This window comes from Metopolophium dirhodum, chromosome 5, assembly GCF_019925205.1.
Source record: "Metopolophium dirhodum isolate CAU chromosome 5, ASM1992520v1, whole genome shotgun sequence".
In the NCBI taxonomy this organism is placed as follows: domain Eukaryota; kingdom Metazoa; phylum Arthropoda; class Insecta; order Hemiptera; family Aphididae; genus Metopolophium; species Metopolophium dirhodum.
Window position 1 is genome coordinate 37,794,316 of NC_083564.1, and position 444,299 is coordinate 38,238,614.

Here is a 444,299-nt window from a genome sequence, read left to right on the forward strand (position 1 = left end):
GGAGTGAGATGATTAGATGGAGATGGATGAAGATGGCTGTTTCTTCGGCGATGACGGCACTCTAGCTACGTTTCACCGGAAGAGTAGATGTTTACGAGTAAGTTTGTTTTCATATTATTACCTACTATTTTACATTTACTTTTTAGACTTAAATTAGGCGTAAAATAGGAATTATTCTTGTTTTTTTAAATAATTTTTTCGAAAAATATATGTAACATGTATAGCTCATACAATTATGAATGTATAGTTAATAGAAATGCGGATGTTTATACTTCATAGATATTTTTTTATTGAAATCGTGTAAATAATTTGATTAAACAATCAGGTACCTACTCATCACTAGTATCAATTTTATTATATTACGTGTAAAATCACCGACACAAGGTGCAGACTGAATTTAAAAAATTAAAAACATAAAACAATGTTGTAGTAGAAGCTGGAAACTGTAGTTTTTATAATCCATATAATGTAACTATTAAATTGAATCATTGAATTATTATTCAGAGATAACTTTGGGATAAATGCCAAACGTATAAATGTAAATTAAATTAAAAATAATTAAAAAACATTTTGTGAAAGGAACAAGATTACTGCTAATATTTAAGTCTTAATTATTATTAACAAATAAATACAAATAATAGATATTTTAATAGCTTTTTACTATTAACATTCAGTGTAAATATAGTTTCTGATCGGCTTACCTATATGTAATAAAATAATTATTCATATCAAATAATCCTAACAATTTAATGCAAGGATTCTCATAAATTGATCTTACAGCAGCCTTAAAACACCAAAAATACATTTGTACATCATTTACAAAATTTTAGTTCCCTATTATGGTGTAGGTACTAATACAAACAATAAATTGCTATTCGAAAAAACAATTTCGTATACCTATTATTATTTACTAAATACCTACAACTAAACTAAACTAAAAATAAACATATGATTACATATACTGAGTGCCTATAAAATAATATTATATATGAAAATTGAATCTTCATTATGAATACTTAGCTACTTAGCTGAATACTTAGCTCGTTAACTAATAAATAATATTGAGATTAAAGTAATTTATTTTACTATTAGACATTAGCACCTACAATAGTAGGTTAAAGTCATTTTTGCCCAAATTATAACATTTGAAAGTGTCATCGTGTCTATAAATTATAATAATATACTCTAAAAGTTTCATAAATCCGCGAATACTTACTATTTTTAAATTACAACAAAATAACTAAAATCGTTATTTTTGGTTTTAATATGTAATTTCGTCCAAATTTTAACTTATAATATCTGTAAAAAGTAACTGTGTTTATAATAGATTATTTAGATTTTTCGGTTACAATATGAACCAGGAGCGGACTGGGCCGGCGGGATACTGGGAACTTTCCCGGTTGGCCGCTACTCAAAAATGATTTGTTATTGCTATATATTTATAATTATTATTAATATAGAAGATCGGTATAAATCGGTAGAAAATCGGTATAAATATTAATTATAAATATTTTTTATTTTCATACCATGACGCGTGTGTGAAAAATTGTTTATATTAAGTGTTTAAGATGTTAGATTTCGGTTCGGCTGATTGTGCACCTCTCTCACTCTTCAGCATCAATGCATCAGAAATTATTATTTATAATTAGGCCACGGATTTAAATATAAACGGCATTTTCTGAATTTTCTAAACATTGCTTTCCAAGCAAAGAATTCGTTTCATATATTATCAACGAATTGAAAAAATGAAATAAGAACATTTATATGGGTTGAAGTCAATATTATAAAAACTTATTAAAAAAAAATTAAATACAATTAAATAAAGGTAATTTTTTAAATTATATTTCTATTTTTTTACGTACCCATTATGCTCGATACTATAACTTCGGTCTTCAGTTATAGAAAACAACACTTGCCAATATGGAATTATTGTCAAAGTTTTTTATTTTAAAATATTAAATAGCATCTGATTGACTGATGTCCTATAATGAAACTCAAAATATAACGAATACACTACCTATACACCTATCTAAATTATATTTTATATTCGTTTAAATTGGACTTTTAATTTTTCTGGACATTTTATTAAGCTACGAATTTATTTAGTTATTTTGTTATTTAGGTAATACATATTAATTAATAGGTATTTCTTAAATTTTTTTTATTATTTTATTTGAAACATTATTTTTAAATATTGGGATCAATAAAACTATTTTTATTCAATTACTATTTTATATCAATTAGAATTTGTTAATAAACCAAGTAATAAATGAATGGTTACCAAGAAAAAAAACCGTTATATATATTATAAATTTGAATTCAATTTACCGCATTTGCGTCTAGTAGAAACAAATAAATGTTTTTTTGAAGATAATGTAAAAATATCCATCATCCATCGGTTAGGACCATATATATATTTTCTATGATTAGGACGGTGAGGTTATAATTATAAATAATCTATGGCAAATGACAATCGTCTGAGACGAACAGCGATTCCAATACGTACTTACATATTTCGTTCCATTCTGGTTATTAAACTAGGCGCCTATTTTTATAAATGTCATTAATCTCAATACTTCCAGACTGAACTTTTGGATCGGAGATATGAAGACGCGCGCTGCATTTTCCTTGGCGGAGATGCACAGCTCTGACACTAGACAATATTATACACTCGAAGGGAACGCGTTTCGCCGGAAGAATAAATAATTACGTAAGTCTTGTCCTTCTATTCTGTTGAGGCGGTAGACCTAATGTAAATATTTATTGTCAGACAAACTTATATACCCGCTAGACGTATAGTAATTTTTAAAATCCAGTTTTTATAGATGTGCAAAAATTATGAAAAATACCTTAAATTATAATACTTTGCCTACAACTGTTAATTTATTGTTATAGTAGAATAGTTTTTAAAATTTGAAATCAATGATTAGGCAATACTTTTATAAGTAGGAAGGTAGGTTTTTATACCTACCTAATAAAATAAGAAAATACATAATGATTAATGTTATTTAATATGATTTGTAAGTACATAGCAGATCATACCTAGAGAACACCTCAAACGTACGTTTTTTTGGGGGGGGGGGGTTTTACGGGATATACCTAAGGGAAATTTTCTTCAAATTTTCACATTTCACTATTTGATATTGTGATATTATTTGTGCCTAGGTTAAGTTTCTGTTTTAACATCGATCGATAGGTTACCTAGGTATATCACATTCTTTAATTTTAATTCTGGTAGTCGAGTATTGGACAAGTACCTACGTAATTTATAATTCGTATCGTAATTTAATTACTAAAAAAATATATTTTCCCCAACAGTGTCACCGGCAGGAGAATACATTATAGAATGTCTATAAACTTGTGGTCTAGTATATGGTTAAAATTGGCATGCGACTAACAACTGGGGGCTTGTTCTGGACAATTTAAATGATCTAATAAGGTTTTTCTCATTATTTGAATTAAATTAATTTTTAACCGATTGTTGTGTTAATCAATTTTTTAATTTATTTCATTCAACACACACGTCTCAGTTTTCTAGTACCTCTAGATTTCTCACAAAATTCATATCGATCATCTCACAGCTTTCATATTCAAAACCAAAAAAATATGTATTTTTATCTTATTTCAATCTTTTTCATCGAACACCAGAATATATTACAGATCATAAAGGTACTAGTATTGTATACTAGATAAGTTTCAATTAGCGAGATGTAGAGAGAGATGGAGATGGAGCGAGATGTAGACGGATGAAGATAGCTGTTTCTTCGACGACAGCGTGTGCTGCAGTACAGCTAGGTTTCACTGGAAGAGTCGATGTTTATGCATAAGTTTGTTTTTATATTATTTTGGTCTTACATTTACTTTTTAGCCTTGAATTAAATATTTATTGTCGCGGAAAATCTGTTAACTAAGTAACGTAGAAGCATATACGTTTACTATACTGCCTACCAAAGGCGCAATGTATAATAATAATAAATTATACGCCAGTCCGAACAATCCAAACGCTGTCTTACTCGTAGTCGAGTCCTAGTTGATAACTGACTTGTGAATAAATGTAATTTTTGTTAGGTATAAAAATAAAACTAATAAATCCTTAAATACAACATTTAAAAATACAAACTCTGTGTAATAAAAATTAATATTAGGTATTTATTGGTAGGTTTATATAATATCTGTAGACTGTAACTAGGTCATTAGAATATTGTAGAACATTTTACTGCATAAGATGCGTGTTATTTCAGAAATGGTATTCGTCAGTGAACATTTTCAAACTGGGAATAATATATCATAAGCCGATTGAAATGTGTGAACGTTTCAGTGTTTCGAAGACTAAGTTTCGTAGCAGATTTCGATTCCGTCACGGGGTATGTATTTTCTTATTTCTCAGTAGGTTTTTTTTTTATTATAGTTAATTGATCAGGGGATGTATTGCCCGAAAATTTTCAATATTTGTATTGTAACTATACCGGTATTTGATATTGTGATATTATTTGTACCTAGGTTAAGTTTCTGTTTTAGAATCGATCGATATGTTACCTAGGTATATCACATTCTTTAATTTAAATTCTGGTAGTCGAGTATTGGACAAGTACCTACGTAACTTATAATTCATATCGTAATTTAATTACTAAAGAAATATAATTTCCCCAACAGTGTCTAGGGCCACCGGCAGCAGAATGCATTATAGAATGTCTATAAACTTGTGGTCTAGTATATGGTTAAAATTGGCATGCGACCAACAACTGGGGGATTGTTCTGGAAAATTTAAATGATCTAATAAGGTTCATCTCATTATTTGAATTAAATTAATTTTAAAGCGATTGTTGTGTTAATTAATTTTTTAATTTATTTCATTCAACACACTCGTCTCAGTTTTCTAGTACCTCTGGATTTCTAGATTCCGTCACGGGGTATGTGTTTTCTTATTTCTCAGTAGGTTTTTTTTTATTATTGTTAATTGATCAAAGGTTGTATTGCCCGAAATTTTTCAATATTTGTATTGTAATTATACTGGTATAACACTATTCCGGCTATCAATAAAGTCGTGTTAAAAATTGAAAATTGGGAGGTATGATATTTTTTTAAGTAATTCTTTCGAGTAGGGAATTCGCTCAATGATATTTAAATATTTTCACCGATAATCAAGTACGATGACTTGTAGGTAACTAGAGACTGGGTGAATAGGAATTAGGTAGTGTGTAATATGGGGAAGATAAGGAAATGGGTCAACAGGATTTCAGAATGTTTGTTGTATGAAAGGGAAAGATGAAAAAGAAATGTAAGGTTAGGGAAGGTAAGTGGAGTGAGGGTAGCAGATATGAGAATAATAAGTTAGGTGTTAAGGTACAAAAGAGGATAGAATAAGAAATTAATTAATTAAGGGTAGTGTAGGTTAGTGTACATATTGTAGTGAAAACAAGAGAGAATAGGTTTAGGCGGTTCGGTCACTGTATGATAAGAGATAGTGAGAGTGGCTATAGAAGTTAGTTAATTTAGGTGGGAAATGAGGGGCGAGAAGACTGAAGAAGAGATGGATAGACAGAATACCGATCATATGGAGATGTGGAATGAGAGTGGCTGAACCTGTATATAGCTGTGAGAGACGGGGGAAGAAAAAGTGTAAAGGTAAAATAGTTATGTTAACAATGCCGAATACGTTTGAAAAGATCTTGAATTGCAAAGGCCACTAGCTTCAACTAACCATAAGTTAGGTTTACCTAACTAACCTTCTTATGACTCATTAGGACACTTTGCAGAATAAAAAGATCCTGAGTTGCTGCAGGTTGCCGAACTTAAGTGTTTGATTATCAAGTTGATCCTCTGATTGTTGACACCATGGATAGTCCACGCCTATGTTAAATACATTTGAGGCCGCGTTCCCGGAGGGGAAGGCAATTGAGGCTCCTTTATATTGATAGTCGATACTCGATATGAGTATACTTTATTTGGCCTCAATTGTTCCCCTCGAAGGACGAAGACCGCTGATAAGACCATTATGTCCTATCCATATCTTTATTATCTATGATGGAGCCATACAAAGCTCACTCGTGTAAACTGGTTGGGATGTCAGCGCACTATTTGTTTTCCATCTTTGACCCACGCGTAGCATACCAAATGTACGATTAAGAAAACACTAAAATGATTGTGCGTGGGTCGGAGAGAGAAATAAATGGTGCGCTAAAAATCTGACATCCTCTTAAGTGTTAAATATTTGCCTGCATGTATGCACTAAAAACAGGCAAATATATGCACTGAAATATTCAAAAATATTAAAAATAGTAAAATATTCAAAAAAATACTGAATGAAAACGTTTTTATTAAAATTTTTTTAAATTAATAAATAATAATTCAAATTGGTTTACAAAAAAAATTCTTTATTTACACACTTGGTAGGTAGGTAACGGATGAACCGAAAATATAAAAACATTTTAAGAAAATAAGCATAAATACGAAGAAATCATGAAAACATGCAATTATATTAACTAACCAGAAAAAAACGCATATTGGTAACGGTGTTGTAATAATAGGGATCTCCCCAAAAAAATACGTACTAATAGTTCAAACAAATCATAAAAGCCAACTGTAATAAATATTAATTTATGAAAAAGTATATTAAAAAGCATTATTATTATAAATGAAACAAAACTATCAACTATGGACCGTGACATAATATAGGTATTTCTATATTTTTAGCTCCATAATTTCTGTTAAAATATTAGGAAAATGTATTAAGTACCGTTAAAGTGCTAAATTTGAGTTATTACTTAAAATATTATATTCATAACAAATTATAATAGAGGGTTAGGTACTGTTATTCCACACACCTATATTATAGTTTAATGTAACTACAACATTCTAGTAGAGTCTGATAAAATTTGGTTCCACGACTTTGATCATACAAACTTTATATACTAAACTATGGGTCTGAAATTTAGTTTATATAGATCTAAATAATCCAAAACATATAATATTGCTTCAAAATATAAAAATAAAGTGTCTTGTATTGTAGTAGGTAGGTAACTATCAAAAAAAAAACTAAAAAAAATCATACTTGAAATCTATGTATAATATACGTATATTGTAATAAACGTTCAAACGTTTACTATAGTACATTATAAAAAATTAACTTAAGTTCAATATAATACATTATAACAGGTGTTCAAATAAACATTTCATACCACAAATTTTGTTAATTCACACAGTCTCTCTTCAATTTTAAATTTTTCTTCAAATTATCTACAAAACATAAATGTTTAGTAAATTGGAAGACTTGATTAAGTATTTAATCATTTATCTAAAAGAGATGTGCCGGGTCGCCACATTACTATATCGAGGGGCCATGGTGCAAGTGTCGTCCATAAATATCATAACATATATTATATTAGAAATACAAACTTAATATTCCACTAACAGTAAATATTATAAAATATATTACGTAATGTACTATACTCATATTATATTATGATTGTATTAGTTACAAACTCTTGAATTAAGAGTTATGTTTGAGGATTTAATTAATTTCCTAAAAGGAAATGTCTCAAGGTTGCCTTAGTAGGTTAGGTTTACTAATTATTACTAATTATACAAAATACTGAAAATTAATGAAATCACAAATATTAGTACAATAGAGAGACTGTGCATTGATTTACAAATTTGTCTTAAATTTACTTTTTGCATAGAGAATATGAAGGTGGGCTGGGCTCTTAATATCAGAGTATGGGGGACAGGTCTGGGATTTCATATTATCATTAATAGAGACTCGTTAATCGCTTTTATGTGCTTCAAGTTGTTTACACGAGTGAGCTGGGTATGGCTCCATCATAGATAATATAGATATAACATAATGGATAGGACATAATAGTATATGGTAATAGTCTTACCAGCGGTCTTCGAGGGGAACTAAGGTGTCAACAATCTAAGGATCAACTTGATAATCAATCACTTATAAGTTCGGCAACCTGCAACTCAGGAACTTTTTATTCAAAGTGTCCTAATGTAATTAGTCATAAGAAGCTAGTTTGGTAAACCTAAGATTAGTTGAAGCTATGGTGATGATAGACGACTACAATCACTAGTCGAGAGCTTTGCGATGATGTTTTCCTACTAACTATAAAGGTATTCGATATTGTAAACATAACAATGAAAGAAAATATTTAAATATTATTAATTTGGTTAGGTTAGGTTAGGATAGGACAGTAAATTAGATGTTAACTAATTATTATAGTTTTTAACACGGTCTTAAAGACTGTCAGCTAGAGTTGTACCAGTATAGTTGTTAAAAACTTAAATACAGCGAACATTAAATAATGATTTATTTAACACAACAAATTATAAAATGTATTTTAAAATATAACAAAATATAATTTTTTTAGGATTTTATAAGGTTTTCAATACTTATGAACTTTTGTAAATAGAAAATGTATAAAATCAATAGTATTAATTTAATAGGTATATTATAGTTTTGTGTTTTATTATCCTACTGTCAAAGAATTCTCAGGGTTTTCTTTCCACATTTTTTTACATTGTACTATATCTAATTTTTTTCCGCACATATTTACAAAGACTAAAACAGATATCTGACTATGTTTTTATTTACATTTAGACTTATAGTTTGTTATTTAATATTGACTGTAGACCCAGCCAAACACAATATTATTTTAAATTAAACATTATTTTGTGTCCTTCATAAATTACAATCAAATAATAGAGTCCGTGCAGGACCTTTTTCTGATTTAATTTTTTTGCATCCTTTATAAATTACATTCGTTTTTATAAATTTTCTAATACATATATTACGGTGATACACCTCTGATCATAATAACTGTTCGTATTATTATAATGTAAACAATACCTAGTTTTTGGATAGTAGTTAATATGTATTGCAATATTTAACTTCCAGCGTATTCTTTTCTTTAGTGTTATTTCACACAGATTTCTCAAACAATTTTTTTTTTCAATTCATTGAACTCTAGTAGATTTTACTGTATAAATATTTTTCAAGATTAACCGGCTATACCTGGGAGTACGCTGAGTACCCGTGTACTCATAAAGCGTGTTCCTACAATAAAATTTTTTCCAAATTTTATTTTTGTTTTCTAAAATCAATTTGCCTGCAGGCGCCAACAACTCCCTTCAATTTTTTTTTTAGTACTGTAACTCTAGTTGAATATTTTGTATTGACCTGAAAATTGATAACTTGGTGCCCCATGAATAATCATTCTTCAATGAACTAAATATTTTGAATAGTTTTTTCTGTTTAAGATTTGGTTAGGACATTTTAGTTTGAACTTCGTAATGTGTGTTTCTAATGTAAATTTTTTTCCAAATTTTTTTTTTGTTTTCTAAAATCGATTTGCCTGCGGGCGCCAACACCTCCCTTCATTTTTTTTTTTATGATTTTAACTCTAGCCAAATTTTTTAAACATTGAAAATCTGGTACCCTTTGAGTAATTCTTTAATGAACTAAATATTTTGAATAGTATTTTCTGTTTAAGATTCTGGGCATTTTAGTTTGTACTTTGTAATGAGTATTCATACAGTAAAATCTATTTGCCTGCGGGCTCCAACCCCTCCCTTCAATTTTTTTTTTTAGTACTGTAACTCTAGTTGAATATTTTGTAATGACTTAAAAATTGATAACTTGGTACCCCATGAATAATCATTCTTTAATGAACTAAATATTTTGAATGGTTTTTTCTAAATTTTTTTCCAAATTTTTTTTTTGTTTTCTAAAATCGATTTGCCTGCGGGCGCCAACCCCTCCCTTCAATTTTTTTATTTTTAGTACTGTAACTCTAGTTGAATATTTTGTATTGACTTGAAAATTGATAACTTGCAGGTACCCCATGAATAATCATTCTTTAATGAACTAAATATTTTGAATGGTTTTTTCTAAATTTTTTTCCAAATTTTTTTTTTCGTTTTCTAAAATCGATTTGCCTGCGGGCGCCAACACCTCCCTTCATTTTTTTTTTTATGATTTTAACTCTATCCAAATTCTTTAAACATTGACAATCTGTTACCCTTTGAATAATTCTTTAATGAACTAAATATTTTGAATAGTTTTTTCTGTTTAAGATTTGGTTAGGACATTTTAGTTTGAACTTCGTAATGTGTGTTTCTAATGTAAATTTTTTTCCAAATTTTTTTTTTGTTTTCTTAAATGCTTTTGCCCGCAGGCGCCCACACCCACCTTCAATTTTTTTTTTGTTATGTGACTAGTTGAATTTTTTGTATAGACTTTGTAATGTGTATTCCTACAATAATATTTTTTTTAAAATTTTGTTTTGTTTTCTAAAATGCATTTGCCTGCGGGCGCTAACAACCTCTTTTAATTTTTATTTTTGTTATGTAACTCTAGTTGAATTTTTTGTATATACTTTTTAAACATTGATAACCAGGTGCACCTTGAATAATCCATCGTTAATGAACTAAATATTTTGAATAGTTTTTTTCTGTTTAAGATTCTGGACATTTTAGTTTGAAGTTTTTAATTTCAATTTTTTTTTATTTTCTAAAATTCTTTTGCCTTCGGGCGCCAACACCCTCCTTCAATTTTTTTTTTTGTTATGTGACTAGTTGAATTTTTTGTTTAGACTTTTTAATGTGTATTCCTAGAATAATATTTTTTTTTAAATTTTTTTTTGTTTTCTAAAATGATTTGCCTGTGGGCGCCCACACCCACCTTCAATTTTTTTTTTGTTATGTGACTAGTTGAATTTTTGTATAGACTTTGTAATGTGTATTCCTACAATAATATTTTTTTTTAAAATTTTTTTTTGTTTTCTAAAATGCATTTGCCTGCGGGCGCTAACACCCTCTTTTAATTTTTATTTTTGTTATGTAACTGTAGTTGAATTTTTTGTATATACTTTTTAAACATTGATAACCAGGTGCACCTTGAATAATCCATCGTTAATGAACTAAATATTTTGAATAATATTTTCTGTTTAAGATTCTGGGCATTTTAGTTTGTACTTTGTAATTAGTATTCATACAGTAAAATCTATTTGCCTGCGGGCTCCAACCCCTCCCTTCAATTTTTTTTTTTTAGTACTGTAACTCTAGTTGAATATTTTGTAATGACTTGAAAATTGATAACTTGGTACCCCATGAATAATCATTCTTTAATGAACTAAATATTTTGAATAGTTTTTTCTGTTTAAGATTTGGTTAGGACATTTTAGTTTGAACTTCGTAATGTGTGTTTCTAATGTAAATTTTTTTCCAAATTTTTTTTTTGTTTTCTAAAATCGATTTGCCTGCGGGCGCCAACACCTCCCTTCAATTTTTTTTTTATGATTTTAACTCTAGCCAAATTTTTTAAACATTGAAAATCTGGTACCCTTTGAGTAATTCTTTAATGAACTAAATATTTTGAATAGTATTTTCTGTTTAAGATTCTGGGCATTTTAGTTTGTACTTTGTAATGAGTATTCATACAGTAAAATCTATTTGCCTGCGGGCTCCAACCCCTCCCTTCAATTTTTTTTTTTTAGTACTGTAACTCTAGTTGAATATTTTGTAATGACTTGAAAATTGATAACTTGGTACCCCATGAATAATTATTCTTTAATGAACTAAATATTTTGAATGGTTTTTTCTAAATTTTTTTCCAAATTTTTTTTTGTTTTCTAAAATCGATTTGCCTGCGGGCGCCAACACCTCCCTTCAATTTTTTTTTTATGATTTTAACTCTAGCCACATTTTTGAAACATTGAAAATTTGGTACCCTTTGAGTAATTCTTTAATGAACTAAATATTTTGAATGGTTTTTTCTGTTTAAGATTTGGTTAGGACATTTTAGTTTGAACTTCGTAATGTGTGTTTCTAATGTAAATTTTTTTCCAAATTTTTTTTTTTTTTCTAAAATCGATTTGCCTGCGGGCGCCAACCCCTCCCTTCAATTTTTTTTTTTTAGTACTGTAACTCTAGTTGAATATTTTGTAATGACTTAAAAATTGATAACTTGGTACCCCATGAATAATTATTCTTTAATGAACTAAATATTTTGAATGGTTTTTTCTAAATTTTTTTCCAAATTTTTTTTTGTTTTCTAAAATCGATTTGCCTGCGGGCGCCAACCCCTCCCTTCAATTTTTTTATTTTTAGTACTGTAACTCTAGTTGAATATTTTGTATTGACTTGAAAATTGATAACTTGCAGGTACCCCATGAATAATCATTCTTTAATGAACTAAATATTTTGAATGGTTTTTTCTAAATTTTTTCCAAATTTTTTTTTTGTTTTCTAAAATCGATTTGCCTGCGGGTGCCAACACCTCCCTTCATTTTTTTTTTTATGATTTTAACTCTATCCAAATTCTTTAAACATTGACAATCTGTTACCCTTTGAATAATTCTTTAATGAACTAAATATTTTGAATACTTTTTTCTGTTTAAGATTCTGGGCATTTTAGTTTGTACTATGTAATGTGTATTCATACGTTAAATTTTTTGTATTTACTTGAAAATTGATAACTTGGTGCCCCATGAATAATCATTCTTCAATGAACTAAATATTTTGAATAGTTTTTTCTGTTTAAGATTTGGTTAGGACATTTTAGTTTGAACTTCGTAATGTGTGTTTCTAATGTAAATTTTTTTCCAAATTTTTTTTTTGTTTTCTAAAATCGATTTGCCTGCGGGCGCCAACACCTCCCTTCAATTTTTTTTTTATGATTTTAACTCTAGCCACATTTTTGAAACATTGAAAATTTGGTACCCTTTGAGTAATTCTTTAATGAACTAAATATTTTGAATGGTTTTTTCTGTTTAAGATTTGGTTAGGACATTTTAGTTTGAACTTCGTAATGTGTGTTTCTAATGTAAATTTTTTTCCAAATTTTTTTTTTTTTTCTAAAATCGATTTGCCTGCGGGCGCCAACCCCTCCCTTCAATTTTTTTTTTTTAGTACTGTAACTCTAGTTGAATATTTTGTAATGACTTAAAAATTGATAACTTGGTACCCCATGAATAATTATTCTTTAATGAACTAAATATTTTGAATGGTTTTTTCTAAATTTTTTTCCAAATTTTTTTTTGTTTTCTAAAATCGATTTGCCTGCGGGCGCCAACCCCTCCCTTCAATTTTTTTATTTTTAGTACTGTAACTCTAGTTGAATATTTTGTATTGACTTGAAAATTGATAACTTGCAGGTACCCCATGAATAATCATTCTTTAATGAACTAAATATTTTGAATGGTTTTTTCTAAATTTTTTCCAAATTTTTTTTTTGTTTTCTAAAATCGATTTGCCTGCGGGTGCCAACACCTCCCTTCATTTTTTTTTTTATGATTTTAACTCTATCCAAATTCTTTAAACATTGACAATCTGTTACCCTTTGAATAATTCTTTAATGAACTAAATATTTTGAATACTTTTTTCTGTTTAAGATTCTGGGCATTTTAGTTTGTACTATGTAATGTGTATTCATACGTTAAATTTTTTGTATTTACTTGAAAATTGATAACTTGGTGCCCCATGAATAATCATTCTTCAATGAACTAAATATTTTGAATAGTTTTTTCTGTTTAAGATTTGGTTAGGACATTTTAGTTTGAACTTCGTAATGTGTGTTTCTAATGTAAATTTTTTTCCAAATTTTTTTTTTGTTTTCTAAAATCGATTTGCCTGCGGGCGCCAACCCCTCCCTTCAATTTTTTTATTTTTAGTACTGTAACTCTAGTTGAATATTTTGTATTGACTTGAAAATTGATAACTTGGTACCCCATGAATAATCATTCTTTAATGAACTAAATATTTTGAATGGTTTTTTCTAAATTTTTTTCCAAATTTTTTTTTCGTTTTCTAAAATCGATTTGCCTGCGGGCGCCAACACCTCCCTTCATTTTTATTTTTATGATTTTAACTCTATCCAAATTCTTTAAACATTGACAATCTGTTACCCTTTGAATAATTCTTTAATGAACTAAATATTTTGAATAGTTTTTTCTGTTTAAGATTTGGTAAGGACATTTTAGTTTGAACTTCGTAATGTGTGTTTCTAATGTAAATTTTTTTCCAAATTTTTTTTTTGTTTTCTAAAATGCTTTTGCCCGCGGGCGCCCACACCCACCTTCAATTTTTTTTTTGTTATGTGACTAGTTTTTTTTTTGTATAGACTTTGTAATGTGTATTCCTACAATAATATTTTTTTTAAAATTTTGTTTTGTTTTCTAAAATGCATTTGCCTGCGGGCGCTAACACCCTCTTTTAATTTTTATTTTTGTTATGTAACTCTAGTTGAATTTTTTGTATATACTTTTTAAACATTGATAACCAGGTGCACCTTGAATAATCCATCGTTAATGAACTAAATATTTTGAATAGTTTTTTTCTGTTTAAGATTCTGGACATTTTAGTTTGAAGTTTTTAATTTCAATTTTTTTTTATTTTCTAAAATTCTTTTGCCTTCGGGCGCCAACACCCTTCTTCAATTTTTTTTTTTGTTATGTGACTATTTGAATTTTTTGTTTAGACTTTTTAATGTGTATTCCTAGAATAATATTTTTTTTTAAATTTTTTTTTTGTTTTCTAAAATGATTTGCCTGTGGGCGCCAACACCCTCATTCAATTTTTTTTTAGTTATGTGACTAGTTGAATTTTTTGTATAGACTTTGTAATGTGTATTCCTACAATAATATTTTTTTTAAATTTTTTTTCGTTTTCTAAAATGCTTTTGCCTGCAGGCGCCAACACCCTCCTTCAATTTTTTTTTTTAGTTATATGATTTTATTTAGTACAAGTATGTCTGATCCTAGTTCGAATTTTGTGATTATATTTATATTATGTAATTTTAAGGATTTTTTTTTATCTTAAAATTAACTATTCATAGATATTTTTTTTTTATAGAAACACAATTTTGTGTGTTTATTTATAATATGAAGTCGAATATGAAGTATTAGTTGGTGTTTTGGTAATTTGGCTGAAGCCAATAGTGTCAATTAATTTTTTATGTTCTCATATACTTTTGTAGTTTTGTACATTAATACTCAATATATTTATTCTATACTTTTATAAATCTTTATTTAATCTAATAGACAAACGTATAAATGTATAATATATACTTAAACATTTTACACTTAGTATCTAACCAAATAAAATATTATTATTTTTCCAAATATGTCGTGTTTATGAATGTTTCCAATACTATTATTATGTATTATGCATACAGCAGTATTATTATTACTATTATGAACCTTTTACATAAAAACATAAATAATACACAAATACTGCCAAATTTGTTTAGGTAGTTATTTATTATTTTGTAAGATATCATTAAGATTAAAGATCATTTAGATAATCTTTACATTTGTAATTAGTAATTTACCGAATAAACCTTGAACAAATTACCTAACAAAAAAAATTATTTATACATGCATTTTTATTTGTCATTTAGTACAACATTGAAGTATTAATAATAAAAAAGGTGGGCTAGTGGATGTCGCTCTGCTGTACAGTAGGTTACAAGTGGATCACTGTATAATGGATGGGATTAAATTTGAATTCAATGATATAATATCATTGTGTAAGAAAAACGATTCTGAGCGGAGACGGTATGTCAGTCTAGGTTTAAGACATTATATAGGTACTTATCTATAGTATTAAAAAAAATAATTGACCTATAATAAATTCCAAATTAACCATATCACAATATCCATTAGGTACTTATAACGCGTTATACATCAACAAAAAACCGTGATACTATCATAGATATAATATATTAGTATACTTTAGAAGTTTCAAGTACCCACGAATAATATTATACAATCTCAACAAAATAACCGAAAAAATATTCTAAGTTTTTTCTTAACTCAAAATAATTTGCTAATTTTCGTGATTTTTCATTATTTTGTCAATTTTTGAACTTTAAATGCTTAACCACCAACAATATTCACTTTCTAATCGAACAAGATACTGAAGTTGAAAATCGAAGCATTATTTCGACTACTTATTGTGTACATAGACAAAAAAAAATTTAAAAAAAATACATCATTTTAAAATCAATACATTCATCGTTCCACTTAGAATCTCAGAATTTTATCTTATTTTTCTATTTTACAAAAATAATAGCTTTAATAAATTCAAAACATGACATGGTGTCTGTAATAGTCAGTGTCAATGTTTGTTTTATTGTAATGACCAATTAATTAAATAATACCATTGAATATGAATTATGAACTTAATTTTAAAAAATATGAACAATAATTGTAAAAAACTTAAAACACTCACAAAAAACATATGAGGAACCCTCAACTTTTTTTTTCTTCCAGTAATAAGAACTAATGTTACACTTTGTATTAAATGTTCAATGTTTTTGACAAAGCAAAAGTTTTTTATCAACAATTATTGAAAAAACAACAAAAAAATTCGAAAATTTAAATAGCGTGAAAGTATAGTCAATTATTATTTAGTAGAGTTTTGGACAAGTACCTACATAGGTAACTTATAATAATTCATATTGTAAATTAATTAGGTACCAAAAAAATATAACTTTGCAAACACTGTGTCTATTGACACTGCCGGGAGAATGTATTAGAATTTAGAATGTCTATAAACTTACGGACCAGTGGCTATAGGTATAGGTACTTATTGTATGCTACGCCCTACATTATATGCTATTACGTTTATTCTAGAATAAATTGTATTTACATATATATTATATGTATATATAGGTACCTACCTACTACATAGGTGGATACCTATATAAAAATGATCAATTTTATATGGTCATCCAGAATGAAAGTAATGATGTACCTGCCTATACTGGGCATATACTACGGGTACTAGTGTACTACTATATCGATATTCGCATAAAAGGTTACGATTTTCATGCTTTGAAATTTGAATACCTACGTCCGTACGAATAATGTACCAAATCGTCCGAGCAATCACTTGTCTGGCTCTGCAGTAATTTAAACATACAATAGTCTGTTTTCCATATATTATTCGATGTGTGGCCAGTTGCCTTTATAATTTATATATTTACGATATAATACCTACCTGGCTAGTATGCCTATAGATTTCAGAATTCAATTTGATAGGCGTACGAAAATATAAATAAGGAATAAACTTTCCAAATCCGTGGCACGAAATGAACTCCAAATACTTATTCTATATTCAGAATTGCCAAATTGATTACCTTTTACTTATTAGTATTTACTTATTACGTATGTATTGTTGTTGAATGATGATTCCGGCAGTTTTGCCATCGTCCATCCCGGAAATGTCCGTGGTGCGTACCTAATCGATTTAAAGAATTTGTAAACTTTTTTGTTTCTATTACGGTCACATATTGGTTATTGGACATACGTTATTAAACAGCTGATCTTTGAATATTAATGTAAACACAACAAAAAAATAATAATATATAGGTATTTATAAAATGATAGTATTACTGTTTTTTATATTATTGCATTTATGTTATTTCATGTTAATCATGTACTATGTGCACATTAGTCATTAGATGCTAATAGCAGAACGATGAATGTACCTAGGTAGGAAGGTATTGATTTTACAATGATGGGTTTTTTCTGTCAATAAACTTTTTTTCAAGTAGAATAAATGATTTGATTTTCAACTTAAGTATCTATTCTGGTAGGAAAGTGGAAATATAGGCATAAGAAAATTATGATTTTTATTAAGTTCTTTTTAAATGATTGTCGATAAAAATTTGTTTGCTCGGTCCAAAAAATTGAAAATTTAATACCTACAGAGCACAGGCTACAAGGTTTCTCATAGATCATAAGTTGTTATAAATGTAGTTAAAATATCGAAGATACGTAGTTTGTAGGTAGATAGGTACGATCGTCGTTTCATTTTAATATGAATTTAAATGTTGACAAAATTCATCAAAATCATGAAAATATGCAAATTATTTTGTAGCTAAAAATAATAAAATATAATTACATACTTACTTAGTAAGCTGACATAAATATCGTCTTCGCTCAGAATTCCTTTACCTATCTAATGATTTTATAAAAATAAATTCAAGTTTCACACATCCTTTACAGTGACCCCTACTGTACAGTAGAGCGGTACACACTTTTTAAATTTAATTTTATTAAATGTACAAGTGGTAGGTTAGGTTAGGCAGTATTTACTATTTAGAATTTAGATCGTTACTGATCAAAAATGATTCATGTCTCTCCCAAGTCCCAACATTGTTACCCAGGTACTTATAAAAGTACCTACCTGTTAAAACAGTTAAAGTTTTTGGTTTTACTAATGACTACCTACTGACTAGGTATAACTTACTCTGATATTGTTGTATAATACGACTCGTATGTATTACATTAGTCATTAATATGTTTAAGTATTAAATCTTAAATTTTTGCATGATTGAGAGGTCACTGTTTCAGGCCTAGATTAAGGCGTAGGGAGTGTTGATTCACTGTGCAGAACCGTGATTAACCATGAGTTTAAAGTCACCTTCAAAAATGTTATTATTTTGATACAAAATGTCAAAATACAAATTATTATTTTATTTTTTTTGATTAAGCACATGAGTTTATTGTACCTACTAATGTCTAATACATTAGACTGTATCTGTAATCTGTATAGTTATATTCCTGTATAGTACCTATAGTTGTTATTTGGAATTATTTACATCAATCGAGCCACAGTACAGGTAGGCCTGTTTTAAATTTATTATATATTATATATTTTAAATAAAATAAACCCCATGGCATTTTATTTAATTTTTATTGTTTATAAAATATGTCAATTGTGAGTTGAATAATAATGTTGAGTTTTTGTATACTGATCGAAAACTATAAAAAGTTTGTACAGTTAACACATACAACACAATATAAAAAACGGGGGACGGAGTGGCCGAGCGGACTAAGGCGTTGGCCGGGTTCGATTCTCGGCCAGGAACGGCATTTTTCTTCGGGCAAGTCACGGTGTCCGGAGAATTAAGTGCCGCCGTCCCCCACCCGGGCATGGCAGATACCTACGGGTGCCCAATCAAAAAATCTGCCAAACCCAACACACACGTGTTCCTCCCCCTACCGACAACACTAAAGTACAAAAACCCAACCAGGCTAATAACCTCAGCTGTTGAAGCCTTACTCTTAATAAAAAAAAAAAAAAAAATATAAAAAACATTGTCACAAAGGGGTTAGTAAGACAGGACCATCAAATTTTATACAGACAATAGGTACTGTATTTCTTAATATCGTCTAAAAGAATGTGTACAAAATACATATCTAAAATAGTCACATATTTTACTTTATTTATTTTAACATAAATTTATTGTATATATTATGTATAAAAAAAAAATAATTGGTAAACACAAACAAATAACAATAAGTAATTGGTGAACAAAACTGTTAAATCGCATAAAAACCGTTTATATTACAAATTTAACTTAATTAATACAAAGTACTTAACATATAGGTATTATGTTTATAATATATTTATATTTTACTATTCAGTTCATATGTATGTATACTTCATACATAATATTAATCTTATTATAGAAACATTATAAATTAAATTTGACATAAATGTTTATGTACAAAGAGTTTGTAAAAATGATATATACTATATAAACATTTATAAATCAAAGTAATAGTATCATTTTTACTTTTTTTATTCCATTACAATCAGTAACATTAATTGCAGTCTGTTAAATTTCAAGAGTAACCTAAATATTTCCAACTGTTAATACTTGTAGAACAATTTGAACACCACTGAAGGTACCTATTTTTTGTAAATTTTCAATAATCAATCAACAACAAAAAATGTAACAAATTCAATTATTTAGTTAATTGAAAAAATATTGACTGTATAAAACAAACTAAGAAATAATTTTCATGTGGTTGGACTTAGTAAGTTATTAAAAACTTAAATATAAATTGTTTTATACAATTTAAATACTTGGTGTTCTGTTTTATTCTACGGTTTTAATGTATCACAAAGATTTTTTATTTTGAAATTGAATAATGTTGTAAAGAATACCTACATTAAATATTAGTTTTATTAGCAAAACAAATGTCAAAATAAATAGTATATTGATTGTTAATTTTTTTTTTTATAATAATAATAAATAATCTTTATAATAAAAATTAAATGTTTTTTGTCACTTGAGATTTGGTCTGTTTTTTTTTAAAAATATTTGTCATAGTCTAAATTAAGTTTTTAAGGAAAGAAAAATTGGAAAAGTTTTTGGAAAGAAGTGCTCACACAAGGATTGAAATATTTTTTCTGTTTATAAATGGTTGTCATCTAACATATTATAAATAGTGATAGTAGTAGAAATAAATATTATTTTGGGCTTGATACAAGATTTTTTTTGTAAGGTTTTTTGTTGTCATGATTAGGTACTTGTTAATAAAAACATATTTATGATTCATAGATTTTCACTGTAGAGGAAAAATATCGAGTAGCGTACTATAGTTTTTTGTATAGAAATAGTTATTATTGGGTACTCCGGCAGATGAGGTAAAATCATGTATCAATTTGTCACGTTTTTGGCCTCGATTTCTTGTTAATTTATATGGTGGTCGCCATTAGTTACATATAAATAGGTAGTATTATACCTATTATTATTATAATTAATAGAAAATGGCATATACATTATTTTAACAAATATATTATTTTTAAAAAACGCCAGACGGGACAGCTAGTGTAGAATAAGAATGAGATTTAATTTAAACAAGTTAATTTTTTAAAAGCATAATTAATCTAAATTATTAGTATAGTAATTAGTCCTTTTATTTTACCAATTTGTAAATTTCAATGATATATAGATGATATATTAAAACTCTTTAAATCAACCTGTTTTAAAATTCAATCTTAAGTACAAAACATTGTAATAAAATATACATACATATATATTAAAAGAGTAATAAAAACATTTTCATAATAATACATTTTTGTTCGTTATTTGTTGGGTTGGAAATATTTGTATTCTTGGTATACAGAAATATCATAATTATTATTTTGTCAGATAAAAACTAAAAATACAAGTTTAACTAATTTTAACATATGTATCAATTATAAGTCATGATTGAGACATTATAATAATATGTAACACTATAACAGATTTGTTAACAAAGCTTAGTAAAGATACTGAATAGAAACTTGCCAATCTACTATCAGAACTAACAATAATAAGCAAGATATTTCTTCGTACAATCAAAATTAAAAAAATAATTTGATTACTTTGAAAGTTAACTGAGTATTTAAAATGTAAATTTTTTACTGGATAATTTGTAGTTTATACTAAATATGATTTAGCCACATAGCTATATTGGAACGAAAAAGAAACTTGATAATATATAAGTTATATAAGATAACATATGATAAATTATAGAAGTAAAAATCTGAAATATAAGCTAGTGAAAAAATAGAAAACATAAAATTTAGATATATATAACTTTTTACACACAAAAACTACCATACAGGCCTTGAATATTTATACTTTGAGGCTTACTGAAGTTATTTATTAACTTAGTAAATCAATCTTAACAATATATATGAGACATCTAGATAGCAGTTTCTATTGTAGCAAAATATTTTTTCTGTTTACTCATATACAATTCTGACTGAATTATTAAATAATTAAAGTTATTATTTATAAGACTTAAGATTTTACATAGTAATAATTTACTACAATATAATAACCAAAGTCAATAAATAGTCTTAACTTGTATATAATTGTATTTTTTGATAGTCTGGTTCAGAAAAATGTAAATCAATGTATATTTTAGAAAGTTTTGGTATAGTGAAGTTATATAAATTAATTAGTATTAAATAATGTTTTTATACAATGTTGTACCTTTAAATGTTAAGGTTAATTAGTAAATAGTAGACACATAAACTAAAACCCAAAGCACAATTTCATTTTCATATAATTTTAGGTATCGATTTATTGTAATAAATATAAAATATTTACACATTAAGAATTTAAAATTATAAATTACCATTTAAAATACTGGTAGTTTGTTGATTTGTGTTTGTTTCTTAATTAATAGTTTTACCATCTCATCTAACGCTCCACTATAACTGTCACCTATCTTCTTATCAATAGTATCCACTAACTGTCGCCACCTGTCAGCTGTGATCTGTCTTATTTTGTCAGCTTCTTTTCCTTCATCAGTATCATTAACTGTATAATCTGCATCATGTTTTTTTAACATCAAGGCATTGGAATTGCCACATCCCATACGATTCCATGCTTCTTCTACATTCTTTACACTAACAAGTACTTGACTAGTGCTATTTTGAACAGTTTTCACAACCTCACGTAAAATTTCTGATTTACCTTTATATTGAGCCTAAAAAGAAATATATTTAATTTTCTTATAAGAACTTATTAGATAATTTACTATTTCTTTTGAGCATAGAATAACTTTAGTAATTATTATTAATGGGACCATAGATCGTTTATCAATAAGATAATAATTTATAAATTGACAAATTAGTTATAACATAAACAAAATTTAAAAAAAAAAATAAGGAGTAGTGACTTAATATACTCTGTTCAAGGAAAGAAATATAGTTGGCTGTGACCAGATTTTGTTGGGAAAAGTCAGGTAATATTTGTTTGTCACCCTCCTCGAGTCAACTATCTGTATTCCTGCTGTGTAGTATTTCACACCCCAGCGCACAAGTATTCTGCCAACAATATTTCTTAACTTGAATAGATCATAGAGATGAGTGCATTTAAGGTTAAATTTATAATAATATCTATAATATAATCTTACTAAAAATAAATACTCCGTGTAAAATGAACAGTGTGTTACTAGAAAAAACTTAGTAAAATTTAATTATCATATCATTTCAAGTTGTAAATTTTTTTTCTTTAACAAATATGACTAGAAAACTTAGATAATGATTTTATATTTATGTTTATTAACCCTTTGGGAAGTATTGATGTGTATTTATGAAATTCATGGGTTGTGGTGTTTTGATATTTAATGAATGTACTTAGATATAAACAAATAATAAACATAAAACAAAATATGTATGTCATCAGAAAATTTACACATTTCCTCCCAACTGTGAAATAAATATGAGTATAATAATTACTTTAGAATAATTAAAAATATATCATTCTATTTCTTTAAATTAATTTCACTCTGTGTGGATAGTAAATTTTACTCATTAAATTTAATGAAATATTTAAAATAACCAAATTGTATCAATGTTTAACATACTTTTACTTTTTTATGTTAAAGTATGAAGGATAAAACAAAGAGTTATTGTGCATGTCCTCTTTACAGGGACAGTCTTAGATAGGTCAACTGAGACATTTTTCAAGGATACTAGCTTATAAATTATGACCATTAGAAAATATCACAGTACAACCAAAGTATTAGTTTATAATTTATACATGTTAACATATTTTATAAAATGGATAAAACTTAAGATATAAAATGATTAATGCTAATAATGTGCTTGCAGATTGCAAAAAACCTATTGGGGAAACAGATTAACAAAACGCGCTCTGGTGGAAACAATTTGTACCTTCCGATTCGGGATGTATAGATATAGTTTTATATTGGTTATTTTACTTTTTATAATAAATTAATTTTGGTATCGAAACTTTATACCCTTTTATAGCTAACTGTATACGTTGGTAAGTACAATTTCTACTAATATTATCAAATACATTCAAATAGACTTCGCTTAAAGCAAAATATAGGCGAAATGTCGGGAAAATACATACAATCTCCCGACTCCACGAAGGGGGAACCCGCCTAAGCATCAGTACGATAGGCGTTGACAGCGCTCCCAGTGTTAATATGTCTTCCCAATGGTTTATATATTTTATTATTTATTATTAATTGATAACATATACCTATGATAAAAGTTATTTAATCATAGTAGACATTTTCGTAAAATTTTACCAATTCAATTTATTTTATAGTTAATATTATAAAACTAAATAAAAATTTAAAATAGAAGCTATAAATTCTAGTCACTTTCATAATGTGCCATTAAAAGTAGTTTCTAAATTATATAATGTTTTTATACATTAGCATGAAATTTGATCTTTGTAGATTAAAATACTCCAAATAATATTCTATCTTGGAATATAAAGTAAAAAATATGTGGTGTCATTCATAAACCTAAAACACCTTATAAATTATGACGATAAAAATGTGATTGTTTTCAGAAATACTATTATTTTATGCAAATTGAAACTTTTCCAATTTATGAGTGGACATTTAGATGGATCACTCTATATATATTTAAATTGAATAATTTATATTTTGTATATTATTTAAATTGTTTACCTCAGAATTATAGGAAGTTGAATGAGTTTTTCGTTTTGCTTTAATTTTTTTTGGATCAGAAATTATTCTGGTTTGAAAACTTTTTATAAAGTATGTTGCCAAGGAAAGAAATACGCATGAAATGTTCAAACTCTGAAAATCATAATAAAATAAATTAATAACCATTATTTTGTAGTAAAAATAAATACTATAATACTGCTTACATCTATCATGTTTGTAAGTATTTCTAATACTTCTTTTCTTCCTTCTAATTTTAGACTAGAATCTACTTCATTAATTGTTTTTGAAATTACAAGTTTACAATTAGTAATTGACTTTTCAAAAGCAATGGTTAGATCATTAGCGTTAGTTTTCATTTTAGTAGTCCACTCATCATCTGTAGGAACGCAATTCTTTACATCTGATCCTATTGTTTGTATCAGTTCAACAAAGTTGATGACAATGGTCAACATACGCTTAGATTTATTCAAACCAAATAACTTAGATCCAAAAAAACTTCCAAATACATTATTAGGAACTGGAACTGGAGGATCACTTTCCAATTGAATGTTTAAGTTTTTCAGACTTTTCAAATGAAAATCCAATTGTTCTAAGTCATTTGAATTGAGATGGTCATCATCAGGATTAAGATCATTTACTTCAGAAGTTGACCTAATATTTTGAGCACTAAACTGTTTTAACATTCTTGCACTATAATAAATACAACTTAATAAGACAGCACGGATTTCTAATAAACGCAAATCATGAGAAAATATTTGATTTGCATGTTCTGTAGTTAAGCATCGTGTAGGAGGGTTGTAGTTGATTAGAACTGAATAGTCACGGTTATTTATCATTTTTTTGAGTTGTGATTTTGAAGCAATTTCAGGCACGTCATTCATTTTTAATACAATCTAATAAATGTGAAACACAACATTTATATTTTAGCTAACATTTTTTAGTTAAATCAATTAGTATTTTAAATACCTCTAAACAATCTTCCAAATTATCAACATCAAGTAACGAAATGAAATAGTTTTCGATAATACACATAGAATTATGAATAGAATATTTTAGTTTTTCTCTAAATTCCACAAATTCAATAATTTTGATAAAAGATCCAAACTTGTATGATATTGTTAAATGATCAGCCACCTAATATAACAATTTAAACAAAATAAACATTCAATGAAATTAATCTGGAAATAAATATAACTTGACATTTTGTTTAGATTTCTCACCTCTCGATAGTTATGTGAGAAGAATCTGACAGTCGTAGCGTACAGTTTAGATGCATTCTGGAAACGACCTTCGTTGAACATTTGAAAAGTATGTAGATAACCTAATGAATCCAATTGAGTATTTTTTATTTCTAAATTTATATATGCTAAATTTGATGCATCAGAAGCGCCTAAGAAAATAAATACATATAATCATTCATTTTATGATAAAAAAAACAATTATGTTATGTAATATAAAAATATAATTACCTAACATATGGTAAAATTTTAATAATAACAATTTTATATGGAAGTTTGAGGGACTTAGAGCATACGCATACTCAAGTACAACGGTTGCTTCCCTTATATATGTGAGTCTATTGTTTTCAACCCAAATATCATACATTAAATGTGCCATCATTATAACAAAAGTATCATTTGCCCTAATAGGAAATATTTCAAGTAAATATAACTTTTACGATGACTAATTATTATAATGTTATCTTACATTATTTCTGAAGATCTTTTGCTATTATTAAATATCTCACATCTGTGATAACATCTTAGTAAGCGATCAGCAAGTTTTAATTTTTCTTCGGTGTTCATGAGGTCATGAATTCCAACATGTCTAGCTAGTTGGAGAAATGATAAATAACATTCCATTTGAGGTTTCTGAAAGTATTTGAAATATTATAAATTATAACTAATTAACAAAAAATATCGATATAGATATAAATAGTTAAAATTATTTTCAATACTGGGACTATGGTGTTAAATATCAGTGTTATGTAACGAATGTGTTATACTCCTCAGTGGATGCATTTGACTGATGCAAGTAAAACCTAAGCGCCAGTCTTTTTAACTGGAATTATTTTTGGTAAATATCTCTTAAAATCAGTAGATACTCACAGTTTTTGGGAACTCTCCTTCTTTTAAATTAACAATTTCATCCAATACCCTCAAAAACTCATCAAGTAATTCTTCTTTTAAAAGTGACATGTATGGTCTTAGATCATAAAAACAACATGGCTTTTGTCCAAATATTTTAAAATATTCAATTAAAAGATTGATAGCATCACCTGAAATTTTTTTTTTATAATACAGAATATAATTTAAACACTAAAACCGTTAAAAAAAAAAAAATAAAATGACTAAAATTATCTAACAATTTAAGAATTGCAACAATTAATATTAAGGCTAGAAGGGACATTTTTACTACTGATAAATTCTTCTATAGTGGAAAAAATATTAAAGCGACTAAACAAGAATCATGAAAAATTGATTTTATTAATATTAGATTGATATTTAAGTAAATTATCTTACCCATATATTTATAAGCATTTTCTTTTAATCTAGAATATAATTCAAGGCGAGCAAGGTATACCCCTCTTTGAGGATAGTTTTGTTCAGAATTTAACTTTTGCAATTCATTTAGAAACAACAAAGCCTCTTCAATAGACGAATCAAAGTGTGGTACACAATCAATATTGCCATTGCAGTTTAAGTACTTATCCTTAGATTCAATTATTTTAAATAATGAATCATAATATTTAGTGTAGTAAATCCATGAATCTATACTGTTAAATAATTAAACATTTGTTAGAAAAAATATCTAAATTTAAGTATAGAAATTATAAAACTTAAAAAAATTGTACTAAGAAGTTAGTTTAAGATAAACTATAACATAAAATGTTAAATAAATAAACAAAATTTGATCAGTTAAATAACAAAAGAAAAATAATGTGAAAACATCTAAACCTGTAATAGTTGAAAACCTTAAAAAAAAGTAAAAAAGGGTATTCGATACTGTGATTTTCTGTTTTTGACTAACACACAAGCCACATAGTATTTTAGATGTGTTTTTTGCCAAATATACCAATTGATCGAATTGAAGCAATAAGAATTCTAAAAACAGATTTCAATTTGTCGTCAAGTCTACCAGAAATCGACTTTCCCACATTTTTTGATTTTAACTTCTCCGAAAATTGAAATACAACAATTTTAAATACTCTTTTTTAATATGACATTTTTAGGAATTTGGGGCATAATATCAAAAATGTGGGAAGGTCAATTTCAAGTTGACTTGACGACAAATTCAAATCTGTTTTTAGATTTTATATCGCTTCATTAGATCAACTGGTATGTTTGGCAAAAAATACTATGTCACGGGTGTGTTAGACAAAACCGAAAATCTTGGTATTGAATCCCCTTAATATATAATAATACCTAATGTATTTTTTTTTAACAAGATAATAACGATTATTAATTTTTACAAAATACAATACAAGTGCAGTAAGTGTACTATTATAGTATATAATGTAATGTTTTTTAATAAACTTTTAATCAAATATCTAAAAACAATTAACTTTTTATAACTAGGTAATTTAAAATTACATGAAATACAACAATGAACAAGTATTATATATCTAGTCTAGCTATGTATTAGAATTATTTATTTAAGGCTATAAAATATTTATTTTATTTTAAATATAATAAAAAATAATTTATTAATTTGAAAAAAAATATGCGTAATTTTATTCTTGTTGTCTTTGATGTTAATAATTACTAAATACTAAAGAGTAATGACATTAAGAGGATGCTACACCCGCATGTGTTGTCTCTGTCTTACAAATGTACAACATAACAAAAACTATTTTGCGCGGGAAAGAACCGAGAAGGCTACAGTCATAACTAAGAAACGAGATTTGCACCACATAAAAAGAAGAACTTTGGCTGTGCAACGTTGTTTTTATTTTTTTGATATCACTTAAATGAAAAAAAGTTCTTAGTGTTTTAAGCACTTTTATTGTTTGTATTTTTCAACTTTGAAAAACTTTTTACATATAAATGATATCAAAAAAATAAAAACAACGTTGCACAGCCAAAGCTCTCCTTTTTATGTGGTGAAAATCTCGTTTCTTAGTTTATGACTGCCGCCTTCTCGGTTCTTTCCCACACAAAACAGTTTTTGCTATGTTGTACATTTGTAAGACGGAAACAACACATGCGAGTGTAGTGTCCTCTTAAATATTTGAAATTAAAAAGTATATTAATCTAAAATAATCAAGAAAAACGTAATCAATGATCCTAGTATTCTACAAAAGAATTTATAAAATTAGTTGTTCGAAGAAATTATATATTTTTTTTTTTTTGTGTGAATCTTTGAAACATAAATTTACAATAATACTATTATAAGTTAAGCTGCATTATGAATCATTTAGTAGAAAATAATATTACTAACAAGTGCAATTTTCTTTTCGTGTAAAATAATAAAAGTACCTTAAAGATTGTTTTAAAATATAAAATAGGTAGTTTAAATCAGGATATAAGTCTACCTACTAGGTAAAATAAACCACAACAAATTACTTACTCTTTAAGTAGTAAACTTTTTAGGTATGAGTTTGCTTCAGCATACATTTCCAATTCAAAGTAAATATCAATTTTCTTTCGTGTTAGACCAACAGTTCGATGTAGTTTATCACCAAGTGGTCCATTAAGAATATCTAAGCTTTCTTTGTATTTTTTCTAAAAAATGTATAATGTATATTTAACTTTCGGTATGCGTAACTTCTATTTTACCTGCATATCTAAAATCATCAAATACAATTGAATTTCTTGTTCAGCATCAATTTTGTCTTCGTTAATATATTTTTGTACCATTCGTTCTGCTAATGGTAAAGTAATTCTTTTTGATATTTCATCATTTGCTTGATATGCCTTAAAATAAAATAAATATAAATTATGAAACTATATGTAATAAGTAGGGTTGTGAATTTAATGCACTAAAAAACCTTAAAAAATGCATTAAAAATGTCAAAAATATGCAATAAAATATGCACTTAAAATGCAAAAAAAAAGGAATAAAAAATGCCAAAAATTTTAGTATAATATTGTACCATCCGTACTAAAAATATCACCGCCAAATTCATTGACGTACTTTCGTAATGTTGACGAGAAAAGCGGTTTTGATTTCGGCATTTTACTGTTAACACACTTCACTGTACACTCGCGAACGCCGAATAGGTACTAAACGATATTATACTGAAATACCTACTAATAACTTAATCTGGAAATTCGTGACTGATATACGATATGCCACAATAACTTATCTAAGTTATCTAGTTGTCTACCAATTGCCTTATTTTATTGAATCGTTATCTTTACCTAATCCGTATATAGCGTGTGACTTATGTAAAATATTATTTAATAAAATATAAATTTGACATAATATATACAGCCCGTGTAAAATAAAAAAAAAAATGTTTTCAAACAAGTCAATTGAGTATTGACGGAATTTGATTAAAAATACTAGAAAATGAACTAAAAAAGCAAAATATGACCTAAAAAATTAAAAACGTCAAAATTTGCAGAAATATGCAAAATAAAAGTTTCATAGATGGATTCGTTATTACATAATTCAAATTATGTACTCACAAAGCTATGTTTTACAATCACCAAAAAAAATGCACTTTCCTATGAATTCACAGCCCTAGTAATAAGACAAGGTTAATAGTATTAATAAACCCTAGATTATTTATATTTTCTATAACAAAAAAAAAACCTATTAATCTATTTGTTGACATGATATACTTCAGTAATTAAGTAATTAATTAACTTAAAAATAAATACCTGCATAACAATACTCATTATAGCCCAAAAATAATATGGGTTGTTTGGTTTAACTTTATGGAGAGCTAATGCAGTCTGTTGCTGTTTTTTATAATCACAAACACGGACATAGGACATGAAAAGACTTGATAATAACTCTTCGTTGACTGGATCTTGTAATAAAGCATCCTCATATACTTCACATACCATATGGGCTATATAATTAAAATAAAATATATATCATATCAACTTTAATATAAATACTAATGAAATTACGTTTTTTAAGTTCTCTATAGCACGCTGTCAACGCAAGTAATGTTGATTCATCAGATGGCTTGCACTCTCTAACTTCTTTCAACAATGTTACCGCCTCTTGGTCTTTTCCAAGTCGAACTAATGTTAAGCTCTTCAGTGCCTGTATGAAATCAAAATATGATCATAATACCAAATAATTTGACTACAAAAATCTACTTAAAAGAATTCTATCTAAACATTTGGTTCATACTTTGGAACAATTTTGACTGGGTAATTTTTTAATTAATTTGTCCAACTCGTGCAAGGCCTTTTTATAATTTCCATTGTCTATCCATTCTGTAAGTAAAAAAAAAAAAAAACCAAGAATTAAATTTAAGAACGTCGAACCGTATGAGAATAATTGGAGTACCATAAATCGGTCTCAATCGCCGTTCCGCCATAGAATTATCGTTCCTACTAAGAGTGCTTCTGGGCGCCATCGGTACCGTTGTAAATTACCCTTTTTTTCCGATGCAGTTCCCGACCGAGATTTACGAGTACCTAGGAACGGCAGAAAAAAATACTTTGTACTTGTACTTTATCATCGAGTTTGAATTACAATTTAAAATGATTGAGAATCACATTTGCCGTGTTTATAACCACAAAAAAAAAGGAAAAAAAAGTTAAGAGAGAGAAACAACGCAACCAGTGTTGCTCGCACTGATAAAAACCAAAACAAAAACAACAAATCGAAAACCGTACGACACGGTTGTATGCATGGAGGTCGGAGGTAGAATGTCATAAACATGGAGAGTGAAATCATAATAAGACGCTCCGCGGCCATCGCGGACGGTGCGATGGTAAACAAAAACAAAAACAAAAATCACTATAATATACTATATAGGTAGTCGATACCTGTTAAACGTTTACTGCGTCGTCCGTTCTCCAACACATACCGTTCGGCAGCATCATATTATTATTATGTCGACGTCGTAATATTACATTTTTATTATATTAAAAATACGGGTTTGGCGGTCGTCAATGTTGTCCCGGTGATCGAGCTCTATCGAACGGACGGCGACCTATAACGTCAGAGCAGCCCAGATTTTTCAGGTCCACGGCGACTTAACTATTAGTCGTAGTGTCGTACACCGTACACACTCGCAGTCCAACGTACCGCATAGTGTAGTCGTATGCTTAGTTTGGTACGGGCGGTACGGCACCGAAATTCATTGTCTCTCTCAGTCGATAGTCCCGAAATTACAACATCCGTCGAGAGCGCTCCGCGTACCCGACACCCGACTGAGTCGTCGCGCCCGCCGCTGGGCTGTCCTCATTTCACCGTTCGCTCGGTTCGTTTGCGGGTCCGTCTGCTCGCGGTTGCCTCTCACTGGACCACCCTTACGCCATTGAAAATAACCTAAATCGTATCGTTAATCGACGCACCGTTAGTTGCGGCCGACTGCGTTTCCTTCATTTCGCATTTATTATCGTGGAAATCTGTCACCGCCGTGCGGCATCGAGCACTCGTCTCGTCCGACTACCGTTTGATCGCTAAAACGTCTTACACCCGACCCGACGACGCCATTTGTCGTGCATTCCGGGTGTTGTCCGCGCCCGCCCGTTCCGCGAATTCCGTCAGCCCGACATTTTCCATCGCCGTTCTATCGATCGCGTTTTCGTCGTCGTCGTTTAGTGTACCGTGTTCTGCGTGAGTGCTCGCCGACGCCGTCAACCGTCGTCCATTACGCCGAGCACGAACACGCGCGCGCCCGCGCACATAAGGTAGGTCGACTCGTCTAGAGAGTTTGACCGTCGTCGTGATGGCCGCCAAGAGATCTGTTTCGCCCGGACCCATTGACCTGATGAAGGTAAGCTGATCGTGCGCGATGACATTTTCGGGGACCGTCCCCGGTGTCGCGTTTACTGTTTCGTTTTCAGGGTGGGCTCGCGCGACCAGGCCGAGCACAACGCGCACGGGCGACGAGCAGTGCTGCGTTGCGCAGACAGGGCGCGGTCCTCGTTTATTTTTCGCATCGTGTGGCTTGTTTCTGGTTTATTGCGTTTCAAATAATCATCGTCGCCAGTCTGTCCGATCGATATCGCGTTTATTTTTTTCGTGAACGATCTGTAGGGACGCTCGTGAATGTGCGTCATACGATTTTGATTCAAGCAACAATATGTCTGTACTCGAACTCGGGTTTTAACCATTGTTCTGTTTTTTTTAGGAAATAATGAGATTAATTGCTGAACCAAATTCGGTCAACAACAAAAAAAGACTGGAAGTTGCTTATTTCCAACACCCATCTAAGACGGTTGATCCAACTACTTGTGATCTATGTAGCGAAAGTACAGGATTCGTATGCAGCAGCCAGTATCAAAAAGGCTTAAATCACCAGTAAAATAATCTTATTTTATATTTATAATGCATGTTTTATTTAAATACTAAATATTTTATAATGTTATGTAAATATTTGTGTTCATGAATACTTTCCTTGATGGGCGCTGATGTAATCGGAGCCTATATATTATGTATCTATGATGTAAGTAAAATTCAATCATTATTGCAGTTAATTAATTTTTGATTTGTTTATGTTAACCTGTTAAATTGTATGTTTTAGAATGATGTATTCAATCCTTTCATTTTTCAGGAAAAAATATGAAGGTAAGATCGAAATCATGATAGTAGTTTAACATACAAGTTTCATTCAAAATATTGAAAACTATTATTTTATTAAATCAATATTGTTTTTACAGCGGTTAGACTCAAGATTAATAAAATATTTGATTTTGAATATCCGTTCAATCCATTTGAATCATTCCTCGAAGAAGTACCTATTCAACGCAAATACAGTATGTGTTTTGTTTAACTTTTTTTTCTCCTCAAACACTTAATTTTATTAATCTTTTTATCAGATGTTAAACTTCCTGCCAGAAAACAGTTGGATAAACTAAAAATGATTCGTAAGAACGATAGATGTGTTGTGTGTAAAAAAGGTGTTCTCCAAGCACGATTGGTACAATGTCATTACTGTATTCGACTTTATCACCTCAATTGTTTGGATCCTCCTATCCGTGATTGGGATCATAGTATGAGATGGATTTGTCCAGCACACGATGAGTTCTTAGTTAGTTATTTAATGTTTTTACAATTAATAATTAATTATTGTTTATACTAATGCATGTATATTTTCATTTTTTAATATTAGGAATTAGCATATCCTGACGTTTTCACTCCTGGTCGTGGATTACTTACTACTAATAGTATAACAACAAAAAGGACCCGATGTGAACTGCCCAGTATACCTGTAAACAAATTTTTCAACATACCCAGTAAAATTGATGCCATGTATAAAAAGGTAATAGGTTAAAATTGATAAGCAAGACTTAAACATGTAGGTAGTTGCTGAAAAATAAACTGTATACATTTTTTTTTTTTTTTTTAACATTTATTTAGAAAATATACAATCTGTAAGGTTTTTTACAATAGGCATATATGCGGTGTTTATGTGATTTTAACATGATTTTAAGGAACTACCCAACAGTAGTACTTATGGCTTGAGAGATTTTGTGTGGGTAACGAGAGTTTATTTTTGAATTATGTTTTTGCTAGGTCTCTGCACCAGTTTCTTTTCAACCTTCTTGGTGGGTCACCAGGTATGTTGATAGAGTCGAGGGTAAAGATCAGAGGGTTTGAGTGGTTTGCTTGACGGGAGCGGAATAATTTGTAGGATGATTATGCTACCTCTGGAACTGTTTGGATGTTTAAATTAGTGTGAAGTGTGTGATTTGAGATGTAAAAAGGCGCTTTTGTAATCATTCGTAATGTTATAGATTGAAAACGTTGTATTTTATTAATGTTTGACTTCTTAGCAAAACCCCAGAGTTGGATTCCATACGCCCACATCGGTTTTAGCAGAGTTTTGTATAATAGGAGTTTGTTTTTAAGGCTAATTGTAGAGTTTTTACCGAGGAGTATATGGAGGGATTTTCGTCTGATGTTTAATTGGATTCATTTTTTTTTTAAGTGTTCGGCCCAGGTTAAACGTTTATCTAGTATTAGACCTAGGTAACATACGTTAGATGTTTGAGAAATGATTTTATTATTTAGAGTTTCTGGGGGAATTGTATTTTGTTTGAGACTAAATGTGATGTGCGAGGACTTTTCATTGTTGATTTTTATTCTCCATTTGGAATACCACGGTTCCATCAAATTAAGGTGAATTTGTAGATGTTGGGAGGCAGTTTTCGGGCTATTGTGTGAGGTGAAGATAATTTTATCGTCTGCAAATTCAGCAACATTGGTCTGGGGGGTGGTAGGTTGGTCCGCTCTGTATATATTGTATAGAATAGGAGACGAAATAGCTCCTTGGGGGACACCAGCTAGGATAGGAGATAAGTTTGAGAAGACATCCTACCTGTGTAACGAAATTACGATTTTCTAAGTACGACTTAAAAAATAAGAAATAAGGAGAAGGGAGAATCGCTTTTAGTTTAAATAAAAGGCCGGGGTGCCATACCTTATCAAATGCCTGGGCAACGTCTAATAGTATGGCGGAGCAGTATAGTTTTTTTTCCAATGCATAGGAAATAGTGTTATTTGGTGTAAAGTTGAATGTTTGTTTCGGAAGCCAAATTGCGTGTTGGGAATTATTTTTTTGTCATTTATGATTTTTGAAATACGTTTAATTATTAATTTTGCAAAGAAAGGCAAAAGGCTAATTGGACGGTAGGATGATCCAATGTCTGGAGGCTTGCCTAGTTTTGGAATTAAGATTATTACTGATGCTTTCCATTGGAGATTTAAGTCTTAATATGGAGTTTAATATGTGAGTTAAGTGGATCAATGCTTTTTTTGAAAGTTCTCGAGCTAGTTCTGTTGTAATTAGATCTATGCCAGGTGCTTTTTTGAGTGGGAAAGATTTTATTAAGTGTTGGATTTCACCTGGAGAAAAAGGTTTTAGAGCAAGATATAATGGTAAGGGAGAAGTTAATGAATTCTCTATATTTTGTGTGTGTGTATAATTTTCTAAATCAGAGTGAGATTGGAAGACTTCTGCGAGATGAGCACGAAAAATTTCTGTTTTTTCATTATCTGATTTACACCCAGTTCCATTTGTAGTTTTCAAAGGGGTTTGCGTTATTTGTTGCTTGAGACAATTTCGAGTGGCCTTCCATAACGATCCGTCTTTTAAGGTGAGTGACGAGATCCAATTGCTATATGAGTCATTTTTTATTCGAGATAATTTTCGTTTAAGAGTTTGTGTAAGGTTGTTGTAATAATTATTATCCGAGGGAAGTCTAGTGCGTTGACAGCGGAATCTAGCACGGCGTTTGTGCGCTATGAGCTCACGGATGTGAGTGGGTATCAAGAGTGAGATGGAACTGTGTTTTTGAGTTTTGGTCGACACATTCCATGCTGCAGATTGGATGTTTTCAGTGAAGTGTGACACCGCATCTTCGATGTCGTCTGGTGATTTTAAACGAGTGTTTAGGTTTATTTTTTGATCGATGATTTTACGAAATTTGTCCCAGTTCATTAGGCCGTTTATTAGAGTGGGCTTAGTATTTTGGTATGAAGGTAGTGCATCGATAGATAGAAGAACTGGAGAGTGGTCAGAACATGGGTCTAGTAAATTTTGGATTTGATGATTGATGTTGTTTGGGATTTTTATTACAAATATATCTAAGATGTCTGGACGTTTTCTAGGGGATGTTGGCCAGTAAGTTGGGTTGGAAGGTATTATTGTAGAGTAGTGGTTCGAGTTAATGATTTGGAGTAAGGCGTGTCCTTTAGGGTTTGTGGAATGGCAGCCCCAAATTTGATTTTTTGCATTTAAGTCACCTCCTACGATAAAGTAGTGGCCGAGAGAATTAAAGAATGTTTCGTATTGTGGTGGTGTGATTTTGTGTTTAGGGGGACAATAAACTGCTGCAATTTTGATTGGTACATGATTTAAATTAATATTTATTAATGCTGCTTGGAGGAAATCCTTAGTTTTTATAGGAAGAGGAGTAAATTGTAATGTCGATTTGATAAGAATTGCGGCGCCAGCGTGGGCAGTGTTATCAGGGTGGTTTGAGGAAATTAGGGTATAGCCTGGAATTTTAAATTTTGTGTTGGGAGTAAAATGAGTTTCAGAAATAAGGGCTAAGTCAATTCTTTTATCATTTAACGTAATGATTAGTTCGTTTTTGTGGTTTTGCAATCCATTGGCGTTCCATAGTAGGATGACTAAGGATGAATTAGTGAGAGAGTTATTTGGCATTTTTAGCAAGTAGACGATCGATAACCGTAGTGAGAAGGGATAGCAAGGGGTTTATCAGTGCTTTGAATTCATTTATGAAGTTTGAGAGAGTCGCGTTTTCATTATTATTAGACGCATTAGGATTTTGGTCAGATGTGACCTGAGCATAAGAGCGAGTTTGGTATGGAGAAGGGTTTGATTGTGTTGGTTGCTGTTGGGTAGTTTTACATTCATTATTATTTATACTTACATTCCTTGAGTTTGAGCTGGTGAAGTTTGGTTTGAGATTATTTGTGGTTGGTTTGCGGGAACGTTGGAGCTGCTTGTACACTTGGCATCCTTTGTAGTTTGCTGGGTGGTCACATTGGCACAGGGCACATTTGGCAGGAGTCTCGTATGATTTGGTACAGTTGCTGGTCGGATGATTTTCACCGCAGCGGTTTACATAAATGTAAAATATTTATCACAAGTTTAATTATTTTTAATTAACATACCTATTAATGCATCTGTTAAAATATAATTAGGTTAGGTCGGTTCTAATGTAACCTGATGCAATTTTTGTTAGGAAAAAATATTTAGGATCAAATAAGTATTTGCAATTTTTTTTAGGTTAATCCTATTCTAACCTAGTTAAATTTTTTGTAGGTTAGGTTGGTACTAACCTAACAATATTTTAATTTTAAAATGAAATATCAGTACAATAATACTGGTAATACGACGTTTCATGCTGGTTGGGTTTTCATAGAAGAGTGCAGCTGACCTAAAATATTATGATATCATGCAATGTAATACTTAAAAGTAAATGATCAATGTTAATATTTAACTTGTTGTTTATATATAGCCAGAAGATAATGTTCCAACAACATCAACTGAAAACTCATCTTTAAATATTTTATGGTAAATAAAAATACTATTTTTTTAGTTTGGTGACACAAAAAGACCAACGATTTTGAATCGCTGGTTTCAATGTTGGCAACATTGTTTTATCATTTTTCAAATCACTTATCATTCCGATTTACGATAAGATAATCATTCAATTTTTTTTCGTTATGTTTTCAAATATATACTTTTTTTGTTAAATTGTATAACAGAGAAATTTTAAATAAATAACACTTAAATTACCTCTACTAAGAAATTATTTGGTAAAAAAAAAATTACTTATTTATTTTTAATCGGAATGATAACTGATATCAAAAATTATAAAAAACAATGTTGCCAATATTGAGGCGGAAAATGTGCAATTCACATAGACCTTATACTCTTACACGGAACATATATTATAGTAGTTACATATGTTGACGATATGCTGCGTCCCGCGAAGCACATGCGCACTAGCGACGCACGATAAAAATCTATATCAATAATATTGTACACATTTTGTACAATTCTATGATAGAAGTTACAATAAATATTAAATATAATATCTTATTTGTTTTATTAAAAACTTTTTACCTTTATAGTTATACATTTTAGTATTTTACCTATTACAATAAATAAATTATATTATTAATTTTATTAATTTAATTAATTTACAATAATTAGGTCAACCATGGTTTTTTTTTCTCTGAATCGGCATTACTGATACATTATCTCTTGGTTGTACAACTCTACCCCACCAACACGTTTAAAGTAAGTATGGTTGCCCAACGAATCTAGAAAAGTGTCTATTGAAATGAATTTCCAGTATCAGTATTAAACAGCTGGATACTTATGCACTAGCGCTTATTTGTTATAATGACTATAAATGCAATTACCTTTCAAATGTAAATTGTAGTTCCGTGGTAGCCACTATGACATATAAGCGCTAGTGCTTAAGTCTCCAGCTGTTTAATTTAACTTTAATACTGATTATAGAGATTTATTTCGGTAGAAACTTTTCAAGTATGGAAATCGTGGGTCGATGGGCAACCATACTATCTATAGCCGTGCCCACCAACCATTCATGTTCCATCTATGAGTATAAGGTCTATGTCAATTCAAAACCGGAGTTTGTAACATAAGAAATTCTATAGTAAGCCTACGGGAACGTTGTCAACTTAATATGTAACATTATTATATTCTTGAGTTCGGCTTCATGAAGATAACACCACCGCACTGCCCCGATGCCCACTTTTCCCCTTGTTGATGTGCGGTCACAGAATAGGTGAAACCAGAACAGAATGTGAGGACACTCACCAAAAATTTACATTGGCTCTTATGAGAGGCATGGTATTTTGAGCTAGAATGCCACCAGAGTTAACTTATTATTACAAACAAACCAAAACAAAATTTCTTCGAGTGGCAGTATGTAGCATAAATCTTTAGATTTGATAGAAGTAACTTAACGAGTAATCTAAAAAGAAGCAGTGGGGTTCTCATTGCTATTCGGAAAGATATAATTTCTTCCCCAATTACCGTCTAATAATTTAGTAGAACATCTATTTATTGGCGGCTTCCGTTACAACAATACTAATTATGATGTCTGTGTATTTATACCTCCTTCTAGTCCCTCTCACCTATACGAGTCACACATAGAAACTGTTGTATCCCTAATCCAAACGTGCCCTACACATTCATATATTTTCTATGGTGACTATAATTTACCAGGCTTTTCATGGTCAAATGACCCCGATGGGCTCACTTTCTCTTCGACCTCTAGCTCTTCTGGTTCCTCTGTTCCTGAAACATTTGCGTCTCTAAACTTTTTCCAACATTACTCCGTTCTCAACTCAAGTTCTCAATCTCAGTCCACGCTCGACTTAATATTTTCCAACATTGCCAACGTTCTTGTTAAATAAAGTCCTAACCATCTCGTACCCTGTTGCATTTTTCCATACTGAAATTCTTTTTACTCCATCAAAGTTTCCTCCCTGGTACTCAAAGGAATTAAAAACATTGGTGTTCTCAAAAAACGAGCACATGCTGCTTTCAAGGCATCACACAATTAGTAGGACTATCTTGTATTCTCTCAACTGCGTACTTGGTTCAAATATTTGTCTAAAAAATGCCACGAGGATTACCTATCTCGTATTGAATCTCAAATTCACAGTAACCAAAGTAATTTTTGGAAATTTTTACGCAAGAGTCGTTAAAGCCCGAGGATATCGAATCTCATGCACTTAGACGACCAACATTGCTCAGGAAGGGAGCACATGGCTAATATGTTCTCCACTTCTCTTCCGTTTACAGACCAACGGGTAGCTCTGCTTTAACTAGTGACCCGTATTTTTACCACCCGTTGCCTAGCAATTCTCACTTCTCAGTTTCTGATATAGAATCAAATTTAAATAAACTCTCTACCACTACAAGTATTGGGAAAAATGGAATTCCTGGTTCTTTCTTAGCAAGTATTAAATCTGTAATTTCACTCCCTATGTGGATAATATTTAGGCGCTTTTTAGATGACAATATCTTTCTAGACATTTGGAAACTATCATCTGTTACTCCTGCTCACAAATCAGGTGATCAAGATGACATCCGTAACTACAGGCCTATATCTGTTTTAAGTCATCTAGCAAAGCTCTTTGAATATCTGGTTGTTCGTAGTATTCAGTCTCGTGTTAACTCAATTCTTGTCGACGAACAATACGGCATTCGGCCAAATAGATTTTCCACTCTCAATAGCATCGTGTTCAACAACTTCACTTTATTGGTGCTTGAAAACCATGATCAAGTTGATGTTATTTTCACTTTAAAGCTTTTGACCAGGTAGATCATGCTATTTTTATTGACGTTCTATACAAAACAGGCTTTGATGAACTGCTACTATATTTGTTCCTATTTAACTATAAGAAAGCAATGGGTAAAAATCTTGGGTTGCCGCTCGGCAATTATGAACGTTCTATTATACGAATTCTGAAGATCGTAAAAACAAATGGAAACCAGAAATAATAATATATATTTATGAATTTGATTACACTAATCCATGCTTCGTCCCCAAACAGTAAATAAGGAAAATATTCTGTATTACAATTAAATGATACAAGTTATGCATTACATTTTTTGAAATATGAAATAAAATAAAAAATACATTTTCGGGAATAACAACATAGACCCTAACCACACAAGGTACAGATGATTTTGTGTAATAAAAATATAAAGGATTATTCAATCAATTATGTAACAAACTCTTTCATGAGCAAGTATATCGGACCATACCAAGCCATAAGAATTAATATATATAATGACCTCTCAGTAATTCGAAATAATTGCTCGTTTTTTTAAAAATCTCGCAATAATTCGAATAAAAACGATGTATTTAAGTACACTTAGTAATTTATAGCAAAATTTTAGGCCGTCAGATTAAAAACTAGCCGTCAACACACGACAATTCGAAGTTCAACGCTCAGAAATTCAAAGTGTATTCACCTAAATGTACTACTTAAAGTCTTATCTTTAATAATTTACCTTAGAATTGAGTTTAAATTTACCTTATTATTTCACAATAACTATCGAATTATCGTACGAATTAGGTATGAAATTTTTTTTCAGAACTTAGTAATATGAATTGCTATTTTTGCCCTCTATATTTTGAACCACACAGAATTCAAACTCGGTAATTCAAAATTTTTCATAAGTCCCGCCAATTTTGAATTATTGAGAATTGACTATATATTTTATAAAAGTTTCTCATCAATGGCCGGATTTGAGTAAAATTATTATTTTATTATTTTATTTTGGATAATGAAGCAAAATTAATACTGGTAAAGGTTTTCATATTGATACAAATATATATGTATATATAGGGACATTTACTTATGTACTCTGATGCTTTATCTCGTTGACTCCATGTAGGGTGCTCCGGATTATTAATTTTGGTACTAGATAATATAATGCAAGATAATAAGAAAACTAAGCATGAGGAGTTTCATGTATGTGGAAACGAGAATGAAAAAAAAATAACGATAAATAGTTTGACACGACATGATGGATGAAAAATTAGATAAAAAAATATCACAATTAGCAGGTCTTCTAAATTGTATTTTATAATCGGTGCATCGAACACTGTAGAAGAGGAAGAGAGGATTTCTGTGCATTATAGTGGTGTTATTCTCAAGAGCCAATCGGGGAGAATATAATCATGTTACAGTATTATAACCTTAAATCATATAGTATATTACTATATTATATACTATTATAACAATAATCCTATTGCAATTTTTATTTTATGATTATTACTCATGTATTTTCGTTTTTTCAGTGATGTTGCTTCGTTTGCATTGGAATCGATAAATGCTGATCATAAGATAAATGGTATGTATCATTTTACATTATTTGCTATTTTTCTTGATAAATAAGATATAATTTATTAATTTTAATAATCTATAAAAAAAAAATCATCAACTATTTACCATTTAACTCTTTTCAGACACTAATGTTTCAAATGATACTTCTGACAAGTTATTGCAAAAAAGCAATTCTTTGCCATCTAAAAAATGTTGTGCTACTTTATCTTGTTTGTCCGTACCCTTAAATATTTCTGTGCAGAGAGAAGTAATTACGATTGGCAAGAGTGAGTTATCTATTTAATTTAATTTAATATTAACATCTATAATAAACATTTTCTATATTATACATTTTTATAGGTCATAAAAATAAACTATGTTTGCTACCTTATGGAAATTGCGAGTATATTTCTGATTATCATGCCACCATCAGATTTGATAAAGTATGTATTAATTCTTTTATACAAAGTTTAGCATACCTTTAAATACTTTTATTCTAGTAATTTATAATTAAGCGTTTTCCTTGTATTATGAGTTATTATAACATAATTAATAAATACAGTTTAAATAGTAAATATATTATTATATTTATAAATAAAAATTAAATATATTTTATATATGCATTATTTATTTTATAATCTATAAAATTTAAAAATCAAACATTCAAACATTTTTTATCTGAATAATTTAACTATATTATAAACCTAAAAATTAGTAATCTTCAGATTATAATTTTGTGTATTCCCTAGTTTTCTTTTAGAATAATCCAACAATATACATATTATTATATAATATACTATGCAACAGAAAATTTAAATTATTTATAGTGACTAAACTCGTTGTTCCAAATGAGATCTGTACTGGGCAGAGACCGGTTTCCATTCGGTGGCGTTCGAATGCTTCTCCCACCAAGTCAACCACCTGGGTTGGTATTAGAAACGAAGCCACGCCCATGCGCACAAATTGGCCGCCCGATACTGATCTCATTTGGAATAGAGTATACTGACTCAACTGAGTATAGTGTTGGTTATATTATATAACCTTTTTATTAATAGTTTTCGAGATTTTGATGTTTTTAAACTGTAGAAATAGTTATTTTAATTAATTATGGTTTATTTTACTATGAAATAATATATACATTTAATAAAATGTTACCAATGTAAAAATCAATTCATAAACAGTGAGACATGTATCAATGTAAATTGTAAATATTCCATTTTTCCTTATAAAAGAATATTTTAATAATTATTTAAAATATCAGTAGCGTTTATTTTTTTATTTTTATTGAAATGCATTAGAATTGTTTTCCATCCATCTTCGTCGAAATGTTTGATAGTTCTTATTATTTTATAATCGTTTCAATATTAATTTTTTTTAAATACTGTTGAGAATAAAATAAATATAAATATACCAACATATTAGAATGAAATTAATAAAGATATACTCTATTCTCCGTAAGTTTACCCACTTGCGCGTATGCATGATATTATAAACTAGGTAGTATGATGGCAACGAACCAATTTTTGTATCATGTTGCGCAAAGATGGCGGCGGTCTTTCGTCACTTTTTATTGGTTTAGATAATAATATTATTATAATGAGAAATTTAAAAACGGCGAAAGACCAGCGCCATTTTTTGTCAGAGTGATGGTCGGTGGGTGAGAAGGACGCGTATCACAATGTGTGCATCATACCTAGTTTATTATATCATGCACGTATGCATATTGCATACTAAGCCGCCGGAACATTCAGTCCCCCTAGGTTGGAGACCGGCGGTCTGTGATTGGTCGGCGCTCATCGTCGTAGTATGCATCTGTTGCCGTGCATACGGTCGCCACTGGCGCTCCGATGACGCGGTGGCATGCGCGGCCGCGATCGATTTTCGTCGAGCGAGTGGGTAAACTTACGGGGAATAGAGTATAGTTTTTACATGTCATGTCATAACTATTATTTTACTTACAAACTCGTTTTTTTTTTTATTATTAAAAAATGTTTTCGTTCTGTTATGTATAATATACGATAAGTAAAAATTATGCTAGAATATAAATAGACGTGTAATGCTTGTCCAGTGACACCACTTCAAAATAACAAACTTACTATACTTACTCCCAAAAAAGATTGGAAACACTGTGCAGTGTGCAGACACAGATACGCTGCACTGTGATTGGCCAAATTGAACGGCAGTCAACGAGATTGTACATGCGCGAACAGCGACGCGTTTCCGTCGTGATTTTTTTAAAACTTATTTGAATTAGAGTATTGGGAAAGAAAATTAACAAAACGAGCTCTGGTTGATATATTAAACTTTATAATTTCAAAACAAAATACTATGTTTTTTTTCCATATATATATTATACTACCAACTAAATATTAAACACGATGGTAAAGAATTCCGTAATCTCGATACTATAGTTAATTCGACTACGTTAAATTTAGTTTTTTATACGATATTGTATTGTATTATGATACAAGGAGATTAGGTGCATGAACCTTTTTTCGTCAATTATGGTCGAACTCAGGGCCACCTACCGCTTGTAGATTAAAACAAGCTATCTGATTGGCTGACACTTTTTAACGGTTATCAGTAAAACTAAAGTTTGTTTTGACTGGTGCGCGATGGGATCAAAATATAGGCTCCACCTTTCTACGCCTCTGGTGGTCCTCTTCTTAACATAGCCATACTTATTACAGCTCATATGCACTAAATATTTCAACATCAATGTATGATGTTATACACATTTTCCAAACATCTATTCTGTAATATTAAGTATTATATTTTTTTGTAATGATAACTTATTATACAAAAAGAATGTCATTTTTATAGTTAAAAAAATTATATTCAAACATTACAAGACCAAAATTTAATAACCTAATTAATAAAAAGTAAACAAACCTATTAATTTAACAAAATTGCTTTTTAAAAAACTAGGGAGTATTATGATTTTATTATATAAACAAACAAATAATTTAAATTTTCTGTGCATTTTGGGAGATGGTTATTAATAAAATGAGGAGCACCCAAAATAGTAGGCTTTAATCACAATTAAACAAAATAATACTAGCCAGAAAAAACATCTTGTTAGTATTTTTGTTACACAAATTTACTACAGTGGTTGAGTGCTATTTTATTTGAAATTCGAAATTTCATAAATAGTTAAAGCACTAAGATTAGTATTGCTGTTATTATTTTTATAGGGTTTAACACCGTAAACAATAAATATTTGTTATTGATTTTTTTTATGACTTATAGTTTTTTTAAAGTGTATAACTCATACATTATTTGTAGTTACAGAATCTTGGATGTTAATTTAAATTTGTTCTATTTTAATAGATATTCATTTAAACTTTGAATTGGTATAATTAAAACAATATCACAGCACAACGTAGTGTGAATTTCTCGCTTGGAGCACTATTTAAAATATATATAATTTTGATATGGTATTCCAAACTACACTAAATAAACACTTTTAGGCAAATATAACAGAGAGAGAAACAGTGGTTAGGTTACATATTATAAGTCATTGACCTATCATCTATATACTAAGTAAAACTAGAGTAAATAAATTTGACAATGTTTCTTAGAACAGTTTTATCAAAAACGACATCTAGTGGTTAATTATTGTATCAGTTATGTCAGTATTTAGTTATTTTATTCTCCATGTTCCATATAGTTTACACCTATAAACTAGACAGCGCTTAGAGAGACAAGTCAGGGGCTCGATATAAAGTGAGTGAGAAAAGAAACAAATTAGTAAAATGTATATACAGTTCCTTATGCTGCGGGCTCCTTCACTACTTTATGTTCTTTCTCTCAGTTACATTGTTATATGGTCACCTAGCATTGATGGCAGGGTGGAGTGGAATGCATTGTCCATTAGTTATTAGGTCTATGTTTATAAACCATTTCAGTGTTACCACAATATACATCTCAAATATTTTAATTTTTTTTAAGAAATATTATAAAAGTTATATTTTAATGTATGTTAATAAAACTCAACAGAGTTCAATTTTTTTTAATTTATCTAAATTGTATATAATAATATGTGATCAATATAAATGTTTGTATTTAGGTAAATAATTTATTGAGGAAAAAAAGCTTTTATGGAAGAGTTCTATTAATTTTTGTAGCTGTGGTCATACCACTTTATTATTTAGTGTATACTTACTGTAAACATGTTTTTATATTTTTTTTTAGAAAACTGGAGATTTTATCTTGAAAAACCTAAGTCGATTTGGTGTAATAGTTGATAATGTATCCTATTTCGGAAATCGTAGAAAACCTTCAAACAACCATGAATTGAAAAAAGTCAATTCTGGACTACTAAAGCATATAAATAAACAAAGAAAAACAGTTCAGAAAGATAAAATTATTCACGTTGCCCATACCAGTGACGATGAAAAACCAATAATCAAATATGCTGGTAAAACACGAGGATTTAATTACAAACCAATGTCAAAATATTATTTGAGTAAGTACAAGAACATGAAGCACGGTTATAAAAAAGCCCAGTGCAAGTGTTCCAAGAGACTCATCCAAAAGGATGGTTACTCTGGCTTTGCTATCCTGCGTAATGAGTCAATAATATTAATTGGTTGCATGAAATTTAAATTTTCGTATGACGAAGGCATATTAGAAATTCTTAAAGTATGCACTAACGAATCTCTCGCTAAGATAGAAGGGATAGTTGAAACCAACCCAATCAATGAGTCTCGTCCAAAAGGTTTATCTGATCAAGAAAACGGCATCAATATATTGATAGACACATTAAATAATCTTAATTCATTTTCTATTAATGAAAATTGCTTACTTAAAGATGCAGATAATACAAATTTTTTGAACGAACAAAACAAGTTAGATTTAGACAATTCTCCACTTAGTGATTTTTATAATAAGAAAGTTCACTTTGTATCTGAGGACATTGTGCATGATAATAATGATATGCAACCTTTGGGAATACATGCTTCTGAAACATCAGCCACTGAATATCTAAAACAGTGGAACATAATGAATTCTATGTCAACTAAACAATCATGTTTTGCCAGCGATTTAATACAAGAAGTTGAAGTTAATGAGTCGTCTGAGGATGGTGAAATTATTGAAGAAGAAATTGTGTATGAAATGAATTATGTTGAGACCGATAATTGTGCACCTGCCCATAACAATGATGATCAGGAATGGGAAATAGAAGAGATCGTGATTGGAGAGGATAGAAACTACAACGATAACGAACCTGGAAATTCCACTGGCCTACAGTTGAAATCAGCAGTTAAATCTCCTGTACCTGGTTGTAACGGTGAAGACTATAAGACTGAACATATGTATTGTGCACGTAGTACATCATATGACGATACTATTGTCATATCAGATGATGACGAGGATGATAACGATGAAACCGATGATAATGACGACGGCAAAGATTAAGCTATCCTATAAGAAAGGAAAACCAAAACAAACTAATGAGTTATTTCATTTGTATTTTCTTATTGATTTATTAAGTTTTTTTTATAGATTTCTAAGATACCAGTAAAGTTTTTTTTTATTTCTCATTGTACCTTACCCTATTTATTAATTTGTTAAATATAACTAGTGGAATATTTTTTTTTTCACTTGAAATTGTAGCCATTACCTTTTATAATAACCCAATATTATATTATATATTCGGTTACCTTGTTACTCAGTTTATTTTATATTCCTTTTATGTCTCAACGGATATTAACCAGAAAACATAATTGTATGTCTGCCATACTTTATAATTGTAATAAAATCTATAAATAATATTGTTATATCAAAGTAAAATAATGAAAATTATTATCTATTATTCTATTCTATTAAATAAATAATTTATTATAATTTTATTTATTTAAAATAAGATTTCACAATATTATCTTGTTTACAAGACAAGTGTAAAATATTGATATAAAATTTTTTCATTAGGTCTTAAAGGTAATAAATGTTCATTTAACAATTTAGAACTATACTAAATCTATTATTATTGTCGAATAATTTGATCTATCTATGTACGCTGATTAGATATTAGAATTAAAGATATTCCTTTATTAATGTTGTTTTTAAGTTAAACATTATTTATGAATAACAAACTATTTCTAGTCAAAAAAACGAACAAAATAAATATCGTTCATACTTTTAATTAAAAGCAAATAAATTGATGCATACGTCTATTTCATTTTATATAAATCGGTTAGAGGGCGTGGTCTCTATGATGGCAACCAATCAAATCTCCTATGGTACTGTTATCCCATTGGATCACTCAAACGATTGCACAAGTCGTCAGTGATTGGTGAACTTCGATATTGAGAGGGACACCAACGCTGTGAGAACTACGGTACGCTTTTGCCTTTTGGTCCTCATCGCGATGGTTTTGTTTCCATTGGCTGCACGATTACAGTTATAGACATTTAAAACTATAATGGAACATTCGGTATGATAACGCGTGCCTATATATATATGAGTTATGACGTATGTTGAGTTAGTTTCCAAGTCCTCTGACTCCACAGTAACTTTTCTCACTCGCAAATGATAAAACTCAAGTTATCTCTCTAAATTCCGATCACACCTGATAACCTGACAGTTCTCGGAGTTAAGATGGAATGTGGAGGTCTCAACACGTCTTCCTTATTTCCTATAAAATGAAATCATGACGGCCAAAATATGTAAACTCTTACGGGAATAACCTTTTTCCCTATACACAAAATATAGTGTTATGTTCTACATTTACCTTATTTAGTCTATTTTTTTTAAAAATTAATATGACTTATTTAAATTTTTTGTTATAAGTTAATCGTTTTGTCTTATTTTCTGTACTTTAGACCTTTTGTGCTATTTGTAGATATCCTAAGTTTTCAAAATATTTTTTATTAGTTAATGTTGAAATGTTATTTTCTTTTTCTATAATTTAAAAATATTTAAAATATGTCGTTACAATTTTTTTTTAACATACCACATTGCAACTTCATAGCATACAAGACTATTTTTTTTTTGTATAACTAATTTGATTCTTGAATATGTAATAATGTATCATAATAAAATTACAAAATTTATATTTTAGTAAAAGCACAACAATATCAGGCTTTGCACACTGTCTGTGTAATTAGGTAAAATCACTCGATGGTTTGAACTAGAGAGCCTATATAAGCCTATATAGGCTCTCTAGTTTAAACCGTTGAGTAGGTTAAATTGAGGTGGCATACTAGCTGTACAAAGTTGACTAAACAAATGCCTCCAAAATACGTGTTGCCACATTAAAAAAATAAAATTACCGTGTCTCAAAACAATTAAAAAACCATAATTCAATCACTTTTGTTTCTTAGTTCGACCAGATAAATAATAACTAGGCATTTTGTTCAATTTTAATTTGTATTATAGGTCTAAAATGATTTACAACTAGGAAGTAGGTAAGTACTCTATTATTGACTAAAAATCAATATTCATGCTATCTAGCGGATAATATTATGGAGCGTTAAATGCCTCCTCACTTTGGGACACGGCTATTTTGCTCAAGTTTTGGGGACCTAATCACAGAATAAATATCCAATATGTGTGACCAACGTTAGCTATACCAGCTTATAAAGTTTAGATACCAAAATTAATTTATTAGAAAAACTCTGAAAAGTAAAATATTACCAACATAAAACCATATTTATATATCTCGAATAGGAAGATACAAATTGTTTTCACCAGAGCCCGTTTTTATCACGAACTAAGATATATCTTAGTCCATGGTTTTTATTAATCTGCTTCCCAAATACAGCGGATATAATATTGTGGAATGCCACCTCTATCATACATATAAGAATATAATAGGACATGCCTATACCAGTTTCATATGGAGCTGTGTGCTTTTTTTGGGGAAGAGAGAACGTAAAGAGAGAAAGACGACATGGGGCTTTTTTCAAGGTTATGTCCAAAAACTGTTTACAATATTTGTCAATTTCAAATTTGTATTTTTATTGTTGTGCCTGGCAATGGAAATTGGAATACTCAAATTACTCTAAACTTTTCGTACATTATATAATTTTTATTAGATTATAGAATAATATAGATCGTTAATTATTATTTCTAATTAATATCATTAAAAAAATAATGTTATTCATTATCATTTATCAATTATCATATCAATATTTGCCCCTTAGATCATATTATACGATGGAAGGAGCTATGTGTGTATTTCTCGTATACCGAGCTGTGTCCAACACTTAGATCATATACATTGTATATGATCTAAAATTTGCCCCATATAACGTTAAAAACCACAGGCTTCTATATTACACTAGATAAGGAACTCCTATACAATGTACATAGTTACAAGTGAAGCCATTTTGTTGGTTGGCAAAACATTTCATTTATTATACAAAATGTATTAGGAATAATATTTATTTTAATTGTCAAATAAAATAGTAAATGTAAAATGACTTATTAAAAATATATTTTTTTTTTTAAATAACATGTTTAGAAATAATATAATACGATACAAAATAAATCATCTTATTTGTCTTATGAAATACCATACAATTGCCAACCGACATTGAAGCTTCAATTCATGGCGGGCCGAGTTCGCTATCTAGTACTATATAGAAATACTCAGAATCTAAAATGTGCCTCGGTCGATCCCTCGTACATATTGTGGAAAAAAAATATATTTTATCAGAATGCAAATCGAAGTAATCTTCACGACGTATAGTTGGAATTAGAATCGTATGTAAACGTATTTAAACGGAGAATAACGATTTTAGTTATTTTTTTATTTGTAATTTTATTTAAAAATATATAACTATACAGATCTACAAAATATTTTTTATATCATTGAATTAAAATTGAACACATCCGTATCGATCCACAAGCACGATTTAAGATCTATATGAAATCGTGACTAGATTCCAGAAACTTTCAATTTGAATTCTTAATAAACATTTTTGTAATACATTATGTAAATAAATATACGGAATATTTTTTTTTATAGAGATAATAATCATTATTTTATTGAAAGACATGAGTATGGTAAATTGTAATATTATGCACGGTTAGAAAATAATTATGTATAAACAACTATAAGAGTAAATTGTATTATATTAACATTCTTTAAACAACCATTTGCAATTTGCATATTAAAAAGGTCAAAAACGTTTTAGTATTTTTCTCCACGTACAAAGCATGGCTGAGAATAGAACCTGTTAATTTTGTTTGAATAAGATGTTATAAGTAGGTATTCACAATGTACCTACTATTTAAACTGAATATTTTCGCTATGTTTTACTATATGAACTGTTTTTTTTTATTTTAACAATTTAGCCAATACTAATTGAAATATATATCAAATTTAAAGGTACAAGTAAAACTTGTCTACTTTTACCGTTTAGTCATTAACACTACAAAATATACTAATGATTTAATAATATCGTTAACTGTTTCATAATTACTAAATATTAAAATGTATATTATACTTTATAAAATCATATCATAATCACTGGCAAAACCATGATGAGGGGAGAGGTGTTAGAGTATCTAATCTATATTTTGTGGTTTTGGTGTTAAGTTCCCACCCATGATTATAGATAGAAATCCATCTATAATTATGCTCATACCCTAGTATTAATGTATGCCATCTTTTCCTCAAGTACATTTTTATTAAGTACTTGGTATATTGCATCCATTTGATGTTCTGATGAGAAATATCATCCATTTCACGAAACGGAAATTCATTTTTTACAAATCACACAATTATGCAATATGGATACAATTTCTACAATTTCACCAAATGGACATTGAAATTTAGTACATAGTATGTATGAAACTTATTCCTAATTCTCTACATATACACAACAAAACAACAAAATAATGATGTGTTAAATTTATAAAAATAGAAATTCATTTAACGATTTAAACTATTAAGCTCAATTACACAAAAAAAACTGTTTATTTAAGGCAATTATACATTCTAGTAAATTATTAAGTAAATAAATAGTTATAAATTATTAATAAATAAAATTCAGTAAAGAAATTGCAGAAAATCGAAAATAAACTTTATAATATTAGTATATTACAAAACCATAAAACACAATATTTATATTATTTACAAATTATTAAAATAAAAAATATTTTATTCAACAAAATTAAAACTTACATAGATAGCTTTATTAAGCCAAAAACTTCATACGTGTGTATTTAATTAAATTCTTTAATTTTTGTTTTGCATATTAAATATTGCTTTTTAGAGAGCACAATTTTGTTTTGATTATACCTATAGGCCAAGAGTTAACATGTAAGAAGAAAACACCTTAAAAGTTCTAATTATTGTTGATTTAAATTACAATCAAATTGTCAAATTATGATAAATTTTTTATATTTTACTTAAACAATAACTACAAAAATTGTTCACCTATTATTTCTCTTTTTTATCATCATTAGTTTCTGTATGGTATTCACGGTATTCACGGTACCTAATGAACCATTCGTACATTTTTTTCATGGTATAAAATGAAACAATTAAAATTAAAAACATAGTTAATAAGAGCACAAGCATTACATCAATTGATAAAAACTGGATCCAATTAAGTTGGTTTCCAGCCGTTTTCAGATGATGTGCACCATTATGGCGAATAACATATTCAATCCAGTAAACTGCTTTGTCCAATGGTTTCATTGGTTGGTCATGAAATATTTTAGATAACTTTATTGCATTTTGTTTGTACCTAATATAAAAAAGATATTATAATACTTTAATAATAGTATTGTATCAATAAAATTCACTTACGATGTATTACTAAGCATATCGTGTAAATTATCGCTAAAACGATTTTCAGTAAGTTCCGAGTATTTTAAGCGTATAGCAGCTCCTCTTGATTCCATCATTATCGAGTTATACAGTTGATCTCCAAAAATAGATATGGCCAATATCGGAACTCCATAGTACACTGCCTCTTCTATACTATGTATACCTCCATGAGTAATAAAAAGCACACAATTAGGGTGCCCAAGAATGTCGACTTGTGGGAACCATTTGTTAACTACTACATTTGGTGGCAATTCCGGTAAATCATCTGATTCCCATTTCCATAGGACCTTTTGCTTAATTTGGCCTAGTTGACGCAAGAACATTTCTACTTGGTGCATGGGCAAATGACTGCCTTTGACAACTGATCCAAAACTAAAATAAACAACTCCATCTGGTGAGTTATCCATATGCTCTTGTAAATCCTAAATTAAATTAACAATAAAAACATACATCATGAATTAATAAGTGAGAAATAAAATTGTGTAATACAATATTACTTTGGGTAATTTTGAAGCTGGCTTTAAATGCATTCCAGCAACTTCTATAAAACTTGGAACAAGAGGCCTGGCTGTTCCTAAAGTAAAGTGTGTGTTAATTAGTGTTAGTGAAATGTTTTTTGTCATTTCTTCCAACGATGGTCTAAATTCTGAACCAGTATAGTTAAAATAATTCAACATGATTTCATTTTGTTTGGGCATGTAAAATATTGGAAACAAAAAAAATTGGAGACACGTTACAAGGAAATTTATAGTTCGCTCAAATAAGGACATGTGATCTTTGTATCCAGAATTAGGATCTGGAATGTAAGAAGGATTAAAGGGTTGACTATACCATTGTGAGGTAAAAGCGATTGGTGTAGCTGGGAATAGTTGGATAGCGTGAGCACTAAATTTATGGCTCATTGATACAAAGCATTCATGTTGGAAGTTTTCAAAAATTACAACATCAAATTGATAGCCATCTGAATGAATAAATTCTTTAACTTTTGTATTGTTCAATGTTTCTAATGTTATTTGACTCCCAAAAAACAAAGTGCCAATAGGAATAACCAGTGGCTTTAAGTATGGTGCAATAGATAATATGCTAAAATCTGGAAATAAAAAATAAATTACTGTATAAATGTATGCAAACTGATAAAATCAATAAATAATTACTGTTGTCATTCTGTCTTTCTTTTGAAACATCAATATGGTGATAGTTTGGTGGTGGATTTTTAAGAGCAAAATGTGATAAGACTGTAACATTATGACCCCTTACAGCTAGTTCCTTCAACAATGGTTGAAATCCACCATAGTGACTTCTAGCAAATGTAGGCAAAAATGCTAATATATTAGCTGACAAACAATGACTAACATACATAAGTAATAAAACCACAAAGAAAAAATGCTTCATCTGTAAAAAAAAATTACAAAAAATTAATATTTTCAGCAATATATAATAGGTTATAGGTAGGTAATTAAAAACAGAAGACAACTACAATACATAATCCATTATATTTTTTATTTCGAACTGTATTTTTGTTATGTTATCTTTTTGTTATTAAAATAAGTAGGTAAATTAATAATTATATATTATAGATATCTACTTATAACATTGTATCATGCTGTATTAATTTTTTTTCTCTCTATTTTTTGTGAATGTAAATTTAAATTGGGCTAGTCCCGTATTATGTTTAATAAATAAATACATAATTGTATACAAAGTGAGTAAGTTGGTAACCACTTTGCTGTACACTAGGTGTAGACAGTAGACTGTAGAGTGTACCTCATCATTGCCTAGGTCACTGTAACAGAGTAATGTATGTGTTTAAATTTTAATTCAATGATGAATCATTGAATACGAAAAACAATTCTGAACAAAGACAGTCGGTCAGTCTATATTAGGCAGGTACAGGTACCAAATAAGTAATAAGTAGGTATATGTATTTTAATATTTTATTATACCCATGGTTTAAATAAGTTAAATATACTTCATATTATAGCCCATATAGTACCTAAGTACCTATATTCAAGCCATGATTAAACCTATATTTATTTTATGCTATTATAGCAATATATATATAAGTACCTATATAACCTATAAAGTAATACAGTAGCAGGCACGTAGTCAGAAAATATTCACTAGGTGGGCCAATGTTAGATGGGCCCCCTACCTAAATATATTACCTTGTACAGTTGTAGGGGTGTTCGACAGACGAGTTGACGACCATAATAATAATATAATTCTATATGAATCAATATAATGACAATACCCTTACTCAAAAGTATTTTAAAAATAGACATAAAAGTATACAACAGTCACTGTCTAGATAAGATAAGAATAACATGACATGCTAGTATACTGTAATAATATGGTACCAGTGTTGGGCTTTAAATAGCAATTATTTCCTAATCAATCGTTGACGATATTATGATTTATAAAAAATAAATTATCACCGATTCTTAGTAGGAACAGAATTTAAATGTAATACAATATACATATTTTATTCCAGAAATGGACATGGATTGAATTTAGTTACGTAACTTATTTTAGATTCTAATTAAAACCCGATATATTTGGTTTTATTTGTGTAATATTTAGACAATATTAAAAACTTGAAATTTCATTAAAATTAAAAGCCCCCGTATAATAATGGGCCCCTCTGAATACTTTGGGTGGGCCGGCCTACGGCCGGACACATAATAGGGTGGGCCTGGCACACCCTGGCCCCCCCTTAGCTACGTGCCTGTACAGTAGATCGAAATGTTGTCGAAAAAAATGTATTTATTAAGCTCTTAATTATTAAAGCTTTTTGGCCGAGAGTAATATTTTTTGGAAATTTATGAAGCACTTAGTATTAGAATTGTAAATCTTTTATAACATCAAACATTTTATGAATTTTTAACTACAAAATAATTTGCAAATTTTCGTGATTTTGAAGAATATTGTAAAAATTTGAATCTTGAATGTTTAAAAAAAAAATTGTGACTGTATTTTTGATATTGTTTTATTTTTTGAAAAAACAATTATAGGAGGAACCTCAACCTTGTGTCGTATACTCGTATACTATATATATAGCCATACACATTACAATACGTTAATACATTATAATTTATAGCCTAAATAGGTTTACTTATTATTAGCTAATCCTGCACAGCGTTATCCGCACAAGCACAAACATTGTTTTTTATTAATATAGATTTATATGTATATAAATATAGCAAATAGTGACACAATATTATAATATAGGTATTATAAATGTATAATAATAATACAATGTTTTTAGCAGATAAGTCACTAACATACGATTCTGTACGACCCTACCTCGATTTTAACCGAGAAGCAAATCTATTATGCTGAAGTGACACGGAATGTACTGAATCATGTAGACTATAGACAGTACACATACACAAAACCAAACATAGTATCATTGTAAAAATCAATAGTCAATACATAGCTTCGCTCAAAATCTAAAATATTAACTGTAATAAGTCATTAGTTAATACAATATTTTATCAGGTACTAATAAAGTAATAACTAATAACAAAAATAGTGAAAATATTTAAAAATATTATGACATACCTCAACATGGAATTATAAAAAAAAATCGTTTTAATAATATATGAACATATTTTGATATCTATTATAACAATTTTTGAGGAAACCTTGAATTAAATTTTCAAGTTTTTTGGCACAGGAAACAACATTTTAGATTTTGAGCGGAGCGATGAATGTATTAATTTTACAATGTGGTGTTTTTTTATTTGTATCTTTGTGCAGTGTTTGGAATTAACGGATTCCTGAAACCAATTCCTTTTAAAAGAACGGCACGATGAACGAGTTCCTTTTTATAAAAAAAGAACGAGAAAATTAACTAGTTCTTTTTTCAAGGAAAAATAACAATATTGTTCGTTTCTTTCTAGTTCCAATAATTTACACAGATAAGTATGAAAATAATTGAAATTAAGATATATTTTTCTTAATGTGCATAATGTATATTGCTAATTAGTGATCGTTATCGAGTATCGACGTTTCGACATACGTTGGCCAAGAATTTAATTTTGAAGAAAATCTCAAATAGAATTATAAAATATGTACCTACTATTGTAGTTATATATTATAATTATAAATTAAAGAACTATGCATATGAAAAAAAAAACATAAGTGATTAAAAAATAATTTTTATTTTATTTGGAACTAAAAAAGAATCTCGTTCATTTTCCAAAGGAACGTATATTTTTTTTTTAGGAACAATAGGAACGGAACGAATTCCTTTTTATAAGAAACTTGCCAAACACTGTCTTTGTGTCTGCCATTACCGTTTGGGGCAGTAAAATTTCTTCGATTTTCTTCAACAGTAGGTATCTTGTTCGATGGGAAAGTGAATCTATAGTTGGTCGAATGCACCAACTAGATTCACTAAAATTTAAATTAAAATAGGTGGGTAAGTGGATGTCGCTCTGCTGTACAGTAGATTACAAGTGAGTCACTGTAATGAGTGGTGTTAAATTTGAATTCAATGATATAATATCATTGTATAAGAAAAATGATTCTGAGCGAAAACGGTCAGTCAGCCTATGATATTACCAAGTATATTTGATGATATTATTGTGAATAAAGTAATTTATAAATAACCTATTTACGTGGAGCCTTGTTTTGAATTTTCAATCCTTAGCTACAAAAGTTGAACATTTTATAAATTTTTAACTACAAAATAATTATTAAATTATAAATTTGATAAATTTTGTCAAAATTTGAACTTTAAATGCTTATAAAACAAAAAAATTGTGCCTATGTATTTTTAATATTTTTCAACTGCTATTAGAACGATATTATATCAGGAGGCTTATATTAATTTTTCACGCTTTTTTTACCCAACAAATAAAATTTTATTGATATTTATGGAAAAGAAAACTAAAAAAATTTAAAACTGACAATGTCCGTAAACAGCTCAAAAAGAGTCAAAATATTTTCAAAATTGTATGGTGTATAGAAAATGGAAATATAAGCATTCAGTAAAGTTTTCTTGTATCTACAGTTATTCGTTTTAGAGTTGCACCAAAAACCAAAATCGATTTTCTCTAAAACGGATTTTGCGTAAAAATTCCCGTTTTTCCTTAATTTTTCTTTTGTTTTTCGTGTCGCTTTTGAAAACTACTGAGAAATGTTTACTTATGACCCCTCAAATTACCAACTAGATTCACTTTCCTATCAGAAAAGTTACTGTTGAAGAAAATCCAAGCACTTTTACTGTCCTAAAAAGTGATGACAGACACAAAAAAAAATTTAAAAATTAAAAAAAACACACTTCATTGAAAAATCAACAGGTACGTTCTTTTCGTTTCGCCCAGCATCTAAAATAAAAAATCTTGTCACAAAAAATGATCTAGATAATTTATCTCAGATAACCATTTTATTTAAATAGATATTAGATAATAGATAATAGATAGATAAAAATATAGGTACTTGTTGTACCATCACTATATAGTATATATATATATTAATAAAGGATATACAGGATAGATATTTCATAAACTGAACACGGCTTATCCTATCGTGTTGTAGAATATTATTATCAAATACATTAAAATGATAATACCGGATTTTTGTTGTGGTCAATAATTATCTACTATTATATATTATTTACTTGATGAATTACCAATTGTAAAACTTGTGGAAGGACTGATTTTTGACACTAGTAAGTAGAAAATTAACAATATCCAGTAGCTCGGACCGGTTACTATCATAAGTATTAATAATTATATATACCTACCTACCTACCCCATAGAAATTAAAAATATTGTTCAAATTATTTTTACTGATTACATTTAAGTATGTAACTACTAAATTGGTACATACACACTATACACAGACTGCCTGGCCTTGTAGTGCAATTGGGTTTTAGAAAACAATTAATATTTCGTTATATTATGAAATTATGTCGATTAAATTAAATTATCACACAATATACACTTACTTTAAATAGCAAGTACTACCACCGACGAGTGCCTAATGCCTACTAAGGTCTGAACTTTGAGGAGTGCGGACTGCCGAGTGCCGACGATGGAATTTAAAAAATAGAAATTGCACTCGACAAGACTGATTTCGATTTACTAAAGAAAATCTTTAATCTGTATAGGAGGTAGTACTACTGCAATATTGTGATTTGTGGATCATGGTAGGCAACCTAGAACAGTCATGGCGTTAAATTAAAATTATTTTATATCACACTCTCGTACTTGTTTGATTTTTTTTTTACTCAACTGTTGAACTGTGCGTCTGTACGGCGTACGTAGCCACGCAGGTATGTTACATATTATGATATATGACATGAAGCCATAACACTAAACAAATTAAAAACGTTAAAATTAAATCTCCAGCCTCCATAATAGATGAATAGACAATAGTGCTTGTATGTCCATTTCAAATTCTTTCAATGCATTACTGAAACATTTTTGAAAGGACATTAATCAATAAGTAAAATATGTACATTGTACCTAATTATTAGTCCGTTAACAGTTGTATAATGTGTAAACATTAAAATCGAAATAACTATATTATTATAGAACTAAGTTATAATTTGTTAGGTGCCTTAAATAGATGTCAGAGGGTGTCAGATTAAGTTATAAACACTACGTTGCAGTGATTGGCAAGTTCCTTATAAAAAGGAATTTGTTCCGTTCCTTGTTCCTTAAAAAAAGAAAGAATTCGTTCCTTTGGAAAATGAACAAGTTCCTTTTTTAATTTCAAATAAAATAAATTCTTATTTAATTATTAATATTTTTTTTTTTCATACTTCCTTAATTTTTAATTATAATTTATAAATACAAGTATCTAAGTACATATTTTATAATTCTATTTTGAGATTTTCTTCAAAATTAAATTGTTGGCCAACGTAAGTCGATTGTCTTAACGTCAATACTCAATAACGATCATTAATTTGCAATATACATTTTACACATTAAGAAAAATATATCTTAATTTCAATTATTTTCATACTTACTGGTGTAAATTATAGTTATTTTTAAATTATTTTTATTTACAATTTTGTAATTTTTCCTTGAAAAAAAGAATTAGTTCATTTTCCCGCACTTTTTTATAAAAACCAATACGTTTATCGTGCCGTTCTTTTAAAAGGAATTCGTTTCTACGTTACGTTGTAACAACTAACAAGTGTGTTTTCGCTCTCTGACCTACGTGCAGTATAGACAAGACACATCTACACAGAACCGTTTTTTTTTTTTTATATTTATGGGTTAGACATGTCGATTTGTCTAAATATTGTCTCAAAAGTATTTAAATTTACAATATTTTTTTTTATTTTGAATGTCAAATAATAGTCTAAGAGAGAAAACAAATATTGCGCTGACATTCTCTTAAAAAGAATTCCTCATTCTGGATATGATAATACTTGTAAATTTTTAAAACAATGACCATACAAAATAGTTAATATTTACAAAATAATATTACCGATTGTCTCGAACAGCTAAAAATTAAAATTCTCAATTGCTTAAATTATAGAATAAACCCAATTGGTTTTAAAAATAAATTAGTATTTTATCTCATCTGTTAAATCAAAATATATGTTGTATACTCCTGCTAATGTCATTGTCTATAGGAAATTAGTATTTAACGTAACATTATTTTATTTGTCAATTATTTGATCAATAGTAAGTAAGATATTAGTTAGTGTTATTTTTATTTCATAAATTAATTTAATAACATAATATATTAATTATATTTTTGAATTTGTAGGTTTAATATTTATCAATTATATATTTTATATTCATATAATCCTTGTATATTTATATATCCGCTGTATACTTACTATACATATAGGCACTGTCAATTTATTTCTGTAAGTTAAGATTATTGTTATTTATTGTCCAGGAAACATCACAAGAGGACAATTCCCATATTACTTTCCAATTTTTTTTTTTTTATCATTTAATTAAATAATTTATAGTACAACAATATTAAATAGGACAGCCTTTCAGGAAACCAAATATTTAAGAAGAAGTTTGAATAAAACCTACCTATATTTTTATGATGATTTAAATAATTATTTCGATATTAATAATATTGTGTTATAACTTATAATAAAAACAAGCATGTATTAATCACGTTGAATTGAACAATTTACATAAATTGACAAAAGTTAACAATCATTAAAATTAAACTATATGTCAAACATATTATTTAAATTATTGTATTAGTATAAAAATAATATATTCAATTTATCACATTCTATCACATATATGTTTGATGCTTTTAAAAGTGTTTTGGTAACAATGTAAATTTAAATATCATGATTGTGATTTTAATAATAAATACTTAGAATATTTAAAAACTAAGAATAATAAACAATAGAACTATTATTTGAAGTAAGAAAGATTAAGTAACATAGTTTAACAAGACATAAAGTTGGATGGAAAATTATAATAAACATAACAGAATATAGACTGATCAAATATGAATGCAATTTGATAAATTAGATGTGTATATAAAAAAGTGTTTGCTTTTAAACAGATTCTTGCAGAATGCGGTAGTTATACCCGGATCCTCGTTCCAACGTTGAGCTACAAATAGGCTTCTTCACAGTTACAGTGTTGTTATTATCAGACGGCAGTCCGTATCCACCACCACCAGGAGTCAATAACAAAAATGTGTCCTGAAATTAATGAATATGAAATAAGAGAATATATTATACAACATACTAAATTTATCATTTGTATAAGTTATCAAAAACCTTACGCCAGGATTAATGTTGACTGCAGTTTTAGCACCTAGTCTAATTTTTCTGCCATCACATTTTATTAATAGATTTTCACCTTTTTGCCCATTCTCACCTCCTGTAAAAGATTTTATTTTATCTCAACAAATGTTTCATAGTAACAAATAATATTTATCTTCTAGAAAAAGAATAATATATTGTTATGATATGTAGCAAAAATATTAAAGTGTATATTTATACCTTTGATTCCATTAGGAGCAAAAGATCGCCTTTCAGTCAGTATTGACAAAGTCACTAGAGATCTAAATTGTAATTCTCTCATAACTCCATCGCCACCACAATATTTGCCATTACCCCCAGAGTTTGTACGTAATGTAAATGTAGTTAAAAAAACAGGATAACGTTTTTCTAATATTTCAGGATCTGTTATTCGAGTATTTGTCATATGAGTATGAACTCCACTACGGCCATTCCATGTAGGACCCTAATAATTAATATTTAATAACATTTTATTAGGATATGATATTCAGAAAATCACACTTTCGTTTTGTGACTTACAGCTCCTGCACCACCAGCCACAGTTTCATAGTAACCCCAATCATCTTGTCCAAATGTTATGTTGTTCATACAACCTTGGCTATCTGCAGCGGCACTAAATGCTTTTAACACAACATCCACAACACGTTGTGAAGTCAATACATTACCACCAACAACAGCAGCATTCTCTGATGGATCAAGTATAGTACCAGAAGGAATAATTACTTTGATCGGTTTTAGACAACCCTTATAAACAACAGGAAATAAATGTAACTGAGTTCTTTAAACTAGTAAAATTGAAAATTACTTGGTTTAATGGTATATCATAACCAATCATACTTCTCAAACAATAAATTAATGCTGATAATGTAATAGCTTTTGGAGCATTACAATTGCCCCAAACTTCATAACTAGTTCCACTATGAAAAATAATTAAAGAATATTGTAGTTAAAGTCAAAAGTAAAATACTAAAATTACCTAAAATCAAATATAGCTTCTCCATTTTGTACATTTATTTGAACCGATAGTTTTATGATGGATCCATCATCCAAATAATCAACAGACTCCAATGTTTTCAACCCATAAGCTAATAAATTAGCATTACCAATGTTTTTTAACATGTCTCGAACTGCAATTTCTGCATTCTTTTGTATATAGTCCATGTATGCTTGAACAACATCTAATCCATAAGAATTTATAAGTTCAGTGACCAAATAAATACCCTAAGTAAAAAATACAAATAAAGATAAAACTATTTAATTAAAAAAAATATATAAATATTAAAATACTTTCTGATTTGCTGCAATCTGTGCTTTTAAATCTGATAAATTATCTTTGAGATTTCTAGTGCCAGAAGATCCAGGCTCCTTAGCAGGAGCCATAAGAGCATTGGTAACTTCTTCCTCACAGAAATGTCCACTACGAACTAAGAAGAAACTTTTAAACTGGGCTCCTTCTTCTGACAATGATTTAGAATGTGGAGGCATTGATCCTGGTGTTATACCCCCAATGTCTGCATGGTGTCCCCGACTTGCAGCATAAAAGACAGGTTTTAACTGACCACTACAGAATAAAAATAAAAACTGTAAACAACTTAATAAAATACTTAATACTATGTACACACGGATAAAATACAGGAGTTATCACAGTCAGATCTGGCAAATGAGAACCACCTGCTTTTGGATGATTGCTTAAAATCACATCACCTTCTTTGATCTCATTTCCAACAGATTTAATCTAATAACATTTTAAATTGTATATTATATTACTAAGTTCAATTTAATAGTTAAAAAATAGATAAATCAAAAATTACTTGATACTGAACAGCTTCTTGCATGGCACCTAGATGCACAGGGATATGAGGTGCATTCGATACTAATCCACCATCTGGACCAAATAATGCACATGAAAAATCTAAACGCTCTTTGATGTTGGTCGATATTGACGTTCTCTGAAGTATTCTAAAATATTAAAAAAAGTTATGAATATTGATAATCAGAAAACGGGTTTATATGTAAATGTATATATTTTTTAGAATAGGCTGTCCCCGATTTAGATCATTCTTATTAAAATAAAATTGTGTTGACATATTTAACATATTCTAACGTTTTTACCTCATTTTGCATATTTTGGCTATTTTTATATTTTTTTAGTTACATAAATGTGTCAAATTATGTTTTTGAATATGAAGTGTATAGTAAAAAAAAAAATTGGAGTTCAATTTATACCGATAAAATCAAAATTGGTCGTTATCATTCAGAAATAATAATTTGTCAATTTACCTATATGAATGTAGTTGGAGTGTTTGACCAAAACTGATCAGTCAGTGTCGCATATTTTTTCATTTAAAGTGGTGTCAGGTTTTGTATCTAGTGTTTTTTGATATAATTTTTATTCATAAATTTAAAATTCCTAAAGTAAAAACACCAATTACTAATTAGGAGTTGTTTACAGACTTATGTTTTCCAACATTAATATATTTATAAAGCCAATGGTTCAATTTTGTATTGCAATGTTTGTGAAATCCCAGTTAGCTTCTATAAAGTTTTTAGTAGACCAACATGCATTACGTGATAAACATAAAAACAATTTAAAAAATAAACCGTTTTCTATAATATTTAATAAAATAAAATGTTTTAAATTTAATGATATAAAATTTTAAGTGCATATTTTGTAAAATATAGTATTTTTAGGATTTTTTTGTGCTTATAAATTTGTTCTTTAATTAAAGTAGTAAGGACTACTTAAAGATTACTATTACTATTACTATTACTAAATAAAAAAAAAAATTTTACCTTCCCATTTGTTCAGCAATGCTCATGAATCTATGAGAAAAAATACTTAACTGGATTGGTTCAAGTTCAACCCCAATTTTAGTAAGCGCATCACAGTTAACTTCAATTTCTAAAAAATTATATCAAAATAAAAATAATAAATCAAAACAAAGTTGCAATTAAATTGAATACAGTTTAAACTCACCAATATCGCCAGATTTACTTATTATAGCTTTGCACTTAGGTTCCACTAATATTGTACTCAATTTGTCCATCAACACTGCTGGACCATTAATAATATGCCCTTTACGCAATTTGTTAAATAAGTAAATGTTACAATCTATGTAACCCAAGTCTTCAAAATATACTTGTTTAACCTAAAATGTAAAATTAATTATAAGAGAATTTAAAATTGTATGTTTAACATAATTAAAAATGTTAAAAACACTTACTGATTCAATTTGTAGAGGTTCATTAGTTTCGTCTTCTTCATTGTCAATATTTAACAATGTTTTACCAATACCTCTTACACGTATATCATCAGCGTATATTTTACGCCCAGATAGAATGAATCCAAATTCTTTTTGGTATCTATAACATATTTCAAATTTGAATTATTATAATGATAAATTAATTAAAATATTATAAATATTACACAACAGTATAAAAACCTTGTAAGAAATCCACTTAAGAAATCTCCATGAATTGTGCTAGAATTAACTGAACTATCATGATTTGCTGAACACATAAGAGCACAATCTGTACCCTCATATCTTAAATGTAGAAATGGCTCAGTGTGAAGTTGATTATCTGAGAATCCTTGTTTTTTTAGTTCATCAATACATTTTGAACTCAATACAGTGATTCGTTCATTTAAATATTCAAAGTTTTCTAATAAAAAAATTATTGTAAAATGCTACATTATTTTAAATAATATGTTCCAATGTAATGTATCCTAAAGACATGATGTATACTGATTTTTTTACCTATGTCATACGTCAATGCACAAGGCTCTTGAACCTCATGAACAACATCAGCACACGCCATACCATAGGCAGACAGAATGCCAGCATATTTATGAATAACCACACGACCAATTCCTAGGGAACGTGCAATAGCACAAGAATGTTGTCCACCAGCTCCTCCAAAACAGGCCAGTGTATGCTGTCTGGTGTCATATCCTCTTGCCTGTGAATAAGTATTAAATATAAAATCAATAAATAATAATAACATTATTAAATTGAAATTCACCTGAGTTAGAGCTCTAATTGGACGACACATTGATTCATTTGCAACTCTTATGAATCCCATTGCAACTTCTTCAAGGGTCATTAGATTCGAACTTTCAGATTGAAGTCTTACAAAGTTGTTAACCTGTATTCAGATATTACAATATATGTATAAATCAATTTTCCAACTTATTTTAGTTAATAGTTTTGTATTATACTTCATTAGTAAGGGCTTCAAATTCTTGTAAAGATGCTTCTTTGTCTAATGGCATGTCTTCAGTTTTGCCAAATATTGATGGAAAATATTCAGGTAACAGTCTACCAAGAACCAGATTAGCATCAGTAACAGTTAATGGACCTCCTTTTCTGTAGCATGTTGGTCCTGGATGAGCTCCTGCACTTTCAGGTCCAACGACAAATAATCCTGATCTAAAAAATAATCTGCTACCGCCGCCAGCTGCAACAGTATTTATATCCAACTAAACAAAAAAAAAACATTTTAAATAAAATAGCTTGGATAAAAATTAACTTTGGGTATGGATAATATTTATACTTGAGGGGCTTGAATCGTAACACCAGCAGTTATTGATTCAAAAACATGTTCAAATGCTCCATCATAGCGACTAACGTCAGTCGATGTACCACCCATGTCAAAGCCTATAACAGGTTTATAAGGAGTAGTTGCTGTGTATCCAACCACACCACCCGCTGGACCAGACAAAATAGCTCTTGAACCATTGAAACTAAACATTTTTTATTTATAATATTCAAAAAATGATACCTTAAAAATTATATTTTATACCTGTTCATTGGCGTTAGTCCACCATCACTTTGCATGAATAATATATTAATGTCTTTTAAATTATTTTTAAATCCTGAAGCAAATCCCTAAATAGAATGTTATTATAATTGTATTAATTTGTATACATAAAAAATATCAATATTAAAAATTTACTTTAACATATTTTTTTATATGTGGAGTTAAATAAGCATCTGCGCAAGCTGTATACCCTCGTGGTACAATTTTTACCATAGGCATTACTTCATGGGACAAAGATACATGTTCAAAGCCAATTTCTTTAGCTATTCTTCCTACAGTACGCTCATGCTCATTATAACTATATATAAATACAAGAAATATTTTAAAAAAAATAATTTTAAGTATTATAATAAATGTTAATATTAATATTTTACTTTAAAATAATTTTTTGTCTATATATAAATAAACTCAAAAATACAAGAAATAATGACCTATTTGTACTACAGAAACAAAAAATAGGTCAATATTATAACATATCAAACATATTAATTTTATTTACGTGTAAGAATGCATTAGAGCTACAGCAATACTATTAATTCCTTTCGATCTTAATAAAATTAAGTCATTTTTTAGTGCAGTTTCATCAATTTGTTTTAAAATTAGTATATCTTCACCAGTGACACCTTGGACAATTGGCTTATCACTCCAAATTGGAGTTAGCTCATCACATTTTTCACACTTTAAATTAATTACTCTACAGTCTATTTCCATAACTTCTTCATAAAGAACATCTGGTGTTACAATTTCCTAAAAAATTAAAAAACATTATAGTACTAGAAATAATAATTCTAATATCCTTACTAAATCAAATATTTTTGGACGAGCTTGATTTCCAATGTGCAATAAGTCTTTGAAACCACGAGTAATTAACAGAGCCATACGTTCACCTTTCCGTTCTAGAAGAGCATTTGTTGCAACAGTTGTACCCATTCGAATCCATTCTATATAACTGCTATCAATCGGCTCACTTTGTGGCATGATTTTTCCAGTTTCCTAGAAAATTAGGTACATTTTTTTAAGATACAATTTTTTTGTGTTATCAAAGATTTTTACTATTTCTAGTATTCTCCTTATGCCCTCACGTGGAGCATCTGAATAATTAGTTGGATCAACCGACAAAAGTTTCATAACATGAACTTTTCCATCTGGACATTTAGCATAGATGTCTGTAAAAGTACCGCCTCGATCAATTGAAAATTTAAATTTACCTCTCATGATACTTGTATTGAAATTATCTAAAACAAAATTGAAATATATTATAAACTAGGTAAGTATGTCATGAATTGAGCAAAAATATGATAGCACTTTTTTAATAAATGATTGTGAACAATAATTAAAGACATAAACATTGAATATTCAATATATTGAAACATTGAAAATAATACTGACTTAAATATTATTAAGATGAAATAGAAGATATAATTTAAAAAAATAGTTGAACAAATAAAAAGTCATTACATATTATTATTTAAAATGTATCAATATAAACAGAGCTTCGAATGCTTATATAAAAAATAAATCTGTGCAAATATGTCTTTAATATTTAAAAGTAGGAATAATAATAACTTATGACAAACTTTATATTAGATTTTCTAACTTTTAAAAAAAGCAAATTTATTTCAATTAGAAACAAAATATTGAACATTTCAACTGTCTATAAATAACTCAAAAATAGTCAAAATATTTTTAAAATTATATTTATAGAAAATAAATAGTCATAAATTCAAGTATCTACGGTTATTTGTTTTTGTGTTAGGTACACGGAAAAAACAAAATCTATTTTGCATATTTTCTGAATATTTTATTAATTTGAAAAGTACCTACTGGGAATGTTTTATTTTTTACCCCTACTCCCCCTAAGTACCAACTAAATTACATTTTTTAACAAAAACCACCATCAAAGTTGACAATTAACGTAAAAATAAAAGGTGATGACTGATGATAGACCAAAAAACATGTAACATATATTGATACTAGTAAACATAAGATTAGTAAAAGGGTGTGGCCGAAACTCAGAATAATATTCAAAATTAATTTTTGTTTAATTACTAGATAAAACTTACTGATGGTTGAACGGAAACCAAGAAATAATGACAATTATTGATTGTATTAAATATTAAAAACGTTGCGAATTTTAGGAAAATTAATCAAATATTAATGAAGAATTTATTAAGTTAAAATAATTGTAAACACAAAATGTTCTAAGTACTAGATTAATAGCATAAACGAGGTTGTGTACGTCTATGAAAATAAGTGAATAACACTCAATAACTATATAAGTACCGTATATATATTGTAGAAAGTACTTAGTACCTACACGGCTACACCGATTAAATGAAAACAGATTGTGCACTTAAATGTTTTTCATTTAATCTATGATACCTACATACTAATTTCTTGTACTTTAAACTTTGCAGTCTTTTAGTCTTATCTTCGCGGGTCGTACTATCTTTAATCGTGGTCATTAGTTTTGATCAGTGTTGTTACGTTTTACAAAATTAATTAACGTACAATAGAAGATAAAATTCTTGTATGTAACATACATAATATTATTAATATAATTCATTTTTTAATTTTAGCCATAAATCAGTGTTACAGAATGATGTATTTTGTATAGTACTAAACCATTGTTCTGTAGGTACTAGCACAGATTTTTTTATAATATAAACCACGAACTAGAGTAGTTACTATACATGTAGTAGTTCGTGATATAAATCATAAAGATTAAAGCACAATGCCGCCATCACAGATATAGATTAGAAAAAGTATAATGTTTATTTTCTATATCTGTGGCCGCCATTTCCAAAGCAGGCAATGTTTACAAGATAATATTATCACAGTATATATGTATATCTTAGATCATATACAATGGATAGAGCCATACGAACTATTTGTGAAGCCAACATCACTGTAGGACCTCGATGATATGCGCATGCGCGTGGTCTCTTATCATTAATGCTTGGCGCAGAGTGCAAACGCGCAGTTAAGATAAACAAGTAACAACACTTGAACACTAACAACTATAAAATATGTTTTTTAAGTTTCTTTAATTGTTATTTCTTTTTTGTTATAACTGGTATGACTTATGAGACCTACATAATACTATTATGTATTATATAAAATGTATTACTTTAATGTATTAAGATTAACTATTAACAACTATCATTATGTAGGTACTTATGCATAGCCATAAATATAAAATAATAATAACAAGTGTACTAGAAACTAGTGTAATATAACTCAAAAGGTAATATACGGAATAATAGAATGGGACAATAGCTACTAAATATCTATTACCTACTGATTTTTAAATAAAATTATTTTGGTGCATTTATGTCGCACATTCTTGCCTGCCATTGAAAGTGAATGCATTTTGGCTATATGATTTAATCTTAATGTTATATATGGCTCAATGATAAATTGTATTAATTGTCTTCGATGGTTATTAAAAGGATCTTGATTTAATATGTGTTTCGTTCAGTGTCTTAATAGTTAATTGTTAAATGCATCTTTACGTTCTTCATTTTAAGTAGCTCATCGGAGTAAAATCTTATGATATACTCTGATGCCAAACATATTTTGTGTACATCAGATGATATATTAATTAATTTTCCTTTTGTTTTTAATTTCAACAGCAATGATTCATTGACATCATCTTTTTCGGTTAAAAACGAATCACAAATTCCACACAAGTTACTTTTTTTTTTTTTTTTCTTATAATAAATCCTCCAGTGTATTTAACAATATCTATAATAAACTCCTCTAATTCTGGCATACGGGTTGTTTCATCATAATCATGTTCAAATTCGTTAAATAATACATTTTTTTCCTCATCAATATCTTCATAATCACAAATTGCATCAGCGTCTTGACGTTTATTAGAGCTAACAAAAAGGATACTTGCACTGTCAAGAGGTGAACAATTTCCATACATTGAGCCATCTACTTGATGCCTTACCAAAAGACGTTTATATGCAGAACGAAATTGTATGGCATTTGGATTATCGTTAAAACCTCCCCTGCTTCTCATTGCACTAAAGAAAACCTCTACATGATCCTGACTGAATTTATAAGAAAGCAAATAATTCATATCTATTTGTATTTGTTCATACAACTCGAGTAAATTTGTAAGACAAATAATGAATCCAAGAAAACCTGTTTTTCTCTGACTCTTTAATATTGGTTCTCCTTCTGGATATTGCTGTGTTGGTTGAAATCTAAGGTTCTCAACATACAATTTGAACGCATCCAAAAATGTTTTTATTTTATTAATATTATTGTTATTTATAGGTATACTATAATCGCCTTTAGCCAATTTGTTTCTGCAGTTCAAGATATCAAAAGCATCATTAAAAATTTTACAGAACTCAGCTGTAGCTTTACATCCTGATATCAATCTTAATTCTTCACAAAACACAAGAGCAGAGCTTACACTTGAACTAAGAGTCTGTGCAGCCAATCTAACATTCATTTTGTTTTCAAAGTAATTGATATGAGTTTTTTTTAATTTATTGGCTGCATGAAGTCCTTTTGTTTCTTGAATATTTTGTAAGCTCTTTAAATGATCCCATTTAATAGTCCCTCAATTTTTATTCAGTAACTCTTTCTTGTCACCTATTGTATTTCTAACCAGCTTCAACATGTGGCAAGCATCCCAAAATATAAATATTTTCTTTTTTTCTGAAATTGGATAAGCTGGGTTATAAAACCAAGGTTGAAAATGTTCAGAGGAGTAATCAAAATTAGCTGTTAGTGATTTACACATGGAAATGTTTGTTGGAGCCCCGTCAAATGTTATTGAAAAGCATTTGGCTCCTGTATCAGCAAACAATTCAAGACACTTTGTCAATAAATTTGCTCTTTCATTACCTGTAAAACTGTGTACTAAAAAATATCCTAATGGAACCTTCCAATGCCCATTCATGCAAACTGCAAGAAACACTAATGCATTTGTTGCTTGTTGAGAATTATCTGAGTCATTTTGATCTTGTCCTGTTCCCAAATCTATACCTCCATACAATTTACCATTAAGAAAAATAGTCTGCTTTCTTATAGCCATTTCATCAATTGTAATATTACAAATTACTGAACCCTGTGTTTCATTGACCTTTTTCCTAATTGCTTCAAACGCTTCAAATGTGAATCCTGGTTCTCCGCCAACACCAGAAAACCACTTTTTAATTGTTCCTGGATGTGGTAATAAATTTTTAAACGTTTTTCTTACATAATTATAGGCCTTAGCTGAATAAAATTGGAGAGTTAAAGCAAATGATCTAATCGCAGGTGAATATTTTGCATTGTTCGATTTAAAACTTCTATTAAGCACTTCTTTAATTGACTCAGAGGTATTGCTCTGAAATATAAAATATACATTCAAACATAATACTACTGATGATTTATTTTAAAAGAAATAACTACCAGACAAAAATGGAAGTATGCATGCATAACAATAGTCATATTAGATCACATATAACATACCAGAATATCACCATGGCCTATTAACTAATTAAGCATAATACAAAAATACATACAAAATATATAAACATTTTACAATCATACAAATCATAGGCGGAAATCATTAGTTCCACAAAATATACAAATATCCCAATAATTTTCATATTATATTATATATATATTTACAATTTATTTTAATACATTTGCTGTTGTATTAAAAATATAGCCGTCTAACTGAATCCATTTATTCCTGCCTATATAAATCAATAATGAGTAACCTTTCTTAAATTGTTAGTTATAATATTTAGTGTTGTTATGGGTTACAAAAATACACTTATACAAATCTATTACATAATATTATAAAAATAATTATACAATTACTAAACCACTTTCTACAAAAATATGTTCAAAACTTTTGGTTTATAATTAACAAATAAATATATACATGCACAACAATGATCATATTTCACATATAAATACCAAAATATCGTCATGAGCCTGTTCGCTAATCAGATTAATACTCTTAAGGTGTTCAATTAATTTTTCCAATGATGTCAATTTTTTTCTTAATCTCCTAACAGTTTGATGAAGTCCAATGATTTTTTTCCTTTGGGAAATAATTTGTAATCTGGCTTTATTAAAAGATCTTTTTGCTCTCTTGGGAGTTGCTAAATCAGGTGACTTAATATCACCAACATAACATTTTCTTTTCAAATTTTTTGGAGTTTCTGAAATAATATTACATAACATAGGTAGTGTAGTATCTTCTAAATAAAAATAAATTAGTCATATAGAAATTGAATGTTACCTAATACTGACATAACATCACTGTCTCCAAGTTTTGTTGGTGTATTAGCTTGATTGATATTATTTACTTCACAAGGTTCTATATAATAAATAAATAAATAAATAGTTATTGAAAAATTACAAATAAATTACAAATATTTTACAGTATGTTTTGACAAAATCAAAAACTGGTTGAAGCTATTTAATTTAAATAATAATTATTACATTTCTGGGTTACAAAAAAGTTTTTTTTTTTAAAACTTATATATTATGTTAAATTACTATAAAATATGGTTAGTAACCACTAACCTTTTGACATAATAGATATTTCTTTATCTTCTGTTAAACAAATTTCAGGCAAATCAATCTGTTGTAAGTCTATTTGTAAAGTATACATAGTACATACTTGTTATATTAATTACATTTGTAATATTTTATAAACAATTATATGAAATAAAATTTAAACCTTTAGATACATTTTCTTCAAAAGACGTAGATGGAGTCTCATGACATAGATGATCCTCATCAAAAATTGTTGGTATTGCATCATATTTTAATAACCTCTTCTTAACACATTTACGAAAATCAGTTTCTGCAAAGTGAAATGAACATAATTTTCGGTTTGACTGAACATCGTCTTCGATCAATCCACATTTCATAAGCCAGATCTTAAGACGTTTTGGATCTTTAGGAAATCTAATTAAAATGTATTTAATTATATCATAATAGTTATTGTGCATTGTTTAAAACTAAAAACACTAGACTTACCCAAATAAAGATAATCCTGGATTTTTATAAACAGACCGTAGACATAAAACACACGCATTTTTAGTCGGCATTATAATAATATTATTAATTCAATATTTGTTTGTTCAAATGGTTTATTATTTATACGTTTATAAATATAAAGACATTAACAATATTAATATAAATTAATAAACATTTGTAATTTTGTGTAATAACAAATAACAATGTTTTGAAAATTCAGATTACCTAAAGTCAAATTTAAGCGGGAAAACAGATTGAAATATTATGATAAGTAGTTGCGCATGCGCAGATGTCACAGGTCCTATAGTAATGTTGGCATCAACTCTTTTTATACCCGTTGCCCGTAGTATGCTATGACTCCATCCATTGTATATGATCTAAGATGTATATAGATAAATGTAAAACAAATGTAAACGTTGCTCGCTTTATACATGGCGACCGACTTCAACATTGGTCACAACCACGAATTAAGATATACCTAAGATATAAGGTATATCTTAATTCGTGGTCACAACTGTAGTAGTATAAAGACGGCTACCTATCTAGTTGTAAAAATCTATGGTCAATAGATACTATATCCCGTGGTCAAACCCTAGGTTTATCAGTATTCGGTGTAGCTTCTGCCTTCTGGTTTCATCGAATAATCAATAAGATGCTTTACCTAAAAAAGTAATTTAGTTTATCAAACAATTATTATTGTTGTTTCATATAACTAATCCTAATGTATCACAGTATTATTAAAAAAATAGAATTCTAACAGCTTATTTTAATAAAATGTATGTACACAATAATATCTTGATAAGTTCTGCAAAAATCACAAGAAATAATTTTTGTGAAATGCTTGTAATGTTATTCACATAATATGTAATAAATAACACAATCTTTTGTTTCATACAACAATATTGTGTATCTGTTCATCAAAAATATTGTCTATTTCTACCATTACCTAGCTTATAAGTGTCCAATATATTTTTTAATGATTTAAGCTTATCAGCTGTTTGCTCTGTTGTTGGACAGATTTAAAATTGTTGATTGATATTTTTGGTATATTAACATCCAAAATCTTACAATTCCCGGTTTAAATATTGAATACAGTTCTTGTATACAAGTTGTTGAACAGAGGTAGTTTGGTCCATTAACTTGTCTAGCCATACCAAATAATTGATGGGTAGGTGACAATACAATTAATGTAAAGAATGTATAATACTACATCATTTATATAATATATATTATGTAACAAAAATATTTATTTCAGATATTATTTTTTTTTTTAATTTTTACTGAAAACTTATACTAGCATTTAAGTTTGTTGAAACTAATAATATTTTATTTTACTAATTTACACGAAAAAAGATTCTATAATACAGCATAACAAATCACAATCATTAATAAGAAATTATTACAATTAAATTAATAACACTGTAACAATTATTAACAGGAAACAATATATATATATATAAGTTAGTTTAAGATGGTTCATAGTCAAAGGTACTGATAACAGTTTACAAATATAACAGAATTTAATATACAAAATAAAAGTGCTAATATAAAAGATACGTATATAAAACAAAGTGCATCTGGAACTGAATTAATAGTTAAAAGTTAGATCCGTGTTGGCAGCACACATCTTCTTATTATTTGGCCGGTTATGGAAGTAGTTGGCAACTACTTACTATCAAACTAAAAATGCAGTTGTTATTTTTAATTATAGTCGGTATTGATTAAATTTAGAAGACAAAACATATTTAAATTTGCTCCAATTAATATTTTGATAGATCAATAGCTGACCTGATACTCGTAAACCATCCACTGTTGATTTGGTTAAAAATTCTTCTTTTAAAATATTTTGTTTATTAAGTTAGTCATCCCAATTGTCAAGCCATATAATATGATCTTCTAAAATATGATTAAATTAATAATATAAATGTATAATAAAAACATAACATTTAGGGCTATTTTTTATATTATTTATATTTTATCAAGAAAACCTCAGTTTTTGCTATTTGTTTTAATCTGAGGGGTAAGCGCCTTGGGGTAATCAGTGTACTGAGAGCTGGTTATCATAATTCATAAGTTATCTTTAAGGAATACATTTATACATTCAACATTCATACTGAAGTAAAAATACATAATTGTTCAATAATATATGTAAATGCATATTTATTACCAAATTAAATTTATTTGTATTTCCTATATTATGTTTTATACTTGTAGAGTATAGGATAACCGGAAAAAAAAGATAAATTAAATAACAAAATATATTAAACTTAGTAGCTTAGTAACTTTCACCACGTTATGGTTTGGTCTATGTGTTATATGAGGTTTGTCAATTTAATTATTTTTGATTTTTCAAAATCGGTGTAAATGGTAAATATTTCATGGACATGAACATTATATGTTTTAGAACGTATATGAAACCAAGTAATTTGGGGTTGTTTTTATTAGAATTTCCCTGATTTCCTTTATTGTACATAAAATAAGTGATGACACTATGAAAAAGAAGACAAATCCTCTCTCTGGAGATATATGTGTGACTGAAAATATTGTATACAAGAGTTCTAAGAGAATGTCAGAGCCCACTGTTTGTTTTCTCTCTGGCCCACGCACAACATAGACAAAACGCATTTACACATAATCATTTTTTTTGTCAATGTTTTGTTCTGTGTTTTTAAGTAAGGTAAAATCACCCATTACAAAAATTATAGAGAATAATATATTTAAGGGTATGTCATATTTTTATAGGGGGTTTTCGATTTAAACCTTCAATTTATTTGTAAAAAAAATCAATAAATAATTATGTTTCATAACTATTTTGAAAGCTATTTATTTTAACATACTCTATATAATTCAACTACCCATTGAGTTGGTAAAAATCTAATTATAACACAAGTTTGTTGAAAATAACATTGATTAAACTGTACAATTAAAATATACTAAAACATAATATTCACTTGTGTGGCCAATTTAACTGTCATCATACTAAAACTATCATTAAATATGTCTATATATGATTTTAGGGCACGCTTTAATTGGTGCATTAGAACTATTATTCAAATTATTGTTAAAGACTTCAATGAGTTAAACGTAATTATTTCATCTAATGTAGGGGTTTTCTGATGATTCCTAAATATTATATAAGAATTTTAGGTTTTAAATCAAATTATTTTTATAATTGCATGAAATTATAACATATTTACATTTTATCTTTTTTTTTATATTATATTATAATCTATTCTGGGCATTCTTGATAAGATGGGGTGCATCAGAGAATAAATAATATATATTTTACCATCCAAAGGAGGTTCAAATTTGTTTTTTAAAGTATCTTTTTCACCACTTACACCCAGTTTTCACCATAATTGGCAATTACAAGTTGCTCCGTCTGACACTAATCCATCATCCTAAGCACCAGCATTTTCAAGAAGATTTTAAGACTAATTGAGCTGTACCTATTATTAAAATGGTTATATTTAATAATTACCAAGTATTTTAAGAAACATCAATAACTCACAATTCAAACTGAAACAGTTTCTTTGACTAACAGTTTTTGAGGATTACTTAAATTTTCTGAATCTGAGATTTGTTTTGTTCAGTCATTTGATATTTTCTTTGTTTTTCTTGTAGCTCTTTTAATTCAAAATTGATCTTAGTAATCGTAGTCCGTAACCTGTAAATTATGAATCAATACCAACGAATTAGATTTCTTATAATTTAAATCAAACCTAAAATTGTACATCCTAATTATGCATTTAAATACTTATACTGATGCGTAACAAATAAAATAATAAAAATATTGAATTTTATATGTTACCTTGAATTGGATCTTTTCAAATTTTTTACTATACTACATTTTGTTGGCGTAAGAGTACATCCAATGTGTGTTGATTGTTTTACTTGCTTCGACGATTTTCTAAAATATTTAATCAAGAAGTTGCAGGCTGAACATTTTTTTGTTTTTATGTCTATTAAAATTGGACATTTTTGGTGACGCCATAATTGATTATTTTCCAAGGTTGCAGTTTTTACCCGAACTCCTGAATATCATATTATAATCATCAAAGTATCTAGGAATTTCTGATTGCATTTTATTGGTAATATGAACAGGAATAATATTTACCTGGAAAATCTATTGATCTTGGACCACCTCCACAAATTTTTTTTAAATCAAGAACTTTAATTAGTTGCGACAGACTTGTTAAGCTAATTGGATATTTTAATGTGCTGCTTATTTTTTCAGTTTGAATAGTAAATTGGTAAACATAAACACATATTTCCAACGTACTTTTAAAAACTAATTGCTTTTCTATTTTCATTTTATCATCACTGAATTTTGGTTTATAAAAAACAATTTCATCATTACTAAAATGTGATGTCCATCCTTCTGGTAATACAGCTTTTTTAAAATTTGCTGTTAGGTCATTAAATGTCAATATCTCAACAATATTTTCCTAAAGAAATTAAGTTTATGAATAAAAATTACTATTATAATATTATTATCTAATAGTAAAATAATTAAATTAAAAACAGTATTTCAAATGATTTTAAATGTTTATTCGGAGGCTCGTCATTTAACTTATATAGTTCGATATCTTCACTTATAACTTCATTAGCCTTCAATTATATAATTAAATAATGAATATTATCATTGTTTATAGATAGTAGGTAGTATAAAACATGAACTTGGGAATATTCAGGAATATTATACTAGTGTTCTTTACTAATTTATTATATTATTGTATAGTATATACCAAGCGTGCCCTGAAAGTATTCCAACCAGCCCATGAATATTTTATACAATTATAAATTTGTATATGTAGGTAGCGTAAATAAAAATAAAAATTATAATTTAAAAAAAAAAGTGTAATTTTAATAAGTTTTTAAGAATTATAAAATATCTTACAATTGTGTAGTTTCTAATGACAAAAATAAATTGTTAACTAGCAACTAGCGAGGAAATATTGAACAAAGATAATATTATATTTATTGTATTTATCAGAATGAACAAAAAAACTGAGAAGTATATTCGGCCCACAGTATAAGTATGAACTTTGAATGTGGCCCACAAGTTGAAAAAGGTAGGGCTTGCCTGGTAAATACTATTAACTCGGGCATGAACTAGTAGTTAAGTTAATGGTTTATACTATAGAATAATATAGTAAATTAGTAAAGTATACTAGTATAATATATAACAGGAGCGGCCAAATTATCGATCGCTTAAGAATAACGAGCTCTACCAAAATAACTTTGGCTACTTCTTTTACAGTATAGGTAGTATCTACCTGTATTAGATAATAATACATAAAAACAAGCAATTAGTACAATTGGTACTTACAGACATATTTTCTATGAATATCTTTCTTATTTTAGGTTTATTGACTTGATGACTAACTGAACAATTGGCATAATTGTGATCAGAATTCAAATTATTGACAGAAGGTACAAATTCATTACTTATTTTATCAACAGAAGAAAAAATGGAAGGAACACTCCCCTTTTTCAAACCAATTTTGATTCTGTTTCCAACTTCCTATAAAATAAAATAAGAAAATAATTATGTATAAACAAAATTAAACAAATATAGGTAGATAGATAGTAATATAATACTTACATTGGCGACATCGTCAGGAATTGAATATGTATCTATTATATCGTCAGGTTGAAAATGTTCAGCACATACACGTTTTACAATTGTTTTCTCATGGTTAGCATTACTCACTGCTAAGTTCCAAGCTAAATAATTAGCTTTAGGTACATTAAAAAAAGAAACTTTAGGGTTTCTTTTTACACTAGTGCATCCTTTTACACAACACTTACGCGTTTTCATTATTCAAATTTATTTTATTAATTATTAATTGAAAATTATTTTAATAATAAATAAACTTTAGGAGGCTGTAACTTTTGTGAGTACGGTTATAAGAATTGCAATATATCTTTATATTATATTCTTAGACAGTGATCCGAGGATATATCACAGACAAACTGAATAAATAAATATTAATATAAAATATACAAATTCATTCTGTGGATAAAATATAAATCTAAATAATCTAATATAAGACTAATATAAATTGTAAGTCCGTATCACGACTAAATTTATTTGGTCATGGTCCGGATCACTGCGCGTGGTTTGAACTCATAGATAATAAAGATCTTTATTATCAGCTGCTATGTTTGAACTCCGTAATCCGTGATAAATGATAATAAATAAAATATTATTATCATATTTTAAAATGCGATACCAAATAAAACCACCGGTATCGCCAAAACCAGTTGTTCTCATATTGTAATTTGTATTAAAAAATATCCATAGTTGCTGGTTTGGCGATGATGAAAACTGGTAAAATTTGCGATCCGTCCCCCCGCCACATGGGCACGACTAGACCTCTAAAACGTGGGGTGCTATAATAGTTAATACTAAGATTTCATTCATGTTCTCTTATTATAGTGCAGGTGCTTATGTTATTAATATAAATTTTTTTTTATTAATTACCTACCTATAGTATATCATATGTGATACACATTTTTGGTAACAAAAAATGTTTTGATATTTGAATAATTATAGGTATTAGTATGTATTAATATGATTACTGATATGTAAGATTTAAAGAAGATGTATTATCAGTTTCAATCATTTGTATTTTTTTTAAATCTAAGCAATACCTATTTTACTATTAAATATCTGTCCCTCAATAATTACGCAATTACTTATAAGAAATCAATTTATTTTATAATAATATTTTACATTTAAAATTTAAGTTGTATAAGCTTATTTAAAATATTTTTTAGGTGGTTGTGGTGCAATTTTTGAAGTATTTATTTCCACGACAGAATTCAAGGGAATGAGTATGGTAAAACAGCACCAACTTATTACCGAAGTATATACCTAACTATTACTGATATAAATTATAAACCAAGCATGTATACAGAAAATAATTCTAAGAGGGAGGCGTGTTTATAACTAAATTAAATTTCAAATTAATCATAAATAGCATTGTTAAGAAAAAAAAAATGTTTTTGAAATATTTTGAGGGATTTAACCCTTCCTTATCTATTCTGTTTATGGGCCTGTTATTAATTATAATTTATAATCATATAGAAACCTATACTTTTCCAAATATTCAAATTAATTATAGTAACAATTTTTTGGTTATTTATAACCTCCTTAGATGACATTTAAAATATATTTATTTTTTTTGGTATGGGAACCTCCATTTTTTTACTAAAAACTCTTGTTTTCTATACCAAAAGAAAATTATTAACCAATTGAAAAGTTTGTAATATTATAGTATTTAATATATTCAATATTGTGTCACATCAATATACTTATACATTTAATTCTTATATATTTTAAACTTTATACATTTAATGCAACAATTTACAATAGGTGTTAATTAAAAAAAGTAATTTTTATATTGCTTGTTTCAGATTTTAAAAGATGAAATTAAGTCAATGCATGGAATACGAATACATACAGAAATACCGGTTGAAAATAACAAATATAATTAATTATGTATAATAAAAAGAAAATAGTTATTGTAAAATAGAAAATGACTTTTCTGTTGTATACATTTTTTTTCATTATGAATAATATGCTTCATATGTGAGGGGCCGAGGGCCATTGGCTGTTTAATGTTCATTAATTTTGTACCATTATTATATCATCTATACTCTGTCTCAAAAGAGAACAATTTCGCTTTTTGCTTTGTGGTGCTTTGTGAATGATGTGATAAGCGAGTTCCGAACCACTTTAACACTAAGTTGTTGGTAGGAGAAGCAAAGCACTGACTAAAATTTGTAAAATTTTTTGTAATTTAGAGTATATTAATATATTTTATAAGTGTACACACTACACAATGACATTTTCAAATGTAATTTTTTTGACAAATATTAATTTAACCCACTTTAGTAGATATTTACTAAAGCCTAATACGAAAATGAATTACTTTAATCACAATAATACCATAAAATATACCTACTTAGTAATATTATAGGCTGACAGGGCAGTAAGATGAAAGTTAAGGATTAATGATAAGGATTAGAGATTTGCCGCTGTGGTGGGAATGTTTAAGAGTTTGAGCGTCACGAACGTTGTAAATGGATAGGCTGGATACGATCTCCAGGATCACCTCCCGTTTGTCCGCCGCTTTTGGTTGTTAAAATTGTTAAAAAGTGTAGAGTCGATAGGTTTATTTGATTGTCTAGGTATTAGTCATAAAATCACATAGGTAGGCGGACAATATGCGAAGCGGATATCACCAGGTATGCATACAGCTGTGGTGGATTGCCGACAACGTTGGTAGCGTAGGTAACTGAAGAATGGAAAATATGGCAGTCTCATTTCTAAGGTGGGAACGTTTGAAAGTCGAGTTTCAGTGTCTAGAAATCTCCCATGGCCAATGAAAACCGGCAATTTAATGATACTATCCCCCAGCGTATGCCCGGTGCTTTTTTGTATATGTAAGAAAATGTAAATTCAAAAACCTGCATGTTGAAGTGTCTAGCAAGTCAGTCATTCCAAGTAAAAATCTATTAACTTTCAAGTTAATAACCTAGGCAGTCTATCCGACTTCGTCAGAAGCGGACAATATGCTGCAGCAAATCAGGTAGGCAGACCCGACGTCTAGCGGCTTGAAGTGAAGAGAAAAAATAGTATTTCCCAAAAACCCAATCACACAACATTTGAAATAATTTATTTACGAAAAATAAAACAAATATAATAAGTATTTATTGTATGCTATAATATAATAATGACAATTTAGAGAAAATAATATGTGTTAAATTCCTAATAATTTAAATAACATATAGGTATATAATATATAATATACAGCCATATAATGTAATATTAATCAATAAATATTAACATGTTTATTATAATATTATGTATATGAAAAAAAAACGTGAAAATAAAATCGAAAATAAAATGCAAAAAAAGCCGAATTACGGGCGGCCGTGTTATATCATAGGGCACAAACAGTCGCCGCCTGAAGAGCGGCTCTTGACGGATTCAAACTAGGTCCTACCTAACTACCTACATTTATAGCACCTACGCCTAACCTACCAAGCTACAGATTGTGATGCTAATAACGGACAAAACTTTAACACTTAAGCTATGTGTCTACGGAGCGACGTAAGCCGATATATTCGATATACATCGATGTAATCGTTTATAATTCGATGTTTCTACACACTGATTAAACTTAAATTGTAGTTTATTCAATGATCTGACCGTTATTATTATTATTACATTACTAAAATGTATGTTTGAATAATACATTTATTTAAATCAAACTACAAAATTGTGTTTGCGTTAAGCAATATACCTACGTTATTAAGGACCAAACAATATGTCTACAATAATATAATGCAATATTTATTGAATCAAAAACAAAACAACAAAATTGTGCAATTGTGAGTTGGAACGAAGACCGACTGACATTTCGTGAACGCGAATTTTAAAGTGTACAAACCGAATTTGCGCACAAACCGCATATACACGGGTTTCAAAAGAAATAAACTTAACAAATAGAGCACAGGCAATTGAAAGGACGAAAAGAATCGAGAAAAACGAAAAAAGCAATAATAACGACCGACGCTGGCGTCGATTGCGATGACTATGGACCGACACATCGGCGGCTTTTAAAACAATAACGAAGTAGGCGAAAATGTCAAAAATGCGAAAAACGGCGTAAAAAGCGTAACATTTTTCGAAAAAGGTTTAAACATTTTAAAACCAACCTACCGCCGCCGCGGCGAAGGTACGCGATTGGACGCGCTAAGGAATCTACGGGAACGGGTCGGGTGGACTGTAGAAACGGAGCGGTGTTTAATTTTTTACGCCACGGTTTCACTATAGCCAGCGTTTTCTGTTCCACGGTTCCACTATAGACAGCTGTTCTTCATTTTATAGGATAGCATAAAATGTTTGGTATTTCAATATAATAATCATAGTTGGACGTATCAAAACAAGGGGTGCTAAATTACAGCTAAAGTGCTAAAGACCGTTTTGCACCCCCTTAGCTGCGCCAATGCCCCGCCATCCGCTACCATTTCAAATATCAATACCAGTCCATAATATCCACACTTCATATATTAAAGTTGGTACATCACGGCTTAAAGATATACCTAGGTCCTAATATGTTATATTATGTATATCTTAAACCATGAAGTAAATATTATTTTTATATATCTATTATTATGTTCTAGTCCGTGATTCTGTTAAACCTTGTATCTTTTATTATAATAATATTTAAAATTGATAACATTTCCGTCTTTATAGTTGAAAAAGACCATATTAATATTATAGTTCGCCATCTGCATTAGAGTGAGGAAGCGCGGAACAATTCTTGCTAAGCAACCTATTGATTTTTCAATTTTTTTTTTTTCAAAATGTGTATTTAAGGGTGCTTCATAAGAATGTAAAAATAGCCCGGACAAACTTTGTTTTGAAGTTATTGATAAAAAAACTTCAAAAACTACATTTTTTTCGTAACGCGCATTTTTAAAAAAAAAATACTTAGAATTGAATATTGCTCGGACAAAAAAATCGAAAAAACACCAAACACGAGTTCTTCCATGCATCATTAAGGTAGTGTTGGGCACATGCATATAAACGTAAAATCGCAAACTTTGGATGGTTATAACTTCAAAACGAAGTTTGTCCGGGTTTTTTTTTTACATTCTTATAAAGCACCCTAAAATACACATTTTGGAAAAAAAAATTTGAAAAATCGATAGGTATATTCGGCTAAACCAGAATTATGCCAAAACATTTAACATATTGTATTAAATATTTAAATGATTAACGATATTATGCTTGAAATGTGTTTGCACGCGACAGGCCTCTAATAAAGACAAAACGTACCATGGGTTAAGTCGCTGATTATAAGCTCCAAAAAATCGGATCTCTAGGTACGAACATTGAAATAGATGTTTATTTTTCCGTTTCAGACTCCAGCAATACTTGTGTATTTTATATTATACATTTCTGCTATCAGACTACATTTGGCTTCAAAGACGTCATTTTCATCAGGTCTGGAACTAACCAATTTATAAGCTCGAGAAAAAAACACCATTCTTAACGTAATTTTTGAGCATAATGATGAATATTTTTTATCTAAAGTGCGGGAACGTACACTATTTCAAGGATTATACTCAAAATCACTCGTTTTACAGAGATGAAAAATGAATTAGGTATCTATAACAAAAAATAATAAACGTATATCTTAAGTGTCTCACTGACGAATGGTTATTATATCTTTGTTTTTAGATTTTTATAAATTATAATAACGGTAGGAAGTAACATAGCCTCATCGGTTGTATTTCATTGTCAAACGATGTTAATCTTTATAATAATCTAAAGACTAAAAATGTGATAATATTTCAAACAGGAATATATTATATTATTGAACGGGAAAATCAAAAATGTATGAAATAAATACTTAAATTATCTTTACACTTTAATCTGATATCAAACTTGTTTTCAAGTATATAGAATACAATTTGCCACCTATTAATATATTTAAATTTTTTCTATTTTATAAAACAAAAAATGCATTAGTATTATTTATTGATTAAAATGTAATATACCGATAGCCTATAGGTAATTGTTTATGTCGTGTTCAATTTTCATCGTATTATCAATAAATTCATGAAAATGAAATAATATTATACAGATATGTAATATTCACTGTTCATATTTGTGTTTGAAATGTGTATCATATATAGATACCCACGTTTTAGTAATTTAGTCGAAATTCCCAATGCATTATTTGATCTCAAAATACCAAAGACAAATTTTACACGTTACAAGGACGGGCGTACCTAGGATTAGGTAGTATTAAAAAAAAAAAAAATCTGTTTGTTTTATTTCAGAAAATACTTTTATAACATTGACAAATAAATAAGGGTCATTGTGATTTGTGAAACTTAATTATTAGTTATAAAATTCAATTTTAAACCACTTATATGACGATTTACTGTGCAAAGTTAGGGGAAAAGGTATGACTCGCCCAACTCAAAATTATAGCTATATCCGTACTACTAAATTCAGTTGTATAAAATATGTAATAGATAACAATTATTATTATTACATAGAAGTATAGAACAATTGTAATAAAAATCAGTCACAGAAGAAATGTATAATAAAAACGGGATTAGTTTGATAAATTATAAATTAGGGAGTTTGCTGACGAAGATCGTAAACTTAAATTTGGTACCTATATTTGATTTTTATAAAATATGTATAATGGATATTAGGTTACCAGGTAGGTACCTGGTACCTACTTATATAATAAGTACTACAATTTCAGTTAAGGTAGATACTATACTTATTACTTTTTAGTTTTAATCTTTATGGCCATATAATATATTAAAGTAATATTATCTAAGTAGGTACCTAAGTGGTCGATCATATTATCCTTATAAGGTATTAATTGAATTACCTACTATAAAGTATTATAACGCTTCTATATATACTTGATATTATTATTTGTTTATAACAACACGTTATACGTAAACTAAAAATGTCAAAGAAAATTCGTAAAACAATCGAAAGTAGGTTATATCGTGACGAGATTACGGAGTCCGTTTTTAGTGACATTTTACATTCAGCAATTCCACACACCCCCGCAGTTTTAAAAACAATAATAAGTAATAACGTTACATATTATAAATTATGTTATATTATGCTAGACGGTCGAGATTTACTGCAACTGCTGAAAAACCCACGTGACCCTATTGGATTAATTTTTTTTTAGACTTTTAAGATTTTGTTAATTTTAATTTATTGTTTTTTATCTTATTATTATTATCATTATTTTCGTGATCGGCGATCGCCGTGGTTTTACATCGTCTTCGGCGGGCACGTCCGAAGACCTCCAGCTGTAGACACTAGACACTAGACAGTTCGGCATCTAACGAATAGTATTTTTGACTTTGTGCTCCCCCAACCAAGACCTCCCAACCACTCCTACCCCGAATATCCTTTGTGTCCGCAGACATAATATTATGCAACTGACCACTATCTTGCACGTTCGCGCGATACTATAATATACAACACCTACTACTACTACTACTACTACTAATATTATTATTATTATTAAATTATCAACGTCATTGTCATTTCGTCGTTAAACATTTTGAGTGTTCCAAAATAACATAACTTAACTATTTTTTGTTTGAAAATAAATAGTTTTTGTACAAATTATTCAGCGTTGTTTATCGTAATACCTATCTAATAACAAAAATAATATTATTTCGGTAGTGTTGTCGTCGTCGTGCGAACCATCGTTATCGTCGGCCATCGTCGTCGGACACCATGAGTGATATTAATTTGTCTATGAATTCGTCGCCCGATAACAGTGATATTATTAGCTTACAGTTGATCGACAACGAGTCACCGACAGTTGTGGCTCAACGATATTACGGAAATTCGACCGTCGGAGCTCCCATCTTACCGCAGGTAAGCAAAATATTCAAATTATAAAAAAACTATAGGTAGGTACACCATTGGCATTAAATTTTTTTATAAAGAAATGTCTCTTAAGCAATTAAACCGCTTGTATCTATAGGTCGTACAAATCATAGAAAATGGTACAAATCACAATTACTTATATTATCTGTAGTTTGAACGGTTTAAAAATTAAAACCTACGGATTAGTTGCGCGATATAAAAATGGTATTATTGTGTGTTAACATTTTAAAATGTTCAATGCAGAAGAGAATCATTGTAGTTTATCTATCATAATTGTTAAAAATTAATATCAGTTTTCAATATCGTTATTCGTCTAATCGTCTCCAGCAGTAAAAAGTTCATAATTTATATTATTATAATAATAATATATTGCAACATTTTCCAAAAAAAAATAATAATAATAATAGGCTTAATAATTTACAGTAAAAAAATGGTAGTTTCTCGGGTGGTTCTTGTTTAAAAAAAAAGTTAGTTTCGTCACAGCATACTCCTTAAGTTGGAAATTAGTTTTAGGTATCAATTGGTACCTAAGATATCCTTAACTCTGAAGTAATTAAATATTATAATTTGAATAAATGATTTACTAAACGTTAGATGGGGGGGGGGGGGGGGGGTGACCATGCTTTGTAAATTACTCTCTATAGGTAGGTACCTATTTATTTTTACTTTAAACACTTCAAATATATAAGTTATATTGTCTGATATATTAGGGGTATTATAATAATTCATTCTTAGTTCAGAATACATTATGGGTTTTACGTTTATAACTTATAGGTATGTCATAACTCATAAAGTTAGAAAATAATTAAGAGCAAATTAATTTGTTGGTGAAGTTATTTATAATACCTACTATATGATTATATTAGTATATTCTTTAAATTATACAAAAACAAAAAAATGGATGCCAATATGCCATTATAGGTTCATCTTGGCCGATGGCTGACATCACAAACTACATACACAGTTTATATTACTTTTAATACTTTACATTATAAGATAGAAATCGTAACGGTCGCCATCGGTCAAGATGAAATGGATGGAAAATATTTTTCCGTAAAATAATTTCACTGTAAAAACAAAATTATTTTTTAGTGGTGGGTATGTTGCACAATATTATAATTTATAAATTACAACAAAATATTTAATACTCTAATTATTAGTATATAATATTATAAACAGAAAACGAGATAAATAACTATGTTCAATATATTATTATGTCCTTTGATTTCCAACCACAAACATAATTTGAAATGTGTGCGTATCGATTTGGTGGTATAGATATTGGGTATTATGTCATTTTATTTTCACATATCTATATAGACAAATGACGATTAGATATGCAAATCATAATTTTTACAATGTTTTGAGTAAGTAGGTAATACTAATATATACGTGGTGTAACCATAGGCGTACGCAGACATTAAAGACATTTTGTAGCAGGGTGGGCTTAGTTAATAAAAATTAAGAAACCTGAACTCTGATGGAAGAAACAATTAAAATGTAACATACTTTAATTTACCTACTCATAATCACCCACTATTTAAAGCACAAATAATTCATATAATAAGAAACAGATACATATTTTTTTTAAATTAAATAAGAAATATTTAGTTGTCAACACAGTTTTAAATTTTAAGTAAATACAATTTCGCTATCTGTAATGGTAATATGTTATCAATTTTATTTTGAAAGACATTTAATTTATTATTATTTATAATCATTGAGTATCAATGTTATTTTTCATCTACCTTTTAATGTTTTATTAAAAAAATCAAAAATCGTGATGTTCAGATCATGTATTACACTATTACTATGTATACAAATTTCGGTACGTCTCGTAGGGTGGGCCATGGCCCACCTGTGCACACGCTCATGGGTGTAACACGAAGACCTGACAAATTAAGTAACTTGTTTCAATTAATATTTTTTAATATTCTTTTTTATTTTAATTTATTGATACTTGTGTTACATGTATATTGTATAATATAACCATTTTTTGCTTTTATTTTTTAATACTGAAAATGAAAAACTTTAAATCTGATGTAATTGTTTTTTTAAAAATTCATAATAGTCAGTTTATATTTAAAAAATTTTAAAATCTAAAGTTGATTCAGTTGTAAAAAAAACATTTTAAATTTATAAAGTGTTACGATAATTTATGGTTCAGTATTGTGAATTTTCCCAAATATCAATTCTTACCAGTAAGTAGTAAGTTAGGTATAGGTACCTACATTAGATAGTCGTATAATAATAATATAATATGTACTGACTTCGAACTGACTCTCTCAGTACCTACTTCTGATAATATTATATTGTTTCACAATCGGCAACTATGATTTATTAATTATCAGTTTTTCAATTAAAATATTATTCATTATTTTGTTATAATAGGTGTATGAAAATTGCTTTTATTTTATTGATTTTTCATAATATAAAAATACGGAAATGCAAATACATTACATTTGCATTTCTGCTTATATCTATATTTTAATATTCACCTGTTTAAGAGTATTCGCCAATCACCACTGCTCCATTTCAGCCGGACGATCATGGATTAAAATGGGATTTATGAGAGGACTAATTAATAAGGACTATTTCTGGGAATAATATAATTTTAATCTTAGCCATCTGAGACTCCATAATATCCATAATATACTTACAATCTATAGTAAACATAATATATACACACTGAACAACGCCGAAAAGTATATATACCTAATTAGTTTAAATGTTATTGACAATCACGACTTTAAATTGATGTAGACTTTTACTGTTGTAAATGTGGTTTGTTATTACTTATTAATTTATTATTATTGTTATTCGTAGGATTTTTATCACGGACATAATTGATGACTGTACCGAAATAATGTACACCTATTTGAATAATTTAACGTTAACATGCTGAATGTTCTTAAATTATTGTTGAATTATAAAATGTTTTATAGAAATGGGCCCACGTAATAAGTTAGCCAGTTAAGGCACCCCGGTACTCTATTATTTTTCTCTGGTGATTTTGTTTTGGTATTTTTCAATGGTTTTGTTGTTATTATCATAAATTACCATTATAACTACTTATGGATGACAGGTTATACAATTTTTTCACGCTAAAGTTCACTATTTTACATTATGTTCATAAGAATGATGTAGTTTATTTTTTTTTAAAATAAGATTAGTGATAAATGTATTTTTTTTAGTCTAGGTGTATTAATCAAAAAAACCAGAGATCATTAACATGGAATATATCGTTGACTGATGATCAAGATGAAGTATCTGAAAACTTTTTAAGGATGTATAATGAACCAACAACGGTTGCTGAAAATTTTGGTTCAGCTATTTTAACGGTTCCCGAGAACATCAGAAAACAAGCTGATGAATTATTCAAACCTTCAGAAATCAATCCAAACGAAATATTTGATTGGGTAAATACCAAAGTCTCGTGGATTCTTCCATCCAGCTATCAACAATACCTTAAGTCTATTCCTCCAAACGTAAGTATTTTTTTTTGTTATACTTATCTTAGTTCAATTACCAATATTAGTAACATACTATAATAATATTATGTACGTCCAAGTATAATAAGATATTAATTACAATAATAATTATCCTCATTAATTTTATTATGCTATTATAGTGGTTATTGAAATACATTTGTATTTGTATAGTTTAAAACGAACCGAACAATTTATCAATATGTATACTGGTTTTTTACCATCGATGATTTGAATATTATTAATCACAGATAACCCTTATAAGTAGTTAAAACGCGTGTTTTTGATTAATTATATGGCGGTATTTTTTTTTTATTGGACTCGGGAATATAAAATTACTTCTATACCGATGGAATATTTGAAATAGGTACTTCCTACCGGAATAAAAATTAAATTTAAAGTATGCCGGTATTTGACGTAACATATTATGTTCCTATTATTTGATTTATTTGAAAAATGTACATGTATTTATGATCTATAATATATATAAACAAAATCAACTCGAGATGAATTACCCGTCAGAAACTTTTGGTGTAGACGAGTTAAATGTATTTTTTTCATGCGGGTCGTCGGGTACCTATGTTATTGATTTAGAATTAAAAAACCATATTACATGTACCGTTAAAGCAATGTGTATACTATTATGGGAATGGGTGGCGCGCCATGGCGTATACACGTGCAGCTATTATTATATAACAACCACGTCAAAACTATGTATGGGTATCTACATAATATTATAATGTGTGTAACTGCATTATTATGCAATGCCGTATGATGATACCTATATAATTATAAATTATAATATTATAATAACAGTCGATGATCTATCCGTGATTGTCGCTTTCCGTCGAATACTCATGCGTATATTATTATAATACCACCACTGGTGCGCAGTGGCGTAGCCAGGGGGGCTATGGAGGCTATAGCCCCTCCATTGACTGTGTCGACCTTAGAATTTTATCAAGATTAATAAAAAAATAAAAAGTGTAAATAAAAGACGTATTGTATTTGTATACCTAGCCCCCCCCCCCCCTAAACAAAATTCCTGGCTACGCCACCGCTGGCGCGTATATGTTGTGATGATGACAACGACTATATCATATTATTATATTCCATAATGAAACGATGCTGCTTTTTCCTTTTTTTGAATCAGGTGCTGGAGAAGAGGGAAACACACGTGCTGTACCCCTGGACTCAGTGGAACACGTCGACGGGCACTCATCACCGACCGTCGCTCAACAAAGCCGTAGCGTCACCATTGGCGTCCGACCGGTCAATGTCGTCGTCTTCGTTGTCTTCGTCGTCTGTCTACGCGCACGCAGCACACAGCAGATCGCCCAACAACAACAACAACAACAGCAGCAGCAGCAATAACAACAACAACAACTCGTTTGGTCACTGGGGCGGCGGCAGTGGGGCGCTAGCGGCATCAGCGGCGGCAGACTGCACGTTGACGTCTTCGTCGGCCAGTGACTTGAGCTTTTCGTATTGGGCGGGCGTAGATGCTACGTCTTCGCCGCAACAGAACCAACAACTGAAGCATCAGCAGCAGCAGCACTACCATCACCATCATCATCAACAACAACAACAACAACAACAGCAGCAGCAACAACAGCAGCAACAACAACAGCAGCAACAACAACAGCAACAACAGCAGCAGCAACAACAACAACAACAACAACAACAACAACACCAGCAGCAACAACAACAACAACAGTCGGTTGGCTGGACACCGGTGACCGTCCGATCGTCACCGTCCGACTGCGGCCGGTCAGTGTCGTCGGCCGAATTCGTACAGTACAACGCCACCGCTGACGGCCGCTCGCCATCGCCGACGTCTGTCCGCTGGCCGTCTCGTCTTTTCTACTGCGTCAACGCCGACAGCAACACGATCAACAAGCTGGTGGAACACTACTGCACTTTCTGTTACAAGAACCACGAACCACCCGAGGTGTACGGCGGCCACCTGGTCCGGGACGACACACGCACCACTTGTCCTAAACTCAGGGCGCTCCGGTGCAAGCACTGCAGCGGCACCGGCGACAACGCGCACACCATCAAGTATTGTCCGTTCTTGTACTCAAACTACAGTTGATGGTCGGCAGTCGATCGCGTAGGGTAGACGCGCGATCGAATGATTTCGTGGGGGGTTTGGGGGGGGGAAGGGTTTGATCGGGTGGGAAAAGCATGAGAGGGGGAGTGATCGATTTACAGCGTCGATCTTAATTATTTTCGTTTCGCGAATTTACTGTTCTCTTACCATTATGTATGTGTTATTACTTATTACCATAATCATAATCATAATGATAATAATAATGGTAATGATTATTATTATTATTTTTTTATTTCTTATCTATCGTTCACACTCACTCGTGACTCGTGAGTTAGAAATAATATCGACACTCTCGAACGAGCGGATAAGATAAGTACGATTTTATGCGTTTACAATGACCGTCGCCGTTTGTTTATCATATAATAATAATAATAATAATAATAATAATATAATGTGTGTTATATTATATTTAGCAGCCGGGGGATAATAATATCATATTACGCTTGTTCGTTGTTACAATATGAGTCGTGCGTGCAGCGTGCACACACCGTGCACCGCGCGCGACGACCGATCACGCCGCGATCCCGTCGTACATATATACCACACGACGGCATTGCCTTCCGTACATTTTTACACTATTATATAACAATAATAAAATAAGAATATCAACAATAACGACCGGTGTGGGCCTAGACTTTACTGTAGAAAGAAGATAAAAAAAAACCCAGAACTTAACTACAACCACGGATGTGTGGTGGTTGCTTTACGGTTTGTTATATTATTCTCTTTGTTATATATCATTCGTTATGGTAAACTTTTTTTTATTCGGTCGACAAGTCGTTATTATTATTATTTTTTTTTTTTATAATTTTTATTAATATTATATTTCACGGATGTTTTGTTGTCGCATGTACAATTTCCCGTGTAAGAGGAAAAAATAAAAAAGCTCGGAGTTTGTTATATTTTTTAATCGGTAGATAAATTAATATATTTTAAGTCGTCAAATTATACAAATAAATAAGTTATGGTTTATGTTGGCTATTAGTTATAACGTTTCTTTTAGTTAAATACGTTATGCGACGTGTGTTCTCGTTTATGTAATATTACCTATTAAGTTTCGTGTGTTGCATGTTAATTATATTGTATAGTAAAACTTAAAAATATTAATCCATGTATATAGTGATTAATTGTTAACAATATATATTATTAATAAGTTTTAAAAGTTATAATTCTATTTACAAATGTATTCAAATTTTGCTCAATGTTGTTATTATAAAAATAAGCGAATACATGTAAATCGTAAATCGTTTATGTAATATTTAAATTTGTAAAATGTAGTTAATAATTATGTGATATTTTTTTATCTCGAAAGTAAAAAAAATGTATAATTTTGCGTGAATAGTATTTCAATATTTTATTACAAATCCTGTTGATACATGACTAATAAATGAACTATAATTAACTACGATAAATTTATTGTTACGAGTAGAGTATATATTGCTATTATGTACACTGACAATTGAATGTTTTTCGATAAAACCACTTACATTTTCCACGGACAATTGCATAAGATAAAAGAAGTAAAGTTAAATATTTAATACACAAATAATGATTGATACAACTATAATTGCCGATTGGATGAGAAATACAACTAAAAATAAAACGTTTTTAAAAGCTATTTTCTACCCAATCTTATAGGTAATAATTTTGTCTGAAATAGTACCTATTTGCATTCGTATTTTTAGTGCCGTTTCACTGTGATAACGTATAATGAAAGTATACAGAGTGATTTTATTCTCGTTTTACATATAGTACATATAGGTAACACGTCACACGGCATATTATTATTTTAAATACATTTTCATGATTTAAAAAACTAAATATACTTTTACATAATTCGTAGATACTATTATGGCATATCTAACTATTATATTTCTTATTGAGATTTTCAAGATTTTTTTTTCAATCGATGAACCACATATAGTACATATAGTTTTGTATTCTGAAACAGAACATATAACTTTATTGCAAATGTTAACGATGTATTACTATTCTAATGTAGTAGTTTTTAATTATTATTAAGCATTTTAATATTAACGAACAACGAAATTATCAGGTAAGTGACGGTTATATATAAGACCCTTATAAAGCCTAAGAGGGTATCTATTTCCACTTTACTTTACCATAACTCATAAGTCCATAACAGAATCGGAACTTTAAATATACTTTTGAGAAATTAATAAAAACTATCGAACAAAATGTTTCGGTACGAGAACTAAAGTAACATTGATTTCGTGTTCATAGATTTAAAAGTAACCTTTATAAAAAAATCGCACTGGTAAAGCATTCAGGCCACGGGGGACCCCATTGGGTGCACCGTCTTGGAAACGACCACAATCGTAACTACAGCCCTCGGAGCTATAATATCTTACTATTATTATAGTATTAGACTCTTGGACCTTGTCTCCAACACTTGTCTCTAATTGGGGGGGGGGGGGGGGAATTGATCAAAATTTACCGATCCATTTAAAATGATAAGTTTGCACTCTCAATATTTTTTTTGTTGGTTGGGGCAACTCGTGTCCCCTCAAATGCTGTCTATGGTAATAGGGTATTAATGTTAATTACACAGCCCCCCAATCGAACTTTAAAAAAAAAATATATGTCACTAATTACTATGTTATTAACACCAATTTGCACGAATATTTTCGGAATTTGCATGACCATTATTTACGAGTGATTTATACAAAAAATATGGCAGGGGCTGGCGTAACGTTACCCAAGCCCCCCATAAACATGAAATAATCTAATTTTTCCAATTTTTTTTTAGCATGAATTTTACTGACTATATTGCCAAATTTGACCCTGTGCCAGTGTTATGTATGTATTTATATAATTATTAATTAAAAACCGTGTTCAGTAATATTAATACATAAATAATCCGTCAAAACCAAAAATTCCATAACGATTTTTATTTTAACTTGATGGATTATTTTTAAATTAACTATGAACAATTTAAGTTATTTCTACAGTCAATTAAACTAGTTTTTAGCTTAGCTTAAACTTTTCAACTACCTAGTTAATGTCCAACTTTGATAATACCTACTTGTGACGTAACGTATGTACCTATCACCTTATATTGGCTGCAACTTGTTTGCGCACAATCTATAATTTTTACCTGTAAAATCGGAACTCGTTAGCGCACACGGTTATATTAAATGTACAACTGGGTTGTATACGAAAATAATAATATTTTATCTGTGTTGGGCACCGATAATCGTCGATTAAGAGTACGGAAATGTTATTAAATTCCGTACAAACAGTAAGTCTCGAGAACTTATAGTGTGCGTACTATGGCGTACATAGAATTTGTGACTCTAACTTATATGTAGTATTAAAATTAACAATTATTAACATGCATTTTTTAACTTGAACAAGTGTTAAATATAATTTATTAACAACTATTAATAAGCAAGTATTAACATGCATTTTTAACTATACACCTATGAATACATTCAAGTATATTTGATGATATTATTGTGAATAAAGTAACTTATAAATAACCTATTCACGCAGAGCCTTGTTTTCAATTTTCAATCCTTAGCTATAAAATTTGAACATTTTATAAATTTTTAACTACAAAATAATTATTAAATTATAAATTTGATAAATGTTGTCAAAATTTGAACTTTAAATGCTTATAAAAAAAAATTGTGCCTATATATTTTTTAATATTTTTCAACTGCTATTAGAACGGTATATCAGGAGCCTTATATTAAATTTTCACGCTTTTTTACCCAACAAATAAATTTGATTGATATTTATAGAAAAAAAAAAACTAAAAAAATTGAAAACTGACAATGTCGGCAAACAGCTCAAAAAGAGTCAAAATATTTTATAAATTGTATGGTGTATAGAAAATGCTAATATAAACATTCAGTGAAATTTTCAAGTATGTACAGTCATTTGTTTTTTAATTACAATAAAACAATAAAATTGTTACATGAGAAATCGAGTGAATATCAAATGTTGTAAGAATATGAATTTCAAACGCTCATAAAAATTTAATTTAAGTTTCTTGTAGACATTTTTTTTTTTGAGAAAGGTAGACAAACTAATGAGTAATCTTATATTACATTTTCAAATCTTAGATTTAAAAATTAAAATTTTTATGAATTCTCAACTCATAATAATTTGCTAATTTTCGCGATTTTTCCGTATCTTGTCAAAATTTGAACTTTAAATGCTTATAAATAAAAACTGTGACTAAGGATTTAAAATTTTTTCATCTGCCTTTGAAATTATAACCTAGGAGCCTTTGACAACGCAGTACATAAATGTGTATGGTTCCTATGATATGATATATTTTTTAGTTAAACATAGGATATAATATTCAAGGCTGGGCATTAACGAGTTAAAGGTTAAAATTATGTTAAAACGTTAAGTTAATTAACTCGTTACTTTTTTCCAAATTAACTTTTAACTTAATAAGTTACTTTTTTTCAAGATTAATGTGTTAACTTCAAGTAAATTTTATTTCAATAAATCTAAGCTAAGTTAAATTTCGTCCGAAAAATAATGCAAATTTTTGAATGGGTTTTTGATGTGATGTTTCATTTTAAATTTCCCTAATAATTTTCCTGAGCGTAAAAAAAACTATGTAATAAATATCATATGTGTCTGGAATTTTTTATTTTTGCAAATTAGCAAATTTTAACTTTACACTAAGTCAAGTTACTTTTTTTTCAAAGTTAACTCTTAACTTAACGAGTTCACAAAAATAAATATACAAGTAACTTTTAACTTAACTTAACTTTATTATTTTAAAATAACTTAACTTAACGAGTTAAAAAAAACCGTTAACTTGCCATGCCTTGATAATATTATGTTGGTCCATCATGGTTTTAGTCAACCACTCCGTAACAAAAAATATTGAAAATTGATCGAAAATAGTTTTTAAAACGATGTTTATGTTACTTAGATATTTAAAAGGAAGGAACTTATTTTGACGTCTCAAACTGAACTATACTATTATTTGAATGGCGATTAATACTTTGATAGAATTAAAATTGGGAAAATGTTACTTTTTTCGAACTTAGGTGTTGGTGACTTGTTGATGGCTTCTTTAATGCAAATTATACTTTTAGTCAATTTTGTGGTGGAAGGATTTCCGAGCGAACTTCAATACTAAGCTAGATAGTGTACGGCGCCGTCGACTAACAATTATGCCAAAAATAATTTTCAAAATTGTTAGTTTTAAATAGGTATAGGATTGAAAACAGTTTTTAAAACGACGATTATTTCGTTACTTAGATTTTTAAAAGGAAGGAGATTTTTTTTGCGCTTTAAACTATGCTATATTATTTAATTGAATGGAAATTAATACTTTAATAGAAAAAAATTTCAAAAATTTTTGGCGACAGTTTTTAAAACGTTTTTTATATTTTTTTGTTTATGTTTCTTAACTGAAAAATAATTTGCACATTTACGTGATTTTGACGTATTCCGTACAAATTCTAACTTCAGCTAATCATAACAATTTAGAGTGGATTTAAACCCAATTTTTTTTAATCACACTAAAAAGTTTATAAGGAATCTGTCATCACAATTTCAAGTTTTTTAATCGAGCAAAAAATTATTTACTGACAACTATTGAGAAAAACTTAAAAAATCGATAATGTTTCATGGCTATATAAGGCTTTAAAAGTGTCAAAATGTTATCAAGTATATAAAATACTATTATTAACATCTAAGGGAAATTTAAAGGATCGACGGTCAATCGTTTTTGAGTTGCACCAAAAAAACAAAATCGAATTTGTCAAAAATTGGTATTGCTTTGCCCCGAATCTAATATAGCAAGAATCAGAGTCTAAAAATGATTTATTTCAAAACTTGTATTTAGAATTGTTTTGTTTTAATTATGTTATATTAATTAGTCATAGTATAACAAATAATCACCTAACATCAAACCATTACCCGCCGGTCACCACTGGACTACACGAACTTTTGAAAAGTCGATCTGTAGTTTCGATTACAACGACGTTTGAACTTGCGCCGCCGAATACATTTCAGCGACTGGTGATTTTTTGAGTGTTCCAATTGTTGGTTTTTGGTTATAAAATCACGAAGATAAACGCGTAAAAGTGTACGGAAATCGACTAAACAAAGGATCCAACTGATATTGTTGGGTTATAGAAGATCAAAGTTCAGTTTTTAAAATTGTATGTTTGGAAAATACTCGTTCGCACTTAACTCATGTCTTATGTACACGAAGTATATTATAAGAACGTCTTTTATGCTACGCAAAACGGCGGGTTGAATAAACCAAACGTTAGCGTTAGTTCAAAGGGAATTTGAAATTTCCCCACTCACAACTCATAAGTGATTTAAATATACAGTTCTCCTTTTGGCTATATTATGAGCCCTCCGATATTGAAAAAATATCCGAGGGTAGCTGAGTGAGCCAGACCGACACTGGGGAGGGTTTCCAATAAAAAAATGTATCCCCATATCATGCATAATTTAGATAGCTGCACAATAAGTAAATATTATAACAATATCGTATTATGGGGTGGATAGGCTTTTTTTTGTGGGAAAAAGGTCACACATGAAAATTGCACTTCAAATAACACATCACCCATAACTGTTTTTGAACCACAAAAATAATGCGAACAATTTGTTGAACATATTATTATGTATTTTTAATTTTACAACATAATATGTCTATTTCATACATTTATACAATATTAAAAATGTTTTTGGTACTAACTTACTATTTGTTGCGTCTATAGGTATAAGTTGTCATTTGCACGCCGCCAGTTGTATATATATTAAATATTGTTTATTATTTGAGGTAACAATGTAACATGACTAGGTATATATAATTAACCAGACATGATCGCTAGGCTTAGATTGTTTCACGCAGACATTCTTCCAATTCATTTCATTCAAGCAAAACTATTTAATATCATATGGAATGAAAAACAATATAATGTTCATTTTGAAAAGGAATGTTCATTTTTACCAATTAAAATAACGAACAACCATTTTTTATAGATACTATACCTACTATAAAAGTTGTAAGTAAAATGCATAAAACAACCCGTAGTTCTTTTCTTTAGGACCTTGGGACCACCAACAGTTAGGATAAATTTCCCAATAGGCTTACATCCGCCCTTGATAAAACTGGTATTAATCATTATATTTTAATTCCCATGTTGGTAAAATAAAATAAATTGTATACCTACGTTTTTTATTAACAAAGTATTATGCTGGAACCAGGGGTGTAGGACGTAGGTCTGGACCCGAAGTCCACCCCCTTCGGTGCACAACTGACACGTGTAACGGTGACGGCGGTCCATCCGCAGAAAATCGACACACGACACCGCTACGGCGTTACATTTAACATTTTAACATAATATTATAAGACACAATAGATTATTATTGATATTATTATATCGGTACCAATACGTCATAACTATAATATCATTCGTCGGGGTTCGGTTAGCTTTGTTATATAAGTGTGAATATATTGACCTATAAAGGATAAACTCAAAGATATAAGAACATTAAATAAACAATCCGTTTTAATTTTCTAGCGAATTTCGCCAGCATTTTATACTGCAACATTTTACGTAGGTACCTAGGTTGGGTAGGACCTCATAATCTACTCATCAAGCTTCGCTTAAAAATTGAATTATTGGTCAGAAATATTGTAATCTCTAATATTATTCACTCAAACATTGAAACTGTACCGAAAGTAAAAGCGTGAACTGAAACACGGCGGAAAATGTCCCGCGTGGCTCGCACTCGTAAGACGTACCTATATCATAATATTAATACTGTAGAATATAGATAATAGACAACGAATGCGGGTGTGGCGTCCTCTCGAAGTCTCGACAGTCTTCCGCTGGACTAAACTGGTGTGAAAAATAATGCACCGGAATGTTTGCAGGACCATATCATTTACATGGTTCGTTATCCCGGTGCAGGATAATGTGGGATAATCTTAAACTTGTCTAGTTTATAGCGAATTTCTAGACTGTCAGACGTTTTTCGCGTGTCGCAGACGAAATAGGTGACGAAAAACGCGAAGACTCGAAAACCACCCACCACGGCGGCGTTGGTGCGGTGTCCGCTCGTTATTATACTACAATTATATTAATATTATAGTATTGTAATAATAATATTATTACATGGTTGTAACGAATAAAACACGTCGTCACCCGCGCTGTTATCTATATCAAATAAAATTGTCGTCGTCGTTTGGCAATAATGATTTATCAATTTGTCTTCGAGAGTCGCGCACACGATAAGTCGGCCAGGTGCTCGTGACAGGTTGGGTTAGCTTATATACCACACACACACACACACACACACACACACACACACACACTCAACACGGTTTCGAGTGTTCAAACAAATAATAATATAATGACGATATGTATGCGCCCACGTCACGTCGAGCACCGTGTATTCCGCATATCGTGTGTTGGGCTCTTATCGTTTCTTCGTCTGCTACCGGCAGTCCGCGAATACACGCACCGACGAACGTCCGCCACCGCCGTCGACCATGATCCGCGGATCGATCGTGGCCGCCGTCTTACCGTTACCGCCGCAGCCGCCGTCTTTGTTGTTGTTGTTGTCGTTGTCGTTGTCGTTGCCGTTGACGAGCGCCGGGTCGACCGCCCTGAGGCGGCCGGTGGAGATCCGCGCGGCCGTCATACTGCCCGCCGAGTCCAAGTTCATCACCACGCTGTCCAAGGTGATGCCCGTGCTGGACATCGCCGTCCGCGATCTGTACGCCAAGGGCATACTCCGGGAGACGGACGTCACGTTCAGGTTCATGCAAAAAGACGACAAGTGTGAGGACATCGAGGCCATGCGCTCCGGTTTCGAGCTGATCATCAACGGCCGGGTCGACCTGTTCCTGGGACCCACTTGTGATTACGGCGTCGGTCAGTCAGTTTTGTAATATCATTATGATATCACTAAATTATAAGCATTATATAGACAGTGCCGCGGCTATAAACTTCTGGGCCTGCGTGTAAGGATTTATTTTGAGGCCACAAATTAATATTATTATTTTTATTTTTTTAAATATAATAAGGAAGTTAAAGTTACTGTCTTTATTAGTTATTAATTTTCATTAACCTTCCAACAAATCAATATAAACGTTTACCTTCTAAGATAAAATTAAAATAACTGAAAAAAAGGTTGGATGACGTTTTTCTAGCAAAATTGGTACATATTGTTAAACTGTGTTATTGCAGCTATTAAAGTACCTCATTTTTATATTAGTATAACGAAAGGTCGGTCTAATTTTTGCCGAAAACATTGCATTTATTGTAGTAATAAATATTTAATTATTATATATATTTTTTTTTTTTTAATTGATATTGAGCCCGGCAGCTGAGGCCATTAGCTATTTTTAGTTTACTGTAGGTTATTAAGTCGGTAGGGGGAGGAACACGTGTGTGTTTTGTTTGGCAGAATTTTTGATTGGGCACCCGTAGGTATCTGCCATGCCCGGGTGGGGGATGGCGACACTTGTTCTCTAGACACCGTAACTTGTCCGAAGAAAAATGTCGCCCATAGCCGAGGAATCGAACTCGAGTCGACTGCGTCACAGCCGACGCCTTAGTCCGCTCGGCCACTCCGTCCCCTATAATTATTCTAATAGTTTATATTTCTATCATATTATATTTATTGTTATTAATTTTGAGTCAATACCATCTTCTGTAGAACAGTGTGAATAGGTTCATGGTACAAATACGTAATTGCTTAACTTTTAAAATTAATCTAAATATTTTAAAATTTTATTGCATACTGCATAGTATAGTAAAATTCTTAATTTTATAAGTTCCCACGAATAAAATGTTTGAATTAGAATGAAATAATACTAAAATCGTTGGATACAAAATAATTTGAAAATAATTGTGATTTTAAAGATTATTATTTATTATTGTCAATATTAAACTATAAACGCTAATAAAAATCATTATTGCGTAGATAGTTAATAGGTATACAGGTACAATTAATACTTTTAAACTACTATTAAAATAACTTATCACGAACCTTTTATTACATTTTTAGCTGTTTAACACGGCGAAACATTTTTATTGATACAGGTAATATTTATAGAAAAAACTAAACAATTTCAAAAATGTCAAATGTCTATAAATAGCCCAATCGGAGTAAAAATATTTTTAAGACACCGTTAACTATAAGCTTAGTTTTAAAGTTCGCTGGGAATTCCTTCCACCACAAAATTCAAAAAATGTAAAATATGTATTAAAAAAGCCTTCAACAGGTATCAAAGTTTGAAAAAAGTACTTTCCAAATTTTTTTTTATCATTGTGTAGATTGTGCCATTTAAATAAATTGTAAAGCCCAGTTTGAGCCGACAGAATAAGCTCCTTTGACTTAATTAACATAAAAGTCGTTGTAAAAACTATTTCCAATCCCTTTCCTACTTAAACTAACATTTTCAAAATTTTTTTATTGAAAAATTGTTACTCAATGTTGCCGTAAACTATTTAGCTTAGTTTTGAAATTCGCTGAGAAATCCTTCCACCGCATAATTAAAAAAAAAGTAAAATATGTATTTAAATAGTCTCCAACAGGTGTCGCTAACACCGAAGTTCAAAAAAAGTAACATTTTCCAAATTTTTATTTTATTATTGTATAGATCACAATTTAAATAAATTGTAAGGCCCAGTTTGAGGCGACAGAATAAACTCCTTCGACTTTAACATCTAACTAACATAAACGTCGTTTTTAAAATTATTTTCAATCCCTTTCATAGTTTAAACTAACATTTTAAAATTTTTTTTATTTCAAAATTGTTACACTAGGGTCAGTGCCCCAAATCATTATTATTGATATTTTTATAATATAATAAGGAACTTAAAGTTCTTTCTTTATTAGTTATTATACTTTTCATTAACTATCCCAAAAAATCAATATAAACGTTACCTGCTCTACTAATGTAAAATTAAAATAACTGAAAAAATAGGTCATTGCACACCTTATTGTTATGGCAATGATTATAGACCAATAAAATATTCAATAACCTATATACGTCTGTGGTGAAAAGATATTATATTATTATTATATGTATTGGTGTGTAATTATTATGAGTAATTCAGTCGATATCTCGTCGAATGACGAGACAATTGTTTGGACTTTTGCTCAATCATACAAATTTAATGGAATCCACTATTGTTTAATTGAGTACCTATTACTCCTTTTCTCAAAAAAAAAAAAACAAAATTGGTTTTTATTTTGTATACCTATACCAAAAATGCTAGAATTTGTAATATTGAGACTGTCGATAAAATCAAATATTAGAACACGACAGCACTTTATCTATATTATACACTTTGAAAAACTTTTTGCCATAAAAAATAATACCAATACATTATTGTGAAATGGATACACTTCGCTCCGAATCCAAAACCGACCTATATGGTTAGCAGTCATCATTCGAGATAATATTGTACCTATTGGCGATGTGCCGATGTATATCGTGACCATATTATCTTCGAATAGCTGTTTTGATTAGCCTCCAACCAGTGACAATAATGAGCACAGTTTCACTATTTACGTAGATATCGTGGTTTTTCTAGGTTTTACCATACGATATTTACTCGATAACCACCCTCTATATAATAATGATGCTTCATAATATAGGTTTCCTGTGTGCGTGTTATGGAAGTTAGTTGTGTAGGTGCGTTTCACATGTGACACTGCGTTTATAGGACGACACCTCGATAATGTGTGGGCGAGTATATTATTTATGTAATTCTGGTTTGAGCGATGAGGTCCGATTCGGGTATCAAAAATTAACTCGAAAGGGTCGGAAACCATTGAACCAACACAACATAAAGTGATAACATACAGTTCAAACATTTTATCTCGGATTACGAAAAGTTGTATTTATTTTTTAAAAAAGTTTTAACAAACTTTTTTGAATGCCTTTAATTTTTTTAGGAATTGATTATGGTCGTAAAGAAGCCGAATACATCTGTTATTGGCGTAATGCATGCATTGTGAATAGGCACTGTAAATAAATTGTATAATTTAAGAATAAAAATAGGGTGAGCACGTTTAAAAAATCACCCTGTGGCTTAAATATAATTCACAACACACGATATAGGTACTATATATTATACTAAAATACTATATGAGCACTATCGTGAAAATGTATGTACTCGCGAATCGCGATTAGTAAATTTAAAATGTTTTTTTACGAATAGGGTAGGTACATAGCAACCGAACCGTGATAATTAATGTGTTTACTTGTTTTGTTTTTTTTACGTATAAATAATTTAAAAAAAATTGCTTTTCTGTGTTTCGGAGCATCAGTAATTGCATTATTTTAGAACATTTTTTTTTCTTTTCACATTGTGCTCGCGACTCGTCACAGCTTTCGTTTCACGCAAAACCCCCTTAGATGTTGGACCGGCGTGCCGACGGGCTGCAGTTTATTTCGCGTTGTCGCGCGCCATCGGAAGTTTTAATTGCAATTATGGCAACTTTGGAGCCAACTGCATTGGCGGAGATTAAAAGACACCTCATAATTATTTTACTTGTCTCTGCGGAACAACAACGTGTTATTTCTATGGCGCAAACTTTATATTACAGCGAAAGGTTTCGATATAGACGGCTACTGTAATAATAATACACAAACATTGTAAACGTCGCGGGCCATATATTATGTAGTCCGAAATTCTAAACTTGTATATACGAAATCGTTTTACTCGAGATTTTAAATTTGCAATTTTATGTTTACACTCGTGCGGCGGCGGTTAATGTCGTTATATTTTATGATTTACACAGCATTTCTCACTGTCTGTTTCAACTATATAATATCGCCGTACAACTGGAGGGATTATTTTTCGGCATTATTTTTGAGTTGTAGGCATTTACATGTAATTCCAAGTCAAAACCGTACACAGCCAAGCCAACCTATATCTTCGCTACAGCTCTGGAAAACTATAATAAAGTGGAAAAGTTTTACTGATGAAGATTTCGATTCATTTCGATTAATAAAACTAATTAATCTCACGTTTTGTAATGCTGCAGTAGACGGTGTGTCTATATTGTCATTAATTTGTTTTATAAAATAATAGAAATAATCAATGTTGTTTTTGACTTGTTTTAGCCTTATCCCTGATTAGGACTTATTGATTTTACGTCTTATAGTATTTTGGTTTTAATATGTTTTCTGTCGATACATCTTAAATCATGTCTTAGTATAAGACTTCTTGAACATATTTCGTCGCTTTTTCGATTTTGTTATGGGAATGTCAACGTCGATTGAGGATTATTATATGTTTTTTCTCTTATGACGGGGCTGAAATAAAAGTCGACTAAACATCCATAAAAGTTCAAATATCAATATTAAAAAAGAAAAGTTCTCAAAACTAATAATATAACTTATGTATTTGATAATAGGATTTTAACTTACATGCCGTCTCAGTTGGTGATCCTCGAAAGTATCATATTATAAAGTTTTTATGTTTCTTATTTGTCAGTTAACGACATTATAGCTACACAAAAGTTATTATTTGAGAGTTTCCGAACGGATATGTTTTTAATTAATTCATATGAATGTGTATTCATGTATAATAAATAAATAGTAATAGTATAATATAATCCACGCAGGTACCTTTAATAGGTGTAGGTGCACTGTAATTATTGCCATTGAATTATATTATACTGCAGGTGTATAGGTACATAATTAATAATTAATATGAATTTAAATAAGATTTATTTTGGGAGTTAAAATATAATTGCGATGAATTTGTTGAATTATACTTAAGTTTAAATGGGTATAAATGTATTCATTTATGTCTTTTATTTGATTCAATGAATTTAGGGTGTCTGAAATATTTTTACACTTGCATATTTTTTAGTTATTTGATGAATTACTTTATTAGCTTAAAGTAAACGAAATCATCTCACGTCACGAATTAATAAGCGAGTATAATTTTGCATAATTTTACATAACTTATGTAGCTTAAACGTAAATTGATTATTTTTGTTTCTTCTTATATTTTAAATTATTTAAAAAGTAATTTATTTTATGTAATACAAGTAAGCAATTTTCCTTTCATTGAAATTTGTACACTAATATTTTTTAATTAAAAATTAAGAAAAATTAAATTTAAATATTATATTTTTACCGTTTGAAATGCTAAAAATGTATAACGTTTAAAATAAAAGTACTTAACTTTAATCTTTATACCTATTACCTAACCTACTACTCGCGTTCTCGAAAATCTCGGGTAACATACGGGTATTTCTTTACCAGTAGGATTATTATTGGTGTTCAGCGTGAATTACACAATATTTAACGACATAACACATTATGTTTTTATAGGTAGTATACGATTCATCCGTAAATGTACTGCGTCAGTTTGCCACTAATTAAATTATAAAATAATAATATATTGATAATTCTTATTCCTAGCTAAATATAATTAAATTCAACAGTGGATATTATAATTGTTTATGCTATATTTTATATTATACTACTATACACGCATTTAACCTATTTAAATTGTTGATAGTGTTTTCTTCAACCCAATGTCAATAACACAATGTTAACAATAATAGAATAATTATTGTAAGTATTGTTTTTTTTTTAAACAAGAACTATTTTTGTATTTCTTTGATTTGATTTAACCTACGACACACGTACTTTATACATTATATTATTATATACATACATTAATACGAATATTTGTGTTGCAAAAATTATGTAGAGCAAACTACAAATATTAACAAAAAAATAATTTAATAGAATTTAACTCTCAATAGGTTTCAGAGAAAATATATAAAAAAGTTGAAATTATCTTAATTATTTTAAAAGTTGTATATACCTACTTACTTACAAGGTACTTAGTTTAAAATATCAAACATATTTCAATGTTTTAAATAGACAAAGTAAAATATTGCATATAGGATTAGGCTAAACAAATTCGTTAAAATAGAAATGTTTGAATATATTTTGATGTAAGTAAGAATTTTTCAATTTCATAAGTATATGTATTCAAATCAGTGTTTTATTTTTAATCATTTAACACGGTTAGAACATCTTGTGTTATATTACTAATGTATAGATGATAGATCTTAATCAAATATTTAGTTTAATCGCTAGAAAAATTTCTATTTACGTTTTGTGAATCTATAGTCCTTCTGTATTTCTTTCTGCAATGTTTAGTCATCACATCTATTCAATAGTATCACAATATTACGCATGATTTACAATCAATAAAATTGTATGATAATATTATTGATTATTTGATTTTTATATTTACGTTTTATTTATGTCTTAGGACAAAATTAAAATAAACTCAAACATTACAATCGGTTTATATATTAAAATTTTATATTATACATTTATACTACTATAATATGTCAACACAGCATATCAAGTACAATGCCATTTTATTGAAAATTGAAAATATCTATAAACCGAACTTTTTTATATGGAATAAATCTTTAATTTAAATGTATTGTAGGTATTAATTAAATAAAAAAATAAACTTTGTGTGTACTTGTATTTTTGTGCTTAAATATATTTTGTGACTATTTCAACGTATGTGTTACACGGACATAACAAATGTGAGTATCATGTCCTATTTGCATTTAGTTTACGTTTGAATATTCGTTAGTAAGCATAGTAAGTTGTTTAAACATTAATTTAGTAAAGGAAGGTGAGAAATATATGTGTGTTGTTTCCATGGAAATGTGCAGTGTGGTCTTTATCATTTAAAAGATTTTAGACCCTTTGTTTGTCTATTATTTTAAAAACAAATCTAAGTAATATAAAATGATTGACAATAAAAACATTTAAATCACCAAAAACTCATCTCTTAAAAAAACACTTAGGAACATCTCTTTGTTTTGAAAAATGCTGCTGTTTACTTATAAAACTACAAGTAAAGTATTCTTTTTATTTTGCAACGAGAAACAGTATAATGTCATACAATTTGTAAAAATACAATTACCTGAGTAGATAATTATTTATAAAAAAAGTGGGTAAGTGGATGTCACTCTGCTGTACAGTAGATTACAAGTGGGTCACTGTAATGAGTGGTGTTAAATTTGAATTCAATGATATAATATCATCATTGTATAAGAAAAACGATTCTGAGCGAAAATGTTCAGTCAGCCAATGATATTACGAAGTATATTTGATGATATTATTGTGAATAAAGTAATTTATAAATAACCTACTTACGCCGAGCCTTGTTTTAAATTTTGAGCTATAAAAGTTGAACATTTTATACATTTTTAACTACAAAATAATTATTAAATTTTCAATTTGATAAATTTTGTTAAAATTCGAACTTTAAATGTTTATAAAAAAAAATCTGTGCCTATGTATTTTTAATATTTTTCAAATGTTATTGTAACAATATATCAGGAGCCTTGAATACATTTTCACGCTTTTTTACCCAATAAATAAAATTTTATTGATACAGTTATTCGTTTTTGAATAACAATAAAATAACAAAACGGCTACATGAGAAATCGAGTGAATATCCAATATTGTAAAAATATGAATTTCAAACGCTCATAAAAATTTAATTTAATTTGCTTGGAGACATTTTTTTTTGGTAAAGGTAGAAAAACTTTTGAATAATCTTCTATTAGATTTTCAAATCTTAGATTTAAAAAGAAAATTTTTTATGAATTCTCAATTCAAAATAATTTGCTGATTTTCGAGATTTTTCCGTATTTTGTCAAGATTTGAACTTTAAATGCTTATAAATAAAAACTGTGACTAAGGATTTTTAATATTTTTCAAACCTCATTGTAACTATATAGTAGGAGCCTATATTCATATACCTGCGGGGGATAGTATCCTCTAGATACTGTTACTCAATTTAATAATTTCAAAAACAGTCATAAAAAATTGTGCCTAGGTATTTTTAAGATTTTTAAATCGTTACAAAAACAACTGATGTAGCATCTTGTACAAACATTCTATACAATTGTCATATATCTCTTAAAAAAATAGATTCAAAAATTTAAAATGCCTAGAAATAGGGTAAAATTTTTAATTAGTTTAAATATGTTGTACATTTCATTGTGTAGGTATGAAAAATGATTATTTAAGAAGTAGTGGAATGCTTAAAGTTTCTACGATTCATATTTTTTTAAATAATAACAAAATAACAATAATTATCAACTTAGGTTAGGTAAACTATTTTTAATTGAAAAACAATAGTTTTATCCGGGGTTTTATCGAAAAAAAGCCGAAATTTTTATATTACATGTATATCACAAAAAGAGCCAAATTATTGTGAAAATTTGCTGTAATTTTTTACTATAATTTTGAGTTATAATAATCAAAAAACAAAATCGATTTTGTCAAAAACTGTTTTTGTGTAAAAATTCTTGTTTTTTTCCTAGTTGTTATGGTTATTTTTAAAAGATCCCGAAATTATTTACTTTTGATCACAAAGTACCAACTACTCGCTACCAGAAACCACAACAATTTAAAATCAAATCATTTTACTGCTCCTAAAGGATGACAGACACATAAAAAATACACACCATTGTAAAACCACTCCAAATTTTGTCAAAATTATTATTTTTTACAATGAACTGTGTTATTTTTGTGTTTCTGAAGACACTTTTATACCAAAATAAAATATGCATTATTTGTGAATGGCTTTTGGTAACAAATAGATTCTCAGGAATACTTAAACAAAATTGACTTACAAAAAATCGGTTTCTTTTAGTTTTAATTCAAAAATAAATAGGTGAGGGACTTGGATTATTTCTAAATATTTATATTACAATTTTTTCGACATGATATTGTAATCATCTAAATATTTTAGCTCTTTTTGTGCTATTTATAAAAAATTTAAATTTTTGACTTTTTTGTTGTTTTATGTATAACATTTTTAATTGTGAATAAAAAATCATAGAAATTAGAAATGTAATACAAGGTTTATCACAAATTGTTCTTACCACAATGAAAACATATCAAAAATACATAGTGACAATTTTTCTTTTATAAATGTTTAGAGTTATAATGTGGACGACATTGAATATTCAAACGTAAAATAATAATTTATCCTCAAACTATTTATGGGAATTTGTGATTATTCAAAAAATAATAAGCGTAGAGACTTGAAATATAGTCTGACCGTCTGCCTCCGTTCAGAGTAGTTTTTCGAATGCATCATTGAATTACAATAACGAGATACACTAGACACCTACTATACAGCAAAGTAACTTACCAAGTTTTTCAATATATTTACAATTTTTGTATATTAGTAAGTTTATATTATAGTAATATCTACAAGAGTTCATCAAATAAAAAATTAGGAATTTTTCAATGTTTTACTATACTTAGTAGTTAGTAGTTAGTTAATGTTTGCACATTATGATGATACAAATTAATACAATAGATACAAATTAATACTAAAACTGAAATGGTCCTAATGTTTATATACAGATAAATTAAATATAAATACAATTTTCTATGACATATTATTGTATTAAAGAAATTAGAACACACGTCATTTGATGGCTTTGCATTTTGAAACGTCTGTCTGTTATTGTTTCTTGAAATTAGTAAAACATTAAATAACAGTATTACTGTTAAAACTATTCTTATCTATTATACAACCGGAGGTGGACTGGCTATTTTTGGTCAGAATGTAAAATTAATTAGGGGCCAGTATATTTTTTTCAATTTACTAAAATTATGAAAGGGTTCTACATTATAGTAAAAGTTAAATTTGAAAAAGGACCCGACAGTGGTAATTGGGGCCCGGATCATAAATACGAATAGTGGCCTGGGGTGTTACTTGCTTAGCACTCTGGACCAATCCACCCCTGCATATAACTATTCATTTTATGGATCTTATCCGACAAAATGTTCAATAGTTATTAAAAATGAAATAACAAATTCACAAAAGCTTGGTAGGACAATTTAAAACTTTGACAAACTATATTTTTACTGAACAAGGTACAACGTCATAAATTCGTAAACAGCATTTTCAATTATTGTGATAAATATTTTGATGCAAATAAAAACTTAGAATGCATTCAAAGACTTTTAAATTAATAATATTATACTATTTCTTATAAATGCGTAGTTTTAGAAAAAAACAATTTTAATAAACGTTGTACCTACTGTAGGTTTATTAAAACTAAATTTAACTTATTATTATTTTGAATAAACTGTAGTTGGTAATTTGTTATTAGTAAGATTTAGTTTTTCTCAGATTTTAGGTTCTACAGAATTACTTATGGATTAGGTAATATTTAAAGAAGACGTAGATTGTAGGTAGTTAGGCACACCTATACAATATCGGCTATCATTGATATTTGTTAAATTTGTCTTTGATCACATTTTGATTTTAACGAATACTTATAATTATTATTCAAACGCATAGAAACTATTTATTGTACATTTATTTAATTACATACATTGCGGTGAAGTGTGTGTTTTTTGTTTTTCGAATAACAGATAATATCTGCTTTTTTCAATAGGTACCTATATTTTATTCGATTATAAATGATGTAGGTACCAATGTATATTAGTTACTCGTATATTATGCCAATAACGATTTCAAGAGGTATATTCAAATTAGCCTTACAATTATTGGACTTATAAGGCTGACTGAAGTACTTTTAATATTCAGTATTATTTGTACTATTTATAGACATTGGGTAATATATATTTTGAATTTCATATGAGCCTTCAACTGTTGCCATTACTATGATAAATAACTATAAGTACACATACATTATGCAAATAGATGAGTGATGACTATCGGAATATAGTTTGTGTATACTGTACATAATAAAATATATCATACGTTATTAGTATACAAAATCATTTTTTACTGCGAAGTTAAATATATTCAATATGGTTATCTAATATGACAAATTAAACTATATACGTAATAATAATAATGGTCCATACAAATTTATATAATACTTGGTGTCCACAATAAATAAAGCTGTGAAGCTGTAAATTATATTTTGTATTTTTATTTAAAATATTATTGTTTTATTCGTCCAAGTGAAAATATATATTTTATTTAATATTATGTCAATTAAAACAACTATACAAAAAATTATAGAGTCTAATACCTTTTAGTTTTTGAGCGGCGTGGATAATTAGTGTTGGGTTTTCTAACCTTTATTTACGGGGATAGTGAAATTTTAAACTGTTACCCAATACGACGTATATAATATGTAGCACTCAGCACATATGATACTTAAAAAATGCCATTTTTGAATTTCACCTTCAAGTTTTTGAGTTAAAACTACGGAAAGCAGAAAAATAATAGTGAATAAACATAAGCATGTGCTATTAGTACAAGTCTGTTAAGACCAATATTTGGTGTCCCGGGGCTTACTCAAGAACGTTATTTGAAAACAATGATTTGTTTTTAGTCAATAGTGCTTATAGACATCGGTCACATGCCACATTGATCCATATAATTCAAGCACCAGTACATTTTAGGCTGTACTATTATAGTTTTGCTATAATGTGTGCTTGTTTTCTTTTTGTTAAACTTCACGATAAGCCAAACTCAAAAAGTTTCATGTACAAACGTACTAAAATAACTAGATTAGATTGAAGAGTCGAAGGTTTGTTATATAAATAAGTGCATCGAGAACTGAAATATACACATAGGTACTTGTAAGATCGACAAAACTTCCTCTCCTAGAACTTCATGTTATAAAATACTTATTTAGTAACTAGTCAGTAGTCACCATTGTCACTAACAAACACTAATAAAATAATAAAAAGTACACTCGTAGTTTGCACGATATATAATATATAAACGAGTGAATGAGATTTTTTTTTGTAGGTGACTTGGAGATATTATATGGACAAAGGATATACAGAACATATTATTATATCCTAGCAAAATTAAAACATAATAAGCGGTCTTATTGTGTTTTACTATTGTAACTTGTACGTTGGTATTTATAAATATTAGTCGTTTTTAGAATAATATTGTAAGTGAAAGTGATTTTCAGAAAAGCAATTCAAAAGTATTATTTATATAAACTAGGTGTTATTCAATCATTTTAGTACTAAATATTTTATAATAATTAATAATAAATAGGAATAATAAAAAAGTTAACTAAACTGTTAGAACAGTTTACAATAATTGAGTATTGATGTTACATATACAACTCGTTACTGTTAGATTAATATATCTAACCGTATATTATATAAAGAGTAAATACATATTATATTTGGTTTTGGAACGAGCTTTTAAAAATACCTAGTAAAAACATCTATGGTTTTTTCCTGACGAATTCCATTTAATTTATAAAGCTTTTTACTGTTTATTTCAGAGCACTATAAATTTAGTAATGTTTTAGTAAATAATTGAAAACGAAATCATATAGATGTACTGCTTTAAGTTTTAAATGTATTTAAGCTAAAATGTAGGTGGTTAAAGAATTAAATTTACAGTCTTAAAAGTTAAAATATTACATATTATTATAAAACAAACTATAAAACATTGATAATTATTATATTTAAACACAGTAGTTACCTTTATTGGTTTTTTTTTATCGGTATCGGAACAGTCATAATTTAAAATTATATGAAAATAAAACAATTTGAAATGGCTTAAGACGAGCAATATAATACGTCATAAACTATAGGTAGGTAGGTACCTACTAAGGAACCTATAGTCACTACTTACTTTAATGGCATTACCCTACATACTGTAGTCTTGCGTTTATATATTCGATCCAGTCCATGTATCTTGTCCGGCTCTACTAATAAGAATTGCTTTAGTACGCGATTGAAATATAGTGTTTACGGGATTAATATTATCTAAGTACTATTAGTTCTACAATGTTCAAATTGTATGAGACTTAATTATTTTTACTCTGTACAGCCATATAAACGTAATTGTAAAAATGTGTGTGCGTGATATTATTTTTAATTAGTTTGCACATATTTTATCGGAGTTAACCCCTATTATTTTATTATATTTTTTAAAGGGTGTATATAGCATACGAACGTGGTAGGTATATTATAACATTAACGGCATTAACATATTTGAACAGTATTTATAAAATAAAATCTATGTCCAACAAACTGTAGTGAACAATTTAGATTTTTGACGAATGGTTGGCCGTTGGTGTGACTTAGTGGTCATTATGGAAAATTACTAATAACTATTTAATGAACGTCCAATAAATTGTAAGAACATACAATAATGTCCAACAAATGGTCAAAAAAGTTGTTGAATAAGATTATATGAAATCTGTTACTCACGTGCCACTAAGTTCAAGGATGTAACTAAATTGTCTGATATTTCATGCAAGCCATAATATATTATTATTGTAGGTTGAAAAAAATTGAGTTAACCTAAGATTAACAATTTTACTCAAAAACATAGTATAATTAACATTGTTATTTAGTTGTATGCTTACTATATTTATAATAATGTATTAATAAAAAGGTTTACATTTTCAAAATATTTTAAATTTATTTATTAAAACGCAGTTAATTTGTTATTCTTCTATAAACTTTTACTGATATCAGTAATATTAATATTAAATAATATATTATTATGATAACAAACAAATAACGATTTAATTTTTTTTAAATGGTCTTACGAAGAATAATATAATCGTAACGATTTATGTGAATAAAATAATGATCATGGCTTACAGTTAAATATAGAACCTATAATAAGATTTAAATAATGCAAATATACAACATTATTTTTTACTGTGGTATTAGTAATAATAATAATAATATGTTTACAAGTGTCCCGTTATCGAGTTCATTTCGGAATATTATTTATCTTGGATTAAAGGAAGACTAAATAATATTATGTAAATATTGGTTACATTAAAACTGCATTAGATACTAGAATAATAGATTTATACATAGTGTTAATGTAAGTTAAATTATGTTTAAACGTTTTCTTTGAAAGTTACATGTTGTTCTCTAATACATGTTTTCATAAATCCAGTGGACCATTTTACCGGTAATTATTTAACCAGTAGCGAAACGTGTGGGGTAGCTTGTCCCCTTTATTCTCTTCAATTGTTGTTTGAATCGACTAAACCAACCAATCAAGCAGTTAAGTCGGTTATATTATAAGCTGTAAAATAAATAATGATTTATTCAAATATGTATCAAGATGGAAAAACTATAACTTATTCCATTATCTGCTGACTATTAAGCACATAGGTATACCTATTTACGACAAATCTGTATGCCTATTAATTGTTACAAATTGAAAATTGTATAAAATGTTAACAACATCGTGATTATTACTTATGTAAATTTACAATTTAGGGCAGAAATTAGATACGAACAATTCAATTTAAACACCACGCACGTTATGCGTAATGGGCAGACTGTTGTTTTGGGCGAGTTACTTAAGCGAGTGTATTTAAATGATATAAATGTTGTATTATATTTATGTTGCCGTATTACATTTGAAAGCAGTGACTTATGGAATTGTAATGAGTGAAACTAATTTATTATTTATAATAAATCATATTTTTTGTCAAGTACTTCAAACGTCAAAGGCTTATAAATTAAATGTTAACAAGTTATTTTCAAAATATTGCGTGTATATATAACATTGTAATATAACCCAAGGTTTTGGACTAAAAATTAAAATAAATAAAACTTTTATTTATTACAGACGAACAAAGACATTTTTAATAGAACTTTGGAATTAGTCAATGACACAATTTAATAAGTCAACAATTAAAATAATTTTTAACTTTAGTAAGAAATAAGTTAAGAATTTTACATTAATACATTTTTTAAATATACCAAAATTATGATACACGCTTACTGTTATAATATTGGTGTATTTAATATTAATTAACCTACTAACCTACGCACTAAACTATGTAAGCCATAGCTAAACTATATTCAGCAGTTAAAAATTGTGTTTTCCTATTGTATAGAAATGTAACCCTATGGTAAGTAAAATAAATGGCATTAAATTATCGATAAAGACACTAAAGAAGACCAGTTTCTCAAACAAAGTATTATTCGATGTAATTTTATCATAATTTTCCTTATAAAAAAAAGTTACATATCATTTTTTGTTAGTTTACTATTACCTAACTAAGATTTATGTATTTCAAATAAAAGCATTTTTTTGTTAAATAACGTAATTTAAAATAGTATATTTTGCATGTTTGTATAAACAATATACACAAGTACATGACACATGTTTCCATTATTTTAATGCATTTTAAGTGATTTAGTTTTATTGAGGTACCTACTTCAAAATTAAGTTCTAAATATTGTATAAAATAATTGTTTAAATAAGACATTGCATAGTTATTTACTTATTAAAATATTATATATTTATAATATGTGATCATAAATTATACTACTGTTAATGATAATCTGTAAATACTGAATTGAATTGTTCTATTAACCTCAAGTGGTTAGGTACTAATAAGTCTATAGTTTATACTTACAAGACAGCTAACAAGGAATATTTTTAGTAAAATATTTTAAAATAACAGTAGGTATCCATTAATTTAAATAAATAATTAATGATATCTTACAATATACATTTATGTAATTTATGTCTAATATTTAAACTTACATTATATAGATATTTATAATTTATCATATAATTGTAAATTAAAAAAAACAATGATTTAATAATGGCCTGGTGTGCGCCGGTGGTGATTACATTACCTATAATAGTTTAAATACATTTAAAAACCAGTTATACGCTTTAAATGGATTTTAATTGATTTTTAAAATTAAAATTTCAACTGTTTTTCAAGTATTTATTATGTTTGTTTTTAGATCTCGTTGCCCGGATGATCAAGTTTTGGAATGCACCATTGCTCACGACGGGTGGTTTTACAAATGATTTTTCATTGGACAAACGAGATCCCAAAAGCAAGTATTTCCTATTAGTGCGTACAGGCACGTTAGATTTCCAGGACATAGCGGACGTGGTGCTCAGCGTTTTAAACAGGTAGCCACTACCGGTGTGGTGTAACTTCCAGCAGTGTACGCGACAACACGGGAGTTAAATGAACGTTTTTGAAAGGGTTTTTTTAGGTATTCGTGGAAGAACGTATTACTCATATACGACATTGATGGCTACTGGAAAGTATCTGGAAAACAGTCTTGTGGATTGATGACAAAAACTCTGGTGGAGATGTTCAAAGGAAATGCGAGTATTAGATACGATGCATTCGATTTGGCGAAAAACCCGCAGAACAACCTGACGGAGAACTTGCGCAACGAGGTCGGTTCTAAGCACACAAGTAAGCATTGCACATTTATAATAATATGCAACATAGATTATATTATAGATGCCAATTTTGGAAATGCTGTTGTTAAGAAATGTCATAACACTAAGTCGGGGGGTAGATAGGTATATAATATATATCACTTATATATAGGTAGGTGGATAGGCGTTTTCTTAAAAATTACATGAGGCATTTTTGACTGCACATTACGTGCGCGCGTTACATCCTGTTTGGAACGATTAACTATATTATACCAAATTCTATGCGTTATGATGAATATAGTGCCACGCCTATAGTACCTATTGCATAATAATAATATCATAACATAATATGCCTAACCATAAATATTGCCCCACATTTTAAATAATAAAATAATATGTAAATTGTTGTAACACTTTTGTAATTTGTTATAGTTGTGCACCTTCTGTCGATGTTTTATTATTAGATTTTTTTGTTTAATGAAAATTCAATTTTTTTAAGATATTACTAAACGTTTATTTTAATTTTGAAACTACCAAGTTTTTACGTTATAATTCCATCGAATTTAATAAAACTTCGAACAAGCTGAACACCAATATTTATTTAATGTTGAACAACGTAAATATACCTAGGTACCAGTTAGTATCATAATTAACTGCAGTCCTATTTGCTTACATTTCACTATACATCCGACATCAACAATTTTAGAACACTTTTTGAATTTCTTGCTGTATTTGAACAACCATTATTTCTATAGGTATGTGGAGATGTTAACTATAACTGCAACTAATATAATGAAGTTCATCGTTTATCATTTTTTATTTTTTACTAAATTTAAGCTTTTTTAATGTTATTTTACTACTATATATTAAAACGCAGTATGCAATTTAAAGGTTATTATAGTTTTAATGTATACTTAACATTCATTAACTATTTTCAATCATAATGTATGATACCTATTACATCATTACCTAACTATACGCATGATATAAACATAAACAAAAAACCTACATACTAAAACGAGTATTATTAAAAGTGTAATATATTCTGCTACCTTTACATGTTATTATTTTATTGACCACCCTTTCATAAATATTTTCTTTATGTCATTTGTTCACGATAATGTACTACACGCGAAATACCTATGATTTGAACAAAACATCTGGTTAAAATATTGCAATTATTGCCAACTACTATGATTGATGTGGTATTGTGATAAATGTGTGATTTAAATTTATATAATATGGGTACATCATAATATATTATTATTTTATTTGACGATGATTTACATAATCATAATGTTTAGGTATGTGAAACACTTTTAGAAAGAATAAAATACTTTCATTTGACATGTAATTGTCTGAATGTGTTTTAAAAGTCTGCATGTGCAGTGGACCTCTGCGTGCCATATAATTATAAGACTGTTTAAATTGCGCGTTGAAAAATGGCAGGGATCACTTTGTAGGTCTTATACATTTAAATGATTCAACAGTTCTAGGTCACAAGTAATTATGACAGTTACAATTACTAAGCCGAATATGCACGACGGTTGAAAGAAGAATTTAGGAAATACTTATATATTAACGAGAAACTAGAAACACTTTTAACTATAGGGCTGTGAATTATTAATGTACTAAAAAAACCATGGGGTATTATGTATACTGTATAGGTAATTATATGCACGCAAAATCTGGGAAACTTTTTTGAAGAATTAAAGTAAATTACACTTTTTTATACTGAAATATTATATGGGTATCAAATTTGATCTAGTCCGGACAAAATCCATGCCCCTCCCCCTAAATTATGTAATTTAAACTTAAGAAGAGAGTCATAGAAATACGAATTTGTATTTAGAACGGGGCAATGTCTTGAATACAATTTGTAACACACTAACACATGTAGTTTTGAATTCAAAACTATGAATTCGTCGATGTGCAAAATCGTGATATTATTCTGCACGGCAGCCCTGCAGTCTACGTCGTTTACCTATAATTACATTAATGGTAGGGGTACCTCTATATATGGCTCCATGGTATAGCTCTATATTGGCTCTGCAACCGGCTACTGCCTATTATAATAATATGCTATATAATACCTACCTAATAATATTATAACGTGTAAATGGACCCTTTGATGGCGGAGTCGGCGGCGGTGGTGTGTCTGTATATGATAATAGTACTTTTGTATATAATACCATAGTTGTCGCGGTGGATCAACAGGTTTGAGAGGAAAACAGCCGAGCTAGTCGCGAGCGTAAAAATGGGGGGGGGGGGAGGAGGGGAAAGGAAAAAAAAAACAAATGAAAATAAAAATTAAACGAAACGCGCGCGCGATGTCGCCGACGCCGACGCCGCCGCCAACAGCTGTCGGTAGCGGTAGTGAGGGGATATTATGCCGCGCGCACGCCGACGAAGACCTGATCGTCGTGTGGTCCGGACGTGCCGCAGCCGACAGAGCCAGTGCGTCGTGTTCGCTTCGCCGTCTCCGTCCGTTCGCGTTTTTACCTCGCATCGCCGCTACGCGTATTCGCACATTGGGCACCGGTACCGTATCGATATTATTATTATTATAATTTATCCCCAAAGTCCATCTGGCCGTCGTTCGACGTCGGGTCGACCCGTTGTGCGTTCGCTTGAAAAAAAAAAAATTCCTACATTAATTTTTCGATCGGTGTTCGCCGCGAGTACTCAATATAGCGCCCGTCTGTACTGAACGACAGCGAGTTCCGTTCGCGGGTTATAGGTTTCGCGTTGCCGGTGGGACGGAACAAAGTGGAAAAAACGGTATTGTTCTCCGCTGTAATCCGTTTTCGTCTCGACGTGTCCAGTGATCGTCGTGTGTGGTTGTCGTCGTCGTCGACGTATAATATAAAATATACTACAGCGACGTCCGTATAGGTTTTAGAAAAATTAGAGATCCGTCGGCTAAAGGATTTCATCTCGATTGCCATCTTCCGGACATGTCCTACCGGACAACGTGATCATCGGCTATCCTGGGTCGTATAGGTACGCCCGCTGCTTCCGAAGCCGACACGCAACATATATATAGCTGCCGCCACCGCCACCACCACAAAACGCCGCTGACACATAGAAGGTAAGACATCGGTAATATTATATTATTTAATTTTATATTTACCATCGAGCAGTAAAGAGGCATAGATAGTTGTACACGATAATATTATTATAATACATAATATATAGTTGTCTATATTATATAGGTAATATTATGTAAATTATATGTTTCTCATTAGGTATTATTATATAACATCATCCACCTATATCCAAGATAAATCGGTCGGGAAAGTCAATTCGTTATGGACAATTTTATTATTTACGCATTCATGATAACGTATAGGCGTAGATGCATAATATTATATCGATGTGCCGCCAAATAATAATTAACGGCGTAAGTGCATATTATAAGCAGACGTTATTAAAAATAACTTCCTACGTAAATATTACGAGTGACGATCGTAGGAGTATCTAGTATAATAATATAGTGTTAGCAGTAATTTACAATTATTTTCAAGGCATCAAACTTTTATACTTTTAATCATAAATGCATAGTGTTTAAAAACTTTTTAATTTTGGCGCGAACCCAAGCCAATTTGACACGAGTGAAATTCCGAGTGCACTATATTATGACGTTTGTTCGTCACCAGAATTATTTAGGTACACCTATATTATTGTATATTTATTCTAATACACCGCTTTGTTATGTTTTTGTTGTTGTGTACTTATATTTGCAGGTAGTTATTATTCTGAGTTTTTGAGGAATTCGATATTGGTTTATATGAATTCTTTCCTAAGGCATAGCAATTTTGTGTTCATATTTTTTAAATAAAGGATACAAAACCTCGATTGAAGTGGCTAAAGAAAATATAGTTGTTATAAAGAAAATACAACTTATTGATACATAATATTAGATAGGTGTATACATAAAACAAATATACTCATACATAACATTTTTTTCTCGTCAATAATTTTTTATAAGTAGGTACTTATTGGTAATTATCATAACATTAATAAAAAACAAATTTGAAAAAAATAAATATTTTGTAATCAGTGATCAATTGCCTTAAAGGCAATGAAATATATTATTATCCGCAAGTTAAAAAGTTCATATTCTTTTAAAGTTATTAAAATATGAGTTAAAAATAACATTAACAAATTATAACATTATTTAAAAGTAAATTTCAAATTTGTATAAGTATTTAAATAATAAATATTACCTAACTATGTTATATTCATAAAAATGTTTAGTCAACCTCTTATCAAATATTATTTTAACAAATAAACATAATTCGAATAACACTACGTTTATATTACTTACAATAATTATTACAAAATTATATTTAAAATAACACACTTTTATTTTATTTTATTGTCAGCTTTTTAATTGTCAGTTAAGAATAGTACGTATAAGTATATTCAATATTGCATGTAGAATAAAGCATTAACTTAAATCGACTGAAAATATTTCAAATAAAATAATATTTTTGTTTTATGCTGGTTTTTGTACTATAGTATTTAAAATTATTAAATCAGAATAGGCATATCTAATAATAATAATTCATTGACAAAAATATGAAATATATTATAGGTAAACTCGTACTTCTAAAATGCAACGAATAATGAACAGTAGTGGTCAATATATAATAATATTCATATATAATATTATTATACTGTCTTATAAAATATTTACTTTTGTTATAATATGTTTTAACCATATAGCATTAAGAATAAATACCATTTCACAGGATATAAATTATACGAACATATTTTCATTAACATTAAATTGGAGTAAACATGTAAAATATTTTGTTTAGTAATATTTGTCACTAATAAATAAGTGGAAAACTTATAATTCGTAGTATCATCAACCTACACTAGCATGTCAAATTTGTAACGTATTTCATAGGTATTTTATAGTATATAGTATATAGTTTTGGTATCGTACATACCTATATCTAACAAATTATATATTTACTATGTGTCATTGGAAAAATAATGAAGACATTCTATATAGGTACGATGACTAAAATTCATATTTTAATATTCTATAGACATGTATTACATATATTTATATTTAAAAAAAAATGCATATTAGGATGCAACTGAACTGCGTATACAATTATATGTTGAACAATGGTTATTATTACTTTTATTGTTATTTGTTATACAAAATATATAGGTACATCAGCAAGCATATTATTAGTCAATCCTTTTTGTTAATATTTTGCAATAACCAATAAAATATCATTCACGTGTTACGACACTTTTTTATTTTACAATTCTATTTGAATAATCAACATTATACCATATGAAAATATTGTTGACAGCTGTAGACCGACTGTTCGTCTGAATTGTTAGTTAAGTGGAAAATGTCAAATGTATTGGACCTTTGGGATTTAGATTTTATATTTATGACTTTTGTTTAGGATTGCAGTTCAAAAAATATAAACTAGTCAGTCATGGAATTTCATTACCAATGTATATAGGTAATATCGAATACATAATAATATTTCAAATATTCAATACTATCTTCTACATTAATTACATTTATTCTTATTTTTCTTTTTCTTTTTACGAAAAGCATTTAAAAGTTTTTGAGATATTTTATTGATCAGAATACTTATTGATTGAATAACTTCCTCTAAAATATCATAGAAGTATTTTGTTGACTGTAATTTTCCATCTATTTGGCAATTGAATTTTTTTTCAAAAAGTATTGTAACATACGTTCGTACATTTTGTTTAAAATAAAACGGTTGATGTTCTTCGGGGAGCGTCAAGTGAAATTGTTTATGTCACCTTATTAATCATTGCTGGAAATGAATCGCTTGGCATTTGTTACTAGTTTAAATATTCTGTTTAGTATTAAAAAAAAATTTTAGTTGGTCTTATTTTCTTTTTGACTGTATTTGTAAATATTGAAAATACAATAGTGGTGTTCTTCTAGTAATTTTGTATTTTTTATATTTATCAAAGATATTAATTATTACAATATTGTTCAAAATTTATTAGACTATTTTTATGCCTAAAATATTAAGTATATTTGTTAGTAGTTGAATATTTTAATATTATTAAACTCATTTTACTTACGAAACAATTTTTGAATTGATTAATTAAAAATAGTAATTTCTTCACTTTATGCTAGTTTAAATGAATCAATAAAAATGATTGTAGGTATCTGTTAAATTAATATTATTTTTGTTAAATGTTATAAGTTAGGTAAGTAACTTATAGTTAGTTTGTATTTACTAAAAATCTTTATTTGTATTAGGCATGCGTGATATTAATAATTATTTAAATCGTTTTTATATTACATGCACTTTTAAACTAAAAACTGCATATTTTATTGTATATACCTTAGTGGCTTAATATCAACATTTTCACTACCTACCTACACTGTATTTTTATCTATTTTATATCGTGTAATGCACTAATTGTCACCAACATGATTTTAAGTAACTGGGTGGAGATTTCATTATTCATATAGACTAAAAACTATTAGGGGCTCGAGTCTGTAGAAGCTTTTAGACTGTTCTTCGTTATTATTCTAAACTTTTCTACCTCTATGTCCAATAACAAACTTTAAAAAAAATAAGATATGATCCGTCGAGATGATCGGTACTTCAATATTGTGGTCTGGGTTTTATAATTTATTTACTACAAGCAATATAGTGCTATTGAAAGTGTGAGATATTTAGGTAGGTGCCTATAACTTAATTACAGTTTTAAAAATGGTCATGGCGTTCAAGTCGGTAAGAAGATGATTTTGTAATGATAATATTACTACATTTAGATTTAATGATTTCCAAGAATTATTTTGCCTGTTGATATGAATTCGTTTTTTATCATGAATGGTCGAATTGTTTTTAATAATGTATATCTATTATACATTTATACCTATTTATGTTTTTTCTTATTTAACCCTCTGCATCATGGCCATTGGGATATATGTATATAATATATTATATTATAGTATTCACTGGTATATTTCTAAATCTATTTAAATAGTATACTATATGTTTTTAGGTAAGTATGTTTTTTAAGATAAGATTATTTACTTTGTATCTCATTCAACAAATAAAATATCTTTATAAATAAAGTGCTTTTGTTAGTACTCACTAATCTGCGGAACCACTTATCAAAATGGTACCACATTTTGTACACATATGCTTTGAGACTCGGGGAGTGTTAATAAATAGCTTATTATTTCTACCTTTATAGGTTGCTAATTGGGTGGCTCACACAGGAATTTAATTTTTGCTCATGAACATTGAGTATTAAAGAGACTTTTATAATATAATCTTTCTCTCTCTCCCGATAGTCCATATACTGGTTGTAACAGGAAGACCTGAAAAAAAAAATGATCCTAATTAAACGTATGACAAAAATTGTGAAAATGATATAATAAGTAAATAATTTAAGAAATATACTCATGTCAGCAAATTCCCAAAAATATTATTTTGAAAAAAGTTATAACGTTCCAAATTAATTTAATTAAAAAAATACTTGACTTAGATAAATGTTTTTACCATCAAAATTGTTCTTAATCAGATTCACAAAATGGCTATTTTAAATTTATCCAAAAAAATTGAAATCAAATTTTAATTTTTAATTTTATGTAATATAAAAATAAAATAATTTTTTATATTATACGCGTAGCGCAAGTGACTAAATTATATACGAACAATTTTTTTTTTAATATTGATTAGAATAAAAGTTGTTTCATTTGTCAGGCCTTGCTGTTACACCCTGTATACATATAAATTAATGCATGCTATGAATACTAGCTAGTAATGCTAGTAATAACAATAGCTTATATACTCAAAAACTACTTGACCGATTTTGACGACATTTTCAAAGATTGTTCTTAGGGATATCAGAAAAGTGTAAAGAGTGGTTTATCCGACACTGATTTGCCCGCGAACTGAGGTACACTAAAACTGATATACAATGCCTTATTTTATATTTCTTCATTTTTTCCAGGCATTGGGCATAATCTGGTTATACAGGTAGTATATTATAATAATTATAAAACTATATCTAATAACTCGGAAAATATTTTGAACATTATATTTCGTTATTACATATTTATCAGTTTCACTATACTTAATCATGGTATATATATTAATGTTATTGATAACGTGTTTAGTGTTATTGGTTAGTTACACATATATTTACATTTTACATAACTTTATTTCGTTTTTCTATTCGTAACACGTATGGGTAATTCATCATTTAATAGCTTCACATAGATGATAGATGAATATTATAGTAATATATAGGTAGTGGTTATCAGGTTATGTTATTACGAATGTTGATCATGGTACATGGATTATGGAATAATTGCTACATTATTTTTTAAACGATTTTTATTTCTTATAACGCTTCAAATTTTGTAACCATATAATAAAGTATATACATTTTGTTCTCAATTCAATTAAAATACTGTTACATAAATTACATAATACATGTAAATAAACAGACCAAATTATTGTGAGTATGAATGTGTGCTGTGTGGTAACGAAATACAATTTACACCTGGACTGTCGCTCTCAATTTCTAGTATCCATTTTTTTTTAAATTCTGATAATTCAAACGTACTTTACTCGTTACAAATTTCGGTCACAGGTTTAGCAATTTTAATTTATCAAAATTATTTAAATATTTTTAAATTTATTTAATTAATAATCACAATATAATATGGTTGCTTAATAATATGGATGTACTGCTAGAACTAGGTCGTACACAGATACATTATTGGAAATGTATATCACTAGACCATTGAGTTACTGACCAATTTAAGTGAATCCATTTTCAAAGACTACTTCCTAATGACTTTCAATGTCAATAAATATTAACTAAAATTTATGTAAATCCTGAATTCGATGTTGTTGGAATAATTAAATTAAAAGAAACTTCTGTGTATAATTTCTAATGAAATAATAATTTAATATAATTAACATATCATATTTACAAGTTTACAGCATAGATTTTACAATATAATCAGTGGCGGAAAATGTGTATTGTTCTTATATAGGTATATAGCTTGAAATCCTTGTTATCACATCATATGTAACTCGTATAACGATATATCTTTATAGCGTCGCATTTCAGGTGGGCTGTTTTCATATTATTTTCTTAGCAGCTAATGTTTTATTTTTCCAATTATAGTTGAGGTACACGTTGATCACGTTGGTATTAGTATCATCGATTATAAATAGTATTTATAATCAATGGTAATAGTGTGAACGTATAGCGCATGGTTGCTTATGGTTGTGATTTAACCTGAAGGCTAACGTGTTTTACTTATACGAAAATAGGAATCAAAAGTTTTGTACCTCAAAGACGCTGGACGTTAGAATAAGCTTTTCAGACCAGGCAATGATATTTATATTATAATTTTGTAGGCATAATATAATTTTTAATATATTTTGGGCTGTTTATAGACATTTGAAATCGTCGAAATTTTTAGTTTGGAAGTAGATAACATTTTTTTTTTAAGTTGAAAAGTTTGAAAATTTAAGACAAGGTTTCCTATAAGTTTTCTTACTGGTATTAAAAAAAAAAGTTTACCGTATAGCTACATCATTTTTATGAGCATCTGAAGTTTAAATGTTGACGACGTTGGATATTCAAACGTAAAATAACGATTTCTCCTCTAACGTTTTTAGTTATTTTCTAGTTCGAAAAATAAAAAATGTTAACCTTTAGTTTTTTCCGTTAGGTACGTTCATTTTTATTTTGTATACACAATGATATTTTCAAAATATTTGATTAAATTTTAAACTAAATAGCCACAAACTTTATTCATAACGTTCTAGGTGAATTTAAAATAATACTAAGTATGGAGGGTATATTGACTTATAAGTTAATAAAAAATAACAATCATACATGACATAATATTATTATTATAAAATCAAATTTACATATCCATTAAAGTGACCTACTCAATGACGAGTAACACGATTGCACTAATAATGAAATGACGAGGGGCACTTTAAATCTAATATATAGTACACTAACTTCCCCATTTTTTAAATAAATGTTAATAATAACATAAAAATAATAATATTTAGTTAAAATAAAAAGTTAAATACATTCATTATTATAGTATACAAACATTTTTTAATTTAATTTCTAAGTGGAATATTCTATCAAGTAATAACTAGGTTACTGGGTGATCAACTAAAAACAATTACAATATTAGTAGGTATATTAATGATTTATGGAATAAACATACTAACAATCTAAATTCGATAGAAATCTATATTCCACAAGATAATTGGGAAATAAATTGCATTACATTTTTATAGTACACGATAACAAACTATACCCAATGAATTTATTTAATTTAAATATTTTTAATTGATTCGCCGTTTTTCTGGTTTCTGTCTTTTGGTGTGTCGAAGAAAATGATTTAATGTTTTAAATAATTTCAATTTCGAATGATCACATAACAGTTACCTTTCATTTACAAAATTAAATTAAATTGATAAAATTATTTGAGATATCTATACGACTATAAAAGTATTCTGTATCAATCAGACTGATGTACAGTTCTCTACAAAGAATTCTCTACATTTTTCTATAGTTCATATAGAAACGACTCATGTTGACTAAAATTATTTGCAATAATCTATGATACAAAAACCACACTGCCCATAGCAAATAACTTGAAAGCATTTGGACGTTTTCGATACGCTCACATATATACGCCGGCATATATAATAACATCAATATTAAATATTAAAGGATGATTCTTTTAAAAGTTAACTTATTATCTAGAAAAGTATTGATTTTTTGAAAATATTAATATCTTATTTAATTTAAGTCATTAAAAAAATGTAAATTTTTTGAAAGCAATTTATATTTTTGTTTTAATTTCATATTATTCTGAAGCAGAAAATATTTCTCTAGAAAAAATATCTACTCAACAAGATAATGCGTGTTTACTGTTAAAAAATTACTCATATGTTTTACTGGATTACTGCGCCTTCATTATTATGAATTACATTTTTTAAAACCTGATTAATATAATATATACTGAACTGCTGAAGTGTCGTCGTCAACCAAAATTTATATGTTTGCATTTTAATTAAAATCTTACGTTTTAAAAATAATAAAACAAAAACAATACATTTAATATTTTAAATTTACCTACTTAAACTGTTCGTTTCACATGGTATGAGCTATTATCATTTGTAATAAATCTGTTACATACTTGAAACAATATAAAATGGTCGTTAAATATTTTTTAAAGATAAAATATTTAAATTAAAATAATTTACTTACCTAATTATTTTTAATAGTTGTCGTTCGATAAAACTAATATTTTGCACAATAAATACATAATCTTATAGATAAAAAAAAATAGTTTTTGTAATATTTATAGCATAAAAGTTAAATTTATACTATTTACTTTAAATGATCATTATGTAAAATATTTTTATCTTATTTTTAAGTCTGCTGCAGCGTGTCAGCATGTGTCAAAATGTATCTTGTATAATATACATAATATAGTCCGTTATAATATTGTTTTTCGAACGTGTTTTAAAAAATCGCAAATTCCTTGGATTATCTTGGCTTATCAAATAGTAGCAAACAGTTTAATATTTCAAAAATTGTTCTAACATTATAATGCATTTATTAGTTGTAATTAAACAATCAATGTTTATGCATGCCACTGTGTAAGTGGTAATAAATTTACATAAAAGTTATTGTTCAGGCGATGAACTTAAAATATGTATATATATGAAAATATGCAATATGCTTTGGTACATTAATGTATAATTTAATGTATATTTTTTGTAAATTATTAATTGAATATGAAATATAAAAATTGATTTTCTATTTATCGCAGTACAAACGTGTTTTTTTTAAACGTAATGCAATTTTAACGTTTTAAATTGACAACGATATTCATTCCAACTGTTTATCGATCAACGATCTAAGGTAGACGTTAAATACATTTATATATTAATGGCGTATATGATTTATGTTTGTGTGTGAAGTTAACGTATAATATACATGCACATCATACGATAAAAAGTATGAACACATTCGAATTGTTGGAAGAACGATGTTTCTTTAAACATTTTACATTTATATACATTATGATTGTTTGCGTTTGTACTGGGGTTTATACTTATTTATCATAACTAACAAAATTGTTCCACTATATACACATTAAACTTGGAAACATTTGTCTGTTTCATATTGTGAAGACTCCTGACTCATAGACATTTAGAAACTTTTGTAGCTCAAAGTCTCAAACAACAATAATAATATATTATAATACAAACATTTTTTTTTGCGGTTACTCATTTAGAAATTAAAAGTTTGTTACAATATTGTATTGACTATCAAATAGAACATATTCATTTTATCATTATTACATATTTTTAAATCAACATTGACAGATATTATTTTTAGTCGTCATCTCTTGATTATTAAAGTTCTTTTTGAATTGCATCAAAATATTCTTCTTCAGTGGTTTTTTCTACACTGGTACCTATTTGCAGAAAGTATAAAACAAAACGCATTGTATTTGAATAAATTAAAATAATATTATATTTTAATTATAAATAAATAGACGATATCTGTACTTACGTAAACCCGAATGCACTGATCGAAAATACACTTGCCGAACGATGTAAGTAATTATATTGTAGGTAATATTATAATTAATGCATTATAAGTTATCGAAAAGGGCAACGTTATATATTTCAATAATATTGAACGGTTAGTACGGTTTGTCATAATACCCAGCAATGCACGAGTTCTAGTTTGCATTGTATGCAATTTATTCGAGTTTATGAGTCTTGTTCATTAAATAACAACACGTGCACACTAATATTATTATTACTAAATTGAATTCGCAATTCTCAGATGTGTGACGACACCGACAGCAGCAGTGGCGAAGTCGTCGTCGTTATCAACTGGGTAGGTACCGACACGTCATATTCTGTTGTGACGGCCACGATTGTGGGTATGATAATTTTGTGTTCCTGTCGGGGCGTCGGGCTCTCGGGTAAAATAGAAAGTGCACACGGCCGTCGATACGGTCAGCCGTATAATTAACTTTGTCGTCGGGCCGATACGAATTTCGGAGAAAAATAGTGTAATACATAATATAATATTATAATGAATAATATGCGAAAGTATACACACAAGCACTATCAAATTTATACGGAATAACAGCATAATAATAATAATAATAATAATATGTAATAATAATACGTGCAATTAATAACAACAACTGTTGGTATTACAATAAATCGTCGTACATCGACGGGGAAAAAACAACCGACCATTATTTATTTAATTTTTTTATTCAAAAGAAGTTTACAGACTTCAACTGCTAAGGTTATTAGCCGACATTTTTTTTTTTTTTTGGTTTTTTCTGACAATTATTATTAATCTATTATAAACTATTTAGGGGTGACGGAGTGGTGAAAACCTCGGCCGCGGTGGCATTTTTCTTCGGGCAAGTTACGGTGTCCGGATGGTAGTGCCACCATCCCCCACCCGAGCATGGCAGATACCTACAGGTGCCCACTAAAAAATCTGCCAAACTAACAAACACACGTATTTAAAAATCTACAGTACCTTCCCCCACAGTTAAAAATCACCCAATGGCCTAAGTGGCCGCGGGTTGATAAAAAAAAAAAAAACTACTTAGGTATTTTCTTATCATATTTAATTATTCATAAAGTGTTTAATACCATAGCTATACCACAGCTATATTGTTCTATGGCTATATCGTGCCGTGTATAAGGTGGCTTCTAACGATTACCTTTTACCACACCCCACGCCACCTGCAGCAATACGGGGTGTGACTTCGGACTTACACGTCCCGTTGTTTCGCTGAGCTTAATTGTTATTATCCAAGTATTTTCGGACGATTGTCATTGACAGGAGGTCTTTGTGCGTGTAGTAGTTGTCTTCGAAAAACAAAACAAAATAAATACCTACCATCATCGGTGTTTATTTTAGACTTCATTTATGGGGTAGGTACCATATTAAATAGGTATATACATACCTAAGTGGCCACGTTATATTTTCTTCGTGCAGCCTGGCTGGTTTTTTGACCTGAAAGTTGTTGGATTTATTAATCATTCGTATAAAATAAGTGAATATTTATTGTATTTTTATTTAATAAGTACCTACTACCTACACTTACCTAGTTGTAATAAAAATGATAAAAAAGTTCAGAATAATGAAAAATATTAACATATTATTACGATTGTTGACCTGAAAGATATTATCTCTTCCCCCATTTCACCGATCCCCCCCCCCCCCCTTCCCGAGAATTCGATCGCTATCCGTTGCCCTTTGGTTGTCACGGCGAAATATAATTTATATTTTTTACTGCATAAAATATAGGTACCTACAAATGTCATAATAACAGTACACTGGCGGAATATAATATCACGACCACGGTATGTCGGTATAGCATTATATTATATACCCATATCAGCTAATATTATGTACGCTCGAACCATCTGCACTATTGTATGACGTGTATATAAATATAATAGGACGTACCTCCTAATAATAATTATTACTGTATAGGTATACGAATACAACAATATAATATTATAACCCACTCGAATGTAGGTGTAGGTCGCCTCGATCGCATATTATTATTTCGTTGGCCGTATTATAATATTATAAGTTATAACATTCCCGTCGCATCGCAAATCGCAATAATAACATTATTATTACGTATTATGTAATCGACGCGAATCCGTCCGCCGTCGCGGCATAGTTTTGCAATGATAGTAATAATAATAATAATAATATTTGATTATTATTATCCGTTTTTTATGTTTCGGGATGACATCCACCGGGAAGCGCGACGGCAATGGGCTATTAGCGAAACGCGTGGGCGTGAGTGCAGTATACCGCGCGTGGTAATAAACGGTATGCGCCGCCGCCGTCGGAAGTGTGGCGGCCCGCTCGCTCTGCCACGGGTTTCGCGTTTCATAATAATAATAATAATAATAATAATAATAACAACCAATAATAATAATAATAATAATAACAACAACTTATAAGTAATGTTATATTATTATTATGAATATTCACGCCGGCAGTGTCCGCCGTCGCCGCGGGACCCGCGTGTGTGCCCTCCGCACGTAATCCCACGCGATATCCGTGTACAGAGCGATGTAATCCTCTCGCAGCACTCCGACCAAAACTGTACACACAACACAGTGCTTCGACCCCTTTGTCCTGCACCCCCTCCCCCAAGCCGAGGCCGTTTTCTCCGACCGACCGTAAACTTCGAACGACACTATTATAAGACACAATAATATCTCGTGTATTATTAAAGTACCTAGGTGTTGTTGTACATTCCGTGCCGAAAACCAGTACTTACCTATCTCTCGCAATATTGTTTTTTCGTTGTTTTATCGGCTTTCTGCAGTATTTCACAGACTGTAATATCATTATTATTATTAAGCTCGACGATTGTGAGATTATAATAATATTATAATCTAGCGCGTGCACAATATGAAGAAAATTAAAAATAAGTACCTACGCCTAACGCGCGATAATTAAAGAATATCAAATTGCAATATAGTTACTACCTATAGGTATTATTACATTATAACAAAAATTAATTGGAATAGAATAATACGCAAAACTAACGATGGTTTTATTTTTTTTTATTTCAAAAACGACGAATGGAACGTTTAAAATAGGATTTGGAGAAAGACACTTGATGAACTCGAATGATAGGTTGGGTTGGGTATATTTGAGGGAAAAACGAAGGCATTTTATTTCGATACAGAGGAGGGGATACCGAGTACGATTGTAACAATTTTCAAGAAATTACTTATTACAAACAACATTCAAACTTTTTTCATTTGATTACATTTTTAATCGATTTTCCTCCATTAAAGCGCATATCCGCAGCTTTTTTTCATTAGTTCACTCATCGTTGTATGTTCCTCGGTTTGACGTTTTTGCCATTTTGAGACATGACCATGATACGAAAATAAATTAATGACATTTCATTAAGAATTAATAGTTATAATTATTATTCCCCAATCAACTGTTGTATTTGTCTCCATTCAATTTGTTTGAAAATAAACAAACATTAAAAAAAAAATACTTACTAAACTTATTCTCTTACTAGGTACTTACTCTCTCAACAACACCAATTTAAACTGTACTAATTTCTTTTCATAAGTATATAAAAATATTGAGTTAATAATAATATTATAAACGTTGAGTAACATAAGAAAACTTGTGTTGTTTTTAACTTTTTGTTGTAGTACAACACAATTTGTTATTTCGATCGTAAAATAAACATAATATAAGTTTATTGATAAGGAGATATTGTACATTATACAGTTAAAACAGGATTTTTTTTGTTTTTAAAATCGTATGTTTGTCATTGATGTGAATATTGGTCGGTTTACAATCGTGCATTCCTACATTCGTACATTGTTACAATATTGTACCCGGTTAACCAAAACCCAAAAACGATCAAATCGAAAACCATAAACCAAAAATAATTACCGTTTTTTCTTAATTGTTTTTTTGTTTTTCCCTGAGATTTTGAAAAGTATTGAGAATTTTAAACTTTGACCTCCCGAATGCACCAACTAGATTTACTTTCCCATCGAACAAGATTCTGTTGAAGAAAATCGAAACAGTGTCACCGCCCCAAACGGTGAAGATGGACACAAAAAAAAACCACACATCATTGTAAAATCAATACATTAATCGCTCCGCGATCAGAATCTAAAATAATTCTACTAAAAACACACCATTATAGTACAACCAATATATTATGTTACCTACATGTTCCACTTGAAATTAATAGGTAAGACATTAAAAATCCAGTTAAAACGACGTTGACGTGGAGCAGGTATTACATGCCAATATTAAATCATTTTGCTCTCAGACCAACGACTACAACTGCGATTAAAAAATAGATTATATTAATACATATAATTTATAAAATCGAATCAAGTTAAATACCTACAAAATAATTTAATATCACACATTCTTACTGATAAATTAAAAGATGTTTTTCTTCAAATATTTGCTATCTAAAATATATTATTCATATTATTATTCTGCATTCAAATATACTAAATTATATAGTTATCACTTATCAGCATATACAATTATTTAAAATAAAAAAATGTTTAATATGGCTAGTAGGAAAAGTTCAAAAGTCACAAGTGTGAACATACAAAGTGGGTAATAAAATGTAATCTATAAAATATCTGTATAATATTACATTGTATACAATCTGTTAACCCTATTTTCGGAAAAAATTTAGATTAACTAACCGTGTACCTCATCGTCATTGAGTAGGTCACTGTAATGGGTGTGTTATATTTTAATTTTCTGATAAATCATTGCATAAAAAAATGGATAAATCGAAAACATCAAATGTTTACAAACAGCTCAAAAAAGGTCAAAATATTTTTAAAACTATAATTTCATGTGTATTCTATAGAAAAATATGATATAAATATTTTGAGTTCATTTACCTATATAGTGTACCTAATTACAGTTGTTCATTTTTGAATTACAACAAACAAACAGAATCGATTCTGCCGAAATATGTTGTTGCGTAAATATTCCATTGTAGAAGTCTACCCCAATTAGCTAACCTTTTTTTCTAGAAAAAAGTTTCCTCAGATAACTAAAAGATACATATTTTGTCAATGCGCTCAGAATCTAAAATGCTTTATTAATATTCCAGTGTAATTTGGTTGAAAAACGGTTTTAGTAATACATATATCATTTGAATACGTCATATAATCTGAAAATACCATGGTTTGATCGAGAATATTTTGTTCGATATCTTGGAAAATGATAGGACATTAGGGAGTGGTTAAGCTTACATAACCCAACCAAGAGGAGTAGAGGACGTTTATCAAATCATATTTTTTTATTTAAAAAAAGTTTGATTATTATACTATTTGACATTAAAAAACAAAACAAAACATTTTAAAATTTAATTATTTTTAATTTTGATGATTTAGTTAACTGTCATAGCCTGTATGTATGAATAATTATTAAGTTTCCAGGTGTTTTTTTAAAATCTAATTTCTGCTAATATCACTTAAGTTTAAAACAACTTTAATATAATCCAATACCTATCCATTATGCGTATCATTCGTGCGTATCTTATCGTTTCAATATAATTGATGTGAACCATTCTAAATAAAATTCTTGACAAATATTGATCGATATTTTATTGAACTCAATAATCAGAAATCGATAACTACTCTCAATTTGCTGTTTTAATCTGATACGTTTAACATCTGTTAGTTAAATTGCGTTTTGCATTCATGGATAGGGACATGAGCTACTTTTAGAAACCAAACTCAAGTGATTTAACTAACACTCGAATAACTTCAGATAATTTGTTATAGTTTATTATAATTTGTTGGAGCTATTTATTCAATAATTAATACTTATAATAATATAGTATATGTTACCATTCCATAATATTCATAAACAATAAAATTAGGTATCTCTTTTATACGAATATTTTTCACTCTGATATACTAGATTTTTTAATCTTATTTATTACACATTACAGTTCGTTCAAGTCAAACATCTTATAAGTGTCATAAATCTGAAAATGGTATTAAAAAAAAAACAAAAAAAACTAGAATGTACGAAGAACTTAAAAATTCTTAAAAAGCTTGGAAGAGAGCCGTGTTAGGTTAACAATAGTCTCCAGCAGATTAAAGAAATATTATTTTTTTTATTTTTTTAATGGCATAGATAAGTACAACTATGTAAGATAATTTAACAATGAAGTGAATGAGAATACCAAATCTGTAAACATTGTATAATATGAAACTTTCATTGTATACATAATTATCATAATTTTGTTGTCTTCCGGTAACACTTAATATAAGTATCTAAAGGTTTTGTTTCACTTACCTGGAGGTAAAAGCTTTAGAAAATAACGTATTATTTAATAGTAGAACCATGATAGTGATAACTGGAAGCTTAACAAATTAAACAGAATCATCTTATTTAAACCGACTATAGCATAAAAATATAATCGGTATAATGTATGAATATCAAATAATTTTAGAAAAAAACCCGTTTCAATATATCAGGTACAGTTACTTTGGATTCATACATTTTATGAATGAAAGTCACATGACAATTGACTCAGTCAAAACAGTCGTATCATAAATTAAAATATTTACACGCATACAATATTAAAATTAATAGGTACTGAATAGTTAAACCATACCATAGTTCAGGTTTCACGTAATCACCTAACTGTACCTATATATTTATCAATACTTAATGATAATATACTAAAATAAAGCTGTTAAGTCAGTGATTCTTATATATTAAGCAATCGTCTCACTTCGCTCATCTAGGTGCAGGATAGTTGTATATTATTTTTTGTATAAATGTTAAAAATATTATCAAACTATTCAAAATAAAATTGGCGGTTTTGCGCGTTTTGAGCAATGGGGAAATTCATTAGTTACTAATTTACTAGTTTAAATACAATCTGTGTAATGAACATACTAAAAATGTCTAAAAGATCACAGCATTATCATTATTACAACCTGACCTAACCAATAGGTCTTATAGAAACTAAAATAATATGGGAAAGTGAGTTTAATCAAACCGTTTTTTTTTTTTTTTTTGCTATTATTTATAATTGTCATTCAAAGTATTTGGAACAGAATCTTTAATATTCAGCCGTTAAATAAATCTTAGAAGATTTTGTAATTTAATTTTCAATACAATTTGCACAAATAAAACGATCAAACGGTCATTACTTTGAAACGCTAATAGAATAAAATTAATTATAATATATAGGTCTTTTAATTATTAAAAACACGCACATATTGTAAAACTATCATAGCTCCTTCGACTCGTTCAGAATTTAAAACGCAAATATAAATGAATAATTTATTAAGGCTGGGCCCACGGAAAAACAATACGGCTTTTTTTTATAATTTAAATTATGTATAGATTAAAAGCTATGTTTACCTACTGTTTTATAAATAAATTATTTTTAAAACTTAACCAACAGTAGAATATAGTTTTAAAGTTTGAAATAATTTACAAATATTGTGGGACCACAAGTTCCTACATCTCACTATTAGGTAGATATATGAAAACAGTAATATTTGTATCGCCATATTATTATTATTATGATTATACATATTGCTATATAATGTATTAATATATACAGAATTATTATGTACAAAATGTTACGTTCAATGTCCTTTTGTGACCAGTATACCTACTAAAAAAAACACACATCATTTATATAACGAAATTATAGACACATAAATCTACATGTTTAGTCATGATATCATTTTTTTTTTTTTTTTGATTGATCTGATTAACAAATATGTATTATAAACATTGTTCAACTTCAATAAATATTTCAACAAAGTTAAAAAAAATGTATAAATGTATATAATACGGGTAAGAGAAAATTGGGCATAGGCACCTATGTCTTTGTTTCTCCGCACATATACAATTTAATATAACTAATGATAATGTACTTGCTCGCATTTGCAGACATTGAGCCACCTGCTGTTGTTTGACATGTATACATAATAGGCGTGGCATGAAAAAGATTTAGTGTTAATAGTACTGTCTGGCGTGAAAGATATATATTATACACATTATAGTATATGCATTTTGGGATAAAAAAAAACCGTTTAGTGTGCCTCATTTAATAGCTAAACTAGCGGTGTCAATGAACGGTTTCAGTTTATTATTTCAGTCAAATAATTTCAATTTTTCACTCGAAAAAAAACAACAATTCACTGACGACATAAACCTATTGCTAGAGATTATGCGTCTAAACTATCTACCGTTAATCGGGCTTACAAAATAATATGTTGTTAAAATATTATTTAATAAGTTATTAAGTACAATATTCAACTGTGTGGTTTTTGAATCACAATTAAATTAAAACTTTACAGTAGTTATGCTATTATAGTAGGCAGGCACAGTTTTATATTTAAAAGTACCTACCTACGTTCCATTGGCAATAGTTTATAATATTAAAGTCCCATTTAGTTTGAAAACATTAATTCATGTCGATGTAAACTTCAACAAGATCGTATTGGTATTGTAACCTCGAATAATTTCCTTATACTCTTATAGGTATTTTAATTTATGGTTGTAGCGTCCCAGACTGGTCAAAAAGTGTAAATGATTCTTGTAATCATATTATTATTGATACTTCACACAGTATAAAAATAATATACCACGAACGCTAAATATCAATGGTGAAAATATATACCTTCTTTATAGTAAGTCATGCTAGTCATGATATTTTGAAAACTATTATCTTGTTATGTTTCAAAAGTAAATGTCATCTGTTGCTGGAATTTTAAAAATAAATTATTAATTAACGTCAATTTTATACCTATTTGTTATTAATTATTGTTATACATCTACCCTGTCGCTGTGCAGGCTATCCTATGGTTCCATCAAAACCTGCAACAGTCATAACAAGAATATACATAGTACCTACGTACTTTGTAAATATTTGTAATGCAATAATATTTATTATTATTATAATTATTATAATATTATAATTTCTATTCAGATTACTATAGAAAAACACTCGACCCGCTTTCCTCGGTCCACTTCCATTTAATTACGTGATCTATAGCCTATGGGCACCTTAGTCTCGCCGCAAAAACGTGTCGAACACACGCACTCGAACAAACGATTTTAAGTTATAGCATATTATATTAATATAATATTTATCGGCTTTCAGTCAAAATATGTTTAAATGTTTTTGTTTCTAGTCTCTAGTCTCAACAGCGGCAATCTTAATTACGTAATTAACGTAATTTACGAGTACTCGTACGCCGAAAATACGTATTTAATTTAAATAGCTGATTCAATTAAACGCTAATTTTAAGCTCTCAGATTAAACTAGAGATATCAGATTTTTTAACTAGACCATATATACTTATCGATATTATCCAAACGTATTTTTAGTCCACGAATATTATTAATTGTAATAACATTGGACGTGTTATTTCATATTACACGATAATTATTAAAACTTTTTTTTATAAGAAAAATGTAACACCTAAATTGACATAGCACGTGTTAAAAGTATAATATTATTACCGACTTATGTAGGTGTTACGCAGTATACCTCTGTTTTTAGCTCGGATATTAAATACCTGCAACTATGAAATTATTAAAATTTTTTATTATTATTTTTATACGTATTTAATCTTTGTACTGTAATATCTGCTTTAATTCAACTGGCCCCGTGTGATAAATCTTATACTATTTAAAACTAAAAATATCCTTGTTTGTTCCAGACGAATTCGTGATAGTCGAAATTTCACCGACGATATTTTTTTTAGTTATTACCTACCACGTTAGTTAATGATAAGATTTCGTGATTGTTGGAGGCGTTAGATTGCAAGAATGTTGTTTCAGCATAACATGTAATATATTTGTGTAGCCTACATAACGTTTGTAATCCGTATACTAAATGTATAAGTATCAAATTATGGTATAGGTAAACGTTCTATTATACTTTGAAATGTCATACCTGTATTTGTGATTTAATTTTTAATTCAGTAGGTACACCTGCTTACATAGCATACTATACCATACTATATATATAGATTGTATTTGACATACTTATTTTCAACATTTTTATTTAAATCACTTATTGATTTAAAATAAAATTCTATTTTTATTTCGTATTGAATTTTTTGAAAATATTGTTTAAAATGTAAATACATGTGGGAGGGTGGGGGACTGACTTACTTACGTCACTAACTGTATTGTAAATTTATTTATAAGATTAATGGTTACCTACGTAAGTAATAATTCTATATTATAATATCAAGTCATAACTCTTAATACCCAAATCTACTCTATATTTTAATATTAAAAAAAATCACATACTTTGAAAAATGACAATACATTTTAAAAATTAAAATGAATATTATAAAACAATATTGACTTGTTAAGTACCTAACTTTGGTCATAATTTATGGTTGGACTTATATTATATTTTCAGGTACAAATAATAAAAATTTAAATTTTTATAAAAAAAAATCATTATTACTAATTATTGTTAAAATCAATTTTTCCATTAGAAATTTATAAAAATACAATTTTAAAACAAATTTTATCATAATAGGTATAAACGTGAACTGTTAAATACATGCGTAGTCTCAATAACAAGAATATTATGATAACATTTATTACATATAGGTATAAGGTATACATATTATGTGCTGATATGATACAAAAAAGTGTTTCCTGGAAAAAAACTTTTATGCAGTTTTATAAATTATGATGTTTAATAGGTTAGATTATATCTATGAAATATATACATTTATTTTTAAGCTCTTTAAGTTATGTAAACATAAATAATTTTCCATTACGTAGCCATAAATTAATATTGTTTGCAATTATAAATTATTATTTTGTGATCTGTGGTACTCATTGGAGGTATGTTCATGAGATTTGGATCTATTTAATCGATATCAAGTATAAAAAAATTTAATTTAATTAATTGAAGAAGCTAATAATCATTTACATATTATTAATACTAATAAAGTAATCCTTAATTAATAATTTTTTTACTAAACCAATGTCTACCTATTCTTTATTTAGAATTACACAGCACCTACATTTTTTGTACTGTAGATATTAATAAATAATGAAGTTAAAGAAACGAAATTATGAATATTATTAGTTAGTACTTATTACCATAGACTTTATACTAAAAGGGAAGGTAGTATAAGGTTTATGCTTGTATATAAATCGATTTTGTTTTATTTAATCAATATGAATATAAATTAAATTTAAAATGTTTTGTTAACTAGCTATATTATAATATTGATCTCTCATCTCTAAATGTAAAAATTATGCAGCAAAATATAAAGCATCATCATTATTAAATAGTATTTTCTAAGTTTAATTTTCAAATGTGAATAATTTGAACATATTTAAAATGTTTTCAGTTATTTCATAATATTATTGTTATGAAAAGTTAAAAATTACAGTTTTTAATCACTTTTATTTTACATTTATCACATATTATATTTCTTGCCATGTATTTTAATGTCAAGAGATTAATTAAACAGTAAATCATAAAACTTTTATACATACAAATGTTTACGTTAGTTTTCTCTGAGTCACAAAAGAACAATCAATCGAGTAAATGCTCTACTCTAGAAATTATTGTGATTCGTTGTTGTCTTCAAGTTTATACTTTGGTTGATTTAAAAAATTGGCATATTTTCTATATTATGTACGCTTGAGAATATTATTGATAATGATTTTTGATTAAAAAATAACATTTCTGGATTACAATATTTGTTTATTTAAGATTTAATTGGGTCAGCCCTATTAACATATACATTGGATAATAATAACAATCATTCGTAAATAATAAAATAAAAAGACAAAATACAAATAATACAAATAATGCAATTAACAAATAAATAAAAATACTTAAAGCAATATGAATTAACAAGGCATATAAAATTACAATATATTTTAAATGGGTGTTTTGATAAATCATTTTTAAGTTCGTTTATGGTTTTCGTAATTATATTGTGGGGTATTGCTTGCATAATTAGTTAAGAAGAAATGTATTTTTAGACCTAGTATTATGAGGTTATAATATTCATATTATAACCTATGCTAACCTAATGAGTAGAAGTAATATGGAAGGGAAAATTACTTAACAACATAGGACAGTCAATATTTCTGACGAAAAGCTTATACGAAAATTATAAATCTAAACGACGTTGTTCTGGTGTTTCAAGGTTAAGAACTGATAAAAGTGGGAAGTACAAAGAATGCAGTTGTTTGGCTATGGGACATTTAAATGTGAGGAATCGTAAAAACTTTTGTTGAATTTTTTCTAGTTTGCATTAGTTAGATCCGATTGTCAAGGAGACCATATATAGAAGCCAATTCACAAATAGAACGTACCAAACAACGATTTTAGAGCATGTTTAGCATTAAATTCAGCACAATTTTAATGAATAAAACTTAATATTTTGTTTAATCTGTTAACAATGTAGATAATGTGTCAGTAGAATTTAAGTTTAGGATAAAAAAAATTCCAAGGTCCTTAATATAAATAATATGACATTTATTAATATTGAAGAAGTTATTGTTTATACACCATTCATTAGGAGTAGGTAGGTATATATTTAAACAAATTGAAGTAAATCAGCTTCAGTTTGATTGTTGACTATACGGAATATTTTGATATCATCAGTATAAACATTAATTTATTACAATTATTTTGAAAACTCATGTCATTGATAAAAATAATACATATAAGACAATTATTATTTTATAATTAGGTATTGCGATTTGTCACAGTGTAAAAGTACGGCATATCCAATAAACGTTGAGTACCTATCTAACGAAAAGGTTTTTTTTATTATTGCGAATAGTACGTGTCAGGACAACGTAGAGTCGACTCGTTAATTACACCACACACATTGATTTCAATAGCTATCGATATAAGTATTGCAGTGAATAGCTGCACCGCTACTGATAATGTATAATAATATCTATATGGGTATATCATAATAAGATAGAAGGTACATAAAAACCAGCCTTACCATGACAAATAAACTCACTGCCAAGTTTATAAGCCTGTTAAATTGTTAAAAACCATTTAAATACACACATTCATATAATGACTTCTACATCAGGTTTAACAAACTTAAGTAGGTAATTCACGTTTTTCAAATGTTAGATATTAATGAACGCAACGTCCCTTCACTCATTATTAAAAAAAGCGAATTAAGCATAGAACACGACTCTGCAGACGCCGACAAGTTACCCAAAAAAATCAACAAGTTAACGAACCCATCAAATAAAAACGGATTTTTCGCTTAACCTAATCGTTACTCACCGCTAGAAACAATGGAAACGAACCATCAAGAAGAAACATCCGATAACGATATAAACTTAGCACTCGACACTCAAAGATATAATTACCTAATCATATTTTGATCAAATAACACAATCAAAAACGAACAATAAAATTATAGTTCCAAAATACCACTATTTTAATCGATAACAATATTTCAGTTTCACCAAGAAATATCAGAAGCCAAAAATATTGATTTCCCTGCCATCACTAAATCAGACGAAAAACAAACAAACGTAGAAGCAATTGATGGTTTTGCACACTTAGCGAATTTCTAAATGGAAAAAAATATGAATACTCAACATATAGGCTCGAAAATTACAAAGAAATCTCGGCAGTAGGTAATAATAAAACTGCCAATGTTAATCACCGAAATAGAAATCATGGTGGAATTTAAGACTCCCTGTCAAATCTGTAACAAGGCTAACTAATATAGACAAAACTTTGACCCTACTAATAGCAGTACCTACAGCTGTTTAACAACTCCATACCACAAGACATCTTCAAACGTAGTGAGCTATTAAATTGCGTAACAATCACAGAACAACGCCGAAAATCCAAGGACACTCCACAATACACTACATTTCGGAGGTATGGACATGTTCACAAACGCGCAAGTAGTGAGCACGTCTTGCTGTATTAAATGTGACGGTTCACATCAATGCGCACTACACTTACTTCAAAAAACAAATAGAAATATCGTCAACTTGCGTAAACTGCTATGTCCAAAAATAAAATCCAAACATTCTATAAAAAAAAAAAATACCAAATATTTTTACGGATAAGTTAACGGTTCCATGGTAGGAGTAGATATCCGTTCTACAACAATACGGAATAATTAAAACCCAATTGGGTTTCTAAAATTCAATTCTAAAATGTCCATATGAAACTCAAAACATCTGAAGGATAACTATAGGGACCATAACAAAAAATAAACGTCACGACCCCGGCTACCACAAGACGTATATTATATTTGACGTATACTTGACAAATACTTTATCTTATATAATAATAATATTATTATTTATTTGAATCAATATTTATTGTCACTAACCAGTTTATTTAAATCAATAATTATCAAAGTCATCAAACTTTTATAACACGAAAATCATGTAATGTGTTGACATATTTTAAATATAACAAACAAAGAAATTGTTGCTATAATTACCTATTTTTGACAAGTATACAAACATTCATTACATCGAGAATCGTAAAACGCGCTTCACATTTGGTACTAAAACTGAGACCGAAATGATTGATTATAGGCTATAGCTGTAAAAAATCTGTGCTGATGTTAAATCAACGGACGCGAATAATGATTTGATTGTCGTGATACTAATATGATGTAAATGTACTGTAAATAAAACAGCCGATTAACCACAGTCGCGTCCAATCCTTGTGGCTTATCAATTACAGTCAAACTTTTCTTAGCTTTTCTTGTCGTAACACATGTGTAATGCGCGTTCACATACAAATTAAATTGTATGCTTTGATAAATAACCAAAAGGCATAGAAACGATTGGTTTTTATCAAACCACCAATACAAGTAATAATAAATAATATACATATAATAGGTTCTTATAACAGAAAAATAAAACATTAATTTATATGTACATTGTATAATACTATACAAGCAATATTAATTATTAACCACATAACATTAGTACATAATAAAGAAGATTATAATGGTGTGAAGCTATAGTCCTTGGTTCCTGACCAAAATCAGGATGGCTATCTATTATGATCTTTAGTTTATGAATCGTATAGTTATATGCATTATGACATTAAAATGATTCTGAGCAAGGATCCGTACTCAGCTATATAAAATAGGTACCTACGACCTACCAACCTATATTTAAAGTTGGTGAATAAACGACACGGGCACGAGTAACAGTATTGTGGTAAACAGTTACCACCCGTTTCTTGTTTTTTGAACAAGAAAAAAATACATATTACCTACCAACCTAAAAAGTAATTTTTTTTAAAACAATGATTGTGCCTAGTTTTTCATTTATTGGCATAATTTTTTTTTAGTATGTTTTTAAATGACCATCCGTGTTTAATTTCCAAACGATTAATGCACTCACATTTCAAAATGTTGATCATTTTATCTGGCCAAAACTGATTTTTCCTCTAAATAGTTTACACTTCACCATCAATATACATTAATTTTATTCGCTTCATTTGGAATCTAGAATAAATTAAACAATAAGCCAGACATTCTCCTCATGAATAGTAAGCCACTATTTCGGGTAAGTGGTTTTGTTAGAGGTGTGTTGTCATTTTTAATCGTCATGAGTCATTACGTTTTAAAAACTATTCTGAGCGACGCTCAATTATTGACGAATAATGAATATTCATGTTTTATGTTAAAAACTTTATACATTTATAAAATACTCTTGGGTTCCAGACTTTTCTGAGAATGAATCTGTTTTTATAATTTATAATATATTCTGTTGAATGCACACAGCTTAAGTTTGGTCACTTAAAAAAAACAATGTCTTATATTGTAAGATACTTGCAGGTCCAAATTAGAAAATTTTGAAAACTGTAGCATTGGAAGTAGGTATTTGATAATGGCGAAGTAAGTGTTATTAATTTGTTAGAATATTATTAAGACCATCTTACAAATGTAGTGGCTTATTTTGATTATTATCAATATCTTTATTATATACCTAGGTACTAGGTAATAGTCACTTGCAGTATTATAATTTATAATATATAACGTATTATAATTATACATTTATGCGGTTTATTGTAAATCCTATTCCCTGTATAATATTCGAATTTGATTTGGTTTAAGTAACCGGTAATAATCCCTAAGTTCCAGAAACTGGTCAAAGGTCCTTTAATGCGATATAAATGCCGGGTGAGTTCATAAGACGGAAACCGACTAGCGATAGATCGGGTAGATGTGTTGCATTATACTTATACACGTGGATCAGTATTCCCATCATAACCTTAATGTTAGCTGGTTGATGGATATTATTTTATCGTTCAACCGACCGAGGCGGTTTAGGTCATTTTACCGCGCTAACTCTGATAGGCGTGCGCACTTAATTATTAGTAATCTGATTGAGCGCATTAGGTACGACAGGGAAGAGGTACACGATCGGTTGATATTGGGGTTTGTCTCTTCTCCTATTATATTTCCATCTTATCATCGTCACCCTTTCTAAAATTTAAGTAGACACTTGCAGTTCACTGTAATGATCACGACGATTTTTATAACCTTACATGTTATACCTAATAATAGGTAATAATATAAAAACAAATGTTTAAAGCTACCAATTCTTTAATTAATTAACGTTGTACTTATATTTTATAAAATGCTTTATTTTTAACCACGTAAAGGGTAAAAAAACAATAAAATTATAGTCTATACGTTATACTTAAGTGCATAAAAAATGACTATTTAGTTATTATAATAGGTACATAGCGTTGAAAAACAAATTATTTTCTAATTTTTATTAGTAAATTATTTAACTATTTTAGGTACTTTCTTACAATCGTTGTGGAATTAGCTATTTATATATCTCAAAATATGTATATGTTGACGTTAACGAATACGAATAACGTCTCTCGACTAAGATTAAACAAGTATACTACCTTTATTTTGATAATTTAGACTATTTTCAATACGTTTTATCTTATGTATTTTACAGTTTCTATTTTATGTCTTCATTTCTCCGTCTTTATAGGTTAGTTTTCTTTTTGTAACCTATCAATCCCATTGTTTCTACTTTTATTATTACACACTCACGTGCTTAGTTGCTGTAAACTTGTTCTTAAAATGATTGTACTGTATATTTGGACTGTTAAGTGGTTTTTGTAAACATGTGCTTGAAATACAAATGGTCACTGCAGTCATCAATGAATATGATTCAAAGACTTATACAAATTATAACTGTTATATATTATTATAAGTTAGAATATATTATGTATATAATTTTTGCATGATTTAACATAGGTACTTTTTATTTTAATAGATCATGTTGAAATACCATTATGGATGTTATTATTTTAAAACTCAAGATGTATCTTACACATATAGGTACTCAATTGTGTTCTGTTTTATAGAGAATTGTATTATATAAGATTATAATAAAATTGTGTGGACCGTATGAATAACTCATCGATATCCATTCTTATTTCAAAAAGGATTTCTTCCTACGTGTTAACCAAATAAATATTTTGAAAAATATGTATTTAATTGTGATTTTAACTTATAAGCGTGTTTCATTGCAGCTGTAATGGTAAACAAAAGATAACCAGAAAGTCTTTTAATTTTTGAAAAAACATTTTAAAAATGCTTACAAAGTTCGTTATATTTTTTAAAGATATGAATAATATTTTTATAGCACTAAAAATATGTAAGAAGGTTATACATTAGGTACTCCATAAGAACTAATTAAAAATCAGCTTATACAATATGTGATTTTTAATAATGTATATTATTTGCTATGTCTTAATAGTTTGCCACAAAAATTGTTCATAACTGAATTTAATTTTAAATGGATAGCACATTATTTACACTTTTGTCTTATAATAAAATCTTAACAATTTGTATTATAATAATTATTACTATAATTAAAACGTAAATGTAAATAAATTCAGATTTTTCTATGAAATAAAGATAATATACTATAATTTAAGTAGTTTATACTCTGTGATATAGTTTTTATTTACATTTAATTTTGCAAAGAGAATGCTGAAAATGCAAATATTAAAGTTTATTAATAAAAATATTATCAAGATAAAAAGTAAATTTGTTAAAAAAAACTATGTGTTTACCTACAATCTACATAGTATATACCTAGCTACTTCAGTTATTTATAAAAATTTGTTTATATTTTTCTAAGATTTATAGTTTAAATATTTTTTTGAATACAATTTTCCGTAGTAGGGAAACTAAAATAATAGGTATATAATTATTAAAACTATTGAAGTATTAAGATAAATAAGACGCGCACGAGTAAACATTTTTTCTTCGTTTTACATACGTATAACATATAGTAAAAATGTCTATCCGTACTTCACTCATTGTGATTATATTATTTAAATTAGGAATCATTACAAATTATATCTAACAATTATAGAATATAATATGTAAGAATAATATTATTTGTATATTGTCAGAAGATTTTTTTAATATATTAATTTTTAACTTTTTAAGAAAAGTATTATTTATTATTTTTAACTTTTAAGTTATTTATAACTTTCAAAATCTATCTTAAATATAAAAATCCTAGCAGATACGGCAATGCGTCGCTATTGCTGGGTTTTTGTGATTATGCGAGCAGTATATTATCAAGTAGGCAATCTACCTGCGGTAGATCCGCACCCTTCGTGGTGCGTACAGTGTATAAGTTAACTCAAAAGTATCAAAATATTAAAAAAATTGGCCCACCGAAACCGTGGTTCAAACCGGAAAGATCTGTACTAAAATACATAGACTTATCGCATTAATAATAATTATTAAAACCAATAGCAACCATTTATAAACAAATAATAATAATAATAATAATAATAATAATCTCAAAATCCCTGTTTGAGAACTTCTTATTTACTTTTTTTGCGATAAAATGTAGCCTATCTTCTTCCCCAACATCAATCTATCTCTGTACCAAATTTCATCGCAATCGGATGAAAAGTTTAGGAATGCATAAAGGACACAGTCAGTCGCAAACATTTTTTTGTTTTATATATATATATATAGATTAAAAAAAGCTCCAGAAAAAACACAGATAGATAATTGTATTATTTTTATTGTATTAATAGGTTACAATGCCTCATTTTCAACAATGTAATCACGATGAGTGGCAGAGGTGTAGAGGTTTTAACTATATTACACGTGTGACTTGACGAATAAGAAAATTATACCGATATGACCTCTTAATTAGGTAGTACAATAAAACTGCTGAATATTATGTTTAAAATCTTTTCAAGTTTTTCTTCTTTTAAGCAATGTATTTATCTAACTTTGTTTGTTGGTAACTATGATTTATTATAGGTGAGTACCTAATATGAGAACAAAAATATAAATTATTTTATTTTGTGATTTTGTTTATATACGTGGTTCTTTCTATAAGGTATGTGTTATAAAAATATGGATCAAATAAGGAATTATGTATCATCAGCAGCCCCATAAAACCGATTAGAATTGTTACCTTATATTCATTTATCACATATATTAACACAGTGCCCAGGTCATCGACTACATTCTATTATGCACTTACTGTTACGTATACAAATTGATCAACACCATTAATAGCAACTTGATATCTACTTAAATTAGACATAGCTTAAAGCAGGATGAACAATTAAACTAGATTCGTAAGGAAAGAAGACGACTTTCACGAATAGGAGCGTTACTAATAGAAGGGTATCAATCAATTTCAAGTATTCTTTAAGTGCACATATAGCATTGGAAAAGGGTGTTCCAGTCTATTGTTTGTATTGTTCCGAATTTAATTAGTTTACTTTCATCAGTGATCACTGATCAAGCATCTTTGATGTTGTAATATAACTATACCTCACCAACGGTTTGATCTGAAATTCAAGTTCATTATGGTCTATGGTTAGTTTGGGTCTGTGTTCACTTCTTACTTCTATGAACGTATAAACACTATTAATTGAAGACTACACGTCAGGCCTGGTATGTCGAAATGTCGAATGTCGGAATGTGTCACTTTATTGTGTATTTTAATCAAAAGTAGCTCCGACTTCACTACAATTATGCTATTCATAGGTACTATACACTATTCATTAGACTTCTTCATCGTACATAGCCACTATATACAATTCTTTATAAATAATATCAATATTTTTGTTTTATAATATATTATTTGATTTTAGATTTATAATAATTCGCTTAGACATTTCGCGTACAGTTGTTAATTTGTTTGTCTAGGGTGAAATGTAGATCTCTCATTGCATTTCTACAAATACATTAACATACTGCTAAATATCCCCCAAATAAAAAGTGACATGTTATTATTGTATATAATTATCGAATTTTTCCTAATACTTTTTGTAAATAAAGAATAATTAGTCCTAACTGCAGTACACTGTTCCTCAGAAGATTGTTTAAGCTTCTGTCCGCTGTGCTGTAAATTCATTGTTTCGGTTTTGTTGCTTCATTGTATTGATTAATATAGTCAAGCCGGGTTCACTGAAGTGTGTATGTATGCCAAATTACGATATTAATTTAGGATCAAAATGTGACGATATAAAGTTATATATGTTGTAGATACTCTCAAATGTAATTCAAACTTCCACACTATACTCAATACTGCTAGAAGATTTTAACATGGTTGTTGAATCGAAAATTAAATTAAAGAAATTAAAAACTTATAGTATTACCATAGATATTCAGTACTTCATTATAAGTGATGTCTTATAAGTGTTATAATTACAAGTTATAACACTGTCCGCGTCATTGTGTCATTGAAACCACTAATAACGTTATCAAACGCTAAATTTATTAGTCATGGCCCATATGCCGCTCCTCTAAATGGTTGATCAACATGTACTCGCGCATTATCCTTATAATATTAAGATGGGTCATTGGAAATGTGTAAAAGATACAAGTAGCATATTAAGTCTTAAAACATTTTAATTTTGGGAGGCCAGTAAGGATCTCTTGATCATAATATACATGCCCATCCCATTATATTTTAATCTGAGGCTTCGGTAGTTGAACAGTTACATAACCCATTTAAAAAATATAAGAATGATATCGCTCGAAAAGTCAGTATTATTATTTTTTTTTGATATTTTTGGTGCAGTAAATCATATTATATATGTATATTAGTATACTACCAATGTGTATTATATTTGAGTTTCAAATTGCAGCGATAGCCCTCACCATTCGTCAATATCATTTTTCAATAGATTGAACTTCGTAAATATGTTGTAACTATTAAAGCGGGAAATGTCGAATGAATGTGGTATAGTTATGTTTGGCTGATTTGGTACATATTTTTCTATAATGTAATTAAATACCTATATATTAATAAATAATAATACTTGAATTATATTATATTAATATTATTTAGTTTCAAAAAATCTTAAAAATGTATTAACGCTTTTTCGTAATATTGATTAACTGTGACACATTATACAAAAATATAGTATACTCTATATATAGTATATAGTATATACTCTTGATTCAACGAAAAATGATTTTGAATATTACATTATTTCGTAATAATCAAGCAAAACCAAACGTATACTAGATCTATGTTCTCCGAAAATTTCAATAAATCAGAACCAGACAATTTAAAAACAATTTAAAAATATAAAATAAATTAAATATTAAATGTTTTCATATTAAAGTCGTTTGTGTTAGAACTAATTTATTATTGAGTATAGTATTTTGTAATAAGATAATTTTATAGTCATATTTTTTCATTTAAAATGTCCAATTAATATTTAAGACTTATGAAATGGAATTTTTATAACTTCGTCGCATTTAAAAACACGGTAGTTGGCAAGTTTGTGAATTTAGTGCATCGTAAATATAATATGCGAAATTATGAAAATACACTCAAATAAATAAATTTACAATTATTATGTTTATAATTGAAAGATACCAATTAATTATATATTATGCATACAATATTAAAATGTTTTTAAGCAAATATGAAATATTATGAAAAAATAAAAATAAATAGACAAACTTCATAAGAATATAATACAATTTTTTGAAAGAATCATAGAAAAAAAAATATAATAATATTTAATATGCATACTATAAAAAGTTAATGCATATTATAAATGTATAAACTTTTTATATTAAAATATTGTCTATACATTATATTGTTACAAGAATCCATAATTTTTCTCCAAATAAGCAATAAATACATATGAAAATCATTCATATGCAAGAAAAATTCAAATTCAAATTTGGTTATTTACAATGCTTATAATGTTTTGAATCAAAGTTGTATACTTGTATCTCACTTATATTTTTGATGAAATTAATTAAATTCATTAATACGCAAAAACTTTAAATTCACAGCTTTAGTATAAACAGTTACAGTTCTATATTTCTATACTATCAAAATAAAATGTTCTTATATTTTTAAAGAATCAATTTGATCGTTGAAAATTGACGAAATGGAAAATAGTTTAAAAGTGCAAATCCGGCAGAAAATGGATTTGGTAGTTTTTAATAACACGAAATTATTTAGTGTTTTCTCGAAATTATTTTATTGAGTGCATGTTTTCCATTTGTGGTACAAACAATTAAAATAAAAGCTATAAACAATGAATTGAACTTAAAAATTACTTATATATTTCTAGATGCTTTTAGATAATTATGAAATAACCATGTTAAATCTAAATAAATATTATATACCTCAAATATCTAAATATTTTACATTTGATCATTTATTTATTTGTTTACAACTGTAATTTTGCCTCAATAATTCATGATACCTACCTACAATTTAAAACCAACACAGTGTTATATGCCACTATATGGCTATGATGTTCATACGTTCATATTCAGTCAATATTTTTGGCGTTAGATTTGACCATTTTGCGAAGTAAGAAAACATTACCTGGGCAAAAATCCAAAACATTTTTACAGCTATTAAAGTGTATACAGTTAACTGTAGAATTTAAAATGTATAAAACTCTGGCAGTGTACAATTCTTAGTTCACTGTGTACTATATCGTCATTCGTCCTATACCAACTCATTAAAGTCTACACCAATACGTCATATTTATACCTAGTACTATTTAGTATTTGATTGGTTTAACATTGAATAGCGTTTGCTTCATTTTATTTTTCAATATCAGTTTTAAAAAATTTTAAATAAATTACTACGTAAAACACTGCAGGGTACAATAAGTATACACACTATGTAAGTTCTATAGTTCTATGTCACATCAGGCCCATTCTAAAGGTTTGAAGTTCAACTTATTGATCTTATTATATGCAACATTTATAATATATTTTTATACTTTGTATAGCCTGTTATATACTGATAAGTAGGCTTGGCAGATTTTGAAATCCCCAAACCGGGACATAATATTGAATGACCTATTTTTTATAATTTTTTTTTAATTTTGAGTTAAAACTATACTTTTTTAAGTTATTTTGATCTTTATACTTTTCACTTGAATTCATTTTGTTCAATACAGCAGTTGTATTATTGTTCATTTTTGCGCAAAATGTTTTTTATTATTAAATAATACAATTTCAAATGTTATTTTCTCTCAGCATCTATTAACCGGGACAAACAGAATGGCCGGCTGAAACACCAGGACATACTCTTAAAACCGGGATGAATGACAAACTAAGGTACTTATAAATGATAAGTCATGACTCTTAACAATATTAGGTATACATAAAAAACTTCACTGATTCCTTTTGATGAAAACCTATTTCGGTTTGAAATGTGTTACACAGTGGCGCCGAAGTCCATGCTAACGTCTTGCCATGGCCCGACCTCTTTTTTGAAAAATGTGGCCTGCTGGCCATATTTTATTTACGTCATAAATGTATAATTATGAGCATAAGTATATTTAAGTCATGATTATGAATAAATATATATTAGGGTACCTCTATATTAAATAATTAAGATATTGAGGCCGTGAAGTTTTGAAATTGACCGACCACATTTTAAAAACTTAGGTATTACATCAATATAATATTGTATTGCTAATAAGTGACACGAGTAAATTATTTATTAACTATACGTTTAAACCTAGTAGGTATTACTGGTTAGTTGGCAGTTGTTTTAACAAACAGTAAAAAAATGGTTTTAAAAAATATAATATTTTTGATAAGGAAAAACTGAGTGTACTACCTACCAACATTAATTATTGTTACGTTTAATGTATAAAGTCAAAAAAATAAAGATTTAAAGGCAATTAGCCAAGTTAGAATTTAAAAAAAAAAGGAAAGGAATAAATAAAATTGGTCACCTGGGATTTTATTTAGTTTCTGAATGTAGCAAATCGTTAACAATGGGAATTTTTGGTATTTCGCCAAAAGCATTCAGAGTTTTTATTTTTGAATTAATCGTGCTCAAGTTATAGAGCGACGTAAACAAAGTGAGGCCTACTCTTAGAAATATATTTGGTTACATTCTTTTGTTATTGATCTTGTTAGAGTATTTTTAATCAACCAAGTGTTGGGAAAACTTTTACCAATTAAAAATTACGGTATTATAGTCTTTCCTTTTACTAGTTTAAATTTATACTCTGTACAAAATACAATGCAAATAGTAGTAAGTACAATAATATTTTAAACTGTATCTTAACGACTTAGAAAAAAAGCATACCAAATAAAGAGATAGTGATTTCCACGTTGTTAACTATATAGATTATTAGATTTATCTTTGATAATTATTTAACTGTTATGTTAACCGGTGGAATGTGTTGACCATCTGTGATATTTTGTCAAACATAGTATGGTACGATATGGTTATTAATGCAGTGTTGTAAACGTGACCAATTAATCACAGTGTACACCTAATATACCGAATGAACTTGATTAGTTGAGTACTCTGTACATGGGTTTTCAATCTAAACGTTACAGTAATGTCTAAAAGAGAAATCATTTATGGATTTATACTATTGATGCATTTGTATACTTAACATCATAATCGATGTGATATATTATGTGATGTGTACATTGTGTTGTACGTAATGTGTAGAAATTGTACTGAATCTATATGTTCAACTCAGTCACATATGAAAACATTAAACAATAATAGATAATGATTTAAACAGTAAATAAGTTGTGAGTTCACAATATATTATGATAATATTATTTTATCTAATTGTATTGTACTTAACAGCAACCTTTTACTCTAAAAGGCAGGTACCTAATTAATAGTTACCACTAAAAATGTAATTACTCTGTAACGTTCCAGTAACATCGGATTATTGCGACGATCGATCAAGTTCCTTGTCATCCCTTAGATTGTCTGAATTCTCCAACTATATAATGTTTTTGTGATAAACTTGGGTGTCCACAGGAATTTTATATGGAGAGCAAAACATATAGATCGACCACTCGGCATTGAAATTTTTATTTTAAAACAATTCTGATCGTTAAACAATTTCATGAAGCTAGAAGCGTGGTAAACCCTCCCCCCATTTACTACCGCTTCGAAACCCTTTGTCTAGAAGTTATGCAAATAAACGATTTTGTCTGACGGATATCTAAATGTTTAAGGATTTAATTGTTGCATAAGTAATCCTAGACATAGATTATGCTTTGTTAATGATCTTTAAAGGTCTTGAAATACATCTGTGTGTATATTACTGTCAACTAATTGAATGATTACAATTAATTAATTTAATATTTAAGTGGGTCGTAGTAGATCACTAGTCTTATAATTCGCAATTACAATGTTATATACATTTCATTTTAAAATGTTTTATTGTTTATTTTGACAATAATATAATATATATTAGATATAGTATATAACTAGGTAGCAATATATTTTTTAAATTTTAAATTGTATAAACATTTAAGAGCACAACACCTTAGATTATAGGCTAGGTTTCTTGGAGTTTTTGCACAGTTATTTTATAATATGAATGTATTTTCACTTTTAAAGATATAGGTATCTGTTGTTGCCTAATTGTTATATTGCGATAAATAAAATAATAATAAATAATTATGAGGTATAGGCAGTTAATGTTATAGTTGTTTTGTAATAAAATCAAATGTATAGAAAATATGAAAAAAATCTTTTCAAATCTAATTAATCTGGCTAATCATAACCTATTTAAAAATTATATTTTATTTTTATATTTTGTTGGTAACTATTAACAATTATTGCATTCATAAAAACATAGACATATTAACTAAAGATAGCTAGTCACTGCATAAAAGTAACAAATAAAATATTTAAATATTGTAATTTGTCATGTTTAAAATATTATTATTATTATTTTATTTATTGATATTTTTTAACAACTTCAGTTTTAATGGCCATTAGTTAAATTGTATTATTAGTTTAGGATTTTTAGATGGATTAGAATGGTATTTCATTAATAATAAAAATAAATACAGTGGATACAATTTGTCGTTTGTTTTGAATATTATTGAATTTTTAAATGCTATGAAATAAATTATTTGATTTTAAAAACTTAATAATGAAATCGTTTTGGTGGGGATTTGGTCCAAGGAAAAAAATATTCGCTACGCGTGGCTAATTAACCGGTTGGTTAATACAAATTGTAATGTCTTTTATTAATTTAAAAATCCTAAAATGTATTACTCATATACTTGAATCAGTAATGCAGTATGTTACTTAGAGTACAGATAATGAAGGAAAATTATACAGATGACTTGATATCCGATAACATTATATTTTGAAGAAAAAAATAAAGTTAAAATACAGTCAACATTTAAATACGAATAGGTATCTAGAATACAAATAGGTATTTATAGCTAAATATACGCTTAGAGTATTCTACAAATAATTAATAATATTAATGATTTGGTTTGAAAAGTGACAATTTTACGGTATTAAATGGTATTTAATAGTACTGGTATATAATAGTATTGTACAAATGCACATATTGTAGAAACCATACACTTTTTCCACAATGCTCTTTTGTTTTCCCAGGAAACTATGATCTGCAGTTCGGTTAAACCACAAATAGACAAGGTAGGTATTGTGCTTTTCCGAATCCGTTAAGTATGGTTATTTTATAATTTAAAATTTGACTTTAATTTGATAGTCATCTGAATTTCATGTAGTCTTAAATTAAGGATTAACTATGGCAAATTGTTTATATTTGCCGTCGTATTTTTTTTCTTTTCATTACTATCTGTAGTTATTAGCTATAGTTATTTTTTTAGTTAAACCCGTCACTTCTATTATATTATGTGTAAATGTTATTTGATATATTTTACTTATTACCCAAATTATCTAATATTAATTAATTATTTAAAAGCATCGCATTATGTTTTTATAGAAACGGATTTTAATGTTATAGTTTCGATAATAACAACATATTTACGGTTCACAGGTTATTGAAATGTTAAAAAAATTAAAAAAAACATTTTGTGAATTATTAAAATACCTAGATACTCATTATATTCATTATTATTATTCTATTAGGTACTAATATAGTAACTGTTGTTGAATAAAATAAATTTTACCTTGCATGATATCATTTTTTTTAATCTTTGTTTTTAAATAATATATTGAGCGTATCTTCAGTAATTATTTGAGACGGATTTTAATATTTTTTTTTATTAAGTTTTTTCTTTAGGGTGAAAATTAAACGATTAAATTATAAAAGTTTGTTCATTGAATGTTTGTGTTTTTGAAAAGTATGAAACTAAAAAAATGTAATCTATGCTGCAAATAATGAATATCTTTAAAAACAACCTAAAATATGATTTTGCTCTAAATTTAGATTTCAAAAAGAGAACGAATTTGTCTTATTTATGTACCTTTTAGTAGATAATTTGCATATATTTTAATGAAGTTATCTGAAATTGAAAACAAATGATTAAGTAATAAATATTGTAAAAGATTTTTATTATTTTTATTTATTAACCCGCGGCAACTTAGGCCATTGGGTGGTTTTTAACTGTGGTGGAGGGTACTGTAGATTTTTAAACACGTGTGTTTGTTAGTTTGACAGATTTTTTAGTGGGTATCCGTAGGTATCTGCCATGCCCGGGTGGGGGATGGTGGCACTTCTCTCCAGACACCGTGACTTACCCGAGGAAAAATGCCACCCGCGGCCGAGGTTTTGAACCGGCGTCGAAGCACGTCGCAACCAACGCCTTAGTCTGCTCGGCCACTCCACCCCCCCCCCCTCCAAAAAAAAAGATTTTTTTTTTAGAATATTGTGTAGATTATTTTTTGAGTCTTTCGCTAAATTGTTTACCTAATGCACATTTTGTTAATTTATTAGTTATTACCTACATATTACACGTTTTAAATAACTAAAATGCATACAGAGAATGGAGACAATATTTAATACAAAAACTTAATACCTACTAAGTGTATGTATGATATTAATCACACAGATATAATACGAAATACAATTTTTTTACTATACAAATGTATAAAATTACTCAAAATGATTAAGTATTAACATACCATTCGATTTAAAAATACCGTCGACACTCAACGATGAGCTAAAGTTAATCTAATGATGATTATATTTAATTTTAATTATAAGTACAAGTTTAAGGATATTTCAATATTATGCATTGTTTGTGATTATAATATTACTTCTAAGTGCATCCGGTAGAATTTGGTTTCCGGTTTCTGATGTAATAGCGCGTGTTCCTATAGTTATACGAATCCCGACTTTGTTCGGTTACAAAAGGGATTTAAAGGGCTTTTTAGTAGAGTAAATCTTTTGTTGAGATATTAATGCCGGTCAGATTGTTGTTGGCATGAAATATTAATATCACGAAATCGTAATTAATTCATGATCTAAAAAATTAACTCTTTGAATTCCGATACAAGTTCTGACCATCTTTGTCATACTATAAAACCTATACCTACCTATATCAATATTTTATTCCGATAATTACCTATTTAGGTTAGGTTGCAGTTTTAATGGAATTTAGTTATATAATGGTATACATTTAATAGTCTATTTAATTTATGTACAAGCATATTTTGTAATAATAAGTAAATCACTAAATCATATTATAAATCAATGTTTTTAATTGATATCATTTAGTTTATTTATAACTAGGTAGGTACATTTTGTATTATTTATAGCAAGTAACTATACATTTTCATGATTCGTTCATAGTCCATAGACCTTATACTAATAGACGGAACATGGGCTTAGTCCCAGCGGGCCCACGTGAGTGCGCTGTTTGACTATTACTCAATTACTGCACAATATAATTTCAGGTTGTGCGATTGGTTATTGAGTTTTAACAGTTATTGTATGATAATGGATCGATGAATAATACACAAAAATTATATTGTTTCTGAATGAATAATATTATATTCATTTATTGAATAATATGCATTTTTAATTTTGCGTTTTGATAATATATTGTATTAATATGCGAGTAAACATATTTTATGTTGTCAGAAATGACAACACTGCTATGATGATGGCTGTGACCGGTCCACCCAACCCCGCCAACCATTAATGCTCCGTCTATTAGTATATTAAGGTCTATGGATTCGTCACATAATATATATTTTTCATAATGAAAATAAACCAATTGCGGAAGTTTTTGTTAAAAATCACCTGAAACAAGTACCTTTTAACATGTATTTAAAACAGTATATTAGTAGCCCAAATAATAAACGCATGTTTAAAGAACAATATTTCAGTAAGTTTTTTTTAATATCAAATAGTATTTACAATCATTTACTATACATTTTTTGATAATTAGGTGTACATTTAGACATTTATATAATATGTGTTATCATAAGCTATAATAAGTATAGGTTCAGCGTCAATGTATTGTATTTTCATTGTATAGACTATTGTTTTACATCTCCAAAAATACATTTTGTTTTACTTGTTTCGTAGGAATTTTCAAAGTTCATAAATTTATAAATAAACTCTCAATTGAAAAATATGTCTCGTATTTCTTTAAATTATAACGGTTTATTTTTATTCTTAATAACTTGTTAACAAAAAATAAATTTATATTGGGACATAAGGTTAAGTTTTAATTAAATTAAATAGTGGTTTATGAAAAACATATGCACATTTTATCAATTTATATGATTAGTTATAAAATAAACGACATACATCTTCACAATATAAATTAGGTATCTAATGGATACTTAATATAAAAAATGTGTAGTAGTGTAGCACTAAATCGATGTTAGTTTTAGGGAATTGTTAGTAGGTATATCCGTTTAAATTGTTACTAAATTAGTATGAGAAAAATTGAGGAGAAAAAATATAAGTTAATGTATAAACGAGTCTTAAATGTTTATTAATATGTAAAATTATTTGAAGATATTTTTTACCATTTTTTTGGTGAAACTTTTAGTTGACAAATTAATTAAAAAGAATTATTAAAATATTTTTTCCATACTAACTATAAGTTATATTTCTAGTTTTTTTTTTCATTAATATTTTTATTATTATATTATTTTTGTTTATTCTAACCCGTTTTACTATACTCGAAAGTCTGTGATTATTATTGTTATGAAAATGATTGTACTCCCTATTGTTTATTTAATGAACCTCAAAATATGTTTTGTTTTTATTGTATAAATCGTTACAATATTTTATGAGTTTATTTTGATTTTTAAAATGTTTATTTATTTTTCATTTATATAAAACAATATTACTGTCTGTGTAAGTTTGATATCGTCGTATTTTCGTTATAGTTTATTATTAATTTTGATACTAACAAAATTGGGATTTTATTACATTTTTATTGTAGCATACTTACTAAAATTAAATGCACCTATGTAATAACTCATGTTGCAACATTTACTTGTGGCTTTATAAAAGAACAATATCATGATGTACTATGACATGTTTGTCTAATTTAGCATGGACCTATGTTATATGTAATTATACTCAAATGGTTTTAATATCGCACCGATATTATCAAATAGTGTTATCAAAAAATGTTACTAAATTCAGTAGGAAATATGAACCTCAGATTCTTTCTTAGTTATTCGGGGCAGGTAATTTTTTCTTGGTTTTGAGAATATTTTTTTTATTATGAAATAAATAGGAATGGAATAAGTTAATTCTTATTATTGTTGTACAATATTACTACAAATCATAAACATAGCATAGGTACCTATTATTCAAAATGTATATTTTAATAATACGTTCCACATTGATTTACTACACATAACTACCGGATTTTGGGCATCAAGCCGACAGTAAATAGCAACTTTCTATCTCGCGAAAAATCGAAGACCAAATGGAAATATTTCAGCGACCAAATCAATCTGGTGACATTTTCGAGTCTGTTCAAAAGCAGAAAAGATCAAAGGGTTTCTGTTGTGTTTCTGTTTTCGGCAACACGAGTCTATTTGGTTAAACGAGTGTTGCGATATCTGACAAATTAATACTGATAATAAATGAATAACTGATAATATCACGATTTGTATTTTTGTTTTGTCTGTGCAGTGTGAACAGAAAATAAAAAAACAATACATAAACATTTTGCCTAGAAAATAGCATCAATTTTCTTTGTTCGGTGTAAACAGAAAGTTGCAGTTTCTAATTCAGCGCTAAATTTACAAAATTGAGTTTGTGCTATTTGTCTTTATTTTGTCGGTTTGGTGTAAACCTCTGGCATAATAAAGTAAAATAGTCAAAATAATTATTTCAAATGCGTTAGTGACTATAATAGTGTCAAGAATACATTTATAAGTATAGGTAGGTAATTATCATGTGTGATATATATTATAAATATGTATTATGTAATCATCTTAGGTAAATACATTTATCATTAGAGCTATTTTTTCAGCCTCATTTAACTCAAATTGATCATCGCATTCTGATGACCGATATTATAGGTATATTATTTGATCACCAAATAGTTTTTATTTTAGCCAGTGAAAATAAAACAATATGTAAAACAAATATTTTGTTGGAATAATAAATAAATTTTCATTATTTATTGATATCGTATAAAAATATAAAATACATAGTAATATTATACCTACCACTTTTGCAATAAATTAATATTTAAATTACACTTGGTACTTAATTATTAATGTTTTATACGTTTTTTTTTTTTATAAATAATAGTTCTAACAGGGAATACGTACATAGGTGATATAGGTTTCATTGTAGTTGTGAACCACTAAAATGCTCCAGCGGCATATATTATTTATGCTGTGATATGTACATACTTGGATTAATAAGCTCCATAATTTTAATCAATAACTTGTTTGAATATTCATATACTTTTATAAAATTAACGGATTTGATTCGTATATAAGTTATTTTTGTTTTTAGTTGTACAATTTAGTGTTCAGTATACCTAGTTATATAATATATTAATATGTGTATTATAGTTTAATATAATATACTTTTGGGGGACGGAGTGGCTGAGTGGACTAAAGCGTCGGTTGCGACACGCACCGACGCTGGCTCAAAACCTCGGCCGTGGGCGGCATTATACCTACGAAAGCCCACTAAAAAAATCTGCCTAACTGTGTAAACGTGTTTAAACCTACAGTACCCTCCCACACAGTTAAAAACTATCCAATGGCCTAAGTTGCCGCGGTTTAATTAATTTAAAAAAAAAATATACGTGTTGAAGCAGTTCGGGGTATGGACAAATAATTATAAAAATAGATATTCTTAATATTTTGAATTCGTTTAATTTCGTGATATAACTAATACGGTTTCTAAAAAAAATCTTTAAAGTTAAAACCGATCAATATTCATTCAATAGTTTACAAAGGTAATTATTTACAGCTTATCCTACTTTTTTTAAATCACTTTTTTAATGTATTTGAGAAATGTGATCCCACTCCTTTATTCACATTTCTACCTTGCGTTATCATTCAAATTATCTTGCATTTTTCGTATCTCTGTTTATTTATTGTATACATTTATTCTTGAGACTACCACTGTTTAGATTTATATTCACTTACAATTCGAGTATATTACTATACATTATTCCGTCACAATGTAGGTTACCTCAATATATATTTTCTATTCTATTTAGCGCTCGTTCAAAATAACACAAAACGATGGTTTCAAACATGAGTACATTTTACCCAATTAATTGATAACCGTTTCACTCTATTAATAATTAATTACATATTTATATTTACGTCAAAATTAATACACACACAAAATACAAATATACAATTATGGACAGGATTAAAAATTATTTTTAACAATATCTACTTTTTAGTTTTTTTTATAGTTATTATAAAGTAGACTTTAATCAATTAGGTTTATACATATAGCTATGATCATCTCACATAGCTGAATACATAAAATTTTTTTTTTTAGAGAGTGGAAGTTAATGTTGGTCGACTGTAGTTTGTTTTAAACAATTTTTCTTTGTTATTCATGCATTATTAAATGTTTATTGTTATACCTACCTAAATTAATAACATTTTTGTATTGTTGTTATAATATTGCAATATAATATTTTATAATATTATATAACGTAGAAATAATAAGTGTTAAAAATTAAATCTAAAATAATAGAAAAGCTATTGAAAAATCAGAGATATTGAAAATATCTAATTTATGAAATGGAGGAGGGGTAAATTTCCTTAAATGTCTGCGATTCCAATTTAAAATTTTTAAAGTGCATTTTTTATTTTGTCATAAGTTCATAATTATTTTATCAGCTAGGTATGGTATTGTTTTGTAATCCTTAATATTTTAGATTATCTAGGCGTACCTATAACATTAAAGTTACAGATTTTTTACAATATTCTTATTATTTAGTTTTTTTTTATGGATGGTTATTATTTATTTGTTTGAATTATCAGCAAGGTGTTTTTTAATGTACAAAAACTTTATTAAAATGTTTCGATTTCGTGATACTCGAATATTAATGTGCAGAATATTTCATTGCCTCGCCACTTATACATAAGTTTCAATGTTTCATTGCTGTAAACATTATTATTTGTCAGCAACTCTGTCACGTTGACGTGCGAATTTCATCTATTGTCCATGCGTTATTAACCATCAACCCTAACGGCTAACACAGATAATATAAGAGTAGTTGAATGTTTCGTTATACAGCCATCAGGGGCTGATTCGTCTTCTAAGCTGGTGCAACGAATTGTGATAAAAAATGGGAATAATATTAATATACACATATAAATTTATAAGACGCGATGATTTGTTTTTTGGCGCTGAAGAGAACCCACGTCCTTTGAGTTATATGTTTGTGTGTTCTACCACTATGAAAAATTACTGGCTTATAATATGTCTTTCTCATCAGGTATTTTCACACTTATCATAACACCACTCACGTTTTAATAATATATTATTATATAATATTTGATAAAAAAAAATTCGAAAATATTGATTATACTATGTCATAAATAAAATGAACCTAATAGCTAAGGATAATAATTGTTCAACGTCGCGTTTTGTTACGTAATAATATTTTGAATTAAATTCAGAAATAAATTGATACGCAAATGAATCTGTACTTGATATTATATAATTTTATGATATGTTAGTATTATTATTTGTAATTCATAAAAAAAAAACTATAAATCGTATTATTTACATAGGTATACATGTATATTATACACAAAACAATTAATATTGTTGTATAATATTAAAACAGATAATTCACTTCAAATTGAATTTTAAATGTTTTAAATATTGTAATTGGATGTTTTTGACAGGGTTTTAATTCAAACGAAAACGTACCTATGGTAAAATGTACTTTGTATTAAAAAAACGTAACAAAATTGTCAAATATTATAAAAAAATAACGGGCATGTATATCATGGGTTCAAGTATACATCGTGACCCTAGCAGAGATCTCGTACAATTGGTTTATATTTTCCCAGTATAAAGGATAATGATAATGTTTGATAAAAGTATTATCCGATCATTATAAAACAATTATGAAAAATAACAAAAAAATAAGCCCGAGACCTGATAAACGATTTAAGCATTTTATTTGATTGTATGCTACCGCGGTCGTGATGGACTACAATAACTTATCAAGTTATGAACATTTAGGTCGAACGTATCGACCATTTTGAATATATTATAAATACAGATTATCGAGTTGTTTAGTTTAGCGATCTTTAATAAACACTTTAATCTGTATTATGTACCCATTAAAAGGTTTTTTGAAAATATTTTTTAATGGCATTATTTTAATTTGTCCAGGTTTGTTGGTTTAATGCTCGAATACAAATATACAATAGGCGGTACACCATTATATTTAAATTACTTTATTAAATAAATAATTTTTTGTTTTTAATTAATTATTTTATATTTACGCCTAAAAGAATTTTTTACTATCAATCTTATTATAAATTTGGTATAATATTGTTAAGTAAAGTGAGTTTTATATTACCTATATAGCTTATCAAACTTTAAATAATGATTTTATTATTTGTATAAATGGTCTCAAATCAAAAATAAAAGAAATAAACTTAAATGGTCGTTTAAAATACGTTAATTTAATTTGTTTTTTGATTATCTTTTGAATTTTAAATATTCGTAAATATAGTTTTTGAGAAGATCTGTGTATAAATGATTTATGATGATTAAACAAGGTATAGGTAGTTTTATTTGTTAAAAACATGTTTTTATTTATATTTATATTTTTGTTTGATGTAAGTCGATAGTTGATAATATTATAAATATGCAACTTTTTTTTTACTTTATTAGCTAATTTTTTAGGTATATTTTAAGTAATATTTTAAATCATAACAGTGTAATATCAAAGTATTCATTTATTATAACTATAATACTTAAGAATTTAAAAAAAAATTGTCAACATTTCAGATATAGGGTATATTTTGGGATTACCTGTATAAATAATTTATTTACTATACCAAAATGTCAAATCATATATTTTAAAATATGTAATAAACCAATAAGTCGTCAAAAGACAATTTTTATAGTACTTAAAAAAATAATCATAATAAATGTAAATATTTTAGTTCGTCTGTTTATTCATCATAAAGATATGTTCCCTTTACACGGTTATCTACGAATCACCATTAATTTATTATTTCAGTTTTTAAGCTCAAATTTTACGTACTTTGGTATTTTTAGGATCTATACTCTATAGTAATAACTAATAACGTAAAACCAGCAATAAAGGAGTACTCCAGACACCTGTAGTATTAGACACGTAAAATATATATTGTTAACTGTAAACTTAACGTGTAACGATTTACAATTTACACTGATTCTTAGCTTACTTCAGATTTTTAGAGTTCAGATGTTTGGGGCGTCCCGAGGTCATGAACTATGGATGCTACTATAATATGTGAATGCTAAATAAAAATTAGAGCATGTGCGGACATTACCTAACATAATATGTCCTGTTTGCCCTTCACTTAAACCATGTATAGGTACACTCATTATATTATGTATATCGGGAATCCGGATGTCACTTACACTAGCAAAGTGTAGCTGATAAGTGCAAATGTCAGACGCAATGCACTGTGCCACTCGATGCGTTAGAAAAAATGATTAAACACTTGATTTTGTCTTGTCGGTAAAATATGGCTGTCGTACGCGAAATGCTGCGGGGGAGCATGTAGTTAGGTACTCAAGTAATGGGGCCCTTTTTACCGACGTCCAACGATGAGCGGTGTAGGACCAAAGGAGTCATTCCCATCAAACAATTTATAGTAGTGGTGGTGGTAGTGGTCCATAATCATCCCTGAAGCGTGTGCGAGAGTGGTCCAATAACAACTGTAGGTATACTCTCGGGCACTCGTCATTGTCCATCCACAATAATAGTTGTGCAGGGATCCTTCAATGACCTATATTTGTGTCAGTACTCTCTGCCAGCACGTGATGATTTATGCATTTTTATGTATTAATCTTATCGAATAATACAACTGGGTAAAAGTTTATTGATTTGTTTTTATTTACGTGAGCCTATATCATTGAACTATTATAATATAGATCGTCTTTGTTTTAAATTTTTAATAATAATTTTATTTGCAATTATGATTACATACCTCAGACAGAGGATCTTTAATGAATAAAAAATCGGCATTATTTTAATCAATTTTGCAAGTGTTACCTTAAGGTTCGTTGATAATTATTGATATGATATGGTTAGAATTTGTATGATTGTCGGTTTTTTAGTCATTTATTCTATTTGTCATCTCGTAAAAAATATTTTCACTTCTCAGTGTTACTAAATATACACAAGTATATGAAATAATATTATATTATGTATTACAAAAAAATAAAATATTTATGTCTAAATAAAAGCAATATAAAAATGTATAATCTTACAATATTGTAAAAAATCAATTTTTCATGCCATAAGCGTTGTATGTTTATTCTCTATAATAAGCTCCTTTAGTTATTGCTATACCTAGTACAGCGTGCTACTGATGCGGAACTCTAAATTGGATACCTTATAATTCATTGAATGTTTTTAAATTCTAAAGTTGTGAACTTTCCATAAACTTCCTATTCGACAAAAACCAGAACATCTAGAGTGTGTTTGCACACATATTATCATTGCAAATATATTACCGAGAAAATAAGTTATATTTATCAGAGTTTCCATGTTTTTTTATAGAAAAATTAGTACCATATTATAAAATTTCTGTATTTACATAAATTCAGTAAATAGTTGAGTAATTATTTTTATTTGTATACGTTTTATGGCATTTAAATAATATATTATCAATTCAGAAAGACAAAGGCATGATTCGAAGGTTTAAAACTACCCAAGTATTTTATAAATGTATATGATGGATAATTATAAAATAAAGAACACTTTTGGTATGGAAAACGTTGATATTTCCTTCGTTTTATTTAATAATTATAAAATGGTAATAATGTAATAAAATGCATTACTAAAATAATTAAATAAAAAAATATATGTAGTCTAGTAAATATTATATTCTTGCTGACCTTATAGTTGTTATATGTATTTAAATTTACTATGTAGATAAAATAAACTAATTTCTGTATTTTTTTTTTTTTTATATAGAACTGGTAATATATATGTTAATTTTTGCTAAAGAGTAAAATATTAGACTTATAATGTACAGTCAAGTTATAAAAAAATAATTTAACAATTAGTTATAATTATTGTGAAATAATTTTACTTTTAAAATATAATTACGTATTAAATTTAAACTTATGGTTTTGGTAGAAAATTGAAACAAATCGTTTTCCTGAAAATAAAAGTTGTGATTTTCGAGTATGTATTATTATGAGGTGATATTTGAAATCAAAATTATCGACTCTCGTTAGTGGTAATGTGGTACATGACAATTATTACTTTGTCATCAAAGTTGTGCGAATGAATTTTGGATGCTTTTGAAAATATTATTCAATACTTTTCATGATAATATGTACTTTTCTCATAAAAAAATCTGTACCTACATCCGTCATTATATTATATATTATGGTTCTGTGTAGTACTTGTTTGAAAAGCTTAATATTCTTTCTTTTCTTTTCTAGACTATTACCTACCTACTTTTCTTAAGCTTCGAGATTAAATTTATCGAGATAAGAAAGGGCACGTTTTTCTAAAATATAGGAAGGAGAGGCATGGCTCGAATATGACGCAACGTTTTATTTTTCATACCTTATTTAGAATTTTGTTTAACTCGTTCTTTACATTGTCACTCAGTTTCTCATATGAAAACCATTTTAATTCTGACTAGGTTTTTATATTAGTTTTTATACGTTGACATTTTATTAAACATAATTTAACCTAAACCTACCCTTTTCTTCATCTTCAAAAAAAAAAGAAACGTTTCGTGAGGAGAATAATCCTAAATATTACATAATATATTGTGGGGGAACCAAACTTACTTTTTACTCGATGTGCACTCGCTTTCTATTTCTGTATCAGCGTAATACAGCAATATGTACATATTACCTTTATAAGCCAACTTCTTTCGTGAAAAAATCAAAAATCTAGATAATATGTATTAATATGCAAGTATACTATTTTGTCGTACCAATTACTCCGTCTTTATACATAGTAGGGGAAAATTAGATACATTATTGGAAACAAATTGTCGAATAGAGTTGCACGAAAATATAATTTGTTTTAACATGATAATACCTTGCCCTCAAGAAAAGGTAAATTCCGAAAAATAGGAATACATCAGTGGTGCCACGTCACCTGTTCAATAAAATAAAACAATTTTTCCGTTTGAAGTCGATTAATACAAAATATAAAATCGAGTAACCTAACCAATTTATACATATAATTTAAGAAAATAATAGTTAATTATTGTTTGTTATTCAAATGTACATCAAATGACAATGTATGTTTGTTTGTAGTTTATCTGCTTATATACTCAAAAAATAATGTATATGATATCTGTTTTTCCAATTATATAATACTCAAAAGAACAAAAGGAGAAGAAGCACAGGCACCGATACCAAACTGTGTGTGTGATAAGAAATTCAATATCAGAAAACAATCTCAATTTATTCTCAAGCTAGCAAGATGATAACTTTTCTATTGGCACGGGAAAGGTCAGTCGGATTAGTTAGTGGATTATAATATGTTAGTCTTTTTTATTTATGTAACCAATGGCAACCATATTTGTAAAAAAAAAAATTTTCAATTTTCGACAATCTAAACGAAATTCATGCGTGAGCCACCCTATGGCAACCTTATAGAGTTGAACAACGAAACTATGAACACTCCAAGAGTCTCAAAGAATATCTGTGCAACATTTGGTGCGAATTGGTTGAGTAGTTTTCAAGTCTATATTATAAGCTCCATAGAAACGTATACATTCATTTTTATAAATATATATTATATACATACCTATTTTAATCTTTAATTATTAAAACTAATGAAGTACGAAAACTGGTAAAACCTTTTTTTCTTCATATATGACATAATTTAAGATATATTTTTGGTACCGTGTGAACATTTTGTTTCGTAACTACGTAACTTCATAATTATTGCTGTTACGAGAACGTCATGCACTTAGTTTAAAGGCGTTTTAAATAGGCAATTTTAGCAAAAATCTATTGTTAAAATTAATTTAAGTACAATAAACATTAGCATACAAATTTTCCCGTGTCAGTTTGTACTGTTGAAGACTGTTGTGTAATTATGAATTTACGTAGGTACAGAATATGTTTAGGGTACGAACCAACTGAATTCAATAAACATGTATTAAGTATAACATAACTAATAATAGAATAACCGCACTTATATTATCTGTCTTGTATATTTTTTTTTTTAGTAACCGAACTTAGTTATTTTAACGACCAAACAAAAATCTTAATTATAAACGAAAGTATAAAAATTAATAATTTTCAATCAATTTGTGCAATAAAAAAACAATAACATACCTAGATCACAGATAAGATTGTTTCATGTTTTACGATTAACGTTTGATCAATGGTCGTACTATAAATTTGTACCTGCAGCATTGATCATGTTATTCTATATACATACAGTTTACATTCAAATTTACTAAGCATAATATCGCATATAATATTATATTACCATCGAAATACAGTAAGTTATTGTAAAAATTTCATGATAACGGGACAAATAAAAGTAATAAATAAACGGGATCATTTGCGTTCGGTTGAAAATGTAATTATTAGTGTATTGAAATATCATTTAATTCATCTATTTTAGCTGTTCCAGCGCTCGTGCTAAAATTTCTGTAGGTACATAAAAGTATACAACACGACCATAAAGCGGTATCATAATTTGAATTCATATTATGGTATATTGTTTAAAAATTTAACTGACGGTGAATTCGTTCTACTTTATTTCTTCTCCTTCTATTCATTCTTATTTCTTATTTAGCGTAATGCATCCATGCATGCTATTGGTATTTTATTCTTTCTGATAATGATGGATTGATTTTTAATTATTCACAATTTTTAACTTCTACTACTATGTAGTGATATCAACCTTTGCATCGTTCATTTTTGTATTAATTATATTTCCACGGGCCATGGCCACAAAATATTCATATAATATAATAAATAATAATATGTTTCATACGAAACAAAATCTTTGTCTACCGTAATATGTTGTTACATCATTAAATTATATATAAATTAAATTAATATAAAAGTGCTTAAACAGAATTACTGGTAAACACTAAACGGTTAATGGGGTTTATTGAAAAACTTTCGTTCGGTTCGAATTTCGATACACAGTAATATAAATCCGTTTAGGAAGAATTGCGTTGACCGTAAAGTTAGATTTAAGTTTTTGCCGTCTAAATTTATTTCGACATTTGGTGAAAATGAAAAAATAGAAGAATAAACGTAATGGTACCTATATAACCTTTGATTATTCGTTTTCTGTTGAAAAATATTGAACGAGTTTTTAAAATGTTGCCTTTGTATAGTTTTATTAAATCTGTGATTTAATTTCTGAGAACAAGTTTAAGGCAAATATTCGTATATATTATATAGGTACGTCATGTATATGAGTTTTGGAATTAAAATACTTTAGATTCAGAATAACACTTATTTAATTTATTGTTGTCTGCAAATAATTGGTATTTCTTTGGTAACCAGAAAAAAACATAGGTAATAATATTAATTTTCATTGATATGACGAAAAATAGATCGCAAGGCTGCGAATACAAGATTACTTATATATTATACAGATAGGTAGGTACCTAGAAGTGTTTGGTAAGAAACTACATTTAAACTAGGTACTAATTTAAAAATCACTTTATAACCGTCAGGCTACAGAGACAACCAATATTACCAACATCGATTCTACATTGATAATGAGACTTAGGGCGATAAAATCTACAACAATAAAATATTGTTATTATTAAGAATCGAATTTTTTTCAACCCTGTAGTTAAAAAATTCCAGGTGTAGATACTTGAGTCTTGAATTAAAGGAAAACGTGGATATCATAAAGTATAAAAAATTGTTTTCCACCAAGCGGATATGATCAAACGGTATCTTCTCTAATTTTCACGCCAAAGTACGAAATTTGTTAGGCGATGACGACATGACTGATAAAAATACGACCGGAACCTGCGAGCCATGGGCCTGATCGGCGGCTGAGGAGGTCTGTTGTTTCTGACGGTTATCTATCAGCTTGTTTTTTCTTTGCCATTGAAAAAAAAAAATATATTTTTCGTGACTTAAATTGTGCTGGTGTCTGGTGAGAAAAACGAGTGTGTGGGCCATATAGGGTCAGAATGTATTAGAATATCTAATACGAGGTCTGATTGTTTTTGTATTGTAAGCTAGAAAGTAAGAGCTAAAGATACCTAAATACAAATTATGTTATTTTTTTTAAGCTGATTGTAAAGTTTTAATTAAATATAAAGGCCACGAGAATCAACTTTTTTATTTTATTTTGAAACACCCAAAATTTAGAACGATTCACATTTTGGCATTGCTCATACTTAATAAATTCGTATTAGGTACACGTTTTCAAATAAATAGTCAATAGATGCTGTTGTACCGTGTTATCATTCAATTGTACGATAGTTACATTAATACAAAAAAACAAGGTGGTTGTGTCCGCCACCGTTGATCCACCTATGATGGTTTAAAATAGGTAAAAACGCGGGAGTTCGTAAAATTCCAAAAAAGTTTTTTTTAACCATAATTGTTTTAAATTTTAAATTTAAAAAATATTTTAAATTTATTAAATAAATATTAAAAAATTATTGATTAAAATATTTGACATTTTTAAAGGTTCAAAAAATAGTTTCCATATAATCAAGTTTAAATATACATACTTTTAGATAGTATAATATGATATATACATGCACGGTAATAAAACTCCCAATAAGACTGTTGTACTAAAAATTATGTTTTATTATTTTCCAGACGTTGATGGATTAATTAAGATCTCGATGGTCTGTTGGTCATCAATCTGTAGTCTATAATGCAGAGTCCACGTGGGTGTGCGGCCAACTGCCACTGACGAGAAAAATATTCACGCAAATATGGGTGCATTGATATGGGTGTTGGTGGGCGCAGTGGTCTTTGCCGAGTGTGTGACGTCCACTGCAGTGCCTGGCGTGGTGCGGTTTGCTGTCATAGCACCATTGGAGACATCGAGTAAGAACGACGAGACGTTGGGCGCCATATTACCATCCGTAGACTTGGCGGCACAAGCAATAGCTCAACCCAAAGGATCGTTGCCTGGATGGAAAATACTAATCGATAGCAGGAATGGAAATTGTTCATCTACCGATGGCCCACTGGCAGCATTTGATTTACACACTAACAGTGGTGAGTGAGATTTTTCTCAATATTTTTCTGTTAATAATTATTAATTTAAACCCACTTACTCGACCTTGTCGCTAATGTTGAATGTAGGTACATTTTAATTATTATGAAGTACATGTTTGAAAATAACGAATTAAGATATTAGTCATATATAATTTCAATTAAAACATGCATATTCTTATGAACGTTTTTACTCATTGAAAAATAATTTAATGTGAAAGTATCTACTACTGTACTAGGATAATATCTATATCGATTTTTAGTGTGTTTAACTATTTTCCGAGTCAAAAATACGTCCAACAAAATAATTTATTGTCCATTATACTAATTTATATTAAAGGGCCCGGTGTCAGTTATTAAAATTTTCCGCAATTCTATAACATTTGAAAATTAAATTTTATATTTTAGTTTGCACCCTAACTATAATACTTTTCCACTAATCTACTACCCGATACCTAATTAGGAGGAGTTGATAGGGTGTGTTATATCGAAAAAAATGACTTAACTGAAATAATTCTCAGGCCTTGTAGAACTGTCGGACTATTTTTTTTATCTGAAAGAAGAAGACTTCCTATAGGCCGCATCAAGTTCCGATTTTTTATTTTATTTCTAATAATGGTAAAATATAATTTATAAAAAACGCTTACAATTTTAATATTTTTGAAGACAATATTATATTATAAAGTTTGAGATTAAAATATTGAAAAACGGAGTTCGATGCAGCGTGTAGAATATTACCCTCTATTAATTAAAAGAATGATCAAATTTGGTTGATTCTACAGAACCGTATCATTATTCCCGTAGAGCATATTTTTGTGTACAAAATTACATTGGCACCGGACGACTTAATACAGAGCTAATGGTATTTTGTTGCTATAATTATTTTTTCAAAATTGTAATTTATTTAATACAAAACAATTATGTTTAGATTCTTAAAGTTCAGAAGTTCTACATGTATAGGTATATATTTATATACATTTATATATTTTTTTATAAATTTCCAAAGGTGTTAATAAATAATATACTGATGTCAACTAATAAGAGGAAGGAACCTATTATATTAGTGATAAAATCAACATTTTAGATTCTTAGCGGAGCTAGGGATCTAGTGGTTTTACAATGGTATTTTTTTTTTTTATCCTGTATACAACATTTCTACTATTGCTTCGATTTCAACATATAGTACCTTATCTTTTAGCGAATTGGATCAAGATGGTACTTTAAAGAGGTCATTTTTTGTTTTTCTCAATAATTATTTAACGCCACGGGAAAAACCACCGACAAATTACAAAAAACTGCTAAAAATAGGATTTTAATTTCTAACGCTTTGTTTATCTCTATACAAACGAATAAAAAACTATAATATTATAATATTAATTTAACTTACAGGATATAATAAATATTAACAATATAAAATATCCAGACCGACAAACCTCCTCCGCTCAGAATCCTTTTTCTTATACAATGATTTTATATCATTGAATTCAAGTTTAATACAATCCAATATACATTGACCCACTTGTAACTTACTGTACAGCAGAGCTACATCCACTTACCCACTTTTTTAAAAATAAATTTATATACTATATATAATTTAAAAAAAAAATACTTAAAAAGAACTTATTTATAATATAATAAAGAGAATCATCGTTAGAAAACAGTTGTTTTTTAATTGACAGCAGTTGGCACTTATGGGTTTTTAATTCTCAAAGACAAATGACATTTTTAAATAATTTCCGGAAGCAAATGTTGGTAATAGTCAAATCACTAAAATCTACAGCCATAGATTTTTAAATTGTTATATCTAGTTCAATAAATAAGTACTTACCCACCTAAGTAATTTATATATCCATTTTCGTCTGAGTACGTATACATTTTTTTTTTATAATACATCCCATTATAGGTGTAATATTCTAATGTAGTATTAGAATTATAAATACATAATACAAATATGTAATATGTAAAGTTTTGTCATATATGAAATATTAATTAAGTAAAACAAGTTAGAAACTTAAGTATTTTTCGAAAAGAAACTTTTATAATAGTGTTGTACTTTCAATACGTTATACTGTTTGCAGTACAATATGGATATTATATTAGTGTGACAAATATATTTTTGGAATTTAAAAAAAAAACATTTTGATTTTATAAATTATTAAATTAATACATAGTACTTACTTTGGTTGTTTCTGGTCGACTGACAGGGCTTAAAATACATTAAGTTTTTGGCTATGCAAGCGGAAAAAATAAAGTTTTTCGTTGTTGAACTAAATCGCGATCATCAATCTTGTCAAAAAATATATTTTTGCTTTATTTAATTTACCCATTGATTTTAACCATATTTTTTTTATTTTCGAACAATTATAATACATTTTGTGTTTTTTAAAAAAAATAGTAATAAATTAATAATTGCTCTGGCAAATGTTGTTGACAAATATATATATACTAAAACATAATTATTTGCAAAAGGTACAAAACTATTCAATGGTTCTCCAAAATGATAATTTATTTTTTAACTTTTGCAGATTTATCAACCATTTTCTTGATGCGTCTACTAATTTTAATTAAATTAACTTTTCTACGTCTTATAATAATATATGCTCATTACTCAGGTTTTGAATATTTTACGATTTGATTCCAGCCAGTGTATACATGTATGATAAATCATAATATTTTATATCTTACGTATATTTTTCAAACATACATTTTGTTTTTAATGTTAGTTAAAAAATAAGTCTTAAAAATTGCACTTTTAAATGGTATATACATTTTTCAAAGTAGAAACCAAAGTTGTGTACAATTTTTATGAAACGTTCACGAACCATTATTTTTATCATCTAAATATTATGCGAATTTTATGAAATCCATTAATTATTCGATCGTATATTCCCAAACTAGGTAGTCTGTTTATAATTTTCAGTTTTATGGTATGTCGTGATAATTTATCCAATAGTTTATTACTTTATGAATATCTATACTTATTTTTTTATTTATTTGTTTATTTAACGTTTAAACGCCCCAAAGAGGTAAAGAGTACCTAAAGTAAGTTATAGTTATTATAGTTTTACAAGAGATTATACATCATATTACAAATCTAAATCTATATATATATTAAAGACAAAAATGTTTGTACCCGATTACCTGAAGTGTCCTTTATACATTCCTAAACCATAAATCGATTGCGATGAAATTTGGTACAGAGATAGATTAGACCTCAGGAAAGAAGATATTTGGTCACGAAAAAAGGTAAATAAGAGGTTCAACCTGAGGAAGTTCTCAAACAGGGATCTGAGATTATTATTATTATTATTTATGCGATAAGCCTGTGTATTTTAGTACAGAATCTATCGGGGTCGAACCACGGTTTCGGTGGACCAATTTTTTGCATTTTTCGATACTTTAGAGTATACTTTTGTACGCATCACGCGGGGTTCGCGATATACCGCAGATAGATTGCCTATATAATGACATACTGATCGCATAATCATAATAACAAAAAACCTAGCAATATCAATGGATTCCGGTGTCCGCTAGTATTGAATATTTGAACAGAGAAGAGGAAAGACAAAATAAGCAACAAATATATAATATCATACAATAAATGCATGTAAGTTTATCTATTTAAACAGAGAAGAAAGAAAAAGAGCAACAACTATATAATATACAATAAATATATAAATACATAGGTACATATTATATATCATCGAGATATTATAACATTATGAGTACATTGAATGTAAAATACATTAATAAAATAACCATTTTAGCAATGTTTTTTTTTTAAACATAAATTGTACCTAGTCAAAAAATTATATTTTAACGTTTTATTTATATTTCAAAAGTTCAAAAGTTACAATTTAGCCTTTAAGGCTAAGCCTGTTTTTTAGTACCTATACATATCTAATTCCTATAAGTGTGCGTGACTGTGTGAGAATTATGTGCATATTTGGTTAATTATCAAAAATTTTAATTCCCTTTGACATAATAAAATGACAGTTTAAGCTTATTAATCTATGGTATTTTATCAACTTATAACTTTTAACTTAAATATTTTGTAATGATATCGTGGTATGAATTTTCATCATCAAACGTGGAATAATAAACTATATCATTCTAAAATATAATCTTCACTCCTGAATGTAACTATTGGGTTTTTTTGTGCATCATTATTTAAGTTAAATACGTTAAAAACTTCCGGTTTAATTACAGGTACCTACGTAATCTTAATGAGAATTCACTCAGAGTGAGATTTTGAAATCATATTATATAATACGTTTAATTAATAGTCAACCCTAGCGTGGATTTCTATGCTCGTTATAATTGTAATTATTCTGTTGTCAATTAAAATATAGTAAAAATCATGTTACGGCTTAGAATTCAGATCAATATATTATTAAATTGAATTACAACAACGCTATAACCTATGCATGTTAGTATTTCACTTAGGTTTTCTATAAAAGTGTTTTAAAAAAGCGGGTAAGTGGATGTCGCTCTGTTGTATAGTAGGTTACAAGTGGGTCAATGTATATTGGATTGTATTAAACTTGAATTCAATGATGTAATATCATTGTATGAGAAAAACGATATTGAGCGGAGAAGGTTTGTCAGTCTGGATATTTTATATTGTTAATATTTATTTTAGCCTGAAAGTTAAATTAATATTATAATATTATAATTTTTTATTCGTTTCTATAGAGATAAACAAAGTGTTAGAAATTAAAATCCCATTTTTAGCGGTTTTTTTGTAATTTGTCGGTGGTTTTTCCCGTGGCGTTAAATACCTATTGAGAAAATCGAAAAATGACCTCTCTAAAGTACTATCTTGATCCAATTTTTTAAAAGATAAGGTACTATATGTTGAAATCGAAGTACTCCTTCTGGTAGAAATTTTGTTTACAAGATAAAAAAAAAATAAAATAAAATAAACATCTTTGTAAAATCACTAGGTTCTTCGCTCCGTTCAGAATCTAAAAGTTGAACTTTTTAATTATTTTGTTCTTAATGAAATTATAAAATCTATTTTTAAGAAAACCAAGAGAGTCGCTTTGCTGTATTTAGTAGCGGTATTGCGTGTACGTTAGTGTTGAGTTGGTCACTGTAATAGATGTGTTAAATTTTAATTAAATTATAAATCCTTGATAACGAAAATGTCGATTTTGTGCGGAGATTTTGTTCATAAGGATATATTATACTAATTTATACACCTAGGTATTAGTTATTTATTTTTCCATTATTGATATTACTGGTTGGATTTATTTTTTCCAACATCCTCACATATATTGTTTATATATATGACATAGACTCGTTGTATAATTAATAGTTGATTAGCCTAAATGCTTTAATAATGTCATACCCATAGGTAGTTTATAGAAAATCACTACGATTTTTATTGAATAGCAACTAAATAACTAAAAAAAATTCCTTCAATAAAAAACATATGTATATTTATTATTCACTCTTTTTAATTCCAGTATGAACAATATACAGAATTTTTTATTACATTTTCAACCTCGAGTATCAAAATTTAAATGTTGTTAATTTTTAACTACAAAATAATGTGTACTTTTTCGTTAGGTACTTTGAATTTTGCCAATATCTAAATTTTCACCGCATTTAGAACAAAATTCTAATTAAGTAATATTAGTATTTTTAAATAGGTATAAGAAACACTTATGACGATCCCTGTATTAATTTTCACGCTTTTTTACTTAAAAAAAACATGTTATTGAATCAAAATGAAAAAAAAAAACTTTAATAATAGACATAGTATTAGACATAATAATAAAAATAAGCACTCATCATTGTAAGCCCAATGTATTCATCGCTCCACCTAAAATCTAAAAAGGGAATTAGGTATTCTCTACTATCGTTGAGTTTTTTCATTTTTTGTAGACCACAGTAGAATGGATGAATAATTTATAGTTTAACAAAATTGTTTCACAATCCCTAATTTTGAGAACAAGATATACCTTTCAAATTACACAAACAACGTCCTTTAGCTTAATTAGGAAAGACCTGATAGTCATGTTTTGAGTTTCTACATTTCTAATCATAATAATGGATGACAGTGTTTTAGGTTAAATGTACTTTATTTCTACCATTGGGAATTAAGAAGACCGAACTTTTCATTCTTAAAGCTTATACAGCAATAAACTAATATATATAATATATATGTATTGGGTTTGTTCCATATTATAGTTCCACGTTTGTACCATTGTTTGGCAACAATGAGTAATTACTTTTTTGGGGAGGATCATTGTTAATTTAATTTCATATTATATAATCAGCTGAGACCAGGTTTTCCATAAATGTATCACTTAGGTATAGTTGATTATTTAAACACCATGCCACATTAGTCACAATATTTTAATATTATATTCTAAAAAATAATGACTGCTTGGAAATATTCTAGACTCACAATCACATAATTTATGACGTGGTTTAGAAGTACCCATAATATGTATAATATAATTAAGTATAGATTTTTAATACATAAAATTACTAAAATTAATTTTGAAATGTCTTCAGTATTATATTTAAACAACTCTTAGTGGAATATAAATCATAATGAAAGAAAAAAGTTTTCATTTGACTTGATTAAATTTTTTTGTGTATCTATCGTCACCTTTTAAAAATGTTTTAGGATACAAAAAATTATCATTGACTTAATATTTGACACATTCATTCGAATGACGATCTACTCAATGACGGGGTACGCTCGACACCTACTATACAGCAGAGCCAGAGCGCCTTCCCCGATTTTTTTTTTTTATTTGAAGACGGAGTATGCAATAATATAAATTAAATAGCATACTTGGTATAATTAAAATTATCGTTATGTTATCGACTATTATTACATTTAAAAAAAAACTGATATTAATGTATTTCATATTATTTTACAATGTTTTTCAAGAGAAGACTAATGAAAGATGAATTAATTTTACTATAAAAGTAAATTTCCTCTACGATTTTCTTTTCCCTGATATTACGTTCCTACCTACATAATATTTTGATAACTATCATGTATTTATGCACATACCTTAAACAAAATACAACAAACAACTAAACTGTAGTTATTAATGCTAATTATTTTTTTCTTTAACTTGTAGTATTATTAAAATTCGCTTCCTCTGTGTTCACTATAATTTAAGTATATTTTCTAACATTAGACCATTTTCAAATTATAACGCATTATGTAACTATAGTAACATAATAACAAAAACATTTAAAATTAATTATTTATGTTGATATATTTCTAGTTTATATACGTATATAAGTATACAATCAACCTAGCCCAATTAGAGCATTACTCAATAATGTGTGATTTGTCTAATCATTTTTTAAAACTGTTATTTAAAGCACATATTATTAATAACATACAGCTTACTAACCATCACCCGGAAATAGTATAAAAATCAATTAACCACTTAAAAAACATTAATTGTTTTGTAAAAAAATGTTGTTAAATAATTACCATGGCAACCAATATTTGAGTTATTTCCTGAATTTTAAGATGGAAAGAAAGAGGCTTCAGATATCAGATGGAGAGCGCGTTAAATGAATACATTTTTTTTAGACAAAATATTAGAGTTTATAAAATAATTTATTTACACACGATTCTTTTAATGGTTAGAATGCTGATATAGATTCCGGGTGGTGGTATTTCATCCATAAGAATTGTTGGTCAAGTGAAAATTACGGCTACGTAGTTTGCGTCTGAAAATCCAAAATTGTATAAATGCTGATAAATGGCATTCATTTATAATTGTTGTTTTATTTTTCATTCAGATTTTTGTATTGTAGTAATATGCTTATAGCTTGTAAAAAAAACGATTGAAGGAGGGGTGTTGATGAGGAACGAGCATTGGGCAGAACCCCTGGTAAAATACATGAAACAATTTATTTTAATGCTATCGAGTTGAACAAACTGATGTTCTGCGCCCTATGGTAATCTGAAATGTTAAATTGTAATATTAGTCTAAATAACGACAATCAAGAAACTTTCTAAGCTATTCAAAGTATATTAAAAACTTGGAGGGGCCATAAACATTGTGTAAATGTACTGGAACAATACTGTTTTTCATGAACCATTCTCATTTTATCATTGTGTTCATTGATTCATATGTGTTTTATGATAAGAGTTTTATCGAAGGTTGATTTTTACTAACATATGTAGGTACATTAATTCGTCTTTAATTTGTTGAAATGGATTTTATATATTTGGCTTTCAAACCAAAGAGGTCTGATACTCGATTCGACAAGTCAATATTTTAGCTTAAATTATTATACTTTTAAAATCAATTATAAATTATAGTTAATTGCATTCAGACACTATTCTGAGGCAATTTGTATGTAGTATTGTTGTGTAGTACACTAGTACGTATGCTTTTAATGTTTTTCGTGGTTTAAATGTATGATGAAAGGTTTTCAAATTTATTGAATATAGTCACTAGACGTATGATATCAATAATAAAATCAATTTGTTTTAACATTTCAAAACATAACAATAAAATATTTTCTGAGAATACGAAAGGATTATTTCAATACGATATATTTAAACTCTAAAGTAGATAATGTGAATAATATTTCCAATTAAATTAAAATCAGTGACTACATATTATGGGTACCTACAACTAATTACATGTATTATAAATTATCAATAAAATGAAATATTTATTAATTAGTCGGATGAAAATATTATTACGATGTCAAATATCATTGAACAAATATTAAAAAATGCAAAGTAGGAAAACAATATTTACTATTGGGATTAATTTAATCGTACTTTATTAGGTGTCAACTATATATAGATGGAAAGGAGATGATTTTTTAAAATTGCATTTTAATTAAATTTAATAATATGAGTATTTTATAAAATATTTTAGTATTTAAGTTATTGTTATAATTTATGAGCAACTGCCGGTAAATTCAAAAATACAGTATGGGGTTTTAATGGAGTCTGTGAATAGTAAAAATGCATTCTTACTCTTCCCCCTTTCAAAAAAGCTGAGCATGTCACTATAAGATGACGATTTTACTCAGAATTATGTACAATATATTTAATAATTTTATTAACAACGTTGAACGTACAGCAATTATCCAAATAGAATCTGAAATAATGTTTAGAATTATTCTCACATTAATTCCAGTTTGTTCCCAATATTAGTAACGTACCTGTGACAAAATTTTAAAAATATATCTTAAAATAAATTACCCACAGCTTAATAATAGGATAATATGTGTTTTATTATTTTTATTTTTTGAAACCAATGTATTTTAATCAAAATGCATAATGTGTAAAAAAATTATCATATTAAGTATATTTTATAATATTGTTGACTGTTGTCAATACTGGATGCAATCCCATATAATAGTAAGTGGATATTGCAATGTGTTCTGCTAACTTTACATTTTTCTGAGAGGATTTGAATATTTTTATTTAAAAATACATATTGTATAAGGTACAACTAATATTGTAGTATTAATTGGGAAATCATATACGATTTTTGTGACAGCAATATTTATATTCCCAATAGAAAGTACCTACTGAATGTGTATCAAATTCTTTACGTAATAACATATTTTAATATCACTATTAATATAAAAAATTCTAAAAGTTGCACGGTTAAGCTTTGATTGATTTTTGTTTCAATAGCTTTTTACCTATAGGCACACGTGATATTTTATTTAATGTAAAAAAGTTTTAGTAAATATTGATCCGTAACAGCATGTGAGAAATACATTGTAAACCATACATAAAATAGAGCTTTTATGAAATCATAAAGTGTAAAATAAAAAATCAAATAAGACTTTAAAAAGCGTTATATAAATCAGTATAAAAATCGTTTTGTTTCGAAATATTTTTAGAATTGATTACAGTAAGAAACATGCTGTTTACTGTCTATTTTATCTTGCATGTATAATATAAGTTGAAATAATAACACACTGATAAAATTCTAGATAATAAAAATATGAAGTTATTTTCGTGTTATTTTCTGAATTAAATTAAGAAAACAAATTCCAAAATACCTCATAAAATTATACCTATACCATAGGATGATAGTAATTAATCTATGCATTATACAATTCGTGTAATAGTTAAATTTTATGCTCAAGTATAGTTAGTAAAATATAGTGAGACACGGGATTTGTATTACTAAAATGTAGGTAAATTTGTTACCTATTTGAAACATGTTTAATAGGAAATTTTACTTCCGGTATAAAATATGCACAGAATTTTATTTTTTAATCAAAATATTTTAAAACAAATACTTTCATTTGATTAACTCATATGTAATTTAAAAATTAATAAGATTATATATTATATTATTACTTATAGAATAGTGTTTATAACTTTAAACATTAAATACTTTTCAGTATACCTATATGTTACATTGGGGATTTAAAGTGTATATATTATATTAACCTAGGTTAAGTAGCAATTGTGTGATGGTATCTAATTAATTATAAAACTGGTTAAATATTTTTATCGAGTTGAAGACATTATCACTAAGAAGTACTTTGGAGGAACCACTTTACATAATCCCCTTATGTCTTGTCTTACACAACAGATGTATAACAAAAGTTCTGTTCCTTATTCAAATGAGTTATTTTACCATATTTTAATTCAATTAATTCTGGTTTATTAGTAATAGTCAAATATAATAGTGAAATTTTCGTAAATTAAACGGTTGTAAACTAATTTAAGGATAGTTAAAAGGAATTACTGTTAGATCTTAGTTGTTTGACAACTCAAAACATGACATTTAGAAATTTAGTCTTTATTATGAGTTTTGGAGAATACATTTCCACAGTGGTAGCTTGTGGGTGCTGGTGATTGGGGTGCGACTTTAAATATGATAGCGGTAGCCATAGGTATAACAAATTATTTAAATATAGGTACATCTTTCCATGACAAAATAGATCTATTTTGTCATGCATCTTACTTTTTATATAGTCGCAGGTCGCAGTAGAAAATGGAAATTAAAATAACAATAATAATAATAGCGATTAGCAACCGACAACGCTGTTAATTGAAAAAAATCAATTTCCCAGTATATTATATAAATATTTTACTGTATGGACGACCGGCAGCCTAAACCCGTATATAACACCGCAGCAACAATAAACGTACCCGCACGCACACGATTGCGTGCGTCGCTTATAAGTTATTACTTATTATATACGAATTCTGAATATTGCTTGTACGACGCTGCCGATCGTCCAATATCCGTATATAAGAACGCAGCTTAAACGTACCCGCACGCACACGATTGCAGGGCATCGCTTATACATGCGTATTTAGAATATTGTTCGGACGACGCTGCCGGTCAGACTAAACGGTGCTCGTGTGTACATGCGTACTGCGTACTCATATTATGCTCCTGGTATCTGAGAGAAATAACTAGAGAAACAAATTAAATGTTCGCACACGACAAATGTAGAGTAGGTAGTAACTACTAAGTAATAGGTAATTTATAACTATTTTACTACCTATTTAAAAATGTTCAATATTTTTTAAAAATGTAAAATTAAAAATATTATACAGTTAATTGTCTTTATTTAATTAATTTTAGTAGGGGGCGCGATCGTCCCGTCGTCCAAACTACGAGCCGCCACTACATTTCCATACACGAAATCTTAACGGACCAAACTAAAAAATATATTGTAGATATAACCTATAGATTATTTTCTTCACATAGAATAATAACTAATAGATTTACTGCCATAATATTATGTAGTGACTCAAGCCAGATATAATATAATATTATATATGTAATCCCTGCGTATAAGTCTTTAATTCTGAATGCATTGTCTTCATAGGTAATTAAGACAATGCATTTGCTAAAATGAATGGGTGTAATATATTTCCAAAGTTATTATTGGTAACTGTAGAGTATAGACTAAGAAATATCCATTCTTTATGATAACTGTCAGTCGGTGTGCATAAATATTTTAATTAATTTTCCGTAAACTTTAGACGATAATGATGAAACGATCGTTGTTATATGCCTTAAAAAAGGGAATGTAATTTTGATTTGCACTACAGAAATCTTTTACTTACATTCTCTGTAAATTATTAAAACAATAATTTCATTTACGATTTTACCAAAAACTTTATGAACTTGTGTGTTTACTTAGGGTAGAAAATGTACACCACCAACTTCACACCAAAAACTTGTTTGTCTTGTTTGAACAGTAGAATTATGAGCCAAATTGAAATTATCGTTGTAAGAACTGAAATGTACTGTAATATATTTTTTTTAATGTTTTTATTGATTTTATTTTTATTTTTATAATTAATTGTTTTCAACGATAGTTATTTAATTTTCAAACAATTTATTAATAAAAGAGGATTTATTATCATAACATAAGTTAAGTTTAATATGTGAAAATATACGAATTATAATTAGTTTTTTTTAACTAGAGTAATTTTTAAGTACGTTTTTAAAGATGCAACGTCAGGAAATATATGACATCTTGAGTGTTTGAAGATTGTTTTGTTCAACACACCGGATGAATATATATATCACAGAATAGAGACTTAGAAATAACACGTCTGTTAACATGTATTTAAGATAATATAAGCCTAAAGCTTGAGCCAATCTAAAAGTAACGTTACCTAGGTCCATAAAATAAAAGGTTATGCTTTACTGAACCTGTATATTTTTATTTTTTTTAATCATATTTTTGTGCAAATAGTCCATTAATTTAATGGATTCAAACAATAGTTATAAATATTTCATCTGTAACTTATTATGCGGTTGACATAAAATTTGACACTTAATGTCAGTAGCTACTACTTATGATTGGGAAGTCATATAGAAAATAATGTTTGCTATAAGAGTGAACGTTTTCAAGTTTTATTTGTCTGTCAACTGAATTTGATAGAATAATTCAATATACATATAAATATTTATGTTTTTATTCTTATAATATCATTTTATAACTTGCACTATATAAGCAATAATATTGTTCGGTATATTTTTCAAAATATATTGAATTTGCATATGAAAACACTCTTTTAGTACATACTATAGTATTCTAATATAACAACTGAGTTATGCACTATATGTGATTATCCTTGCTTCTTACAAATGAAAAATTTGTTGATTAATTTAAATAGATCTTTTCTGAGGTTATTTCAATATCTAAGTTGAATCGTATAATATGCATAATTTAAAACCTTTGTTATTTGTTAACAGATAATAATTTATATTTTCGCAGTTTTTATTTATTAATAAAGTGTACCCGTGTATTTTATTTATATATATATTTCTATACACTTTAAAGTAACATTGTTTTTAATAATTAATACATTTTTATTGCAAACAATCAAATGTTAATTTTCTTTTACTAGTCTCTAATATTGAATAGAATTTAACAATCTGTCACAATAATAAGAGAACATAATATACTATTATACCGGAATATTTGTTATTAAATTTATTCTTCCTATTTTTTGGGCTTGTTTATATCAACTTGTTTATCCTGACGGTAATCTATGCTTATCGCCATGAAAACGCAAATCAAAAATCAAAACATAATATCTATGATTTCCCAATTTTCTTTGCAGAGGAATAATATCAAGTACCATGGCAATTTAGCTGTCCTCATTACTTTAAAAGTTTCAGATATTTTGTGTACTTATGGGGTGGAAAATTATAATATTTTTTTATTTTGTTTAAGAAGTTAACTACTATAGTGTTTAGGTTTTTTTAATTTAAGTACCTATTTAAATACTAAAGTAATTTTTAAATATTTTTATATACATAACTAAACAATAGATTTACAGATGGATGAATATGTTAAATGTAAAATAAATCTATAAAAAAGGAAAGCTAATATATTTGACAGACACAAACAATCGTATATATTATACTTTAACTGAACCGCATACGCATCGAAACGAAGTACCTACTCAATACTTTGTTTGATGTAAACTATTGGCTTGAAAGTGAGCGTTGAATACAGACGGTTTCTTATTAAGTAGTAACATTATTTGTTATGAATTTTAGGTTACAAGTTACTTGCTTAATTTGTGTAGGTAACAGGTAGTCTAGTAGTCGTGGTAATGTTAAAAGTTTAATGTATATTTTTTAAATTATTATACAAAAACTGAGAACATACAATAATTATAGGTATTCCATACCTAATGCTTTTCATTGGAGTGTACATGAACGTGGTTAATTAACCTCATTATAGTGCTAAATTAAATTCTATATATTCTTCATTTTCATTTTCATTAAATGTGAATTTAAAACTATGTTTTAATACCTAATTGATCGATTCATTTGTATTCCTTTTTTTGGTTTCTGTTTTGTTTTTATGTTATTTTTTTTCATCACGCGACACATTATATTTTATTTTTAGTAGTTACACGAGTATTGTAGTTTTCAAAACATTTCATTTGCACTCTCAAGTCGGTTGTTTAATATTTTTTTTTAGCATCAATAACTCAGTGAATTTTTTTTTTAAACTTTTAGTTACTTATGCTAAGTAGAGTTCATTTTGTCAATGATTTTGAAAATATTGTATATAGTGTTAATTTTGAAAGTACCTATCTCATAATTAATCAATTTCAGTTGGTTATCACATAAATAATTTATTATTGAGATGTTATATTAAAAAATACTGCAAGTTGATCGTAGGCAGATGGAATGTTAGCTCGACTAACAGCAGATCCGTGGGGTCACTATATTTTATTTTATTACTATTATTGTTATTGTTTAAGGCATCAACTGCGTGGTTGTTATCCGGCGAGTATATCATTACATTAACATAATACATTTCACATACACTACGTTACGTTTGTCTATTTATATTCGTACATTAATTTACTTATAAGTTATAGGTAGCTAATGTTTATTAAATTAGTTGGCAGAGTTCAGATTCGTTGATGAAATTATTTGTTTTCTGGATGCATATTCAATTATAGTGATCATCATATCAAAAATCGTTCAAAAAATATGTCTGAAATGTGTCCGTGCCAACGTTGACTTGTTTAAACCGTACGCGGTCGATACAATTACAACATATAACAGTATGTATGTATAGGGTAAAGTAGGCGTTCTACTAAAAGGAGTTGGACACTCTTTTTACATTTACGCGCTTTCTTTCTTTCTTTCTTTCTTATGAACGCATAACTTTGTTTGGTGGGTATAATTTTTTTGTTGAACCGTCGTAATCGTACTGAAATTGCGTCATTTCAAAGACAATGTTACGCATTGGCAATAAAGTCAATTTTGAAAAAAAACTCATTCCCTTAATAGTAGCTTTTATATATACCACGACGATTAAATAATATGTCATCGAAACCAGATTAAGTACAAAATTAAATAAAAACATAAAATGTGTAGTACAATAAATTTAAGGTTCTGAGGAATATAATAATCAACCTCTTCTATGATAATTTATTTAATAAATAAACGCTATAATTGTTTTATGTTTTAATTAAAAATAAATATTTAATTTTAGCTCGGTTACTAATAATATAAGTGCAAATTTCACCATCAACATTTTAATACGTACAATTATTTGTATAAGACATGTCGATTTTATAGGACCTCATAACTCAACATTTAAACACATATTTTGATATCACATTTTGAAAAGTGGTTATCAGAGGTTCTGTCGAAGCAGTTTAGTGTGAATACTTACCGTTTTGACGGCCATACCAGCCGCCCCGAGAGCCTCAATCCGACACTAGATCATAATTTATTATAATTTATAGCTATATAGTAACGATAAAAATAATAATAAGTATTGGTAGGTATAGGTAAACCTACCTGCCGCCGGTTAACCGGCTGTGCACGCATGTGCATCGCAACACGCGTAACGATATGATAATATTACATAGTACCCACTATAGTCTGTCCAGCGAGAGAATGCGCTGCGCACCGACCAAAACTGGTTCCCCCACACAACACCCTGCCATGTGGGAACCGGTTTTGATAGCGAGGTGACGCGGGGGATGCGCAGAATCGGCGCGTTCTCTCGCTGGACAGTGTATAATATATACCTACACCTAGCTTAACCCAATCTATAACCGTAATCTCGGCGTGTCCTGGTTTCAGATCTGTTCCTGGGACCGGTGTGCGACTACGTGATTGCGCCCGTGGCGCGGTACGCGGGCGTGTGGAAGATACCAGTGTTGACGGCTGGCGGGCTGGCCGAGAACTTCAACAACCGGGAAGAGTACCCGACTCTGACCAGGATGATGGGATCGTACAAGCTGGTTGGCGACGCGTTTCGGCACATACTGCACGGGTTCGGCTGGAACGTGGTCGGTATGCTGTATTACAATTACGGTCTCAACGCGCTGCAGATGGGCAACTCCAAGTGCTATTTCACGCTGTCCGCCGTGTTCATTGCTCTGGGGATGAAGCCCATGTACAAGAGCTTCAACGACACCGACAGCAGAGAATCGTTCAAAGAGCTGCTCACCGAAATGTCGCACAACGCACGAAGTGAGTGTCGCCCGGGGTTTATACGCGTCTTCGCGGTCGTCGCGGTCGTCGCGGTCGCCGTTGTCGTCGTCGTAGGCGGTCATCGTCAATAATAATATTGTTGTTGTTGTTGTTGACGAGGGGGAGGGGAGGGTAGGTGGGTGGGTTGCTTTTTCTGATTGTCACCGTTCTATAGTATGTCAAATCTTGGGCGAGCGTTGGAAATGAATCTAGTCAGTTTTTGACGTTATAATAATGTATATTTAGCAGATTAAAAAAAATATCGCTTTTATTTTTCGTTGGTAAAAACGAAACGTCATTTAACATTTTCCTGTCTATTAAAATGTATTTTTCCGAGAAAATATCGTGAATTTTTAGAGATTATTAAAACTAAAAATGTCAAAAATCTGACTTGACCCCTTTTGACCACGCGCCGAAGATTTATCGATCCAGACGGGCCGATTCACGAACCAAAACTAGTGCGGTTTTGTTTCTATGATTTGACGGTTGTCGTCGTGGACGATGGTTACGACAATAATTCTGTTCGTCGACCTTTGTTTTAAAAATACTAATCATTGTCTGACCAAGTCGAATAAATTGTCGTAATACTCACTAATAGAATATCACCACCTCCAGTTACATAATCCGAAGTTTCAACATATATTATTCAATCGTGTCATTAAAGTGAAACTGAAGTATTTGCACTTAAATTCCTAATTTAATCTAACTGTAATATGAAAAAACTTATCGATTAAAATCTACAAATATAACAGGCACTTATTTTATTTTTCACATAGGCATTATATTTTATGATTTTTTTGTAATTACGCGTTTTCGTTCTATGTATACTACGCAGAATACTATTTATATGGTTTATAGCCACAAACAATTCCGCTCGAAACGTTTTTAATCTTATACAGTTATAACATCAAAAAATTTAATCATTAAACCCCTCCAGTTTCACTACTTAGAACGCGACATTGTTAGTTAGGGTAAAAAACGGAAACAAGATATTATGTCATCATAGTTATTAAATTACAACGTGATCTTTATAAAAAATTAATTGTGTCTGAGATGTTGAGTGACTTTTTAAATAATATTCTTATAGTACCTATAATTCGAACCAAAAACCCATTATTATAAAATCCTATTTAATTTGCTGGAAAAATTTCCGTAAATTGATCACTAATATTGTTTAAATAACATTTCAAATTTAATATTAAAATAAATGTGAAAAATGTAAAAAGAACGATTGAACTGTATAGTTAATTTCGTTGGTTGATAAAAATTCTTATAATCACGATAGATAAATAATTGAACATTAAATTTGATGTAAGACTTAATAGGTAGTTGGTATCTGTTGCTTTCCGAACCATTTTAGTGAATAAAAAATCATATTTCCTAAAGAGTTATATTTTTTCATAATGGGTAAAACGTGTTTGTCTATATTAATCTCAAAATGTTCATCTTGACTAACATTGATGTTTTTATAGAGAAAAAATAATAACTTTTTGATAGAACCGAATCTTACGACGAACAGCAACTTACTTTGATTTCTACAGTCTCGTGTACATTTTTTGTTTTTTTTTTAACATTTCTTTTTATATTAAAATAAGTTAAATAACTTTTAACTTGTTTAAAAAACCATAAGCAATATTATAAAAAGCTGTAGTTCACTTTTATAGTATGTTATTGACTATTGAGTATAACGACTTTTATACCTAACAATATGTCAAATACTCACCGAACTTTGAACTTGATATACAAGTTGTATATATATAGATATATTGCTATCGCATTACCTAAATATATGCTATTCGAAAGTGTTTATTTAACGAAATCACATAAACTCAATAAACATAAAAATAAAATATAATTCATGCGTAAGTTCATCGTTGATAGTATGTTTAGGTACAATGAAAATAAAAACCATTTTTTTAATATAGATCCGATGATTTTTTTTTGTAAAAAAAAAATATAAATGTAATTTGTATATACATTTTCATTGATTAATTAATAAAAATAAATAATTACTGAACATTAAACGAATACGGGGTAGGTAATTACAAAAAAAAAGCAAAAACGTAATAGATTAAAAGTTATTCAAGGTAGGTATTTAAACTAAACCGTGACGGTTTAGACTTCAAAGATAGCTGATAATTATCAGAAAGAGAAGGGTATACACGGAGAAATTTAATTATATCTGAATAACAAATTATATTTTGTAGTTAATTAACGCAAAAAGTTGGAGCAACTTCGATATACATTTCGAGACATACTCAGTATTTTTGTCTACAATAATATTAGTACATTAGATGTCCTTAGCCGACGGATAATAGGAATACGTAGTTTGATAGCAAATTAAATGATAAATCAGATTATGAATGTTTCAATAATAATTTCGTGATGTGCTTTAATAATCATAAACAATGTCTGCAGATGAGAAATCCCAGTAAGTCTCTGGTTAGCGCGTGACAAAACAACAACTACCGTGACGGACAATCAGTTTACCTCCATAATTTTTGGGTCAACCGAACATGTTCACATAATATCTATACACCGACATCGCTGCTGTCACGTATCCGTGTACCTAAAATACATTTCCATTTCGTTTCACGCGCATATTGTTCGTAATATTATGAACGAGAACGCCACTGCGTTATTTAATAATTATGGCCATGAATTGCGCTGTAGTTTATATATTGGCGGTCTCATATACCAATATAATAATAATAATAGTAATAATTGTTTGTCATGTGCAGCGAACTCGAGGCGCCCGGGAAAGCTCCCGTTCCATTCATCCCAATGCTGCTGTATATACCTATAATATGTACAATGTACATATCATATTATAGACGACAGCTGCAGTGACTGGCGACTTAAATACGTGCAAGTCTTATAAACTTCCTCCGCCCCCGCCATCACCGACACTAATCGTTTGTTCAAACAATAATAATATTAACAACCGACGAGTCATCGACGTCGTTTTTTGGTCAAGTACCACTATGTACATTTTATAATATTATGTACTTTGTCCCGTAAATTTTACACTGCTGCACAAAAAATCCCTTCAATGTTGTATGTGCACGATAAATTAATATAATATTATGGTTTACAACGGACGAAAAATAATCGTGTTTATAATATTGATATTATGATTGCCTACCAAGTGAACGAGATTTGTCCGTGGAACGTGTGTAAAGCAAGTATAGGATACGGTTCTGTTTTGTTGTCCTGATTTTGAAATTATGTCGTTAATAATATTATTTTAAATTGAAATATTGTCATCGATCTAGATAATTTGACTGACGTTGACTTATATTTGTCACGTTCCTAATAAGGAGGAATTATATAACATTGCAGATGATGTGTTTCACGGCGATATAAAACAAATTCTATACACAGTATTACGTACTCATCAAAAATTATAGGTACCTACCTAATATGTATTATTCCTACTTTTGTTTTTTTTGACCCATAAATTAAATACATACATTTTTATTTTATTTTATTTTATTTATTATTCGTTATGATGTTTCCTGAACACCCATAAACTTTAACTTTTTTTTATTGATTTGGCAATAGACACATAATATCCTTGAGGCATTCTATATTTTGGTTATAAAATTGATATTTATAATGTATATTCTTAGTAAACGACATGTGTTGGAGTCGAATAATATTCGAATATTGTTATTAAAATAATATAATATAATATCATAATTTTATTTTATTATTCTCAATTTTAGACAGATATAATATTATTATGTGAAATTTCCTCTGCAGTTTAAACGTATGTTTGGTTATTACTAATTTATAAATATTTCTGCAAATAGTTAAATTAATGTATCTTCGTTGTAAAGTCTGAAGGTTTCAATTTAAAAAAAAAAAACGAATAATCCATCACATAAAATGATTAATTGGTTTTTTATTTTCATAATAATTATTATTGGAAATATTGAATAATGAAATAGTATAACATGTCTTTGCCAAATAATTATATTGAAACACGTTGTTTTTTTGTCACTGCTACAAGTTAATTAAGCCGTATTATTTACGTACCATGCTCAGGTAATGGAGAAAACATATTTTGTTATTTTAGGGTGGTTTTTTTTATAACGTCCCGTGAAAAGAATAGCACTTTGTTTCATTTCAAGTGGTCTCTGTCAAGTTCGATAATTTCGAGGGATGATGTCAGTACGAAAAATTAACCCTAGACACGCTAAATAACGGTTTAAGATTCCAGTAAAAGGTTGTAATTTATATGCCACGTACAGAGCTTATGGTTGCGTCTCGTGGTTTATAGGCAGAAATGTCGAATTGGGCTTAATAGTCAATTTGTAGAGTTTTTATACAGTAGGCTGATTTGTATTAGTTAATGTCAAACGGAAGCAAGGGGCATTCAGTTGAAGACTTGGAATGGATAAGTAAAATCGTAAATCACGTGTGTAACAAATACATATATATATATGTATATTCGAATAGAATGAAGGCAATGGGTGCATTTCCGGATGCGCCTTTAAATTTTATTAATCAATGTCACCTACGTTTCCAAAATCAAACCATGTCAATATGCTATAAATATTTATTTTCTCTTTCAAGAACTTTACACTGCAAACATTGAATATGCACTCAGATTATTGTTGACGGTTTAAATGTTTTTATCGTAAATCAATGTTGTTAACACGTGAAAGATTTTTTTTTTTCCTCTATTGTGATTTACTTCCAGAATTTATTGTTGATGTTGAATATAATTTTGTTCTAAGTATTTCGTTTTAAATTGTATCGTTGTAAATAACATAGTGCATACCTTCGATACATATTGCAATATTATTATTATATTTTCTAACAAGCAAGTCTTGAAAAAAAACCGAATTTACGTAGATGTACATATACCTTTAAATTCTACCATTTAATAACTTACTTTACATGTTTGGAAATGTTTTCTAAAAATACGACAGGGAGTTCTTGGATTTTCTTTTATGAACGAATTTCGTGAAATTCGTTATAAATTACATTATAATGTTTAATATCTAAAGCGTATGTATCCATATCGTATGATGAATATATAACCCAACAAGTCAAAAAATATAATAAACAGTTTAAATAGTTTAAATGTATAATAGAACAGAGTTTGGTATTTCGCTATTTATTTCAATAATATACCTAAACTATCATGAATATAAAAGTTGAACAAGATTTTTATTTTTACATTATTATTTATTACAAATCCTGATTTATGTTTGGCTTTTCAAGTTGGTTTTTTTTCAAAATATATTTTTTTTACTATAGTTGCTGGTTCATAATAATTTCATGTAGGTATGGGAAACTGGGTTGCACAAACATTTTCTAACGGACCACAGTATTATTAATGAAATACAATCATTATTTACACGTGTACGTAATATTATAGAATAATTGTTTAAACAATTCAGTACCTATATACATTTACTATAGCATAAAATTAATAACAATAACTGAACATATTTATTAAAGCACAGAAGTAGATTGAGTGGAACTAGTATGCGGAAAGGACTTATGTTCAATATGAATAAATGCATATTATACAGTACCTACAATATAATATAATTGTTAGCGAGATTAACCCATTAACCCTTTTTGAAATGTAAACAACCTAAATTAAATAGATAGATAATTATTTTATGTTTTAAATAATATAAACATACCTACCTAACATACATTTTATAAATGTATTGTCGTATAATATTATTAACAACGAAAGTAGATCACAATAATTCTATACAAATAAAATATGCTTCAAATATCCTGAGAGGAACCACACTGCCTATAATTACGTAGGTAATGGCTATTATCTATGAGAATTTTTTTTCAAATTGACTGATAAATCTTTGGACAGCACATAAAACATTAAAAACCTAAACAAGGTAATGTGTTAACTAGTTTTTCATATGCTATCGTTGTATTAATTCAAATGGTTATTTTAAAGTTAGAGTAGGTAGTCTTCGGTACTCAATAATTTACAACTCATTTGTGTGATGGTGAATGATTTACGAATTGCAAAAAATTAAATAAGAAAGGTAAAATCGAATTACATAATAGTTACCTATTAATATTAGTTAAAATAAATAAATACGCATCCCAAATAGCTAATTAAACGAAAAATGCACGAAAGTCATATAATTACTAATGTTTTCATATAAAATACATGCAAATATTTAGGTTACAGAAATAGTAATATGCTCTTATTATAAGGGACTCTTTGAAATAAGTATTTGAAACATGATATGAAGTGTTTAATATGTAATGAGAAAAAGGAAAAATTAATTTTTTATAATACAGTGATAAAGCGTTGAATAGGTAAACAAGTCATGTACCTAATCTTAATAAACAAAAGCTTCTTTGATTAAAATTACGAAACAAGTACGGAAAGTTTACAATTTTAGTACATGCTTCGTATATAGGTACTTCGGTCAGATTAAAAGTATTTTTACGATTTACCTATATATTTAAATATTTAACACTGTTCAACGTTTAGCTCAATTTTCATTAAATAAAAATTGGATAGGACATAGGGTATCATGTTTTTTTTATTGGTTGGCGTTTTAATTTACGTATTGTCTTTATTTTTCAACTAGTGATTTCAAACCCCTGTTTCACGAAATACCAATGAAGTATATTTTAAATTACGTTTTTTTTTCTATTTTTCCTTCTAACTTATAATATTAATATTTTATTATTTAGTTTCAACATTTAATTGTATTTTTTATAAATAAATTAAATATTTTACTATAAATATTCGTTTTATAATTTTCTATCGATTTTGTATTATTTTTTAAATAAATTAAAGTAGGTATAAAGTTATTAGATTCTGAGCGGAACGAGGAAGCTATATAGTGGTTTTACGATGGTATTTTTTTTTTTATATCCTGTATACAAAATTTCTACCAGAAGGAGTGCTTCGATTTCAACATATAGTACCTTATATTTTAGAAAATTGGATCAAGATGGTACTTTAGAGAGGTCATTTTTTGATTTTCTCAATAGTTATTTAATGCCACGGGAAAAACGACCAAAAAATTACACGAAAAACCTCTAAAAATGGAATTTCTAACGCTTTGTTTATCTCTATAGAAACAAATAAAAAATTATAATATTATAATATTAATTTAACTTAAAGGCAATAATAAATAATAAAAATTTAAAAATTCCGGACTGATAAACCCTCTCCGCTCAGAATCGTTTTTCTTATACAATGATATTATATCATTGAATTCAAGTTTAATACAATCCATTATACAATGTCCCACTTGTAACCTACTGTACAGCAGAGCGCATTCACTTGCCCGCTTTTTTTTATTTTAATTTTATTACATGTAATTTCTAGATTTTGTTTGACAGTAACTATTTAGTTATATTAAAGCCGAATTAGTAACAATTTTGGTTTGGATATGATTTTGTTTATTAGTTACTAGTTAGTTATATCAAAGCCGAATTAGTAACAATTTTGGTTTGGATATGATTTTGTTTATTAGTTACTATTTAGTATTAAGTCCATACTACTTGAATATGTATAAAGGATACAATTTAAATTATGTGACATAGGTAACTGAACATTTATAATTACATTGACTATAATACCAGGTATGTGACTATTATAGTTATTCATAGTAATAATAATAATCTGATTATAACGATAGTTATCCAGTATTTGAATACTAATGACTAACTAGATACCTAGTTTATAGGTACCCATTTACTATATTATTAGATATTCACATTTATTTATAACAGTGATCGACATTTTCAAGTGAATTCGTGTACTATTTGTTGTTTGATTAAATCAAATATAATTGGTCATCTCCAATTGCTAATTTAAATAATTACTATTCAAGTACAAATTATCATTTACTAATAAAAAAAAATCTTAAGTTGTTCATATCGCATATACGTGACTGTTTAAGATATTATACTTATTTGTGAGATAATTTTTTTTAATCGTATTCATAACTGTCAGTAGTTTGCTACTATCTGCACGGTTTAAGAGTAGTTTTACTTTGTTGACATTATCTTAAAAAAATTCGATTGATTACATCTATACCACGATCGTTATTTTGCAATACGTTTTATTTGATAAATTTCCATTTTATGTATAAGAACCAACCTTTTTGTTATTATTATTTTTTCAATTGTTATACATCCCAAATAAAATATAAAATACGAGCCCATAAATATTACGTAACTGTGTACGAGCACGTACTCTCCTCTCATTTGTTATTTAGGAAAACAAGTTTATGAAATGGCCGAAAAAAATATAAGACATTACTTACTTACCTAGATCGTCACGCAACCGAACGCGCCCTACGTTTTACTCTATACCAGGGTTCCGGTTATATTATACAATATAGGCTAAACGGTCCACACATCCGATTCGAGTTAGATATTCTCCTAAGTGCATTGATCGTGATACTCGTATTATGTCACTTAGTACTGTTTAATATTACTATTATGTATAATTCATATGCACTGATAGAATATTAAACTCAAATAGCTAACCGTAACACTCAAATAAAATTTACGTTGTATTAAAATTAATGTAAAACAATAAAATCCAATGGATAAGAATCTGACCCAAATATTTGTATTACCTACGTCACCTATTTGGTTTATGTTTCACGCTACTCCTCATTTTTGATATTATGTTGGTGTGTAATAATTTACCAACTAAAATAAAATTATGTGGCCAAATGGGAATGTATATACATTATACACTCGATCGATTCGAATAGGGTGCATTAAGATACATAATTGTTAACTGACGTATATTACTCGTAAAATGTTATGTATGTGGTTAATTATTTTCTCAATGTGTGGCAAGTTTTAATACATTTTTTTTACCAAAAGTTTACTTTTTATGTAGTAATAATTAATACGTTCAACATTATGACACATTATAGGTTACCCTAACCTACCTACGATACTTAAGTGCGCTGCCATTTACTTAAAATAAAACGACTCCACGAGTTACAGACGAACACAAGCTCAATTCTCATTACTATAAAATAATACAGTGAACAAATTAAAACACAGATATATTTTTTTAAATATTTATTACATTTATGGAAAAAATTAAATAAAAATTATGTATTAATTATTTTTGGTATTGCGCGTGGTATAGGTACACTAATTGATACATTACATTATTTAAATTTATAAATTTGGGTATTTTATCAGTTGTTATTTTTGGCATTATTACATAGTTATGTACCGATGTGATAAAATATTACTAACCAAAATACAAGCATTGAATGCTTATCCATCCAAAATCCATCCTCCAATCCATCCTAATCTTGAATACAATTTATCATTCAAATCGTGAGAAAGATACTAATATTCACGTGGAATGATAAAAAAACAATTCGTGAAAGCAATATACATATTACATACATATAATAAATGTATTAATAGGCCAACAATATCAAATGTAAACTACGTATTGACACTATTTGAAACCGGCAACCGGTGCAATAATACGTCAATTACGTATTGACATCGGCATTGAACTTGTTAAACTACTTATAAACAACTTTGATACCATTAACCTACTAAGAAAAAAAAACTAAAAACAAATGAAAACAATACTTTTTGTTATTTTAAAAAAAAACATTATTGAATAGAGGAAAAAAATGGTTGTTCTGGAAGTTAAACAGTATTTTTTACTTTTGGTCAAACAAATATTATTTTTTTTTTGATGCGTCTAAGAAATATGCGGTTTTATTTATGTTTATTTTAGAATTTTAAAATCGTACTTACGTGAAAACTAAAAACCTACCTATGTTGGTAAATATTTTAAAATTAAATAATAAGACGTAGGTAAACCTGAAAATATTGTTATACCTATCCACACAGACATTTCTATAAATTAGAAAAAAAAAACGATTTATTTATTTTATGAATATATTGTACTTTGTTTATAAAATCACAAGCGATAAATTTATACTCATGTTTATAAATAATACTTCGTTAATATGTTTATATTTTTAATAATATTGTTATTATGCTTGTACAGTTTTGTACCTACCTATCCAATTTGAATTTTACGGACAATACCGTTCACATAAACAGGGATTACAAATGGTTACATAGGTATTAGGATTAATAGAAATAAAATAAGAAGCTCAAGTAGGTTAGGAAATCGGCTTAGCAAGTTGCCCTGATGTCCTTTAGAAAATATGGTGGCAGAAAAATATTTATTTATTCTTATAAATTGAGTTACGACTGTATTTAATCTGTTATAATTTTATAAACTATTGTTCTTACTGCTTAAAAATAATTCGAACTTTTATCACAGAAGAAAAACCAAACAATAATTGTGTTTCTTAACCCTCGGTACACGTCATTCAAGAGCATGAATAAAAAGTACAACATCAGTAATCTCTGTCAGTTTATCTTTTTGTGTAATTTTGGCTTGAATTTCCTGAAAGTATTAATCGTTTTACAATCAATTGAAAATGAAAATAAAAATGTCTGGTATGCGTACGGCTATAATATTATAATAAGCGGATTATTTTCATTATAGTTTCCAAATGTTTTCCATTATAATTTATTCTGAAAAGTCCACGTTCTATAGCTGATATTGTGATAACTGTAATTTAATCCGCTGTGGTAACTCGTTTAGAAAATCTGATATTGAAATAATAGCGGCTTGTAAAGTATTACATTATTATGCGGTCTATCGGTGCAGCAGCTGTGTGGGGATTAATTATTTATTAAATCATCGATAGCAATAATAATTGTTGTGTGCATCGAAAAGAGTGTTTAATTAATTAATTAATTCGGGTGTAAGGTTTGGCCGTGATTAGCCTTCCTAAAAAATTTTACCTCCCACGCGTGCTATTCGCTTTAATTGTTGTGATTTGATCGTCCCGCCGTTTTGAATCTCAGCTAAGACTCCATCTCGATCGTATTGTTCCCATATAATAATATGCGTTATGCTCGTCTTACATATAGTTGGCCATTGACATAAGGTATAGTAATTTTATTCGCACACGATTGAAATTTATTAGGCTATCGTGTTTTGTTATATTATTATAATTATTAGGCATAGGTATTTGTGTTTGATGCAAAACATAATATTTATAAAATTTATACTGATAAAAACACAATATATTTAAATTTAGTGCGATAAATAAAGTTACTAATATTAAATAGTATAACAAAAACAATTTTTAATTATAAAATGCACATGACTCGATTTAAGATAAAAAATAAATAAAATCTACTAGATAATAGGTACACCTTACTTTTAAATTGGATAGTGAAAATAATACAGGGTAAAATTAATTTATTCTTAAAACGTACCATGTTATGCGTTTCTAAGACGCAGATAACACGCATGGGGGTATAACGGCCTCTTAACACATGCATATAAATATTTACATTTTAACACCTATACAGGCTCTAGAATATTCAATTAATATCAGCGTTGTGGTGGATACTCTTATAGATTATTATTTGAGTAAGTAAGACGTACTTCATACTTTATTTACAATACGCGTTATTTCAATAATATACCCAAATATTACCTACTAATTAAGTTGGTGTTTGTTACACGCATTTGATATTTGTATGCCTACCTACGTAAAATATTTCCATACATTTTTTAAATAATTGGTTAGTTATAAAGTAAACTATAATTGTACGATATGGAGACAAAAAAAAAATAGTTATCGTATTATGTTGGACCCTCTCATCCATTAACAAATTCTCAGATATGCCACTCAGATAAGCATGTAAATTATAATCATTGGTAATTTATGATTAAAAAATGTAATTTAGGTACGTTTGTTTTAGAGGGAGTTTTTTAGTAACACTATATTTATTTTTACCGTGCGTGTAACAAGGTTATATTTTAAATTTTTACGACGACTTATGGATGTTTGGATCAACCCGTATTTCGAACCGTAACTAATAATCACAGCACAGTTGTACAGATTATAGCATAATATATATTTGAATCGGTGAATTAAAGTGATAATATTATAATAAATTATTATTATTTTTGTGAACTCTGAAATTCCATAAATAATAATTATTATGATAACCATATTATTGCACCATTTTTTATGTTCATGTGCGATTTTTCTGATCAGAATCATGGAAAGTTAAAATTTCAAATGAAAAATGACATATATAATTATACATAGTATACATAATAACATATATATTAGATAATCTAAAGTTAACTCACAAATGTATCTGTACGAGTCACAGTCACAATATTTTGAAAGATAACTCGTAACGACATGGTAGGCGATGTCAGTCGTCTGTTGTAATCCTTGTGCTGCAAAGTCCTGAAGCTAAGATAAAGGACTACACGTGATTTGACAGAATATTATAGTTCACACCAGTTCATTTTCTAGGTATTGTCAGAACAAATTTATTTCAATTTAAAATTATTTTTAAGGATTATTTTATTAATTTTTTCATCGTTTATTCGTTCTCTAACTCTTCAATCGATTGATTTATCAAGCTGCTGTTTTGTTCTTTTAGCACGCGTTTTTTTTTAATTTTATACTAATACAGTAAGTTAATTAATTTTCAGTAGCTCTGATTCTAATAATTGGTTGAATTTGAATGAATAAAAGCAACTTTTATCTTCATAAAATAATGCATAGGTAATATTGTAAAGTTGTATGGTTTTCACACTTTGATAACTATAATGTCAATATAATAGGTAATAAAAAACACTTTACTCATTAAAATTGTATGTAATATTTTTTATATGTTTTTACAAATATTGTTCAATATATTCACCGTAAACTGCCGTGCACACAAGTAAATTATAGACTTATGATCTTTGTAACGAAATAAATGTGTCGCAGGACGCAGGGAAAATCTCTCACTTTTTTTAATTACAGTTCTAATTTCATTACAAAAACCACGGGCCCATACAATTGACTTGTACATAGCTGCAATTCATGGTGAATATTTTGGACGTTGGGCAATATTATGAATATAAATAAAAAAATATTACTTACAATTTCAACCTGTAGTGTGTTATTTATTAACTATTGGATTAGCATTAGTTATCACAAAATAATGACTTTGTGTGTGTCGAAAATATTTCATCATGTGTACATTATAATTTATTATTAAATTAGCGTAAAACCGTATTGCTTGAGAATATTAATATATATTTTAATATTGTAGACTACAGTATAAATTTATGATGCTGAAACCAGTGTTTCGTTAAAACTTGGCTTTAAATTAGGTAGGTACAAGAAGTTTCCGTAGGAAATTGTTTATACCTACTGTCATTATATATAATAATTATTCCATTCATTCCACTGATACATTCTCGTTGTAGTTATATATTATAAAATGTAGGTATATTATGTCATAATTTCTGTTCAAGATAATAAATTTTATTTTTTGGTCTACCCATATAATGCATAAATACACGTCAAGTTTCTGGGCTTATATTATTAAATTATCTGAATTAAAACAAAATAAGTTAATTTGATATTGTTAAAACGGGTATAAATTCGGTTTAGTAAGTATTCTGTTACAGTTTTTCATTAGTTGTTCTTATGCCCAAGGAAAATACTGTAAAAATAAAATATCATTAATCAATAATCATAATATTTTTTTATAATTTTAAGAGTTTTGTATAAATTATTACTGGTCATATATGTATTTTACAATATATTATTTTATAATATACAAAATATAATAACATCGGGCTGCATTATATAACGTAATTTCAGTGTTAATAATGTAACATTAAACTGTTTAATAATTCTTGAAAAATCATTTATTCTTTTTGCAAAGGACGGAACAAAAATAATAATTTGATTATCCAATTTACAATATGGAACTTCCAAATAGACGAGAGCTTAAAGACTTATTTACTCGTATATTATAATTTATAATAATATACTATATTTAGGAATATTTTAAAATATATGAAATTTAACTTTTTTTTCTTTTGTATTATTTTTTGACGCGTAACATTACTTTTTAAAAGTTACAGTATGAAAAAAAATAATAATGTAAGGGATCAGAAATGTCGACTTAGAGAATAAAATCATTTATTTTAACAAGTTTTAAAATAATGATCTTAGGAATTGTCAGCAAGAAGATATTTTAAACCATGAAATAATTTTTCGATTTTAATAATTTTATGCTATAAATTAAATATGTAATATTATTCATTCATTGTATTATTTATTTTAGTTGTAATATCATAAGTCATAACAAATTTAATTTTTACTTTTAAGACCAGAAAATATAAAAATAGGTTCCTACACAATTCGTTAGCTACTACAAGTTTTTTTTTAAAGGATTACAATTTTTTATAGGTGTGAATTTTTAAATTATAATTATATTTTAAGGTTATTTTTTTGTTTATATATATATAAACAAAAATATAATATAATATATATATAGTTAGTATAAAGTAGTATTATATATAGTTTATACGAACTTCACATTTTAATTCAAGCTGGTTACTTATAATGTGTAGGTAGGTACTAGGTACATAATATTTTAATCAGATCTAACACATTTCAAAATCTTAAATTTTCATTTTTTATATTTTATTTGTGAATTAAAATAAATTGTAGTATTATAGAAATAATGATATAATGCTATATTCTGCGTCAAAGATGAGTAAAAATCGTTATTTTTTTTTTCAAAAGATTCAAATTTAGTGTTGTTTATTTTTAATTTTATTGTTTGGTTTTAATATTAGATTTTTAGTGTCCAATATAAATCAATGACCCAATAAAATTATGTTTATAATATTTTAATTCCCTATATCGGTTTGTTAGTTTTTTTATAAGTTACTAACATATAATAAATAATATTTTATAATTAAGTATACTTATTATGTAGTTAGGTACAACATTTCTCAACCAACTCTAGAATAGACAAGTTTTTTTTTTTATTTTTATTTGACATAAACAATCTATACACAATTGCACAATAAGTTTATAAGATGAGGGTAATAATATAACATGAATGGTGTGATTTAGTAGCCACCCATTAGTGACTCTTGGCTAGAATATACAAGTGAAGTTATAATTACTATAGTTCTATATTGACGAAATAATTACTTATTCAATTAATTATCATGTTACATTTTAGACTAGTAGTTTTTTTAAGCAAACAAATAATATTAATCATGTATTATAATATGAATACATTCTATTGTACCATAATTAGTGAACGTCAACTAAAAGATAAATTAATTGTTTTTATTTTGAACAATTTTTGTTTTCTTTTGCCAAAGTATTTTCATGTTATTCTACCATTGTTCTAAAAAAAAAAGAAAAGATTAAACCCCCAAAATTGTTATTTTGCCCAATGGAGTTTTTATATTTAAGTTTTTATATTTAAGTTGAGAAGAAATTAGTTTTAGCTTATTTTTTTTCATTTAGTTCTTTCTTATTGATCTTCTATAAACCTTTTTCATCTGATTGAATTGAGTCATTAATTGAATAGAATTTAAAATTTTTTGTAATTGAATTTAGATTATCCACTAGATTAACTAAAGAGCATTGTAAAATCTAACACTAACACATCTAACATCATAATTGTAAATTATTATTAAGAAAATGTCAAAATGTAGAAAAATATGTTTTAAAAAATAAAAAATACATTTATGCGTCGATACAGTTCTGAGTATCCAGTCATCCATAATAATTATGTATACATTATTTTTTTTTTATAAAAGGTAGAATTATAGTAAGTTGTATTAAACTGTTTTATTTCTTAGTAATGTGTGTATTAAATTTAAATACATTACACACACGGTATCTTGAACAGCCAGTGTTATGACACGTATGTCTCATATAATGTCAGTTATCTATAAGTAAGGGTTATTAATTTTGTTTTATTTAATTTTTTTACATACAACTCTATTAGAAATATATTTAATCGAATTATTTTCTAATTATGTTTAAAATTTTACTGTACAATCCCAATAATATTATTAGGAGTGAACAATTTATCAACGAGAATGACGGTTATCATTAGTTATTTAACCTGTAGTTTAGGTAGGTACCATGGTAAATATTAGCTTATTCTTGACCAAATATTATTATTATATTGGTTTTGAAAATTAATATTTTTATTCATGTATCCGTCCTATCCATTTTAATGGTGGTGAACAATGTAATGCATACATTTGGGGTCCAGTCAATTTAGTTAGTTTATCAATAGCCTATTATTTTATATTATTGAATTTATTCCATACAAAGCTTTTTAAAATAATAGGTTTACTTTATTTAGATAGTAGGTATGTGAACGGTCCGTTTTATTGAATAAGCCATATTGTTACTCGCGTGCAAAAAGTAGCGTGTGACCATCAAAATACATAAACCTTTTTTGAGTTTATTTCAAAATAAAAATACCTCTTTTGTTTAAAATTCTATGACTGTTTCATTTGTGTTTTAATTATTGATTCGGTAAGCTTAAAATTCCTCTATGAATAAGTGGCATACAAAATATTAAATAATAATTTTTATTAAAATCAAAATAAATACCTATCAAACAATATAAATGTATATTTAATTTTTTATAAGTATTCAGTTATTTTTTTTAGATATATAATTTCAGAACAAATACCTACTTTACAGGACGGTAAAAATTATTTTTGTATCAGTTTCTTCCACATAGGTACCTCTAGTAAATGAAAATAAAGCATAAACTTCGCTTTACTTTGGATTACATTAACTTTTGAATCTCGTCGCTACTTTATGTGTCTTACGATAATATTATAATAATCCTACTATCATTGTCAAAAATGTATTAAATTAGAATAAATAAACAAAATTAATTTTCAATACACTTATAACGAAATTATTTGTATTTTATTTCAATATTTAGAATTGTTCTTAGCTGTTTTGGTATATTATATATTTCTTGTAGATTTGTTTTTGTTAACAACTATGATTGTTACCCGAGCTCAATAGATAGTTTGTAAACCATGGTACGTATTCACAAAAAAACAATTAACATTTGATTTGTTAATGCCATTTAATCTATGACCATTTTATTTTGAATTCCTTTACTACCGACTATCGACTGCGAGGACATAATTAATTATATTTCGTGCTACAATAGTATTGTATGGTTTTTAAATTCTATCTTATCGAAAAAGTCATTATACATTGGTATCTTCCCATCCGGTGTGGTGTGTGTACCTATCTAATATTATGTTCAATAATATAGTGAGACATTTTCAGAAAATATTTACCATAGGTGTGCCTTGGTGGTTGTGCTTTGGCCCAACAAAGCAGCACTCGGCAAAAGCTTTTGAAAATCTGTTTTTGAATTATGTTCTGAAAGCCGTAATCTCAGTAATACGGGCAACGGTATTGTGCACGCGTGACGTGCGGTGGGTAAAGTTTTTATCCTCTGAAATTGTCAGATAGAGACGGGTTCGGAAATGGATTGGATACGGTGACGGGTATAATCCGATTAACTTAACGAGCCCCCAGTGTGCAATGTGCTTCGGCAGTGGTGGCGATGGATGCGGTGCGATTTCGCGAGGAATGGTATATGAAACATTATATTGCTCTGATCAGTTTCATAAGTTTTTATTATCATAGCAAATTGTTCCTAAATCGTGTCGGATGCAAAACGCGCAACAAGCATAAATTATTTTTTAATTGTCACGTAGTTATCAATTAAATACAAAGGTTTATAGAAGGATTACATTTGATTGGGATCATGATGAATAATAATTATTAATTTAATTGTATTAATTTCATATATAATAATATGTAACGTGTTTTACGAGTTCAGAAATTATTTAGTTAATATGTATGTAGGAGCAGAAAATTATGGTAGATATATGGTATATTTTTTTATAGTTTAGTCCTGCCATTATCTGTTTAATACACATTTTATGATCAAATTGAGTCTAGGGTTTTTTCGTCATAAAAAATATGAAAATCAATGTTGTAAAGTATTTTATGAAGGTAGTAGATCGTAACTATTATATAATCATCGATAAATTAATCCCATTGGTAAAAATGCCATTCACTGATTAAATTTAACAAAACCGTTTCATATTCCAAGTCGGTAAATACGTTACGATCAGTAAATTAGTGTTCCGTTTCATATTACTCACTATTTAATAGGGTACCTATATCAGATATTCAGATATCTGCCTCATCAATTTTATAAAATAAAAATTTTCAAAAACATATCTAGTGAAATAGGCGCAAGGGAAATGTATTCAATACTAAAATCGGACCTTGAAATAAGAGTATGAAAAATATATAAGATGAAAAATAAGTACGTACAACGTAGCAATAATATGACAGAAAATAGTAGACTGCGGTACAAGTAGAATTAAAAAATTTTTCGAAAAGCCAATTCACCTTCAGGTAGATATAGAAGAAAACTGAACAACACGTGACAACTTGGCCACTAGTCAAATCGCATAGCGATAGGATTTTAGGAATATAAAACCTGTACGCATATTATTATTAAACTGCAGTCATGAAAAATAGAAATTTCGCGTTGTCATATAATACGTGACGATAGTTATTGTAACACTAATTGTACTGGTTGTTTGTAGTTCAGATAATAATATTATATTTGTAAGTTGATATACCTACGCGGTCTATCGGTCGAACCTCTTAAGATGTGTTGTATAATATAGTATGTTCTAACTTATAATATAATGCGTTAGTTGTTATTAATTTTAATCGTAACCTATGGTGATGATGTATAGTATATTAGTATGTCTATTCTATTATAATTAATCGAAGTTCGTGGTGGTTACTCGTACTTCACAAATTACATTTCTCGGTACGGTAGTCCCCGCGGCGCACTGGTTATGTGATGGACATTTATTCGTGCACGGTCGATATACGGTGACCGAATTTCGGCTTACGGACATTTTTGGCATTAGACAGACGACGGGACGGGAGGGCACTTGATGATTTCGGGAGGCTTCTGAGGTTGTTTGGTGGTCTGAGGGCATGTTGGGTGGTCAATGTGTGCCATGTAAGCCACATATTATATATTATATATAACTAACTTATATGGAACACTATAATACGTAATATTATGGTAAGCCAATCGAAAGGTCTGCGCCGTGGTTACATGGTATCGACCAGTGGCGACTGTGGTTTGAGATACACAAAGCACAATAGATGATTGGATTTCGGGCTATAGTTGTGATTTTCCACGGTATCCGTTACTAATAATGTATTATTATTGTAATACAATACGTCGAAGGTTGGCAGACTATCGGCAATAGATCACCCAAATACTGTCAGGTGTTGGATTTGAATTCTCCTTACACTTAAAAACAACCATGCTGGGATTCAATCCGACGCGTCGTGCACGATTAACTCCGAATTCGTGTGTATGTAGGTAATTAAACGCCGGTGACTTCAACAGCCGATAAATCGATGCCGGATGACCTTTCCAAAAAAAACTATACTTAATAATATGTCTTATAAGTTAAAAAAAGTTTTCCAGTCAAAAAACGTGCATTGCATTATTATTTATTTTTTCTATTCTTTTTTTTATTATTATTTGTAAAACCGGCTGCAAGCGATAATATACTTTGCCCGGCATAATATTATATGAGCATTAATACAACAAAAACATGAAAACCCTTCAAAATTAAAAAAAAAAAATGATAACATCTGTTCGATTGTTGGTTGGGCGTTTCGTGAGGGTGCTGTCAAGGGACCAAATATTATAGACTTTATACGAAATTCACCGGTATTCACTGGATTTTATATGTTTTATTCATGAAATCATTTTTCCAAGATGGCATATAATATGTGTGCGAAAATAATATACCGATACGGTCATTGTATATAATTTCAGAGGTTGCCGATTATTGGTAGGTACGGGAAGAAACGAAAGGCCTAGTATCATCATATAGTATTAACTTGCCACTTTATTTCAGTCTCTGGGAAATTACAGGGTTGCGCTTTTAATGATTACCTAGTTAACGCACAAATAATAACAGTAAAATACAACACGCAGAGTTTTATGTTTGCCAACAGTAAGTAGTTTCACACAGCTCCTTAGTTTTTGTTCAAACCTCATAGTTATTTCGAGAAATAAACCAAAAGTCCATATTATAATAATTAATTAGTAACATAAAACAATTTGAATCAGACGAACTGTACCTTTTTTGACAGTTTATTTTAAATTAATCAAAGTGTAAGGAATCGATTCTATTTAGTACATTTAACACTATTTAGCCTTTTGGTTTAGAATGTACGTGTAATATAAAGTGAGCAAGTAGTAAGTACACAATATATTACATAGGTAATAAAGTAAATTTCGTACCAATTTATAATATTATGAAATCACTCGCGCAACTCATTAGCTATACTTTAGTGTGGCAGAAAAATCTTTTAAAAATACATAGATGGGCGCAGGTACGTTTTATTAAAAATCTCCGAAGTGAGTTGAAAGTTTTTCTCGCTCGCCAGACGTTAAACAACCCGCGATTTCTTGAATATTGTCCAAGTTAACGTTGTTGTTCCGTATCAAATATTCGGCAACACTATTGACGTGGCATGCGAGTAATCTGCTATACCTATTCCCAGTGGCTTTGATTCCTCAAACTCCAACGAACAAAGTACAGCGACTGAGCTCCAATAATGAATAAACGAAGACCCAAACGTATAAATATATATAATAATACGTTTTGTTTGTAATCGAGTGCGTTCGAGCGTTATAGAATCTGGAAAAAATGAAACATTTAAATTCTACTGGCTACCATTTCTGTAAATACACAAGCAGATCAATATTTATAATCGACCTTTTTTTTGGGGGGGGTGGAGGGGGGGGTAACTTGGTCAGATATATTTCATTTTTCATCTGAATTCTCTTTCAAAAATAATTATTAAAGTCAATACAACTGTGAATATCTAATATCATGATATTATACTATGGGCATTTTTTAGCTTCTGAGTTAAGCTAGATATTATGTGTTGATTTTACAATGAAAGTTTAGGTATTATTATTATTATTTTAATTGTCTATTATTAATTTTTATTATCTTTTTAACACAATATATTACCCAATAGTAGGTCGTAGGAGGAGGTTGGAACAGTATCATGTAACACGTTTATAAAATATGATCGTTTTTCGATTTCTTTAAATAGATTTTAGATAAGCTTTATAGGTAAGACACATATTTTCGGATTTTATTGATATCTTAATTTTAAAGTGAGTTATAAATTATCTCAATGTAAAATATTATAATTTTTAAATTCTGATAATACTTGTTCAATATTTAATACCTCATGGGATGACTTGGCTACTCTTACTTTTAAATTTGTTAATACGTTCACCGACTACAATTTTCATGATTTTTTTTAGCAAAAGTATTTTAATAAGTATCCAAAACGATGCCTTTTAAGTAGGTAAAATGAATACAAACTATTATTCTATTGTAATTAATTTGTGTAATAACTAGTGAGATAAAATAACTGTTGAAAGGGAAGCAAGAAAAATTTCTTTTGACTTCATGAAAAGTTTTTTACCATAATCACGCGGAAAAGGCGTAAGGAGTATATAGCCATACATATTTTTAGCAATTCATCACTGTCTATACGCCATGTATAAAATAATTTAATGTGATAACGCATTAATGCCGATCCCAGACAATATATAGATAATATACAATGTACTCATCTTTTAATTTTATATTTGTCTACATATTTTGACGTCGATAATTTTATTTTATGACTATATGTACTAACGAATTGCACTAACGTAATTCGTGATTTTTTTTCTATTTTTATTTTGATATTTTTTGTGCGATTTGTAATCAAATATAAGGAAATGAGCTGTTATCGGTTTGGTCGGGGCTGCTTTTCTTCGATAAATATTGGTGATCGAACCCTCCGATAGTTGTGCCACTGCTGACTCAGCTGTATCATGCATTTCTGTTGCGGCGGCGTTGGAGGTTTTAACTTGTTGATATTTTGATACATAATTTGTCACCATAATAATTAATAACGCTTCATGCAAACGCCTCGCGCAAACGGGCTTCTAGCCATGTGCGATACTTCTATATAATATAATATTAATATTATATAAACGGTGTTTTCTCGGAATATCCCGCACACCTATTTATAGTAATAAAAACGTGAAGTTTCGCACTTTTGCGTGCTATAAAAAATATATATTTATATATTATACATAATATCGAACGGCCAACAAAGTTTAACTCGAACGAGCAGACGTGAAACGGCCTTGATTCAGAATAATATTATGTTATAAATTATAACACAGGCTGCGAGTGTGTATTTTTTTACCCGTTTACTACAATATATTATGTATACGCGTACCATGGTAAAAGTTTTGTAAACGGCTATCCCTATACGAAATATGAACGAGACGCATCGTCACAGGGTGTAGACAGTTTTTACAACCTGACATAACCTATTTTATTCAGAGTTATTCATCCAAGCATGCTCGCTCCTATTTTCTCCTTAAAAAATGATGCAATTTTTGGAATAATTTAGTACACTTAAGACGTTATTTTCATAATATATAACATGTAGGTACTTAAATTAAATGATATAACTTCAGGTGTGGTCTTGTGGTAAGACAGTCTTCATTTTTTTAGTATGGGAGCCACTATTTTTTTTTTACTGTAAATCGTTGAACCGACAACCGATGTTTTTTTTTCGAAAATGTTGATGCATTTAATTCGAAATTTTAACGATCTCTGTAACTATGCCACTGTTTCAGTGTGTAAAACAACTATAGCCTTATCATATGCGTATTCACATATTTTCGCACGCATACATCGACAACTACTACAGCGGTGCACAATTTCCAGACGAAAACTGTTTTCGTCGTATCTCAAAGTGGGAGGGTGACAAAATAGTTGTTTTGAACTTTTCTTTCATCACCCCCAGATGCGATATTGCCGAACGTTTGGTCTGCGTCGGGGTCGACTCATGAAATCGTTATAAGAATAATGGACATTATTACGGAGTAGTGAATGTATATTATACAGATAAGAAATTATTCCGCATCCGAACCGTTAAACGTGGGCCAGGGCATTATTTATATAGATACCTACACCGAACAACAACAATGCTTCCCCGAGAGATAAATTCGTTTGTAGGGGGCGGTTATCAAAATTACATTTATTATACCTATATACCTCTCTACCCACGCGCGTCTTACATAAACAATAAATATTATCATAATTGGCTTTTATTAACGATAATTATTACAGTTATCTCGCTATTCGGGTTTATAATATATTTATTGTGTAACCACATTATAATATCATATATTATAATATTTCCCTGTACTTATATTTTGTTGCAAGTTGCAGAACTACAACAGCGTGTTTATTGTATTTGCATTTGATATGTTCGCGCCGAAACAACGCACGTACACTAATATGCCCTCATAAATATTCATTTACTTGCAATAACCGTAATAAACGTTATACTATTACGATGTTCTTTATTTGTTCCGAAAATATCCGTACAAAACGTATTATTAATGTAAATGTGACATCTGAAAAAACACGAGGTATTGTTGAATTAATATACCGACGAATAATAATATAATATGCGATGTCATAATTTATTATTATATCTATACCGAGCGTAAAACAATTTACACAGCGGCTGCATATGTGTAAATTATTTCCCTTACCGGAACGTTAATTTTCAACTCCGAACGCTCTTCGGGATTCGTAATGAACTACTACACACGCTGGATATACTTGTAAGTTGTAGAATAGTAGAGGTAATAACATAAAAGCGGCCTTTGATTATAAATTAAAATAATAATTGCCTACAGGCGGTTGCAATATTAATATTATTATTATAATATTGCACGTCACTAGAATTCGCTCTCTTCCATAATACTATATTACAGTAACAATAAATAATATCATAATATTATACGAATCGAAAACATTATGGTTTTAAATTTTATAACTTTTTGACGTTGAAGTAGGTACCCGTCGATGAATAACTGCAGCCGCAAATTAATTACCTCCAATGTATGAGGTACCCCTAACTTGAGAGTTAATGTACATTTGTTTCTAAACGTTAGCAATAAAAAATCCTATATTTCACATTTTCACATCAGATATTATCAGCTAATGTTTGCCCATATCCGTCTGTTAATTTATCCTTAAACTTTTCTTGAACAATATAGGTAATATACCTATATAATGTATTGGTTTTAATGAAAAATTTTATTTAAGTGAATGTTAAACATTAAAATGTGTCACATAATTAATAATATAAACGAAAATTCAAAATATAAAATCCAATTGTATCATTCTGAGAACATATCAAATCGCATCAAGAAGTACAATGGGAGCACAATCGTTTCTAAACATTGTTCTAGCACAAAATCAGCAAAATATAATTTTAAGATATTAAAAGTTTCTCGTTGAATAAAAAAAATTAAATAAAAAGGAAGCAGATTACTTAAATTTGAACTGAGTCAACTGAGTACTTCTTAAAGAAATATTTTCAACTCATCGATCCAGCAGGAAACATATCGTAAGATAAACATTATACAATAAAAACAAATAATACGTATTTCAAAAACTATGAAGAAGTTATTACAAAAGGAATAAAATACAAAATTGGAAATATCATAGTATTAGTCAAAAGTAGTTGTTGAGTTCAATTTATCACAGTGAATTATAATTTATAACAGAACACTTTATTATATTCAATTTTTGTATACATTTTAGATTCTGAATGAATGTATGGATTTTACAATGATGTGTTTTTTTTGTTTTTATTTTTGTGTCTGTCATCACGGTTTGGGGCAGTAAAACTGCTTCGATTTTCTTCAACAGTATCTTGTTTAATGGGAAAGTGAATATTGTTGATGCATTGGGGAGGTCAAAATTTAAAATTCTCAGTAATTTTAAAAAGCGACGTGAAAAACAAAAGAAAAATTTAGGAAAACGGGAATTATTACGCAAAATCGATTTTTAACAAAATCTACTTTGGTTTTTGGTGTAACTTTAAAACAAATGACCGTAGATACATGGCATTTTCACTGGTTGTTTGTATTTACATTTTCTATACACGATAAAATTTTCAAAATATTTTGACTTATTTTGAGCTGTTAACGGACATTTTCAGTTTCCAATTTTATTAGTTTGTTTATTTGCTGGGTAAAAAAGCTTGAACATTTAATACAAGGGTCCTACTATATTGTTACAATGAGATTTGAAAAATATTAAAAATCCTTAGTCTCAGTTTTTATTTATAAGTATTTAAAGTTCAAATTTTGACAAAATACGGAAAAATCACAAAAATTAGCAAATTATTTTAAGTTGAGAATTCATAAAATTTTTTTTTTTTAAATCTAAGATTTGAAAATGTAATATAAGATTACTCATAAGTTTGTCCACCTTTAGCAAAAAAAAAATGTCTATAAGAAACTTAAATTAAATTTTTACGAGCGTCTGAAATTTATATTTTTACAACATTTGATATTCACTCCATTTCTCATGTAACAATTTTCTTATTACTGTATAGATACTTGAAAATTTCACTGAATGTTTATATTAGCATTTTCTATACACCATACAATTTTGAAAATATTTTGACTCTTTTTGAGCTGTTTACGGACATTGTCAGTTTTCAATTTTTTTAGTTTTTTTTTCTATAAATATCAATAAAATTTTATTTGTTGGGTAAAAAAGCGTGAAAATTTAATATAAGGCTTCTGATATATCATTTGAATAGCAGTTGAAAAATACTAAAAATACATAGGCACAATTTTTTTTTTATAAGCATTTAAAGTTCAAATGTTGACAACATTTATCAAATTTATAATTTATTTATTATTTTATAGTTAAAAATGTATAAAATGTTTAACTTTTATGGCTAAGGATTGAACATTTAAAACAAGGCTCCACGTAAATATGTTATATATAAATTACTTTATTCACAATAATATCATCTAATGTACTTGGTAATATCATAGGCTGACTGACTGTTTTCGCTCAGAATCGTTTTTCTTATACAATGATATTATATCATTGAATTCAAATTTAACACCATCCATTACAGCAACCCCCTTGTAACCTACTGTACAGCAGAGCGACATCCACTTACCCACCTTTTTTAATATTAACTTGATATTGTATTCAAAATAATTATTCATTTTTGAAATTCATTGGAAGTTTTGGACCATATTATTCTCGCGTACTTATACATTTTATTTTAACACAGTATAATTTAAAATTTCATGAATTTTGTAACTATTTACATTTTTTTATCTAGTTTTTTTGTAGACTTTAAACAACTAAAAAATTTTTTTCTATTCAACATTACTTTTTAATTTATCAAAATACTTTTGGTTTACTGTCTATAATAACATATTAATTGGCTAAATGCATTATAATTTATAAAATATTCACTTTGTCGTATTTCTAATAATAAAATCTCATTTAGTTCTGTGATGGTGACATGTCACCATCCATTACAGTGAGCCACTTCTAACCTACCGTACAGTAACACGACATCCACTTACCCATTATTTTTAAAAATTATTTTCAAACGGTAGTTACCTATTTAATTATTATATTTTTTATAAAATAATAAATAAGTTATCTTATACATAGCTGAATAATTGAATAATGAATATTTTTAAATGTATTCGCTTTTAACAACCAATGAATGTATATAGATAAACCATGAAAGTAGGGAAATTGAAAAACCTGACATTTGTCAAATAACATATATTATGCATAATATCTATTATAAGTTATCGCCAATGTAAAGGAAAATAAATATTGAATCATGCACGATTTATTATAACTTGTATAGGTATTTACTTTTGTGGTACATCGGACATTCGTGTGGTCATCATGTGAAAGAATAATATATTTTATTTGGATTCGTTAATGATATTTACTAAGTATCTATTATATTATAAAACAATAATATAATAATTATATCATACTCGTATGAGTTATGAATACATTTATAACAATAATGCACACAACAATAGCTTTTCGTAATAAAATTCGATTTTAAAAAATACCACTTGTATTTAAACTATAAACACGCATGATCATCCTATTTTTAATTAATACTCCTATATCTAAAAATAGATTAAAAATCGTATTGGTTTGATGTCATCATGTCAGCACTCAACAGTGTTTTATAAACGTATAATATAAAATAATTTAATACCTTGTTGAAATTGGGTGTACTTTACTACTTTGTAAAGTCGGCTTATGGAGGTAATATTATAGGTATTGTCATTTAAGTTTTCGTCGTGTTTAGTTTCCAAAGTCAAACTGTTATTGAACATTAATTAGAAGCTAATACATAATGCATTAAGCCATTTGTTTATTCATTCTACTAATGTGAACTATATAAAATATATTATATCAATAAACGACAATATTATAATGGGTTATAGTACATGGATTATTCGCCTTTTTAATATTGATTATTGATTAATGCTTATACTTAACTACTTAATACCTCTTTTAGAACTGAGTTATATTTTCAATGGAGATAGTTTATAGCCAGCACGTGACTGAAAATTAGATTCCTTCATTTTTTCGAGGTCCCTTTTGTAGGTATCTCAAACGATATAGATATTAAATATTTTATATTTTGGAATTTTAAATACATTCTTATGATTTCCAATTTCCAAATGTTTTAATAATATTGTACTGGGATACAATTGACATTTAAACGATAAACCATTACAAATTAGTTTTATACTTGCAGATACAATTTCAAATGTTTAACTGAATTGCGGATATTAGGTTAAGTGGAAGTCGAGTTACATTTCTCAAAATGTATAATTAAATAGAGAATATACCCGGTGTGAGGTTTATGTTGATGGTTTTAAACTGTTTAAACAACGGATATTATTAGGTATAAAATATGCACTACATAATACGCAATTTTAGCAACACGTTACTAAACTTAGCGCGGAGCTCCACATACTCAACAAACTGTGACTTTTTACTATCTCGGAGTAAACGAAATATTTTTAAGAGTAAACACTATACTGTAGAATATTATGATGGTAATAATAAATAGTTGAAACACGGTTGAGAGCGTTTTATTTTTGCAAATACTGTTTGTTAAATGTTGCAGAAATTGTATTTATTTATTTTCGTCGTCTTATAATTTATACTATAATGTGTTTGTACCAACTTAAATAATATTATATTCTATCAAAGTGAAGATGGGCTACACAGTTGTACTCCGCGCATACGTTCGTCTATGTCGGATTCAACCGTTTGAATACATAAAATATACGCCAAGTATACGTTATACACAGAGTCGTTTGTCGCAAAGGTCGTCTAATTCGTGTTCTTTTGCGAGCATTTAATTGAGTGCGTTTCAAACGTCTGTATTGTTTTGCTCTACATCACGGTGGACGACGAAGGATAAGTGTAAACCGTTTGAAGCCGCACACAGTGTAATGATTATTGTAACAACGATCACATGCCGTAACTTGTTCAACTATAATTATTGCGTTAAATTGGATTTGATGGTTGAAAGATAAACGCTAACTACTGCAGCAGCACAACTACCTATAGTCCGCGTCCTCGCGATAAAGTGTGCATTTAAATCGGTTTTTTTTTTGTTTTTTTTTGGGGGGAGGGGAACGAGCTAACTTATCGCCATTATATTTATTACACCTGATACAATATGTGACGGAATATCATATATTCATAGACAATATAGCCAGCCCCCTCCCATAACATTTTGATTGGAACCCTTCTGTACTAAATGTTTTTGCGAGCCCTACATAGAAATTCCAATAAAATACAACCCATTAAAAGTGTAACGGGTATCCAGTACACGATATCTAGGTAATGAACGGTTAACCAAAGCTTAAAATACGTAACAGAATGACTTAAATGGATGCTACCTATGAATTTATTGTTTCCGTCTTACTACACACGTATGACAGCAATTTTTCGTTCAATAGCTTCAATAGTGTACTGTTAGTCTTGATATCAATAGTGAATTTACCAATCATCAAACTTATAGCCTATAGGTAAGAACATTATCTGTGCTTATAACATGTTCATTTTCAAACAAGATATTATGGGTATGTGTAATATCAAGAATTAAAAATTCTCATATCTCGCTTGAAAATTAAAATATCAAATAAAAAGCTCTTAATCACAGATAATGTTCTTGTCTAAAAAATTTATAATATGTCAATTCATTTTAAAATCAAAAATAAAAGCACACTATTGAAACCAGTGAACGAAAATATGTTATGTCGTACGGGTGTAAGACGGAGACAACAAATTAATGAGGGTAGCATCCTCTTATAATATAATATTATAATATACATTTATATCGTAAAATAAGTGATCCTATCAAAATTTCAAAACTACGAATTCATTTCAACGGGTCCCTAAAATAGTCGGGTCCCTGTACTCCAGGTCCAACCCCCCTCTTGTGAATGCCCTGTATATAGCCTATATTTCAAATGTCGTAAGATTTGTTTTAAAATTTTTGGAAATTCGGTGGTGTATTATATTATTTATTATTATTTATTATTATTAGTATTATTATTATGATTATTATGAAGTGTGAAAAACAATAATAACTTTATATACTTAAATAACTTTGTATACATAATATTATGTGCATCAGTTAAGTGACTGTAGGTCGCTAAGTTCGGAGCGAGTTCCACCCAGTAAATGAGGTAAGGGTCGACAAATTAGTTCATTATAGCCCGGTCGCTCCTGTCAGGAACACTTAGCTAAGTAACTGCTACAATGTCGCAGACAGACGACTGACTGTGTTGAATCCATATTATATAAAATGGCCGACGTCAAAAAAATATAAATACCACGTTCCCCTCCCCCGATTATTTACCTACTAATTTAGGGCGGTGGGTCAAACTCAATTATCACGCCGGTTTGATTAGCGTCGAAAAGCATGTATCGTCTAGGGTATTATTATTGTGCTCGTGTTGAGGTAGGGATGTATATAGTAGCTGGTACATTTATAATATTGTATTTTCACTTCAATTTCCTGCCGTTCATTTCACGTTTGGGGAACTAAATTTTCTAATTATTATCTTAACACAAGTATAGTACCAGTTTAAACTGTTCGATCTCGTTCAACACATTTCACCGAAAATATTTAAATGTATTGCTATTATATAATACCAATAGCGGAGCAATCGACTTGTTTTAATCAAAATAATTAATTCAATAAATTGATATGTATTTGCAGACTATATATGATTATTAAATTGCTTATGAAAAACCTTAGGTAAACATTAAAGTTCTTAATTTGATGTTATTAATTTTATAAAAAAAAAAATTTAATTGCTTGGCCATATCGATTTAAGCTTAATTGAAATAAAATAATGTTTACAGAAACATAATATACCTAATTTAAATACAAATGTTCGAGCTTCTAAAATTGTTTACGAATTACGAATTTAAAAAAGTACAGATTTCCAATTATACAATGTTTTAATTGAAAAAAAAAAACTTAGAAATTGTGGTTTGTAGAATAAATGTATTGAATAGTATACAAAGGATTTTGAATCGAATGTTGCACGATACAAACACGTTCAAATGTTTTGTTCTTACTTTGATATGTATTAGTAATTCAATAAAAAAAAAAAATCTCTTGTGTTTTAGCCGTTTGTATATAGATTTTAAAACATGTTGACTTTACAATGTAAACTTTAAAACTTTTAAGAATCACTTATGCGGTGCATTCTACATTTTTCATAATATAGCACTTTGAAATGTCTCTGATTTTGTCAGGGAAAACTTTACAAAGCACATTATGTGCTAGTACATGAACGACGTGTTAAATCCTCTCTGCTATATACCTACCTGTCAACTCCAGTGGTTATGTTATTTAAACCATGGTTTTTAATGACGGAGACAGACTCCACTGGTTAACAGGAGTGTTTCTCAAATTGTTAAATCAATTAAAATATAAATATAAAACAAATACAAAATAATAATTTGTATGCAATATTTATCGATATTATAAATAGGTAGTTGCGACGAAAACCAACCCTACTGGTACCCTAGGTATCTGTTGCGGAACTGTCCATAGGTCTAGACATTTATGGGACTCGAATGGTTGAACCGCTAATATATTTTTTTTCACACTTGTTATTTTTTTATTTGGGATATTATTATGATAGTGAAAATTTTTCACAATTATTGTATTAACTGTTGTTTTTATTAGTTGAGCTTATGACCTCACAATTTAGATCAGCCAGTAATTCTGCGTCTGCAGTATGGACTATCACGTGCGGTCGGAGTTTCTGACCATTGAATTCGTTTTTGATGTACGGCGACGCGTTTTTATCTTTAGTTTCCCCCCTTTAAATACAAGTGATGACTTATTTTTTAATACCCACATGCGTGATGCGTCCTTATTTTAAAACGTGAAAAATATAAAACCATGCAATTTTATATTAAACACTTTCATTTTTACTATTATAAACATATATATTTTTTTTAAACATAATTTTTTCAATATTTATAATAATTTTTCTTTTACAACGTTTATATACCATTACCAGCAAACAGATTTAATGGCGTACTTCATTTTTTTTTAAAATAATCTTAAGTACCTCATGATATTCTTGGCTACGCCTTTGAAGGTGTTGATAGTTGCCAAACAATATTGTAATTTCCTATTGTAATTTTTATTAAATCTCATAAAAATAATTTTTGTAAATGTATGGTGGACGATAAATATTATATAAGAATTATAGGGAACAAGAAAAACTAAACAATCAGAACTAGAAAAATAATGAATTTTGCATAATATATAATAATTAATAACTAATAAGACGTAATTATACATAAGAACACATATTTTATAATATGGATTATGGATAGGTAATCTATCATAATTATAATTTATTATAACTTATTATGATTGGTATTTTAAAAATTATTATGGTGTAAAAATACAATTTTGTATAAAAAAATTAGAGAGGGCTCTATGAATTTTATCCAGTGGCCTCGGACAACCTATAGTTCCGTCACTGAATAAATATAACACTTAACTACCTATGTATAATTTATTAAACGCCACTAGTATATGTCATGGATATTATGCTCCGTATAGTGTTATGGAATTTTTAGCGTGTATAAATTAATAAAATAAACCTACCTAGAGAATAAAAAAATCTGCGTTTTTCAATAATAATGAACAACCACTCTTCTTGACAGCAGCAGCGGCAGCATTTCACTGTATACATATATCCGGAAGCGGATTTTCAATCATGGTGAAATTTCAGTAATCCTTTCTGTTTCAGTTATGGTGGTGTGTGCCAATCCGTTAACGGTCAGGGAAATACTGTTGGCCGCCGATGAACTCAACATGATTGATAGTGGAGAATACGTGTTTTTCAACATTGAGCTGTTCAGCAGGTAATTCATCTTTATATTAATGTGGTGCGCTATTATATATAAGACAGACGGCTCATTCGGTGGCAAAATAATGTGTTTATTATGTATAGGTACTAGCTAAAATTGGTGGATTGCATACTAGGTTTTTTTGCCACATAAAAAATGTGTATTTTAAAAAGTTAATATTTGCTTAAAACCTATGGTTATTGGCTATATGACATAGTACAGTAGTAAATTGACCCAATATATATTAAATCAAAATGTATTCATAAATAATATACAATTATTTATTTCAAAACTACAATATTTTAAATGATATTTTATTTAAAATTAATGTTTAATATAAACAATAAACTGAATTTTTATTTAATTTTTAGAATTTAATTCATCATTTTATAGTTTTGTCATACATGGGAATTCTTTTGAAAGCATAATTCTGAGATAAATATTAATGAAATTGTTAAGAAAATTGAAATAGATGTAACTTAGTTCATATATTTGACTGAATATGAAAAAAAATATAATGGTGTAAACAATGTGGGAAAAGCTTAAAATATTACATCCATGGGCTTGTATTTCCTAACCTAACCTAACCTCGCATATTGGATGAACATCAAATAAAAGATGATAGAGAACTAAATGATATTTTATTATTATAAATACGACAAAGTGAATATTTTATAAATTATAATGCATTTAGCCATTTAATATGTTATTATAGACAGTAAACCAAAAGTAATTGGATAAATTAAAAAGTAATGTTGAATAGAAAAAAATTTTTTAGTTGTTTAAAGTCTACAAAAAAACTAGATAAAATAATGTAAATAATTACAAAATTAGTGAAATTTTAAATTATACTGTTTGAACTTTCTTTTTAAATTTAAATTCAAATTTAATTTGACTTTCTTGTAGAAATTTTTTTTTTTGATAAAGGTAGACAAACTTATGAATAATTTTGTATTACATTTTCAAATCTTAGATTTAAAAAGAAAAATATTTATGTTGATCTATATTAAATATTATATTTTTCATGTAATTGTCAAGCTATCATAGTCAAGATTTGAACTTTAAATGTTTATAAACAAAAACTGTGACTAAGGATTTTTAATTTTTTTCATCTACCTTTGAAACAATAACCTAGGAGCCTTCTATTAAATTTTCAAGCTTTTTTACCTAACAGATAAAATTTTATTGATATTTATAGAAAAAAAAACTAAAAAAAATGCAAACTGAAAATGTCCGTAAACAGCTTAAAATAAGTCAAAATATTTGGAAAATGTTATGGTGTATAGAAAATGCTTATATAAACAACCGGTGAAAATTTAATGTATCTACGGTCATTTGTTTTAAAGTTACACCAAAAACCAAAGTCGATTTTGTTAAAAATCGATTTTAAGTAATAATTCCCGTTTTTTCCTTAATTTTTCTTTTGTTTTTCACGTCGTGTTTGAAAACTACTGAGAAATTTTTACTCTCGACCCCCCAAAGTACCAACTAGATTCACTTTCCTATCAGAAAAGTTACTATTGAAGAAAATCCAAGCACTTGTCTAAAAAGGTTAGGTTAGGTTAGGGTTGACACACTGTCCTAAAAGGTGATGACAGACACAAAGAAAAAACACACATCATTGTAAAATCAATACATTCATCGTTTCGCTCAGATACTAAAATTATCGTATTGTAAAAATGATAATTTATTGTACAGCGAACGCACAGAACATATAGTACCTATATTATCAGCGATTTTTATTTATCAAATATCTTGTCCACTTTACTCTCCGCAGTTCCGGATTTAAATATAAATAAATAATGAGATAAGAACAATCGAGGACGCAAACGGGATGCATATTAACAAGACCTAGGATTTGTGTGTTTGAAGTTTAAAGACTAAGTGAAAACAAGATCTGAGCAGGAAGTAAGATAGAGACGATATGGTTTATATATATTGGCGATATTTGCCGGGTCCCACATTCATTTGGTTTTTATTTGTCTGCATCGTTTCACCCACCCGTATACAGAGTGATTCTAATAACGTAATCCCTCGTATTTTCAAACACAACTGAGTTTTCGAATACATTTTTTTTTTAACACAGTAAGTATCGTTACAAAAATAATTATATTTTTTACTTTCTTGAATGATTGCATACGTTTTGATTTTCATTTCTTGAAACAAAATATTTTCCAGAGTACTTAAGTACTTTGATACATAAACATCAGATTTCGAACGAGTGGTTAATAATAGTTCTAAGTATTTAAAGTTTAGATGAGCGAAACAGAGGACCAATATCTTCTAGGGTACTCCTGTGCCTATGCCACTTATTCTCTCACTATAGTACTATACTCTGCTGTCCATAAACATTAAACACTTACTGCTTATACTTAACTAATTAACGAACCTGTTCACTATTTGATCAGTATGAATCAAAATACTCTGAATAATATTCTTCTTCTAAATGTAAAATGTATTAAAAGTCCATGTTATCATAATATAAAAATATGTAAAAATAAAAATGACGAAATTTTTTTTATTGTTTTTCAATAACATCAATTTATGTAAAAAAATATCTAAAAAAATGTTGAAACTTTTTGAAACAATGAGTGTAGAAAATTAAACAGATCACATTGTATGCATTCTTGAAACCCTCGACGTAAGATAAGTAGTTTATTGGCTGCAGATAATATCCGGGGAGCGCACACGCGAGCTCGCTGCGAAGCAATTGCCAAAACCTGTCATTTTTCATACCCGTGAGCCAATGCCATAGTATTTAGTGAGCGTAACGTAAATCAAACGATAAATACGCTCAGATTCAAAACGAACTATAGAGAGGGTATCCTTATACCCGCGTAATGCGTATAATTGACAGGTGTCACTATCGATATATATTACTTTGAATTAATATAATATAAAAAAAAGTCTCAAATAGGCAGTGTTTTTTTTCCGAATTTCTACAAAATACTTATAGGTACTTGTATAGGTAAGTGCATAATATATCTATGCAATCATTTATGTTTTATTGGGCAATTGACGTACCGTATTGAATATTAGGTGTGAACGTGATGTGATTTAACGACACTGGCATTTGTGAATCATGTAACTAGCTTAGTTTGTTAATTTAAAACATTTCGCCATAACAGTTATACATTGAACCGTTTTTGTTTATAAGGTTATGCTAACCAACAAATATATCGAAAATATAAAAAATACTTTTAATTAAAACTCAAAATAGTTTAAAGACAATAATATTGTTCCGATCAAATTATTAATAAATTAATGAATCACAAAATACTATTAAGAACAAGGTGGAAAGTAAGTAACCTCTGTATGCTGTATGCCTGTATGGTGTCGAGTGTAGACTCTAATTGAGTAAGTCACAGTAATGTGCGTATATGTTAAATTTGAATTCAATGATAAATCATTGTATACGAAAAAAATTTGAGCGAATACGGCCTTTATAATACTACTATAAAGTACCAATTATATTTTAGTATAATAGATTAAAGTGATTTATTTTGCTGTTAGTAATACGATAGGTTTAATTAATTTTTGCCGAAAACATTACATTTTGAAATGTCATTGAGTGTATAAAATATTAAAATATAATGATATACGCATATAAGATGCAAGTCCCCACAAATAATATTTATGAATTACAACAAAATAACCGAACTTGTTATTCTTTGTTTGTATATTTAATTTCGCCCTAATTTGATCTTTAAATATCTATTAAAAATAAAGGCGAATGAATACGTTTTCGATTTTTTCAGGAGACTAAAAACTATTTGTACCTATCGATATATAAAAAAATCTTATTTTTTATTTAAAATTCAATAAATAACTCAAAATGAGTCAAAAAATTTTGAATACTATACGATGATAATACTATACTATAAACCATGATAATATTAACATTTGGTGATTATTTAAAATTTAAAATTAATTTTTTTATTATTTATTATTTTGAACAATGTTATGAATTTCACATTAATTACTTTTGACTTCTTGAAGTATAAACTAGATCCAATTTGTTACCAGAAACCACCCTCAAAGTTGAAAATTGAAGCATTTTTTACTATCCCAAAAGGTCATAACAAACACAAAAATAAAAAAACCTCTCATCATTGTAAAATCATTAGATTCTAAAATACATTTTCTAAAATAACAAACCATAAATAGTTGGCACACACCTATAAATTGTTTGTTAAATCTATTTCGTGTGAAAAAAAGCCACTCTGACAGTCTGACTACTGCTGTTATAGTTGAGAAACCAAATGTATATACACATAAGGTACATAAGACAATATTTGCTATGTCGTAACGTTGTTATTTATTTCTAAGTTTTTATAAAAGAAAGTTATTTAAGTTTAAAAAACATTAAGCTAACGGATTTTAAAACTATAGTAACTTGTTTTATATTAACAATTATTATACTTAAAAGAAATATATATATATATATATAAATAATAAAAACACTACGATACTGAAATTATTTTTTTCTTTATCTTCCATAAATTTGGTTTTCCAACTATAGGACTATACGTAGCTTTTGAGTTGGTTTTTCATATGATACCTTTTTTCTATATAATATCGTAACCAAGCCACAACCAGCAATGGTATACTATGTGATCGCATACTGGATTGTAAGTTATTTTGAACATTAAGATATAATTAATATATTTCAAATTAAAAAATATTAAGATCGAACGTCATAAATCATAATCCATTTAAATCTTATTTAAGAGAAATCAAATCCTAACGTAATCGTTAAATGAAAATAATAATTCAAATAATTTATTCAAAAAAGTTTAGTTTGATTTTTATTTTACATTACTGTTTTCATTTTAAGCCTATGTATACAGCGTGGGCGTATTATTATTCATTTCAAGAAAAATATCAATGCTTAAAAATGTATTACATTTATACATTTATTGTTTGTAAGACATTTTTTTCGAATAATTTTAGTATTTTTGGTAGAAAGTTGCCACTAGACCGTTATTTTCATTGGAAACGTTAAACATTTGACTTTCAGCTATTCAAGTGACTAACTGTTTGAAATGATATATTAATTTAGTTCGTATGAGTAAAACTACATCAACTTTTGCATTAATTTATTCGAGTTATTTAGAAAGTCTATGTACCAACTTATCATTATTTTTATTGGCAATTCTAACGTTACACTATTAAAGTTTGTATAGATTCCTATATAACTTTAGATTCGTTTAAACTTTACAAATAAATTGTATTTACGTGGCTGGTATGTTAATTTGTATTTATCTACTATCCACATTTTAATTATAACCACTCAGTTTTTAGTATAGATGATTGTCGATTCGTTTTTAGGAACTTGTCAGTTTTGGTACCTATATATAATTATAAAATATTAAATTACATTTCTTTGTTGATCACTGTAGTCAGTAAGTTGTATTGATAAGCATAATTAGGTATTATTTTAATACATATAGATACATAATACACAATTTTAAATATACTACCATTATTTTTTTTTCATCATCATCAATTTTTCATTCAAATTAGTATGTTCTGTTTGTTAAAAAAAAGAACATGAATTGCGATTAAGGCTTTTAAAATTGAAAAATATTTATGTTTTTCTGCATTTAAAATCTATACATTCAATATACAATATACATTGTAGGTAGGTATACTGTCATTTATAATATTTTATTATTTATTAGTATAAATAACATTCGTTTTTTTATTACATTATTATTAATGGATCACATTACCCGCACTCGTTTAGGAGTGCCAGGGATTTTAGAAAAAAAATAACGTTTAAATAACATTATTTTGAACTGCCCAAATTTAAAAGGCAAAGTGGTATACATTGCTCACATCGACATACATTTTATGGTAAAAATATAAAGATAAATATGTTTTTATAGTGCGAGACACAAATAAAATGTCTGTGGAATCTATTGCATCATTTGTCATAACTAAATTAACGCTGTTCGTACATATTGCTATTTAGTCTCTAGTTTTACAGAGTACCCAAAATAGGGTCATAATTTATTTTGAACATGTACGCCCCTTTAAGATAAACTCTATTGTATAAGTGGAAGTTTTCCGGCAAATACATTTTTTTCTTAAACTAACTAATTAATGACGGAAGTAAAAATTATGATAGTAATTCAAAAAGTTTAATTTATTAAGCATGCAAAATCTTAAGGTTATAAAGGTTGTGATCTTTTTAAACAATAATTTTTATCACAACTATAGAGACAGTCGAAACAGTGAGTCATGAGAACTATTCACATATATTTGATCAAAATATCACCAATATAGTTAATAAAGTTAACGAAAATTGTATTTACAATATTTACGCCGTGAGGCTTTACAATATAAGATTAAAATATGGCACGACTGCACGAGTGTACAAACAATAATAGAAATTTCAAACTTTCAGACAAAAATCGTAATGATCTTTACGTTTTATATTTAACCCACAATTTTAAACATTTCATCGAGTACTTACACACCCATTGTCATAGACACTATACATTCGTGTAAATGTTTGTTTAAGTTTGTATATAATTGTAGTTTATTGTTTATCACAATTGAATCACGATTCTGAACCTAGTGTTGGCTATTATATTTGTAATTTTTGCGATGAATGGTATTTTATTTTTATGATTTTAGTGTAACAAATGTTTTAGAATCGACCATGATTTACGAACTGTTAGCAAGTTGCTCTTTAAGGAAATTATGTGTATGATGTAGTAGTCTGAGTTTTATTTTTTTGTTAATTGAATTTAGAGTTTTACATAGGTACCTACTTCAACTTCTCCTTCAACGATAATACGTATTGAATATAATTTTCAACTATATAATACATTCTGGAATATTTTATCTGTGACAATACTTTTACGAGAGCAAACTTTCTCGCTTACGCGTTACCCTTTAATACTTTTTTTTTATTATTATTCTTATTTGCATGTCAACCTCATATGCCATTCAGATTTAGCCATTTTTTGTTCTTAAAAATGTCCTATTGATAAACAAATATTTTGACTAGACTGAAAATGTATGAGACGCTTCCACTGTACTTTAGAAATAGTCCGATCACTATCAATTTTATCTCAATTAGAACAAGGTTAGTTTATTTTTAATAAAACATATGAGTATAATATTATTTAATATTAATTAATTATTGTTTTAAACATCGCTTTTTATGACTTAATATGGAAAATACATAGATGTTCTTTAATCATCGGTTCAAAGTCTAATACACTCGATCATTACACGAAAAAGGGGATAAATATCCAGAAACAGAAGGAACGGCTTTCATCAGTTTTGATGTGAGTGTATAAATATTTAGTTGGTGTTCAATGATATATAAATAAAATTACTCTTTCAATGCTGTTAGTAAACATAATCGTTTATTCCTTGTGAGACAATAATTAAAGGAATTAATTTTGTAAAATACATTATGATGTTGAAAGAGATTTTTAAATTTCTCGGAAATAGATTAAAAATTTGTTAATTAAGTGTTCAGAGAGTGACTTACAACATGATAAAAAATGCATAAACTGTTAAATAGGGTGACATCGGATAAATTTATGTTATTCGTAAGTCTGTTTTAAAAGTTTAATTTAAGTTTTGTAACTAATAAAGTGTGTGTATCAACAACCTCAAAATGGTAGACGAACACAAAAGAAAAAATATAGTATACATTTTTTGGGGAACAATACGGAATAGAAATGGGTTTTTGGTATGCGATAAGCAATAAGGATGATATAATATTGAAGAAAATAAATTCTACACTTTTTAAAATAAAATAAAATAATAAACTTATTCATGATGTGACTAACAACTGATAAATATGTTTACATATTTTATAATTTTAATTTTCTTACATTGCTTTGATTATATTATGTAAATCACTAGTGAAATTAGAACCAATGCTCAATTACACCAGCTCCGGGCATATATAAAATACGAAGTCCATAGACCAAACTTCTTATTTTAAGCAATAATTCGTAATGTTTTTAGTCCGTGTAATACAAAACTTCAAAAAAATTATCTATTCAATTTTTTAATGATCATTAATAATAATAATATGTTCATGTAGAACTGTTTGCACAAACAGTTTATTGTAATCCATATGCTGTGTCGAACTCTCGAAGTGTCTTCTATAGTTTTCTCAGATTTTTAGTGGTCGAATATTATTATGAACGATTCAATATATTTAGATCACATACATGTTTAACTGTCACGAAATAATTAGGATAATATACTTAAAAGTATTAATGCCGAAAATAAAACAATTTTATTATTTACTCATACGTGTTATCGCATATAGTAAAAGCCCCCACTACATTATTGTGGTGTTGGTTAAGTCTTGAAACGAAAACGACATTTGTATTAAGGACGTTGATGGTGCGAAACCTTTCTCACTAGTTTTATTTTATTTTTTTGCTCCCTTTTCTTCTTTGGAAATGTTTTATTTTTATTCTTTCGAACACGTGACAGCGGGTCCATCGGATTATAAGGGCAAAAAAAAAAAAGAGTGAAATAATCGGGACCTACATTTTAACTTGACCGTCGCCGTGGGTCGGTTGGGGGCTTAAAAACACCGCGAAACAATAATTTAAATGAATGTGTATGCTAGGATGTACTAAGGTCCTGCCTACAGAGATTGGCCGAAAATGTGAATAACATAAATCTCATTAAAACTCAAGCCCGCAGTCGATGTATATATTTTATTATGCGATTGCGGACGTAAACCATTCCAATTAGGCTAATTTGGTCGCACAAACGAAAAAAAAATTCTATATTTATTTATTTTTTTATTATTACCGCGATGTGCCTGTACGTTTCTTTATTAGTTTGGATTGTTTGTGCCACAGTCGTTTCCCGTTATTATTTAAATGCACACAGCTTTGTCGATTCGTATATCTTTCGTTATTTCCTTATCGTCATAATAGTTCAAAACAAATTGACGTACCAAATTCATCGAGTATTTGATGACAATATAATTATTTAAAACACAAACAACTCACCGTAAATACTACGAGTTACTCATATAATTATATACGTTTAGGTACCTAAGTTGATTGTTGGTATAACTTAATAATTTGTGGATTTATTTAAACTGACATTTACAGGATTTTCATTTTTTTATTTTTTATATCGGGAGTTTCGTATTGATATTTCACACGTCGTACGTTACAGTATTCGAAAGACGAAAAAGGCTTTATCGTATTACTTTAAAGCAGCATGCATTACCACCCTAAAATGAACATCCCACGAGTTTTCCCTAAAGTATATAATGCAATGTCAAAGTGTCTTTTTTTCCGCTTCAATTTAATAATATATGTATGTTTTGTGTATACGAGTATACGGGGACAAATATATTATAGTTCGATATAACTCGGGTCTATGGACTATGACATTGGCATTTTGACGAACCATTTTTTTTTTCACATTTTCTTAAATTAAATTTCATCAGCAGCCACTTCAGTTGTTGGTATTTCGTCGTTGCGTTTATGCTATGAGCTTAAAATGTAATTCTTAGAAAATAAACAATGTTCATCACGGGTTTTAAAAATTTCCACGAATTACGGTATTCCGTATTCAGCTTCATTTATAACTATCAAATATGTAAAAATTGTTTTGACGTAAAATACTTAGTAGCTGCAGGTAATACTTACTTTGTTTGTGCCAGATTTTATTTTATTTTAAAATTAATAAACTGTATCATAAATTCAGTTATATTTTGCACGGTGCTTTTTAGGAAAAATATATGATAAAATAATAATATTATTTTCAAGTTAACTTTTTTTTATAACGGTATAATTAATAAGTTACGTTACACATTTTTTTAATAATTGAACTTGTGATAGGTGTACATAATATAATAAAATAACGAAAACAAACAAAAATATAAACACTATAAATATAATATATTACTATAATATTATAGACAATAGACATTATTATATTTAGCTAGTGCAGTGTAGTGTGAGAGAGAAGTCGTTGAGAAAATTGTCTCGTCGAGAGGACTATGGTGCGGGAGTGTGCGACGGGTTACAGCCAGCTGGTCCTCGTCTCCTACAACACCAGTCGTATACACCACGCATTGAAATATATACGTAATTTATGTTATGTATATATATCATATTGTTTGTATATATATAGTAGGTATATTAAGAGTGGTCGTAATGGCTTGTAGTTGTCGCGGATGTGCGTCTGCAGACTGCAAAGTCCCGGGTTAAGCCACTTCAATAATGGCATTTTTATCACTCAGCGTAATAAAGCCAAGGAACCATCTCCGTGGCGGCGTACTTTTGTGTAAAATGTTTGTTGTTGTTGGTTTTTTTTTATTATTTATTTATTTGTTAATTTTCGTGTGCCCTCTCCGCAGCCTGAACAACGGATCCTTGACGCCGTGGTACGTGGGCAACGACACAGCGGAGCGGAACGAGCGGGCGAAAAACGCGTACAGCGCACTGCTCACGGTGACGGCACGTGAGCCCAACAACGAAGCGTATCGCAACTTTTCCGTCGAGGTAAGTAACAAAAAATCATTTCAATTTTCATTCCATGGACATTACAATAATATATTATTATTTTGATGCATGATGGATTTTTTGCATTATTTTATTATTTTACGTTCAAAACACACAGTTGTTATGTTTGTACATTTGGGTCGGCAATAAATCGATCAGTTTACCTTATCGCGACAATTCGCTGTGGTGGCTCTGGTAGGTCATGTGCGTTAGGTTAGACGGGCGTTTTGTTTTGTAAAATGACTTATGTGACCCAAAACGACGGTCGTATATTTCATCCGAAATATCAAAAATATTCATAATAATTCGAACATTATTAAAATATATACAGGGTGAATCATTAAGTATAGTCGCTCACCCCCATTTTTTTTCTTAAATATTACATTTATTCAGATTCTGATTTTTGAAATTTTAAATTCTTAGGTACACTTCAATACCCTGTTTCCATAATTTAATTTAGCTCGTTATGCTATTTAAGGAATGTCTCATGGTACGAACTTAATTTGATGAAAATGAGAACCACTTTGTGTTAAGTACTGCAAATTGTTAAGCAGATTATTATTTTTAAAAAATCGATGTGAATAAACTGAAAATAGAACGAGTTATATCTCAATTACTAAACTCTGTGTAGGTAGGTACTAAAGAGAATAGCCCATTATGGTAATAGTGTTTAAAAATATGGGGCGAAGATGATTTGAAAATTATAACAATTTATTGTTTATATTAATTTATTACTATATCAGCATTTTATCATTTATAAAAACTGTATAATAATTACTAGATGAAATGTGACATCTGTATTACACCTTTTTATACTTTAGAATAGTATAGATTTTAATAACTCAGAAACAAAACGTTTGAATTTTGTTTATTTTGGACTAAAATACTTTTAAAAATCAACTGTTTAACGATTTACAGAAAAAAAGGTTGGTTCTCATTTGAAAAAAAAAATTGGTCGCCACATAATAACATATCTTTAGGTATAATTTAGTTCGTAAACAAAAAACCCAATACCTACAACAGTGGATTATGAAACATTAATTAAATTAAAATGTAAGTAGGTACCTATACATTTTATTGAAATATAATTTACATAAATAATTTATTAAAAAAAAATATTAGTAATTACGAAAATGAACAATTCCGGGATTAAATAATTTATTATTCTCATGCATTACGTTAATAAAATATACAAATCTAAATGTGCTTGTCATTTATTACCAAATATATTAATTTTTCTCTTAAACCTATTATAATTACCTATACTACAATTTTATTGTACTATAAGTTTTAATATTTTTATTATATTTACTTTTCGTAGTTTTGTGTAGGTATATAGGACTTATTTATATTTTCTGTTAATTTTCCGGGGTTTCATAGTTTCCTTTTCATCATTATTTCGGAAATGTAATCGTTTTTACTGCGAGTAATCTATTGTTTAAGGCAGGTGCCTATAAAATATAATATATGCTTGACCATTATTATTATTTCGTTACCTACCTACAGCAAAAGCGCTTTTTTACATCCATAATATTATAATACAAGTCAGTGAAGAATGGCGCGAGTTGAATGATTTGCATTTCCGGTGGATGGGATGAAATAAATGTGTCATAATATTGTCTTAAATTAAGCTAAAATAATTTTTAAACCCTAATGGTGAAAATATGAAATGTATAATTTATTATATTATAAATATTTACGCAGTAACTATAATTTTTTTTTAAATATATACCATAATAATATATATAATATACATATAATTATAATATATTATTTTGCAACATTTCAGAAATTCCTATGTAATTTAAATCACTAAGAGGCGTAGGGTTATCAACGGTGTGCTTATTCCGAATGAACTAATTCTCACGCAGCAGTTTAGGTATAATACATTAATGCCTGCTCGGCGTCTATATACACACAATATGCGTATTTTATGCACAAACTGGATGTGATAATAGCTTTATATATTTTCCGACCCTCATTCATTATAATGCCGTTTTCCTAAGTCTTTGTGTACCTACTTGCGTTTTACATTAAATGTAAATGGAATTTTTCCTTCTTATTTCATACACAATAATATTTTGATAGTTACACAGGGCATTCTCCATTAATTTTGACCCATCTGGAATTCTATAGTCGCACTTCGGCAAAGACACATACACACATACTGTTAACTAATCCTCTTATAAATTTTATAAATTTTATTGTGCTTGACAAGTTATACAAATATGCAATATCAAAAAAATCGATATTTATTTTACATGCGTTTTTTACGACTGTGGCATATACGTTTTCTTCACGTTATTCGTTTAGTTTTAACGCATGATTATTAATGATAATAATATACTTATTAGATATTTGTATAATACATAATATACACAATGTATAGCACAACTATTGATATTCATAATTTTATTATATAATAATTTATCGAAACGACATAATTAAATTATAAAACGTTATCATAAAAGTCATATTCCAATGATAAGACCCAGTAAAGTACATCAGTGAAAATCAAAATCAAAAACAAATAATAATTGTTCGTTTGTACACCAATGTTAGTGCGAAGTGGTTGTCATTCTCAAAAACACATTTTTAAATGATGAAAAAAAACCGTCTTCTGTAATGATAGTTGTAAGTACCAACACAGTTAGTAGTTGGTATACAGCGTAAGTCTCTGGGATTTCCAACAAGCCATGTTAATTGTAAGTACCTACTTTGACGTCTTTACTTTTTGTAATGTCATTTGGTTTGGATTTATCCTGTACGCAGTATTTGGGTTCCTTTATATTATACAGAGTCCATTCAAAGGAATCGTTTAGTATTCCGCATTATTCGTCATGTTCAACTTATTATTCATTTTTGACATATTATTTTCAATTTATTTGACTCGACAACTGATTACTTACATCGGTCATATTATGCAAACACAAAGATGACTTTATAAATAAATGTTTTTTTTTTTTTTTTAATTATGAATTATAATATAGTTTAACCAACATAGAGAATTTGCTTTAGCAAGAGTAGAATGAATAAAAAATAATAACAAACAACTATACCAAAATTTTCATAATATTAATTGATTCCCGGATTTCCAACCCGAAAATCGTTTCCAGGCTATCCGTTTGGAATTGAAAACGGTATGCTTCAATAATTAACGTACTATGTTTGATTAATAAATACGTATTTAGATTCTGTGACACACGCGAGCTTTCACAAGCCTGCTATGTTAACTTGAAAGACAACATCATGATATTGTTATATATTATATAATCTCATACTTGTTGAAGTTACACAGGAATAAAATAATATAATATTCCGAGAAGACTCGCGTCTTTCAATTATTTATAATACGACGGCGAAAAGTTTACGTAGGTATGGTAGTCAGTAGGTATACCTATACCGTATTCAATACACATTTTCTACCTCTTTCCTGTTGTGTACTATTATTATAACGTAGACAATGTAGTAGGTATAATATTAACAGTTAAGACGCTATATTCTGTCGACAAGACGTGTTTTTTTTTCAATAAAAAGTACCTTAATTCCACATTGAAACAACGCGACTCGGTGCGGTTTCGATGTCGCAAATACGCAATACCTATCAATTCAGTGCCTACTTACCTATGCTGCGTACGTCATAACGACACAATATTATAATTGGACTTTTGCAGAAAAGGTCGAAAAACAACGATGACAATCTAAACCGGAACTGATGTATTGTGGTTTTCAGGTGAAACGCGTGGCGGAGGAAAAGTACAACTATACGTTTGGCAACGAGTCCGTTTCGACGTTCGTGACGGCGTTCTACGACGCTGTATTGCTGTACGGGCTGGCGCTCAACGAGACGCTGGCCAAGGGCGGCAACCAGTCCGACGGGACGGCCATCGTCAAGGCCATGTGGAACAAGACGTTTACCGGCATCACGGGCGACGTCAATATCGACGCGAACGGCGACCGGATCGCCGACTATTCGCTGCTCGACATGGACCCCGAGACCCACAAATTCAAGGTATATACGTCGATTTAAGATTATAATAATATTTATTATTTATTTTTTTTTTTCATTGATCTTGAAGCCCGGCAACTATGGGGCTATAATGCTGTTTTGTAGGGGAAGAATTGTAGGTTAGTAAACACGTGTGTTTTTGGTTTGGCAGATTTTTTAGTGGGCACCCGTAGGTATCTGCCAAGCCCGGGCGGGGGGATGGCGGCATAATGTTAGGCGGAAACTCTCGGCGGCCCTTCTCTCCGGACACCATGACTTTCCCGAAGAAAAATGCCACCCGCGGCCGGATTCGAACCGGCGCCGGTGTAATCCACTCGGTCACTCCGTCCCCGATTATAAGAATAGTAATAATGAATAGGTACTTCAATAGTAATAATATGTTGTGGGTGGGATACGATGTCTATATATTATTTTGTTTTCACCTCTGATGACCTACTATATTATACCCAATGGGGTTACGCGTTATATTGTAATATTGTGCTTATACAGTGTTGACTCTGTTGTTCAGTTATACGGTCATCACGAATAAGAACGTGTATATTATTATGTTGTTTATGCAACGATAAAAATCATGTACTGCTTCGGCTGATACGCTATTTTTCCTGTTCGACATAATGTTAAGGGTGAGGTTTGTGTAGGAAATCCAATCTAGTTACATTAGCGGGAAGGTGTTGAAAGTGGGGAATTCCCAGTACTTTTATTAATAATCGCGGTAACGGATAGCGGGAAAACGGGAGTGTTTACGCAACACCTGCAGTTTACAACAAAATCGATTTCATTGTTTTGTCGATGTTTAGAGTGGACCTTGAGGACTAGAAACATTTACCAAACTACGTTTATTCAAGCATTTATTTTTAGTCGAGACACAATTTTTGAAAATATTGGTATTTTGGGGATATTCTTAGACATTTTAAATTGTCAACTTTTTGTTTTTCAGATATAATCTATATAGAAAATAAATTACTAATTTTAATACAAATATGTTATAGCGACTTTCCTTATGTGAGTAGAGGCCTCTACATCGCCTTGGCTTAAAATCGTTTTTCATATAGATACAAGAATAATATGTTATCATTACATTTTAAATTTAACACATCAATTATTACAATGGCAAAATACACTTGAAACTTATATAATACACCGGAGTGGTGAATTCTATGGTTTTTTTTTTTTGTTTTGTACCTAATGGAAATTGCAATAAATTTTAACGTTAAATATAATAATTATTAAAATTGCATTAATACCGAATTAGATTTATCTCTTATTGACACGAATACTCAAATACGGCTCAAGCAGGGGAGGGTCCAGACCTGGGAATTCCTCGCCTGGCAGTGGTGCCACTCTATATATATTATATACAATAATGGTTGATAAACTATATGAAAGTTCATTATGGAAGTATGGTTATTGGTTATAGTATGTAAACTGCAGATCTGCTGCGTCTATTGGAAGAAAAAAAAGACACATTTTTTCTACTTAGACGAAGTGAAACCTAAAAATCAACTTTAATTTGACAAGACCTTTTTTTCTGTGTCCATGACTGACAGTCCGTATAATATATTATCATGTTGTTTTTAGTTCAAAGAGAACTGACGGTCAGCTAGAGGAATAATAACTTTAAACTATTATTTGTTCACCTAAAATCAAATTTGAAGGATATTTATACGTTGAACTATGCTATTGAACTTTAGTATTTTAAATGTTTCAACATGTTATGTGCATGTCAGTATATTTCAAATATTTCAATGTAATACCAATATTGTTGATAATTTTTTTTTCAAATAATGATATTGATATTGAATTTGGTGGACTAAAATTAAACAAAATATAATAACAATTAATAAGTAAAATACATTACTGGCGTGTAACATTCAGACTTTCAGACTGATACATTTTTGTAACTATAAAAAACAATTAAATTACACAATTAGGTACTTTGGTATCCTGCGTATAATATACCTATGCGTCTGATGTTTCAAGCTTTATGCTTCATCGGCCACATTGGTTCACTACAGCTAGTATCAAATTACTTTTTGAAATGTCCGATGAACCTTTAAACACACAAGGTACCGGTAGCAATTGCACTAATTAAAATTGTCCTAAAAAAAAAACACGGTTATAATAGGAAAAACTCAAATGTCTAAAAGACAGCTACCGTATCGTTATTACTATTTCGTATAGGTACCTATCGAAGAATGATTAAAATATAGTTTGTATGAGTAAATGGATTTTTATGTAAATATTTTAAAGTATTATTAAAATACAACTACGACGAATATACCCTTCAATGTTGTGCCGCACTATAATAATAATATAATATAATATCCAACGGTGCCTCTTTGTCGTCTTTCATTACTCGTCGACGGTGGTGACGACGCCGTGTCACATCAAATAATAATAATATGACAGTCGTCCGTTATTGTTTATTTGTCTGTCGTCGCAAATAATCGATATGGATATTATATCATTATATCTTGTTACGTCTTGTCGTTGTGCGTAGTGCGTATTATCCTATAAAACAAAAACAAAAAAACAATTGAATCTTTTTTACGCCGAGTTTTGATAATAACATGAATTATGACGCGAATTTCTCGCTTTGTTTTGTGTTTACTCGTTTATCCATCAAATATATATGGGTACACGGATTCCATTGTCCCCGCAATAATGAGTACCTAACCAATATGTACCTACACGAGACCATCATTCATCCGTGTTACAATGTCAACAATTTGGATTTATCATACCCATACGATAGTGATAGTGATTTCAACAAATTATTATTATTTATTATAGGCACGCGTACATTGTATAATGTATAGTCGATGTCGTACCGCGTAGATTAATCGCACTAATCATTTTACCGGTAAAAAAAACCACATGGCCACTGTAATATTAGAATATGTCGTCAGAAATCGGAATAGTCAGTTTCTTTAGGTTTTTCAATCATGTATCGTATATTATAATGTATTGTAGTAACTACCGAGTAGAAACATCTGATTGGATACAATTTTTTATATGGAAAAAATTAGTATGAGACATACAATAGTATATTTAAACTGTCACTCTAGACCAGAATGCGTGGGTGTGGCCTAAATGAACGTTAATCATCCCTGTAAAAACGTTTCGACAACCTCTATAGTAGGTACTTGTGTGTTTCCTTATCATTGTAGTAATAATATTATATATCACTTGGATTACACCGAAAACATCAAATTTATTTTCAATTCAGACGTATTTATTGAATAGCAAATCAACTACTAACACTGCCATGGTATACTGTATTCAGGATAAGAGTGCCTAAATTCGTGGATGAATACTAATAACTCAGCCACCGGAATAGTTATCTTAGCTAAGGTTAATAAATGCTATTTAATATATTATGTATACTAGTGATCATGATTAATACCATTACCATGGAATAAAGATGAATGCCGGCGGCTTAGTATTTGGGCATTCTTATCCTGAATAGAGTACTGAGTAGGTATACTATAGTATTACACTATAGTGTAAAATAATACTTTTTAGTTGTACTGTAAAGATTCTCAGTATTTTTGGAACTGTAAGAGAATTTACTATACTTTACGAGACTCTCAACTTCAAGATTTCAATTATTAATATATATTATCATCCCATGAGTTTAAAAACACGTTTCAAAATATAAATTTGCATGGTTTAATTTATACATTTTGTGTGCATAATATTATACTCTGTAATTTCCCGTTAATTAATTTTTTTACTTATAAAATAGTTATCTCATCATTTAAAATAACAAGGAAGGTAATAAATGATAAATTAAAAAATCAAAAATAAATATGGCTATCTAATATGCGTAGGTACGTCGTTGAGTGTAAAGAAAATTGATTTGATAGTATTTCGTTCATGGAATATAAAACGAAACAATGAAATAAAATATGTAATTAAAATATTTAGAACTTTATTTTAGACAGTAAGAAATTAATATTTGAAGACAATATTATATTTAATAAAGGTAACGATGACCACTAGCGTAAGACGTGAGTTCAGTAAGGCCAGAAAACCGGCGAATAATAAACAGATTTTTTTTATAAAATCAACAACCAATTCGACTATATAAACAGCAATGTTGTTAGACGAAATACATATAATGAATTCAAAATATTCTATTTCTATATTATATAGACACTATTATTGTGTACAGTATTTTAGTATAGAAACTTAAAGACTACACTGACATTTTTAATTTAAAGTTCATTTAAAAAAAGTTTATAACGAAATTTAATTTAACATAGATAGGTACATTTAAGTTAAAACAAACTTTAATTCCCAACAAACGAAGAAACATATTTTATTTTATTTCTTATTAAATTTAGTTAATATAAAAACAATTTTTTTTAATTTTGCAGGAAATGTCAAGTGTTAGCTTACTTTGAAAATAAATAAAAATGTTATAAAGCGGTGGTTTTTGTGTTCAATCAATTTATTTTAATTTTGTATTAGTGTAAATAAGAAATATGTCAAACTTTTTACACTAGTTTCAGAACAGGAAAGTAACTTTTCTTTGAGATGAGTTATGTATAATTTTGGTTTGAAATTGTGATAAGGTAATTTTAGAAAACTTTATGTATAATTATTGCTTGTATTATACTTCCAATAATATTTAAAATAGCAACATTAAACAGGTAATAAAAAATGTATTTGAACATAATATAATTACTTTTATTTATTTTTATAAAATTAAATTTTATTTATAATATAAAAATCATAGTTTACATTGTATTTACCTTACATTGAAAATCAATCGACTTTCTTTGGTAACATTCATGATTCATTTTAGTGCCAATATTATATGTCAAAACAATATTTGTTTTAAGTGATATTATTTATTTGTTTTTAGATTTAAGAATCAGAAAAAAAATATTCATATAAGTACCTATGTTGTTTTATTTACAATGTCAAATATTATAATATGCGTCTTATGAATTTATGGATCGAAAAAATTTTATTTGAAGTGAATGTCACAATTTATTATCGTTCGTAACATATTATATGATGTAAATAAATTAATCAGATACATTAGATAGGTAATATATGAATATATTATATGAGTTTCTGAAAATAATACAAAGTATAAGTTTTAATTATTGAAATAATGAATATAATATATTTGAAGTTTGTGTACTTACTTAAAGGCTATACTACTCAGGTACCTTTATTAATAAGGGTTTAATCAAGTTCTTTAGTAAATATATTTTATCTTAAGGATGCAGATCACGTCGTATCACACATTTGATATTAAAGATAATAATAATATAAAATAAAGTTAGGAACTATAAATTAAGTGTCTTGGTTATTTTTTTTATGAATACATATTATTGTATAGCCATTGATGCTAAATAAATTATAATTTTGATGAGATAAAACTTACTATTTACTTTTACCACAATACATATTTTCCTTAATTTGGCGTAAACGCATTGTTAGACGACGTATGAACGAATTTGGCAAAACCAAAGGAATCAGACGGATAAACAATTACCTATTAAATAAACTCACTAAAGACGTGCAAACAGCCATACAAAAGTACCATGTGTTGTCCTACAATAACTTTAAAATAACCACCCGGTTGATTCAAATTTATGGTAGGCGACAAAAAGACAATTACATCAAGAAATTAATACTTTACTCCCCCTATAGGTGCATAAAGTAAATCAACTATAGTGATACCTGATGCAGAACAATGTAATGTTTTTTATTCAGAAGTGTAGCGTTACATTTTTTTCAGGCAACCTGAAAATATCAATCCAATAAACAATACCTGGCGGGCTTATAACTTTTTTAGTACCATCTCAGGCCAGAAGCTTGAGTTTGTACTATGCTTTGTATTATATGATACTCATCGTTTTATTATTATTATTATGTCTATCATATTGTTAAAATATAAATTAAAAAATGTATTTACATCTTAGCTTAATATCTATATAGATAACAATTAATAATACGCTTGGTATTTCTCGTTATACATAAATAAAAAAAAAACTTTTTCACCAAAAATCAATTTTTAAATGTAAACAGTACACAGCAATCTGAAACCAAATTTCGTGTGCAGACTGGATAGAATCGTCCAAAAAAATAAAAATAAATAAATAAGTAATGAGAACCGAGCACGATCGACGTTTTTGATAAATTATTGTGGGAGAACGTTGCAAACCCATTTTTTTCTTCAAACAGTATGAAAATATTCTGTTTACCAAATTTACGTTATATTATATGTATATGATATATCTATAGTGCCGTGATGTCGTGTATTTGTTTTTCGTACGGTAGAAAGCTTTTATTCCGTACATATCAACGAATTTCCCTATACACACACACATACGTGATGTCTTCTCTTGTACATTTAGTATAAGTATGGACAATTAGGCATGTGCGTATGAGCGAAAAAGAGAGCCAACAAGTGGACGACTAAGATTTCTTGGCATATTCCGCGGCTTAAACATAATGTCGATAAATGCGTTTTTAACGACGGCGGAAACGGTAACGGTGTTATATTCTGTATAGAGGTTTTGCACGAGACGAAACAAGAAGTGTTTGAAAAAAAAAATAATAATAATGAAATATGAACGGAAAGGAAGAATGGAGTCTGCGGGCGTCTATAAATACATATATATATATACATATTATATAGTATATAATTACTTAGTGCCGCGAAGGGTGAAAAAGTTAAGCCGATCTTTCCGCAGCATCGTGCCATTAAATTACATTTATATCCTGGCCGAAAGCGCCGGTTTTATACAACAGAAGCGTTTTCAATTTCACGACGGCCAAAATGTTTTTCGTGGAGAATGAAAAACACCGCGAGACGCATTTTACCTTATAATAGCTGTTGGGCAATTAAATTCGCATGTTCCTGAATAAGACCATCGCCATATGGGTGCCCGGCGGCGCCGTTTGGGGACGGTGATTTTTGGGAACCCAATTTTTATACCCACGCTACCTATTATTAAAATGTTTAATCTGTAGCATAAAATTGGTCTAAATACTTTGAAAATTTAATAATATTACTCTACTTCTACGCAAGTAATGTAAAAAGATTTTAAGTCAACATTTTTTTTAATTAGAATTTATAGATTCCTTATCCACAAATTATATTTATTTATTTTTTTTTTTATTAGATTTTAAGGCTTCGACGACTGAGGTCATTAGCCTCTAAGGTTGGTAGGGTTGGTGCAGTAGGGTTGGGACTGTTGGTACGGTCGGTTAGGAACACCTGTATGTGTGACAAGGTTTTTGCGCACAACGAACCCAGATGATCACCCATCCGAGAACTAGTGGCAGCGGCCTTTGCTTACTCTTAATCACGTCGCGTGATTGATTTCAGCCACTGCGCCGCGCCGAGTTACATATATTGAAAAAAAAAACACAAAGAGACATTTAAAATGTTTATAAATGTATAGTATCATGTCTAGAAAATACTTATGTTAATACCCGATAAAAATGTTCAGTATCTAAATTATTATTTTTGTAAATAACAACGAAAAAACCTAACCGGATTTGCGTAAATATTGACTTTTTTTCTTTATTTGTTATTCGTTTTTCTCTATCATTATAATAATGAGTATCGTGAATTTTATACTCCCAGCCGCTTAAAGTATAATCTATATCCGATTCGCCACCTAAAACCCCTGTCAAAGTTCAAGATTGAAGCATTTTTACTTGCCGCCAAAACGCCTAAGCGTATAGCATTATGAGCAAGCGAAATGCAAACGCAAATTATGTCGTCATCGTGGTCGCGGTCCGTACGTAGATGGCTGGTAAATTATGTTATTCTGTAGTTTTTTCTCGTCTTATCCGCGTATATATTATTATCTTATTGTATATTATACGCGAAACGGACGGTCCATGTTCGAACATCTGCAGCACGAATCTAATCGCATAATAATATTGTAATATTATACAATATAATAACAGCATTATATCGTAAGACAGCGTCGGCGGTGACACGTATATACACAGATCATACATTAATATTGGTAATATTGCAGTAAACGCTCATTTATTATACGACGATGTATATAATTTTGACGGAATTGACGAAACGTTTAACACGAAGTTTCAGATGGACACTGCAGTGTCGAATTCTGCAGGAATTCCATCTCCTCTATCACCAACTTATCCTATATGCCTATATCGGCTATATCTCTATATCCTACAACTGTCGTATACAAGACACAACTGTCCGTCAGTGCAACATCTATGATGATGATGATGATGAAGATGATTATAATAATGATAATATGGTATGAATGTGTGATGTGTGCGCGATGGACTTTTTTTTACGAATCATCCCTCACCCCTGCGATGACAAATTGTTTTGAAACCATGCTGGAAAAACTCCAAAAACAAAATAATTGTTTCACCTCTATAATAATAATATTATCGCAGAGCTTATCGTCCCGCGGGATCGACGGTTTCGTATGCCAGTGCACCGATGCCGCCTTACAAGAATTCACGATTTATATTCGTGGAGGTATACCCAATAAGTACATATTATTGTGACAAACGCATTTTTAGGGCTCGTTTATTTATAATAACCCAATCGTTGTACGACTTGTGTTGTTATATATTGTTATTGATGAATATCATTTACGCTGATATGAGCTGTTATTAACTGATAATTTTCGAAACGTTTATTACACGGCGTGCCTCGTTCGTTATAAAGTTTTTTTCGTATTTTTCTATTTTGAAATTATTACTGTGGGCAAAAAAAAATAATATAAAAGAACAACTACCTATATCGCAAGATACAATAGGTATAATCGTAATACTATAGAAATGATAATGGTTGAAATAATAATTTTAGTATGGGAACCAAATTCAGTAATATGTTTTTTATAATATTACAAGTGCGTATGCCATTATACAACTAGGTAAATTTGAGTGTATAGCGGTATAGGGATTGGACATGCACGTGAAATGATCTACTACCGCTTGCAAAGTATACTGTCAAAAGAAACGTAAGAGAGATTTTGCTAAAAAAAACGCGTTTCAGGTATAGATAAAAAATGACTATAGAGTAAAACAAAAAATGTATGTCACCAGTAAATTTATGTCTGTACAACAGAATATTATAGGTAGGTAGGTAGGTAACATGATTCAGTACCGTTTTCGTCTTATGAGTTGTGCCTCATGCATAAGCAGGTCTATGTTTATAAAACATTTCCTTACACAATAATATATCATACAATATACGAAATGTGCGCCGACACGAGAGTATGCAATATATTTATAAGACATAATAATAATAATATTATGTGTAACGTGTAACGACTACGATTAAAAACCTTCTATTAGAATAATAATATAATATTTAGAAATAAAAACGCAAAAATCTTGTTCAGAAACGCATTTTAAGAGGGTTCATAAATTTATGTTGTTGGCTCCGAATACCAAACAAGGGTGACCCGTCTAATAATATTCTAAACATCCCTCCGGACGATTCGCTTCATTTTTGGCTCGGGTGGCGGAATCCCTGGATGTAAGGCGAAGCGCGTGCCGTTGTTCTAACACGTTAAAGTAGACTTACTGAAATTGCCAGCTAAAGTCAACAACAACAACAACAACCGCAATAATAATAGTATAATAATTGTTATTGTAATTAGATCAACAAAGTTGGTTTTTGTTTTCAATAGGTAGTGAATATTTTAAGGTTCTCATAACAAAATAAATGACAGGTGCTATAATATCAGTCATCACGATATACATACATAGTATATTTTCAAGTAAAAACAATCCGTTTAAATTAAATGTTCATAATCTTGAAATTTAACACTATTATCAAGTATATGAACGTATTAAAACTATGATCCTAATCGTCTTTGATACGAGTTTAAACATTTAATTAATTATTTTAAATAATATTATGTTTTATTTTTGAAAGATGCTGTTGGAGTGTTTATTTTTTTTATAAATACATCGAATATAATATTTTACTTGGCATAATCCAAATGGTGCATCAATATACGACGGGAGAATGAAAAAAGAAATATGACGTTATATTATATTAATTTATTTTATTTATTTTTCTCAGAGAATCAAATATAGTAGAAAATATTGTACGTGTGCGTTGAAATGATTGTATCTGTACGAATAGAATCCCACCTTAAACGGTACACTTTGAACATAATAATAATATAGATTGTTTGTATACGACGAGATCGTATTGTCATCGATCTTAATGATAAAAGTGTAAGAATTGTTTGCCTTTCCCTGAAAATGCGTTATTATACCGTTCATCGACAGTGGCAGAATCTTAAATTGTAGGTAATTTGATTATTTGGTAACTGACAGTACTTTAAATAGGTATTAAAAAAATAACACCCTAAATACGATTTTTTAAATTAACGAGTAAAGATTTTTTGAACTTATACCAACCTACTCTTTTTAGATAATATATTATTAAGTTTATAAATTGTGCATAATTGAACCCAGATTTATTAACCAAAATTCAAAAACCATAATAAATAAATAAAATAATAAAAAAATATAGTCTCGTGTTTATTAAAAACGATACCTAACAAAATTAACAACACAGAAATTCTTTTTTAAAAAAAAATTTACCATATTTAATATTTAATATTTTTATAAATATTAATTAGTATAAATGTTAATTATTTTCTTTTCAAGAATGTTGTTTAAATTAATTGCTTTTTATGTGTAATAAATTAATATAATCGTAATTTGCAGTCCAGAAACTGCTATGATGCAACTAAAACGATTTAAATTTATCATCATGATAATGCATATTTATAATCATATAAATTACTAAAAAGATAATCGTATGAAAATTTCATGTCTCTTCTATGAATATCAGGTTTAAATATTAATATCAAAAATTGAATTTTAAAAACTCCTGCCACTGCAATGATGCAACTAAAACAATTTAAATTTGTCATCATGATAATGTTTATTTCCCCCTATTCCATATTATTATGAATTACTAAAATGATAACCGTATGGAAATTGTACGTCTCTTCGATGAATATCAAGTGTAAATATTAGTATCAGAAATTGAATTTATACGTAAAAGCAACAATTTGTGTTGGTCGAACAATGGGTCGTCGGGTCAATCGATTTTTTTTTTTATTAAACAAAATATGCACTTCATGACTAAAATTTGTGATGAGCTCTCCGAAAAGTTTTAACAAACTCAGCACGATGTCTCATAATCAGTTGTCAGTTAAACTATATAAAAACAACTTGGTATCATATCACATACTCTGTAGGTACACGATTTATTTATAATTATCCATGTCGTCATTTTAATACACATTATAGGTAACGACGTACATACTCAATTGTATTACACAACCTTAACAGTTGTGTACGAATTATTGAGATTTGAGCGATAAATTGAGAAAATAATAATTTTTTCTTCCTCGGTGTGATTGAATAACCATTAATTTTGTGTTTTTTTTTTTATTTATTTTGGCAGATAGTGGCGAACTATATCGGAAAAAATCAATCGTTAGAATACGTGTCGGGCATGAGCATCCACTGGGCCGGTGGCAGAACGAGCCCACCACCGGATATACCGGATTGTGGATTTGACAATTCTCTCTGCAAAAGTAATGATTTTCATTCCTACTTTTAGTCTTTCCGAGGGATTTCTCGCACGAAAATAACTGAACGTGTGCTATCCTTACATTCGTGAAAATCATCTTTCGTCAGTATATCGACATAACTTATAACGATTTCTGCTTTATTTTACTTGATAGGTACTATATTTATATTTTACCGTTCCAATTTCACATCAGCACGAAACATTCATGATATTTTTATATTATTATTATTTTTACCCATTTTTCTCACTTCAAAACCATATATAAAGTAATCCACCAAAAAAATGTTCCATATACCTTTTACTTTATATATTACTATTACTATTTTATATATTTATTATATTTCTAGATTTACAATATCCCTCTTTTACCAACATATTTATTCTTTATAATCGTTCTTTTCAATTCCAATGCTCTATTCTAAAATTTGATTTTTCTGTCCAAATTTAAATTAATTTCAATTCGGGTTTAATATAATATGTTCCCGCAAGAATTTATTTAAGTTATATATTATTATTCTTTTATTAGAAACGAGTACAATCAGTTGAAATATTTTACCATATAATGAAGTTTATAATTTTTTTCATTATTAATTGTATTTTTTCTAATTACTTCACCACTGTATAAAGCTTCTATAAACTTTTAATTTTAAATGAATTATTAAACTTTTAAATTACTTTTTCATTATCAAACCGTATTCCATTATAGACTCTTATAGTTGTTAAAATAAGTTATTTTTAAGGATATTTACTTATACTAATATATTTTATAATGTATTAATATATAATTTTGATGTACTATTTATGATCTGGTATTTATTATACTGACATTTTCAAATCACCATAGTCGCCATATCTTACAAATCCATTTTCATGAAAATATTATAATCCTTATTACAGTAATACACAGTAAGTTAAATAACTTAAAACTACTCATTTGAATTTTGATTCTGATACGTCAAAGTTTTCAGAAAAATATTCGCTTTATAATTTAAAATAGAAAAGGGGGTTCTTATTTGAAAAAAGTTTGTATCTCCACAGGACACTTCTTAAATACTATAAAAGTTCTCAAGAATTTTAAATATGGCCTTAAGTAAATTTAATAATTCCAAAAATTAGATTTTGAATTACTTACTGCATTATTGTAGAAAAAAGGGGATGAGCATGCTTGGTGAATTACTTTGTAAATAATATACATATTTTACATAATCATGCAATATTTGTCATTACCATTAGAAACATTAAAATTAATGTTATGTTAATTAATGTTATTATATATTTTTTTTTAGCAATGCCTGGTTATGCGATACTCAGTATAGTCCTCAGTTCAGTTGTAGTGATCCTAGCAATAGCTTCAGCTCTAATATACAGGTAATTTATAAAACACAAAACAATTTATTTTTGTATTTATAAAAACAGATATTTTAATAAAATTCAGCGTACAATAGTAATCATAATTCCTCAATTATTAAAATTTAAAATTCGTTTTGTTTGATCCTATCAAAATTACTAATAACCACTATGATTTAGGTACCTATACGTGTTTATTTAATATAGTTATTTATAGTTCGGTAAAATATTTTCGCGTTGAATATTATTTTCACTGTAGAAACGCTGTAGTTTCCCAAAATGTTTTCATGCTGCGTTTTCCCATCTCATAAAAAGAAAAAAAAATGAAAACACTGAAAATACCGGTTAAACGACCTTATATTTTTTTCTTATTCCTTGGCACGTATCCGGCTGCATTATTAATGGTCTAATCAGGATGCCCTTTCGTTGGAATTCGGGTAGGTATTGTATGCGTGCTTTGAATCATCCTAAGGTATGGTTGACTATTATTTTTCATTTTTACTATTTTTCAACAAAAATGATATCAGTTAAGCAAGGTAAACTTTAATTTTATATATAGAAAAGTTTTGTTGTATCTATACATTTTTCATTTTGGTGATGTCCCTGATTTTTTAAAACTAAGATAATATAAGAACAATATATAATATAATTATGTTTCTTCTTCATTATTTTATTATCGAGTCATTTTATTTTCAACTTACCGTATATTCATTTTTATTGAATGTTCTTTAATTTGAATAATATCGAATTTAAACGTAAATTAGATTGTATTATTGAAAATTGCATTATTTTTTTTTTCAAAAGTATAATTATAACATTTTGAATTTTCCGCTTTATTTATTCTTTGTTTCTGAATTTGATTTATCTAGAATGTTGTTATAATATTATTAGCTTTTAATGAAATGTACTATTTTAACTTAAATCAATATATAAGTGTTGGGAATAAAATAATCGCTTTGGAAAGAACAGTAGAAATTCGCTCATATTATATGCATATAATATACAAATTTTTTAACTGGATATGTTTATGAAGAGAATAAGTAGTGTCAAAAATTCTATAACTACAATGGTATAAATGAACTGGTTGGTATATATGTTTTGTTATCTACTGTTTAGTAATCTGAAAACAGCTCTAAATGTAAAGCTTGAATATACACATTAAAATATGTATTAACTTGCATTATAATATTTTTGTTCATAGTTAGCTATGGATACAATAATATAAGTTTTATAATAAAGTACACCGGCCATGAATTAATGTAAAGTATAATTTGCCAAATCAATGTACATGTAAAAACCACCAACAGCTAAAGTGATGGTGAAAATAATTGCTATATCCTGTTCATCACTGAAATTCTACGTATAACTAACAGAGTTATAGATTGTTTGGGAGACCAAAAAAAAAAAACTTATTTATTTGATTCAGAGAAATTAATATTCAATATTTTCTTTCCTCAGGTTAATAGTAAGAACTTAATGTATTTAGAAAATTATGTAATGTATGTTTATATTATAATTAGATAGGTACCTAACTAATTTATTTTATAGTATTAACTTTAACGTGGTATAACAAAAAATAATAATGAAGATAGTATAACATACATATACTAAAGTCTAAAACACGGCTTGCGCAAAATTATTAAATTTATAAAAAAAAAATACATAATAATTGCATATATCTACAATATTTGTATTAAAACAACATACCTCAATCTCACAGTACAATGTATAATTACTACATTATATTAAAACGTTGAAAATTTCAGAAAACTCTAATGAAAGCTTCCTAAATTCGGAAGAAGTTTTACAGGCTTGAATAATTTAACACGGCCGAAGGCCTTTCAGTTTTCTTCGAGTACCTATATCCTATGCACTTTCTACTGATCGAAAAAAAAAAATAAAATAAAGAAAAAATTGAAAAAGAAGTTTATTCGACCGCACGTCAAGGCACGTCCTATACACCAACTTTTCATTACTAAACATTTATTATTCAGGTAAAGACTCTTATATGGGTTATTTATGTTTACGATACAGTGTCGGAGTTTTTTTTTAGTTTATATCCGATTATATTTCATTGTACTATTGGTAGTGTGCTTCTGCGAATAGTATCAGATCCCTTTCAACGATATAAATAATTCAGAGTTATCTTTAAATTGCTTATACAAATAATACAATTTTTTTTTTAATCTTTAATAATTGAAACTAAACCATTAGGGACAATTCGAAAAAATAAGTTTTTTATCATACTTTCTAGGTAAACGATGTTACAAAATGAGTTGTTATTAGGAATAATAAAATTATTTACGAGTATTATTATAAATTATAATGGATAATATTATTGTATTTGGATAGCAATAAGCTGATTAACCCAATTCCGATATTATATAGTAGGTACAAATTGATTATTTTTATGATATAGTAAATGTTTAAGCATTCTATTGACTGGTATTATTGTATGATATGTTGGAGGATTATATGGAATTTTTATATATTAAAGATTTATTTTAATGGTGTCTGATAAATTAATGGTTGTACGAACGTTTTAGTAGTATTGTTGGAATTTATTTTATTAGTGTTTTAGACCAGTGTTACAGTTAGTGTGGGCCATTTGTGTGTAATTTTACTAAATTCACACCCCATTATATTATATTAAACAATTGGAATTAATGTGTTTTAATGAGTTGTACAACGATAGCACGATTTTTAAATAGAAGAATGTTTGTCTAATGCACTTCAAATAGTTACTAATTATATTTAGAATATGAATATCTGACTGTTCAATGATCAATTCTGTCAATAAATTATTATTCAGAAATTGGTATTAAATCGATAAATCATCAAACAAATATTTGTAACTTTCTAAGATAAAACACATTAGAAGTGTTATTTTTGGTAAACAGTAAAACTTGTGGAATAAAAAATCAAAATTGTACTAATCACTACTAGCTTGTACTGATAAATTATAGTGCTGTAATAATATTAGGTATCCAAAATTAATTGAATAAATTAAACGACACCAAACTGAGTAACAAAAATCGTGGCCTTATTTTATGCATTTTAGTTGGATTAATATCGTTTTCATTACGACAGAATATTTCTATAGTTGAAAGTTATTATTTTCTTGTAGAGCCATAATATTGGATATAAAACAAAGTATATTGAAATCTTATTAAAACACACACAATCAAAATATATCATATTATTATTTATTAAGATATTAAATATTTTATTCTCTTAAAATATTTTTGAATTCTGTTTTATTCCACAATTAATATTTAATCTGAATCAATTCCAAAGTCTTTGCAGTGGTTTTTATATACTACATTTTTACAAATGGTGTTTCAATGTGAAATCGTTGTATTAAATTTACATAAATAATGATAACTTTTATCTAAAAAAAAAAAAATAATAAATAAAGTTGTAACTGTAATGCGGAATAGTGTAAAGTTTCATAATTTTATTATCTGACTACCGTTTGGAGTAACAGAGTCAGTGCGTTAATATCATTAGTAAATACGTGTTGGTACGGATCGCATTCACTAATTTTAATTTTTAATTTACGTAAAAAAATATATTCAACTGAGAATAACCATGGATTGCTTATGAAATGAGTAGACAATAATTAATAATTGTTTGAAATATATAAGTAAATTATAGGTATAATGTAATCTTAAAACAATACATACACCTATAGGTAATAATATTAATGATATAAATGGCTTATAGAGTAAAACACGAAAACACTGAGAACCAATCGTGACACGAGGTCGGTAAAACTAAAAAAAAATTAACGTTTCCTGAATTTTCTAAATCGGGTTTCAAGTCTAATTGCTTTGTAAACGTATTGTTAAGTATTCAAATAAGCCGTGCATACGTGTTGTTCTATCGTTTGAGAAAATGTGTCGTGAAAATGTAAAATCTTTGTAGAGTCAGAGGCAGATATAAATTATATCATTAAGGACTGAAAATAGTGTCTACAAACTCCAACGAACGAGGCTAGTTTCAACATTGAAAATAATAAAACATGGTTGTTGTAACTTAAATGAGTACGTACTCGTCGAGTGAACAAGAAATAAAGCCAAAACCATTGATTGGCTGTGTCATATTTAAAAAAAATATATTCAAAAAGTAGTCTATGCTTTTGTTTTAATGGATGTCAAACACAGCGGCCTACTGATATTTCAAATAATAAGTCCAACGACTATAGGTAACGATATTATACAAACCAAGAACAAAATATTAACCTTTTACTATCGGATCAGATATTTTGTTCCTTATAATTAATTATGAGTTATGTTTAAAGGGATATTCAAATATTTTATACAGATACAATAATATGCAGTTTTTAATTAAATAGTATGAAGAAAGAAAATACGTTAATATGTTCAAAATAACTGTCAATAAAATTTTATTTTAACCCATATTAAATGTAGATCATCAAAAAAATTGATTGATCAAAACATTACAGCTGATAATTTAGAAACTTTAAATTAAAATAGCGAGTATTGTGAAACATTTTTAATAATATATTGTATTATATTACAAGGACGTAATTTATTGAAATATTTAAATTCTGTTATTTTTCGTCAATGTTTGATGGAAAATAACTGTTTAAATACTTAATAGTTTCAGTGAAATGATCATGAAACAAGTAGAGATTTTAAATGCAGAACTCATAAATAGCAGATGTTGTAGCTTGTGAAGAATTATTATTGACAACTAAAAATAGAGTCATGGCATATTGAATTTTAGTTTAAAGTCTTATAATAGTCAAGCAAACGTGTTTTAATATGATGGTTTTAAAGTTTTAACATTTTGAATGTTGAATCGTTATTATTATTATTTTTTTTTTTTTTAATTATTATGAAAGACATATTAATTATTTTAACAATTTCATATTAATCTGGGGATCAAATAAATACTGTTAAATCATTTGTATTATTTAATAAATCTGTTTTTTTTAAATTGAAGGAAAGCCAAATATGTAATTTTCTTAATTGGAAAGATCTAAATTGATTGAAAAATCCATAATCTATATATACTAACAGGAGGTATTATGTTAAAGGTTTAAAGGACTTTATTAGTTACTGGAATTTGATTGTCTCTTTAATTATAAGATACCATGAAGGACTTTACCTTTAATACCATTCAAACTATCTACTGTTAGATAGTTGGTTAGTTGGATCTACTAACCAAGACTGTTTGAAATTATTGAACTTAAAATCCGTAGTCTTCTAATTTTTCTTATTCCCAGATGAAGTATTATTGTCAGTAGCTCTAAACAATTACATATTATGAAGCCTATCTTGATAAATTTGACTCGATATTTGCATGAAAATGCTTTTCAAACTAGCTTTTTGGTTATGTTCTTTATAGTTTACATACAATAATATAGAGAATAAATATAGGTATTCTGTTACATGTTTGTATTCAATTTTTTTTTGAATGTTTTATTATTAATTATTGTTTTGTCTTTTTTTGTTTTATTTTATAGATTAAAATGATATTATGGATTTTAATCATACTTTGTTCAATGAGAATTAGCATTTCAAATGTATATTTACCGTACAAAAATATTAGTATTCAACTTTATATTTTGTTTATTTGATGTTGAAACTAGTCTACACTTAAAGTAATAATCTATGCAATTTTTAAAATAAATTATTAAATGATCCGAAATTTAAGCAATTTTTAACTGAACATCCTGCAAATAACCGATAACCATTGAACCATGTTTATTTTATTTTTATTTTAAACTATAAAATTTTTTTTATCGTGTCACTCATATTCCTTAGAGATTTAAAACACAAAAAGGTATATATTATGAAAGTATTTTGCTTCAAAAACAGTAATGTGAAAGTAAAAAAGTTGAGTAGAGTAAAAAATGTTATTGACTTTATACGCCTGACATCGCATGTATAAAATATTTCAATATTTGTACGATTCATGTAAACGTATTAATCGCAATACTCCTCAGAATTATTTTGTAAATTGCCTAAACTGTATTATTATTGCCTACGTAATGTTCCTCAACTAAAATTACGTTTATACCTATTGGGAATTAAAAAAAATAAAATACAGAGTAGGTACAAAAGAAGTGCGTGTTATGAGTACGCGCGGATGAAGTGAAACTTTTTTCAATATTAGGTTTGTATTGGAATAAAATAAAATAGTAAAATTTTCAATTGAAATTTATTAGTTTATTATACTTTTATTATTATATAAAGATAATAAAACAAAGGGAAATTTAATTTAAAACTATCAGACTTGTTGTATGAACAACTATTGCGCGGTGGTACGATTATGACCCCATCGACCTATAAATTATAACTTCAAATAAATAAAAATGTGATCATAATTTTATTCCAATAATTCACAACTGCAGGTATACCGATAATACAACGATTGGCAGTCACGGCAACACAATATTTTTCTTTTGCCGACGGCTGTAAACAACGTGTTTCGTATATAACCAGGCAATATATTGAAACCGTGATTGAAATTTATTGTGCAGGGTGACCATTTCAAAATTCGTTATCCCGTTTATCACCACAGAAAGTAATTAACGAAATGTATGATACCTAGGTCATCTATATTTAGGTATATGGTTGTTGTATGTATATCATGAAGACTAGAATATTAATTCTATACACTGTTCCAAATAAGAAGCCACCAGGTTTCCACGGGAAAAATCTGTTTTGCTACGTAAATCCAGTGTCTTCTTATTTGGTACAGGCCGGTATTATAGTATTGGTACTCGCCGCGGAATAAGAACGTACCTCGTCGCGCCGGCGGCAGACCGGTTCCATCAAGATGATGACGAAGGAAACAGAGAATAAAATATTTTATTTTTTTTGTATTTGTATTATTTGTTTTAAGTTTTTAATGTTTTTTATTTGGTTTGAATAAACAAATTATTGGTTTATAAAATATTTAAAGTATTTTCAGTAAATTAATTTTTAATTCAAAAAAACGCGGCAATTAGTTTAATTACGTTATGGACCACTGAGGCGAAACGGCCGCTAGGTTCATGACGGGCAGGGGCCACTTTTCATGTCGCGGACTATAGTTGTACTCTCCGTAAAACAGTTTCACTTCAATAATAATGAATAATTATTACAATATAATAATAATAAACATAATATATTATCAAACGTAAGAATAAAATAATGTACGCGTCTCACATTAGGTATGAAAAATACATATTTTATAGCAGTAGATGTTTAGTTTTTTCTTTTGTTTTCTTTAAGTGTTAAAGCCCCGGTATCCGAACCATTGGCTTGTATATTTATAAATATGATAGATATATTTTTATTTTTGTATTTCATAATTAAACTTAAACTAACTTGTATAGGTTTATACGTTTGGTAAAGAATAGTACTTTTATTATGGTATCTTCGTCGGGGCCAATGGATTGTTTGCAAGTAGGTACCTATGTCATAATAATATGTTCGCCCGGTTTCTTATGTGTCTCTGCATTCCGACATGTACCCATGACCTTATGGCTTATACTAATAGACAGAGCATGTGCTTAGTTCTATAGGGCCCACGTGAGAATCGGGTGATTGGTTATTGAGTTTATTATAAATTGAGATTTTTTAAAAAATATGCATTTTTAATTTTGTGTTTTAATAGTATATTGTATAAATATGCGAATAAACATATTTTATGTTGTCAGAAATGACAACACTGCTAAGACGACGGCTATGGCCGCTCCATCCAAACCCGCCAACCTGTAATGCTCCGTCTATATGTATAAGGTCTATGCATGCATCTATTCCTGAAACAAAGTAATCATGAAAACGATTTGGTTCATATTTTTAATACTAACGAAAATGTATGAATACTATACAACAGTTATACTTGTGAATAGTTTGCAAACGTAAATCATGAATACATATGCGTGTCTATGATTTATCCGAAAACTTTTCGAAAACCGCGTTTAAACTTTTAATAATTATTACAGAAGCGTAAAACATACTTTATACTTCTCATATAATTGTATTGTAAATGTTCGTTTGTATTTTGTTTAACTCGACTTATTGAAGGCAGTGTTTTATACTAAATTGTGAAACTTATTGAACCTAGAAATGTATACGACTCACGGATACGATCATTAGTAATCGATAGGTGACGATATGTCTTCGACGCTGCGGTAAGAAGTAAAATAGTGAAACACAGTGTAAATTAATGTATACTTATAGTTTATATTACTGACATTATTGTTACACAATAAAATTCTTGAACCATTAAAAATTAAAAAATAGAAAAAATACTCTTGTGAACAAATGTCATATAAAAGTTTGGAGCTAAAAAAAAAAACTCGGATTAATGTTTAAAATTGCGGATGAGTTGGTGTTTTTGTAACCAAATGGCAAATCATAAACTTTTATTGTGATAGGTGTTGAGGACTTTTAAGCACAGTTCTAGAAAGTTTTACGTGGTCGTGGCGTACTCTATTGCCTTCATATTATGACTGTGAAATGCACATGCACAATATTATGAAAGTAATAAATCTTTAGTTGACTATACCATTTATGAAATATATACAACTGTCGTTGCGGCCATACAATTAATTAATTGCTATTGTTTACTTATTATTTATTTAAGAGTGATAAAACTAATAATATATTTTATAATTTAAAGTAAAATTAATTTAGTTTCTCTAATTTATTACCTCTGTGTGATATTTTTTTTTTACGTTTTTAACAACAGTTTCCTAATATTTATTACGTTTCAATTGTGTTGGAATTTGCTTGAAATAATGGTTTGATTCATATAGTCAAATCAATATTTAAAATAATATGTTCATATTATTTATCCGTTTGCAATGCATAATACAACCCTATGCAGGGGTGGATTTACCCATAGGCCACCAAAGCACGTGTCTAGGGCGCATTTTTTAGTTAATTTTTACTTTTTAGTTTTTCGTAATTTCATAATTATATTTACCTAAATTTATATTTTATATTAATTTTTTTTTTGTATACAACTTGCAATTTTACAACTGGAGAATGGCTCACGAAATTACGTCCCAGTAACGTTTTAATTTATAAGCTATAATAACCTTGCCGTTTGAGTTTAATCCTGCGACCTGCGCGCGCTGCGCCGCGGCGCCACCACTAGAGGTTCGACATCGACACTCAACGAGGCAGTTGCCTATGTTAATGCATGGTAGGTGGTATACGGGTATAAGGGGTATACGGCTTAAACACATACAATATTGTGAATGGCGCATGCGCAAAACGCAAGCCAAGGCAGTCAAATATACTGCCTCGGGCCACCGGGTATATTGTATATAGCTGCTCTACTAGCTAGGTGGAGGACAGCTCGCACAGAGCTTAGCAAGTAAATTATTTGATATAAACGGGAATGACTCAACTAACCCTGCACCCGGCACCACAATAAGTGTGCGCAGGCGCGCGGCCACCAAACTATACTTTTTATAGTCTGTTCTTAGAATACTGGAATTAATTATGGAAATCAGATGTCTTGATAAAGTAATTAATAATAATAAACATTGTGACGACGCGCGACGCTGGCACTGCCGTCCGTCTCCTGCATATGTGTACAAATGTACATATTATGCAAAATTGCATTAATGTTTATTCGTTTAGTTGGTTTGTATAAATATAAAAATACCTAAACACAATTTTTATAGTTTTGTTTTATTTCACGGAACATTAACCCCCCCCCCCCCCCTATTATACCAGAAATACTACTTGTTATACCATGGTATTTGCAATATACATATTCGTCGAGGGGTGGGGAGGGGAGGGTGGTTGTCAATCTCTCCCTTAGCATTTTTTCACTATATTAAAACGTAATATATGGATAAATGAATCATAGCATACAGCGTATGGTACATGATATATATAAATATTATATACATACATTTACTGATATACATGATAATTGAGTATCTACAATAATTAATATTTGCATTGCATTAAAAGTGGTAATTTATGAACAATTCTAAAAAAAATATCTACCTATCGTAGTTATTAAATAAAACATTATAATGGCGAACACTGAAAAATCGTGAACGGCGTATACTCCGACAAACTAGTGGGAATTTACACACAGCGTATTATATTAGATGAACTCTATTTGTCAGCGATAAATGTCAGTAAATTTGTTCCCGCAACTACCGTTTACTCAAACACATGTGTATATAATGAAATACACGTGAAATACTGAAATTCAACTACTCCTGTAGTTGTAAGCTCGTATAAACATCTATTAAATAGAGAAAATTAAAGGTGAATTTCAACCTATATATTTTTAAAATCCACTCAATTTCGTACAAACCTTGTCAAAAGTGTTTTCACAAGTTTGGTGTATATTTTATTATTATTAATTTATATCTTATATAGTACGGTAAAATATATAATTGTATACCGAGAAACTGTGTATACGTAACGGAATATATTTATTGTATGTTTTATATTGGTCAAAACATTCTCTTTTGGAATAGAGTATATAATATATTATTATCTGATTAATTGTCTAAAGCATTATTTAAATAATGTATTGTGGGCTCGTTGTTCTATGATAAGACATGCATTCTATATAATAATATATACTCGTAATATTATATAGGTAGTGAATATGAGATTTCTATTCCATCGTTATTTATAAAACGATATATTCCCAAGAAACAATTTACGAATATAAACTTTGAGTGCTGTATATGCTTAAATTAATATTCTTTCTCTTTCTGAGGTTTATAACACACGTGTTTTTTATATTTTTTGATTACATATTCAGACATAGTGCGGTGTAATGGTAAATGTAACTAAAACTTAAAAGTATAAATTATTTTATGGTTGAGTATATTTTTTTGCTTACCTGGTTTGTTTAATATGCATTTTTATTTATGTTAAACTAGACAGTTATGAAATAATAATATCTCAGAAAATAAAAATAACTTAATAAAAGTAATAGGTTATATTAAATAAAACAAAATCGATATTTGACATAAAATGTTATTCATTATATATATTTTATACTCAATATAACTAAAAAGTTCGCAGTTTTTAGTAAAATTTATTTTCTAAAAACGGCTTTTCCAGTTTCGAAAATTTGGTTAATTTCAATTGGTTTTTAATTGTGAAAACAAAACATTCAGCAGTATTTCTATCGCTTTTAAATAAGATTTTATTTTTTTGTTCTTAGATTATGATTAAGAAGGTTAAACAAATAATCAAATATTTCACAAACTAATGTTATATGTTTTAAACCTTGCTTTTGTTTGTGAAAAATTCTAGAATATTAATTTTCAATATTATTGGTACGGTTACTAGGTATATTAACTATTGTTGTAGTTGCCTACAACTATTTTTAAGCTTCTATATACAATTTACTTAGATTTTAATTGATTTACATATACATAATATATTGTACATTTTTATAAGTTTAGTGCCTATAAATAATCATATAAATGCTAATATTTTTTTTTCAGACATTATAAACTTGAAGCTGAAATTGCGTCTATGACGTGGAAAGTCAATTACAACGACATCATAAGAGTGCCGCAGGAAAAATGGAGAACGAGCATGGCAAGTCTCATTAGAAGAAACAGCCAAAGGGTAAACGACACAATCATTACATTTTGTTGTGCTTTGCAGCAAAAGAAAATTATATACAGAGTGAAATTCGTTATCAATGTCCGTTTTTGTTTCCGCCGTTTAATATTTTCCGTGGCGTTTCCGTGGATCCACTTTTACGATACCCTTGCCAAATCGAAGACGACGATAATGATAATGATGATAATGATGATTATAATAACAATAATAATAATAATACTTATAATCACAAATATATAACCATACTATTATAGTAGCCGACCTTATTAGGTGAAATAGTCTTCCATATGATAAGTGGTATTCTTTGTAAATAAACCTTATCAGTATAAATATTAAATTATAATAATTATAATACGTTTTGGTTTTAATGAATTATGCTTTTAATATTCATGCAGTTATGCATAGTAATTAGTAAGAAGTACCTAACTACTACTACAACTTTCTTTGTATTACTTAAAATACTTCTTTTAAAATTTGCAATCGATCAAAAAAGTTACAACTTGAATTAAGACTTTACTAGTGTTTGACTAAAATATGATAGCAAAAAAAAAATTTTCTTATACCTACCTAATATTACTAGTGGTCGTTTTTTCGTATTGTACGCCTAATATGGTACTTATTCTTACAAAATTTTTTTATTATCAATGTTTTTAAATCATAATCAAAATTAACTGTAAATAAACCCATACATAAATACCTACACAATAATATAATAATATTAAGGTAAATAAATGAATGGTAATTTACGTACGAATGATTAAAATTTTTAATGATTTATTTAGATTTTGAAATTATAAAAAAATATACAAATTAAAAATTAAACTAATTAGCATTATTTCCTATTGATTATAATAAAGAATAGTTTTGTTAAATTATGTCGTTTACTGGTAGGGTTTAATAAGTCAGAAAAAAAACTGTTTTCAATAACAAAGAACACTCAAAACCTTTTTAACAATTAATGTTATTAACGTAAATTCATGAGGTCGGTCCAACGATTTCACTTTTATGTACAATGTACATTAATAATGTCAAGACAGCCATCTAGTATATTTATATATCTGTTATATTTTTATATATATATGGTTATAATAATATTAACAATAATAATAATAATAACAATAATTAAGATAATCTATAAAATTTATAATCGTCTTATTACATTTGGATTTTGATCGCAAAAATAAATCTCATAATCAACCGTCGCGTAACCTATAACGTAATAACTAAACCCTTTTACTGATATTAATCATATTTTAAATTATTGAATGATAAAATAGAAAAAGGTGGATAAGTGGATGTCGTTCTGATGTACAGTAGGTTACAAGTGTGTCACTGTATAATGGATGGTAATCAATTTGAATTCAATGGTATAATTACATTGTATAGGAAAAACTATTCTGAGCGGTGACGGTTCGTCAGTGTGTATATTTTATATTATATTTATATTGTTATTATAGTTTATTACTTATTATTAATACGGTAGCCAGTAAGTTGAATTAATATTATAAAATTACAACAAAATAACTAAAATTGTTATTCTTGATTATTTAATATGTAATTTCGTCCAAATTTGATCATAAAATAAGTATAAAAAAAACTGCTTTTTATATTTTTGAGATTTTTTGGTTGTATGTGTTTTTAATATTTTTCAACTACTATTATAACAATATAACTGGAACCATAACAAATACAATTTTATTGACAATTATAGAAAAAAAATGTCATCGTGTATAGAAAATACTAATATAAACAACTAGTGAAAATTGCATGTATCCATGGTAATTTGTTTTAAAGTTACACAAAAACCAAAGTCAATTTCGCGTAAAAATTCCCGGTAATCCTTATTTTTTCTTTTGTTTTACTCGTCGCTTTTGAACACTAATGGTAAAATGGGATTTTGAACTCCTCAATACACCAACTAGATTCACTTTCCCATCGAACAAGATTCAGAAGTGGAAAATCGAAGCATTATTTCAACTACTCATCATATACACAGACACAAAAAAAAAATTAATGAAAAAAAAAAATTATAAAATAAAAAACACATTATTGTAAAATCAATATATTCATCGCTCCGCTCAGAATCGAAAATTATATAAAACAATTATTAATAACAATTACGATGTTAAAAATAACGCTTAAAGAAAATATATATTAATATGATCGGTTTTCGAAAGTGTCATCAGTGGGTGCGGCTTCTTTCCCCAAATGATGTAAATCATGTTTTATTTGTTTCCCTCTTACCGCACATATACTCATTAATCATTATGTCTTAGATATAGATTGTATATTTTCTTCTAAAAATAAAAGTATGATCGGTGTTTGGAAAAAATTAAATTTAGTATTCACACATTTTAAAAACAAAATATATATAGTTTCTGAGTTACACGAATTCCTCGTGTAAAACAAATCAACCTGTATACTATAACAGTAACTATAGTTGTATCTACCTAATGAAAATAGTAATATTGGTTTATCATATCCTACTAATATAATAAACGCGAAAGTTTGTAAGTATATTTGTTACTCTTTCACGTCAAAACTACTGAATGAATTTTAATGCAACTTTACAATAATACAGCTTATACATCAGAATGTTTTAATTTTAATTTTAATTTAAAAAATATGTAAATTGTATACTTATACCGTTTTAAGTAAGAAATAGTCGCTGGCTGAAAATAAATAACATTCAAACAATTATTATAATTATGTAGTTTAGCAAAAAAAAAACAATTAATCAATCACGGAAGCGTGATTTTGTTTTTATACTAGCTGAACCCGTGCACTTCGTTGCCCGTTAAATGTACCAACTCTATATGACTCAAACTCTGTTCAATTCGTTATTTAATATTCGGTCTATGATGTTCAAAATTAATCTTAACTTTTCCGTTTCCCGGAATAAAAATTCTGATTCGCAGCTGTATATTATCAGGTAGGCTATCTACCTGCGGTAGATCGCGGACCCCGTGCTGTTTGTACGTAAGTGTATGATTTAACTCTCAAGTATCAAAGTTATACCAAGTTTATCGTATTATACCTATGGTGGATTAATATAATAAATTAATACAAAATCCTCACTGTTGTATTTTTGACATCTAAATTTCCTACTTTTCCAGTGGATTTTCCTAAAATGTTCTTTCATAGAAACTTTCTCCGTGATATACTCTTTCGTTTAAAGAAAAAAATAAAGAAGATCTGATAAGTAGTTCCAGTTTATTATGTATAAAGATTTTCATTTCACATTTATATAGTTAGAAGATATATATTGACAAAAAATAATAGTACAAATTAACAAACATGCCCGTAACCAATAGCAAGCAGTAAACAAAGAACTATTATTATTTTAATCTGCAACTAAATTTTTTATTATTTAGTTTATTTTTTTCGCGCAACATAATCCAGGAACTTTATTTTTAAGCTTAAATGCCTTGCAATATTGGCACACATCGTTAATTATGATACTGATAATTTAAAAATTTGGGGATTGAATTTACAATTATTTACAATTATAATTTAAGGGCCCCAGAGCTATTAATTTTTTTAGCATAGGATTATGTATTTATTGATTATATTAATCCACCGTAGGTGGAATTAAGTAAAAACGACAAACTTGGTATAACTTTGATACTTTAGAGTTAAATCATACACTTACGTACAAACAGAACGGGGTCCGCGATCTTGCCTACCTGATAATGTACTGCTGCAAATCAGAATTTTTATTCCAGGCAACAGAAAAATTGAGGTAAATTTTGAAAACCATACACCGAATATTAAATAACCAACAGAACAAAGTTTGAGTCATATAGAGTTGGTACATTTAACGGGCAATGAAGTGCACGGGATCAGCTAGTATATTATAATTCATAATGTTTGCCATTGCGGGACGACGATTCGAAAAACCTTAGCAGGCACGCCTATTAGTAACACGCTGTTTTATGTACACATCTACCACCACAGCATGCACATTTTATTCAACTATATGTATAATAGAACAACAGAAATATTTAAATCATACCTTTTTCACGCTCTTCGGGGTAGGTACTTTGGGGTCCGCCTTAAACATTTACGTTAGGGTGGGAGTTCCGGGGTACGACGATTTCGCTATCTGTCTCCGTCGTGGCTCTCGGCGGTGGCGGTGCGTGGTGTTGGCTGTTTTCATTATACATTTTTATCTTTTTTTGCTTATGTCAATCAAATTCCGTTTTCGTATCTGCTACTCTTGAATTAGCGACCGTTTCAAAATTATCGGTCCCTGCTATATCTAATTATTCTTAAGGCTTCCTTTTAAACCGACTCAGCGCAATAGTTACTCTCAGCCTGTATATACAGCCGGTAATGCGGTTATAACCACCGGATGATTACGAAAATCAAGCTGATTGCAACTGAAGCCGTCCCGCGGCGCCCGTCAAATTACCGCCCCGAGATCGGGACTTAAAAAAAATATGATATTCTAAAATAATATTAATAAAAAAAAAGCCGGTAGGAATCTACCTGTCCTCAAATTCAACCACCTCACCACCCCTACTGCGCACGTTCTCCTACGATTTTTTCCACCATAACGCACACACGATAATATTATATTATTACAACCACCACGACGACGTTCGTTTTCATAATGTCTGCTTAGCTTAAATCGACCTCCTCACCATAGCCGTCATTCGCGTGTCGAATAAAAAACTATAATATTAGAATAATATATTATATATATATTATCCGTTGAGTAAAAATAATAATAGTATAATCAAACGGTGCAGAAATATTCTGTTATGTTATTATTACTATGCGTTACATTTCGCACGTTTTACAAGAATTTTAGTTGTGGAATCACTGCAGCTGTATAATGACGCGTGTGGGTATATATTTCAAGTGTTTTTATACTACCGCGTGAACTATGCGATAATTGGCTTGCGGTGTGTATACGCGTTGTCGGACTTAAAACCGTCAACATTTTTTAATAGTTTTTTCCTAATAATAACAACATAATGAACCTTATAAAAAAATTATTTTTCACAAATACACACGTTTGCACGAATTCCCAGAAAGTTAATTATAAAATAATTAAGTGTATAAGTACCTACTAATTACATATTGTATATTATATATTATGATATTATTACCTTTATTTACTGTATAACATTGTTATTTTTTTTTTCAATTACAGACCGTCATATCAGATGACCTCATGAGCCTCATGAGCCAATGTGACTACGGACGCCAAATATTCATTCAAACGGCATTTTACAAAGTCAGTACCTAGACGGCCTTTCATAATAATAATAATAATCATAATAATAATTTATTCAATATTATTTGTATATATTTATATTTATTTTCTGGCCAACAATAATATTTTATACATTATATGTATAATTATTATTACATTTTTAACTATTGGTATTTCGTTTTATTTTAGAAAATCGTATATTATTATATACCTACTTAAACTCTGTACAACCATTTTAAAATAAGTACTATTATTCAGTTAGCTATCATATTATTATAAGGATATTATGTTTCAAACGAATATATAAAAAACCACTATCGTGTTATCTGCACAACTTATACATTTGAATAATTCGTGGATTTCCATCACGAATATATTGGTATACATTTACGTAAGAATCGTATTTTTTAGATTATGAGTTTTTGTTTTTTTTTTGGAATTTCAAATATTTACTATACAATCTGTAAATATGTTTTTTACAACAAGTGTAAATTATGTAGGGGTAGTAGTTATTGGACTGTAGTCTCGAAGGAAGAATCCATCCAGTTCGTGGCAATGACTAATGGTATTTAATCATTTAAGAGGTCCCGGAACCATTTACGTTTCAAACGTCTTGCGGGGTCACCTGTGATGTTAAGAACAGATAAATTATAGAGATTAGAGGATTGCGATGGTTGGATAGAATTGAGTGAAAGCTTTATAGAGAGTTTTGCCTAAGTAAATTATGAGTTAAACTTAGACTGTTTTATAGTTGGTTTTACAAGGACATTTTTTTTTTCTGAATACATATTTGTTTGAACGTTTAAAATAGTATCTAAGCCTAAATTGTTGACTAAATAAATAAATAAATAAATCAAGTATAGTTATTATTTTAAAAAGATCATTTTTTAATTATCCCAGTAGCTTTCCTATACATAATGAAATGTTACAACCAAGTGTCCGTGAAGCATTTCAAGGAAGGTTATAATTGATATAACCAATATATTGATATATATAGTTTTAATTGATTTCTATTCAGAATTGTCTTTCATACCTGTGCAATAATTTGTCATGACTTAAAATTTCATGTCACAACACAAACGTAACATACTCGTTTCTACTGTGCACCCAACTACATCCAGCTCTTGCAATTGTCATGCATAAGTATTTTTAAATATTTTATCGTAATATGATTAATATTTAATATAACACTATTTACCATCGTATTTTTAATTATTCAGTTAATTATATCCAGTTGTGCGTATTGATTTACGAATATTTGAAATATTTTTCCAAAAGGTTGTTTTATGATGAGTTTGATATATATCATTAATGTAAATCGAGAAAAAATGCTTTAAACTTTTTAACGCCTTCAAATACAATCGCTATATAAATTTATTATTAAGTATTTTTCAAATAACTGAATTAATACAACAGTGGTGTAATATTATAATATTTGATCCAGTGTTTTATTCAGAAATATTCATATGTAAACCCAATTTTTATTAAACGAACTAAAAATGTATTAATACTAATTATAAAAGTCATAAATCTTTAAAAGCACCTTCAAATAGTTTAAATAACTAGACGTTTTTATTTACTCAAAAAAGAAGAAAAAAATGATAAATTACAAGTAATTAAAATATTTTCGTTTGTATTTATAAGCTGGTTGAATAATTTCGTCGTAAAATATTATATTCTTGGTCACAATTTTTATTCAAATAATATCAAGTATAGTTATATTTTATAATTAAACTGGCGAAACATTTGTTTATTATCTTGATCTTAAAATTACTAATTTAATCAAAAGTTCGTGTCACGAATAAAAAATACGAATCAAGAAAATCGTTGTTCAATTTTATCTTTGTATTATGAATGTTTAATTAAATTTAAATTATTCGTCTTACCTAGTTGAATAATACTTTTTAACCTTCACCAGAATACTCAGTGAAAATTTTACTATTATTTAATATTAAATGTGTTATTATTTTTTATATACTAAAAAACAAATTTCCAACGCTGCAAAACAATTTTTTAAGATTAAAATATCAACCACAAATTAGTCAATAATAATGACATTTTGAAGTATTTTACGATATTATGAAAATATAATATAGTATGTAATATGTATGATTAAATTGTTTTTACATGTATAATAACATGTAAAAATATAATATAATATAATATTTATATTGATTTATGTCATAAAATATATTTTTATATTTAACTGACAGCTTTGAATTCAGGCAGACAGGATTTGCGAACACGTATTTGTTCAATGTGATAATAACTGTACGTTAGCGTATTATTTAGAAACTTTTGATTCAATTATTTGTTACTGAAGGATCAAAAGTTAAGCTATTTAATCTTATTATATTACATGACGTGTACGTTTGTTTCGAATTATCTTGACTAGACTTAACGCACAAGAGATTGACAGAAACAAATTATTATTTACTACAAATCTATTTATATATATACTAACTGAACCCGCGCACTTCGTTGCCCGTAAAAAATTACAACTCTTTTAAAAATTGTGATTGTTCAACTCCTTTTGGATGTAACTCGCTGCAGTTGGTGTAATTAAGCCACCCTGGTAGGTAATCTGACTACTTCGGATCGTGGACAATGCGTGACAGTTTATCAGGTAGGCAATCCAACTGCGGTGGATTGCAGACCCACTGATCAGCGGCTATAAGTGCAACTCAGTTACTACTTACTAATTTCTACTATTTATTTCTTATATAACCAATAACAACCATTTATAAACAAAACTGTCCAACATAAATCTCAAAATTCCTATCTGCGCCACCTCTTCGGGTTGGACTTACCGGGGCAAATTGTGAATCCAAATCATCCAGAAAACCACTCAAACACTCACAAAAAATTTCATCAACATCGGCACAGCCGTTCTCAATTGATTAATTACTACTATATTAAAGCTACTAAATAAATTGCATTATTTCCACTTACCATACCATGGACTTTGAACCAAATTAATTTCTTAGAATATCCACCTTCAATATGTTGTACCTACCTAAGTAAACAAAATACGAATATATATTTTTTTATTTATTTTTGACTTAACGCTAAACAGTTAACAGTAATTATAATATAATGTAATTATGTTTACTAATCATTATAAAATTATCATTATCAGAAACTTATAAAATGTGTTTTTAAAACTAAGACATTTGAGTAGTTAATCAAAAAAATTATTAAGCATATACAATATTGTAAGGGTTCACTTATTAGTTATAATAATGTCTAATGATAAGTTTAAGAATATAATTTAATTTTTAATAAAATAATCCCAATACTATAATAGTTTAGAGATTACCTATATTAAAAACGAATTGTACGAATGGTTTTCCCGATATTTCATCATAATTAACAATATTGATTTAGTTCGTGATAGGATTATTACACGTTTCAAACAACATAGTTTGAACTAAATGTTAAACTTAAACTTTAAATACTAAAATTAAAAATTAAATAAGAAAAATATTTTACATTATACCTACGTATATTATGGTATATTTATATAGATTGTCAAATTTTACTTCTCGGAACAATTCATATCTACGCATATCTAAACATACGCATAAGAATAAGGTCAGATTGCATGTAGCTTGAAACCCAACGGTCGCTGTTCCATATTTAGGTATACAATTTACACGTTTATTTTAATTATTCGTTATAACTAATTATTTATTAACTTTATCGGACTAAATGTATGCCAATAACACTCACAAAGAATGTGGCTTTCTATTGGTGAAAGATTTTTCGAAATTAGTTCAATAGTTCCAGAGATTACCCTCAATAACGTCAACTAACGATTCCTCTTTATATAATAGTATAAATAACAGAGATTTGTGTCTTAAAAAAATATATTTTGTCTAACTGAGTCTTACACACATAACTTTGTACTTACATTAATGCTGAAAGTTTGGATCTGAATTAGTTACCATGAAATTGTAACGGACCATATCCATTTCGTCATAACGTATATTAGATAATTAGAAAGATAACTAAAAAGTATAGTAAAGAATAATAGATAAGTTATTCTAGTATTATACGAGCCATTGGTCAAACAGGTTCATATCCAGGAAAGGGGTGGCAGTCAGCCGAGCGTTCACATTCTCTTAGGCATATTACTTTAAAACGCAGTACACATTTACATTTTAACTTTAAATACAAAAAAACATATCATATATATATATATATATAAAATCGCATATTATATATATAATAACAGGATGTGGGTACTATATACCATATATATTATATACATATACGACACATAGACTATAAGAAAGTACATAGTACCTAATAATTAATATTTGGTGTTTCGTGTATATTAAAATATATGGAAATGGTAATGTGGTTTTTGACCCAACTAGGTGTGGGATACAGATAATAACTTTACGTATTTTCGTATGGACAACGGATAAGTCGATGGACAAGGGGAAGGTAGGAGAGTAGGAAGCTTTATAAAACCAGACCCGAAACGGCCTGGATTTAGACGTGTTTCACCAAATATAGTACAGACGAGTATCTTCACGTCACTATGTGTAACGATTTTGTCATTTTGGACTTTTTTCTAAAGAATATTTTACAATAAACAGCGTTAACTTTTCAACGAGTCTATATTTTATTAAACATCCTTAATTCTTCCTCATATCTACGGTCCTGCTACCTGCACGATAAGCTAAGCTATTTAGACCAATAGCTAGTTTATTACAAAATCTTCATATTTCAGAATTTATTCAAATTCGTACTTTTTAAGAACTAAAATCAAAACCTTACAAGGGTGGTAAAACAATTATTTTGATAGATTCTCTTAAAAAAGTATCCATATGATAGTATTTTAAAGAGTTATTAAACAGTGACGTATCAGAGATACCAATAGAAGCATAGAATATTCACAAGAACAGAAAATGAACATTAGAGAAGAAACCATGAGAATTATTAATAGCCTGAACAACTGGAAGTCCCAGGGATCAGATGGAATACTTAAAGAAATAATATAGTATGGTGCAACCATAATAAGTTAGATAAGGAGGTGATACACAAGCTACATTTAAGGCCAAAAACACTAGTTATAACAAAAACAGAAATTATAACCATCATATCAGCAATTTAGTTGAAACTGACCTGGAGATGGACACATAAGAATGATGAACTGATGTAATTAGAAACGATTTAGAAAAGGTGTATGAGATGAATCAGGACAATAAAATTCAGGACATTTTCGATTAGAAAGGTGTGGTGGTAACAGCCATGCATTTTTCAGAACTATAAAAAAGAAGAATCCTAAGAAAAAGACAAATTAAAATATAATAGGTGTAGAAACAATTGGATCGAAAATAAGAGTTAAATGTCTTGAAGTGTATCTACCAATTATTTTATAATATACTATCACCATTCACCGGAAATCAATATACAAACGTTCTTAAATATTGTACTTAAAGTTATCTCGTTGAACTAACTGTAATTTAGTAGTAAATGTTAAATTAAAATTTATCGTATGACACATATTATTATGATTGATTTTACTCACTAAAATGAATCGAACAACAATGTATTTATCGTTGCGCATCTCGTATGTAATTTTGTGTTACAATTTTTGCATAGTATTATGTCGATACTTTAATAGCCTCATGACCATAGCAATAAACGGGTACAGTCATTATATTTGCATGGTGTGAGTATGTGACCAATTCAATTGAATCCCAATGTATACTGATCATGGTAAATTGACCGTACTACAATAGCTGGTGTCAGAGTTATTTGGTCACGTTAAAATAAGGGTGGAAATAATATGAACAACAGTTATTTAGGACGTCTTCCCCTACTTATAGAAGTATTATACGGTTAATTTTTTTTGTAGTTAATATTAGTGGTGGTACCGCTCAAATAAATGTGAATATTCTAAAATTGTATATTATTGATCAAAGTTATAATATTACAGTTAATGTTAATAATTTAGCCAAACAACATTGGGTCTCTGAAACAGTTATTACCAATCTAGTTTAATACATTTTACTCATTAATGATTATAGAATTTATTAATTAATAACACTAATAATTCCAATTTTCTTATGATCTTAAATATTTATACGACTTTACCAATAGTATAATATGCTATAACAATATATTATTTTGACATTCCTGGTAAACATACATAAATTGACTTCCAAATAAGCATATATTAGAATTTTTGAACAGTCTCTTCAATTATTGCCGTTTACAAATATATTCTATAACATAAAGTAAAAACGTTTTCTTATTGTATTTTGTTGTAATATGAAGTCGAAACGACACTACGAATGCGGTATTACACATAATATATTGTTCAAGTAACTCAATAAAACCGCAGAAGTTTAAATCAAAATTAACTTTTAATATATTATTATTAGGTATTTAGCTATTTTTTATTTCAACAAACGTCAGCGCACGGCGCTGGGCAGTGTTTATTTTTCTTATATTATATTAAAATCAGGAAAGTTAGTCCGTGTTAGATTTATTACAGGTGGTCTTAGACACGCCTCTTCAGGTGGTGTGACTCATCTTGTGGAAAAAGTTCAAAATAATCGAGTCCAAGTCTGAAATATCGTTGGCGCAATCACCGTGATCGTGTCGAGCAGTGGAAGATCCGGCAAAGTGGGTCTCAACTGTGTCTCGTTGTTGAAGTGGCATCCGCTGTTGCTGTCGCCATGTTCGACCGCTTTCGGCGTAGCGGTTAACGCGTTCGGCACTATGACGGTCACTGTCCACCGACGTACCGACAATGCACTGGCAGTTTTGACGTTGTTCCGGTTGTGGTTCCGATTGTCTTCGTTGTTGTTCCGGTTGTCGTTGCAGTGGATCCGTTTCGAAGCTCCGATTATCTCGGCACGTGCACGCGTACGTCTTTCGGCCAAAGTTGTATTCGTAGTGATCGTAGTTGGAGTATGGTACGAGGGGGACGGATGCGAGACTGGTGTTGGTGTTTGAAGTGAACGAGGAGGTGGTTGCTACGAACGTCGTCTTGTTGTTGAACCGGATGTTGGGAACGACATCGTGCTCGGTGCGGGGTGTCGCGTACGCTTGTAGGCGGATTCGCCGCTCCCGGTCGCGGAGCACCTGTTCCCGGATGCGCTTTTCAGCAGGTGGTTTGGCCCACGACACGTCGACTCGGACGCCGGACGCTTCGTCCACTGCGCCGTCCAGCGCGTTCATAGCGTCCCGAGCGTCCGACCGACGTTCGAAGTGAATGAACGAGTAGTTCTTCAGGTTCTTGACTCTTTCAACCTTGCCGTACCGGCCAAACACGTCAGCCAGTGTGCGCTCGTCAAGCGTGCCACCGTACTGTCGGACGAACAGAATCCGGACGGTGGCCATCTGTTGGGCGTCCACTTCCGGTTCCGGATCTGCCCAGTCGACGATCGTCTTGCACCCAAACACCGTGCACCGAGACAGCCGGCGCTTGGCCTCCGCGGCCGCCGTGCTGGACTCGTAGTCCAAGAAACAGAAGCCCCGGTGCAACAAGGGGTTTTCGAAGTTCTTGTACGTGATGACGCGCACCAGGCCGTCCGTGTTCCGGCTAACTTCCTCGCAAATTTCTACTTCCGATTTCACCTTAGGCAGGTTTCCCATGAACAGCCTACGCGCGTCTTCACGGTTCGGCACTCCCGCGGCCGGCAGACCAGCTATGCCTGAGGTGATGGTGGTGGTCGTCGTGGTAGTGACGGCCGTGACGGTGGAGGTGGTGGTCGTGGTGATGGTGTGCGGAGACGATGTCTCCAACGTCACCGCGACTGCCGAAAGATCCGTCATGGCGTAGAGTGAAGTGATAACGATTTTGTTGTTGAGATATTATTATTGTCACTGTTATCGCAGCACGAAAGTATAGAACTGTTGTCGTGAAGATTGGTCACACGAGTTTCTTCTTTTTACGTAATTGAAAAGTAGTAATTATGGATATCTGTAAACAACGAATGTTACCAATAATTTCTCGTGTTTGTTTTACAAAACATCGGGTTGTCAAAAGATTAAAAATGATATCAATTGTGGCCAGAGATTTTTGTCTTTAAAATCAGGTGATTCGTTGATTTTTCGTATCCGACAGTGTAAACTGCGTAATTTCGGTACACTACTCTAAGACAAGACAGACGGAAAGTATTTTTATTTTGCTATAATTATCATTCTAGATAATATTATGTTATTCGACCCAGACGAAACTTCGTAGAGATCATATTATCATTTTTAACGTTTCTAAGTGATTTTCGATAGAATAACAGAATATTATCGGTAGGTACATAATATTTATTGACAAATAACAATATTTTATTTTGTTTTTGTTTTTATTACATTCATTTTTTATCCTTGTTCGATTATATTTTCATCTTAACAAATCACAAAATAGGAATTTTTTGTTTTGTATTTTCAACAATATATTACGTAAAATACTTCCACCTCAGGAAAATCGTGTGAACAATAAAAACAGCGTTTTAAAACGTACCAGCGTGTTGTTTTTTTTCTATTAGTTTTTCGACGGTCACTTATTCTGGATAGCTTCTAAACAGTTATTATAACAACGAGTAAACGGGTGTCTCATCCTCATGACATAACTTGGCATTATATTCCCCTTATTCAGCATGTTTGTATTCTTCCGATTCTACGGTGAGATAAAAGATTTAACATTTTTTTTTTTTTTTATTGAACCAACAATAATACTTTTAGCTGTTGTTTTTTCTTAGACTTTGTGTGGGAGTAAAGAAGTTGTATAAATAATAAACGTACATGAACGATAGTATACAAGTATACACATTACACATACGTTTTAAACTGTTTTTTTTATATATATTGTTTCCGAGAATTCTTTCTGATGTAAAAATGTTTTAAAAGTTTCATAAAGTTCCATTATCCATTGGAAAGTGAACCCTGCAAATGGTTCTTTGCAATAGCCATAATCTCGCATGACATGCTATTATTAAAACAATTAATTAAATTTAAAACTTTACAGAATCATTAGTTGAAGACACAATTAATAACCTAAAATAAATTAAATAAATTTGTTGTTTTTGTACCTATATGTATTATTTTTCAAATCTATGTTATTTATTTATTTCGACCAAAATTATTTTAGTGTATATTTACTGGTAATAGTCTTTGTTTTATCTTCAATTTATTAGATTTATAAAGGATTCAAAAAAATAATTAGAATTTGTAATTTTTTTTTTTACTTCGGCCATTGTAAAATCTTAACAGAATACTAAATTAATGAGACTTTACCAAAAATCAATTTTGGAACTAATGATTGGTTAACACTGAACATTGTTTACGAATTAGTGTTATTTAATATTTATTTTATTATGTAAATACTGTTGTTATAAAAAAGTAATAAGTATGAGTTTTTTTTTTAAAAATTATTTTGAACACAAAATATTTAAATTTGTTTTACACATTGTATGTGTATCCTTTACAAATGCACACATATTTTATGTTTAATTTAGTAACTGAAAGATAAAAATAATAAAGATGGCAAAGTGAAATTCATATTCGAGTCTGATATTTTTATTCTCTCAATGTTGTCTGTTGGGTATGACGACTGCGTCAAAATATTTAAAAATTATACAATAATACATTAGGCATAACAAATGAATAGGTAATATACAAACGCGTAAAAAAATGCTAACATACTGAAGTGGTAGACGATTATAATATATGTGTATATATAAAATTATTGATTATCTACTTAGTACTTATTCTACAAGTCTTAAAAATGTGGGCAATTGTGTACCTTTCTGCTGTACAATACCTAGGTATCGAGTAGTGCCAGTTCACTGTAATTGATGTGTTAAATTTAAATTCAATGCTAAATTGTATACGGAAAAGATTTTGAGCAGATGCGATGTATTATTATGTATGGTTATTTTAGATTATATATTTATATTAATGTTACTAATATATATATATATATATATATATAAATATTAAATATTGTTAATTATAGTAATCTAAATAAGATGTACCCACAGACAAGTTATTTCATAAATTCAAAGAACAACCTTTCAATTCTGAACTTAAAATGAAATATAGAAAATATAGAAATGAATGAAGCTATAATATAATAGAATAAAGCTATAGTATAATAAAATAAACAATAAAAATGTAAACATTTCTTCGATTATTGATTCTGAAAATAAAATAATGACTGATGATTCTGATATTGCTAATGAATGTAATACTTTTTTTACTACAGTTGGTGAAAATATTGCGGATAAAATTAAGACCCATAACCCTGCTATTAACTATAAATCCAAATCTAAAGTTAACTCAAATTCGATTTTCCTTAGTAATATAACTAAGGAAGAAATTAAAACATATTTTCAGCTGCAAAGATAGTGCATCCTTTTATAATTGTAATTTGTTAAACCAAAAACTGAGATAGATAGTTGTCTATATTTGAATTCCATTAGAGAATATTTTTAATTTGTCTCTTTCTTTAGGAATTTTCGCAAATTTATTTAAACATATACTTTAGCTGTACCACATTTTAAACACGGTAATAAATAGGGCTGGGATTTTTATGCCGTCATCTTTTTTAATGATGTTTTGAAACGTCGGTCCGTAAATATAAAATGTAATTTGGGTGATACTGATTATGTTAAAGTATTTTTTTTTAATTTTTTGACAAAATTTAATTTTAAATGCATTTTTTGACAATTTGTTCATAAAATGTACAAAAACTGTTGCGATTAACAAGAAACTTTAGAAAAGCTTCTGACAGTACGAATAATAAATTATATAGCACGACAAGACGTTATCGTTAATAACAATTTGATCATAGCTAGGCCTCGATAAGTATTACTGAATTAGTAACCGTTAAGTACGTCCATCGTCGTATCATCGGTGATTGATTAAAAAAAAGAAGAATATTAATAATATATTTTGATAAAACATATTATATCCTTTTTTCCATATCAATAGTTAAAAGTTTTAATATTTTATGGAACCATTAAAATTCATAATGACATATGTCAAGAGATACATTTAACAGGTACTTGTAATAATTGTAACTATATAAGTGTAAGAGGTGCAAAATCAGTGAAGTATCTGGGTGTCATGATTAATAAGATTTTAAAATGGAATTTTTATACTGACTCAGTGATTAAAACATTAAGAAGTATTTTTGGTAAATTTAAAACATTAAATAATATTTTGTTACCTAACAATATTAAAAATGTTTTCTGTGCTACTAGGTATATAAATACATACTTTGTATATAGGGTGGTACATTCGATAACAATTTTAGTTTGCTCAGAACTACTATATACTCAATACTAAGGATACCATTTAACAAACCCTTTCATTCGAATACTGATATACTATATAATACTTATAATATATTTAATTTGGAGAAATCTCATGCAAAAGATGAACTAACAAATCTGTATTCTTATACATTTTAAAGTGTCAGCTTCAACCATAATTATTCTACTCATCAAAAAATATACAATGTTTTTAGATAATAGATTAAATAAATATAATGCTAAAATTGGTAAAAAAGATTCCTTTAATATAGGTAGATATTTATGCATGAAATACGATTTACTTATTAAACAATTATTATTTATAATAATCATGAACATTTTTAAAAGTATATTAAGTATAAGATTAAATATTGTTTGTAAAACCCATATTCATCAATTTGTACTGTACTTAAATATTGTTCCTGTCGGCTGTCTTGTAATTTATTATTTAATTTAATTATTACTTATTACTTATTATTTACTTTTTATTTGTTTATACTTAATTTTAATAATTTGATAAGGATTATTAATTTAATTATCTTGAAATTGTAAACTCACCTTTAAAATAACAACTGTTGTCTTCTCCACAAACATAGGATTTAAATACATTTTACTTATATAAGGTATGTATTCTTTTTAAATGAAATAAAGTTATTATTATTATTATAAATATAGAGAAAAAACTGAAATAAACCAAAAACGGTCCAAGTGAAGGCGTTTTAACTTTTTGGTAACCATGCTTATCAAACAATTATTTTAATAATATTATTAACATTTTTACAAATGTTTGTATTTTTTTTTTCCAAATTACTCTAAAAACTATCCCAAAAGTACCAACTAGATTCGACTTTTTTCCAGAAACCTCCAAGTTGACAACATGGGCATTTTTTTCTATTATTGACTTCAGATGCAAAAAAAAAAATACACATCATTGTAAAAACGATACATTTATCGTTATGCTCAGAATCTAAAAAACATTGTGTTTATAATACATAATTGTTACTCTGTAATTATTTCATATTACGTACAATATTCTATATTTATATTTAATTTACTAGATCTAAGAAACAGAGTTACCTACATAAATACCATTCATAAATAATATAATACTATATGTTATAATATGATATCTATGCCAGAAAGTTTCACCACTATTTATAAAAGTTGGGTTCAAATGGGCAATTTAAAGTTGAAGCATTTTTGTATTCATAATTGCTGTTGAAAGTGGAGCTTGACGGACTAATGATGTTAGCATTAATATAATAAGTAATAACACGACAATATGATTATGTATAAGTATAATATATAATAACGTACAACTGGACAATTAAACTGTGACTATACGCACACACCGCGTACACTCGGTATGACGGCGTCTGCACAAGTGATTATTACATACATCAAAGGCCCTATTTATATGAACAATCGAGGCCATCCCGTATCCGTATATAATATAGAAAGCGATGGTAAAGGTGTTACACAGCTATATCGTAGCTGCATAAGTATCTATTAGAAAACGACACGCACGTGTGTTTACATGGTTTGAATACTAATATTAATTGTATATTTCAACACCCTCCCTCAATTAATAATTTCTTTAATTGTAGTCACTCCTACAGCTGACCGCAACTTCTCGAATCGTTCCTTAACCAAAGGCTTGGTTAGAATGTCTGCAATCTGGTCCTCTGTTCCAATGTACTGTAGTTGAAATTGTCCTTCTTCGTATTTCTCCCGTATGAAATGATATCGTACGTCTATGTGTTTTGTCCTCTTATGAAACTCCGGATTTTTAACTAAACGAATAGCACTCTGATTATCAACGAATAATGTCGGTTGTTTATCACCTGTTTTTGATAAGCTTATTATCAACCGCGTAATCCACATGATCCCTTTTACAGCTTCACTGGCCGAAATATATTCAGCCTCTGTCGATGACAATGACACACAATGTTGTCTCTGCGATGTCCATGAAATTATGCTTGACCCGTATCTGAATAGAAATCCTGACGTTGAACGTCGTGTCTGAACGTCACCTGCGTAATCTGCATCGCTAAATATTTCTAATGACAGTTGTGTATTATGATTAAAATACAAGCCATAATTAAATGTTCGTTTGACATATCGTATAATCCGTTTTACCAAGTTCCAATGAGCTTTAGTTGGTTTTGCTAAGTAACGACTAGCAAAGTTTACTGCATATGCTATATCTGGTCTCGTTACCTGTGATAAAAACAGTAAGCTACCTACTGCCTGCCTATAAGGTATTTCTTCACTTAATATCTCCGTTCCTTCCTTTTGTTCAATAGTATGTGATTTGTCTATCGGAATTGAAAGTTCTTTGGCGTCCAGCATATTAAATTTATTAATTATGCTACATGCATAATTTGTCTGATGCACAAATAATGAACCATTTTTCATTAAGTTTACCTGCATACCTAGAAAATATTCTAAGTTTCCCTTTTTAACCTCAAACTCTTTCTCCAAGTTTGTTAAAAGTTTCTCTATAATATCTTCATTATCTGCCGCGATTAAACCATCGTCAACAAATATTGCAAGAATAATTTGGCTGTTATCAGCTTTGAATACACATGCATCCGCTTCGGTACATTGTAAACCAAATGCATTCAAAAAATTCTTAAAACGTATATTCCAACATCTTGGACTTTGTTTTAAGCCATATAAACTACGCTGAAGCTTACATACTTTATTCGATCCATCTTCGTATCCTGGTGGTTGTACCATGTATATTTCTTCCTGTAGTTCTCCGTACAGAAATGCTGTCTTGATGTCGAATTGTCGTAGTATTAATTTTTCCACAGCTGCTACTGCGAATATCGCCCTAATTGATTCGTATCTGACCACTGGCGAAAATGTTTCATGGTAATCTATACCATATTTCTGTGAACAACCCTTAATGACCAATCTGGCCTTAAATTTATCTATACTACCGTCAGTTTTATATTTTGTTTTGAACACCCATGCATTTCGTAATGCAACTTTATCCTGTGGCAAATCGACTAGAGTCCAAGTCTGATTTTCGTGTAATGAATTAATTTCGTCGTTCATAGCATTATTCCATTCATTTTTGTTTGACCCAGTAATTGCCTCATCATAATTCAATGGACTGACACAGTTAGCAATAAAAGTCTGAACATTATACCTGTCCGGCTTCTTAAGTGTATTCCTGTCACGTAGAACCATAACATTTCTATCATCGACTATGTTTTCGTCCTTTTCACGCACGCCCGTTGAATTAATTTGAGTGTCTGTTAACTCTATTGTGTCAGCAATTACATTTTCATAATTATTACATTCGTCTTCGAATATAATGTCTCTGCACACGGATATTTTATTTGTTTTCGAATACCATACACGATAACCTTTCGTGCTGTTCGAATAGCCAACAAATATTCCTTTTTCACTTTTTGGATCCCATTTCTGACGTTTTTGCTTTGGTATGTGTGTATATACCGCAGTACCAAAAACTCGTAAATGTTTAATATCTGGCACGACTTTATAATATAACTCGTAAGGTGGCTTACCATTCTGTGAACTCGTCCCGGTTAGATTAAGTGTATAAACGGCTGTGTTCACAGCTTCTGCCCATAATGATACGTCAAGATTTTTCGCACATATCATTGTCCTGGCAGCTTCTACGATTGTTCTGTTATCACGCTCGACTTTCCCGTTCTGTTCCGGCGTATATGCTACCGTAGTTTGGTGTCGTATGCCATATTTCTGTAGAATACCTGTAATATCCTTGTTTACAAATTCTAACCCATTATCAGTCCTTAATATTTTGACCTTAGATCCTGTTTCTGTTTTAACACTTTTTATAAATGTTTCCATAATATTTTTTACTTCATATTTATTTTTAATAAAATATACCGTTCTGTAACGTGAGTAGTCATCTCTAAATAATAAAAAATATTTTGACATACCGATAGAGTCCCTCTGCATCGGTCCACATAAATCTGCATGTATTAAATCGCCGACGTTAAAATATTCGGTCTCACTTTTACTGAACGATTGACGGTGTTGTTTCCCGATTATGCAGTCGCTGCATACAAATTGATCGTCCTTGGTTGAATAATCAATATTATGTTTTGCTAAACAATTCCTCACGTATTGAATATTCTGGTGAGCTAAACGCTTATGCCATACTTCTAATCGTCTTTCTACTGCAATGTTCGCATAACATTCAGCTTTCGACGGTGTTTCGACTTTGATCTGTAATTCAAACAACCTACCGCATCTTGTGCCTATGCATACAGGAATCCCATTTCTTTTGAACACACACGTTTTATTGTCTGACGTTAGTTCTAAACCTTTGTCCAACGCTGACCCGCACGAGAATAAATTAAATTTTAATCCCGGCACGTGCAATACATTTGCCAAGTAATTTTTATTCCAATTACCGTTCACGTATGATAATATATTAATATTACCTTTTCCTGTTGCGTACAGATTTGTTCCGTCACCTATTGTTACCTGTTGTGTATATTTCAATGGTTCATAACTTGTAAACCATTCTAGGTTCGCGCTCATATGATCCGACGCGCCTGAGTCTAAAACCCACGTATCTGTCGTAGTTTCATTTATCCTTGACTTGCTTACAAATGCATTTAAATTTGTACCTGTAGTACCGGTTTTCCCACCTTTCATACTACTTAGAAAATTCTTACAGTTTCTTTTATAATGACCAATTTTACCACAGTAATAACATTTAACATTACTTTTATTAGTAAATTGCTTTTTACCTTTACCATAACTGCCGTTTTTTCCATCGGATCTGTTTTGAAATTTGGCTGGAAATGCACTCGATTTCTCTTGTTCACCAACTTCACCTTTGATCTGGATAACCCGTGATTCTTCAATCAACAATCGACTAGTTAAATTATTTATATTTTTACTTCCCGTTGGGACTGAATCCCAAGCACTGTAAAAATGATTATATTCTTTTGGTAATGTCATTAGTATTTTTGTCATAACCATGTTATCCGTAACTGGTTCACCCGCTACTCTCAGTTTCCTTCCTAAATTGACCAATTTAGAAATATGCGTCGACAAGTCATCTGTCGACTCCTTTGAATAACTGAAAAATTGTTGTTGAAGCAAATGTATACTTGCCTCAGACTTCTGCTCGTAAATACTCAGAAGTTTCTCCCACATTTCCAATGCAGTCTCACAGTTAATCAAATATTGTAATGGACCATCGTCCACTGAGGTAACTATTATTTTCTGACATTTACCGTCCGCTTTTTGCCAAGCGTTTGTCTGCCTTTGCCAACGTGCTTTGGCATCCTCGTCGGTTTCTCCTGCCGACTTCTTTATAGGTAGACTTGGTTTCGTCCATTCACCTGAAACTATCTCACCTACTTCCAAGGCATTTAAAATGACCTTCATCTGGAACTTCCATAACGACCAGTTTTCCGCACATAATTTTGTTATCTTCACCGTGTCTTCCATGACCGATGATTTCCCGTATACTTTCCTGTATAACAATTTATAACAAAACTTTACCTATGTACACTGTTCCGCCGTTTTCCGAAATCCAGGATATCTCCGACTGGTTGTAGTTTTCTGCGTTAATACAGATATAAAAATACTTCGATCACGAATCCACTAGACTGTATGTCTTGGTTATTGACTGGGCTAATGTCCTGGGCTATTGTCCTGGGCTATTGTCCTGGGCTATTGTCCTGGGCTATTGTCCTGGGCTATTGTTCTGGGCCCATAACCTGTTGAAAGTGGAGCTTGACGGACTAATGATGTTAGCATTAATATAATAAGTAATAACACGACAATATGATTATGTATAAGTATAATATATAATAACGTACAACTGGACAATTAAACTGTGACTATACGCACACACCGCGTACACTCGGTATGACGGCGTCTGCACAAGTGATTATTACATACATCAAAGGCCCTATTTATATGAACAATCGAGGCCATCCCGTATCCGTATATAATATAGAAAGCGATGGTAAAGGTGTTACACAGCTATATCGTAGCTGCATAAGTATCTATTAGAAAACGACACGCACGTGTGTTTACATGGTTTGAATACTAATATTAATTGTATATTTCAACAATTGCCATGTCATAAAATTAAAACATTTTAAGGCGCCCGGTGCCGATGCCATTTTGTCCTCAAAAATACACTCTGCGGGAATAACGATACCGCCTTGTAGAATCAACCAAATTTCATAATTTATTTTTTAATTGCTAGAGGGAAATATTCTACAGCCCGCATCGATCTCTGTTTTTCAATATTTTATTCTCAAACTTTATAATAAGTCTAAAAAATTACAGGATAAAAAGCATTTTTTTACAATTTTTATAATGCAACTATTTGAAATAAAATACAAAATCAGAGGGCTGTAAGAAGTCTTCTTCTTTCAGATAAAAAAATATTCATCAAAATCCGACAATTCTACAAAGCTTGAGAGTTATTCCCGTAAAGTCATTTTTTTCGATATAATACATCCTATCAACCCTCCCTAAATAGGTATCGGGTAGTAGATAAGTTGAAAAGTCTTATAATTGAGGAGGCAACTAAAATATAAAATTTTATTTTCAAATTTTAATGAATCGTGGAAAACTTGAAAAACTGGAACCGGGATCCTTAATGATGGTTTTTCCAAAATGTATTCGAATCACATAAGTGTTCTCAAATTTGACTTTTGTTATTTCCAGTAGGATGAAGTTTATTAATTAATTATTATCCGTGCAAGATAAGCATTTAAAATAGTACCGAAAAAAATTTTTAATAATCAGTTATATAACTATAGGTATCATACATTGTAAAATCAATGAAAACAAATCATTAAATAGTCTAAACAAAACTAGTTATTTTTTATAATAAACGTCATACAATTTGCATATTTTTAATTTACATGAATAAATGGTGGATATTTGTAGAAAATACAATATTATTAAAATGTATAAAAACAACGGCTCAACGAGCTTTAAAACATCTTATTATTGCTGTGATATTAACACTTTGTATTATTTTTTAATTATTTTGTTTTAGGTAAGAATTGTAGTTTTTCTTTGACTTCAAAATGTATTTTGTAAAACCTTTTAAGGTAAATAACTAAATTTTTATTTCTTGACAGTTGTTTTTATTTTATACAACTAGTAGTGATATTATGTCTTGATATATTTGACAGTTCAAACAATAATTTTTGTTTACATATAATAAAGCGTGATAAAAAATATTTGTATACGTTTTGGATTTACATAGGAGAAAATGAGGAAGCTTATTGGTTTAGCACGTTGAAGTATGTTTTTTTTCGGTTGGTAAAAAAGTGAGAAAATACTAAGTTATGGTGAAAAAGAAACGAGTATCTTTACATTTCAACCAAATATGGTTCATATCTAGGTTAGAAGATAGATCTATGCTATCGGTAATGTATTTTGGATCGATTATGGAAACTATGAACAGCATAAAGACGCACCTGGTGTAAAGAACCATTTATGACACTTTTTTGTATGAGCCGATTAGTTCGTTTGTATGTTTATAAATTATAGATAACCCTCACTAGTAGAGTCTATACTTATGAATAAAATACGGGGATTTTAATTAAATATAAACTAAATCTCTATTTATACAAATATGAACTTTATCTGTAATTTCAAAACATACAAACATCCTAAAAGCATATATAAAATTGTCTCTATATTCCTACAATAAGAACCTTAAAATGTATTTTTAAATACCGTGATATTAATATATTATTTTACGTTATTTTATGTAAGTACCAAAAAAATAATTTCAGTAAATTTCTACTAAGACTAGTATAATATAAAGTTGTGGCCATAAGGGAATCAAAAGTTGATATTCTTTAAACGAATCCAGTGAATGTAGAAGATGTTCAATTATTATTAGTTATATATAACTAACGAATATAACCTAAAGGCTTAAAAAAAACACCACAATCGTAGTAATATAATTGTTATGAAATATCCTAGACTCCAGATTTTTTAAATGTTTTAATTATTATTATGTTAATATTCATAAATTGTTAAATTTTCATCGGAATGCGTAAAAAGTGTTAACACATTCTCTGCATTATTTAAGCTCGAGTCGACCCCAAACAACAGCTCCTGATCCTCATAAATTGAGTTTCATATTATTGTGTGTAGACAAATGTGTACATATTAATAAAGATGCTCGATGTTTTATCATAAATAAATAGGCGCAATGAACGCCTTTAAGGGGATTCCATACCGTGATTTTCTGTTTTTGTCTAACACACGCGCGACATAGGATTTTTGACGGATTCTTGGCCAAACATATCAATAATTGATCTAATGAAGTGATGAGAATTCTGAAAACAGATTTGTACTTGAAATCGACTTTCCCACAATTTTGATTTTTTGATTTTAGCTTCTCCAAAAATTGAAATACAAAAATGTTTAAATACTCTTTTTTAATATGACGTTTTCTGGAATTTGGGAGATAATTTCAAAAATGTGGGAAAATCGATTTCAAGTAGACTTGACGAAGAATTCAAATCTGTTTTCAGAATTCTTATCGCTTCAATAGATCAATTGGAATGTTTGGCAAAAAACACGTCTAAAATACTATGTTGCGCGTGTGTTAGACAAAAACAGAAAATCACGGTATCGAATCCCCTTAACCAAACAGACTAGGTTCCTATTTACAATATTATTGTCGTAATCATATTATTATAACGTTGATTTTTATTTTTCTGGAGGCCACCACATACATATCCATGCATCTAAAACGATGCGTGATCAGTATAAATACATCACGTACCGTACTGTATAAAGTACGTGAATAAATTGATGGTACCATTTATATAACAGTTACAATCATCGCGGTTATTTTACGTATTATGTATACATTTTTTTTTATCGTGTATCATTTTTATTATAAGTACCTCTTGTTATACATATTTTCAAACCTATATTTCCACACTCATACAAAAAAACACGCGTATATTACAATATAATAATATATTCTCAGATAGTATTATGCTATCTCGTAGTCGATCTCGAGCTCATTAATAATATTGTGTTCTGTTTGGCGATAAAAAGCAAAACATTTATTATAAATATGCGCCGATCTGTTAGGAAAATACCTATAATAGTTCTTTCGTTGGGATATAATATTTCCTCCCCATGGACAAATATTGCAAACTTTATTAAAATTATTATATAACTAGCCGACCCGTCACAGCTTCGCCCGTGATTGGTTGTTTATTTTGCCTTCGGACCATGATATGTAGAATTTTTTATTCAAATATTATTGTTTAATGTGATCGGCAAGTAAATATAAAAAACGGTTAATGAAAACGGATTGAAATTTTTCTAGCGTTATAAATGATAAAAATAAATACAGATAAAAAAGAAATAATTTATGGTTGATAAAGAATTTGATTGAAGTTGATGAAGAAAAAAAAACAATTAAAATAAGAATTTTATAAGACTTCTGAGTATATGATGTTTTTTGTTATATTTCCTGTTGAAATTAAAATCATAAGATGATTCGGGTCTCCAGTTCGAGAAAATGCCACGTATAATTGCCCATGTGAAAAGCACTCTGTACGAAGATCTACGCCAACGTACTTGAATGTTTGACCTTGTGCTTTGTTTATGGTAATCGCAAAAGAAACTTTAACCGGGAATTGAAGCCGTTTGAAAGAAAACGGCAAGTCAGAGGGAATCATGGGAATTCTTGGAATAAATGCAATTTCTCCTTTCGCTGGCCCTGTAAGAATTACGGCTTCTATAATATTATTTCGCAACGATTTTATTTGTAATTGTGTATCGTTACATAAGTTCGGTGGTTGAAGATTACGTAATAATGTTATTGGAGCACCAATTTTTAATTTTAGTTTATGAGGAGGAAATCCCGAAGGAGAAAGAGAATTAAGAAATTCTTGTGGATAATGAATAGCATCATCTGTTGATGTAACTGTATCAATAGATAGACATTCACGTGAGTGTCCATCGAATTTTAGAAGGATGATATCATTAATTTCTTCTGCTGTTACATTTCTTGGAGAGATAATAGCTCTTTCACATAACCACTGATAAGATTTATTGGACAGATTAAAAATGTCAGGATAAACTGTAGAAATCAACTCTTCCACGTTATTGACCACCCGTCCAATCGTGTGATCGACAGAAATGTAACCATTTTCATTTTCTAAAGTTCCATTTCCAATTTTCAACAACTGTGCTGGAAAAATATCGTCCCCTCCGCATAAATAAACTCTCATGTTTGTTCGCAAATAAAGTTTTTCAACATAGTTCCATATAGGGGAAGATTTTAAGCAAGCATTAATGACATCAGCTCGAGTACCTTTAGGGATTACTGGTAAGGTTTGACGGAAATCACCAGCGAAAACAAATGTTATGCCACCCATAAACTTATTATTACACCTAAGATCTTTTAATGTTCGATCAATTGCTTCGATATGTGATCTGTGACTCATTGTACACTCATCCCACTCAACGAATGAGGTTTCTTGAAGAATTTTTCCAAGAGGGCCATTTTTACGAATCGGACAAACGTATTCTGTATCAAATAATACATTTAACGGTAACTTGAAAGTCGAGTGAGCAGTTCTGCCGCCACTAAGGAGAGTTGCTGCTATACCAGATGAAGCTACTGCTAATGCAACTTTACCTGAGGATCTAATTTGAGCCAACAACAAATTAATTAGGAATTTTTTTCCTGTACCACCCGGAGCATCTAAAAAAAAAACTCTTCCTTGATGATTCATTACGCTTTCTGTAATAACATTAAAAGCATATTTTTGATCATTTACTAATTTTGGTAAATTGATTTCTACAAATTCTTGTAATCGGTTATTATCGTAAGAACGCAAAATTGAGAATTCAAAAGGATCAGATGCATTTTCATTTCGAACAGGTGAGTTCATTTCAAATTCAGTTAAATATTTTTCAGACAGACAAACAACTTTATCTTCTATTTCAATCAAACCTCTATTAAATATTTCATCAGAAAAAGTAAATTGCAAGTCATTTAATCGAGTGCGCTCTGTATGAAGAATATCTTCACAAAAATCATTTCTGAACTGTTCCCACAAAGATTGAGGTTCAGACGGTTGGCAGAAAACTATGATTATTGCGAATAATTCTCTTAATTTTGAAGGACTTTCTGAAAGAGTTGCCTCCGCTAGAGTATTTTTCCATTGCTCGTCATTTTCTAAAAGCCCAAGAGCAAAACAGGTAGCTTTAAAAGTCGCGTGAATGACTCCATCAAAGGCCTTCAAGCTTTCAAATGAAGTAGGACCTTGTACATAATTTAGTAACAATCTTAAATGGAAGCACTCACTTTGATTTGGGTGAATCGTGTAAATTCTACCAATGGCAGTGTCCATTTTTATTCCTGGCCAACCTGGAACATTTTTTCCCCGTCTTCTCTTTAACCAGCCTCTGCTATTATCCCAGGTGTAATAAGAAGGAACTTCATGATAGAACAGTGTTTTCGCAAAATTATCATGTGAACACAGTTCAAAAAATGCAGTTAGTGTCGTTTTTCTTGGATTTTCAATAACTTGATGAAGATTATTAGCATTAAAGAAAACACGCTGTCCATTTTCTAGATGAACAGCCAAGTGCTGAACTGTCGGATCTCTATCATGGATTTCAAAATTGAAAATTCTCCAAAACGCTTCAGAAGTACATATATATCGACCATTCAAATAATTTGTAATCGCATCGTTTTTACGATTAACAGAAAAAGTAGCTCTATCTGATCCTTTATTAATATATTTACATATGTATTTTATCGCTTTAACCGAATGACAGTATTCTACGTTAATATGCGCATTAAAGCACCTAGATAGTATATAGTATAGCACTGGACAATACGGTACAACAGAGATTATAACAGGTAGTAAAAAAAAATCTGAGTTGCGGTCGGGATCAAAACAGGTTAAATATCAAAATATGTAGAAATCCTAGTTGCGGTAAAAAAATATGATTAATAATTATTATGTTTTAAATATTGTCATAGTTACATATTATTATGCTAAATACAAAAATAAAACGGTCAAAATACGTAACGCACAATATAGGTACAATTGTTTTTAATTTTTTATGAACTTTTATGAACTTTTTTACTGACAAAAGTGGTACTATAACCTTCAGCAGAGTTTCGGGTTTCAGCCAAAAAAAATTTCAGCCAAATCGGTCCAGTAGTTTTCTCGGTTAGCGCGGTCGAAGAAAAACCCTTACAATTTTATATATAGTATAGATTTTGTTGCGCCCACATTATTTTTTTACATTAAAAACTCGATTTTGTCACCATATTGTTCACATTTGAGATTATAATATCCCACATATATTTGCATAAATATAAATCTAATATAACTATTATACATTTATAATAATTGTGTATGTAGTCTGCTGCAAATGTATTTACTTAATTAGCACTAGTTAAGGTAATCCTTTATTTGTTTTGGTTAATATACGACAACCGACGGATACATAATTAAACAATTTTTAAACGAGTATTAGAAAAAATGTATTTTTGATTGTTGGAAAATTATTTTAATAACTAAATTCGTGAATATTGATTTGGTACATATCGCAGTCATATTTTGTTTGGTTTTTCGTTTTTGTAACGATGATAATATAATCTAAGTCCCTCTAACTAAATAATAACATAATATGAGCTATTTAAGATTTATATTTATTAAGGGAAGCGACATATATATATATTATCATTCCCTTATTGATATATACGTAGCGTACCTATATCGGCTATATCGTATATGATATATGACGTATACAGGATGATTCACCGAGCACGTCCACCCCCGTTTTCTCAATAATAATGAGTTTATTCAAATTCTGATTTTTTGATTCTCTAAATACAAACAGGTATACAAATGGACAGTATTCTTAATTATTTTGATTATTATCCAATTTAAAGTATATCCTGTGGTGGTACAAACTTATTATTTTTAAATGAGAAGCTACCGCTTTTTCCAAAAAGTTGTTAAGAAAATGACTACTTAAAATGTTGATGCATCCAAATCGAAATTCGAACAAGTAATTTCTGATTTAGGTACCTTATCAACTTTATATACTGAGGATATGATAGTCCTTAATAATGGTATCATATAAAATAAAGAATTGATTTAATAACAAATATATTTTAGTCTAGTATTTTTTTACTCGGACAATCTTACCCCATATCTCTAATATATATTATGTTCATGAACTATTATTTTTTCAACTATAGTTCTTAGTACTTAATATTCCATAATTCAGAAAATATTTTTATTTGTAAATATCAACATTTAAAAATAATATTTTTTTTTCAATAATTAAAATACAATGCAAAAGTTGGCTTACATTTGAAAAAAAAAAGTTGGTTTCGGCATATGAAATTCCTTAAATTGCATAAAAAATCTTAATATTTGAAAATATTGTTGTTATGTTGTTATGTATATACAGTTAAGTACATACAATAGTTACAAATAATAGAATTATAATAAATGTATTATTTAATAAAAAAACTATGGACGAGCATGCTTGATACCCAGTAAATATGCTTAGTATTTTTGCTGACATTGTTTGGTACAAGCTAGCTTCTTTATGGACGTTATATAACTATGATTATCGATATTTATTAATTGTTTTTTTTACTTTGTTTTCTGATTACAGGGTAATAAAGTAGCACTAAAAACTTTAAAGAGATCACGCTTGGAGTTGACGCGTCCTCGGCTACTGGAATTGAAAAGGGTATGTATATGACTTATAATTCAACACAAGTGTGTGTGAATGTGTATTTTAGCTTATTATATTATAATAAATATATTATATAAATATTATAATACATATGGATATTTGAATGTTTGATGTTTATATACACATGAAGTGACCCTCATGGTGTATAATTAATTTTAATATCCTGTACTCATGTGGGTATGTTTTTAATACAGCATTTTGCTAATGTAATGGGTACGTTCTTAGTGTTAATTCATCTCATATTTTCATCCGTAACCTAAATTACATACTATAATATTATGTGTATAAAAATGTCTATATAGTGAAAATATGAGATATATAGTTGACAATATAAAATAAAATAATAAATAAGTAACTTACATTAGATCAAAACGGTATGAACAATATTATAATAATAATATGTACCTATAATGTATATCGTAAATAGTTCTAGTAGCTTATACATATTGGGAAGCTAGTTTCCAGAAAATAGAAGGAAAGCATTGCAACAGGAGAGTATGTATGTATTATTATTTTGTAAAACGACGTACGTTAGTGCAGGTCAATGTAAGAAGAAAATGAGAAAGAGGGAGGGAGAAAATCAAAAACAATGGGTTTGAAATCATCAAAAAACCAATTAGATAATAGTGAGATCTAACGGAGTAATTGGGATGGATTGGGAAAATGATGTAATGATTTTGATACGAATTTTGGTAAAGCATGGGAGATAATACTAATGGTTAAGTTCTGAGTTTACGAAATGCTGTATAATCAATAATCATATATATATATATAATATATATTAGAGTATGCCGTAAACACATAGGTAGTACAGGTAGGTTATATATAGTATGTTATTAGATTGAGTCATTCGATTTATGATTAATAGCATTTTAAGTCTTTGTAAAGTAAAGCAATAGTATTTCATATTTACACGAAATTGCAACGAGTTCAAAATGGATCGGAGTTGTGTTTAATCTAGAATTATTTTTAAAGGGGGAGCGTATAATAATATAGAGCTATAGGATCACAGTAGATTTAATTTAGATTTATTTGTTGTATTGTAATAGTTATTATTTTTATAATTATTTTGTGTGTCGTTTCATACAACTAAATAATGTCGTTGTATCGACTTTTGATTGATAATATGTACCTATAGATTTCTTAAAATACATCTTTTTATTTTTTACTTTCTGATTCTTTAAATGGTAATAGGTTACTCATGGATCAGCGTTAAATAAAATAATAGAACAAAAATAATAGAATATTTAATAATAGGACAGGCGAGAGTTTATGCTTGTAGTGGAATTTTTTACTGGCTTTTACTTTATATTTCATAAGTTAAGACTTTTAAAGCAACGGAAAATTTTGAACTTGCTATTGAGTAATTATCAGTGTACTGCTTTCCACTGATCAGTAAATCTAATCAGTTTCTGATTAAACTCATAAAAAGGAAACGTATTCCATATATGATATAAAATGTACTCGTTTTATAATTCGTTTTAAAATAATTGTATCTTATATATTGTATCTCTATATACCTAAATACCTTTATTTTTTACTACAAAAAAGTACTATCTTGCAAGGATAAACGTGGTACTTACGCAAGTACGTTGTATAGGTGTCGAGGTGTATTATTCAACAATAAAAATGCTATAAAAAAAAATTAATGTTTAATTTCAGTTGAAAGATTTACATCATGACCATTTAGTGCGATTTTATGGAGCATGCATAGAGCCCAATTACTGTTGTCTACTGACCGAGTATTGTCCCAAAGGAAGTTTACAGGACATTCTCGAAAATGAACAGTTTAAACTGGATTGGATGTTCCGGTACAGTCTGATGCACGACATTGTCAAAGTAATTATAACTATCTACTTTATTTTTATTTGTAATTTTTATTGTTTATTTATTTATATTATTTTCTATACTTCAGTTACCGCAGAGAACGGAAAAAATTCTCTGAAACGGATAACATTACATAACTATAATTATAACAACGGCGTATACTAAAATAAAATCACTGATTTGTAGGAGAACAACGTGAGCAATATTATTTTGTATGCTGCAGATGCATGCGTGCCGTTTGTGATTTAAGAACACGATACAACAATTAGTACAAAATATAGCTAGAAATAGACACCACACTAGCGCAGTGATAATATATTATTGATCTCGAGTCTTGCCAGTGCGTGGTGTTAGACCGCAATTAATTTCATATATAATGATTTGTTGACCGCATCATTATTTTGTAGTCTGTTTTTACAATATTCGTGTTTGTGCGCGATAGTATATACGCTGTAAAATAAAATATGGAAAAAAAAACAATAAAAATAATAATAATGATAACTGATAAGATCTCTTTGTATGCGTATCGTGTTTCATATAAAGTCAACTTGGGTCGAAAACAGTTTTCAATTACGATTTATGTTTGTTAAACATAATCCGTAAAACAGTGTTTTGTGTACTTTTTTTTGTTATATAAATATTTTTAGATATTTTTACAGACTATGTTTAATATCATATTTTTTTCTTTATAGTACACCCAAGGGTTTTCATTATAACCTTAGATGGTTGATTTTTTTATGTTTTCGTACAATATTTTCTAAAAGATACTTGATACAGAAAAGAGAAATATCTGGAGTTTTATATACGTACATATATTTCTTGTGAATTCTTGTGGTTATGGTTTTGAAGATAGGGATAGGTATAGTATTTTATGAAATGTATAAATTGCATGAATAAAATAAAATTAATAAGCTTAATATCTCTTAAATTTGTATAGATACATTGACAAATTAAAGCCAAAAACATGACATTATATTCACTTAATTGATTCAATAGCATGTAGGGCCTGAAAATAATAATTGAGGTATTCCTAAAATATTTTAGTTTGTCTAGTTAAAATACAAATGTATTATTGGTATAATATGTTAGATTTATTATAATGATTTATACACGATACAACAATTATTTTATATAGTCTATACATCCAATAATAATAATAGCTGCTTTACAAAATCTAAATACTGAATTCGACTTACACTTAACTATTTGTGTTATAATGTTTGACACAAACAAAAAAAACGTTTAAAAAAAAAATGTTATTTGAGTTTTAATTGACTCAAAATTGTATTGACAGTTTTATAAACTAATAACTCAGTGATACTAACAGTATTGTTTATTTGTACACGGATAAAATTATTTTTAAATTTTTTTTCAGGGAATGTGCTATTTACATAGTAGCGAACTCCGTTCTCACGGGGGTCTCAAATCTAGCAACTGTGTGGTTGATAGCAGATTTGTTCTTAAAATTGCCGACTTTGGTCTTAGAAGTCTTCGAAACAACCATACAAATGAATCGAATAGCGACAGTGATTCTTACGCATACTGGAAAGGTTTGTGCAATTATTATTTTTATATTTTACAAGTAGGCCCCATCAAAAATATTAATACCTTTGGTATGAAGTATGGACTTTTTATGTTTATGATGAAATAACGTATAAATGTGTTAGAAAAGCCAACAAAAGAATTCAAATTTAAATGCCATTCATATATTATAATATGTATGTTAACATAATTCTGATTTATTTATCAGGAAAAGTCGATGACATTTACTTGGTAAATGGTCGCACGTGCACTGAAAATATACTGTATTGATAAATATTTGGCACCAAATTATTATTATACATTTTTTATTTTAACGAGAAATAGGCTATTACAGCTATTTTGTTACACTTATTTGTTCTATGGTTTTTAAAAATGTACTAAACCTTGTTATAATTTGTTTTCTTAACTGAAAAAATAAGTATAGTTAGTTAATTATTAATTACTTGCATGTATCCATATGAGTTTGCATTGTTTATTATATACAAAATTATGTATTTAAATTTACCTTAATTATTAGTTCTTACTAATTAACAAATTATTTTTTGAAGCTGTTCTTTCCAATGTTTCAGACAGATATTGATATATTTTTTTATTTAGAATTTTACATTTAAATAATTATGTTGCTCTTATAAAAACTCGTAATTCAGTAAATAATAAATATAAAGTAATTTTGAGTATACATTTATTTTCCAGAAAATAATTTAACATTTTAAATAATAAAACTAATTTTTAATTGATATATTTAATTCTAGCTATAAGTGGAATTTTTTGATATTTGTACAATGATATTTGTGATAAAAAATTTGAAACCATAAAGTAGTCTATTCTTTGCGTTCAATACGTTGCAAGATAATTTTTTTTTAAATTAAATAAACGAAACAATAATAGTACTTGATTATCTTAACATTTTTATTCTTAGCTTAATATAATTTAATATAATGGAGGGTATTATTACTAACTCCCTCACAATGATGTATATCAATTTTGATCTGTGATAAATTTATTGAGGTTTTTATACGGATTTCCGTTATGGGTAAATACATTTTCATAAGAACGATAAAGAAAAAGATCTATGCCTTTTTGGAGCCATAAAAATTTGAAACGTTCCCTTGTGCAATATCCGGTACTGGGATCACAGGCCATATAACGACATGGGTCTGAAAAACCGTTGTGGAATTGCTCTATCAGTATTTTCCGTCACATATTAATGAATAAAAATTAGTGCTATCTGTGCCAAGTGATACATTTTTCTTTTTCTTATTAACCTGGGGCCATTTAATATGACTATTATTAGCACAATGCTGTGTGTTAAACAGTGGCGGTTCTGGTAGTATTTTTTTGGTGAGGCAACCTATGTATCACCCCCCCCCCCCCACCATACAAAATTAGAATTCACAATAAATCTAATTTAAAAACATAAAAAAAATCCACACAGACTTCACTTTACCCAACAACAAACATGGCCAACAAAACAATTTTTGTATATAATGACTCCCGCATAACCAAGTGTTGTTGATAAAAATTTGGATTAAATGACCTACAGAATACCTTACTTAGTTTCTTGTCAGGAGCCAAAGCTGACAAAATCGGAATAGGCTTACCCACTTTTACTAAATCATTTTTACTATCAGAATTCCATCGTCAAAACGGCGTCTCCAACAACATAACTACCACGTCTGTCACTGGATACGTCATAACTCCAACAGTAATTAATTTAATAATGTTTATTACAAAAAACTGCAGCACTCGCACATATATTTTAACGTAGACGTTAAGACGAACCGGAATCACCGAAAAAGTGTAAGACACAAGCGACCATTCGTACAAGACGTCAAGACAGAAATCACTAAAGATAAATATAAAATTATTATCAATAGATATTACAATGGAAAACTGTCCCGAGTCTCGATTGTAACAATAACATCATTACTGATAATGTGTTTTTACGTTGAAATGCCGGCTGACTATATATTCCTGTATACCGAGTCTATTTTTAGTACATAAGGCGATATTAGTCGAGCCTCACAATGATCATTGCGCATGCGCAACTCTAGTTATTTAATAGTCGCGTGCATTCGCGTACATACGCTTGTGTGTGTAATTCATGTACACAATAGTACATACTCTGAGGCGGAGTTAAACGGTGCTTACTGACGTCATCGGAACATTGCCGCCGGTTGAAACACTAGCATTTGCTTACGTAATAATTATTTCATACATTTCTTATCGGTTTATCACTATTTTTGGTAATAAACACTAAATAATATAATGATTTACCATTTACAATATAATAAATAATAATTTATATTGTTAAACTTGGCAAAGAAGATTTTTTTCTTAAATAAAATCATAAAAACGTTAAAAATTAATATCAAAATATGTATATGCTATCGGTGGGCCAAAAAAAACTTTAATAGTATTTTTTACTTAAAATTTTAGGTTAGGCGGCGCCTCACTTGCCTCACCCCCAAAACCGCCACTGGTGTTAAATATGTACATGATATAAAATAATATTTTTATAATTTTTGTTCTAAATTTTTAGGTATAACTACATAGTTAACACGACAACTGTACATTTTAAAATTGATTTGATCACAATGATTTAAATTCAGTTTTTATTTATAAAAATGTATGAATATTATAATGTTTTTAATAATTAAACAAATTTAAACACATATTATGTATAAATATACTATATAATACATTTATATTAATATCCACGAAATTCACAATTTAAGTGATAGGTACATTTCTGTAATATGACCGTTAATAAAGCTAGCACGTGCAAGAACTAAATTTTTTGGTCACGTCGTACCTATCAAAAACTATAGTAAATAGTTACTTGTAAAATATCACTTTATCAACACATATTGTTTTGTTTTAAAACAGAAAAAAATTAGCATTTAAGTTTATTTTAAATTTTGATTAGGTTAGGTTAGTTTATTAAAGGTAAATTTATTTCATGCCATAATCTTAGTGGTTTTGCTTTATTGCTTTAAATAACATAATAGGAACAATAAAATTATTTTTATAAGTAATCATTGTAATAATTATTTTCCTTGTACTGTATTTTTAAAAAGTTGTAAGCATTCTTACATTTTTTTGTCATAATATTATTTTCTTTCTGTTGTTCATGACTTTTTTCAAATACACAATATATTGGACCTCTGTAAATCTTATCCGGTCTATAAACAACGTAGTTTTAAATGTTGGAAGCAATAACCATACAGATAATATTAGGTATGTAAAATAATAAAATGTATTGTTTTTAAAAAAAATTAGGAAAAACATTAATATTGTATGATTATGTCATGCACTTCACTTTATTAAATACAATCTAATTATTATCTCGTAAAGTTCTATACTCGTATGCATGTGTTTACCTGTGAGCTGTTATAGGTTGTACCTATACATTTGTTGTTTTTAATTAAAAAGAAGTTTAACGTATTATAAACTATTTACTGTACGATTTTACTAATTGTCTTTAAATTACACATTCCGTAAAAGTTTTTTTTTGCTTGAATATTGAATTTTGCTTATATAATTTTATTTCACATTTTTTAATTTATTATTTCAAACGTAATAATATTACAATAGATGAGATATTTGTCTATCGTAAACTAAATCCGTTAGTTTTAGATGTCATAAAACTAAAATTTAATCAAGACACGTACTGAGGTCTCTCCGTAGATCCTATACGGTCAATCTATATTGTTTCATGTTAATTCATCGTCATCGTCGTCGTCGTCGTTGTTGTGAGTATAAAGCCATAACAACTAAATTGCAAACATGTATTAGATTGTTTTTAGGCATTCTTGTGTAGATCAGCTATAATATTATGTGTGTAGAATAGTGTACAAACGACTAGGTAGTTATTTTTAATCTTTATTAGTGCTACTGTGCATTATGATAAGTAGATAAGAACAAAAGCAATTATACAAGAAAAAGAATTCATACCCAGAAGAATAATTTAAATTTGAGTCTTATATGAAAAAGGAGTTTGGATTTACATAAAATGTATAATTTTCACATATCAGGCACCCTACTTTTTATTTTATTGTCGTTTTATTGCTCTATGAAATATTATCCGATTATTATATTATTTCCTTATACTACTATATTACCTATACATTAGACAAGACGTCATCGTTTTTAACAAAAATTTGTATAAAAATAATTTTTATTTCTTAAATATGGAAATGCATACAATTTAAATTGTTGAAAAAGAACCAACTGAGAGGTTAATGTCTGATATTGATAGTTCACTGATGTACGATGAGAGGTTCCGACCGGCGACCACCGTATCCGAGTTAGCTTAATTAAAACGGGTACAAAGGCACGTCAGAGGGTTCGTTAAATAGGCCACTGGACACGTTTCTATCGTGGCAGGTTTATTTCAAATAATTCATACTTGAGTGAGTAACGGCAAACTAAAAGCAATAGGTACTTAACCGCAATAATTAAGACACAGCCGACTCTGTAAAAATTAATATGGATAATTCAAAATATTTCAATATTATAAATTAAGCGAATAATTTACTGCAATAGACCAATACCAACTAAAAATTTAATTAGCTAGTAGTAAATATAATTTGATATGTTTGTTTTGTTGCACGCTTATTAAGAACGTTGATTTTTTAGAAAAAAAATAAGTAGGCTTAAGCGTGTAAAACCTTGACCTTTATAATGCTAACAATATGATATTATAATTACTTTAATAAAATATTTTAATATTCAACGAGAAGCTAAAAAATGTATAAATATTCATTTTTTTTTGATTCTAAATAATTTCTTATACAACACTTTATCCATAGTTATTTTAACTGTAACATATAATTTATTATAATAATTGTAATTGCATTTTGTAACACTCGCATACGAAATAAACTTCGACCAAACAAGATTAAAATAAATTTTCATACGCATGCATACTTTTTGTTCAACATAATTATTTTTGAAACTAACTCAATATTCCCTAATGTAATTCTCATTTTGCGTAAATATATGCATGATGCAACCAAAAATCCAATACAACTCACAATAGGTACCTATTCCTGTAGCGTAGGTATACTATAATATTCGAGCATGAAACGCACTCGGGCATTGACAATGGTATAGCGTGACGGCCTATTGTCATCAAAATAAACAATCCAAGGCATTTGATTTTGATAGGATTCAACAAAAGACAGATGTTATGATACAAAACTAAATCGGCCTACAGAGCCTTTGCTATGATTTATCAAACCTTTTTAATATTAATATTTAGTCAATATAAATACAAATGATTGTATATTATACTATACAAAGTGATTTTTGACCATCCAGGTAGAACGTCGTACCCGTATGTGTTGTCTCTGTCTTACACACGTTCGACATGTCAAATTTTCATTCACCAGTTTCAATAGTGTGCTGTTAGTATTTAAATGTATTAGATTGAATTGACCTACTACACAATTTAAAGGTAAGATTATTATCTAAGACACGATCTAGGTTTTTATTAATATTATTATTTTTAACTAAGTTATGATCGTTATAAAATTTACAGTTTCAAAAAGGTCATAATTTACTTAAAAATAATAATATCAATAAAAGCCTACGTTGTTCCATAGATAATAATATTACCGTTTAATTGTATAATAGGTCCATTCACTTTGGTTTCAAAACTATTGATACTGGTGAATTGCTATGTTGTACCTACATGTATAAGACATTCTCTTAACAATTCTAGGACAGTCCTAATAAATATCATTAGGTATATTTAAAAAGTAATATAATAATAATTCAAAAAATCATAATTTGTATAAATGCATAATTATTATTCAACTTAAGAATAGGTATGCTTAAAAAATCCACTTTATATATAAATATGTACTTATGGTTTCCATTATAATATATTACTCGTCTTCGAGAATACCGATAAGAAGTGTAATATTATTTAAAGATAAGTGTTCTTATATATAGCTATATTATTATTATCATCATCATCACTAGTATAAACTCGTACACGTTATTACGACTTGGCATTGCCCGCACTCAAAGACAGATAAATCCATCTGAATCTTATAAACTACTGAGAAATGTCTCATCAATTACAACTTTGATAACGATTCCATACAAACGGACGTTGAACGCGGTTTAACGAAAATTCAAAAAATGTAGGAATGCATTGACGTTAAGTTAGCCGAGTTCGCAATGGCTCAGAATCTATTTATTTTATGAAATTATGTTTATTTAGTTAATAAGTTGCAAACTAACTATTTCGAAAAATATTTATTATTTATTTTAAATGTTTTTGTTACATTACGGTTTCGTCTAAGAAAACATATAGTTTTGAATATTTAAATTTATATAAAAATCTAATTGCATGCATACTTCAATCATATTTTTACAAATACAATATTATTTTTATTCTGATATAATTAATAATATTAATTGGTAAATTACACGTGTTTATATAAATTAATGTAATATCATAATATCACTAACAATGCACAATACGTGTGTATAATATTATCATAGTTAAATCAAGTAGGATCAGTGAAAAATAGCAATACGATAAATAAATATGATATCCACAATTCATTACAGAAAAAGTCAATCACCATGATTAACATTTACCTATTGACTATTAGTAATAATAATATTATTTAATTTATGACTAATACTTCTATATAAAAAGCAATTTATAAAATATGATATTGAAAAAAAAAAAATACGAAATGCTATAGGTATAAAAAAAAAAAAAAATATTTCGCAATCTTGTGTTTAATAAATTTCAAACAACATAATATTATTTTAACTAACTTTTACTTTTTATATACTAATTGTATATATTTATAGGTTATAAAATATATATTATTCCTATTCTTAGAATTGTAGTCGGACAATTAATAATATACATCATTCTATTGCTTCGCTTTTGATTAATACATTACGTCCGTTATAATATATATACGTTCAAGTATACATACAATTTTAATCACTTGATGTTTTACGAGTTGTTTATTATTTTAGAACTTGATAGTTTATAGACCACTATAAATTACAAGCAAATTCTGTATTGCTGACTCGTTTTTGAAAAACCTCATTTTATCGTCACAGCGGTAATTATAAACAATGTCGTCGTCGTCCTATAGAACGTTATTTTCTGCTACGATTTATTCAGTTCGATTAATATGTGGGTATAGAGGCGCAGAGTATAAGATACGACTATCTTATAATATTTACTTTGTATTAAACGAAATGATATGTAAAAATGATGTTTACATTTTGGAAAAAAAATTACATAAACAATTTATTTAGATTTTTTTTTTGAAAGTTATGCCCACGTAGTATTTGCATTCCATCCCGTTATTTGATACGCCTTCCGAATATCTATCTACTCCGAAAACATTCCCAAAATGATGGGACCACGCAGTCTTATTTTCTCATTAAGTTCACTTTACCCGCAAAATTCGCCCCTAAGACTTGAGGTATAGGTGTATTTATTTATATTTTACTTGCATACAAAAATATAAGCGTATAGAGTCCTGCTCAGTAATAATTATTTATTTCCTTTAAAACAACGTGCTAAGTAGAATTTAAGGTTATATACAACTCATTAATATATATTTACAAAATTAAAGTAACGTGATGAATATTATAAAATACAACTGTTGAATTTAGTTTGCTTTATGTTGGGCGATTTTTCCTGGTGTATTCGTTTAATACGTTGTACTAAGTTTCCGCTCTAAATCAATTAAAAATAAATGTAACATTATGCATTTTAAAAATAATACGCAAATAATTGTATTATAATTTTAAAAAATGATTTTATATTGAGAACAGTAGAAGTTAGAATGAGATTTTGTAATTTTGAAGTATTTTTATTTCAGAAAATAATTTATATCTTACTATAGTTTGTAGTTAGTTTAGCATATAAAAATCCATATAGGTACCTACTTAATATAACGGCGTAACGGTGTAAGTATACTTATTCAAAATGAGTATACAAACTACAAAGTTAAGTTGATTAAAAGCTTAGATGACACTAACAACTTAAAAAGTTTCATATTTCATTTGACATGTACGACCATACAACTAACTACTAGGTGCCGCTGACAGATTATTTTCGTAACTTGTATTTTCTCATTATATCGTGTCTTTGTAAAATGTTTAGATAGTTACTCATTTAAAAGATAAAATTCTATATTTTGTCCAAACTATTTTACACATTTATACGTTTATGAAGAATAGATGTTAAAACTGCAGTTATTTAATGCAACGAAGTAAGTAGGTATATATTATAGTTTATAATCAAGTTAAATGTAATTGATGATATTTTTCGAATGTATCAAACATAAATAGTGATAGTATATCAAGTAAAAGTATTATTGGGCAAGTAATAATGGAGTTGCGATATATGTTATTATTTTAGTTTAAAGTAAAATACTCATTTACTGTCAACTATGATAATATTATGTTTATAAATATTATATGCAAACATATATGTATTGCTAAATGTCTCAAAAATGTATTTTATATAATATTATAAATACTCTTTTTACAGTATAATTATTGAAAATTTTAAGTTCAAAACTTTTTTTGTTGCTATTATAATCATAAAAATACCTGAAAACGAATTTTTGAGATTTACATGTTAACTTATAAACTGTCACAAATTCCCATCGCTGTATTAATGTATAATAATATAAGTACGTGTAATGAATTTTAAAATATTAAATAGCATGAAAGTTTTAAATTATTTCAAACTTTTCAAGTTCTGATTTATTCATTAAATTAAAAACAAAATTTTTTGTACACATTATTATCATTTACTTTTTGCGTATAAAAATTATGATAATTATGATTTCACAATTAATTATATATTTTTTATAAATGTTAATAATAATATTAATACCTAAACACTTCTTTATTCAGCTAGTGTTTATATTATAATGTCTTGCATCAAAAATTTAAATTCTTGTAGAATACAACTGTAAATTTCGGACTGCTGACTCTGGATATAAATATGGATTTATTGCGTATTATCATTTATTGATTATTCTGTCAACAATGTCATACAGAAAGACTTGTTATAAAATAAAAAAACTATGTAAACAAACATTCATTTTTCTGAATAAATCTTATCATTCTATTCTTCAATTTCATAACCGCTCTATTCCTTTAAAAATGTTAGTCCGCGATGTCAACGCGTATCTCAAATTTGGCCCACCGTAAACAAAGGTTGGATACGCCTGATATACACATTTATCACGGTTGTATATACTCTAACATAGGAGAGGAAATATAACACTGGGGTGCTTACATTTAGAACAATATTATGTCTCTAAACTGTACAAAATCATCGAAACGAAAGGTTTACAGTACGTAGTTCAAATGACAAAGGTAGGACATCGCTTAGTTTTTCACAATACTATCATGTTCAAAGTGATCCTAGTGTGTGTTTGAGTGGAATTTACTCAAAGTCCTGAACTATGGAGATATTGTATTAATAAAATTGGATAGCTTATAGGTTATACTGAAAGGGATAATAGTACTTTGACTAGATGATTTAATGCTGGTGGGCGCTACTTCAAGGTCTTTGTATACATTATTATTACGTTATAAACTTAGGGTATCTAAGGCAAATTTTGTGGGTCACTGAAATGATTTTATAGTGTTATAGTTTATTTTGTCACACCTCGTGAAATATTCCATATAGGTACAATACCATATACATTGCAGGGTGATGATTTTGTTGAACGTTAGGTTGTTCTGATGGAACGTTTAATATGCACAGATGATGGGAAGCCTGAAATTAACTATTTTACTATCGGTTTCAAATAAAAATGCCACGTGAAATTGAGAATTTTTTTGATTTTTGTTTAGAAAATTATACATTTAGTACAATATTTATAATAGTATCTAAGTAATTACAAAGGTTCTTCTATTTTATTATATGACTTGGCACCACTGGAATACTGGATCGAACATGAACTCATGATTCATGAACTCATTTTGAAAATAAGAAATGATTATTGATTATTTATTAGTTAAATTAATTCGGTATAGCCTAATATAATAACTGATTAAGTAATATATTATGTATATCGACTTATAAAAATATTTGTCTTCTAAACATTAATATAATATACAGTACCACTTAAAATTAACGATTACAATATTATATTCAGCTAAAATAAAAAAAAAATAATAAAACGTAGTGAATACATTTTATTGTGTATATAGTGTAGTTTTAATAATGTATGTTCCAATTTTTAAAAGTATGTTTAAGATGACATTAAATTATTATACGTATTAACTGCCCGTTATATCTTGCAGTATTAAAACGTGAAATTGGTTGGACTATACATTTTACCACCGTCTATAATAATATAATAGTACGTGTAATTATTTATTTGTTTAGGATTCTTGTGGACCGCCCCGGAACTGTTGCGGATCAGACATCCACCTCCAGAAGGCACGCCAAAAGCAGATGTCTATTCGTTTGCCATAATCGTCCACGAGATCGTCACCAGGCAGGGGCCGTTTTACCTTGGAAACGTCGAATCGCTGTCGCCCAAAGGTTGGTCACAAAAGCTTATTACCTTTATCATCATAGATATAATAATACACCTGAATCGTATTAATATTATTATTAAGATATCGTGATAGTACGATGTAGGTATAATGTACAGTGTACACCATGCTCATTATACCTATTTGCGGCGAAAGCAGACGTATATTCGTTCACAGTGATCGTCCGTGAGATCGTCACTGAACAGTGAACATGGTTTGTTCCAGTGGCGTACCCAGACATTTTCAAAGGTGGGGGTGTTATAAGTAATAATGCATTTAAATGAATTGTGGTGGTAATATAAAAGACACAAATAAGGGATTTTATGGGTCAAGGGGGGATATAACCCCCTACCCTTACCCCTTGGACACACCACTGGTCCGTTCTACCTTGGAAACGTCAAATCGCTGTCACCTAAAGGTCGTCGATTACAATAGCTTACTAGTTATTTCCGTTATCATCACACCTAGATATAATAATTATTACACCTGAATCGTATTAGTTTTATTATTAAGTGATCGTGGTAATGCGCTGTAGGTATAAGTTAGACGATATTATGTTCACCATGTTTATCATACCTGTTGCGCTATCCTCCGGACTGCACGAGTGCAACGCATGTAGTTGTAGACAATCGATAATATGGTTCATAATGTGGTTGGAATTTCATTCAGTGCCGCGAAATCTACCAACCCTCGACCCAGGCAAAATGTACGCTGTTACGAGCTAGAGGGCGCTGGCAGTAGATCCCTGAAAAAAAATGTAAAGTTTATATTGGAATTCGCGTAGGCCCTTCCATACCTACGTATGCAAAGTAATGTAAAGACAAATATGAATTTTTAGATTAAGTCGAGTTGAATTAAAATAACGATATAGAGCTCGAAGAACGAAAAAAAAATAATCGTTTCCTTAGAAAGATATTTGATAAGTAAAATATTTATACACGTATTATATAATTATAGGTTATTAAATAAGATGCTAATAATTAATACGCTACCTACATTAAAAACTTAAATTGTGGTTAAATAAAATTATACTTTGTTGAAACAACCGTTGACGGTGACGTGTGCACTGTAGGAACCCAGTGAGAAATAATAAAATGTGAGACTTACCTAACTATACAAACTGGATGATTATGGAAATTAATTTTAAAAAATACCTACTTACATTATTTGCATACTTGTAAAAATAACAATAAATTGCCGAGTTAAAACGCTTTAAAAACAATTAAAAATAAATTAACATTTAAAAAAATTATAGTTAACTCAAACTTTGTTCAATTCGTTATTTAATATTCGGTGTATGGTGTTCAAAATATATCTTAACTTTTCCGTTTCCCAGAATAAAAATTCTGATTCGTAGCAGTACATTATCAGGTAGGCAATCTACCCGCGGTATGTACGTAAGTGTATGATTTAACTCTAAAGTATCAAAGTTATACCAAGTTTGTCATTTTTAGTTAATTCCACCTACGGTGGATTAATATAATCAATTTATACAAAATCCTATCCTAACCTAACCGTATTAAAACCTGATGAATAAAAAAAAACAAATTAAACCCTTTGTAAATTAACCTATCTTCTTCCCTGAGGTCTAATCTACCCACAAACATTAATTTATATATATATATATATATATATATATAACTATATAAATACACAGACTTTAACTATATACATACTAAACTCTGGAACTACTTATCAGATCTTCTTGTATATTATATTATATTATAGTATATGTATATTGACAAAAGATAATAATACAAATCAACAAACATGTCCGATTAACCAATAGCAACCAATTTATTATACACCGGTGGATTTTCCTAAAATGTTCTCTCATATAAACCTTCTCTATGAAATACTCTTTAGTTTAAAAAAAATCAAAAAGATCTGATAAGTAGTTTCAGAGTTTAGCCTGTACAGAGATTTTCATTTCACATTTTTATAGTTAGATATTATATTATAATTTATACTTAAAAAGTAAAGCAAATAGTTTTTTTTTTATTATTATTATTATCATAATAGCTTATAAACCCATGGCAACCATTTTTAAACAAAAATTTCCATCGGAAATCTCAAAATTCCCGTTTGAGCACCTCCCGGGGTTGGTCCTCTACCTTTTTAAATTAGCCTATATTTTAAGTTGGACCAAATTACACACAGTGTAAAAAAATTCATCAAGATCGGTCCAGTAGTTTCGGAGTTTATCCCGGACAAACATTGTGATACGAGATTTTATATATAATATATATATATAATATATATATATATATATATATATATATATATAATATATATATATAATATATATATATATATATATAAGATAAGATAAGATAAGACAACTTCTTAAGTAGATACGTTGTAAGTATACGTTGTGAAAAGTCACTGATAATGAAATATACCTATACCCAGTGATGTGTTGACCATGATTTTGAAGGACAGTTGCCTTATAATTTAAAGGTCTAAGTGGGTATAGGTTCCGAGTGGGTAAGTACTGGATTTAGTGAGAAATTGTAGTACAAGAACAAAACTAACTTAATCTGAATATGATATTTAATAAGAATAATAACTTCGATAATAAGTTTTATACTAAGTAGTCAAGGGGAGATAGGTCAAAGGTAGTCAATGCATAAATATAAAAAGTAAAAAAAAACAATGCGATTAATAACAATAACTATTGCGAATTTAATTGCAATTGGATGAACGATTTAAGAATGCATAAATGACATAGGTTTTTTTTGTTTGTCTTTTATATATATAATATATATATGTATAAAGATTAAAGGTAGATAGATTATAATATTATTGCTGATAATAAGTTGCCAACGCGATCGTAAATTCTTCGAACAAAACATGACGTTAGGGATTAGAGGTTTAAAAACATTAAACGTTTAAGCTATTCAATATTTACAGACCAAACGTAAGCAATAAAATAAAGTCTAAAAAAATATTTTTCTCCAGTTGGATACATAAATTATAATTCAAAATGCAACATGAGGTGTGAGCATGTTTAATGACTTGTAGAGTAATACTATCGAATATTCTTTAAAATCTTGTCTACAAATCGAATGATATTTATTTTGAATAAACAACAATATCAATTCGAAAAAAAAGTCTTACAAGTAAAAACCAATCAAACTATATACCTATAGTATAATAAAAGTAACAATCGTTGTTTTGTTAAGATCAACAAAAGACGCAGGAGAACTAATGATGATTTGATGTTAAAATGCATCAATTGCCAATCATAAAAAATACGGTTCAGTAATGTTATTTTTTTTTTTAATTTATATGCTTACGCTAGGCAATATTTTGATTTTGTCATTGAGTTATTTTTCCCATGTTTCAACCTCATGATGATTTAATTAAATTTAAAAATTTCCGAGGAAATGAAAACTAGGGTTTTATGTTTATCAACGATGAGGATATTGTATTGTACCTAATTCACAATTTCCTCAGAGATCCGAACTGCTATACTTATATTTTTAAATAAATGAACATAACCATTTTTTCTCTTGCTTAACATAAAAAAAAAACTATAAAGTAGGTACCTCTTTGTCTTTCCACATGTACAATACCTATAATATAAATACGTTGATAATTCACTTATACTAATGGCCAGGTATGTAATAATACGGAGGTAAATGACAATAATCGGTAAACTATGACGTTTTTATGTAACTTGTACGGGTCGATATTATTATTAAAATGTATGAAACTGAACTGGTAAGAGAAACCAGGGTAGGCAACTAAACAGTAGGATTTTATCGAAAATAAAATTGGTCATTGAAACCGAAATTCAGGATGGTCATGTTGTTGAATAGCCAATTTGTATTACTTCAGTCAGTTACTTCATTTGAAATAAAAGACTTGACGTATCAACTTATATAGACATAATCCTCTTTCAAGGGACTCGCATTTGAGACAGGTATTGAGTGTACAGTTAGAAATCAATCAGCTTCTGAACTTAAAATCTCGTTGCTTGGCAACACCGCAAATTCAACTATAACAATATAATATTACAAATTAACTTTCATCGGAATTCGGACGGATTCAATACTTAGTTTTTTAATTTTTTAAAACAATACACTTTTAAGACTATCATTAAACATAATATATTATATATTATTATACATCCATTAAATACATTAATTCAATCTTTTCATCGTTTAAAATAAATAAAACATAAATGATTAATACCCAATGTAATAAACTTCTAAACATAATAATATATAGCTTAATCTTATCTTTGTTGAATAAATAACCAACTATATTTCTTAATTTCTGTCAATTACTAATGCAAATCATTGAGATCATACCTAATGCGTTTACCAATTTATAAACTAAGAGTACTAATTTGTTTTATTTTAGTATACTTTATTATAAGTCACATAATATAATGGCAGTTATTATAAAATAACACAAATATTTTAATATTACTCTATTTATTGGAATTCCAGGGATACTAAAACAACTTAGAACTTGCTTCAACATGTCAATTTGTCTCCTTCAATAATGTTATTTGATTGCTTTCCCAATACTACTCCCGTTGAACGTAAATATGTTCATAGTAGGTACTTTTTCGAAATAGTTAGGTACAGTTCATTGTTTATCATTCATGTTGGTATTTTCTTGATTTTTTTATTTTATTCTTGTTTACAAATCCATACAAATTGTGACAAGTATAATATGAATGTAAAAATAAACAAAGGTTACAGAATTCAAATAAATAAAAAGTAAATTAGCAGTGTGTGTTTACAAAACTAGCGTTACACAAAAAAAAAAAATGTTGTGCACAAAAAATATATTGCGATTTATAATATGAGCTAGAGACTTGAGAGTAGAAAAATAAAAAATTAAACAAATAAAAACTGTAGAATTTAGTTGCTAAAGCACTGTATAACAATATAAAATGTAAACTATCCAAATGCTTTCCATTATTCAGTACAAAAGTGCAAGATTTTTTAGCCCCTCCATCCGCACCATCTGAGTTGTATAATAGTGGTATTATTTTAAGAATGGAACATTTATTTTATATTTATAAGAAATTCTTCCGCTTTCTTGATTAAATAATATTAAGTAAACTCATTTTCATACAAAAAATAAACTTAATTATTTTAGATAAATTTGATTAAAACTTATGTTACCTAATATAAATAACTGCTATTTTTATCAATGTTGTTAATACAGCCAACTAAGAATATACAATTAAAAATTTGTTTCATAAGTGACAATATATTTTATTATTAAATTACAGTACTATATAATATGCTTTTTTGTTGATATAAGCGAAGTTACATAACATATATATTAACATCAAGTGTCTGTATGTATTATGTCTGTTTATTTTTATCATTCATTGTTGGACTTCTATTCATTAACAGCATATTTGTTAGAAAATTAAAAGTTGGGGAAATGTAATTAAAAATTCAAATTTAGTAGATTATTAACACTTAATTGTCTAACTTTTTTTATAAACTTTACTTGTCTAATGTATCTATATTCTATTCAAATTAATTAAAATATTTCTATAAACATAAACTCAGAAAAAATAAATATATTTACTTATATTATCATGCATATGTTTTTTTTAAGAACGAAAAACATAAATAACTTTCACGTAATAAGTAAAAAGTTAAGATTGTATAATTGAAAGGGCTATAGGTTTAAAATATTACTTTTTTTTAAAATTATACGTACTTACTTTTGAAATTATTGATTTAGGAAAACACACGTCTATTATATTATAATATAGTGTCACATCTTCAATTTAAAAGAGGTATACTGTAACATGATAATCAGAAATCCTAAACTGCAAATGGTGTATTGCTCAGTGAGTTAAAGGAAGAATTCTCTTACCAATCAATGTCGGCGATAATATTTTCTTCACTATATTGGAATGATTGCCTTAGAAATTGCTATATGTTACGAGCATTCAACTTTTTATGATCAAAAATACTCGTAGGAACTCGTTCACCATAATGGGCTCATCTCAAACGTATACAATCAGGGAGGAGCCGAGGCGGTTTCTTTGTATAACGGTCATATCATCGGGGAATGTATACAATTTCGCATTACATACTTCTTTTTCCATAATAATAATAATAATATGTTACCTCACTAATGACGGAGAGTGAAAGAGGGTTTAAGTAGAAAATATTGCGTATGGTTTTTAAGAGATAATAATATCTTTATTTGATAATTTGAATTTCGTTTCACCAAGGTTTTAGCCCAGTTTTAATTCTGACACGCCGGTGTCATAGGATTCTATTCCCTTCAATAATTTTTACCTCAGTAAAATAACACTGGAATATTTTTACCCCCCGGGTGAATATAAATACTAGGATACATTTACCACCCAGTAAAAATTTCGTGTGACTGGGAGTATAAATATCCTCGTATATCTTTACCGGGGGTATAATAATAACCTAGTATATTTTTGTAGGGGTTGAATTTAACTTAGGATAATTTCCCCCCCCCCCTTTAAAATTTTACCCGGGGTATAAATATTCTAGGTTTTATTTTAAAATACCAGGTTATTTTTACAGATGGGGTAAAAATATCTGGGGGTAAAGTCACCTGTTACACCGGTACTTCGCACTGAACCGTATATAACCATGTATATAAGATAATATAATGTATTATATATTATACAATAATATATTGACCAAATGTAAATGACTTACATGAATAAACTCCACAGGAATTAGTAATATTACCTGCCTAAATAATAGTTTCTGACTTATACAACGTGATCGAAAGGTCGCTACGACTTATTCGCGGCCCTACGACTTGAAACTCATAAAGCTCACTGGAAGTGGTGGAGGGGGACATATCGATACGTATCGAAATCCAACATATTATGCAGTTATAGTGGTTAAGCACACTAAGCACACGCCTATTATTTTGTTTTGGTGGTTTTTTTTAAAGGGGATGATAATTTGGTTGCCTCTCCTAAGCTTACTGCTTATTACGCAATACAGTGATCGATTGAGCACCACTGCACACGAGAGTCGGTGGTGGTTGGAATAGAGGACGTGTAAAGAGTCCTACGCAGTCTAATATTGTGTGTGTATAATATAAAGTGATTTTGCGTCGTTAAATTCGCCGCTGCGTGTCAACATATACACTATATAAAATAAACGTGTAAATACATGAAATTAAACACTCTGTAAATAAATTGCCAATAATGTCGACACGCCCTCTCACTGACGTGAAACCCCATTTGGTTATATTTTAAATATGCACCACATACACCACATACGTCGTTATTAAATATTATTTATTGATATATTATATTATGTATATATGTATATTATCATTTATCAATAACTATAATGGCGTAAACTGCAGCCACTACAAGGGATTGCAAATATTGTTTTATGTCCACACAATGGTATTATGGACTATAATAGTAATAATAATAATAATAATAATAAACACTATAATATAATATTATAATAGTTCAATATTGTACGAATTATTATTAGAACATATTTCATCCTTATATACACACGACTGCCGATCGTAAAATAATTGACATGACGCGATGATATAACTTCACTGCAATGAATTAATACATACGTTTTTTAGTGTGCGTACACATTTCACTGTCCTAATCTACTCTCACATATTATTATATTTATATTATACAACATCGTCCATTGCACACTATATAGAACCATCACCAGTTTGAGAGTCAATCGGTTTCCCCTCGATGATGGGTCGCTTACGTACGTTAAAGTGCAGCGTGCACTTCATTTCAATTTTTATATTCATGGAAAAACATTTATTTTTTCTAAGCTCATCCATCTGTTGAAAATCGCGAGCATTATTAAAAAAATCACAAATCCGAGGTATTGTGTACCTACAATATAGCTAGTATATACTCTGCAGATTATCGTTACATGTGGTGGACTGAACATAGCTGTTATTACAGGAATTTAGGATCCGGACTGGAATTGTCTTTTATATTTTATTTTTAAACTTTGCGTACTTACGGTTTTTTAATAAAAAAAAAATTATATTTTTAAAATAGTTGATATTATTATAATATGTACATTACAGTTGTTTATCACAATCTTAAACAGTGGTTAAAAACATTTTTATTGTTAATCACTGGATCAAATATAACGATAATTAAAAATTCTTTTCAATAAAATATAAAAATATTCCGTTGGCAAACAAAACGTTGTGTTAAAAAAAATACAAAATGTACTGTGTTCTATTCTTTAAAAATGTAGTATTACCCATATGTAACACTCCATTTTAAAGAATTATTAAACGTGTGCAATTGTAAATTTTCATTATAGATTTATGTTCAACAAACGCATTACTTTTATATAATTTACTCTTCGCAATCATTATTTTAGTTTACCCCCTAGTCTAACGTGGAGTTATATCATAATAAATATCACCAGTTTGTTATGGTATGAATATTTTATTCGCCGGAGCTACCTACATTTTACTTTATGTTGTACAAATAGTATTATACAAATCATTCAACATGAAGAAAAACTGATATATTTTCTCAACTCCGGAATATTATATATGAAGTGCATTAATTCGTCTGTATATAATTTATTCAGACAATTCAAAAGAATCACAATCAGAGGCGCATGTACCCTACACATGTACATTGTACGCATACATCACTAAATTTAGAACTCAATCAAATCATTCGCATATATATTATTACATATTCGTATCGACATGCCACGCACAGGCAGTTGAATAATTTCAATCCAACAAATATCATAATTCTATGCGTGCGTCACCGATGTACATAATATTATAATAATTTTTCATTTTTACTTTGTTTCTAATTTAAGTATTTAACTAAACCCAACTCAAGGTATTTATACATGTACCTATAATAGTACAATTCCTTATAAAGTAACAATGATTTTTGAAAGTAGATAGACGATACAAAATATTGACGTACTCACGTGTGTTATTATACAGTATATTTGTATGCATGTCTTATGAACAATAATATAGAATACAAATAATCTGACTCCATATTATTATTATTTTAGTTACGAAAATATATTTATAGTTAGTTAGTTAGATAGTATATTCGTATAGTGTATTAGACATGAATTGACAACGGTTAAAGACTGTACAGTCGAACATTATTGCTCAAATCAGTTTCAATAGTTTAGATTTTCGACGGTTTTACTAAACGTTTTTTTTTTCCTAGTATATAATACGCCATTTATAACAGTAAGTTATTAATGTCCGAATAGCGCCTAATTAAATTGTCAGAGAAAAACAGCTCAAAAAAGTAAAAATTGTTTGCGACCTTTAAGACCTGACCTTACCTGTCTGTAAACGACTGGAATACTAATGGGGCTGCACGATTCGCGGCGGCAGTGGCCGTTGCTGTGCGGTAGTGAGTGGCGAGCGGGACTAGGTGGAGAGAAGATCCCTCCCACTCGTTTGATTTATGGGTCAAACGCCCAGACAAATCCACCCGAAACCAATTTGCTTGTTACCGACGCTGATTTATTTACATTATATCAATGCCAACTTCAATTGATTAGATGCGTCGTTGTCAGACAAATAAATACAATAATACATAGAAAAAGAAATTAAACATAACATGTTTTTACTTAGGTAATTAGAGTAGTGTCGTGCCTTCGATATAGATTTTATTTTTGTATGTCATGTGTGCAGCTGGTAAAAATAAAAACAACAATATTCCAGTATTGGCTCTGGTATGAGGTAATAAATATCTATATGAATCTTCCATAATATTATAGTAAAAATACAAAAAAAGAAATAAATATTACATAGAAATATGCCAGGTCATCACGTATTCGTTCATTTGAGTGATTCGTCGAACGAGTTACGGCTTGGAGCTCATTCTCGACGAATTCCTCGATATTTTCCATCGCGCAACACAATAATCTGCAGGTTACTCTAAGGAATTGGATTCACTGCACGCCAATTGTGTCCCTCAAAACATCGCTGCGGAAAAGGACGAAAATTCATGTCACCTATTACAAAACTGTCGTTGCGCGCAAACGGCTGATTAATCGTACATGCTTTGATTGGTGCCCGCGTAGAAAAGTCAACTACTTCTTATATACTGTGCATATTTGTGAGTAATCGGTACCGATAAATCTGTTCGACGATCGTCTACGGAAAATAGACATCCTCGTTCGAATAATTTCAAACAATAAAGTCTACACGTATCGTGTATCTATAACAAACTTTATACAAATATGATCATTTTTTGAATATCCCAAGTAAATAATAGTAATAATAAATATAAATAATAATAATATTATGAATAGTATTTCAAGTTAAAAATATTCGTGCATATAGTAAACCCATGGTCGTCAGCTGCAGGCTCTGACATCATATTCTTGTTATTTAGAAAACAATGTAGGTGCACACCATGTGTATTATCATGTTTACAAACGATTTTTACTTTCGATTGAACTCGTTCTTCGTGCTAAGTGAAATCAATTTAATTGTACTGTATCCAATATAATATGTTTTATATTAGGTACAATTAAAAATATGTCATGTATATAATCACATAATATTGTAAAGACAATAATAACTTCTGTTCCTGGGTATTCTTATGTTACAAGCATTCGGCCGTAGTGAACCATATGTACATTTTATAACAATAATTCTTAAAATCAATATTATTATGTATTTGTTTTCTTTGTCTTATATTTTAATATAATATTATAATAGACACAGTTTTTAACGGCTTTAAACTATCAAACAGGCTGAACAAAAATTGTATTACTACCGCCACAAGAAGCCGTCGGTTGATTTGATTTGTCCGTGGAAATGGAACATACTCCGTCTCAGAGACAGCTTTATTGATGTCAGAATAAACTTGCTTTGTCACGCAATGAAATACTGCATCAGCCTACATGTGGTTTAATTTAAAACCCTATAAACATACGTTGACCCAGAGTACCCGTGACGGCGATAGTATCATTCCGGCCAAGCGAATAGTTGCATCGCTGTGTTTGAGATGATATTATATTTGATCGATACAGCAGAATAGTATGCGCGTGGTTTTACATTTTTAGGTTCGGTTCGGAATAATTTGATTTGCTGATTGCATTTTCGAATTTCACGCATCGTACATGTTATTCGAATGTATAACCACTGGTAAAAGTTAAAGGTGGGTTTAGACGAAAAATCGGAAATTGTGCGTGACATCTCGAAAACTTGCTCAATTCGTTTCGTCAATAGATTTTCCGTTCATAATAATATTACAATACTGTTTTCGTTTCGATCGCAATAGGTATAATGTTCAATTCGCACAGAATATAATAGAACGCACCACCACAACATTATTATACAATAACGTGCAACCGTCGTACCCACTCGCGTAACGGTCGTAGCAGTGGCTCGTGCGCAGATGATCACAATCAATCGGCTGCTCAGCTCATTACACTAGAAATAATATCGCGTCTACGAAATTGGTGAAATGTCTGAAATATAACATTACTATAATTATGCATGTTGCATGGAGGTACACGAGAACGGAAAACGACGCTATAAGACATAAGTGCGCACCAAACAAGACGTGCAGCTGATCCGCTCTACATACGATATTATAATATCATAATATATTATAAGGTTTACCTACTGGTGTACCCAGCAACGTCTCGTTCGTATTATACTGTTAGCTATGTGATACTCAACATAATATACTATAAAGAAAGCCTTTGACGTACCGTCAAAAAGGATATATAATAGATATCACGAAGACTTGCTCGAATTCGTCTCGTCAATAGATTTTCCGTTCAATGCCGTCGTATTATGATATCATATTATTATTATATGCGATGATAATACACCCGTCGTACGTCGAGCGTACAGCTGCTGCCAAACGAGTCTTTTGAATTCGTACGCCAACTACTGCCGCCGCACGCTATATTATTATAATATTACTTAGGTATATATAGTCGGTGACGCGTGGTCCATCCCGATTTGTTGTATAGAAACTTGATACCACGCATGCAGAGAATAATAACGAAAAAAATTAATATATATATAGAAATTATATAATTACATACTTATTTAAGCGCATCCCTTTTTATGTCAAATAATGTGTAAATCTATGACAACGTTCCATAAACATACCAACGTCGTAATTTTACGCATATAATATTATAGTACAATATTATTATTATGTGATGGATGTAATCCATCATTATTATGATGAATTATCGGGGCCGTCGTCCACGGCTTAAATAATATCGATCGCAATCGTCACTTTCGACCTATTATGCATTATCGGCTATCGCAGTCTAGTTTACTATAGTCGTGTACTTATATTTCAATATTCGTCTCGATCACTGCCGATTGTGTATATTCGTGTGTTGTATCGTGTACTATACAGTATTATTTAGTACACTACATAATAATATTATATTATAATACGTATCTGTGGTCCAGATCTATTTGTTTATTATCTGTCTCGCCGTTGTCGTAAAATTTTGAAATTATTGTTTATCGTTTCGGCCATATTACATAATACTATTATACCATAGCAGCAGTTGCCATAAAGTGCAATAATATAATATTCTACGGACTGGAAATCGGACACAGCTGGATGGTCGGTTTCGGAATTTACTAACACTTTTCGCAAATATCTCATTTCCTCATGAATATATTTCAAAAATTTCATAAATTAAAATTATATAGGGCGACATTTGTCAAAACGCTTCCACGCACCTATATACATTCTAATAAATTATAATATTATGCCTAGCAAACATTTTTACATCGTGATGAGCAATTTTTAAAATTTTACTTTAAGTACACTGCAGCGTACCAGTGGGTTCGTTTTCAGCATAATTTCTTTATTATTCCAACCCATACAACATGTAATTTATATTTGAATGTTAAACAGAAAACTGATTTACCAGATTTACCACTGACCCAGAATTATTGATCGTTGGAATTTGTTTCAATAAAACTGTTAGTTTAATGTTAACATTTAATTTCCTTCATATTTCAGTCGTTATATTAGGTACCTATATCATTATTTTACCTATCAACCATGTGCTTATAATTGTTCACTTATTTAAATCCTTCTATTTTTCCGATTGATAAGGTACCTATAAATTTTTTTTCATGTGAAAGACGTAGGTTCTTAGATTATAAATTAATTACACAACTACGTGTAATAACTAAAAACTAGAGAGACTGCCCCCATTAATGAAAATCAAAAACTACTTAATTATTGTTCATTGGTCATATGGCTACAGTGTTCGCAACGTTCAATACTTACTATATAGGTAGATCGTGTCATATTTGTACGTTGTAACTTTCCTATAAATTATTATATTATTATGTTTCGTTGAGTAAAGTGCAGTTCAATGTTCTTGGCCATAACATGGCCTACAAAGGAGAATCATTTGCTCTATTTATGATGCTTTGAACTATAGCACCGCAGACTTCTATTACAGGCTACAACTTAGCCGTTTGGATATATTTTAAAATGCAATCAAAATTTTATCTTATTTTTGCTCTATATATTTTTATCACTGTTATTTCCTTTGGAAAGTATTACGTCGTTTGCCGTCTGGCGCTTTATAAACAAAATAAATACAGATACCGGAACCATAGTGTTTTTTGAGTCAGCTGTTCCGGTATTCCAATGATCGTACAAAAACGGTGAAAATGTCACGTATAATTTAAAATTTTATGTTTGATCAACAAATAGTAGTTTATCACTTTTTCGAGTATTTTTTATTCTGAGTCATCATTCTAACATGATTTTATCTCAAGGCTGTCAATATTCGTGAATAGTATACTTCAGTGTACATCTATATTATAATATTATACTATATAATATAAATATATATATGATTTGGCCGTATTTTTTTCTCATGAATCCTGTGGTGGCCTTAGCAACGGCGGTTAGGAAGTTGTCTGGCAGACGGACAAAATGGGTATAATGGGTGTTCAATACGTAGGATGGAAACCTATCGAGTATCAAGTGTATATTATTATATATAAACACAAATAAGTAGCGAATAACAATGTTATAATAGAGTAGTGATATAACTAAGATATGTTGTGTAATACTTTGTACTGATATATTAATAATAATAATAACGACAAAGACCATATTATTGAAACGTGGACAGAAATAATTGGTTTGAGTTTAAAATGGTATATTAACAGTGTACTAATATTAATAGCTCTGAATAATATATGGTGTGTTCAACGCATATACATAATATAATTAAAAGAGCGAAAATTCGAAGTAAATAAAATGAGCTTGCTGACCTAGATATTCCATATATTTTTCCGCTCAATTACTGCTCAGGGGGTAAAATAATTATTATTATACCGTAGGTAACAATAAATATTTATCACTAATTTTACCAGAACACTGTACCTACATATTTGAGAAACGAGCATTGCAATAATTTTAACCCGTAATTATCATTCACGCCGTGTTTTTTACAACATAGGAATAGCTTTTAACTAGTTTTAAGTGACACAATATTATATTATTAAGCTCCTACATGAACTTATTTTTTTTTTCTATTTCAACTTCGGTTTATAAACTGAACGCTTTTATAAAATATACTATTATTTATTTATTTCTTCGATAAATGTATACTATAGCATGAACCAGTTTTAATAATAATGAGCCTCATTATATAATTTTAAACTAAGTCGTAAACGGTCAAAGCGATTATCACGCACCGAAGAATAAATTATGCATGCAAACAATAATGAAAACTCGTATGTACGAATTATTGTTCGTATTACCACGTTGTGAATTTCCACTTAAATGCGTTTTCTTTGTTATAATTTATAAAGTTAACATAAAACATGGCATAGTAACATACGTTTGTTCTTCAGACGAATAAACACGGAATCCATATTTTACAAAATAATGAAGAAGTCTTATTATTTATCCCGAAAACACAGACAAGACTGCCATGGAGATACTCTGTCGTTACTCTGTACCTATAGTAACTACTCACTATTGTTGCGCATTTCCAAAATCTGCTGAGAATTTAATTCGGAAAAACAAATTTTTTCCTCTCGGTTTTAATACGAATATTATTATTATCTCTAGTGTAAATTCTTGTATAGGCAATGTGTGTCGCAAAAACCTGTTCTATTTATAAATTATTTTACTGGTAACAATGATTGCTCACAACAGTGACGATTTTAAGATATTGCAGGTAGGAACAAAATATTTTGACATTTTATCTGTAAAGGGATATTTTAATAATATCATTATAGCTCTACAATTTTGATTAAATAGAAGATGTATTTATATTACATATTATTATTAAAATAAAATGTATTAATAATTATTATATTGTGATCATTAGAAAAATCTTACAGTTTTTTATAAAAAAATATTTAACTATAGTTTATACTTCAGGTTTAAGAATACATTTTACATGGAATGTAATTGCATATATGCTGAAAACACGAACATTTTTTTTTTTAAATTATGAAGCCCGGCAACTATGGCCATTAGCTGTTTGTTTTTGTTTTATAGGGGAGGAATTGTAGGTTAGTAAACACGTGTGTTTTGGTTTGGCAGATTTTTTAGTGGGCACCTGTAGGTATGTGCCATGCCCGGGTGGGGGATGGCGGCACTTCTCTCCGGAGACACCGTGACTTGCCCGAAGAAAAATGCTGCCCGCGGCCGAATTCGAACCGGTACCGGTGTGCGTCGCAACCGACGCCTTAGTCCGCTCGACCACTCCGTCCCCCAGTATGAAACATTCTATTACGTTGTTTGCTCAAATTAATAATGATTTTCAACAATGTTACATAATATACTTGTGATCTTCTAAATAATAATAATGCACCTATACGCATATAATAATATTGGACAGAGGGGGGACGAGGTGGCCGAGTGGTCTAACGCGACGGATTCGGCACAGCCGGTCCGAGTTCGATCCTCGACCACTGGGCGGCATTTTTCTCCGTGCAAGTCACGGTGTCCGGAGAACAAGTGCCGCCATCCCCCCACCCCGGGGCACGGCAGAAACCTACGGGTGCCCCATTAGAAATTCTGCCAAACACAACACACACGTGTACCAACCTACCCAATATAAAACCTACCAAACCTACCCAATATAAAACCTACAGTGCCCTCCCCACACCCAATGGCCTATGTTGCCGCGGGTTACCCAATAAAAAAAAAAAAAAAAAAAAAAAAAAAAAAAAAAAATATTGGACAGAATAAACGAATATGGTCTTACATTATTGAATTCAAAAGACCATTTTCCGGGACCCTTTTATTATGTTCAAACACCATTCAGACAAATATAATAATATTGGAATGCGTCTTCCTTTACTTCCTTTAGTTATTTCCTATATGTTTTACAAAGATATCATCATATACATATCGTTTCTATTTTCTATCTTAAAATTAGATTTTATACTTAGTTCCTATACTTGATGATGTTATAACTTATAATATTATATACATTGAACGGTTAAATTGAATTTATTTTTCCATTCCTCCACATAGTTTACCAGTCGAGCGTTTGTTGATGTAACTTCGTATTAGTTTTCAGAATTTCCACATTCCTAAAACATATACATAAAAAAAATGTGAAACAGGCTTAAATTTATAATAATACAATATCAAATATAAATATAAAAATTTAATTTAATAAAAAAAAAATTGTATTTGACATCACGAAAACATGCAAAAAAATATACAAATTGTGTTATATCAAACATTGAATATTACAAGATAAAATAAAAAATAAAATCGATTTAAATGTGGTTTAATAAATACTGCAAAATATATTATATGTAGTGTGTTTGCATGAATATTAACTATAAATGACCAAAATTTAAAAGTCAACTGTACCGAGGTTATAAATCAGCTTCATAATATTATATGTATTATATTGTAATCATTATATTTATTTTAAAATTTAAAATTTAAATTAAACGTCATCAAATCAGGGAGTTTTTATACACTTAAATTCACAAGACTTAAGGACAAAATAATAATAACATCTACGCACTATAAATCTTAAAACAATAATTCAATCGAATTAATCTGAACAAGTTACGGGTAGTTCTCGATTATATAATAATATTATGATAGTTTTTGAGTTATTGTCACAGTTTTTTTGATTACTTTCCAGATTTCTCAGATAAATATATGCATTTTTTTTTATTTAACTAGATTTTGAGTAAAGTGAAGTAGAAGAGGGCTAGGACTGCAGCACAGACTTTTTTGTGGTGTACAACGTGCATGTGAATAATATAGTATAATAATATCATATGATATTGAACGTCTTAAGGTGAAATTAGATCCAATTAAATAAGAAAATCAAATCAAATATTATAGAATAGAGAGACTAAATTATACCTTTTAAGCGAATTGCGCGAATGATGATTGAATACGAATACATATAGTGTTTGCAGTATTTGTGGTATGGTGGGGGGGGGGGGGGGTATAATAGAGTTACATTTTATCTCGTTCATGTGCGTTTTCGCGTCAGGATACCCGACAGCAGGTTTTCGTGGGACGTGCCATAAATAAAATAACAGACCGGGAGAGAAAAGTGATATTATTATTACTACGCCGCGATGGCGGAATACTGCACCGAGTTCGTTTACTATATATACACTACAGTACGCACGACCTGCTACTGCTCTCGAGTTAAAAAAAAAATAACGAAATTGTATCCCAGCAGTTACGAATCAATCGCCGGATCAGACGTAAGAATAACACTCGTCGACCACGAGTCCGGACGTGCCGGGTATACCGTCGTCGTCGATCGTCCAAAATTGTTCAGTCGGCGAGATTTTAATGTTCGTTTACCAATGGACGTCAGGACTTCCACAATCACCACATAATATGTATGTGTATATTTTGATCTCTGAATAAATTAAATTATCACGACTTCGTTATCTTCTCATTTACAAACAAAACCATGGTTCAAAAATCCCATAAAAAAAATTGAACACACTTATGGTTGTACTATAAAGTTGTGTAAATAACGACCCAGGTATAAACATGGAATCTGTAAATATAACCTTATTATAATATTAAAGTACAACGTAGCTGTAATATACCCAGTGGAATGACGTATGTTCAAATCAATACAATATACTTCGTTTAGGTACTCATAGTAGAACGTGGTACTTAAATATTCAAACATGTTATTATTTTAACTTTAATCTTTTGTTCAAATTGTAAATTTTGGTAAATCGAATGAAACATAATATTTTATCTTTAATCTCAGGTTTGAGCGAGCGCCTAACTTTTGCAAGGTGAAAATTCTCTCAGGAAAGCGCATATGATGGTTAAGTTATAATTTCGGAATTCCGGAATATTTATGAATTATGAGATATGCATGAGAACTTATTTTGAACTTTAGAAGTATAAATAATAGTTACTACTTCTTCAAAACTATTATATTATGAAAAGTGACGCCACGACAGTGAGACGAAATAGCTAAACATTTTTTGGTTGTTTATTTATCAAGAGTTTATGTTATTATTCCGCAAAACAAAAAAACTGGTAATGACCCTGTTGACAGTTGATGACTTGATCAGTTTTTTTTGCGAACGACAATGCTGAAACTAAATAATTTAAATTTAACGTTAGGAAACGATGATAATATATAATAATATAATGTTATGATATTTTGGTTGATAATTATATCTATTGATTCATAAAATAATGACTTGAAAATGGAACATGTTCATGGCGGTGAAATAAAAATGATACTCAAAATATAGACGAGTCCTGTAACACAGACTTCACAAAGTTCTGAAGAGATCCGTGATCAAATTACTGTCGATTTTTTAGCAGTTGAAAACCAATTGATTACCTATTACGTTTGATTTTTGGAAAATATAATATAATTATTTATATTCTGTAGTTTCATCGAGCGGGCGAAAAAAATTCAATAATAAATATCTTGAGATTTTGTTATTATACAATATATAATAATTTAAGTTCTCATCGAAGATATAATATTTTGAAATTAAATTTCCTTTAGGGCGTAAAATAAATGCACTGTCTTGTATAGTCTCATCTTCCAAAAACAAGATCATATATATTAATAATAATATATATTGATATACAACAGAATTCCATGTTAAATTGCCATTCGTCATGTCGAAAGTACAATTTAATTTATTTTCGATTTTTCACACGAACACTTCACAATTGTTGTAGTAAAAAAAAATGTGATAAAACGCTTCTCGCTCAGATTTAAAATCGGGTTGACATCAAACTGTACAGTGTGAAATGTAAAAAAAAATATTTTTATTCATATTCTATTATAAAATATACTAATAATATGTATTATACATGCACTAGCAGTGACACAGCACTAGAGTCCTCCGACTTTTCCCAAAGAAAATTGCTGTAGATAAGCTTGATTAAGAATTTCTGGCCGATGACTCATATAATAATGTATCAAAACAGCTTAGACTTGCAGTGTCGCTAATATTATCGATAAATAATATTTATACCTTTCTGCTTTATAACAACCGCATTTAATACGGAATCGAATAACTGTACCTATTCTTTATCTTGACCGTATATAATTCATTTTTAAGTTTGGAAAATATGCAACGTAAATGATTTGTAATTACATTTTGCTAGAAACGAAAATTCAAAGTTCAAGACCACATGTTGATATTCTTTAAGCACTCGTATTTATATGGATTTACTAAAATTTCATACAAAATCAAACCATAATGGTGTTGATTTAAAAAACTCAATTTTATCCAAAAAAAATATGTTATAAGTTATAGTTTACGACAAATATAAAAACCTTGTAACAAAAAATTAATAATATTATAATTATAAAATCATAGACTGAAAAATAGTACGACTGTGATACCATTTCACTCACACCTACTGGGTAGTACAGATAGTTGCAAATCTAACCCAAACCGCAAAAATACATAAATGTGCGTATAATGCATCAAACGTGACAAACTGGACAAGAAATCAAAAGTTGTTATTATTCGCTGGAATTTAGTCTTGTAAAAAATCGTACACCGCATAATGGTATTGTTCGTATCAGATATTAAAAACTTTTCATCGACAGTGTTTACTCAATGATAGCATACATTTTATGATCTTTTTCAAAAACAAATTTGGATTTTTCGTTTCTTATTAAAAACTGTTTCATGGTCCATCTCACCAGAGTACTAACTTAATTTAGGGTGTACGTCATCATATATAGGTCCCGGACAATATGGCATAGGCGTGGCTGTACAAACATTAACTCGGACGTATTTACAAACTGTGACTATATACGTATCCCCAACAATACGCAAACCAGCTTTTCAACGGTTGTTTGCGAGCCTTTTCACCTCGGGCATGACGTGGGTAATTCCAACATCCAGAAAATTATCAGCCCGAGCATGTATATGTTCCGGTGGAGTCGAAATACAAATAAACAAAATATATTTTTACTGTTTATTGGATTTTGAGTTTGGTGTGAAGAGATTTTATATTTTTTCAATATCCCAGATTGGTTTAATGACAAATGTATCTTCACGCTTCTCTATCTATTCTGTAACTATTGCTCCAGTTGTTCTCCGTAGGTACTTTTCCTGACATCCGGCATGATTTGCTTTGTATATTATGGTTGAGTTGGTCTTCCCTTTCCCGGTTTCCCTATTCCTATTTCCTTTTTTTTTTTGAAACGAATAATAAAAAGAACATAATGCAGTGGACCAAATAAAAGCAATATCTCAAGAGAATAATAAAATATTATATAAAGTGAACAAAACAGATGCAATAGATTCAACTTTGAAACATAAAATGTATAATTTTTAAAATTTCATCGGGATTATCAAAATAGTTGTGTGTATAGAATATAATCTGAATTCAAAAAAGGGAATAATAGAATTCAAAATAAAAAAATAACACTTACATCAATCATAATACACCAAGATTGGGTTAGGTTAAAAAGTTTATGGCAAATATAAATCCATGTAACAGGGGATACGATAACAAGTGGTTGACTTGACGGTCGGAGATTTCATGAGTCTGTAAAACGCCTCATTATAATATGCCTGGATAGACAGATCTTGCGTCGAACACAGGAACAGATGATCCGATCTCAATAAAAAAAAATAGGTGCGACGTGTCACTTTCTCGGTCGGCGGCGGTGTCGATTAATCATCTATATACAATATACTATAGGTATTCTTGGTTACACTTAAAAAAATATTTTCGTTGACCAGTTGATTAGCCCACAAAAACATTACAAAATCCCAAATAAAGTAAAAATGTTCTAAAAAAAAATTCAAAAATAAAAACTATATACAAAAGCAAAGACAAATAAAACGCCATATCTTTAGTCAGTCCGATATGCGAAGCGGTAGCTGTGAAAATAAAATATTATATTATTAGAACGTGTTTACCCGACCGCTTTCGGCGTCGTCTCATCCGGGGCGTTCGGGTTCGGGTTCGGGTTGAGTACATCCACACACACCCACACACATGTTATATGTGGTATATATTAATATGTGACCGAAGATTGGGGAGAAACTCTTCGGATGGGTGAGCGCGCGTCCTTGTTGATTGACACCGGCGGCTGCCGATGTCTGTTTGCGCTAAATCTTCGCGGACCGACCGCGTGCCCGGCGATCTGATGGAGTCGGTGCTCGCAGCAGTAGAGATCGATAGGACTTCAACGCGTCGAAGCGGCGCGTTGGTCTACGGTCAGTGCGTGCGTTTTTGCTCGAGTCAGTGGTGTGGTGAAAGTGGTGGTAGTGTCGGGGACAGTGTGAGGTAAAAAAGTTGATGGGATGTGTGCAACTTTTATGTGTGTGTGTGTGTATTTGTATGTGTTTTAGGAACGAACAGTTATTATTTTTTTTTCTCTTATTTTATTTCATACGGCTACATTATACTTTATGACTTTTTTTAACGCAATACACTCGTTTTCATTGAATTGAAGTACAAGCGACGACATCAATTTTTCATAGTAAAAAAATTCTATTAGCAGGTTATTATGAAGTATGATAATTTTATTTTCTGAAAGAGAATTGTGGTCAGCTGATGATCGATTGGTCTGTTGAGATATACAAATATTTGACGACGATTAAAAATATGTATTATTAACGTTCATTGGTAGGACGAATAGTAGTAGTAGTACTTTGGTCCGTCAATATTTCCAGAACAATTTCGCTCGTGCTTAAATTTTTCATATTAAATGACCATTGGTTTAACGTTTATAAGCGTTAACGTTAATAAAAAAACAAAATGAAATAAAAAACGATTAATGAAAAACCTAAAATTCCACTACGATACGAAATAGTAAAATGTGTATACACATTTAGCGTGTTACTTAGAATAAACAAAAAATCTTCTTTAATATATCCAATACACAAATTATCACGATACCACACGTCCGATTTTGGGACGGAAAAAATTCTTCAGCCTATACTTCAAAGGAGTTTACTAAGGCATAGAATAATATTTGCGGCCATCACCGCCAAATGTTTTCATCAAAGGCGTATGCATGTCAAACATATTATTTATATAACTATAGCGATGAGGCTGTTATAAAAGTATACGGTCCGAGTAAAATTCGTAACTCGTCAGTAATTGCATATAACTTCAAATCCGCTTAAGCAGTACCTACCAACACGATAATTTAATTATAATATTTTGTAATTTTAAGTAAAACGTTTTATACAAATGCTGAGCAGGTGTGTATATGATCGCCGCTCAGTAAACGAGAATTTAATCAATAATTGAAAATAATAAACAAAATTGGGACGGCGACGATAATATAGCCACAATGTGTATCATACTAATAAACAGTGTCGCGTTGACGTGTCTGTCGTAATCCAACGTGACATAATCGTTAGAAGAATAATATTATATCATAAACTTCGTAACGAACATTTGGCGCAAATATTTCAAGGACACCGTATTTTCGTGTTCAACAAATAAGGTTTCAAACATTTTAATGCAATAAATATCAATTATTTTTCATTGTTATAAAGTGGCACGACGAGCCTCGGCTAGGATTGACACTCACGGAAATTCCCGGGAAATCAGACACAACGGTGAATGATACTGTTCCTTAAAATTCCCCGAGAGTCACATAATTTACAAAAATATTGTAATGTATATTTTAAGTATTTTTTTTGAAGTAAAATTGATTTATTTTTTTTAAATCAAATAATTTAAATAAAAATATTTTTTATTATAATTGAGCAATGGTTTAATGCCAAAAGACAGTTAATATTAATAAGTATATTACTATTACTACAGTGATAAGTATACTGATATATTATTATACGATTTAACTAATATTGTTGAACTGATTTGATCTCTTACACTTACTTTTAAGTAGGTATTTTATTTTTATGACGAGTAGTAACTAGTAACTACAGTACTAATTGTATAGTCAGATAATATCTGTTATTCAGTTGTATAATCACAGTGATAAGCACCACATGATTTGTTAGTAGTTATCAACAGTTAATTTATCGTTTTATATCACGGAGATCTTAATTTTTTAATTCAGATATGTAATTTATATTTTATTATTTTGATAATTACCTATTATACATTTTTATTTTATGATTAAAAGTGTATTTACACATATTATATTTTTCACTAATACGTCAATGTTGTATTTATATTTTGATGAAAAATGTGAGCAGAAATTGAAATACACCATTGGTGTATTAAACCTAATGATTACCGTAAATTGTTGTCGTCTGCAGACGATATCCAATTTTAAGTTTTGAACTCAATCGAATGTGGTACACTGGTACACGTGCAGACACACGTATATGAGATCATAATATTATTTGCATATTTTTATTAAGTTGTCGATTGTGTAGTATAACATTATTGCGTATGCCGTGAATAATGAATATCACGGACCGGATACGAATGATATCTCAAATGGTTTACCAGATGGATCTTTTTAGTATCAGAATGTGACATTTTTTGCCATTTTATTATTTATTATTACTCATTGCAAGTTCCTAAACGACGTCTGGCCGTGTGGGGTACTCCGCAGTCCTTACGACATATTTTACAATATTATTATGTTATTTTAAAGCAATGAATGATAATACTAAAGTCATGAAGAGTACAATATAGTTAAATTTGATCAATACTATACAATATAGTGTTAGGAAAGTTGGTTTTATAAACTCCAGTCTGTGTATTATTGTAATCTTGTATGAACGTAAACAATTACGTTCCAATGTATATTATACGATTTGTGCCGTATACTAATTTAAAAAACCCGAGACGTGTGTATCAGCGGACCTTGATGAAAAATGCATGGAGATTTATAAAATGAAGTTATTGCAGTTATTGAAAATACAAAATGAATTTCTGTATGAATAAAAAAATATCCAGAACAAAATAACCGGTTTTTTAACTGATATTTTTATTCTAATAATAATTTTCATAATAAAATGTGTACCTAGTTGTTATGTAACAAAATTGTACAATTTTTATTTTTATCAAGTTCTATTGTTTTGATGATCAACAACCATTATTACTGTATCTTAATACATTCACAAGTTGTCACGGATATCCCATAACACTGTTATATTATTTGTGGCGTACTGACAATATTATCGGTTAGAATTGTTATCGCCGTCATTTTTTTAAAAACCGTTACTTTTAATATTTTAATAGTTTTCTCAACCGTTCATTAAATATTCAGTGTAACCCGGGTGTGGTAATAATGTTAAAAAAATAAACAGTGCTAATGATAGTAATAATAATATTGATAGTGCGACAAGAACGGCGGGTGGTTTGAATTATTCAGAGAAAGTTGAAATTGTTTAAAGTAAAATAATTCAGCTCTCATAAAATATCTAAATTTATGCAGACAGGCAAGCGGAAGACTTTTAGTAACAACAGCCTTTGAGATATGCATCAACAGAACACTATTATTATTATTATTACTATCGTGTTTATGTACCATAATAGCGGACAATTATCTCAGTGTTCAACTAAACCACAAAAAGCAAAATATTCAATTTAAGTGATCGAAAAAATAAACAATTATATCGACATTTTCGAGATATTCTAAGTTTAAATCATACTTTCATATCAAACACTTGTCTGCTATTCATCATAATTCGTATACACCACGCAACGCGCACCTAGACAGGTTAGGTGAAGGCTAGACCTTAACATCTCCAATGATTTATTAATATTACATACATTAGTACGCAGTGACATAACATAACTAATTAATGGGACACGTGTTATAAGTCGTGTACAGCGTTTCTGGTACTATGTGTCGGGCCTAAGTTGGTGGTTTGCTACAGTTTAGTGACTTACTGAAATATTATGAAAGCAAAAAATAGAAATACATAATTGTACAAAAATATGTGGTCAAATTACTTCGATAGAAGGATGGCTATATAGTAATACCCATAAGATAAACCGTTAAAACAGCAGATTTTTAGATAGAAATATACGAAAAAAATATTTCTAACGTTTTTACAAGTGGTGGACATCAAACAGCGTCAATCTCTGATCACGCGTGTTATTAGTGGTCACTGTAATCTGCAGATAAACGAAACGGAACGGAACGGGACGACGTCGACGACTGACCACGAAACGATCTTTAGCTATAAATTATTTATAATAGATAATTATTAAGGAGGTGGTCCAGTCGGACTCAAGCCACCAGACGAATATTATTTGAAATGAATAATATAATGATGGTATTAGGCGAACGAAGTGGTCTCTTAATGCTGCAGCACTATATACAGAGTATCCCGTGAGGATATCTCTATTATCCGTCGAGGAGAACTCACCGCCAGGACAAAAACTAGTTTTTTTACTAAAACTAAAAAAATATTAAACACTATGAGATTAATTTAAAAAAAACGCTGAACAGTCAAAGTTTTCACAAAAATAAAGTCTAAAAATTACTATCTTCAATTGTTTCAAAAATAAAAAAACAACTTTTTTAACATTTCTACCAAAAAATGTAATTAAATTAAAAAATAAAATACGTGTAGTCCTTATCTTTATGAGTCTAGTAAAAACAGATTTATGATATAATATGTATTATCTCAGGAGATATCGTAATGGGTGAATCTTCGCGGGACGCCCTGCGAATACTATTCTTTTGTCTGGACTTAAAATATTCTAATAAATACACAGCATATTAATAATAACCGATATACTAATTATACGCATGGATGTTTTCACGAAGTCACAAAGTGCCCTGTAAAATATATAGTGTAATCTATGACGATGATATTAATACACAATATATAAACGGGTATCGTATACTGCTCTAGGTCGTGTTTTTAATGATATCGTCGTAAATTTTTATCGACCCGCAGTGATGAAATTGTCGACAATTCACGGCGTGGGTGACATCTGCCGTCGTGCGATATCGGTGGCCGAATAATATTTTAAGCGCGCCCGCGACATTAAACGCAGGTGCACCGCCGCACGCGAGGAGGGTGGTTAGCAGCGGGGGTAACCGGAGTTTCGGTATAAAGTTCAGCCGACGCGGGAGCGCGTGCGCGCGCGTGGTTTTCTTATTTTCCAATTTATTTTTCCGCGACAGCAATAATTTAAAGGCACCTCAGCCATATATAAGTGCTACGCTCGATGCCCTGCAACAAACACACGGCGCTGCTGCGACATACAGTGCGGCCGACCGGCGTTTTTGGATGTGCTTTAACTACAGCGACATCGCGAAAATCGCCCAACGATATATTATTATTGTAATTTATATCGCTCGTCTGTGCGCCAGTTTGTCACGATCCCCCGCAGGTCTATAAAATATTATATACAGTTTTTGACGTAGGCGTGTGCAGAATCGATGATTTTCAACCATGATATTTTTTGTCCATTCACATTTGCGCCATGATATTATAATATTTTATAAGCGGACGAGGACCCGAGGCCCCGAACCCAGCCCTATGAACGATTTTTGTTGCCGTAAAATTGTTTATGATTTTCTGACAAACTATATTATAATATTATTATATGTGTTTATCTATATTATGCGCACTAAAACTGTATTAGTCGTCTTTCTGGAGAATACAACGTAACCCCATTCAAGATTTCTAGATCTACCTACTTTTTAAAAAAAAAGGTTGTCCAAGGGTGGCTTACTCAAGTCCCACATACCTACGTACTTATAATTATGGTATGATAACTTATTATGTTATGATTTCGAAAAACGAATTGTGTAAAAGTTAAACTACAGCCGTAGTGAGTAATTAGAACAAATAATGTGGGTGGGTTGCGATTTTTTTTTTCTCGCAAATTTCGAGTCATCGTTAATCGGCCGATGGCGTCATACATATTATATTATATGATTAACGAACGTCTTGGTGGCGGTCGAATCGCTTATTGCATTATTAATATATATTGTGCACGTTTGAAATAACACCACACTCACAATTAAAAGCGTTTCACAGTGTAATGACAATCGCATATACGTCCGAGTTTACATGGGAGTCTAATGCAGTGCCAAGGATGCGTGTTCTTCTGACCCGAAATACTGTGTTTTTCGTGCCACCGTAAAAAGGATTGGCGCCTGCTGTTTTCGACCCCTCTGATCTAATTAATTCACGGTCGTTTGGACGTGTATGCGTCGTGAATTTAAACAAAAAAATAAACAAACATATACGTGTATACATATTAAATTATTCAGAGCACTTAACGGTAAAAAATATGTGTGTAGTAAAACGACTAGAAAAAAATGATCATTATTAATATCGTACAACCTTTTTAATCGAGAAATGAAATTCCTCTCGATCAGAATCTAAAATAATCAAAATTTAAAAAAAAAAAATTAAAACTACTCCTTTATTCGTTTTGGCCGCTAATCAAATTTTTTTCGATTTTAAAGACTACGGGTTCTTATACTGTATAGTGCGTAAATCCTTTGTGGCTACGTCAGTTAGTCAATCGACGTCGATTATATTCGTTGTGGGTACACCGATAATACGTTTGCGGGCATGGTTTTATATAATTTGACAGTGACACGCGTCAAGGCATTAATCAGACTCAGAAACTGTGTGTTAACATTGGCCAGAAGACGTGCTACTAACTGTCTCAGTCTCAATATATTATGTTCACTAATATTATCTTCATAATAGTTAGTTCCAAGAATTTGTACGCTCTTAGAAATTGCAGTAAACCGTCTTGTTTTTATTTTTCACGGATGTCTTGTACATAGTTAAGCTGTGTGCTTTTACTTTTAGTCAACTCATCTTGGCGACCTTATTCAGAACAAACATTTCTTGAGAGTCGTGGTAGTATAGTTTCGGTTTGAATTTCCATTAATACAAATGTATGATGTTATGATATTATGTTGGACGATTAGTTTCGATTTTGATTATTTTAACGATGACGAAAATACTTTGGACCATAGAATAATAATATTTTTTAGGTCTGTGATTTTTTTAGCGTGAGATGGTTTTCGGCCAAAATTAAAATATACCATTATACGAGTATGAAGGTACACTGTATTTACATGTGGATTTCAACCACATGGATGCACGAAAATCGTAGGAAAATCCGATTACTACCTCAATAGTTTTAGTGGTTTGCCCGGGAGATGCTTCCGTTCTACGCCTAAATGTCCACACACTTTCCACGATACCTGTGGAGTAGGTGGCGTAGGTATAAGTGTTGTTGCATACCTGCTGACTATAATAATATTTGTGGATGAAAGTACCTACACAATATTATAGTCCAGATTGATGCATGTTTGTAAATTGTTAGCGTGTGGTTTGAAACAAACCAGAAAAACTGCCTCAAGCTATAAACAAATAAATTATACCTATTTTTTTTTTTTTTTTTTATTGGATAACCCGCGGCAACATAGGCCATTGGGTGTGGGGAGGGCACTGTAGGTTTTATATTGGGTAGGTTGGTACACGTGTATGTTGTGTTTGGCAGAATTTCTAATGGGGCACCCGTAGGTTTCTGCCGTGCCCCGGGGTGGGGGGATGGCGGCACTTGTTCTCCGGACACCGTGACTTGCACGGAGAAAAATGCCGCCCAGTGGTCGAGGATCGAACTCGGACCGGCTGTGCCGAATCCGTCGCGTTAGACCGCTCGGCCACCTCGTCCCCCATTATACCTATTATGGCAATGGATAAATTAACATTGTTAATATTATTGCACACTATTAAGCGTGAGTATGATTCGTATCGTAAAAATTCACAGAAATCGATGAGTTGTGTATATGTATAGATGATACACATTTAATCTAAAATCAACGAACTAAATAGCACCTACAATGGAATATATTCCTTGAAATTTCCGATATACATGATGATGATGATGATGATAATAATAATAATAATAATAATAATAATAATAGTAGAAGTAAAATAAACTACACAAAGCGAACGAAACGTTGGTGTTTATCGAAAATAAAAGAGTTGAGAATGGAGTATAACAATACGGAGATGTCGGTCAGAAACTGTTAGTGGTTCCATAGATCCTCATCGACCACATGGTATACAATATAAATAATACATTTATACCTATATATAACACACACACACACACACACACACACACACACACACACACGCCTTCTTTATATTCGACACGGGGTAGTTTTCGATATTTAAAGATTTACAATTATCGTTTTACGGTTCACGTTGCGCTTAACACTGGCGATGAGCTTTTTTTAATCTTTTAAATATTGTAATCTTGGGGTTGCGAGTCTGAGAGCTTAAACAGTGAACGATACATTTTAAATTATTATAGTTTATCACCCGAAGACAGTGGTTGCTGTGTTTCTGCGTTTCGAATTAAATCTTTATCGCATTAGGAAGTTTTATGATGGCAAAAACTCCGTCCTCCCACTCACTGTAAGTTATTTCTTTGCTACAAATGGATAAGTCGAAGAATGTATTTAATTACAAACTATTCACACAACACTTTTGTAGTATTAGTGTTATGGGGAAAAAAATAACATAGATGTATAGTGCACAGGTATTTTCATATAATACTAATGTCTTTAAATCAAACATTGAATGAACGAATATCGATTGTTGACTATAGATACCTACAACAATGACGTGGAAAACAAAACATTGGAAAATGCGACTGTAATTTGTATTCAATATACCAACCACCTTCCTATTTCTACTTTAACAACTACAATCGGCCTTTAATAAATTTATATAAACGTAATATTGTTTATTATAACTCTTGTCGTCGTTAACCTGCCACAAGGACACAAACCCCTTTAAAAAATCTCATAGACGGCCGTTTATACATTAACTCAGTTTGCGTTACGCCCCTGAATTCGTTTAAAAGTATTGTCGTATAATTAATATGCACTGACTTTTTTTTTAAACAATATACCTAATCAACATGTACCAAATAAATACCGCATGGTTGGTTGATTATCTGTTGATTAAATTATCCATTTAGAGGATTAAAAAAATTAATAACTTAAATGAAACATGAAACGCGGAAATAGTTCTCGTTTATGTCAACTTATGTTTTCTGCAGTTCATTCTTCCACAGCTCACATTTTTTCATCTAATTTATAATAATATAGTTGAATTACTAGTAATAACTATTAATAACTTAGTAATAACTATTATAATTACAATATTATTGTTACGGCATTGATAATAATTTGTAAGTGCATAATATATTATGCCGTATCGATATGTTGAAAGTTAACATATATTTTCGTCCAAACCTTAAAACTGCACATAAAATATAATATTATTATTTATTAAAAGTACTTCATTGAACATAAAATTTAAACATAATATCTCATTTATTTCTCAACTCTTATTTACAGTTGAACATTAAAGTTTGTCGCACAACGACGTGGCGCCACGTTTTTTCCTATTATTTATATTGTAATTTTTTTTTTATACATATAATACAAAAATAACAAAGTCAAATCTGCCGTGACAATAACGCAAATAAATTTAAATCTCGAGACGTCCTTGAATTACAATAATATTTGTAGATATATTATATGTATGTGCAATAGGTACATTTGTTTTTTCATGTGTGTTAATCCACGACGAACCGAGGAGCAAATATTTGACTAATCAGTATGTCCTCTATAAAACAATAAATAAATAAAATTATAAATCGATAAAATAAGATAGAGAACATTATTTTCTCCAGTATCATCGACCTTAGATGTAATGTAAAAATGCAACTGTATGATCATTACACAGGCCATTTTCGTTTCAAATTAATAGCTTAATTTTATTAGTACACAATTAAAATATAATTATCCGAATCGCTAGTGACTGAATATATGAATAACATAAGTCGAATCGACAATTTATATGTTCAGCTCATATATTGTAAGACGGATTTTGATATGATTTGGATTTCTATACCTAATTATTATTAGTGTTTGTTGATTAATTATTTACATGATTTTAAACTAATTTATTAAAAAGTTTTACGTTTCAATTGATTTAATGATATTGTTCTGAACAATTTTTAATTGCTTAAAAGCAAGTTTTGATATACGATATGCAGGTACATTTCCAAATAATAAAATTAAGTTTAAAGTTTTTTTTTCATAATAAAGGTATAGTAAACATGACGTCGTATCATGAATGGCGAAAATGTGAAGAGAACAACTACTCTTTTATTCGCCTGGTTTTGCTATAGGAAATTGTTCATCGTGATCTCTCTCTCTCTCACTCTCTCTCTCTCCTCTCCTTCTCTCTGAATACTCCAGACGCGAGTTTTGCTCTCGCCCGTGATATACAACGATGATCGTTATATTCGTATAATAGTCAAACTAATCGAAGCGAACAGGGTCAAAATTATAGAAATTATATAATTTTCAGGACATGTGCCAAAATATTATTGCAGTGTTCAGCGGTGATGATAGTGTTGTGATGGTAGTGGTGGAAAGTGGTGGTGGGGTGGCCCTCTTTGTGAGAAATTCTGTGCCAGAGTAGCGAGACTGCTACGATAAACTCTAAAACGACTTCGGTGCACGGTTAATGTGTAATATACACCTATGCCATACACGGTGCGCAGTTTACCTACATAATGGTATATGTGTTATCTCTCTTGTCGTTGGCTAAATACTCGTGCAGTGCTCGTTGGCCGAACTCAAGCCGGTTAGGCGTAATTCACACCGAACTCGACGTGGCGTGCAAAAACAATAACGCGCGCACAAACACAATATAATTATATTATTACGATACGATAACGTATACAGTATTTTGGTCACCTATTTCTCTATACCACCCGTACGGTATTATAGTATATGTATGGTAATATATTATTATACCAAGCACAACAATAAGCAATAACATATTACGTGTGCAAACTATTAGACCTACGCAAATTTATGTACTGCAGCGCTGTTCTCCCGGTTATATATCAGTAAACACACCCATTATTTCCAATACAACTAACTTTGAAGATACTATATAGCAACAATATCGTTCTATACGACGATTATAATACGTGTATTATATGGATCTTATTTTTTTCATCCTTTTTTATGAGTGAAGTACTGCGGCACCACTCTGGTCTGTCTCACTACGTGCATATAATATTATTTACACCTACCTACATCAAATCAAACTTTATAAAACATCATAATATTATATATATTGCTAGTTGAATAAAATGCTACGTCTTAATGTTCGTAATACGATAAAAAAATATCTGATTTCATTGAAAAATGTATAAAATGTAAAAAAATATGACAAAACAAATAGTAAAATATTTATTAGTTAGAACTGAGAAAACGTCGTGAATTAATAATTGACTATATTTAATAAACAAAATGATTGTCATACATGTGTATAATATTCGTTTTAAGACTCGTTAAATAAAGTCCCTAGTTATGACGTATTCTTTAGTGTTTTTAACGGAATTCGACGATACTTCGTTCATAGTTGTTTGCTGTTGTATATAATATTATAATATAAAAAAATAAATGTTTTTATCATTTATTTCGTACGGTCGCCGCGCGTATGAGAATTTTGGACAAGAAACTTATTGCCCTTGCAGTTGTGTTGTACATAAGAGCATGATTAATCAATGTCAAATTTATATTTTTGTGTATAGAATGTTATGAGTTGTGTTCGTAGATATTTCGATTTATGTCGTATACCTCTAAACGTCCGATTTCGTTTTGGCGTGTTCACTTTGTATATATACAATATCCCGAATGAAATATCATGGAGTCTAGTGCAGTTCGATCTATGCACTATAAAATCATAACGCTGTTAATAATATTTCAATTTAGCTATCACGATCCAATATCAAACCTTTTGTGACATCGAGATATTTGATTTTTATACCTACATGATAAATGGAATTATTGAAGTTTAATTTATTCTAAAGCACCCGGAACCTACGTTTTAGAAGCACGAAGCTCAAGTGATAATAAAATAATTGTTGACAGACCTCGTCAAATGGATGACGGCCTACTGCAGCTGTGCCAAAATATTATGCACTTCACTATTATTATGTGTACACGTGTGGGTCGTGCATTTTGAAAATGGATTATTAATATGCCATCAGTATAAATAATAATATACAATATTATATACATTCTATTGAACGATATTATAGTCGATATTAAATGAGAGGAAATTATTAAATAATTAAGTCATTTGTAATTACTCGCGAATTAAAAAATATACAGTTGATGAAGCAGCTGTGAAATTATTACATACATTTTTTTTTCAATTTGAATAATGTACGATTTTAAATATATTTTTTTAATTTTTTTTTTTTTTTGTGAATGGACAAATATAATCATTTTCTGATGGATGTAATTAACATCATGATCAATATTATACATTTTTACAATTTCATTATTATCATGACAGCGAACATTCTACATAAAATATAAAAATTAATCTCTACAATATATGAATTTACTTTCAAAATTGTATAAAACCTTGATAAAAATGATTAAATTAAATTTTCAACTCGTATCATTTGATAATTCATTTTTGAAATTCGAATAATTTTCATATTTCATCATTTTTTACTGCATGTTTAATGAATGAGGTTCCTACTTTAACCAGTGACATAGTCATGCTCATAATATAGTAATATGAACTATTTGTGATTGCAGTATTTAAGTATAATTACTCTGAAACTGCAATATCAATCACCTGGCAATGACTCTGAGATAATCATGCATCTTCAATTTGTCATTCCCGTTATTTATATACATAATACAGTTCAAGGTGAACCAGTAATCTCTACACTCATTCATTCAAAAGTTGAAACTTCTTTAGAAATATTTTTTTTTTACTTAATATTGTGATCTTATTACAAAACAAAATTTAGCAAATAAAATTATACTTATAATTGTAATTTTTATTGTTAATATTTTTTAAATTTTTACTTCACATTTTAATGAATGACGACATTTTTATTTTTCGAAATTAAACAAAATAGTTTTTCGGATTATTTTGATACATATAAATCGAAATTTAGAAGAGTAGTTAGTTGATAAAATATAAGTATTTAAAGTTTAGATGAGTGATAACAAATATAGTGTAGTAGTGTAGTACAAAGGTTCAACGAATAATATCGGACCATTACTCCACTCATCTAATCTTAGATACTTATAACTAATAAACTACTCGATCAAAATTCGAATTTTTGAAAAAATTCCTTTTGTGATGAAACAAACTGCTAAATTCAATTTTTTTTTATCTTAAATTGACCGGCGATCGTATCACAATAAAATATAATGATACTAAACAACTTAGGGTATTTTTTACAATCACCAATGCAATCGTTTTTTCTTTTAGAACACATTTATAGGTTTCTAAATAATACTTAAAGAAATTGATACTAACATTTGAACATTTTGTATGGATTGCGCTTTAGTCATATCAAAAACACGATTTTTTTCGCATTCAGATTTATAAATAATTCCGTTTACAAGACAAAAAAATAATGGATAGTATCTTAAAGCGTATCACGTCATGGCAATAAAGAGATCATAGAGAGTTTGAGGTTACAAAATAGGACCCTTATCGTCTGTTCGGTTTTCTTGTAATCTAAGGAGTTCCTTATAAAAATAAAATCACTACCCCATACGATCCGTTTTTGGCGTATACTATCAGTCTCTAAATTATCTATGAGTGTATCTGCTCGAGTGAACTACCCAAATTTGTTTTTATTGCCATTATCTCAAGAGGAGAGGCCAACACATACATCATTCACTGTACAACTATATCTGCAATAATATTATAAAATCAACCAGGAAATATATCGTCGGCTAAGACGTAATACCTCGTAAGTCAAAAAAATTGTATTTTGAGATGTACCCACGAATGTGGTGTAGCTAAATTGCCTATCCAGGACGCCGTGTCACCACACTTGAAATACTTGAAAATATATTTTTAGATACGTCTAATGACACAGAAGAAATGGTCACGTATGAAATGGTGAAAAAAAAGAAAAGATGCATCGATGTATGCACTGGTAGTATATACGTATTACTGTGTAAATAATAACTGTCTAGCAATCAGACGTAAAAATATTTTTCTGTTGGTACCTACGGTGATTATCCGATTTCTGTTCTCTAGAGTATTGTACCTGCACCTTCTACGTATATAATATTATAATATTCATAAACAATTTGGTACTCTTAACATATTATTATATATTTCTTTCGTGGCAACTATTATAGTATCCAGCCGTGTCGGATGATATTGGTTTGGAGTTTCACCAAGGCTGCACCGACGCGAGCCCCATCCCGACCAACTCGTCGACAACATAGGTTCTACCCTACCTGAATTCGTCCAGGGACCCGTTCCACGGACGCGCTTTCGTGTCGTTCACGGATCGATAGGACCGAAAACCATCATAGCGCTGAATGTTATCGACATGGATCTGCGAACACGCGCAAAGGCCCGTCCCGAAAGGTCTAAATAATAATAACAATAATATTAATATTAATATACGCGTGTATATTAGACGTCGCAATGTATCATCATTAGAATATCATCGTGTGTACAAGGCGGGACGAGAAAAGCGTCTACAGTGGAGCCATCGTGCAAAGTGCAGGGGAGTGGGAGGGGGAGAGGGTAAAAAATCTCTTTTCGCGCGCGCACCGCGGGCGACTGTCTCCCGTGCGTTTTCGCGTCGCTCGTGCTCGGCGGCGTCCGCTGCCGCCGTTTTTCGCGTAACTGTCGAGCCGCCGCCACCGCCGTCAGTTCGTCCCGACCCGTCGTCCCTGTCGCGCGTGCCGCCACTGACGACGACGACGACGACGACTCTTCATCCGTTAAATATCACACACATTTCGCCGCAACCGAAATCGTCACAGTGACCGATGGCCAAACCCAGTGCGCTAAGCCCGCGCCGGGCGCACTGCACGCTCAACTGTTACACTTGCAACAACATACTGCAACAGCGGTACAGACACAGTGAGTAAAAACCACCCCCGCCACACGCTCCACTGATCATCTCATTGTTGTCTATCCAAAACCCTCATTGAACCACTACCACCACCACCACCACCACCACCACCACTACCATCACCACCACCACCACCACCACCACCACCCTTACCGTAATTTGAGTCCGTGGTTTCTATCGAGGCTTTTGCCGTTTTTTATTTTAAAAAAATTCCTCCGCAGCGATGGATGAGATGCCATTCGTGTATTTTTGGCTACTTGCCCTAATATCGTAACGTTCCCGCGTCAAGGCGTCGCCTCATGAATCACAACGATGTATATATATATCCATATTATAATATATTTTATATGATTCTCGGCCGGTGTCGATAATTTAAATGTTGTATTGTGTCGTTCGAGCTTGAAAACCCAACACGCACATGTCCCATTATATTATATTACATTGCCGTTTCCGACTGTATACAAATACGCATTATAATGTATTATTTAGGTTGACACGTTTTTTTATTACTATAATGTAATACACTTCTAGGTGTCCACGCCGAACAGCCATTGTCGACCGGGAACTTGTTAATTTATCATCCCAATCGATTCTATGCTTAAACATATTACAACTATTCATATTATAAGTCTAGAAAACGTTCGGTTTTTTTTCCAATCTTCGATAATTGTAAGCGTTATGTAATTTTATTGCAGATTCGAATTTTTTGTTGCATAATCTATAATATAGATAAACTTAAAGGATATCATATTTTACAACCTCTCGAAATTCAACGAACAAATTGTGGTGTAGAAAATAATAGAAAAAAGCAAAATATAACATATTTATAAAAAAAAGCTATTTCAGCTTTACCACATTTACGTTTCAGAATGTTAGATAATGTACATTATACACATACAATGCATCGTTACTTTAATTATATAATATTGTGAATATTTAAAGATTTATTTTAAATTGATACGTAAAATAAAATTTATAAATGTATAACATCATACTACACATATGTAGTTAATTAAAAATAAATTATAATGAAATTAAAAACCAGGAAAAAATTACCATTCTCCTCGGTAGTTAAGCGTTACGAATATAGTGTAATAATTAGTTTAATATATAGTTGCCGCCGGAACAAAAAACTGCAATTACATTCTAGTCGGGTGGGCTTAGAGTAAGTAATCTTAAAGTTGATTCTAGGCAGGACCAAAGGACCAACTATACAATATCGCCCGAAACGATACCGCCGTAAACAATTTTCAATTATTAATCGATACACAGCGGTCAGCTAAAGAAGTGGTGTTTTTAATGATGTGGCCAAAGAGTACAATATTTTAGCCAAGAGGACAATAGATTTGTAAGGTATATTTCAGGAATAATAAATCTATTATGGATTTTTGGCAGCCAACGTATAATTACGACAATGTGAAGTAATATTTTAGCGAGTAGTGAAACGCAAAAGGAATTTCGGTTGTACATTTTCGATTAATGCTTTCTCCGTCAAAAAAAAAAAAATCACAATAACTAAAATAAACATTGATTACTGGAAAAACAAATTCCACGCAGAATTCCTGTTTTAGATGTTCCAACACAACTGAACTGGATTTGGAGAATATATGAGATTAACGAATATACTAGTTGTAACAATGATTTCGTTTGTTATATTTTGTATTAAGTAATGCTCATACCTGAATACTAACAAGTCAAAAAAACGATTAGGTATGAATTCTTGATTTCCTAAGATGAACTCGTCCACTTGTCGTTAAAAAATGTTAACTTTGATACGTAATGTAATTTTGTGAATATACCTATGAGCTAACTCTCAAATCATTATCAAGTAAAACTTACAAATATTATTTACTGTATTTTAGAGACTATTTCTGAATATTTATTAGAATTTCAGGTTTATAAAGTCTTAAAAAATTATCCAATTTTGATACATCCTCAAATACTTGACATTTTAATATTCAAATGGTCACCAAAGCTAGATTTAAAATTGTATATACAGGGTTCTTCACTAAACATTTAATTTTTATTATACTTTGATAATTTTTACAAATGATAAATGTTGATAAACCCATTACTGTAGAGCATGGACCTATATTAAGATGAATAACTCTAAAATCATTTTGATCAAATTTTAATTTCCATCCTGGTATCAAAATTTTCAGAAAAATTATTTGCTTAATAAACTATTATTCACTTATTGGTAAAATTTTAATTCTCATTTGAAAACCAGAAAATTGTAGCTCCGTAGGACACTATTTAAATACTAAATAGTATATATGTCTCAAGAATTTGATAATTTGATCTTCAAGTTTATTTAAAAATTAAAAATTTCAGATTTTTTATAACTACTTTATTGAAGATAAAAGAGGTAGTGAGCATACTTTATGAATCACCCTGTACGTTTTTAATAATAATAATATGTACTTTTAATTCTGTAACATTTTTAGGACATTTTTTTTCAATTTAAATTTTAAATATCAAACTAAAATTGAGTTAGCAATCAAAAATCAAAAGTTCGTTGTATTTTAATGAAAACTTAATTAAAAAGTATAATACATATTTATTAGGATTCAAAACAAAAACTAATTAAACTTGATATAATTTGAGTTGATCGCCGGTTTATATTACTATATTATATAGTTGGTATATCAAACCGAATACGTTTATTTGTACATATTATTAATATAAATCGCACACGATTTGATAATTCTAGTTATACACATTGTTCAATACTTTTGCCACAGATTACCTTTAGTTTGTACAACAATCATATAATCATATCATAACGTTTTTCTACGATTCGATATTATAATATCATGTGTAATATGTATTATAAAATAATATATTATATGATATTATTACCTATGTAATTTTTTATTATAATGTGAATCTTGACGAAAAAAAACAAACGTTTACAATTATACAATATAATATTAACGAACTTCGTTGGGTAGTGATTACAAAGTGAATATTATGTATATTTGTCAATCTAAATTTAAATAATATATTTGTTATAATATTATATCACAGTAACAAAATAGTGAATAGTGACATGAAATTCTCAAGTACCTATTTATCGGTATTTACAACTTTACAGGTACTACATTTTTCATTCACCTATTATAATATTCTTCATCAGCGGTTTGTTTATAAATCTTATACATTTTTTGGATGTCGTCATAATAATATAATACGATATAACGACGACTTAACTCTGATTTAATAATTTAATACGATTGTATCGGATAAATAAAAATTACTCGGAACTGAAAGTATTAATAAAATCGAATGCAGTTTATAAAATAATATGTTGTTTGGTAATAACTCTAAAATAGTTCATTTTTTTTTTATCTTATGGTGAACATTTTTATTGTTTCGACCTAGAACCATTTACCGCATATCATTATGTTCAGTGACGTTTGATTTTAACTTACTAATTAATACATTGTATAATTTTAAATCTTGCTTCCTAAACGATTCTTATTTATCATCGTGAACATAAAATAGTTTATAGACGTTTGAGAAAAGAAACACAAAACTATATTAATTTTTATGGTCTAAATTTAGATAGGGAGATTTAAAGATTATTAGCCGATTATTAACTTAGATATAGTTTATTGAACACAAATAATTTATAGCGACCTTTGAATTGATATTAATGTAAAAACTGTAGTTATAATATCAAAGTAAAAATTTGATTATTTCTTTTATTTTTTTTAACAGAAGATATTTGCATATTGTAATGTATATTAAAATTATTTTGTAATTGTAATACTTTCTACATGTTTTATGGAACAAACTGTTTTATGTACTGTTTTATATTATAAATTTATAAACTAATATAAAATTAACAGTATATGTTTATCAATAAATATATTATTTACTCTAAAATCTTAGGTAATGAATTATGTCTTTGCATGAACTCAAAATCGTTTATCAAATGAAAAATCAACTAAAATATTATGTTAAATATTTTTACAACCCACATTGTTTATTACACATCAGTGCATTACTAATTAGAAGTATGAATAGTTAACGAACAATTAATAAGTACACCTACATATTATTATCTACTATTGTAGAACAGCTTAATAAATTGTATTTCGAACAAACGATTTTAATAATATAGAAATATCAATATACATTTTTTACGTTACTAAAAAATGATTGGGCAAAAAACATATACACCGCGATATTTGTTAGACGTTTCAACACTTATTTAAAATTGTGTTTAACTGAAATCTGCCAACGTAAAATATTCATATCATAATATTGGCGTTTGCATTTTCATTGGCAATACATTTTTAATTTTCGTTGCAACTCTTAATATCTGTGTAATGTGTTTATTTTTTTTTATTGTTTTCTGAGAGCGGGATTTGTATAAATTAATACATCCTGCAGAGTGGTCTTAAATGTCACTTTGTTCGTTATCATCAGCCGAGTGCACTCGTGAAGAGTGTATAATATGAGTTGTGTGTATAAAAAGGCGAGTCCTTTTATGGTCGATCGATTGAATATCGATGTAGATCCGATCAGAATCGGTTGTCGAAACCCTCTTTAATTCGATAACGATAGGACTTGAGACGGAGAGCGCAATTTTAGTGTTTCGATCGGACGTTTGAAATCTGATAGAATATGCTCAACACTATACCACTGCAAACAATAATTGTGGTTGGGTTAGGTTATGTAACACTGATGAAACTATAATTTCATAGTCCTTCGCGGAATCAGTCGCATTTGACCTGGACTCCTGCCCGCCGACCATCATCGAAATTCATGATCCACTCTACATATTATGAGAGACGTCTCTGATTTCGCAACAATCCATGCCCATAGTAGTCATTACTTCTGTTTACTATTATTTTAATGCCTGACTTAACGCACGGTACCTAACGGAAAACTTCGTACCGGATGAATAAATTGCGCAATTGTTGTTGTATACTAAACAATATGATAATAATGTTTTTATTTATTAACACCTTTTAGTTAGATATTTTATCGTATTAATTTGTATTGTTGTTTTGTTGTAATACTCTTAAGTTCACATCCGTCTTTATTTAAAATTATTCCCACTTTGTTATATAAAACACTATTAACTTCTTCATTATCTTTCTCTTAATAATTGTATGTATTTTTTTTTTGTTTTTATTTTCTCTTTTTGTTGTAAACCATAATATAAACCTGTCTTGTTTATGTACAAAAGTGCTCAGCAGTATATTCTAAAATAAATAAAAAAATAAATATAATATTATGTTATATCGATATAAGATGAATTGGAACGGTTTGTTTTTTGACTTAGCGATGATGTCTTTTGCACGGGGTTGGTAAAATGGATTTGTTGGGATGCATATAAATAGTGATACGGAGCGTCTGTTCGTGACGTCCCGTGTCGTAAATATCAATGCGTTGTGTATTGTTATGATTCGTTTATTATATAACCAATAAGTAATGTTTATAATGATCGGGGCAAGTTATCCCGGGCCGCGCGGCAGGCTTAAGGAAGCGGCCGCGGCGGGCGGGTTCGGGCCTGAAGAGGCGCGAGCAAAACAATAGTCGGGACTTGCCTATACGTTTCGTAGAAGTAATACAATAATAGGGGAGAGTAGAAACCGTCCGTGCACGGACTCGAGCAAGTCGTGTGGGTTCGGTTCTTCCTCGCGGCGAAACTCGAATAAGCTCGCCGTAGGGGGGAACGTGATACTACTTGTCGGCTTGCTGAATAGTCGATTGGCCAAGTTACGTCGCGAAGTCGGTTCCCGGCGTGTCTTGGTATTCGTCCAACGGTGTGACTGGACTCGATTGAACGGGTGGACTGTCAGTAATGGATCGCCGGAGTATAATTATATTATACGCTGCCGTCGGTGGGTCAATCAGGTCCCGGTGTGGCGGCTATCCGTTGTCGTCGATCGCTGGATGTACACGGTAGGCTTGGCGTCGTCGGTCCGTGAAGTGGCGCTTATTAGCCAGGTATGCCGGGTACTGTTGAGTCTCGGCGGTATCGGGCGATCACGTTCGATCGGTGCGTTCAGGATGCGTCGTCGTGGACTGGTTAGGTCGGATCAGCTTCGCCGGTGTCGTTCAGGTCGGTGTTGCTGCTGCGTTGATAGTCTTCGGGTCTTCAGGTCTTCGGGTCTTCTATAGTGCTTGTTGACTTGTAGAAGATATGTTGAAGACTGGTGTGGTGGATTGATTTGACCGGTGAACTGTCCCGGTATATATACTATTTGTTTCCCTTTGTTGTCCTGTGATTGGTCGAGGATGGTTGCTTTGATAAGCAATAACCACACCTCGACCCGTTGGTGTTCGCTTTGTTAATGTGGTTCTTGCTTGTTATTTCCGTGAAATTTTCCTGTTGGTAAACTACTTATTCTAATATGTCGCGTCTATTACTTGTGTCGCATTATGTTGCCATACTGTTGTGTTTGGTGGTCCTGAAGAGGACCATTTTAATACAGTGACGGTTTATCCCGTTACAACTCCCCCCTCGGATTAGTGACCAAGTGGCTGTGTGAGCGAGTTGGTAGCTAATTCTAATCCGAAAGTGCGTCGTCATATCGATGCTTTGTGTAGGGAGCGGCGAAATCTGTTGCGTGAGGGATGTCTCGTTTTGATTGTCGAATAGTGTTTTTTGGTTTCTCGTACTTGGCTGGGGTGATTCTACGGGTTTATATATTTTTTGGTCCTTGTTGTGGTTGGTTGGTGATTTCCCGTTCTGTGAATGGACCTCTTTTTTCTTAGATTGATATTAATCTGTCGCTTGTTTGTCCGTATAGTATGGACGGACTTCAGCGACGTTAATTAACTCTTCTTTATTGGTTTTATGGTTGATGATGGCCAGCGTTGTGTCACTTATTACTTTGTGGATTGTAAAAGGTCCTTCGAACAGGTTAAATAATTTTTTTATTTCATTATTGTGGAGATTTGATAAGTGATGATTTCTAGTTAGTACTTTTTGGCCAACCTCATATTTAATGAATTTCTTGTTTTTGTTATGGTTTGTTTCACGTTTGCTTGCTTTTGTCTTAATCCTATCTGCTACTGTGCATAACAGTTCTTTTCTATCTTGGTCTTTAGGTTGAGGGGGAAAAGTGATCCATTTTTTAATTACGTTTTCCGGCTTTTTTCCCTGTAGTATTTCCAGTGGTGTAGCTTCTGTTATCTCCGACCTCATTCTATTCATCCAGTATTCAATTTTTTCCAAATAGTTGGGCCATTTTGAATGCTGCTCATGGCAATAGGTTCGCAGCAATCTGCCAATTTCTCTGTTATATCTCTCCACCGGGTTAGATTGCGGGTGATATTTTGTGGAGTAGACTGTTTTTATGTTTAATTCTGTTAGTTTAGCTGTCCATATTTTTGACGTGAACTGTGTTCCATTGTCGGAAATGATGGCTTCTGGTGTTCCTACTTCTGGTATGTAATTTTCGACCAGTCTTTTTATTATTGCTTTTGTCGTTGCTCGTTTTAGTGCATATAATTTAATAAATTTTGAGAATGTATCTAGTATTGCGAGTATGAAATGTGTGCCACCACGGCCGGTTGGTAATGGACCCATGAGGTCTATTGACACTCTTTCCAATATCTTTGTTGGTTTGTGGGCTGTCATTTTTCCTTTTGCTGCGTAGTTCAGTGGTTTATTCCTTTGGCATGTATCACAATTTTTTACGACTGTTGCAATTATTGTATTCATGTTCCGAAATTTGCATGCTTCATTTATTATGTGGTACGTTTTGTATTTTCCTGGGTGACCGGTTGATGAATGTATTTCTTCCGTCAGTGGTCTGGTCATGTGTTCTGGGATCATCACTTGCCATGCTGTGTTGCTGTTCTGTCTTACGAATGTTACGTCGTTGATTTTTGTGACGTGGCTGTTGACTTGCATTTTTTTTATGTGTTTGTCCTTGGTTTGTTCAAGTGCTATGTTTTTTATTTTTTCCACCAGTGGTTTGCTAAGTGTTTCCATTACTAATTTGTTCAAGCGTATTGTTTCTTCTGTCCTTGCCTCGCCTATTTGTGGGTATCTTGTCAGCGTATCAGCTGCTATATTTTTTTTTCCTTGGATGTATTCGACTTCATAATTGAATTCTTGTAGCGCAAGTGCCCATCGCATTAGCCTCCCGCTCGTCAATTTACATTGTTTGATAAATGTGAGAGCGTGATGGTCTGTTTGGATGATGAATCTATGACCAATTAGGTATTGGCGGAACTTCGTGCAACAATATATTATTGCCAATGTTTCGAGTTCTGTCGTAGTGTATCTTGTTTCGGCGGGTTTTAGTGTTCTACTTGCGAAGCCAATTGTTCTTCTTTCGTTATCTATCATTTGAAACAATTCCCCGCCAATTGCTGTACTTGATGCGTCTGTATTCACATATAATTTTTTTGTAAAGTCCGGGAATGTTGTTAAGCTTTCTTCTGTGAAAGCTTGTTTTGATTTTTCGAACGCTATTTCATGGCGTTTCTCCCATTCCCATTTTTTATTTTTACGTGTCAGTTCTATCATAGGTTCAATTATGTGTGCATATTTGTCTATATATCTTCTGTAAAAGTTTAGGAAGCCTAAATAGCGTTGGAGTTCTTTCTTGTTGTTTGGCGCTCTAAAGTTATTGATTGTTTTGACTTTTTCTGGGTCCATTTTTATACCGTTGGTTGTTATAATGTGTCCTAAGAATGGTATCGTTTGTTTAAAAAATTGGCACTTATCTAAGTTTACTGTTACTCCGTAGTTTTTAAATCTCCTGAGCACTGTTCTTATATGGTCGAGGTGTTGCTCTAGACTGTCTGATGTGATTAGTATATCATCAACGTATATGGTTACGAACTCATTTGTGTATGGTCCAAGAACTGTTTCCATACTTTTTTGGAATTCCGCTCCACTTACGTTTAATCCGAATGGTAATCTTTTGTACGAGTAATTCTTTCCATTAATTAAGAAAGAACATAGAGCCCGGCTAACTCAGTCGGTAGAGCACGAGACTCTTAATCTCGGGGTCGTGGGTTCGAGCCCCACGTTGGGCGCCAGTTGATACGGAGCGTCTGTTCGTGACGTCCCGTGTCGTAAATATCAATGCGTTGTGTATTGTTATGATTCGTTTATTATATAACCAATAAGTAATGTTTATAATGATCGGGGCAAGTTATCCCGGGCCGCGCGGCAGGCTTAAGGAAGCGGCCGCGGCGGGCGGGTTCGGGCCTGAAGAGGCGCGAGCAAAACAATAGTCGGGACTTGCCTATACGTTTCGTAGAAGTAATACAATAATAGGGGAGAGTAGAAACCGTCCGTGCACGGACTCGAGCAAGTCGTGTGGGTTCGGTTCTTCCTCGCGGCGAAACTCGAATAAGCTCGCCGTAGGGGGGAACGTGATACTACTTGTCGGCTTGCTGAATAGTCGATTGGCCAAGTTACGTCGCGAAGTCGGTTCCCGGCGTGTCTTGGTATTCGTCCAACGGTGTGACTGGACTCGATTGAACGGGTGGACTGTCAGTAATGGATCGCCGGAGTATAATTATATTATACGCTGCCGTCGGTGGGTCAATCAGGTCCCGGTGTGGCGGCTATCCGTTGTCGTCGATCGCTGGATGTACACGGTAGGCTTGGCGTCGTCGGTCCGTGAAGTGGCGCTTATTAGCCAGGTATGCCGGGTACTGTTGAGTCTCGGCGGTATCGGGCGATCACGTTCGATCGGTGCGTTCAGGATGCGTCGTCGTGGACTGGTTAGGTCGGATCAGCTTCGCCGGTGTCGTTCAGGTCGGTGTTGCTGCTGCGTTGATAGTCTTCGGGTCTTCAGGTCTTCGGGTCTTCTATAGTGCTTGTTGACTTGTAGAAGATATGTTGAAGACTGGTGTGGTGGATTGATTTGACCGGTGAACTGTCCCGGTATATATACTATTTGTTTCCCTTTGTTGTCCTGTGATTGGTCGAGGATGGTTGCTTTGATAAGCAATAACCACACCTCGACCCGTTGGTGTTCGCTTTGTTAATGTGGTTCTTGCTTGTTATTTCCGTGAAATTTTCCTGTTGGTAAACTACTTATTCTAATATGTCGCGTCTATTACTTGTGTCGCATTATGTTGCCATACTGTTGTGTTTGGTGGTCCTGAAGAGGACCATTTTAATACAGTGACGGTTTATCCCGTTACAATAGGCACATTAACATGTTTTGTGCTATAAATTATTTCCATCTTGGTGTGGATTCTGTGTGTATTTAATTGGTGAGATACAGCTTTCAGATAAATTCTGATTCATTATTCTTATTATAATGCTCATGTTTGTTGACTATCTGCTCAGTCGTTCTTTGATTAGAAATGTGTTTTATTTGTGGGTATGGTAGAGTTCTAAAGCTAGTTTGATTAATAAATTATACCTCAATGCACCAAGGAAAATATACATTGCTTGAACAACATTTTATGACCCAGTGATTTTTGGACACATTTTTTGGACGAAACTGTGTTTGGATTTCAAACAACAGTAATTGTAAATAAATAAGTAATAAATGTCGATAAGATTAAATCAACAGGATTGTTATTATTTAAATTCACAATCTGTATAAATGTGTAATAATAGTAAATGTGATGAAATATATTAAATAACCAAAAAATTACATGTGTGTAGTACTCGTATTAATGGGAAACCACTCAACAGCACCACCCGACTAGGGACTTATTATTTATTATTTGAGTAGATTTTAACGCAGTGTTAAGTTGAAGTTGAAGTGTTCCTCATTGCAAATCATTGGCCATAAATCTGGGGAATAGTTGCTCGCTGCCAACCGAAGGCATTATAAATGGTTGTCTGCGTAGGTGTAGCTTGGCATTCGTTTTAGTAATTATTTTCATTTGCGAAAATGTGACTTTATCGAGTAATACCGATATTATAACTATATATTACGTGTTACCAATAAGAATTTCAGTATAAAAATTATCATCATAAAGTGCAATACATTGTAGTCGTGTTCTCAATAAAAACGTACGGACGTCTAATGAAATCTTCTCTGACATCCGTCGCAATCGACCGTGTTTGGCCACCCCTGTTTTATAATAACGCACAGCATCAATGGCAACACGTACGACAATATAATATAATGTAAGATATTATTATGAAAAAAAAAACACAAAATGTTCACGCTCATAAATAATATACACTCGTGGGCATTCGTTTATAGTCCAAAGTTTTTACGCTGGTGTCCCGCATACGTTCGCAAACCCGAAATTCGCTTGCTCGACGTTAAAATATTATTTTCAAAAACATTTCTGCTTTTATTTTCCAGTAAATTATTTGGTTGTCGGTGCTTAATATATTATTATTAACATTGTTACAATGTCATAACGAATATTGGGATGCCAGGGACGGGGTGGCGAACTAATTTTCATCCATGCTCGAATAATTATTTGACAATGACGGTAATAATAATATTAATAATAATTTATTATCAGTGTTTGGTGTTATAGGATAAATATGTATTAGGCAACTATTATTATCGTTATTATTATTATTATTATTATTATTATCATCTTAGAATATTATGATATCGTGGAAATATGATTACCCATACCACATCATGTTTGTTCAGGGAAAACATAATAATACGTGGTATAACACATAATAATAATTATATAAATAATATTATACACTGCAATATCTCTCTTGTAATATAATACTCTTCATTATAATAAATTATAATTTTAATTCCGACTCTAAGGTCACCGCCACGGCATTCCGTTGTAAATAATTAGCAAACATTTAATTTTTTTTCGAAACCGTTAAACTTTGAATAATAAAAACAAATAGAATAAGTATAAGCTGCGGTCTGTGGTCTTCGTAAACTTTAACGAACCTCGTTTGTAATAATATCAACTATATTATTATTGTTATAATAATATGCACAGGGTATGCGTCTATTTTAAAACCATAATAATAATTATTATTGTTAAATATAATATAAAATGTTTCATTGTTAGTGCTATAAAACTCAAACGGAACAAAACAAAAAATGGAAGAAAAAAGTAATATCAACTGCAGCTCGTTAATTTTATGAGTCACTTCGGTATTCGATATTGTTTTAACGATCGCTGCGACGTAAGAGGTGGATGCGTTTGAAGACTTCTGATATTGTGTTGTACTGTCTTAGTGGGACTTGGTGGCCCGGAAAAAATGTCATGTGTCTGCCAATATTTGATATCTCACACTTTTAGTTATTGTTATTTTCGGATCCGTTGTACGCATATTTTAATTGTAACTGAATTATAAACTCTTGATTCTTCAAACACTCGAAAAATCATCAATACCACCTACTCTGCTACTGCGTTTGTGTACGAAGAACAAATGGACCAAATTTAAGCCTTGGATCCGCCACTGCAAATGGACGCAACATTAAGGCTTTTCGAACGTTGCTAACGATTTTACGATGTGATCAATTTCATTCAAAGCATAAAGCCTTATGTCATTGCGACACGCTTTCAAAACAAAAATCAAAACGTTTTAGTTATGCGTATTATCGAGGTTTGATGCTTATAGTTTGTACCAACGTGGTCGCAATCGCAGCAAACCAGAAATCGTTGTGTTGTCCGATTTATATTTTCTAACAACTTCAGTTTATGCTGTCGTGTCTGCAGCGGTCCGTTTCGTGCACTCAATATAATATGCCAGAAAAGTACTCATTGCTGGATTGACAAAGCTGTGTGTCATTGGATAATAATAATTTGTTCAGATATTACGATGTATAGTAGTTTTAACACAATGCTTGCAGTGCTCATAAAACTTACGGTGGCGGGTCGAGTGGATGTCCGTACACTGCAAAAAGTATCATTATATAAGTACCAAGCACATAGATGACGGGGACGACACAAATCGATTTGTGGCTGACGTTGTATTTAGAACATATAGAGTGTCTCACCGTGCACACCCATGCCGCATTACAGAATTACGTATTCTGTACCCAAATCATGCACGGACTATAAGACTTCCGTAAGAATAATTATTAAAATACTTAATGGAAATTCACTATTTAACGTCTTAAGTATATTTCTATAGGACTATTACGAAAATCGGGTCTCTTAAAACGATAGTATATAAGACTACGTAGGTAGTAGTGAAAAGTTTGAAGTCCCTCGAAGATTAATGTTTTACAATTGAATTACAACAAACCGTCTTGTTCGTTTGATACCCAATAATTTTGTAAAAATTTGAACTCCAATAAAAAAACAAAAAAGTGATGAAAGATACCTACGTTTAAACTTCTTTTTTTTTTTAAACACACTATCGTGAAATAATACGAAATATTCGTCGTTCCTTCCGGAATCTATGAAAAGCTATCCGCGGCGAGAACGAACGAAATATTGTACAAAAGCGCCGCGTAAGTCACGCTAATTGCCATCGTTCCAATATTATTTTAGCGTATACAGCACATATTTGAACGGCAGATTAACGCTTTTCTTGTACACACATACACCCACACACCCTACGAATCGCGCGTGACGCCCACGGTTCGCCACCAACGTGACAATATTGTTATAATATAATATATATATATATATAACACACATGTATATCTAGTATATATGTATATATGATTTTTAACATTTATAATACGTTTCTAAGTGGTTTCCGAACCGGAGCTTCACCCCGCGGTTATAACGTCGATAGAACGCGTATCGTTTGGGTACGATACGTTGTTTGGGCGTGCGTGCCGTGTAGTGTATTCAGGATGTGAACGGAAATAATATAATAATAATATGGAGCCGACGACGAAATAATAAAATTATTATGTAATCGAGACTACGACCACTGTGTTACGCGATATTTCTTCTCGTCACTCAAACGAACGTTCTTTTTATTCGTATTTTTTTATTTAGAACCATCACCAATAGCCAAGATTACAACAAACACAGCCGCTACCTTAATACGTCCTATTATTATTATTATCATTAGGCGCTGCAGTTGATCAGATTTAGTCGTCTGTTTCTGTTACACCCTGTAGGTTGACCTGAAGTGTGGTTGTGTATGGTTACACCATGGACCATTCCAACGCATTACGACCGAGCGGCATTAACACAATAACAATAATAAAATAATAACAACAACAACAACAGCAGCACACAACGATACAATTTATACGTTAATATGCACGTATACGACATCATGGACGCGACGAGAGGGTAAATTATTTCTGTAGAATATTATACAGGTATGACTTCTGGGACATATTTCCTGGAAAATATAAGAGAATATCCCATATCCCAGGTTAACCCCTGCACATTTTTTGGTACTAGAATCGTGTCAATTATTTTACTCCAAATATTAGTTCATATTAAATTAATTTTTAAATATCAAAATTATTTATTTTATTCGTTAGATTGAGAATTAAATTATGACACAAACAATATTTGAATTCAATTTTTTTATAGTAATATAACGCACTCCTATAATAAATATTTTATAGGTAATACAAAAATTAATGATAATTTGTATATTAATAATTTAATTTTAATTTCAGCATATAAAAGTTCTAAAATATTACAAAAATAATATTTTACTGTATTTTATCACACCAATTTTTAATTTTAATTTATTTCGTATTTGACGTTTACGGCTTCACCATACATAAAAATATATATAACAATATTCTCGGCCAGAAAATTATAGCTTGGCCTATTCAAATCAGTAAGTGGATGACAATTTATTTATTTTTTTCATGAAAATAGACATTGAAAGATGGTATTATGGCTCATTATTTTATAAAATCGTTTTGGGCCGTCTAGAATGTGAATTTTTGGGCCCAGTTTCAACCCGATGGTCAGCGGCGGTGGGGCAATCGTATTATTGGTTTAACCAATTGTTATCTTTGCCAATCCGACCCTCCCTAGTCACAAGTACTAACAACTAGCCCACGTACGTGATAGGGAAAATGTGGGAAAAAAGATATTCCTCAAGTTACCACCACATCATCCCTCAGAGTTTCATCAGTGTTTTTATGGGCCAATTTAAAATAGCTGTATGTAGCGCAATCTAAAAATATGTGTACGAATTATGTGAGTTACTCTAGTCGTGTGCAGCTTAGGCCATATGTCTACCCCCTCCCCCCCCACCCCTTGCGCGTCATACTCATCCCGCGAGGTCAAAACTGAGAGGATATCTGCATGGTTCGTTGATACTATAGTAAAATTATTATCATTACATATTTTACTCGGCAGGCGAATCCGACGGAAACATTTATGCGATGGCCGAAACCCACGGATAAAATATAGAAATATTGCTATCAAGTTAGAGATTTATCGTCGGCCGTTATTAAAAACCATAATTTAGGCGAAGCGCTGACGAACCCGCGCCGCGGTGGACCGAAAGTAAGAGAAAGGTTATACCTAGCAAACAAATTACAAGTCCCGCCGCCCGCGCAACCATCATAATATACGGCGCAAAGAACCTTTGCAAATGCAAAAATATGCTAAACAAAATGTCGCTCCCGGCTTTTGTAGCCTGCCGAAATTTATTTCGTACCTCATATAATAACTTATATTATTATATTGTGTACACAGCCGGGAGACCACTCGAAACGGATATATGCTAATGTCTCTGCGATGTCCGGACTTGTATAATAGTTGTATTGCGTATCGCCGTGACGTTACATTTTCGTAAACAATATAATGTTATGTTGCCATAATAATGTGCACCCGGTCGTGAGAAAACGAATAAGAGTAATTTAATAACTTTTTACGGTAGATGTGTTCCACTCTAGATTAATAATAATATTATTTTTTTGTTATGGTATAACCGTTCATAAGTTTGACTATAATTAATATTATAAGCATGCGAGAAAAACCTAAATTAATAACATTGTACTCATTGAATAATATTTGAGAGCAATGATAACAATTTCAAACGTAAAAATGTAAACAAAAGTGTTGTTGAAAAATCAAAACTTTTTGCTTGGACAAAGAAGAAACAATCTAATTAATATTTAAAAGAATCAATAATAGTTACCGATAAAGATAATATAATATTGGAAAATGTAATAAAAAAAATATATACAATTTTAATAATAATACTAAATAATAGTAATAATTATTTTCTAATGATTAATGTTTAAAACAGAAGTTCTAAAGTAGTAAATATAAATTAGATTCTCTGATCTATGTACGAGGACCACACAAAACTTTTTGAACTCCATATACCCTTTACTCCATAAATAATTATAACAGATGAAATCTAACGTTCTAAAACCAATTACATCCCTTAGGTCGGCTTGCTTTACTTGGAATCAAGTACCATTGACCATGAAACTCACGTTTTCCTATAATAAATTAATACACATCAATAAAAATATAGAGAAGGTTACGGTGGATATGAACTTTTAGCTCGACGAAAACAAATTAACCTTGGCCGACGGAATTATTGTATGTTATAACTCCATGAAAAATGTATAGGTCAGTGATATCGTTGTCCATAAAAAAAATATACGACGCCTCTATAAAATATGTATTTTATTGTTTTATTTAGACGTAGTTGAGTGAGAAATAAAATATTATAACAGTGATGTATTACATATATATCAGTGATTATAATAGTATACACGTTTATAATCCAATACAACAATAATTTATAATTTTTTTTTGTTTTTAAATCTATAAAGTTTTTCTGAACTGCGGTTAGGTTAGTGATACAATAATATGAAACACTTTTTATTGTTAATACTACATTTTATCCAACTAAAACATAGGTACAATATATAATAATGTATATTCATAATATGAACAAAATATGTCAATATTAAACGCACATTTATATGAGTATAGACCTAATTCTAAAATAAATTACAATGTTATGAATATTAAAAATACTTTTTTACTTTTATTATAAAAAAAATAAATATTTTATTTAGTTTACACATTGTGATATCCAATGTATTTATTTTTCATTTATGTTTTTTTTTTTATATTATTATTTTACAACAAACGGTTTTCCGGAAAACCTATCGTAAAAACTAACCTTGAGCTACCTATTTTAGTATGTTATATTCTTATCGATTGGAAAGTAAATATAATAATAATTGGTTGAAAAACACATTATTATAACAATGTGAAATGCAAATAATTACAGTGTACATTAAATTGTACCATTGTATTTATTTACAAAATAAAAATGGCAACCTCGATTCCGTTATTATAGGTATTATGTACTACATACTCAAATCATTATTGTTATTATTTTGTCAACAATATATATTGGAGTGTAAAACATTAATTTTGATTGGGATACCTTTGTAAACTGAATAAATTTAAATAAACATTTTTCAGATTGATACTATATATATGTGCATATAAATAATAATACCTTTGCAACATTTTGTATTGAGGTGTGGAAAATTGATATATGTACCTACCTAAATTATGATAAATTACTTTAATAATCGTAATTATATACATAAACTTTATAAAGGTCCGCAACAAACATTTTAACGTTATTTTTAATCCTCGTATCTGTGAACAAAATGATTATGCAAATATAGTATACAGTGTGTTTAAAAATACATGTTATGACAAGAAAATTCATGCAAGTTATTTTCTTTATATTTTTTTCGTTTTCTATATTAATATGTTGAAATATCAATCATATTGATCATTTTGTACGGATTTTCACAATTTATTTATTTCGATCTGAAATGATTGCAGTCTTGTACAAAATACGATGTATTTTATTTTAGATATTCGTTTGTTTTTTTACAAATTATTACCAATTTAATTTTAACTATCATTTATAAAAATATTTAAAAAAAAATAATAACCATATTAGGTATATATCATACTATTATGTATATTACTTTATAATGATTATATTGCATTTTATTTAACTAAAGCAGAAATTACGGTTATTTTCCTAAACGTACCTAAAAAAAATATTTTATAAAAGTGGCGTTTGTATCGATGTGTACTATTTTTAATTAATTTTGTTAGGGTCCTGGGTTGATATTATATTATAACAATATATTTATAGGAGTGCTTTAGTGCATAAAAATGTATTATGTATAGTATGAAGTAGTATAGTAAAAAAACAATCACCAATGAAACATTTAAATTTGATAAGCAAATATTAAACCACGACATAATTATTATGAAAAAAAATATTTTTCAGTAAACTGCACAATATTTAAATTTATTTCCACATGATCAATTTGTTATATTTTTTGCCCTTCAAACGCATTTATCCGATATCATATTATACCTTACAGCTGGTAATGCTCAATCAATTTTGTCGACGTATTTTGTTCTCTGTACAGGAGTTTAATACCCTCAGTTTCACTCCATTAAATTACACGTCCCATGTTCATGGATCTGAACAATATGCGAACCATGTTATGTAATTTAATAAATAACAAAATAAAATTAATGGAAATTTTTTCGAGCAAAAAAAAATGATATTTTTGTTCAACGTATTATATCGTTGTATTGTATTTAAATTAATTATGAGCGTTGACAATTGCGTTTTAAGATTTAAATTAAAACCATTTTTTTCAAGAAGCGTCCGGTAGCATTACAATATATGCATGTCTATACACAACCATCAATTTAAATGTCTATAGTCGTTATTTGAAAAAAAAGTATTCCTTTTTTGAACATTTACATATAATTTTAATCTCATATTCTGACGCAAAATAATATGTTTTTAGAGTATTGCAATACATAAACATCAAATTTCATACAAGAAATTTAGTTAGTTAATAACTTATAACCGTATAAAGTCTACTTGAGTGGAATATGTGGCGCAGAGGTATTCCGCGAAATTTAAATAATTATCTACTCGTTCGATTCTTATGCATAAAATTACTCTGAAAAATATTCATATTCGGAATATGAAACTAAGTATGTTAAAATAAGTAAATTGTATATTCTTACAAAAAGACAACAATGAATCGCGTGGATGTACGAATTTTTTTGAAAATTTCCATTACGACAGCGCTTTGATTTACACAGAATTGCCAGTAGTAACTATAAAAATACTGAATTATTGTTGAAACCCTTTTTAAATTAATCTATTCAGACCGAATACAGTTTACTTAACGTGAAGGTTACAACAGACATAATCCATAGGTTTGTTTAAACAGTCAATAAACTTTAATCACAATCCTATCCAGGTATTATAATATTTTGACGCGAAAAAAAAAATCAAAAACCAAAAAATCAAGATTGTATCGGAAAAACACGACGCGCTATAATATAGTACTTAAATCGATATCAAAAAATAATAAAAATTATAAATATTGACTCGGATAGCAGTTCGGTGTCGAACGAATCAACCCCGCTGTATAAACGATGTTTGAAGATATATATAGTCAGACCCAGCGGCGTTGTATCCACAACGACATAGTTTATTATAATATATAAGAACTAATAACACCGCAGTTTATCCACCTGAACAGCATTCGAGCGTGGTGACAAGGATCTGCTAAAATATAATAATATTATAATATAATATTATGATAATTATAATAATAAGTGGATGATGCGTTTTACTCATATCAAATATAATTTTATTATTTATACCTACCTACCTATATATGTGTGAAAATTTGTCACGTGGCACATTCGCTTGTTGATGTTCACATCATTTCCAATCAATTTTCACCGTTAATTGAACCGTCTTCTGTGCAAATTTTAATGCGGTCGTTTAATTTACGAGTCAGTGAGTAAACATCTAGATAATATTTAGATCGTAAACGAAAAAGGTGAAAATATAGGTCAATCGAATTGGTCGGGTTGTGTCCATAAATCATAACGTACCTCGAAATTGGTTTGACGAGCTTTATGATGCAAACGAAACGGAGAATATATTTTGACCTTTAGTTCAGAGTAAACGGCTTTTTTTTCTAATTCATGACTGGGTTAAAAGGCTTTTTCAATCCGACGACCGGCAATTATTGTGCAGCGTTTTATTATCCTCCTCCGTTACGGCACAATTCAAGTTCCTATAACGAAAGCCTCTCAAAAACCGTCATTATTGTTGAAAACCCAAATTTAAAATACAAATATTATTTCAGTTTATAATATTATGCTACTATTGTTTATCGGTGATTACGTAATGTGCCATTTTATTAATTTTTTTTTTAACGCAAAATGTGTTATGTAATATGCCAACAAAAAACACGAAGTGTATAATAGTTTTTTAAACTTTCTCTTCTGTTAAACGATACACGAAGATAACATTAGACGAATAGCTCATATATTAAACACCTTAAATAACTCGAATAAATGCACTTAAACAGAGTGCACACTTTTATATCTTTATAAGCCGTGTACACAGTTCAGAATTATGGTGAAATATATATATATATATATACTCATAAGTGCCCCTTATAGAATCCAAATACAAATAACGAAATTTCTTAAACAAAATGTTAAAGATAAAAAAAAATTCCTTCACATTGTATATATACGTATCTAAAGTCGTTGAATAATATTTGTTTAGCATATTTTATACAGAAAATAAAATGTCTGTATAGACATAATATATTTACTTATGTGTAAAAATAGTTGATATATGTATTATATAAACTATATATGAACCGACTTCATGGGTCAAAAGAATAGTAATTTCTACGAAAACATATTCACATTTAGAATTGTTTACATTTAAGCGCAAAATTCAATGTTCGCTGAAAAAATCCCTATGATATTATTTAACGTTCGTATTCGAAAAATTACATATCCCGCGTTGTTACTTGTTAATTTGTTTCTGTAAACCACAATTATTTCAACAATCATGGAATGCAAAAATGCACTTATCAATTGTTTGATTACGTGCAGCGAGTATATTGTATACTACTGTCAGACGTTGAGATACATTATCTGAAAAGTGTAGGGGCGAGTTGCATCTGTATCAGGATTAATTAAGCATTTTGTTTATTTACAGAACAATATTTTAGTTTCAAGTATAAAAATAATGTACCTAAAGCAAATATTATATTTAATTAAAAATTGCAGGTTTGTATTTTAATATTCCTAATCGCCACTGTGAGCTAATTAACTACCTATTAATATCATTCGTATAAAATGCAAACAGATGAAAAATAATTATTTTATTTATTTGAAGATTTTACACAAATCTAGAACGATAGAAATATTTTATTTCAACAAGATTGTGTAAAACACAACTATTTATTCGGGTGGTCTCTAAAGGGCCAATAACCTAAAATGCTATCAGTCAAGAATTGTCTTTAAATTGTATTGGGCATTGTATATTTAGCAACATTATACTAACAGTTGGACAGCAATAAACATTTATTTTATATTTAAGGTAATTTAATAATCAAATAGATATTTGAGAGATTTTTTAGCCTTATTCGAATAAAACCATAAAGTACTAAAAGATGGCACCCTCATAAGTTATTGACAAATAATAGTGTACATGATTTTAATAACACAATAAGACGGATAGTAATATTATTATTTATTGTATTTTCGTACATCGACATATCTAAGTACCTGTTTTGCCTATACAAGACGCCGTGTTACAATTATTAAAGTGAAAAAAACTAAGCAACCGACAGAGCGAGCAGTAAAGTAGCGTTGACTTATCAGTATTGGTTTTTAAGCACTCATAATTTAACGTATTCCAAAAAAAAAATTCTCACAGTTATCCATGCACTACCATCCCTGGTTGGACGAAAATATTATAATATAATATTATGTGTATCTATATATTACTATTATCTCAATGTCATCCTATATTTGAAAGTAGTTGGACGCTTGTAAAAAAAAATACCTAACACTAATTTTACAAAATAATATTTTTGAATCGTTTTGGCTTGCAAGGAATCAAAAATAATTAACGTTGCTAAAACGCAAAATGCAATCATAGAATAATCGTGATTGAGAAGATTAGTTTTACTACATAACCGATCAATAAATTACACAACACCCATCATAAAATACTATATTGCAAAACACCTACTTCCGGAACACCACCGGAAATCGTTATGCCTTTAATCATCAAAAAATAACAATTTGTAACGGTGTTAAAATAAACATTTACCAAGTAAAAGTGACGTTAATGGGTTCTTAAATATATTATTATGTGGTTGGCGGTAGTACAAAAATAAAATGAGATTACGGCTTATCCCATCGATTCTGTTCATTAAATATTTTCATCTATAATTTATTTTTCTTGTTTTGTTTTCCCTCTTGCGATATCTTACTCCAACTCCAAATATACGTGAGTGTTGCCAAGTGTTTCGGCGCCAACAAAATCTCTCAATACGTTCTTAAAATGGTTTCTTATAATAATTTTTCAAACACCTACTAAAATATTTCAGAAAATAAAACTATTTTACAGTTTTCCACTATCAATAAAAATCGATGCATCAAATGTATTTATTTTTAGAACAACCTTTCTACCGAATATTTGGTTATTTAATTATTTGTCAAAAAACGAAAATTGAATTGGTTTTCAAGAATAATTAAACTTTTAAACCTTTTTACCTACGCAAAGGAGATAAATGCCTTTCTATACCTAATCGGTAAAAATAATAGACTCAAAAATATCTAATTTCACAGTAGTTCTGAAAAAAATTCAAAACTTAACATTTACCACAAACAAAAACAAAATACATTATTACAGTCGAAATATTAAATTGAGTAAAGAGATATAGTTTACATAAACAATGGTCATCCACTCGGAACAAATTATTTGGATACTAAAGATTGGGCCGAGGACGCTTTGACGGGAATCCGCTAGAGACGAAGAAAAACAAACAACAATTTTTAGAGCGCCCATTGTAAATCTATAGAAGTAAATACGACAAACTGTAGAAATTATTGTTTTCGTGGATTTATTTTTGCAGTACTCGTGCATTGTAGTCTGCGACAATGTATACAGTACTCAAATTCTCATTTTCTGTAACGTCGAAAATTCCGATAAAATTTGGTACATATTTTCACCGACAAGAATTGTTCGTATCGCATCAGCCGGTAAAGTCACAATGGCGAATAATGACTGTTCTAAATATATTAATATTAAACAGTTCTGCGGCAATAACGTCATAACCTGGCTTTTATTAAAACCATAATAATAATATCACATCATAAAAAGTAATGTACACTATGTTTTAATATTATGATGGTCGACACAGTTGGGAAAAAATTCTAATATCGAACATTAATTAGACTAATAATTAATATTCTACAGACAGAAAAATTTGTCTTGCGCGCCACAAAAAAATTGGGTTCGCGACGAGCAAAAGATGGCCAACACGGTAATGATATTATAATGTAACTACGTCGACACACTGCTCCACACACACACACACAATAACTTAGAGTCGGAAAACAATTGAATCCATGTCGAAATAATGACAGACCTAGTGCGGCACTGTGTGTCTAACGTTTAAACGGCACAATATCTGGTGTTTCCGAAACGCAGACGACGTCCGCGTGTTACGTTACGTGGTTTCTCGATCCTAAACTATATATATTTTTTATTTACGGCCATCGCGATAGTGTGTGGCATGTATAATAAATATTATGTTACGGGTAGACGGCGGCAGCGGCGGCGGCGGTGACAACGACGCGTATGTGTTATATTATAGCCGGCGAATCGAGCGGTGACGAAGACGACGATGTAAAAAAACAAAATGAAAAGAAAAAAAAGCGTCATTAAAAACACGCGTCGTCCGCCGGTAGAATAAAAGAGGGTAAATATTATTTATTTTATTTCCCCCGTCGTTTTTATTTTACTTTACTTTTTTATCATTATTATTATTCGTTCGCCCCGAGGAGAAACCGTGTCGAGGTCGCGTCTGTAAATTATTTATGCCGCGTACGTATATAACACACACACACTCGCACACTTACACACCCACACACTCACTCACGTGTCTTTTTCAATGTCCTCCTCGTAATATATACGGCGGGTTCGCATGCGCGTCTACCGAGTGGTTGAAATTACGTGTCCCTCGTCGACGACGCACGTGCCCGCACACCCGACATCGACGCCTGCGGATACCGCGGTTACCGGGAACCATTTATTCTCATTATTCGCCTTTAGTAATAATAATAACAATATAATAATAATTAACAATTGTGATCATATTGTAAAGATACGCAAATCGTTTTCCCACTCGGCCGACCACGAACAGAAATAATATGGTCGTTTCCAACGCGTACACCTACTTGGCTGGGAATCGAGATGTAATAATGTAATATAATATACCGACCATGTTGCAGTTACCCTACGGCGGGCGATGATCAGCGGTTCGACTGACTTGTGCGATGGGGAGGGGGAGGAGCAGGTTATAATTAAGCTAATGCATAAACGTTCTCGTTCGCTCGTCTATGTCGGGAGTCGTTCTACTTTCACGAAACACTCTTTGAGATGATATAAATATTAAAGCCACGTACCTTTTCCCTGAAAAAAAGAACTATTTTTGACCTTGATCATTATATTTCGATGTAAATTTATATACTTTCAGTGGAATATGTGCACAGTTATTTTGATTATATTTTATGATTGCCTCAAAATCTAGACCGTTACGGAAAGAGTCACATCATCTTTAGAATCTAACATGGTAGGCGACTTAGTTTTTATCGCGACTACTGTAGAAAATCCAGACTAGCAGAAAGTTAAATTGCCTGGAGACCTCCTTCGTCAATATTCGTCCACATAAATGTCATTAAATGTTTAGAGTGATATAAATTTGCATTGAGAAGTTCATACTTATCATTTAAAGTACAACAATATTTATACCAGCGATTCTCAGTCACCGAATAGTATAAATAATAAAAAGATATCTTATAACAGGCTCCCGATGGACCCTCAATACAGTAACCATAATAATATACCGAACCCCTAACGTTCCACAGACCACTAGTGATAAGGACCCCCCGATCCACGAAGTTATATGGGGTTTGTGAGTCTTGCATGTCACGCTTCATAGATACCAAAAAAAAAAGGTGAGCGGGAGATGCTGATTTTGGAATATTTATGCTATTTGTATTCTATGGCGATGCAACTGCGAAATATCGTGGGCATCGAAACCAAATACCAATCGTTATGCAGATTTGTATCGACAGTGTAATAATTGAACCGTTGCTCTAGAAATGTCCTGGGGATAGGTTATCGAGCCGTAGTTTTTGAATATCATAATATTATGACAACAGATCTCCACTCAGAAGGAGTTTCGTTCTTGGTCGCTACCCCCCCCCCCCCTTCCCCCACCTAACTCACATACTAAGAATTTGCCTGGACGTGTCTCAGAGAGGTAGTCCGCTGTCTCATGACTTCAAACGTCGAAAGAACGTTGGATAGCATATCGTCACCGTTGTACTTGGTCATCGAATTCTAATCTTAGCGCTTTAGTTACGGCAACGCAGTGTGAGCATAATATTCATTACTCCGAAGTAGTTGTGCATTTTCTGGCAAGTCTCTCGCCTCCCGATCTCAGCACACTTTGAATTTATTCGCTCGTTCAGATAGACGTTCTCCGCTAGTAATTATTGTTTTTTTTTTATCCTTTTTATTGTATATTTATCTTGCCCCGTTCAGGAGAATTATATGTTAACCACATTACACTTGACGGACAGTGACAGGCGACGGATCCGGTTTTTTTCTCTTTATTCCTTTCCGCACACGTGCCGCACCGACTACCGCGTATATGGTATACACCCGTGACGTGCACGTTTTCAACGACGGCGGGCGCTCTATACACTGTATGTAATGCTTTATGTATAATAATATGCTATTATAAAAGCTCTCGTCGTGTTCTCAGTAAAAATAAAAGCACTCTCCTCGCGCTGTTTCTATTCTAAAGTTTCGCATAATCACTATATGCATGAATTTAATGAAGTGCGAATGGAGACGGCCACATCAGTATGGGTAATTTTAATCTCAGAGTTTTTTTTTACCGACCACGGTTACGATTTCGTTTTGACGGAGAAGTATAATAATAATTATAATGTTTTATTTTAAATAGAAATATTTTTTGTTTTTAGTTTTACCCTTTCGGACTCGCATATTATAATAACCAAACATTATACCTCGAGTATCACAATTTTGCACAATACTACTGCTATAGGTACCACATAATTACTGTACGTAAAAATATTCTACAGTTTATAAGCTCTCGTATTAATTATTTTTTATTTTAATTTCGATGCTTAAACCCGTTTATAACCATTCCAGTATAAGTAAACCGATGTTTGGATTTCAGACCTTTATAACGATTCACATGATCTGCATAATTAATGAAAAAAACCAACTCTCAATATTCAATATATTTAACTTTAAATTAAGGCCAATTTAAGTTATTACTGATGCATATCGCCAATAATATTAGCATACTTTTCTTTTCATAAGGTGCTTACAATCTATTCATATTCAGAATGATAAGCAAATGTGAAGTTACATGTGAAGTATTTGAAGGAAAAAGCTACCCATTTTATTTCATTTTTTTTTCTTTCGTCGATGATCATTTAAAAGATCGTGGCACTATCTTTGCTTTAGCCTTCTTGGGAGATTACCTAAAATGGATGAGGTTAATACATTTTATATAAGAGGGTTGGAATGGAAAGGTAGTTTGTTATGAAATATTTTGTAGAATAGTTTTGCAATTACTGTTGTTATTTCTAAGTCATTATGGAGTGTAAGATTAAAAACAAAGGGTGGGGCGTTAGTTATTTTTCTTAGAGAAGTATTTTGAAAAGTTTGAATTATTTGTATATTCGAATTTTTATCACTACCCCAGATCTGGAGACCATAGGTCCAGATCGGTTTTAGAAGGATTTTGTATATTACAAATTTGATTTTTAGGTTTGTGTGTGTATTTCTGTGAATTAATGTGCTTAGCATGCGTAAGTGAATATTTAGTTGTAAACTTTTTGACTTTATATGTTTGTTAGGCGACGAACTAATAGAAGTCCTAGGTACTTAATTATTTGGGAAGAGGGATTTGGATTCCATACAGTGTAACTTTGGTACACGGAGCAATTTTTAGAGTAAATATACTAATATAGTGTGATAAGATTTATCTTGATTGACTTTAAATCTCCAGGTAAGGTACTATTTTCCCATAAGATACAGGTGAATTTTTAAGTTTCTAGAAGCTATCCGAAGGCCTGCATTAATAGAAATTACAGCTTGGTCGTCTGCATATTCTTTGGTTAATGTGTAAGGTGTGGCAGGTTGATCTGAAGCGTATATTTTGTAAAGAATAGGGGAAAGTATACCACCTTCAAGTACACCTGCTTTTATAGGGGTTCATATTTAAATACTAAATCATAATAAACTCTGAAAACTATACCAAGTGTATAATATATTTCAAACATTTAATACATTTTAATACTTGTTTAAATACTTATTTTTTTTAAAAATATTAATTGAAATTAAAGACAAGTACTTATAACTTTTTGATGGATTTACTAATATTTTAAGTGCATATTAAAAACATCACTCATAAGTCATAATCATAATAATGCATTATAACTTTACTATTAGACATATATTTAGAATCAATGAAAATAAAAATCTTGTTATTATAGTTTAAATATTGTATAGGTGTAATATTATCAAAAAATGGAAAATATTTAGCAAAAATTATGATATACATTTTTAACATGTACCCTTATAAAATATTTAAACAATCGCATAATATATACGCCATATAAGCACACCTATATTATATTATGTACTTTACCTTAGGCATATACAGTTTGGAATATTTAAAATGCGTTTTAATCAGATAATTAATTTGAATAGATATTTATAAGTTATTAATACGTGATAACATGCGTGCTATACCTTTACCTAAAAGTGGGTCGATGTGGCACGTTCAACCGGATATCGGTCACTGGTGCGGCAGGTACCAAATCCGATTTCCAGCATCCGACGGCCGCTAGACTTCCGTAAGTCGGTAGGTTGCGCAATATATAATTATAGTATTAAACTGATCAATACTCTTGTCTCATAACAAAAATGGTCTAACGACCGCACAGTATAAGTTTGGACAAAATGTCCTCTAATAACATATTTATAGCTGTTATGGATATACGTAAAGGTTGCGCATTAACAATGGTCGTTCATAGCAGGACACTGCAGTAAAATGTGTGCCGGTGATCGATTTCAAAATGTATTCGAGCCTTTTTTATCTTTAAGAATTTGAGAATTGGACAATTTATTCGTATAATAATAAAACACAACATTTATATTGGTTTTCAACACATATTTAGAACAAATTATATTTTATCTAATATAATATGCGGTTATAAACATTTATCCGAGTTATGTAATTAACTCATTTAAAAGAAAGGGGCGTGCATTAGTCAAAATTCATATATTATAATTGGCATACATAATTTAATGTGAAAAATGTGTAAAAAATCTATTCAAGACCACAAAATAGTAAAATACGAAGGTAATCCGTAAAATACATTATAAGTAATAATACGATTCGAAAGAAAAATCCTCTGCCGGCGTCGAGTGAATCGATATCCGTACTTATAATTAAATTTCGTGGACTATGGCTTACAAATCGTATTTAATAGTGCAATCTATTTTTCATGAACAATGTAATATCATAGTTGAGCAGAAGTATTATTTTCTGTACGCGTTGAAGTGCTACGCGGAAAGATCCATACCCGATGTGGTTTATCCGTCGGGAATATGATAGCTTCTGATTGAAATCCAATATTACCGCGAAAAATAGTTCATTCCTCGGCCCTAAAACGACGCGTAAACAGATAATTCAACTCGGTATAGTACCTGTGTAATATTATATTATAGTAAATGTTATTTATACATACAGACTGATTCAAAAAATCCTTGAAATTTTAATAAAATATATGTATGCGTGTACCTACCTATTATAGTGATTTGAAGTACTGTTGAATAAATACATTTAAAAACATATATGTACCTCTGTTATGAACATAAAATATAATATTATACGTTATACTAAATAATAATAATTAAAAAAACGTGTGTTGCTTGTCAAAAAAAAAAAAAACCGAAAAAAAATCTGCATTACAATACAATTGATTACATTATAGAATTTTAATGTATATAAAAACTTTATTTTTTAAAAACACAAACATTTTATGGGCCAGAGAGTGTTCTGCGCTCGTCCGTATAATATTATGGTTAGGCTTAGATATAATAAAAGTCGATTCATACGGGCAGATATTCGCATTTAGGATGGACCGCGAAACGCAATATTATTATTCATAATATCATAAATCATAATAATATATTATAATATAAGTGCCTAGGTATGTACAGTGTATTATATTCGAACACAAATCACGAGGTTCATATTTGTCATTGCATAATTCGTCGTTTTCGTACGAAGGTACATAGGCAGACGTGCAGGTGGAATTAATACTACGCCGAGTCGTAGGGTGGATGAAATAGAAATCGTGCACGGTTGTTGCACGTAAATCAGATATTAGAATCTACTGTGCAAATATATGTGTACAGCAATATGGCATACACATAATAATATGCTGTGTCCAATGTAAATAAGATATTTATAAACGACGGTCGTGTTTTGACCAGATACCATCAAAAACGATTCTATCGCATAATATCCTACGGGATTGTTGAACTCAAATCGAGTTCGAATGCACGAATCTTTATTTTTTTTAAATAGATCTGACATTTTAAATCGATTGAATTCATTTCGTTTTTATTACGTTTACGAATGCATAATGTCGACTATCTAACGGAAACACGTCCTACGTGTATTATACCACATACTCATCTATGCACTTATGTAATATTATAATAATATTTTGTAATATTCTGCAGTTTTAATTTTTTTATTTATTGAAATCGAATTAGGATTTGGGATTATTTTTGTCGTTTGTGTAAACATTATAATATACCTTCTGCACTGTGTATCATAGTTTACACACACTGCCTATGCTATATTATGAGTTATAAAGAAAATAATAATAGTAATGAAATATTGTAATACAAGTTTTGTACGTATAAATTGTGTAAGTATCAATGAAGTTATAAAGTTTTATTTTTCACATAAAAAAAGTTATAAAACAGGTCAGAAGTTTTAAGTGTCATGGGAATATATAATATATTTTTATATGAAGAACCGCAGTCAAAAAAAATGTTTGCGTTTAGTCGCATGTTATACATTTTGTTCATTCAATTTTTAATACAATCTTGTGTCAGAAATGTTTGAGTTTACGTTATTTCCATTGCTTAATGCGTAAAATACGTTTAAGTACCTACCCATTGTTTAAATGTCAAAACGTACAAAAGATAATTGCAATGGATCAATTTATTGATAAAATTAATACTGTCATAATAATAGTTGTATACATAATTATTTCACATCGTACAAAATAGTTTGCGCATTATATTTGGGTTTAAATAAAAAATGCATTTTCTCATATATGGTTAATTTTAAAAATACAAATTGTATTTAATAACTTACATTAATATTATTACGTCCACAACGTTATATGGTAACACTATAGATTAAATGTATGAATAAATATTTATTTATAAAACAATTGTACGAAAATGGAAAATATACGTAGTACTCATCCATAAGTCGTACTTGACTTTAACATGAAACCATGACCATAATAGTAACTATAATGACTTCAAACTTCTTTTAGCCTTTTTTCCTCTTGAGAGTATTCGGTTCAAGGTCGCTTGGTGTCGATGTTAGTCTTTACACGGTTTTAAACAGTATTCAACTATATGTTCCATGTGTTGCATTGCATAATAATATGTACTATAAAATGTGCATTAACATAATGGAAAAAAATGTGCATAGATTTCACTACGGCACGCCAAGTAATAATAACTCACACTTTATATTTATATATATATATATATAAACATTTTGTAGATATAAGAAAAACCGTTTAGAAGTTTAAATTATTTATGATTTAAGTATAAGTGCTTACCGAAACTTTTAAAATTTGCAATCATAATAATATAGAAAAGATTTTTTAGTTATCTCTATTATCTTTAGTTATCTCTAACCTATCGAGGAAATCAGGTTCTAAATTAATATTGTACTTTATAGAATTTCCTACCTATATAAAAAAATCATAAGCGTATGATGCCGTTTTATTTAATTTTTTTTTTGTTTTTCCCGATTATTTATTATGGATCAGAAGGTACTGGGATTTTCTTACTTTACTACCTCTTTCCTTCATTCGCTCAATATGCCAACTAGATCCACTTTGCTATCAGAAATGGTATTGAAATCGAAAATTGAAGCAATAATACTGGGTACTCCCATAAGAGATAGACACAAAAAAATATTTAAATTTAAATAATTTTTTGTTGAAAATACTACCATCTGTTTAATTTATGTCATTCTCGCATTACACATGAACAACCGGTTTCAAGATATCAAAAAAACACGAAAACAAACCAAATTACGGCGGCTGCCTGGTTCTGGCAGTGCGAACATAGGTAGTAGCTACTAATATTATAATAATATTATAGTCGATGCGATAACTATACTTATAGTACGAGGTCCTATAACAATATTATTACTGACCACGGAAATGTACCTATTTTGCCTATACATTGCGCCGCACAACAAATTATCGTACCAAGAGTAGGAATAAGATGTAGTACTATTATGTAATCCATAATAATTGATTTATTCGGATGACGTGAGACTGTATGTCAACAGTCGCGGGTGCATTAACACCCAGCGTCATCATAATGTTATAATACTATCGTTCTTGTGTTATAGTAGTTTTTTTTTTTTTTATTGTTAGTATACGAGTGAGTTTGGGCGAATTCTCAGACGGTGTAAACTTTAGGGTCCCCGTAAATATTACAATGATAATATACTATTCGTACGGTACATTATATACTCGAGACGGGTATTTCGCGTTTACGCACTCGACGTATATTTTTTTACCTAAATAATAGGTTTATACGCACGCGAAAACTCATTTTTTTTTCGCACCGGGTCAACCCCGAAATTCCGCCGAAATCGCCCCTCGTCCACCCAACCGATAGCTTCGGCGCGTCGCATTCTTTATACGACAATCCTTTCTGGCGGACTCGACCCGTTGGACCGGTAAAAAACCGTCGCATCGCATTCGCCACCTTCACCCCCCGTAAGACACGCAATTTATTATTAACTCGGTGCCCTCGCACAATACGGGCGCCGTGTCACGCGTTATTGTTACTTTTTTTACACGTTTTGGTTATATGTATACATACTCGGACACATTTGGCGACTTAACGTCCACCATATTTGCAGTGACGTGTGCAATACGGACCTGCACGCTGTGTGTGACGTGTACCTTTGACTATGTGAGCGCGATTTAAACGACCGATTTGAGAGCGCGTCATTTCGGGTAGTCGGTTTTAAATTCGGTTGGTCGAGCAGCCCAAATTAGTGCGATTATAAAATGTTCGAACCGGATGATATTCATTTTATAGCCTTTAATTTCTAGTACCCACGTCTATCATAATAATATACGTCATGTTTATATTGTGCGCCATGGTGTACATGGGGCGTATGATATTCGTTAAGTAGGACGTGCGTTTCGTTTGAACATATTATCGATGGTTGTCGTCCATTACAGATTATTTCGTTCATAATATGAAGGTACTATGTATTATGTAGGTACTTATTAAAGTGTTGGTAATAGAAGTTAAAAAAAATAGTAATATTAAACGGAAAAACGTGTTGCAGATACAGGGCATATCGGTTAATTAGAACTCTTAATTACATTAGACGAATAATATATTGTATTAACAATAATTATAGTTGCTTAAACAATTTTAAAAAATGTACGCTCTAAATCTCATAACTCTGCTAAACAAATAAGTGGCTACTCTTAAATTTAGAAAATAATTATTCTGATTAATATACCAAAACCTAAGTATGTTCACAGCTACTATTTAAATCAATAAAAATGTCTGTATATTTGTCCTATTCCACGGGCTCTTTATATTTAGTCTCATAAATAGGTTTAAAATAATGTAACAAAAATTTATCTTATGTTTATAATAATTATAAATTGTAATTTATTATTATATTATTGTGTTTATTTTTATAATCTCTCTTTATTTTGTCTCAAATTGTATAATGACAATGTAAAAAATTCATCTTATAATTATTATTTTTGTAATTTGCATGAAAAATATATCTTAATCCTCTATATCTGACACAAGCATGCGCTTAATGGAGATAGATAAATCGCTAGAATTCGTATATAAAATTTCAACTAATAACGTATTATTGTTTTTCGATTCAATAATAAAAAAAAAAAAAAACACATAAGAAAAAAAAATTTCATCTTGGCTCAAATGGACTATACCAGGTCCAGGTGGTCCAGGGGTGCCCAACCCGCGGGCCAAATCCGGGCCTGTGGTAGCATTCCAACTGACCCTTAACCATTTTATAAAATAAGAATTTTCTGTAGGTATAAAAATCTTTTAAGAATTGCAAAATATCTTACACATCTTATGTATAAATATAAATATAAATAGTAGTAGTAAGTATAAATATAAATTTCGTATGAATTGAAAAAAGTTGGGCACACGCCTGGACTATAAAATCGTTACCTATAAATATTATATCGGACACAGTTTGGTCTGCAAATATATCGTAACGGTTGATACGAACAGTGCTCTTAACATTTAATTGTATGTAACACACAAACTTGCACACACTTTTGCCATTGATATTATGTAGTTTTGTAAACGCTTATAGGTTTTAAAAATGACAATAACTTAACAATTTGTATAAAATATGTATATCAAATATTATTCGTTAAGTTTTGAAAAAGCTTTACTAAGTTGACGACGTTCTGAATATTGGAATAGTTACTAGGTAGATAATAGTTTTTTTCGAATGTTAAAAGTGCTGACATATTTCTGAATTATTATCTGAAATTTATTTATAAATTCTACTGCACTCAGACGGCAATCTATTGTTCACAAATATTATTAAAACATTATACTAATATTATTAGTATAACGTTATTATAATAATATTATCATTACAAAATTCTATCTGGAATGGTTACATAAAAACCAAATTAAGGCAGAACATCTAGAAGATAACTTGATATCATATAATCATCGTTTATTATTATTAATAATTTAACTACACTTTAGTAGAGTCTGATTACTGTACAAAATGTAGGAATACTAAAACTATGTAATTAGTCAGGGACATCCGATAAGGTCATCCACGTAATAATTGTGTCGTTAATTTCGAGATTTTTTGAATAGTATATTGTCATCCTGATACATCAAGGATAAAAAAAAATCATAGATATTTATCATCGAATAATGTAAAATCTTTAAAACTAGTGGAATCTTTAGAACTAATGGAAAAATTAAAACACAAATGCACCTGTTGTTATTCAGCATTTTTATTTTTCTTTCCGCCCAAAAAAATATTGAGGCAGGTAGAAAATCTTAAAATAAAAATATAATATAATACCTACTTCACACTATACGCATTTTTTGTACAACATAATATAGTAATAATATATACGTTCTAAATAACATATAACTATTTTTCAATCCGTTATATTATATCGTGCTTTGGCGTGCACAACATAAACTGCGAGCGTTGTCAAACGAATTGTCTACATTCCTAGCTGTTTGCCGAGAGATGAAATCACTCGGTAAGTATTAATATATATTGTGTATAAGGACTCGAAAATCCGTATCCTTATGCCTCGGATTCCAGATAATATCTATTCCCAAACCCTGCAAGATGTGCTATGCAAATCATAATTAATTATTAACAAACGTGCGTGCGCCACGCGCTCTTCTGCTGAATGATTTTCGTAAAATAATATACGATCCAGACAACATTATTTGTCCAGAAACGACATTTACGATTCCCCGCCCTAATGGTATAATAGTAATAATAATAATAGTACGATAAAGTATAGTTTTTTCTTTTCGCTCGCACGTTCCCACAATAAACGCCGTTTGGAATGACCCCACTGAATATTATTGTATTACGCGGTCTGGTGGCTATTACAATAATATTACGCGTATAATAATATGTGCAGGCCGACATGCCCGAATTCGGTTTTGCCAAAAGAAACGTCAATAAGAGCCATTTCATTTTGACAGCACATTATGCGTAGAAATTCAAGAGGATCCTTCACAAGTACCCAAGACCACCCTACGTGCATAGTTTACTAGTCTAACCGATACGTTGTATAGCGTCTTTTTATATTATAATACCATCAATATCGATGTGTTTTTCGACCACATTGTCGACCTTAAATTATTACAATACTTATACCAAAATATAGTCCTCCAATCGTCAATCAATATATAGGTACTCACAAAGGATGGTACAAGTATATCGTGTTATTTATAGATTTGTACAGCTTATATTATGTAATTTCATATTATATTATTATCAATTTATCATTTCGAAAATATTAATATAATAACAATTCTACGTTTATGATGAAAACACAACATTTAGGATTCGAGTCACATTTATCAACGTCTGCTGTGCCGTAAAACGAATTTATGTCCCGGCTAGGTGTTTCATACATTTCAACCTAAAAGTCGTACAGAATACATGTTTGTGATAATAAAACATTAATAACAATAAGTAATAACAATTATGTAATATAACAAATAAACAATAATTATTATAGTTGTTTTATAATATGCATATCCACAGGATACCCTAAATAATATTTGCAATATTATACTTATTATTTTGATTTGTGCATATTTTGTTATTATATTTCAATTTATAAGTCATAAGTTATGAAATAGTAGTTTTGATATTATACACTCAAGTACGCAAAAAAAAACAATTTTGCTGTTGATTTGAACGTTTCACAATTCATAGATTTCAAACCCCCATCTGACTGCATAGACTCAAACAAATAATGCAAACGAATATAATATTCCGTCCTCGCTATACTTATAACTTACATTACCATTGATGAAAAATGTATTGTCTTACGCGATAAATGGATCAATTATATTGCAGATAGTCCAGTAGGCAACTAGTCTGTAGAGTAAATATTATGTACTGTACTAACTACGACGCAATGTGTAACGATTGAATAATAATAATAAACGTATACCTACTTAATATTCATCCATCATAATTATTACGCATTTCATCTCATTAGAGAACTTTGTACACATTACACTAATTGTCTTTAAATTTACATAGCTGCCTACTCTGGTGAAACGTAGTGGGTAGTTATACCCTTAACCAAACAAGTCTCGATTGACGTTCAATCTGAAATTAAATATCAGGCATAATACGCTATGTTTGTTTCAAGTGAGTCTCAATTTACTTCTAGCACATGGACCACTGAAAGATAATAAATTATTAAATCAGAATATTATATTTCGTACGAAATATGAATTTTATTTCAGTCTAAACCAGCCGTATTTTTGGTGTATACTTTAGAGTAATCGCATACTGCGAAATGTTGATTAACTACAAATTACGGGGTAAAGAACAATATTAAAAATTGTATGATACTTTTTGTGACATGTTCGTGTTTTTTCTCACTTTTTACCGTTTTGGATCCGTCGAGTCAGCCACTGGGTTATTCTTTTTCAATGTCACTGCATTGTATTCGTTGAACAAAAAATATCTGTGGTGTGTTGTGTGTACTAACGCCACAGAGAATATTATTATATTGTCAAATGCGTACAAAATAAATGATCGATAGACTCGAGTAAACGAGTACCTCCCATTCAGCGATGATAGAAAAACGAGTTCAAATGCCGTATTACACATATATGTATATTGGTAAAATGATAGGTGCAAAATGAATGATCAATGCGTAGGCTTATAAACTGTGGAAAAGTGTGGTTCGAAAATGCCGAGAGAAAAATACATACCTACCCACACACCCACCCGTTAGCGCGTTCCGGGCCTTTGAATAACTGCCAAGGTTCCATAACAATAATGATCAAGTGCGGGGAGTCCTTTTGTCACGGACGGCACCTTTGACGGGAGCTGGCTTTCCTTTACAGATCTCGATTTCCGTCAACACTTATAAGAAAACGACTGGAATATGCAATCAACTATACACCCTGATACGCGATTACACTAAAAAAGATATATTATTTTTCTTTAAAAATGTCGTCCTATAATAATAATGACCTCAAATAAACACGTAGCAAAAATATTTTCCGAAACGTTAATGTTTTTGATTTAAAGGACGTGTTTACTGATAAAGCCATTTTATAAAAAACAAAAATGTAGGTACGCGTTTTTCCAGAAAAACCTATAAATCCGAGTAATCGCACCAAGTATTAGTTCGCTTGCTCCCCATTTCACATCAAAAACCTCCCTTATTGTTTTTTATTTCCGTGCGTATATTTTACTGTGTAAAAATACAATTGTCAGATCAGCATATTAGATAAACAATATATTATTATTATGAATATCACCATTGGAAAAAAAGAAATTCAAGAGTGTTGATTAATGTGGATCGTCGAGGGAGGACCTTTCGTATCGAGAGTTTTATTAAAAAAAAATTTAATCCACCGTCCCTCACCCACCGCCCTTCATAGTTTGGGCTTCAGATACGCGCCAACTGTCAGACCGAGAACGTTTTATACAATGCGTAACGTTAGCATTATTAATGTACCTCCAAACTCGCATAATACTATACGTATTGTACGAATAGGCAGGTATACAGATGTCAATTATTATTATTATTATTGTGGTCTTGCATACGATATTGTGCCGTCAACTCTGCAGGCATAACCATACATGTGGTATATACAACCATCAGAAGCACACGTGAATATACGTGGCATTTGCATACCGTCCGACTTAAACTTGGTATAAAGTTCGGTCGCATACACGTGCGTTTAACCTGACGTCTAGTATAACAGTCGGATAATTCGATAATCGGTAAAATTCTACGGAACACAAACGTCGCCACCATATGAATATTTAATACGTGACAGGCTACCCTCGTTAGAGTTATGCGTTTAAATCTTCGTAATCATTCGTGATCTAATTGGGTTGTTATATTTTATAGTAATATTATATTCCATGGATTTATTGTCCCGTATATTTTATCGATGAGAAATACAGAGTTTGAACTCACGGCGCCATTTGAATGCGTTATTGAAATAAATTGATGATTTTGGTTTTTATCGTTTCGATTAAATCAAATTTTTTACATAAATTAAAACCGGATTGGGCACAAAATATATGATGATAATTTTATAATGAAAATATTTGTTCAATTGATCTCTTTACCGTGTTATCTATTATAATATATTTATATACAATTATTAAACCGTTAACAATCTTTCCACGCGGCGTAGTCAAACATTATGAATTATGTATAACATTTTATTTTCAAGTAAAACAATAATATTATAATGCACGTGAGTAATATATAAATAAATATAATACATTTTTCATTCGAATAATATACCAAATTAACCTGTTCGCCTGAATATTCAGGAACATAATGGTTTTAAATGATTAAAGAATTAATTAAGTGATATATTTTGTATAATACAATTTTTAATACTATATTATGTGTTATTATACAGAGGCATAGTGCAAAACAACTTTATTGCATGTAGATTCAAACTTTGCAGCAGGACGAAGGTAAAACTTAATTATTCAGGAGAAAGCTTTAGACTATGGGTTGTTCTGAAATTAGTATATTCAATAGTATGGTAAAATCAAGTTGAAAGGAATTTGAATATAATATACTTATAACGCTCATAGTACATTTTATTAAATTATTTACCTTAAAATATTAAGTTAGAAAATAATAATGATGTACACATCATAGCTAAAAGCTTAAACTAATTAAAATATTTAAAATAATAATAACTTCTATTATAACAATTCTTAGTTAGCAAGACCTATAGAAAATTCATGGAAATCTTAAATGTTTAAACACAGTTGTTTTTTTTTTTTTTTTGTCAGAGTAATAACTTTTATGGGTTTTTCAAATGGGTTCTTTAATAATTAATTTTATGTTCCATCCAATGTTTTTATTTTATTTATTGATTATTTTATAGTCTTTTGTAATCCTACAATTCCGACGAACGAGTCTAAAACTGCTATGAGTAACAAATAATCATCAAACCCCTAAAAATAGTAAGTTTTAGTGATACAATTATTTGTTGTAGATTTTTATTTTTTCCAATAAAACGTAAAAATATTGTGTACTTTGACAATTATTAATTATAAATATTAAATATATATGGAAAAATATTATAAATCATCTCTAATATGACTTACTGAAGTAACTGTGAAGGTGATAATTATTGTCAAATTGTAACTGTCAAAATTATCATAAAAAATATTATAATTGACATCGTCTAAACAAACTTGATGTTGTTAATAAAATCAGTTACTAAAAACTCATTATTATTTTTGCCAATTATCCTATACTATTGTAATAAATATAATATACCGAAAAGAAATAACTGTCGAAAGAATATTAGGAAGTAACATGAACATGACACACGGGTAGGCAAATTAAAAATATTAATTTTTTTTTTTATTCAAAACAAAACATGATCAAATCTTATCGAAGCTTAATTTTTAATATAATATGAACAATATTAATGTTCACTATATTTTCATAGACCCATAAGTAGTATCGATTTTACGCCAGTAAGAAAGAATATTGTCGTACAATATTATAGTAGGCATAGTTATGCATTATTTGGTTTCCATTATGTTTGTTGTACGTATAATTATACAGCGCTCATACTATTTGTTGATATAATAATATTAGTAGTAGGTCATTACCTTGTAGTTTTCTATTAAATATTAATTTAGCCATAGCACTCAAATTGTTTTAAGTTTGAAACTGCGATAGTGATTCTACGAATAATGGTGTTGGTGAAATTCAAACTTGGATTTAATCTCAAAGTTGATATTTATATTTTAAACACCTATATATATATATATATTAGTCACGTTTAATTATTTATGCAGATAACACCTTTGTGCATTATGCACATTATTATTATAGTTTATCATAAATAATAATATAATAAAGTGGTTTTTCAGTTGAAATGTATTTTTATTATTAGTAGTTATAAACACTGAAACAAAAAAAATATATTGACGTAAAAAAAATTAATTTTATATACTTATTAGGAAAAAAAATACTCAACAAATAAGGCATTCAGCCTTCCGATCGCAAATGTAATCACGATTTTTGTTGTTGGTGTAAAAACATAATATGGACGATTGACGCGCGACAAATGACTTCCAAGTTACGCACAAGAAGAAGATGTCTATCCCTTATGGTTAATTATATGAAGCTCATATTCTCGCTGGACGCCGATTACACGGTGAATTAAGTACAATAAAAATCACTGTAAGCTGCCAATCGATTTCACTCAAAAATACGTCTTAATCTGCGTGCATCGGACGGCAGTTTCAAGACCAGCTAATAATATAATGCCTTATTCGTTGGCGTATTTTCCGTTTCAATAACCGACCGACGATATTATTTCTTCAACCCTTAAATTCGAACGCGCGGTGCGATACGTTTCAATTATTAAATGCGTGCCAAATAGGAAACAAACGCGAATCGATGTAAATATATTATTTCGTAACTCGTGGTAATGGAAAATACAGAATATATATGACCATATAATATTTGTATGCATAGCAGATACGCGTATGATACCGTGTCTCTGCCGGAATCGTTTGCGTACATAGCGACATATGAAATATATACCTAGGTATACGTAATATAATAATGATTCGAGCGAATACAGTGGCTGATGTGGAGTTTTCATCAGAGGAAATAACTTTGTAGCCAAACGAAACAGGGCGTGTCCTAGTATGGACATCGTGAGGTATAAGTTTACCCACGTTCAACCGTAATCGAGTCTTTGGCATATAAGTAATACTCAAAGCTATAACCTAACCTCACCTGGCCTATATTATGCGCATACTATTATGTACATTGTACACGATATTTTTAGGGCTGTCCGCTCATTAGAATAGCATAAAAATGGTCAATCCTTGAGCCCCACCCCCGCTCCTCAAAGTGTACTCAAAATAAGATATAATAATAGTTACCCCGTGACTGCAATAGTTATACCATTATCGCTCTCGCAGTACCACTGCAGCGAACTTTTCATTGGAGGAAATAACTTTGTAGCCAAACGAAACAGAGCGTGTCCTCATGTGTGGGCATCACGAGGTATACCTAAGTTTAGCGACGTTTACCCGTAATTGCATATTTGGCATATAAGTAATACGCTTGAAGCTATAACCTAATTTGACCTATATTATGTGCATATGTACACCGCGGTTTTTGTAGAACTGTGGTAATCAGCTCATTACGATCATATAAAAATTGTCACCCTATAGGTATACCGTCCATAAAAAATGTTTATTCATTAGGTATATTCAAAATTGTATGATATTATAATATAGGCACGTCATGCAATTGTTATATCATTATCGTGCACGTAGCGTGCGTCCTAAAATATTATATTATTAAACGATTATTGTTTATGTTTTTTCGACGGAATTTCGCATTTCTATAATTATAATATGTTTTTTACATCCAACAACGTATTAGTATTATGTCGTAGCGGTTAAAATGTAGAGCGATTGAACGTGTTGGTATTTACCATGGTTGCATGAATAAAAAATGCAAAATATGTATTATAATAATATATTATATACCTAATAATAATGATGATGATGATGAAAAAATACGTTACGCGGCCAAAGCATAAGAACAACAAAAAATCGCATTATATTGTATTTAATTTTTAATTTCAGTAAACAATAAACATAGGTAATAAAAGATTACATTTTCATACGATAAAAAACATGTTGTGGGTATCATATATTATTTATTTCGTGTTATATTTCGATTTATTACAATCGGTTTGTGTTGTACGCATATACCGACTAATACTCTACGGCTCGAATGCATTGTTATGAGTTAATCAATATCGCCATTTACGAATTCAAATGATTTCGTTTTAAAATTTAGTAAAATACGATTTATATTTTTGTAAGAGCGCTCAACTGAAACTGATCATATTCGAGTTGTGTCGTCCTCCTACTGTGGCTCACCTAACCTAACCGAGTAACTGACAGAACTGCGTATTACAGCCGAATATCCGATCACTATAATATAATAAAAGTATAATAGGTATAATGCAAAAAAAAAATTGGTCATATTCGTATAACGAGAACGCGTACGATAAAATATAATAATATAATAGGAATAATACAATTACTATGTTATGCGATATACGTACGAGAACGCGTTATTCGAGCTTCGAACGATTTCCACCCGATTATGTATTTTATTTGTATCACGTACTATTTGTATATTGTATTGTGTTTTGGATATATTTTTTGTTTTCATCTTATACAAATCGTTTCCAAAATGTAGAGTGAAATGAGATACTATTAAAAGGTATTATACTATATGATAGCTACGCATAAATTGAATAAAAACACACTCGTTTGGTCCCATTGTGATGTCATCACCACTCGGTAAGTATATATTTTTGTCGAACTTGCATAGTGAATTCAATATTATATAATATATAACAATTTTCGGTTTTTGAGCCTGATGAAAATGATGCTAAAAATCAGAAGGTTCTTGAGTCTTGACGATTTACGATAAAAAAAAAAAAAGGTTATCGAGAACATAGTGCAGTGTTTCCACAGTTTTTTGTATTAATATTACAATAAGTGCATCCATCATTAAGACTTAAACTCCCTTTATTGTCTCGTATATTGTATTTAGTTTAACATTGATAAAACGTGAAATGGGTGGCTCATAATTCTTGTTTTGATTTAATCCGACAGTCACGCGATAGATCCGTTGCGTTCGAACAACGGTTCTATGTATATGATTGATATTAAAACCAAACTCGCCAAAGTATTAGTCTTCTGCGCGCGTTATCGTACCGTCGTCTTTCCTGTTAATATGATCTTGAAACGGAAAAATGATCTTTCCGAAAAATCGAATATTTTGGAGTCTTGCTACGTCTTAAACCCGGAAAAGTGTTGGCACAAATAATACATTATTAAAAAAAAAAAAAACCATAATTTATTGAAAAACCAATTATTATAATATTATTCTCCTCGACTGAAATCTAAAACGTATCGAGTAAATATTTATTTTTGATATTGGACTTGGGAGCGCCCGTTAAGACCTCGGTATACGTTTCCCGTGGGTGGTCCTCTTCCAAATGCTTTATTGCACGGACATTTTTCATTCGACCAGTCTCGGCGTTTTCCGGTCTGAGGTTTTTCTATCCGGAGAAAAAAACACTGCTATATCTATACAAATATGTGTATTATAATAGAAAATATACAACGACGACAACAACAACAAATACGTCACGTATTACACTTGCTTATATATGTTACGACAGTCATGTGGAATACCGCAATACATTATAGTATATAATAATATGTAAACTGTGAATTATTAATGTTTTTTAAATTTTTTATTTTATTTTTTATTGTTTAATTTTGAGCAAGTTATACAAAATTGTGTTTTATAAAATATAACCGAGTTTTCAACTTAAATATTTAAAAACAGATAATACAAAACATGGCATTTAATTTTTACTACTTCATGCGGGGTTTTAACTATTACTCAAAATAGAGTTAGGATTATATTTTAACTTAAATAACATTGTCAGAATATTATAAACGTGATATATTTTTGTGCCCATTTGTTGTTATCACTTTTACGGTGCTTCAAAGTTCAAACACATATTTTACAATCAATATTTTTTGGGCAGTTTAATCGTGACAAGAATATTATAGCATGCGTTTTTCAAAAAAAAAATGTACTATTTGTTCAACGTTTGTATGAGCTATTACGTTAGGAGCTCGTTGAACGAGCAATTTGAGACGTCGTGGATATGATCGGAGTACTCGTACAAACCTTCTCAAAGTAAACAAAAGCGTAATAAGTACACATGTAGAAAAGTGGTCTGGAATTGAAATGCACTTTGTCAGTTTATCAATCTAAATTCTAGATTTCTATTAACGCATTGAGATATAAATAAATAGGTCCTAAAATTATGAACATACTACAGTGTTATTTATAATCTTAATACCTAATAATAAATCATATATTATAAACGTTTTCAAACAATAATATACATTTCGGAAAATAAATCATATTTTCTATACTTTAATTGTAATAACAACTGTGAAATCGTACAACCAGTTATTATTTATGTATCTATAGGTAACTATTCCAATTTAAAATACTCTATAAATCACGGTGTATCAATATCGTATATCATATTTAGTAACCTCCCCATTTACCAATATTTCATAGTGACATTATAAATCAATTGATTTGGTAGTATGACAAAATCGATGGCTGAAACCGGTGTGAGGACGGTACCGATTAGTTAGGTGCCGATTGGGGAGGATTGTTTTCGCAACACAAAACAGTTGCAGTGGTTTTTTTTCTCGTTTTTTATAATATTTAAATTCAAAGAGGTCGTGGTTGGGGCGCTTACTAGGTAGGGTAGGATAGGTTAGGGGTAGGTACCAAAATGGTTAAACGACGGGCCATAAGGTCTTAGCGGACATTAACGGTATCCGCCCTCCCCCCCTCAGCCTCCTAAAGTCCAAAGATCTGATTTATTACGTACGCCAACGACATTTTAATACTGTTTAAAATTCAATCGGACCCGATTCTCTGTATAGGATATGCATGTATTGTAATGTGTGCAAAATGACCCTCCCCACTTCATCGGTCGTGTGCTTAATATTTATACAAATATATTAATAAATATACTATAATATTATATATAGGTGGGTAGGTAATATGAAATTTTGGAAATCACTAGTAAAATCTCTAAATATAGCGTCACGTCTCTCTCTCTCTCTCTCTCTCTCTCTCCATCGGATCCTAATAGTACGTCAAATCCCAGGTGGAAATTTGCACGTGTCTGGCCCTCGGCCCACGTCGTCGATCCACGTATGTATTATACTGTAGTCTGTAGCTATTAAATCGTAATCAGGAATTCCATGTATAGATATAAGCCAAATATTGTTCATTCACACTGTTCACAGTTATATACCAAGGCGTCTTAATTAGACAATATCACACTAAACCAACGGACTGTAAATTATATGAAAAACTTCGACTTACGGTATTGGCCCCTCGTCGGTGATTAAAACAAGATTATCGTCTTATAACACCACTGCGCTGCAGCAATGATCGATTATAAACGTCGCTTTTTGTACTCTTGTCACGGCCAGACGATCAGCATTTTATGTTTTTAAATTTAATCGTCCAAACGACTCACAACCAAACAATGCATAATTATATGGGCATCTCTAAGAAATCGAATTTAAATATTTCCACTTAAATGTTTCTCGGAAAATACTTTCCACGTCGTTTTTCATTCATTCCAAACAAAAAAATTTCATATAAAAAATGATCTACTGGTGAATAAATATCGTTTATTTTTACGTATCATATATAAACCGTTTTTAAGTGGCTATTATACATCCCTTCTACCACCTCAATACGCCTGTATGGAAAACAATAAAATACGAATTTTGATTTTCAATGCTGACCACATGGTAGTTTGAAGAAAACGACATTATTATACGTATAGAATATAGAATATAGATAATAATATTATTATATTGATTTATTTTTTTATCGGGTTACAATGATGCTTTTTTATTATACGAAATCGATATTATTTTTATAACATCTATTGAATGCGATTGAAATTTAGGTACATGAACGACTTTTTGATTCTCCGTGATTTTATAATCTGATTGTATTTAATATTATATTAAGCGTAATATAGTGAACGTTTTAAAATCAAATCAAAACTCCAAACGTTAAAATAAGAAATTTCATATTAGCCTTTATTTCAATAATTTTCAGTAGCCACTAAAAATAAAATTGTATTCATTTAATTACGTCATGATCACATATTAGTTGTCTCATACAGGTACAAAATATACATAATACACGTTCATATTATATAGTTAATTGTGTGCGTTATAAATAAATCGATATTTTTTCTACTGTGAAACCGACATCAATGTCCAGGCGGACCGTTACATTTCAATAATATTTATTTCGACAACATTTTGTGTACGCAAGACCCCAAGCGATTTCACTCGAATTTAATAAATAAATAAAAAAAAAACACTTTACGACTGGACGTGTGCGACCTCTGTTTATGTTTTTTTCACGTACCTGTGTGCACACCAATAAATAAGCGCCAATAACACGATTTAGTCCAAAACAGAAGGCTGTTTCTTTTTTAGGCAAACGAGCTAAACAGTTAACAGCGCCATATCCAATAATATACAGAGTGATTCTCCAAGCATGCTCACCTCTATTTTTTCACTGGTTGTTTATATTTGCATTTCCTATACACGATAAAATTTTCAGTGTTTAGGGACATTTTCAGTTTCCAATTTTATAAGTTTTTTTTCCTATGAATGTCAATAAAACTTTATTTGTTTGGTAAAAAGCTTGAAAATTTAATACAAGGCTTCAACTATATTGTTACAATTGTCAATTGACATTTGAAAAATATTAAAAATTCTTAGTCACAGTTTTTATTTATAAGCATTTAAAGTTCAAATATTGACGAAATACGGGAAAATCACAAAAATTAGCAAAATATTTTGAGTTGAGAATTCATAAAAAATGTTCTTTTTAAATCTAAGATTTGAAAATGTAATACGAGATTCCTCATAAGTTTGTCTAACTTTCTCAACAAAAAAAAAATGTCTACAAGCAAATCAAATTAAATTTTTATAAGCGTTTGAAATTCATATTTTCACAATATTGGATATTCACTCGATTTCTCATGTAGCCGTTTTGTTATTTTATTGTTATTTTATTCAAAAACGAATAACTGCAGATACATGAAAATTGTTCTGAATGTTTGTATTTTAATTTTCTATTCACCGTGAAATTTTGATAATATTTGACTCTTTTTTACGGACATTGCAGCCTGTTTTCAATTTTTTAGTTTTTTTTTTCTATAAATATCAATAAAATTTTGATTGTTTGGTAAAAAATAGTGAACATTTAATGGAAGGTTCCTGATACATTGTTACAATAGAAGTTGAAAAACATAAAAAATACAGCTCAGCGACATCCACTTCCCCACTTTTTTTTTTCAAATGAAAATCAACCTTTTTTACTTTATGATGTTTCAAAGTGATGGTAAAATGGGGGGGGGGGGGGGTTGCAAGCTTGCCATATTTTCACCCTGTAGTCTATAATAATATAATAAAATCCGGCAGTTGTAGTTGTTCGAAGTAAATTAGTTTATTAATATTATATTTTACGCCACAAATAAATTTATCATTGGGATAATTATTATAAATATATTTTATGATAAATATTAACTAGGTATATAAAAAAATGACGAATCATACTATGCCGCATATTTGTTAATAAGTACTTGAAAAATGATTGAGTGTAAGTACCGCTTTTTTCGAGCTTAAAGTATATGGTTTTGTTTTTGTTGTTCGTATAATACTTTAAAAACGGTAAAAACTAAAAAGCTTAAATATTTACAATATACCTACAACCTACGTTATAGCATCAGTGCATCACACTAGTATAGCGTATAAGCAAGTAAAATAAAGGTTGGCATAACACAAGAGAAATACAACATAAAATGACGGATGAGTGAAAGCTTTTGTTTATAGATAGAATGACGTGGAATACACGAAGTTGAATTTCATATTCTCTATGTGTTTTCGAGTATTAACACTCCTCATCCCTCTGACCTGTAATATTATGACCAAATTTCACATAGTTTTCGGTAAAACGCACACAGGAAACTTGAAAAATTCACACTCACACACGCACGACCCCTCGCCCGATACATTTCGAAATTAATAAACATTTACAGGGTGTCTTTATAATATAACGACTCACAAATCCGTGTCAGGCCAATGTTTAATACGTGAACAGGTCGTAATTTATACGTCCGAGTCACATAACTCTTTGAAGCCGGCCGATATTTGGATGGTCAAAATGTATATAATATGTATAACGTGTATATAAAATGTGTACATATAAAAAAAAATAACACAGAAAAATCTAAAATATTTACGTGATCATGAATCATCATAATACCATATCCTCTCCCGATCGTTATTTCTCCTCGAACGTACTAATACCCCACATTCGACACATTTAATATTGAACAAAAACGGTAAGCGGTTTAAACCTTTAAGTAATATAATATATTGTTATATTATATACTATGTAAATCTTCTTGAAACTAAAAAAAATTACATCGATAGTGTTCTGTTATGAGCGGAATAAATACCTTAATTTCAATGAAAACGTGAATGTTGAACATAAAAATGTATTATTTATTATAGTAAATACCCCGATTAGTGTGATATAACAATACGTCGTATTCAAATTGCATACCTATTGATTTTATCATATTACGCCGTCGCTATATTAATGTATTACTAAAACAATTTAAATAAAAGACAAGAAATAGAAATTTACTGTATGGCGTATGCTGTCAGAAGCACTCAATACCCCGGACCACACACGACTGCAGCTGATAATCTCCCCAAATATCTCAACATTTGGCAAATCACTGCAAACCAAATAGGAACTTATGTAAAAAACATTTAAGCCAATTCAATTTAAATTATTTGTTAATTAAGAAAGTTAATGGCCATCTTTGTCAAGGTTAATTAAATAGAAAATAATGTAAGCAATATGTTAAACGTATTTTGTTTATAGACATGATTTTGAATGGCATTTGTTTTGACTTTCTACTAAAAATATATTATTTATTATCAGGGCTTGCATTTGAAAAAAAAATATTGTTTTACGTTATTTACAATCAAAACGTTATACAAATTTTGAGTTTATCGTTATTCAAAATTTAAACGTTATTCAACTTTTGTGTTTATCGTTATTCAGAATTAAAACGTTATACAATTTTTGCGTTTAACGTTATTCATAATTAAAACGTTATACAATTTTTGCGTTTATCGTTATTTAATATTTAAAAGTATTTAGATACCTGTTTTAAAAGTACACAGGCCGCAATTTAAAAGTATATGACTATGACCTTTTTTGGGGACATAATTTCCCTATTCTGAGTTTTAAGTAGGTATTGTGTAATTTTATTTATTTAATTAAATGGGTTAGATAACCCAATTACATATTATTTACAAAATATAGAGTACAGTGATACAGATTAAATTACAATATACATAGTTCGTAAAGAAATGAAAACAAAATAAATGATAAAACAGTATGATGATAATTAATCTTAAGTTATAAGTGATAATGTATTATTGAATTTAATAAATTGCCTAGGCTCTAAGGACTTTATTATAAAATAATAAATATAAAAAAAAAAATCATGATCATTATTTTGAAATTTTGAACGTATTATTAGGTTTTTAAATGTTAAAATTATTTAGTAAGTTTTACAATATTGTGCTTGAGAATATCATTTAATCAGGAATCTATGTTTCAAACATATTTTACTCTGATTGTTTTGACATACTTTGTCAACATTTATTTTATACCTTCCTACAATTGACAAAATAATCAGAATCTATAATTTATGTTGTTAAAAGTTAAATAATATGTATTGGCAATATAAAAGTGTGTACATAGCTAATATACTATAGAGTGTAGACAACATAGTATAATTTATACTATCTAAATTATACTTATTACCATATTACCATTATTAAATAGAACATTCAAAAATAACAAAATAAATACCAATGATCACCGAACACAATAGTTGAATAACTTGAATGGTATAAATTACGACCGTAGTACAGATAGTACAGTACAATATTATCAGAGTATCACTATTATTAGCTATTGGTAATTAAATTATTCTATTAATACCTTCTTATTAAATTTTAAAATAAATCTAATACGGGATCTCCCGGATAGGCCGGATACGGGATAAAATTAATTCTTGGATCGAATAAATAATTGAATAATACTAAGTATTATTAAATAATTGGAAATTAATTATTTTGTTTAATGGAATACAATATATACCGTTTTGCGTTATGTTTTGTTTAATGATATAACATATATTTTGTTAAACGTTACGTTTTGTTTTGTGTTATTTATTTATTTATGTTTATCGTTTTTCGTTATAATTACGTTTACAAATTTCAATCGTTTTTTATCAAACATAACGTTATAATCATAACGTTATTATAACGTTTGCAAGCCCTGTTTATTATACATGATTACATGGTTGATTAGTATCGTAATTCAACCCTGGAGAATTTCGGAGACGATTCCGATAATTGCAATTATGATTGTTCGTATAATTAGTCTGCCATGTGACTGAGCGCATTCGCAAAGCGCATATTTTAATGACGCATTGATTTGATATAAAATATATTATATAATAAATGATAAGTATTAATGACTTAAACCGCAGACGTGAATATTTGTACGACCGAATCTTTTTCAGAACGTTGAGCGCAAATACAACAACAACGAAAAAACAATTTTTCGATTTAAATTTAAAAATAAATAAATATAATCTGTACATAAATTTGTTTCATAAATTATTGTTCATATTTGAGTATAATATAAAACAGCGAAATATTCAACGATACGCGCAGGCACTCCGAATGCGCATCGCCCGCAATTCTATTTATTACCTTCTCGTGAGGGTCCTATCGGTATTATCATAAATTCAATTTTTCCGTTGGGGAAATGGAATAGTTACAATACTGCCTTTACATTATGATTAACGACAAACTCGATTTTTATTTATTTTTTTTTTATGTACGCGTAATAAAGAGATGGGCAAAAAACACGAATAGCTTTAATTTTTAGCAGAGTAACATTTCGTTACTCCATGGAATCGTTTTAAACGAAAGAATCGAAACCATCTATATATAAGTTGTTATTATTTTTTTTCTTTGTACACGACACTCAGCCAAATATTTTCATTTAAAATGATGAATGTTTTAAGAAATATTTTAAAGCTTTACAATTTAAAAACCACGAGTAAGAAAACTATTTTGGTTAACAAAAAATTATCTAAGATTGCGAATAAATAATAATAATAATAATAATAATAATGATAATGCGTGAATGTACGTAAATCACGTAAATCAAAATAGGTATACACAAAAATACTTTTCATTAAAATAAAGTAAAAACACGTTCCTATCAGCAGTAATATACCATCGTATCGGTTGAAAAATGTAACTCCACAAACATATTGAATTACACTATCCTATCCGTAAGCCCTGAAAATAAAAATGTAAAAAATAAAATATGCGGTTATTTTTTCTATAAAACCGCGCAACGAGGAAAAATAGTATAGAATTGAAAAAATACCAATTGGACTCGAAGCACTCCCTCGTATACCTACATATATATTTCACATCGTTTTTACATTCATACACACGATTTCCTGTTATACGAATATATCGAACAGCAAAAAATATATAAAATGGCTAGGTGGTCGTTCTATAATACACATATATATAGAGTTGAAATAAAAAAATCTTCTTTGTGGCACAAAATAAAAATTAAATATGTCAATAACTTTGAAGCAACTCATCGCACATAAAATTATGTAAATATGAATATAATATATTATATTATGTATACGGATATATTATCATTCTATATAAAGTGTATAATATTGGGTGTAACGTTTATAATTTTATAACTTTTGCTCCAATCGTATTGAAAAAAAAAAATGGTTTATTATTATTTATAACTTATTAATAATAAATTACAATATTCGCGTTGATACGAAAAGAAGTTTTAAAAAGTGATCGAAAAATAAAACAACTCATAAGTCATAACATAAGGATTAGGTCAGTTGTTTTTAATAACTATCAGTATAGTTTTTGTTACACCCTGTGTAATATTCAATATTATAATATTATTTGTTTAGATGGCATAGGCAGCGAAAGGTTTGATCTGGGCAGCCTATGATACCGGGTCGGTGCCTTTCAACCGCAAAGTCTGACTAGTTTAAAATATATATATCGATTTTTGGTTTTTTACTCGCATCGATCGCAAACCACGTGTCTTCCGGTCTTCCAAACCTATTATACGACCGTTCCCTTCCGGTACGGTTTCGCGTATTATATATTTTATAAAACGCACTAACCACCCGCCGGGGAAATAAAAAAACGGTCTACCGCCGTGTCCTCGCGTACAATATTTTATATAATATGTGCATATATATAGGTGTAATACGTTATTACATGTGCCAGCAAGTGAGTATTTATGAGATTAACGAAAAAAATAACGATAACGTCTGCACGCGAGTGTTAGACGGGTCACTGTTTGTGCAGCAGTGGTATAATACATATTATTATTATTATTGTTATTATTATTATTATTATTATTATTTCGAAAGCAATGACAAATCATCGTATACGAAAAAAACGAGTTGAACGGCACGACTAACACTTGACTTGTTGACGATATACAAATAATATTCTTAACTTTTGTGTTTCGACAGATTGCTTGCGTAAGACCAGTAGACATTAAAATAGTGCGGTGTTGGTTGAGATTTGAATTAAACCGTCCGTTAGTAGAAACTGATTTTTTTTTTAAATACTCATTTTAAAAGCTTTCAAAAATATTATTAATAGTCTTCTCATCCAATCTTCGAACGCTATCATTTTTCTCATAGTATATAACAATGTTATTCAAGAACTAGCATTGTTGAAAATCATTTCATTTTATTTTTATAAATACAAGCATAATTAAAAAAATGTATACATATAATAATATTATCTCAATTTTTAATGTCATGGTAACATATGAATAATTATTTCAAAAGTTTTCTTGTATAAGGTGTAAACCATTTTATGTAATATTTGTATGAAAAACGACACTAGAAAATACCGTATCCAAAAACTTTATCTATTGAAAAAATATTAAAATTAACTATTAAATTCAAAAAGATATCCGGAGTTAACCAAAATGTAAAAATTACTTTTGTAAAAATCAAAGTGAAAGATAAATCTATTTTCGAATTAAATAACACAATATGACGTTCGGTTATCCGATAAGTGTCTGTTCGATCTCCAAAGCTCTGTTAACCGAATCGGATGACTGCTGCAGGTACCTAATTGTTTCGGATTTTATACTTATTACGGTTTTTTTTATTTTCTAGTATGTATTATTATTATCAAACAATATTTTGCCGACCGATGTCGAAATTCGTCCGCGGTGGCGATAAAATCGACCCACATAATATTTGACTTAAGCCGGTCTATCGTGCCCTGCAGTTGCACGTACACTGCGGTCGTGCTGCAGCATTATCACTCGCGCGTCCAAAACGTGTTCGCGTGCATAGAAGGAGCCACCGCGACGAAACGATGCGCCGCCGATACGCAACGGAGTGGGTGTGTTTCGAACCGGCCCTAACGCGTCCGGTGACCGTCCCACCGGACGTTTTGTGCGTACTATATAAAATAGTTCACAGTGATTTCGGCGGACGCGAAGTGTGCAGGAGAAATAATAATAATTATTAAAAGAAACGTCCGTGCACCGAACACGCGCGGGGGGGGGGGGGTCTATGCGAGAAACGTGTGTGCGCCGCCGTACGCTTGCTCCTTGTACTGGAAAACGAATCGATTTCTCGCGGGATTTTCTCTGCAAAACTGCCATTGTTGTAAACGCGTGTGTGTGCGTGCGTGGGTGTGTGTGGGCTCGAGTTATTATCGAGGTTGCACGTAAAAGTCTCCTCTGGGGGAGGATATAATATAATAGTATATAGAGGAGAGCTGGTCGGGGACGGTGTCGAAGTGAGCTCTGCCGAACGAGCGACGCGGGCAGCGAAAAACCAATAACAATAATAATAATATAATAATTATGATAAGATGATATTATAATATTATTGTGCATTGCGGACAAGGCACTCGGTGACGGCGGCAGGTGTCTCCATCTATGCAGGCAGTCGCTGCTCCTCCTGTAATGCTAACTTCACGTGGGTCCTGTAATTTTTAATCCATGTACTATATAGGTACTGTTCCGCGTGCGATCTGCTGCAGTTATATTATGGACCGCGACGGACGTTTATTATCAATATTTAATTTCAGAGTAGATTATGCGTACGACCTGCTATGAATCGATTGTTTCCCCCCGAATTAATATCATATTTCAATTAAACGTAATGATATGACGTATTCTATGACGAACGTGTGTGGGTAGCGTCCGAGCGAGTTCTACCGGATATTCGTCCGGATTACGCCAAAATCGAATGGCTGCCGGAAGGCCTTCGATGTAGCTGACTTCTGCGTTTGATGGCAGTCTCCGATTCTCTTTTAAGTCCGAGTTTAAAACGCAAGTGTGAAAATTCCCGAACATTAGACATAGGTAGGTAGAGAATATCCTGTATGCGATGTGCTGCGGGCATGCGGATCGTGACGGACGATATTATTATTATTATTATTATTGCAGCGTAGACTATGCGGACTATGACCTACGAATCGATTGTTTTCCACCGAGTTGACTACATATTTTAATCAAACGCAATAATATATAATATGTATATATTATACAACGTGTCTGCAGTGTTCGAGCTGCTGCCGGATATTTGTCCGGATTACTCCGAGATCGAATAGCTGCTGCAAAAAGATAAAAACGTATAATTTTCCAATCAAATCAATATAATATTATACAATATTTATTCACTTTGAAAATAATGTTTGCAATAAACCATATCGGATTGTGATGTCTGTGTTAAAAGTTTTAAGTTATTCTTATAGAACTAAAAATACAAAAAAAAAACCGATTTACATAGAATAATGACGACGAACCTAAAGGATAAAGTCCGCTCTACGTTCCATTACATACGAACGAAAACCCCCACTGATAGAATCGAGTGGTTCGAAAAGATATAAATGAATTGAATACAAAAAGGTCACGCAAATGCAAACTCATTAATACGCCCTTGATTTTAAGAATAATAATATGACATCGTAACGCAATTTTCATTGTTCGTTTTAAAATACCGTAAAATAACGGCTTTACAATACCCTTCAATTTTATTAAACAATAGAACCTGTATATATACAGATACCTATCATACGTTCATCTTATGGCCTTATAATAGATTCATATTTATATATTATATAAATACCTATTTTCATCCGCCTTTTGTATCAACCAACACAAAGTTCCTATGGATAATTTCTGCTCTGCTGCTCGTTAAATCTATAGATAATATTTTTGTATTTCCATTCGATTTTCTCATGGTACGTTATAATAATTCGGCTAATAAATCTCAAGTTCGAATTTCATCGTATTAATCGTATTCAAACGAATTTATTTTCTTATATGACATACATTTGTCGACAGACAGTATAAATTATTATAACAGTGTTTTTGTGTTATCGAAATAACAATTGACAAAACCGATGAAAAATTAAGAGCAAACCTCGCGGTGAAATTGTCGGTTCAACGAACGAGATGAGTGAAAATCGTACAGTATCGATTTCGAATGACTCTAAAATATATACCGCCATTGCATAGGTACAATTACTGATATTATATAATATTTATTAGGCAGAACCTTTAAATATTCTTAAAATTAAATTGATTGGCACTTATTACGTTTTACGCGTCATCGCTCAAAACGCCGATATTTCAGTTTGAGACATTATACCCTTTGAAGATTATGTCACTATGATATTATAACACTATATTATGGCGTATTAGAGATATTATGCTCTTCGTATATTTTAAGAGAAAATGCATGCACAGTAAAAATAAAGTTTATATTCATATCGTGTATGTAAGAAAAGAGAAAACCGTTATGATAACCATTTGTAGAAACGGCTCTTGCCGCCCTTACATTTATTATACTAAAACGTTACCGATAATATATTATGGTGGTAATGAAAGTTTGCGGATGGTGACTTTTTTTACACTCACGTTCCATTGTGATTTATTATACTCGTGCCACAGAAATAAAAAAAATGAATACTAAAAACATTTAGCGCTGCGATTTTTAGGCTTTTATTATATCACTCACACAGTCACATATCACATACCTTATATTATATGACGGTTGGACTTCATCGCATTATTGTGGGTTCACGGCAGAAAGGTATACGTTTTTACGTAAGTCTGTTGATTTTTCAAACGAATGCGATGCAAAATTTAATTGTTTTTAAAAAATTTCCTTTTCGCGACGACATTTTACGGACTTTCGGGTCGATATAAACATTGACAAAAAATATCGTAAATTCACGTATTTTATGCGTGAAAATTGTGTATGCGTATCACACACACAGTTCTTGTTTCGCATAATAATTAACAGGGCCTAGTAATTTTTTCGACTCTTTTCGTTATAGTATACGCATCATACGAGAACCCATGACGTGTTATATCCGTATTTCGTTTTAAACGAGCCATTTTATTCGGAGAAATGTCAGTGTTTATACTGGTTTTCAAATTAAGACCTATAATAATCGAACCGACAATTTAAACAAATTAAAATATTATATTAATTATTAACACAATGTATTGATTAATATATATCTTATAATAATTGTATTAAATATATTTTAATGCCTGAATAAAACTCGTAATTTATTTTCAATTCAAATTGTATCAGAAATCACACATGATGATCACCGTGCAATTTTTCACTACTAAATTTTGAAATAGCTTTCGGCTAATATTTAAAAATTTATATTTTAATATTTTTATCCTAGTCTGCATTCTATACAGACTCATTTCCATTATTCGTTAAAGAATAATGCAAAGTTATAGTTTTAAAAAAAAATTATATTCATAATAATATATTATATCCATTATCCATATTACTATATAATGTATTTAACCAAACTTAAAAAGTTTTATACAATAGAATGCCTTTCCCGCAAAACTTAAACGTAAAGTGTTTTTTTTAATAATTTTTACAACCCTTCAGTAGTTTAACTAGTCAATTATTCTAAGACAGGCGTTTGTTATGAATGCATGGTATTAACGACGTCTGCAGCTTCTTATAACCAAGAAAAAAAAGCCAGTATCAACTACAATCTCGCACCTAGTTACTTTTCTCTTTTGTACTTTGGGATTTTTTCCTCCTCTGCGTTTAAAATAACATCCAGAACTAGTATACTACACACAAACCCGTTCTTTCCAATAGGAAATTTGCGCGAATCGAACTGTTTAACTTTGATAATCGGATTTTGAACTTTTTTGGTTCGATTCCATTCTGCATTATCACCCCCCATCCGCTTTGAGTCTTTCCGAGAAGTTTGTAATGGTCAAATCGGCAACTTCAGCTTGACTTTACCCGAATCCGAATAACCGTAAATAATAATTACAAAATAGATATAATAATGCTTTTAAGTTCAAGTTGTTTGTTTTCATCTATTGTATGTACCAATACCTTTTGAAAACAATAATGGCAGAATAGCTATTAGTATCTATAGGATACTTGGTTGTTATTTTCGTTAATCGCGACCTTAAATTTATTTCCTATAAATAACAAAAATATTAGTTTAGTTAAATTAAAATAATATATCGCGTTATTATTTTCGCCTAAAATGGTTGGTAGATGGGAATTGTTCATAACTTAATATTGAATTTGTGTAGGTCATGATAATGTTTAACTTCCCTCTTCATATATAAATTACCATTTAGTTGATAACAATGGTGACTTGACTGTGTGTGTAATAATTATATTTTTTTTAATTGAAGCCAATCGATGTGGCGTTCTTGTATTTTATATGGCTTATTTTTCTCTATTCGGCAGTTGTCATAACTCAAAGTTGATGAATTTTGAATTGTGGTAGTATTACTCTAGGAGTGTGAATTATTAAATTTAAAGGTTTTTTTTATTGAGTTTCCAAACTATCAATAAATCTGATTAAATTAATCGAAAACTATCGTTGCAAAACATTGAGCTGAAATTTATTACCGTTGATATATTTTTTTATACGTTTTAACAGGATTCCTGCCTCATTTTCGTAATGGATTTCTGTTAAAATTATAATCCCTCCGGTGACAAACACGAACGCCTGGCTTATGAAATAAACGACTTCCGATTTTCGGGGAACGCCATGATCGTGATGCACGTGCAGCTGACGTTTAATTGTTGTAATCAATTAGACAGGTCAAGAACGCCGATTAATCACGACATTTTAAATATTATTTCCGTATCCATTCGTCTGAGAAAAGAAAATAGAACCCTTGGCCGGTGTACGTATAGTCTGTTTCAGAGAAATCCGTAAACGTAGAGCCAAATAATCGCAAAAAATCGAGTGGAAAAAAACCGTTGAATCGCTTTTGATCGTGTATGACCTATTTACTAAAGTTTCTTGATTTATTTACACAGTTTATCTCTATAACATTGCGCATAATATTGCGTGGAAAAAAGTTAAATATAACTTATATTTAAAACCAACCGAACACATCCAATATTTATTATTTTATATGATGTCGAAATCTCTCAAACGTTATATTAAAAACAGACATTTCTTTACAACATATTGAATTTATTTCAAAAACACGTTTATTATATTACTACGATAATCCAATATATAAAATTGACATAAATTATTTACAAGCTACAGCATAATATAGGTACAACCAATCAATTACTTATGCAATATTTTCAAAAAAAATTGATGCATATTAATAACTTTACTGTAATTATAAATTTATCATTTGGGACATGAAAATTACAGAAAACAAAAAAAAATGTTTCCATGCATAAATAAAATATTTTAGTAGCTGAACAATATTCATGGTTAAAAACATTTCTAATTTATCATTACTTCCGTTTTAAATGCAAACATAATATATTTTAATTTATAATATTTCACTTCCCAGGATTTTGAAATCGTATTTAAAGAATAAGAGAATAGACAGATTTAGCATCACAATACACGTGGCTTTATTTTTTCAAATAGAACTTTAAGGCCTTTCCGTTTTGACATTGCTGAGACCCTAAAAGCATAACCTTGTTAAACACGACCGCAAATAGGTATATATATTTATATAGGTACTGCATTTTAATACTTTCATATTTTTCAACAATACATATTTTACATTTATACAAAAACAAAGTATTATAAGCTAATACCTTTTTAGTGGTACAAAATAAATACTGTAAATAATTATATAAAATATATAATTATTAAATATTTTATACAATCAATGAAAAATACGAGACAAATAAATGTCCATAATATTAAGTAATAGAATATTCTTTAAGAATGATTATAAATATTTAACATTTAGTTTGTAACAATTAAACATGAATATTATAAATATTACGTTGCCCTATTAAGTAATTTAGGATGTAAAATATTAATTAAATAAACACAACAAATTAAAAAACTTATTTAAATATTTACTAGATTTATGTTGAAAGTAGAACAGTAATTTAAATGAAAATATCAAAGTTTATTTAATTTATTCAATAAAAAAAATATATATATACCTTCATGTTTATTCAGTGATCCAGCATTATTGTTCTGTTATTTGTATTGACCTATCTAGATGGAATTGGGATACGAGATTAAATTGTATTATTTATTCCCAAGAATTAATTAAAGAATTTAAATAATGAAATTTTTTTTTTTTTAATTATGATGATTTGTAAATTGTTACAAACTTTTTTTCTTTAATGTTAAATAACATTTAAAGTTACCTGTCATATATGGTTAAATCTTGGTTTCTTTTAGAAATAAAAAGTAGTTTGATAATAATATTATAATAAGTTTAGTTAAAAATATTATTTTAATCATTAAATTACATTAAAAATAAAATCCAAACATTAAATAATTGAACATATTTTTAAATCATAATAATTAGTAATAGTGTTATAAAAAAAACAAGTTAAATTTAAACTTAATACAAATTAAAATAAAATATACTAAAAAGGATATTAAGTATACATATTTAAATACTTCTAAATAAAATATCTAAAACCTGTGGTTATGCAAAAACCATATTATTAGACTTGTCAACACTCGTTATTTGCATTTCTTAATAATACTCGGCATATTACATATGGACTATTTATGATTTTCTGATGTAACATATTTACGTGTATGAATTACCATGAATTTCATGGTCTCAAAATATACGCAAAACATTGTTCACTATTTGTACGTGATATTGTGTTTAAAGTTGTTTTTGAAAAGTGTTTGGAATTTTAATTGAAATTAAAAACCAATCATAAGTTCTATTTGTAAATTATCGTGACATATAATTTCAAAATTATAAAAATGTTTACTACCACTCATAACCCTATTCTATATGTACATATTCTATAATGCTCCATTGGTTCGTATTTCATTACTACTGTCGATGTCATCAAAAAAACGAAAACGGCTACACGGCACTTCCGTGGTGATAACCAAGACCAGTTACTGAACCGTATCGTTCATCGCCAAAACCATTGTAAAGGTTGCGAATAAAATAAACGAGTCAATTTGCCGTTATCGTTAGCCAATAAAATGTCACGTAAAAAAATACAAGAGAGTGATCCGCGAAAGACTTCCTTCGGTATAATGGTAGAACACGCCACGAAAATAAATCAAATGATTATTTTGTCGTTTTAACAAAATTATGTGACAAGAAAAATTATAAAACATCTTGGCTGAAAGAGCTATTCTCTGCATACATATCAAACGTAATAAATATCAAACGTAATAAATATCAATAACACTCCACGTACGTCGTAATAATTATTATTCATGTACGTGCTAAATACTTAGCTACTTATAGTACTTTATACTAAGTACCTACATAATAATTTAAATGCGTCTTCGTTTTCATGCTACCTGCGTAATTAATTTCAAACGGAACAAGTCAAAATTATATCACGTCATTATTCTAGTGTGCTATAACAATATTATATTAGTATATTACCTATCTCATTGAGTATGATAATAATATGACAGTCCCGGAATACATAACAATATTATTATTATCATTCACAGTAAGACGGCGTTCCGGTTATGCAAAATAAGGGCATTGATGCACGGCGGGTCGAAAACGACGTACACGCGCATCTTGTTATTGTCGCGGTAATCATATCATTGCACGAATTGTTATTTATTACCTACAACTATTATACAGAGTGTATAGAAAGTATGTGACAAATAGTTAACTAATATATTATTATGTAATGACTTTTGGTTCTCATTATTATTTTTTTTTTTTTAATGTAGTATTACAATAATATTATCACCTGGCACTCGGCAACCAGAAAAAACAGTGTTTCGAAAACTATATTATATTAAAATATCATAATATACCTTTCACTCAATCTTAGTTCTTGGAATTATGATATTTTTTTCAGTATAAATATTCTTTAAGGACCATTGTTTTTGTTTATTGTAACGGTTGCCGAGTGCCAAAATGAACCAATCATTCCAACAATCGTGTAATATCGAAATAAAAATGTAATTTAAAATGTATTAAAATAAACTAAGTTATTACATAGGTATCTAGTTAACTAGTTGATTACATCTGTCAGTTCGTTCTGTCGCACCCTGTATACGATTTTCGCATAATATTATCGTTATTAACCCTCGTTATAATATCAATACCATAGCGCGAGTGATTCACTGATACGCACGAAACGTAATTAAACTATTATTGTATTTCATCCGTTTGTATTATTATCAGTCGTCTTTATGACGGGGCTATTACTGTTGCAGTGTTCTAGGCCTATTGTATTAATTTATTGAGACCACCCACATCGATGCACCCATAGTGTCCACTATTATGCGCATTTCCACCTACCGCCGCCGTATTGTAATCAAACATCGTTATTGTAATAATAACAATATGCTGTGTTGTTCGAGCATTTCGCCCTCGTTTCAGCAAAACACGGTCGAGGTCAGGCCGGGTCAGATCCAACTACTCCAGAGGTCTCCCTCTCTCTCTCTTTTCTTTTTATTTGTTTCATCTCGATTTTCTAATCTGCTTTTGTAACGAAACGGTACAACATTAAATCCTTACAGTAAACATATTTTATAATATTATCCCTCAGTCATTCAAGGCAATTAGTTTTGATCGATCGCTCGACGTTTGATTTATAATATTTGTATATGAATGCAGCGCGAACCATCGAAGATAAGCTAATTTGTTCCGACTTTCGAATTAAGTGTTCAAATGCATTAATAAATTGTGGATCATATACGGACGTTGGAAAACTAGAAAATATTACTATGTTTTATTCTTGGTATAACCATCAAGAAATTTTTAAAATATTCCGGGATCCAATGAATCACTTCCCCATTGATACAACAAAACTAAAACATCCAAACGCGGTATTTGACAATACATATTCGCTCTAATGTTAGTCACAAGTCGTAAAATATTGAAAGGGTTAAAGGAATAAAAATGGTTTATTTATCTATCAAACGAGCGTTATTTTACAAAAAGGCGAAGAAACTATAAGCGCTAGTTAGCTTGTTGAAAAATAATTATTATCTTACAATATTCTCACTGTGACATTTTTTTGTCTGTAAAAAAAAATAGCTTGTCAATCGTTTCTCGTACTGTAAAAAAATAATAATTCATATATAATTTTTAAGTAAAGGTTTGTCGGTGCTTATTACTTTTATTCAGATTGACTCAAAACACGTGATTTTTCCGTTGATTTAGTCATAATAATAATCTACACTTGATAATATTGCCAACAAGACCGAATCAAAATTAACTTTTAATTTAAAATCGTGTACAGGATTAATAAAATACAATGTACAGATGTAATTGCTGATGGTGTGATTATAAAACGCGTTGAATTGTTGTAATAGTTATGAGTTATAAACATTATACTACTACTACTACTACTACTATACTATTATTTTCATTGTAATTTATGTAAAGCAAACGTTAAATGTATGTTATGTTTCGTAATTACCAAAATTCGCACTTTTGTGCTTGTTCACAGCCCATAACTGCAGTTCATTAGCCACTACGTGGAACGCTAAAACGTGCTTTGTTTTATGACATAAAATACGCGAGTTTCACCGTGTTAGGTTGTCACCAGATGTTGTACAAGGGCAATGACAAACATTTTAATATGTAAATCAAAACTTGACTATAGAAACTTTGTTACAATCTTCTACACAAGCATAACCGTAAAAGGATATATAGCTAGTGATGTTCAGCTGATACCATCGTATTTTAAATTGTACTTGAACGATATTCAAAAGCGAAAATCATAAAGGAAAAAGAAAATGTTTATTTTCATTTTTAATCAATTTACTTTTTGTGGAATGACTACTATCTATTCATGTTTTTTTCTCCGTATGAATCGATTTAAATTTAAATACAATACAATTAAATATGTTTAACGACATTAATATTTTAAATTATTTTATACTATTAACAGTGGTACCTATCTAAAAGTCAATAATTTAACAATTTTGATTATAAAATATATCAATATTTTCACGATTTCGTTTATACGTCGTTACGTCAATCAAATTAGTTTTAATCTGATCATATTATATAAATATTATTAAATGTCATCTAAAAAATAAAAATTGACCTTTTTCGTGTTTGTATTGATAATATGTATTACATTTATATTAAAATCTAACCTAACTAGGTTCCTCAGTGAATAATGAATTTTAAAATAATATTTTTTATGAATTATTCAGTGGGTACTTATAACATTAAACTTTATGTCATATTGTGATCTGTAGTTACAAGTTCCGTTTTACTATTATTTTCAATAAATTATTATCAATAAATGTTAGTCCTTCGTAATATTATTAATATAGTTCATAATGTATACATAGATAGAGAATATTTATCCTGCACTGATTACATTTTAATCTGGGTCATTCGTATAAAATATTGTTCGGATACAATCTAACAAAAAAAAAAAATTAAATGTACTAATAGATGATATTTTTTTTACCGTTTTACAGAAATCGTGGACAGCGTGAAGAGCAAGGAAAAATGCCTAAGGCCAAGTGTAGCGGATTTAAGCTGTGACGAGGAGGTGGGTGTGCTAATGAAACGATGCTGGACCGAAGACCCCGCCGACCGACCTGATTTCACCACACTCAAAGCAGTCATACGGAAATTAAACAAGTGAGCTATCAATGACTTTTGGCTTAATTTTTCATTCACCTTTATACAATATCTCTGTTTTCCAATATTGGTGGCTTACCGGAAGCGCTCTTTTCTCCTGTGGCGTAACACAAACACACTATACCCCTTTGTGACCAGTCCAAACTTTCAGCATTTATCTCTCTCGTGTAAAATATGTAATTCAAAAGTTTCTTCGTTCCCCGCACTGCACCCAAAACAGTCAAAATTACACGTAAACGCTGCGTTCATAAATTTCTGGCCTGCTAATACCAAGCCTAGTGTAAGCATTTCAACTACACGCCTGTAAACCGGCCTTATAGATTAATTATCGTTTAGCGAACATTGTCCTCGTCAATTGTGCATATTTCAGTTATGGTTTAATGGCGTCCGTTGTGAATTATTATGACTATAATATTATTATTATGTTCAAAAAATTAAATTTTACAAAAAACAGTAAATTTCAAAGTTCCTTTTTCGACAGTTTCATCTTAAAATTGATTTTACACATTTTACAAAAACAGTTAAATTTTAATAAATTACACATCATGATCGAAACAATTTTCAAGTCTTTTATTAGCATTTATCAGTCAAATATTAAAATTAAACGTTTGTGTTATATTAAAGTTGTACACCTCTTAATCTATTTATTGATTAAATGATTATAATTATGACATGACAGGTGCCAAACAATTTAATTATTAGCTTAACTGTCTGTAACTTTGCCACTCATCTTCACAAAACGACTGGAGATAAATTAAGACTATTTGTCTGTAGATTTAATAATTCGTGTTTTGTTCCAATTCGACAGAAAACTCATTAACTATAGGAAGCATAATATTAATTTTTGACTCTCATGTGTCAACTACAGTCAACTAGTATTACCTATCTAACAACTCCGTTTTACCATTTAGTCATAACCATGGGCGTAGTTTGGCATGACTATCTGTGGGGGCTATATAGGACTAGAAAATTATAAAACATTTAAAACTATAATTTCAAATAAAATGTAAAAAATTAAATAAACACCATGAGGGGGCTACAAACGTTTCTGTGAGGGTTGTAGTCCCTATAGCGTCCATGCATACTACGCCCATGGACATAACAGTTTATGTTATAGTTTAAAATGTTAACAACATAAAAGCTATTTGAGTATTGAAATCTATAATTTTAAATCCTAATAATTTAAAAACATATAATATTATACTCTGTAAAACATTACGAATAAACATGATTAGTTACGTATTTTTTTATATGTAAATATTATATATTTATATGATATAATATTTTTAATTATCTACGTTAAAATATATTTAATATATAAAATAACCACTGTCTTTTTTTATCTCTAAAAAAAATTCATCCATTATACTTAAAACGGTATCTTATTGTCTGCATTTTGCTAAGCAATAAAAATGTATTTCTTAACAAAATATTTACAAAAAATATATATAAATATAGTATTATACAACTGGTAAATTACAACTAGTATATCATCATTAAGCAGTCGAAAAACTACGCTATACAACTTTTTGACACGTGCTTTTTATAAGAATCGTAGGTAGTGGGTACTGTGTGGCTTATCGAAATTGGAATTGAGTGGCTCAGAAATTGAAGAGCCTTTCAAAAAAGAAAAAAAATGTGTATTTCTTGTCATTTTGGTGTTAGTTCAGAGGCAAGATAATATGAAAATGAAATGAAAAAAAAAACAATTTTTTTCGTATTTGTTACAATATCCCAAAAGGGATTCAAGAGGCATTTTGAATCATTCCATTCTGTTTTTTTTTTATCCAGTCCACAACGATAAATCATTTCGAAAGGTTGTCGTAGCTACTTCAAATTGTATACAGTTATTATAAATGGTGTGAAAAAAAATAATCAATAAATTGTAAAAATAATAAAAAAATTCAAATATATAAAAAACGGTGCCTTTAAACTTATTTATCTGCCGTAAAAATATTGTAGTTATAAGCTCATTGATTAAATGCATACGTAGATGTTTATTAATTTTGTTCAAAATAAAGTTATCTTATTTTGATAACAAAAAAAATAACAAAAGCTGCCCAAAAATATTATATTTTTTTATTCTTATTCAAACAATAAATATAAATTGGCCTGGTGTGGCGCGGTTGTTGTCCTCAGTCACACATCGTGTTCTGCTCAAGAATCAACCGGTTTTACTAGGTCCCGGATGGGTGAACACCCGGGTTTTAGTGAAAAATTCTCTCCACATACACTCGTGTACCACACCCTCCCCCATAGTTAAAAACTTACTAAATAACCTTCAGACTATTGAGTAGGGCTATGGAGTTCATGCCCTAAAAACCTTAAAATATGCATATTTTACGCCCTAAAGAGTAACTAAATATGCAATTAAAATATGTATGTAAAAAAAAAACCTAGAATTGGATAAAACCTTTTTATTTTCATATCTAAATAATATTTGGATAATTATAAATTGTAATTAATAATTTTTGTGCGTCGACGCTCCCGATATACCTTCATCCTTTCTAAGCTAGTTTTGCCATGTTATAGAAAGAAAGAAAATGCCGAAAGTATAATTATAATAAATTGCTGGGCTGACGAACTCCTACTGGGTGATAAGTTAGTCCGACGACTTGCGCCTGTTAATAAAATATAGGTTGACTTATGGGTGAAGTAAATAACAAGTATTAAAATTTATGAAATGTACATTATACTAATATTTAAGCGTTTTATGATAAATAACAATGATTAATAATAGTAAGAAAATATAATGTGATAATTTATATAATCAAAATGAATACAGATAATAATAATAATAACAATTTTATTATATTATACATGATTGTATATAAATATATACGTTGCCACGGATACTCTACTTGGGCTACTGAGTTGAACGATTGCGCAACTTCCGTTACACTATTTCGTGACATCGAATTTACCAATTCACTTTAGACCAATTTTTCTACACACATTCTTTTTTTTGGGGGGAGAGGGCGTGTATGACGTTAGCATATCAATAATCAATTTTCTTTTTCGATTTGTTTTCTTTTTGCATAGAGTTTTAGGGAATCACACGTGTGGTGCACCGTCGTGGTCGTACCAATAAGTTACAATGCAAGTGATCGGCGAGAAAACAATCACTTATTTTAAAATATTCATTTTAGATAATTTAAACCGGCATACTAATATCTCAGGTCTGATAAATTTATTTATTTTTTTTAAATTATAAAACTTACATCTTCATATTATAAAACTTCTTTAAATATACAAAATATGCAACTAAAAATGTAATTATAAATTCGTATTGCTATGAAACAAATTTCTTTAGCCCTACTAATGACCAATTACCTACTAATGTTAAAGTCTTAACTAAAAAAAAAAAAAAAAAAATACAGTATATAAAGTGAGCTATGATAATATTATAACCTCAAACACTTAATGTTATACGTATGACAAAATAACATGCACTAATGACAGACACTTTATTATTAACCGAGTACCTGAACAAGTAAAAAATGTCCTTCATGTCAGTTAGAAAACATAATTGATGTGTCCGTCACACAAACTTTTATATACAAATTTATATATATATTTCTTTTTTTTTTAAATCAATAATATTTAAAATAATTATAGAATAATGTATTAGTTTTAATGGATTTTACAATTCGCGTAAAATATTATTATACATTATTGTATTAGTTGTAATTTAAACGAATTATTTACGATTTATGTAGGCATATAGAATACCCACACAGCATATAATTATGGGGTCATTAAAATTTATTTTTTATTATTTTTGATATCAAAAAAGAATACTGGACTAATGCATCTGTTCAATTATTTTTAAGCTTATGGTAAAATTTTTACTATTCGTTTTCCAAAGGAAAATCCTTTTTATTATTATTATCATTACGTTTTTGTACGGTTTTATGCCAATTAAATAATTATACACAAAGCCTAATTAATTAATAATATGATAAATTTATTGTGATTTAGTTATTGAGTTTTTGAGACTCACAGTAGGTATTAAAACCTATATTTATAATCAATCATCATCTTCTAAAATGCGCAATAAAAACTAATTAAACAACTTTCAAATAACGCAGGTAAATAAAAATCACATCCATACATTAATTGCAATAGGGATAGTTTTTAATGTATTTACGAACAATTATTTTAGTTTTAAAACTAATTAAATTGTATTTTCTCTAATTTGTTTCTATTTGAGCAGATTTTTTTTTAGTAAATACAGTTTGAAAAATGTCTGTTGCCATCAAGGAAAACCACTGAAATTCAAAACCCTGACATTCAATTAGATTTTAATCCGGAGATATCATTCGGTGACTCAACAATTTCGTGACAAGTTTTCATAAGACTACTAGCAAGCGTCATTTAATTTAAGAGGTTGGAACTAATTGTTCCAACCACTTAAATTTGTGTCCTATGATAACTGCTTCTGACATTAAATTGCGTAAAATCCATATACGTCCATTTTCAAGTTAAATGTCAAGAATTATACATCTATTGTAGGTTACTCTCAACTGGATTTTCTATTCATATTATCTAAAAATAATCAAAAACATATTTTAAAGATAATTCACCCGTTATTGAAACAATTCCTCAGGTTATTAATTTATTAGTAATACATCATACAATTATTATGATAGACTAAAAAAATAAATAGTTGTATGATGTAACAATATACATTATACTGTGCAATATTATAAAGAAAAAATGTATTTAAAAATGTGTAGGTATGTAATATATTGTCAAATAACTAACCAAAATATGTAAACAGACAGATAAGACATGTTGGTCCCTCAGTATTCCTCTTGTGTATATATTTTTTTAAGAATTCCAATTTTTTGGTCATTTAATTTAAAATACACCCATGAGTTTAAGAAGTAATTTTATTCTTGAATATTTAAAGGTAATTATATTTCAACGCATATTAATAAAATGATGAATTTTAAAAACAAAATTTATTAATTACTGCGTATATATTATTATATTTTCAGAAATAATTTCTGTTTCATGGTTAATTTTAGTACATAATATTATATAATATTTGATATTATTTTATATAGAACGTATTAGGTACATTATTTTCTTGAAGTACTTACATATATTAAATTATACTTACCATTTATGCACATAAAAACCGGCGTTACTCCGATCGACGGGCATTCAGAAGAAAAATAATCGTCCAATAATAACATTAAATTAGATAATTCTTTAGAATATTGTAATAAAAAAATAATTTATAAAATTCCCATAACCTTCAGTCGATTTTATTACATCTTTTAAAGTTTAAATTTTAATATTATTTCCTTGTATAAAAAATATTAGTATACTTTATTAACATACTAACAGTGATTTCTCAAAACCGTACAGGAATCTAATAATCATTAAACACGCCCACTATACTCGTACATGCCTATTTCCTACAACTTACTACAAAATACATTTTTACGGACGTGAGTAGGTAGGTACATCAGAGGCTACTCAAATCTCTGGCGAGGCCGTTTCACGTGGATCTCGTGATTAGTGACCATATCAAGTACCCATCGGCTAACGTCATAAATCGAACAATAGTACGATGACCATACCATATTGTCAGAGACTGACTGTTATACAAACGACGTCCGACGAATACAATATTATTAATAGTTACTACCTAATGTATAATAATTATGGTCCGAACCTCCGTATGGAAACTGTTGATCGGTATTCGTCTCTGGTCTTTGACGCGATGGTATCTTTCGGTACGTGGGTTCCGGGCACGGAAATAAAAATCTGCCACGAGCGGAAACGCGATAGCGGATTTTCCGGCGTTTTTCTAGATAAATATATTACTATAACCACAGTGGGGTGAACAAATTACCACGGTTTTTGGCGGAAAGGCTGGTTTATTTTTTTATGCACCACTATGCCCATTTTGCGGAGGGCTGCTGAACACCTTTAAAAGTCACGTACGGCGTACATGACTCGGACAGGTTAGCGATAAGCGACTGCGAGATTTTTAACTCGAACGATCGGTGGGATGAGGTGGGGAGATCGGGATTTTTCAAAAGTAAATAACATAATAGCCACGTTATATATTTTATAGGGACGAATCGAATAATTGAAAATGCAAATTCATCATAGGTTCTAAGTCTTAGAAGAAATTGCCGACGGAGTGGCTCTGAAAATGATTATGGAAATGTGTGAAAAAGTATATTTCAATTTTGTTACGCGAACCCAAATTTATATCGATCACAACCGTAATTAAAATACCAACTATGCATGCAATGGTAGTTGCTACTTTTCATAAAATAACGTCGTGTGCCTATTGCAGGATTACATTTAAATAATGTAAACTTGAAATACTTGAGGAAATAAATCTCCCAGTTCGATCACCCAGGTATCACACTATTTAAAGACGTTCAACTTCAATGGTGCGCTTTATAGAAAAACATGTACCCGCATGTATTAAAGTTTTAAAAGAATTACAAAATATTTTTATTTATTAGCTATTTATAAATTCAGTCTTGATCATTAATCATTTATTAGATTCAATAAATCCAACAGCGAATTATTTTGCTCAACAACAACACTTTTTATATTATGGACATTTTTTATAATATTTTCAATTTACTTCAAGCCGCGAGTTTCATGAATTTATAATATTATTAATTCATTTAATGGTAAATTAAGTCAATAAATTTAATTTGTTATTCCATCAATGTCACTGTGGAAAAAAAGTAAATCTAGAATTTGTAATTTTTTTGGCTAGTCACATCTTTTAAACTTAGTAATGCTTAAAAATATATGTTCATACATGTACTTCCACTTATTCTCTTTTTTTATACGTATATTATAAATTGTTATTATACGACCATAACTAAAATATAGAAATGTATTAAGTTTTCCATCAGAAAATGATCCCGTTGTATACTATAATACTTAATAAATAATATTTATTTAATCAACTGAGCACATGCAGATAGTGCATTACTTTAATACATTAAAAAAATTAATTGACTACGTTCGAAAACATAGTCTGAAAATGTACGGAAATAAGTAGATAAGTAGGTACCTAATCATTTATACGTCTGAAAAAAATATTTTTTGTTTCTAACGTGGTTATTTCCATGAATACGTACATTCGTTTTGAATGTTGAAACCTTTAAATTCATCTTTTCATCAAATAAAAATCCCACCTAAATGAAATTCGTAGACTAGCGATTTACGTTGGAAATATATTATATTATGTAGGTATTCAACAAAATATTACCAATAATCATTATGCTAAATCTAGAAGTATATTAATATAAAAAAATATCAATCATGTTATCTGTCGTGTGGTGCAACTGCCTACCTACCATAAATAAACCCCTAACATAATGGTTGAACGATTTGTAAATCTACACAGAAACATTAGGTACTGCTGGAAACTGTTATTTTAATTATTGTGTTTATATTATTTGATATGAATGTTAATAACATTTGAAAGAATAAATTGTACATTATTTCAATGTTTAAAGAGTCACAATTGTATACTACTTGATAATATTATAATTATTAAGTTGTCAAATTATTGGACTGCTTTTGCTTAGGTATCAACAATTATATATTAATATTTTCATTTTAAGCTATATGACTGATTTTTTATATATATTAGGTACCTACACAATAGATACTAATAAGTTTAAAATTATTTTTATATGACTGTTATTATTATTATTTTTTAGGGACTACGAAAGCAACAATATTCTTGACAACTTGTTATCTCGCATGGAGCAGTATGCCAACAATCTAGAAGCGTTGGTCGAAGAGAGAACTGCAGACTATTTGGAAGAAAAAAGAAAATGCGAAGAACTACTGTATCAATTGCTTCCAAAGTAAGTACACATTAATTGCATTTTTCCAACAGCCGTGCGAAACGCATTTTCGTTATTATTATATATATATAACAACAATCAAGTACATTATATGATTAAAAAAGTTATAATAAATTTAAAAAACGAATACATGCAATAAGAATTTGCTTTTAAGACTTACTTCATTCGAGAATCGTCGTTAAATGTTTAATGAGCATGCTATGTTTTTAGTGTTCAAATAAAATATAAATAATTCTTACAGAACTAGGCGAGAAACGATCGATACCGAATTTCCACTGCAGAAAGTTAACCACAAACGTAATAGTTTTGACTTTTTGTTACAATTATGTATCTTGAAATTCGAATGAATTTGTAATGAAATACGCTTGTACCGAAACCCAAGTTTTTTAGTTTAGTTTTTATAAAAGCACGAATATTGCAAGAGGTCATAGGTCATGTCCATGTCCGTACATCCGATATTCTAATAATTAGTCGTGTTCCACTACTGATGTAATACGAATCGTAATTACTGACGTCACAATGTGTAACAACCAATGTCAGATATTCTATTACTTCCGTTGACTACCGATTTTTTATTTTACTCGAGCACAAAATCTCAATATACTAATCACTCACAAAGATAATAATGTTTTCCCATTGTTCAGCTACAAGCATCTAAATACAAATATTTATGTCTTTCAATAGTCCAAAACTATAAAGACGATTGTAGTACTTTGGAATTTTTTTCGCTTTATAAGCTGATTTTATAAAATGTTTTAAACTAAACCTTTATTATGAATGTGTAAAAGCAAGGAAGCTTAACATAATTATGTTATGTGGCTAATAGCATTAAAAACTTATATTTTATAGAATTTTAAAAAGTTTTCTCAGTTTATAAAGATATTTTTAAAAATGTTATTATACTTATTTCATTAAAATGTCTAAATAGTTAAAAAGGTGTTTAAATATCTACCTAAAATGGTTTATATTATCCATTTAACTATACATTATATATAAAAATATAGAACTTTATATTAAAACTCCAATTTGTTAAATGAAAATTCTTTTTTTTTAATTTAAGCCAAAATTTATTGTATTTTATTAAACTAATGGTCTGGGTAAATTATTATTATACAAAGGCAGTAAACATAAATATATAATTACATCATACTTATTAAATTTACGATTTTTATTTAAGATTTATAAAACAGTAGCAATTTTGTTTCCAAAATATTGAGACATCGAACAAAACTGATCACAATTTTGGATTTTCAAAACAACCGGCATATGCAGTTCAATTAACGTAGGTATAGACCTGCACGAGGAGAGTAATTTAACTAATAACTATAAATAATATGATACAAGTCTTGTCATAAAGCTACCATAATCTCACACTACAGCATTATATTATATTATACCGACACTATAGTAACTTTTATAGCTAAAATGTTTAATAAATCATTGTCTCCGATAAATCACATATTATAACCTATCCTCGAAATAGTAATTAGTAGGTAGGTAAAGTCAATACGAGTCAAGTTAATAATTAATAATAACCTTTGGTGGTTAATAACTCAAATAACTAATCGTATAATAATGTCTGTTCGTCGATAATCATGATAACCGTGAACTTACTTGATACGGTGTATAAAAATAGAGAGGAATTTTTTAGCCTTATAAAGTAAGAACAGTTTCTCGAAATAATTTAAAAACTAAATGGAGTGTCAGCGCGGCCGTTCGGTGCGGTGATGGTCATTGGATAAAAGTCCACACTTAAAACTGGACGATGAAAAACCGCATAATACGTAAGTTCGTAACAGGTTCATTTATCATTTTGTAAGCGATTTGAAATGTTCTAAAATTATTTATTATAGCAGCTATATTATTACCGCGTTGATTGAGTTTTTTCTCTCACGTCAACAAAACGATCTGATGCTACGACGGGTTTTATTATTATTTTTATTCATCGCGAAAATTAAGAATAGACTCTGTGTAACAATAATTTTTAATGATTACGAACGCAAAAAAAAAATGTTATACCTACTCTGAAAGACAGCATACAAGTTATACGTTTGTACACTGCATTATTTGTTTTTATAAAACTATTCAATCCACACAATTTCCAGAGTAAAATGTACCAAATTTATTTGATCTAGGCAAACGACAACATACACTCATTATTATTCACTTTTGCGTATTTCAGATTTTTATATACTACGCCAAATTAACTCGCGAAAATAATTTATGATAATATATTACATATCCCATTAGGTTTTTTTTTTATTCTTAAGACGACAAAAACTATAAAATTTATCTAAGATAACTTGGCGTCGGAAATACTGTAATTAAATCCAAATCTTGTTGCGAGTATTAGTCGAGAAAAAAAAATCCTATCTAATTACTTGGCAAATAATTATGAAAACAGATTAAATATATTGTTATAAAACACAATCGTAGTTACATTTTCTTCCGTTAAGCTCGGCTAATCGTGCAGTCCTAAATACTCTAGAATTTGACCTATAGGCTAAAAATAATTTTCTCATCAATAATTTAAGATTAATAAAATCACTTTTTACCGATGGTATAATATTACTTATTAGTATCTATACGCGTTTATTAATAAATCCATCGGAAACGTAGTCAATTAAATGTTTTGTTCCAAACACAACAACCATCGCAGTCAAAAACATTTTCGTATTTTTTTATATTTGTAAAATGATAATGAAGCAAACTAGTTTTACTAATGGGTTGTCCATCTATATAAAGTTCAATATCGTGTTTTTTGGGTCATAATATTATCTGACTAACTGGCAGTTTTGGTACCTACTGATGATTTTGTTATTTTTATCTCAATTATTAGTATTTTTGTAACCAAGATATAGACATAATGACGTGCTAACTTTATTGTATCGACTACGAACAGAACGTACCCATTACTCATTAGTGACCATCACTGACGTCGGTTTAACCGACGTCTTTAACATTAAGTTTCTGGCAATTATCGAATACCCGTCTGTATTACAAATCGAACGGAGAAACGAGAGCAATATATAATTTATGTACTGATGAAAACTTCAAAATTACCAAAACAAATAAAAACCGAAACAACGAAACAAATATAAATATTTATAAACGTCATGTTCGATATAACAGAAAACATAGAGTCTGTTTTAATATTCACACGATAGTAAAACATATCCTAACTCAATACAGGATAATGCACAAGCGACATAGACGTCATAAAAAATGTGTACTCAACTGCGGGTCTCCGAGACCAGCTATGGTAATAGAAAAAATATCGAATTATTTAAAAAAAATTAACGAACTTGTATACCGATAAACGAAAATAATATAAACATGTCTGAAAAAAAATGCGCGACGTGCACGATACGAAATAATATACTAAAGGCACTGCAGGGAGCCACGATGCTTAATGATCAATAAAAAATAAGTACCTAATATAAGAGTATTCAGTATAGACACGACGCGGCCGATCGTCGCACTAATGCGATCATCACCATTGTTAGTGCAATACATAAAAGTATAGCAATAGCGTGAAATTAGTATTACCATTATTAATATTAATGGCCGCGTTAATATCCCTCCTGCCTTACTATTTATATAGACTCTATATTATAGAGTGAACGTTATAGGGTTCCAGCCTTCGTAACATTTTTCCCGGCCAGAATATATTCCTTTAAGCCGTTTTACAGTGATCGCACACCCCCAATACTAATATAGAACGTTTCAATCGCAGGCCGCCGAATACCCATCGATCATATAATATCGTTCCCAAGACGTGTAGAATACAGAAGGTATAGTCAATTAATTTTAATGGGTGTTTTATACAAAATGTTAAACGTATAAAAACCGTATCGGTTGAACTCGTCGACGTCCGTTTTCAAATATAAATTTTAATATAATATAATATAATGTATAGGAAAAAAAACATAGAACTATAACGTGACATTGCATCGGGCGATTCGGCCATCAATCCGGTGTTCGACTGGCGCACCAAACAAGTACAAAAATAACACAATATCATAATAATATATAGGCCATCATTGCGTTCCTGCTTACGGTATATTCTCGCGTCACCGTTGTATTGAGAGATAATCTCTCGCGCGTCATTAACCCCCGAGAATATAATAATAATATATAATTTTTTATATTATTCTATAATACAGGTGTAGTACGCGGCTATTCGGGTCGGAGAGCGCGTAAACGATTTTTAAACGAAACTTGTGTACGCAATATAATAATGAAATGATTGATGACGTGCGTCGGTACGTGGGGTTTTCGGAAGCTCGATTAGTCCGAATCACGAGCCACCGCTGAAGATTTGACGAGTTAATTCGCGTGCGCGCAGAACAAAAGAAAACAAAAAAAAAAAAACACAAATAAAGGACAAATTGCGTACCCGCTCCGGCGAATATTTCCTCCGCCAGGCCCGGAGAATTTCGACGTCCGGGGAAAATATAGTTAAAACGAGACAGGAGCTTTCCTCGTCGCGACAGCGGAGATCTACGACATTATTCGGTATTCCCTGTAGGACAAAGGGCGCGATGTGACTTGGGCGGCCGCCATTCTATAAGGTATACAATATGCACCTAGGTATATTATTGTCTCGGCAACAATCGTTTACGGCGTATCGGAAAACACTGAGACAATAGGTTACGACGATTCGTTACGGTTGTCCGTGTCGAGTAATCGAAATCGCAAGAAGTACTTCTGTCCACCGTATTTAATGCGAAGCAACGTTTGTGTAGAAAACATTTTCCTCACGGAAAATATTATAATGATGAGTGCGGTGTAGACTTGAAACTTTATTGTTCGACCAGATGTATTTTTTCTGCTAAAAATAAGAATTACGAACATTTTCACAGTACGATGACATTTTACTCGAAGTACTTTCGCGGCTTATTAAAAACCGAGTTCTAGTAAACAAATGTCTCATCCCATAAAATCAACTTACTAAAAAAAGGGAAGTACAATAATTCAACCTTATATTTGACGAATATTATAATAGGTGGTACTTGTATCTGTATTTTTTATTTTTGTTAAACCGAGAGTAAAAATATTTAAAAACTAAAATAATGATAATTCTACCACGAATATGGTAATAATTATAATTAAATATTTAAATTCTTATAGATCCAATTATATAAAATAAATAAATGTACTATTGAAGTTACTCGATCATGTTGAAAAGTAAAAGCGTTTTGATTTCTTTCGAGTTTCGAATAGTTCATTCAAAGAATTCGAATTGAAGTTATTTATTTAAATTGATCGACCTGATAATACAATGCTCAAATTCACACATATATGCTGTGAAGCGACGTTTTGTTAAAGATGTCTATTGATTTGGAATATTTTGTCAAAATTTTAAAAAAGGTAGGTTATAATGAGTGCCGATAATTATTTTAACTATACGACCATTTTATTAAACCCGACATAACTTTGTATAATAATAATAATCTTTAATAATAATAATTATGTAATTTTTTCCGCACTTCAAATAATATTATACTGCGATTATAATGTGGTTCGTAAAAAATTAACATATTTTGATGCCACCGCATATACAGTTGAGTTTTAACACAGAGTGTATATTATATGAACGGCGTTCAAATATTTATTCGTCAATTAAACACGAACTGTTAAGACATTATTGATAAATAATTCAACATCATTTTACTATACTTTTAGCTCGGTGAAACATTAAAATTTAAAATCGTAAAATAAGTCAATACTTTCGACAATACAACACAAATACAGAGCATTGACCTATATATATACATAAACGCAACTGTACACCGTATTTATAGAGCCGAAGGATATGCGAATAACGTTTCTTAAATTCGAGTTTCAGATTCTTCGCGTACCAATTTTCTTTTTCGTACCTACGTTCTACACAACAACTTTTGTTAAAATTGATATTTACTGTTGAAACTTAAACAAACCACCCCGAAAGTTACAACAATATCATGTTATTCCGAAAGTTTTTGTTACGGATACCGTGGTAGATACCTGTATACATTCATCCATTACGTAAATCCAATATACAATATAATAATATTATAAAGCAAATTATAATTTAATATTACAATACCGTAATAGGACTCCTCTTTGTATATTATTGTGTAACTTATTATTTACCGAACAGCAAACATTTGTGAGATTACATTTTTTTTTTCATTTTTTAATCATTATTTATTTTTTTTTACTTTATATTTTTACCGCGAATTATAATATATATATATATATATATATATATATATATAATGTAACGTATTATAAATTGAGTAAGCATTATATTAATTGCATTTCAGATGCCGAGCGTATAGCACATATTATACAGAAGCTATTCGGGTTTTACAGCGGTCCTTAATCGTTATTCACAATTTATTTTTATGAACACTTCAAATTTGAAAAACGACATAAATAATGTATAGTAAACATTAAACCGATCTTCGCTCCGAATCGTTTTCCGAGGACCTAGTACGATGACGATTTATCATTCCTCTCAGATGTATTATAGAAACGCTATAACGCAATACGCACCTCAGTCTTGCGCCGAAATACGCGAATCGAAATGAGTACACGACCACCTTGCGGTAGAATATTACTGTTTGTTTCATGTTTCAATCATGTTGTGCATTTTTTAAACCAAGGAAGAAATAAAATGTACCTTAGCATATTTGTCTGTATAACATGATAGGCAGTAAAGGCGAGCATTTAAGTAGTTAATATAATGCGACATACCATGATATATTTATTTATTTGCAACTTTTGTCTTATATAATATAAGATGCTAATGGAATGTCTAAAGTCATTTACATCTCCAATACTTATATAATATATATATATATATACAATAAGACATAACAATGACATAAAGCGTCGATTTGGCAATAACGCACGTGGCACGTGTAAAAAATATACTTTAAAAATTCTTCGATAAGCCATAACGATGAAAAACCTTGACCTAAACAATGTAGATTTCAATCCATTATTTTTGTTTTTATGGACCAATGGGATAGGTATTTGAAAAAATGTTCACATAGGTGCAGGATAATAAATCAAATTCAGATTTCCTTCGAAAAACAAAAAATATACTATTATATGTCTCTGTACACGAAAAAAGTTATTGATCGCAATAATTTTGCCCATTATTTTGGTTTAATATACAAATTTTTATACCTTACCTAATCCATAGAAAATAATTATGTTTCAACCTACCAGTCTTACATTATATATTTGTCAACATTTCACTACGTATTATATTACCCAGTCTAATATCATATTAAAATGATTATTTTAATGGATTTGAAAACGGGTAACTATTATTTTTCATTTTTATCTACTATATAAAATAATTGCTGACAGTATTTTAAACTAATTTAAGCTTTGATTTGTCTTCATTGTGATATCCACCTTTGATATCAATAAGGTATAAATATATATAAATAAGGATGATATATTATCCTTATCACTTATCACATTTGTCATTAAATACTATCAACAATTCATTAACTTAAATTAATTTTAATTGACATCACGATGTTCATTATTATTCAACATAAAAGTTTAGTTTTTTTCAATTAAAAAAGATTTATTTATCTTAATTAAGTACTACAAATCTTTTCATCACGGTAACGGGTTATTAACAAGCACATAATACGTTTTTGCTCTCATAATATATTTTATAATTTTATCTTTTCATATATGACTTCTCTGTCAACATTCTGAAATATGGTCATTAATAAACATTATATGCTTAATGAACTACAAACCATATAAATCATATAATATATATTATTACTATAATAGCACTAGAAATGGAAACTTCTTTAACTTTTGTGAATATGTACATTTCATTATTATTTTCACGCATATATTATATGATTATCGTTTAAGGCTTTTTTTCGAATAACAATTGTTATTTTAAATTTATAAACAATTAAATACATTCATAACAAGGTATACCTACTTGGTAAAAGGTATATTTGTAATATATAAAATCGAAATTTCATAGGTGCATGGAGGAGCTATAATCAGTGAAAGACTTCATATTGACACCGTTAATATTCATGACGGTAAAATAATAATATTTCATAATACCTCATAAAATAAAATACATAATAATATATTAACGTCCTTCCCCACTAGGATTTTTTATTTCAAAATTGATTTAATTTCGTCTCTGCTATCGTGCGGCAGTCTATCAATTTTATTTTATTCTTTAATCAAGCTATGACGCCGTTACTTATTCAATATTATGAATAACAGTGAAACAATAACTATTTTCATTGTTATTCATTTAAAAGTATATACTATTATTATGATATTACAATAATTGTAAATATACAAACTCCCAATATAATGTAATTAAAAATTATTATAAACCAAAATAACCCAAGTCAAATTAAGTTAAAATTAGATATTTGTACCTATTGTAAATGTATGCTCATGGCCTGGAAGTTAAAGCCATTACTTCTATAGCGATTTATTAAATAATTAAAACTTGAACAAGAACTATTTGCAATTATTTTAAAATTCTTCGAAATACATTTCATCGTTAAAATATAATTGACGAATCAATGAATTTTTAAATCACAACTTTGAACAAATATTAAAGCAATACCTACCTATCATTTTAAGAAATGATTTCTAGAATAATTATTTAACCAAGTCGAAAGTGTCATCAGTGGGTGGCTTCTTTCCACAAATTATGTAAATCATGTTTTATTTTTTTCCCTCTTATCGCACATATACTCATTATGTCTTAGATATAGATTGTATATTTTCTTCTTCTTCTAAAAAAAAATAATTATTTGAAAGTAGGTCTTCCATGAGTAATTCCAATATGGATGGAAAAAATGTAGTATTTGAGACAATTTACAGAAATAAAATGTATCTTATCCTTATGATTCATCTACAAATATTTTACATCAAAAAGTGATCAGTTCAAGAGATTTTGTTGAAAAATTATTTTGAACCAATTATATGAATAACAATGAATTGTGTTTTTTTTTTTAAATCTATAGTTAATTGATGAATTAAAAACAATTTTATGAATTTTTTTTTACCATATAGATCAGTTGCTAGTCAGTTGATTTTGGGACAGTCTGTGGTGGCTGAAACTTATGACAACGTGACAATTTACTTCAGCGACATCGTAGGTTTCACGTCTCTGAGCGCCGAAAGCACTCCACTCCAAGTGGTAGATCTGCTCAACGATCTTTACACGTGTTTCGATTCTATAATAGAGAATTTCGACGTGTACAAGGCAAGTTCAAAAATTATAAGTTTTTTACGAAAACATCAACATCATACTTTGAGTGGTTTTTTTTTTTTTTCAAATGCAGGTCGAGACCATCGGTGACGCGTACATGGTCGTGTCCGGACTTCCGGTTCGCAACGGCAACTTACACGCCCGCGAGATAGCCCGAATGTCACTCGCCCTGCGATCAGCCGTTCACAGTTTCACCATCAAACACAGACCAGACGATCAACTCAAGTTGCGTATCGGCATGCACACTGGTAAGTTACAATTATCAATTATTATTATACGAACTTTTCGATTTGTCATACTGCTTTTCGCATCGATATCAACACACCAACCCACCTCATGCACCGTAAACGACCGTGACACTGTTCGCCGTAATTATATTTTAATTAATTTTTACAAAAATATTGGAACACAGTGATTTTGGACGTCCCGAGACGTTTTCCTGGCACACCGGGTCAGCACTCTTGAACGAACTCCCTCGAGTTTAGGATCACGTTTGTATTATGTCACTGAAATGCAATATATTACAAACTATAATATTATTAAATTCGTTTTACTAAAATTTCATATCGAGACATAATATCTTAAATATGAATTATTATTATATTAAACCATTTTCCACGCCAACCCCATATAAGACACGTAGCATTATAATATAATACTCAAAATTGTAACATTATAAACGATAAGGAACAAATACTATTTCTTGTAAACATTGTATATACATTATAATATATAGGTTCAACATTGCAGACGTAATATATATGTATGCTTAGAGTTAACAGTATGTATATGCCGTATGAGTATGACTTATAATATTATGTAACTTTAAAAACAAAATAATCATCAAATAAATAATAAGTGATAAAAAGTTTTTCCATCACGAAATACACTGTCTTAATCATATCTAAACTTACCAAACAATGTAGACACGATGTTATTACAACATTCGCAAAAATAAATACGTTTTGAAGTATTTGACTCCATAGTCAATCGATATAATATTTTTATTGATATTTTCTCTACCCAACTAAAAGCAAACAACCCTTTTAATATTTGGACAAATCAAACCAGTACGTAATTAAAATAAATATTACAATATTAAAGTCAATGAAATAAATTATTATTATTATTATTATTATTATTACTATTATTATTATAGATGTGTCTTTTATAAATATAAATACTATAAATTCACACAGGATCGTTAAAATAATAAATTATATGTTCGTATATCACTCAAAAAAGTGATTTCAACAATGAAAATGTAGAATTTATAAAAATGTTTTTTTAATTAATAATAGCTGTTATGACACTAAAACGATAATAAAAACTAATAATTATATAGTGCAAATTAATGCTAATTAGTTTAATAATTGTGAAACACTATATAATATGATTGAAAGCTAATATAGCTAATTTAGGTATGTTACCATAGTATTATTACCATTATATAATATGACATCCTCACGCATTTGTAGATACTATGAGGTTGTCAATATTATCATCCCCAAAACTGTATTAACAATATTGAACAGTAGTTCGCTCAGAATCTAAAATCTTAGTTTCATCATTGACCGGATCAAGGGTTTTTCATAGGCAATAATATTATTTAAGACGAGAAAAAATAGAGAACTCGAGAATAATTTTATACCGAAAAACGGATGAAACATTTTTCTGTGCGAATATAATTTAACGTATAATAGTCGAAAAATTGGTAAAATTCAATTATTATACTCTGTTTTTTACCCGACTATACCGACCGACACTATGTCATTTTATATTCGTGTCGGTTATTCTGTGTCTGTGGACACGAATTTATCGATCGCTTTTAGTTTGATATCCACACGCAGACAGCTGCTGATATAGGTACGCGCAAATGTGTACATTCTGGCCCGACGAAACCCATCAGCCTAGGCCCCCGGCACATCATACCGCCTTTGCTCGGCTGGAATCGTGGCAAGAGATAAAATACGATCAACTAAAATAATGTATTCGCGTCCAACCGTCGTTAATTTCTTAGTGTTTGCAAGTGCACCAGGCCGGATGCGAGAAAAGCACTCAGTCTCGTCCTCGTAGTCCGTCTTCGTTTAGCAACAATCATTTCCCGAGTTGGAACAACGTATTTTAATCGTTTAGCGAATAATTTCGTAGAGAAAACACGCCGTGAAGAACAAAAACAAACAATATTATGCAATTAAAATACACGCGGATTTGAATAATCATCTTTTGCATGCAGTTGAAAACCCGTTTGTAATTGATAATAATTTTTTTAAAGCTCTGCTCGTTTTTCTGTGGCAAAAACGACGTAATAGTCTGCGTAAATCAATTATTAATCCTTGTCTTTTTTTTTTATTGCAATACCAATAAACTTTAAATTTTAAGGGAAAAAACCCCAAAAGCATTGTTTGGACAATAATATTATAATAAAAATATTTTCTCCTTTGTGTTCCGCACAATATGACATTCGATAATCGATAATAATAATTATCATACTATAACGTTTATCGATTCTATCGTAATAATATTATTATAATAATGGATGTGGAAACTTTTATTGTACACCTGCACACGTGGAAATTACTCCAGTGGTCGGCCCAATGGAAATGCTTGTTATCAGATCATCGTACATAAAACGCTGTATAATTAAACGGTATAATAATAATAATAAAAGGTTTAAAAGGTAAATATTTAAAAGCCTAAAGTAAACTGAGGTTGTTTAGCTGCCCCTCGGAGATTTGCACGCGCCAATTCGTATCGGCCAAGTCTATAACACTATAGATAGGGAATAGCGTTAATTAGTATCTTTAGTGTGTGTGTGTGTGTGTGTGTGTGTGTGTGTGTGTGTGGGTTTAAAGTGGCATTCGATAATTATTGCCGTTCAGAATTTTCTGTAGCCCGCGATTCTTTGTCGGTGTATAACGATAACTATTTGCATCATATCAGAAATCGATAATATATTATTGCGAAAATTGATGCGCAACACTGCAAATTGCAATACAGTAAACAATTATGAGACAATAAATAAGTAATATTTTTGCCCATCCGAAGATTTGTTGCGTTACAAAGTGATTTTTTCTAATACGAGACACGATCAATGATCATAATATTATATGTACTCTCCGTGAAGTTCTACCGTCTCTGACACAATACATATTTTCTATATGATTTATATTTAGTATTTTTGAATTATAGGTACCTACTATACTGTTTTTCAACGAAAATCGTTAGTTTTTATTTCACATTCTAAAGAAAAATACTTTTTTAGCGTAGTTTTTTTGTTCATACTGTCAAAAGTTAATTATTTACAAACTTTAAAAGTTTAAATAAAACGATATCAATTACAATAATATACAATATTAATAATTATTGATACAATAATAATATAACCATTAACAACAGTATTCGCGTGCACCGTGGTCGAATAAAAGTAATTTATCTGAGTAAGCTTAAAAAAAATTATAAAAATCTTGCAAGCCGCTTACACGAAAAATACAGTGATAAAAACAAGTTCGAAATAATGAGCACATTTTTACATTTTGTTAAAGTCTATTGTTATTGTTATGTTTTTACTTTTTTTTTTTTCTTACCACAAATGAATAATAAATAAAATTATTGTCTCGCGTATTAAGAACAATATATTATTACCCCGCATTGCTTTTCGATTCATCCTTTTGCCTTCTGCAGCGCCGACTATTCGGCGTGGCTAGTCCAACCGGGCGATAAAAGCCATCGTACAGGACAGAAATCGTGAAACCCCTCGGCGTAATAATATCCTTGGGCCGTTCCGGAATTGGCCTTTGCCTACACTGTTTTATACATATAACACGCGGCAAAAGTCCTGTTTGCGGACGAGCTGCTAGCCCGCAGAAAAAATAAAACCACGACAAAGGGAGACAAATGTTTAGATTTTACGGAGGACACAAAAACCGATTCCCTTTTTTTCGTACCATCTATTGATGCTCGGGTGTGAATAATACTACCCGTTTCCGTGATATATATATACACCGCAGGCCATATACCTATTCGTTTTCACATTCAATTCTCGTGGTCAGACAAAAAAAAAAGGTTCAAACACTGCAGTTTCAAAAGCACTATACAAATATCTTATAAGACCGCACCACGCGATTCTTGTGTATACAATTTTAAAAATCGTTATTAAACCATAGCTTGTACGAGGAGGAGGACATTTGTATATTTTTTACTCGCCGGTATCCGAAGCAGCGGAGCATTTAGAAAAATAAACCCCTTAAAAATCGGATGGAAGTTATAAAAATTATTTGTGTTGGCGGGTTTAGCAATATATTATAATATTATAGATTTATTGCAGTAGGTACCTATTTCATATTATTATTACGAATAATGCGATACATTTGCCGCAGTGGTATTGGATCGCCCGCTTCGACTTCGCGTCCGTCTGCAGCCTTCCGAAAGTCGAATTTCTCGGGCCACTCCTCGGATACTAATTAAAAAAAAAACACAGTAAACAATACAAGAAAAATAAATTAAAATAATCGACAGCCAAAGCGTTTTTCATTTGTCAGCGACTGTGCGCCGAGGGGACTGACAATATAACGGTAATCGCTCCTACGCAGAGCTTTCCGTCGACTTCCTCTCCCCCGCCCACCAACGTTTTCCGATACGCACACAAAATAACGTGTATATATATATATATATGTATAATATAATAAACACAATGCCGATTCTTTATTTTATTATATTACTATTATATACGGACGCGCTAATTTTTTTTTATTGCCGACGCGTCTGCACGTGCCGCCAGCGATCGCGTACATTGCTAATCCCAACTTGTTCGACATTCACGCAAATCTATTCGACGACTGGAGATTGCAGGTATCATATAATTATTATCATTGTTATTAGGTAGTCCGTAGGTATATTATGATAATAATAATATTATACTGTATTGGTGTGCTGCTCTGCTCTCGCGGGCGACGTCGTTAGGTATCTCCTTATACGCGTATATTTTCTTTGTAAATAACTTAAAACCGTGATTTCAATAATATGTATATAATATATGCAATCTGTGTACAATATCACATACTCAGAGATTTCATTTTTGATTACCACGAGTCGTATACAATCTAAAATACCTGGCGATAGCAAAATATATTATGGTGTTTTTACAGTATCCATATCGTTCATTATTTTTTTTCCCCCTGCAGATTTGCGCCTGCGCAGCACAAACTCGTTAATTCTGAATCGTTTTTGGAAATCATAATATATATAATAATATAAACATTATTGTTTACACGTGTCCCAACCAACGTGTTTGTTTTTTGGACGCGTGATCGATTTCGTGTCAAAAAACTATTAACAAACCAACATATATTTATCATTATGCACCAGACGAGGACGGGAGGTAGTGGCTGTTTCCTGTTCATTTGTTGCGTGTGCCTACACATACATATACACACACACACATACATACATACATACATACATACATACATACATACATACATACATACATACGCGTGTGTGTGTGTGTGTGTGTGTGTATGCGTGTATAGTTTACACCCTCTGCGGAATATTTTAATGCAAATGGAATGTTTCGGCAAACAACACCGCGTGGTGTAATGCATTATATTTTAATCCTAATAGTATTTTCGAAAAGGCTGATAAATAACGACGCGCTCATATACACTGTAATGTAGGAACCGTAGAGAGAAGCTCGGGTTTTTGCATTACGGAATGAAAATAATATGTATATATTATTATCTCCCTCATTTGTTTATCTTGAATCCTCTGCGTCGGAGATGTCTACAAGCACGCGTGTCCGTCCTCTGAACTATGTCAATTTCAAAACTTCTGCTTCGGGACAACAAACAGTTCAAAGTTCGAGCCGTCTCCGGTCAAATAAGGACTATCGCCACTCGTCTATAACTCAATAACAATACAAACGCCCGACTAATTCATTGCGTATCGTTATATAGTTGAGTGTATTTAAATATATTATTAAATGCGATGCTGGGAATGACCGTCAGAGCGATTTCAGAGCAGCGTGTAAATAATTGATTTTGACCGGATCGACGTTCATAATCGATGAAATGAAAATGTCTTCCGGGAATAGATGGTAGAAATATGTGCCTAAATGTTTTTTTAAATTTCAATAATCATAAAACAGTCGTTTTTCAAAGCTCTCTTGTCGCGAGTCGTTGTTCATAGCAAGTGATGCGGGTGGTTTTTTCGTCCCGGTAACAAAATAAGATTCGAATATTTTATAAAAAATAATATGGGTAGGTAATCGACGAATGCAGTTCGCCCATCTCGGCTCGACGTACTGGCGCGTAACCTTCAGTTAACTGTGTAAACCGTGTTAATTCGTAAATGTAAATTTGGCGGTCACAGGTATAGCTGCAAGTAGGTATAGACGATGACATAATATAACACCTAACTGGTTTTAAATCCATATGTAGACAGGTACGTTAATTCGTCCGTATGATATTATGCAATGTGTCCATATTATACTCACACGTGCTGACGTTATACCTACTTGCGATAAATGAAAATACAATTATATCATATTATATTGTGTTACTGGCGTTGACCGAGTTTCCGAGATGTAGTTTATCGGCCGGTCCAGCACTGTGCACAGTGTGATCCCTTTGATTGGGTCCGTCCGAAATAATATTATTATTCTAAGAAAACGCCTGCAGTGCAGCTTTATGGTTTATTTTACGAGTTGTCGCGATGATCACGATAAAATATCGACGCGCCCGCGGACGATCTCGCGTGAAATAATCGTTCGATGGGTTTTTAAACATAAGCACAGAAATATTCCGGTCATAACTATTGCAGTTGTTGTTGTTATAAAAATCGGCTCGTGTATGATATGAGTATAGTAAGTTGTCGTGAGTGCACAAAAATAACTATAAGTGATCGAGATTTCAAATAAAATGTCGCCATAATGTTATACCGCTTATATACCTAGGTATATATATTATATGGAGTGTATATGAGACGTTTGCGAGGAATACGCATTAATTTCGAATACACAAGCGGGGCTGGATTTTTATTAAAATTTAATTGAATGTTTCAAACGAGGAGTTTTTACGACGGCGTTGTTTTTATAACTTGCCTGATATTTTAATATAGTAGTCGGTGGTTCATAAAAATGATAGTCGTAAATAAACAATCAAATTAAGACGCCGAAAAAGATTCGCTCTGTTTTTAATCGCCTGGATTTAAACTATTTGAATGCCGTACATTTTAACACGTTTTTATTTATTAAAAAAAAAATCCCATATTTTAAACATTCAGTGAGCTACAATAGTTCTAGTGCATTGTCATATTAAATTTTAATTCGATATCCTTAGCGTTCTAAAAAATATTTAGAGCGAAACGTAATTTCTACGATTACGTTATTTTTCTCAAAATGACCTATTACGAAAATGCACAGTAAACCACACGCGAGACATAAAATAATATATTATATAATTTAGTTGAAGTTTGGATGTATACACTTTTAATACATTTGCAAACCGATTAGAATAATGTACATTTAATTTTTAACAATTAACTATATTGTAATATATAACAATACCTATATACTATGGGACATAAAAAACACGTGCTTTTATCTTTCTACAGGACCTTGTGTGACCGGAGTGGTCGGACTTAAAATGCCCAGATACTGTTTATTCGGAGACACGGTCAACACAGCTTCGAGAATGGAATCCAACGGACAAGGTATGTTTTAAATATTATATGCTGCTCGAACTCGTCGACGTTAAAAAAAAAACGACACTGACCGTTGATTTTAACCCAGAAAGGAACAATACCCGTTTAAGACACGTACACCTATTATTTCACCATATTTACCGTTTACGAGGAAATTCTAAAGCTCTAATGCATATTATATACGGGTACTCGAACATGCAGATATTATAGTATAGAAATCATAGGTACTATTATTATCGTATCCGTGCAGTACGTTTGGATCGGATGGCTCCCTAGATCGGTCACTGGGTCACTGCGGTGTACAGACCAATATAACTATTATATATTATAATAAACACGAATTTCCTCTTTGCGCTGCGCACAATTGAATCGCCCCGACACACATACGTGTATTGTGCAGGGTATATACCTACGTCATTATCCTGCAGTACCGTCGTCCATTGGCAAAGCTGTTCCTCCTCTGTCTGCATCGGTGTGCGTAATAAAATTTTAGATGCATTGTGCGCGCACGTAATAATACAGTACAACATCAGCGCAGGCGAAACTAATTTGGATAATCGATTTCCGTATCGTACGACGTATGCGCAACAACGACATAATATTATTATAGTATACAACATACCTAATAAATAATAATATGATATAAAATACAAAGGTACGCACGTATTTTAATCCGGACATAATAATATAGAGCTATTATCATTTTCACTGCGTATACCTAAATATATCGTATTATTCGATTGGGGTTGCATATTATAATAAAATACAGAGGTATATTATTCAAAATTACAAACCGAAATCAATTTTATGTGCCCGTAATAGGTAGGTAACTGCAGTATACATATTATGATAATACGCGAAAACGGTAGTTGGTAAAAAGGTTCGTCTTACTCTAACATATTATATAACTTACCTACAACAATGGTGTAGAACGCGATGCCGAAATACGATTCACAATATTTATACATCGTTACTAATATCTGCAGCTGCACTTTTAGACGCAATACGCGTATGGTCCGTTTACATAATATCCAATTTGTATTTTCGTACGAAATGGTGCGCACCTGTCATAAATCATCCCGGCTCCAAATAATTTATGATCTCAAAATTAACTTCGTTCATATTTTTCAATACACCAAAGTGTCCGTCATTATTCATTCAATCTGCGCTCGCGTATGATGTCTATCCCGTCGAACAGCATTTTCCGTATAATCTGTCAATTTGGCGCACGTCAGAAAATCCCACCGAACTCGTTCGTCATGCCAACCGACCCGTCTGAAAGATGGGGTCGGTGTGCATACTTACGTTGTAGGTGCCTGGCAACATAATCGTCAGCTTCGTGATTAATCCGCAAACCCAAACGGTTATCCGCACGAGACACTGACGGTGTGTCTAGAAAACTCGCAGTAACCCAAAATTATTACCTATATATCATAACACGTCGTCGTAACCATTAAAATATGTGAAATAGCTATATTGTAACGGGAAATGTTAAACAGATAATACCTATATACTTAATACTGCCGCCGTCGAATCCATCGTTGATTAAACCTTTCATTGTTGCCTGTTATCATAATATAATGACACTATAGAATATTATACAAATTTATTGTGATTCACACGTCCTTGAGTAAATACAGCTGATATTGAAGATTTACACGATTTCTAAACCCGAGTTCAGTTCAAATTTAACAAACCTATATAGATCCACCTACTGTATACATATTATAGTATACTTGCTCAAATCATCGTGGGAAATGTGATTTTAATCGATAAATTCAATGCTATTATATTACTCGATTCCATTGTTATTGTTTACCAAGCACAGGGAATTAGTGAGTAGTCCAACCTTTTAGCGTATTGCATGTAATCTCAATTGTATCAAACATTTTGCTGTTGGTATAAATAAATATTATTATAACATTATTATTATTCTAAAACTTCTGTTAAGGCCATTTGGAATTTCAGACGCTATCCGACTGCTTACATATTATTTTAATTTTTTTACGGCACGCGATCCTTCAGGTGTCTTAAATTTCCAAATGAGCTCATACTGATAAACGCACTGTACAATTAGACAGACAAAATAATATGTATGCTGACGTCACATTATTCAACTTACGCCATATATCAATACATAATATTATTATGTATTATGTACCGACGCATTTATAGGTATTTTATAAGTACCATTGATTTTTATAAATCAATATTTGTGCGAATATGTGCTCATCTGTAGTGAAAAAAGTTATGTGCGCACATAAATGATCGTCCGAGTTACATGGAAAAATGTATAGGTCATCCGTTATATTCGCGGTACAACGATAAAACCCTTTTAAAATAATATTATAATAAATGAAATAAATAGTGGTTAACTTAAGTGGTATAATATATTATAATATAATATCTATTCGTTTATTGTTATATCGTGTATAATATGAGATTTGAGGATGGAACATCTACAATTTTCGTTGGTCAGAATCCGAGTAGATATGGATGAACACGAAAAAAAAAATGAATTTCTGTGCGCACATCACACTCGGGGCAAAAGGGAAAATAAATTGAATGGGAGAAAAACGCAATTAACTGATTGTTCCGGGCAGTGAACACTGGACACATATATTTATTTATATATATATATATATAGTTTATAACATTTTAATGTGTGTGTGTGTATTTTCTAGCGTTGAAAATCCACGTGAGCCCGCAAACAAAAGAAGTGCTAGACACGTTTGGCACGTTCGACTTGGAACTCAGAGGCGAAATCGAGATGAAGGTGAGGAAACGGATTTAAGTCCATTATTTTCTAGTCCATTACGCGTCATTTTTGTCGTCGTCTATAGGTTTTTTATTTATATATATATATATTATATTATACCTATGTGTGTGTGTGTAATAATATCCTCTGCAGTACGCTACGTATATTATATACTATTACTTTGACTGAAAAAAACGACGAAAGGCGGTGCGAATCACCCTGTGGTGCATTCAAGCGGTTGTATCTATGGTGGAGGGGAGGTTAAAGCCTCCAATCAACCCTATCACCCCAACCCAACCCACCCACCCACCCTGAAACAAAATGTCGCAGTGATGATATACCGAGTCGGTTATAACTATTGTCCTATGCTAATATATAATATTATAAACACTTTTATTCCTCAGCCAATACCGTATTTAAATTTAATTAAAACACGTCTGGTACAGCGATGACAAGAGAAATGGAGACCAAAATTATTATTATAGTATAAAGTAATAGAATATTTAATATTTTAATACTGCGTGCCACAGTGTTATGTTTATAACTAGTGCATATTTGTCTTTTGATGTTATTTCAAAAATTTACCACAAACTATAAAACGGTCTTGGCGACCACTTGGTAGGTTAGGTCAATATCAACATGTGTTGAGTGTCAATATCAAATATAATTTACCTACAACACGGTGATTCTATAAAAGTAAACACCAATTTTCTCAAAAAGCATTAACGTTTTTTTAAAATATAATATGTTTTTTCCTACTTACATAATTTTGAAATCATTGAAATATTCTTCTTTGAATTGCAATAAGTAGGTACCTATATGTATAAAAATCAAATTTCCAACATGAAATTGATTATGGTTGCTAATATTCAAGTACCTATTTATTCAGTTGAGATAAGTTGAGTATAGTGGACAAACAATTTTTCTAGATACCCCTGGTACCACACCATTGAAAACCTCATATAAACTTTAAACACTTCTTAACTACACGTTAAAGTTTGGAATTCTAAAAAAAATATTCTACTTCAAAATATGAAATCAAACGTATCATTCAAAAAGTAAAAACATAAAAAATTGTACATTGTTTTTCAAAAATGTTGTTTATTTAATGACTTAATATTATGCAAAACAATATTTCCCTAAACATTAATAAGTGAGTACTTTTAGAGAAAAGGAGGGTTTACCTTTCAAAAAATCACCCAGTCTCCTAGTCAGCTATTACTGCAACTGCGTATACACATTGTAAATAATAATTATTCATTATACCTACACAATTATATTATCTTAATTTTCATAAAATATCATAAAGTATCATGTTTTAATGTAATATAATATTATTCTATTATATGCATCAAATATAATGTTATATAACCGTCAAGTTTTCCCTTCTAGGTCAATATAATATCCTTAAATACGTCAATGGTGTAAGCATACTAGCTGCAATACCTATATATCTGCCACACAATTACGCGGCTATATCACCATATTATAATATAGTGTACTAATAATAATCTTCTTTTTTTTTCGTCTCCCTGCCATGCACAGGGAAAAGGAAAAGTGACGACGTACTGGCTGTTGGGCGAGAAAACTCCAACCACCGAAATCGCACCTGTACTGCCGGTAAAACCGATCGGATCGTTTTCGAAATTGCACGCCGCCAACAGCGTCGGGTCGTCGTCCACCAAGTCCGTGGCCAACAGCATAGCCAACCACAACAATATCAGCGCGTCCACGCCGCTCTTGCAAGGCGACAACGGCTAAGAAGATTCGTCCGATTTAGTATTATTTATTTTAAAATTTTTTTTTTTATATACATACATATAAATAATTATATTATTACTATAGTCACTCAGGAAAACAACCGTCACCTCCCCCCCCTCCCCTCTCCATCGAACCATCTACGCCACTTCACCCACCCTGCAACAACGATCGCTACCGATCGACTCTCGTTTATTCAAACGGTAATATGTACGCAATACGCATTTTCGTGTTTATAGTACTTACTGTATATTATTATACTGTCTGCTGCAGTCTAAAACTTTCCTTCTCGGTCGCAAACCCCTCTCCGTTCGTCGTCCGTTCGCACTCACCCGCAGTCGCGATTTTCGTCACAGACGCACGTCGTACCTACGTAAACGCTCTGCAGACTATATAATAATATCGTCTGTTCGCGACAAAAGTCGGCTTCGGCGGCAGACGGTTTAAATATATATATATATTATATACCTATTGCCTATATTATGCTCGAATATAGATAAGTCGCGGATAAACGAAAATCGATAGTAAAAGAATTTCACCGTTGGCGCGTAGAGGCAGTTTAGTACAATGACGTTATGACAGGTCATACTCCGCAGTCAAGTTAGAGTCGGACGACCATCTCTCACGACGACGAGTAAATAATAATATATAATATATAATATAATATTATTAAATGGACCGACGACGACTGCCGATGTGGTCTCTCCTTGCACAGCAGCTGTCCAGACGAAAATCTTGCCAATTCAAACAATGTTGCGAACACTATAGGGGTATATCTACTAAATAAAATATATTCCGCGGTGGGATGATGATAATATTGTACAGCGCACTACGTGATCAAGTCCGGTCGTGCGATGTGCGCAGCTGCATGTAGTGTAATATTATAATTATAATGTCATACGATATTAAATTGCGTAATAACGTAGTTGAGTGAGTGTGTGTGTATGACGGTGGAGGTGATGCTGGTATGATGAAGGGGTGGTTTGGGGGGGAGGGGGTCTCTGTGTTTAGTGGTATGGCGAGCGTGTGGGTACGAGGTGGTCGTAAACTGCATATATTACATAGATGGGTAGTATTTTATGGTGCGACTGTGGGTGTCTGCAAAATCGAATGGCAACGTCGCGACCAAAGGATGACGACGATAATAATTATTATTGTATCCACCGCGAGCGGATGATGCGTATGTAGGTACCTCACTACCAGTTTTATGTGACCGTCGGTACCGCGATGAATAGTTCGCTTCAGCGGCCATTATAAACACTGCAGCCGATGATCACGAATTATTTCATGATAACCACAACATGATGATATCATCATTTTAGATGTACACCAGTCGAAGTTCTTCGCGCACAAGAAACCCCGGGCTGTAATGACGATGTGTGTAAAGACTATAATATTATTATATGGACGATCCATTGTACCGTGTTCTAGGTGCGTGTAATATGGTTGTATAGCGGTATAATAATATCCGCGGTGGTGCTTTGATTTGGGGGGGGGGGGGGGAGCGCAAGCGCAATTTGTCAGTAAATATTTATTATCGTTATCCGTCGTCATCCGTTGTTATAATCCCATTCGGAATCGTAATTACCTCTACCTATACTATGGACAACACTATATTATATACACGTGTAGTTACGTGAGCGTGATAATATATAGTAGGTACCTACCTGTAAGATCGTGATTGAAGTCGGCGGTTATGAGGGAAAAGTGGTCGTAAACAATAAAAAAAACTACCCCGTCCCAGGCGTTGTAATCGCCACAATGCCTAATTTATAATATTGTATATAATAATAGGATTAGATAATATAATATTATGTACGTTGGCGGGCGGTAGGAACAATAATTGTCCGACGACGGATAATGTTATGTGACGACATATTATTTTATTGTTATTATTATTATTAGATTTTAATATTTTCTCTTTGTGGCGTGCAAGAGTGCACACTTTCATTGTACTTAAAAGTAACTTATATTTCCATTTTATAAAAATATCATATTAGATATATCAATATAATAAATCAAGTAGATTAGATTTTAATAACATATTATAGGTGCCCGCGATCTAGGTATATTGATACGTTCAGATAAACAGCAGACCCTGTGATAGGTACCTGCACGAGTACGGTAATTCCTGACTTTCGTTCCAAAAGCTGTGCAAAATAAGCTAGTTAAAAAGTCAAGAGTGCAGTATAGGAAGTTTTTTTTCCTGTAAATTGTGTTTCAATTACTTATTGATTAAAAAATTAATTTACACAAAAAAAATAAAGCGTCTAAAATATAATTATGTTTATGTTCGGTTATGTAATACCTACAATTTTTTTTAACTATACACACTTAGTTATTTCATCAAAGACAGACAATTTCGTTAAAAAAAAGATTGGCAAAAAAAGAAATAGGTTTCATAAAATATAATATGCAGTCTGGGAATCGTCTGCAGGTTTACTCCGATGCAGTTACATAGGTATTAACATAAAGTATTAAAATAATATTTTACAACACAATTGTTTTTTCAACCATTCAGTTCCTAACGAGTAACAGTAACTCGAATAAAAAAAAAAAGAAAAGTGTATGATCCGACTACCAAACTGCGAACCAAACTAAACTTGGTTCATATTATTTTTCTGAAAGCGTAATAACCGAACTATACGGTTATTAGATTCCATTTTCATATCGTAAAATAACTTTTAACCGATGCTCTCTCTAAAAAAAAAAAAAAACGACAAAAAAATTTAAAGTACTCGCCTAAGATTCGTCAAAGCTTTGCTCGTTATTCCACACATGCATATAATATAATATACTATAGGTGCGAACCTATAAATTAATAAATAATGCCAGGCAGACAATATGACGTGGTGCGTCCAACCATCGTTACGATAATTTATTTACTTATTATCAGTTATAAAATATTATGTAACGATACATAAATATGGTACATCATAGACCAGCAGCTCATCCAACTATAGATATAATTAGGTGCTGTTTTTTTTTTTCTTGTACTTGCAATAAAACGCTAGTTATATTATACGGACACCGTCGGGGTTGTTGTTTGTACCTAAAAATGTCCTTCCCGCGGGTCTGGATTTCATAATATTATTTCGATCGCGTCGACGTTGCTGTCAGTGTTATTATTATTATGTAGGTATGCGACGGTGGTAAAATGAGTAGACGATCGAAATTAAATAGAAAACCGTAGAAGCATGCCAATTGTTATTATTACATTATTATGTTATTGAAATTAAATTATTCTGTAAAACGGTTCGGTCGATTAGGTCGCATAGGCACCAAAAACAACAGCGGCGGAGTGTTATAATTACTTATAGTTCTGCACCGTATTATTATATAACTACTATGTGTTATTGATGTTAATTTATCGACGAGATACGTAGGAAAGTTGTGTAGGTATTATTAGTATTTTTTATACGTATTTGATCGTTCTTGTAATATATAAGAGACTCTCTCTCCGTCTCGTCCCCCTCCTCCTCCTCCTCCACCCCCCCCCCCCCCCCAATCACCATTTTATACAATTTGTTTTAATGTCTGATAATATTTACATTTTACATTAGTGACACGTTCCATTATTATTCGTATTACATAGTATTATAATAATATAATATTATAGGTACGCTTTTTGTTTTAGTAATAGTTATAATAATAAAAATTTAAAAAAAATAATTCATACGTTTTAAGTATGAGTCTCTATATATATATATATATTATGATATTATTATTATGTATAAAGTTAAATATTATTATATTACCAATGTTATATTATAATAACATTTTACCTATTCGTTTTCAACAACGTGTAAGCTGTGTACATTCGATGTGATTGCATTATTAATAATAATAATATAAGTTAGTGATTAATATTACTTTATTATGTTGTGTTTTTTTTTTAACGCTAACAATACTTTTGTGGGTACTTAGCAAAAAAAAATTTTACGTGTACAATAATATCGACATAATGTCGTAACAATGGTAAACTAAGTACTGCATGCTGCACGTGCTACAAATAGGCATGCTTAAGCTTAACACTTTAACAGTTATTTTTTTTTCTCGAGCAAAATCCAAGTGTGACAGTATTGTTGACGCGAGTTTCTTTCAAAACCATTCAGTAGGTACTTGTTATATTATTATATCAGTCGCATCAATAGGTCCGTGACGGCCCAGCTAGGAAACTCAAAATGATTACAATATAATATTATACAGACTCCTTGGAGTTTTAAGACAATCATAATATCGACAAACATTAAAAACACATTATATTATTATAATATATGCCTATACAATTATTATTATTCCGGTTATGTTACCGCTTTGTGTTGATTAAAATAATATATTAATCGTTAACATTGTTTTTGTTTTTTTTTTTTATTCGTGTAATAATTTTGTATTATGCATGTGCCTAATAAGTTGTGTTTATAACAGTAGTCACTCATTTTAAAAAAAAAAAAAGCGAAAAAAAGAAAATTCATGATCTCATATTGCTCCCTATATAGGTACTACATAATTGTATAAGATATTACTTATATCTATTGTAATGCTATATTATATTAAATGCCTACAAGTGTATTAAATGATATTATAGTTTATTGATTTTGTTTTCCTCTTTGTATTATTATTATAAGTACTATATTATTCTGCTTTTCTTGTTTCTATTTTAAGTTTTTTTTTTTACGAAAGTTTTCAATAGGTACCTAAGTATTATTTTTTTCTAGAGTTAATGCTTACAGTTATTATTATAATATACTTTCAACGTTATTACTTACTAGGCACCTATATTATTGTTATATAGTTGTACCAAATAATATTAGACCCTATAGTGTTATATCTCGGGTAAAATTAAAACGTAATTTGCACAGTTCGCTTTAATATTATAACAATATACACGAATCACAGTCGAATACATAATATTATTATTGTATAAAATCATTAAAATCAAACACATTCCGAAAATGCATGTTAACATACCTAATAGTATATATTATATATTATTATATTATGAATTATTTAATGAAATAAATATAGGTAGAATATTATACTATATACGTTTATGTACTTCATTTTGTTAATAATAATGTTTTTGTTTTTATTCTGTTTTAATCGTGTCGCTCGTAAGTGTTGTTGAAGAGAAAACGTAATAGAGAGTACCTATTGACCAGTATCTAATGTAATTATACGAAAACAATGATATGTTTATCAATGTCTTTGTAAGTGAATGTATGTGTGAAACGATATTATATTATTATTATCATATTGTATTATAGTTACTAAATAAAGAAATTAAGAAAATGTTTATGTTACGATACACATTAAAAACCATATCAAAACGAATGGACCATCCTGTGCATGTAAACACGAGTGAACATATAATGATATTATCGTTGATTTCTATTATAAATGTCTAATTATTATTATTATTATTATTATTACCTATATTATATTATTATGTATTTATGTGTACACGTGCGCGTGTGTGTGCGCCTGAAAGTATAATTTCGTATCGATTTTACTGGAGGACCGAATAGGATTAACCGTAGTAATACAAAATATGTGATTAATATCATACGGAACGATTTACAACGAAATGCATTCCCACACATTATTAATAAATGGTATTAATTTAATTCGTACCTACTCATTTCTTGTCCATGTTCAAAGATCGGTTTAAGAATGACACAAATCTGACACTCGGACGACCATATACATAACATACAGATACCTAAAAGTGCCATAATAATAGAAAATCCTATTTATGAATTCGAAATCTGTATAATTGCTGTTTATCACTTAGGTAGTCGATTTTCGTGGTCGTGGTGTTTGACCGTAGAGGCAATATAATTGGTGCAATTACTTTATAAATAACGAAGAAATCGCATACCTGACTTATAAAAAAAATATGGGTATTACTTACGTTCGACTAGAAAACAGTGATGTGCCGTTAAGGTTATGCAATATGCATCGTTATTGTGATATTTGTATTTATCGCACACAATGTGATCTATATAGGTTTTGTATTGTGATTGCAATATTAATAAAATAATAAAAAGTAAAAACAGTTTTATTCGATATCACGAAAAAAAAACATACCATAAAGGTTAAATTTCAGTAAATCGTTTTGTAAGATATTATGACGCATTCTATAGTGTACATAAGCTAATGTTTAAGAATAATAGGTGAGTAAATGTATTCTATAGTTCTTGTTTGTGTTTTCATTTGAAATAATAAAATATATGTCAGTACTTTATATTATAATATAATAGTTGCAATAAGTAAACGAATTCTGTGTTAATTTATTTCAAACGTTTTATCCTGTTGGCTGTTATAAGTGAAATGGCGGCTTAAGCTTTATCGTCACGTGAGACGAGACGATTTCAAAAACACACTAATGCGACTTGCACTACCTACCAACTATTGGTTTCTTCAAAAAAAAAAAAAAATGTGGGTAAGTAGATGTCACTCTGCTGTACAGTAGGTTACAAGTGGGTCACTGTAAGGGATGGTGTTAAATTTGAATTCAATGATATAATATCATTGTATAAGCAAAACGAATCTGAGCGAAAATGGTCAGTCAGCCTATGATATTACCAAGTATATTTGATGATATTATTGTGAATAAAGTAATTTATATATAACCTATTTATGTGGAGCCTTGTTTTCAATTTTCAATCTTAAGCTATAAAAGTTAAACATTTTATACATTTTTAACTACAAAATAATTATTAAATTATAAATTTGATACATTTTGTCAAAATTTGAACTTTAAAATATGCTTATAACAAAAAAACTCTGCCTATGTATTTTTAATATTTTTCAACTGCTATTAGAACGATATATTAGGAGCCTTATATTAAATTTTCACGCTTTTTTAAATAACAAATAAAATTTTATTGATATTTATAGAAAAAAAAACTAAAAAAATTGAAAACTGACTATGTCCGTAAACAGTTTAAAAAGAATCAAATTATTTTCAAAATTTTATCGTGTATAGAAAATGCTAATATAAACATTCAGTGAAATTTTCAAGTATCTACAGTCATACGTTTTTTAATTAAAACAAAATAAGAAAATCGTTACATGAGATATCAAGTGAATATCAAATGTTGTAAAAATATGAATTTCAAACGCTCAAAAAAATTTAATTTAAGTTTCTTGTAGACATTTTTTTTTTATAAAGGTAGACAAACTTATGAGTTATTTTATAATACATTTTCAAATCTTAGATTTAAAAAAAAAAATTTTTATGGATTCTCAACTCAAAATAATTTGCTAATTTTCGTGATTTTTCCGTATTTTGTCAAAATTTGAACTTTAAATGCTTATAAATAAAAACTGTGACTAAGGATTTTTAATTTTTTTCATCTGCCTTTGAAACAATAACCTAGGAGCCTTCTATTAAATTTTCAAGCTTTTTTTACCCAACAGATAAAATTGTATTGATATTTATAGCAAAATAACTAAAAAAAATAGAAACTGAAAATGTCCGTAAACAGCTCAAAATGAGTCAACATTTTTGGAAAATGTTATAGTGTATAGAAAATGCTAATATAAACATTCAGCCAACATTTATGTACTTACGGTCATTTATTTTAGAGTTGCACCAAAAACCAAAATCGATTTTATCAAAAACAGATTTTGCGTAAAAATTCCCGTTTTTCTTTTGTTTTCTACGTCGCTTTTGAAAACAACTGAACAATTTTTACTTTTGACAAAATAAGTACTAACTAGATTCACTTTCTTATCAGAAAAGATACTGTTGAAGAAAATCCAAGCATTTTTAATGTCCTAAAAGGTGATGACAGACACAAAAAAAAAATAAAAAAAAACACACATTGTAAAATCAATACATTTATCGCTTCGCTCAGAATCTAAAATAAAAAAATGTTACACTACATATTTAACGCAAGTTTCTGTAAACAGGGGCGGGTTTACTCATAGGCCATCAAGGCACGTGCCTAGGGTGCAATATTATTTACCTAAATACAATTTTTATAGTTTTGTTTTATTTCATGGAACATTATACCCTCCCCCCCCCGGCTGTGGGAGCTCGCCAATGTACGGAAAATTGGTAATTCCGCCCCTGTCTGTAAATGTTTTTAAAATATTGACTAGAATAAAAGTTATTTTATTTATTAGATCTTCATGTGGTACTCTATGTATAGGTAATCAATAATTATAATAATAATCAACAATCAATAACTTTTACCTTTTTGCGATCGCGATTTTCCTATCAGAAAAGATATTGTTGAAGAAATTCCAAGCTTTTTACTGTCCTAAAAGGTGATGACAGACACAAACAAAAAATAATAAAACAAAAAAAAACACACATCATTGTTAAATCATTACATTCATCGTTCCACTCAGAATCTAAAACAACATATAAATATTTCATGGTATGTTAATCCTAATTCATGGAATTTTAATTATTATTCCATGTTATACTTCAATAGATAAATTATTCATAATAAACATTGATTTTATTAAAGTATTCTATAAACAATTTACAAAAATAGATAACAGATAGTACAATGGGTTCAGTCTTAATACAATAACTATTATAATTTATAATATAATACACCTGCTAAATAACCCGGCGTGCCCGTGAAAGAAATTGCGATGAATTAACTCCTTTTAGGTGTAATTCGCCGTGCATAATATAGAAGAAAAATCATTTTATATTTTAATTTTTACCCAACCCGCGTGGAGTTGCCCGTGAGTCTCGCTTATGGTTATAACACTTATAACAGTATATATCAGGTAAGCAACCTACTTGTGTTAGATTTGCACATATAGATCATTAGAGGAACCTCTATTCCAAATATCAAGTTCGTATGCGTTTTGTATTTTAAAACTTATGTTATATATTTAAATTAGATATTTCTTGATAGATGGCGCCACTTTTGTATTCTTAGAACCCCTTATTTTCCTTTTTAGAAGTTGAATTTCCAAAAAAAATTTCTTAGCAGATGTCTACGCCATAATAGCTACATGTATGCTAAATTTCAGCCAGATTCGTCCAGTGGTTCTGTCTAGGTTATGATAAATCGGAAATGCCGTCCCGGGCTGCTAAAAATGTCCAAATTCCGTCCCGTGGGTGGAGTGGCTAGGTCCGAATTCCGTCCCAGAGAAATATTAAACAGGACTGTTTAATAATAAGTATAAAATATCATATCAGTGAAAAATAATTACCTATAAAAAAAACCTAAAAAATAAGATAATCAGACAAAGGCTATTTTGCCGGATTCTAAATTTTTAAACGGCAAACGGAACGGAATTCGGACTTCAG

General features: G+C 29.5%; 9 protein-coding genes, 1 long non-coding RNA gene and 1 other non-coding gene across 19 annotated transcripts; 5 read left to right on the plus strand and 6 right to left on the minus strand.

The window, feature by feature from the left end:
• Positions 1 to 19,212: 19,212 nt before the first annotated feature.
• Positions 19,213 to 31,344, minus strand: LOC132945918 (N-alpha-acetyltransferase 25, NatB auxiliary subunit). Its single transcript, XM_061015740.1, has 16 exons — positions 31,208 to 31,344; positions 30,723 to 30,853; positions 30,564 to 30,649; positions 30,335 to 30,473; positions 30,080 to 30,273; positions 29,030 to 29,167; positions 28,821 to 28,975; positions 26,774 to 27,027; positions 26,360 to 26,529; positions 25,959 to 26,122; positions 25,721 to 25,893; positions 25,472 to 25,641; positions 25,218 to 25,385; positions 24,455 to 25,144; positions 24,252 to 24,383; positions 19,213 to 22,286 (listed from the first exon to the last, which is right to left on the minus strand). Exons 2-16 carry the CDS (start codon positions 30,790 to 30,792, stop codon positions 21,936 to 21,938), a joined length of 3,054 nt encoding a protein of 1,017 aa, XP_060871723.1. The 5' UTR covers positions 30,793 to 30,853; positions 31,208 to 31,344; the 3' UTR covers positions 19,213 to 21,935.
• Positions 31,345 to 31,959: 615 nt separating this feature from the next.
• Positions 31,960 to 47,776, plus strand: LOC132945920 (uncharacterized). Of its 3 annotated transcripts, none has more exons than XM_061015743.1 (11): positions 31,960 to 32,163; positions 32,521 to 32,690; positions 32,944 to 32,957; positions 33,050 to 33,145; positions 33,209 to 33,420; positions 33,502 to 33,651; positions 37,382 to 37,437; positions 41,720 to 41,772; positions 41,888 to 42,031; positions 42,105 to 42,187; positions 45,939 to 47,776. In XM_061015743.1, exons 1-11 carry the CDS (start codon positions 32,116 to 32,118, stop codon positions 47,163 to 47,165), a joined length of 2,253 nt encoding a protein of 750 aa, XP_060871726.1. In that variant the 5' UTR covers positions 31,960 to 32,115; the 3' UTR covers positions 47,166 to 47,776. The 3 variants fall into 3 exon arrangements, with proteins under 3 accessions (XP_060871726.1, XP_060871724.1, XP_060871725.1); XM_061015741.1 differs by having other exon boundaries at positions 32,521 to 32,835; positions 32,914 to 32,957; positions 45,939 to 47,775; XM_061015742.1 differs by lacking the exon at positions 31,960 to 32,163 and adding an exon at positions 32,268 to 32,440 and having other exon boundaries at positions 32,521 to 32,835; positions 32,914 to 32,957; positions 45,939 to 47,775.
• Positions 47,777 to 52,076: 4,300 nt separating this feature from the next.
• Positions 52,077 to 58,650, minus strand: LOC132945488 (UDP-glycosyltransferase UGT5-like). 2 transcript variants are annotated; one of them, XM_061015248.1, is made up of 5 exons: positions 58,490 to 58,650; positions 53,688 to 53,925; positions 53,031 to 53,623; positions 52,513 to 52,955; positions 52,077 to 52,450 (listed from the first exon to the last, which is right to left on the minus strand). In XM_061015248.1, exons 2-5 carry the CDS (start codon positions 53,923 to 53,925, stop codon positions 52,141 to 52,143), a joined length of 1,584 nt encoding a protein of 527 aa, XP_060871231.1. In that variant the 5' UTR covers positions 58,490 to 58,650; the 3' UTR covers positions 52,077 to 52,140. The 2 variants fall into 2 exon arrangements, with proteins under 2 accessions (XP_060871231.1, XP_060871232.1); XM_061015249.1 differs by lacking the exon at positions 58,490 to 58,650 and adding an exon at positions 54,902 to 54,907.
• A 2,281-nt stretch (positions 58,651 to 60,931) lies between these two features.
• On the minus strand, positions 60,932 to 68,528 carry LOC132945094 (5-oxoprolinase). 6 transcript variants are annotated; one of them, XM_061014726.1, is made up of 23 exons: positions 68,493 to 68,511; positions 67,160 to 67,341; positions 66,908 to 67,099; positions 66,606 to 66,853; positions 66,242 to 66,404; positions 66,089 to 66,174; positions 65,840 to 66,029; positions 65,505 to 65,765; positions 65,309 to 65,431; positions 65,044 to 65,245; positions 64,729 to 64,948; positions 64,510 to 64,648; positions 64,263 to 64,434; positions 64,079 to 64,187; positions 63,097 to 63,244; positions 62,908 to 63,020; positions 62,573 to 62,846; positions 62,262 to 62,506; positions 62,091 to 62,202; positions 61,805 to 62,029; positions 61,487 to 61,730; positions 61,267 to 61,364; positions 60,932 to 61,183 (listed from the first exon to the last, which is right to left on the minus strand). In XM_061014726.1, the coding sequence occupies exons 2-23, from the start codon at positions 67,319 to 67,321 to the stop codon at positions 61,034 to 61,036; spliced, it is 3,876 nt and encodes a 1,291-aa protein (XP_060870709.1). In that variant the 5' UTR covers positions 67,322 to 67,341; positions 68,493 to 68,511; the 3' UTR covers positions 60,932 to 61,033. The 6 variants fall into 6 exon arrangements, with proteins under 6 accessions (XP_060870709.1, XP_060870711.1, XP_060870708.1 ...); XM_061014728.1 differs by having other exon boundaries at positions 65,044 to 65,431; positions 68,390 to 68,528; XM_061014725.1 differs by having other exon boundaries at positions 65,044 to 65,431.
• Positions 68,529 to 71,486: 2,958 nt separating this feature from the next.
• On the minus strand, positions 71,487 to 73,323 carry LOC132945955 (THAP domain-containing protein 2-like). The gene is made up of 5 exons (XM_061015797.1): positions 73,115 to 73,323; positions 72,813 to 73,042; positions 72,656 to 72,724; positions 72,369 to 72,446; positions 71,487 to 72,288 (listed from the first exon to the last, which is right to left on the minus strand). The coding sequence occupies exons 1-5, from the start codon at positions 73,183 to 73,185 to the stop codon at positions 72,020 to 72,022; spliced, it is 717 nt and encodes a 238-aa protein (XP_060871780.1). The 5' UTR covers positions 73,186 to 73,323; the 3' UTR covers positions 71,487 to 72,019.
• Positions 73,324 to 74,075: 752 nt separating this feature from the next.
• LOC132945412 (uncharacterized) lies at positions 74,076 to 79,238 on the minus strand. The gene is made up of 8 exons (XM_061015147.1): positions 78,723 to 79,238; positions 78,447 to 78,641; positions 77,232 to 77,562; positions 76,926 to 77,148; positions 76,626 to 76,781; positions 76,456 to 76,563; positions 74,903 to 75,010; positions 74,076 to 74,794 (listed from the first exon to the last, which is right to left on the minus strand). The coding sequence occupies exons 1-5, from the start codon at positions 78,936 to 78,938 to the stop codon at positions 76,673 to 76,675; spliced, it is 1,074 nt and encodes a 357-aa protein (XP_060871130.1). The 5' UTR covers positions 78,939 to 79,238; the 3' UTR covers positions 74,076 to 74,794; positions 74,903 to 75,010; positions 76,456 to 76,563; positions 76,626 to 76,672.
• Positions 79,239 to 79,371: 133 nt separating this feature from the next.
• Positions 79,372 to 80,721, plus strand: LOC132944205 (uncharacterized). The gene is made up of 3 exons (XR_009664428.1): positions 79,372 to 79,564; positions 79,901 to 79,989; positions 80,540 to 80,721. It is a non-coding gene; the product is annotated as an uncharacterized LOC132944205 (long non-coding RNA).
• Positions 80,722 to 86,429: 5,708 nt separating this feature from the next.
• On the plus strand, positions 86,430 to 92,207 carry LOC132945479 (GATA zinc finger domain-containing protein 10-like). Its single transcript, XM_061015238.1, has 3 exons — positions 86,430 to 86,573; positions 89,780 to 90,073; positions 91,227 to 92,207. Exons 1-3 carry the CDS (start codon positions 86,430 to 86,432, stop codon positions 92,166 to 92,168), a joined length of 1,380 nt encoding a protein of 459 aa, XP_060871221.1. The 3' UTR covers positions 92,169 to 92,207.
• Positions 92,208 to 100,571: 8,364 nt separating this feature from the next.
• Positions 100,572 to 441,294, plus strand: LOC132945825 (atrial natriuretic peptide receptor 1-like). The gene is given in 22 exon segments (XM_061015608.1): positions 100,572 to 100,609; positions 100,611 to 101,083; positions 116,950 to 117,124; positions 117,211 to 117,419; positions 221,885 to 221,999; positions 232,357 to 232,501; positions 236,235 to 236,513; positions 247,981 to 248,113; positions 249,396 to 249,477; positions 260,921 to 261,047; positions 266,206 to 266,289; positions 291,234 to 291,311; positions 292,980 to 293,156; positions 294,520 to 294,694; positions 305,095 to 305,253; positions 405,486 to 405,651; positions 413,370 to 413,519; positions 422,598 to 422,790; positions 422,870 to 423,044; positions 430,408 to 430,506; positions 433,182 to 433,273; positions 434,801 to 441,294. Coding segments are annotated over 22 exon segments (3,540 nt in total). The 3' UTR covers positions 435,017 to 441,294.
• Positions 272,803 to 274,068, minus strand: LOC132945827 (uncharacterized). The gene has a single exon (XM_061015609.1). The coding sequence runs from the start codon at positions 274,066 to 274,068 to the stop codon at positions 272,803 to 272,805; it is 1,266 nt and encodes a 421-aa protein (XP_060871592.1).
• On the plus strand, positions 350,559 to 350,631 carry Trnak-cuu (transfer RNA lysine (anticodon CUU)). The gene has a single exon. It is a non-coding gene; the product is annotated as a tRNA-Lys (tRNA).
• Positions 441,295 to 444,299: the final 3,005 nt, after the last annotated feature.

What these genes read in the sequence shown, in the direction of transcription:
- LOC132945918 (XM_061015740.1), bottom strand. Translation starts at nt 30,792, where the DNA reads ATGGCGCCCAGAAGCACTCTTAGTAGGAACGATAATTCTATGGCGGAA. An exon ending in TAATGAGTATTGTTATGCAG is followed by an intron (nt 29,168 to 30,079) that starts GTATTTATTTTT and finishes TTTTATTTTAAG; the next exon opens with GCATATCAAGCAAATGATGA. An exon ending in AAATGCTTATAAATATATGG is followed by an intron (nt 26,530 to 26,773) that starts GTAAGATAATTT and finishes AAAAAATTTCAG; the next exon opens with GTGATGCTATCAATCTTTTA.
- LOC132945920 (XM_061015743.1), top strand. Translation starts at nt 32,116, where the DNA reads ATGGCCGCCAAGAGATCTGTTTCGCCCGGACCCATTGACCTGATGAAG. An exon ending in TTGATGCCATGTATAAAAAG is followed by an intron (nt 33,652 to 37,381) that starts GTAATAGGTTAA and finishes GTTTATATATAG; the next exon opens with CCAGAAGATAATGTTCCAAC. An exon ending in TCATCTTTAAATATTTTATG is followed by an intron (nt 37,438 to 41,719) that starts GTAAATAAAAAT and finishes TCGTTTTTTCAG; the next exon opens with TGATGTTGCTTCGTTTGCAT.
- LOC132945488 (XM_061015248.1), bottom strand. Translation starts at nt 53,925, where the DNA reads ATGAAGCATTTTTTCTTTGTGGTTTTATTACTTATGTATGTTAGTCAT. An exon ending in CAGCTTCAAAATTACCCAAA is followed by an intron (nt 52,956 to 53,030) that starts GTAATATTGTAT and finishes AATTTAATTTAG; the next exon opens with GATTTACAAGAGCATATGGA. An exon ending in GATATGCTTAGTAATACATC is followed by an intron (nt 52,451 to 52,512) that starts GTAAGTGAATTT and finishes TTTTTATATTAG; the next exon opens with GTACAAACAAAATGCAATAA.
- LOC132945094 (XM_061014728.1), bottom strand. Translation starts at nt 67,321, where the DNA reads ATGAGAGGTAAATTTAAATTTTCAATTGATCGAGGCGGTACTTTTACA. An exon ending in GCTCTAATGCATTCTTACAC is followed by an intron (nt 66,405 to 66,605) that starts GTAAATAAAATT and finishes ATTTATATATAG; the next exon opens with TTATAATGAGCATGAGCGTA. An exon ending in TGGCTGGTGGTGCAGGAGCT is followed by an intron (nt 61,731 to 61,804) that starts GTAAGTCACAAA and finishes ATTAATTATTAG; the next exon opens with GGTCCTACATGGAATGGCCG.
- LOC132945955 (XM_061015797.1), bottom strand. Translation starts at nt 73,185, where the DNA reads ATGCCGACTAAAAATGCGTGTGTTTTATGTCTACGGTCTGTTTATAAA. An exon ending in TGAAGAAAATGTATCTAAAG is followed by an intron (nt 72,725 to 72,812) that starts GTTTAAATTTTA and finishes CTTTACAAATAG; the next exon opens with ACTTACAACAGATTGATTTG. An exon ending in AATATCTATTATGTCAAAAG is followed by an intron (nt 72,447 to 72,655) that starts GTTAGTGGTTAC and finishes TTTATTATATAG; the next exon opens with AACCTTGTGAAGTAAATAAT.
- LOC132945412 (XM_061015147.1), bottom strand. Translation starts at nt 78,938, where the DNA reads ATGAAAACGCGTAAGTGTTGTGTAAAAGGATGCACTAGTGTAAAAAGA. An exon ending in TTCCTGACGATGTCGCCAAT is followed by an intron (nt 78,642 to 78,722) that starts GTAAGTATTATA and finishes TTTATTTTATAG; the next exon opens with GAAGTTGGAAACAGAATCAA. An exon ending in TTGAAAAGATCCAATTCAAG is followed by an intron (nt 76,782 to 76,925) that starts GTAACATATAAA and finishes CATAATTTACAG; the next exon opens with GTTACGGACTACGATTACTA.
- LOC132945479 (XM_061015238.1), top strand. Translation starts at nt 86,430, where the DNA reads ATGAGTGATATTAATTTGTCTATGAATTCGTCGCCCGATAACAGTGAT. An exon ending in GAGCTCCCATCTTACCGCAG is followed by an intron (nt 86,574 to 89,779) that starts GTAAGCAAAATA and finishes TATTTTTTTTAG; the next exon opens with TCTAGGTGTATTAATCAAAA. An exon ending in TTAAGTCTATTCCTCCAAAC is followed by an intron (nt 90,074 to 91,226) that starts GTAAGTATTTTT and finishes TTTTTGAATCAG; the next exon opens with GTGCTGGAGAAGAGGGAAAC.
- LOC132945827 (XM_061015609.1), bottom strand. Translation starts at nt 274,068, where the DNA reads ATGACGGATCTTTCGGCAGTCGCGGTGACGTTGGAGACATCGTCTCCG.